The sequence below is a fragment of the Molothrus aeneus genome, chromosome 10 (genome assembly GCF_037042795.1).
Source record: "Molothrus aeneus isolate 106 chromosome 10, BPBGC_Maene_1.0, whole genome shotgun sequence".
Taxonomy (NCBI): Eukaryota; Metazoa; Chordata; class Aves; order Passeriformes; family Icteridae; genus Molothrus; species Molothrus aeneus.
The window spans coordinates 15,849,624-16,408,181 of NC_089655.1; the positions used below are offsets into that span (position 1 = coordinate 15,849,624).

At 48.7% G+C, this 558,558-nt stretch overlaps 23 protein-coding genes and 3 non-coding genes across 46 annotated transcripts; 15 read left to right on the plus strand and 11 right to left on the minus strand.

The window, feature by feature from the left end:
* The first annotated feature begins 396 nt into the window (after positions 1–396).
* MASP1 (MBL associated serine protease 1) lies at positions 397–21,745 on the plus strand. Of its 2 annotated transcripts, XM_066556626.1 has the most exons (11): positions 397–657; positions 2,715–2,940; positions 9,619–9,796; positions 10,048–10,179; positions 10,655–10,851; positions 11,149–11,296; positions 11,764–11,882; positions 12,747–12,825; positions 17,128–17,265; positions 18,234–18,308; positions 20,754–21,745. In XM_066556626.1, exons 1-11 carry the CDS (start codon positions 398–400, stop codon positions 21,647–21,649), a joined length of 2,448 nt encoding a protein of 815 aa, XP_066412723.1. In that variant the 5' UTR covers position 397; the 3' UTR covers positions 21,650–21,745. The 2 variants fall into 2 exon arrangements, with proteins under 2 accessions (XP_066412723.1, XP_066412724.1); XM_066556627.1 differs by lacking the exons at positions 17,128–17,265; positions 18,234–18,308; positions 20,754–21,745 and adding an exon at positions 14,418–14,964.
* Positions 21,746–37,782: 16,037 nt separating this feature from the next.
* On the minus strand, positions 37,783–42,060 carry PDCD1 (programmed cell death 1). Its single transcript, XM_066557016.1, has 5 exons — positions 41,952–42,060; positions 39,647–39,979; positions 39,197–39,349; positions 38,606–38,640; positions 37,783–38,001 (listed from the first exon to the last, which is right to left on the minus strand). The coding sequence occupies exons 1-5, from the start codon at positions 42,058–42,060 to the stop codon at positions 37,783–37,785; spliced, it is 849 nt and encodes a 282-aa protein (XP_066413113.1).
* A 4,932-nt stretch (positions 42,061–46,992) lies between these two features.
* On the plus strand, positions 46,993–52,128 carry DYNLT2B (dynein light chain Tctex-type 2B). Its single transcript, XM_066556566.1, has 5 exons — positions 46,993–47,126; positions 47,561–47,694; positions 49,301–49,370; positions 50,990–51,053; positions 51,674–52,128. The coding sequence occupies exons 1-5, from the start codon at positions 47,050–47,052 to the stop codon at positions 51,719–51,721; spliced, it is 393 nt and encodes a 130-aa protein (XP_066412663.1). The 5' UTR covers positions 46,993–47,049; the 3' UTR covers positions 51,722–52,128.
* Positions 52,129–53,200: 1,072 nt separating this feature from the next.
* Positions 53,201–73,408, plus strand: PCYT1A (phosphate cytidylyltransferase 1A, choline). Its single transcript, XM_066556852.1, has 9 exons — positions 53,201–53,266; positions 59,940–60,080; positions 62,834–62,933; positions 65,128–65,244; positions 67,194–67,345; positions 68,142–68,220; positions 68,919–69,061; positions 70,097–70,285; positions 70,871–73,408. The coding sequence occupies exons 2-9, from the start codon at positions 59,964–59,966 to the stop codon at positions 71,075–71,077; spliced, it is 1,104 nt and encodes a 367-aa protein (XP_066412949.1). The 5' UTR covers positions 53,201–53,266; positions 59,940–59,963; the 3' UTR covers positions 71,078–73,408.
* Positions 73,409–74,504: 1,096 nt separating this feature from the next.
* On the minus strand, positions 74,505–77,022 carry SLC51A (solute carrier family 51 member A). Its single transcript, XM_066556962.1, has 9 exons — positions 76,988–77,022; positions 76,682–76,776; positions 76,143–76,297; positions 75,954–76,027; positions 75,721–75,879; positions 75,478–75,589; positions 75,230–75,376; positions 74,928–75,033; positions 74,505–74,810 (listed from the first exon to the last, which is right to left on the minus strand). Exons 1-9 carry the CDS (start codon positions 77,020–77,022, stop codon positions 74,674–74,676), a joined length of 1,020 nt encoding a protein of 339 aa, XP_066413059.1. The 3' UTR covers positions 74,505–74,673.
* A 13,673-nt stretch (positions 77,023–90,695) lies between these two features.
* On the plus strand, positions 90,696–106,694 carry TFRC (transferrin receptor). 2 transcript variants are annotated; one of them, XM_066556717.1, is made up of 19 exons: positions 90,696–90,749; positions 92,206–92,276; positions 94,271–94,479; positions 95,070–95,289; positions 95,480–95,623; positions 96,392–96,485; positions 96,855–96,977; positions 98,191–98,286; positions 98,430–98,569; positions 98,945–99,114; positions 99,417–99,536; positions 100,125–100,210; positions 100,324–100,387; positions 100,725–100,792; positions 101,151–101,218; positions 101,601–101,682; positions 102,324–102,548; positions 103,010–103,150; positions 103,417–106,694. In XM_066556717.1, the coding sequence occupies exons 2-19, from the start codon at positions 92,251–92,253 to the stop codon at positions 103,657–103,659; spliced, it is 2,319 nt and encodes a 772-aa protein (XP_066412814.1). In that variant the 5' UTR covers positions 90,696–90,749; positions 92,206–92,250; the 3' UTR covers positions 103,660–106,694. The 2 variants fall into 2 exon arrangements, with proteins under 2 accessions (XP_066412814.1, XP_066412813.1); XM_066556716.1 differs by having other exon boundaries at positions 90,703–90,749; positions 94,266–94,479.
* A 1,827-nt stretch (positions 106,695–108,521) lies between these two features.
* TNK2 (tyrosine kinase non receptor 2) lies at positions 108,522–129,210 on the plus strand. 8 transcript variants are annotated; one of them, XM_066556371.1, is made up of 17 exons: positions 113,829–114,111; positions 114,304–114,595; positions 118,113–118,290; positions 118,427–118,497; positions 119,681–119,893; positions 119,984–120,136; positions 120,337–120,614; positions 120,690–120,816; positions 120,908–121,054; positions 121,405–121,499; positions 124,254–124,448; positions 125,887–125,978; positions 126,496–126,540; positions 126,757–128,072; positions 128,491–128,586; positions 128,676–128,803; positions 128,910–129,026. In XM_066556371.1, the coding sequence occupies exons 1-17, from the start codon at positions 113,975–113,977 to the stop codon at positions 128,914–128,916; spliced, it is 3,570 nt and encodes a 1,189-aa protein (XP_066412468.1). In that variant the 5' UTR covers positions 113,829–113,974; the 3' UTR covers positions 128,917–129,026. The 8 variants fall into 8 exon arrangements, with proteins under 8 accessions (XP_066412476.1, XP_066412475.1, XP_066412470.1 ...); XM_066556379.1 differs by lacking the exons at positions 113,829–114,111; positions 114,304–114,595 and adding an exon at positions 108,522–108,948 and having other exon boundaries at positions 118,110–118,290; XM_066556378.1 differs by lacking the exons at positions 113,829–114,111; positions 114,304–114,595 and adding an exon at positions 108,522–108,948.
* A 4,352-nt stretch (positions 129,211–133,562) lies between these two features.
* Positions 133,563–135,209, plus strand: LOC136560849 (uncharacterized). The gene has a single exon (XM_066556926.1). It carries the CDS (start codon positions 133,563–133,565, stop codon positions 135,207–135,209), a length of 1,647 nt encoding a protein of 548 aa, XP_066413023.1.
* A 301-nt stretch (positions 135,210–135,510) lies between these two features.
* MUC4 (mucin 4, cell surface associated) lies at positions 135,511–145,224 on the plus strand. Its single transcript, XM_066556929.1, has 25 exons — positions 135,511–135,657; positions 135,849–136,013; positions 136,092–136,247; positions 136,371–136,501; positions 136,734–136,822; positions 137,121–137,297; positions 137,389–137,532; positions 137,619–137,738; positions 137,945–138,147; positions 138,858–138,936; positions 139,181–139,351; positions 139,525–139,626; positions 139,831–140,067; positions 140,681–140,859; positions 140,986–141,145; positions 141,225–141,323; positions 141,894–142,076; positions 142,166–142,242; positions 142,562–142,626; positions 142,912–143,111; positions 143,317–143,485; positions 143,570–143,737; positions 144,545–144,582; positions 144,666–144,763; positions 144,975–145,224. Exons 1-25 carry the CDS (start codon positions 135,511–135,513, stop codon positions 145,029–145,031), a joined length of 3,414 nt encoding a protein of 1,137 aa, XP_066413026.1. The 3' UTR covers positions 145,032–145,224.
* Positions 145,225–162,706: 17,482 nt separating this feature from the next.
* On the minus strand, positions 162,707–169,361 carry LOC136560584 (uncharacterized). Of its 2 annotated transcripts, XM_066556505.1 has the most exons (6): positions 168,976–169,361; positions 167,099–167,827; positions 164,131–164,514; positions 163,822–163,932; positions 163,435–163,520; positions 162,707–163,217 (listed from the first exon to the last, which is right to left on the minus strand). In XM_066556505.1, the coding sequence occupies exons 1-6, from the start codon at positions 169,040–169,042 to the stop codon at positions 163,143–163,145; spliced, it is 1,452 nt and encodes a 483-aa protein (XP_066412602.1). In that variant the 5' UTR covers positions 169,043–169,361; the 3' UTR covers positions 162,707–163,142. The 2 variants fall into 2 exon arrangements, with proteins under 2 accessions (XP_066412602.1, XP_066412603.1); XM_066556506.1 differs by lacking the exons at positions 167,099–167,827; positions 168,976–169,361 and adding an exon at positions 165,664–166,035.
* Positions 169,362–172,918, plus strand: LOC136560583 (deoxyribodipyrimidine photo-lyase-like). Its single transcript, XM_066556504.1, has 10 exons — positions 169,362–169,412; positions 169,582–169,844; positions 170,015–170,160; positions 170,302–170,484; positions 170,632–170,790; positions 171,116–171,314; positions 171,404–171,556; positions 171,807–171,928; positions 172,031–172,190; positions 172,354–172,918. Exons 2-10 carry the CDS (start codon positions 169,613–169,615, stop codon positions 172,506–172,508), a joined length of 1,509 nt encoding a protein of 502 aa, XP_066412601.1. The 5' UTR covers positions 169,362–169,412; positions 169,582–169,612; the 3' UTR covers positions 172,509–172,918.
* Positions 172,919–173,314: 396 nt separating this feature from the next.
* On the minus strand, positions 173,315–203,086 carry RUBCN (rubicon autophagy regulator). Of its 5 annotated transcripts, none has more exons than XM_066556640.1 (23): positions 203,016–203,086; positions 192,866–193,019; positions 190,998–191,081; positions 189,871–190,030; positions 189,590–189,696; positions 188,882–189,022; positions 188,532–188,670; positions 187,750–188,298; positions 187,122–187,166; positions 185,157–185,252; positions 184,868–184,983; positions 184,176–184,377; positions 183,715–183,816; positions 182,882–182,956; positions 180,174–180,234; positions 179,510–179,642; positions 179,031–179,176; positions 178,656–178,720; positions 177,899–178,137; positions 177,409–177,470; positions 177,072–177,225; positions 176,600–176,693; positions 173,315–175,838 (listed from the first exon to the last, which is right to left on the minus strand). In XM_066556640.1, the coding sequence occupies exons 2-23, from the start codon at positions 192,902–192,904 to the stop codon at positions 175,675–175,677; spliced, it is 2,973 nt and encodes a 990-aa protein (XP_066412737.1). In that variant the 5' UTR covers positions 192,905–193,019; positions 203,016–203,086; the 3' UTR covers positions 173,315–175,674. The 5 variants fall into 5 exon arrangements, with proteins under 5 accessions (XP_066412737.1, XP_066412732.1, XP_066412733.1 ...); XM_066556635.1 differs by lacking the exon at positions 203,016–203,086 and adding an exon at positions 199,167–199,221; XM_066556636.1 differs by lacking the exons at positions 187,122–187,166; positions 203,016–203,086 and adding an exon at positions 199,167–199,221.
* A 27-nt stretch (positions 203,087–203,113) lies between these two features.
* Positions 203,114–217,251, plus strand: FYTTD1 (forty-two-three domain containing 1). Its single transcript, XM_066556790.1, has 9 exons — positions 203,114–203,261; positions 206,219–206,350; positions 209,368–209,513; positions 210,274–210,386; positions 211,332–211,428; positions 212,334–212,395; positions 213,233–213,307; positions 214,083–214,209; positions 215,288–217,251. Exons 1-9 carry the CDS (start codon positions 203,114–203,116, stop codon positions 215,381–215,383), a joined length of 996 nt encoding a protein of 331 aa, XP_066412887.1. The 3' UTR covers positions 215,384–217,251.
* A 1,072-nt stretch (positions 217,252–218,323) lies between these two features.
* LRCH3 (leucine rich repeats and calponin homology domain containing 3) lies at positions 218,324–279,972 on the plus strand. 2 transcript variants are annotated; one of them, XM_066556963.1, is made up of 23 exons: positions 218,324–218,534; positions 242,923–243,067; positions 243,434–243,560; positions 244,089–244,194; positions 244,381–244,517; positions 245,471–245,580; positions 249,783–249,876; positions 250,727–250,847; positions 253,330–253,478; positions 254,830–254,906; positions 257,537–257,629; positions 258,042–258,093; positions 258,224–258,364; positions 259,595–259,642; positions 260,656–260,709; positions 263,699–263,779; positions 265,068–265,139; positions 265,997–266,045; positions 266,543–266,656; positions 267,275–267,393; positions 268,887–269,024; positions 271,112–271,189; positions 273,459–275,831. In XM_066556963.1, the coding sequence occupies exons 1-23, from the start codon at positions 218,324–218,326 to the stop codon at positions 273,657–273,659; spliced, it is 2,517 nt and encodes an 838-aa protein (XP_066413060.1). In that variant the 3' UTR covers positions 273,660–275,831. The 2 variants fall into 2 exon arrangements, with proteins under 2 accessions (XP_066413060.1, XP_066413061.1); XM_066556964.1 differs by lacking the exon at positions 273,459–275,831 and adding an exon at positions 276,429–279,972 and having other exon boundaries at positions 218,354–218,534.
* IQCG (IQ motif containing G) lies at positions 278,775–301,829 on the minus strand. 5 transcript variants are annotated; one of them, XM_066556966.1, is made up of 11 exons: positions 301,772–301,811; positions 299,707–299,741; positions 297,753–297,900; positions 294,282–294,496; positions 293,109–293,237; positions 291,147–291,228; positions 285,018–285,179; positions 284,337–284,411; positions 282,720–282,851; positions 281,423–281,524; positions 278,775–280,951 (listed from the first exon to the last, which is right to left on the minus strand). In XM_066556966.1, exons 3-11 carry the CDS (start codon positions 297,876–297,878, stop codon positions 280,814–280,816), a joined length of 1,161 nt encoding a protein of 386 aa, XP_066413063.1. In that variant the 5' UTR covers positions 297,879–297,900; positions 299,707–299,741; positions 301,772–301,811; the 3' UTR covers positions 278,775–280,813. The 5 variants fall into 5 exon arrangements, with proteins under 5 accessions (XP_066413063.1, XP_066413062.1, XP_066413066.1 ...); XM_066556965.1 differs by lacking the exon at positions 301,772–301,811 and adding an exon at positions 299,067–299,217 and having other exon boundaries at positions 299,707–299,779; XM_066556969.1 differs by lacking the exon at positions 299,707–299,741 and having other exon boundaries at positions 301,772–301,829.
* A 179-nt stretch (positions 301,830–302,008) lies between these two features.
* Positions 302,009–305,597, plus strand: RPL35A (ribosomal protein L35a). Its single transcript, XM_066556764.1, has 5 exons — positions 302,009–302,094; positions 302,424–302,466; positions 303,578–303,730; positions 304,579–304,723; positions 305,539–305,597. The coding sequence occupies exons 2-5, from the start codon at positions 302,456–302,458 to the stop codon at positions 305,560–305,562; spliced, it is 333 nt and encodes a 110-aa protein (XP_066412861.1). The 5' UTR covers positions 302,009–302,094; positions 302,424–302,455; the 3' UTR covers positions 305,563–305,597.
* A 7,413-nt stretch (positions 305,598–313,010) lies between these two features.
* Positions 313,011–318,203, plus strand: C10H2orf72 (chromosome 10 C2orf72 homolog). Its single transcript, XM_066556930.1, has 3 exons — positions 313,011–313,539; positions 315,992–316,108; positions 317,342–318,203. Exons 1-3 carry the CDS (start codon positions 313,011–313,013, stop codon positions 317,431–317,433), a joined length of 738 nt encoding a protein of 245 aa, XP_066413027.1. The 3' UTR covers positions 317,434–318,203.
* Positions 318,204–320,387: 2,184 nt separating this feature from the next.
* Positions 320,388–386,482, plus strand: PSMD1 (proteasome 26S subunit, non-ATPase 1). Its single transcript, XM_066556741.1, has 25 exons — positions 320,388–320,471; positions 322,559–322,602; positions 323,589–323,662; positions 323,909–324,078; positions 324,939–325,144; positions 326,382–326,525; positions 327,258–327,484; positions 328,850–328,913; positions 330,641–330,769; positions 331,778–331,866; positions 332,476–332,554; positions 332,870–333,043; positions 334,000–334,111; positions 334,717–334,913; positions 335,510–335,605; positions 336,115–336,179; positions 363,758–363,872; positions 365,726–365,842; positions 373,891–373,993; positions 377,944–378,113; positions 379,239–379,331; positions 380,355–380,447; positions 383,343–383,489; positions 385,307–385,461; positions 386,263–386,482. The coding sequence occupies exons 1-24, from the start codon at positions 320,456–320,458 to the stop codon at positions 385,451–385,453; spliced, it is 2,871 nt and encodes a 956-aa protein (XP_066412838.1). The 5' UTR covers positions 320,388–320,455; the 3' UTR covers positions 385,454–385,461; positions 386,263–386,482.
* HTR2B (5-hydroxytryptamine receptor 2B) lies at positions 345,491–355,173 on the minus strand. The gene is made up of 3 exons (XM_066556813.1): positions 354,864–355,173; positions 348,632–348,832; positions 345,491–346,596 (listed from the first exon to the last, which is right to left on the minus strand). Exons 1-3 carry the CDS (start codon positions 355,171–355,173, stop codon positions 345,716–345,718), a joined length of 1,392 nt encoding a protein of 463 aa, XP_066412910.1. The 3' UTR covers positions 345,491–345,715.
* Positions 386,483–392,125: 5,643 nt separating the features above from the next.
* Positions 392,126–451,996, plus strand: ARMC9 (armadillo repeat containing 9). Of its 2 annotated transcripts, XM_066556484.1 has the most exons (26): positions 392,126–392,182; positions 392,753–392,840; positions 393,364–393,483; positions 393,963–394,133; positions 395,147–395,302; positions 396,950–397,042; positions 397,676–397,700; positions 402,370–402,527; positions 404,349–404,447; positions 410,660–410,695; positions 415,834–415,868; positions 416,998–417,109; positions 418,037–418,129; positions 419,296–419,386; positions 420,291–420,414; positions 421,918–422,057; positions 422,832–422,908; positions 423,791–423,865; positions 424,914–425,004; positions 426,337–426,395; positions 430,988–431,092; positions 432,219–432,334; positions 437,436–437,560; positions 440,900–441,029; positions 444,524–444,693; positions 448,873–451,996. In XM_066556484.1, exons 2-26 carry the CDS (start codon positions 392,790–392,792, stop codon positions 448,893–448,895), a joined length of 2,475 nt encoding a protein of 824 aa, XP_066412581.1. In that variant the 5' UTR covers positions 392,126–392,182; positions 392,753–392,789; the 3' UTR covers positions 448,896–451,996. The 2 variants fall into 2 exon arrangements, with proteins under 2 accessions (XP_066412581.1, XP_066412582.1); XM_066556485.1 differs by lacking the exons at positions 392,126–392,182; positions 410,660–410,695 and having other exon boundaries at positions 392,659–392,840.
* A 17,362-nt stretch (positions 451,997–469,358) lies between these two features.
* Positions 469,359–475,077, plus strand: B3GNT7 (UDP-GlcNAc:betaGal beta-1,3-N-acetylglucosaminyltransferase 7). Its single transcript, XM_066556701.1, has 2 exons — positions 469,359–469,441; positions 473,577–475,077. The coding sequence occupies exons 1-2, from the start codon at positions 469,431–469,433 to the stop codon at positions 474,775–474,777; spliced, it is 1,212 nt and encodes a 403-aa protein (XP_066412798.1). The 5' UTR covers positions 469,359–469,430; the 3' UTR covers positions 474,778–475,077.
* A 3,981-nt stretch (positions 475,078–479,058) lies between these two features.
* Positions 479,059–486,373, minus strand: NCL (nucleolin). Its single transcript, XM_066556839.1, has 15 exons — positions 486,241–486,373; positions 485,508–485,615; positions 484,617–484,908; positions 484,152–484,304; positions 483,603–483,779; positions 483,376–483,459; positions 482,987–483,122; positions 482,610–482,746; positions 482,144–482,270; positions 481,796–481,929; positions 481,322–481,445; positions 481,069–481,214; positions 480,453–480,579; positions 479,781–480,001; positions 479,059–479,547 (listed from the first exon to the last, which is right to left on the minus strand). Exons 1-15 carry the CDS (start codon positions 486,256–486,258, stop codon positions 479,465–479,467), a joined length of 2,067 nt encoding a protein of 688 aa, XP_066412936.1. The 5' UTR covers positions 486,259–486,373; the 3' UTR covers positions 479,059–479,464.
* LOC136560955 (small nucleolar RNA SNORA75) lies at positions 480,127–480,267 on the minus strand. The gene has a single exon (XR_010784233.1). It is a non-coding gene; the product is annotated as a small nucleolar RNA SNORA75 (small nucleolar RNA).
* Positions 480,883–480,959, minus strand: LOC136560958 (small nucleolar RNA SNORD20). Its single transcript, XR_010784236.1, has one exon. It is a non-coding gene; the product is annotated as a small nucleolar RNA SNORD20 (small nucleolar RNA).
* Positions 483,202–483,271, minus strand: LOC136560957 (small nucleolar RNA SNORD82). Its single transcript, XR_010784235.1, has one exon. It is a non-coding gene; the product is annotated as a small nucleolar RNA SNORD82 (small nucleolar RNA).
* An 18,095-nt stretch (positions 486,374–504,468) lies between the features above and the next one.
* Positions 504,469–507,542, minus strand: NMUR1 (neuromedin U receptor 1). Its single transcript, XM_066556983.1, has 3 exons — positions 507,422–507,542; positions 506,075–506,971; positions 504,469–504,860 (listed from the first exon to the last, which is right to left on the minus strand). Exons 2-3 carry the CDS (start codon positions 506,967–506,969, stop codon positions 504,469–504,471), a joined length of 1,287 nt encoding a protein of 428 aa, XP_066413080.1. The 5' UTR covers positions 506,970–506,971; positions 507,422–507,542.
* Between the last annotated feature and the right edge of the window lie 51,016 nt (positions 507,543–558,558).

Sequence of the window (558,558 nt, forward strand, 5' to 3'; positions counted from 1 at the left end):
GAAGCCGGATCCCCATCCCAAAGGCTCCTCGGCACTAAGGAGAGATGCTGAAAGCAATTCCCGAGCGCCGATCCCAGCGGCAGCACCACCACTAAAGCTATTTATCCCGGCACAGGTTTTTTTTTGTTTGTTTGGGTTTTTTTTCCGCACATTCTTGCCTTCTCTTTTTGCTGGAGCCTCAGACCCTATTGAGAGGCAAATTTTAGCCATCTGGCAAAGCAGGCTGTGAGAGGGGAGGAAAAAAAAAGAGAGAGAGAGAGAAAACACAATGTGCATGGGCACACACACATACACAGAACTCTGGAGATTAGGGAAGACAAAAACTGCGCTGAATGCTGGAGCGCAGGGCAGCCCCGCGGCGGAGAGGAGGGAGCGGCGGGCGGGGAGGAGGGCTCGGATGCGGGCAGGTCTGCCTGCCTGCCTGCCTGCCTGGATGTGGGGAGCGGCTGCAGGCACGGGAAGGCGTGACCTGCATGGAAAATGCCAGACAGCTCCAGACGCACACACACATAGGCGCACACACGCTCGCAAATCTCCGGACAGAGATAAGGCGGACAGCGGAGCGCTGGGAAAGAGGCAAAGCCGTCCCCCGCAAGGATCGAGCCGTCGATCCTCCGCACCAAAGCCGCCGGGAAACTCCCCCAGCAGCAGAATGAGGTGAGTACCCCGCACGGGCTGAGCACGGGCACGGCCGGGCAGGGGGGTGTGCTGCTGAGAAGGGATTCTCCATGATCACCGCGGCTCCAGTTCCCCTGTCCTGAGCGAACGAGGCAATGCTCACGGCCCGGCTTCGTGCCGCAGCCCGGCTTGCACGCCGGCATCCCGGCAAAGCCAGAGGGACATCCCGGCAAAATCAGAGGGACATCCCGGCACAGCCAGAGGGACATCCCGGCATAGCCAGAGGGACATCCCGGAATAGCCAGAGGGACATCCCGGCAAAACCAGAGGGACATCCCGGCATTGCCAAAGGGACATCCCGGCACAGCCAGAGGGACATCCTGGCACAGCCAAAGGGATATCCCGGCAAAGCAAAAGGGACATCCTGGCATGGGCACCACTCTGCCATGGCCGAGGTACAGCGAGGTGGGACCTGCAGCGCAGGCTTCGGGTTTCTGTGCACACCACGGTCATTTATCACTTTCACATGAGGTTAAGAGTTTCCTGTCATGAGGAAGAAGTTTGATGCTGTTTTGCCTCCCCTGCTTCGGAGAAAGCAGAGCTGCACAAGAAAACAGCCTGTTGAAATGGAGGAGGTGATGCCCATTGCACCAGCTCAGCATCCAGCCCCGTGCATGTACTCTGACCAGAGGAGTAACAGTTTTTCCCTTCACACATTTTTGTGGTTTCAGAACAGCTGTCAGAAAAGGGCATGTTCAACCTCACTCTGCTTGAAAGAAAAACCAATCCAAATTTCTCAGCTCCCATTTACTTTTCTTTGTAAAGAAGAGCTGAGAAAAGTGATGGCAGTATACAAATGAACCCCAGAAATTTGCTGCCCTGGTTTTGAAAGAACACAGGTTAAAAATAATCCACTAATGCAGCTTCAATTTCCTCACCAGCATACCTAAATCAAGCCCTGATTTTGAAACCAGGTGTACATGTGAGTAGTAGTTCCAATGTCTGTTGTATACACCTACAAGCCTTTGCTAGGCCTTAGTGCCTATTTTAGAAATTTTAATGTTTAATGGCTCTTACTTCCTGCATGTTTCTTTTCCTTTGTATGCTCCACTACGTGTAAAGAGTCTTTCTGGGTCCTATGCAACAGCACAGGATGTTGTGTTCACACCTCCAGCATGGGTGGTGCTCTCTCCTTGTGCAGAGGAATACTCAGCTCATGCTCCCTTTCATGGCAAATGAAGCTCGAAGCTGCTGGGAAGTCAGCTGGACCACCAGAGATTTATCTGTTCTCTCTGCCCTCCTCTGGGATAAATAAGTTGGTAACAAGTTGGGACAAACTCTTCAGACTGAGATTTTTTTAAAAGATGGGTTTGATGACAAAACATCTTTATGAATCTCAGCCTCTGAGAGAAGAGAAGAGAAGAGAAGAGAAGAGAAGAGAAGAGAAGAGAAGAGAAGAGAAGAGAAGAGAAGAGAAGAGAAGAGAAGAGAAGAGAAGAGAAGAGAAGAGAAGAGAAGAGTAACATGCAGGGTTGCAAAGCTGAGGCCTGGTTCCATCTCTGCCCAGCTGCAAAGATGTGTGCTATTTACTGAGAGTTAATGATCCCAATTTGGCAGGATGAGGCTCAGCAGTAATAGTGATTATAATAATAATAATAATGATACTTAGCAGTTATTGCCAAGATGCTTTCACTAAATCGATTTAGCAAGCATCATTATTTTATTAAGCATGCTTATGTTTATTCTTCCATTAAATGAAGATTTGCCCACCAGAGCTCCATTAGTTTAGGGATGTGTTGCCAATGGCTGCTGCTCCAGCAGCACGGGAAACACCGAGCTCCTGATGGCACTTCAGGCTGGCTGGGAGCTGTGGAGGTGCCTTTGCATCCCTTGTGGCACCTGTGGCACCCACCTTCCAAAGGAACTTTCCCCTCATGGGATCCACATGCAGATCCCACCTGCACCTCCCAGGGGTTGCTCGTGGTGCCATGGTGCTACACCTCCTCTTGCACGATCCACTTGGGAAAATAGATGAGCCTTCCACAGCCACTGTCACTGCCAGAGTTTCATTTCATCCCCTCACATGTGTGTTCCAGGTACCCCCTGGCCTGGCCCTTCTGTGCCTTGCTGCTCTGTGTGGCAGATGCTGTGGAGCTGACAGACATGTTTGGGGAGATCCAGTCTCCCAACTTCCCTGACTCCTATCCCAGCGACTCAGAAATGACCTGGAACATCTCTGTGCCTGATGGATTTAAAATCAAGCTGTACTTCATGCATTTTGACTTGGAGTCATCCTACCTCTGTGAATACGACTATGTGAAGGTGAGCTGTGACATCTCAGGGCAGGTGGTGGGATAGACAGCAGAGCTGCTTGGCCAGCTGAGAAAGGGTAGTGCTGGAAAAGCTGGGAACAAGACATTTTCTCCATTTTATTGGGCTCAGGAGTTGTCAGTCCAGTTGACCACAGGGAGAGCACAGGTAAGCTGACAGCATCCACTGGACCAACAGTGAGTGGGACACCAGAGTCAGAGCTTACCCAGAAATGAACAAATTTCAGAAAGTATTTGGGCATCTAATTCTTACTGCACCCAATGGGATTTTCACACCTCTGGGCTGATAAAACACCTGTGGCTAAACACCAGTTTGTGCCACTCTGATGCCAGCAAGGAGATCCCCTGAGATGGGCACACTTTGTCAGGCCATGGCTGTGGGTGCCTCTTGCAGCCAGCCTGGATCCTTGTCCACACCTTGCAGGCCTTTGGGACACCCTGTCCAGCCCCACGGGAAGCAAAAGGCAAATGCTGGACCTGAGCTTGAGGCTGCTATGGAAGTTTCCAGGGAGCTGTCATGACCAAAACCTCCAAATATTTCAGTCTGCTTCTCTGCTGAGTGGTAACCCACCCAAAACTGTGGTGGCCTCACACTGCAGTGCCCCAGAGCAACCTTGTCTGTAAACCACGGGTTTCTCCAAGCAGGGTTCTCCTTCACATCCAGGACAAGGGTGGATCTCCATATCTCTGAAGATGTTCAAGTGTGGTGCTTCTGGCAGATCAGCAGTAGCAAGCAGGTGCTTTCTAGGTTGAACACACCTTACATCATCACCAGGACAAGCTCCACCCTGCTCCTTCACACAGAGGCAGGTGGAGCTTGCTCCCAGGTCTGGAACCACAGAACTGGGCCCTGGTGCTAGTTGCCAGATAATTGAAATTATTATTTTATTCTTGCCCTAAGAAAACAAAGCAAACATTTGTGTCTTTTTTCCTCTAGGATCTGTTGCTCCCTGCTTTAATTTCCCCTTTGTGCTGGCACTCACCCTGCTACTAACAGCTCTCATTGAGGTTTGATTAGCTCTTTCTGCTTCTCCTGGATCTTCTCCAAGCACAAGGGCCCAGGGACATATATAGAGATATATTGCTTTAAAACCCCAGTAAGCTCAAGGAACAGATTTCTTGGAAACTTTCCCCCTTCCAAGCTTTACCCCTCCTCCTGCCCTTCACCTCCTGCTCTTTTTTCCTTTTTCATAAGGCTCCCTGTTATTTGGCCATGGTGCCAACTTGGCACCACAGCTCTCCCTGCTGCTGGATTTCCATAAGAAGGAGGTATTTTTCACAGGGATTTAGATCTCAGCTGTATAAATTTGCTCAGGGCTGTAACTCAGCTTGCAGAGCCTCCACCACAGAATTACATTTGGAAAGTGATGAAAATGGATGGATTCCAGGAGATCCAGAGGTTACTCTGCTGGGTAAGGGTGCAATCTTGATGCTACTAAACCACTGGCTTAGAAAACATTAAGGAGAGCAGTGAATTAGAGACTCTGTGGCTGTTTTCCTCCTTGAGTTTGTGTGTCCAGCTCTGTCTCCACCAATGCAAGCTGTAAAACCAGCATCAATCAGCCGGCTCTTTGACAGAGGCCACAGTGCATGGCTATAGAATATAGCTATAGACCTGCACATACAGGTGCTTCTCTGTAATATTCTGCTGGTGACAGTGAGGAAGCTCAGAACCACAGGCAGAGCTCTGTGTTCCATGGTGTTCAATGGATTCCCCATCTATGAACTTGTACCACTGCTTTCTGAGCTCATGGGTAACTTTAATCTCTGCAGCACCACATGCCAGAGAGTTAGACAGGTTAAATTTATGATTATTTGTTTCTGTGTGTGTGAAGAAACACCTTCTTGTTTGTTCAGGTCTTCATCATCTTGACCGCCATAAGAAGGAGGTTAAAAAGGGGCTGAGCAGGTGGGGACTCAATTCAGGACAGGCAAAAAGCCCCTGTGCCCTGGCCTTTGCTTCCCTCACCCCCTGGCTGCCCACACATCCAAGCTCTTAAGCAGTGTAGAAGCTCATCCCAAGTGGCAAGCTCAGGGTGATGTGAGCTGTAAACCCACACAGACCTCTGCCTTCGGGGTGGTCTGCAGAAGGGAACAGTTTCCAGAGCTCTGAAACAATGGCTAATTAAAACAATAGCTGTTTATTTATATATATGCACACGCACGCGTGCCCCTGTGTATATATGTAAAAAATGAACGTGGCTCCTAAAGAAACGCTCACAGCACATGCTTGTTTGTGCAAATGGGCATGGCAGAGAAGAGGAGTTGCACTTCAGTGAGGAAGTGAGCCAGGAGGAATGGGAGGAACAGCCATCCCCACAATACCCACCTGGAGAAGCCCCCCATGCAGGTAGAAAACTCCAATTTGCTGGAGAGGCAAACTCTGGGGCTCAGCACACTGGATACAGCCTCTCACCTTTGGGTGGCTGCTGTCAGCCTCCTGCCAGGTGCATGTGGACAGGGATGGAGCAGCCACCCTCCCTGGGCTGCCCTCTTCCTGCTCCTTCCCTTTGCTGTGCTGCTCAGCAGGCTCTGCCCAGCTCATCACCATCCGCAGGCAGCCAGTCTGGGGGTTCCTCATTTGGAGGGGATTTCACCATGATTTGCAAGCCTGCAGCACTGGCCCAGGGCACCCAAAAAGCCACAGCCCTGACTATAAAATCAGGATTATAAATGACTTGAACAGTGTCACTGAGGAGCACAGTGACAGGGAGATGGGCATCCTGGCTTCTAAGGGGCCATCATGAGTAAATCCCCAAGTTTATTATAGAGATCTGAGCCTGGGGAGCTGTCAGTGGGGTTTTGCACATTGCTCAGTCAAGCCCTGGAATGAAATCAGCCCCCAAGAGCTTGGCAGCCAGCTCCTTGGTTGGAATGAAGATGAGGGGACACCCCATCAATGACAGATGAGGCACTGGTAGGGCACATGCAGGATCAGGGAACAGGCTTGGTTTTTTATTCAGGGCAGTGCATGCCCAGTCTGGGGCTGCAAGAAGGGTGCACAGGGCCCATGTACACCTTCCTCTATTCAAACGAGGGAGAAAAAGCACAAATCAAGGTTTGGCATGAACTGGGGGTTCAGGAGGAGAGCATCCTCCTCTGGTCCTGTCAGCCAGCCTCAGCCAGGGGGTCATTCATTCCCTGGGAGTGTGGGGTCCCAGAAGGAGTACTCTGAACTGCAGGAGGCAGCTGGGAGAGCCCAGGGCTTTGCTTCTTGTATCTCCTATCCTGATAGCTCTCTGCAGAGGTGTCTGGTGGCACTGGCCATTCCTCCGTGCCACTGGGGACAGTGCAGGGGGAGGAGCGAGACCAGGCATGGGAGCAAGTCATCAGCTCTTGCAGGACCCCAGCATCCTGCCTGGTCTCTTTTCACCCCCAGCCCCTCCAGGGAACAAACCTCGCCCAGAAATAGGGCACGTGGGTGCAGTTACCATGCAGGAGGGGGCAGTCTCTGGAGCCAAGCCAAATCCACAGCACAGGAAACCAGCTATCCTCCTTTATCACCCGCAGCAGAGCTGCCATTTATGTTCCCGTGGAAATTCAGGGCAATTTCATGTTTGCAGCACATGAAAGGACCCTAGATGTATCTTGGGGGGAAGATCTCCAGGAGAGTTGGAGGCTTTTGCAGTGGCTGTCCCCGCTTCACTCCCAGCAGTCAGTAGCAGCAGCATTGTGGAAAAAAGCCCCGTTGCTCTGGGTGTTGCCTTCTTGCCACACTCTGCGGGGCCACTCGGCGGGGGCCGCTTCATGCCCTGCCCTGGCTCTGAGCATCTCCTCCCCATGTCATGTTCCCAGTGTCTTCAGCCCAGCACTGCGATTTCTCTGCCTAATGAGCCATTTATATATATTACAAGTGGTATGTTTGGCCTTCATCAGTCCAATTAGTGCATTCCTGGAGGGCTGCAGAGGGGGCGGGTGGCGGCTGTGTTTCCGTATTGCTGCTCCTCTCAGGCAGCAGACACCAAACTGCAGGGCCAAATTCCCCTCGGTGTTTCTGGCATTTCATTAACCCCCTGGCTGCAGGAGGCACCTCCAGAGTGTCAGTGCTCCCAGGCATCCCCAACAGACCATGCCCTGGGACAGCATTTTTTCCTGCCAGCCTTTCCTGCCAGCCAGGGCATCCCAGCTCCTTCGCCCAAGGGGGGAATCACTGTGGGGCAGAGAGGGGCCTCACAGCTTGGGACACCCGTTAGCCACAGCACCAGCCCAAATGCAGAGGGATGGAGCCACAGCCAGAGAAGGACTCCAATCTGCCTCCATCCAGAAGGGCAGAAGTCTTAACGAGGGACTGAGGATGCAAGAAAAAACAGAGAAGACAACAGGAGGCATTGGCATGGGTAAATTTAAGGCACAAGGGTGTTGCTATATTTTATTTTTCAAAGGAAGATTCTTTCAGCGTATTTTTATAGGGAATTTCTCTGTGGCAATTGATATTTCCCTCAGGGACACATCTTCTCTAGTGAAAACGTCGACATCGTGACCCGAGAGGGAGAAACTCCAAACAAACAACCAGGATTTAATTACCAGCCTGCTCGCTGGATGTAAATGATCTACAAAAAAGTATACAGTCCCCAGCAGAAGCAGCAAATATTAACCAGGGATGATGACCTCTCTGTTTAGTTTACTGCTGAAGGGCTGCCTCTGCTCCCTGTGGCTCGGGGCATGGGACCCGTCTCAGATAAGGGGCTGTGGATACCTCCAGTGAGGAGAGCACAGCTCTCCCGGGGCCCATCCTGCTGCTCCAGGGCTGGATCCAGAGATGCTGGGGGCAGTGTTGGGGCTGGCCCCATGGCTGCAGCATCCTCCAGCAGAGGCACAGGGCATTGGGAAGGTTTTCCAGCACTTTGGGAATGCTGCACTGCAGGTCCTGCACCCCCTGGGGCTGAAGGCAAGGAATGGGAGCTCACACGGTGACTCTGAGTCCTGGCAAGGGTGACAGCCACCAGCCCCACACAGAGCAGCTGGCTGGAAATTCCTCCTTCCCACAGATTTCCTTAAGAAAAAGCATTTTCTGTGGAAGGGGCTGTGTTCCACGTGCTGGCACTACCAAATCTGTGCATCAGGGCTGAAATGCCTTTTTCCTTTGCTTCTGGTGATGGCACTCCTGTTTTTCAGTCTGAAACACTATTTCATTTCAAAACAATCTTTCAGATTTAAAAGCAATTCTAAAGCACCACAGTATATTTCAAAGGGATTGAAACCAGATGGAGCCCAAATTACTTGTTTTCTTTTTTTGCCCCAGAACGCTGTTACACACAAAAAAAAAATCAATTGGGTTTTTGTCCCCAAAGCAGGGTGCGTGTTTTTTCTCGAAATTCCCAAAATTTATCATCGGAAAGTGTCTCTCTTTTCTGGCCAGCTCCAGCTTGTATGAGAGGATGGAAAATATCTGGAGGCAATGTCAAGGCATGCTGAGTTGCCATTTCCATGTTGGCTTTCCCTGGTGTGAACGAGTTTCCGCCTGTTTGTTCAGCTCTGGGAAATTTCCCTTTCAGCCCAGACCCTCCCCAGCAGGCACATCCTGGGGGTCTCTTGGTGACAGGGATGGAGTCAGAGAAGGGTCTCTTCTTGCTGAGGCCAAGCAAGCCAGGGACAGAATTCCAGCACCTCCAGGACCCCACGGGCCCCCAGCAGATGACTGTTTTCCCCAGGCATGTGCTGGGGGGCTGCAGACTTCATCACAGTCTCAATAGCAGTGGCTTGGCTCGAGCAGTGGTGGCTGCCTGGTGGTGCTCATCACATTCCTCTGCCGAGGCTTATTCATATTCAAATCCCTGGGGGAAAGCAGGCAGGGTGCTGGGAACTGCCTGGGAGAGGTCGTGGTTGAGACAGGGGCTGGGGAGGGGATGTGTAGGAGAAGGAGGTGGATCAATGCTGGAGAAAACAGCAAAGAAAAAGGAAAGGAGAGGGTTTCCAGGGAAAACTGAAGGGTTTTCTGCAGGGATTACAGTGCTTTAAGGCACAGATCAGGCTCTGTTTTAAAGGGATGCACATAGAGACTACTGAATGTGCTGATATTACAACAGTGCACCCTGGCTCATCACTCCCCTTCCTCAGCCCTCTGGGTGCACGGTCAGAGTCCCAGCAGTGCCTGGAACCACAGCTCTGGAGCCAGACAGAGAGCCTGGGTGGGAGGGACAGGACCAAGCTTGTCCAAGGCAGCCCAAGGGACAGAAATTCCAGCTGCTGCTTTGATCTGATGCAAAACCAATAGGCAGGAACTCCTCTAGGCCCCTCTCACAGATGGATCAGTGTTTGAGCCATGGGAAGAGGTGAGGGGAAGCATCTCAGGTGCCACCAACTCTGAGTGGGAATGACACAGCCCAGGGCTGATTTTCACATCCCTTCTTCTGCACTGCCACTCCATGATCTCATCCCATGTCCCAAATGAGCTCCCACCCTGCATCCTCCCCTTACATCCCCCAGCTCCTCCCTACACCCAGGATGCCAGGGCTCTTGGCATCTGCCTCAGAGACCCTCCAGGCAGAACAGGCAGACCTGAGTCCCTGTGCCCCATGGAGACACTGGTGAGTCCTGGCAGGGGACAGCCTGGGGAAGCACAGGCAGAGATGTGAGCTCCTGGATAGAGAGGATGATTCCAGTCCCAGCCTGACTTCCCCAGGGAACACACAGCAGGCTCTCCAGGCTCACCCCTTCTTTCTGCCAACAGATTGAAACGGAGGACCAGGAGCTGGCAACCTTCTGTGGCAGGGAGACAACGGACACAGAGCAGGCTCCAGGACAGCAAGTGATCCTGTCCCCAGGGCCCTACATGGGGCTCACCTTCAGGTCTGACTTCTCCAACGAGGAACGCTTCACTGGCTTCGATGCCCATTACACTGCTGTGGGTAAGCAGCATTGGAGCCTGCAGGGCCAGCTTGCTAGGACAGGGAACCAGATTTGCAGGGACCACGTCTCAGGTCAGCTCCGGGTTCCCTGGCAAGAGAAGAACTCATGTGCAGCCCTTGGGCCATGTGGGTGCTCATGTGACCCACCACATGGGATAACGGATTTCTCGTTGTTATGACAAATGTCCCCACAAAGGGTGACATGTGGAGAGCTTCAGGGTGACCTCCCTTCCTTGTTAACTCCATTACAGATGTGGATGAGTGCCAGGAGAAGAGTGATGAGGAGCTGGCTTGTGACCACTATTGCCACAACTACATTGGCGGGTACTACTGCTCCTGCAGGTTTGGCTACATCCTCCACTCCGACAACAGGACCTGCAAAGGTACCACAGGCACAGCCCACACCCAGGCATGGGCACACAGAGGGTCCCTGAGTAGGCATCCCACCTTCCAAGCACGGGCAAAGCAGCCCTTTTTTTGCTGCCAGGAGGGTGGAGGTGCTTCTTCTCCTACAAACCAGTAGTGTGGGTCTCCTTCTCCCAGGGGCTGTACTCCTCAGCTAAGCTCTGTAGATCTCCTCAAGTCAGAAAAATGAAAAGCTTTAGTCCCTGCTCTGAATCTGCATCATGTAGATTAGCTGGGACTAGCTCTCAGCCCAGGGCTTCTGTGCCATGGGCATATTTGGAAGTTGGCTGTGTGAGATTCTCCTTGCATGGACACATATTTGAGATCCATGTACCCATATTCGGAATCCATGGATCTGCCCAATAGACCCCACTCCACTGGGAGGATTGCTGAGCATGGTCATGGCTGGGACACGGCTGTCAGGGCCCTGATGGAGCCACGGCTGTGTTTCAGTGGAGTGCAGTGACAACCTCTACACCCAGAGGAGCGGGGTGATCACCAGCGCCGACTTCCCCAGCCCCTACCCCAAGAGCTCGGACTGCCTGTACCGCATCGAGCTGGAGGAGGGGTTCTTCATCACCCTGAACTTTGAGGACAGCTTTGATGTGGAAGACCACCCCGAGGTGACCTGTCCATACGACCACATCAAGGTGAGCTGGGCTCTGTGCTCTCCTCCTCTCATACTCACCTCTTGTGTCCCCAGTGCTCTGGTGATGGGATCAGAATCGCCGCAGTCTAAACAGGGATGACAGAATCAGCAGGAGCCTTGTGCTCTAATCACCCCATGTCACTTACCACATCTGCTTGTGACCCTTCCAGCCAACAGTGACCCTCTTTCTGTTCACATCCCCCCAACACATGGTGCTTAAGCCCTACTCCAGCACCATCCATTGGCCTCAGGGATCAAAGAGCCCCCTCAAATCCCTCCCTCATCTTTGCCTTGGCAGATCAAAGCAGGCCAAAAGGAGTTTGGACCTTTCTGTGGAGAAAAGTCCCCAGGACGCATTGAAACCCAAACCAACAGCGTGCAGATCCGCTTCCACAGTGACAACTCTGGAGAGAACAGGGGCTGGAAGCTGTCATACACAGCAATTGGTAACTCCTGCTGCTTTCCTGTTTGCTGGGCTTGGGAATGGGGAGGGCTTTATAAAGGTAGACAGCATGAATTTGGTAGTCTGTGATCCTGTCTCCAGAAAGGATCTGTTCCAAAAATCACAATAGGAGAGGCATAAAGTAACATGGAGCCCTCCCTCCAAAGGATTTTTTTTTCCCTACAACAACTGGGCTCTGAAACAAGACTATATTGCAGAGCAGAGCAATTTTGGGCAGGATAATTGCACAAGGTACTGTTATTAGCTCCCAGATTTGTAATGCTCAGAGAATTACAGACTGAAGGCAAGACATGGAGACTCCATGCCTGGCTGAGCCATGCCAGTGTAGACTAAGGGTAAAAGCAGGGCAGAGATGCTCAAATTCTGCTACATGGGCTGGGTGGAAGAGCTGGGACTGTACATTTGCTCCATTTATTCCCCTGTTTAGCATCATTTGCTTTCTATTCAAAGGAAACCCGTGCCCACTGGTGCAGCCACCAATCAATGGGAAAATTGAGCCTTCTCAAGCCAAGTACACCTTCAAAGACCAGGTTGTCATCAGCTGCAACACTGGATACAAAGTGCTGAAGGTATGGGTTGACAACATGGAGCTGGGAATATGGGTAGGAAGAAGAGGATGCTTCCTCTCAGAGCCATTGCATCTCAGGGAGAATGAACACAACCATACATCATCCTCATCCCCTTCCCAGGAGCAAGGAAAACACCTCCTCTGAGAGCCAACACCTTTCCTTTCCAAAGATACAGAGGGAAAGAGGAGATAGCACTTCCCTGAGCCACCTTCTCAGCACCCCTCTGAAGCCAGCAACCTCATAGAATGTCAGGCCTGGCTCCCCTGCCAGAGAAAAAATCAGCAAAAACTCTGAGGCAGCTGCCAGGGCTCTGCCTGCCCCCCACCTCAGTGGGCACAGTCTCAGCAGCCCTGCAGAGTCCAGCCTCCACTGACTGGGAGGTCCTCGGGGACTTGAGGACAGCATTAGTGAGTCAAGGGGGGCAGGACTTTGGCAGGCTCTCTCTGGGAAACAGCTGAGAACCACAGAGAGCATGGCTGACTCATGGGGTGGCTGTCTTCCCTCCAAGCCAGTAGCCCACTTTGACTTCCAACATGGACTTGGGTATTTCTCTGATCTCCTCTCAGTCCCATCCTTCGTGCAGAGCTGCCTCCTTACCCATCCCATCATTTACAACAGGAATAAGTGACTCCAGGTCTTTGGTTTTCAGCGTGCCACAGAGTTGCTGGCAGCAAGAAAACGCCTCAAGCTTTTCATTACTATTTTATTGCAATTTTTAGCTAAAAAAGTCCTCTTCCAGGGGATGCTAGCTATAACCTGACTAAATCACCAAAAAATTCCCTTTTTATTGAGAGATTTGTTTCTTTGCTTTGAACATTGATAGGCTGTTGGTTTTTTTTGTTGTTGTTGGTACCTTCTGCACAGGATAACGTGGAAAGTGACTCCTTCCAGATCGAGTGTCTGAAGGATGGCACATGGAGTAACAAGATCCCTATCTGCAAAAGTAAGGACACCCTTCCCTACCCTGCCAATGTCCTTTTCCTGCTAAAATCATTTCATGCTAATGGGAGCTGCCCTGCCAGAGTGGAGTTCCTTACTCAGAGACACAAACCCAGCCAGAGAGGCTACGTAACCCTGCAAAGCTCTTTTGGCTTGTTCTTGGATAACATAACGGGGCTCAGGCCAAATGCCACAAGCAGGAGATTGGTGCTTTCATTTAGATTACTCATAACTTGATTTGTGAGCCACTTTGCTGTCTCCCTGTCAAAGAAACAGCAAGCCTAGCTCTTGAGAACTGGCTCTGTCAGGTAAGCCTGGGACAATGTGGGATAGTCTAGCTCCTGGTCCAAATTTCCTTCCAAATGGAGGCTGTTAAAATGCAGGGCATTGGAGAGGTCCCGGGTACTAGCCTAAACTGAGCACTGCTCAGGTAAGTGAGAGGGGAGAGAAATATGTCCAAATATTTCCAAACCTTAAAATGGGAGAAAAGGAGAGAAGAAAAGAAATGCCATTTGAAAGGACAGGTGATAATTTGGATCATCTCTTCTTTCATCTAATCCAGCTCTTCCCTCAGCTCAGGTGTGAGATATGTACCTGATCACACCTTTTTCTTTTCACCCAAACCTCTCAGAGAACAAGGAGGCTCTCACTGCTGCTCAGTGCTATAAGGCTGGCCCAGAGAGGAGAAAAGCAGCAAACATGGTCAGAGATTGTCCCAGGTCCTTCCAGGAGAGGCAGGAGGGGTGTTGGGATCCAGGTTCTTCTCATCTGGGCAGATGCTTTTAATAATTGTGCATCTTACCTTGGAAGAAAGAGTATTTCTGGAGTTCTAATTCATGTTTTCTCAGGCCAAATGGAAACTGGGAGGCTCTCAGACTTGCTAAATAGATTAATAACTGAAAGGGCTCCTTAAAAGCTGTGGGGTCAGTGATGCCTCTGCCCTACTGAGGAACTCTTCACTCCTACACTTTCACTACCACAAATTCCCATTGATTTTATCCAGCTTGAACAGTGATCAGAGAAAATTTTGCATTGTCTAAAACTTTGAACAAAATCTAGGTAAATATTTTTAACACCAAAAATTATTAATTTTTTGAGAAAATGGAAATGATTACCTGCATTGTTCCAGCTAGGCTGGAACTAATCCCTTCTTGTGTAATATGACTCACTACACTAAATTTCTAAGACCTCTTTGGAAAGCCAAGAAGCCCCTAAATGGGTAATTTATGCCTCTAGACTACAGACTTGCACCTTCCTGGGATGTCTGTGCGAGGCAGGGCACAAACAATGCAGAAAATAGAAAACTTCTCAGCAAAGTGGATAAAATCCAGCTCCATAGCCTGGAGAGGCTAAACAGAAACCCGTGACAGCTTCTCCCAGCCACTGCCCCCAGGTTGCCCTGGCTGAGCAGAGTGAGGGGTCCCCAGCAGGGCCGTGGCTCCGCTGGCATCCACAGCACCCTGGCACAGCTCACTGGGAGCTCATTAACGATTTCTGGTGTTTTGGGGGCTGGGTTTCCTGCATGTCTCTCTCTGCTCATCTACTAATTGGGCTTTCTCTCTCTGCTCTCCTCCTTCCCCTCTGCTTTCGATGCAGCTGCAGATAGAGCCGACAACCAGACAGAGGGAAGAGCCGGCTCAGAGCGAGTGGCCGCGTGAGGCTGGTGCCGGCCGTGCCGCCCCGACGGGCAGCCTGCCTCGATGCCCCTCTGATCTGTCCAGTACCCAGGGCAGGTTCCCTTTCCACTGGCCTGGCTGCCAAATCCATCTCTGTGGCTTGTCTAACCGGCATGGCACTCTTAACCCCCACGCCTGGTGCTTTCTTAACTCCGTCTCGAGAAGGGTGAAGGAAAGGGGCGCCGAGCCCCCCTTTCCCACTGACACACTGCCCCAGGGGAAGGGAGCCCACGTGGCCCCAGCACCACTGCCTGGGCACCACGTGCTGCTGCTGCTGGCTGCCAGCATTTCTGCATCCCTCCCTCTCCACTCGGACTCCTGGGCCGCCCTGGCTCCCCCTCCAAGGCAGCCGGGCGAGGACTGTGGCACGGCCGCCCGGTTGGTGGGTTGGTGGGTTGGACTCAGTCTCCCACTGTCCTTCCTCACTGGCCCAGTGTTGCAAATAAGAAACACTCCTTCCCTTCCTCTCTCCAAGAGTCCTGGTGCCTTTCAGACCCTCTGGACAAGGAGGCCTGGAGGATGGGTTGACATCACCAGCCCTGTCCTGCAGGCACCAAGCCCTGGCACTGAGACAGGGGAATGGTTGTTCCTCTGCTTCCCCTTTGCTCCCCATGGCTGGCCTGGCAGAGGTGAGGAGAGCCTGGCCTCAGGCTGACTGCAGGTGAAAGAGGCCAGAGCCTGGTATCTGGCCCCATTCACATCCCCAGGAACCATGGGAATACACACTGTTCTCCCTGGGGCACTGGAGGCTCCACTTAGGAGGATGCTGGGATGTGGACCAGAGGCTGGGAGAGGAGGAGGAGGAGGAGGTGTGTGCTGGGGACATCAGTCCACTTCTGGTCCTACAAAGACAGAGATGCTAAATGGCCCCTTTCCTGAGGGAAAACTCTAGAAAAGTTCACAGAAGGAATGCCCTCCCCTCACCCTTTCAGCAGGACCTGGGACACAGGTGCAGCAACACCTCTCTGCAAGAGCCCATTCTCCAGGGATCAGGCCTGCCCAGGTCTGAGTGGCACACAGGGATGAGATGGGCTGTGCAGTAGGCTGTGTAACGAATGCTGCCCTCCAGCCATGAACAATCCCAGAGTAGAGATGGTCAGAATGGCCCCCTGACATCCATTCCCTCTTTCCTGCAAGAAAACAAGTACCCAGACTCTCCACCCAGCCTGCCTGCACCTACACACTCATCCCATCACTTGCTGTCTCTACAAACAGTGGAGGGGACCCTGGTGAATAGTGAGCTGCAGTATTTTGCCATAAATCAGTTTTTTTTCACCCAAGGAATTAGGCAATCCTGAGCAGTGGTCCATATCCCTGGTTCCAGCTATGTGTCCAGTGAATTCTCTCTTTGTTAGCCTGGATCAGTTGGGACTGCTCTCCTCATTCCCTTCACATCCTGGAGCACATGGGAACCAATAGACCTCACATCATCCCTGATCCACAGGACCTGCTTACTGCAAAGTCACTGTGACTTACTGCAAAGTCACTGTTTCCCTACTCAGCCCCTAATCCTAAACATAGCAGAACCCAGCTGCACAGCACTGCATTTCCTGGCAGGATCAGACCCTGGTTCCTGCCCTCCACTGGGGCAGCTCACCCAGGATGGGGTAAGGGAAGGCTGCACAGCATCACCTGAATGTGCTGTGAACTGCCCACGTGGGAGGGAGGCTCAGCTCCAAGGAAGTGACTCCTGGATTTGACAGATGAACCCTCCCACAGCCTGGGATCCTCCCTGGAGTGTTTGGCACTAACCTAATATGGGGGACAAGCCACGGGGAGAGGCTGGGCAGAGCACTCTGGGGGGTCATGGGGAGAAAGGGAACCATGGACAGGCCATGGGGAAGGGCAAAATTCTTCTCCCTCTATCCCACCCTGAGTCAACACCAGGGACTGGTAATGCAGAGCCATCCCTGCTGATGTCTTGGGGGATGGAGCAGGTTTGGTCTCACCCACATGTACTGGCCTCCCCCCTGCCTGCAGACCAGCCAAGGCACACTCTCCGTGTCCTTCATCTCCTGCTGTCATAGGACAGCCAGGACCCAGGGTTGTTCCACCTGATCTGTAAATGCTCCTCAGCACTGTTTGGTGAGCAAAACCAGAGCAGGAAGGACAGGGCTGTGCTCTCAGCAAAGCCTTGTGCACAGAGGAGCACCCCTGATGCACAGCTGGTGAATCACTGCCTGCCTCTCCCTGCACACTTCTACAGTGCAAAGACACACTGTGGGACCATCTCACAGAGCTCACCTGCCAGGACAGGCTTGTTCCCCTCCCACTGGTGCAGCAGAGAGATCCTGCTCCCTCATGGAGGGGCCCCCAGGCCTGGGGTCTCCACCAGTGGGAGTGTGGTCACACAGCCTGTGGGTAGGACACGCTGCTGGTGTTCCTGGTGCCACCCGAGTGCTCTGTCTGTGCAGGGTGGCCATGGCAGGGTTTCACAGAGCCAGCCTGCCCTGCCAGGACAGAGCCCCCTGCAGTGCCACAGAGAAAAGGGACACAGCATCATATAGGCCCTTGATGTGCCCCACAAGAGCACCATCCCAGGCCAGAGCCCAGCACTACCTGCCTGCAGGCTGGCTGAACACCCCAAGATACAGCACAGGGTCCAACCCCCCTTCTGTGTTGGCTTTCAGTTGCTGACTGCAAGGCGCCACCGGAGCTGGAGCATGGCTTTGTCACCTTCTCCACCAGGAACAACCTGACCACCTACCAGGCAGCCATCCAGTACCACTGCCAGCACCCCTACTACCACATGGCCCCCAACAGCACCGGTGAGCAGTGGGGCCAGGCCACATCCCCACGGCACAGCCAGGGTGGGCACGTGGGATGCAAGAGGGGGAGCTTGGGATGGCAGCTCCAGAGTGTTCTGCAAACAGGCTGCACATACCAAAAAACCTGTGTCTGCCCTGCCTGGACTGTCAGACTGGACAAATCCTGCTCCACAATGATGTAGGATGGAGCTGGCCCTGCTGGCTGCTTTGCCTGGGTGTTTCACAGCCTCGGCAGAGCGGTGTGGGTGTTTGTTTTGCATTCTGCCTTCTCACCCTGCCATCTGCTCCCTGCAGACTACAAACTTTTCTGTGTCTCTGTGAAAGGAGCTGCTGCTGGAGAGAGTACCAGGTCCAGCAGCCTCTGGAAGGGCTCTGCAAGGCTCCTCATCCCAGCACCCAAATGTTCAGCACAGACAAAGCTGAACAGATAGTGGTGGGATCATATCAGACTGAGTTTTTCCTGCCATCCCCCTTAGCCCACAACCACAGAAAAACCAGAAAGTGGTTTATCAAGCACCACAGTTCTCTGTACCCTCCAGATCCAGTTCTGGACAGTAGAAAGGGTGCATACACAGCCCAGCCCTTCTCCCTTCTCCTCCCTCAGCAACCAAAGCCAAAAGAATTCTTCACATTCTTGTCTTCCTGCTTTTATCTCCCTGCATATGGTCCCAGCATCACATATGAATTATCAGAATGGGCATTGGCAGCATTTTTATATGGAGGAAGCTGCCAGCAGAGGCTGAGGCCATAGCACAGCCCTCCAGACAGCTCCAGGCAATGAAACTGAGGATGGAGACATGTTCCTGCATGGAGGCAGGGCTACCATGGCCAGGGCATTAAAAGGGAGGTCACTTCCTGCTCTGACAAAGGGTTCAAAGGGCCCTGACAGCCAGGCAAGGTCTCCTCACTGGAAAAGACAATCCCTCATGCCAGGACCAGAGCCCAGCTAACACTTTGCTCTCTTGCAGCCACCTACACGTGCGATGCGTTGGGGCAGTGGAGGAGTGAGGAGCTGGGGACCAAGCTGCCATCCTGCAGACCAGGTACTGTGCTGGGGTGGCTTCACACAGCCAGGGGTGCAGAGCAGGGACACAGGGAGGGGATGCTGCCATGCAGGAACCCTGCTCCTGGTGACAGTGCCAGCTATATATACCCAAGTGCCACAGTGCGTGGCCAGCAGGGTGGTGGGGACAGAGGCTTCCTGCTATCCCAGCAGGCCCAGGGGGTCAGGGTGCAGTGGTGGCACTGGGGTCACAGCCATCCCAGCTGTCAGGGCTCCCCAAGCTCCCCACTCCAGCACACAAGGAAACCAGCCGCCCACTGGCCATGCTCAGCTGCCAGCATCCCTGGAGATGGCTTTAGCCAAGAGCAGAGCATTACCTGGCTGTCAGCTCCTGTTGGCAGTGTGCACACATCCAGTAGCAATTATCACCTCTTCAAGCCTTCCAGAAAAAAACAAACTGCTTTACAGGGAAGGAAAAGTCCCAAGTCTTTGAGCAGTGGCAGAAATGTTTGCAGCCAGCAAGTTTTCAGGCCAGGCACCTGCTTGGGATTAAACAAAAGTCTCTGGGAATTTCTGACCAAGCATGGGGCCAGACTGGCTGGCACGTCAGGGGCCTGGAGGCAGTTTGGGTGTGGGCTGTAGTGGGATGTGCAGGGATGGTTCTCCAGAGAGGTGCAGGCATCCATGCCATGCAGCAGCTGCAGCTGCAACCACCCTGGGTTCAGACACTGGCCCAACCCCATGGAGGGTATCTGCTCTCCGGCCATGCTGAGACACTGCAAGGCTAAAGGAAGGACTCCTAAGATTCTCTGCATCCCACAAAACTCCAAGACCAGGGCTGTGGCTGCTCTTGTTGTGGCAGCTGCTCTCTGCATCTCTGCTTGATGTTTCAGCCTGAACTAATTTGAGCTGGGAGCATACGGGGACAGCTTTGGGGCCATAGCTGCTTTCATGGGCCATTTCCAGGCCTTGTGATTAGTGACAGGAGTCAGAGAGACTTCAGGAAAATGGAAAATCCCAGAGAGAGGGTGATGCTCTCCTGAGATCGGCATCTGCCGGCAGCAGCTGGCCAGCTGCTCTTCAGATCTTCCCGTGTCTCACGCACCTCCCCATCAATAGGAACCTCTCTTCCAGGAACCTCTGCTCCATGCCTGCCTCTGCCATTAGTGGGAGCATTTGCAGCCTGGTCAGCATTTTTGATATGTAATTTAATAAATATTTGGCTGTATGCACTTCCTCTAAAAGCATCTCCCTGGGACAGTCATCGGCTTCGGTGCAGCAGAGCAGCTGGGCTGGACACAGGAATTCTTTTCCTGAGCATGTTTTTGATTCCTTTCAGCACTGGGAAAGACAGGGGTGTGGAGCACATGCAGAGACACATTCACCATGTTCTCTCCCTGCTAGAGTTACATTTTTCCTAGAGACAGACCCCAGCCTCAACAAATCCACAGTAGCAGCTTCCAGTGCTCCTGCCCTGGTTCCAAGACTGATTCTCACCCTGACCCCACCACCTGAGGGGTCAGAGCCTCTGTTTGTGAGGCTTTGCATCCTCCCCTCACAGCACAGGTGGCATTGAGGCAGAGTCCCAGCACTTTCCATGGAGGATCTGGGGTTTTTTTGCAGACTGAGGGGGATGAGACCAGCACCGGAGTTGCTGTGATTTGGGACTCTTTCAGATGTAGGACAAGCCCAAATAGGCTTCCATAACCTCACAGTGACATCAGCATTCCCAAGCCACCTGAGAGACATGTTCCACAGTGCTGCCACAGGCAGGAATCAGCCCCACCACCAACAGCCATATCCCAAGGCTTAAATTCCCCAGGGACAGGATTGTCCCTCCCCACCCTGTCCAACCTCTCAGAGCCACCTTCAGCATCCTGATTCCCTCATCTTCCTAACACCGTGCTTCTGGGAACAAAGCAGGCAACATGTCAGGGCTCTTCAGGCATTAATTCTGGTCTATTGAAGAGCTGAGCAGAGAGCTTCTGGTTTGGCTGCCAGAATTGTGGCTGATGAGACGCAGGAGTAAAGCCCATGGTGCTAGGCAACATCCCATGGCTGAGCCTTCTCCAGCCACAGCAGCTCCAGGAGGGCAAATGCCATGGCTGTGAGAACACAGACCTCGTGACAGGTCTCAGTGAGGGGTGAGACTGGGTTGATGTCAAGCTCCAGTCCTCCCACCATCATTCCCCTGGGTCTCTTGGCACACTGAGCAGGAGCCAAGCAAGTGCCTGAAAGGTCTGGGAAGGGCTGGGTGAGCTCACAGGTCACAATGAGGCTGTAAGATTACTCATTTGGCCTTTCTGCTTCTGAAGTGGTGTGGATCTAGCCAAATCCCTCCAGAAACTGAAAATGGAAAAAAAAACCAAAACCAAAAAGGACAAAAGAGAGTGTTTGGTTTGGAGATAACCAGCCACACGTCTCCTTTCATTTGTTCCCTAGATAAATAAGCTGGAGGTAACTGTGCTGTCCCTTCTGTCCCCAGTGTGTGGCCGGCCAGCTCGTCCTCTGCCTGGCATCATCAAGCGCATCATCGGCGGGCGGAACGCGGAGCCTGGCTTCTTCCCCTGGCAGGCCCTGATCGTGGTGGAGGACATGTCCCGGGTGCCCAACGACAAATGGTTTGGCAGCGGGGCCCTGCTCTCAGAGTCCTGGGTGCTGACAGCCGCCCATGTGCTGCGGTCCCAGCGGCGGGACAAGACCGTCATCCCCGTCTCCAAGGAGCACGTCACCGTCTACCTGGCCCTTCATGATGTGAGGAACAAGATGGAAGCTGTCAACAGGACAGTGGAGAGGATCATCCTCCACGAGGAATTTGACATCCAGAACTACAACCACGACATCGCGCTGGTCAAGCTGAAGGAGAAAGTGACCATGGGGAAGTACGTCATGCCTGTCTGCCTGCCCCAGTTTGAGCACGAGTTGGAGGGGCCTCACCCCAACACGCTGGGGCTGGTGGCTGGCTGGGGGATCTCCAACCCCAACATCACGGTGGATGAGATCATCAGCTCAGGCATGAGGACCCTGTCTGACATCCTGCAGTACGTCAAACTGCCCGTGGTGCTGCACGCCGAGTGCAAGACCAGCTACGAGTCACGCTCAGGCAACTACAGCGTGACCGAGAACATGTTCTGTGCTGGCTACTACGAGGGGGGGAAGGACACTTGTTTGGGGGACAGCGGGGGAGCCTTCGTCATCCAGGACCCAGGAACACGGAGGTGGGTGGCCCAAGGGCTGGTCTCGTGGGGCGGCCCAGAGGAGTGCGGCAGCAAGCAGGTGTACGGTGTGTACACCAAGGTCTCCAACTACGTGGACTGGGTGGAGCAGAAAACAGGCTCCTCAGAGAGATGGACATTTCTGGACCCAGAGCTGGAGAGATGAGTGACTAAGCAGCCTGCTGCCACCGCGGCTCCCTTTCTTCTTGTTGTTATTGTTTAATGTGCTCCAGACTCGGGTCTTTCGCAAGCAATAGCCACGATACTCCGCGCATGCCAAGCCCTTGCCAGGTCATTTGTTTCACTTGGTCCCGCATCCCTTCACTCGCATTCTTAGGAAATGCTTGCTAGGGAGCTGGAAGGAGGAGGCGAAGGACAAGATCTCAGCTGGTGTCCTTTGCATGTGCTGCCCATCTGCAAACCTCACCCACACTCCAGGGAACTTCCCTCCAAGCCATGAAAAAGGCACAGCGATTGAGGCAGCGTTTCCCTGACACCAAAGCTTTGTGCTGTGTACAGGGAATTGTCCCCACCCCCAGGACTCTCTGGCCAGATCTCTCTATCAGAAGATGCAACTACAGAGCTTCAGAGCCTATGGACAGTGCAGGAAACCCATGTGGGCAGGCCTGGACCTCACAGGTTCCCCATGCTGGTGAAGCCCTTTTCTGTGCAAGGAGTAGTGAGAGAGTCCTGGGAATTGGCCATTATTTTTATAGGCAAATAAACATCTCTTCTTGGTAGCATCTTAGGTGATATCCACCTGGCCCCAAAGATGTGAGGATGCATCCACATTTAACCCTAAACTTCAGCCATGGCTGCCAAGACAGCACCAGCCCAAATGGGATACCTGTATCCCACCATGTGGGATGAGTGACCCACAGAGAACATGAGGACACAGAGCATGGTTTGAATTCAGCATGACCCTGACCTCCAGCCACAAAAATTTCTCCAATCTTCTGTCACCTGAAGCCCTCTCCAGTCCCACCCTGAGATTAGCTCTGTGGTTTCCAGCCACAGCAGACCTCCCAAGGAAAATTTTCCATTACAAGACAGCTTCACATCAGCTGTATCTAAGCAATACTTATTTTCAGCAGAATCATTTCATATAAAACACCCTTTCTTGCTTTCATCTCTTTCTCAGGGGCCTGGTTAGTCCCACATGACAGTTTATTCATTCTTGCAAGAACCTAGTCCCTTTTCACTGCTTTTGAGGCCCCTGATTTTGCTGATTTACAGGTTACCAGTGATGTTCAGTGTTTGTTCATGGCTCTTGTGGCCTATTGCAGGTGTCCAAGTCCTTCTAGACTGACTCAAATCCATCTAATACACCAGAAGTATTCATATCTCCCCAGCTCCTCTCCACAGCCCATGCAGACAAATCCCAACAAGGAACAAGGTCAGGCGAGCTGTCCTTCCTTCAGCAGGACCTTCTCCTTTATTTGCCAGCATAGCTGTAAGCAACATGCAAAAACTGCCTGCTGTGCTCTCTGCGTGCCTGTAGCCTTCTTCAGGCCTCTCTTTCTCCTCCTCCTCCTCCTCCTTTGGTTTTTCCATGAAAGGAAGAAGCCAACAGTGGATGAGCCACTCTGACATTTTGCTATCACCCAAAAAGCCATTTGTAGAACTTGTAGAGGAGCAGAAGGCCTAAGGAAGGTTGAACTTTCAGATACACTATGAACTGTACTCTTGGCTATGTCATGTAACTGCAAGGTATTTTTTAATATATATGTATTTCTTTTTTTATATATATTACATTCAGTAAAATACCTGATGTCAGGTAAGGATGGTTCTCTTAGTCTTCCTCCTGAGAACAAAATAAAACTTTTGTATGTACTGAGCTTGTGCCCTGTGGCTTTTATTTCAAGAGGAACATGGTTAAGGCCGGTTGCTGATATCTGCCATGCACGCCTGCACTCCCAGGAGAATCTTCACACCATCCCTCACTCTGACGGCTGCTCAGCCTTGGCCTGTGCAGCTTCCAGGGCTGAGACAGACCCTAGCAGCCCCTGAATACAAATCACAAAAAAAAAGGCGACAGAGGAGATCCTGCCTTCAATTATTTATAGCCTGAGCACATCACTGAAGATGGGGGTAGTGGTAGGAGCAGAGGGCAGCAACCTGTTTGCTGAGAATAGCAATTAAGTCTGGGTTCAATTGACATGAGGAAAAAAATATGAGGGATGTGACTTTTGCTTTAAAAGGTGTGAAAAATCAGCCCATTCCCACTCATCATTGGACTGAAGGAGCATGTCCTCACAGCAGAGGACCTGCAGTGAGCTCAGATGTGAGCTGAGGCAGGGGCAAAACTGTGCTGGACATCTCTGCATCAGAGACTGTGAGAATCTCCACTCTGGAGAGAGCTTCAAATAATGGGGGTGTTTCCTCCCATGTGCCTGTATCTGGGCTGGGAGCTGGGTTATTGATCCCTATTTTCCTATGGCACAGAACTGAAAAACAGCGCCAGGCTCCTCTGCACTGATGGCAGGGAAGAGGGCAGTGGGTCTGGCTGGCTCACAGGTCTGCTAACAGATCCAGAGACATCACGGGAGTAGAGGAGAGGACAGAGACAAAGCAAAATAAAGGCCTGGTCCCCTGAGCATTAAACCATCCTCTATGAGATCTGAGCCTAGACAGCCCTGGGGCAGATTATAAAATATTGCTGCCCTTTAACAGATCGCTGGTGAATACAGACTCTCCCCGCCTCCCATCAATAGCTCTGCCGGGAAATCCTCGACCCAGCTCAGCCCTTGCCCCCTGCTCACCAAGCTGCGGCTGCCGAGTGCCAGCCCCGAGTGACCCACGGGCACTGCGGTGGCTGCAGGGGGCTGGGGACAGACAGCCGAGGAGAAAAGTGAGACCAACAATGGGCTTTGCATTTCTGGCACCTCGCAACCTGCCAGAGTGGTGAGAGCTTCTCTCCAGGGAGACAGGCGTGGAGACAGCTATTTATCAGTCTGGCTGTGGTGGAAAGCCAGCAAAACATCCCTGGGTGAAGTTTTGCTGTCCCTGGCTGCAAGTGCCAGGCATGAGCTGAGAGTTGGCTGTAGCAGAGCCCAATTTCAAACAGACTGGGGGGGCAGACAGGAGCTGCACAGAACCCACAGAGAGAGCATCCTTCTTCCCTCATCCCCTGGGATGGGCTCGCTGCTCCCATGACAGATGGGGGCCTGGCCAGGCCAGGAGTGCTTGCTCTGAACCTCAAAAGTGCCAGGAGCCACAGAAAGCAGAATTTTGAAGGCAGTTTGCTAAGAAACTAGTCATGGCCACAACTGCATGTTGGAAAGGGGTATCCTGGAAAGGACCCCAAAAATGAGGCCATGGCTGAGAAGCCCGTGCATGCACAGGTGGCTCTGAGTACTGGGGAGGAGATGAAGGGGCTGCATGAGGGAGGGGACATGCTTGCACAGGATGAGGACACAGGCAGGCAAGAAGGCAGCAGCAAGGAGGGGACGAGGGGAAAAGGAGCATATTCACACAAGGCCATGGAAGGGGGAGCACAGTGGGTGTGTAAAAGACTTGCAGGGGAGCAAGGAGTGGGTCTGCCCTTGTAAAAGAGCAGAGAGACTCAAGCAGGAAAATAGGGATCCCTGCAGGGATGTAGTCTCCACCAGAGCTGGCATCTCAGGCAGAGGTGAGTGAGTTCCCCCTCGGCAGCTGGGTGGCTGGGAAGGCACAGACAGCCCAGACACGGTCACTGGGGCTGGGAAACCCTCAGCATGGAAAGAAGAGGGCCATGGGCAATGGCAGCAGGAAACTTGGCCGTATCTTTGCTGTCGGGGAGGGGCGGGCTGCTCGCAGCACAGGAGGGAAGGAAGCTGGTCCGGGCTGCCTCGTCTGAGCACAGCAGAGAGCTCATCAGAGCCACTCAGCCACAGACCAACCCCGGACACACGTAGGGTGGGCTCTGGGGGGACCGTGCTGCCGGGCAGCAGCTGGCCACAGAAACGGGAGGGAGAGCATCCCCCATGTGGGGACTGCTGTCCCCTCCCAGTGCTGGCCGGTCACTGGTCCCAGTGGTTCCCGGTGCAGTGCCGGAGATCTGCAGCTCCATCTGGTGGCCCCACGGCCAGGGCTGCTGAGGCTGCAGAGAAGGCGCTGCAGAAGAGAAAGGCTGGTGGGAGAGAAGCAGATTAGAACATTTAAAAAACCATATCCACACGGCGTCTGGACCACACAGTGTTTTCTTGTTATATTTATTTTTTAACCAATTTCTTGTTATATTTTTTTTTTAACCAATTGCCTGCAGGTTGCCTAGCTGAGAATAAAGAGGAACCTTACAGTAGCAGAAAAAGCAGCATAAAGGGCCCTTCAAGGTACAGCAGGGAGGAGGGGACAGCACCTGGGAAGCTGCACAGCCAGGGATTGGTGCTGTGTGAGCCACACTGAGTTTGGTTATTTTTTTTCCTTTGGTCCATCATTCTTCCACTAATTCAGTCACGAAATCTTTAATATCATACCCATCTTCAGCATCAAATCATTTGCAAAGCAAGGAGAGGATGGATACAGCTGCCTCAGTGGTTCTGCAGGTCTGCTTCTTGCTGGAATAATTTGACAGGTCTAAAATCTATTTCAGTACCCAAAGTTGTTTGGAGGTTGTTCAGTTCAACTCTTGCTGCTCAGATAAGCAGCATGGCTGCATCTCCTGGATTCTCCTGTGGCCCCATGGAGATGGATTTCCCATGGCATCCCTGGTGTCCCCAGGGCACTCCCAGGTGACAGTGCTCACAATTCTCTCTCTCACAGGGTACACCATGCCCCCCCACCACCACTTGCTCACCCCAGGATCCTGGAGAAGACAGACCTTGGTAACCATGGTATTGTTTGAGGCTTGTGATGTACAGGCTACAGACTATTTCAAAAGTTTATTCACGTTGCTTTGGTTTAAGCTCAGCCAGTAACTAAGTACAGCACAACCTCTCACTCAGTCAAACCACCCTGCCCCAGTAGGATGGGGAGGAGAATTGGAAAAGGGTAAAGTCTGTGAATTGAGATAAGAACAGTTCGATAATTGAAATAAAGTAAATATTATTAATAATAACAATCATGAACTGAGAGATAGAGAGACATAATAAAGACAAGAGATGCACACTACAGTTGTTCATCACCCTCTGACCGATGTCCAGCCCATCCCCCAGAGCAATCAGCCCATCCCAGCCAACTCCTCCAGTTTATCCACTGAGCAGGATGATCTATGGTGTGCAAAGTCCCTTGGGCCAGTTCTGGTCAGCTGTCCTGGCCCTGCTCCCTCCCAGCTCCTTGTGCACCTGCTCCACTGGCAGAGCACAGGAAACAGAAAAGTCCTGGACTTAGAGTAAGCACTACTTGCAACTATTAAACATCAGTGTGCTATCAATATTATTATTCCCATATTAAATCCAACATACAGTGCAGTAACAGCTACAAAGAAGAAAATTTTCTCCATCCCAGCTGAAATCAATTGTGGCCACAGGATATGCTGTGCCCTTGGGTAAGTTCTGCAGGAGCCCAGCTGCCCTGCAGGGAAGGTAAGAGTCAGGGTGTTGGGCTGCATGGGGACAGCACGTTTCCTCCCAGCCTTATGACACCCACCAGGTCCCTAAAGCCCTGAAGGGTGAAGTGGCAGAAGGCAAGAGTCTGCATCTTCCCCTTTGCCCAGACTCTGTAACCCAATATTTGTAATTTCTGCATAATTGAGGCATAGACTTTGGACTTGCTGCCACAGCCTTCTTGCACTTGCCAAGTTTGGCACCCTTTGACCCCTCTGCAGGGTACCCAGACAGCTGGCCAAAGGCAGGACAGACTGGGCATGTGCCGCTCTGGAAGCAGAGCTCTGCTGGGAGATAAAAACAGCCCCAAGCTTCCCTTCAAGATGCCCACACACACCTAGAAAAGGCTTTTGAGACATTAAAAAGTGCAAATGTATTCCTGGGCTGAGAAGAAGGAGGTTGTTTTGTTCTTGCAAGTAATAAACCTCATCCTGTGCGTGGGGTAGCTGGGAGATTCATCCTCATACAGAGTATGTCCCATAAGAATCACCAGACCCATCAGTCTTCCGAAGGTTGTTGGGTAAGGTGCCTGGCTGAGGCATCCCAGTGTGCTCCCATGCCACCAGCAGCTGGGGAGCTTGCTGAGCCAAGAACAAGGGCTGACCTTGGGTATCCAATTTTCCAGGCAGTTCATCAGTTTCCCTAGCCATAGCCTCAGCTCCTCTTTGTGATCCCCAGGTCCCTCTACATCAGAGTAAAATAAAACACAATGAAGATGATCAGCGCCAAAACACAGAGCAAAGAGCTGCCAATGCAGCAGCACCATTTCCAGGAGAAGTTGCTGTTGGAGGGTGAGGGGTGGTGGGTCGAGGCTTCATGGGTCCTTAAGCCCTGGTGTTTCAGGGTCTGAGATGTCCTGGATTTGTTTGTATTCCAGGCAACCCATGCCGGGGCTGGCTGCAATTTAGTGTGATGGGTCCTGGCCTTGCCCACACCAACCAAGGGCTTGCAGTTCTCTGATCCCAGGGATGACCATGGCTCTGTGTGATGGGTTCCAGCCTCCCCTGTATTTGTTAAGGACTTCCAGATATCTGATGGCCAGGCCAGCCATGGCTCACTGTTGTGCATCCTGGCCTTGTCCTCATCCATCAAGGGCTTCCAGGCATCCAGTGCTGGGGGCCTCTGTGACCTGTTGCAAATGCCGAGCTCACAGGCCTCGCAGTGGGCACAATCATGTGGCCCCGTCACTGGTGTATCCACCACGACTGCCAGGAGGTCAGAGGGCTGGACAGGCTTCTTGTAGAAATACTGGAGGATCTTTATCACCAGGTTGTGCAGAATTGTCTCCACAGTGTCCAGGCTGAACTGAGGATCCTCCAGCCGGGAGTTAGGGCAGCGCCTGCATTTCTGGCGAAAGATTCGCATCCACACCGTGCCCCAGCCTGGGCAGTGGTACATGTGGAACAGAATATGCACTTTGGCAGAAGACCAGTTATGAAAGCACTGGGAGCACTGAAACCTGTCAGGGCAAAGAGGAGACCAGCTCATCCCAGGTGCCCCATGCTGAGCTAGAGGCTTTCAGCACAGTCAGCAGGGACAAGGGTTAACACAGACTATGGACTATCTTCACTCATGCAAGCTTTACACCAAACTGTCTAACAGCATGATGCATTCTGGGAACTGCTCTACAGATGTGAGCTGAGGGCTGGCCCCAGCATTAAATACTTCAGAAGCCAGGCTGTCTTTTGGGATCCTGGCCCCACTGCCAAAAGCAGGGGCTCTTGGGGGGGTAGCATCAGGTCCCTATTCAGGACTCCAGCCTCTCACCCATGCTGGCTCATCACAGCTCAGCAGAAAGACAGCATCAAGCCCAAGACTGGGTGAGACAATAAAAAGCAAAATAGAAGGAAGATGTGGGTGGAGGGTGCAGGGCAGGTGCAAAGATATCTTGAGGAGCCAAAAGGTGTGCAGCCCACAGCTCCTCATCTTGCACAATCTGCATGGGGGCTGGCAACCAAGGTCTTCATTTGCTGCCACTCAGGCAAGGTGTCTGAGCAATGCCCAGGGTGGAAATGTTTGGGATAGGGCTTCTCATGAGCAATGCAGAGCCACAGCCTCCCTCTGCCCAATGCCCTGCAGCCTGCTGCAGGTGCAGGGGCTGCTGAGGCATCACTCCATGTCCCAGAACACAGTGGTTCTCCCTCTCCTCACACTCTGCGTGCAAACCCAGAAGATTTGGTTCTAGTGAGGTATAACTCCCCCTACTTGCTGAAGGAGTTCTTTTCATCTTAACAATGACATGGAGAAATTCTGGCCAAATAGCAGCTGCCCTTTGGACCTGCTGACCTATTCTCCCCTCCAAATATCATGTTTTTCAATTTGGCAATAACCCACCGAGATTCAAACAAAAACGAGGAAACCCTTCACAGCCTCATCCACCTCCAAACTCCCCCTTTTGCTCAAAAACCTGTTTCCTGCAAGCAAATTTTGCAAAAGGAAAAGGTCCACATGGCAACCCATCAACCCTGATCCCCCTCCAACAGGGTCTGTCAGCAGCCCCCTACCTCCCAAGAGCACGGCGCTGCACAAACTCCTTCCAGCCAGGCCTGCAGGCCTCCACCTGCAGGGCATCATCCTCCAGAAGTGTCCACTGATCTGTTATGTGCATTTCTTCAATCTTCACTGCAAAAACGTCCTGCCACATACTCATAGTTCCACTTTGTCCTGGGTTGATAAGGAAGTGAGTTTTTCAGGAAGTTGTGGCCAAACCAGTGGGTGCTCAAATTTGAATATTGGCACCTGGTGTGGCCACTGAGGACATGGACACGCCTCTGAGAGCACAGGGAGTTAAAAAGCAGAGAACGGCCAGGGGAATGCTCTCTTGGTTTCAGTTTGTGGCAGAGGTCAGGCCTGCCCTGGCCGGCTGCAGGCTGAGTGCAGTGAGGAGGGGGGAAGCCATGTGTAGGCCGGAGGCCCTGCAGGACGGAGGGATGGAGGAAGGTTTTCATTTTGAGTTCTGTGTATGTTCCTTTTCACATATTCTAAGTTAATAAAGTTTTTTCCTTTAGTCCTAAGGTGGAGCCTGCTTTGCTCTATTTCTGGTCACATCTCACAGCAGCCACTGGGGAGAATATATTTTCATGGGGACACTGGCATTGTGCCAGTGTCAAACCATGACACACTTGAAGCTGGGGAAGGGGTAGCGACCAAGCTTGCAAGTCAAGCTTGCAGCTTCTAAATGCACATGTGCAACTGCCTTTTCCTTATACTATTCCTCCTTGTACAATGCTTTTGTGCTTGGAGAGGGGAACCTTTGCTCCTGCATGAGCAGCACCACCCCATCCCAATCTCTGGGTCAACAGTCTCTGCTGACACTGCACCAGGTCTTGGCCAGGTGAAATGTCTCCTAAAGTAAGGACAAGGTGGGTTTCCTCAATATACGTACATGAACCCCTGACCTTGGAAAGCCACAATGCTGCTCTGTCCATAGGCAGAAAGACTGGAAACAAAACCCCCTGCCAGGCTGCCCACGCCCATCACATTCATGGCAGAGGGGGGAATTTAAGAGAGATTTGCCCGGCTTAGGAATAATGAAACTGAAACCCATCGAAAAGCAGGACTCAGCAGCTGATAAAGCTCCAGATAACCTTATCTATCTCAGTAGCTGCCACCAACCATGGGCTATTTTTACCTATTTTCAGCCAATTTGAGCAGAAAAAGGCCTAACATGAAACTTCAGGGTGGAAAGTTGGGGAGGACAGCATAGTACATAAAACCAAAAGAGATGAGGTGTGCTCTGAGCTGAGAGCACCCAGGCAAGGTATAAACAGCAGGGCTGGGGCCGCCTGCTGCCCTTGCACCCCAGCTCACCCATCTCAGGGTGCACAGGTCCCCCAGGAAATCCCATGGAGAGCAATGCAGGATGGAAAGCAGGTTAGATAAGATGCCAAATGACAACAGGACTTGTAAGGCAGGTTTAACTCCAGGCAGTCCATGTAGGTAAATCCCAGGAACTACAGCCTGGCAGGGAGGCTCTGATGTTTGCTGCTGGAAGAGAAAAGCCTGCAAGTCCTTTGTACCAAGAGCCCTGTAACACCTTCACAACGTGCCCTGCCCCTCCTGTGACAGCGGAGGCAGGAGACCCCAGGAGATCCCAGGGCAGAGCAAAACTTCAGCTTCCACATTTTCCTTCTCTGAGGTTCCTTCCTTCCACTCTCAATTACACCTTGATACCATCATCTGGAGCAGGACTGGAAGGACAGAAAGTGCTTGGAAGCAGAGAAGCCAAGACAAGGTCTTCAGGAGGCTTATGAAGAAAGCCCTAACCTATGGATAGACCCTGAGTCACCCCCTTGCCAAGACCCTTGCCATTGGTTCATTGGGTCCTGCTTGGGCTGGGGCAGTGAACTACAAACAGGGCAGTTTGTAGGAGGGATCATCCCACCAGTGTTTTCAATGTTCATAGAAAGGAGCTGGGGGACATCCCTGGCTCAGGGCTGGTGCAGGAGGAAGAGACGAAGCAGCAGATCTTTACAGTCTCCTATCATTCCTTTCCCTGGGGCTCCCATGTCTATAGGATCATTATAGAAAACCCCTTCATGTATCCTGCCACAGAGGGGTCTTCAGGGCTCAGGGCTGCAAATCCCATAGTGCAGAAGGTGGAGCTAAGTAGGGAAAGGGTTGGCCTCACAGCTGGCACCATGGCCAAGCATGGCATGGGGACCCAGCCAACAGCACAGTGACAAGGATGGAGCTCCCATCCTGCAGCATCTGCCTCTCCACTTGACCGCTTCTGTGTTATTGACCAAGATTTACCCTGTGGGGGTTGAATGCAGGCAAGACCTAAAAGTTTTGACACCTTGCCTTTATATCTAGGGCATACCTGTGTTAAACATCTCCAGCTATTTTAAGGAAGAGAAGCCCCCTGGGGACACTCTCATATTCACCCAAACAAGGATCTGTGATTTCAGCCCAGCTCTTCCTCCTCGAGGCTGCTGACACAAGGCATTCTTCCCACAGGACAGGCACCACTCCCCATGCTTCCCACCCCAGGGACCAAAACACTGCCCCTCTGGCACACTGCTCAGTGGGGATACAGTGGCATACCTGGTTCCTGGTGTGGGAACAGGTCCCTGCCTTCAAAACCTGGCTGTGATGGAAACCAGTGTCCTGTTACGTCATGGCAACACAACTCAAATCATGACCCACAGTGTGCTGAGCCCTCACAGTCATCTCTGACACAGCCGAGTGCTGGTCCCTCTATTAAAGCTTTTGACTTGCTTCTACTAAAGGGACTTTCCTAGAACAGCCCACAGAGACGAAATTGCTTCAACATCCTGTTCCATTTCACACACACCTCCTGGCTCTGCCCAAGCACCTTGCTGCTTATCAGTACCTGCCTGGAAACAAACACTGTTCCTACAGGATCTCTCCACAGCCTGGCCTCAGCAGGGAGTGGGGACAAGCTCTGTCCTGCACACAGTGTGACCTCATTGGGCTGGCAGTTCTTGCCAGGGTCAGACCCTGCCAATCCTCTTCACTCCAGCACGCTGGCCATGGCTGCTCCGTGGGATGCATGAAGGAAGCACACGAGGTGCAGCCTCAGTGGTAATTTCCCTGCTGTTTTTGCACAGCACAAAATTATTTTTGACTTGAGCTCCCACCCCTGCATGAGCCGCCTCTGTGTGCACAGGAAGGTTTCCCAAAGTTCTTTCTCCTCCTCTTCATCTCTCACTATGTGTCAGACTCCACATTCCCCACTCTTCCAGCCAAGGGACCAAGTGCCCACATTGCCCATAAGGACAGTCCTTGGCCCACATGCGCCCCATTCCTGCTGGGACATCCATCCCTTCCTTTGGCATGGGTCACCCCATACCCTGGTGGCTCCATCCTGCCAGCACTCTCTGGAAGGGGCAGAAAGGGGCATTCAACCCCAGACCCCATGCAGGACTGCAGAAAGGAACATCCCCTCAGCAGTGGGGATGCTGTGTCCATGGGCACATCAAGGTTTACAGGACAGATGAACTGACATCTAAGCAACAGGGCAGAACCCTAAACACTTCTCACCGCTTGCTTCATATTGAGGCTTTTTCCCATTCTGAAGACTTCCCTCATTTTTTCCTGTGCTGAACAAACCCAATTATTTTCCATCAGTCATTCTTTCAGGAAATTTTTGCTCTTTCTTCCAGGTCATGAGGATGAATTCAATTTTTAATCCCCCACCCAAACAGCCCCTACACCCTCTTTCAATAGCATCTTGCTTTCCTATGAGCCTGGCTTCCCCAGAAAATCTCTGTTGGATGTGTCTGCTGCACGAGCTATTGATAACTGCTCATGGGATAGAGCTTCTTGAGAATCCATCCACCCACAGTGGCAGAATTTCCCATTTCCTCATTTGCTTATGAGAATGTCATGTAAGGCAGCACAAAGATAGCATCACTCCCGCTTTCCCTGTGGTACCCAGTCTGCCACCCTAATGAAGAGAAAATGAGGATGGTTTGACACAAGTTCCAGCTAAATCTGTGTTCTGAGCCTCAGCACTGCCCTGTCAGTGTTTGATACTTGGTGGTAATTTGTTCCAGCAGTTTTCTGGGTACTGAGGCAGGTTGACTCATCTCATCTAGAATTTCTTGGATGCTCTTTTTTCTGCTTCCATGAAGCAGATGGTGAATTGGACATTCACATCCTCCTGAGACACAGCTCCATGACAGCTCTTTGTCCCTCAGTCCCCCTCCAACCTTGATGCATTTGACAATGAATGGCTGTCACCCCTAGCCATGGTGAAATCCACCAGCTCTAGGGACAAGCAGTGGCTTCAGGTTCCCTTCCATGCTGGACTCTCTGCACAGCTGAACCTTAAGAGCAGAAGGGTCCACCTGTCTAAGGGTGGATTTGAGGAAAGAAGGATCAGTTCCTCAGGAAATAGGGCTATGCCCAAGCTGGACTGTAGAGAGGGCACATTGCCCCATCATCCTGGACTTCTGGGATGGAGAGGGATGTTGAGCAATGGAGAAAGATTTAAGGGGGCAAATGGATGTGAAGATATGGGCAGGTATCACCCCACAAGGGTTTAGGCTCCTTGTTCTGTACTGGTCCTTCCAGGCATAAGGAGTGAACTCAACCCCCTCCAACAAGGCTCTGTGCCAGTACCATGGGCAGAGAGTTTGGCCTTGGGACAGAGGAGCAGGCAGGCACGGGGCTCCTGCCTGGCTCTCCAAGCCCCATGCACCAGGATCTGGACTATCAGCTTCTCATTGAACATCACATCCTACCAAAGGGAAGAAGAGAGAGGAGAAGAAACTCTGGAGGCAACTCAAAGCAAAACTAGAGAAAGCAGAATGAGGGCGGGAGGAGGAAACACAGATACTCTGTAAGCTACAACAGCTCAGTGACAGGTAGGGTGAGACTCTCAGTGGGACAGGATGGAGGAGATGTTTTGGACCCAGACCCCTCAGGACACACCAGAGCTGTGCAGCCTGGCCATGGTTAGGGGTCCAGGCAGCCTGCACAGCAGCCCACCCCTCCCACCACCAACCACAGCACCCACCAGCTCCCTCCAGCCTTTCTCTTCCAGGAACAGCAGTCACTTTCCCAGATAGTCAAGGACATGGCAATGCTCCCAAACCACAGTTCCTGACAGACCAGTCCCACCCACAAGCCATCTCATGAACCCAGTTGTCAAATAACCCACACACCTGATGCATCACCTCCAGTCCAACTTCTCCTAATCAAAAACTTCTGAGACATCCCAGTGACCAGGACAATGCTCACTTGAAACTGACCCTGCTGTCCTACAGCCTGACCACCCCTTCTCCCCTCAACATCTGCAATGCCCTGGTGATCAGGAACAGTCATTTGCTGCTTCATGGCATGGCTCTCCTCAAAGACACAGCTGCAAAGTGCAGGAGAGGATTTCCTTTCCATCTTCATCTGCCTGTACAGTTCTCCCAAGACATGGTTTATGAGTTCAGGTTTCTTGAACAGAAGCTTGCTCACATGTTGTTTCCAGCTACCTTTAATCAAGGCTGGGGTGTATAAGGAGCCAGGCTGGCTCTCAGGCATCATGTAGGAGGTGTTTGCTTAGGTGTAGCATGTTGCCACACATCCAGCTTCCTGCAGATGCTGACAGGGACCAGTCCCAGCTCTCTGAGGTCTCCCAGAGGGTTCTTGCCATTCCCCATCATCAAGACCCTAGTGTAGGACCAGGCTGAGGCTCTCCAGAGGTCTCAGCAGGTGTGTGGTCTCAGAGGGCTGACAAAGCATTTTGGCACTGAGGTAGTGGCAGCCACTCCTCAGGGGTGCCCGCGGTCGGAAGCTGCTGCTTTAACTGCCAGACCAGACTGCACAGGAAATGCAGCAGCTCCAGCACACACAGCCTCCCCCTGCCTGGTCCTGGGTCCCAGCACAGCAGATGGGGGGCTCAGGGATGGGAGCCTGAGGGGATGTGTGTCTGCAGGGGGGTGGTATTTGGTACAGTAGTTGTGTAAATCTGGGGGCGTGCACACAAATTTGTCTGGTGACTTGTTTGCACATCTCTGTGTCATGAGCATTTGTGTGTGCTTGCACGTGTGGGCACATTTGATTCCCCATTCCCAAGAAGGATACTGAGGTGTGGGGCCTGACACTCATGTCAGGGCACTGCTTGGTCTGGGGATGCTCAGGCAGCACAGCCAGTGCCCTGCCAGGTGCAGGGGAGTATAGCTCATGTCTGTTAGTGCTGGGCATCCTGTGCTCCAAGCAGGGATGGGAGATGGTATCTGGCAGCCTGGAGCATCCCCAGCACTCAACCCATGCATCTTGAGGCCCCAGCCTTCCTCCCTGCAATGGGCAGGACTGTAGCCACGCTGATGGGGATTGGAGGAGCACAGGCACTGTGGCAGGCTGGATGCTCTCCCATCCCAAAAGGCAGTGGGAGAGGCTTTTGCTACACCTCCAACCCCACTGGATGGCTTGGGAGCCTCTGGTCAGCTGCAGACCACCATCCAACCAGAGAGAAAAGGACTCAGCCCCAACTGCACCTGGAGGAGTCATAGCTGCAGTCAGGGAGTGCAGGAAGTGCTGAAGATCTGGCATCTCTGCTGCCTGAGAGGTAGGATGGAAAATATGAAGCAGGGTCCACCCTCTGAGCTATGTCAGTGTCGTGTCTGACGGGAAAGCAAAACGCAGAAGTGCTGACTGAGCTCCCACTTTCCCACTGCAGCTGCCTCCTGCCTCGTTTGCTGGCCACAGCAGGTCTCTGTCAGGGCTGCTGGGGCAAGGAGCAGGGCTGCTGCTGGCAAACAGCCCCGATGGGCTGACCCATGAACTGCCACGAGTTGTGTGAGCTATGGGCAGTTACGGCACTGCCTGTGGAAGCTACTGGGAGCCTTCAGCAGCACTGGGGACCAAAGGGGACACCCTGTCCACTGTCCTACCCTGAAGAAAGGTGAAAGCTATCCCAAATGGATATTTATCCCATCTAGTCCCCTCTGGAAGTTTCTCATGGACTTTCCAGTCCCCACAGAGTACAAGATATGGTGCCTGGCTTGCCTCACCCCTTCCCCCAGTGCCCAGGTTGGCTCCCACAAGGCTGTGCTGGTTTTACTGGGGGGTAAGGGAGGAAGAAACCTGCTGACAGTGCTGCCAAAGTGTAAGATGCAAGTGACTCTTCTCAGTTTTCACTGAGTTTCACACTCTCCTGGCAAGCCTCTGCTGCCTCCAAAGCCACTCCTTACTGGGGTTTCTCCTCTCTCAAGCAGCTGTCACTTCTTTCCGCTCTGGTTTCTGGCACGTAGCGCATCTCTTTCAAGAGAGAAAGTGGAAGTTTGAAGCCAAAAAAGCTGCACTGAGCACCACGGTATGAGCTTTGCCCTGGCTAATGGCAGCCAGACCCCTGGCACAGCAGGGATGCTCATCCCCATGGAGTGGGTGAGTGCCCCAAGACAAGCCTGATTAAGGAAGAGTGTTGGCTTGCAGCCATGCCTGGGTGACATGGCAGGGGCAGCCATGCCCCTGCAGCCATGCCCCTGCTCAGACAGGGGCAAGGAGAAAACGAGCATTGATCTCTCTAAATTCTTAAGAGCAGCTTTGTGGAAGAGCAGCTTGCATATGTCACGGAGAGGCCCAGGAACCACAACAGATGCTGCCACCTCCCAGCTCTGCCCTGCACTGCAAGAGCCGTTATTTGCCTGCCCACGCACTTGCCATCACGAGTTAACAAACTCCTGGATGCAAAACTCTTTATTCACCCCCATGGCCATATCTGACTCCCACCTGGGGAGGGAGGGACACAGGGATAGATTACCCCTCATGTAGAGGAGGAAAATGCCTGGAGACAGGCAGAAGACCAGCTGCCTGCTTCCCAGGGATTTCTGAATAGCAGTACATAGGGCAGCCTCTGCTCCGAGCAAGAAGCTTACAAGAAGCCTTGGGCTCCTGTGAGCAGCATCTCACAGGATTCACTCCAGTTCTGATCTCCAGCACTTTCTTCAACAGTCATGCTTTGATAGTTGGCTCAGACCTAGGGCAGGGAAGCAGCATGGCTACTCCAGAGAGCACTGGGTAGAGGTAGAATACTGTAAGTCACCTTTGGGACAGACCTGTTGGCATCACTGCTCTGCCCCAGCCCATTCTGCCTGCCCTGAGTGAAGAGGCAGCACATGGAGCACAGCAGGGACCTTCCTGATCCTGTGGTACCCACCCCATGGACACAACAACATTGTGGCCAGGACTGTTCAATATTGACTCCAGCAGCAGCATCTCCGTTGCTTTAGTCCTGATATGCTGGATTTTCCCAGACTGAGGGGCTGGGGCAGCCTGTTCATGCCCACACCCTGGTGAGGAGGGACTCTGACCCTCAGCAGGGCTGTGATGGCAGCTGTCGTGTCCTCTCCTCCCGGTGTTTCTTGCCACGCTCTGGTGTGACAGGTTTCTCCTCAGGGAAGATGATGGTGGCATATTCAGTCTGCTCAGCTGGCTGAGTCTTGGGGGGCACTGGGCTGTGCTGGTCCCGCTGAAACTCCAGCACACCATAGTCCACTGTGGATACGAACACCTCGGGGGGCTTCTCTTCCTTCTGCAAGGTAACCTCATCGTGGTGGTGCAGCCTCCAGAGGTACCCACCATCCCCACCACAAGCCCATTCTTACAGCAAGTGCCAAAATCAGCTCTGAAGCATCATGGGAGAGTGAGAGTGATACACAGCAGAAAGATGCACAGACCTGGGGCAGAACTACTGACTCCCTTCAGCCACCTAATGAATGGGTTTGGGAGAGAAGATGGAAACAGATCCCTCCTAGAGGTGCCTGGCTAAAGAGAGAGGAAAGCAGGCACCAGCTGCAGCAAAATAAATTTTATCTTGATACATTGGAGGGAAACATCCTCCCATTCTCTACAGTAACACAATCCACTGTCAAAGAGAAGCCTGCTTTGAAGAAGAATTGGATTAGAGAGTCACATCCTATCTTAGGTAGTTTTATTTTGATTTTGTGATGGGGCTGTGCTGCTCCAGGTGCAGAAAAGCAGTTGTAGCTGTGCAGAAAAGATCAAGCAGCAGCAGAGAAGACAGACGTGAGATGCTTGTGAAGAGCTGATAAAGGAAGGCCCAGCACCCTCCTTGCCCCAGTGATGCCATAGTGCTCTCCTGCAGCACAGCAGGGTGACAGAGGCAGAAAACTCACCACTGGCATGTTTTCACTCGGTGGTTTCTGCACATCTGCAAAGTAACACACTTGATTAGAATGGGTTTGTGTGCCGTGTAAGCTGGCCCAGCCCCACTCAAGAGCACTGGACACCACAATCTTTTCACCACACATCCTCCTTGTCCACAGGGCCTAACACCCTGAGCATTATGAGGACAAGTGAGACATCAGCCCACAGTCTAGGGTTTGATTTGGGATTAGTGGAGTGCAGCAGAACTCTCTGTGAGTCCTTGGGTGCCTGTGGCATTTCTGAGGTGATGCCCTGTGCTGCAGCAGGGTGAGGTGCTCCAAAGGTACCTGGGCAAGGTGCATGGGAGGGATTCGAGTGCACCATTAAGGCACAACATTAACGAGTGATGTAGAGCCACTGCACATGGTCCGGGGGCTCTACAAAGGGCAAGCAGGGCTCAAAGCACCCCTCTCCTCCCAGCATGGAGATATCTGTCCCACAGGGGCATGCCACAGCTGAGTTTAGCACATTGAACCAGTCCATGTACCCCAGGCAGCTGCAGACATCTGGCTGACCCCAGGTTCCAAACTGGGTTTGCGTGGCCTCCAGGGGAATCATACCTCCTCTCCTGTATGTGAAGGTGAGGTAGCCGAAGATCAGCAGCACAACCACTCCAGCCAGCAGGAGGATGCCCAGGAGCATGGCCTTGATGTGCTCTGAGGGGGTGCCTTCCTCCATCTCCGGCTCGTCAGTAGCGTTCACCTGGGGGGTTGCTGCAATAGGCATTCAAAAAAGGGGGAACAAAACAGCAGGTCAGGTGTGTAACATGGCCTCTCCAGTCCTTGTGAAAGGCACGAGGGGAACATGAGGCTGTCCTCAGAAAGGGCTCAGTGCCAGGTAGGCTGCCATAGTCCCATTTGTCCTCCAGGGTGCAAAGGAGACAGGACAGGGCAGGGCTGTGCTCTCCTGACCCATGTCAGGTCCTCTGCCAGCAGATTACTGCCTGCCTTAACCACTGGTGCTACAACAGGCTTGGGACCCATCCCCATCAGCTCAGCCCCCAGGCTGACCTGTGACTATCAGCTGGGCCCTCTTGCTCTCCATCACTTTATCAGGCTCATAGAAGGTGATCAGTCCACAGTAGTAGGAGCCTGAGTCATTCTGGTGGAGGTTCAGGATCTCAATCTCAAAGACAGGAGTGTGGTTGATGAGTCGGTACTTCTCTGTCTCTGTCATGGGCTTGTATCGGCTGATCTCAGCAGTTTTCTGGGCTTGGCTGTGGTTGGTCTCCTTGTACCAATTGAGGCTGTACTCTGAACCAGAGTCATTCTCCATGGAGATATTGCAGAAGAAAGTGGCTTTGTCACCTTCAGAGAGAGTTAACACTGCTGGGGAGATGGTCACTGTTTGGGAGAGAGGATACAAGGAGCAGACATGGTTACAGCAGGCACAGGTCTCAGAAACAGCCATACCCTGTGTGGGAGCCAGGGATGCAAGCCCAGTCCACATCATCACTCTGGGACATGGGCAGGTACATCACTCCATGTCTCTGCCATTCCAAATGTATGCCTGCTGGCTGGAGAGGGACTCTCAGAGGTAGCAACTGTACTGTGAAACAGTTTCAGCAGACCAAATTGTGCTCTGGGCTACCTAAAATTAGAACTGAACACCTGTACCAGGGAAAACAGACTTTGGGGGTTGTATTATTTTTAAATATATGCTGTATGCTCATGTCTGAGTCATCATCTCTCCAGCTGAGGTTGACTCTGAAAGTGAGCAGAAGGACAGAGTCCCAGGCTGGGGCAGTGGTGTCCTGTGGTGCAGCCCATCACATGCCTGGCTGCCTGCTGGGATGCTCTGGCTCTGTCCACTACACAATGCTGGGAGCTCAGAGCAGGCAGGGGCTGCCCATGGCACAGTATTTGTCATCTCCAGCCTGAGACCACCTGACAAGGAAGAACAACCTGGAGCTTACAGTGCCATCCCTTTCCAGGGGCTTGTCCTCTCCTTATGTGTGCGTGGGCAGCCAGGTCCCGGGGCTCCAGCTGGGCTTGCCAGGCTGTTCCCAACACAGAATCCAGCCAGCCACAGCCACAGGCTCCTCTGCTTTAGCACCAGCCCTGCTGCTTCCCCTCATTTCCCTGCCCACTATTCCGGTGGGTTCATCCATCCTGCGTGGTGGGAATGCTGTGAACGTGGGCCAGGCACACAGTGTCCTGCTTCAGCCAGTCCCACACAGCAGAACAGCTGCTGTAATTATTTCTGTTCAGAACAATGAAAAGTGGGAAGAAGCCTTTTTCACAAGGGTCACCCAACCAAGCTATTCAAACCACTATGGCTTTGAAAAGTGTGTCAAAGGAAATTTGCCTTCCCCTTTTAGAATTCACCACTGAAAGCAGCCCCAGGGCTTGCACACAGAGTCAGAAAGTCCCTCCCGTCCCCCAACTCTGCCCTGAAGCCATTAGGACCATAACCTCAGCATCACCAACCAGAAAAGGAACCTGGAAATTCTGTGAATAAATACAAGATCAGATGGAAAACTGAGTTGAGAAATGAGGGTTGAGACCAAACAGGAAGAGGGAAGGAGAGAAGTGCCCCAATTCCCACAGGTGGCACTGGCTGTGGCAGTGTCCACACCAAGAGATGGGATTTCTGCCATGGTTTGGATTTCTTGTGTTTAACAGGAAATATTTGGCAGGTTCAGGGCTTTATTTCCTACTAGTGCCGCTGCCAACAATGAATGAAGCATTCAGACAACTTCTGAAAGTAGATGTTGGGTTTACACGTTTTCCTGTATCTTCCCAGCTCCAGAGGTAACATCTGCTCCAAGGGACACCCAGCCCTCTGCCCACCCTCTAGGCAAAAAATACATTAATCCACCAAAGAAACAGCGGGCTGGAAGGAAAGGGAGACACAGCTTCATCAGAGCTCTCACTGACCCTGCCCAGACTCACACCTTCCATTCAACCTCTCCTTCTCCCACAAAGTTCACCCAGAGCAAGGACCCTGGATCCCTCAGGATCAAGTCCAAACCAGGAGTTGCAGCCCAAGGGCACAAACTGAAGCCACAAGAGCTAGAAAGAAAACCCCACACCCCACTGGCAAATCCATAAGTTCAACACCAAGCTCCAACCACTGTCACCGTGTCACAATACAGTCTGGTGTCCTGTCCTCTTCTCCATCCTTTAATCCCATTTCTGCCCCAAGAATCCCCAAGTCCTTTGCTTCAGCTGCACATACCGAAAAGCTTTGAGGTTTCTGCCTTCTTGATACCAGAGCTAATTTTTAACTACAAAGCTCCCTGCCCTTAGACATTTTCCACCAGCATCAAACGACATGGCCATGCCAGTGAGCCCGCCACACTCCTGTACCTACCCCGGCGGCAGCAGGTCAGCATCGGCCCACAGCAGAGCAGGATGGCACAGAGGTCAACCAGGGCCACCTCCACACTGCTCCACGACTTCTTTGAGGCCCCTGGAGCCATGCAGAGCTGCTGTGTCCCCCGCCCAGGCAGGAGGGAGGTGCTGTGCTGTGTGCGCTGTGACGCTCCCGGCTCTCTCCGTGCTTCCTTCCCCACAGCGGCAGTTTGTTCTCTGTCGTACACAGCGAGGGCTGGGTGGAAATGAAACGTACCCATCTCTGCCCCAGAGGGAAACCCGGGCTGCCTCCCGCCCCCAGCTTCCTCCCCACAGAAGCAAGGATCAGCTGAGCCAGACCTGGCCCCTTCCCCTCCCTGCACGCTCCTGGCATGTGCCCATGCAGGTACCCAGCTGCCAAGCAGTGGGGACAGCTTAATACAACAGCTGTTCTGAGCCTGCACCCCTTTTTGGGGAAAGCTTCCAGGGATGGAAGAGGCAGGGACCACAAGGGACAAGTCCTCAGCTCTGAGCCTGGCCTGTAAGTAAAAGTCATCTTGGGTTCCCAGGCATTCACAGGTGCTCCCACGGGGTGCCCAAGGCAGTGGGGTTGTGGGACATGTGGCACTGGGTGGACAGGGTCTGAGAAGCCATGGGACTCCCTGTAGGGTGGACAGGGTCTGAGAAGCCATGGGACACCTGTTGTAGGCTGCTCCCACCAGGATGGGATAGCTGGGAGATGAGGAGGGGGAGGAGGATGAGTTTTGCCTCCTTAGGTGTTTTTCTTCTCAGATTTGAAGAGAGCAAGGGTAGGTGCCCAGGGCCAGGGTGCTATTATTGAGGCAGAAGACTTCTGTAACTTTTTGCCATCCATGCTCCCCTCTCACCACACTGACTTAATACTGGCAAAGGAAATAACCAGCGGTGAAAGCACGCTCTTCCATTTCTCTAAAACACAGCCTCGGTGCCCCACAATTTTGGAAAGTGTCAGGGGAAAATTAGTAACTGAAAATTAATAAGAAGGATGTGATTCTAATGATGACTTCATTATTTTTCCAAACTTCCACAAACAAGCTGTGGGGCTGGGGCTTGCTCACCTATCACTTTCAAATATGTCCCTGGCAGGCAAGTGGGCTGGGGCAGCCACCCCTAATTTCATAGAATCATGAAATCATAGAATCATTAAAATTAGAAAAGACCTCTAGGACCATCAGGTTCAGCCAAAAACACCATACCACAAGGATGGCCAAACTGGGATGGCCAAGGAGGGGGTTCTGAGCTGGGGCAGACAGGGCTCACCCTGGGACGGTGGCTCAGTCCAGCCTGTCTTGGTCCTCTTTTCCAGTCTCCTCCTGACATTTGCAGCATCACTCCTTTCTCATGAGCTGCTGGTACTACTTGAGCTGCAGAGCCAGACTGGGTGCTGTGACCACCTTGTCACCTCTCTACCCCACCTGGCCAGAGGCCACCATGCTGCCTGGATGGGTGGCAAAAGGAAGAGCTCTCCATCATGTACAATGGTGCACGTGGGTTTTGACTTGGACATCACCTCTTCCTTCATAATTTCCTAGATTCCCACTAAAAAAACCCTGACTAAACTAAACTAAGCTGAAGTGAACCCCAGAAAATAAGGAAACTGACAGCAAGGACGTTTTTCCACCTTGAGGCTTTATGTCCCCAAATGATGACACCAGGCACTTGAGCCAGGTGTGGGGAGGCTTGTTTGGCACTTGCCACATGTTTTGGTTTCTAGAAGTGGAAGATGTGATGGATATCACTACCAACATCACAACTTAGCAAGCCAGGGGGATAGGCAGGAAAAACTGGCTCATCCTCCCCACCCCGTGTGGCAGCAGCGGAGGGCTGATTAGAATCATAGCACAAATTGCTCAAACTTTCCAATGCACACTTGCAATAGGTATAAACTGGTACCCAGGGCGGGGAGGCTGCTGTGTCCATGAGAAACTAACAATGGCAAGATGCCCTTTTCTCTGAAACAAAAACTCATGGTGATGAAAAGAATAAAAGAAAAGAAAAGATCAAGCTGCTAGGAAGCTGCTGTGGAGGAACGTGAAGTGTGTCAGCATTGCAGCTCAGGTGTCAGCATTGCAGACGAGCACGGCCCCAGCCCCACAGCAGCCCTGGGGCTTCAGGCAGGCTTTGAACCCTGCTTGCAGCCTGCCAGACCAGCACAGCTCACCCTGGCTCCTCCACCAAGTTGTCCAGCATGAAGGAAAACAGCCTGGCTCCAACCATGATGCAGCTCCCTTCTTGTGCTGGTAAATCTGCCCCAGCCCAATGGGGTAGATGGTACATCTTGGAGTTTGCTGACAAGGTCATAAAAAGGTCCTTTGGTGCTTAAAAAAATATAAATTCTTTCTGTGAGTTGGAGCATGGCAAATTGCATAGGACAGTCCTTTTCTATTTGTCCACCAAAAGATGAAAATGAAGTCTAAAAAGTAAGGACAAGCAGAAATAAGTGAGAAGACAGTTATTTAAAACTAAGAAACAGCAACTTCAGCAAGCACATGTCACACCAGTTCATTGGAGCACAAATGTCATTGGTTTTCTCCAGCCAGAAGCTGCTGAGTTCTATCTGAGACCCAGAGGAGGACCTGGTCTTCTGCAGCCATCACTGCTGCAGCACACAGCTGTCACCTGAGCACTCACCTCAAAGGGTAGAGAGTCAGCCCCAAAATGGTTTAAAAGCAGCTGGGGTATTTAAGGAGCACTGAAAAACTGGATGAAAAAGAAAGCTGTGATCAAACATCTCTGATGGAGCTGACTGAAGCCCAGAGGTGCGTGACCTTGAAGCCCAGGGAAAGCATTGCTTCCCAGGTGAAAGAGGAAACACAAACTGCCACAAAAAGATGCTGAGGAAGAGAAGCCCACATGTTCCAAAGATCCTTCCCCCAGCGGTTTAACTGAATTCACATCTGTGGGTCTGACCCAGGCAGCTGAGTGGCTGGGGTGAGAGGAGGAAACGGTTAATAGTGTTTGCAAATAAATACAGAATCTTGAGGTCTTTCAGATACTTATCAGAAATTATGAAGGTCTCTGCAAACGATTTGCATGAGCAGCAACATCTGACCCTGTGGGGACAGGCAGCGTCCTGTGGTTGTGAGTAAGCAGCGGTAAGCAGTGAGTAAGTACAGGGATGGAACAGAGACACAAAACTGTTACTTAACAAGCAGAAACCAGCAGGGCCTGGGCAGAGCAATGGTAACTGTGATGGGAAGGTGACACATGGGTATGGCAAGGGACCTATGTCACTTCCAGCATGGCAGTGAGTGTTCCTGCTGGCGGGCAGAGCTGACACCCAGCCCAGTGGTACTAAGGACTCTGACGGTCCATCTCTAGCAAGAGGTGCTGGTAAAGTCTGTGGAAATTATGAGCTGCTGCTGCTCAGGGTCTCAGCAACCCATCCATGCTCAGAGCAGGTTGGGGCAGCATATGGCACCAGCTAGGATATGCCTGTGCATCCCAAGCAAAACTCTGGCAGTGATTCCCCTTTCCTCCTGGGGCAACCTCACACCTCCTTGTACCTGAGGGACACCTCCAGGCACACCTAGCCCTGTCACAGTTCATGGCCCACTCCCGCCTCTCATCTGGGGCAGCAGCATCACTCCACAGCAGCACTGGCTGTGCCTTCACACTGTTTCCACTCGGAGCTGGGTGAGGCACACAGGGACCTTTCTCAGCCGTGTCATCCGCTGCACGTGGGAAGCACAATCGATCGCAAAGATCGCTGCTTCGAGATAACCTGCAGAGGAAACAGAATGTCAGCTTCTCAGCAGGGGCTGCAGCACATGCAGCCTTCCCTGTGACACACACCAGCTATGGGCAGGGAAAAGGGCACAAGGGGTAGGATTCTGGGGAGCAAGAATTTTAGGCCTTTATGGAGGATTGAAGAAGTTGCTGGAGGAAAGAAGCAAGGCTGGGATCTCCTCCCTGATGTCTGGGATATGTTGTACAGAGGCAGGAAGGGAGCCTCCAAGCCCTGGCCAAGGCTGAGTGCCGGGGCTGTGGCTGCTGGCTGGTTTGGGGCAGAAGGGGGGCACCAGGGAAGCACCCAGTGAGGCCAGGCTGTCTTACCCCACTCTCTCCCCATCATACCTCCAGCCACAGCCCAGGCAGCAACCTCTTCAAACCCTTTACTTACAGAATCACAGAATGAATCAGGCTGGGGAAGACCTCTGAGATCGTCACATCCAACCTATGACTCAACACCACCATGACAACTACAGCATGGCATTAAGTGCCACATCCAGTCTTTCCTTAAACACCTCCAGGGACAGTGACTCCACCATCTTCCTAGGCAGTCCATTCCCATATTAATCACCCTTTCTATGATGAAGAAATTCCTCCTAATGTCCAACCTAAACCTCCCCTGGAACAGCTGTGCCATCTCATCTTGTTGCTGGTTGTTTGGGAGAAGGGGCTGACCCTCGCCTGGCTGCACCCTCCTTTCAGGGAATTGTAGGGAGGGATAAGGTCCCTCCTGAGCCTTCTCTTCTCCAGACTAAACACCCCCAGCTCCCTCAGCTGCTCCTCACAAGATATGTGCTCCAGACCTTCCCCAGCTCCACTGCCCTTCTCTAGACTTGCTCCAGCACCTCAGCATCTTCTACAAGCCATTGCAAAATTTTACAATTTTTACAGCCTGCAATTATTTAACACTTATTTACCAACTACTTAATTTAACAAGTCTTATTGCAAAAAAAAAAAAACAACACCTTTTCTTTCTTTCTCTTTCTTTCTTTCTTTCTTTTTCTTTCTTTTTTCTTTCTTTCTTTCTTTCTTTTCTTTATATCTTTTTCCTTTCTTTTTTTCTTTTTTTTTCTTTTTTTCTTTCTTTTTCTCTTTTTCTTTTTCTATTTTTCTTTTTCTTTTTCTTTTTCTTTTTCTTTTTCTTTTTCTTTTTCTTTTTCTTTTTCTTTTTCTTTTTCTTTTTCTTGCTTTCTTTTCCAGTACAAAATGACACCCCAGGCTGCAGGGACACACTCCAAGCGCAGTACCGCACCCCGGGCAGCCGTGCCCGGGCGGTGCCGCGCGGCGGAAGCGGCGGCGGAAGCGCCGCGGTTGTCCCGGTAACCAACGCCGGGGCCTGCGGGGCCATGGGCGAGCTGGGCCCGGACGAGGGGGCCCAGAGGGCCGAGAACACGTACAGCCTGCGGCCCAGCCTCCAGCACCGGTGAGGCCGCCGGGGAAAGAGGGGCCAGCACGATGGGGAACTTTGGATTGGGGCGGGTGGGCCCCGGTGGGAATGTGGAGCTGCGGTGGGAATGGCGGGAGGGCGTCCCTGGGCGTGAGGTAGAGCGGGGGTGGGGAATGGGGAGCACCGAGGGCTTGGGGGGCACCGGGCTCCCTCACCAGCTTTACACCCACTCGAGTGGGGGGTGCTGCTGGAGGGGCAACTTCCAGTGCGGCTGGTTTCACCCCTGTTGATAGGTGTTTGGCTTTTGGCAATATCTCCATTTTAGTGGAGCTTTTTTTTCATCTATCATTTTTCTCTAATACACGAAAGCTGTATTTTCCCAGGAGTGGCATTGCGTGTGTTTCTACACATTGTGTGCGAAGTTTTCCACTTTTTTTTTTTTAATTACTTTTTTTTTTTTGCCATGATAGATTTAAGTCCTCCACAGTAAAAGAATGCATCCGTGCGATACTGAAGGAGAAGCTGACCGATGTACAGTACAAACCAGAAGAAATGCCTGAGCTTACAAAGTCTTTATCAGACACAATAAAAGACAGACTGAAAGGTAAGGAGGTCTGCTGGGGATGTAATTTCTTTTCTTGCCATGTCCTCTCCCTTTTGACGTGATCCCTCTTTCTTCCTTTATTCTTGAAATGTATTCCTTCCCCGTTGCCTGACTCGTGTCTGCTGGTATGAAGCAGTCTGCCCTATATATGTGCATTCCTTGCCTGCAGAACTGGAGATCTAATTCAAGCAGACAAGATTTGTTTTCGTATAACTTGGCAGGTGTGTGATGTCAAACTTGGAGGGTCTGCAGGGGGAAAGCAGCTGCATTAGAGAGAAGAAAGAAGTGATGTTTCATTGCTTTTTGATTCCATAAACAGAACCATTCCTGCTCTTTTCCTGCTGTGAGTTAGATCAGAGCTGGAATAGCAGTGGAGATCAGAACAAGGCTCAGGGGGCGCAGGGAACAGGGAGAGAGGAGCAGTCAGCCCAGAAGGGGTGTGACTACAGCCTCACAGCTCTGGAAAAAGGTTGTGCTGCTGCACAGGATGCCCTCCAGCATTTTCGAGTTCAAGAAGAAAAGTGCAGGCACCAGCAGGTGTTTCCTGAGTTTTGTGCTGGAATAAGTATGTGGATGTGTGTGCTGCCACGGACATTTTCTCCCCGTTCTTCCTGGGGACACGCTGGTGCTCCACCTGCTGGGCTGGCCTGCCGTGGTGGCACAGCCGCGCGGTCACCCTCGGCAGGAGCCGTGCATTTGTGCTTCTCCCAGAATTACACATCTGCTTCAAAGCCAGCAGCAGCGGCTGTAGTCCCTGCACGTGTTCACGCTGAGCTCCTCTACACAGGGCTTGGCTTCAGTAATGTGTAACCACAGTGGCAGCAGCCTGAAGCTAGGCTGGCCCGGGGTGGCCACTCTTATCAGCTGGCATCTCTGATAAGCATTGACGTGTTGGATGTTAGCAGAGCCAGCCTGCTGTGTTCAGTCCTCCAGTGGAAACAGAGTGCTGGAGTCGTCCCGGGACACTGCTTTGTTGAAAACAGGCATTGGGATCTATGTTTGATTTCAAACATGCTTGTTCTGATTTGGCTTTTGGAACATTGCCATGGCCTGATTAGATCTGGCCTGTGCCCCAGAGGTACTTTTTACTTTTTACTGTTGTGAAACAATAGCATATCTCTGAAGACACAAAAATAACACAGCTATTATGTGGCCTTTTATACCACTCAGGAGCAAAGGAAACACCTGTGTGGCAGAAGAATCTCACAATACCTTTGCATCAAACAGTTTTAAAATAAGACAGTTTTTTTCAAATTGCATTTTGTCCACCAGCAGCCTTGTTTGTGTTTTTTCCATGTGGCCAGTTCTTGAAAGTTGTCAAAGAAGAATGCTGACCCACAGTGTATCTGCTCAGGGGTGTCCAGTGCCTTAAGATGCATCTTCTGATGGATGCCAACTACACTGTTCACTCTTCAACTCCAGCAAAACAATGGTACTCCATACTGGGAAAATGGAGCTTTGCAAGGCAGTCTGTCCACTTGGGTACTTGCATAGGCTTGTACAGCCACTTGCTTTGTAGCCAGAAATCTTTAGCTTTCAGGGTCCTGTCTTGGGCTCATATTTTTAAAAAGTTATTACTCTCACTATTATTTTTTTCTCTTTCCAGAGGAGGGATTTGACAGGTACAAGATGGTGGTGCAGGTTGTCATTGGAGAGCAGAGAGGAGAAGGAGTGAAGTAAGTTTTGCATCTTCTATTTGTATTTCTAGCATGTTTTCGGGGTTTAGGTGTAGTTTTTTCCTTTGGAAGCTGCTTCCAACTTCCCTTGCTACAAAGATCTGTCTGCAGATGATGAAGTGTAAATCACTTTCTTTTCCCTTTTAGTGGCAACTTGAGTGCTTAGGTTGTGATTGGTTGAATTAGCCAGTGATAATTGGCTCTATAGTGGTTCTTAGCAAGCTGAAATGCTGAAAATCATTTTTGAGGAGTGTGGTAGAAGCATTTTGTGTTGTATTCATGATGAATTAGGGTACACCCCTCATCCATTCCTGAGGCCCCGCTAGAGCACAAAAGCCGTGGTAACTCACTTCTGTCTAAAGCCAGAAAGCTTCCATAAGCACTTCATTTACATTTTTCAGAAGTTTCAATTTCTATAATCCCACTGCAATACTGCCATGGGAACCAAGCCTAGATTCCCATGTGGGTGCTGAGCACTTGCAGTCAGCTCCAGATGCCTGCAGTCAGATGAAAGAATTCCTCTTGGCTGCAATAGTGGGCTGTAGCTTTCCATTACTCATGGGTAGGGAGAAGACAAAAGGGAGCAGCTCACAAGGCTTATATGCTTTATCTTCTGGGCTTATCTTTATTATTGTGCCTGGTACTCCAGCAGAAGATAAGTGCAGCAGAGCTGTAATCAGATCTGCTGCCTCCCTGTTCTGGAGGTCAGAGAGGAGTACCTGTACCTGCTGCTCAGGCTTTTGTCAGGAATGTCTGTCTGCAGGCAGGCTGCTCCACAAGCACTGTGCCAGGGTGAACAGTTCAGTGTTCAGGTGGTCTGATCTGAAATGTGAAGTCCAGCCACACAGGCTGACAGAGCAGTTGAAATTTTCCAGTTTGCAACAGACAGGAGGCAATATTGAAACACAATCACTGACATCCTTAATGCAAAATACACCTTAGTACAGTCATTCATACATGATGGGACTGTGTCCCAAAAGGAATCCTGTCAGCTGAGGCTCACTGGGGCAGGCAGGGAGTGGGAGCCTTGCAGCAGAGAAAAGGGAATGTCAATGCCTTTAGACAAGGCAGCAGCAAGATCTCCCATGCAATATCCTGTTATGGTCTGGTTGTTTGTGCTCAGGATAGGGCTTGGGTGTAGAAGTCCATCGGGATAGTCAGGGAGCAGAGGGTATAGATACAAAAAGACTTGAAGAGGTCGTGGTCTCATGGTATCTGCCAAGGAATACGATAACTCCCTATAAATAACTTGGGAGTATGTGCCATGAGGGTGCAGGAGGTGAAGGACAAGAACAAATAAGCTAAATTAGCCCCTGATATGCATAGGCCAGAAGTCAAAGATTCTTAAGCACCACAGCAATGAGATCTCTAGCCCTGCTGCACAGGGAAGGTGGCAGGGTTGAGAGCTGATGAGTTTGAAAGTGGAGCACATACAGAGGGGATTACAGCATGTGGTAGAATTCAGCAGTAGAAAACTAGGCTTGGGATTCAGGAGCATACTTCCCAATGCCATTACCTTTAAAGCAAGCTCAGTTTTGTTTTCAAGGGAAGTATCTGTGATCACTTAGGTCATTACACATGAACTCTGGGTAATGTCCCTGTCTGGCTCCTTTGTCTAGCATGGCTGCACGATGTTTCTGGGACGCTGACACTGACAGCTGTGCTCACGACGTGTTCATGAACGTAAGTGTGGGCTGGATTCTCATGGGAAGTGCAAGGCTACTTGCTTTTGTATGAGAGGCAGAGTGACCTTAAATATGGAGCAGAAAAGAAACAACTGCTAGAAGGAAGGAATCAAGATTATTGAAACAGCCTGTTTTACATCCTTGTTGACAAAACATACTTAACTATAACAGCCAACATAGTAAAAGTTCTCCCCTGAGTAGGTGACACAGTACAGTACAAAAGTCATTGTAGTCACACCATTTACTGGTGGGGAGAGAAAGCACAAGAGACAAAGTCTTTTCTTACATACTTTGCTGAACTGCAGTCATGGAGCATGGCTGAAATCCAGGACTGAGCCAAAGTCAAGGTTTTACTTTATTATTATTTTATTTTAAACTGACACCTGATACCTGTGTGTGTGTGGATGGATGAAATTGAGGTGCTTCTGGCATTCAGATGCACTCAACTGGGTTACACCACAAGTGAGGTGAATAAGAAACTTAAATAAAAGACAGAAAATTGCTATATATTACCATACAGTTATGATCTGGTCTAAATGTTCCCTGATGTTTGCCTGTTCCACTAGAATAAAAAAAGCTTGCCTTGACTAACACAGAGCCTTTCTCTGTTTTCCCCAGGACAGTCTGTTTTGTGTGGTGGCTGCATTTGGCTGCTTCTACTACTGAAGGTGACAAACATTGCACAGAAGGATGGACGTTGGGGAGAATGCTTTGGAGTATTTTATTTTTAAGTAGAAAAACATCATATTCTTCCTTTAGTACATAACACAATTAACTGCTCTACGAAGCACGTCCTACACCTGTGCTACACACTACAACATTCCCTCTTCCCTGTGGATATTTATATAGCTTTAAACACAATATTAATATTATTATTATTATGTCCTTTATTTAAATGGCCCTTTGTTTTTTATATAGTGCTGGTTTTGTCCTAAAAGTATATTGCCAATAGCCATTGCTTCTAAGGCAAACTCAACTTTTGTCTCGAAAGGGTTCTGTTACTTTTATTTTTATTTCTATGAAATTAATGAAATATTTATAAGAAAAAACATAATAAATCTATGTATTTAATATTTCTTCTCTTGTGGCATTCTCTTCCACTCTACAAGATGCACTATCCTGGATAGCTTGTCTGCATTTCTTAGGTGAGCATTTTGACAATTCTTTGTAAATTAATCCATAAAGCTGATTTCTGATTCTGGTTATCCAGATTTGTTCCTATGACTCCCACAACAATTGGGCTATGAATCCCAGCTGTGTCACATGAGATGGTATTAATTGATGGAAAGTCGAGGTATTTAGGACATTAGGTCAGGCCAGCAGCCCACACACCCCGTGACTGCCAGAACTCCTCCCTGCAGTAAGTGCTCCTTGGTTTGGTGCAATTTGGCACCCGTGGATGCTGTGAGTGATCACTGCTCCTCAGGCTCTTCAGCAGATACTGCAGTGATTTCCCAATCTCTCTATAATTGTTTCAGAATATGAGGGTGGATGTTTGGAGACCAAGGGATGGTGTTTCACCTGGAGAAAGATTGAGCCACTGCTAGAGCACTGCACATCGGTGTGGACAAGCAGGGCAGCTCCCTCCTTCCAGAACCTCCGGAATTTACACCGGATTCATCCATACACTGGATGAACGGAGAAAAGACTTCATCAGTCTCCTCTCCTCACGGCAGGAAGCAGAGGGGCAGACACTGATCTCTTCTCTGGGGTGACCAGTGACAGGACCCAAGGAAATGGCCTGAAGCTGTGTCCTGGGGGTTTAGGTTGGGTATCAGGAAAAGGTTCTTTCCACAGAGGGTGTTTGGGCACTGACCAGCCTCCCCAGGGAAGTGGTTATGGCACCAAGCCTGGCAGAGCTCAAGAAGCGTTTGGATAAGGCTCTCAGGCTCCTGGTGTGACTCTTGGGGATGGTGCTGTGTAGGGCCAGGAGTTGAACTCGATGATCCTCGTGGGTCTCTTCCAGCTCGGGATATTCTGTGACGCGCAGAGCCGCGGGGCAGGACCGTCGCGAGCCGGAACGGAGGTTCCAGGCGCGGATTCCCGGGACGCGCCTTCCCCACGACGGGCCGGTCCCTTCCCGTGGTTCCGGGCGGACACGCAGCGGCTCCGCCCGCGCCCCGCTGGCGTCGGCGGGAGCGGGGCGGGGCCGGGAGCGGCGGCGGGGCCGGACTCACCGTGCTGGGCTGCGGAGCGGCGGCGGCGGCGCTGGTACGGGGGCGTCCGGCGGGAGCGGGGGGCTGTCACCGAGGAGGCTGGCCATGCAGGGCACGGGGAGCGGAGCGGAGCCTGTCACCGGAGCGGAGGCTGTGGAGTGCGGTTAGACCGGCGGCACATGAGGGCATCGCTCGCTCCCCCTGCGGAGCCGCTCAGGGGTCCCGCCCGGGCCCCTCTCCCGGCGTGGTGCCCAGGGCACGGGCAGGGGGCTCCGGGCAGTGCTGGCCGGTCGGGACGTGGCTTTGGGCGAGAGGGCAGTGTCGGCTGGGCTGGTCGTGATGCGCTGCGTCCCTTTTGTGGGGTCTTGGGCAGAGGCCGGGGCTCGGGCGTGATCCTCCGGGATGGCAGGACTGGCAGCCGAGAGAAGATAGAGGCGGATCAGTGGGAAACTTCTGTAGTGCACCCTCAGCGCCTGGAGCGCGGGGGCTCCGGGGGACATCCCCCCAGCCAGGGGACACAGTCAGGGCCTAGGGAGGACAGTGACGAGGTGGCCCTGGGACAGTGACGAGGTGGCCCTGGCTGCAGCGGAGCAAGGTGTGACCCAGCTGCTGCGTAGGCACACATCCTCTCTAACTCTCTTTTTGTGTCCACCGGAGTCCTGGCTGCACTGATTAATGGTTTTGTAATGGGACTTAAAGTCCTCAGGAATTCCGAGAGCTGTGATGCTCCTCTGTAGTCCTCACTCGCTGTGGAGGGAGGTGCAGAATGCTGCAGGTGGCCTTCTCTTGGTCCCCACCCTGTGATGCTGGCAGGACCCTGGCAAAGGTTGAGTTGTCAGAAACAAGTAATGCTGGGTTTCCATCTGCAGGACCCCAGGCTCTGAGGACAGCCACTGTATTTGGTTTTGAAATTCAGATGACAAATAGCCACGCATTATTTACCAAACAAGTTTGCCGTATATACACAATTATCAAAATTACTGATTTCGAAGTTTTTCGCTGTGAAGTCTGGGTTATAACACTCTTGAAATCACTGTACCAAGAGCCACAAACAATAACTGTTGCAGTAAGGAATTGGTATTGGTGTGTAAACCTGCTAAAGGAGGTTTACACCTCCAGTCTCAAGAAGCTCTGTTGCTAATCCCTAGAAACAAAACACTGCAGAAGTCGGATCAGAATAGCCACCTATTCTCACACTTTATTGTCCCTGACAGTATTTTTTGTGGTATTCTGTAATAAGTAAACCCTGTTTCTGCTGCTTCACTCACCCAGCAGGGGCTATCGCATGTCGAGACACTCAGTGCCTGGAGGTTATGGTATACCCAGAAGGTCTGTGAATTCACAGAGGTCCTGACAGCATTTTCTCTTTTGTATGTGTATTACTTAGCAACACTATCTAGGTGATTGCACAGAACTGTTTTCAGTTGTGGTTAGGCAGAGTTATCTTCAGCCATTTGGGACTTTGTTGGAGAGAAGCAGCATCTTTCCCTCAATTGCAGGACATGGGTACCAGAGCTTTTGCTTGAGAGAATATCAGCCTGCCTGGACCAGTAGGGGATGCAAGGCCTGGGGGGTTGTTTTAGCAGGTATAGCAAAGGTGAGGATGCTGTTGGACTGATGTGTGGCACTGGCTGGACAGGAATCCCTTTTATATGTTCCTGTGGCTTTTAACACACTCTGGGACAGCTGCTTTTGTTGATCTTGATCCAAAGTAGCTGAAGCAGCCTGTGTTTTACAAGTGGACAGGACTGTGCCAGATCCTGCAGTAACCTTTTTAAGGGGCTCAAGGACTGACCATGCAGGTAGAGCAGATGCTGACTGTGGGGAGCATTGCAGTGTCTGGAGGTGAGCAGGCTGGGTCATAGCCAGCAGCACTCTGTTCCCAGGCAGGTGCTCTGAGTCTGGAGAATGGGACAGAGCTGGGCCTGGCAGGCCTGGGCTGGGCATGAAGTTGCCTTGGAGATTGGGCAACTTTTTTAAGCGCTGGCAGAAGAAAGATCCATGATGAGTCTTCTGTCATTAACCTCTCCCAGGTCTCTGTGTCTCCACAGATCTCCATGGGGATACACACCAACCAGTAAGGTTAATTGGAGACTGGGTGTTGCACATGAGGGAGAACAGGGAAAAGGATTCTCTTCACTCTATGGTCAAGGAATGTGGAGTTGCTTTGGTACTTTATAGCCTGGCAAAGGACCTATCTGAAGTGACAGGACTTCTGCCTTTTCCCGGAGGCTCTTGCTTACATGCTGTCCGTGTGTCAAGGCAATTCTCTGCAGACAGCTGGCAGAGTGCAAAGTTTAGTAGTGTTGCCTGCAGATGAGTCAGCAGAAGAGAAATATCTTGTTCCTGTAAAGTGCAATGATCTTGTAGGCAAAGCAGCACATGACAGTCACATCTGACTGTGCCAACGCCTCCCAGGTTCAGAGGGACGATAGGACAGCCTTGGAGCAGGCGGGGCCACCCAGGGAGCTGTGGGTGTCCCAGGGCCTCCCTGGTCCAGCTGCCAGTCTTGTGCTTTGGACCCCTGGTGGGAATTGCAGCAGCCTTGGGCTGGAGCATTTACTGAGTTGTTGCAGCAAGCTCCTTTTCAGTTTAATTAGCAGCATTTGTTTTGCTTCACAGGTAAATCTGCAAGTGAAAAGCAGCAGAAGTGGCAGAAGAAATCCTGCTACTGATGTAGGTTTGCAGTTAATATTCTCCAAGAAGTTTTTCAGGACATTAAAAAAAAAGGCAGATGGGCCAGGTCCTCATGCCATCAGTGTGCTTAGGGTGTAGAAAGAACTGACCTGCTTCTCCGGTGTAGTGTGATGCTGGAGTTCTCTGACACCACCAAGACTGAAAAATGGCAGCACTGTCCATAAAGATGCAGACAGTGAGGTAAAGCTTTGGCTAAGCAGGAAGATTTGCTGGGTCTATTCTCACCTCTTCCACATGCCAGAGGTGTCAGCTTTGGTGTTGTGGTTAAATTCCAGCTCTGATGATGGTGTAGCTAACTGACACCAAGGTAGAAGTTTTAAATTCCTTCCCTGCCTATATTTTGTTTTCCTCTCTAGTAATCAATGCTTGTCCTCTTACCTCTCCCAGAAGTGGCTGTGTTTCAGTGGGATCAGTGATTCCCTGACAGGAAAAGCAACTCTTTCCCCATCCGGCAGTCAACTGCTCCTTGCAGAGCCTGTGCAGGGGTCTCTCTCTCGATGAGTTAGCTGGCAGGTGATGCAAGGCTCTTCTTTGATACAGGATACACCAAAGAAATATTTAAGAAGAAAGCCCTGAGTGTTTTATAAAGCAGTGCAGGGATTGTGATATGCCCGTGGCTTTTCCGAACGGGGCACTTCCAGCTTTGCTCCTTTGGAGCAGTATCTCATATTCAGCCATGAACTCAATAATGCAGGAGGGTGACACCTTAAAATAGAACAATATTAATATTTTACAGCAAGGCTCTTTCTTCTGGTTATGCTTGGTTTCTATCTTGGAGTGTTCAGAATGAGCTTTGAGAATTATCTTCTCTTTCCTCTTCCCCATCTGCTGCAAATGTAATTAATTTTAGAACAGGCAGTGTTTTATGCATTTGGAGAAGCAAAGCCATGTCCTCATGTGTTAAACTCAGCTACAGATGCTGGATCCCACTGTTGATAAATAATTGTTTGGGATGCTATTTTAGTCACTTAGGTCAAAATGAAGCATTCTAAGATTAGTAGGTTTATTGCAGTAAGGTGTGGTGTATTCCTTGTTTTTTGTGGAGCCAAGCCTGGTGATGGGAGGACTTCCCAGAAATGCACCATCCACAGGACAGAGGTTTTAAAGTTCTGAATAGTGGTAAAATTATTGTTTCATTTCTGTGTTAATTTGAGTAATTAACAGAGCTGTGTCACTCATGAGGTGTCTGGACACTGCAGAGGCTACTTCAGCAACATCTCACCTGTCAGATCAGAGCAGACAGAGCATATTTATCCCACCCTTGAAGCTGGTTTCTCACTTGGTACATTGGGTACAGCTGCTGCTGCGTGGCTGATGCTGTCTCACCACTGCTGCTGATTTAATGCACAGCGAATAATAGAATCTGTCAAGTTGGAATCCATTCACTTAAGCTGTTTTTTGCCATCATTTAACTGACTATGTATACCCTGAGAAATGGAAAAGTTAGGGGGTAGATGGTTGGGTGTGGGAGGAGCTGGAAGAAGCTGTTGGAGTTTTCTCCTGAGCTGGGACAGTGCTGCCCTGTACTGTAACCTGCAGTTCTTTGCCTGGCCATGAGATCTGCACCCAGCAGCAAGGGGCTCTGATAATTGAGCAGAGACTGTACTTGTGAGCAGTGAAGTGTGGTTGCTCTGATGGGGGAAGACCTTCACCTGGTTGTGTGTGGGGCTGCCGTGTCTGTGCTTCAGCACCAAAGCCTCTGCTTTTGATGTTTTGCTGGGCAGTGGTTCAGAATGTCTGCATTCAGCACATTAACAGACCTTTTAATTCTCTCCCAAGGGAAGGAAAGAAAGTGGTCAGAGACCAACAGGTGGCTTGAAGCACAGTGAAATTATTTTAACCACATAACAAGAAAATCGGTTGCTGTTTCCCCCCAGTGTTTCCATGAATTCTGGAGTTACATGAACCAGAGACAGACATTTGCTGCTTTTTTTGAACTTCATGGTTTCTGTTAGGACCAGGGTGGTAAATGACTGACGCAGAGTGTGCTTGCAAGATGACACTTTGCAAAATGCAAGAATGACTCGTGTCATACCCTGTGTTTTCACAGAGGCACTCTGGAAGCTGCTGCATTTATAGCACGGATCTCACCTGAAAGTCAAATGCTTGCTTAAATATTTGAAAACTTGGACCTGAGGGTTCCAAACTTTGTTGCCTGAGGTTATGTTTGCACTCTCCCATATGTTTGTTCTCAGGAAATAGTAATTTAATTACTGGAATGGGGGAAACGGCAAGCTTGACTCACAGTGAGTGCTGGATGGCTCACACAGTTCTGGAATGTCCTTGTGACTGCTCCTCACTGTCACTTTTATCTCCTCCTCAATACTTTTTTGGCTCCCCACTGACCTAAGATTCTCTTTCCCTGTTTTAGTACATTGTGGTAGGTCTAGCAGAGCAGCCAGGGATACTTATATGTATGTAGCCCCAAACCAGTTCAGCTGTGTCTGACCCTCAAACTGCCCATAAGGTATCATCATGCTGATGCTCAGTGGGGAGGGAGAGATATTTGCATCTCGTCAAACTGCATTTGACTTGTTACTTTGGAGCATTCCTTAACCTTGAGTCATGTGTGCTTGAGTAAGTCCGATCACTAAATCTGCTATTTAGCAGCTCTTTCACAAAACACACCCTTCTTGGCTGCCGAACAGCAGAGCTTTGCCAGTGGCCCTTTGAGGGCAGTTACAGCTCCTCACGTAGCTCATCCCAAGCAGAACACTCAGCAGAGCCCCCCTACTGCTGGAAAGGATGGTGGTATTCAGAGGGGCATCTGCTCTTTGTCACACCTTGCACTTGCCCCACCTAACATTCCAGCACACCCACTGCATGTGGGTGGGGAGACCTTTCTAATTCCACACCACTCTCATTATTAGGGAGTTGGAGCACGCACCTTAGGATCGTTAAGGGTCGTTGCTGGGTGGAGGGGGTCACGATGCTCTCCAGGCCAGAAGTGCCACGTGCTGCACTGGAGAGGTGCACACTTCAAGCCAACAAGAGAGATAATGCTGTTTTTTAGTTTTTGCAAATCTGGCACCCATTTCTAACTCCTGCAGCAGCTGGAAAGGGAATATTCACTGCTATGCCTTCCTATAAATCCCTATTTTTGATTCAGCTGTGTGAAGTAGGAGTTACTAATACTCCAGGCCCTTCTGCAAAGGTACAGTGACTCCAGCCCAAAGCACAGATAACTTGCTTCTTTATAACTGTCACCATTTCTGTCCCAAATTGGTGGTATGTCTGTCTGTTCATCAGAGAAGCAGCTCAGCTGAACCACCACTAATTGCAAGCTAGTACATAAAGTGCCAGAAGTGTGGCCTAGTGTGGTGTCAGCAGCTGCTTCACCATCTGCTGAGTCACCACTGCGGTGGGGACAAAGGACAAGAGGGGAACACGGTGGCAGCTGTCCCAAGGTGGGCTGTCCCCACTGGGGAGCTGCAGCTTGGTCTTACACAAACAGCAAAGCAAACAGCCAGCCTGTTTAAAGTCATTTAAGTTACGAGCCCTTCCCTTGCCTTTATCCTTCTGCATAGACCTTCCTTCCTCTCTTCAGGACTGTACAGGGAAGAGAAGGAAGAAGGACTGTACACTGCACACCCACCAGCTGCCCTTGGGGGTGTAAAGGGTAAAGAATCCAAACGAGAGCTGGACGAGGGCTGAATGTGAACTGGGCATGCCATAATCCTTAGGTTGACTTTTACATGCGAAAATAGCATTATTAACCTCGTAGTAATGATTTATAATTTGCATTGTAACTCTTGTTTCAGTGTCTCTCCAGCCAGCTGACTGCTGCACGCTTCTCTCTGCAGAACAGCTCTGAGTTGCATTAAATGATTCAGTATTCCCACCAGGCACTGTTTGTCAAGCCTTTGGCAGCTGATGCCAAATACAACTGGCTAAGCCCCTTGTGAGGTGGCTGTGTCTTTGCACTGACCTTCTGTGCACTGTACTTGCTGTTGACTGATTCTGTTTTGGAAGAACTGAGAAATATCTCTTTTCTTTTTTTTCTTTTTTCCCTCTCCTTCATTTTGTTCCAGTTCTTTCTGGACGTGCTTGGCAAGATGGAGCCACCGACCTCGTCCAGGCTGAATTCCCGAAAGAGAAGAAAAGATGGATCAGGCCCTAATGGGGCAACAGAACTGGATGGAATCCCTCCAAAAATGTCCCGACGCTCACTTGTAAGTAAGCAGAGATAAGAATTTTGGGAGTCTGTGAGATGAGGACACTGAGCTGTAACAGCAGGAAGGTAGAGGTGGTGGTTTATCTGTGGACAGAGAAAACAAGGCAGGGGGCAGGGGATAAGAAGCAAATGATAGTAGCTCTCCTTCTTGCAAATCCAGTTTGGAATCTTCCTTTGTTCATACTAATAACATACTTACAACATGGGCTTAAATTAGGTCTGAGGCAAGCATTGCTAAGCTGCTTTTGTGGTGTGTCCAGCTTGTCACTTAAGCTGAGCCAAAGAGGCATGCCTTTAGATAGCCATAGAGAAGCAGGCATTTCTCACAGGTGGATTTTAAGTGACCCACTGGGAGGGAGAAATACGCAGGAGAAGTACATAACAGCTGCAGGAGGGTCTGAAGCCTGTAAGCACCTGCAGAAGTGATCTGTTGAATCCATGCTCTGACACATGGGGGAGATCACTGTTCATTTGATTTTCTTGGTCTGGAGAGGGACCACATTTGTGTTGCTGGTACTTTGGGAGTGCCCAGAAAAAAAACCACCACAAACAACCAAAAGGATTTCTTTTCTAGGTCATCCTTGGGATGGCTTTAACTAGCTAAAGCCAGCGGGATCTTTTCTGAAGGGGGTATGAATGATCCAGTTAATGCTACTGACAAGGGCTGTCTTTAACGTGTCCTTGCCACAAGATTGTGACAATTGGCTTTTTATAGTTCTTCTCTGCCCTCTTCCTGGAGCTGTCCTGTGCATCACATGTGCTCTAGTTGTTCTTTTCTTATCTCTGTCAAAAACCAGCTACCATCCCTGCCACATCATACCAGGGTCATGGTCCTTGGCAAAATGTGGTGATGTGTTGCAATCTTCCTCCTCGATGACAACATTTTGCTCTTCAGAAGGGCTTCAGCCCTGTCACAGGGCATTGACAGTGGTGATGAAGTAAGAGCAGCACCAGCAGTGAGAACTGGGGAGGCAGGCACTAGGAATGGAGGCTTGAGCTGTTGTGTGACTTATCCCACAGAACATTTATGTCCTTCACTGTTGCCAAAACCCACCCTGTCCCTCTTAAAGATCTCATGTATTTCAGTAAGGAAAGAGAAATGTGCAGGTTATTTATTATTCTGTGGGAGTCACTTGCTCTTCAAGTTGCTATCTGTCCTGTGTTAAAAATAAAACATTGGCAAACAGCACAAGACAAGTAATATCCAGCCACTTTCTAAGCTTCCTCCCTGTTTTTTAGCCACAGGGCCAATACAGTTAGTTCTCCTGGTGAAAGATTTATTTTTTTCTTCTTTTTGCAAAAGTTTTATTTATTATAGCAAGAGTAATAGTGTTGCCTAACTGTGAGATTACCTTGAAGCCTTTTCCACTCCCAACTAAGCAGCTGTTGGCAGAATGTTCCCCTGAAGCAGCAGGGCTCAGCAGCAGATGGTGGTAACAAACCTGCTGACACATAAGCCTGTTGTATTGTGCACATCAGGTTGGGTTTTGACCCTCACTGGCCCTGCAGGGGAAGGGCAAGATTCTGGCAGGACCTTTTGAGGACATGTCTCTGTGTTCCTCTGATAATTTTGATAGGGCTTTTTTTGTGTTTTTATTCCTTACTTCAACTAAACTGCCAAGAATCTGGTTTTATAGGGAAGTCATAGACTTAATGGCAGTGAGAGAGGAGAGACCTGCAGGCCTTATCTGACAGTAAGGATCCTGGTAGAGGAGGTGCTGTGTGAAATGTGGAGCCCTTGGTAACTTAAAGGAGATGTTCAGCCGTAGCAGCTTGTTTGACTGTCGTGGTCAGTGGTTATTTTCCTGTGCATTTCACTATAAGCACTCTAATAAGGATTGACACTGGCCAGAATAGCAGCAGTTTTTCTGGTTGCAGTGCTGCTGGACTCTGCCAGGATTCTGCAGTGGGACAGGAAGCCAGAGAGGAAACTGCAGATTAGCCTTTTCAGCTTGAAGGTATTATTGTAATGATTTGCAAGCTTGTTTCCTAGTGTTCTGACTCTGGAACAAGATGTCCATTGCAGCCCTACACCTTCCAGCTAGAAGGAAATTCAGCTGTTTGTTTTGTAATGGGAAGGGCAGATGTTTCATTTCTATTCAGAGCAGACCAGAAATGATGGCTGCACTTCAGCTGTTGGTTAAATGTACTGCTGTTGTCAAGCTAGCAGGCTGGAGGGGTTTTCTTGCAGCAGTTGGAGTTATTCTGACACAGATCAAGATCAGTCTCTCACTTCTATGGCTCAGAAAGGGTGACAACACACACATGCTCTCAGAGTTAGTGCTGCATTGGTATTGCTCTTCTGCTTGTTCATATACTCAAATCAAGGAGCTGTTACAGTTTGTACATCACAGCACAAACACTCAGGCACAGCAGAGTGACGGTCTTGCCAGAGTGGGCACAGCTGGAGCTGTGACAGTAACGTTTGAAGCTTGGCTTGTGCTGCTGTGAGCTGCTGTTTGTCAGAAATCTGAGTTTACCAGCTGCAGCTCTGACCCTCTGATTTTCTTGCTCCAGTAGAAATACTGTTTACTAAACTCTACTTTTCTGTCTCTCTTCTTCTCTAAACTCAGGCTAATCAGCCTGCAAGGCTGTTTTGAGGTTTTACACTAATTATTCTTTCAGTACACGTGTCTGAATTATGCAGAGGCAGTGAGTCACCTGGTGACTGGGACACTGTGATGGCAGTGCTGCCACTACAAACTGCCCTCACTTTTGCACTCTCTCAGTGAAACTCTCCTGGCTGTTTAGGGACTGCGGGAGCCAGCTCCGTTCTCAGATGAGGTGGAGATCGACTACAGCAAGCCATACGTCAGAGTGACCTATGAAGAAGCCATGAGAGGGACCCCTTGTAAGTAAGAACACAGACTGGAAGGAGATTGTATAAATGGGATATCTCTGAGACCAAAGCAACCTTGTGTGTTTGACCAGGTTTACAGCCAATGACAAAGTGAGTGCTTTGGTGATTAGATAAGTGTTTCCATGGGAAATTTGGCCTGTCAGTACACCTGAAATTCAAGTTTGTATGTGTGAGGAGATACAGATATTTGTTTTAAACTCTAGCTGAGCCACTGACAGCCATAGAACTCTACACTTTCTGTACTACTTTGTCTGAGATAGCTTAAGTTAAGCACTTTAAAAGTCATATTTTTTAAAAGTCATATTTTCTGAAACTTGAAACTGGCAAGTAAAACCAATTTATATCCTTGTCCAGAATGTCCCATTCTAGCCTGGATTTGAATTAAAGTCAGTGTCATTAAACACCACAGGCCAGCCCCTCAATAAGAATGTGTCCTTTTATTCTCTAAACCAGGCTGGGAGAAACACTGTTCTCTTTGCAAGTCCACAGAGGACGCAGAGGCACAGCTGACTCCTGAAGGCCCTCTCCTGCCAAACAGTGTGCAGACAGTGCTGTCTTACCTGGGCTCTCTGTTGTGGCTACAGAGGCAATAAAAATGCTGCACTTCTATCTACCCGACTGCTGAGAGATGAACCAGCTCTGACTGAGACCTGGCTGTGGTTTCCTGTCAGAGTTTCTGAAAATCCAGTGTATTTCACAGTCTGCATTAATTTCCCAGCTGAAAATCTCCAGAGTCTGCACAAAGGTCTCTGATTCAGCAGTGGTGGCTCTCCTGCCTGCTGAGACTAAAACACAGTGCACACTTCCTTGTTGCTGTTTGTGTCTGTGCTCAGGAACTGTAGCTGCTGCAGGTACAGAGGAAAGATAAGGATGTCCCAGCCACTTTCCAGAATGTGAATGAATATTCATAAAGGTCTGCTGGGACCAGTCCTCTTCTGGCATACAGAAAGCTTTTGCAGTCACAGATCTCCTTGGCTCTTCAGAGCCTTCTGGAATCTTCAGATTGAGGTCTTGGAACCACTAAAATTATTGTAAGAGGCTGTCCTCAAACTGACTCCTCTGCTTAGCTTGAACTTAACAACCCTGACCTTTGCATCAACTCCTCTTCTTGCTGCCTCCCAGTCTCTGTCTCTGGGTATCTCCAGGGCTCTGCCCAGACCTATGGGGTCTCAGCTTCCTGTTGGGTCTTCTCTCTGCCCTCTCTCCACTGCAGCTTTGCTGTGCCTGTGCTCACCACTCCTCTGAGTCTGTCTGTCTGAACTGAGCCAAGAGAGCAGCAGGCTGTTCCCAAGTGTGTCACAGACAAAGACTTTGGCCTTTGATTATCAGCAGCAAGAGGACTGTGGTCCTGTGTGATCCCAAGATCAGAAACCTCCCACTATTACATGGCAGTGCTAGACTATCTCACTTTACCTCTGTGCTGCCCTCAAAGAACTGACCTACAATTTCCCCTGGCAGAGGTGGTCTGAGGGAAGTTTCATTCATCATTATTATTATTATTATTATTATTATTATTATTATTATTATTATTATTATTATTATTATTATTATTATTATTATTATTATTATCATCATCATCATCATCATCATCATCATCATCATCATCATCATCTATGGGTTTAGCTGATAATGCCAGTGATTCGGCAGAATTGTGTCTGCTTTTCTTTGAGCAGTTCAGCTGTGTTTTTGAATAAAGCCATACACTGCATGTTCCTGGGGAAGCTGATGCTGCAGGTCCCTCAACCAGACTGTGGCAGCAGACTGCAGAGAGGGATGCTGTAAAGGTCCTGAGATGCCATCCTAGCAGGCACCTGATTTGGGCCAGTTCCCCTCTGGTATCTCACTGTTGTGCAAAAAGTTAATTCTGCATTTGGATTTCCATAGAAGGGAAATGTTCATGGTTTGCTTTTCCCTTGGTCTCTCCTTCACCTTGTTTGGGTGATATATGGTAGGTTTTCAGCCTGCCTTTACATGTGGCTGGATTTCAGCTCTGTGCTCAGATGCATTTGTTTCCACACGGGAAGGCAGAGAGCCAGGCATTTATCTTCACAGTTCTGTCCTGATTATGGTTCTGCATTCTGTAACACCTCCATGACTTTCAGAAGGTCCTCAAATGTGAGTATGAGCAGCAGCTGCTTCTCCAGGAAGGCATATTCACAGCTGTGTCTCTGTTCCTTTGGCACAGTGGATCGCCCTGTCAGAGTTTATGCTGATGGAATATTTGACTTGTTCCACTCTGGACATGCCCGGGCCTTGATGCAAGCAAAGAACCTCTTCCCAAACACATACCTCATTGTTGGAGGTAAGGAGTGACCTTGTTGACTTTGGCTGTTGCAGGAGTACAGTTTAGCTCTGTCTCTGGTTGTGCATACTGGGGTTTTGTCTTTGTGGCCTTAGTGACTCTCACTGCAGACACTTGTCCCAAATGTTGCTAGAGTCTTATTGCAAAACTTTGAGGGCTGGATATATCTGCAGAAAGATATCCTGCACTAAATGAATACTTAAGGAAAAGATTTTTGATTGTATTGTTTTAATTTGACCTCTCTATTCTGTGACAGGTACAGGTGAGTTGCACATCTCAGTATCAAAATATATTAGGTATAGTTGAGCATCTACTTTTGACTCATAAATGAGACAGCTAAAGTATGAGTCCCTCCCATGGCTGCTTTGTTCACCTCTATTGCCCTGCAAGTCACTCCCCAGCTCCAGTTTCCTGCTGGAGACTGCTGAGTGTCAAACAGATCCCAGTGGGAGCATGGAGACCACAGTGGTTTCTTGGGCATGTGCCTGGACACCTGGAAATCAGTTAGGCCTTCCTTTTCAAAACAGAAGTTCCCATTTTGTCTGTCGGGTCATAAGTCTTTAGATGGTGCCAGGAATATCCTGCTGAGTGCCTGAAGGGATCTAGCAGAGGTGTTTCAGCCAGGCTCCTTCAAGCATGTAACAGGAAAAAAGAGACCCCTTTTCTGGCTGCCACAGTGCATGGTCCTCTGCCCAGGCAGTGCCTCTGCTCGTCCCTCCACCCACACTGAGGACACATCAGGCTGTGCATGTTGTCTGTCAGGAGCTGACCCCTGGTCAGGCTGCATAATGATGCTGAAGTATGGGAACTGAAAATACCTTTAACGAGTTTTCTCAACTCCCATTGTCTTTGTGAAGCAAAATGAAATTCTGACCCTGCCATAGAATGATTATAACATTCTTGAGTGTTTGTTTCCTTATCACAGTTCCAGTCATTGCTGAGAGCATTCTAATAGTGGTGTGCCTGCACTTCTTGTGTGCTACAGTAGTGTCTGGAAGGGGAAGGGAGGGAGGAGAGCTGAAACAGTTGCTCCAACCTACAAACTGCCCTGAGCTTAGAAATCTTAAAGGCTGAAAGACATCCCCATTTACATAAACACTACAACAAACAGGAAAATAACTTCAGGTCAAACTATTGACATGTTAAAGTAGCAAGGAGTGTAACTGACTGTTCTGTGCCTCTGGGAGACTGGTGAGGAGAAGGGCAATGAACTTGCACCAGGACTGAGACAAGAGGCCACATCCCAGGAGAACATGAGCTCCAAGCAGGGAACAGTCTCCCCCAGTCTTTATCATCTGTTTGTCTAGAACGTATAAATAAATCCAATACCAGTGAGACTGGTAATGCCTTGTTTACTTTTGAGTCTGATAATCAAATAGAACTCCTTCCTCAGTATCTTACATTGCAGATTATGAAGAGTTGTTAATTTACTTTCTCATAGAACATAATAATTAAGCTTGATTTCCTGTGAACTCCCCCTTTGTTTTAACATAAACTTTCCAAGAACTAGACTGTGGTGTGGCATTTTATGAAATCAAAAGTTCAGGCAATAAGTTTTTTCAGATTTCAAGCCTGAGACATCCATTGCTTTAAACATAGATTTCTGAGCAGCAGGCCCCCCAGGTGCCATTTCTTATAGAGAGTGGTCTTCTATGTTAGCTGGTTTTCTTGATAAGTGTTGAAAGCTTTGGAGACTTTAAAGGCTTGGGGTGTGTGGGTCCCCAGCTTGGGCAGAAATTGTCCAAGCAGCCTGCCCAGAATTGCTCAGGAGTTTAGTGCCCTGCAGTGCTTCCTGTTCCTGGTGTTTTGTGGCTGGAAGAGCTGGGTTTGAAACACCCGCCTCTGTCAGCTGCTGGCATAGTCAGGTTCAGCACAGCGTGGGCAAGGTCCTTTTACTGTAAATCATTGGGGTAAGTGCCTCAGACTGTGTTCTCTGCCTGTTTCTGCAGTCTGCAGCGATGAGCTGACCCACAACTTCAAGGGTTTCACGGTAATGAATGAAAACGAGCGCTACGATGCTGTGCAGCACTGTCGCTATGTGGACGAGGTGGTGAGAAATGCACCCTGGACCCTCACACCCGAGTTCCTGGCAGAGCACAGGGTAATCTGTGACATCTGATCTCTTTGGAATTTCGATTAGCCTCTCTCTGTTTATAGCAAGAATTCATCTTTGGGGGTGACCTCTGCTTGAGCAAACTATTTCTGTTGAAGCTCCTTAAAGATAGAATGAACTGGGTTATGGGAATTGAGTGGGTTTCTTGGGAGTGTAGAAGCATTTGCTGAGCTGGTATGTAATGTTAAAATAATGCAGAGATTGTGACATAAGGAAAAAGGTTCTCGCTATTTCAGGAGAGGTTGGTGCTGGTTACAGATAGGTGTGAAATGCAGTAGAGAGAGGAATACATGCGTTTGAAGTGATTTCTGGGTGGTGTCTGGTCCAATTCCCTGCTTACAGCAGGAGCAGCTTAGATATACATCAGCCTCCTTGCCACAGGAGACCAGACAAGCTGTCTTGAAAGCCTTTTATCAGCTGGTGAGATAAAGTGAAAGGAATCTCTAAACATCTGTTGAACAGCTTTGGGAGGTGAAGGAGTCTCCAGGGAAGCTTGCTTAGTTTACCGTTGTTGTCGTTAACAAGCCATTTCTCTGTGGAGCTTAAAGCAGCTGTGTCCCTATTCCCAGCCTTTTCTTTCCTCTCTGTCGTGTGCTTACAATTCACAGGCAATTGCCACTGAGCACTTGGGACTGCTCTGTGTTGTGTTGTAACAGAGGAAACGTCCTGCTGTTCTCTCTCATACCCCTGAGTGGAGGTGTTGAGCCGAAAGTTACCATCTTTCAACAGCAGCAGGAGATCTGCACGTTCCAGATAAAACGTTGACTTGATTTTTAATTTTCAGATCGACTTTGTTGCACATGATGACATCCCCTACTCTTCTGCTGGCAGTGATGATGTCTATAAGCATATAAAAGAAGCAGGTGGGTCCCCCTCAAATTCTCCAGGGCTTCTTATCAAAAATCCTCTGTAGTTTCTCTTGTACCTCTATAATACGAGATTATGCCACTCTGATCTGCCCAGGAGCCTGTGGTGGCAGGAAGAAGCAGCTCTGGGCCCTGCTTCATAACACTAGGACTGTTCTGTGTCCCAGCCCAAGCATGGCCCAGTATTAATTCCTAATTTCAGTCTAGTTATTTTGATTGAATTAACAGCAACCTCTTGAAAACATTTTACAGTTTGGCTTAGAGATTTGCCATGTGCCACATGAAGAGTCTTGTGAACTTAGCAGAGGGACACCTCTAGCTGTTTGCTGTTAAATTCACTGGGGATGCTGCTTTTTTATATCTATCCAAACTCAGCCATCAGAGTGTTACATTTCCATCTGTTGAAATCTTGTCCTGTCCTTGTCCCCACACTATTCTGTATGCAGTCAGTATTTAAACCAGCTAAAGTGAAAACCTTTTCATTAGAATTCCTGGTATTTTGACAGGGTTTTGACATATTTTGGTCTTACTTAGGCATCCCAGAAAGGATGGCTCTGGTATTGTACATTTAAAGACAAAGATGTGAGAGCAGTTAGCAAATCTTGACTAGAGAAGTTGTTTCCTGACAGAGGTGGCAGCAGCTTTTTGCCCTGTGTCTTGCTCAAGCTGTCCTGGGTGCTTTTCCCCAACTTTAGGCATGTTTGCACCAACCCAGAGGACCGAGGGCATCTCCACATCCGACATCATCACGCGCATCGTGCGGGACTACGACGTCTATGCCCGGCGGAACCTGCAGCGGGGCTACACAGCCAAGGAGCTCAATGTCAGCTTCATAAACGTGAGTTGAAGTGGGTCTCACTCCACGCTACAGGAGCCAGAACCTTGCTGAGTGTGAAGGGAGTCTTGTCTAGTGATAGCACAGTCCTGCCATGTGCCAGTGAAAGGCCTGTCTGCAGAGCTAAGCGTTGGCACCAAACCAGTGTCCCTTGGAGTAAAAATTAGACTTCCACCCCTGAAATCACCTCAGGGACCCACTCAGAGGAACTGGGCGGTTGCTAATGCTGCTGTCTTGTCAGAGATGTCTTGATGAAGTCTTACCTATTGAAAGAGCTGGAGAGAGGGCGTGTGGCAAAATGTACGTTTTTCTTGAATGAAGAGTGAGTTGTTCTTGACAGGAGCTGCTGTCTCATCTCTCTCCTCTTCCCCTAGCCACCTCCTTAGGGTAGAGTCATTTGTTAGGATAAAATCTGATGCTGTTCCCACTGTACTGTTCTCTTCCTGGAGCTGCAGGAGCAGCAGTGCTTGGGTAGGACAGAAGGATATGCCCTGATCCTCTGCTGTGCAGCTCTAGCCCTCTGAAAGAGTACGTGGCAGAAGACATTTTTGAAGTTGGAAGTAAAGTCGTAAACATTTTTTTTTATCACTCAGATACTGTGCCTGTGAACAGCAATGAAACAGGAGAGGTAATGGCTGCCTGGCCTCTCTTTGGCACATAACTCTGCCTCTGTTTAAAAACACCCAGCAGAAAGACTGGTGCTGTTGTGATATGCAGAGACCTACAGCAAGTCACTCGAATCTAATCTGTGTGCTGTATAAATATTTCCCTCTTCAATGCACTCCTATTAGATAGTGCTTATCTCTGGCTTTAGTCTTGCTTTGTGTACTGTGCCAGTGCCTGCCACAGAGGGTCTCACAGCCCCACTGTGTCTGCCATGTAGTCTAGGAAAGAAGTGTCATAGAAGTGAAGGAGGAGTGTCACCAGACTAATGGAGATGCCAAGTCTCAAGCAGCAGTTCAGTGTAGTAACACAGAGCAGAGATGGCCTCCACTCAAATCTGGTGAGCTGTATTCTGATCCACCATTCTCTGTGCAGGAGAAAAAATACCACCTCCAGGAACGTGTGGATAAGGTGAAAAAGCGAGTGAAGGATGTAGAGGAGAAATCAAAGGAATTTGTCCAGAAAGTGGAAGAGAAGAGTATTGATCTCATTCAGAAGTGGGAAGAGAAGTCCCGGGAGTTCATCGGCAATTTCCTGGAGATGTTTGGCCCAGAAGGTGCACTGGTAAGGAGCTGCTATGGGAAAAGGGGAAAGGGAATTTTGGAGACATTAACAGACATTGTGGGGCTTCTACAGAGTCTGCAGAGGAAAGGTTTGGCTTTTGTTGCAGTGCTCAGTGTTCTGCCAGTCTCCAGACAAGTTGTCCCAGGCTTGGGCAGCCTGTTTTCAGGGAGTACTCACCATTGCCAACGAGATAATGCCAGTTACATTGTAGAGTGAAAATACTCCCCTGTCCCACAAGCTGGCCTGTAAACTCCAGTTTGTGCCCTGCTGACCACTGAGCTGCCAAGAGGATGGTGGCCACTTTGTCATTGGCCTAAGATGAGTCTGAAGCTAGTTGTTTATGCCAGGCTTTCCTGCACTGTTGGGTGAATACCACAGGTATTTCATGTTAGAAGTGCTTGAAAACGATTGGTGGTCACACTGTGTGCAGTTTCCAAAGCCCAGAGTGATGCTGGGGCTTTTTCTGCTCTTAAATAGCATGAAGTTCTGAAGGGGCATGACTCAAAATGCTGCACAGGCTGTAAGTAGTGTCCATGTCCATGAGTGTGTAACCCATGCTAACAGTCCTCCTGCTTCCCTCTCCAGAAACACATGCTGAAGGAGGGCAAGGGCCGGATGCTGCAGGCCATCAGCCCAAAGCAGAGTCCCAGCAGCAGCCCCACACACGACCGCTCCCCATCTCCCTCCTTCCGCTGGCCCTTTTCCACCAAGACTCCTCCTTCCTCCCCTGCCAACCGCTCCAGGAACGAGTCTGCAGTCACCTATGACATCAGTGAGGATGAAGAGGATTAACCTACCTGCCAGGATTTGCTGCGGGCCGCTAATCGCTGAATCCTAAGTCCAGACCCACTGGGGAACTCTAAACGAGCAAGAGAGCCATAGGAACAGGGCTGATGGCTGAGCACAGGGCCTTGGAGGCACCAGTTGCTCATAGCAAGGGCTGCTGCCTGGAAGCACATTCAAACCTCCTCTCCCTTCTCCCCAAATCCCCTTTTTATTGTTTACGTTCTAGCGGTTTCCAGGGTGAAGATGGTTTTTATATTTTAAGAAAATATTTGTTAAAAGGGCAAGGAATAGCACTCAAGCGTGGCTTTTGTTTGGTTTCTTTTCCCTTGTTAAACCTCCAAGCAAGAGAGAGAGTGGGAAGACCCATCTGTCTCTTCTTTCCTTCAGCTCCTCTGTCTTATCCCCCCCACCCCCAGGCAGTATCTGTGCCACTGCCAAACGAAAGACCCCTCAGTTCCTCAACCAGCATGACCTCGAGAGCATGCACAAAGCAGTGGTGTAATGAGGCTTCTAGGAAATAGAGACATCCCTGCTGGGCTGGAGCTGATAGGAATCTCTCCAGCAGACGCTGTAGTGCTCACATGCCTCTTAACTGAGCTTCCCAGTGTGTTGCAGTGAGGACGTGCTGGGCAGGGGTACCAGCTTGGCACGCAGGAGTTACACCTGGGGAGGACTTGCAGCACTGTAGAGTGGCACACCTCGTAAAGTGCACAGCATTCACAGCTCCAAACTGTAGAGGGGCTGCAGGGGAAAGGCCTTTCCAGCTAATCTTAACAAGACTGCTAAATCCTGAGCTAAAATTGAGCCCTCAGTTGCTGTTGGAGAGAAGAGAATGAATCTTTGCTTCAGGGCATTTGCTGTTGTACATTTCCTTGGGTGTGAGAGCCCAGATAGGAAATGAATGTGTGTAGTCTTTTGAGAAGTTCCTTGTTCCAGTCTGTGGTGTGTTACACATTTTAGTGTCTGTCCAAACGGTCCCTCAGCACCATGCTCTGTGTGTGTTTGTCTGTGTTTCAGTTGCTGTGCTGTAGGGGCTGGAGGAGTCCTTCACACTGGTGCCATGAAGTCGCTGCTCTAAGGGCAAAGCAGCCAGTTTGCTCCTGCTGCTGTCAGTGTGTGCAGCTGGACAGATGAAGGGCCCCAGTTCTGTGTGACAGTTACCTGGCTTGTGCAGTACATGCACAAATCCATGCCTGCTCACTCTGCTCCATGAGGCAGGATGGAAGGAGCATCAGAGAGTGCTGCAGCTTTTTAAGGTTATTTAAATACAATGCTTGTGTGAGTCCATGGTCCAAGTTGTGCCTGCTGTTGTGTCTGTGATGCACACTAAGCTTTGTGGCCTGTGGCTCCCCAAGGGGACTTGCCCTCCTCATGGCTGAGCAGAGCAGATCCAGCACCCTGTCCTGCAGCTAGCACTGGAGAAACTAGCCTTGCTGTCATGTAGCTGTGGAGCTTTTCTGCCAGGGTTTGCCTCTGATACCCACTGTCTCTGGGTGGAGCTGCTGGGCTGAGTTGCCTGTATCCTGTGGTGCTGGGAACAGAGGAGGGCTCAGAGCCCTGTCAGCAGTGCTGCTGGAAGGTCTCCAGAGCAGGATATGAGGCTTGGGGAGAGCACGTGCAAGGAAGAAACTCGTCAAGTGCTGCCACAAGCTCTGCACACTGTGATGCTTCCAGAGCACCTGGTGGCCCTGGGGTAGGAACAGGCTGCAGCTTCTTTCCAGCTTCTGTCTTGATGGTCTTTTGTCACACTGCCCAAAGTGCTTGACAGAGGTTGTGTGCTTCTCTTGAAGCCAGAACCAGTATGGGAAAGGGTATTTTGGGGATCACTAATTTGCCACTTGGACCTCTTTCAGCAGGGATGTGCACAGCTGTGGGAGCATGGCTGGCTGCCGTGGATTTTAAACTGTAAGGAGCAAATAACAGTCACGTGCTAGAAGCCAGTTGTTAATCCTCTGGTTTATGAGTGGTAGAACACTTCCTTTGTATCATTCACATTGTCTCTTCCCTCATCTTCCTTTCCTCACCTTTCCCTCAGTATGGGTGTTGCGGTTGCTTCCCTGAGCCAGATCACAAAGGCCAGGCTGCTTTAGAGCCTTACTACTGTTTTAAACACAAGTTATGCAACAGTGTTCTGTAAGTTTGGGTATCCATAATGTTCTGGATTGTGGCTTGTTGTGCAGAGACCTTAGCAAGCTTGGTCTCTTTGCAAATTCTGGGGTGCTTGGTAAGAAGCCAGCCATGGTTTTACATGTAGCTTGGAATAACAGAGCCGTTTCTTGTAACCAATAATCTCTGCTTCCTCCTTGCACTGAAATTAAATTGGACACTGAAATCCCAGTCTAGCCCTTTATTTTTCCTTTGTTTTGTTTTCTCCTGGATTGCTGGACCAGTCTTCTCCAGCGCTGTCATATTTTATCAGGAATAGGTAAGAGCTTGATCTTTCAGTAAAACATGAGCCAAGTTCCCCAGGGTCATTTCATTCCCACAGATACACCCAGTGCTGCTGCTTGGGCTGTTCTGCACAACTCTAAGCCATCCCCTGCTCTTCAAAAGAAGCATCCAGAAGAGACATGAAGTAAAAGGTGCAGTGGAAAAACAAAAGTTTACTAGCATGCAGTGAAGATCCCTGTGGAGTTTGATGCTGCCAACTCTAGAGGCATCTACTCTTGTGAAACAGCCCCATTTCGCTTCCTCTGTAGATCTGGGGTGCGAGCCCCTGAAAAGGATTTTCTGATGGCAAACAACAACAACAGGACAGAATTGAGAAGGACCAGGGATGGTGGTAGAAGCAAGAGCATTGGAGAATGCTGCTACTGTTTTTAACATGTGATCTGCTCGTTTGAAACCATGGTCCGAGTTGTGCTTCTGGCATCTGTAATGAACACTTGGGGTCAAAAGATTACCCAGTGGTTTCTGCAAATTGTTATTGCTCCTGATGTCCATCCCTGTGTCTAGAGCAGATACTGGTACTGAACTGAGACTGGTTAAGGCAGCATTGACTAATTCCCAGTGTTATGAAGGTGCTTCAAGGCTTCTTCCTTTGCCTGGCACCTAACTGGTGTGGATGCTCCCTGTGTGCTTTCAGGAGCAGCCAGTCCCATGGAGAACAGGCCCAGAGACAGGTCAGACCCATCCTGATATCTCAGGAGAAATCACCACTGGCCTGGGCTCACTTTGGCTGTGGGACCCCAGCCAGCAGCACCCAGAGCTCAGTGTCACAGCTGGATGTTGGGCATCCTGTGACAGTCCCATGCCATGGCTGTGTTAGTCTGGGCTCCATCCTTCTCCCTCTGTATGGAGTCATCTCCCACCCAGCCTAGGCAGAGATAATATGAAGCCAGTCACCAACACAAGACTCGTGTAAAAATTTATCTTTACTCAGTGCTAGACAAGAGCCCCTGGGCTGGAGGTGGCTCCATGGACCCCCCTGGTTTATGGCTTTTAAGTTTCAAACCTTTCATTCTGTCCCAAGAAGCTCTTTCCCCTCCTGCCTCTCCTGCTGCCAGCAGCTCCCCAGGGCCAGGGGAGGAGGAGAAGGTTGTGCAGGGTAGACCAGCCCCTCACCCCACTCTGCCTCTGGCACCCCAGTTTGTCCCTCCTGCTCACGCCTTGGCGTCGGTGCCTGTGGGTGCGAAGCTGACGGGCTGGTAGCCTGGTTTGTCGTCCTGCTTGCGGTAATACATCCGTGTCAGCACCGCCAGGATGAAGGTCTGCGGGATCAGCAGCTGCACGTTCATCTCTGGAACAGGAGACGGGTCATTTGAAGCTGCCCTCAGCCACCATGCACAACCCCCCATGCCATCCATGTGATGGAGGGGCCTGGCTGGGTGTGCTGCTCTCTCATCTCCCTACTTACGCTGCGACCTGGCCTTGGAGGAGAAGGGCGGCGAGCAGGCAATGCTGCCATTGTTGGCCAGGATGCTGAAGATGGCAGGCTGGAGCGCCGTCAGGAGGAGCAGGATCTGCGACCACCAACACCCTGCTGTGAGGGCTGTGCCACTGCCCAGCTCTCAGCCTTCACCTTCCCCCTGTCCTGCAGCCAGCGGGGCTCTCACCCAGCAGTGGCTCCTGCCCCACCAGCTCCCCTCATGCTGCCTCAGCCCGCAGTGCTGCAGAACCCCCTCACCTAGGAGGGAGCTGGGCAGGACAGGGGCTCACCTGGAAACAGGTGAACTTGGCCTGCATGTTCTGCTCAGCCAGGTGCAGCCGGGCCTGCCGGAAGAGGATGCCCAGGCCCCACAGCCCAAAGAGGGCAGAGGCACCAACCAAGGTGTTGATCCAGAGGGCCACGCTCTCCCCTGAAATCTGAGGGGGACATACAGAAAACATTACTGGGCTGACAAAGTTCAGGCGGAGGCTTCCTGTCTAGGTCATCAACCTGCCCATCCCTGTGCTCTGGCACTCACATCAGCAGGGTTGTAATTCCCATCGGTGGCCAGGATCAGCCCCAGGAAGACAGCGACTGCCTTGAAGAAGGCGTACTGGAAAGTCCCCAGGATCATCAATTTAAGCTTTTTCCTGGCATGGGGAGAGAAACCAGTAGCACTCTGAAGTCCTCAAGTCCCTGCCCAGGGAATTGTCTTCCAGCCCAGCAGCAGCACGGGGTGAAAGCCCTCCAGGGGCAGAGGTTTATCCCAGCTCCCCCTCACCTGCTCATGGTGATTTTGGGCAGGCACGGGCAGCAGCAGCAGCAGGGCCCAGTGCTGACCACCATGGGCACATCCTTCAGGGTGCTGAGCAGTGCTTCCTTCCCCCCAAAGCCCTCCACCATGACCATCATCAGCAGGTAGAAGCAGACAGCGAAGTACCTGGGGAGGAGAAGGAAGGGAGGTCAAGCCCTGTGGGCTCAGTGGTGCCCTGTCCCAGGGTGGGTGATACTCACGCCGTGGTAGCCATCTCCACCACCATCATGGAGCGCGGGAACCACAGGCCAAAGCAGCTGATCACTGACACAACCTGGGGGACACGTGAGCTTGGCACACTGGCATCCCCCCTCCTGTGGGCTGCCACCCCTTGAGTGGCCCTGGCCCCACAGGGCGATGCCCCCGAGCACCCCCGGAGCCCAGCTCACCGTAGGAGCTGAGCTGCTCCAGCAGAGGGTCTTCATCTTGATAGGGCAGCGGATCTTGCGGAAGAGGTACGAAACCTCTTCGACGTAGATCACAACCGACAGCAGTGTCATGATGGTGCAGAGGCCCAGGATGATGAGTTGGGCCATGTCCAGCTCTGCTGGGGAGGGGTGAGAAGCTGTCTTCATCCTGTCTGGTCCCTCCTGGGGCCACTACTACAGGGAGCTGCCCCTCGACCCACCACTGCCCTGTGGTGGAAGCTCTGTGCCACGCCCTGGACATGCCTGTCTGTGCCAGAGCTGGCTCTTCTGCACCACTGTTCCCCATGACACCTGCCCCAGTGCTGGCCCTTCCTGGGCTGTCCCCATCCCTACAGGCAGGACTATGGGATGGGAGGCTAAGACCCTGGCAGCAGCCCAGTTTCTGACTTCTGGGGCTGCTCCGTGCCTGCACTTGCCCCGGCCACCTTACCACCTTCATCCCTGTCCTGCTCCCGCCAGCGACAACAGGAGGGTCCTGCCCACCCCGTCCCCCCACCTACGGTGCAGCAGCTGCCGGGAGGTGGGTGGCAGGGAGAAGCAGGCGGCCGGCACGCTGAAGTTCCTGATCAGCATCTCCACCAAAGGGCGGGAGAACCTGCGGAGCAGAACCAGGAGTGCTGCACGGGGCCACAGGGACACGGGGACACCTGGCCCCGCAGGGTCCGAGCAATCCCCTGGCTGGTTTGCCTCACCACCAAGTGCTTCCCTTCCTTTACAGAGGAAATGAATCAGAACTTTACAAAGATCCGATCCAAAAAGCTGGATTTGCCTGGCTGCAAAGCGGCACAGGAGTCTCCAGCACTCACCTGGGATCATCTGCCAGCTCCAAAGTGGGATCCATCCTGTTCGGCTCCTCGCTGGTTCCGTCCCAGTGGCTGTGGGGCTGCTCGTCACCGCCTGCCTCAGCTCCCCTGGCCGACCCACGGGGTCAGAGTCCCCAGGGCAGGGACCGCGGGACGATGCCGCGCCTCGTTCCAGTTTAACCAGAGCCTGCAGAGCCTCCCTCCCTCTCCCGCAGCCGCGGGCACCCATTGGCGTGGCCGTCCCGGCCCTCCGAGTGCTTTGGCCACCAGGTTATCGACCCGGGCTGCCGGGAAGGCAATTGTCACCCGGGCGGGCACGCCCGCGTGTGCCAAGGCCCGGGGCGCAGGGCGCCTGTGCTGGGGTGACACCGCTGCGCCCTCGGCAGCGCGGACATGGCTGGTGGTGCTCTGGAGGCTCCGGGACGTGTCCTCGTGTCCCCTCATGAGTGTCCTCGTGTCCCCTCAGCAGCAGTGTCGGGGTGGGAGGTGGTGCCGTGGGGAGGCTGCCAGCCCCTGCTCTGCTCCGCGGGCCCTGCGAGGACTCCGGGCGTCCAGCTCCAGGGAGCCGGGGCTGAGCCCTGCACGGAGCAGCTCAGGGGCACTAGAGGGCAGGGCTGGCCAGCGCTCAGAGCCCTGGCCTGGGGACAGCAACAGAGCCCCGGCCTGGAGAGGGGACCAGGGGGCTGGAGGGAACAATCTGAGTGGGGAGCTGGGGGTCAGGCAGGGGAGCAGCGTACCCTTGTCTTAGATGGATCCCAGAATCATCGTGGGTTCCAGGGGTGTCCACAGCCCCGGGCATTCTCCCAATGCACCAAGGAAAATGAGTTCTGGTTTATACTGGGTCCCCTTGGAAGCGCCACCCTTTGCCCCTCTGGCAGGGGGCTCCTGCTGCAGCCAGAGTGGCACCAGGGCCCCAGATGGGGTCTCTGCACCTTGCTGTAGGAGCAGGATGCTGCTGTTGTCATGGGAATGGGATGGTGGGGAGGGGTCGGGAGGAGGGAATGGGTGTGGATGCTTCAGTGGGAGGGAGTGGGATGGAGGAGGAGGGAGTCCTGTGGGGACTGTGCACACCTGGCCCTCCCCTCCTCTCAGCCCCATTAACCAAGCCCCGTATCCCTGTCCCCATACACTGTACATGCTCTTTCCTGCTCTATATGCTGTAACTTAACCTGACACAGTGCGTGCTGCACACCCAGCCCTCTGCACTCACATTCACACACACAATTGCCCACACCTTGCACCAGCAGACCCCTCACCATGGCTGCTCCTGGCCCCACAGCATGCATGGGACCAATGGGGGCCCCCCACCCAGCCCCCCTGTATCACCAGCATTGCCTATGACTGAAGAAACACGTCAGCTCCCGTGACATCTGCTGCGCTGGCCTTTATGTGACAGTCACTGCAGGCTATGTCAGGGCAGTCCTGCTGTCCTGCTCATCCACCTGGTGCTCATCCCCCGGGGTCCATCAGCACCGGGATGATCTGCACGTATCCCTGGCCCCAGGGAAGCAGAGCCCAGCCCCAGCAGGCAGCCACACGAGCTGCACTGCCCAGACACGTGCAGGAGCCTCTTCCCCTGCCTGGCATAGCCCAGGGCCAGCACCACCCACGGGTGCCCGCAGCACAGGGGCACATGCCAGTCCCCTTGCCCACCACACCTGTGTCTGGCTGTCCCCGACTCACTGCTGTAGCACCATGATGATCCTTCTGGCCACTCCGGTGGTACCTGAGCCTGACTGAGCCCTGGTCCCCTGCGTTCCCCAAGCACAGCACACCCCAAGGCGCCAGTACAGCTGCGGGGCATGGAGCAACCTGCCAGCCTGTGAGGGGGATGCAGAACACGGCTGGGCCCCTAGCCCAGAGCAGAGGGCAGCCCCACACATTGATGCTCTGCATGAGTGAGCCCCAGCACACATGCACAGGTGTGCAAGGAAGGCTCCACTGCTGCACACACTCCCCTCTGCATCCCCACCAGTGACACTCACAGCACTGACCCACCTGCACTGAGCCCCCAGCCCCATCACCGTGCCCAAGACACCGGCATGGGGCCAGGACACACCCACACACTGTCCTGCTGTGGACAGTTATTGGGAGTCTGGGTGCCACCACCCCAGAACTGTCCCCTGGGCACATGGAGGGCTCTCACCCTGCAGCCCAAGGTGCTGAGCCCCCCCTGCACCAGCAGGACAGGACGTGCCTGCTCCTTGCTCGCTTCAACCTGCCCCAGGAGCTGGCGGAAATGGGTGTGGAGAGGGGGAATGCAGTGGGATGGGAGAGCCCAGAGTCCTTCCAACTGCTCCCTTGTTCCAGCCCCTATCTGTGCCTGGGATGTATGGTCCTGAAGCCACCAGGACCCATGGCCACCCTTGTTCCCCAGTCAGGGTTCTCCACACAAGCTGCTACCACGGCCAAAAGCATCCCCTGGCATGGGCATGGGGGGCAATAGATGGGTCAGGCTCCCACCAGTTCTACTTCAGCCCCAGACCTTCAGAATGCTCCAGGACAGAGCAGCCACAGGGACTCCCTTTCCTGCCAAAACCCTTTTCAGCAGAGAAGGAAAAAAAAGAACAGAGAGATGGGAACCATACACCCACCAATCCAGGGCAAGGGGTGGTTTGAAGGTTCGTGGTCCACTTAGCATCAGGGTGGCTGCTTAGCCCCAAGGAGCTGGCAGAGAAACCTGCAGCAGTGCTGGAAATTCTCCCCATTTGCTCATTTAGCTTTTTTTTTTTTTTCTTATTTTAAACAAAACTATTTGACCATGGAAATCCTGCTTCTCCCCGCCCCCAAAAAAAGCCAAGCAGACCCTCTCAGTATGCCAGCTCTCCCACACTGCTGCTGTGTCAGCACTCCCCAATACTTGGAAAAGCCCTAAAAATGCAAATATTTGTATGGGGTTTAGACAGTTTTCCACCCATCTCTAATTCCCTGTGGTTATGGCCAGAGGGGCTGACTTTGGTGGGCACAGGCTCCCAGCTGACCATCACCACTTTCCCCATGGCCAGGACACGGCAGGGAAGAAAACTCCTCATTTATATCCTTGGTAGGAGCTGGTAGGAGACCAAAACACATTCCTTCTCATGTTCTCCTCTCCCACCCAGAGCCTGAGGCCACGGTGGATGATTGGGATGCTGGGGAGTGAGAAACCCGTGCCCAGCTCAGGCTGTGGCACGGCCAGAAAAGTGGACAATAAAGATCTGCACCCTGAGCTTTTGGTGATCCATGGACACTGCTGTCACAGGGCACAGAGGGACAGACCCTGCTCAGTGGCACAGAGCAGCCAGGATGCTCCCTCTCCCAAGGGACCTCCCACGCTCTGCCCAGTCCCTGTGCCAGGCAGGACCAGCCTCCTGAGAGCATTGGCACCCCATAGTGTGGGGGATGCCTGGCACCCACCTCAGGGGAAAACCACACTCCACAGGCACCTCCTCAAAGGGATGCCCATGCTTTGCATGGACACAGATGACCCTGTTCCCCACACTCCTGGGGTTTAGGAGAGAGTCAGCATCCCCACCCCACCAGTTTTCCAGCAGCACTCTGCTGAGCCACTGGGAACAGGAGGGTGGCACAACCACAGAAATAAATAAAACACAAAGGTCTATCAGACTTGTGAAAGGGCAGGAAGGCCTTTTCCATGGTGGTGCTGGCCCTTTGAGCCCCCCTCAGCCCTGCAAGCATCTCCCTGGTGAGGAAATTGCTGCTGAGAGTTTGGTGGAAGTGGATGAGGGATGTGGATTCTGCTGGCAGTAATAAGACTGCTGCCACCATCTGCCTTCAACATTCCAACACAATCCACAACTGCCTAACTCAATGGCCTTGGCTGGACCCCTGCAAATCTGTCAGTGTCACAGCAACACTGCCCACTGGGCTGGAGAGGGGTCCCAGAACTCTGAGCATCCCCCTGCAATGGTCAGTCACAGTGCCCCCAGCCCTGGCCCCAGCACAGCAGGAATGGGGCTGGCTCCCCTCTGCCCCAGGTCTGGAGCCGCCCATCTGATAGGGATGGCAGGGAGCCCTTCCCACAGCTGGCCCGTAGATAAGGCCCATGTGTTGCCCACTGATTGCCCCAGGAGGCAGCTCCACCATTCCTGGGAGATATGGCCAGGAGGGGCACTGGGTGATGGGGGCAGGGGGGCTGCTGCAGGGGTGTGAGACACTGGGTCCCTCTGGATACCTCCTCTGGGCAGGTGAAGCTTCCTGGGCTGCCCTGACAGCACAGCTGGGCTGGGAGAAAGTGTGGACCCCCTGGCAGGGCAACAGCCCTCCACAAATCCTCCCCTGCCAGTGAGGACGAGAACTCTGCCACTTGAAAACACTTCCCAGGGCCTGCAAACCCACAGGGCTGCATCATGAGCTTGCTGCAAGGCAGAGTCAGGGACCCCACTGTACCTCAGTTTCCCCAGCTGTAAAACGGGGCATGAGTCCTGCAGCATGAGGGTATACAGGGCTCAGTCTCTCATTGCTCTGGTGCCTGGGGACAGATCCATGCCAGGTGTTATTTAGAGACCAAGCTGGCATTTTAGAAGAGGGGGATACTGTCCTGGAAGCCAGCTGGCTGTCTCCAGTCTCTGCCTCAAGGTCACCAGGAAAATGCTGGCCTTGGAGAGGTTTGGGGTGGGAGTCCTTCCTGCTGCAGCTTCCCCTTCTGGGCAGGGAAAAGAGGCAATCAGAATCATTCCTGTTAGAGACCCCAGTCCCCACATCTCCTGCTGGGCCATGGGTGATGGGACACTCCCAGGAGGTGGCCGTGGGGCAGAGATTGTGGGGTGAGAGTGGCAGAGGGCCGCACACAGGGGGGCACAGGGCAGAGCTGGGGTTTTGCTAACCAGAACAGCTCACTGTTTCACCAAAAAGCCAGCCCCGGATGCCTAACCTTCTTGGGAAGCAGAAGTGCTGCAGAGGGTGTGTGGGCAAAATCTCCCCATGCTCCAGTCCTCAGAAACACTGCTCTGCCACAGCTGGGGGACCAGCTCCTGTCCACAGCCCTGGTGACACCCCCAGGGACCCTCCTGTCCCTTCCCATCTGTGCCACCACAGATGCTGCCAGCCTGACTTCCAGGCTAGGAAGAGAACTGAGACATTGGCACAACCAGGATGTCACTGTGTCTGTCCCAGAGCACAGAAAGAGTTCACCCCGTAGGGAACTGGCTTGTGACCCCTCAGCAGCCCAGCTGCAGTTCAGGTCAGCAAGACACCTCTTCCCAAAACTGCTGAGATCATTTGACCATGTGCATATGTTCACAGAAAACCCACACACAATGTACACACACACCCCCATAAACGTGTATGTGACTTTCTGTACTATCTAGGATCTTGTACAGTGCATATAAACTGCAATCAGCTGGGATGGGTGTGCCCCCAAGAGTGGAACTCTTCCCCACAGGCTGGCTTATTGCCCATGCCATAGCGTCAATCATGATTCCAAACCATTCCTGGGGTACTGGCCCACCCAAGGGTCCCCTGACCCCACAGATGACCAAAGGGGCTCCGCAGGGCAGGGGGCTGCCCTTTGCAATGCCCAGCATTCCACAGGTCATCCCCCAGACAGAGAAGTGGAAGAGGATGGTGGGGCCTGTCCCTGGTTTGGGAGGAAGGGGAGCCCATGAGAAGAAAGAAGTCCAACCAAAGCTGGATGAAACCTTTCCATGATCTGGATCAAGGCCATCACAGCAGCTTTCATGGCCCCAGCCCTTCTCCTCCCGTTTCAACAGAGCCTCACAGATGGGGCACCTGATAACACCCCTGTCTTCTGTCCAGCCCTTCTGGCCCCCTTTGTGTTTGCTTTTCCTCCCAGCAGTTCCATGTCCAATGGTGCTGCCCTGGGCCAGGGGGGAAGTGACCAAGCTGTGGGGCTCAGCATGATGAGGGCTTTGTGTCCTTCAAAGGGGATGAACAAACAGCCAGCGCTCCCAGCCTGGCTGGGGATCCTGCGGAAATACCACGGTCAGCACTCCTGGGAGCTGCTTCCTGCCTGCTCCAAGGCCTTGGATGCAAAGAAGCCTTTTCCTGCCGCAAGGTAACATCTGCATTTCCAGTGGGTGTCCCAGTGACATGCCACTGGTTTCTTAGAGCCACCCCCAACCTCTGAATGAAAAGGCACCTTGTTTGAAAAACAGAGGGGCCTTTTTCTGCTACAGCTACCTAAAGTAACCACGTCACTCCTGCTGTTTGCTTTTGGTGAATGACGAGCTTAACACACCCTCTGAGAGGGCTGTGAGCGTTTTCTTTGGTCAGGAGCTTTATTTTCATACTCGTCTGTCTTGCAAGAAGCTCGTAGGGGAAAATGCTGAGGCTTGAAAAAGTCAGATGGACAGTAGAGACACTGTGTTTGTGGAAGGGAGGTGCTGCTCCCCTGATGACCCTGAGCCTTCCCAGCTCCGTGATACTCACCCAACAGCCTCAGCCACCCCATGGGGTCACCCACAAGCACCTAAGTCAGGCACAGGGAGTAGTCCCACCTGCTTGGGGAAAGCCTTCAGCCCTTGGTGGGACTTCTTCAGCTGTCCCTAATGCAGGTGGGAAAGCATCCCAGGTACAGCTCAATGGGAAAAAAGAAAAACACTTTCCCTTCCTTTCCTGTCACCTCTACCAGTGCCAGATCCACACCAAGGTGCTGGGCAAACCCTCCCACCTGCTGCCTGCTCCCTCCTGCTTTGGCAGGAGGGATGGGAGGGGATGGACATGCCTGGAGAGGTGTGGGCACACTCGTGTTGGAGGCATGTGTGGGTAGGGACGTACATGTGCATGAACACATGTGATGTACATGTGTGGGACATGGGTTTGCCCACCTGGCTGGCATCCACACCTGTGAGCACAGCACTCTGTGGGGTGCAGGGAGCTGAGGCAGAGGGTGGTGGGAGCCCAGCATCACCAGTTCTTGCTGACAGCCAAGCAACACTCAGCCCTGGACAAGCCTCTCTCCTGGGTGTCACTTCTTCCCCAAGTCCCTGCTGTGGGATAAAGCACAGGGACAAGGCCTTTCAGCCCCAGTCTCCAATGATGAGGAAGAGAAGGGAGGGCTGGAGCAGCACTAGGAGAGGTGCACATCACCCTGGGCCCCTTTGCCATGTTTGCATCACTGAGTAATATATAAAACCTCCAAATTCACATCTGCCATGAAAGCCACCGGGATGTGCACAGGCAAAGAAAGGTGCTTTCTCCAGGGAGGGGTAATGGCAGTGAGCAAACTCTGTGATGGCATGAGGCTGAGGAGGGAGCCTGCACTAGCACAGGGGGCTCAGCAGCCTCCAGGGCAGTTCATGTGGACATACTGAGCCAAGCAGAGCTAAAGGAGAGGCTGGTGTTAGAAACAGTCCTGCTGACCATGCCTTTACAGATCACAGATGACTAAAAGTCAGGAGCTAAAACCAAACACAGCCCACTATTCACTGGAGGAGTGGGGAAGAGGGCAGGGGAAGTTGTTTCCATTAGTTTGACCTGAGAGTTTTTCTAGCTGCAGGAAAGACTTTGACTCTCAGGCCACATCAAGGCAAAGATACAAACTGATTTTTTTTTTTTCCCCCTAGGGTAAAACCAGCTTTTCCCAGCGAGCAAGAGCCCAGCTCTGCCATGTGTTAATCCCAAAGGATGCCTGTCGCAGCTGCCACCAATGCAGAGAGAAGGCAATTAGCAGGTAGTGAGAAAGCTCCTGCTCCCCCTGTCCAGCACAATTGTGCTAATCCCACCCCACTTAAAGCCCCCTCTTTGCTTTCAGATATTGCTATGAAAGATTAATCCACCCTAAAACAAAGTATTTCCAGCAGGTTAACAAGACAAAGCCAACTCTCAGTTTGCAAGAGGCTCTGGTACCTGCCTGGGAGCATTTAATTACCCTGACAATGGCATCAAGAGAAGAAGGGCCACGAGACCCCTTGAATCACAAATCCACAGAGGAGGCACTGGCTTTGCCTGCTGCTCCCACATGCCTGAGGCCAGCACCTGCAGGCTGCAGCCTCTTCCCAAGAGCAGAACCATCACCCAGCCCTCTTAGGGACACCTTTTCTCCCTCAGAGCCGGCAATGCTGCACACGGTACTGGCTTTTTCATGTCGTGCGTTTCCTGTGTCCTTTGCACCGCTCTTACACCAATAAATGCACATTATAAAGCAAAGCAGTGGACAGTTCTAATATCTTAAGTCAACATGTCCCCTTATCAGTGGGACAGTGGGAACCACCCTTACAGAGGGTGGTTCCCACTGAGCAGGCTCAGGCTGTCTTTTATCCAAATGCAGCAACGCGTGCACACGCTGCAGATCAAATAGGAGGCAAAACTTTCCCGGGTTTTCCAGGCCCTTTGGGGGCACAGGAGTGAGCAGCCAGGGATTCTTGCAGGACCAGGTCCTGCCAGAGAGGTACAGCAGGTACTGCAGGACCCCTCGGGCAGGCACATGTCCAGCATACCAATCACTCCCACCATATCTTCGTGTCCTTCCGTGGCTCTGTTCAAGGCACTGCACAGAGCTGTTCCCAAGGCTGTTAAGTAAGAGTAACTTTCCTGCTGGCCTTCTTGAGCAAAACACCACATTGTAGGTCTGGTTTTCTAGGATTCTAACCACCAAGTCCGGAAGGAAAAACCCCAACAGCCCTCAGCTGTAGCAAATGCTGATTAAAAAAAAGTGTAAGAAGTAAGAAGTGCTTACAAAATTGCACATGAAGCACTTTGGAAAAGTGACCTGCCTGGACGTGCACTGAAAAAGGAGAAAGAGGGGCTGTGTGCTACACTCCAGATACAGCAAGAGCCAGAACAAAGTGGACCAAGGGAATTCATGACAGGCCCAGGTTTTCGAGGAAGAGACCCACATGACTGTGTCCCAGCTCCTGTGTTCTCTCCCTGCTGATTTCTTTTCCCTTTCCACTTCCCCTCACTCAAACCCTTGGCCCCTTGTGCCGGGGCCAGTCAGTCCATGGGTAGCCATCAAACACACGGGCTTTTTCAGCAGTGCAAAGTGAGACGGACTTTGATGTGCCCCAGGGCGGCCACACTGCGTCCCCCTGCTTTTCAAAGGCCAGTCCTTGGCTATTGTGTTCACATCCTGAGCTTGTTTGTACACTGCTGGAGGGAGGGCCCAGCCCCGCAGCCCCCCTGCCACAGAGGCAGCCACAGCCGCCCTGACCCGCAGATAAAAGCAGGGGCTCCCGAGCAGGGCTGCTATCAGAGCAGGGACACACGGCACCGCCGAGGTGCAGCTGCCAAGACAGGCAGAGCTGTGCCAGGCCGACCCTGCAGCTCTGAGGGCTCCAGGTCAACAAGAGCCCCACAGAGCTGCACCGGCCCTGGCTGCAGCCGGGGCACTGGGGCTCTTGGCAGCAGCGGTATCAGTGCTCTGCAGCCGAGGGATGTCCTGGCGCTGCTGCTGTCCCCCTCAGCTGCCCTTGGGGAGGGCCAGCAGCTTGCCAGCAGAGGTAACTGCCAGGCAGCAAGCAACACTGCTAAAGCTCTCTGATCATCGTTCATCTCTCTGTGCCCTCTGGGCAGGTGCAGAGCGGGTAACAGTCCACCCTCCTCCCTGTAGGTAAGGTGGGGTGGTGCAAGGAGCACAGAGGGTTCCCCACGACTTGGTGGTTAAAATTCCAGTGAAATCCAGTCTTTGCAAGCAAGGAAGCCCCTTGTTAAAAGAGCCAGACTGTTTTAGTCCCACTGGGACAGTGTCCAAGCATGAGCTTCTCTGCTGGGCCTCCATACCAGCCCCTGGCAAGTAGAGCAGCAGTAATGAGCATCACTGCATCCACATCCCTCCTTGTGTGACAGGACAGATGAGGAGATGAGCCTCCACATTGCAGGAAGGCAAAAGAAAAGAAATCCCAGAGGATTTTGAGGGGGTGGTCCATGGGATATGCCAGGTCAGCATCTTTACAGGAGCAAGAGCCCACACTCTCCTCAGCCCCACATCTCTCGTCCAGGTGCTTGGTGCTCTGTCTCCGCTCCAGGCCAGCTGTGGAAGATCTGGAGAGCCAGGCCAGTCCCAGGTGCTTCCCCAGGAAGGATGCAAACACAATAGTTCTTTTGAAGGGACAACAATGCTGTGGCCAGCTGTAGCCTTATCCACTGCACTTTTATTCTCCCAAGTGCCTTTTTCCTCACCTCCTCCACAGCCTCTTTGCTACAGGACAAGAATAGGCAGCAGAGCCTCTCCCACATGCCAGTGCCTGTCACAGTCCCTCTCCCTCAGCCTGCACGGCAGCACGTGTCAGGGCCAAGGAACAACAGCTCCCAAGCATGGCTGTGGGTGCCTGGATTGCTGGGAGAGAGCAGGATGGAATGACACTCTCCAAGACAGTATGATGGCCTTTCCTAAGAGGATCATACCCAACTACTTTACCCACTTTTTGCCAGCACAATTGAGAAATGCAGCAGCAAAAACCAAAATATGTGGTCTTCTGGAGGATGGGGATACTCATGGTGTTGTGAATTCTTGGCTATTGCACTCTTGGCTTGGTGAGACAGGAGCAGAGAAGGCAGCCTCTCCTGGGAGCCCTGCCTGCCAGACCTGACCTGGAAGGTTAGGGTAGTAGAGGGGGAGCAGTATGATTCTGACACTGAAAAAAACTTGATAAACTTGATTTCTCAGCTTCCTGGGACCCATAATGGCTGACTGCACCCATGAGGTGCAACCCATGAGGTGACATGGGAGCACAGACAGTCCATCCCTTAAACCCAGCAAGGCTGGAGCTGGCACTGCCACTCCTCTGAGTGGCTGGGATCCAGAGGAAGCAGTTGCCATTCAGGGCAGAAGATCAAAGTCTTTCTTTTGTCTCCAGATGCCTGTTGCCTCTTTGGCCCTGCACCCTGGGGTGCCTGGAGTGCCACACAGCCCCTGTTCCATGGAGCGCACTGCCAATGGGAGCCCTATAACCACCTCCCACCCCACAGACCACTGCATGTCCCACAACCCTGGGCCTCAGCCCAACAGCAGATCCAATCCAGTAGCACACCCCAGCACTTGGTTCTCAGCTTTTCCATCCCTTCCATGTTAGTTGCAGTATTTCTTGCCATAGAAGTGTTCATGTCACCTCACAACATTGTTCGGGGTAAGCTGCTGGAAAACCAGCTTTTCACAGAATATTCTGAGTTGGAAGGCACCAACAAGGATCACCAAATCCTGCTGCAAAACTGAAGTGAAACCATATTTTGATCACATGTTCTCAGCATCCCAGAGGAAGGACACTGGCCCATCATGAGATATTGTACAAAAGCATGTGGAGTCATTTGAGTCGAGTCAGAGGACTCACATACCCCCCAGTTTGTGAGTTCAGAAGACACATGGACATCTAAAATAGCCAAATAGTTTGCCAAACCACAATGAGGAGGAACACCCTGATGCTGGGAAGATCAGAAGTCAGCAGTAATCAATCCTACATCCTCTTTCCTCTTCATCTATTTCCCCGTTTTTGTTCTCTGTTCCTTGCAAAGATTTTTTGTTGTTCTGGGCAGCCTGAGCATCTGGGCTCGGTATTGCCAGCACCACAGGCATCAGTGTGTGAGCAGCAGGTGTCCTGAGAGAGGTGGCACCAGCCACCAAGCACCCATCGCCAGCCAGCTCCCAGTCCCTTGCAAGGTGAAGGGCACTCCACTGCTCAGGGGTACACAACACTGCTTTTGAAGAACGCTCATTTTAAAGTATTTTACCACCAAAACCAGCTGAGGTGCAAAAATGTCTGAATTTCTAGAATGTCAGCTTTCTTCTCTTTTTCCTGCACGTGTAGAAATGGGGAACTGACTGCCAGGCACAGGCATGTTGTGATGGGGAATGGAAAACACCTGCAGCGAGTGTCTGCAGGGCGGGTTGGAGCTGGCACCTCCCCTGCTGTGCCGGAAGGGAGGCAGGGCGAACCGAATAAATCCCATTGCCGCCTTCCTTGAGCATTGTGACCTTGCTCTGGGGAACGTCCGGACCCTGAGCGCCCTGCACGTGTCCCTCCTGTGGCAGGAGCTCGGCGTGGAATCGCTGCCCTGCGCCTGGCACGCTGTGCACAGGTAAAGGAAGCTTAGGGCTTGGTGGGGGGAGCGCAGGAGGAACATAAAAAACAGGGCAGGGCTGCGGCTGCTTTCCCTGGGTTACGCTTTCCTGAGCGGCAGCTGCATCCAGGCTGGTGTGGTGAGAAATGAGCGGAGCATCCAGCCTGCAGGACTGATCTGAACTCTTTCTGAACCCTCTTACACCTTGGGCCAAGGCACCAGCCAGCACCTTGTCCCATGGGTCAGTCACATGCCAAGTGACAATGGTTTTCCTCAATGGTTCCCCTTCCCATGACTGGCATCATCACAGCTGCTGAGGGATGAATCTGGAGACAGCCCGGCTCAGACCTCCTCTGGTAAACAGAACTGGCAGGTCTGCCAGCACATTTTGCCTGAGAGACACTTTACAGACTTGTCTCCAGTCCTCCATGCTGAATTTCAGGTCTAGCTAATCCCCCTTTTATCAGCACAGGAATGTATTGCTTTTCACCAAACATAATCCTCTTTGCAAATCATGTGTTCTGCCAAACTACAAACTTTCTGCTCCCATCCTTCTTTCTTGGGAGAGGATTTGAGGCAATAATCCGGGCCTACTGATTTATTTTTCTAATGAGCAAGGGACAAATGAGCACAGTACCGCAGAACATGCGCTCACATAAACCTTGAAGCGTTCTGTAGCTGTGACATGCTTTTGAGGGATGTCCTGGGCTGAAGGACTGAGGCTGGAAGCAGTGACCTTCTCTCATGCTGGGCCACAGCCTGTGTCCTGATGCAGGCTGTCCATACTTCTTGTGTTTAGGGGCTGGAAGTCATAATACCTGCCACGCTTCCTGTTGTACAAATTAAATAGCAATCCGTGCAGCCCAACACAAAGGAAAGGCACCTCGGGTGTCTCTGCCCATTCAGATCTAAAAAGGCAGCCCTGAGCATATGAGACTTGCTGGGACCTGAGGGTGCTGAGAGCCTCCCAAGCCAGAGCAAGGGAAGCCCTCATCCCTCAAAATGCTGAGAGGGTGGGAATGCTGAATCTGTGACCCACTCCTTCTTCTACTGTGGTACAAGCATGCCTTCCCACGAAGAGTTGGTAACCTCATCTCCCTGCCCCACTTCCAGCCCTTCCTCTGGGGGAAGCTGGAACTTGGTGTGCAGCCACTGAAACACATGCCGCTTGGTAAGTGACTCCTCCACTGTATCAAGGGCACCTAAAGGCAATTTATAAAGCAAGCAGCTTCATTCTTTATCAAGGAAGTAGGTTGTAGTGAGGAGGGGACAAGTCTCTTCTACTATGCCTGCAGTGAGAGGATTAGAGGAAATGGCCTTTAGCTGAGATGGGAGATTCAGATTAGGTATTAGAAATTTATTTTTCACCGTTTCAGGCACTGGAATAGGTTTCTAGAGAGGCGATGGAATCGTGACCCCTAGAGTGCTTAAAAGGTGCCGGGTCACACGGTTTAGTGGTTACAGGGGTGATGCTGGGTTCATGGCTGGACTGGATGATCTTGGAGCTCTGCTCTATGGTTCTGTGCTTCCTTAGGTTCCCTGTGCGCAGCAAGGCCGGGGGGGCACACAGCAGCCCGAGCCCTTGGGTGGGCTGTGGGGCGGCGGGACGCGGCCCCGCGGCAGCGCCATGAGCAGCCCCACGAGCAGCCGCAGCCTCGGCGGGAACGTGCTGAGGGCAGGAGGGAGGCGGGGCCTGCCCTGCCCGGTAGGGGCGTTCCGAGCCTGGGCCGCGCCTGGGCCAATCCCGGCCCGCGTTAACTGCACTACGGGCGCCGCAGAGGAGCCCGGCGCGGCGCTGGAGCTGCTGCGGGTGAGCGGGCGCGGAGGTGCGGCGCGGCGGGAGTGGAAGGCCAGGGAGCGGGGCAGGAGGCGGGGACGGACGGACGGAGAAAGGGAGGAAGGGAGGCGGCGCGGGAGCCGCGGCGGCGGCGGCGCAGGGGCCCGGCTGGCGCCGGGGGCCGCGCCGCATGCGGCAGAGCCCGCGACCTTGACGGGCCGGCACGGGGCAGACGTGCCCGCTGCCGCCCGCCTATCGCCTCGCCGCGTATCGCGCAGCCCGCAGCTGGGCCCTGCTGGCCACACCGGAGCCGCCCAGCCCCGCGGGGTGGCTGCTCAAACGTGCCCGCTTTTCGCTCTTTTTCTTCTCGTTGCCGTATTTCTGAAAGATCGGGGCCTGGCTGGTGGGGCTCGGGGAGGTATCGCGCACCCGGCCAGCATCCCTGCCAGGGCGATGCCCGCAGGCCCTTTGTGCTTCCCTGCCTCTTCCCGGGTTTCCTTTTAGCAGACCCTCCACATGCTCAGTGCACTTGTGCCTTGATAAGAGCCTGCGGCCTCAGGTTGTCGCTTGGGGAAGGCTTCTCTAATATGTCGGGGTTTCACCTCCACGTGTTCTTGCCCTAAATAAAAGGTGAAATAAGCAATGGCCACTGTTAACCTTTGATCTCCAAATAAAACCTTGCAGAGCTCCCAGGTGTAGAGCTAATCCACGTGCACCTGAGGACCAGAGCACCTATTAGCAGCGGCGCTTGAGGGCATACTCAGGTTGCTTGCTCTCAACCTCAGCACCTGTCTGGTCACTCGCTAAATTGCAAACCTTCTTCAGGAAGAAATGGAGAAGTAAATCAGTTTCCGTTTACCTTTCAGATATGTTTGCTGTTTGCAGAGAACTTAGAATTTTAAAAGTTGCTGAAATTATTTTGGAAAGATGCTCTTATTGATTTTCAGAGACTTTTCAAGACAGAAATTCCCTTCATAAAGTTGTAGAGAACATGGCTGTCTAGGAGGGATGTTTGTATTAGAAGTGTTTTGTCGGGGTTGGAGTTTGTGCTGCTTTGCCTTATGGCCTTATGTGACTTCTCTTTTCCAGCTGGACTCTTCCTGTCATTGAGACAGAGCCCAGGATATCTACATATCTGGGGTCCATGGTGGCAGTTGAGTAAATGCCTGTTGCCAGCACTCCCTAAATGGAAGTGTCCCCACCATTAATAAGACCCTTGGCTGAACTTAGCCATTGGAGACTATTCCTTGTTTGTATGCCTGTCAGTATGCCCAAAGTTCAACAGAAAGAGTTGATTTGAGCTGATCATTGCCATGGGAACTTCTAGGTTGCATTCAAGGTTCATGCAGGTTCACTAATGTAGTTACTTAGGTGCAAGTATGCACAGAAAATCCATGGGCAAGCAGTGCACTAGTGGCAGTAACTGATCTCAGGTGTGTAATGTAGTGGCGAGGGAACAGCCTAACCTTGTTGTATTCTGAACTTCTAGGGCTTTGGTGAAGTTGGTTTGCATTTGTCCAGAAGGCAATGGATCATGCCAGAGCAGCAATCTCTAACTTGGTAAGACATGGTACCCCAATGCTGTTTGTCTCTTGGTGGGCTGATGATACTGCAGAAGAAAGGTTCAACAACATCTGTGTATGAGATTATATGTTTATGCATATAATATGTAATGATAATAATATGTATAGTATTATTTTTATATTTTTCCATGTAGTTCATTGTCTATTTGAACATACATGAGTTGGAGAATTGAGTATAGCTAAACTATGCAACAGGTGGCTGTGTTGATGGAACTGTATGAAAGATACTTGATGAGTAGGGAGCTATATTTATTTAAAAAAATATCACTACTTATCAGTATTGGAGAAGATAAATCCAAAGCAGCGTTAGGTGCTGCTGTATGGGTGGTGAGCCAAATGTCACTGCAAGTAGCTGGCCATGATAAGGAAGTGGCTCAAGCAGTTCATGCTGGTGGGTTTATCGTTAGCTGCTATCGTGTTTTGGGTCTCTGAGGGCTGTTAAGAAAGGGGGGGCAGGCCTTGAATAAAGTTGCAGAAGGAAGTGCTGCTGAGGAAGCCGTTCAAATGCCTACTGGGACAATCAACATGTGTTCTATTGTTACTTGGGGGTGGGAATTCAACCACAAGTCCAGCTTTTGAAAGCAACCTGTGCTTGAAACAAATGTGCAGGAACTTGTTCAGCCAAGCCTGCTGGTTCTAGAGAGCTTGGATTGTGAAATGACCCAAGGCTACAACTGAGAGTGTGGTGGTTTGGTCTCTGAACAAGAATGGAGGATATATAGGGTTGGGGCATGTCCTGTGTGTGAGGACATGCCTCAGGTGTGAGGGAAGCCAAGCTGTGGAGCAGCTGGGCAGGGAGAGTGTTAGGACAGATTGCAGTGTTGCTCTTTTCCAAAATATAAGCAGGCAGCCACTTCATTGTGGTTAGTGTGGGTCAGAGTGGAACTGCAAGTCTGAAATGACACTGGTTTCTTTTGCCCAAGCAAGCAGATATCTGGTGTCTTCACTTCCAGCTCTGACGTACAGTTTGAGAGGGAGCTGAGAACTGTGGATGAGCTGCTGAGGTTGTAACAGGGCTTGGGTGCTTGTTACCAGGTGTTCTCCAGTACAAAGGAGACTGCTGCTCCCAAAGCTATTCCTTTTTGCCAGTCTCACTCTACTCCCCAGCAGAACCATGGCTGCAGGCAATTTCAGCATCTCTAATGGAAGAGGAGTGGTTCTGCCAGTGTCTGGCTATGCCTGGAATTGAGTTAATCTGAGCAGCTGCCTTGTGCATGGGCTGCTGTTCTGTGGGAGGCTGGGCTGTGCCTTGCACCTGTTTAGGAAAGTGGGCTCCAGACTAAAGGCTCTGCTTGGGCACTGGTAAAAACCTGTCAAACAGTGCCAGTTGTTGGTGGGTGCAAGAGGTGTAGCCTCAGCTTTCATGTTAGCTAGCATAATGCCCAAGGGTCATCTCTCTTCAGCATAGCTGCTTTGTAATACTACCATATGTGTAATAGTGTAATTTAAGGGTAGCCATAGGGCAGTTTAATACGAAATTATCCAGGTGCTGGATGAGAGTATTTACATCAAAGTGGATGTGGCTCAAAGGCCCGTGAACAGTTGCTTTCTGTTTCCTCTGTGTTCATCAAAGTGTATATTGTACACAGTCAAGACTGATCTGTGCTCTGCTGATTAAAAGCAGGAGTTTCTGCTTGAATCAGCCTCAGCCATGGGGTCACGTGGGAAATGCTGATGCCATTGGCCACTTCATATCTGTAAGACTCCAGGCTAGACTGATCAGTGTGGCTCCAAACTTGTGCAGGGTAAATGGAATCTAAATAGACTCTGGAGACCCTGAGTGGGTTTGAGTCCTATCTGTGTTTAAAGCATCCATCTTGACTTACTGACAGCCCAAATGCTCGCTGCACTGGGGCAGCTGCAGATGGACCAGCAGTGTTTGGGGTGGAGCGCAGGTGCAGCTGACTGCAAGGACTGCAGGCTGGTGTAGCCAACTCTTCCATCTCCTGACTGCCTTTCCTCACAGTTCAGTGGCGAGCCAACATCGTACACACGCTTCAGCATTGCCCGGCAAACGGACGGAGACAACAGCCACGTGGAGATGAACCTGGCTGCTGATGAGGAGGAAGGAGGGGAAATTGGGAGACCAGAGCACCTGCATGCCAGCATGCCTCCTCCACGGAGGAATGGCAAGAACCTCTGCTTCGTAATCATGGCAGCTGCCCTCCTCCTTTTGATTGGTAAGGAAGGGTGGGAGGCAACTGCATGAAGTGGACTCCAGTATTGAATGTAATCTGAGGTGGTTACATTTCAATCTGTATTGTTCTCGGAGAAAATTCAACAACTGGGATCCAGGCCACAGCCTCTTGTCACTAAGTATGTCTAGATCAGATTTATGGTACAGCACTGGCACGAAGAATCGTGCAGTTTGATTGTGGAGAGCTGTGACTTAGCTGAAGGGAAGACTGGTCCATGTCAAAGTTTTGGTTTTCCCTCCATTAACTCCTAACGCTTCTGTAGAGATATGGGTCAACAGATGAGTAAAGCCTTTGGTACTTGTCTCTTAAGGTTTTAACAATGCCATTGGCCTAAAGAGAATATTTTCCTTTCTAAGTGGTGCTGGAGGGACTCTGCCAAGTGCAAGATCAGATTTACAGTGCCCCTTAAAACATGCCAGCTCAGGCAAAATGTCAGGCTGCATATGTGTCTGTCCTTGGGTAAGCCAGCTTGTCAAAAATGGTGAGAGCAGAGATGTATCTCAACTCTGAAGCTGTGTGGTGGGGTTCAGTCATCTTTCTGCAGCACAAAGAAATTCTTGTTCTTTCCACAGGGTTTCTGATCGGCTACCTGAGTTATCGTGGACGCATGCAGAGGGTTAACAGGTGTCTGGATGGAAGTGGCAACTGCGAGATGACTCCTACTGCATCTTACTACTCAGATGATGGAATGGAGGAAGAAGAGGTTCCTGGACCACGCATCTTATACTGGCCTGTATTAAGGAAAATGTTGTCATCTAAACTGTCAACTGCACGTCTTGAGGCCAACCTGAGGTAAGGGTTCCAGAAGGTTTATCTAGAGCTTTGAGAGAGTCACAGCCTGTGAGCAGAACTTGGGCTCATTTGGAGAACAAGGGCCTTATGTAAGGTGGCATGTTTTAAACTCAGGCTTAAATGGCTTTGCAGGCTGCAGTGCAGCCTGGTGCTGTAGTCTAAGCTATATGTATATATCTGTTACCTACAGGCAAAGGGAAAGTAAGACTTCTTTTGAAGCTGGCAAAGCTGAAGATGAGGGCACTGCCGGCCACATTCATGACCAGTTCACCAGCTTCCGCATGGATGATGTGTGGAACGATGAGCACTATGTTAGGCTGCAGGATAAAGGCAGGTATGTTAAAGAAGAGATTACACATCTTGTCCATATAGCACCTGGATACCTGTACGTGGATACAAGTACATGGATACCTGCAGTCTTGAGCAAATGTGTCATTTCTGCTTAAATTATGTGAAAATTGTGAGCAAGTTACCACTCTGCAAAGTCAGCCTCAGTCTAGCCAAGCAATGACTGCTCCTGCCTCTTCTCAGGCTTTCTAAATCCAGAGGGCTTGAAGCAGAACTCTGGATGTTTCCTGGGGGAGCTGTTTCCTCCAAGTATGCTTAGGAAGTGGACAGAAAACAAACTTGAGTGAAAACTCAGCTGAAAGGCAGATTACCTGTGTCTAAAACTGCTGGCACAGGTTTCTCTGTCTTGTCACCCAGACAGGGCTGCACACCTGGCAGTGGCTCCTCCAGTAGCCCAAGAGGGTGTCAACAGGCATTGTGATGTCTGGCAGCTCACACCCTCGTGTCTTACTTCCCCTTGTTATCAGGGGAAATTAGTTTGCTCAGCTTCTCTTAGGAGGTGACTGAGAGACTTGGAAGCAGATATTCCTTCTGCTACTGGTCTTAGAAATCAGCCTTCATTAATGTCTCTGACCAGCTCCAGAGATTTTTGCATGGAAGATATTTGCTGGGATGAGTCTGCCTGTTTTGGGCTCCATTGACTTGATCAGAATTTAGAGCACAGACTGAATACAGTCAGAATACTAACTCGGAATACTGAACTAATTAAATTCTTGTGTGAAAGAGTTTAACGCTGTCTCTCTACATTTAACAGCAGCAGGAACCAAGTGTTCATTATAGAAGATAGTCAAGAAGAGTTGGAGAGTCCTGATGCATATGTGGCATACAGCAAGAGCGGCACAGTTACCGTAAGTGACTCCAGAAGAATCCTGGAAATGTGTCTGTACACTTAAAAAAATAAGTCCCTTTAAGATAGGGAATGTATAAAGTCCTCCCCAGTTAAGAGAGCTGGGTAGGGTGGGGAGAGAGAAATGGGCCCACATAGTATTCTTACTGCAGCAAAATGCAGGAGTAACTTTAAACTTCCCTGCTAGAATCCAGACAGGAACCTTGGCAGAAGTGCTGCTCCAACAGGCGTCTTGCACTGGATCAGTTTACATTGCTGAGCTTCAGCTCCCTGCTTTAGCAGGAGTCACTGTTACAGTGACTCTGTAGGCTGTTTCAGGTATCTTACTGACTTAGGACTGCTGCATTCATAACCAGTGTTTCTGTTGCAGGGCAAACCTGTCTATGTGAACTATGGACTGAAAGAAGATTTTCAGAAGATACGAAATTTGGGTGTTTCAATGAATGGAGCTATAATCATCTTCAGAGCTGGAAAAATAACCCTTGCTGAGAAGGTAAGCAGTGTCTGCCCCAAAGCCTGGCTAGACTTGGCAGCAGGAAGCTATGCTTCCTACTCTTTGAGGTGCAGAGGTATGTCTTTTTTAGGTCTGTAGAACTCATGTATGTAGGATTGTTCTGCAGGCCTGGTCTTGCTTGTTTGCACTAAAGCTCCACGTGCAGGTCTGGACACTGAGGCTGAGCAGAGTTTGTTACTGTTCATGGTGCAATTCTTCTTGGCCTCGGGCAGTTTGCTGGAGCAGCCAGACCTCTGGAGTGCTGGGGCTGGGAGCCAGCCTGGGAGCAGAGCTGGCTAATATCACTAGATACAGCCATAAGGCTGCCAGAAGCAGGACAGCCTTGCCTCCAGGACACCTCTTGCTGCTGTAGCCAGATACTTTCAAAGTTTGGCTGCAGTATGTAACTTGGGCCCTTGCTGACTGTTCCTTGGACCACATGGCAGTGCTGGTACTGTGTCCAGCTGGTGGCCATGCATGCTGCTGTAGTGTTCCCTCTGTAGAGAACAGAACCAAATAGCCAAGCAGGCTAAAGGATCCAGGTGTTTCAATATGCAAGCCTGTTCCATATCTGACCCAGAGCTGCCCCTCAGATGGGTGCTCCCGGGGGGGCTGGGGCACAGGACCCTTTGCAGTTGGACTCAGCCTTGTCTGCAGGCATCTGAGACAGGCAGAGTCAGAAAATGCTTCTAAAAAATGTGCTCACTGGTTCTCCAATCCCATTCCCACTTTCCAAACTGGTGTCTAGCTGTACAAGATTGTCTGTACCAGTGGCATACCAGAGCTGGGTTGTAGGTGTGTTAAACAGGAACCTGGCTAGTCCACTCTGCCACCATTTTCTGGGTGAAGATGAGCCTCCAGTGGCTGTTTGTCTTGAGACTAACCTCATCTTGGGAACATGGATGGAGCATAATCAAAATTAAATAATGTAACATTTTAAGCTGCTCCAAGGAGCAAGTATGAGCTGAAAGAATCATAGACTGAGACACTGTGGTGTGTCCTGACTGTTCGTAAGGATGTTAGACACAGTTTGCCTGAAGTAGGGCTGAGCTGCTAGGATTCAGCTCTCTTGTGTATCTGTCAGGTAGCTGTTAAAATCTGCTGTGGAGTTGGGCACTGAGAGGCACAACCTTCACACCATTACTCCATGTTCTTGCCTGGACTCCCCTTGCTTGCAATGCAGATGTACACTTAATGTTTCTCTTTGCTGCAGGTTGCAAATGCCAGAAAGGAGGGAGCAGTTGGTGTCCTGATGTACCCGGGCCCCTCAAATGACAGGAAGGCAGATTCCTATGTCCCCTTTGCACATGTGAGTATGTAACTGGTTCCCCTGGTTGTTCTTGAGAACCTCTCTGACTGGGGGCTGCAGCCTGGCCAGTCCAGCAGTGTCCTTGTGTAAATGAAAACTGTTGGACTCTGGTGAGACTTGAGGACTCCTCTTGCTTTTCACAGGCCCACCTTGGAACTGGAGACCCTTTCACCCCAGGCTTCCCTTCTTTCAACCACACCCAGTTCCCACCAGTGGAATCTTCTGGACTACCTCAAATTCCTGTCCAAACTATCTCTAGAGAAGCAGCAGCCAGACTGTTTGGGTAAGTGTTTCTGCTATCATGCAGGCTGAGGTGCTGCCTCTTGCCAGGACTGAGGATGGTGTGAGGTGCTGTAAGACAGAGCTCTCTGCTGCTCTCTGCTGTGTGTGGCAGGGAGCATGTTCTGGAATGGCTGGAGAAGAGTCACTTGAGTCCATGTCTCATGCCTTAAAGACTGAACTTAATCTAGTGTTGGATTCCTCTTGGCCTATGCATTCTACCCCTCCCTGCATAATTAGTGGCACAGAACTGCAAACTCTCTCTGAGGCAGGCCCTGAACCAGGTTCCATCTGCAGTTGCAGGTGTGCATTTTTCACACCAGAGCTAAACACGGTCAGAGCTGGATAATGAGTTCAAAGGATCTTCTTTTTCTCTCAGAAAAATGGATGGAGACAAATGCCTTGAGGAGTGGAGAGCTGATATCATGGGATGTAAGGTGACAGTGAGCAGTGGCAGCAAGATGACAGTGAAACTGACTGTGAACAACGTTATGGTGGATAGGAAGATTCTGAACATCTTTGGTGTTATCAAGGGATTTGAAGAACCAGGTAACAGCAGCTGCATTGTGGCTCAGTCTTGAGAGGAACCCTTCTGTGGTCATTGGAATGGGACAGCTGCTCCCAGACAGATGACAGTTCTTTCTCAGCAGAACCAAGGCCTTCCCCTGAGCATCAGAGAAAAATCTGAACCATGCCACCAGGGAAAGGCTAATGAGAGCACTCAGTGTGCCACATTCAGGGATCAGACTGCACACTCTCTTCCTAAAACAGAACTGAAAGCTGCTCTTCTCATAAATAGTATTTGCAGTTTGAAGCTTGCAGCTCAGGTCTTGATCTTGTCTCCTTTACAGACCGGTATGTTGTGCTCGGAGCCCAGAGAGACTCCTGGGGGCCAGGAGCAGCCAAGGCTGGAGTTGGCACTGCCATCTTGTTGGAACTTGCCCGTGTGATCTCAGACATGGTGAAAAATGGTAAATATTTGTGGACAAAAGCATGAGGGTGGGTAGTGATGCAGGTCTAGCTCTCTGTGTGTTAACACTGGAGAGCCCAGTTGCAAAGCAGTCCTTTAGAAGGTGTAGGGAATCTGACAAAGCTTCCTGATAAGCTGTTTCTTGTCCAATATAACTTGCCTGCAATGAGCATTCACTTCCAAGGGGGACTGCCTGTCTGTATCTGGCATGTCTCAACTACCAATGTGTCCTTGGATAACACGGGATGCAAACCTTAAACTTGAGCTGTCTCTTGGACAGTGGGAAAACTCTGAAGCGTTTGACCAGCTGGAACAGTGGGGACTTCATGGTGGCAGTTAGTGTGAGCACAGTTGTCTCCAGGGTTAATTTTGGGCTCAGGCAGCTAAACAGAGTGGAAATGCAGACAGCATTGTTCTCCTGCGCAGTCCTGCAGCATGTGGGGGCAGGGTACAGTGTCCGTGCGACGGGCACATTTCTCTGCAGCAGCACTGTCTGAGGAGCAGGCAATTCATCATCCCAGGCCTGCAGTGCTAATCTGCATCTCCATGGGGAAAGGGCAGACCTCTGAGTCTCTCTCTCTCTTTACAGATGACTACAAACCACGGCGCAGCATTATCTTTGCTAGCTGGAGTGCAGGAGAGTACGGAGCTGTGGGTGCTACCGAGTGGCTGGAGGTATTGGTTGTTTAATAGAGTTCTGCAGGATGGCTGTGCAGTTGTTCCTGTGAATTAAACATTCTGGGGTTGGACTGCTACTTCTCATTATTAAAATACTTGTTTTGTTCTAGGGGTACTCCACCACGCTGCATGCCAAAGCCTTCACTTATATCAACTTGGATACTGCAGTCCTGGGTAACCTGCTACTCTTTCAAGTACTTCTTGAAATTGGGTGGGACTAGAATAGCTTGAACAGACATCCCTTAACCTCTAGGAATGGGGGCTGTGCCAGGAGGTGGCTGGTGGGTGTTTGGCTGAAGACTGGCATGACTCCATTTATTCTCCTCCTGTCATTGAAGCTGGGAGGTTGGTACAGCCTAAGCCATGAGGAGTCAAGTCTGCTAAATCCCAGTAGACTGTCCTGTGTCTGTTGAAGGTCCTTCAGCAACTGTAGCTGCAGATCAGGGGTGGGCAGCTCTAGCAGTAGTGGTTGATTGTGCCAGTATGTCAAATACCCTTTCATTTTTTGCAGGCTCCACAGACATCAAGATTTCTGCTAGCCCATTGCTGTACTCATTGCTGGAGACAACTATGAAGAGGGTGAGTTAAAGGGCATTGATCTGATCAAGGTGACTGTGGTTTTAAGGGGGAACTGAAAGCAGACAGAGCTGTGCTGGGTCACTTTGCCCACTTGACAGGAGAAAGACCCATTTAGGAGAAAAACCTGGGATTCTGAAGGGGCCCTGTCTGAAATCAACTGGGCTCTGGGAATTGCAGTTGCCACATGCAGAATCTAAAATCAGCAAATGCCACAGTTCAGTGGCAGATGTACCAGTGTGGAGAAAGGTCAGGGGAGCACACCTTACTCTGGCATCTGCACAGCAGTGTAAGCTCCAGGATGGAACTAGAAGCCCAAACAGATGTCAGAACAAGTGCAGTGATTCTCATCTCTGTGCAGGTAAAGGACCCTGCAGACGATTTGCGTTACCTGGATAGCAGAGCTGGCCCTGACTGGATAAAGAAAGTGTAAGTACTGTCATTCATCTCCTTCATCTGGAGAAAGCAGATCTTCATAAAGGAGCAAACAGTATGGATTCTGCTGGAGTGCCATACTGTTGTCTGGGTGGGCTCTACCTTCTGACATGGGGTTAGGGAAGTGCTAACAGTACAGCACTAACTGTGCTGCCCCAAGCTGGCTGAGGCAGCCCAGCCACCTTCCTGCAGAACAAGAACAGCCTTGTACCAAGTCCAGTGGCAGAGAATGGACAAATAGGGCCATGGATTTGGTTGGGACTCCTTCAGTCTTGTCTAGAGTTCTGGTGGTTCAGGGCTTCAATTGCAGAGCTTGTAGCTTTTCTCCTGGGATGCCCAAACCAGCTAGTAACTGCTCAGTGCTTATTTTCTGCAGCGTTCCCCTTGATCTGGATAATGCAGCATTCCCTTTTCTGGCCTACTCAGGAATCCCAGTGGTTTCCTTTGGTTTCTACGATGTAAGTAATGTGTGCTTGCCTGGTGTGCTCATTCCATGCAGAGTGCTGTAAGGGTATCTTAGAGCAAAAGTTGGTGGCAGGGCAAAAGGTGCTGTCCAAGCTCAATGTCCTTGCAAGAGCCTCTCAGAGGGAGGAGGTGCAGCCTCTGGACCTGGTGGCTGTGGCAGTACTTGCTGTCAAGACTGCTCCTGGGACAAGGCTGGCCTTACAGCCTCTGTTCCAGAGTACTGAATACTTGCAGGTTTTTGGGGAGAGGGGTCACTTGCTTTTCTGGAGGTTCAGATGTCAATGAATCGGAAGCTAAAAGCAATGGAAATATGTCAATCTGTTGCTGCATCAGTGAAAAACTGTTCTACAGCCTGCTGGTCAGCAAGCAGAGAGAGAGCATTGTGGAAGTGATATCATTGCCCTGAGCAAGTACTGAGCAGAACATCCTGCTGGTCACTGAAAGCTGTCAGGGATGAGATACAAGAACTCCATTCCCTTCCCAGTGCTTTGGAGTTTTGCCACTTGAGTCTTTGTTCCTTAGCAGCACAGGGAGATGGGATGGGGGGGAGGTAACAAGCAACCTTTGGTGGGGGATGAAAAAAGTCTAACTGGAAAAGCATTCTTGGCTAACTCCAATACCTTCTTTCTTGCAGGAAAATGATGAGTATGCCTTTTTGGGCACTACTGAGGACACTTTGGCTAACCTGAAAAGGAAGACTGTCAACTTGTATCCTCTCATGCGTACTGCTGCAGAAGTTGCTGGTCAAATAGCTCTCAGGATGACCCATGACCATGAGCTCTTCCTGGACTTGGATAGATACAGTGACGAATTGCTGTCATTCCAGGAGAAGCTTTGGCACTTCAATGGCAATGTGAAGGTTAGAAGGACTCTGAGTTCACCAAATCCCTGATGATTATGGGGCCCATGTGCTAATAAGGCCCTGTGCCAGTGGATACAGCAGGATGGACACCTTTCCCCTTTAGACATAAAAGGGTAGTGAAGTGTGGCCAGAATAGATGCTCCTTATAGAGCTGTGCAGGCAGAGTAGCTGTGGCAGACAGATTTAGCTGATCTGGATGTCATGAGCTCTTGAGGAAATAGATGTGAAGTTTCTTCTCTGGTTGTCATTCACAGCATAGTGCAGCTTTCCATCTCATTTGCACATTTGCTGAAAATCTACAAGAAACTGTGGGTAGGGAGTGACCTCAGAAGAGCCTGCCAGGAACTTGTTCTGCTACTTGGCTAAACTGCAAAGAAAAAAAAAAACCAACACTTTCTTTTGGTAAGAGGAGCAGCAAAAGAAGAAAATCAGGTTTGCTAACAGCTCCTCCCTTGCAGGAACTGGGGCTGACCTTGAACTGGCTGTATTTTGCTCGTGGAGACTTCCAGCGAGCTGCAGATGCACTGAGAAGAGACATCGAAAACAGTGACACAGAAAACAGGATTGTCCGCAGAGCCCTGAATGACAGGATGATGAAGGTGGGTATCTTCAACTGGTTTTTCTTCCTTCACAAAGGAAGAGAGTGCTGGCTGGGATGGGCCTTTCCCTAAGGGGCCATGGGCATTGTGCAGACTGGTGTCTCTTCCACTTGCGTAGTGGCAACACGATGGCTTGCTCATGAGAGAGGGTCTGGCCCTTGCAGAGCTGCTGTGGGAAAGGGCTGAGTGGGGATCAGAGGTGGGCAGATCAGGAAGGAAAAACTTGGGAGGTGAGAGTATAACCCTCTATTTGCACCTCTACTCAGGTGGAATACGACTTCCTCTCTCCATACCTCTCACCAAAAGATGCTCCCTTCCGCCACATCTTCTTCGGCAGAGGCAGCCACACCCTGAAGAGTCTGCTGGAGAACCTGGAGCAGCTGGCAGCCAACAAGACCAGCGTGGATGTGAATGAGCTGAAAGAACAGATGGCCCTGGTGACCTGGACCATTAAAGGGGCTGCCAATGCTTTAGTGGGTGATATCTGGAATACAGACAACGAAATCTAGACACAGCAAACACCTGGATTACCCGTCTAAGGTACAGGAGAGCTGTGTGCTCTCACAGGGAGCACAGCTTCCTTCCTGGCCCTGGTCCCAGCAGAGGGCCTTGCTGTGTAGATCTAGTTCCACCTATAGCAACACACACAAACTCCCTGTACCTCAGATTAGGCATTGGCATGATTTTTAAATGGCAGCTTCTTGCAGATTTCCAGTACCTTATATGTTGTAAAATCTAACCAAACCCTCTGAAACCTAAGCGAAACCCACTCCCTAACATGGCATTACTTTCCTGTAGATATTCTGGCAACAAAACGTTTTTGACCAAAGTTGAGCATAAAATTTAAATCTCACCTTGACAAATTCACAGGAGGCAGTTGTAAAGCAGTAGTAAGATTACCATGAAGTCTCTCACCAGGCTCCCACCTAACCTCAGTCCAAACCAGTCATGTACAGCTGCTCCAGTGTACTTAAAAACTAAGAGCTCAGGTGTTTCCTGAACTGGTACCTTGAGTGGGGAGGTACTTCATCTATTCAGGCTTTTAATTGTTGGCCACCTAAACCTAGTGACAAAACAGGGAATGGATTCCTCTGAACATTTGTAACAAGGGTCCCTTCTCTAGCAGGGAGCTGCAGTTCAAAAATTAAACAATGTAGTAATAGCCCGCAAGTGCTGGATTATCAGCAAGCTCTGAAGTGCCTGCCTGCCTTCACTCAACAGCAAGGTCCCAGTGACATCTTGCAGGCTTGCTTCTGCCAAGGCAGGTATCAATACCCAGGGAAAATGACCCAAAGATTATCCAATGTCCCCTTGATATCCTCGGCAGGCACCTCAGCAAGTCCTGCAGCAGAAATGTCTTTAGACTGGCACTTCAGACCTTGCTGCTTCAGGGGCCTTGTGTGAAATTGAGTCTCTTGCTGGCCAAACTCTGTTTGACTGATGTCATTTTGCAGGTTGGCTCTTGTTTGGCACTGAGATATTTATTTCTTTATTTATTTATCAGTGACAGTGTTCACTATAAATTGTGTGGTTTTTTTATAGAAGATAATTATCGGAAGCAGTGCCTTCCATAATTATGACAGTTATACTGTCGTTTTTGAATAAAGCAGCATCTGCTATTACAATCAAACATGATACTGGAACTTTGCATTTAAAATAATCAAAACAAGACCCTCAAAAAGTTTTGGAAAACTAGCGATTAAGCTTTCTGTGGCGAAAACACCCCTCTGGAAGAAACTTGAAGATGCAGACCTGATAGTGAGTATCCAGGTTGCGCTCCAAAGTAATCCTTGAAATGCTGATAATCTGGGTGGAAATTCCAATACTAGAAATTTGTCTTCCTTGCAGGGTCTGTGCCCTTCTGTGGGCTTCAGACTTCTTCCTGCTCCCTTTTCTGGATGCTGTGTGTTCTCACAGGGAGCACAGCTTCCTTCCTGGCCCTGGTCCCAGCAGAGGGCCTTGCTGTGTAGCCCTAGTTCCACCTGTGGCAACACACAAAAAACTCCCTGTACATCAGATTAGGCATTGGCACGATTTTTAAATGGCAGCTTCCTGCAAACTTCCAGTACCTTATGTATCATGAAACCTAACTGACATTATCGGGGGCAGTGTCTCCCATAATGTGTAAAGAACAAGGTAGTTTTTGCCTACCACAGTGTTATATCGGAGGCAGTGACCTCCATATGTTGCACTATGGGTGTACTTAATTATCGGGGACAGTGTTTCCCATAATTGTTCTATGCTTATCACGCAATGTCATCTGCGAAGCTTGATGGTTAGTATCTAACATGGATTAATTTCCTGCAGTCCTTTTTTTCACTCTCCTGTGGTGATGCAGATACAATCTTCAGTCTGTTATGTACATCCTTAGACACTTCCTTCTCCATAGGCTGAACCGTTTCAAATAGCTGTGCTGTCTTGAATTGGCTTCCTGCCTTCAGTCACAAGAGTGGTGCTTGAGTGTTTAGTGGAAACTAGGCAAGTTAGACTGTGTGCTCTGTGGTGTTGTAAATTTCCTTCAAATTAGTTACAAAAACCTGAGGAATTAAAGGTGAATGCAGGGCTTGGGTCTGACAGCTGTCTGGAGGGCTCTGGTCGCTGCTCTAGATGGGTACATGTAGCACTTAGAGAGGCTGGCCTGCTGTGGCACTGGGAGGGTGCTGGTGTGTGGGCATGGGCTGCTCACTCTCCAGTTCTGGCAGGAAATTCCAGTCTTGCCCCCTTGGGTGTTGAATGGAGGGAGGAAAATCAGTGTCAGCTCTCTAATGGTACCGCTCTGCTGTGTGACCTGAAGCTGAGCACTGCTGATGTGTGACACCTGCTAAACTGCACTGCCTGTTCCCAGGGGCTGTTGGTTGTTCTTTGCAGTTTGATTAACCCGCAGCTTAGTTTTAACCTAAACTCTGCAGTTTGATCTGGCTTTTAAACCTAACCTGAGCGAGTGACCTGAGGCCCAGCAGTAGTCCTTGAGGGAAGGAACACTGTTCAGCTGGAGCTCTGCAAGGAAAGGGCAGGGACTGGCCCCCAGCCTAGTTACTGAGCTCAGTGCTCACCAGCTTGGAGGGCTGGATTTTCATCGGTCTCTAGAAACCTGATGCCCAGGCTTGTGCAACTTGTTGTTCTTCCTTAACTTTTCTTAACTCTCTAACTTCCTACAGCCCTGTCTGTGTTACTGTTTTCTCTGACATTCTAGCTTCTAGTGGAGTTTCTCTGGATGGCATCTAAGAGCTGCTGTCTGGGAGTCCTCACTGTGGTGTTTGCATGCATCTTGATGTCAAACTTAATCTTGTGCTTTATAGCCAGCAGAGAGAGACAAAAGACAAAGCTTGTCTCCTGGCTAGGCAGCACAGCCGTGACTACTGGGATGTTGGGATGCCTTGCTCACTGCTGGCATCTGACTGCTGTGGGGTGCTAAACTGTTTCTGGATTTACCTGCTGTTTGCTTGAATAAAGTATTTTTGAAGCTTGAACAGTCAGTTTCTCTTGTGGGGTTCTGGATTACCTGCTGTCTGCTTTAATAAAGATGTTGAAGCTTGAACACTCACCTTCTCTTGTGACTTCTTGCAAAGCCATGATGCTGTTGTGGCAGTGTGGCCATGGGTGAGCTTGGGCAGCTGGAGGGAGGCTGTTGTCCTGTTCCATCAGGGCTGCTGTGCAGCAGCTCCAGTATCGCTTAGTTGATGTGCAGTAACAAATCTGAACTTCATGGTGCTGCTCAGCTGAGACCTGCCTTATCACAGACAACTGCAATAAGGAGTCTGGTAATGAGGTGGAGGAGCACAACTGTATGCAAACCCCCAGACCTCGCCCTCCTTTTGTGTCCTACTTCCTGCCTCTCCATCACAGCATTGACTCTGAAACACCTCTGATGTATGGGTGAATGATGGGAGGAGGATGAAATGTCAGGTTTCCTCTGACCATGGCCTTGCAGGTCTCTGCTGTTGAGAAGGTGGCTGGAGGAGCCTGTGTGTGGCTGTGTCCCAGCAAGCCAGCACTTGCTCCTGCCTTGTTCCTGCCCCTCATCCTCCTAGAGGTCCTATGGGCCCAGGTAGATATGCAAGTGTGGATATTGCTTAGAGCCCAGGGCAGCTCTGGGAGGGCAGGAGCAGTCTCCTCAGCCCCAGAGACCTGCTCAGGTGAGACTGCATGGGTGTGGGGCTCTGCATTATCAACAAATAAGTTCAGTTTCTCTCTGCTGTCCTACCCCATCCCTCATTCCGGTCTCACCTTCTGCTTTACAAGCACCACATCTCTAAAAGTCGCACTATTTGGATGAGCGGCAGCTTCTCCAGGATCCCAGCTCGCTCTTTATGGGCTGTCCCGGCATAGCTCTGGTCCCTCCTCTTCCCCCGGGGATGATTTACTTGTTGGAAGGACGTCGTTTCCCGCAGCTCCTGCCCGCGCCTGGCAGAGCTCTCTCCCTGCGGTAACTCTGCAAAGTGTCCGGAGAGGCCGGGCCGGGGCTGCGGGAACCCTGCTGCGGCCGGGCAGCACCAGCCCCGCCGGGGCAGAGGGAACGGGGAACAGCCCCTTCCAACTCAGCTGGGAGCAGGGATTTTGGCAGCGCAGGGCAGCCCGCGTCCCCGGTGCAGCGGATCGGTCCCGGGGCCTGGCGCTGCCCCGCGGTGAGTCTGTCCGTCCGTGCGTCCATCCATTCATCTGTCCGTCCTCACCCCCGCCGTTACGTAAAGCGGCGGGGCGGCGCCTTTAAGAGCGGGGCCGGGGGCGGGTCGGGGGCCGTCCAGGCTCCCGGCGGCGGCGGTAGGAGGAGGCGGGGGGGCAGGAGGGGAGGAAGGGGTGGCGGAGCCGGAGCTCCAGGGGCGCGGCGCGGGGGGGGCTTCCCCAGCGTGCGGGGCCGGGGTGGGGCCCGCACCGCGTGCACCATCCGGGGACAGGGGGCGAGCGGGGCGCCGGGGGTGCCGGAGGGCGGAGGGTTGAGCCCGGCGGTGCCGGAGGGCGGCGGGGTGGCCCCGGGGGTGCAGGAGCAGGGCGGCTTCACTCGCGGCGTGCAGGAGGCGGGGCTGGGGGCGCTGCCCCGCGGCCAGGAGCTGGTGGCCGGCGGCGGGGAACCGAGGGGCGGCGGGGGGCCGGGCCGGTGGCACTGGGTGCCGCTGGGTGAGCGGACGAGCCTGCAGGAGTGGGGCGAGCGGCCCGGGCCCGTGACCGCCCTCGGCAGCCCCAAGCCGGGCGCGGAGCCGCGGCGGCCCCGGGAGCGGGGGGCGGCGCGGGCGCGGCGGCGGGCGCGGGGCGCGGAGGAGGCGGCGGCGGGCGGCAGCCCCGGGGCACGGCGGGCGCGGGGCGCGGTGCGGGGGGTGCAGGAGCACGGCCCCAAGGTCCGGCAGGAGCAGGGCCTGGCCCGGCGGGCGCAGCAGGAGCGCGGCGGGGGGCGACGGGACACGGCGAGCCCCCCGGCCCGCGCCCGCTGGTGGGTGCGGCGGGGCCGGCAGGAGGAGGGAGAGGCCCGGGGCGGAGTGCAGGAGGAGGGCGAGCTCTACCCGGGGGAGCAGGAGCACCCCGGCGGCAACCCCGGCACCCGGACCCCGGCACACCGCCTGAGCCGCAGGAGGTCCGCCCGGGTGTGAGGCCGCAGCCCGTGCCCGCTGCCCGCTGCCCCGGGGGTGATCCCAGCCGCGTCCCGGACGTCCCCGGCGTCGATCGTCGCACCCCGCCCCGGCAGGTGTGCGGGCTCGTCTCGCCTGGCATGCCGCCTGTCTGGAGTGCCGCCGTGCCCGTCCTCGCCCTCCGGTGACGCTGCAGACTCGGCGCAGGATGCGGTGGCAGTGGCGGTGAGCGCACAGGTAAGGAACAAGCCGCGACCCCGTGGTTGGGGGTGCTGCGAGGGGTAGGGGCGTTCAGGGCTTGGCGCTGTGCTGCTGCCCGGTTGACAGCTGAGTGTGCCGGTGTGTTGGCACCGTGCCCCGCAGCACTGCGAGCTGCGGTGCTTCCCTCGTGCCCAAGCACTGCGGGACTGCTCAGCAGGCCCGACCTCCTGCTCCAGCTGCCAGGGCAGAGCAGGCAGCAGGGTCTGCTGTGAGTGGGTGCCTGGTGCCCTTGAACTCTCCTAAACCACAGCGGAAGCTGGGGGAAGGTTTTTTTTTTTTTCCTGGAGAAAAGGCAGCTTTGCTCTTCCTCTTCCCTGGGCTCGTGGGAGCTGTGGCACTGAACAGAGGATCCTTGTCCTCCGGGGCCAGCCCCGTGCCTCGGGGTGTTGTACTGCGGCCGAAACCCCGGGCAAGCAGTGAGGTGTCAGGAGCCTCTGACCTCTGGCCCAGCATGCAGCATCGTGGTTGTGTCCAGCCGTGCTGTGGCAATTTTTCTCTGAACAGTCCAGGACTGCTTGGTACTTTGGTCTTTGTTGTTTTGCTTTTTTAAATAAAAGTTTTAAGTTAAACTTGGTAAGGTGGTGCTGACAGTCCAGACAAGGATCCCACCATGCCGGGCAAATCCTGCTCAGCTTCTCAGAGCATGATTAGACCCCTTGCCCACTCTGAAGCAGCAGCTGGGAAGGAGGTTTGGAGGTGGCCAGAGGAGCCCAGGCAGGGACAGTGTCTCTGGCAGCAGTTCTGGGGCTGGGCTGTCTGGGCAGGACAGGCTGGGGCAGAGCCTGGCGCTGGCACTTCCCCACACCCTCAGCTCCCTGGGGCCGCTTGCTGCAGCGGATACACCAGGGTGTCCCAGTGCTGCTGGGCTCCAGCACCGGCTCAACACCTTGCAAAGGGTGTCCCTCTTGCCAGGTGCTGTGGGCTCTGGAGGTTGTGCATTCCCCCCTCTTACTCAGCCGTTCATTGAGCTGGCTCAGGGAAAAGCTTTCAAGAAAATTTTTGGGCTATGGGCTTTGCAAAAGTCTCCTAAAAACAGGACCTGCCTTGTGAAGTGTCTTTGAGCAGGCCTGTGATACCGGGCACCTCTTTAGGGAGAGGGCCTAGGACAGACCCTGGGTGCTGCACACCCATCCTCAGCTGCAGCCCTGCTCCCACTGCCAGCCCTGAGCCCACAGGTGCCGCAGGGAGTGGGGAGTAGAAGCAGCTTCCGCATCCCCTGCCGGGCCGCGCCGAGGCCTGGGGGTGCAGGGTGGGAGCTGTGCAACCTGTTACCAACCCCTGGAGCTACCGGAGCCTCCTTAGCCAGGTATTTGTTGGAGCAGGGTGGGGTGTAGTGGGTATGGCTGGGGGGGCTAGCAATGCCTTCCTCCTCCTCAGGCAGCTGCCAGCCTGTTGTCCCACTGTGACTCAGCCTCCCCGGGGCAAGGGGGGGCCTCCTCATAAGCAGAGGAGCAACCCCCAGAGGACCAGGAACTACTGTGAGTTTGTAGCCGAGCCCTGTCCTAACCAACTGCAGGCTAGACTCGACACCGTGCCTCAGTTTCCCCCCAAGAAGTCCCATCCTGTCCATGCAGCCACCTGGGTTTTGACTTCAGTTGTGTCCATGAGGGATGATAGCTGTCAGGGGCAAAGCATCCTGGGGGCATTGCCCACTTGTATGGGCTTTGGGGGACAGGAGGAGGCTCTGCTTCATACACAGACCATGCCAAGATAGGAAGACTTAGGAGAAAGTCTTGTTCCATCCCTTTGCTGAGCAGCCCTGGGGGAGGGCCACTGCTCCCACTGCAGCCTGGCTAATTAGGGTGCTGTCAGTTAGTGCTAATGACTGGCAAATACTGAATGCTCTGGCTAGGAAGCTGTGCTGCTCTGGTGTTGGGGAACTGCCAGGATTGAGCTTTCATTCCCCCCTTCCAGCTCTAGGGGTCCCAGCTCACCTGCTCCCAGCCCGAAAGGAAGATGCTGCTGTGTGGATGTGGCTTTGTGCCAGTCTGGCCTGAGACCTGACAAACTCACCTTGTGCCAGCTGCAGCCTGACCCAAGGACACATCCTGTGCTGGGGTGGAGATGGGGGTACTGCTGGCAGCACCCCGGGGTGGAGGGGCAGGTTGGGCCAGGGCTCAGGGTGCATCCTGGTGCCTCCCTTGCCTGGCAGGACTGAGGCAAAGCTCTCCTGGGGGGCAGGTCCACAAAGGCTCTTCAGCTGCCTTGGCAGAGCGGGTCGTGACTCTGGATGCAGAGACACTTCCCATACCTTAACCCCCAGGAAGTCTTGGAGTGTCTGGGGTGGACAGATGGGGGTGCAAGGCAGGGATGCCCATTCTGATGCCCATTCTCAAAGTTCTCCCACTTTGCCCCAGGGGGACCCCGTGACTGGTGTCGCCTGAGCCCGAACGTTTTGCTGCCTCTCACACTGCCCAGTTCTCTGTGACACGGGCTGGCACTGCTAAGGGATCCCCCTGTGCTGTCCTGTGGCCCAGGTGAGATCAGTGTGGGGGACTGGCAGGCACAAACCAGCCTTGCATCGGGGCAGGGTGACAGGGTCCCTACAGTGAGTGACACCAGGGCTCAGTGATGCCAAGCCTGCTGCCCTCTCCCCTCCACAATGAGGGTGCCAGGGACTGTTGCTTTGCATGTTTGTCCCCCAAAACACTGCACTGTGACCCTGCCTTGTGGGAGAGCTTGGGGCTGAGGCAAGGATCAGTTAAGGGGTCAGCAATTGCTGCCCATGCCGGCGAGCTGGGGGGTGCAAGAGAAACTAAGCCCGCCCCAGCTCGACCTGCGGAGCGGATTTAGCAGAGGAAAGAGGCTTAGGGAGGGGATTGGGGCTGTGCCGGGATGGGGGGGGCTCCCACGTGCCTGTGTCTTTCCTTCCCACACATCCACTGCTGCAGGCAGGGGCTGAGAGCAAGCAGGGGATGCTCTGTGCTGGGGGACAGGGCCAGGCCATGGGACCAGGCTCTGGGAGCCCAGAGATGGCAGCAAGGAGGAACCTGGCACCTCGGCCTCCCCGGCCCCCCCTGCCACAGGGGTCAGCAGCCCTCCGTGCTGGCCCCCCGAGACCTCCTGCTTGCTCCATCCAGCCAACCAAGCAGCATCAGGTGCCTGCACCGAGGGAGGTAAAGCACCCGCTGATATGGGGGTACGCGGGGTGACACAGCCCAGTGAGGGGCTCGGGATGGTCCCCGGGGAGCTGGCTGGCAGCAGCATCCCTCAGGTAGGCAGGATGCCGGCGGCAGCCCTGCCTCTGGTGGGAGCGGGGTGTGTTTGTACGCGTGGATATGTGTGTGTGTCTGCACACCTGCGCCGTGGCAGCCGGGCTAGGGAGTGTGTCGCCACAATCTGGGGCCGCCCTCGGGGCCCTGCCAGGGCTGAACAAGCCAGCCCGGGGTGACGGTGCGGCTGCCCTGCTGCCGCCGCAGTCAATGAGATCACTTCCAGGCGACACAGCTGCCAGGAAGGCGGCAGGAAGGTGGCAGGCGGGCTGTGACAGTGAGCGGGGTGATGTGATGGAGGTGAGTGAGGGAGCCTATCCCCCTCTGGGAGCTTGTTTTGGGGAGCCGCCACTTTTTGGGACCCTCGGTGCGGGGTGGTGGGCATAGGGGATGCTGTGGCACTGGTCCCAGGAATGTGGGGCCAAGTGTGGTGTCCCGAAGGGCTGAAGAACTCCAGTGTCTCCACAGAGGGGAGGGACACCTTGTGTTCGGTGTTGCTGTCACACCCTGGAGGGTAGAAGACAGTGCACCCGATCCAGTGGTTATCATTGTGGTGGGACCCCCCTCAGGGTGGGAATTACAGGGAGGTGAATCAAGGCTGGCAGGGCACAATGCCATTTGTCCCCTTGTACGGTACCTAATCATTTTGGTGTCAGTTAAGCCTGGGCAAGCCGGGACGCCGACGAGTGGAGGGGGTGTGACCTAAATCCATGCCCAGGGCTGTGGGGACAAGGGCTGTCCCTGCTCATCCCGCACAGCATCGCCTTCCCTGGGCAGGCTGGTGAGGGTTTTGGGGTGGCGCAGGGCGGCTGTCCCGGGCGGGAAGGTGGCATAGCACGTGCATCAGTCACCGTGCCGCGGCGTGCCAGCGCGGTGACGCCGGCGGGCCGTGCGCGGGGGCGGCTCGCTGCTCCCACGCCGCAGGCCCGGCCCGCCTCGGCTCCGCGGCTGAGCTCACCTCCGTGGTATGGCAGGAGGAGCCGCCAAGGGGCTGCTCCCGCCCGGCCCCTCAGCCAGGGCAGATCCCCCCGGGATTGCGGGTGTTTGTTTCTCTGGAGCAGAGAGAGGGGAAGGAGGGGGGCAGGACGCGCTCTTGCCCCCTGCCTTGGCACGTTGACAGCCTGGTGTCACTCCTTTGGCTACACCGGGTTCTCAGGGCTCTGTGGGGGAACAGTGATGGATCCTGGGGGTCAGATTCATGGGGCATCATTCCCTGTGGCGCTGGCGTGAGGAGCAAACTGGTCCCTGGGGACTCTGTTGTGCCCCAAAGCACAGGCAGGTTACAGGGGGTCTTTGAGGGGCCTGCAGCCCCTCACTCCCCCCACCCCTCGATTTCAACCTGCTTGCGGTTCTGGTCCGGAGGCTGCGGGAGGGACTGTGGCTGGGCAGCGCTGGGGTACAGGCCGGGCGGGAGCTCCGGGGGGCTCCCCATCCAGGGAGGTGGCTTCCTGCTGGGGGCTGTGCCAGCTGCGGCAGCGCCTGGCAGAGGTCGAGGAGACCCCCAGCCCCCTCCGAGGGGGTGGGGGGAGAGGATTGATCCTGGCGTGGCCTTCGGACCCCCATCCCAGCGGCACCCCCCGGGGCCTGGCTGCTGTGCCAGCCCTGCCGTGCTTGCGCCAGCGCTGCCGGTCGCTGCGGAGCAGCCATCTTCCCGGTGCATCCCATCCCCCTCTGCCTGCGCAGGGAAGCGGGCGGGATGCTGGGGATACTGCCAGCGCCAGAGCCCCCCCGTCCCTCTGCAGGTGCTTCCCTACCCATCCTGCCTGCTGTAGAGCCCCGGCTGCTTGACGATGGTCCCCCCTCATCCTCCTCCTCCGCCTGCCTGCCTGGTGCACCGTGCCGGGGTGCGGGGAGAAGGGGGCTGCGAGCGCGGCGCGGGCGGCGATGCCACCACCTCTGCACTCAGGAGCCGGAGCAGGGACAGAAGGTGGGCGGTTGGGCTGCTGCGCCGGGAGGAACACAGTGGTATCAGGCTGGGATTGGGCTGAGGGCAAGCGCTCAAAGGGCTGCCTCCCTTTTCCCATTTCGTCTGCATCCCTCCATCCATCCTCCACCCCCCCAACCCCCACCATTGCCGTCGCGGTCACCTTCACCCTCTCGCTGTTTTCCGGAACTGCAGCAACTTTCTGCCATGTGATCCCAAACCCGGCTCCAGCCCTCGCCGCCCCCAAGCAGACGCGGGCGTCTCCGCAGAGCCCCCCACTCGCCGCTGCGCCGCAGCTGCCGCCTCAGCCATGGGCGAGAGATGCGACTACCAGCGCTTGAGCAGCGCCGAGGAGGAGGAGGAAGTGCACGGCCCCCTGCCCCACAGCTTCTCGGACAGCACCGGGCAGCGGGCCCTGCGGCTGGGCAGCAGGCGCCCCACGCCGCCCCCACGGCAGGACATCGCCCCGGGCATGCCGTGCCGGCGGGTCAGTGGGGGGGAATCGGTAGAGGGGAGCAGCGGGGGCACCTGGCTGAGCTTGATGGCCCCAGGATGGGCATGGTTTGGCAGCTGACAGGGGGTCCCTGCATGGCATCTCCCCTCTGGAATGTGCTGTACCCCGCAGCATCCGGGGCAGCATGACACCCCCCCTTGCTCAGCTGTGCTCGCATCCTGACCCACAGGAGGGGGGCTGCCTGCTGCTTCTTGCTGGGGAAACTAAGACATGGGGGAATGGTGTGAGGTAGTGAGGCTCAGCTAAGCCTGGCACAGCTCGTGGAGGGCGGGGGGCGCACGGTGCCCAGCACAGGATGCCGTCCCTCAGCTGCAGCGCTGCAACCAGACGGTGGCCCTGCAGGCTGCCATCCCCGCAGTGGAGCGTCTCCGGGGGATGTCAGGCTTTGCATGGATATGGGGAATGTGTAGGTGCAGGGGGCTTGAGGTGTAGGACAGGTATTGCGGTGTCATTCGGGATAGATGTGATGGGTGGGAGGACTGACCCCCCACGTGCCAGCTCGCACGGGTGTGTGCGGTGCCAGGCGAGCACGGAGGCGACGAACGTGCCACATCGGGGGTGGGCACCGTGGGCGCGCAGGGGGCCGGCGGCTCCAGGTGCGCGGCGGGCGGAGGCGGGAGCGGGACGGTGCCGGCGGCGGTGCCGCGGTGTTTGCGCACGTGCGGCCGGGCAGGGCGGCGGCCGGGGCTGCGCGGAGGGGGACGTGCGTGGGGGGCGGCTGCGGTTGTGCAGGTGGCGAGAGGCACGCGGGGGGATTGCTCCTGTGTGGTCCTGCACCGTGCATGAGCCTGGGTGCACGTAGGGAGGGCGCATCCCTGGCGCTGCAGGGATGGGTGTGCGTGGCAGGGCCGTGCAGGGCACCGAGGGCCGAGCAGCACCTGTGCGGTGGGTCTAGGGGATTTGTGACTTCCTCAGCTCAGGGTGGGAGTTTGCTGGCAGGGTGCCTTGCCCCACTCAGAGTGGAGGTTGCAGGATCACTCTCTGTACGTGCGGCTCTATCACAGAGAGGGAAGTTGAGGCACGGAACCTCCCCTGGCATGGTGGGCAAAGGTGGGTTCCCCATTCAATTTTGGGAACGTGTACTCCCGATGTGAGCACTGAACTGGGCAGCCTCACCTGGGATTTGAGGGGGCAGGAGGCAGTACACTCGGTGCCAGTCCCGGTGGGTGCCATTTCTGCGTGATGAGGGTGATGCTCTGTCAAGGCAGGACACCCCCCCCACCCCCGGTGTCCCCCGAGCTGGGACGGGGGAAGCTGGCGCGTGGCAGAGGTTGGTGCCGAGGGCACTGTGCCCAGTTGTCCCCAGTCAATGGGCTTGTTGTGCCCGGTGCTTCTGCTGCTGGGTGCCAGCTGGGATCCCAGTAGCAGTGGAAGCCCCAGTGGAGACTCCTCCTGGGGATGCACTTAATTCCCTCTCAGCTGCCCCCGTGGAACAGTAATGGCCGCGGTTTGGGGGCCCAGTCAGGCGGGGGCTGTGGCAAGAGGTTGCTGTGGGTCCTTCCTCTCTCACGCTGTGGCTGCCGGCGTGGCCAGCTGTTCTCCCTCGGGAGCCCGGGGCGGACAGCACTGCTGGGCTTGGGTGCCAGCCCCGCCAGGGAAGGGGAGCGAGCCCCGGGGTGCTGGTGGCGCCCCACGGCAGAGCCCCGTGGGGGCTGGCAGCTGGGCAGCGGATATGTTTGCCGAGCCAGAAACTCCCCCCGCAGTGCCCATCGCCCTGGCATAATGCCTGTGGCCTCGGTTGGGGAGCAGAGAGCCGGATGTCTCTTCTGCCTCCCTCCCTCCCTGCTTCCTAGGGGGGAAACTGAGGCCTGGGAGCGTTTCCCAAGGCCGGGGCGAGTTTCCATGGCAATGGGAGCGGGGGTCCGGGCTCCCAGCTGCCGGCAACCGCCGAACAAGGGAGAAAGCGGGACATTGATGGGAGCCCGGCCCCTTGGGCGCGCGTCCCAGCCCGGCTGAAAATAACCCTCCTGGGCAGCGCTGCGGGCAGGCGGCCGGGACCGAACCCCGCTGCCAGCGAGGGGTCCCCAGGAAGCGGCTCCAGCCAGGGGAGTGACCCCAGCCCTGCTGCCGCCACCCCCCGCCCCGGCCCCGTTGCGTTGGGGAAGGGGAGGGCCGGCCGGCCAGAGAATCGGGAGCCGGATGGAAGGAGGGGCAGAGCCACAGCCCGCGTCCGGCCGACGGACAGCCCGAACCCCCTGCCCGCTGCAGGGGGGGTCTGTGGGGCGGTCGAGCCCAGGGAACATCTCTGTAGCGCGAATGAAGGGACCGCGGGTGTCCCGGCTGCAGTGAGCGGGCTCCGCCGTGGGACGCCGGCACCGGGGAAGGGACATCAGCGGTGCCAGGGGCTGGCAGCCAGGCAGGATGCGACGCTTCCAGGCTTTGCACCGATCCTTCCCCTTCCTCACCCGCTTCCGCCTCTACCGAGTAAGTGCCGACCCTCGCCCCGTGCAGACCCTGCGCTGGCCGTCACCCGGCTCTGTCCCCGTCCCCTGCGGGCAGGGGAGCCGCAGCTCCCTTGGCCCCGTGTGGCCCTGCATGCCCCCGTGCGCCCCCGTGCCCAGCTGCTCGCCGCGCCCGCCGTATTTTTAGCCCAGTGCCGAGGGTTGTAATTGCGGTGACGCGGCCGAGGGAGCCGAGCACAGCGGGTGAAGACGCCAGGGGCCATGTCGTCTCGCAGGGTAGAGGAGAGGATGGAGGGGGCTGCCGCGCTGTGGAGCTGGGATGGCGGGTCCCAGCCTCCCAGCCGCTCTCAGCAGGAGGAGGCAGAGCCATAGCTCGTTGCAGAACGGTGGTGGTTAACGTGGGGAAGAGCCAGAACAACAGGCAGGGATGGGGAGTCGGAGGGGGAGGATGGGGCTCCAGCCCTTCCTCTCTGTGTCCTGGCACAGCTGGGGGCTGATGCCAGCAGCACTGGGGTGTCCTGTACTTCAGTGCTGGAGCAATGGGACCCTCCAGAGGCCAGATGTTCCTGTCTGCCCTCTCCCTGTGTCTGCCCAGTGAGGTGCCACCACCCGTAGCAGAGGAGACCCACTGTGAGTCTGTACTACAGCTCAGCCAAGTGTGCGGGCATGCCAGGGGGCCAAGGTGGCTGTCCCTGCTGGGGACAGCTGTCACCTCCCTGCTCAGCCCTTCCAGCTGAGCAGAGAGAATTGGGCAGGCACATCTGTCCTGAGCTTCTGCCTCCTCCTGTGTCCTTGGCACTCCTGACCAGGGGATAGCCTGTGCTGGAATGGAGGGATGGCCGGGTATTTCTGTGGGCAGGACAGGGCAGACTGGGGTGCCCTTCCTATCTCTGGGGGTCCTGCTGATTGGGGTGCCTGTCCTGGCCTCCCCTAGAGAGGTGGTGACAGGCTCAGGAGATGACTCCACTAGTATCCCTCAGAGCAGCACCCCAGCCTTGGTTCTGAGCTCCTCTGGGTGACTCCCCAGTGGGGATAGGGCAGAGGGGAGTGGAGCAGGGTGCCCCTAACCCGATATTGTGTCCCAGCAGAGGCTGAGCTGTAGCATGCAGGCGGAGGAGGGCACGGACTGGCTGCTGGAGCTGCTCACCGAGCTGCAGCTGCAGCAGTACTTCCTGCGCATCCGAGACGAGCTCAACGTCACACGCCTCTCCCACTTTGAGTACGTCAAAAATGAGGATCTGGAGAAGATTGGCATGGGACGCCCCGGTGTGTACATCCCCCCCAAACCTCTCCCCTTAGCCCTGGCTGCATGTGCAGCATCTTTTGGGAAGCCCACAGGAGCATATGGGGCTGCAGGGGACCCCTACCCCAACTGGCCTGTGACAGTCACTGTGTCCTGCAGGCCAGCGGCGGCTGTGGGAGGCAGTGAAGCGGAGGAAAGCCATGTGCAAGCGGAAATCCTGGATGAGCAAGGTAGGGATGGGAGAGGGACAGGTGTGGCAGAGAAACTGAGGCAGACAGGAAGATCTGGATGCCTCCCTGTACCCATTCAGGGTGCCTGGCTCCCCCACATCCCTGGAGGCTGACAGGGAAATGGGCAGCAGCTGCTGCCATCCATGCCCTGCCTGTGTGTGACCCTGCCAGTGTGCACCCCAGTCCCCCTCAGGCTCCTGGGTCACTTCCCATCCCAGCACTTGGAAAATTCATTCCCCTCGTGTTATTTGCCTCTTTGTCAGGAAACTTGTTTGCAGCAAGTGAGCCAGAGAGCCTTGCTCCAGACAGCTCTGTGGGCAGCAGTGGTGCCCAGGACAGCGAGGGGGCAAAGCCTTGTACCTGCAGGCTGGGGCACACTGTGACTGGGGACCTTGGGATGCTCACATATGCCCTGATACCATTCCACCCAAAGCTGGTACTGCTGGCACCCTATGGCACCTGGCACCCAGAAGTAGAGTTTGGCAGAGCCCAGTTTGCCAGCTGGGCACTGGGCCATGGCCTCTCCCCTGCGTGACTTGTCTGTGCTGGGACATGATGAGGATGGGCTTTTAATAGAAGGCTACTTCTATTAAAGAACAAATAGCAGAAATGCCACCTCCCACCGAAGACACATGCTGGGCCCAGCCCCCGCGCACCCTGCCTCAAGACTGGGATGGACCCTGTTCCATGGGGCACATCATCCATCCCAGCTGAGGGAGATGGAAGGAGGGCCCATCCTTTCGAAGTGGTGGTAGCCAGCACGCATTGCAAAGCCCACATCGCTGCAGGGATGTGTCACCATGCTCAGCCCAAGCTGGAGGTTTCCCTTGGCTTTGTGCCCAGGCACATTGTGTGGCCTCAGCCTGGTCAAGGAGTGCCCAGGGCTCTCTGGCTACCGGCCTGGTTTGCTGTGGCTGCTGGGGAACTGCTGCAGAACTGCTACAAGAGAAGCAAGCTCTTCCCTCCACGGGAACCTCCACACAAGCTCAGTGTGCCGGCAACAGGAGGAACAGAGCTCTCTCCCACAACCAGCCTTCTCTGGGTTATGGGTCCAGTTACGGGTCATCACTAGGTTCCAGTGTGTACAGCTGAGGCAAGGAGTTGTGCCAGAACTTCTCACTTACAGACCCAAGGGCTTGGGGTGTTTCCATGCCCACGTTTCACCCTCCTCCATGTCCCACAGGTGTTCAGTGGGAAGCGCCCAGAGTCGGAGCTGCCACCTCAGCCCCAGAGCACCTTCCGCAAGCCTCCCACACCACCACCCCCTGAAGCTGGGGGCCAGCACTCCCTGACCTGCCTCGTGCGGGAGCGGGACCTCTCAATCTTTGAGAAGCTGGGTGACGGCTCCTTCGGGGTCGTGCGGCGCGGCGAGTGGTGCACGCCTGCTGGCAAGACGGTGAGGGGCTGCTCTGGGGGGTGGGGAGCCAGGCAGCGGGACCACACACAGGGGAAGACACTTCAGAACTCATCCCTGCTTTGGCCATAGCTGAATGTGGCAGTGAAGTGCCTCAAGACAGATGTGCTGAGCCAGCCGGAGGCACTGGACGACTTCATCCGGGAGGTGAATGCCATGCACTCCCTGGACCACAGGAACCTCATCCGCCTGTATGGCGTGGTGCTCTCCCACCCCATGAAGATGGTGAGTGGGGGGGAATGGGGCCCACCCCAGTGACACCCCTATGGGGAGGAGGTCCCACATGATGGCATGAGCCAAGCCAGGCTGGGTCTGTACCCCAAGCCCTCTGCTGGCATTCCCAGTGGGGCATAAGAAGGATGGAAACCAGCCCAACCAGGGTGGCCTTGGACTTACCTGCTTGCTGTCCTCATCCCATGGTCCAGGTGACAGAGCTGGCCCCACTGGGCTCCCTCCTGGACCGCCTGCGGAAGAACCAGGGCCATTTCCTCATCTCCACCCTGTGCCAGTATGCCATCCAGGTGGCCAAGGGCATGGCCTACCTGGAGTCCAAGCGCTTCATCCACCGCGACCTGGCTGCCCGCAACATCCTGCTGGCCTCCAATGAGCTCGTCAAGATCGGGGACTTCGGTCTGATGCGGGCACTGCCCAAAAATGACGATCACTACGTGATGCAGGAGCATCGCAAGGTCCCCTTTGCCTGGTGAGCCCTGGGGAGGGGGAGACCTGGAGGGGCAGCACCCATGGCCTTCTAATGCTCATGTCTTTCCCCCTGTAGGTGTGCTCCTGAGAGCCTGAAGACACGCACCTTCTCCCACGCCAGTGACACCTGGATGTTCGGAGTGACCCTCTGGGAGATGTTCACCTATGGTCAGGAGCCTTGGATTGGCCTCAATGGCAGCCAGGTAGGTGTACAGCAGGGACCTCCCCCCTTGCCTCACCCTGCTGGTGCTGAGGGAGATCTGGGACACCCTGACAGCACACCCTGTCCAACAGATCCTGCACAAGATAGACAAGGAGGGTGAGCGGCTTCCAAGGCCTGAGGACTGTCCCCAGGACATCTACAATGTCATGTTGCAGTGCTGGGCACACAAGCCTGAGGACCGACCCACCTTCGTGGCCTTGCGAGACTTCTTGGTGGAGGTGGGTGAGCAGGGAGGGGGACAGGAGCCCGAACACCCTCTGCTGCCAGCTCTGCTCAAGCATGGATAGAGCTAAGAGTATTGCCAAGGTGGGAGGTGACATGGGGAGCTCAGGCCAGGCAGCCCTGCAGGCTGGGAGGTGCAGGGTGTTGACATGGTCACAGCAGGAAGCACCTGGTTTCTGCCTTGCCATCACACACCCCAGGGATGTGACAGTGAGGAGGGGCTAGTGGTGATGCTGTCTCTGATCTATTTTTGGGGCCTCCCTGCCCTCCTTGGGGCTGGGCCAGGCCTCAGAAGAGGATGGACATGAGGGGCTGCATCCCCTATTGTCATCCACTTCTCCCCCAGGCTCAGCCCACTGACATGAGAGCGCTGCAGGACTTTGAGGAACCAGACAAGCTGCACATCCAGATGAACGACATCATCACGGTCATTGAGGGCAGGTACTGCATGGGAGGGTGGCAGCTGTTGTAGGGGGGATGCACTGCCTGCCAGCCTGCATCGGGATAGGGAATGGGGACACTGTGAGCACTGGCAGAGCTGTGGGGAGCAGGGAGGGGAAGGGGTGGCTCTGTCTCCAGCACACCTGGCCGTGTACCCCACGGTGGGCAGAGCTGGTATGTTTGTGGCTCCCCAGGCAGCACAGCATCGTGGGGCTACCCTGGTGTGGGGGGCACAGCCACTGCTGTGCTGTGGGCTCCACACTGCCCACAGTTCTGCCCACACCACCCCTGCTGACTCACCCCACGCTGCCCGTGGGTTTGCCCAGGGAAACTGCACACCCCAGGGCCCCTCCCTGCAGATAGTGGTGGGGACCGTGCCACCAGCACCCGGACACTGCTACCGTCATCGGGCTGGGAGAGGCACCGTGGGGCTTGGTACCGTGCTGGCAGAACCCGCTGTGCTGTGGGCTCCTTGGTCCCTGCTGACCATACCAGGGCACAGCCACCCCTGCACCGCCCCAGGGACCTGGGACTGGAGTAGAGGGCCCTTTTGTCCCTGCATCCCCATCCCAGGATGTGCCTGTCACCTTCCAGCTGGGGGAGAGTGGGGACCTCCCAAAGGAGTTCGGTTCGCCCGCACTAGAGCCGGCCTCCCAACCCCGAGGGGAGGAGGAGGAGGGCTCTGTCCCCGTCCCTCCCTGTCCCCCGCCCCGGGCCGGCTCCCCGCGGTTTAGTCACAACCCGGGGTGATTCAGGCCGGGTTTGTGTGTCTGCAGGGACCGGCTGCTCCCGGTCCGCCGCCGCGGGGATGACTCCTGCCCAGGGTCTGGCGGTTTAATTGCAGGGAGGGAAGGGGAGGGGAAGCAGCGTCGGCGGAGGGAGGGAAGGAGCGGCGGAGGGCGGTGCGGCCGTGCCAGAGCGCCTACATCGTCCCTGCCGCCGCATCGCGGCCGGGCTGCGGGTCCGCGCCCCCCGCCCCACCGCCGGCCCCAGGTGAGCCGCGCAGGGAAGGGTAGGGCGGGAGAGGGGCCGGAGGTTGCCCGTCGGGCGGGAATTGCCGGGAGTGGAGTACAGCCGGGGCGCAGCTTCCCCTGCCTCAGTTTCCCCGAGGGACGCCGGTCCTTGGTGACCCCCGGTGGGTATGTTTTGGGGGTGCGGACTCAGGGCACACGCGATGGGCTCGAAGAAGCCCCACCGACTGCCGGTACTCCCGGAGGGAAGCCCCCTCCCCGTGCCTCAGTTTCCCCGGCGTTAGGCACCTCCACCGCGCTGCTTGTGGGGATGCTCGGGCAGAGGTGGCGGGGGAAGGGGGGCGGCCTCCTGCCGGGGGCTGCATCCGGCCCTGCCGAAGCCGCCCGGGGCACCGTAAACACCCCCCACCCCTTTTCAAGCCCCTGCCTGTCGTTCGGCGGGCGCCGGCTGTGCGTACGTGTGTGTGGGCAGGGGCAGGGACCTCCCTGAAAGCCCCCCGGGGACCCAGCCGCTCGTGGGAGGGGGCTGTCGAGGGGAGAGGAGCCAGGGCAGCACCGGAGCGGGTTTGTGCTGGGGGTCCGAGCTCGGCTCGGTGGGACCGAGGCTGGGAGCGGGGAGAGCGGAGGGATGGCCCGGCTGCAGCATCCTTTGGTCGGGATGTGGCAGCGAGGGGCGCAGGGAGGGCGGGTGGAGGGGAGCTCCCAGGGAGGGGAGCTGTTCCCCCAGCTCCCCCAGCCTGCCGCGGCGAGGGAGGATGCCCGATACCGGCTGGGCTCTGCCGGAGCTCTGCTGAGGGGTCCCCACGCTGAGTAAGGCAGCTGGCTGGCGGCAGCGGGAAGGTAAACAGGAAAAGGGCTGAGCTGGTGGCCGGGGGTGACTCACAGGTGACTCCAGGAAACTGTGGGGCCCGTGCCAGCCTCACCAGGCTGGCACCCACACTGCCACTGCCCCCTGCCCACAGCACACACCCTGCCCCATGGGGAGTGGAGGGCCCTGACAGGCAGGGGGGGTAGCTTTGGGTCAAAGCCCCCCCCCAATTTATTTGGCATGGTGCTGAGTGGGGTACAGCACTTGGGATGCCTTTCTCTGCCCCATCCCTTTTCCCCCCACCAGTCCCTCTGGGTTAGACAACCACCTCATTTCCCCCAGAAGTGGCTGTGTCCTGGGCAACTTCTTGGGACACATTGGGGACCAGTACCCGAGGGTGGCCTGGGCCACTCAGGTGGCTCCAGGAAGACAGACAGCCTAAGCCTGCCTTTTGCCCATCTCCCCCTGCCTGAACGAGCCAGCACAAGGCTCATTGATAATGTAGGAATGGAGAGCTGTGGGCTCCCCTACCCATATGGGGGGAGGAAGACCCCACAGTCCCCCATTTGGGCCCCCCATCAGACGCCAAGCATGTTCCCTGTGCCACCCTTTAGTACGTGGGGCACAGAGGGATTGGTGACAAAGAGCTTGGTGCAGGCATTGCCCCAAGGCTCCTGTGTAACTTGAGGCAGCAAGGAGGAGGAAGGGGCATATCTTTTGGGACACAAGCACAGAGCTTTGTTCCCCACTACTTGCATTCCCTGCACCTGGTGGCGCAGGGACCATGTGGGGTGGGAGCCAAAGTGTACTGCTGTGTAGGGTTGGGATCCTGGGCACCCAGGGTCCCTTCCCACTTGTGTCACCTCATGCCTTCATGCACTTGGACAGGTCATCTTCCCTCCTCCCCATCACTGGGGCAGGCGCGTCTCAACCTCCCATCCCCTCATCAGTAACGAGGTCCTTTTTATTCCTTAGGGCCGAGAATTACTGGTGGCGGGGTCAGAATAAACGGACCCTAAAAGTGGGCCAATTTCCCCGAAACACGGTGACCTCGGTGGCAGGGCTGTCGGCCCACGACATCAGCCAGCCACTTAAAAACAGCTTCATCCACACAGGCCATGGAGACACCAACCCGCAGCACTGCTGGGGGTTTCCCGATAAAATTGATGAGTAAGAAACTTTTTGTCTTCTCTGCATCCTCTGCCTGCTCCCTCCCTTCCCTGCTGCCCACTGGGCTCGGGAGCAAGACGCGGCTTGGCTACTGCCCCCCTTTTGCCCGTGAAGCATCTCTTTCTGCCCCCGCTGTGTTGGGAATGGTGCCTCTGGGTAGGGTCCCTGCAGCTGGACTAACTTCCTTGTCTCTTCCTACTAATGGGTTTAGGGGACATGGGGGGCTGCTGTGCTTGTGGCTGTCCCAGGGAGAAGACCTTTGTGGCTGTCCTGGGGCAGGGAGACATCAGTAAGCACCACCCCAGAGGTGGCCACATTACCCCAAAACACTTTTGGGGTGTCCCAGGGCTGCTAAATGTGCGTGGCTTGCAGCCTGTCCCCACGCTTCTAACAGCATGATTCTTTTTGAAAAGCAAAACATGAAAAAAATCCACTGAAATGATTTTTTTCTTCACCCTGCTCTATCAGAAGACTCCTGGCTGGACTGTGATGTGGGGAAGGGGGGCAGGGTGCTTGTGCTCCAGTGTCCCACATGCTCTCTGCCAGGTGGGATTGGCTGTGCGACAGTGAGCAGGAGCACCTTGGCAGGGAGCATGTGCGGGTCTCTCCCAGCACTGGGCTGGAGGGAGGTGGGAGGTCATTGTGGTGGGGGACAGGATAGGATTTCAAAAACTGGAAAGCTCCTAGTGGGTAGGGCCAGCTCCTGTGCTAGGCTCAGTCCATCCCCTGGGATACCCCGACTGCTGTTTGTTATCCCAGGCCTGGGACAGCTCTGCCGGTCCCCTCAGTCCCAGCCTGACCCCTGGGCAGCACCCCGTGTCACGGGCCGTCCCGGTGGTGGCCCTGGGAGGGCTGAACCGCGGCGCCGTGCACGCGGATCAGGCTCGTGCCCCGGCAGGCCTCCCCGCGCCCCACTGCGTGGGCACGGGCGCTGGGTATGTGCTGCCCGGGCTGCGAGAGAGAACGCACCGAGCTCGGCACACGCCCAGGCCTTGGGGCTGCGCCGGCTCCCGCCGGCTCCCTGGCTTGCGACGGCTCGCCCGGGCCTCCCAGCACCCCCCGGCACGCGGGACCGGGGCATCCTGCCCCGGGCACAGCATCGCCCTGGGGCTGGAGGGGTGTCCTGGGCACCACACACTGCACAAGTACCCTGCACGCAGTGCCCTGCTTGCAGCCCCCTGGGCACAGCGCAGGCAGCCATGGATGCACGTGGAGCTGGAGATGGGTAGGATGGCACTGGGATGGCACTGGGATGGCACCAGGCTCTGTGCCGTAGTGCTGGAAGCCTCTGGGGTGTGTTGCCCCAGCACTCACAGGTACTCGCCAGGTGTGGTTGTGTGGTGGAGGAGCTGTGGGGTGTCCCAAGGCACAAGCCTGGTGAGCGAGGGGTCCCACGTGGCCCCTGCTGACTCCCAGGCACTCTCCTCTCTCCCCACAGGCTGTACCTGGGAAATCCCTTGGACCCTCCTGATATTTTAGGTGTGGACCAAACTGCTGCCAGACCTACACAGCTTCCAGGGAGGGCTAAAAGTGAGTAGCTTTTCTTCTTCCTCCTGCCCATCAGCTGCACAAAGCCTCCATCCCTGTACCCTGCTGCCAGGGTGATGGGCTGGACCCTCTCCTTTCTGTCTCTGTGCTGGCACTTGCTTTTTGCAGAGCAGGGGGAGCTGGGGTGATGGGGCGTGTTGTCACCTGGCCATACACCACTGCCAGCAGCATGGGCAGCTGGTGGCTCTGCCTGGCTGGACTCTGCCCTGCTGCCCTTTGTCCGAGTCCCTTGTCCCCTCCTGGCCTCCCACAGCTGGGCTCCCCAGCGCAGGGGATCTCAGCGGAGCTGCCACGGGGAGGGAACTCAGATGCTGTGCGTATGACCCAATCCTCCTAAACCTACAGTTTTTCCTTGGGGGGGGCTTCCCACCAGCATCCTCCCCATGCCGCACCAGTGAAGGGGGACACAACAAAGCATGCACCCCTTTAACAAGCACCCTGGCTGCCGCTTCTGTGTTCACCCTTTGCTTCCCCTTCTCTTGGGTTCTGTCTTCTGCAGGGCAGCCTCCTCCGCGCCCACCTCAGCCTACCGTCCTGCTCACCAGTAAGTTGGGCTTCTTTGAGTGCTGCTCTCCCTTCTTCATGCCCTCTTTCTTTTCTCTTTTACCTGGGTGGCCTGGGGCAGGTGCCCTAGTATGCCTTGGGAGCAAAGAGGGCTGAAATTATGGGATGGTTTGGGGACTTGGAGATGTAGATGCCCCATCTTGCACCCTAGGGATGGGTGCTGGGACCCTCACCATCTCTCTTTGCCGCCTTCTAGAGCCTTGCTACGACCCGGTTAGTGAGGAGGAGGAGGGTCTGCCAGGGGGTCTCCGGAAGCTCTGCCTGAAGAAGCCAGGCACAGGGAAGGGCCTGCGACCAGTCAAGCCATCAGCACGAGTTCCAGGCACCAAGGTGGGCGAGCGACAACCCAGACGGCTGGCAAGTGAGGGGACAGCAAGCGGCGAGGTGACTCTCATTGACTTTGGGGAGGACGTTCCCCAGGGTAGCCCCTCTCCAGTGGGAGAGCTGACAGCCCTATCATTAGCTGAGCTGGCCATGGAGGCCTTCTCTTTGCTGGACAAGACCCCACCACAGAGCCCCACGCGGGCTCTACCTCGGCCTCTGCACCCCACGCCGGTGGTGGACTGGGATGCCCGGCCCTTGCCCCCACCGCCTGCCTATGATGACGTGGCACAGGATGAGGACGATATTGAAGTCTGCTCTATCACCAGCCCCCCGAGCCGGCGGGGAAAGACCAACTATGGCTTTGTGGATGAAGGTGAGCGGGGACCGGCACTGGAGGACAACCTCTTCCTGCCCCCCAAGGAGGCCAAGCAGCCCAGCATGACACAGACCACCGAGCTCTTCGAGGAGCTGCAGCAGGAGTGCATGAAGAGGCTCAACGTCCCTCTGGGACCGGCTGCACCAGCTGACGACAAGCCCCAGATCCCTCCCCGTGTCCCAATCCCGCCCCGGCCCCTTCGCCGCAATGAGCCTGGGCGCTGGTCAGGAGACCTCTCCCCAGCTTCGGGGGGCGAGGAGGACCGGCCGCCCCAGATCCCCCCGCGGGACCCGCTGTCCCGGCCCACTTCCCGGACACCCAGCCCTATGGCTCTGCAGGTGGGCTCCCCCCAGCAACGTGCTGCCCTCTGCTCCTGCCTCTCCACCTCACCAGGGAAGCCCATGCCCACCACACAGAGCTTCGCCCTCGACCCTAAGTACGCCACGCCCAAGGTCATCCAGGCGCAGGGCAAGGACTGCTCCAAGGGACCCTGCATCCTGCCCATCGTGAAGGATGGGCAGAAGGTCAGCAGCACTCACTACTACCTGCTGCCCGAGCGCCCGGCCTACCTGGACAAGTATGAGAAGTTTTTCAAGGAGGCTAAAAGCCCTGAGGAGGTGGCAGCGTCCCGCCAGGTCACCACAGCCACCGTCCGTCCCATGGTGCAGCAGCCACTGTCAGACTGCAAGGGCAACTTTTCTTCCAACAACAGCAACCCTGGGCCCAAGTGCCTGGTGAAAGCCTCCTGCAGCCTCCAGAAGATCGTGTACGACGGGCCGGATGTTTGCCGTCCTGCTGACAAGATCCGGCTGGTAAGTGTCAGCCCCCAGCATCCATTAGAAGTGGGCTTACATGGGCAAGAGCTTTGCCCACCCTGTGCCTCAGTTTCCACAAGTTCAATCCCAGGGGATTGGCTACAAGAAAGCCCCAGATGTTCAGAGGGACATAAATGTCACTGCAATGCCAAAATGGGAATTGAAGGCCCTGGGGAGGAGGAAGGTGGCTGCTGCTATGGTCCCCTTGGTCTCTCTAGGCTGGGGATATTGTGGCCCATGCAGACCCAGGGGAGATTTAAGATCCCAGAAATAAGCAGGCTCCCAGCTCCAGGCTGATAGTACTCCCTGAAGACAGAACCAGGGATGAGGGCAGCCCCAGTGGTCTCCTGTTTCAGTCACAGGCTTCTTGCTGCCCAGGGGTGGCAGCAGACAGTGACCACAAGCTCCCCCCCAGGTGCAGGACATGGTGCATGGTGTGACCACCGAGGAATGCCAGGCAGCCCTTCAGAGCCATGGCTGGAACGTCCAACGGGCTATCCAGTACCTGAAGGTACAGCACACCCCTGTTCCCTTGTCCCCGCTCCATCAAGAGTGGTGGCACCCCTGTCATCCCTCTGGCCATGCCCTGTCCCCTTGCAGGTGGAGCAGCTCTTCTGCCTGGGGCTGAAGTCCCGTGGTGAGTGCCAGCAGGTGCTGGAGAAGTTCAACTGGAACCTGGCACAGGCCAGCTCCCACCTCCTCGGTCCCTACAGCGCCACCCGCCAGAAGTAGGGACATCCATGTTTTTGGGGGGGCAGTTCTCTATGTCACACTGCTCTGGGCAGACTGGCACTATCACCCCTCCTGAGTTCATGTCCTGTCTTCTCCTTACAGGTGGTGACAGCAGGGACAGGGCGAGCTGTGTTGGATCCAGAGCAGGCATCTCGCCATGGGGCCAGTCCCACCACCTCCACCCATACAGCCTGCTGCAGGACTCTGGACTGAGCCCCCACTTGAGGGTGGAGCCACCCCAAAAGGGACCCTGCCTGGTGCCACAAACTTTCCAGGGTGCTTGTGCCCTGGCCTTGACAATGGGCTCCATCCCCTGGCCCCTTGTTGAATTGTTTTTGTAAAGAGAAATGTAATTTTAATATATATATTATGTATATATATAAAAATATTCTATGGAGAGGTTGAGGGTACCTATGGCCGTCTCCCAGGTTTATCCCTACCAGCACACAGGGACAGGCCACACATCCATGGGTGCTGGTTCCTCCCTGCAGGCAGCTGGGACTGTGACCCTTGGGATCCCCAAGGGTGGGATGTGGGATCCCCACAAGGCTGTGACTGTGGGATGAAGCTTGGGAAGGGATGCACAGACTCTGGGGATCCCCGGGAAGCTGTGTGACATGTGCACCTATAAAACCTCCTGCTGAGTTCTCCCAGGCTGCTTTAGGCTGCAAAGTTCTCCCCATCCACAGCTGCTGGGGTTAGTCACAGTATATCCCACCCCAGGCCCAACGCTGGAAGGCTGGGCATGGTTGTGCCTGCTCTGAGTGGGCAGTGTTTGCCTGCAGGGGAGCCCCTGCAGCCGAGCCCCCTTGCCCGGTGCCCCGCGGCTCTCACCTGACTCATGCCCGGGCAGGGAGCGGCGGGACCGGCGTCGCCCCCACCCACGTGTGGCTGTTGTGCAACCGCGTGCCTTTGCTGCAGCCGGAGCCGGGAGCAGGTGAGGGAGTGGAGGGGTGGCTCCTGTTGGGTCCCAGAGCCGGTGTCAGTGCTCACTCCCCTCTCCAAGTGGGTATCAGGGCCCCTTAGCTGGGTTTCCTGCAGTGCTGCCTTTTAGCAGCATCAGGAAGAGATCTTGGGATCAGGTGGAGGAGGATCTTGGTGCCCAAACCCGACAGGTCCATTGATAGTGGTGGTCCCTGTTCCCCAGGATACTCTGCTCCAGAGCTGGTGGCTCCAGAGGAGAGACCCTGCCATACATGGTGAGGAAGGGCTGCCTTGGCATGACCATGGATCAGATGGGACCTGGCCACATCCTGTGCACCCACAGCTCCCTCTGCTCTGGTCCCCTGGCCCTCCCTGAGCGTGGGGACAGGGAGCTGGTGCTGCTGTGGGCACAGTCACGCGTCGCTGCTTGGGACTCTGTGCTTCTCTGTTCCTGTGTGAGGTGCAGTCGCCATGGCAGGGTGTCAGTGAAGCGAGGAAGGCAAAACACCATCACTGACTTACTTCCTCTCCTTAAGTGATCCTGGAGATGCGTGAGACCTTGTGAAGAAGCAAACACATTTGCTGCAGTGGCCTCACTGGATCCATTCATGCAGCAAGGTCCATCCAGCCTCTGTCGCTGGTGGAAGGTGACCTGCAACCCAGGGCAATGCCTGGCCCCGCCACCTATGCAGGAACAAATCCCTCCCCCCACTCCATCCGGGTGTGTGTGGGCGTTTGCCACGATGTGCAGATAACGCCTGGGACCGGCACTGCCCAAGGGGGGGACAGGACAGGGTCAAGACGTGGGACCCCAAGGCATCAGCGCTAGCCTGCTCCTTCCTTCTTCCTCCTTGGTGACAAGCCAACCCCTGCCAGGGGTTATCGGCCATGCAGCCAAGTGTGGAGGGACCTGACAGCAACCCGGAGGGTGGATGGGGGTGCAGAGCCCAGGACCGACCCACCCCTCCCAGAGATGTTTGGGACCCCTGTCCCCACCTGCCGTCCCAGTGCCTCCAGGCCAAGTGACTTTGAACCCCCTGGGGTGGCTCCCCAGGGGTTGGGGACCCCATCCGTGGGCTGTCAACAGTGGGGTCGGCCTGGGAGGGACCTTAAAGCTTCCCATGGCAAAATGGGTGTGGCCCCCAGCATCAGTGGGTCTCCAGAATTGGGACGCTGCCACCTCAGCGCAGGCTGCGAGGACACGGAGACGTCAGTGCCCCAGGCAGGGCACGTGGTGTCCCTGTCCCCCCCACCTGGAGGAGTGCTCACCGGTGGAGTCACCCGTCACACGGTCCCTTGAGAGAGTGCGAGCTGCAGCCGCGTCGCCTTCCTCCCTGACACCGAAGAAGCACTATGGGGTGCCGGGGCCCGTGGCCGCTCTGGAGCTGGGTGCTCTGGGGGTTCTGGCTGCTGCCAGGTAAGTGCCAGGGTCCCTCGCATGCTGTCGGGCTGACCAGGTGGCTGATACCATGCGGGTGATGGGCTGCAAACAACCCTGCAAAGTCGAGCCGAGTGCCCGGCCGGGGTTTGCCCTCCGTCCGCGGGTGCCAAAGCTTTGTCACGGTCTCCAGCTGCAGCAGGGGAAGGTGGCGGGAATTGTGGAGGGAATTGTGAATTCCCTCACCCTCGGGGAAGGTCCCTGTCCTGTTCTTGGTGTTGGTCCTCCCGCAGAAGGGAGGAGGGGTGGGGGTGATGGCGACTCCGTGCTGGCTTTTTCCTCACCTGCCCTCACCTGCCTTCTGCACAAGCCGGGGAGATGAAGGGGCAACTCCTTGTCCCGACGCTGGACCCATGCGAGTCGGGCAGCATCTCCCATGTGGCCGAGAGCACCAGCACCAGCGCCGAGCTGCCTTCAGAGCCGGCCATGAGCCGGGAGCTCCCCGGAGCCGCAGCCGCACGGGCAGAGCTCCCCTCGCCCGCCGGCCCGACCGCCGCCCCCGCGGGCAGCCGGAGCTCAGGTAAGGCCGGCAGGCAGCTGGCCGCGGGCAGGTTCCTGCCTGCTGGGGCCGCGGCGGGGCTGATCCAGCTGGAGCTGCTCTGTCTCGCTCCACAGGCATCCTGGTGCCACCGGCAACAGAGAGAGGGCTGGTCCCAGCTGGGAGTAGTGGTGAGCAGGAGGGACCTCCCGGCCCGGCAGCTCTCTCTGGGGGTCCAGCAATGCAGGGCAGCCCCCAGGCAGGGTCAGGGGCTGGGCTCTCCTCTGCAGGTGCTGCCGGCCACCCAGCCAGCATCCCTCCAGCTCCCACCACCACTTGGCACACGCAGCCTCTGTCCTTCAAGACAACGGGGCACACAGTGGGTCTTGCCCTGGGTGCTGTCACCGTGGAGCAGATGCCAGTGACAGCATGGACCACAGAGCCATTGCTCCCCCAGCATGAGCACAGCACAGCGACAACATCCCCCAGCGTAAGCAGGAGCTCTGCTGAGCCACCTAGTACTGCCATGCTGCTGTCCCAGGAGGTCATACTGGGGCTGGATGAGGCCACCTCACCTTTGGCCACAGCTGCCAGCATCTCTCAGGACAGGGCCAGCCCCATGAAGATGGCAGCAGCTGCAGCCAGTCCCCCTGACACAGCTGCAGAAGGAGCCTTTTCTTCTACCACCACTGGCACCAGCAAGGCTGCAGAGCCAGGGACATGTGCCTTACCCAATGCTGGCCACAGTGCCTCACAGGACCCTCCTGGGCCCCCCACTCAGCTGCCTGCAGCCCTTTTGCCCCAGCTTCCTGGTGAGGCTGTGCTGGGCACAGGAGAGATGCTTCCCCCCAGCCACAGTGCAGCCCCGGGTACTGCTGGACATGGGCTGCCTGCAGACAATGCTGCCCACCAGCCCCAGGCCACCACACAAGCTGTGGGCACACTGGCCACAGTGATGGACATCACAGCTGGAGAGCACATCCCACCACTGGGAAGCACCACTACTGAGCTGGTGTCCATCAGGAATGAGGCCAGTACCAAAGCCACATCAGGCACTGCCATCCCAGAGACCGAGGACACACCAGGGGGGCTCAGCATGAGTCTGTCCCCCCATGCAGCTCTCAAAGACCCTGATGGTCCCTCTCCAAGGCCCTTTCCACACTCCATGGGGTCTCTGCTCCCTCAGTCCCTCTCAACAGGCCTTGGGACCACCACAGCAGAGGCAGCTGCAGGCAGATCTCCTTCAGCCACTCCCAGCATGGCCATGCCTTTGTACCTCACGGGCACCACTGGAGCAAAGCCAGACAGGGCCCCTCGAGCTGCTGCTGCTGCACCACCACCTTCCATCGCTGCGTTTGGCATCGGGACTGTGCCAGCTGCCCATCCATCCTCCTTTGTTAGCAACACTCCAAGTAGTGAAGCTGGGATGGGATCAGCATCACTGGCCAGTGGCAGTCCCACTACAATGCCAGGGGACACCGAAGCCACCCTGCCTGTGCCTGATGCACACCCCAGCCACAGCCAGCCAGGTCCTACAGCAGGCTCAACAATCCCTGGAAGTGGCATCACACCCAGATCTGCACTAACCCCAGTGCTCTGGACTGGGCCCCAAATTGTGGAAGCTCCAGGAACAGAGATGCCATCACTGAACACTGCACCAGGCACTGGCAGAGCTGTATCAGATACCCCTGGGGGGCCCAGGGCAGTCACTGTCCCCATGGCATCACAAGCAGACGTCTCCCCTCTCCTGGAAGGCAGAGGCAATGTAGGGATGGCTCTGGAGGTGTCCCCATCCAGCATCCCCCAAGAGATGGCAGCAGTCACATCCCCACTGTCCCTGGCTGCCCCACTGCAAGCAATGGGGGCTTCAGGTGACCCCCAGCCCAATGGCAGCACCACAGGGCAAGCAACGGGGATGGGGTTCCTGGAGGTGAGCACAGAGGAGAACCCAGGTGCCAGTGCAGCAGGGCCAGCTCCCAGCCACGCAATTGTCACTGCCAGGCCATCACCAGAGCCACCTGCCACTGAGAACAAGCCCACTGCTGGGATCCTCTTGCTGGCTGCTGGCCACACAAATGTGTGGGAGGCTACAGCTGCACCCCAGACAGGTGCCACAGGCACCACTGCCCATGTAGACACCACCAGCTCTGAGAGCAGCACCAAGGGTGCAGCACCCTCAGCCAGCACCAGCAGCACCCTTGTCCCTGATTCCAACGCCAGTGGCACAAGCCTGGCCACCACGCCGGCCACCACACCATCCACCAGCATGTTCCCCAGCAACACTAACCTGCCAACCACTTCCACAGGCTGGGACACCTTTGTGACCAGTGTCACCACAGCCATGCCACCTGCCACAGCACAGGCCACCAGCACCAGCAGGGCCCCATCCCTTGCTGTGACACACAGCGAGATGAGCGGAGGTGGGCAGCCTGTCCCATCCCCAGCAGCACGTACCCCCATGCTGGAGACAACTCTTGGACCCTGGGGCATCCCTGGTCCCAGCACTGCTATTGCAATGTCTGGTTCTCCCTTCCCAAGCCTGCACAGCCCAACAGAGGAGGCCACAACAGCCCCCTTGTCCCTGCTTGGTGTTGGTGTAACTGGGGTGGCAGCAGCTGGACAGACTCCCACCGAGTCAGCTACAGGCACCACTTCTGCATCCATTGGCTACCAGGACATGGGACAAGCAGTGAGCACGTCACCTCCTGCCTTCCAGACATCTCCAGGGGCACCTGCCTGGAAGGAGAAAACAGCCATCAGCAGAGGCAGCACCACATCCACTGCTGCAGGGAGCACCATGGCCAGCACCACAGGCAGCATCACTGCCACCACTGCAGGGAACAGCACTGCCACCACTGCCACCACTGCAGGGAACAGCACTGCCACCACTGCCACCACTGCAGGCAGCACCACTGCCACCACTGCAGGGAACAGCACTGCCACCACTGCCACCACTGCAGGGAACACCACTGCCACCACTGCCACCACTGCAGGGAACAGCACTGCCACCACTGCCACCCCCACAGGGAACAGCACTGCCACCACTGCCACCACTGCAGGGAACACCACTGCCACCACTGCCACCACTGCAGGGAACAGCACTGCCACCACTGCCACCCCCACAGGGAACAGCACTGCCACCAGTGTGGGGAACAGCACTGCCACCACTGCCACCACTGCCACCACAGCCACCACTGGAGGGTACATCACTGCCAGCACTGCAGGGAACACCACTGCCACCCTCGCAGGGAGCAGCACTGCCAACACTGCAGGGAACAGCACTGCCACCACTGTCACCACTGCAGGAAGCACCATGGCAGGAGGCACCACAGCTATTACATCCACAGCCCCAGTGAGCCCAGCCAAGGAGGTGGGAAGTCTCCCAGGCACCACGGCACCAGTGACACCACCAGCCACCACCAGCCCTGCCACCACCCTGTCTCACACCTTTGGGACACAGAGAGGACCATCCACCCAACTGAGCACATCTGCCCACACCACCACTGGGCACAGAACTCCTGTACCTGAGCCCCAACCCACCCATGAGCTTATCAGTAAGTAGATTTTCTTTTTCCCAAGGACAAGAGTAGGAAAGGGGTTTTCAGCCAGTCAAGCATTGGGATGGATGAGGGTACGGCCTGGTCCGGGGTGTCTCATCTGCGTTGCACATTGGGCTGCCAGATTAATGGGAAAAGGCAAAATACAACATTTGAGAGCATCCCAAAAGTGGGTTGAAAATTGGGTTACAATCCATCAGAGCACAGGCACAGCATCCAGGCAGCAAGCAGGTGGGTTTGTCCTGGCTTCAGGATGGATAAAGCAGACATTAATGATTTCACACCTTTTTCATTGATCTCTTGCCCATGGCAGAGCCAGCGACTTCACTCTACCCCTTTGGCGTGGAAGCAGGGGATCAAGAGTACGTCCGGAGGATGGTGGATTTTAACTCACCCCTGTTCAAGCCAGAAATTGGATTTCCCTTTGGGAAGTCACTGCGAGATGCTCTCTATGTGAGTGCCCCCTTTGGTGAGCAAATAACGGATGTGCTGCCTTTTTGGTAAAAAAAACCAAACATTGAAATGGAGTAGAAACTAAATTTCATCTGAAATCTTTTTTTTTAACATTTAAAATGGTTGGTTTCTGCTCACCCATGGAGGCTAAAAGCTATCCCAGTCAGCAAATAACAAGTTCTTTTGGTTAGTTTACAGATAACGGACAGATCATTTTTCCACCCACGGACAACTATGTCCCAACCAACCCCAACCCCCCTCCCCGGGGCTTCACTGGCCGGGAGAGCTTGCCAATGGTGGCTGCCTTTTGGGATGATGCAGACTTCTCCAAGGGTGTTGGCACCACTTGGTACCAGGTGAGGGCCACCAGAGGTGTTCTGGCCTAATCCAGTTCCCAGCTCACTCATTTAATTCTCTCTCTTGCCATCTGGCAGGAGTACTCTACACTCAGCTCTACCCAAGACCCCATTGTTCAAGATGTGGAAGCAAAGATTGAGAAATACCTAAAGATCCCCTATGTAGCAAAATGGACCTTGAAGGTGACGTGGGAGAAAGCTCCAGCGTACCCATCCCAGAGGGATGACACTCAGGTGAGCAGTGACACACCAGGTGACAGAGAGGAGTGCTGGTGGCTGTTTCAAGCCTCAGTCTGCTCTGCAGGGAGAGCAGGAGAGGCTCTGGGAGCACTAAGGGGGTGCCTTGGGTTTCTCCAGACGAGCACCTACCAGGCAGTGCTCAGCACCGACGGGAGCCGCTCCTTTGCCCTGCTGCTCTACCAGGACGGGGGGATGCGCTGGGACTACAGCAGGCTGGCTGCAGCCAACGTGCTCATCGGCTTCTCCAGGTGCTGCACGCCTGTCACTGCCTTTTGGGACAGCAGAGATTTGTTCCAGCACTGTGTTGAGACTGTCAGAGGCATTACCCCCAGGAGAGCCCAGCTCCCACTCCTGTAGCAATCCTGCCCCACTTAAACCCTTTCTCTTGCAAACTGCAGCAATTCCCACCCCAGCTGCTCTGTGGGGGGAAGAGGAGGGTTGTGTTGGAAGGATGACCTCAAACCTCCTCTCTCCACACAGCGGCAATGGCTATGCCCAAAACAACGAGCTGACTCAGGAGCCACCGGCTGTCAAGTACCGACCAGACCAGCACAGCAGCACCGGCTCTGGTACGGCACCGGGGGGCCCTTGGGGAGGGTGGGGATGGAAGGAGCTGTGTGCTCTGTGCCAGGAGCATGTCCCCAGCACCCATCCCTGGGCCAGCAAAGCCACTGGATAAGAGCTGGCCCCCCAGAGCAGACTGTAGGTGTCCCATATCCTCCTGTGGCTTGCCACAGCCCCGCTGGCTCTAGAGGGAGCCTGGAGACCTCGTGTGAGGTCAGTGGCCGGGGACAGCTGTCCCATGGGATCCCTCAGCACAGGCAGAGACCCTGGCTGAGCAGTGTTGCTCTGTGGTTGCTCCCCCAGATGTGCGTGGGCTGTGGATTTACAGACTGGACAGTCGCTCCCGGGTGAATTACAGGCTGCAGTGCCTGGCGTGGCTGGACACGGAGCCAGCGCCGGCCACCTGGAACAGCCAGCTGCCACCCTGCCCCTGCTCCCGGCCCCAGGCAGAGCTGGATCCCCGCTACCACTGGAGCAGAGGTGCCAAGGACAGCCCCCCAGCACCAGCTGCAGGGTGGGGACGTGGTCCCCTCCTGCTCTGGGGGCAGCTGTGACCCCCCCACTATTTCAGGCCCAGCAGACACCTCTGTGAGGATGCTGCGCACTGCGTCCCCCAGCCCAGCTGGAGCTGGGGTACGATGTCTGTACCAAGGTGGGAGCTTGCTCGAAGGCTGGCAGGAGAGAGCATGGAGCCCCCCCTTCCAGACTGCCACTAGTAAGTGGGAACTGGCATTCCCTCACCCTAAAATACCCCAAGAATCAAGCACGGGCCCCGACACACCCCATCACATTCCTCCACAGACACGGAGTTGGAAGCGTTCAACTGGTGCTGCCGGCGTGTGGGGAAGCCCCTGTTCTGTGCCAGGTTTGCTGAGAAGAGACCGAGGGTTGACTGTGAAGGATATGTGCCACCCACCCCCGGTGAGTGAGTGCCCAGGCTCTGCCTCTGCTGTGCCAGGGCACTGAGCTGTGCATGGACCCCATGCTTTAGCCACACTTTGCAACATGCCAGTGGGGACTGCTGAGCCACCACTGAGCAGCTCTGGGGCTGCTCTCCTCCCTGAAATGACACCAGCATTTGCTCTTCTTCTTCTGCCCAAAATGTTTCTGTCTCTTTTGGACCCCAGCTGGTGCCTTTGGGGACCCTCACATCACCACCCTGGATGGACTCACCTACACCTTCAATGGGCTTGGGGACTTTGTCCTGCTGCTGGCCAGTGATGCCCAGACCAGCTTCGTTTTGCACGGGCGCACAGCACAGACTGGCATGGCCCAGGCCACCAACTTTGTGGCCTTTGCTGCCCAGTACATCTCCAACACCACCACAACAGTGAGTAGGAGTGCCCTGGATATGAGTTTGATCCTCTAATGGGAGAGACTTCTGTGGCAAGTTGGGCATCACCTCAGCATCACCTACAAGTGGGTGGGACCCAAGAGGCAACCCCTCTCCTTTTCCTGCCACCTCCCACCACTCCAACAAACTACCATTAGTGGGGGGATGGACTAATATTCACCAGGCACAGGTCTAACACCTCCTGCAAACAGGCCAGCAAGGGCTGGAGACTCTGGAGGAACATGGCCTGCTCCACCTCTTCCATTGCACATTCTTCATCCTGACACTTTAGCACAAGTGACTGCTCTTCCTGACTTTGCAGAATTGCTCCCCACACCCATTTAGCTTCATTAAGCAGAATGTCCCGGTGTCACCAGGAACAGGCATTGAACAGCATGAGGAGGGGGCTCAGGGCTGGGAGCCCCCCAGCACAGCTCTCCATGCTGTCAAGGTCAGCTGAGCAGTGGTGGTGGCCTGGGCATGTCCCTTACCAAGGTGACAGGCAGCTCTCTGTCCTCTTCTGTGCAAACATCAAAGCTGCTGTACTGTATGTCTGCTGGGGTGGAGAACACACCAACACAGGCCCCAGGGCTGAGCCCCTCTTCCTGGGCTGGAGGAGGACAGAGTTAAGAATTGTTCCCAGCACGGAGGGACAGCAGGAAGGGACAAGCAGAGGGGCTGACTGGGACATCCACCATGATTTTCAGGTTGAGTGGACCTTGGGGAGCCAGGATGACATCCAAGTCCTCCTGAACAATGAAACCATCCAGTTTTCCTATTCCCAAGGTGAGCAGGATCTATTGTTAAATGCTAAATATATGTGGGGGGGACCAGAAATGACCCCATCTCCTGGGACCAGTCTGCCCAGTGCTAGGGCAGCCACCCTGGGCTCCATTAAATGTCTCTCACCTGTGCCTGTCTCTGATGTGGGTGGGGTGGATGGGGAGCACTCCCCTCCAGGAGTGCATGGTTGTCATTTCAGGTGCCAGCCTTGCATGGACTGTCCCTCTGTGCTCTCCTTCTCTTGCAGACCTGGGTGATGAGGTGTACTACAGCCCTGGTGTTCTGCTGGTCAACTCCTCCTCTGTCACGGCCGTCCTCGATGGGAGCGTGGCTGTCTCTGTCTCGGCCACCTCTGGGATCCTCAGCGTGCTCTGCAGCCTCCCCGACTGGTACCGCAACAGCACCAGCGGCCTCCTGGGTGAGGGCTCTGCCAGAGCCGGGTGCAAATTCTCTTCCCACTCTAAAGTAGAAAACTGGGCATTGTGCTTGTGAGGGCAGGGACACCTGGGTATAACCTAAACACTGGCCTGCACCAGAGAGGAGGTCAACCCTGGCATGGGGGATTCCAGCACTCTGGTGATGCTCCACCAGGTGTGTGGGACCATGACCCTGCAGATGACTTCCAGATGCCAAATGGTACCAGCATCCCTGTGAACAGCAGTGAGGAGGAGATCTACAGCTATGGGATGACCTGTAAGTCCAGGCTTAGGATCCCTCTTGATGATCCTCTCCTTCCTGCACCTTCTGGCCATGCTTTGGCTTGAGATATTTAAACATTTGCCTGAGCAAAAGCAATGTCAAGGGGAGGTGTTTGGTGTCCTCACTGCCTCGTGAAAAAGAACCCTAAAATACAACAAACCTTAAAATGGCCTGTACCCATGGCGTGCTCTCTTGCAGGGGCTGTCGGGGAGCACAGCCTGTTCACTCAGCCTCTGGACTCACCAGCACTGAACTTCACACCCTTCTTCTTGTCTCGGCTGCGGCAGGAGAACGAAAGCCAGTACGAGCTGGTGGCCTCTCAGTGTCATGGCAGCAAGGAGTGCATCTATGATTCACTGAGCACAGGGAACTTGGCCCTGGGCCTGGCCACCCAGAGCCTTGCAGCTGACTTCCAGCAGAGGAAGACAGCACTCAGTAAGTGGAGCACATCCTCACCTCTGAGAGGGCATGGCTTGGATGTAACTGGGCAGTGCCCTGCTCCTTTCCTGGGCTCTCTTGCTTCATATGAGACAGAAGACAAGTCACCAAGGTCTTGGATTTGCACTGCCCAGCTGGCTTGTCTCCAGTCCTGGGAGATGCCACCAGCAGGACAGTTGCCATCAAGGTTTTGGAATTGCATTTCCTGGAACTGCATTTCTGGCTTCTCTCCAAACCTGGGAGATGCCACACGCATGCTGTGCAATATAAGGGCCTTGTTGGTGGGCAGCCATGACAGCATCTGCCTGGGGTCCCATCCTCACCAGAAGGGAGTTGGAGCCAAGGGGTGACAAGGCCACATTTGTGCTGGGATGCTCTTTCCTCAGATGCCTTCCCTCCCATCATCACCGGTGACGCATCAATCACAGCCTTCAGGACACAGAAGGTCACAAGGCAGTACCATGCCTTGGGGGAGGGTGCACGCTTCATTCCTCATCTCTCACCAGAGCTCAACATATCGGGTAAGGAGGGAGAGATGGAGCAGCTGGGATGGGAAGGAATGGGATGGAATTCCTCTGCCATCTCTAACTCCTACCTCTCCTCCTGGCAGAGAATGGCACCCTTGTATGGGAGCCCCGTGGGACAGCCCCATTCACCATCAACCTGGAGGCTGTTGGCTCCAACAACATCTCTGCACTCCTCCAGCTCCGCTTCACCCTTTGCAGATGCAGCAGGAGCCAGGACTGTGACTACAGCAACACTGTCACTCTCAGGGAGTCTTCCCTGCAGGTAATGTACCAGAAAGCTCCTCTGGTGACACACTGAGCCTGCCCCCATGCCCGCTGTGCTGGCTGTCTTCTCTGTCCCCCCATCCTCCTCCCGTCCCCTAAGCCAGTGTCACTATCCCCTTCCCAGATGGCAGCCTGCAGATGCGAGAGCGGCTACTCAGGTGCCCTCTGCCAGGACCCTCCCGACCCCTGCTCCCAGGGATGCTTCCCTGGCGTGGGATGTGACCCTTCCAGTGGCTGTGGCCCCTGCCCAGCTGGCCTGACGGGGGATGGAGAGCACTGCTCAGGTGACAAGGGCTCACAGCGTGCCCCCTGGGACCCCAGCCAGGCTGTTTGTCCCGGTGCCATGGTGCAGTGTCTCAGCAGATATCGATGAGTGCACGCAGGGGATGGAGTGCCCAGGGAACAGCACCTGCACCAACACTGTGGGCAGCTACGTCTGCTCCTGCCTGGCCAGTCAGCAGGGTGAGTATGGGATCCCTGGCAGGCATGGCCCTCCTCGCCATCACCCCAGGCTCTGTGGGGGAGAATTCCTGAGGGACCCAGGCTGGCCAGAGAGGAGAGAAGGGGGAGCTGCTTGAGCTCTGTGCCCAAGCCCTTGCTGTCATTAGCAGAAGGGACCAGAATCCAGCCACCACTCGTGTTCCCAGGCTGTCGATCTCACTAATCCGCTGGGAAGAGAAATTTTTCCCATGCAATTTTTCTCCTTGAGAAAAAAATTCTCATCCCAGCAAAGTTCAAATGCACATGCGGAGGTTGGGGGCTAAATCAAGCCCTATTTTCAGATTGCTTTGGTGGGGTTGAGTTGATGGCTTTTGCTCTTGTTCTAATGCTGGGATTTAAGAAGGGCAAATGGCTCCAGCTAGAAGGAGGGGGAGTGGGGCTTTTACTTGAATTAATATTGAAATTCCTAACACATAAAAGAAAAACAAAACTTGGAAGAAAGGCCTTATGGAGCAGCTGAGGATGGCTCAGAGAGCTGGAGCTCTGCTCTGCAGCCAGGTTCATGCCTCTACCATGCTCTCCATCGCACAGGTGAGAGACCAGGCTGTGGCTCAGCCTGTGGCTACCACTCCTGCCCTGAGGGCTACTGCAGCAACGGGGGACGCTGCCACCTTCACCCCATCACTTGTGCCCCCACCTGCTCCTGCCCCCCGGCTTTCACCGACCAGCGCTGCCTGGTGGCAGGGGGGGATTTTCAGCCACTGCCCAGCTCAGGTGGGTACCTGTGCCCAGCGTGGGGTGAAACCCAACCCCACTCACCCTGCTCCTGGGGTGCCAGAGCCACCACTGTGGCTTTCCCCCAGCAGCTCTCCCTCGGAGAAGCATCCAGATGAGGATCAGGACACTGCAAAGCGCCACTGCTGAGGAAGTGAACAGCACTGTATGTCACTGGGGAGGTGGGCTCAGAGCAAGGCACACACTGGCATACTGGGCAGCATGGCAGCTGGGAGTGGGCAAGCCTCTGGATGCCCTCCCATGGGATCTCTGGGGCTCCAGCAGATCCACAAGCCCAGAGGGAGGAAGCACCAATTTCATGATGATGGCTGCAGCCGTAGCCCAGTGCCAAGTCCCCAGCAAATGAACCAAAGGCCAGAGCAACCCTTGGGGCTTGGCCAAAATGCCTGCATCACTCTTCAACCTTTCCCCATGCTGGTGTCATTCTGATGTGCCCTAATGCCTTCCTGCTCCCCTCACTGCAGGTCTCAGCCATCCTGAACTCCCTGGAGGTAAAGGCTTTCCAGAGCAACACCAACATCACCCAGATGTGAGTCAGATGTGAAGAAGCCTGTGACCACTCCAAGGATCGGGTGGGGCAGGGCTGAGCATGGGGCCAGAGAGTTTGGTGCACAAAGGGCACTTTCCCCCAGCTCAGAGTCTGTTTTCCAGCCCTGATGCTGGTAAACCCTTGGAGACACAAGTCTGTTGGCACCTTCCCCTCCTGCCTCATCCCTTCCTTGCCATGGCCCAGATGGGAATACTGAAGCACGGTGAGGCTCAGTCACTCTGAGAGGCAGCAGCAGCTCCACCGGCACCCCTCTTTTCCCTGCAGGACAGACAGCGATGGCTTCACCTTCGTGGTGGTGTCCGAGTTTGCCTATGACAGCCGCGGCACCGTCATCCGCTTCCTGAATGAGGAGCTGCCCGCGGCCATCACCGGCGCCTTCAACGGGCGGCGGCGGCGGCGGGAGGCGGGCCCGGGGCTGCTCTTCCAGCGCCTGCACCGGGACAACATCACTGACCTGGTGAAGCGTGAGTGCTCCTGGCACTGAGCTGGGGAGAACCCTCCTGTCCCCATCGTCCCCATAACCCTGAGTGCCCCAGGGATTGGCTCACACCCATGGGGGAGATGGGTGGGCAGCCTCCCAACCCCAGGCATAGATCCAGCTTGGGGAGGCTTGGGGAAGCATCAAGGGGTGCTGCTGCAAGGCCGAACCCATGTGCTTTCCCTCCCCAGTGACAGTGGACGAGCTGAGGGACTATTTCCCCTGCTCTCTCTACGGCTACAAAGGCTACCAGCTCCACTACATGGGGACCATCGGCTTCATCTGCATCTCCCCCTGCAAGATGGGCTACTGCCAGCACGGTGGCCAATGCCAGCACCTGCCCGAGGGGCCCACGTGCAGGTAGCAGCAGCCTTGGGGTAGACAAGGCCACCCTGCTCAGCTGCTTCTCCCGCAGCAGCTCAGCTCCTCCCTCCCCATCCACAGCTGCTTGCCCTTCTCCATCTACTCTCCGGCCGGCCTCCGCTGTGAGTGGCTGGCCATCAGCCTGGCTGCCTTCCTCGGCATCCTGCTGGGAGCCCTGGCTCTGCTCTGCCTCCTGTTTGCCACCGCCTGCCTGGCCCTGCGCCTCTGCCACCGCCACCGGCACCGGAGGTGAGCCACAGGCTGGGCCTGCACAGGGCTGGGTGCTGGCTGGGTGTCAGAGAGAAAAACTGATCAAAAATCCTCATCTCAAAGATCCACCACTGGTAGAACTCATCTGGTTTGGACAGGGGGACCCTGCCCTGGGAGAGGGGTTGGGTGGCCTTTTAATATCTTCAGCCCCTTTTCCAGACATCTGTTGCTCAGGGGTGCAATAGCATCAGTGGGTTGAATGTTAGCTTTCCTTTTTCCCCCATGTTAGGGAGTGTTGCATTTCTTCCTCATCCCACCCAATACTTGGTTACAGATGGGCTTTCTATTTAATTTTAATTTGCATACCACCCAAATGATTTCCACTTCAATTCACATGGGTCTGGAAAGAGCTGGCCTGGAGCAGGGAAAAGTGGTTTAACAATTGAACCTTGCTCTTCTGCAGAGCAGGGACTTAACAGAGCAATGGCAAAGTGCAAGACTGGGGTGGAAGAACCAGCATCTCCTTGCCCCCTCCCTAGCCCTTGGTCCTGCAGAGGCATCCACACTCAGGGGCTCTCCAAGCCCCTGGCTCTAGTCGGAGCTGTGTCCTGCCCCTGCTCCCAGCTCCCTGCCAGCCCTGGAGCCAGGGATCTCTGGGAAGTTCCTCTGTTCATTTGCATTTGTGGCAAGGCAAGAAATTGTATGTGCACAACTGGAGTTTTTCCTCCTCTTACAGCCCCATCAGTCAGTCACTGCTCCCCTTTGCCATCTGACCCAGACCCCAGCATCAGGCAGGGGGTTCTCTCTCTGCTGACATGTTCTCCCTATTCTGTTCCTCCCTCTCAGGACCAAGGAGACCTTGTGGAGGACACGACCCTTCTCCTGTGAGTACATGCCTGTAAAACTCCCCTCACTAAGGCTCTGCTTCACCCCAGTCCTCAAGCTCCACTCATCTTCCCTGCTCCAGCTTTAACAATGGCAGGAGAACAAGCAGAGCCCACCGTCTCCCACTCCCTGGAAAGGCATTGGAAACTGCAGCTCCAGGCCATTGACCCCTCAGTCCAGGTCTGTCCTCAGGTTACTGTTTCCATGGGATATTGGGGCTGGGAACTTTGGGCTGGGCTCTGAATCCTGGCCCTGTGCCTCAAAGGAGCTCAGGAGCTGTGCCTCATCCTGAAACATCACCAGTGCTTTGGCCGGCTCTGGGATCCACACCAGCGTCACAAAGCACAGAGCCAGTGCCACACTGACTGCATGGCCTGCTCCTCCTTTACAGATAAGGATCCAGAGACCCCACGTTGTGCCTCCAAGCCAGTCCCCCCAGCAGCCCTAACCTGCCACCAGTCCTTTTCTGGCACCTCCAGGCTCACAGGGGAGCCAGACACTGCTGCCTGCTCCGCTGCTCGCTCTCGAGGTCTCCAGCAGCAGCAACACACGGAAGCAGGGGACAGGCAGCTGCCTTTTGGGTTCTGGGAGGATTCTGGAGGAGGTGCTTTTCTGAATGTGTGTTTATGTTGGGTGACCAAAGCAGGAGGATTTCACCTTTCCCCAGGACCTGCAGAGACACCTGGGATCATCCTTGAAAGTGCCTGCACCAGGGGTATGTGCTAGTGCAATATAACCAGACCCCGCAGATCCCCAGAGAGCAGGGCCAGGTGGGGCAATGCAGTGATTGTAATCCCTTAGGAACCAAATAGAATAAACCAAAAATGTTGGCTTGCTGTTAAATTGTCTGCACCTCAAGGGTCTCTGCTTCACTGTCATTGAGCCCTCAAGTCCTTGCTTTCTACTGGTTCCACAGAGCCAAAGTGAAAATGGATGTAAATTTTTTGGTGGCTTCATCCCCTCATTTTCCCTATGTACCTGCAAGTCTCCTGACACTGCTCTCATGGACACTGCTTACAGTGGCTCAGATCACACAGGTCAGGCTTTGGCAACTACAAACATCCCACAGCCCTTCAACCCTGGTGAGTGGGAGATGCTGACCCAAGGAAGGTATATTAGACCCCATCAGATCCCCAACTCCCACCCCATTCACTGCCCTAGACCCTGGCTGAGCTGTATCTCCAGTACTAAAGCCAGGAACAGAAATATCCTGTAATCCTGCTGCTCCAAGCCTGCCCTGTCACTGCTTCCCACCCCACTTTGGCAGAGGACATGGCTGCTGCAGGATCAGGGATGCTCAAACCTTTCCAAGGTCTTATTGAACAAACAAGATTTGACAATGATTTAATTTTTTTTTAAGAAAGGAAGATGCTCTCTTACACACAAAAAATTATTTTTTTGCCAACATTTCTGATCATGGGGTTGCATTTTGGCCTCACACACCCAGCAGATGTATTGATCTGATTCTGGCTTGATCTGGAGAATTGTTCCTTCTCCTGAAGGAGAGACAGGGCCCAGGGACCACTCAGGGAGGGATGGCTGGGAAACAGAAGTGGGGGACAAGACAGGACAGGCTCACAGGACAAGCCTGGTGCACCCTGGCATTTAAGGGCTTGGCCATAGTCAACCCATGTGTGGTGTTTAACCCTTTCCCAGGGGTCCAGCCTCACCCTGCAGCATGGGAGCACAGTGGGATGTGGGAAGGACAAGGGTGGTGTGTGCAGTGGGGGGTACCTGCCCACCTCCCCACCTGTTCTGCCCCCCAGCTTCATCTGGGAAAGGACAACTAAAGCAACTGAATCCTTGGGACAAGCAGGGTTAGAAATGTGAATTCAGGCCAGGGCAGGCAACTGCAGGCTCTGGCCAAGTGAGCTGCCCTGTGTGGTGGGCAGGGGTGATGGGTTCTGTGGGGGTACACAGGGGAAGAGCAGATCAAAGGGCTTGAGGATCAGCCATGGCCCAGAACGTGCTGCAGGTGTGCAACCTCCCAGTTACTTGTCCTCTCCATCTGCAAAGAAGAAATGAGATTTGCTCAGCCACCTTCTCCCTGAGGGGCAAGCTGGGAGCCCCAGGGCATTTTCTTGCAGGGGCACAGGGATAGAGGGAAAGGAGACCCCACAGTCCTGCTCACCTATCTGCTCATCTGAGTCATTCTCTGCCTCCTCCGAGGAATCTGTTGGGGGTTGCAAGAAAGCCCCACATCAGCTTACACCATAACCACATTTGCTGTGGTCCTCCTCACCTCCCAGTGCCATTACCTCCAGACTGTGCTGGTGGTTATGTGCTGAGGGAGATGACTCCACAACCCCACACAGCCCAGGGCATGGCACAACCTGCACATGAGCACCCCAAAATCCATCCCCCATCTGCTCAGGGCTCTTGCTGCCTTAACCACAGGGAGGCTGGGACATTCCCACTCCCCTCCCAGCCCTGGGCACCAAGACAGCACCACCCCAGTGCACATGAGCTGCAGACCCACCCATGCTGGGGGACTGGTATCCATCACAGCCGATCTTCGGCCTCTTCTCACTGTAGCGGGCGCAGAGGTGGGCACTGCCCGCCCGATTACAGCACCAGTCATACAGCTTCAGCTCCTGGTCTGGGGGCAAAAAGGACAGTGAGGGGCTGAAGGGAAGGGGAGGGAGATGGGCCGGTTCCAGGCGAGGCTTTTGGCAGCTCCACACTCCCTCCAAGGGAAACAGCATGTCAGGAAGCAGGTTGGCACAGAGATTAAAATTATTTACAGGCTAAACAATGCCAGCCTCAGGCAGGGGATGCCAAGGCTGGCTGTGCTTACCACGGTAGGGTGACGCCTGCCTGGAGTTCCTCCAGTACCTCTCCTGCCTCCCCTCGATGAGCTGGTCCTGGCTGTCGTACAGGCAGCGCACGCCGGCGCCGTGCTGGTTGGGGGAGGCCAAGTGCAGCATGGAGACACGGGCACCCCACCTGCCTGAAATGGGCACCAGTGAGCCTCAGGCAGCTCTGCCCGGCCAGCACACCTGCCTCAGGGCAAGGACTGGGCCAGAGCTGGCTCCTTGTTATCCAGCACTGCCCCCACATCACCCACGGTGCTACAGGGGTTTAGAGGAACTGGTGGAGACCATCCAAGCAGTCCCCAGGGGGAGACCCTGGTCTCCAGCACCCCCATGCAGGTCAGACCAACTCTGGCCAGTCCAATAAGACAAGAAGAGGTCAGCCCTCAATCCTCCCCACTTTTCGTGTCTCTGAAGGGTAGGCCAGCCCCCTTCTCCTTTTCCTTAGGTCACCTGCCCACCCTGCCAGGTGGGACCCCCCCCACCCCTGCAGGAAAGGTGGGGAAGGACAGTTTGGGGATGGGGAGGGTGAGGTACAGGATGTTTACTTGCCTCCACGGCTGCTCTTGAAGCGTGGGTCCTGCTGCCCTTGCTGCAGGGAGCAGGGGCAGGTGGGCAGGCCCTGGCTCCATGCCCGGGGCTCCTGCTGCTGCCCCGTCCACGCCAGGCACTTCAGCCGGTAGTTGATGCCCACGCGGCTCTCCAGCTTGTAAATCCACAACCCACGGAGGTCTGAGCAGGGAGAGAAACCATGAGCTGTCACCTTTGGCCAAGGGGACCACAGGGGCTGTTCTGTCTCAAGGTGAGAGTCATGTGGTGCTGATGCTGGAAGCTAAGCCCACGTTGACCTCCACCCTATGTTCAACAGCCACTCAACAGAAGGGAAACAGGGAGAGAGGCTCTTGTCAAAGAAGAAAGCCTTGGGACAGAGCCATTGGCACAAAAAGTGACCATGGGCACAGCAGGGATGTTTCAGCCTTAGGGCATAGTGGGTACCCAGGGGAAATGTGCTTCAGGGGGAAAGCCTGGCCTTGAGAACTCAGTGAGAGCCTTGCCACAGGGGCAGGCTGGATTTCATTCCCTGGGAATATTCCCCTCCTTGTGAACCCACCCCAGCTGTGTGGCACTACCTGTGTTGTAGCCCCTGAACTGGTCAGGGCGATATTTGGCAGCTGGAGGTCTCTTAGTCAGGTCATCGTTGTGGTAAAAGCCATCCCCACTGAGTGAAGAGAAAAGAGAAAAAATCAGGGGTTGCTCTTCCTGAGTGGGATTATCCCAGCCCCAGCCCCAGCCCCAGCCCCAGCCCCAGCCTGCCCTTCAGCCATCCTGACCCTGTGCCAGTGGAACTGCAGCACCCATGTGACAGCTCTTGGGACAGGAGGGCAAAGGTATGAGCTGCCCCAGCCTGCTTCCTCCTCCATATGGGGTACAGTTCTTTTTGGGTGCTGCAAACACTCCTGCTGCATCAGGGACTGAGCCCACAGGCATCTGGAGACCCCCAGGAGCAGCTTCCATGGTTTCCAGCATTTTGCCAGGCAATTTGGAGGAGAAACCCACGAGTGGTCACTCACAGGCACACACGTCTGTGCTGCCTGTGCTTCCCATCCAGGCCACCTTTTCCTTACCCAGCTGCAGCAAGCAGCTAATGAGAAAGCCCTGGAGACAGCGTGTACGGGGAGAGACGTAATGCGAGGAGGCAGGAAGCAACTGCTCCGGCCAAGCACGGAAATCCCTTCCCTCGGCTGGTGCAAAGTTCAGCAAACATCCCCTATTTCCCACTCCTTCCACCCAAACTGCCAGGATGCTGGGGGCCCAGGACTCCAGAGGGATTTGTGGATCTTACAACAAGCACAGCTCAGCAAGACAACATGCTGCAGCATGATCCAGTCCCTAATGGAGCGAATTTGTTTGTGAGGCCCCTATATGTTAGAATATATGGGCATGCAGACCACATCTGGGCTGTCCTCATCCTTGTAGGGCACTCCCTGGGATATGGGGGAAGGATTCAACCAGTGGGAGCTGTGGGTGGGATGCATCCCAGTGCTCAGAGGAGGCAGGGATGGGGTGCTGAGCTGCTGTACCTGGTGTAGCCAATGAGCACATTGGTGGAAGTGAGCCTGGTGTAATCCCACTGCATGCCTCCATCTTGGTACAGCATCAGGATGTAGGACCTGAAGCCATCAGTGGTCAGGACAGCCTGGTATGTGATTGTCTGGGAAGAAGTGTTGCAGACAGGTAAGAAAGTGAGTGAAGATGTGGGGTTTAAAATTCAGGGTGTGGGGCAGTGCTTGCTGGGGAAGGGCCAGACTGAGGTCTGGAGGGAAACAAGGCACACACAGCTAGGCCTGGTTCACATTTCACATGGAAAATGTGATGGCTTTACTTTGAAACTGTTCCATGACAAGCTTCAAATTCACCCAGTTTTATGCCTCTGAAAAACAGTGTTTCTGGTGTGCAATAAACTCCCACCACCTAAAGAGAAAGGTTTTATGGAATGGGGGAAGTTCAACTAAAGGTGTCCCTCAAAAAACCTGAAAAACACCAAAACATGGGCACAGCCCAGTCCTTTTTGGCAAAATTCTTCAAGACTGGCCTTTGTCACAAAACTGGTTCTTATATTCAGGCACAGAGAAGGTCACTGCCTGCAGGTCTTGGTGTTTTTTGACAACTCAACAGCGCCTGTGTCCCATCAGCCCTCACCTTCCGGGTGTCAGTCCGTGCTGTGTGGACAGGTGCCTTCTCCCAGGTGATTTTCAGGGTCCAGGCTGCAGAGTAGGAGGACCTCAGGTACCGCCGGACCTTCGCTTCCACGTCACGGACAAACGGCGGCTTGGCCGTGTTGAGGGTGGAGAACTCCTGGGGGTTGGGAGCACACACGCCTGTGTCAGCTCTCAGTGGGACAAAACAGGCCTAGACTGGGGTCACACTCAGACCCTTGTAGCCAAAGTGCTGGATGGGATTTGGATGGCTCAAGAGGTGACATAGCACCAACAGCTCTTAGATTTGGCTCAGAAAAGGGAAAAACCATTCATGGATTCCATCTCAAGAGGCGTCCACAAAATAAATGATGAGCTTATAATCAAAAGGTGTTTTGTGCAATCGTGCTCCCAGGTGGCTTCACTCACCTGGTAAAAGGTGGTGCCAACACCTCTGGAGAAGTCAGCGTCGTCCCAAAACACAGCGATCATGGGGACCTCTTCGTGGCCATTGAAGCCACTGGGAGGAGGGTTGGGGTACGTGAGGATGTTGTTGTCTGAGGCTGGGAAAATGATCTGTCCATTGTCTGTGAACTGAGCAGAGGGATCCCTCCATCAGGTGAGGTCAGGACCAGCAGCACTCCCTGGCATGGGGGGGCAGCCCTCCCATTTCCAAGTCTGTTTTGAGCAATGCCCAAAGAAAGCCACCACCTGCCACTGCTGAAATGGCCACAAAGTCACCTCCTGCTGCAAACAGACCCCAGCAGCATCCCAACAGCTTCAGCCCCACAACAGTCCCATCCCAGGCACCTGGTCCCTGGTGCCTCTCCCAGGGGTTTAGGTGATGGCCAATTGCCCAATGAGTCAAGCCCAAGTGGACTCACATAGAGAGAGCTGCGCAGGGTTTTCCCAAATGGGAATCCAGTCTCAGGCTTGAAAAGTGGAGAATTAAAATCCACTCTCCTTTCCACGTACTCCTGATCATTTTCCCTTGCTCCATACCCATAGAGGGGCACAGCCGGAACTGGAAAAGAAAGCAAACAAACAAACAAACAAACAATAAAACCAAACCACATTTACAGCAAAGCTTTTGTTCTGTATCAAAAATTTAAAAGGGCTGAAATTATCTTGCTTCTACTGGGACAGAACCTGGGCAGCAGAAGGATAGGAGGACACTGCTTAAAGCCTCCAGGGACACTCTGCATGTCACCTTCCCTTGCAGGAGCTTGTTCCCTCTCCTTACACAAACACAGCTGCCCTAAACCTCCTATGATGGCCTTTGTGGTCACTGTCTCCTGCTTCAACCAGCCCTGTTGGGACACTGAATGGCTGCCATTAGGAGGGGAAGAACATTGTACAAGGACTGTGGCAGGGGACAGCACAGAATTAAACACCCACAGCTCTTTCTAGAGACTTCTACAGCCTTCAGCTCCTTATTTATTTCTGTCAAAAAAAAAATCATTTGGAGGGGATGGGTTTTCCAGCTGATGGGACTGTATTTAAAGCAGACTCAGCCTGCCAACGTTGCAAGCTCACGTGCAGGGGCTCCTCGTGCTGTGTCTCCCCCAGGATCCTGCCTTCAAATAGATCCCTTCTTTTCTGGGCACTGTATGTCCCTGAGGATGGTCCATCAGGAAACTGGATGTGTTAGTCCCACCCAGGCTGCTCTGCGAGCATCACCTACCTGTGGGACTGGGCAGCCGGGTTGGGGCAGCTGCTGGCACTCCTGGTGGAGCTGGAACCACGGGGGACGATGCACGGGAGGTGACAGTGGCTGTTCCTGGCCTGGGAAACACCTCCCTGCCTCTGGGGAGAGGGGCTGCTGGGGCTGGGGCCGGGCTGCAGGATGTGGCTGGGCGTGCAGTGGCTGGGGACCCACCCTGGGATCCCCCCCGGCCTGGGAAGGCTCCAGCAAAGCTTGACCCAGAGGTGGCAGGGGCTCTGTCTGCCAGGCTGGTGGTCAGCTCCCTGCCCAGGGGTGGCTGCAGGGCAGCAGGTAATGAGCCACCAGCAGGTCCTGGCCCCAGGGTTTTTGCTCCAGGACTTTTGCCAGCAGTGATCCCAGAGGGAGGAAGGGCGAGGAGCCCTGGGCTCCCCCCATGTGGGGAGTGAGTCTCCATCTGTGCCCCGGGAAGGAGATGGGTTACGTCCCCCTGCCCTGTCACAGTTCCCTGGAGCACAGCGCTCCCTTCTCCAGGAGCGGGGCTGTCAGCATCCCCAGAGGGGGCTCCGGGGTTTCCCAGCTGCTGGGAAGGCAGGAGCAAGGCAGCTCCCCCTGGCAGAGCAGCCCCCAGCTCTCCCTTTCCCCCTGCAGAGGACCCCACTATCGACTCACGTGCCAAAGGCCCAGGGCTGGCAGACACCCCCTCTGCAGAATTCCCTCTCTGTGGAGCAGAAGGCAGCACTGGGGCAGTGTTGGGGGATGTGGGAGCACGAGGGGACGATTCTCCCAAAGGTGCTGGCATGCCTGAGGCCACCTCATCTTCAAGAGACCACGAGTGAGCACCTCCAGCTGCTTCTGGCAGCCCACCTGGTGAGCCTGGCAGCAGGGGGCTGCTCCCACTCTGGGTGCTTGGGGCAGAGTTGGGGTCCCCACTGGGTGCCAGCCCTGAGCTCAGCCCCTGTCCAGGGAGAAGCAGAGAGCCAGGCACTGAGGTGGTCATGCCATTGGAAACACCACTGTTGTCTGGAGCCACTGGGACCAGGCTGGCACCAGGAGAAGGTCCCCCATTCACCGAGGCTCCTCCAGGCACCTGCACCACATTGACCTCACTCGGTTTTCCATTGGAAAGTTTGGTATTGGCACCATTTTGGGTGCCAGGGACAGACACAGAGGCTTCTTGAGGGCCAGCAGCCTCCAAGCCTGTGTTCAAGCCAGCACCAGCTGCAGTAGCTCCAGGAAGACCTTTTCCATCAGCAGCCTCACCCGTCCTCCCAGGTGATGAAGACCCCTCTGTAGATGAGGAAGAAGATGCAGACTGCAACACACCTCCCGTTTCTCCATCAAGGCTTTCTGAACCAGCTGGTCCCATTCCAGTAGGAGCCTGGGACTGCCCTGTGGACCCTACATCACCAGGCCCTTCACTTGCCCCTTCTCCTGCAGCAGGAAGGACCCCAGTGGCAGCACCCAGGGCAGGCTGAACACCTTCAGCAGCACTGTCTGTGTCTCCCAGTGCTCCCAGGCTGGAAGGATCTGAAACAGAGGATGCTGCGACATCACCACTGGGAGAGGCTGAACCAGATGAGGAACCTGCACCAGGCAGTTCACCCTGCTGAGGGCTGACAGCTGAAGGACTTGTCTCCATGTTGGGATTTCCACTCTCTGCGTTTCCTGCCTCTGCTACATCTCCTGCACTCTCAGCCCCCTGCACCAGACCAAGCCCTGGGCCAGTTTCACCTTCTGGAGAGGCCGGGGACAGACTGTCAGGGCCAGGGGCTGCAGATGACATGGGTCCTGCTTCATCACCCCTCGACACAGAAGATGCTGCCACATCACTGGGAGATGTAATACCAGATGGGGAACCAGCACTGGGCACCTGATCCATCCCAGCTGCTGCTGCTCCACTCCCTGCAGTGGAGCTCAGGGATGGCTCAGACTCAACCCCACTGCCTGCTCCTTCCAGTGCTGGCTCTGCTGCTGGCAGCCCCACGTTGGTGCCAGGCTGGTCCCCAAGGCCAGGTGAGGGGGGTCCCACTGGTTCATGAACGGCTGAGCTGGGGGTACCCCATGCTGAAGTCGAGTCAGTGTCTGGCCCTTGGGCCCCAGGGAGTCCTGCTCCCCCAGGAGCACCAGCTGCTGTTCCCCATGGCTGTGACCCTCCAAAGGATGGAGACCCAGGTGCTCCCTGGGCAGCACTGAGGTCAGGGCTCACTGGTGTCTGTGCCTCAGAGACGGGGCCAGCGACAGACCCCAGGGCTGGGGAAACAGCCACAGGAGCACTGGCAGATTCAGTGGGCAGGTCCCCTGGTCCTTCAGGCCCTGAGAGATCAGACTCCATTTCAGCATTGCTGGGAGGTTCAGAACTAGATGAGGACACTTGTCCCAGTGCTGGGGCTCCTCCTGTTCCTGTTTCTGTTCCATCTCCAAGTGCTGATGGAGGTGAAAGTTCAGCAGGCTCAACATCCCCGGTTTCTTCTGCTGGCAGCTCACCAGTGTTAGTGAGGTCCTGCTGAGGGCTGACAGCTGAAGGACTTGTCTCCATGTTGGGATTTCCACTCTCTGGGTTTTCTGCCTCTGCTACATCTCCTGCACTCTCAGCCCCCTGCACCAGACCAAGCCCTGGGCCAGTTTCACCTTCTGGAGAGGCCGGGGACAGACTGTCAGGGCCAGGGGCTGCAGATGACATGAGTCCTGCTTCATCACCCCTTGACATAGAAGGTCCTGCTGCCACATCACTGGGAGATGTAATACCAGATGGGGAACCAGCACTGGGCACCTGATCCATCCCAGCTGCTGCTGCTCCACTCCCTGCAGTGGAGCTCAGGGATGGCTCAGACTCAACCCCACTGCCTGCTCCTTCCAGTGCTGGCTCTGCTGCTGGCAGCCCCATGTTGGTGCCAGGCTGGTCCCCAAGGCCAGGTGAGGGGGGTCCCACTGGTTCATGAACGGCTGAGCTGGGGGTACCCCATGCTGAAGTCGAGTCAGTGTCTGGCCCTTGGGCCCCAGGGAGTCCTGCTCCCCCAGGAGCACCAGCTGCTGTTCCCCATGGCTGTGACCCTCCAAAGGATGGAGACCCAGGTGCTCCCTGGGCAGCACTGAGGTCAGGGCTCACTGGTGTCTGTGCCTCAGAGACGGGGCCAGCGACAGACCCCAGGGCTGGGGAAACAGCCACAGGAGCACTGGCAGATTCAGTGGGCAGGTCCCCTGGTCCTTCAGGCCCTGAGAGATCAGACTCCATTTCAGCATTGCTGGGAGGTTCAGAACTAGATGAGGACACTTGTCCCAGTGCTGGGGCTCCTCCTGTTCCTGTTTCTGTTCCATCTCCAAGTGCTGATGGAGTTGACAGTTCAGCATTTGCCAAGTCTTCTGTTCCTCCAGTCAGCAGGTCTCCATTATGAGCAGGAGATACTGAGGCTGGAGGAAGGGCTGGAGGACTCGTGTCACTCTGGGTATCTTCATAGGGACTGGCATTCCCTGAACCTTCTGCCTGTGCCATGTCCCCTGCCCCCTCAGCTCCCTGGCCTTGGATCCCAGCAGTGGGCCACGCCAGTCCACCAGGTACAAAAGGTGCTGGGCTGGGGGCACCTGAATCTGGACTCAAGCCAGTGCCAAGTCCCTCAGCTTCCTGGGGAGCTCCAGCTGGCTGTGACTCCCCAAGAGATGGAGACACGGCTGCTTCTGGGCCAGCAGCGAGGTCAGGACTTGCTGGTGTCTGTGCTGCAGCATCAGCTTCAGGCAAGGTGCTGGCTCCAGCCTCTGGGGCTGGGTGAGCAGCCCCAGGAGCACTGGGGGTGTCTGTGGGGGCTGTCAGAGCATCAGGAAGCAGCAGTGGCTGCTCTCCAGTGGGGGTCTGCCATGGGGCAGGCTGGAGGGATGGACTGGCCAGATGCACAGCTCCCACATCCCCTGCGGGCAGCGCAGTGGCCGAGACCGGGAGATTCGTGTCACTCTGTGCATCAGTGGGAGCCCCTGGTGCCGGCAGGGAGGTGGCAGTGTCCTCTGTTTCCTCAGGGGCCGCTGGTGCCCTGCTGGCTGCAGGCGGCAAGGCTGAACCGGGAGCGTCTGATGACATCCCGGGAACTCCCTGCCCATCCCCATCCCCATCCCCATCCCCACCATCGGATGGTGTCAGCGAAGTGCCCGGGCTCACTGCCTGGCCAGGGAGGAGGGAGGACTTCCCAGGGCTTTCCACTGTTCCTGACATCACTGGGCTCTCTGCAGGTAGGTGGGATGAGCTGGCTGTGCTGAGTTCACCATTGATTGCATCTCCTGGATGTCCAGATTCTGAAGCCAAGGGACTTTCCTCACCAGCTGGGGCCGTTTCTCCTGCTGCCTCTGGGTTGATGCCCTCAGCTCCACCCACTGCTCCATCCTGCTGGGTTGGAAGCAGCTCCCCAGCATCAGGACTGGAGCCCGAGGAGTTGGCACTGGTTTCACCTTGAATATCTTCAGGCAGGATCACACCTTCCTCCACTGCTCCCTGGGCTGTGGTCAGCCCTTGGCTGGGCAGCACAGTGACACCAGCAGTTGGCTGTGGCACCCAGGTGACTGCCAGTGGAGGGGTGCTGTGGAGAGATGTAGTGCCAGTACTGAGGTCTGTAGTGATGTCCTCCTTCACATCCTCAAGGACAGGGGTGGTCCCTAGAGGGACATCAGGAGGGACCTCTGGTTCATCATGCGCTGCTTCTGGGGTGACAGCGGGGTGCTGTGTGGTGATGGCAGCAGCAGTCGTGGCCATATTGGGAGCAGCTGAATTTCTCTCTGAATTACTCTGAGTCGTGTTCAGAGCCTTGGTTTCATTCCCCAAAGCTGGCACTGAAGGGCTGTATTCGCTCGTCGCCATCACTGGGTCCATCTCAGTCCAGGGAGGGAAGGTCTCAGCATCAGCTGCTGTGGCACTCCTCTCTGTGGTATGGGGCCACTCGTTCTCTGTTGTCATGGGGAAAGCTGTCCCCACAGTAAAGGACCCATCGGTGGTGACAGGGACGGCAGTAACAGCCCCAAGCCCTGCAGAGAAGCACAAAGTGGAGTGTTACAGTGGGAGCTGGAGCTGGCAGCCTGCCAGGCTCAGACACCTCTCTGTGAGAATCATGAAGCTTCCACCATTTCTTAAACCCCCTCTATCTCATCCCACAGCCCTACAAGGCTCTGATTTAAAAGCCAAGGAGTGCAGTCTGGGCTGCCTTGGGTACAGCACTGCACATTGCATCCTCAGCATCAGCAGCTGGCAGCTAAGGCCGGACACAACTTGTGGCAGGTCAGAGGGAGACACCAGTGCAAGCCTGGATGAAAAGCACCTGCTGAAACCCAGTCCAGTTGTGCTGGGGATGGCACTGGGATGCCTGGCCACTGGCTAGGACTGGAGCTAAGTAAGTCTGGTTGATAGCCCTGGGGGTGTCTGTGGAGCTCTGCCACCTCAGGGCAGCCCTCAGCCCTCTTTCCATCACTGCAGGGACAGCTCCGAGCACAGTGGCTTCTGCAGAGCCTGGGGGTTCTGTGTTTTTTCACCTTTTGGGTGTCTGAGGGACATTTAAATAACTTTACACAAAGCCCTTTGTCAGACAGGAAAGCCAAGGCTTAGGGAAGCCTTCCCTGACTGCAGATGGATTCTGATCTGCAGCACTTCAAGCAGGTTCAATAAAACTCTCCTGGGCTGGGTGCCTGCCTACTCCTGTCCCCATCCCTCTTGCCTCCAGCTGAGTGAAGGCACCAGGGGTTCTCCACCCATGGAGGAAATATTTTGCAAGCTCCCAGGACCAAGCCCTTCTTACAGTTCTCTCCTCCTGCTGCCAAAATTTAACCCAGATCCAGGAGCTCTGCAGAAAGGAGGAGACACCTGCCCACATCCCAGACGTGTCTCCCAGAACCTACTGGCACCCATGGGTGACGTTTCACACGGTCTCATTTTCAGGACAGGGACAGAGGCTCTGGGGTGACCAAGCTGCTGCCGCTGGCTCCGTGAGGAGCCGGCTGGATCTGCTGACGCTTGGCTTTAGGGAGCTCCAATTAGGGGAGACGAAGGGCACCCCGATGGCAAGATCCAGCAGGGCTCTGCCACAGCCTGACAGCCCCAGCCTGTTCCCAATCCCGGTGCTCCAGTTCATCAGGTTCCCCCTGACAGGCAAGCAGTTCTCCCTGCAGCAGAGGGATCTCCAACCTCACTGCAGGCTCAGCTCGTTAGCTCCCAGATAGCTTGTGCAGGATCATTAATGAATATCAGCTCCTGTCCCAGACCAGTCCTCCACGGGTCCATCCTCTGCTAGACCCACATTCCCTTTCCTGGGAGGCTGCTTCAGTGTCATCTTCCCTGGCTGGAAAAGGCTTTTTGTACCTGCACCCTCAGCCAAAGGAGATCAGTAGCTTCCGTCCCCATCTCAGGGAAAACAAAGTACATCAGTCAAGTCACCCCAGTTTAGTTTGGCCCACTCACCCTGGTAAATCATTGTTTTATCTTAATTCTTCAATGTGGAGCAGGAAATGCCATCTACCCCACACACCCATTCATGGGAAGTTTGTGCAAGAGGGGCCCCAGCATGGAGCACCAGCATTTGCACTTCCCTGGGATGTGGGAGGGATGGGAGCATCCCTGGGTCCTGCTCTGCCAGCTGGCTTCCCTTGGCTCCTTTGCTGGAGGAGTCCACAGCTGCCTGCAGGCTTCGGGGCTGGGCTCTCATCTCTGCCATGGCTCCACGCCTGCAATCACCCCCTCGGGCTGATGTCTGCCCTGTAAAATGCTTTTCCAGCTCTTTGGCTGCAATGCCTTGCAAGGACTGGTCCTAAGAGGAGTTTCCAGTACAGCCAGGAGTGAAAAGCATCTCACAGAGTACCTGCTGCACCCTGGCAGGGCTCGGGTAGCACACGGGCTAGCAGAAGAATAAAGGACATACCGTGCAGAATCCAGGCGCAGCATCCCAGCAGGGTGGAGAGAGTCCATGCCCTGGGCCCCATGCCTCAGGCCTCCACACAGGCAGAGCACCAGGAAGCTCAAAGGGAGGAGAGAGCAGCAGGGAGCAGCTCCCTCCCTCCCTGCCTCTCCTGCAGAGCTGGAGTCCCACAGGTGCTCCTGCTCCTGCTCCCTCCCATTTATAGGGATGGCAGGAGGAGGCAGGTTGCCGACGTCCTCTCCCGCCCCCGGTCCCTTCCCTCCAATGTCCCTGTCACCCTTCCCTTCCGGTGGAGCCCTCCCCTGCCCAAGGGCTGAATGCCCTGTTAGCTGGGCATGGGCTGGGTGTACCCAAAGCCCACCCTGCAGGGACCCACATCTCCCCAAGGACCTGGGCTCAGCCTGGTGCAGCTCCCTGGGCTGCCAGCACCAGAAGGTGAAGCTGCGCTCAGAGCCGTGTGTGGCACTGCCAACAGGGGCATGGCAGTCACCCCACTGATCCCACACAGCCTGTTCCCCATGGCAGTCACCCCACAGACCCCACAGAACCTGCTCCACATGCAGGGTATGGGGCCACAGAGCAGTGTGTGGTGGTGACAGGGCAGTGCCAGCTGGTGTCACCGTGCCTGTGAGGACACCATGGACACTCAAATCACCACTGAGCCATGTGTCAGCCCAGAGCAAGGCAGGACACAGGTTTCCACTTGACTCCCCTGGAGCAGAGGCAGGTTATAAAGCAGGGAGAAGCATGGCTGGGGCAAGGCCCTGGGATGTCAGTTGAGCTCCACAGTGCTCAGCTGCAACTGGGAGCACTGGGGATCCCTCTTCAGAGCCCCAGCACATCCCAGTGGGGTTTGAAACCTGCACCTCAAGCTGGGCACAGCAGTGATGGGGTGCTGGGAGGGGGTAAATGGTCCAGGGAAGCTTCTCTGTGAGGATGGACCAGCATCCCCAGAGGATGGAACAGGAAAAGGAACAGACCCAGACCCCCTTCCCTGCTGTGGGGATCCCCTGAGTCACTTCACCCCTATGTCTCACCCCCCTCCTCCTCCTGGAGCAGCAATTCCTGCACACCCCCTTGAACACTGCTGCCAGCTCCCCTGTGAACAGCATTATGCAAACTCCCACCACTACATGGTTTTGTAGTCAATTAAACACTTCTTAACCAGAAATGCCCCCAGGCAGCTCCTGCAAAGTGTTATGAGGGGTGTTAGGCAGTACACAGTGTCCCGCTGGAGTCGCGCAGGCAGCACTCAAGTGACACCCGGAGCCAGCAGCAGGCACTACGGATGGGGAAACGCCAGGGGAGGCCGAGTCACGGCTGAGCAAACCCACCCTGTGAAACCCCGGCAGCACCCCCGGCAGGGGGAACCGGGCACAGACCATAAACCGGGAGCTCACCTGGAACTCAACACCCACCCACTCAAATGCCACCGCGGGTGTGCACTGGGGGGACGCTGCACTGGGGGTCTGGCAACCAGCACTGCACGTCTGGGGGTGACTGACCCATCAGGGACCACCTGAGCAATGAGCACACCAAGGCTGATGGAGGATTTGAGATGTAAACCTGCCTTGGGAGAGTGGCTCCTGCCCGTGCTGACGGTGCTGTATCACTTAGGAGAGCAACCCCAGCAGGGAATACATGCTGACGCTGGGGAGTGTTGCTCCAGATGGTGTTTGAGGTGCAAAATGTGGTGGGAACCACAGGGATTGTTGCAAACATGCTGCTCAGCATAGAGGAAAACAACTCAGCTGAAGCAAGGGCTGGCCCCAGCCTGCCTGCAAGCTCCTGTCTGTGCTCCACAGAGGCCAGCACTGCCTGGAGACCCTTGTGCCTGCTACTGCTGCCCATGCTGTCCCCCAGAAATGCCCTTCTCCCATCAGAGTGACAGGGCTGACAAACAAAACTCAGCCCTCTGCTCAGGCATTGGCATACCCTCCCAAGAAAGCCCAGAGCCACCAAGGGATGCCTGATCTTGAGGACAGTACCCTGTTACCACTCTGGGAAGGGGCTTCTTATTGATCTTTCTGCTGTGTCGGAAACCAAGGTCCTGGAAAAGCACCGGTTCCTGTAAAAGTCATTAATCCCCTGTTACCAAAGACCAAAGCATCATGTGGGCACTGAAGCCCTTCAGGAGCCTGTAGCCAGGGGGCAATTCCATGAATCCCAGCAGCCAGGGGCTCTGCACCATCCAGCATGGCAGAGCATGGCCCAGCACAGTGCCTTATCAGCTTTCCTGGAATTAATGGGCTGGTTGTTCCAGTCCTGTGGAGAACACAGCATCTCCTACTGGCTCCCCTCCAGCCTCCTGGCAAGGGCATTGGGAGAGGGCTCAGGGGTGGCAATGGGGGAAACCAGGTTATCCATCAACCCCACAGGTTCTGGATGACTTGGCATGCTGGGCGTGTTGCAACACCCTCCTGCCAAAGAGTGGGAGCTGGGCTATAGCCATCAGCAGGGGTGAAGGGAAGAGGGACACTGGAAGGGACACCTGAGTCACAAGGGTCCTGAGACACACCCCATGATGCTGCCAGCTCCTCCAAAGGTGACAGTCATGTTGGGCACAAGATTTGTTCCTTTGGACAATGCTGAGAGATTGGAGTTTATTACAGCAAAGAGGCTGAGAACTCTGACTGGGAAAGCAGCAGGGCTTGGATCCAGCCTCCCAAGCCCCTCTGGTCAGCAGTCTGTGGCAGGCCAGCAGCCATGGGGTGAAGGTGGCACCTCAAGGAAGCAGGCACAGAGAGCATGGGCAGTGCCAGGGGCTTGTCAGAGCTCTGTGCCACCACTGCCTGGGCAGGGACACCCCTCCAAGGGAGCCACATCCTCCCTCTGTGCCCCTCTTCTCCCTCCCAGGCTGGTGACAGAGGGGACCAGAGCATCTCGTCCCCCCACGGCCCCCAACCACGACAGCGGTGGAAGGCGGCTGTGCCAGCAGGGAACAGTGAGTACCCTGGTCACCTTTTCATCCCAGCACTTCAGGACCTTTTCCTCCCTTTGTGACGCAGTTTGGCTCCATTACCCCGGCCTTGGCACCCGGCCATGTCCTGGGGTCTGAAGTTATGGATTCAACAGCCGGAGCAAACAGCCCAGTGGGACGCGCCGTGGGAGGACTCCTGGCCCGGCTCCAAGGCGTGGGCAGACCACAAGGATTTCTTTCCCAGCACCCCAGCAGGCAGCCAGCACAGGGACTCCTTCCAACAGGCTTTGCCCTGCTCCCCAGCTCCTTGCCCAGCTGCCAAGGGACCTCTCTCAGTCTCAGCGGGTCCAAGGAGCCCACAAAAGCCAGGCAGCATCCTAAAGAGCAAAGGGGCCCCCCTGGGATGCAAGGGGCACCCCAAATGGGAGCATCCTGATAAGCTGCCTGGGCACAGCCTCCAGCCCAGCCCAGCCTCTCCCAGGCCCTGTGAACTGGCAGGCAGCTGGGTGATCCCACGGTGTCTCTCCCCATCCTGTCCAGCTGCTGGCTCCTTCCCAGCCAGCTGACGATCCAGGCAGCCTGAGAGAAGTCCCCAGGTTAGGAATCCCACAGCCCCACATGCCCCCTCCCAGCCCTCCCTGTGCAGTGAGGGCTGCCAGTGAGGAGCAGGGATCAGCCAAAAACAACCCCTGACACGCAACAAGGCTATTTTGCTAATTATTTCAGTTTTCAATCTCCAGGAGAGGTGGCTTGCTAAGGCTAATAATTGCTTCAGTTGGATTTTATCTGGCTAATTAATCAGTTAATAAATGACTTTGCTGCAGGGGGTCAGATGTTACAGCCGTCTCCTTAGTTGGGGACTGGAAAAAACAGGGAAGGAGCACAGCCCACGGGATTTCCACAGCCCCACAGAGCTGCCCCTGCAGCTGTGGGGTGTTTTGGGGCAGAGAGCTCCAGAGCAGACCACCAGTCTGCCGGGGTGCCGAGCCATCCTTGGGAATGTCTGCAGCAGCCCCTGGTGGGAGGGGACAGCACTGAGCCCATCTCTCCACACAAAGCTCTGGGGACTCAGTTTTCCTCACCAGTACCTCCAATAGATGGCAAAGCTGAAAATTGGGAAAGACAACTTGGAAAATAAAGAAGTCATCACTTCAACACAGAAAACATGGAATTTCTATTTACTGCCCGGCATGGGTGTTCTCCTCTGTCAGCAATACCACAGGTGAGCCTTGGGCACAGCAGTACTGAGGGCTTCAGGTCTCCTTCCTCTCGTTCCTCTGTCCCCAGGGTGGCTTTGATGGCTGAGCCAGCTCAGTCCCAGATGTAAAAGCCCAGTCCCGTGGGGTCCCCTTCTCCCAGCCCCCCAGCAGAGCTGGAGGGGGAATCAGGTCTGGAGCAGGGTGCTGGGAGGGCTCAGGCTCTTCAGACAGGTTGTAGGAAGGGTCAGGAGGGGACTGGGGGTACACAGTGAAGGACAGGAAGCCCCAGGTTCAAGAGGAGCTGTATGGGATTCCCCAGGGGCCTGCACCACCATGGAGTGAGGAGCTGGGAGCAGGTGGCTTGGCAGTCCAGGTGAGGGGCAGCTGTCAAGTTCTCCTCTTCCCTCGCCATGCCAGTGACAGGCCAGCACATGGAAATGCTGTCTGCAGGTCCTCACGGAGCTGGGGGGAAAGAACAGCCATCAAACTGTGCCAGACATCTCCCTACCCTCTGTCCCCACAGAGAAAGGGCCTGATCCTGGACTACAGCAGCCAGAGGAGGACTTCCCCTTCATCTGAAAGGGCTCTGGCTGACATTTAATGCAAGATGCAGCCATTCCCCTCCCTGACTGAGGGAACCACAGCTGGCAGATGCAGGATCTCCTCCTGCACACCTCACCTTGGACAAGACCAGCTCCTGCACCGTGGTGTTCCCCAGGTCCAGAGGGGTGCTTAACCGCAACGACAGAAAGAGGTGAGATGCACCTGGGGGTTAAAAACAGGACTCTGGTTATTGCCCTTGCACCCTGGGCTGTGCCAGAGGACCTGGGGGTGTCTCCTCAAGGTTGCTGGCACAGACATGGAATGTCCTTCCAGGTAAATTGTGTCATGGACACACTGCACTGCCAGAACAAGCCTCTCACTGTACAGCAACCCCCATGTACCCCAAAGCATAGCACCCCCACACTGAGAGCACAGCAAGAGCAGTGGGGCTCCAGGGCCCCCTGCATGGCCCCAAGCACTGATGCTGCCCACAGGTGGTGATGCCCATGGGCACTGCACTTACTGGTGTTGGGTGAGCCAGAGGGGCAGGGTGGCAGCAGCGTTGGCGGGGCTGTAGGTGTAGCAGCCTCTGAGGTCTGGGCTGAGCTGGTGGCAGGGGAAGAGGGCTCAGTGCCTGGGCAAAGCAATGATAGGTTAGTGCTGTCTGCAGGAGTACAGGATGCTCCTGCAGCTGGGGACAGGCCTGGGTGAAGCCATCCAAGTACATGAAATTCCTATGGGGATTTGTCACCCTGACCATGTCCCTGCCTTCAGGTGCCCCCCAGCTGAACCCACCCAGCTGCACTGGGGGTCCCAGATACTGTCAGGGTACCTGTGGTCAGCTCCACAGTTGAGGGGAGGATGTCGGGAGTGGTCCCGTCTGGGTAGCTGGAAGAGGGAGAGCTCATGGGGTCTGAGGTGCTGATAACAGGGCTGGCTGTGGTGTCTGCCAGGGTTGCCAAGGTCTCTTCTGTAGATTCAGATGAATCTTCTGTAGTTGTGGTGTGAGGAAGCACAGTGGGAGGTGAGGTGTTTTCAGTCTCTGTGGATGTGCTGGATTCCTCTGGGGTGGAGGCTTCTGTTTCAGGGCTGGAGGAAAGGAGGGTGCCTGTGGTGGTGGAGTCAGTGGCAGGCAGCAGTGTTGAGCTCTCCATGGGTGTTGAGGAGGCAGGGAGAGCTGGAGACACAGTTGCTGTCACACCCATGGCAGTGGTCTCTGCAAAGAGTGGGGACAATGAGATGCACAAGGGTTGGTGGTGAAGGGCTGGGTCCATGGCTGTGCTGGGCATGGTGCAGCATCACCACCACAGTGAGCCCCCCAAGGAACTCAGAGCTGCATCAGCCATGGAGCACTGGGAGGGGGAGTTCACTGTCCTGCATGGATCAAACACACGGATCTCTTCAATGGGTATCAGCCAGGCTGACCACATAAATCCCCAGCCTGACAAAGCAGGAACAAGCCATGGCCATTGCTGGTTTCAGGGCAGAAACTCCTCTGGGCACCAGTCCTAAGACCCATTCCACCATCTTCACCCGTCCCTGGAGGAAGTCAGACAAACCCGTCTGACAGGAAGAGCCAAGCAGGAACTGGTGACCATGAGACGGTCTGGAAGTGCAGCAGCAGCAGTTTAAACAAACCCTCTGTGCTGCAGATAGTCAGGAACTGATAGCAGTGGGTGTAAATAATGGCAGGGGGGAAGCAGCCCCACAAAGGAACAGATCCAGCTTGCAGCTCAGGATGAGCAGACGTGCTGTGACCCACAAAAGCTCTGGGAGGGAGGGGGTGGGGCACAGGAGGAATGTCCTCTCTTCCACTGGACTGTACCAGAGCAGTGTGCTGTCCCCAGAAAAGCCCAGGGATCTGTAACCCTCTCCACAGGACAGGCAGGACAGCCTGGCTACCAGGACCTTTGTCAAGGGGTGTCTGTGAGGTGGTGGCTTTGGGATACTAGACTGGATTCCCCAGTGATCCCAGCACAAACCCAGTGAGTCTGGGGTTCTGCTTGCATGAGGATGGGAAACCGAACCACAAGCTGCCATCTGCATTCAGCCAAGCCAGCCAGAAACTTCCAAAGCCCCTGGCAGCCAGGCCCTCTCTGCACACAGCAGCTGGTTAAATAAAAATACAGAGAAGGGCAAAGGTCTGACCTAGCCTTTGCCAGGTGAGCATCTGCACAGAAGGGCCTCATCCTCACAAAAGGAGAAGCAGCAAGTCCGCCTCTGCTTCCCATCTAAGAAGCAGGAAACAGCCCCACAGCATCTCACCCCCCAGCACCCCAGAGGTGCCACCCCTCCACGCTGGGGAATGATGCTCCCCGCTCACCACCCACCCTGCAGAGAGCATTGCAGCCCACTCAGCCCTTACCCAGAGCCAGGTGCAGCACGGAGAGGCAGGTGAGGCGCAGCAGCAGCAGCAGCAGCAGCAGGGGCCAGAGCAGGGGCAGGCACAGCCCTCCTCTCTGCCCAGCCATGTCCAGGTGAGCAGGAGCTGACAGACCCCCACAGGCACTGCTCTGAGTGCTCCCCACAGCCCCAGCACTGGGGTTTCCAGGTCTCCTTCACCCAGCAGAGGAGGAGCATCCAGGTGGGTCCTTTCACCCTCCAGGTGCTGGCAGCGAGGCAGCAGGTTCCACCTGACACGGACACTCCCAGGGACTGGTGCAATGCCCAGCAAACATCAACTGCACGGCTGGACCCAGAACAGCCACAAAAAGTGGGCAGGACAGGCCACCAAGGCCACCACTACTACAGACCTGGCTCCTGTGGCCGTCCTCTGCCTGCTGTGGGGAGGGTGACAACGGAAAAAAGCCCAGGAATGCTCCAGGCTGCCCGGAACCCCGCACTCCACCACGGGGGTGATGTTTGGTGGTGGCTCCCAGCACCAACGCCCTCAGGAGACAACAGCCAGCTCTGTCTGAGCCGAGGAGCTGGCCAGGGAACAGGCACGCTCAGCTCAGGAAGGGCGTGCCCCAGGCTGAGGGTTTGTCCCCTGGGCTGTCTGTGCAGGCATCACTTCCCTGTGTCACAGCACGGCCCAGGAGCACTGCTGGGGCTGCTTCCTCCTTCTGGGGTCAGGGACAAGAGCAGGCCCTGGGCCAGGTACGGCATTCCACAGGCAGGCAGGCGTGCTGGAGGATTGTCAGGGCATGGCCACCCTGCTGCTGAGCAGCTGCATGGGGGCACTGCCAGGGCACAGGCACACAGAGGCCATCGCCAGGGTGCTGGCACTCTGATGAGGTGCTCTCACACCACAGGCACGGGGCCAGGGTGCTGCAGGTACTCTGTGAGGATACAGAGGCTCTGCTGGGGTACAGGGACACCAGGAATCTGTGCATGGCCAGGGGCACCGGGGCAGGGTACAGTGTCCCTGTCCTGGCTGAGGTGCACAGAGTGGGCTGTCACCAGGATACATCTGCAGTCCCAGGATAAAGGCTCCTCCAAACAGCCACCAGGACACAGCCACAGTGACAGGACACAGGTGCCCAGAAAGCTGCACTGCCAGGGGACAGCTGCCTGGGGGACTGCAGGGGTACATCACACTCCTTGAGGGTACAGAGTACATAGACTGTCCACATGGGGGGTGTGTACACACAGGCTCAGTGCTGGGGGCACAGCCACATGGCAGTACTGTCACACCACAGCACAGGTCCTGCCCTGGGACCCGGCCACTGGCCTGCAGAGCCTGGAGACCAGCTGGCCCCTGGGGGAAGAAGCCAAGTGCTTTGCTGAGCAAGATGGGAGATCCTGTGGGGATTTGCCACCCTGATCCTGCCCTCCAGGTGCCCTGTGGCTGCACTCACCTGCAGTGTCACTGGGGGTCTCTGTTTCTGTTGGGATGGAAGTACCAAGGGTGGTCTCAGCGACCTCTGTGGTGGTACCAAGGGAGGTCGTGGTGTCTGATGGGGTTGTCAAGGGCCCATCTGAAGTGTCTGTCACTTCTGGGGTGGTGGAAGCAGAGATGGTGCTGGTCCCTGGGGATGTGCTGCCAAGCAGTGTGGTCATGGCTGGCTCTTGGTGGGGGCTGGTACCAAGCGTGGTGCCCACCCCAGTGGAGGAGAGAAGAGTAGAGGTGGAGGGAGGCAGCGTGCTCGTTTCAACTCCAAATGAGCTGGCAGCCAGGGCCGTGCTGGTCCTCACAGACGTGAAAGTGGTAGTCTCGTCACAGTTGGGTGTCATGGCCATGGAGGTTGGAATTGGTGTGCTGGTGGTGGTGAGCCCCAGCCCTGCTGGGGTGGTGCTGGTGGTGGTGAGCCCCAGCCCTGCTGGGGTGGTGCTGGTGCTGGGTTCCAGCCCTGCTGGGGTACTGCTGGTGCTGGGTGCCAGCCCAGGTGACACAGGAGTGCTGTCAGCTCTGCTGCTCCTTGCCTGTGGTGTGGTGATGTTGGAGGCTGCCAGGCTGCTCTGCTGAGCTGTAGAAGCACTGGGTGTGAAGGCATCCATTGGCATCTCTGGGGTGGAGGTTGCAGGATGAGAGGAAGGGAAGGTGGCTGCAGTGCTTGAGCTGGTGTTGGACAGTGGTGTTGTGGTCTCTGTGAGTGTCAAGGAGGTTGGGAGAGTCAGGGGTGCAGGGTTTGCCATGTCTTTGACAGTGGTCCTTGCAAAGAGGTGGGAGACAGCACACAAGGGCTGGCAGTGAAAGGCTGGGACCACAGCTGTGCTGGGGATGGTGCAATATTATTGCCACCATGACCTGCCCAAGTCTTGCATCAGCCATGGATCATCAGGAGTGGGGATTCCCTGTCCTGCATGGATCAAGCACGTGGATTCCCTGAACAGCAACGTGACAATCAGCCAGGCTGACCACATAAATCCCCAGCCTGACAAAGCAGGAACAAGCCATGGCCATTGCTGGTTTCAGGACAGAAACTCCTCTGGGCGCCAGTCCTAAGACCCATTCCACCATCTTCACCCGTCCCTGGAGGAAGTCAGACAAACCCGTCTGACAGGAAGAGCCAAGCAGGAACTGGTGACCATGAGATGGTCTGGAAGTGCAGCAGCAGCAGTTTAAACAAACCCTCTGTGCTGCAGATAGTCAGGAACTGATAGCAGTGGGTGTAAATAATGGCAGGGGGGAATGCTTTGTGGAACTAGCCCCACAAAGGAACAAATCCCAGCCTGCAGCTCAGGGCATGTCCATGAGAGATCTGTTGCAACCCACAAAAGCTCTGGGAGGGGATTGAGGGGTGCAGCAGGAGGGGATCTACAGCTGTAGCTCAAGGCTCTCAGGAGGCACAAGCTGCAGGTTTATTCCCAGTGCTACGCTCAAGACTACTCTTACTTTGCATCAACTGCAAATGTTGGGACGGCATTTGAAGGTCTCCAGGCCTAGTACCTCCCAGTGAGGTTGCCATCTGGGCAGGGCCTACTGGGCAAGTTGTAGGAAAGGCAATGAGCCCAGCAAGGACCAAGGCTCAGCAAGGGGGTCCAGCTGAGCCTAAGCTCTTTTCTCCCCAGATGGAGACCCACATCAGAGGCAAAGAAATAGTGCTTGTTTCTTGTGTTCCATAAAGCCTACCCTGTTTGCTCACTAGGACAGGGATGTTGGAAAGCAAGCAGCACCCAAAGTGTTTCACCTCTGTGGGCAAAGTCACCCCAGGGCCACCCACCACCCTGGAGTACAACACTCCTCACTCACTCCCCACCCCATGGATAGCTCCACACACCGCTCAGCCCTTACCCAGTGAGAGATCCAGCACAGCGAGGCTCAGCAGCAGCAGGGGCAGCCCTCCCGTGCCCCGAGTCATGTCCAAAGCCAGCGCCCCAAGGCCTTGCAAGGCGAGGGACCCGAGGACACAGGGCGTGAGGAAGTTGCCAGCAGGGAACTACGCTGCCGAGTGATGGCTGGAGGTAGTTGGAGCCGCTTCCTTGTTCCCGGGCGGACGGAGGGGAGGCACCAGCGGGCACGGACACCCCTCCCGGGGCAGGTGCAGCGCCTTGGGCGCGCCGGGGCCATGGGAGCAGCACCTGCGCCCGTGTGCGGGGGGCGGTGCCGGTGGCGGAGCCGCGCCCCTCGGGACACGGCCACGCCCGTGGGCACGCCCTTAGCGCCCGCCCCGGCTTGTGTAACACTCGGGGCCGCGTGGCTGCCAGCAGGGATCGGCATCGGGAGCCGAGGTATGGACACCAGGAGCGGATCGGGCCGGGGACCGTAACACCGTTATTCCCCGGTTCCCGAGGACCAGCACGGGCAGGGGACCGGCATCCCCCGGGCTCTGGGGGCGGGCCGGGGCCGGGATTCCCGAGGGAGCGCGGGAGCTCAGCCCGGCCTGTGTTCCTCTGGCAGCGCAGCCACGCTGCTCCGGGCGGCGCTGAGGATGCGGCGGGCACGGGGGAAGCGAAAGGCCGAGGCCACGGAGGTGCCGTGCGTGTCTCGGAGGAGGACGGAGGCAGAGGAGGCGATACAGGAAGCCCGTCGGAGGGCGGCCCCGTCCGTTCGAGAGTTCAAGTACAACAAAAAGCGGGTTCGCCTTGTCTCGCAGGGCTCGGACCTGAAGGATGATGCTCGGTGCATCCTTTACTGGATGTGCCGGGATCAGCGAGTGCAAGGTGAGAACCAGCCGGTGGAAGGGGCTCCCAGGGGTGGTAAAAGCACTAGTCCCTCCTTCGATAACCTTGGTGCTGGCCCCACCTCTACTGGGGGGAAACTTCCTGTGAAGCCCCATCCCCATCCTTTCGGTGAAGCACCCTCCTGACGCTGCCCTGTGTATTTTCCCCAGATAACTGGGCTTTCCTCTATGCCCAGCGCCTGGCCCTCAAACAGGAGCTGCCTCTGCACGTCTGCTTCTGCTTGGTGCCCAAGTTTCTGGAGGCCACCATCCGCCACTACAGGTTCATGCTGAGGGGCCTGCAGGAGGTAGCAGAGGTACAGCCAGGAGATGTCCGTGCTGGGTGGGACAGGGCAAATGGGGAAGGGGGGAGGCAGATCCATCCCTTCAGCAGATGGTGCTTGGGTAGGGCTTGCAGAGCCATGAACTGTCCCACAGCCTTTTCCCTGTCGCTGCAGGAGTGTGCAGAGCTGAACATCTCCTTCCACTTGCTGCTGGGCTATGCCAAGGATGTGCTGCCCACGTTTGTGACAGAGCATGGCGTGGGTGGGCTGGTGACAGACTTCAGTCCCCTCCGCCTCCCCCGGCAGTGGGTAGAGGACGTCAGGGAACGCTTGCCAGAGGATGTGCCATTTGCACAGGTGGGTGCCAGCACTCTGGGAATGGAAAACTGGCTGGTCAGATGTTGGACAAACTTGTCTCCTGTGTCTGACTTGAGCAGAGAGCATGTGTATCATGTTGCCAGGATTGTTTGCTTCTCACACCCTTCTCCACGGCTTTTCTCCCAGGTTGATGCCCACAACATCGTGCCCTGCTGGCTCGCCTCCCCCAAGCAGGAGTACAGCGCCAGGACCATCCGGGGCAAGATCCACGCTCAGCTCCCCGAGTTCCTCACCGAGTTTCCCCCTGTTGTTCGTCACCCACATCTGCCCTCCTGCCCAGCAGAGGTACCAGCAGGAGACACTGAAACCCATTCATGGGCAGGTCTCAGAGTGTTTCATAAGTCCTTTGTGATCCTGGGAGGGGTTGGCAGGGAATGAGGACAGTGACCTGCCTGAGGTCACACACAGATTGTCTGGAGATGAGGATGCCCTGGGGAAAGGGAGGTTCCCACCTCATTCATTCAGTTCCCACATCTCTGCCATGCAGAGGGCTAGTTAAAAGGAAGAGGCTGGCATGGACTGGGGACTTTGCTGGTTGGGGACATAACATTCAGGGCACCCCTCACTGAAGAGATTCTGCAGATGCACTCACTGCTTGGTTGCCACCCAGCCCATTGCTTGGGAGGCCTGTTATTCCAGCTTGCAGGTGGACCACACCGTGAAGGAGGTGGAGTGGGCAACCCCTGGCACAGCTGCAGGGATGGCTGTGCTCAAGTCCTTCATTGCAGAGCGGCTGAAATCCTTCAGCAGCCACAGGAATGATCCCAACAAGGCGGCTCTCAGCAACCTCTCCCCGTGGCTTCACTTTGGTGAGTGTCCCAGGCTTCCCAGTCTGCAGCAGGAGTGAGCATTGAGGCTTGGACCAGCAGCCTGACTTGGTGCTTCCCCATGTCCCCAGGCCAGGTTTCCACCCAAAGAGCCATCCTGGAGGTGCAGAAGCACCGTCGCAGTTACAAGGACTCAGTGGATGCGTTTGTGGAGGAGGCTGTGGTGCGGCGGGAGCTGGCTGAAAACTTCTGCTACTACAATGAGAACTACGACAGTGTGCAGGGTAACATCCTGGGTCACGTGGGCTGTGCTGGGTAGCCAGCTGCTCACTCCAACTTGGCAATCCCAGTTCTGCTAGGAGAAGGGCTGTGGGGGCACTAATGTGGCATTTGGTCTCTTCCGGAGGTAGGACAGAAGCTGACGAGTGCCCTCTTCAAGACTGGTGCCTCCAGGGCACAGTGCCCTCAGTAGCCTGGATCTCAGGACCCTGCAGAACAGGTTGCTCAGTGTTGCTCCTCATCTCTTGCTCACAGGTGCCTATGACTGGGCACAAACCACCCTGAAGGTCCACGCCAAAGACAAGAGGCCTTATCTGTACAGTCTGCAGGAGCTGGAGCAGGGGACCACACATGACCCACTCTGGAATGCTGCCCAGGTACTGCCCTACATCTTCCCCACAAAATGCTGAGCTTTTCTCTGAGGCATGGAGGTGACCTGCCATGGCCTGACCCTCATGGCTGTCTCTCCATCCCTGCAGCTGCAGATGGTCCGGGAGGGCAAGATGCACGGCTTCCTGCGGATGTACTGGGCCAAGAAGATCCTGGAGTGGACACACTCCCCTGAGGAGGCCCTGCAGTTTGCCATCTACCTCAACGACCGCTATGAGCTGGACGGGAGGGACCCCAATGGATACGTAGGCAAGCTGCAGGCTGGGAGGCCTTAGCTCTGGTGGCCAAGGCTGCAGTGGGGGCTCTCTGCAGGCAACTCCAGCCCATTCTGCTTTGCACTCAGATCCCCCTTGCTCTCTGTGTGCCCCTGAGCAAGGGGGAGAGCTGACGCTGGTGTCCCTGTGCCCGGCAGGCTGCCTGTGGTCCATCTGTGGCATTCACGACCAGGGCTGGGCGGAGCGGCCCATCTTCGGGAAGATTCGTTACATGAACTACGCCGGCTGCAAGCGCAAGTTCGATGTGGAGCAGTTCGAGCGTCGCTACGCCCCCACACACTCCCAGCTGTGAGGCCCTCTGGGCTGGGCAGATGTGCCTTGGCCCAGCTGCCAGCTTGCAGGGATCACCCTGGGATCTTGAAGGGCTCCCTGTAGCAGCAGCAAGCTCCAGGGTTTTACAGGTCTTTGCCATCGCCCACTGCTCGAGTTGCCACACTGGGGCAGCTGCTGGAGCCCTTCTGCTGGCACAAGGTTGCTGGCAGCTGTAAGAGCCTATCCTCGGCATGCCTATGCCTGCCAGAAACCTTTCTACCATCAAGGCCTTAGGAGTAGCCCAGGTCCTCATCGCTGCTGGTAACCACAGCTGCAATTTGGGCTGAGCAGGGTGTTTCTAGGGAAAAGCCCTCAGGAAGAGACTCTTTGTGGAACCAGTGCTGGGCTGTCATCTTTCAACAGTTGTTTTAAAGTTTACAGTTTTTATCACTTGTGTTGATGGTGTTTATGGGGAGATGCACAACACTGCTGTGAAGGGAGAGCTGGGTGGCCTGGAATGGGGATGCAAGCATGGACAGGGCAGCCAAGGCCAGGCCCCTGTGCCCCTCTGCCAGCAGCAAAGGCAGGCTCTAGAAGGGGACAGACATTACAGAGAGCCCCTCACTCAGTGGCTTGTACCTCCTGTCCTGAGTCCAGGGGCAGTTTGCAGGGGCAGGCCACAAACCAGATAATTAGTCATGAGGTAGTGACAATAACCCCCTCCCAGTGACTGCATCACCAGCTACATGAGCTGTCCCTTCCATTGTTCAGCAGCACTCCCTGCCTGCCCCATCACCTCGAGGTGGGATACACACCATTACCCCACCTGAAACAATACAACCAGACTCCTTATTAACATCATTTATTAAGGACGGCATTTTAATTGCTGTGCTGTGCAATAACAATCCCGTTGTGAGGGCTGCAGTTGACGGCCAGGGCAGCCCCCAGCTCTCCCTCCCAGAGGTCCCTGTTGTGGCCAGTTCCAGTGTTAGTTGTAGCAGTCAGTGCTGGGCAGCAGTGTCAGTGCTGGGCACAGTCTTGCCCTGGAGACCCGTGCCAGGTTTGGGAGTCCTGCTGCTTCACACAGTCCATGGTGGAGGGTGGGAACCAGAACTAAGCCAGAATTCCTTCCCTCTTCTCAAAAAGTACTCAGTGCTTCTAGAAAGGGATCTGGGCAGCCTCTCAGCTGCTGTCCCATGACATTAAAGTGCTTAAAACAAAATAGGGTGGATGGAGGTGTGCTGCTGAGGCAACTCCAGGGAAGGGGGTCCCAGATCCAAACAGCAGCAGGAGGGCTTTGGTTGGGGACAGGCAAGACCAAGGCAGACCAGCATCTGGCAGCCACAGGGCTTGCAGAGACAGAGTGAGAAGAAGAGCAGCTGCTCTTCTGGGGAAAAGCAGAAGCAAGACACAAGCCAGTAAAAACCCCAGGGGAGCAAGTGGGGAGCTGAACCCTGCTTTCAGGACTTGGTCAGGATGCTGCAGGCAGGGGAGAGATGCAGCAGCCCAGCCCTCAGCAGCAAGGCTGCAGCCACATCTCCTGGACCCAGCCTCTTCCCCTCTCCCCAACCCTGCCACCCTCAGGGAGAGCCCACAAGTCACATCCCAGCCTCAAATCAGGGCATGTGCTGAAAGAGCCACTGCCCCTTGAGGCCTCCTGCCAGTGCATTGCTCTCTGGTCCCTCAACACCCTCCTTGCACATACACAGGCCACACCACCCTTCCTAAGACCCCACATCCCACCTGTGCTCAGGTGATGCTGCACATGCCATGGCTGAAGCATCCCCCCAAGATGCAGAGGCACCTCCTCAGCTGGGCACAGAGCTCACCTTGTCCCACTGGTTCTGACCCTGACCCCGCAGAGCTGTCACTTGTGCCAGGTGACACAAGTGCATCAGTGAGGAACCAGTCCTTGGCAGCACCCCAGTGCCAAACCCCTCTCCCCTGGGTATCCCCATTGCAATCAGGCTGCCTGACCATCCCACCACAGCTCAGCTGGGAAGCTTCAAAGCTTTGCCTGGCTCAGGGACCCTTCCTGCCCCAAGGGAAGCAGGAGATCCTGCTGGGAGAGGGGACCAGCTCCATCCAGGGGTGAGGAACCAGGAGCAGGATAGCCCTGGAGATTTTATACTGCTGAGTCCCAAGCAGATCACATGCCCCCTAAGAAGGCATTTCAAGCAGCACCTCCTTGAGGGGAGCACACAGTTAAAAATACAAACAACCATATTAAAAAAATAAAAGTCCAGCAGATTAAAAAAAAAAAAAACTAAACAGAGGACTGGGGATGCAGCTGGAGGGATGAGCCTTCACCTGCATCCTGACAGGTCAAAGGCAGAGAGGCAGCTCCACACAAGGCAGGTTCTGGTGCCACCAGAGTGAGGTCCCATGTCATCCATAAAGGAGGACATATCTCCCTGGTAGGACAGACAGGCAGCATGAGGAGGAAGTAGGGTCAGAAGCCTCACCATATCCCTTGGAGGCAGATTTCTATGGAGCCATGGGGATCTGCCTGCCAAAAGTCCATCAGCACATCCACTTGTGCAGCTGCTCCAGGGGCAATGTCCCTCTGCAGCACAGGGAAATCTGGCATTTTCATCATTGCCACATCCTCTGCTCTGATTCTGGAGCGAGAGCAACTGCTCTCCAGCAGTGTCCCACAGCACATTTGAGAAAGGGAGCTGTTAAATACACAACCAACCCCAAAACCCACCCTCCCTCCATGCACACAACCCCCAGCAGCAGAAGGAGGATCACAGGACTGAGATCCAATTTCCTCCTCCAAGGAGCAGATATGACCAGAGCTTCCCAGTATACAGCTGATGAGCAGCAAGTGCTGACCCTTCAGGGCACCCTGCTCAGCTCAGAGCAGGGCACAGGGATGGACAGCACAGCCCTGCTGGGTCCAGCATGAACAACTGCTCAGAAAAGGTCCCTGTTCTGCCTGCAGGACAGGCAGGAGCAGCTGCCTCCAAGCAGCTGCCTTTGCCCAAGCAAAGGCATCAGGGAGTGGGAGCGGTACCTGGAGCAGATCCACATGGTGGAATATGCTCCTTTCCCAGCCCAGCAGTACCGGAAAAAGAAACCCCTTCAAGACAGTGCTCCAGGCCTCCCAGCAGTCCTCATCCCCAGTCCGTGTGGCTCAGTCTCTGGTGATGAAGGCCATGCACATAAACAAACCCATGATCTGCTCCTTGGCTGCAGCGTGCTCATGTGGCTGGCCCTGGCTCTGGCTGCTGCAGCTCCCCCTCGCAGTCCGAGCTGTCGGGCTCCGGGCCCTGCCTGTCCAGCAGCTCCCTCCGGGCCTGCAGCCGCTCGCACCGGGGACAGCGGCTGCACTTGAAGCAGGACTTGTGGTAGCAGGCCTTGCACTCTGTGAGAGAGAGCATGGCTGAGTGCTGGTACAGGCTGACAGTCTGCCTGACACTCCACACCCCGGGTCCCTCACTAGTTCATGAAGCTTTGGAAGCACAGGAGGGAGGATTTCTGCTCTGCACAAGGTCCCTCCCCAAGCTTTCCTGATACTCCAAGGAAATAGTGACTTTGCCCCAAGTTTTCTCTGGCACTGCACCTGCCAGACCAAGGCTTGCATGTTGCAGGAGCCATTTTATACCAGTTCAGAGGCTGGTCCCAAGATGTAGGGCCATGCTTTACTCAGCCATTAATACTGGGCATTATCGAGGATGTCCCCTGAAGGGGCCTAGGGACTTCTTATCAGGCAGGAAGGGCACAGAGATAAAGCCTTCAGGCTCTCTCTGCTCTGCAAGCTCAGCTCCAGCCATCCAAGCAGGGCAGGGGAGCTGTGTGCAGGCTGCAGCCTGTCCTGTAACTGCAGCAGGAGAGAAACCAGGGCTCCCAGACACCTGCTTGCTGCAGTGACAGCCCAGCTGCCCACAGCTGCCAGGGCAGGCAGCACAGAGCGTGGTCAGGAGGGGACCTACATGCTTTACCATGCCACCAAACACTGTGACAATGATGATCTGCTGCTGTTGTAACATTGCAGACACAGGCCATGTACACTGTCTGGCTGGCTACAGTTCTGTCCCCCTTGCCAGCACAAATGCCACTCAAACTGGAAGCAGACCTTGGTGGCCCCAGGGTCTGTCCCCTCACTGTTTTTCCCCAGTATCTCACCTTCACATGTCCTGCACTTGTTGAGCTCAAAGGGGAAGATGATGTCGTCCTCATTCTGGCAGAACTCACAGATGAAACCTTTGGCTTGGCACAGCTGGAAGGAAAAACAACAAGGAAAAAGCAGCTAAATGCTTATCTCCCTCCCTGGCAAGTAGGACAGAAGGTAGAGTAGAGCAGGACAGCAGGCCACAGTGCCCTCCTCTAACCATGTGGGACAGCCCTTCCCCAGCATGGAGCACAGGAAGGCTGAATCAACCTGTGTCAGAGGCAGGGGAGAGGTAAAACAGAGTAGCAAATATCCCTTTTGTGCTGGGTAGGAGCTCTGTGAAGCAGAATTAGCATTGAATCAGTTAATTTGGTGGCTGCTCTGCACACCAAAGCCTCCCCATCAGTTATCTTTGCAGCAAAGCCTGCTCCCAAGGCTGCTCCCAAGGGTCCAGAGCCATGCAGGAGGCAGGAGAGAAGGCCTTACCATGCACTTGTCAATGTGCTGGCTGCCTGCCTTCAGGAGCTCTGTCAGGCGAGGCATCAGGTCCCCTTTCTTGATGGCACTGAAGTCACTCAGCGAGTAGAGGTGCAAATCCTCTGTCAAGTGGCCAGGCACTGTGTCAAAGGAGTCCAGGAGGCTGCAAGGACAGAGAAACCAGAGCTCAGAGCAAAATGACTCCAGTAAGACCCCTTCCTTCTCTCCTTATGCTTTCTCTCCCCCTCCAGGCCCCCGTCTCCCCAGAGCTCAATGCACAAGCTGCAGATTCCCAGTGCAAATTGCCTGGGACAGAACCAGGACAGCAGAGCAGCCCAGCACTCACTCTTTAGCCAGCCGGCACGTCTTGAACATGTTCTTCATGTGGAAAAGCTGGATTCGCAGCAGCTGGAGAGGAAGGGGCACAAAGAATCAGGAAACAGAGCATGGTCCTTGCCCAAGCAGGTCTGCCCCATTCCCTGTGCTGCTGAAATAGCTGCTGCTCCTCAGCTGCTGCTCCCCAGCTGCTGCTCCCGTTTCCAAAGTGTTTACATCACACAGGGCAAGGTGAGCACAACCATCATCATCTGCTCCAGCAGATAAACTGAAGCCCAGCTGGATACCAGCCAGAAATTCCTGTTTGATTTTCCTATGAATTTGACATTCCTATGCCACTGAAGAAATCAGAAAAGGTGAATAGAAAGACACAGTGATGAGATTTTAAGCCTCCAAAACTGAAATATCTGCTCCTCCCCAGCTTCCCTGAAATACAGCTTACAGCTGGCTGCCATCTACTCACCCAAACTCCACTCAGGAAGGCACAGAAAGGGTCTTACCCTCACTTGGTTGAGAGCCTTCACTTTCTGGTACAGGGCAGGATTGATAGCTTGCACGTTGAAGAGTGGGTCACTCCAGATCTTGCTCAGCAGGTCTTTGGAGAAGTTGCTCACGTAGTACTTGCTGAAGTCCCACTTGCGCAGGATGCGGCTGGGGATGACAGTCTGGGCATTCTCATGGCAGCACTGGCAGAAGTACTTGCCCAGGTACTCGCAGTACCGCAGCCGCTTGATGTAATCTGGCCAAACGCAGGCAGACAGGCAGGGTCAGCCCAGGCACGGCCTCTGCTGCACTGCCAACACCACTCAGCATTTCCCATAAGCAAAGAAAGTGTGCCAGAGTGCTCAGTACTGGGGTCTGCAAGCACCCTCTGACTGCAAAAGCCTTTGGGACCAATAGTCCAGTCTTGTGCAATCACATCTACCTACATATTCAGGGAAGAGCTCTGCAGCTGCAGAATTTGCTGGGAGCTTGAGGACCCAACATAAGTCTCTGCCTTACAAGAGTCAACATCTGAAATGCCCTCTGAAGGACAAACTGACTGCTCTTTGCCTCCACCAGCTCTGTGACCCCCTAGAAGAGAAGGCTCCTCTGTGGATGGTGCACACCAACGTTCAGGCAGAGCTGGCAAAGGCAGTATAGCACTGTTCCAGGGACCTTATGCTGTGCTCTACCATTACCAACTCACTCAGCACCTTCCCACTTGTTTGCAGTTCCCCACCACTCTCCAGCTCAGGTCAGGCTCCCAACACTCACCAGGATCAGTCCGGATGCCACAGCCTGCACACCGGTAATTCTGCTTGGCCACAGCCACCTTTCTCCTGCCCAGACACAGAAGAAAACATGCATGACCCAGCCCTGGTGGTACCTGGCACCAGAAGATGGGTACCAGCACAGGCCTGGGAGGTTTATGTGGACAACACACCCAAGGGAAAAAGCCCCACTATGTCCCAAAGGCACTAACCCCAGGCACTGCCTCCATCTCACCATCTCACAGTGGTGACCACCGTGAATTTACCAAGATCAGAGCAGGGAAACCCCAGCAACCAGAGGATAAGCACCCTTGGTGTGGATGGGAAAGGGATGGAAAGGGCAGGTCCCCTGAGAGCCCCCAGCCACACGGGTCCTTACGCTGGGGCCAGGTGAACATTGAAGATGATCTGTGGCCGCGGCGGGGCCCACTCCAGGTTTCCGCGCACCCGAATCCTCAGCTTGTAGATGTCAGCGTGCTCTCCATCGTCGGGAGAGATAGGCAGAGAGTCAGGGATAGGCAGCAGCTGGGAGAGGCAGGCAAGAGGGTCAGATCCCTATCTTGAAGTGCAAAGGCAGTGCACCTGGCTGGACAGCCAGAAACCTGCAACCGCAGCCCTCCAAAAAACTGCCAGGCACCAAGCGCCCCTCCACCTGAATTGGGGGCTGAAGAAGGGCTGTCTCCCAGGGACCTGGACACTGCTGTAGGAGGCTGCATCCGTCTCCAAAGCCCAGATAAACCCCCTCCTCAAGCTCCACAAAGAGAGCACTGGGACAAGCAAAGCCCCTTCAGCAGTCCCCTGAAGCTGAGGGTTCAGGGAAGATCAAATGCAATCAGTGAGAGGAACTCACAGCCTTACCTTCTGTGGGGCCTCATGCTCAGGGACCAGCCACTCCAATTCAGAGGCAGCTGGGAGCTGCATGCCCTCAAACTGCTTCAGCAAGCCCATGGCCACCGCCTCTGCCGAGTTTGAATTGAGGAAGGAGTGGGATCTAGACAGCAAAGGAACTGTTAGTACTGGATCGCACAGCTGTGGCCTCCTTGCAGCCCCATGCCAGTCCCAGCTCAAGTCAAAGATCCTCCCCTCAACTCTGGTACCTTAATTCTGCACCGCTTAAAGTTAATACACATGATTGATTTCTGTCTTTGAAAATGTGCCCAAGCAAAGCTGGCTAATGGCACCATAACAACTGTTCAGAAGAGCGAGCTCAAAACTCAATTCACTTGGCAAAACCTATGCCTGTTCACAGGGGAAGCTGCAAAGGGTCAGCCAGTGCCTGTGTAAGTCAGAAACAACTGCTCTCCCAGTATGAACTTACCCAAGCAGTTGCCAACCATGGACACAGCTTTGTATTTCACCACACAAAGCAAAGGGGTTCCCACAGAGAGAGGGAGAGGGGGAAGGAGGACGGGAGGGATATGTACTCCAGTGCAAAACAGAAACTGATGCACATGGAAGAGCAGAGCTGGGCAGGAAAGAGAACATGGTACCAAGATGTGTCACCATGAGGCTGAAGACGTACATGGAGTCCGAGGAGAGAAAGGACTTCCTGCTGGAGTCTGGGTTCCTCTTGATATCTGCATCTGAATCACAAACAGACAAGGTGGAACAGATGGGACAGGGCCAGGGATGCACTCACTTCAAACCAAAGCTTCAAGGTAAAACTCATCAAGCTGTTCAAAAGCACGAGAACTACAGCATCAACTTCTACCAGTGGCACTGAGCAGCAAGGAGGGGTGCAGTCTAATCAGCCAGCTGTCAGAACTACCAGGGAAAGGCATGGTGGGGTGCTGTGAACAGCCTGAAGTTTGGGGGAGACAAGTGGCTGCTGGTTCAGGTCACACACACCAAGTCCTAGCAGTAACATGGCCTGAAATAGAACATACACAGAACACAGGAGCCTGGAGAGCAGGACTGCAGGGTTAGCAAGAAGGTTTAGTAGCTCTCTACACACAGTATAGATGCTGGAAGGGATTAGCAATGGGTTGCAGAGCCCTCCTCTCTATTTGACTGTAACCTGTAAGATCAGACATTGGCCATGGCACAGTTTGTCAGTGACTGCACAGCCAGGGCTGGCAGCCTGTGCCCAGCACTGCCCAGACACAGCAGCACCCCTGCAGAGAAAGGGCCAGCAGCCATGGGGCCAGCCCTCTGCACAGGTCACAGACTCATCTACTGAGGAGGGAGAGGTCCAAGATAAGGTGCAGGACACTGCAGTCCTGCTCCCTACACCCCTCAATCAACTCCCAAAGAGCCCTGGGCTGCCCCACAGGTTGGGTGCCAGGCAGAACCCAGTGGTACCTTCATCACTCATCATTCTTTTACTCCAGCAGGTTAAACCCTAACAGGGAATCCATCTCAACAGCAGAAAACCCCTATGTCAGGACAATTCCAGTCATACAACACAGACAGAAGCAGGCAGAAACCTGCTTCATGGCAGATAAGGCTCCCAGGAAAGGGAAGAAGGTATGTAAGGGGAAAGTACTACAGGCCAAGGCCAAAGCCACAACCTTCATCCCAGTAGGTTTGCTGTTTTGTACCTCTGGGGAGCTCTAGGAATGGCCTACAGTGACCACACTGCCCCCAAACAAAAGTCTGTAGCTTCCCCTGCCCCTGTGCCTGGCATGGGGACGCACAGCTCAGGGTCCCTGCTCCTGTACCCCAAGCAGGCTGACTAACACAAACCTGCAGAGAGCCCACAGGTTCCCAGCCAGGCCCCAGCTGCACACTGAGGCCAAGGGAATCAGAGCCTGTGATGCAAGGGAATCACAGCCTGAGCAAAGAGTGTCCCCTACCCCAAGCTTCTCTACAGAGAGCAGGACTGCCCTAGCAACAAAGGGAGCAAGTCCTGCTAATTTACAGACTCACACTACTGGAATTTAGCTTGGACATTTGACCTTCATTGTTTGACATCCAATGCTAAAACAGGCAAAGGAAAGCATCCTTATGTTAAGGAATCCACATATCTACATAATGCAAACTGAATTCTAGCTGCAGAAAACAGGAAATTCAGGCAAACACCCTCACTACCTTGTAGGGCACCAGCCAGACACACCTGCCATGCTCTGGTGCCTTCTGCTCTGCACAGAAAGGTCCTGCATGGTCCTAGACTACGATGGAGCACATGGGGGCACACACAGCACAGAGTGGGCCAGGTGCTATGGGGAGGCACAGCCAGCACACTCAGGCATTGACATGGTCTCAGAGATGGCAGAGGGAGCCAGATCTGACTCTAGGCTTTCAGGGGAACTAACACTGGGATCCTAACACTGCTCGCTTCCCAACATTAACTGCAAACACTTCCCAAATCATCATTAGCTACCCAAAACACCTCTGCTGCCAATGCTATCAAGTGGGATAGTCCCCAGGAAGTTTGTGAACAGCCCCCAAATCTAAGGACATCATCCCACACCCATGTGCCAGCCTCAGCCAGGATCACAGCCTGGTCTGTGAACACAACAGGGCTGACAGGAAAGACCTGAGCACCAGCAAACCCAGCAGGAGCAATGTGCTGGTGCTGAACACCTGACAGTGGAGATCAGCAGCAGCCCAGGAGACTGTTCCCTTGCTAAAGCAAATAGGGAGCACATGAAGGTTATTTAAACACTGCCAGCAGACCAGACCTAGTACTACTGTAAACAATAAAAACACTAAGCTGCATGTGATCCCAGTGACCAAAACCTCCAGCATGAACAAACTGCCTGTGCCCTGTCTGATGTCACTACTTCTCCCTCCAGAACTTCTTTCTAGAAGGATTCCACTCAAAGTCAAGTCTGAGCATGAAACTCAAGGAAGTCTTTGCTTCAGATCAAAGCTGTGGCATGCCAGCTCTGCCAAGTCAAGCAGGATAATGCTCTCCAAGGCACTTGGGATGGAGACCTGGTCCCCCATTGAAGAGGACTCTGCTCTCATTCAGCCCAGGCTCAACCTTCAACATCTACAGAGCTTCACTGTCCTGTGAAGTCCTACCCCAGGCAAGACATGTCTTCACACAGCAGGCATTTTGATATATCCAAAACACTGCATGGCAAAATGCCCTGGGGGATGGAGCCCACAGCAGAACTCCTCTGAGTCCACTCTACTCAATCCTCCACAGCTTTTCTTGCTGACATCTGGATGATACTGGAACTCATTCCCAGTTGTGAACCAGGCAGATTTGGAAGAAGTGTGCCCTGCACACACACACACACCTCGCACACACGCGCGCGTGCCAGGAGCACTGCAGGGTACCTGAGAACAAGGAAGCCATTGACACTGAGAGGCCGTTCTTGGACATTTGAATCAGGTTAGATCCATCGTTACCATCTGTATGACATGGTGATGACAAAACAGATGACTTCAGTGCTTCAGCCAGGCCAGAGAGAAAGGGCATAAAACAAGAGCAGCACTCACACAAGGAGAGCCCAGAACTGAATTCACACACTCCTCCCTGGGCTACAAAACTGAGCTCAAAACCTCACCCTCATGGACTGAAAGGAGAGGGTGCTGTCAATAGTCAGGAGACAAGAAGTTTAAAGCTGAAGACTGGACAACTCCATCTTCTTTTTAAAGTAAGAGAGATGGAGGTACTGCTGAGAAGTAAGTCATCCACTTCAGAGGATGAACAAGGCTCTGAAGGCCAGGGATTTGGGCTGGTCTCCTCTGGGTGATAAGTGCACCACCCAAGCTGCCAGGAGCAGAGATTACAGGTATTGCAGGTCAGGATGTGACCAATACCCACCATCCCAGAGGTAAGTAGTCAGAGCTCCTTCTGCCTGGAGAGGAGAAGAGAGGATGGTAGCTCTCCCACCTCTCTAGCTGTGACCACAGTTATGTGTACCAGGAAATGAAATGGAAACCACCTACCAGCCAGAGGCACAGAATGTTACAGGGTTACAGAAGATTTTGAAGGAAAGTCATGCCACCACATGAGGGAAACTGATTGCTCTGCTTATACATTTGTTTGGGAAAAGCCATCCTGAAGGCCAGAGGGACAGAGTCTTCTTCAGCAGGACTGACCCTAACACAACCACACCAGGAAGTCTGCTTCTATGAAAGAAGCCAAGACAGCCGTTCCCTCCTACCTTGGATCTCATACTCTTCCACATCCTCGGCAGAGCCAGAGTCAGAGAGTCGCATGGAGCCGTGGGAGCTGAACTGGGACCCACTGTCTGTTGCCACGAGACCTGCGAGGAAGGCAGCACAGCCAGGTCACCAGTGGAAGTGCTCCAAAGGGGCACTGACAGCTGTGGGAGATGGGGATAGCCAGGTATGGCCAGGAAAGGAGGGATGGAGCTCAAAGATGGAAAACACTACAGGTTCAGAATGAAATGACATTCCATTACTCAGTGCCAGCAGTGTTATCAAGGGATGGTATCTGTCACATTATGGTCTTCAATAGCAGCAGTTTCACACATCTTGGCACCACCTTGGTAGCAATTGAACTGTTTCCAAGGAACAGGCAGGAAGGCAGGCAGCTATAGGATAGGCAATGGACAGAAAACCCACATCCCACTAGCTGATGAGCCCAAAACACATCACCCACTGTCTGAGCCCAGCTCCTGGCAGGCAGGGAACAGGTGCCTGGTGCGGATCTGCTGGCGCCGAATGCGAATCTTTTGTTTAAGCTCCTGGATCTCCTTGTCACTGTCTTCCTCCTCCTCCTCCAGCTGCCGGCTCATCATGTTGCATTTCATCAGCTCAATGGCAGCGATCAGGGACTCTGAGATGCTGAAGTGGGCGTTCTCCTGCAAGAGCAAAAGCATTCAAGGCTATGCCTTGGACAAACTAGGAAGACTTGGTAAAATTTTGCTCCCCACCTATGCCAGGAGAGAGCTTATTACTCATAGATGGTGGCAGAAAGATGTTAATCCTTGTCAAAATATGACTCTTCTATCAGTACCTAGAAAACAAGGCCTTCTTGGGCATCAGAATACTCACAGATACAAATACTCAAAATACAAGAGGCATCCTACAAAGAGAATGTGCAACACATCCTCTCTGGGGGGTCAGCACACAGCCCTGAGGGGCCCTAACATGTTGCAAAGCTGCCATGTATATGACAGATGGACAGATCCCAGCTACCAGACACTACCAAGGAGCTCAGCCTTGCAGTTCTGTGCACAGCTTTACAACAGGCAGTACCATGGCATTATCCTCCCCATGGCAGGAAGCATCCCTGAACCTGCAGTAAGATACATTCCCCGAAGCACACAAGGCTGCTGCTGCTTCCCTCACCTTCTCCAGGTCTGCACAGCTGCCAAAGTCCTGCTCAGAGAGGTAGCTGATGAGGGACTGCCCTTCAGAAGGTCTCCTGAACATCCCTTCCCCTGAGCTCAGGTACTGCCCAGAGTCTAGAAATGCAAGAGACACAGGTATGAGGGAAGAATCTGCTATCTCCGTGCCACCGAGTCCTGCCAGCACCCTGCCAGCATCCCACAAGCAGGTGCCAGCACTTGAGGACACTGCAGCCCATGGAGGAAGCTGACCAGGACTGAGTGTCCCCACTGGGGCTGGCTGTACTCACCATACTCCATGTAGAGGGAGCTGGGTGTGCTCAGTTCACTGCCTTGCGTGGAAGCAGAGACTGGCCCTCTCCCTCCACCTGGATCACCATGGGACTCTGGAAGGGAAGATGACACCAGGCACACGTCAGTACCTCAGAGGTGCCCTGCCACTGCACAGGGTGAAATGAAAGGGGCTTGGCATCACACACACAGGCACAATGGGTGGAAATAGAGACATCTTCCTGCTCCATGCCACAGCTGAGGGCAAGCCCAGGAGGAGACAAAACTAGAAAGGCATTTCAGGCAGGAAAAGGGGAATGAAGGAGAGAAGATAATGAGAGACATGGAACAGTCACATCCTGAGCCTTCCTCTGTCTACCCCAGAGTTGAGTTGGGGGACACAACAGGCTCCAGCAAGTACCTCTTGACAGCCCTTTCTTCCTGAGGGAGCATTCTGAGGGCAGAGTTATCCCCCAGAATAGAGAACAGGAGACACAGGGAAACATGAGCACCAAAGGATCTGTGGGGGTCCCTGCAGGGGTCCCTGCACACCAGTGTAAGGAGGCATCTGAAGGACATGCTCCTGCTCCACTGCAAGCTAGCCTCCCCACACACAGCACTGGAGCCTGGCTGCAGTGCTCAAGGTGACCTCCACAGGCTGTGGGCAGGGCTCTGCCCCTCGCACGCACTGTGGTGCAACTCCTGCCAGATTGAGCCAGTGGAGACCGCCAGGAGCTGGCCTGACCACAGACCAAGAACAGGTGGTGCTCTACAGAGAGCCACGGCCCCAGGGAGCACCTGGACAGAGTGCCTGGGTGACAGAGGACTGCTGAAGGAGACTGAAAACACCTTGCCTGAGTGGGAGGAGCATACAGCTCTGGATACAGGGCAGGTGCCAGCTGACGATCCTGAGCACAGCAGAAGGGCAACCATGTCCTTTCAACCTCCCACTCACTTTTGTTCCCAGCTTTGTGCCATAACTGATATGGCTGGAGGCCTCTGAGCCCACCAATACCAGCCTCTCCCTGTCAAGGCCATGAAGCAGCAGTCACCAGGATGGAGCCTGGGAACAACCCACCTCACAGGCTGGGAGACAAGAGACTTGTCAGGGTAGGAGGCTCTCACAGCTACTCACTGCAGCCTGAGAGGGTGCCCTGCAGCCACCTCAACACAGAAACCACCTATGGGGTTGATGCTTGGGGATGCCACATACCACATAGCCTACTGCTGAAAGGTTAAGTGAGGCAGTGCTCAGCATCATCTGTTGGAGCAGGATACAGGGCTGGACCCATCTCTCTGAACACCCATCAGCCCCAGGGAGGAGCCTTCCCAGACACAGAACCCTCAGCACCCAGATGTGAGCTCGACAAACCCAGTGCCACTGTTCACTGGATGCAAAACAAAACAGCCCATTCTGTTGTTGAGCTGCTGACTTTTTCTGCACATGGGCCAAAGGGATGGCAGCATCCCAGCATTTCTGCTTGGGGTAAAACCTGCCCTGAGCCCAAAAGATCATCCAGAGTCTCAGCTGTGGGTACATACACTGGAAATCAGTCAACATCAAACCTCCCTTTGCCACAGAAGATCCATGAAATAAAAGGAGAAATTAGATGTCCAAGCCCATGTTTGGTTAGCTGCCAGCCCTTATTCACTAGGTAAGGGAGGAAACCTCTCCTGGCTTCCGAGGCAGTGGGTGGAGGGAAGGGCAGGGATGCAGCTCAGAGACTTGGCGGCCAGCACTCCTAATGCCATGCAGGGGAGCTGGAAACACTTCTGGGTCTGGGCCACTGCTTCCACAAACCAAGCTGGGATCTTCAGTCAGGCCACATGCATAAACCAGACCACACTTCAAAGCATCAGCTGGGACACAGCAAAGAAAGATTTTTTTTTTTTTTGGTTTTCTAAATGAACACTAATGGATTGATGGCAATCCTGAACTTGATGCAATGATCACTAATGAAGGGCTGTTATACTGGCTCCCAAACCTGCCACTGGATCTTCTATTATAATGGTGATATCCCTGAGGCCTCCTGGGCAGACAAAGGAGGAGAAGGGCAGCGTTAAGGGAGAGAAAACAGAGACAGACTGGTTACTACTCAGCAAGGTCCTCCACTCCTCCAATGAAGGCAGCATCAGGACAAACTCTCACAAACTGGTTGTCCCCTCACACCCCAGTCTCTCCATCCCCATGTACTCACTCAAGACCACAGGAGAACCCCGCAGGTTACCAGTGGGATGACATTCTACCAGTAGGATGAGCCCAGGTCCCAGTCCCATATCCCAGCCAAGCAAGCCCAGTAAAGAACAGCTGATGCCACAGCACTGCTGCCATTTTCTAAGATTTAGATCTAAGATCTAAATCATTTATAGATTTAGATCTAAGATCTAAAGCTGGCAACACCACTAACAGTTCCAGCCCAGGGCATTCTGGGAAGCAAAATGTCATCCCATCATTCCAGTGCAGAGCTGAAAAGCTAAGGGAAAAGACCAACCACTTGCCCACTGTCCCTCTCTCCAATGTGATCCATGGAATCAAGGGGGTGGCCAGCACCAGCCTTCTGGTACCAGGGACTCCCACGCCCAGAAGCCATCCCAGAAAAGCTCTCCCATTACCATGCAACTTCCCAGAAGTCACGTTGGTGTCAGAGTGTGAGCGCATGTGGCTCTTCTTGAGGATGCCCTGTGGAGCTGAGGACTGTCCCTCTGAGAAGCTGGACCGGCGCAAGAGGATCAGGCCCCTGCTGCCACCTCCGCTTGCCCCCTGCTCCCCCAGGGATGAGACTGAGTCCAGCTTCTGGGAGCTGCTGGAGGAGAAGAGTTTAGAGCTGCTGCTCTTGGTGCTGCTGGTGCTGGTGCTGCTGCACGCCCGGCCCCGGCGGCCCAGGTTCCCAATGGCCAGGTACTCTGGCCCGTCATTGGCATCACTCTGTGGATCATCCTGACTCCCTGTCCAAGTATCCTCGCTCTGGCTGGTGGTGCTGGAGCTCATCTCGCTGGCTGGAGAGAAGGGGTCTTTGGGTGAGGGGACATGGAAGCGGGTGACAGAGCTGGGCTGCTCCAGAGGGGACCTGCCCTCGCTGAAGGAGGAGGACCGGGTGGACGGGCAGCACTCCTGGGGCTGGCTGGAGGTGGAGCTGCCACAGGAACTCACTGGTCTCCTGTCTGGACAGAGGCAGGAGAATGATTTCACACACTGGCACAAGGATGTCCCCTGTATCCTATGGCTATAAGCTTGTGGCTTCACACCAACACGCCCACCCCACCACAGGCAAATCCCTCCCTCCCATCATGGGCAGAAGTCTTCCATACCCATCCACCCCAACAGATACATAGGCAGATAAAAAGATAAAGTCTTTCCTGGGTCTACCCTGAGCTCCCCAGCCTACCCTTGATACCTGAGAGGCCAGAGGAGGCTGGATGCTGGAGGCTGGAGAAGGACCCAAAGCAGCGCTGCTGAGTGCACGGGGATGCAGGGAGGGCAGTCAGGCTCTGACTCTTGGTCACTGGAGATGGATTGTCACTCTTCCTGGTAAGCTGAAGAGAGGTGGCATCATCAATAAATCAGCATCTATTGGCCTACATGTAGCAGCAACAGAAAGGGATCAACCTGCAAATGCCAGATCACCAACCACAAACGATGCGGCGGCCCTGGGAGCACGAGGGTGGGGAGGGAAAAACACGACAGCACAGAAGGGAAGCAGCTCTTTGTTCACAGCTGCAGGACAGACTCCCACTGGGAAATTACCAGGCTCTCAGTGAAATGATCCAGGCAGCCCAGCGCTCCTGGCAGACGGCTCTGGTGTCCCTCAGCACTGTGCTCACACATGTCTCTTGTCCCAGCAGAAGGCTCTGACGCGCACAGGGATGGCAGTGACGTGCCGGCCAGCTGAAAGAACACAGCCCCCATTTAACAAAGCCCCACTAATTGCTCTCTTTTGGGGACTCTGTGCAAAGAAGGCAGCTGCTGTTTCTGTCCTCTGGAGAGGGGCAGCTGGTGCAGGGCTGCACAGGGGGTCACTGGCTTGAGCAGGAGTTGGCACCCAGGTGTCCTGGGGTGTTGCTCATCCCCTCAAAAGCATGACTGTCCGTCATGACCAGGCAGCTCTGCGTGCTGGCCCTGAAGTCTGGGACTATTGGAGAGGGCTTTAAAGGTGCCTCTTACAAGGAACTGGTCCTCAGATCCGCTACTCAAATCCTTGGTGCAAGCCTGGACCAAGGTGCTCCACTACAGGCTCCACACAGCCATTTCCCGCACACTGACCCCTTACAGGTCACACAGGCAGGACAAGGACCAGTTCCCCACTCTCCTCACCTCTTGGAGCAACTTTTACTAGTTACAAGTCCAGCTCCTTGTCCAAGGGCTCCACATACCCTGAATGTGACCTTGAGGGAGCAGCCACAGCCAGTTGGCATCTGGGGAGAGCCAGATGTAAAATCTGGGACCTCAACTCACCATGGAGGTGTCGATCTGAGCCAGAAGCCTGGGGTTGTTCTGCTCAACAGCTTCCAGGCACTGCAGCATGGCCGTGACGTGGGCGTCACTGAGGAGGAAGGCAGTATCTGGGGAGAAAAAAATGCTGCTCAGGGGAGTCCCTCTCACCCACACAGTTTGACACACCAGTTGCTCACATGCAAATCAATTTTTCTGCTGTCCTCCCTCACTCCCACACAGCTTAGAAATGCCACCAGCTAGATATTTTCCTAGTAAGAAGGAAAAGGCCCATTGCTCCTTACCTGTGTAGAACTTCCTAATGTACTGCCGGTTCCCCAGGAGTGGCCTCAGCTGAGCTGACAGGCAGTGGCACTGCAGGCTGTGCTGCAGCCACAGCTGGGCAATGGCCTGGTCCCCTGGGCCCTCAGGGTCACGCTGGCCGCTCTCCTGCAGGCTGATGAACTGGAAAGGGACGTCAGGCAGAGGTTAAGGCAGGCAGAAGCAAGAAGGGGAACGGGGCTTGTTCCACCACATGGCTTTGGTCCCCTTGATAACAGCAGCTTTCACATGCCAGTCGCTGTCAGCAGGAAAGAGGGCATGTCCCAGCAGCTCCTCAACCACCAGGGAGACAAAAGCACCAGGCAGGAACAATGCTTCAAAGGTCAGCCAGTGACCAAAGTCCTCTGACAGCCACCAGCACAATGAATTTCTCTTGCACACTCTCCCACCCATGAGCCTTGTCCCCGACTTGGAGCAACGCCACGCTCCCAAATCCAACCTGACCCCGGTGGTGATGGTCATTTTCCTGCTGACACGTTAACTGGAAAAGGCTGTGGCAATGCCTGAGCGGCTGCAGCTTGCAGAGCTGGACTGGAGTTACACCCCTGTTCCCCCAGCAGCAGGCTGGCCACTGCTGTTCCCTGTGTCCAAAAGGGGCTGGCACAAATGGCCAGACCTTGGTGCCCATCCATGGCAGGAACCATGGATGTCAGCACGGGGCAGCTGAGGACCAGGAGCCATATGCCAGTGGCTGGCACAAGTCAGGAATGGGAGAATAAATGCATGGGGAAGCCAAAACCCAGAAATGGGACAGCCCAGACCCTTAGAGATCTGCACAGACACATGAATTACCCCTGTGCACACACAACCACTGCTTGTGCCAGTTCCCTTGGTGATGCCTGCTGCACCCAGCCCAGCAGCACTGGAGACTGGCCTGGGAGAAATAAGCAGCCAATTGTCTCAGCCCAAGCCACACTGAGTTCCCAGGACACAGCCTGTACCCAAAAACATGTCTGTGTCAGCCTCCACAAGCCATGGAGCAGCTTTACCCACAACAGCCCAGGCAGCACTGTCCCACGGGTGAGGCTCCAGCCCAGCTGCCCTGTCCCCTCCCAGTGGGCACACAAGGCCACCCCCCCCCAGAACCCACCTTCTCCAGGTGATGAGCAGAGCCCGGACTCAGCCAGCGAATGTCCTTCACAAAGTGCCAGTAATCCTTCTGTCTGCAGCACACCTGCCCAGGACAGGCACAGTCAGGTGCCACCTCCCAAGTGCCACTTCAATGAGCACATCCCCGTTAGCCCCTTGCTGCCATGAGAGGCCATGCTGTTTGCCTCAGCTTTATTCAGACAATGAGGGGTTTTCTTATTTATTCTTCCCCTTAGAGAGGAACTGCAACAGAGTTTCTGTTTTCCTCTCCACCCTATTGGCTGTAAGCACAGACCCAAAAAGTGTCTCTTCACCAAAAAGCTAATTATTTTTACTTCCATCCCTATTTCCTCTTTCACAAGTGACAGAGGAATGGCTTCTGTTTTGGTGGTTTATTTGGTTTGGTGGGGGAGTAGTTTGTTTTATAAGACTAAAAAACTAACGTGGCAATTTTAGTTTTCTAGACTGAATTTGGTTTTCTGGACAAACAAATTAATTAAAATTAATTCAGAAGTTTAAAAACCTCTTACTCTAGTTTTCTTAATGTGTACATATGGATTTTTTCACCTTTTTTTTTCAATTCCCAACTGTAGGCAAAAAGCTTGCCAAGAAAATAAAAAGTAAACGGAAATGTTTTGCTGGAGCAACTCTGAGCCAACTGCTGTTAGGAAGATGGATTTTTATGGGCCTCCTTTTGGAACTCCTATAGCTTGACTGGTGTCACTCATGCCTGATCAGAGGAGACATTCCTGAGTGGAAGAGCTGTCTTTGCCTACAGTAAAAGCACTGAGTAGGTAACACACATCCTGCTTTGCATGTCTGGCATGAACTGCTACCAACAGACAGACCAGCATAAATCATTTAAACCTCACTTCCTGAAGCCTGTGAATAGCAGGTCTGTCAGAAGGGAGCACTGCACTCCTCACATGGACAAGGCAGCTCCTCTCTCTGTCCATCTCCCAGGGCAGGTCCCTGGTCCATGCAGCTGGGGACTACCAGGAACAGAGCAGCGCCTCAACTAATGCTGTCTGCAAATTTAATAAATCCAGAGAGCAAAGCTCCCTGCTCAGACAACCTGCCAGTCTGGCTCTTCCTGGAGGTTTTTTAGCTTGGGAGCAGCACTGCAAAGGTGCAGTTTTCCTGATCTGGGACCCAGCTGGCCCGTGCAAACTGCCTGGAGCTCCTCTGTGCTGTTCTCTTCTCTCTGGATGGCAAAGCCACTGATGGGATGCCTGTCCCCAGGCAAGCCCTACAGCCTTGTCCAGCCTTCCACTGGAAATAAATTGTGCCGGTAATTGCAAGCTGAAGGGGAGATCTTTAAGCACACAAGTGGGAAAGAGAAATTCTTCCAGGCAGCCATGGAAGGGGGAAGGCTGGGTGAGCAACTGCAGGCACAACAAGAGCCTGGAAAGAGTGATCCCATTCACGCAGAGCGCGGGGCTGGCTGCCAGCTCCTGTTACTAACACAGCTAAGTAGAAACAGTGAAGATGCGAGGTCTCCCTTGCCAGCCCTTGCTGGGGACTTGTCCAAGTGCAGATGATACGGGGCTGACTCACTGCAAATGCAATTTAATCACTTGGCTGCAGCAGAAAGAAAGGACAGAGGGGCTGGCCTCAGCACAGGGGGCACAAGTACTTAGAAAAACCATATTGAAAGTAGACGAGAGAAAGAATGTGTACACAGGTCCCTCTGACAACCACAGCATTTACCAGGCAAGCTCAGACCCTGCTTGGATCACTTCCCAGCCTGTTACAAGTGCTGGCCCCACTCTGCTATGAGCACAGAAGTGAGCTGCAGCACCTGCTTGTGACAGGCTCTGAGGCTGTGACAGACAGACAAACAGTCATGCTGGCAGGACAGAGCCATACCTTGTCATGGATGAGCCCATGGTAGAGGATGCTGTGCATGTCTCTGCAGAGCCGTTCCAAGCCACCATACTTGGACCAGACATTTGGGTTGCTGATGGACACCAAACCTTCCACTGTGGTCTTCAAGTTGCCAAGGAGCTTCCAGTGCTCTTTCCTGCATAGGAACACAGCAAGATCCATCAGAGCTACAGCAAGAGGAACTTCACAACAGGAACATGATATTGCACTCTCTCAAAGGAAACTCTGCTCAGGCTGAAACCTTTGGTGTTCCAGAAACCAGCAAAGGTGAGCTGAAGCACTTGGTGCATCCCTGTGGTCTCCCACACATGGTTTGTGGACAACAGGCCATATTGTAATGATTCTTCTGATGAGTGGTAGCCACCACCAGGAGATAGACAGAACAAACTGATGGCTTCTGCAATGCACCACATGCCCAGTCTGGGCCAAAAAACCTGGGGATTAACTTTCTAGCAGGCTGTTGCTCCACTGACATGTTCTCCCTAAGAGAGCAGCAGCCCCTCAGGAGCACAGCAGCTGTATGGAAGGGTGTGAGGGCCACCATATCAAGCAGACCCTGTGTTTACAGAGCAGCACTCCCTGAGCAATGCCCATCTCACTGAGAACTCCAGTCCTGTCAGGATACAGAGGTGCTCCTCTCCCAGGGAGGTGACACTTCATCTGCATCTCCAGCTGTACAGCTGCTCTCTTGGCCCCAACCTGCTGTAGGCACAACCTGCAAAAATATTATCACCTCATGGCCAGAGATTAGCAAACTGCTGGTGAGCGCTAGACTATGCACAACAGCTCATCAGTATCATCCCCCTTGGCTGCCCTGCATACAGCAAGAAATCACCATTATCTACCACAAAGCAGGAGCAATGGTGTAGAGAGGTAACATCATTTGACTATGGAAAAGCAGCTTTGGGGAAGGAAGCTTTGGGTGACTGAGGTTCCCACTCAAGCTGCTTGACAATGTTGCCAGATGAACAGCAGCTGTCAAAAACACATACTCAAATAGGAGCCACTCTCAGAAGAACAGGAATGTTGCAAGGTACAGTTAGGAGTGTAAATAACCAAAACAAAAAAGTCACTGCAAGGTTTGTACAAAAGCACCCTAAATGACTCCTTAGCATGAAAGTTCAAGTTTTCAATGGGCAAGAAACAAGATGGTCTTTCAGAAGTTTAGTCCTTCCCACAGCCAAAACTGAACTGGATTTCCAAAACACAAAGGGAAAAAGAAGGAAAACAAATAAATAACATTATTTAAAACTGCTCTCATTTCCATGCCTTGGGGATCAAAGTGTGGGCTGCACACTCCTGGTAATTAAAACAAAGCTTTTCTCACCAATATTCTCTTTTTGAGACTTGTTCACTACTGCCAAACTCAAACTGATTAGCTGAACAAGCAGATTAATTAATCATTAACTATTGGCTCTACCTCAAGCTGCCCATTTACTTCACTTCCTCATGAGGGAAACATCAGCACTTCCAGTGCCTACCTAAGCTTAAACCACACAGAAGCCAACCCATCCCAGCAGCAAAGCCTGTCACCCTGACAGCACCACAGCCCTGAGGCAGACCTGCAGCGCACCTGGCAGCATGTGTATGTTCATGCTGTACTTCAACTAACAGGCATGGGGCTTTATCTCAGAAGAGACTGAAGAAAAATGCACAGATGTAAATCAAAGGCAGCTTCCTGAAGGAGATACAGCTTGGGAAGACACCAAAAATGATCCAGCTCTGCTGAATTTATGGGCTTTTCCCAACCCTGCCCTGAGCAATGCAGATGTTCTTTGGCTGTGGATGCCCAGAGAGGAATCAGCAGTCCCTGGTCAAAGAGCACCTGCAGCCACTGAGCTCAGAACACCAGCAGCTCCTCCCTAAGGTATTTCTAACACTCAGAGTTAGGAAATGCAAGTGAAAGCTCAGCCACGCCACTGATATTGCAGTCAGTGAGTCAGGGGAACTCCCTCCCATGTTATTTCAGGCTATAAAAAGCAGGTGATGCACACAAGGATGTGAGCGTAGCACATGCAGGGATATGCCTTTCCAAATGGCTGGTCTCATTAAAGGACTTGTGCATCTCAAGAGGTGGAAACCAGGATCCATGGCTCTTTCCTAGCATGGGGAAACTAAGGGTAAGCAATCCTTGAACAAAATAATCTCAGAATGTTAAAACATTGAACACAGAAGCACATACAGAATAGGCCACATAATTAAAGCACCTTTTCAGAGGTGATCTTGAATCCACCAAAAGTGAATTAAATCCTGGTAGGACAGTAAGCATCCTATGGGACTTGTTGGCCCAAAGCAGTTCACAAGTTGGACACACAAGACCTTTCTGATACCCGAACCCCAGCTATTTCTGGGCTGGAACACTGAAAAGCACACAGAGACACAAGGCTAAAGACATGAGGACCCATATAGTTGGCTGCAGATGGCAGGGAAATTGAGAGAGCACAGCTAACCACATTTCAGCTTTGACTGGACTGTGGGGCAACCCTGAATTAGCAGCAGGGTTTCTCCCCTCCCGCTGACAGAGCCTTGGTTTCAGATACTAGGAGGGATGGAGAAAGCCCAAGTTCCCTTTTCTGCTGGTGTTCAGAGCATTACTAAGAAATCTGCTTTTTTTCCTGAATAAGGAAGATTCCCCTTTGCTAGTGCTACAGAAAGCCTATCATGGGGTAAAACAAATTCATATTACATCATGAGAACAACTTAATTTACAATAAGGGCAAAGTGAGTAATACCCCAGAGGGTCACAGAACAAGCCCCAAGCTTTCCCTGCAAGAACCACACATGCTTCTGCTCTCCTGATCCAGCAGAGCTTGGTTCCCCCAGCCAGAAGGGCCAAGGGTACTTGTAGGGGCCATGGAGCCGCAGTGAGATCTCAGCTGCATCCCTTTCCTCCTTAAAGACAACCTCTGATCCAGCCTCCAATTTCAACCACCAGCTCCACAAACTTGGCCCTCAGTCTCCTTTCTTTACCACAACAAACTCCATCTTCAAGTACAGCAACATCAACCTGTCAGTGGGAACTGTCCCAAACATAACTGAACCTTTTGCACTGGAGTGATAAAACACAGAATACAGAATATAAATAAACACAGAATATTTTTTGCGAGCCTTGTAGCAAAAAATGGCTTAATGCTGCCACTGCTGACAACAGGGAATGCTGCTTGCTCTTCCAAGGCTTCCTCAGCCCCTCCACATCAGCAAGGGTAGGAATTTCTCTTGGTCCAAGTCATCAAACGTGACTCACAGCAGAGGCAGGGAGCCATGCTGCTGACTTCTTAGTTTAAAATAAAACCAAACCTTGATTACTTTCCAAATCAGAATCACACAGTGGTCAAAACTGAAAAATAAAAATGAAGCTCATCTTTCTTGCAACCATCACCTGTGTATCTCCTGTGCTCTGCAGGAGGCACCCAGCAATGCCTGCTTGAATCCTGACCTCCACCTGGAAGACTCTCTTGATCCTTCTTAGCACACTAAAGAGGTTGGGCTAAGGATGCTGAGGTTATGGAGGGACTTCCGACAAATGCCCAAGGACACTCATTCCCATGCTGGCTGTCAGTTCCCTCCTGCAGAAACCAAGACTCCACTAAGCTGCCCTGCGCAGAGCCTGCTCCGCCTCGCTGTCCCCAGATCTCCCAGACAACCAGCAGCCCCTTCCCTGGACTCCCCCGCCCGCTCCTCCGGGCTCGGCACTGCTGGGAAAAGGGATTAAAGGAAGCCAGGCTTCGTGCAATTCATCTGCAGTCGCGGGGAGTGGCTGACAGGCAGAGGAAGCCAGAAGAGCTCTGCCAGCCCAGCAGGGATGGGCAGGAATCGCTGAGCGGGCTGCCTGGAAAAGGGACACGCAGGGGAACTCGCATCCATGCTGAAAGCTGGCACTGATGGAAAATGGGGGCACAACCACAAAAGGTGCCCCCAGCAAACACAGCCCTGAGGAGCTGCTTGCTGACACATTCCTGCTCTGCACTGGCAAAGGATGAGGGAAGAAAATAGGGATTAAAGGTGTTTTTTAACCTTCCCATGGCAGCTTTACCTGCTCATCTGGCTAAGTCTCTTACAAGCAGATGACCACAACCTGTGGACACAGGATACTGTCCATTGGGCTTCAATCTGCACAGGACCTCCCTGTGACGAGCATGCAGGCAGCCAGAGACAGTGACAGGCAGAGCAGATCCCCACAGCAGCCCACCTCCCTAAGAGCAGCTGCTCACATCCCTCCACTGCTCACAGCACAGGTTCCCTTCAGGAACCTCTCCTCTGGCCCTGCTGTCCCTGAGGGTCTTGCTGGTGCCAGAGACAAAGGTGGCAGCTCTTTGCTAACCTGCCCAGCTGACCACTGGCCCATCTGCTCCCCCTGGGACTGCTGTGTCCTCTGCACCACCCAAGAGCCCTGCTCTCTGCCCAGCAGGACAGCACTAACCCTCCTGCCTCCAAGGACAATGTCCTCCCTGGACACCAGCCTTATAGCCCTGCCACTTGATGCATTTCAGACCTGCTGCTAGGAGGAAAAATCCAGTACAAGATCCTCATTGTCCTCTCCTGTGCTGGCTCAAGGATGGACTTCAGCAAAATAACTTTCACTTCTGCATTTTCTGTAATGCACAAGAAGATGGATCCAGTGATCTCTATCTATTCCCTATTGATAACAGTCACAATCCAGTGTGAAATGGCACCTCACTGGGAATAAAAATGCTAACCACATCACACAAAGGACAAGGCAGTGTAAGGCCCATGTTGGATCCTTCCCAAGGCATCAGTGCCAGCCAGGAGAACAAGCAGGCTCCTGCCTGTGCCAGCACCAGCGGGGAATGATGCTCTCCTTGTCCCTGGGGGAGTGCTGGGGGTGGCACCACCCCAGCCCTATTAGTCACACGATGGCAGAGTCTGGTAGTGCAGGACTTGTGCTTGCAAAGGCAAGAAAATGCACAAAGATGAGCCTGGAAAGACAAAGCAGTGAATGCAGTCAGTTTCTTTTACCTTTTGAACCTGCTGAGTCTGAAGCATTAGTAAAGAGGGAGAACAGCTCGAACTGTGCAGATCAGAAGGCACCCCAAACCTGTGCTATAGCTTTAAAAGCACCGGTAGCATTTTCCAGCTGATATGGCAAGCAGGAATAGAGCGACTGGCTGAGCCCCACAGATAAGGAATGCTTCTCTCTCATATCAAGTTTCAGCTGCTCCTTCCTCCCCAGCCAACACCTCCAATTTCCATCCAACATTCACCCTGTGCTTGTGAGTGCCAGGGCAAAACCAATGCACCTGTAAAAATGTGAAGTAAATAGGACTCGCCATCAAAACACCTCCAGGGAACAGCCTCTTCTGCTCATAAATGCTAACAAAAAAAACAGGCCTGAACCACATATGAGACTACACAGCTGAGGTCACTGTGCTCACCACCAGCCATGTGCAGGCGCAGGAATAAAGAGATAAATAAAGGAATAAAGAGATAAATAAAGGAATTTCTTGCCTTCAGGAATAAAGAGATAAATAAAGGAATTTCTGTTCAGCACCAAGAAGAGGGGATGCAGCCAGGAAGGACAGGAGATAGGATCCCCAAGCAGCAAGCTGCAGAGCCACCTGAAGGGTGGCAGCACGGCGTTAGGGTGGGGTGGTTTCACCCTTAAGCTCAAGGGTGTGAAGCAGAGACTTGGCAGCTGCTGTGCTGGCCACGGCTGATGAGGGACAGAGTGGGGATAGAGCACCGGTACTGAGGTGCCACATACGCGGCCATCACCGCCCCTCCAGTGGCCAAGACTCCTTCCCACGGCAGTGAGCAGAGATGTGCGGCCGCAGGTGGGTGACAGCTCTGACAGCCCGGCCCGCTGTGCGCTCCCTCCCACGAGGCACCGAGCCGGGGGCAGTGTCACGCTCTGCAAGCAGCGATCCCACTCACGAAAGGTTTATTCATTGCCTGCTCGCCCCCAGGTACCCCCACACACCCACGCAGGACGCGAGGTCTCCAGGAGCATCCCCCGCGCATCCATCCCTACTGCTGGCACTGCTGCCACCGCACATTCCGCGCCGCGTCCCCGATACACTCACACACACACACACACACACACACACACACGCGCGCGCGGGAGTGCGCCCCCCCCCACGCGTGCACACGCACAGCGCCGGGCCGCCCCCAGGCGCACCCACGCCGCCCCGCAGCCCGGCGCTGCCGCCGCGCCCCACACCCGTGCCCGGTGCCCCGCCTCCCACGGGCGCCCCCGTGGGCCGGGCCCCCGCGACACCCGCGCGCGCCCCTCCCGCCGCGCGTGTCCCGCCGCGCGCGGCCCCACCGGCTCTCCGCGTGCCCCGCGTGGGGCCCGATCTCCATCCCGGGCGCGCGCGGCCCCGCCGCCGCCACCGCGACACAGTCGCGCGGGAGGGGCGAGCGCCCGCCACGCCCCGCCGCACCCACGGACTACAGCTCCCGGCGCGCACCGCGCCTCCGCGGCGCAGCCAGTGCCGCGGCGGACTACAGCTCCCAGCGTGCACCGCGGCGCTCGGGCGCCATGACGGCCGGTCCGCTGCAGCCTCCCCCGCCCCTTAGCTTTCGGTGTCCCCCAGCCAAAAGCGCTGGGAAAAACCACAATGATTGCTGAAATAACCCTCACCAAATCCTGCCTTGGACGTGATGAGGAAAATGCGATGGCAAGGGCACAAAAACAAACAAAGAACGTGTCCCAGAGGGACAGCTCATCACTGATGTCACCTGCAGAGACAGAGGGCTCTGCTCTACTGCCCACCGTGAGGAGGATGTGAAAAATACAGCCCAGTGAAATGTGCCTTCCACCGAAATGCTGTGAAATGAGACTTCAAAAAGGAAAAAGTGATGCTGCTGTCTTTCGACTGAGAACAGTCAATGACAAATTTGTATCAGATAAAACCTAGATATGTCTCTGGAGTTGTCTGATGCCTCAGAAACCAAAGCCAGGCATTTGTAAAATGGAAATTCCCTATAACTGTTACTTGGAGTGATAACTATATGCTGCATACGTGAAAAAGCACCCCTTGACGTGACATTTCCTATGTGGTTTATTTTACCAGTACAGTATTTCTGCAGAACATAGGGATACAAGGTTCTGTACTGCTGGTCTTGATAATAATAACAATAACGTATTTTTCAGAAGGTGCTTAATGAAGAGACTAGGACTCCTCATGCATCATAATTGCATACAAATGTGGAACAACAACTTGAGTCCAGTTGTAAGACAGAAATTCCTCTCGTAGACGCCACTGCACTGATTGAAACCACTGCCTGGCATGTCTGGTCTCAGGGCATCAGACTGTGTTGAGTCCCACAGTAAACATATTGGAGGAAATCAAGTCATCCGGACTACTGTGATTTTTAGATGACCATGCCTGGTGAAATAGAGCATGCAGATAAAACTAACAGATCTAATTTAGTTCTTTGTAGCTCTCAGTGCCACGTGGAAGCTTTGTCACTTGGCTGGATGCTGACACACTCCCGAGAGCCGCACAGCAAACCGAGGGCTGATGTTTACATGGTTGCCTTCGTGATCCCCAGCCATACTGAACACAGAAAGAAAATACTTTTCAGGATCACAACTTGTGCCTGGTTCTCTGTTGTGCTGAGCAGCAGACAGCTGGCATCCTGTTTGTATGACAAACACAATTTGTGGATATGGTAAAATCTGGATTTTGTCTGATTTCCACTTGTCATGAGGACAGGTAGCATCTGCCACCTTTGCAGTTCATGTGTGTGTTTGGGGTAAACAGAGCATTTGTTTATTGGTGTGACACAGTGCCCAGATGGAGCTGGACCCTACAGCCTCATGGAAATTTGACTTAATGCTTTTTCAAAAATTCATCTTTTGGCACCTCTATTTTTAGTAGTTTGTGCTAATCTGGCAATAGCATATTTGCTTTAGAAACGGAGCCTGATTGTAAGAACTTCCTACTCATCATCAATCACTTGTCATCCAATCTCACCTGGGGGAAAATGTTATCAAAAGTTTTTAAATCTGTGGGTCCAAAACTCCATGTCTGAACTTCTGCTGCCCATGGAGAATGCAGAGAAGAAAACAGGGTGGAACTGTCAGCCTCCAGCTCTGTGGTCACGAGTTTCTCCTGCCTGAAGGGAAAATATCTCACTTGCTGGAGGTGTCCTGTGACAGTAACTGGGCCATTCTCTTCTAGACAATAGGAAGCAGCAAGAGGAACATTCAGAAACACATTTTTGGCCTTATTTAAAAAGAGATGGATAGACAGTGTAAATGGAGAGAGCAAAGCCTTGTCACCAGTCTGTAGTACAGGACACAGCTGAGGACAGAAAGTCTTAAATCACTGCTCTGATTCTTGCCTTTGATGGTAACACTCCTGGAAAGATCTCCCATTCTTAAGTCCTGCACAGTATTTCAGTGCAGGTAGCTGCCAGCACAGCAGCACAGAGCTGTGACAGGGATTACAGGCACAGGAGCTCGTTGTGTGTCAGGTACTCGGGATATTGCCCTTGCCACAGAGTGATTATTTTAGCAAATGCATATATGGAATATGTGGGCAATGAAAGAAATGTGGGAGTGTTCCTGCTGCAAGGAGGTGTGTCCAAGGTCAGGTATGGAAATAATTATCCCTACCCAAGGGCATTTGGAATACAGTCCCTGCAGTGTCGGTATGGAGCTCCCCCTCTGGAGGCAAGCAGGCAGACCCTAAAACAAGCTGTCCTTTGGTCATGCCACCATTAGGACAGCAGCCTCAGCACAGCTCCCAGAGAAAACTCGGGGAGGCGTGGACAGTAATGACCATTGTGAGCAGGAGAAATAGATGTGGGTTTTCCTTTCAGCATTTACTGCCTAGCTTCTGCAGGAAGTTCATCCTCTGAGACCACCCTGTCAGTCCATCTGCTCCTTCCTTTTCTGTCTCTGGAACTCAGTGACCAATTTCAACCAACCACGAGCAAGATGTAGAGATTCCAGAGATAATTCCTATCCCTTAATTGTAATAGAATGTCAAACGAAGGAGGTGCTGTTGTGTAAAAAAGCCCTTTTGCATGTAACTTGTTTAGCAGCAGCCAGCTGCCCACTAGGCACATGTGTACTGCTGACCCACCAATACCACAGCTCCAAGGAATGCAAATGTACAGGGAGCAGGGAAAGGTTTTGCTAGATTCCTTGTTAAAAAACCAATTTCTCTTCTCAATTTCTCAATCACATGATTCTGACCAAAAACTAGCAAAGATAACAACTCTGAAAAGAACCCAAAGAGAACAAACTATGGACACACTGTTCTGGGTTTAAGTAGTAATTTTAAGCCTTACATGGTATTTTGAAATAAGAACTTAGTTTGAACTCTGTTTGACATTTGAAAACCTAATTGTGCTCAAAACCACCCTGCACTGGTTTTGTTGTTCACAGAACAGATTATTTCTCTCAATTGCATGGGGGTCACAGGCAAAGGCAGCTCATAGTCAACTTCTCAGCTGAACACCCTTCCCTGCCCTGCAACGTAGAATGGTTGGATTGGAAGGGACATTTAGAGGCCATGTGGTCTGACATGTTCAACTCGATCAGGCTGCTCAGAGCCCCATCCAACCTGACCTTGAGTGTTTCCAGAGGTAGGGCATCCACCACCTCCCTGGGCAATCTGTGCCACTGTTCTACCACTCTCATTGTAAAAAAATTCTTTATATCCAGTCTAAATCGACCTTCTTTCAGGTTAAAGCCATCACCCCTTGTCCTATTGCAACAAACCCTGCGGAAAATCTGTCCCCATCTTTCCTAGAGGCCCCTTCAAGTACTGAAAGCCGGTAATGAGATCTCCCGGAGCCTTCTCTTCTCCAGGCTGAAAACCCCCAAATCTTTCAGCCTGACTTCGTAGAGAGGTGCTCCATACATCCAGCCACCTCCGTGACCCCTCTCAGCCCCCAGCAGGTCTGGAGCCAGCCCAGGACTCGGTGTCCTACGGCACAACGGCCCTGTCCTCCATCCCCCAGCACCCTGCCGGCAGCTCCGCTTCCCACCGCCACCCCCCGGGCCAGGCCGGTGTGCCACTCACTCCTCCCAAGGACACTGTCCCTGGAGAAACCGCTTCTGGAAACCAGCACACAGCGAGATCCGCGCCCCCGGTATCGCCCCACGGCATCGCCCCCCGCCATCGCACCCGGTATCGCCCCCCGCCCGCTGTACCTGCTCCTCCCGGCCGCCAGGAGGCGCGGTGCCAGAGGGGCGCTGCGCCGCTCCCCGGCGCGGGCGGCTGTGTCCTGGGCTGGGCGGAGCTTCTGCGCATGCGCGGGCCCGGCTGGGGGCGGTCCGGTGTGAGGGAGGCGGCCATGAACGCGTTCGGGGCTGCGGCACCGCTCCCGGGCTCCTCGGCCGCGGCGGGGGCCCGGCACGGCGGCGGCGAGAGCGTGGAGAAGATCGACATGTCCCTGGGTGAGGAGCGGGGCCGGGGTGGCCGCTGTAGGTGACAGGGCGGAGGGCTCGGGCTGAACCAAGTGCCGGGGACGGGCGGAACGAACCAACGGGGGGCACCGGCTCGGGCGGAACCAACGAGGGCGGGGGGTGGGGAGGGGAAAGGACGGGACCCTCCCACAGCGGGAGCGCAGGAGGGGCGAGGGTGGCGCCGGGGGCTGGGCATAGCGGCGAGTCCTGGGCGAGCCGCCGGGAGCAGCGCGGATCCAGGGTCGCGGTCCTTTGCGGGCAAGAGCCGCGACCCCTTTGTGTTGCTTGGTGGTGTGAGCAGGCCGCAGAGCGGGGCTCTGCCCGCTTTTGGCCCGGTGAGGCCCGCAGTACTCAGGCCTTAGGCTGGGCGGGCTCGGGGAGCGTCCCAGGGCCTCGCCTGGCGCTCGCAACCACAGGGATGGGTGAGGTTTGGTGGTCTCTCAGCTGGCCTGGCCTTTTTATTCTTCTCAGGTTTGGAAATCAGCAGTGGCAAGTCTCCCGTGTAACGTCTTTGCAGGATAAGACCGGCCACGCCGAGCATGACGTCACCTCTACCGCGTAGTTTGCCGTGACAATCTGCCCCGTTGTCCCCTGCCCTCCTATTGCGGGGTGTGTGTGTTAGGAGCTTGCACAGACTCATTACAAACCTGCAGAGCTGTGTCTCCAGCGTGTCCGAGAAACTGACACCCACATTGTAGATACTTCGTGAGGGATCTCAGAGAAGTTCTGTTCTGGTGCTGTGTACTGAGTCCCCTTAACAGTCAGGGACAGTTTGGTGTGTTCGTGGGCTGCATCTTCCAGTTTACTTTTATCAGGAAAAAAAGAAAATTTAATTGGTTTTGTACACTCCAATACTACTTTGTGATACTACCAGAGCATCAAAGATAGGTGCTATCAGGAGACTTTCTTCAAAAAACAGATTCATAGTGTGAACTGAAGTTATTAATGGTGGACTTGGTCTCTTTGTGGGCCACCATAAAATAAGAGGATATGTACAATTTTTCCCTCTGTAAATAATTCAGTGGAGTTCTTTGGGCAGTGGAGATAACTTGTGAAATGATGTTTAGAGTTTGAATGTAGAGTAGTGCTACAGCATTCATAGAAAACTAAATCTGTTTTTACCCATTGCACACAGTCTTTGTTTTCAGGGTTGCTAATAGAGTTGTTGATCCTGGCTTGTTGTATTTTCACATATTCTAATGTTTCCTGGCTGAGTTAACCTTTCAGTCAGTCTACATGTCCTGGCCATTAACTAGCAGACTGCAAAGGACTGTTGCAGTGTCATGAGGATGTTGTTTTAAAGTGGTGGTGTGAAGTGGGTGCTTCTTTGGGTGTGTAAGAACGTTGTCACCCCAGCTGCTGTCCCCAAGTGAAAGCTTTGTGTCAGGTATTGCCAAAGAGAAAATGCAGTCCCACATCTAGTGTGATATCAAAGAAACTGACACGACCTTAATCTAGGAAGTCTTAAGATTGAGATCATGATGTTGAGTAAATTCTCATATAGTGATAAAGATTAAACATGTTTTGGTTGTGTTATGTGCAGCTGAGCTTCCAGTTTGATACTGCTCCCAGATAACTCTGCTGTTCTAGCTGTAATTGTGGTCTCTGATCTCATGCAAGATAGGAGACTGCTTCAGTGTGGCTCCTCTAACAAATGCATGAAGTCCCAAATGTCCTTCATTTACCCAAATAAGGGAATAGCTGAATCTTAAGTCTAAAAAGTTGTAACCTTGTGTGCAGCAACTTGAAAAAATTTGATTCAATATGAAACAGATGAACTATGAAGCATGAATCCATGTTTGAAGTGCCTTTGGTTTTCTTTGTGTATAAAAGGATAGTTTGGAATCCTTGTTCCAGGGACACCCCCTTTGGTCAAGAAGATTGTGTAGATATCAATCCCTGAGTGACCTGTATCAGTATTCTTCTCCTGCTAGATTTTTGCAGCAAAGTGAATTCATGTTCTCTTAGCTTTCTCTTGACAGCATGCAAACCATTGGTTGTGGTTTTTGCTGTTTATGTTTTTACACTGTTTTCTCTGTTCTGCCCCTTATGAGTCCATTTGAACTCAGCCACAAACACAGTAAACCCATTTCCATCTTTCCTTGACTGAAAAAAGACTGTCCAGCTATTTGGGGAGGCTCCCTATTGAAACATGACATTTTTTATCAGTTGTGCTCTCATGATAAAGATGCAGTAAACACAGTTTGGCAGTTTCCTTTAAGGTGTTCTTGTAAACAAGCTGGCAGTCAGATAAAAGCTGCCACACCTCTTGCTTTGCTCTTCTCTCCTGAGCTGGCTACCAGGTCAGTGAAGGCAGTCAGGCTGGTGTAGCACAATTTGCACTGGACAGACCTGCTGTTTGCTTTTCATCAGCTTGTTTCTTACACATATTTTTGAGCTGAATAATAGCTTGTCTGGGATTGTTTCCCTGGACAATAGATAAGGTGATTGCTTTGGATTGTAGATTCCTGGGGAGAGATGTCTTGCTTGCCTTTTCCCCCATCATTTCAGTCCTGCTGAACATCTGAAGATAACTGATGGCTTGAGTTGTGTCTGTGTGATCTTTCTTAAGTAGCTTAGGATGAAAGAGCTAAGGCTGGAATTGACATTTTATTTGGTCTCTGCAAAGTTTCATTTTCTTTAACCATGTACAAAAACTAATGGAGTCGCTCAAATTAAAATTTAATTCTGGGCTGAATGCCATGATCTTACATGTGTCTCACATTTTCTGGATGTATGCAACTGCTTCCCTTCTGCTGAGGCATTGTATTTTAAAGTAACTTCTGTAAGACATAACAGGGACTGGATGTTTATAGTACTGATGTTTCTGGAACCTTAACTTGTATGTGCTGCCTTTGCAGGATTGACTGGTCTGTCTCCTGTGACTCCAGGCTGTTTGGGGGTTTTATTCAGTATTTTATATAGTATGTCAATTTTTCTTTTTGTAGATGATATCATCAAGCTGAACAAGAAAGAAGAAAGAAAACAATATTCTCCCAAAATAAAAAGAGGGCTTCAGCAGAATCGAGCTCAACAGTTCAGTTCACAAGGCTCCAAGTGGGGAATGCAACAGCAGAAAGGTGTGTGTGCCAAACAGAACACAGATTACACATTATCTTTCTTGAGCTGAAAGATAGAATAATGAAATGTGTGGATTGACATGGTCAGTTGACTTGTCTTTCAAATAGTGTCTTTTGATTGTAATTCAGGGGTATTTTTCATCTATTTATACTTGGTTTTGTTTCTGATTCAGTGTGAGAAAGTAATTGACATGTTTGGCCACCAGGGAGCTTGGATGCTTGAAGGACTGTCCTTGACTCAAGGAAGAATTGGCTTGCTTTCTGATTCTCCAGTTTAATTTTAATTTTGGAAATTGTGATGATACCTTGCCCTTTCTCAGAGATGGACAGAACAAGTGCTTATGCCAAAGCCTTTGTACTGGGAGATGTGAAGGCCTTGCCAGAGCTTTGTGCAAAAGAAAAGCAAATTCATATTTGCTGGGTAGAATTCTCTTTACAGGCCTCCCCAAATTATCTGTTACTATAGACTGTGATCCTGGCTCAGGAATATTTAAATGGAGAGTGCACAGTGTGAGTTGGCTTTTCTTGTAAGAGCTTGAGATGCAAAGGAAGAGCTGTGTCAGCCTTATTCAGCCAGTGTTCTTACAGTGGAATACAAAAAGGGGAAGCCAGTGTTTTAACAGTGGAATACAAAAAGGGGAAAAAGTCATATAGACAGGGAGTGAGGAGAGGAAAAGTGCACAATAACAGCTTTGCTGTAGGTTCCCCTGAGTAACTCCTGGGTTTTCTGATAAACAGGACAAGTTTGAAAATTATTCCCAGGCTTTAGTTCAGTACATGGAGAGCTCCTGCTTGAATTGCAGGTGGGTTTTGCTTGCAATTGGTTTTGAAAAGTATCTATTTAGTACAGGATGATCAAAATGTGGAAGAATACTGTCTGATAAGAAAGCTTACCACCATGAGCTAATTAGGTATTCAGGTTAATAGAGGCAATTTCTTGTTTAGTAGCATTCCTTTAAAACAAAGACACATCTGTCTGGTGTACTCACAATGATCCCTGTGTTATCTTTGTCTTGCTTAGTGTTTGTTGTAGCAGCAGCTCCTCCTTTGTGTCTTAGACACAAATGTCTTTAGGGATCAGTGAAATGTTGCATTACTCAGGGCTCAGAGGAGTTTTGGTTTCTATGCAGGCCCACACAACTGTGTTACTTGTACATCTCTAATAAATTGGTGACAGGGCTGGAGAAAAATTTACATCTCTCAGCCCAGGTGTGAGGATATTTGTGTGGGTGAAGAGTAAGTGAATTTAAGTTGTAGATTATCAAACATGTTAGCTCTGTTTATAACTGCAGTTGTCAGGTGCAATTGTTTATCATCAAAAGACCACAAAAGAAACAAGTATTAGGATTTAGAATTTTAGGAGAAACTTGATCTGTAAACTTGAAACTCTAAATACTACTGTCTTAGGCAGTTACTTTTCTCTTCTGGAACCTTACCAGCTTCTCTGCCTGTGTTATAGGAAAAAAGCAAACAATTTCTTTGCAAAATTTCCAGATTCATGACATCTTGAAACATTGTGAATAGTTTCAACTGCTCCCTCCTATACAGCTTGGCACATTTTCTCCCAGTGAAAACAAATCTCTTGTATTGTTTTTAAGCAGAAGGTGTCATTAAATAGTTCTTGTGAGCATTCTAGTTATTAGTAGCTTAGCAGTAGATTTATTGCTACTCTGATGCTATTGAAGTTACCCTGATAAGTAGCAAAGCCTCTGTGGACAACTGCAGAAACCACAAATGATCAACAGTGTTCAGTTCTTGTGGTTTTAGAAGTGGCTGCCAAACTTTCTGGAAAGAAGTGAGGAACTTGAGCTGGATTCTATTCAGCTTTTGGGGTTAAAAGCAGAGAGATGAGCATTGTTCATTTAAATAAAAGTTGTCCTTGGTGATACACAGAATGCAACTGCACAAAGCCCTGTGCAGCCTGAGCTAACTGAGGTTTTCATTTATTTGAGCAGAGGTTGGTTTATAGAGCTTGTGAGGTCCCTTTCAGCCTAAGCAACCCTGTTTCTCAGCTTTTCTCTTGGAAAAGAAGAGCATTTGCTAACCAGCCACAAAATGTGTGTACACAGCAGTTCTCCATGGCAAATTGATCTGAGCTGGATTCTGACCAGTGGCTTACCTCATGTCATGGCTCCTGTCTCATGAGAAAGCACAGATTTATTATCAATGCTGATAAGTCAGATATGTTAAAACTAAATGTGTCTGTTGCTTGGAGAGCTGACTCCTCAGTCTGAAATTTGTTTTGCAGTCTGAGGTTCTAGAGGCGAGGGTGCTTGGGGACAAAATTGGAGCATGGTCTGTATTCACAGCATGAAGCTAAATGACTCCAGACTGGGTTAATCAAACCCTGGTAACTGGAGATACTACAGACCTCAGACTTACAAGCCTTTTATATTCAAAATCTGCTTTCAGTCCTCAGTTTGGCTGCACTGCCATGCAGACTTCTAATTGAAAACACTTCAAATGTGATATAATTCATGTGCTGTTTAATGTGCTTTTGTGGGCCAATTGCTATGTTCTTTCCTTCTAAGTCATGTCTTGGGAACCACTGATTAAAATAAATAATCTTTGAAGCTGTTTTAGGTTTTTTTTTCCTTTTAAATTAAATTAGTAATTTGAAGTTTGCTGAATGAGTAGGAAGCCGAGGGACTCTGGTTTGGTTTTATATTGTTCAGTGCTTGATGAAATTCCATTTCAGAGTATTTTGGTAGTTTTCTGTGCTAGAAGACTTTCAAGTTCTCCCTGCAGACATGTCAAATAAGAAATTTTCAGCAGAAATTAATGCAGTGAACTACAGTAAAGCTGTGCTCTGTATGAGAAACTGATCATTGCTGTGCTGGGGCTTGGGCCAGACCTGATAAACAACTGAGTGACCAAATTGTCGTCAAATGTAGTGGTGGCCTCTGCTCTGAGGCTTGAAGTGTGCAGCCAAATAACTTGTGCTGCCTGCAAGGCATCTTAAAGCATGAACCTTTTCTCTTCAGGAAGAATTGTTGAGCTTTCTGTGCTCATTGCAGGTTACGGAAAGAATCGTTTGGGGCGCAGAAAGAAGATAGCAGGGAAGAAGCGTTCTTATGGAGTCATAACTGGCCTGGCAGCCAAGAAAGCTCTGGGTTCACACAAAGGAATCAGTCCTCTGAACAGACAGCCACTGAGTGAGAAGGTAATTCATTAATGCAACCCTGGTGATTCGTGTCAGAACAGGTTAAAAAAATGAAACACGAGTGCTTCAGAAAACTGCTCTTGAAATACAAAATGGAGACAAATGGTACAAGCTTTTATCAAATTGGGAATGTGTTAGCTGAGTTCTTGTTTGTTTTGAGTGGGCTGGATAATGACTAGGTGTGAAAATAGTTTCTAACACCTAATTGGGTTGCAAGTCATGAGAGTTGAAGTACAGAAGTATATTCTGTGTGAGTATGGAGGGAATTACTGTATTTTTACAAGCAAAATTGGTTTTCTTACAGACCAATAATTCAGCCAACCTGCAGGTGCTAAACTTCTACTGTTACAAAAATGCAAGTTTTTGCAGAATACTAAACTCCATCAGTAGGCTCCCTTCTCTGCACTGCTCCAGTGCATTGTTGCCTGCTTTGTCTCATTCAATATTATAGAATTGGGATTGCCTTTGGATTTCTGACAAATGCTAATTTTAAGACATGTGCAGCATGGATTTTTGTCAGTTTAGGGAGATATGGTAATGAAAAAATAACTGCTAAGGTATGTTGCTTTTTGTTTCCTTCTGAGGATGTGGAGAATATAGAATTCATTAAATTGTAGAATGTGTTTTCAAATTACACTAGATTGTGAAGGGTAGGCAAAGCCAAGTGTATTCTAATCACAGTTTGTAAATGGAAGCTGAAATAAAAATGTTGGTATGTGTATAGGATACATTATGCTGAATATGTTGATTGTTTTTTAAGAATGCACAGCGGAATTACCCAGTCTTGAAAAGGAAAACAAACCTGCAGAGACAATCTGAAATGCAGAGAAAACAAGCTCCTGCCCTCAGGAGGTCTACTCTGCTAAACAGGAGGTAAATTACCAAACCTGCTTTCTGAACACTACTTGGCAACTTCCCATGGTGAATCTTGTTTGACAGGACTGAGGCTGAGAGAGGACAGTAGGTACTGGAGTAGCAATATGGTCAAGACCAGTTTGTGTGTGAAGTTGTACAAATCTGGAAGCCAAGAATGTGCCAAACATGGTCTCAATACAAAGCCAGATGTTTGTTATGATGTAGAGCACTCAGGAAATGCCTCTATGTGTGAGCACCTGGTATTCTGCCTTCACTTAAATCACAGGAGCCTATATTTGAGCAACCTGATTTTGTGGAAGGTGTCCCTGCCCATGACAGGGGGTTGAATCTAGGGGTTCTTCTTTCCAGCCCAAACCATTCTGTGTTTCATGATTCTGTTTGGAAATGGCTGCTGTGGATTTTGATAGCTCAGAAGTGTTAGCCATGGTTTAGTGAACTTTCTAAATGCCTTTGTGGAAGCTGGTGCCATCTGCAGCTTCAGGAAAGCCACTGTATGTTTTATTTGTGCTGGAATTACCATGTGTTATAAACTGCAATGGAAATGGTCTCCATGATAAAAGGTTTCACTCTGTGACTATACTGTGAAAACTGTAAACAAACTTTCTTTATACATACTGATTTTAATTTTTTTTCATGTAACCAGCAATGTTTAAAGTGCTGGAGGATACTGAGCAAAGTGAAAGGCAGAATTAATGACCATATTGTCCTGTGATGTATGAACATTAGGCTTCTATGTACCAGCAGTGATTTCTCCATTTATCAGTAATATGTTTCATTCATAGTGGATGAGGAGCTTATCCCAGCTGAAGCATTCAGCCTCAAAGAGGCAGCACTAAAGATGTCCTTATGGATGTTTTGGGAACTTTTTTCACTTCCATAGTAGTGTCTCTAAGGTGTTCCCTGTGGAGCCTTTTATAACTATATTTTAAATAAATATTACAGGAATAACATGCCATCTACATTTGTCAGAATTGGAAACAAACTAAATCAGCAGAAAGATACTCGTCAAGCAACTTTCCTGTTTAGAAGAGGCCTGAAGGTAAATACAAATTTTGAAAAGAACAAGGCAGTTGGGCTATAGATTCTAAGCTAACCTGTAACACTGATATTAATGAATCAACTTCAAATATCAGATCCGAGTAGAAACTTCAGGTGCACTGGGGAATAGCCACAGGTTCTTCTAGGGAAGTGCACTCATTCTCTAGTTGCTGTAATCCATCGAGTCTTGCTTCACATTCCAGTGTAATTGAGCAATTCTGAGGGGCATGGAACTTGCCAGTGTTTGAGGGTATTTGCAAGGTATTAATTTTTCCTTTCAAAAGTTAATGGTAGAAAGCTCTGTCCAGCTTTTTAGAAGTTGCTTTCAGATAAATAATAGAGCAGAAACATATTTAAGAATCTGATTATGATTTGGTTTGCTTTTTTAGTTATTTTGGGGTTATTTATTTCAATTATTTTAGTTACTTAAGGATTTTTTAGTTATTTTAGTAGGATGGAGAGATGAGAGTGCACAGTGAATGAAAAGTGGTGGGTTTGGTTTTTATTTGTGCCCTCATTCTACATCTGCCATCGTTGTGACTGTAAGTAGCTGTTGTCTTCTTTCCAGATGGTTTGCAAAATTACAGACAAGATCAGGAACTAGACAGACTTTTCTTGCTACTGTAGTAACATTTTGATCTATCTTAGGCTGACATAGTCCTCCAAAATGTTGCCATTGCTCTATGGGCAGTTTTGTTTAAATCATTCTATGTTCATAAAGTAATTTCTTTTCAAGGTCTTAGGAAATTAATAGGACTCTTTGAAGTCCCTCTGAAAGTACAACCCTGTTTGTGCAGCATGTAGTAACAGCTTTAAACTTCTGTTTTTGAACTTCTCTATTTGCAGCTGCTACAATAGGAATTGAAACAATATTCAAATCTGGTGTTTCTACTGATGTGTTTTCAGGTGCAGGCCCAAGTGCAGTCAACAGATGATCTTGATAATCAAACAGTAAAGAGAACTCGTCAGTAAGTATCTAATTTGGAAATTTTCAGCTTTGTAGCACGTAAGATTCTCATTTTAGCTCAGACTTCCCGGATATGATAATAGAAGGGGGGGTGGATTTTTTTCCCCTCTAGGCACATCAACTAGAGTGACAGTGATCCTCCCCCTATTCTCAGTTATTTCCTAAATTATCTTCTAATTTAACCAGGAGGAGTTGGTTTGCATAAGACATTTGCAGGAATAAGGGGGAAGACGGTAAGAGGATCAGGCTAATCTCTAGTACTCATGAATACTGCATAGACTAGAAGAAAAATTCAAATGTCAATGTTATCCTGAGCTCTTGTTGTAATTTTCCTTTTATTTAATATGCATATCAGCCTGTGAAGCAGTTTAGAAATGAAAAAGGCAGAGCCCAATGAGGCCACTTGGCTCTTCCCCCATATACTCTTCCCATACTATTCTGTGCTTCCTAGGCTCTTTGCAGGGTGTTTCTTGGGAACACAAAAGGCTGAGGAAAGCAGCAGGTGCCACAGAGTGGAGTCTGTCACCTCTTGAATTTGCTGTGTGGGCCATTTTGGCCCCATCTGTGGCAGGGAAATGTTTTAAAGGAGTTAACTCTTGAGTAAGTGCTGTAGTTCTGGTGCACTTCAACAGCCTGCGATTTAGTGTTCTGAATAGGTGTAGGCAATGTAAAAGGTACAAGAATCAATAGTCAGGTGTCAATAGCATGTGATTTTTTACTAGCCAACATTCCAAAAGCTTGCACGTTCTTTGCTGGCCAGTATTTTGAACATACCTTTAAAGATACCCTGACTGAAATCTCTGCACAATTCTAAGTGATTTTTGTGTTTTCAAACTAGATGGCGAACTTCTACCACAAGTGGAGGGATCCTGACCGTGTCTATTGACAACCCAGCAGCAATCATAAGCCCAGTGTGAGTTTTCAATTAAGTTCTGAAATGTTCTGAACATAAATGAAAGTGTTTCGGGTGACCTCAAAGTCATAGCTTCTTGTGAAGACTTTTAAGTCTGGCCCCTTTCTGAGTGTTTCTGAGCAGTGTTTGAATAATATCACAGCTGGATTTCACATGTCAGCTCCCAGTTAGGAGCTCGATGTGGTGTATAGAGTGGAAGAGTGGTGGGTTGGTACATTTTCACTTTGTCTGCGCCTTCCAAATCAGGCCATGTCACAGCTGTTTTCCACCTCGGAGTGGAAATGAATGAGCACCTACTTGATATATAATGGTAACAGTTACTCCCTGATTCATAAAAATATTGCTGGACTTGTGCTTAAAGAGACCATTGCTGTGTTTGTGTTTGGGAAGTTGATGGTACTGTTGTTTATAGGTGGTATATTTTTAAAATGTCTTGATTAGCATTTCCTTGGTAGCGTTTTATCAGTAAGGGAGACTGTACCAATTTATATTTTTTGTATTTATAGGATGAATTAACCACAAATTACATGCTTGTCAATAGAATTGCAGATAAAAAATAAGATGGTTTCCTGCTGGGACGCTTGGTGTCTGATAACAATAACAAATGGTCCCTTTTTTAGTTCTGCCTGACTTTCCTTCTTGAATTGGCACCCTCCAGCTTTTCAGCCAGCCTGGTCAAATGGTTTGATGCAAAATTCGTACCTCTATCAGCATTAAGGCTTTCTTGCATAAAACACATGTTCATCATGTCCTTTGCAACATTCTTCTTTCACAGGTCCCAGAAACTACGATTAACTCGTAGTCCTGTGCCATCATTTCTGATGAAGAGGGACCAATCTGAAGAGAAGAAGATTCCAAAAGGGGTTCCATTGCAGTTTGATATAAATAGTGTTGGAAAACAGGTAAATGCAATTTTCCTTTCATAACTGTGACAGTAGTTTCAAGACCAATAAAAGCCAGTGAGGCACTTTGCTCCTAGACTCCCAAGTGACAAAAAGAGAGAACTAGTGACTACTTCTTGTTTCCACTTCCAGTCTTTCCGCTAACTCGCTGTGTAACTTCAAGCAAGTAGCTAAACTCACTGTTCTTGTTCTTCTAGTTCATGCCTTGCATGCCCACATGATTTAAATGGGATTTAAAATGTTGAATATTTCTAAAAGGCTTCTGGTGCTCCTGCCGTGCTTGCATCAGCAACTGTGAATAATTCAGGGATGAGCTGGTTTCAGCTGTGTGACCTGCCTGGAACCCTGGCAGCCAAATCTGTAAGACAACTTTTGCTGTCCATCTAGGAAAAAAAAAACCAACTAAATGTGAGCATTCAAGGGCTTGAAAGATGAGCAATTTTTCACAAGTTTCATGAAGACAGGTGATTTGGTGCAGCAATCCTAATGCTGTCATTGAAGGAATTCTTACAGGGTGGCAGAGTTAGATGCTGTTCTTGTAATCAGCTCCTTCGTGCCAGCTGTAGAAATCTGCATGGAGTCAAGGCATTGATCTGCATTTGTTCCATCCAGGAATAAGAACTATGTCAGAAAGTCTACTAATGTAGTGTAAAATTGATTGAACTTCTGGATTAGACTCCAGCTTGCTGCCTTAGCTGAGTGAACTGGAAAGCAACCTGCATTAAAATGGTGAAAATGTTGCATTTGTTGAAATTGCAGAGAATCTATGTGGGGAAATGTGTACTGGAAGTTCCATTTTTCAGTCTGTTTGTCCTCAGTTTAACTTACAATATTTTGAGTAGGCTTTGAGTATTGACATTATATACCATGTGTTCTTAATGAATTCTGAAAATGCAAGCTCTTGATGTGTAGTCCAATCTGATTTTTAAATGGTGTGGGAAGTGACAAAAAATCCAAGTGAAGCAACTGAGGAGTCAAGTGATGATACAGACTGAAGAAAAAACTGTTCTGTCTCCATTACTTTGATTAAATTAACCCAACACCTTTAAAGTTTTGGTTAAATTACGTTATTTTTCAGACAGGGATGACGTTGAACGAGCGATTTGGGATCCTGAAGGAGCAGAGGACAGCATTGTCTCAGAACAAAGGAAGCCGTTTTGTAACAGTGGGCTAACCTGGCAGATGGACTTGGGCACTGAGCCCACCTACCTAAGCCCCTGAAATAGAAGTGGGCAGAAGAATACAGCATATGTCACTAGAATTCTCCAGACATCTTGCTAAGATGGTGGCAGAGCTATCTCTCTTTATTACTTTTACTTGGAATGGTAAAAGACTTAATGCCCTGAGGGAGAAAAGTGGAAAGAAACTGATCCGACGTAGTGGCACCATCACCTGGTTGGAAAAGATTCTGTTGCCCAGCTGAGTTCTTTGACCCCTCTGTTATGGTAAAGATTGTTTAAGTGTTTAATTACAAACCCCATTTTAGGGTTTTTTAGGGACTGCCTTTGAGCTCTCTTTCAGAGACCAGTTTAGCACAGAGCCTCAGTCCGTGGATACTTTGGTAGCGATGTAGCGGCATTTTTCATGGGAGCATTGGTTCTGTACTTCTTTGTGCTTTTAAAGTTCCATTTTTTTCTTTTCTTGAAAACTGTTTTGCATCCTCACATTCACAAATAAAGCTCTTAGCTGAGACCCAAAATTTGTAACTGGGATGGAGACTATTCTACTCTTATCCTTAAAAGTGGTCCAGATCATATACCATAGTGGAGGAATACTGCAGAGGCAGTTTGAGAGTCCTTTGTATTCCAAATAGCTCAACTTCATCATTCTCCTCTGTAAATGGAGTTTATCCATCTCCTTTTCTTCTTAAACTTCTGATTTTTATTTCTTTTCGAAATGTTTTTCACAAACTAAATGCAATAACTTCACGTTTTTGAATAATTTGATAGGAAAAGATAAAGCCTTCCTTCACAAGGAAGTCAGCAGTATGGTAGAGTTTCTTGCCCTCCCAGATACAGGATTCTCATCCTGCATATTTTGCCCCAGAGGGTTTTCTCTAACTTAAAAATAGCTGGAGGCAAACAATCTTGTGGCATTTGTTTGTTTGTACCAAAGAGAGGTAAGATGTGAAGCTGATCCAAAGTGGTCAGACATCTGGAAATTGTCTGAAACTGAGGAACGTTTCTGGAGGAAAGCCCTCACTTTGCCAGCATGTGTAAGGCACTAGGCAGGAACATGTAGCCACCTGCTTTAAGCATAGCTCTGTGCATCAGAATCTGCAGGACAGTAACAACTGGGGCATCCTCAACCTGTATTTATATAATCCCTAAAACTGAGGCACCTCTTCAGAATTGCTTCCAGACCAGGCATTGATGATCTTGGCACTGCTTTTTGGTGAGGAGGGCTAGGTACAGTCAGGTACAAGAGGGGCTGGCTTGCTGCATCCAGGAACGTTCATGGCATTTGAAGCAGGTTTAACTCCTTTTCACATTCTTGAAGAATTTATATTTGACAGAGTTGGTTTCCTTGCATTTTTATCTCAAATTCCAAGTTAACTAGCATATACTGGCAACTTGAGCCTTGAAGAGCACTTGACAGCAGAAGGGCTTTTTGTTTTTTTTGGTATCATTTTGAAGTCAGAGTGCACTCTGATGCTAAATAGGACTTAAACCCTTGTTTTTAATGTTGGAAAATACACCTTAGCAGAGGCAAACTAAATGTAGTGGTGTTAAGGTTTCTTTCTCAATTACTAGTAGGAATTTTTTTTAAATAAATGTCCCACTGTTAGAATTTGAGTAGGTAAAGAGTAGTCAATCATCCTGTTTCAGTGTATACGTTTTTCATGTGCCAGGATGCAACAAAAAAAAATTCTTTTGCATCAGCCTAGATGCAAAACATTGATGCAGTGCATCAAAAGTGCTAGTTTGTATTTAATGAGAAGATGCTTTACACTGTACCTTTTGGTATTTTTTGGAGAAGTTATTACATTTGATCTATTCTGAAGCTGTTAATTTTTTTTTTAATAAAAAGTTACAGGTTTTATATTGTCTTGTTCCTGTTATAACCACCTGGGCAATATACTGGTTATGTGAATTTTCTGATAGCTTGCAAGGGGTTCCTCTTGATCAAATTCTTATTAAATATTCTGAAGAACACAGTAGAAAGCAACCTAACTTAAAAGAGGCTTCACACTCCTTGCTCACCTTAATACTCTGACAAGAGAGCACTTATTGGAGTGGCGCTGTAGAGGCTCACTTCCATTTGAATGTGTCAGCTACTAATTAATGTTTCAGTAGCACTTCCTAACTCAGTGATTTGGTGTGGTGGGAGTACCAGATGTGCCAGCGATTGCTGCTGTGCCATGTCCTGATAGCGAGAATCGCCGTCATCAACACCTTGTGCTGCAGGAACAGCCCGAGCAGCTTCCTGGCTGTGTGGGAGTGCTGTGCCAGCAGGAGGCACAAAGCACTGGAAATGCTGCTATTAATTGTTAGTGCAGGACTAAATACTGCCTGTAAATATATCTGATAAGGTGTTAAATATTGTGGTTGTCTTGCTACTTGATTATTGACAGCCTTTCTTCTTTATTATCAGCTCGCGTGTGTTGGCTGCAGCATCAGGTAGGTTCAGTGGAAGCAGCAGGGTAAAATGGCATTTATGAAGATGTAGCAAAGGGTGTGGCTTTTAATGTAATCAATCCTTAAGTTATAAAACGTGAAGCAGTTGTTACATTTCCCACTTAGCGGAGATCTGTGCGCTCTGCCCTTGTTTTGCTGCTGGAACGGGCCCGACAGCCAGCAGCTGTGAGCGATGCTCACCCAGAAACCATCCTGTGACATCCCACGTTGGCGGGAACACTATAATTTTTAACAGTTCCAGCAGGTGTCCAGACGTGTCCGGGGCGGCGATCCCCTTGCACGCCGGCTGAGCCGAGACGGGCGGGAAGACGCGGCCCTGAGGAGCGGCTGGCACGGCCCGGCCCGGCCCGGCTCGGCTCAGCCCGGCTCGAACGGACGCGGTGCCCGCGCGGTCCCGGGGCCGCCGGGCGGCGGCCGCGCATGCGCCCCTGCCGCGCGCTCTGGCATGCGCTGTCCGGCCGGGCTGTGGCGGGGAAATGGCGGCGCCGGAGGGCGGCTCTGCCGCGATGCCCGCGGCTTGTCCCGCTCCGCCTGGTCCCTCGGCTCCCGGCTCCTGGAGCCGCTCCTTGGACCGAGCCCTGGAAGAAGCGGCGATCAGCGGGACCCTCAGTTTGAGCGGCAGGAAGCTCCGGGACTATCCGCGGGCCAGCGCCGCCAACCACGATCTCAGCGACACCACCCAGGCTGGTGAGGGACAGGGCGTGAGGGGGGCGAGGCAGCGGGGAATGGGAGCGGGGGCTCTCGGGGGCTCTGAGCGTCCTGGCTGCCCTACCAGCCCCTCGCTCGGGACTGAGCCTGAGGTGACCGATTTGCTGTCTGTTCGTTAAATTGAAGCTGGTTTCGCCTCTTCCCTTCGCTCTCCGCCCTTCCTCTCCTCGGCTCTCGAGGCAGGATGGAGGAGCTCTGGCAGGGTTCTTCCTTTGCCCGTCTGATGAGATCTCTCTCATTGTAGGGGTTTTTTTACTTTATCATCTCTGCTGTAAAATGTTTCCCTTATGGAGAACTGTTTTAAAGGGCGTTGTGAGGTTTTTCTCAGTATTGCTGCTCGCTGCTGTGATTTTAGCTAGTCTCGTTCTTGCTCTGATACGTCTGTGTGTGAATGTGTGTATATACACATTTGTGTGCACCCTCACAATCTCTCGTCTTGTCCTACTGACACGGGAAACCAACTTTCCAAGAGGGCTGTCAGGTGTGTGTATGCTAAAGAAACTATTTTTTTTAAGCTCTATAAGGTCTTATGCCTCTATTATTGTTATAAGCCATAAGAAGATATGAAAAATACCCTGAATATAATCACAGCCTTTTCTTTTTTTCCCCTGTATAGCATGGATTTAAGGATATTAAAGATTGTTAATTACTTTACAAGGTACAGTAAGCATTATGGCCTTTGTTCTCTCTATTCCTTGAATGTATTCATAAGAATAGATTAAAAAATTATACTTTGACCGTACGTACCTTGATCACAAGTGAAAACACATCTGTGTTTGCATATTACTGTACTAACTGGAGAGCTGAGAGTTGGGAAAGGAGAGTTTGTGCAGATGTAGAAATCTTCTTAATACATGATCTAGATCAGATTTAGTTTACTTTGATTGTGCAGTTGTATAAGCAAAGTCAGAGTAACTTTAAAAGGCGTCAGCATGCCATCTGTTTGAAGCTGTGAAATCTAGACTTTTTAGTCTTGAGTTGTAGCTTGAAAGCTTAGAAATAAGCTTCCAACATCACTTTTTTCAAGTTTCCATGTTGGTTTGTAAGTGTGCTGCTTACCCTGTCATTTAAGTAATTCAAAATGGAACCTTCTTTAAAATTGTCTTGACTTCATACTCTGTCCTGTCACATGCTACTTATGCAAAAATCTGTCACTAACAAAAGAAACGCTCATGAAAACTCAAGCAGACCTCGAGACAGCACTGGTTTGCTTGTCTTGAACACAGCTATACATAGAAAACACTTCTCGTTGGGATATAAATTTTTGGGGTGTGTTTTGTTTCTTTTGTACCAGTGCAGTTGCACAATGCATGTGTAGTGGACTAATCTGTAAGCCAATGCAGCATACACATTTGTGAGGGGTTTGGGCTTTTTGTTTATAATACTATTCATTTACTGTACTCTTAAACAATTTGTGGGAATTCTTGTTCCCACCAAGGTTCCCATCTATTGTGATGAATATTTGCATTGTAGTTGTTCAAGAAGCATTAAATGCTAATAAGCAGCAGTGCATGCCATACACTTTTGTGCATTTATCATCACAATGAACCTCAGAAAAAAGCTAGAACTGTTCTTAAGTTGTAAAAAGCAAAGCTTATTGAGTGTGTATGGGGACACACATTATGTTTAAATTCTCTGTTTTGAAGGCTGCTATGAATAACTTCATCTTGTGCCTTTTTTTTTTAGCATGGTCTGTTCTGTGACTTGTTTTTAATAATTCTGGGCACAATTTTGTTCATGGGAGGAGACTTAAAATTATTTTGTATGGGACTAGCCACAAATAATATGATACAATGTATTTGTATGTTAGGTGTTATAAATACTTAAGTAAACACTTTAAACAACACCCCACACTGTAGACTCCCAAGAGCCTTTCTAAATGCTGTGCCACCGACTCTAAGCACATGAGGTGCTGCATGTCCATGTTTCATAAAAATGACTGGATTTGCTCCCAAATTACAAATTCAGTGACAAAACTGGAGATGAAGCAATGATGTGCAAACCTTCCTCCTCATGTGCCTGAGTAGACACCTCTCTGCTGTGAATCATGTACTGATACAGCTCATTCCCGTTCTTGGAGCAATGAAAGTACCTGCATGTCAGCGTAAGCACAGGGATGGTTACGAGGTGGGAATGAATCACACCCCTCATTAACGTAACTACCCTGCCAGAAACCTGGATCTCACTGCCCCAAGCCCTGACAGAGCCCCTGGCCTTGCCTGGAAGCTGCTCTGAACACAGGTGAACCAACAAAGCGGGTCAGCAGGAACAGGGTGTTGGAGATCAGAGGTTTGATCAAGTTTAGTTGGGCACTCTGTGCAGATTTTGAGGTTGATGGTGGGTGATGTCAGCCATAAGGTGCATTTGCAGATGTTACATCAATGGGAAGATCACATTTTTTTGAACCTTGTATGGGTTCAGATTTGACTAATACTAGCCCTGGTGCTCAAGCTGTAATAGCTTCTAGGTAGCATTCTTAAACCACTCACTAAACAGTCACCAGAGCAGCAAAACCAGGTCAGGTTTGCTGCACTTTATTTTTGAACTTTATAATACAGTATTTCTTTTAGGTGGAAAAGTTAAGTTTGTCATTAATCATTTTCTTCAGTGCATAAACTTTTCACTGGGAAATGGATTGTCTAGTCATGTTAGAGCCTTGGCTGCTTCTGGGCACTGCTGTCTTCCAGATGATGAAAACCCGCATGTGACTTTTTAAACCAAGATCAGTGCTCAAGGTTACTCTCAGAACTGAGCATATAACTTCAGCAGGCAGTGAAGCACTAGTGGGTTTCTAGTTGTTTTGTACTTTGACTGGAATGAAGATCCCCTATAAAATCAAATTGAAGATGGGATAGTCTGGAGAGCTTTGGCATGGATTAGCAGGAAGGTAACTGCAGTGTGTGATGCAGTCACCCATCTCACCTTCTCATATGTGAGGGATGTGCAAGAAATGCAGTGTAGTAATAACGAATAACTTAGATATTGAAAGAGTATCTCATTCCTTTCTGTTCCTCCCTAACAGCTTAATTGGACCTTTAGAAAGTGAACAGGTTTACAAAGCTCATTGATGATGCCCAATGAGCAAACTTCTTCATTATCAAATGAAGGATATGCTTTCGTGCTTCTTCTTTTCGTTTTCTTTCATACTTTCATTTAGCATTCATTATCTCTCCCCATTTTATCTGTTACAACCCATTTGTTCATTCCACTCATGTTCTTGACCACAGAATAGGAAAAAGAAAAGCTATAAACCACCTGAGCTAAATGTGAAAGGCAGCACAGTTGCATTTTGCCAGCATTAATGTAGATTCTGATGTCATTATTTGACAGCTTTCCCAGTGGCCTAAAGCATACATTGAGCAGAAAAGTTATTTGTCAAACCCTCCATGACAGCTGTAATTACTTAAACCACTCACTGTCTCCATTTTTTAAGGAGAAGATGAAAATATGTGGGTTTATGGAATTAAAAAAAAGTCTGTTGTATGGAAATTGAGTAAGATAATTACACGCAGCTCACTATATCTTGTTTCTGGAATATATTAGTAGTAAAAAAGGATAGAAGGACTCTGAACAAGAAGAATAAAATGGTCCGTTGTGCCTTTTCAATGGCTTTGCCAATAAGGTATCTCTGTCGTTTTATCCTTACTAGTTCTCCATAGAAATGGTAAAATCTCACCATAGTGTCAGTAAATTTTCTATATGCCAAGTGCTTGCATGCATCTAGAAGGAGTGCAGTGAGTATGTGAGTGTTCTGCACTAAAGGGTCTCACTGGTGTTCTTCATTCCTTCTAGAAGTTCAGTTGATACTGCCTACTGAAATGTAAAATGGCTTGAGAAGCACAGCATGGCTCAGATAGCACTGGCCCTGTTAGCCAAACATTTGTTCTTAAAGCCACAACAGCACAGTGAAAACCAGCCTAAAAGTAATTTTTTAAAACTCTCTGGGCTGCTGTATTTTGAATGTAAATTTTTTGTGATTGTTAAGGTAACTGGGAAGGAATTGGGATTATTGTTTGTTCAAATCTCAGACTATTTGCCAGCAAAGTGTACAGTTTTAATAATTAGATCATCTCAAGTTTCAATATTAAAACCCAAAACCTAATATGTCAGTAGGGTCATTCAGGTGCTTGTGATTGCCTTTGTGTCCTTGTCTCTACCCTTAGCAAAACCCAAAGAGAAATGCCCTGTGCAGGGGTTCTTGTAGCTATAGGAGTGGGAAGGAGGATCACAACCCTTCCCCTAACTTGGGACAGTAATCCAGCTTGTTCCATTCAGCTGCATTTCTTGATTTTAGCTCCTAATTTTGTCAGTCCTTGTTTAATTTGATTATTGCTCCGTTTTGTTTTTGTTCTTGTGTGTCTGTTAGTGGGAAGTCTTGAACTCATGTGGTCTGTGTATAAATACTGGCAATTCTTGGCCTAATGGAGTTGTCTGAGAGTGGTGCTTTGGTAAATTGCTAAATTAAGGTCAGTTCTCTGGCCTTTTTTTTTTTTTTTGGTTTTTTTTTGGTTTTTTTTTGTTTTTTTTTGTTACCATGAAAACACAGAGAGCAGTAGACTGTGTGGTAGTTTACAGTTCATTTTTGTTGGATTTGTTGGGATTGGATGGAGACCTGAGGACTGCAGTAATGCTCAGCTGCTCTTTAGCCATAGGAAATCTTTTTGCCTCACGTTTTATGGCAACTGGGAAACTGCAATCTGAGCTTGTGGCTTCTAATCCTTGTGGCAATAAAAGCAATACGTGACATTCAGAATGCCTTTGTTTAGTGAGTTTATCTTTTAAAACAAACAATAAAGTCCTACCATCAAATTTTACTACCAGTGAGTTCTTGTAAGTGTTGCTCAGTAGTATTACATGTGTTTCTAGTTACTTCCCAAGTCTTCCCCTTCCTTGACTCCATCATGATCAGATTTAATTTTTTTAATACTGTTCTGACTGCATATGCCCTTGTGGTTATATTTTTGGAGATAACTGTAACTACATAAAGAGGGTAGGGATCAATAGTTGAATATATTGAGGCCTGTAGTCACATGACGGACAAATTAGAATTTAGGGAAAAAATAAAATGTCTATGTTTCTTTCATGATGTTTCCAGCTGTGTTCTCCTGTGGTTGTACCTGTGCTTGGAGGTAGAAAATTTATCCTGGGTAAATACTTCCTGAAGACTGTCATAAATACATAGCCTAATGTGATCCAAGTTCTTTGCTGATGCCAAAATGGGAGGAAGTTCTGTCTTCATCTCCCGCTACACAGTCAACACCAACAATCCTAGTGCCTTCCAGCAAGCTGTTTCATACTTACCTGGCTGAAAATCCAGCCAATAACTCCGTGTATCAAATCCTTGGACAGCTCACTGGGTTTTCACGTGCATGTGAATGCCAGCAAATGGAAAGGATGGAAGCACTGCATGGATGATGGAAGTGAGAGGCTCTGTTTAGGTGGATGTGTAAGCTTAAATTGACTTGCACCAGTTGTGAGATTACACCATGACTCTGTTTTGTAACCTTTTCCCACTGACCTGCTGTAGATTTGCTAATCGTTTTCTTCCAAGCAATCTGCTGCCCTTTGACTCAATGAACATAAGAATTTTTTATTCTACAATATGGCTTATAGAGTTGAATTTCATTCAGTGAAACTTTACTCCTGATAGGTTTGGCTCTCGTGCATCCATTTGGCAAAATACATAGTTTTATGTAATTAGTTTTAAACTGATGGTTCAGGTTTAGAACACAGTAGATGTAATTAGTTTTTTCAGCAGAAGAACCAGCAGTAAAGAATTAGCTACAACAAACACTACAAATTATGTAGCATTTGTTAAAAATAAAATTACATGGTAGCTAACAAAAAGGCTATAACTCATTTCAAGGGTTCTCTCTGTAATAACTAATCAGGCTTGGATCTCGTGGTTTCTGATGTTGGCCAAACAGCTTGAATGAATTGCTGTTGTGTATTCATCTGAAGCCATGGGCTGTGCAGGCTGCTTTCTTCTTCTTCATCTCCTGTGGCCCCCTCTCCGAAGTGGAGGGGTGGAAATCCATTAATGTTAGAAATGTCTTGTGGTTTGATTTATCAGAGCATCAGAGTTAAAAATATTGCCTTAATTCCCTGAATTACAGATACTTAGAGAAGATGCAAAGGGTACAACATTGTGGTCTTTTCTTTATGGGACTGTTGTGCCTGAGTTAGTGCTTCTGTGCAGGACAAGGGTTTAATGTTGCAGCTTGAAGTCCCCAAAACTGTCCTTGGCTTCAGCCTCACTTACAATTCTACACTACAGACTTCTGCTTCCACTGACAGCCCACAGTGTCTTTCTGGAGTAAGGAGTCTCTGTTCTCTTCTAGCTGATAATGTTACTGATTGGAAAGTTAAAGTATTTACACTCATAGCCTTCTCCCAGGCACTCCAAAAGGAGAATATACTGAAACCCCCCAGCTTGCTATGCAGCCCAGGTGTTGGCTGCTGGAACATATGGTTTGGAACCATAATGTGCTCTGTGCAGAGGGCAGGAGGATTAGGGAGCATCTATTCAGTTCCACCCACCACCCCCACATTGTTCAGTGACCCATGTGAATTTTAGTCTCTTTATTCAGCTTATTGTTGAAACATAGCTTTGAATACAGAAATGTGTTATTGTTGCCTTGGGCTTTTGGGTAGTGCTCCAGACTATTGAAAAGTTTTCAAACACTATTTTTCATGTAATCTCTGTGCAGTGAAGCATGGTAATGTTACTGCATTTTATACGTATGAAGCTTGGAATGATAAAAAGTTTGAAAGCATCTGTTGATTTGGAGTACCAAAATTTAAAATACTTAGTGCCTGAACTTACAGGCATTATTTCTAAATGTAGCTTTTAATAAGTTCAGATGCCTTGGTAACTCCTTAGAAATACTGGGAATCAAGCCTAACAACTAGAAAAAATATGATTAATTAATGTATTTTTGAAAGATTAGTTTAGAAAATTTGCTTAGTATTATGAAGGAAATATGTGGCACAGACAATATGCAATCTATTTTTCCAAAGCAGTGTTCACCTCTTTCAGGTTAACCATCCCTTTTTCTTTGTGTAATTCTCTGGGTTTTTTCCTTCATGATTTTTCAACAACACTCTTCTTTTATAAGACTTTGACTGTGATCAGTCCTGATTCTGACAGTAATTTCATCTTGTCTGAAAAAATCTATTTGAACAGAAAAAATTAGAAGAAGAATGAAAAGTGGTATATGGTTTTTAATTAAAGACATGGGGACAGTAGATATGCCCAGGAAATGAGCAATTAAAGTTCTGTGGGCATCTCTGATTATAGACTTCATCATCCTTGTGCTTGATTTAGCCATGTTACCTACGTTTTTAACTGACTTTTCTCTTTACAAAATATCAATGTGTTTTCCAGGTTGCTTTCCTGATGCTGAATTCTAAATTCAGGGTGAGTTTTAGTCAGAGATACAGTCTGAATTCTCTAGAACAGTCAAGTGGAATAAAGCTGGCATCTGTGTGACTCCTCAGGACAGTTCAAACCTTCACATTTCTCTGAGATGAGCCAGCAAGATAGCAGGAGGTTGTCATTCCCTGGAGCCTGTTTGTAAGGTGGGATGCTGTACTTCCAAGTTGTACAGGTGTCTGAGGGCAGAGCTGATGGTTTGATCAGATCTTTGGTTCTGTGTTTGGGTGTTCTGGAGGTGATTATGTTCTACACAGGTTCCTCCCTGTCTTCATGTCACAAGTCTTGTTCCCAGCAATGTTTGTTACCTTAGTTCTGTCTCTTCTGCCCGTGGTTTTTTTCATCTCCTTTATCCCAACTTCCATGTCTTAACACTTCCTTCTTTTCTTGTTAATCTTGCCTGCTCTCAAATGCCTCTTTCATCACCAACTCCAGTCTTCTCACCCAAGTTGTTAGCATGAGAAAAAGAGGAATAACTGGTATCTTAACATTTGGTAGGAAATATGTTTTAATTCAAATCAGAAAATTCATTTTAGGGTGCTGAGGAAAAGTAATAATTTGAACATGCTTAACTCATGATTACTATTATTTATGGTCACATATATTAATTATCTTTTAGTTCAGTCATAGACCAAGGCTTCTGCTGGTCTTTGAGCTGGTGTCAGTCACGCTGTTCTCAGGGACTGACAGTCACTGAGCACAATAATAGCAGGACAATTAGGAGCTTGTCATTACACTGGTCCCCAGCTCAGCTATGGAATAAATGTTTTTGTAGAGAGCCACAACTGAATGTGGTTGTGAGCCATAAAATATCTGCTGTTTCCTTTCATTCTGCTGGCTTGCAAAGGGCTGGGGAGATTTGTGCTTAGCAAGGTAAAAAATTATCTTTGGAACCCATCTATGCTAAAACAGCAGGTCATCCATTGGAGCTGTAAACTTATTGCAAATATTCAGGTGTTAAATATTCATGGCTCTGTTCTGCTGGGTGCAAATTGTGTCACATCATTCAGGGATGGCTGTGTGTCAGAAAATTGTTAAAATTACCATTAAATGTTAGTGTGGAAATCCTGGGAGCTTCACTGTTGGTAACAGTCATCAAACCTTCACTGGTGATTAGCTCAGAACTGGTGTTGTTGTTCTGAGCATGGTGAAGGAAATCACAAACACACACTTCTAGTGCTTGTGATTTGGCTGTGAATTATGTAACTGAGTAATACAGATGTGATATTTTAAACATCTGTCATCTGTGCTTTCACAGATATGGTAAAATGAGAAATGCATCTGTTAGGTTCTTTTATCAGCATTACTGCACTTCAGTTTCTGTTCACAGCCCCTGTATTGCCCTGTAGTGGTTAAGAAATAAGTCTGTGGAAATTCCATTTGAAAAACATATTATCTGTTTGAAATCAGACTGCTTAAGTAGCTTTCCACATATAAATAAAATTAAATGTTATTCAGTTCATATTCCTTTCACTTAAAACACATTTTTCTTCTTTGGATGCATAAAACAAAAGGCAAAAATACAGATTTTCATTAATAATGCAGTTGTTGTTCCAGTGCTGCCAGATTTGCAGTTTGTAAATGGAAGAAAGACTTTTAATAATGACTATAATTGTTTCTGTCTAATTTGATTTTCAGACAGAAATGTGATTTTTTTTCCTTAACTAACTTTGGCTGTACTCTTGCCATATGATACAGTTCTTTTCAATTCTTAACCATGCTGAAACCGTTACAAATAGAAACAGAAGGGTTTTTAGAAGCATGCATTGCAGGCTGTATGAGCGGATTGTGGGATAACTCAAATGAGGTGTTGTTCTTTCTGCTTTGGGGAAGGGGTTTCCTCTTCTAGTGAATGTCTACAGCACATGTCCCTGGGGCTTTCTCAGCATAGGAAGGAGAAATGTGTCTGGTACCTGACAGTTGTTAGGGATAACAAAAGCAAACAAACAAACAAACAAAAAGACCTGAGTAGGGCCCTGAGATTTTCTCTTCTCCAGTCTGTGGGTTGCCTGCCACTTCACCCTTGGAGAAGCACTTTGTACTTCTGTTTTCCTCAGCTGGAGGTGTTTCAAGCTGCTGAGCACTGATGTCCTTTTTTAAATCACATTAGAAGAAAGTGTGTTCATATTTATAGTGTGCTTTTTAGATTGGCCTGTTCTCTTTCTGTTCTGGTTTGGGCCATAAAGAAATCCTCCTATTACTGCATTTCCCAACTCTTTGTATCTTGCATTCTATTTTGTGTGGTACATTCTGCTTCCTTCCTGTGTGCACCACGACATTCTTATGTCAGAGAATGTAGAGAAGCATTTAGAGAAGAACTTGCTTCGTGTATTGTTTTACTTCTCAGAAAAAGCATATTATCTTAAAGCTGGAAAGCATAGTTTGTGCTCCACAAAGAGAGGAGGAAAAAAGAAATTATAAGACATACCTTATGTGGGGGACTTCTTTTTAATCTAATTTCAAGTTTTATAAGGCATATAAGTGAATTCATTGAAACAGGTTTTTCATATGCCTTTGCATTTCGTTTCCATGCCAGATGATTTGAAGCTCTGTGGCTACATTGTATAATATTGCACGTTGTGCAGAAGAGTCATTTTGGGTGTAATATTGGTATTAATTTTTAAAGGCAATGTCAAAATCCAGTGGCAAACTTTCATTACCAAAATTTTTGTCAGTTTATGGCAACTTGTCTTACGATCCTTCCACTCTTGCTGTCTTACCCTGTACTAGTGAAATGCAGCACTCTGCATTTCTTTCACTTAATATTTCTTGTCACAGTTACAACAGTTGTTTCTTCTTTGTAGTAGGTGCTGTTTAAATAAAAAATTCTTGTTTGTTAAATACTATCAGGAGAAATACAAACTAAAATAGTTTTATTTTCAAATACAGTTTGTGGTGAGACTTTTCATAAGTTTCTCATTCTTTCTTTATAGTGGCCAGGGAGTTTTATTTTACTTCTGTTAGAAGTAGAGATGCATTTCTGTGCCTCTGATGATTTCAGCATAGATTTTCTTTATCATATTGTGCTTACAGTAATAAACTCAGTATTCATTTCAGGGCAAGAGAAATACTCTATACTGCCACTATTGTTAGTGCTTTATCATAATTTTTTTTTACAACTTCAAATCTCCTGGTTGACTCACATTTTCCTACTCTTAATTTTTTTTTTTTTGTTGATCGCTTCCATATTTATACTGAAGTTAGGTGAACCTTTTAATACTGTGCCATTTTTATGATATTGTTCAAATATTGCATATCAGGGCCAATTATTTTTAGTGTATAATCAGCCCTTCAAGTTTGCTGTGTGTGGTTCAATGGCTTATTTGCCATTTAGTGAATATCAAATCTGTAGTGTCTTTGCTGCATCAAAGCCCTTCTCTCTTATCTCCCCACAGCCTGTGTAGACTTTAAGAAGTTGTTAAAGCCAAATTATTTCCATTAAATCTGTTGACTAAAATCCAGGGACTATTTCTGTTGTTTGGGGTTGGATTTCTTTGGGATGTTTTTGCAGTCTCTGACTATTCATTTGCCTCGTGTTCACACGAGCTGGAGGCTGTTGACCCTCTTTGTACCAAAGCCTGTTATCCTAGTGAGGTTTTGGGAAAGGTAAGTGGATTTAATAAATAGCAAATGTACGTCTTAACAATACTCATAATTTTTGATAGGAAAAAATAATAGATGGATCCAGAGGTTTGCACATGGACTTAAAATCTGGCAATACTTTTAGCTCAATTTTCAAAGTTTTTATGTGTATTGCTTTAAATCGATATTTTTAAAAGTAGATTTTTTTTTTTTACTTGGGTAATTCCTTTTGTACTTGAAGGAGCTTTATCTAAAGGGCTGGGGGGATGAGTTCATTTACTGCACACTTCCCCTCACTGCAACTTTGTGAAGCAGTCTTGGAAAATGAAACCCTGCTCTGCTGGAACTCAGTCAAGTATTTCAGGAGCAGCGGGCAGAAGGCAGTGTCGTGTTGCCGAGGAGCACTGAATGCTCTCACACATCTCGAGTGTCTGCCTGTGGCCCTCTCTTAGCAGGGGTGAGGCACTTTCTCTGTTACTTGGAGATTTTTCCACTTGAAATTCTTACATGCTTTCAAATGAACGCTTTTTAAATTACAGTTTTATATACATGTACAGCTAAAAATAGCAGCAGTTGAAATAGTCATTATGAAATAGAATAATAGAGATCTCTGGAAGTGGAATTCTCATCGTTGTTGTGCAGTGTGGGCAGTGGCTGCACAGCTTCTCTTCTGTGGCTCAGTGTTTGTTAAGAATTCTCCTAGCAAGGCAAAAAGCTTTCATATTCATCAGTTTGCACTGAGCTGGTATAGATGAAAGTTTTCACATGCAGAAAAATGTTTCACTGAAGGACATGGAAAGATAAAAGCAACTAGCCAAAAATTTTCAAAGTGACTACTGCAGTTTGAGATTAATTTTCATGACAGCTTCTTTAGAGCAATGTTTACTGTTAAACCTCACCTTAAGCGTTTCCCTGAAGAGGAATAGCTTGGTTTGGATTTGAAAAAAAAGATTCATTTGTGGTCAGATGAGTTTGGATTTTATTTTATAAAACACCTTTGCTTCCAGCATTCATACTGTTAATTTTATTTTGTGAAAAGAAGTGCATACAATTCACCCCAAATGCTAACTGGAGAATGTAGCAATCATTTTAATAGCCTTGCTACTACTTTTTAGCAAGCTTAGGGTTTTTTTTTTTTAAAAAGTGAAGATGAATGAAATGGTGGCCTCCAGTCCTGTAGCCCTTGATCCCTGGTGATGTCTGCATGGTGTGTTTTTGACTGAAGGTGACTTTTATGGTTTCCTGATTCAAAATTTATTTCATATTTTAAACATGTATTTTGGCAATTGCTGCCATTTATCTCCTTGTTTGGCTGTTCCCTTTGATAAGGGATATTTTCCATGCATATCCTATACTGTTGTTTTATTCCTTGACACTAAAATGGCTTGTACTGCACAGATGACTTTGTAAGACTCCAGCTCTCATTCTAGAATTCTGGCAATAATTGTCCTATTGAAATTGAAACACTGCTTGTGTAAAGTGTAACAGGCTTTTTTTGTTAGGGATGATGTCAGCAGGAGAGATGGCCTCAAGGAGCCATTAAAAGAACATAGGACTTTTGACTGTTAGACTTTATTGACTTTTCTCCTCAGTAAAATACAGTTCTGCAGAAGATGGATCAGTGTCTGCAGTGGTATGAGATGTATTTGTTGACTTTACTGTGCAGTCTGATGAATCTGTATCTCAGTGCCATAAATACAGAGGCACTCTATTAAGAATGTCAGAGAAATGCAGTAATAAGAGGCATAAAATTTTATAGAAATACTTGCCTTTCTCTGAAAGTAATTGGCCTTTTTATGTGAAATTACTCACTTTGCTTTTTAGGACCCTTGAATTTTCAGTTCTGGTTTGTTTCTAACTCTTCCCTTAAGACATTTTGAAATGTATTTGCAGCTAGAAATTTTTCTTTATTGCCTTTCTATCTATTGCAGACTTTATTCTATCATTCTATTTAAACTGATGTGGGGAAAAAAGGACTTTAGTAATACATTTTGAACTGACTGATGAAATATATAGGGGGAATATGCAGAATTAATGTGGCAATAGGTAAATAGCAGCTGTTATATTAACTGGCATTTATATGTGAAAATGCTTGTAGATGGAGAATTTTATGTCCAGTATTAAGATGAATTGAAGCTTTTAGTAAAATAAATAGATGAATAGTAGAAATAAGAAGTCTTTGTTAGTTGCATTTTATGTTTCCAGCCCTCCTGACTGACACATTGCTCCCACTTTTATTCCATGCCAGGTTGTCCTTCCCCAAGTTACAGTTTATTCACAGAGCTATTAGAATGGCTGTATGTATGAGATATTTTACTGATTGAGATGAAAGCCAGGGCAGAACATCCAGCAAAGTGACAGTACCACACAATCTTCCTCTCTCATGATCTCCCCAGGTGTGACTCTGATAGCCATAAACAGATTGTTGAGGGTTGTTTATCAATGTGGTCCATGTACCTGGGATGCCTGAGCTGGAAGGACCCCTTTGGACAGTGTAAATGTACTCAGAACGCACTGTGCTGCCTTGCAGGGTTTTTCTAGCCTGGCTCAGTCCTTCTAGAGGTCCTTGACACTCTTCTGTCACCAGTGTCATTACCAAATCTAGTGCATGCTCTGCATTCGATTTTATATTAACCTGTGGTTTTGCTTTGTCCTGGTTATCTGACTCTTCCTTCCCCGCCCTTTTATGAATAACTGAAGTTTGGCTGTGGATTTTAAACTACAGACTATGGTATCTAGCATAGTATCTGAAACTCTTACTGTGAAATGAAGGAACTAATATTTATCATATTCTTGATTTCATGTCTGTTTTGTGAGAAGCTGTATGTGCAGCATAGTTTCTTGGCAGGAGTCTTTTCTATTTTTCATATCTGCTTCTGTGCATAGTCTTTGTTCATATTGTGTGCCCCATGTTTTCCATGTAAAATTGGAAAAGAGGGAGAAACGGGTTTGAGGAGACAATAATGTGTGTGAAGACCTTGATGCCTTCTGAGTGCTTACTGATCAGTCTCTGGACCATGAGAAAAGTGTGGTACTTTTAACTTGTAAAAGTAAGGAAAAGTAAAGTTACCCCTAGAGCACAGAGCCTTCTCTCTTGCTGAGAGCAGACATCTCCTGGTTCCACTGGCTCAGCCCTTGCTCTGGAGGTGGCAGCTGCACTGTGTCCTGTAGTGAAGTTTATTTTTGAATACAGTTTACCATGATGTGAGGACAAGCATAACAACATTACCAAGCTTTTAATTAAAAACAAGATAAAAATATGTATTAAGTGACTTGACTTTCAAATTCAACATTTCATCTCGAGCCTGCAAAAGAATGTCTTCAACTGGACTTTTTTGCAGCCCTTTGCCACATTTGTTCCTGTTTGTGCATGGCAGCTCAACTCCCCTCTGCACAACAAGCCAGATCACTAAGAACAAGTTGCTGTAAGTTATGACCTGACAGTCAGGTTAGTTCTGCCTCTGTGGACATGACAAGTTGTACTCAAGTCTTGAGCCATCAGCTGTCTTGAGGTGCTCATGGGAAAGTGAAGAGATGATGTCAAAGAAAATGAGGAATTGTATTGATTGAGAGAGTCCATAGAAGGGAGATATGTTAATGTTTTTGGTAGGAGAATGTTCATATGCTGGTATTTATTCTCCATGGTCCTGAGTGTGAGAACTGAGAAAAGCAGATGTCCTAGATAAAAACAGATGTTGAAGAAATACAGGAGAGGTAAATTTTGGTTTTTGTATGCTGGGAATCAGAACAGCAATTCTGAACCATGTAATGATTTTAAGGGATTGTGTTGCAGTGAGACATTTACAAAACAAGATTAGTCTCCTTTGTTTTAGCCAAGATGGTTGCATAATGCTACAAGAAAATGGAATGCTTAAGTAATGAAGACTTTGATCTTATTCAATTCAAAGTAACGTCAACTTAGAAAATCCTGATGAAAGATTTTCTTTCAAAAGTTGTTTTCTTACTTCTCCTTTTCTCAATTCTTTGTTAAGGCAAAACTTCAACTTCTTTGTCAATGTGCTGATCACAGCTAATTTAAGGAAACTGTGCTGCCAAAGGAAATCACTGCCCTCATATATCCACTAGAGAGACAGTTCATGTAAGTCCTCCCCAAGTTAGCTTCAGGCAAAATTTGCAAGAGAAGTTTAAACAGCTTCAAAAATCATGTGAGCTAACCTGACGGTTTTTCTGCCTGATGTGAATTGGGAAATGCTCACACAAGCATTGCAGAAATAGTAGCTTACAGCAAGGGGCTGGCAGGGAGTACCCAAGAGAGGGGATAATTTTAAACCAGTAAAGTCGGATCCCAGAGGGTGGGGATCTCCAAGGCTTTCAGATGTCATTAAACTGTCTTTGTCATACTGTATAAAAGGCTAGACATGAGGGTTTCATGCTATCATTTGACTTTTTTGTTTTTCTTTTTTAGTTTTAAATCAACAAGGAGTAGGTTTGGGCCAAACCCAAACAGCTTCTTTCAAGCCAGTTTTATCAATGGAGGGGTGTAGGCTGCCATACCAGCTTTGTAGGTGTAGTCCAAAGGCTGCTTTCCTTGGAGATAAATACCATGTCTATGTATATGCTCTGCATAAAAAAAGCAGAGGGGCTGCACTGCAGCTGGACAATGAGGAACTGAGCTTCCCTGATTTAACTGGCCCTGGTGGGCTGGAGACTCCAGGTCATTTACTCAGTGATAGATCTTTTGCAAAGTTACCTCTGCAAATTCCAATTAGTTTTGGAACTGTTTGAAGAGAAGCATGGTTATGCTGTTGGGTGAGTGCCAAGTTTAGTGAGGAAAGAGAATGAAATTGCTAAAAGAGAGAAAAGACTGGGGGGCTGTCACTGGGAAGTTGGAAGTAGAGCACATGGAAAAACTTATTTAACCTCAAACCTCACGTGAAGGGGTTAGAATTAATTCCTGTTTTCAGACAAGGATAAACAGTTCTACTTTGCATCATCTCTGCTGTAGCAGTACATGAGGTGCAGTTTGTATTCTGTCTGAAATCTGTCCTGTTGTTTACTGGTCAGTCATAAGGCCCAGCTGGCAGGTCACCTGACTTCCTTCTGCCTCCCTTTTAAAGCTACTGAAAATCTGCCCCTGCTCATCTGAAAAGTGGTTTCATCTCACTCTTATCCACTCTTATGCCATCCTTAAAATACCATGATGTGTACAGTACACAAGGACATAGCATGCTTTGTACTGAGGTACGTATCCATAACAGCAAAACTTGGGTGCAAATCCCTGATCACATTCCTGTATTTGCTACTCTGAAAAGACCTGTTTTATTAGAAGTGTTTGTGAGTTAACGACTCAAAACAAAACAAAAAAGCAAAAACAAAAAACAAAAGGGCAGTTTCATGGTTGTTATTAACCAGCTAGTCCAAATCCCAGGTACTGCCAGAAGTCCTAATCTTGTTCTTCAATACTCATAAAGCCACATTCTCATCCTCTCCCTTGTGTCGATGTCAGAGATTACTCAACTGCAGCAGGAACTGCATCATGCCTCAGAAGGGCTGAAGACCATTTGTGGCTTTGGTTTTTTTTAGGATTTGTTCTCAGTAATGAGACCCAACTGGCAGTGTGGCTGCACAGGCTGCTGCAAGGGAGAGGGTGGGAACACATGGCCAGTGAGGAATTGCTCCGAGGCTTCAAGTGGCTGACTGTGAAGGCAGGGTCTACATTGAATAATGAATAAACAATAGTTGATGTTACAGTTTAATCCATTCAGGCTACAGATCTTTCTGCTCTAGAGCCAATTAGAGGGAAAGCAACTGGAGTTGTTGGAACATGAAAAGTTTTCAGTTCCTGCAAGGTCTGGAGCTTGTCACTCTTGCCTGTTCTCTAGTAGCCACACAAGAGCTATGTAATGGTGTTCTATAGTTGTCACTGTTTGTCTTGTTGTTTTTTATAAACAATATTTTTCCTTGCAAAAGGAAAATGAAATCATTTTGCAGGGGAAGTGGCATTGTATTCCAAGCTGTTACTCTTGTTTGAATGTTTATCCTCTTCTTGCAGTACTCAGGTGGTTCTGTTCTAGCAAGACATCATGCTTTCCTTGGAAATGTGCTTTCTTGTCAGTGGTCATACAGCAGCTTACATTAAGGGTGGGACTGTAATATGTGTTTGTGTTTAGTCAGTGTTTTTTATGGTGGCACCTGTGAGGTTTTCCTTCATATGTAAAAGAGAAAGCTAAACTACAGCAAATATGCATTAAAATTATGTGAAGAGAAAAAAGGGAAGGAGAATGGGAGTTGGTGTTTAGAATCTTCTGTTTTCCTCTTTGATCTCAGGTACGATTGAGTTTTCTTACTTAGTATAATTAAAGTTCTTGCAGATCTTTGTATATAGATTTTTCTAGTCTTAAGAGCAAATGGTGAATGTTGCAGAGACTAGGCCAGGTAAGAGGGTTGTACTTGTTTAATTTTTTTTTTGTTAATATGATGTGTTTTAACAGAAAAGAGTTGCTAAAAAAGCTTAGTGTAGTTCAAGTAACTTGGAAGCCAGATTCTGCAAATCTCCCTTGTGTGACTGTTCTTAGGACACTTCTGAATTAGAAAAGAAAAAAGCCAGCCAGCTTTCATGGGTAATCTGGGTGTTGAAAGGGAAAAAAAGGTAAAGGCTTTGGCCATAGTTCTCACTTCATTAAACTTGCTTCAAGCAAGGGATTTGTGGGAGTTCTTCAGAGAAGTGAGGAGTTTTCTTGTTTTTTAAAAGCTTTGGCAAGAAGCTTTGTTATTTGTATTGAATATTCCAAAATAAAACTGTAGCCAGAGGAAATAGCATCTGTGAAACTTTGATTCACACATGTGAAACTTGACAATGATTTGGCAGTGATTTGAAGCAGGTTTTATAAAGGACAGTTAAGCAGCCTTGGTCAAAAGCTACAAACCTTGTCTTTAGCACTCAAGGCAATCCAGAAGGCCCATTTCAGTGTGATGTGTAATCTTCTGTTTGTGTTTCATGTTAAGCAGTGAATTCTCAGGTTGGTGGAACAAGTTTTGATGGTCACTCTGCATTCCAAATGTAGCACCACCAAGTCAACATTTGGAAGAAACCACTAACCTTTGCCTTGTTTTCTGGAACTGCAGCAATAGCAGCCTGTGCATGGTGCCAAAAGCAGCAGGTTGGAGCTTCTCAGTTACAAACTGTTAGTTCATGGAAATGGTTAAAGTGCAGTTTAATGCTGCTGATGCTGCTGCTAAGCAGGAATGTGATCATGCATATCAAGCACGGATCTGCTGAGAATTGAAATGTGATAAGTGTATCAAGGATGGATCACATCTGAACTTAATCTTCCTTCATGAAATGCTGGAAATTGAAACTGGAAATTCTATATTTTAATACAGGGCTACAGAAATAATGCAGGTGAAAACAGTCTTTGTTACATCTGTTCTGTGGGTATCTGGCTTGGGCAGTGGGACTGTCCTTGACAGTTTACCTGGGGAAAACACAGAAGGAACAAATGCATTTTGGTTCAGTGAATGCCACCTTACCTTAATTGGTTTACACAAAGAGTATCTTGATGCTTGGGGAAATAATTGGGAAAAATTCAGGTTTGACAGGGCTGGCAGGTAGAAGGTGAGTCAGGAGATGACATTTTTGAGGTTTGTTTTAAATTAGGGTATGGCAAAAATGGTAGTCTTGTATCACAGCAGGCAGGAAGAGGTAAAGTCACCCCTCCTGTGCCAGGAAATCCTCCAGGTGGGAAATGAAGCTTGAAGGATGCCAACATTTTCAGTGTTTAGAAAGAAAAACACTCCCTGTAACTGAGTACAGGGACCAACAGCATCAGAAATATATCACAGAGGTGTTCTCTTATGATGATTTCTGGTTTCCTTGTGCAAGAAAAGTCAGAACCATAATACCAGTAGCTCATCTGCTTGGGGCTATGCTTTCATTATGTTAATTTTCTCTTAATAGCTTTATGGGAGTGTTTCCTAAAAGTCAGCAGAATCACAAGGATTGTTGCTCTTAGGTTATCAAGTTCTGAAGTGTTTGAGAAGTGAAAAAAAATTCATAAAACCAGGATAAAGATGCATGTATTTATTTGGCTAAGAGAATAAGTGACAAGCTAAAGGTGGAGCCGAGGTTTGTATAACAATGTGCCTCAAATCCATTTGAAAATGTTGTTGTTCTAATAGAATTGATTCTAAATGTCAGGATTGAGCAATCAGAGGGCATCAAGTTCCTCAAAAGATGGTTTTAGTGACATTATCTGAGGGGTGGCTGTACCTAAGCAGTCACTTTCCAGTAGCTGTAAATGAGCTGTTCTAGTGAGCTGCTTTCCATATCATCAAGACTACATCACCCAATTCAGGGATATTCTCCAGTGCAATGGTGGTTTTGTTGTTGTCAGTGTGAAAGTGTGGAGTTTGCTTCTGGTCTTTAAGTTGTGTATGGGGGGGGGGAAGGGCTGTTTATACAGTTCGAGATTTTGGTATTTCTTCTTAAACAGCTACACCTTCTCCTCCTAAAGCAGTTAGTGCTGCCTTTTGCCTTCTGTCACTGTATTGGCTGTCAGCCTTCTTGTCATTGATTGGCTTCTTTAATTATTCATAAGAAAATATATTTTCCTCTGTCAGCTGCAAGCTCATATGTCTTAGATTTGTCTGTTATTAAAGGAAACCATGAATGTGCTTTCAAGCTATAACACGTCTTATAGTTTTTGGGAAAAAAGAACATTTGCTTGCCATAGAAATGAAGTCATTCTAGCTGAGGGCAGTCTATTCACCATTGGGATTCAGATCAATTCACAGATAGCAGGGTTGTTGCATCACTGCTGCAAGTTCATGGCTGACATCACACAGCTGCAAAGGGGCTGTTCTGGAGCCATGTTACATCATGGGTGGGAGCCCACAGCTGAGAGTGTCACAATCTCTCATACATCAGTGCTGCCAGCAGGTGTTGTGGTGGTTGCAGACATTTGGTTTTGAATAGACAGCCAAAATCTGGGCTTTGCTGGTTGAAATTTAAAAAAATAAAAATTCAGAGTGTGTGGGGAACACGTGCTGGTCTCTGATGACAAAAGGCAGATTTTTATTAACAAAATTTTGTATCAAAGCCCAGGTCTAGAGTGTCTGCCTTTGTTGTAGTTAATTGGAATGAGAGCAGAAGCCATATTCCCATCAGAACAGGATTATGGACTGATCCCATCAGCATCTGGTGATGAATTGGAATTCACCACCACCCAGCTGGTCTGAGTGCCAGCAACAGTTGAGCTGCTGCTCCCTCTCTTTGTAGTGTGGACAGTGGGTGCCCCATAGGTTGAACAGTGTATCTTTGTGCATCATTGATTGTTCTTTGGAGACAAAATTGTGTTACAGCTGAAGTTAAAAATGTGTGAACACAGACCCGCTAATGTTTGATGTTAGAGGAACGTTCTTCTTTGAGCAGGAGGAGTTTGCATTTAATGCCAAATGATGCACTTTGAAGCACAGTGTGTCTTTAGTCACATTTTACATTGGATTTGCTGGCTGTCTCCACAGAATCCTAATTAAGATGGAAAAGGTCAGTGATCTGACTCTGCTCTGAGATTTCATTTTGTATCTGTACGGTTTTTTATCTTTCACGAAGAGCTTAGTTCCAAAGAATGCTTCCTCTTTGCCAAAATTCCACATGATCTTGCCTTCAAGGAAACACATCCATTTTTAGTAAACTAGGCAAGCCTTTTTTCTTAAAGATTTCTGGTAACAGTGATTTTAACCCATGAAGTGTGGACACAAATGAGTTAATCCTAGTTCAAATTATAACAGCTATATTTCATTCATATGATTATTCATAGTGAAATTCAGTATTTGTGCTTTTATGGGGGGATTAGTAATTTGTTTTTTGCAGTTTAAGGTATGAGAAGCAGCAAGGGTGTGCACCTACTTGTTAAAGAAAATAACCTGCATCACATAGATTACTTCTTGCTTGTTAAAAAATAGGAAAATTTAAATAATACCTCACTACAACATCTGTTATTTTCTCTGAGAAATAGAAATCTTTGCAGAAATTTTAGTTTACACAATAATTTGTGTAAACTGTAATACCTTTCTGTCTTTTGGTTGTTGAAGTTATTTCATGCATACAGTAGCAGAAGAATATGACCAAAACAAGTCTTAATTGTCAGGGTATTAATTAGGTATTTAAATAAAATACCTTCATTTTTTCCTTTACCTCACTTATACTTTCTCTTTTGAGAAAAACACCGGCTAGTGCTGTGCTGCTGGGCAGCAAATATGTGAATGTATAACCAGTCACTGGAATGATTTTGTTATCTTCTGGTTTTGTAATAGCTGTGCCTCTCATTCAGGTGTTTTGAGGAAGGTGATGGGGGAGAGGATGGAATTGCTGAATTGTTTCATGCAATAACTGCTGCACTCTACCCTATTTCTGGTCAGATTTAGGGTCTTTTCTGGCATGGGAAAGGATTCCAGAGAAATTGAACAAACTAAAAAATGTCACTGTATCTTAGGGATGCTGTGTTCTGAACTTTAGGAAATTTAAATACCTATTGAAGGTTTGGGGGGGGACAAAGCAAGGATTGCAAATAACCAAAAGCAGTTCTTGAATTTGCAGGTTCAGAATTCACGCTATTTTGTCATGTGTTGCTTCTGTCTAATTCTCAACTCTCTTTTTAGCTTAGTTGTTGTTTTCCTACTGCTTGTCTGTTTTTATGGTCCTGGCCAGCCCTCCCTCTTGGCTCCCCCTTTGGGCACATGAAATCACAGATGCTGTGTGTAAGACAGCATTCTCATGGCCATAATGAGTAAAAATGCTCTAAACTTATTAACCAGACTTGTAACTGGTTAGACCCATTTTGAATGATTTAAGAGACTATACTGCAGCATCAAAATTCAGCTGATTTAATCCTTTTCCCACTGAATGTGTACTGCTAAATAGGAATGCCAAGTTTTAAAAATCGCTGTAGATTGAGGGAAGTCTGGAAAAACCTATTCATTGGTTCTAACCAGCTTTGGTGTCTCTTTCCTATCACACTCTGAGCTCATTTGTTGCTTAAAAGAGTGTATTTTCATTTCTTCATACCTAGTGTTATTTTTGCAGGGAGTTATTTCTGTAGCAATACTAAATCGTAGTTCACAGCATGTGAAGTTCTTGACTAATTCATGCCTTATGGTCTGCACAATGTGTAAAAAATAGTTTTTAGATGTTCTTTGGTAAGGTAAAGTGAAACAAAAAGCAAATAAGAATTCTCATATTTGTGGTTAAACCCTTTCCAAAACAGAGTAGAAAGAAACTTTTTGTCACTTTTCTGCCAGAAAATAGGGCTCACTACTTGGGATGCCTGTTTCTCTGTTAAAATGGGTAGAATTCAAACTGCCTTTGGCAGCACAGCTGTGTGAAGGAAGGATAAAGCTGTGAGCTGAAGGATGCTCCTGTGTTGTGAGAGAAGTGGTGGAATTCAGAAACTTTTACACCTTATACATAAACCACTGTTGAAATAACTCTTCAAATAGATGGTTAAACATCCAGTCAGTGTGGGAAATAAGTACTTTTTCTAAATTACTGTTGATTGTTTCTGGTCTTCTCTGAAATAATTTGCATTTTTCTCTCTTTCTTGCATGGTAACATAAAATTGTATTGTGAAACCTCACAGCAAGTTGTGTGGATGGTAGGTAATTCCGGTGTGGTTAGCTGCACTTGGTAGAAATATTTATATTATAAATTATATTATTATTATAAAATAAATAGGATACATTACTTATGTTGGGATAGTATGATTGAAAACTTCTCTTCTCTTGTTATGTTTTACAACAGTGTTGGCACACAGAGATCCCACTAGGAATGTCACAGTTTTGGACACCACGGTGTAGCACAGCACTGAAACTCTCCTTTAAATCTGCTGCAGCTCTGCAACTTGGAGGGGAGGGCTGGAGTGTGTTGTCATTTTCACTAAATCCTTAATTAGAATTAAACTATGGAAGTAAAGCAGAAGGGACTTTAGGACATACTAGAGCACTCTGGGAGATGGCTAATGCAAAATAAGCATCCATTGCATAAATTCTTGGAAGTGTATGCTGTGTTCTGCAGGATATATACAATTACTTTATTGACTCCTTTGTTACCTACAGATTCCTAAGCAGGTTGTGATCAGTCCAGTTAATTTGCTGCTTCCACTTAAGCTGGAGTTCAGTGAGTGCTTTAAAATGCCAAGAATGGTCTCTGCCACCAAAGTAGGGATTCTTCTGCCTGCACCAAGATTTTTCCCTGGTTCTGGTGTAGGGTTTTTGGGAGAGGTGATCAAAAAACCACTGCATTTCTGATCAGGTTCTCTCATACACTCTGGCAATGCAAAGCACCTGGGACAAGCTGTAGAGGTAGGAAAATTCTGCTTTGGCAGTAGCAGGAAGAAGGATCCAGCAGAATGATATTTCTTTGCATTGATGCATTTGTCTGATGTTTTATCTGGATTAGCAAATGGTAAGATCAGGATGTTTATGCAGCCTGTCTTTAGCAATCTGTAAGTGCAAGTTTTTCTTCACTCCTAGAAGAAAGGGATAAAAGGGAAAAATGTTTTCTTTCTCACAAAAAGTAGAAAAGTAGGGCAAAGATCTCAAACTGCTTTCTGTCATAAAATAATAAAACTATTCTAGATATGCAATGCAAACTTATTGCTGACTTCTATCATTTTGTAGTTTTAACTCCCACTATTAGAGCTGTCAGAAACATTCATTTAAAGTGTTGATTTTTCAAAATCAAGTTTGGACAAGTTGAAGCTGGGGTCATGTTTGAGCCTGATACCAGCTGGAAAGAAGCACTTGGTGTTTGTGTATTGGTGGGGGAGTGATTTTTAATTAATTTATCTTTTTAAATTTTTATTGTTGAACGGACAAGGGGTTTCATAATGTTCCCCATTAACTTTTTGTATTGGTGGATTAGAGGTTTCCATGACTTTCATGCTTTCTTAGCTGTGTGCACCCTGCTGAACTTCATATCCATCACAGCCCCTGCTGTGGTGAGCTTTTGTCATACCTGGAGGTTGGGTAATGCTTCTATCAGAACTCAGAGCTGGGTGTGTCAGGAAGTGGGGACTGTAGGTGTGTGTCTGTGGGAACTGCCCTTTGGAATTTATAAGCAGCAACTTTCCTTGAACTTTAAAGAAAAAAAGAACCCTTTGCAACTGCATTATTTATCATAGTGCAGCTTGTGAAGGAGAGTAATGCTAATAGGTATTTTGTGCCCACAGACTAGTAATTGGAACTGTCCAAAGAAACATACAGATTCTTCAAGTGTAAACATTTGGTAGGTGTTTTGGTTAGAGAAGTTTAACCAAAACAACCTTGCCAAGCAAGGAACTTTTGAAGTTCTAAGGCAGCTTTACTGAATCTTTCTTGTTTCCCTCCCTGCAGACTTGTCACGGAACAGACTGTCGGAGCTTCCAGCAGAAGCCTGCCACTTTGTGTCCCTGGAGACTCTGAATCTGTACCAGAACTGCATTCGCTATATCCCAGAGGCTGTTTTGAACTTACAGTCTCTAACATTTCTAAATATCAGGTAACAGTTGTCTTACCAATTGTGCTTTAGCATGAGGAAAGCTTTTGCCCTCAGCCCAAACATACTCCTTTGTGACAGAGCATGGCCACTTATCAGAGCACCTGAAAGAGCACAAAAACCTCACATTGCTTCACTCCAAAGCCTCTGATCAGCCTTGATACTTGATATTCAGAGTTTGTTCACATATAACTAGATAAAGCAAGTAATGAAGAACAGCCTCATGGAACCACTTTTGTAGTAATTACATAAAAACTGATTTGATCATCTTTGATCATCTAAGTGGAGTGTGCTTTTTGTATGTGTCTTTCATTGCATGAATATTTCTCATTAGACTTATGATTATTTTGTTTTCTTTCTGTCCAAAAGTCGAAACCAGCTTTCAACATTGCCAGTACACCTCTGTAGTTTACCACTAAAAGTTTTGATAGCAAGTAATAATAAGTTGGTTTCAATACCTGAAGAAATTGGACGGCTGAGACAGCTGACAGAGCTTGTGAGTATACACTTGATTTCCAGCTATTACTGTTCTGCTCTTGGCCTAAGGATGGTCTGTGTCTGCCACAGTGTCTCTAAGTGTGTTTGGCTTTATATAGAGGTGTTAGAAAAGAGTTTTAAATACTTTGAGATTTTAGAAGAATTTTATGTGAGGGAAAGATGCTGGAGAGCAACTGATCTATGTCAATTTAAAAGTCTTCCCTATTCTAGAAAGGAATACCTGGTGGAATTAGAGTTCTTGCTATGTTTATTTCTGGCAGAAAGCTTTTATGTAACAAATTGTGCTGATATACTGTGGAGTAACTTGAAATAAATTTCTACATCTGAATGCTTAGTCTTTTAAAGCTTTTATTTCCCTTTGTGTTTAAAATGAGAACAATGCTTCATATGAGCACTGAGATTGAATGACTGTACGGATCTGAGGTGTTATATAAATAGCTGGGGTTTTTTTTTCCTAAATACACCTGCATATTTCGGTCAACAAAGACTTAGACAGTGATAACTCATTCTTTGCTCTTCTTTGTAGGATGTGAGCTGTAATGAAATACAGACAATACCTCCACAGATTGGCAGTTTGGAGTCCTTGCGAGACCTAAATGTCAGAAGAAATAATTTGGTGCGTTTACCTGAAGGTGAGAAAATGGCTCTCCACTATAACAGCAGAAATTTCAAATACTTCTCTGTTTTCAGTCCCCTTTTCTTCTCCTGAGAGCTAGAAGCAGCTTAATTGTTTTCTGAAACACATATTTTCATACCCTTGCTTTTTTTCTTAACCGTCTTTTAATCTTCTGAATTGTATGTTTGTTTTCTATCTCCAGAGCTTGCTGAGTTGCCTTTGATTCGATTAGATTTCTCCTGCAATAAAATAACAACAATACCAGTTTGTTATAGGAACCTCAGACATCTTCAGACCATCATGTTAGAAAACAACCCTCTCCAGTCCCCCCCTGCACAGGTAAACTGCAGCTACAAAATCAGATGACAAGTTCAGCTAACGAGGGCAGAACTAAGTTATAAATTGAAGGATTATGTTACATATTTGTTATTTAAGAGCAAGAGAACTTTAAATACATTCTATTGTCTGCAAGTACTAAATATGTGGAACAGCTGGAAAAATCCCTTTTCTTCTCTTTACTGTATTAATAGTCTCTGTTGTGGAATATTACAAAAAATTCACTCATGTTGGCTTGAATATTTCTGCTTTCAGCAGAAGAGAGAGGAAACTCTGTTAGGCAGGACTGATTTTCTGTCACTCAAATGTCAAAATTTTGACTGAGGCCTCAGTGCTGCAGTTTGCTGATCCACTTTGCAGCAGAGTACTCAAATTGGCCTTTGAGCTAGAAACTGCAATATTGTTAATGACTAATTTGACTTTCAGTGTGGTTATAGGAGCCCCTGAGTCTTACAGGTTCTACTGTGAGCTGCTGCATCAGAGTCAAGAGGGGCACTTGCTGAAACTTGTAGTTTCAGTAGGGTTTTACTTTCCTTGTGAAAGCAGAGACAGCTGTTACTGCCTTCATTGGCGATAAATTTGAGCTGGCTTTGGCAGTCTGCCACTACCATTCAAATATGGGCATGGGTGGGATGCATCTGTTCTGATGCCAAGGGTATAAATTCTGGTACTTGTAAATGCTCATGTCTTGTTTGCATGATGAAATTTCAGCATCCAGCTGACAGAATTGCCTGCAGACCAGATGTACTTGGAGGACAGCTTCCATTTGTCTACCACAGGCATCCTATGATGCTCCACTATAGCTGTTCCTTTAAAATGCAGTGATATTAGAATAAAAGATACATTGATTGATGTAAATGTGCTCATTTATTATTATTCTCAACTACATCTTGAATGTCTGTAGTGTATTTTGAAAATATATTGTCAAATTATACTTACTTAATTTTTTTTTGAAGATATGTATAAAAGGAAAAATTCATATATTTAAATACCTGAACATAGAAGCATGCAAGATAGCGCCAGACTTGCCTGATTATGATAGGAGACCCATGGGATTTGGATCATGGTAAGTTTTGCACAAACCAGTTTTAATGGCATTCAGGAAAATTTTGTCAGTCCACCTTGAGTTTATTAAAAAAAAAAACAGATCAAGGATTGTTCTTTAGCAAGTGCATTGACGAGGCTTTAAAAAAATTTTGTTTATGGTATTTCATGGTGCATTCTAGTAAGGTACCAGTGTGTAAGAACTGAGAAGTGGTTCAGGAGATGACTTGGGCAGGGTTATGGGAAAGGCAGTGTCAGAGCTGATATGCAGTAAAAAGAGAATAATAATAAACAATACAGGGGGTATGCTCCTGTGTTGTTAACATCTATGTTCAGTTTACAAGATCTTAATATTTTCCACAGACTTACTGAATCATATCCCAGCTGTGATTTTTAACCTTTTGTACAGAATTTTATAACGGCTGTGCTCAAACCGCAGGTGTAAATGCTGATCTCCACCCCGTTAGTAAACTGTTATTTCTGGCAAGCTGTCACTTGGCACTGCTGCTTGGCATTGTAACACAAATATTGGAACAGTCAGCCATATCAGCTGCTAAATTAAGATGTCTAGCAAAAACCAGGAGTTGAGATTTATTTCTGTTATGTGATACAGAAGAAAGGCAGTCAGTGAAGTATGAAACTGAATATATATAAAAATCACTTCAGTCATCTTTGAAGGTAGCAATAATGTGTGGAGGAGTAAGCTGCTGAAGGATATACTGCTGCCTTAGCAGCAATAAAACACATATCAGAGGGCTTCACAATAAATCATCATGAGTCAGATTGATGAAGAAGAATTTGCATGAGGAACTGACAGAGTGATTCCTCATCAGCACTGAATGTCCTAAGTTACTGTTCTAGATGAGGTTAGCATATGAGCATGTCAAGGGTTAATAGATTTCCAATACAAGCTGGTGCAGCTGGTTTCTGCATAATATTGAGGATACTGTCCTTCTTCTGGAAGGAAAAGGCTCTAAATGAGAAAATGTTATGATCTGTTTAGCTCTAACATAGTTTGTTAATTTTTAAGAGGAATTCAAAATCAGGTGGGCTGTAGGCTTACTGATTAAAATTGTTGTCTGTAGCTGTATATTGCTCTGGAAATTTTCATAAATTGCTTTTGTGAAATGAGAAGAATTAATATATTTTAATCATAGCTTGAAATTGTAAATGTAAAAACAAGGGCAGAACATCTTCAACTTGTAAAAACAAGTTGAGGATGTTTTCTCTAGAATTTCTACCAGACTCAGCAGTATGAAATGAGCTTCAACTGGCTTTGCCTTAGCTGTATTTCTGTACCCAAGAAGAGATAAGAGTTGGTGGAATTATTTGTTGTACTGTGCTGTTTAGGGCATTTAGTGTTGCAAGTGATTCTTTCCATCTTCATGTAGCTATGGAAGAACTGTCTGTGGACAGAGCACATTTTAGGAGAAAATTGTGGAATGATCCCGTGAAAGAGAAAATCCTCGGTTATTATATTTTTATGTAACTTGAGGTGAAAGAAATAAAATCCTTCAGCTGTGATACAGTTAAGGCAAAAGAGCTTTGTGTTTGTTATCTTCAAAGGTGACCAATAGAAATATGCTATCAGTCAGTCCACCTAGAGTTGGTTGCTGGTTTATCTGATCAGCTTGGTCTAACACCATGCAGGTTGAGGGTCTGAGTAGTAGAAACTCTTAAAGTTTAAGGAAGTCTGCCATGCTGTCAGTTCACATTTGTCGAACATTTTTAATAACAAGGCTGTTGGTACTGTTAATAAAACAAGATGCTCTGAAACACCATGGCAGGACGTGGGTTGGAGGTTCTAGCACAGCTAATTGATTGGTTTAGCCTTGTCAAATTATATCAAACTGTTTAACTAGAGTGAATCTCTATGCTTCAGTCCTTTTCTAAACATAAACTATGTGAAATTTATCTTGTAGCAAGTTCTGTTCAGCTGCAGTAAGCCAGTCTCATTTGCTGCAGTGAAACTCAGAGCAGCTCAGGTTGGTGCTGGAGGGAGTGAGACTGAGAGGAGGCAGAACTGTCAAAGCTGTGTAGCAGTTGTTGGCAGACTGGCACAGTCTGGAGCTAGAAGGTTTAAAATACCTAGTACCCATGGGTGAACCAGTGTAGTGAATATTCTGGGACTTGGGCAACTGCTCTTGCTTACAGGAGGTAAACATACAGGTTTTAGTGTGACATGGAAATGGCAGCAAGAACTGGCTTTCATTGTTGGTCTTAGCAGGCATTTGGCTTCTCATCCTTTGATTTCAAGCTTTACATAGCTTCCTGTAAGTTGTAGTTACCCCAAAATGGTCTGATCTCTCCAAATGCTTAATGTGGCTTAATTGTTCCTTTGTGGCTTGTTGGTCAGGGAGGAATAAAAATCCCAAGTCTCAGCTGATTTCAGGATGGCTGCTGTATGATTATAAATGTGTGAAGTGTGTAGCATTGAGTAGATGGGTTTTGTTGTGAGAGCTGGGAAGACAGATAGGAACTTTGTTGTTAAAAAGGAGAAGTCCTGGGCACAGTGTTTATGTATTTTTGAGCTTCCAGCTAACTTTAGTGTTAGATGTAAAGCTTTTCAAATTCTCCCATTGAAAAGGCAGGCTGAAAGAAAATTTGTATCAAAACACTTCCTCATTTTTGAGCTCCTTAATTTGTAGCAATTGTTCAATTTACAGCAGGGTGCTCAGGAAATGCTGAAAATATTGATTCATTTAAAATGGAATTCTATTGCAGATGGATTTTTCTTTTTTCCATGTTGTAAAAATATATGTGAATTCTATGAACTGTTAGTATAATTATGGTTCTATTGTCAATTACTCAAATTAGTAGCTCTTTAACTACATTGGGTGACTTCATAGTAGTTCTTTTTTCTTCTCACCCAGAAGAAAGGAGTTGGTTTTTTCTTTGGCTTTTTTCCTTTCTGATGGTTTATTATGCAGATAATCCTTCTGTTCAAATACAGGGCCGTAAAAGTGGATTTGAGTTAGTCAAAACTCTGTGCAGATGCAAGAGCTTGTCTTTTAGTCTACATCTGCATAGAAGCAGATGCATAGCTTAATGTGTCTCATCTGTAGCCTCCATCCCTCCTGGTACTTCTTTGCTATTTCATGTCTGTCTGAAAACTAAAATAGGCCTTGAGAGTAGTCTGTCGGTCTTTAGTAGTAGTAGTAATAATAATAATAATAATAATAATAACAATAATTTGAAAATAAGTATTTCCTGAAAATGGAATTTCAGAGGGAGCAGCAACTTGAGAGCAGTGCCAGTGAGAAAATGACCTGCAATTCAGTTATGATGGGGTGAAGCAATTAGCTTCCTGAAATTCATTCCTCCTTGTGCATTATGTAGTAATTACTGCTGCAGTTCTCCCTGGGGCATCGAGTGCCAATAGGACAGTTGAACCATTGTGAAATGCCATCTGCAGTGGATCAGACAAGTCCCATTGTCTCTTTTACTGGAGCTATCTGCAGCAGTTGCCAGAGTTGACATCTGTGATGGCTATACTGCTGAATGACGTAGTTTCTAAGCCCAGAAATTTAAAGAACTGTATGCCTGTTTGGTTATATGTATTGTAACACTGGGCACATGTCTAATGCCTTTGACTAGACATGTCATTGACAAAGCTCTGTAAATGAGAACTGTACTTCTACAGTTATTACATTATGATGTATCTGAAATACTGTTACTTACTGCAGTTTCTTATGTCATTATGACACAGAAGACATTTATGTAATATTTTATGTATGACATTTAGGTAATTACTCAAAACTGCATAGTTTTGAGTAAAAGTAGTATATTCTGTATTTTTAGTGATTTTGTACATATTTATGCCTATTTATGTAAAAGTTTGTTTGACAGTGGTTTTCAACCAAAACATATGAGTAGTAGAAAATGAAAGTTTGACTTGCTAAACAGAGAAATATGAGATCAGTTTGCAGTTTGCTTTGTCATCATTTCTCTTTGGGAAATGTTTGAAGAGTGGATCTCTCCTTTGAATCAGCTCAGCTCAGAGGGCCAGGCAGTGGCAGGTGACAGCTGACTGACAGGGGTGGTGAGCTGTCAGCATGTACCTCCTGCTCTATTGTAGCAAATGCAGCATGAGGTTTTCAGACATGCTGAGCTTGTGAACACGCTGAAAGTGTGCTTGGTGGCTTATTCTGCTGTTGTTGTGTAATGGCTGAGAAGCTTTTGGTGGTGTTTCTATCACAGTAACTAAAACTGTGTGTTTGACAGCCACGAGGAGCTCTATTCCAGTCGTCCATATGGGGCACTTGATTCTGGCTTCAATAGTGTGGACAGTGGAGACAAAAGATGGTCAGGGAATGAAGTAAGTGTTGCAGCTTTATTTTTGTTGACTGCAGTATTGTACAGTAAAGATAACTAAATGTATGCATCTGGAAGCACATTCCATGGGTAACATGCATGTGCTAGTGTGCAGGTTGCCTTGAGCCAATATTACTTGTTTTATTGGAGAAAAAGTAAGGCTAATTTTATATGGGACAGACCCCAGGTTGGAAGTATTAACAGAAATGTATAAAACAGTGCATGAGAGGTTAATTTACTGGAGCATAAAAAATGAGAAAAATAGGGTTCCTCGTTTTAAAAACTTTGTAACAGTATCAAATTACAATGCTGAGTCAACTCTAATTTTTCATGAAAAGATGTTTCAATAAAATAAATCTGAACATGAATATTCAGCTTTGGAAATCAGCTGGAAATTTGTCTTATTCCTTTGTTTAAAAGGAGCTATTTACAAGGAGGAAAAGAGGATCTCTTAGCAGAAAGATTGTCAATTATTATTGCCAGGAAGAAGTTCTCTTTTCCTCTTGGAGCAACTAGAAAATAGCCAAGACCTAAAGTCACAATGAGCTATACTCCATACTTGCACTCCCAACTTGATTTTAGAGAATGTGCTAGGATTTTCCATCCTGGGATGTTTTCAGTCACGTGCAGGTACTGCAATCAGAACTGTAGGTAGCTGGTTTCTAAAGAAAGCTCAGCTCTATGTTTTTTTAAAACAATACGTTATAGCTGTCTTTTGCTTTAAATTAGTGTGTTTTGTGGTTGTAAAACAGGGCAATTGAAATACAAATCTAGGACAAATCAAGAAGTAGTAGATTACAAAATTATGTTTCTGAGGAGAAATATTTCTAGACTTCACTGTTTGTTTTCCAAAGCCAACAGATGAGTTCTCAGATCTCCCATTACGTGTGGCAGAGTTCACCAAAGAGCAGAGACTGAGAAGAGAAAGTCAGTACCAAGAAAACAGAGGGAGTGCAGTTGTAATTAATGGTGGAGGTAAGTAGTGACTTTTGGCTAACAGTATTTATTGTTATCATTATTAAAGTTTCAGAATGTCTCCTACAGATAGTAGCTTGTTTAAAGAGGAAAAAAACCAGAAAGGTTTAGGTGGAATTACACAAAAGCAATGTTGTGAAAACTAAAAATACCGTTGTTTTAAGAATGTTAAAGGCAAAATCAAATAACAGCAGAATTGGTATTTTCTTGAAAACTTTGTCAGCTTTTGGCTGTGTCCTATGTTAAAGTCTCAACTGCTTCAAATGGTATTTTGGAATATTGAATTTCAGTGCATGGAGTTTTGCTGTTTGAGCTTCTGGGGAAAATTTACTGCAGCAGTAAATTGTCAGTGCTCTGTGCTGACTGCTGTCAGAACAGGATGAGCAGTTTTGTCAGGGAATTTTATATTTCCGACTGGCACTAGTGTCTCATTCCAGTTTTGGGTTTTAATCCAAACTTTAATATCATCCAGGAGGGGCTGGTGTTTGTGAGTGGCAGTGCTTTGTTGTGCTTTCTCATTTGGTGTCCTGCAGTCTCACAGGATCACCTTCATAGCTGTTCAAGAGGTGATCATGCTTTCCATATTTCTTGATCTCCAGTCCTCTTTCATTTTAACTGCCAGAAATCTGCTGCTACCAGTGTCTCCTTTTGTTTATATACCTTAATTTTAACAAGGTTTCAAGTTTGTTTTTTCAATCATTCCTTCTTCTCCATTGTTCTGCAGTACTTATTATTAGATCTCTTCTGCATATACTTTGGTTCTTCTTCTTTGTCAGCTGCTCCCTGGTTTTCATTTTCCCTGATGGCTACTGTTAATTTTTTCTAAGTATTGCTCTTCCCAGCTATGTCTAATGTCCTAGGCCCAGCTCCCACTTTTTCTTCTCTCCTCCCTCCTCTTCCCATCGTTATCTTTTGCCATCTTCTTTTCTTGGTCTTAGTCTTCTGTGCCACAATTTTTTATTTTTTTTGCAACCTTCTAGAAATATCTGAAACTTTTTAGTTAACTCAAGGTCTTTCACACATTAATGGGGAAAAAATTATTTTCAAACAGTTACATTCTAGCAGTTAGAAGAATTGAAGACATGGTGTCATGGGGAGCGTTGGGCAGCTTTAATAACAGGTAGTGCTGCCAGCTCTGCCTCCAAGACTAACTTTATTTTGTTCTTTGGCTTTTGCACACCAGGGATTTCAAAATGCCTAGCAGACTTTGAAGCTGGAGCATGATCAGTTCATGAGTAGGTGTATCTGAGAGGGGCACAAACCATAGCATGTTGCTGTCAGAGATCCACATGTTTTGCAGTTTTATGTTCCTAACACAGCTACTAGTATCTTTCACATTTTTCTGTATTATTGTTTTTATTATCATCATCATGATTTAATAAGCAAGCCTGGAAAGAAGGGAAGTTTGGGTTTTTTGGGTTTTTTTAAGATTTGAAACTGAGATGGAAATTTAATGAAGCCACAGTATATAGGAATGTAGTTTTGGATGGTTGTAGTAGCAGAGGGGGTGGCTTTGGCAGTAACAGTTGCTAGATTGTGTGGTGAGGCAAAGAGAAGTCTGTTTTAGACAAGCAGGAAAGGGGCGGGGGAGTAAAGAAGAATGTCTGCAAGAGTCTGGAGCAAGTTTGGGGAGAGTTTTAAGAAAAAAGAAATCTAGTGGTCTGAAAGGGAACTTAAACTTTCCCCTGCATCCCCAGTGCAGTATTTTTCACTAGGGGCGTTTGCTCAATGTCATGACTCTCAGAATCCCCGGGCAGAATGTGGAAAAGCAGTGACAAGTGAAAAAATTGCCCTACATAGTATCTCCCACACAAAGAAAAATCAACACCAGCCAGACCATGCTATTTCTTGCTCTCATTTCAGTGATTCCTAGTTTCTTTTTCATTCTTCTTTTAAAATAAAATTGCAGGTGCTTATATTGTTTTTGAGGAATTTTGTTGTTTTCTGTAGTGTTGTTCATTATTTCCACATACACTTCTTATATTTATTGTATTTGCATCCAGATAACTTAGACGTGCTACTCTCTATTTTGTTGTAGTAGTAACACTAGTAGAAGGATCTGTCATATGCATTCTGATTTTTCTGACAGAGAACCAGGAGAAATTATTCCAAAATATACAAAGGTCATTGTACAGTCTTGATATTAGCTGAAATACTTTGATATATAGCTTTTGGTTTTGAAAAGGAAATCACAGTATTTACTTTTTCAGTCACTGCAAAAGTATTTGCAGCCAGCAGTATAAAACTGCCTCCTTGATACACGTTCCTCGTTGCTTTATAAAAGGCATAAATTTTACAATTATTTCAAAATTTGTTGATCTAATGTTAGTGGGCCTGACAAAATCCAGGAGCTTTCAGGCTGAGCTTTCCCAGATGGCAGAAAAAGCAGGACCTTAGCTCCTGACTGTGCTGTATTGCTGGGTTTTGTCCTGTCTCATGGCTTATCTAATTGTGGCTGTTTTCTCTTTGTATGTTTGTCAAGTGGAACACGATCTCGACCAGATTGACTACATTGACAGCTGTGCCACGGAGGAGGAGGAGGAGGAGGTGAGGCAGCCCAAGTGCCAGGACACAGACAGCCTCAGCTCCCAGTTCATGGCCTACATCGACCAGCGGCGCATCTCCAATGAGGTGGGGCTTTCCCTTGTGTTCATGCAGTTCACACACCCCAGCACAGCCCTTGGGAAAACTCTTCCCTGTTAAGTCTTTTGGATGTTACCCTTCTGGAGAGAGTCCTCAGAAACTGAACCTATAGAAACAGATTTTTATCCACATCATGTTTCCTTCTGTGTGCTTCATTAATACCTGTGTACACAGTTACACAGTTCAGTGGCTCACTGTACAGACTACATGAATAACTTGTCTGAAAAAAAATCTTTGTGGTTGCTCTGCTTAAACAGTAACTATGGTGCTGTGATTCAGATGTGTCCTTTCAGAGTTCTCTGTGTTTTGAAGGAGAAAGATATTTGCTATTTGAAGAAAGAAAAACAAGGGGATCTTTAGCTTTTATGTAGGAGCTTGGTCCCTATCTTGTGAACCTTTTATTACTGTTTGAAATCAGTCATACAGATATGAGAGATGCATTCATTTTGCAAAGCTCATAAATTCAATATCAGATCACAGAAGCTGAAGCCCAGACACAAGAGCAAAACTTTTCTAAGTCAACTGTAGGCAATGCATCCCAAGGACTCCTTGCTGTAGATAGGGAAAAGGCATTGCTCAGCATCACAACAGCTATTCCTCAGGGTCTATCTAGTCATAAAAATTAAATTGCTTTTAGCTGAAGGAGTAGTTTCTCTAAAAAGACTGTCCAAAATACTCTACTGCTTAGGGCTGACTGAAATATAGCAGCATGCACGCAGGCAAGGGTGAAAATTGAAACGTTAATCTTGACAAGTTTCTATTTTCTTATATTAACGGGTGTCAGTGGAAGTTTTTAAATAACACCAAAGACAATATGTCCCTGTCCCCAATAGGATAAATTATTTCATTGCTCAAATTAAACCAAGAATCTTCTTATTAATCCCATGTTTTGCTTTCTTAGTCTTTCTGGGACCTGTCTTTAGAATGTCATAAAAGACCATCAGCTTCTTTATTCCATATTTCTGAGAATCCAATCTTCACTACTCTACATTTGTAGAGTTAAACTCAAAAAAAATGTATCTGTATTTCAATACAAATTTTATACCTACATGAACTTCTCTGCATGATTCTTAATACTGGAGGGTTTAAACTCTAAAGTTACCAGCATGCATATTTAATCTTGAAACTATTATTTATTTAATTTGGAGAAAAAATAAGAGTGAGCTTGCTTGGTTGGAAATGAACATCTCTGACTCATGTTTTGTGCTTTTTGTCAGGTGTTTTAAATACCAGTAGTTACAGATGCAGCTCTACAGAGAAATTGTTTGGCATTAATATACAGTTTTCTGAATAAATTGCTGGCTTAGTCTTTTTTTTTTTGTGGTTTTTTTTTGCTTAGAGCTCACCAGTAAAGCCGGTATCCATCAGAGAATTTCAGAAAACAGAGGATTCAAGACGACATTTACATCAAAACAGGTAAGAATTACTGTGGCAACAATAATTTTATCCAGAATTTTGTGATGAATGCAGAGCATGTATTTACTGAACATGTTTAGAAAATTGTTTCTGTTGCTTGGCCAGAAGTGTGTATGGCACTTCTTTGATAAGTTATTGCTCCAAATTAGGAATTGGAATTCTAATAATGGCAGTGAGCAAAAGGCATAACTGTTCTATGCCAATACCTGACTTAAAATCAGTTGGTTAAAGAAATCTGCATAATTAAAGTGCATATTTTTAACTGATTTAATATCTGCTTTTTATGATTTAATTTGTGCTTTGAGGACAAGAATGAGGACAAGAATGAGGACACATTCTTGGTTGACTCCTGATGGTTTTGATATTGTGGAAGAATAATTTATTTTTAAAAGTACCTTTCTGGGCCATAATCATGAGCCTACATCAGCAGAAGGGATAGAATGGGAATCAATTCTGAAAACAAGTTGTTTATTTTGATGAAGTATGCCCATGCTCTTTAATGATTACTCTTTAATGATTACTTTAATGATTATTGGAGAGAATGCTTATCTGTAAAATAAAGGTCAGAATTGGACAGAGTATCAATGGGGGGTGGTTAGGTTTCTGAAAAGAATTTTGGAGGTCTAGTTAAAAAAAATAAGATAAGCAAATAAAAGATAAAAAACAAGCAGTTTCTTGCAAATGAAAATTGATAGAACCTTTCTTATACTATTGAAGCATTTCAGTATTCTTTGGACTGAAAGTGAATTTGCAGGGACTCCACAGAAAACCAGCCCAGTTGTACTTGGAATGTTTGGGGGGTGGGGGAGTGGTGGAAAAGACAACTGCTAGTCCTAAGTAGGTCATTACTTATACTGTCAGTTGAAACCAATTTTTAATGGATTCTAAAATGGTACTGAAAGAGCAAATGAAACCAAGATTAGTGTATAAGTTTTTCCAGAGTTTTGGCAACATTTTAATAGGCATTCTGAAATGTGCAGAAAATGTGCAGATACAGTAGCTGTACTGATACAAGGGAGGGTAGCTGTTTCAGCATATGTCAGCAGTCCTTATCCTGTCCACAGGTCAGATATAAAGTGATAGCAATTCTGCCATGCTCTCCCCCAAAAAAGAGTGCTCTTGGTTTGAAAAATTGATTTTTTTGCTTGTTTGTTTACTTCTTTTTTTTTAATTTGAACATTTGTGGTCAACATGGAAATAATTAAACTTTGCAAACCCTGGTTTCCGTGATAAATCTGAAGGAAAAAGGAGAAGGCTGTTAGCTGGGGAGAGCTGCTGTTTACATAGACAGATGTTAATGATAAAGGAAGTTGTAGCTCAGTAAGCTATCCAGTGATTTCAGAATTTAACTTGAGGATAGCAGGAAATCTCCATGCTGAAGTAGTTAATCAGCAATCTGAATGAATTGTGGCTTACTATGCTGCAGCAGAGTGAAATTATAAAAGCACTAAAACCAGATCATGTTGTTATTGCCTTCAAAATTGTGTAAAAACAGCCATATGACAATGAGTATTTTTTTGTATTTTAAGCTTGTATTAGTCAAATATATTATTTTGTGGCAACCACAAGGTGTAAAGTGCTTCCACAGTAATTCTGTGCAAATGCCTTGGCAGCCGGCCTCTTCTTTTTTTTTTTTTTGGAGCCGTTAAAACTCTGAAAGTTGGATGTAGCACAGACTTCATCTCAAGAGTACTTATATTAGTTGATTAAATTAAATAAATACAGTTTATGCCTCTGGACAGACTGTGGTTCATTCCTGATGCACCAAAGCTGTGTGTACTCTGCTCTGAACACACTCCTTGGCACTGAGCTGATCCCAGTCCTGTCTGTTCAAAACAGCTCTAAGTAATGGGTTTGTCATGTGCTTCAGTGCTCATTTAAGTAACAGAAGAGACCTGTAACATCTGGGTCTTCCACATCTCATCTCCATGAGGAAAAGGCCCCAAGTGTGCACACAGCCAGCTGGACTGACATTTTTTGGAAATGCATGGTGAAGTGTGTCTGTGTTCCATGGCTGCCCCAGGAGCGAAGGTCGCAGAGTTTAGGCTGTCAAGAGGAAGCTCCTTGATTTCCATCAACTTTGTTTCTAGGCAGCAATGTGTCAGGGTACAGGCTGTAGGCTGTGGACCTTGGGAATAGTTTCACTGTGAACAGCTGCCTTCTGGCAAAGAACTGACTGCAGAATTTCTCTCTTATTGTTGATATGATGGATAAGAGCCAGATGGGTTCTTGTTTACTTTGTGACTTTGAGGGCTTGTGTCACTGGCAGTCACCTGATTGGTGAGGTGAGCAGATTTGTGCTGAAAATACCCAGGGGTCCTGATGTTTAAAATAATTCTGCTCTTTCCAAATAACCCAAATATTGTCTTAAAAGAGAGAATCCATCTTTGTGTATTTTTAAGTCATTGTTAATTCAGCAAGTTTACGTTTAATTACGAACTGCAGTTGTGATCTGACATGGTATCACAATGTGATTTCTTTAGTCCAAATTTCACTTTTTTGATTATCTGAAGCTAATTATTTGGGCATTTCTCTCACAAAAACAGTTGCAATCTAGAGTAGAATTAATCTGACAGTAGTCTATATGCATCAGTGGCCAAATCCCCTTCCACCTGGTGTCTTACCTGCAGGGATACAGATGAATTACGAAGACCTGAAACTCTAAATTTGATGCAAGACAGAGAGCATCAAATACTAAGGAGTTATGTGGACAGGACAGAGAGGTAGGGAAAAAGAAATTGAGTGTTTCTGCTGATTCATTTTATTATTTTCCCTTCCCTCAAATAACCATACTATGCAGTTGTTCCTCTAAATGAGGATCATGTGGAAAATTCCTGGTTTGGTTACTCTTAGAGAATGGGTATAAAGTACTGAGTATCTCAATGTAGTAGGCCAAGTGTACAACCCCACTGGTACATCTTGTGCCGTAAAAAAATGTTATTACAATTCAGGAGAAGAAATAAAAATGACTCACAAAACCTGTCATTCACAGTGTTAAATCATCATCACAGCTGTTAGTAGACAGTTACTCTTCTGATTTCATCAGCTACTTGTGTGTCACTGACAATTCATGTATGCAGAATTTTTGGATTTAAGATTAAAAGTCTACTTACTCTCTGTTTTTGCATTTGTCAGACCCCTGCCTGATTCACCTTATTTTCTCTCGCTGTCAAGTCACCACACCCAGGTAACACATAGAATTTGAATGGTTTTGAATGAGTTTGCTGTGAAACCAAAGTGATGTTCCCCATTAGACATGGGCTGTTTCTCCATAACCCGTGTGCAGCCTCACAGGCTGGTGCCGTGTTTGGTTGCAGGTGCCCGGCGCAGACTCGGAGCTGCAGCGCCGGCACATCGAGCGCACGCGCCGGGAGGCCCAGCTGGCAGCCCTTCAGTACGAGGAGGAGAGGCTGAGAACCAAGCAGATCCAGAGAGAAGCTGTCCTTGACTTTGTTAAGGTGCCTCCTTTTAGTACTTACTTCATACTTTATCTTTTCTAAATCCCTTAATTATAACTAATTGCCGTGATAATTACTGCTTGTATGGTGCTCTCGGCACTTTATAAAGAATTTGGACAAATACCATTTAAGTCCATTAAGTGTTGGTGCTGTAGCTTAACACAGACAAAGCTAGAGCTGAGGAGGAAGATGGAAGATTTACCCAAAATGTGATTGTTGCAAAGAATTCTGATTTTTGCATATTTCACCTCATACTTTCAATTTTCACTTGCATAAATGTGATGGGATTGATTTAAGAAAGAAGAGGCCTTTATCTGAGAAGGCATGGAGGCAGTTTAATTTTGAAGACAAATTTGGCAGGAAGGAAATAATCATACACACAAAAATATAATGCTGCCTGATCTATTTTGCTATTTTGTGATAATAAAATAAGTTAGTTCTGAGTAAAGCATGGGTGCAGACCTATGGTGTACATCAGGCACTCACTCTGAACGCTGTGTCTTCACTGTCTCTTTCTCTGCACTCATATCTTCTGCTTAGCATGCCAGTTTATTTATATGATAGTTGATTTAAATTTGTTTTACTGTTTGCTGCTCTGGTCACTTACCTGAATCTTACCATCACAAATTCAAGAAATATTACAGTTAATATTTATTTTGCATTTATAGTGATCTGCAGAGAGGCAAAGCATGGTTTACTGCTTATATTTAATGTATAAAGTTAGTCTAGAAAAAGGTCTTAGCTGCCTAAAACTAGGCTTTTCATTAGCAACAACTATTCTTAGGCCCCTGGCACTATTTTGTAGTAAAGCTGCTTATTAAAGATTCAGCTCAGTCTTTTAGTTAAAGATTAAGCTTATAGGATGCGTGTTGTTCATTGATGAGTCTCCAGGGGTTTTGGTTTGGGTTTGATTTTCAGGTATTTTTATTCTGTTTCCTTTGTTGTTCATGACCACTTTATTCTCAGCAGTTAAATTCCTCCCCGAGTTGTATTTTGGGTTTATTATGCATCTTTAATATGCATAATTTAAATTTTTGCTTGTTTGAATGTGAAATAAAGGCTGGTTTTTTACTAATATCAGGGAAGTTTCAGCTCAGTGAACCTAGTGCATGTTCTATTTAAAAAACTGAGACCTCTGTTTTCAAACACTTTTAAGTTATGCTGCTTTGTTGGGAGCTTTTGTTTCTCTATGACATTATTTTAAGTTTTGTTTTTTCTTTTTCTGTGTAGCAAAAAGCCTCCTTAAGTCCTCAGAAACAAAGTCCAATGGATAGTGAGGTAAGAGTCCAGTAAGAGCATTAGTATGAATGTCAGCACTTAAATTCCTAGCTCTCTATCAGAGTTATTTTCCTCATTGTGGAAAATACCTCAAAATTGGGTTATAGCATAGTTTTTTCACATATTATTAAGCCTTGGGTTGGGGTTTTTTTAATGGGGTCAGCCTAGAATTTTCTTCTGTTCGTGTAGATTGCCTGTCCAAGTGTGTTATTTTATTGTTTTTGTATGTTTTCCTATGTTCTCTGCAGAAAATACATTTCATATTCTATTCTAACCTACTCCTTGTGAGCAGTACAGTTTATAGTCTAACAGGAGTATTCAGAATATTCAGTCAAGTTACAGTGTTAGAGTCATCCTTCACAAATCAGTTTTCTCCCAGTTTCCTGTTATTAGATCACCAGTTGTTCCAGAAATATTAAGCTTTAGAATTTTGAGGGTTGTCAGAAAAAGGAATAAATATTTTTAAAGTTTTTTCCTACTATAGTTTTACAATAATGTAGTATTTATAATCAAAATCAGGTAGTGATTTTGATTATAAATTCACTTGGTAGTGTTAATTAGATCAAAACTTTTGATATTATAACAAATATAATAGTTCTTTAGCAGTGTTTTGCAGCTAACTCTTTTTGTTAGAAAATTAGCAAAACATGGGGTAATTGAAATAGTTTTTTGCTCCTTTTTCTTCTTAATGTTTTTCTGTTCTTAATTTATTCTTTTAAAAGGACCTTTGTTCTACCAGAGTCAGTACTGTGAATGCAGAGTGTTCTGTATTTGCTTGACACAACACAGAAAGCAGAATAATTGATTCCTTAAGTAATGTGACTGCACTGTAGTTCCTGGGTCCTGAGGCTGTGTATTCCTACAGAGTTACAGATACTTCATGGATTCTTTTAAGGAGCCTCACAGTGCTATAAGCAAGCAGTACATGTTCCAAAATGTCTGTCTGTTCACATACCATGTGTTTCTGACATTGTGTGTGTTTCTGACATTGCTCCATCTCTCCCACCTCCCAGTGTCCCTTTCCATCCAGAAGGTCTCAGCATACTGATGATAGTGCCTTGTTAGTGGTAAGATCCTGCACGTAATGGCCTTTTTCTGTGGCAGATTCTAGAGCATAGAAATGACAACATGTAATGATTGTCACAGATTAGACCAACGTTTTAGACCTAATCTAAATAGCATAAAACATGACCATCTTCTTTGAAAAGTAGCTTAGCTGTGAACTGTGATGTTATAAATATATTGACACTTTTGCTGTCAGACATTTGCTAATAATACAATGGTGTTTTTTCCATAAAATAATTAAAGCTTATCTTTTATTTGAGAGCAGAAGACAATTACTGATAGTAAAGAACAGTTTCTAAAATGAAAAATTCATCTCTAGTTGTTCTGATTTGATATCTTTGCCATTCAGCTTGCTTCCTGATTGATGTGCTCTTCAGTGTCAAGGAAGCAATTTTACTGCTTAGTACAGCCTTCTGCTTTAACTTGTCTATGTCCTGCACATGGGGGCTAGAAATACTTGGCACAAGAAAAAAGAGTTCTACTTATGAATGCCACAAATCATGAAATACTCCTCATACAGTTTTATTGTTTATTAATGCAAATGTCTTAAAAATAATCTATTTTGAACACTTATCAAAAATAAAAACAAGTGTGCACATATTTCATGTTTTATGCTATTTCTTTCTTTGTGGCATCTTAGCAATGTAACATAACTAAAAAATCTAATTAATGTCATAATCTGTGTCTAGAAAATTAAAAATACACCTGATTTGCCTGTTGCATGACTGCATGCGTAGAATTTATTTTCTTGATTGATTTATGTGCTTCCATTATCTGCCTAAATTTTCTTTAGGCAGTGCTCTTGGTTAGAGTGTCTCTCTCCTGAATGTGTTTATCAAGATATTTACTGTGTCTTTATTCAGACTTTTTGGGTTTTCTGCTTTTGTAAGACTAGCACTTTGGTGGGTGAGGAAGAAAGCTTAAAATGTTAGAGAGAGATTTAATAATCATGTGGCTGTTTAGAGAAATCACTATCAATGAGCATATTAAAATGTGCTTCCATAGTTGGGTCATAAAAAGCAGGAGAACATCGGTAGTTTGGATTGAGATGATTCTCTGTTGTCAGTGAATTTGTCTTTGGAACATATTTGAAGATGCCTGTAGGAACCCCATTTCTATTTGATTTTGTGATCACATGACTTTTGTTGTAAATTAAGATACAGAATTTTCAGAAACTACATTGAAACTGGCTTCCATTCCTGTTTGTTTCCTTTCTTGTCTTCAGCCAAATTACAAAAAGAGTGGCCAGGCTGGCAGGGAAGGATTGAAAGCAATAATTTCTCTGTTCATTTTTCTTTTGGTTCATCACATTTTTCAGCAGCACTAAATTATAATAGTATATGAAATGCAGGGGTTCGTGAACTGTAGCTGTTTTCAGTGGTGGAAATCCACACTGTGCCTGATGATCACATATGCCAGGGCAGCTGTTCTGGCAATTACTGTAACTGAAACATTAGGCCCATACTGGCTCATGAATTTGTACCATCTTTTGTTTAAAGGTAAAACTTGTTCAACATCAAGGAAATGGTCATCAGATTGCTTTAAAAATTATTAGAGTTTACATTGCTTTTACGTTTTTATATTCTATTGTGTTTCATTTGACATTTCCCCTATCCTTATGTGTTTGAAATTTAACTAGGTCTAATTTCTGGGCCATAAGGAAAAGCTTTTAAAACTACTAAATCTAATATGTAGTTAGAAAGCAAGTAAAAGCAATTAAAAGCAGAGTTTTTATTTTACTGCTTTGCTCTTCTGGCATTGATACTGCTTTAACAAAAAATTGCAGTTGTGAATCTCCTTTTTTAAATCTTTGGTATTTCTTTTGGTCATCCTGTTGTTGTCTTTAATCACTAATTAAAATTAAAATGTATTCATGTTGCACAGGTTACTGTGACCATTTCCTTCTGTTTATAAATAACATCAGGACAGTTGGTTTGCAGTCCCAGAATGATTGCCCATGCCTTGTGTGGATGGTAATGGTTCCCTTTAGTTGTAGTTGCTCCTGCATACCTGTGATTTGAAGTGGAGTCTGGCTGTAGAACTTCATTGCACACTGTGGTGGATTTCTTTGGGTTGCCCTGTGGTAGATAACCAGAAGAAAATGTTGTTGAAGAAGTGTAATCACTGGCCTCTCTGAAAAAATAAGTTTTATGTTAGTCAGAACCCCTTGCTCTTCTCACAAGGATAGCTCCATTTGTTACAAGGGAGATTACTTTTAGAGCTGTTGTTAAGCTTTCAGGCTTGGCTAATGACTTGGTTTCAGTCTTCATTGCTTCTAAATCTCATTTTTCTCCAAATAGTTTCTTGTTTTCTCCTATACTGTCCCTTACGATGTTGGTGCTGTCAAAGGGAGAGAAAACCCCAAAACATCCTCTCCAACTACTGCTCAGTTTCTCTGTTGTGAAGCCACAAGGTACTTGAGAAGAATCAGGCAGCTGCTGTGACCTCTTCCTCTCACAACCTTCGTGTCATTGCTGCCTTATGCTCCCTTCCTTGTGTTGTTTTCTTGTTGTGGTCTCAAATGTGGCCTGAGTCTGTAATATTACTGTTGGCACATAGGATCTCTGAAACATTTGAAGTTAAGACTACGTTTAAGTTAAGCACCAGAGTGTTACAAATAATAATGGTTATGGGTAAAGTAAGCAGAACTTGACTAATGCAGACTTGTACCCTGGAGTTTCCTCTCAGACCATTGGCATTTATTTGTGTATTTAAATGTTTAATAACAGAATTCTCTTAAAATATCCTTATTTGGTTCATGCAGAGTTCTTGTTGGGCACTCCCTGTATCTGCAGTTGTTTCTGGCACAGGGAAATTTTTGTGACTTCAGTGCTAGACCTAATGACTGCGTGCAGCATGTGCAGAGGGTGGTGTAAGTCTGAGCTGCAGCCTCCTGACTCCTTTAGTGTTGTGGCTGCCTTTTCTCACAGTTGTTCTTTGCATCACTTCTTCCTTTCTTCCCTCTCTTTCTTTCCTCACTGTCCCTGACAGAATGGCTTTGAGCCTCTCTTTGTGTTTGAGATTGACAATAACACCAATACCATTAAAAGGAGGCCAGGCACTCGCAAACAGGTGAAGAGCATGCGGTGTGTTGTTGTTGTGGTTGTCCCTCCTGTGCTGTGCTGTGTCCCCTTCCCTGTGCCCACTGCTGGCTGTGTGCATACTGACCCCTTCTTCTTAATCTGTGTCAAGCTTGCCCTGCTCTATTCATACAAGAATAAGCAGATGCAATGATGTTACAGAGCACCTAGTTCTGGTTTATTTTAATGTTCTCATGTGCTAGCTAATGTGTTGTCTAAGACAAGTGATATTTGAAACTCTTAAAAAAAAATCTCACCATTTTGGCTCTGCCCTGCTCTGGACAAAGAGGCAATCTTGAGGACCAGCTGTAAGTCTGTACAGGGCCTAAAAACATTTGTGTTTAAGGCTTGCCCTGAGTGTAAACCTTCCCTTCTAGTCCTTCTGGCTGTGCTGGTCTGAAGTGGCAGAAAAGTTGCAAATGTTTTAAGAACTAACTCCCAAATGTGTCTTTCACTACCTGTAGAGTTTCTAGGTGTCATTTGATGTTCTTTCTGGTGCTGAACTGTCACTTGGCTATTTGAATGCTGTTTCAGAAAGCATAGTGAGCCATTCAGTCCTCAAATGTTGAAGTTCTGATGGTGCTTTCAGTGAGACACAGGATTTGGCCTCCTAGATCTGCCTGTCAGTGACAGATAGGCACAACCCCACAGCCCCTGTTCTATAAACAGGAAAAGTTATTTATTTGGCTAGTTTTGATACTAGTCATAATTGAAATGTGACTGCACTTTATTTGTGGCAACACTGTAAATCCTGACACTGACATCTTCCCCAAGAGTGAGATTCTACCCACAGAATCTCATCTACTTTGTGTGTAATCACAAGGACCAGTTGTTAGTGTTTGTGGCAGATAGAAAGTGTGTTACTGAGCCTCTTGTACATGGGTTTCCCTGATTTTTCAGACGTGCCTAACATCCTCAAAACACTACAAAGGAAGTTGTTTATTTTTAATGATGGCCTAGAATGGACCATTGTAGGGTAAAATTTCTTTTTTCTGATGGCACAGGTATTACTAAAGAAACTTTTGCCTCACTTACTGTTCTTAATTCTGTTTTTAATGTCACTGTATTATATGTAAAAGAAGCACTATACCTCCCAGAAAGTCCAGGAGGGTAGGAAATAACTAACTAAACTATAGTTCAGCAAGTATTGATGTGCTGCTTGTTGAGTGTTTCTAAGAATGTGATTGTGATCACCTCTTCATTTTTTCTTCCACCTTTGTGTGCGATCTGTCAGCTACTCACTAACTCTGCTACTGCCTTCTCTTTTTTTCTGCATTCAGTCACTCTCAGGGTTGAACCAAGAAAGCTGTGCTACTACCCTGCCTTGTGCCTCTACCTTCAGTCCTGTCAAGGTATCTCTTGCTATTATCATTCACCACTAGAGCCAACAAAAAAATCTTGGATCCACACATCGGTTTAAACAGGTGTTAGTCTGTCAGCATCTAATCAAAAGTTCAGGTAGGGCATGAACCTGATTCCCCTGATTAAACTTTAGTATGTATTACCTCATCTTAGCTTTAGGCTGTGTCTACAGGAGGCCTGATCTATAAAACATGGTAACCAGTCTCTGCTCCAAGGGGTTCTTGGTTGTCTTTGATGTTGCTTTTTCTGCACAAGATCATTTACCCTTGATCAAGTTGAGTTCATCAAAAGTACACTTGTATTCTTTGCCTGTTTCTTTCTTTTCTGTGGAAACTGCTGTGCTGAATTCATTCCTCACAAGAATTCATTAGTCTGTGTAAGCACTGTGATCAAACCACAGTGTGTTTCACTGGGGACAGATGTTCAGTAAATAGCAGTTCTGCATTAGCAAAGGTGTCAAAGAGGAGTGTCCTTGTTGGGGCTGCTGTATTGCCAATTCTGCATGTTGCTTAATACCTGTTTTTTGCTGTCCCCTTTGCAAAGAGCACTTCTCAGTTTGAGTTGGAAGGAAAAGTTAACAATGATCTGTCATTGCACAGTGAGTGCTGTTTCATGATTCTTTTTCCTAAGGAAAAAGAGCAGTGGTGTCATTTCTGTAAAAGAAAAAAACTTAGTCTCTGCAGAGATAAGACTTGGGAAAAAACATACAGTGGTTTTTCTTATTTCTGGTTATTTTTCTGAAACACATTTAGATGGATGGAGCTTTTCTTAAACACAGCAAATTAAAATGTAGTGAAAGCTTTTCCAGATTAGGACCATTCATATTCTTCTGCTTTTTTGTTCACAGAGTGATGACAGATCTACCATCTCCCCTGGCTCACCTACCGCTCAGACAGGTAACAGGGACAGGAAAAAAAATCTGGAAAATAAGATCAAAAAGCTTGCTTGCTTATTTGTCCTATGAAGAAAGGGGAGCATCTGTTCCCACCTCTGTCTGTGGCACTGCTGTGTGTGGGAATTTACCCAGTTACTTGGGTCTCCTTAGAAAAACACAAGGGAAGAGACAAAAGGGATGAAGCATGTCCTTAGGCACAGAGCACAGGGTTTGGCTGGTTTAGGCCTTCAGAGAGACTTTGGCACACAGATGCATTCAACAAGAGTCAGAACAGTTGTTGGAATTGGTATGTGGAATGTGCTTTGCATGCAAGTGTCCTTGGAAGTGCCTTTTCCTGCTCTGCTTTTATCATGCATGGCTGTAATTTATTTTGTCATCATTACATTAAAATTTTTGGTTTGTTCTTTTAATTACCACATTGCTGTACCCATTTCCTATTTAACTCTAACCATTTCCTTCTTCCTCCTTCCTTTCCTGTGCCTTTCCACATTTGTTTAGTCCACCTTTCCCCTCCATATCCTGGCCATGCAGCCCCGCCTTCCTATAGAAACCCTTCCCAGCGACCCGAGAGTTTCCTTTTCCGAACAGCTGTCAGGGATGGAGCCAAGAAAGGTAGGTTATATAGCTCAGAAGTCAGCTAGTTTTGCTACATTATATTGACATCTGCATTACCTGAGGCTTGCCTTGTTTTGTTACTTCAGGTCTTTATCATCAAACTACTTCTAGAATTCCATTTGTAGACAGATGACATCAGATATGCTGTGAACAAACAGGGTTTTATTTGGAGCTGCCCACTATTCTTTTGTCCTACCTGTACAAGTGTGAGAATTGGCTCATCTTGGTCCGCACTTACACCTTTGCCACACAAGCCTTCAACAACTTGATAATTCTTGCATTGCCCAGTAGCCTGTAACAGAATTCCAATTGCAATTCTGTCTTTCTGGAGAAAGACAGAACCATTTCAACATACTGCATGTGGCAGAACTTTGTCATCACTTGTGCATGACTATTATCTAACAGAAAGATCAGAATCTAAACAGTGAGGGAATTGTGTTGGCATCTCATTTAGGTTGGTAGACCATTAGTTTGATTAATAATCAAAGGTAAGAAAGAGATTTGTGAAAAGGAATGTAATGTACCCATTCTGGAACTTTGTGTGCAATGCAGTAGCAAACAACACAAAGCCAAACTGTGCTTAGTGATTTTCTTTCCTTCATGCTGCTGTTTTAGCTGTTGCTTCATCCTCTACCTGTGCCTTGTCTCCTGCTAATGATTCTGCAGACCCTCGAGTGAGACAGAACTCCAAACAGCGGGAGGAGGAGCTGGAGCTGATAGAGCAGCTACGCAAGGTCAGTGCTGCCAGGAGCCAGAACGTGGACATAGCAGGAAATGCACTTTGTGACCCTGCTAAATCTGCCTTTGTCTTATGGACAAATTTCACTGAACCAATATGGGGCACAATTGATCAAAATGAAATGGTGTGGTACAGTCTGGGCACTTCTTTCAGATGGGTGCAGTGGTGTTCACTTGGTTGTTTGTTGTAGGTAGAGTCAGCTTCAAATTCTGTATAATAAATTATGTCAAGTCCTGCTCTTAAATGTCCGGTGAACTCTGTTTTATGTGTGTTTCCTTTCTTCCTTATCAGCTTTCACACTTGTAAGGAGCTCCCTGGAAAGTTGCCTTTACTGTCTCCTATTAATGCCTTTTTTAAAATTCTTTTTGCTATAAAGCTGACAGATGAACAGATGGAGTGCAGAGACTGCTGCCAGTCATGCTGCCATCATGGTTTCCTCATGTGCTCTAGATCTTTCTGTTGATTCTTGCCTTATCCTTAGTTAAGTGCAGAACACTTGAGCCACTAATGTTTCTAATATTTATGCTTTTTGTCTGCCCAGGGCCACCACACTCCTGGTTTGTGCCCAGGCATAATGACAATAAACAGGAATATTGGAAATGCCACATGACTTTAAGGTACTGCTCTGCTTTGCCCCAGACTTGTTTCTGCAGAGCATGAAGGGATTTCTTGAGGTGCTGTAATTAATTGTTGAATTTTCCCAATAAATAAGAATATACTTACTGAAGCTAATCTTAAAAGCCATAAGCATTCCAGATAGAAAAAATTCCCTCTCTTTCGGGGGAAGTTTTGAAGTAAGGACAGTCTCCTTTTGCTAAAGGAGAAAGGCAACTACGTTAGATAAAATTTGGTGGTGTTGGCAGACTCTCTCTTATGTTATCTCAGATTGCTTTCTATGTAGTCTGTCTCTTTTTCTGCTCCCCAGGTAAGCTTAAATTTTTTTTTAATACTTACATTTTGTACAGTATTACAAGTTGGTGATATTCACACAGCATTTTAAATGAGTTTGAAAGCCTAAATTGAATTTTTATTCATTCTCTTAAACAAATGCTAACTGCCTTCTTTTTAAAGGACTGCTTATGCCAAATAGTTCAGTTTTTATTTTAAAGGCAAAAATATTGTCTTGACTTTTGTAATTGTGTTGTCCTCCAGCCCACAAAGACAATTATTTTCACTTCCCTTGGCAGAACCATTCTCTGAGAATATGTACAGTTAAGAATACTGTTCCTAGAGCCTGATTTCCATTATTTTTGAATAATGGTTGCATTAGTCCACCGTGCTGTACACTGAAAGCTGTTCTTCATTGAACTCAGTTGCTCCCAGACTGTGGCCAGCCCTGGCCACAGTAATGCACAGGGCTTTCTTCGGGGTTATTCAGCAAGCTGGTTGGAAATGCCATCAGGACAGACAGAGTTGTAGTGCAGGAACTGTGCAGAGTTCCCTGCAGGAGCTCTGAGCCCCCTGTGTGTCCCTGTTGGTGTCCCACAGAACATCGAGTCGCGGCTGAAGGTGTCCCTGCCCAGCGACCTCGGCGCGGCTCTCACCGACGGCGTCGTCCTGTGCCACTTGGCCAACCACGTGCGGCCCCGCTCTGTCCCCAGCATCCACGTGCCCTCGCCTGCAGTTGTAAGTGTGCAGCAGTGACACTGCTTTATGGCTGTCCACAGTGATAGCCTGCAAAGCCCTGTCATCCAGACAGACACTAAAATCAGCATTCTCCTCAGTGAATGTACGTGACAAAAGATAACCATCTGTGCTGTTTAAAAAAGGTCTGGAGTGTCACTAAATGAAATTCTGTTTGGGTTTGTTTCATTTAAAGGAAGTTACTTCTAACAGCTTGTAAGCAAATGCTAACATTTTCATGTGCTCCCTAAGCACATTAACTTCAAAATTAGTGAAATATGAGACAGTTCAGCATGAAAACTAAAATAGGATATTTTAAAAGATCAAAATTACTGAGAAGTTCAGGAAAACATAACAACAAGTAGGATCCCACTACACAAGACAGTGAAACCAGGCAGAGACTGAGTTGATTCCTGTGTCCACAGCATTACAAATTCCTCTGCTTAGGAATTTTAGCAGAACACGCTCAAGATACTTGGAGCACGGCATCTCCTGGAACAAAACGAATCCTGTCATACCTTTGTGATAACAGGAAAAAATGGTGGCTTTGTCAGGGGACTGTTGAGGAAGTATTGCAGGGAAGTATTGCAGACTATTTGGTAGGGAAAGCACAGAATTAGAGAAAGGTCAAAATCTGTGATATACGAACAGATTATTTATCCAGTTTATGTTTGTGGAAGTCAGAAAGTTCAGTGAAAATATTAAGGATCAGCTACTTGAAAGTAATATGGACAGGCAGATTGCTTGTTGTGCACCTTTAAATTGCATGAATAAGGAAAAAAACCAGAGATTGTTCCTTGGGGAAGAAGTTGAAATGTGCACGTAGTCTTCACTTATCCTTCTTTTGGAGTGAGTCTTCGTGTTGATCGGAATCTGAACTGGCACTTCCAGGGCTGCCAAGTGTGTCATTGTGTCCCTGGGACTGGATGTGACCAGGCAGATGGCCCCGTTATTTTGAGAATGACTGAGCTGGACACACCAACACTTTAGGCAGATTATGGGATCATTCCAAGCAAAGACAGGGAGCCACTGCTCAGGAGACTTGCATCAGTGAGATCTTTTCAATGGCCTGGTTTGATGTGCAGCTGAATGTTCTGTGTTAGGAATTAAATTGTGGCTTTGTCATGTGAATCCCAAGGAAGAGGCAGCCTGGAGTCGCATGGCTGCAGGAGCAGAAGAGGCATCACGTCATGCCCAGGCACAGCGTGATCTTTGTGCTCCCTTGGTCCTTGGGGAGCAAGAAGCCAGTGCTGCCTTTAACCTGCTTCCTTGGTAGGGAACACAGCACAGGAAGGGGACAGAGGAAACCCCATCACTTCCAGAAGTGTTGAACACCTGGAGGCTGCTGCCTGCTGCTCCAAAGCATGTTCATAGGAGCAGAGAACTTGTGTCTCTTGAACCAGAAGAGAATAAGCTTTGAGAGCAGGAACAAGACAGACCCTGTGCTGTGGTATGTCTGAAGAGGTGTGAAAACTGACTGCAGAAAAAAACCTCACTTGAAAAAATGCCAGTGAGTGCAATTCAGACAGCTCCGTTCAACACAAGAGGCTGACAAGCAGCAAGCGCTTCACTTCCAGTTTTCTGACATTATTTTTTTATTTCACCAAGCCTTTATTTTTTTACCTCTTTGTTAATTGAAGTATGGTTTGATATTTATATAGTTTTACATTATAGTAATCCAAAACAGATTCTAGATTGCTTTATGTCATGAAATTGCTCTGAAATCACAGTATGGAAGCCATGGATGTGCATTTCATCAAAAGACATTTTTAAAATGATTATAACATAGTCACTAAAAGTGTTAGCCAGTTTTATATAACACTGTGTATATAAATATTGCAGGGCTTAGAACTGTCCTTAGTTTAAAATCATCCAGCATTCATAACTTAGCTTTTCATAAAACAGCTTTGAAAACTGGGATGGTTTTCTAAGAAAAGCAAACTTCAGCAGAGCCTGCTTTGAATTAGACGAGCTTATGTCAGCACAGTGTTTTTGGCAAAGAGATTTATTAAGAGTTTTATTTAAATAAAATGTAAAATCTTTTAAAACCTTGCCAGTTAAGAACACTGTATGCCTTTGCTTATTTGCAGCCTAAACTTACAATGGCAAAATGCAGACGAAACGTTGAGAATTTCTTGGAAGCTTGCAGAAGGATTGGAGTGCCTCAGGTATGTATTTCTGATGTCCTGATATGTTTTATATGCATTTTTGCCTGGTGCTTCAGAAAATAAAACTTTCTTTGAAATATTGGATTAAAAAAAATAATTAAAAGTTTAAAAGGTTCAGGAACAAGCTGTCCTGCAGTATAGATTAGACTTACCTTGCATGGCCTTCCAGAGCAAAATGAAGCCAGGTACAGTTGATCAGAGTGTAGTATATAGATTTTATATTTCAGTATAGATTCACTTAAATACTGTACATCAAATTCATAATAGCTGATGGACTTTGAGTCTGCCTTTAGAACTGGCAGGTTCTATAAAACCAGTTACATTTTCTCAATATTAGGTATGGGACAGCTTAAAAGTGGGATAAAATCTGGATGATGGTTTGCATGTAGGTTTTTTTTTTATCCCAAAGCTTTTCATGTTTCTTCCCAATAATTCCCTTACATAAATGTCTTTACTGTCTTAACATCAAGTCACAGCATTATTGGCCTTTCTCTGATGGTAGCTGTCTTTGCATAGTTCCTCCTTTTGTTATGTACCAATAGTAGAAGTCTGTCTTCCTTGTTCCCTTTTGAAACTGGTAAGATCTAGGAGGTGGACAGATAATAAATAGTCCATCTTATCCTGTTGGTCCCAGTTATCCTGTTTTATGCTGTTCTGTCCTTTGCACTTTGTCTTATTCAGCAGCTTTCTCAATACAAATAGTTTTAATATATTTTTCCTAATTTCCCTTCCAGTGCACTAATTGATTTGGGTTTTTACATTGGTGAGCATTGGTGTTTCTGTTGTAGGTGCTGGTTTCTTTTGTATTCTGAGAGGGAGAAGTAGACCCCATGACTCAATTCCGAGCTACATCTAAAGTCAGTTCTTGAGTCAGTCATGCAGGATTTTCTGGTGTTTTCAGATCACTTGCAGACGTTTGAGCCACTGGGATTTTAGGATGACTTATTTATTGAGCTGCCTGGCAGTTTCACATGGCTCAGTGGTGAATTGTGTTAGAAGGGGCTGGGGAGTTGTAAGTGATCCTTAATGCTGGGAGATCCTGCACTGCTTTGTCCCCTAAAAAACTTTGGACTTTCAATCCCAGCAGAACTGCACAATATAAATTCATCTGGGGCATTGTGCAATTCCATCCCAGCTTCCCTATTTATAGCTCTCTCAAGTATGAAGATGTCATTTTTATGGGATTGCAGTTCAAAGAACATCACTGGAATGACCCACAATCAAAACCACACAAAGGCCAGTCAAGAAAAAGTCCCCTGTAAACCCAGGCTGCTCCATCTGCTACCCCTGCTGTGTAGGGCTCTCCTGTTTCCTCATATATCTTGTTTTAATATGAAAGAGTTCAAGAAGTTCTCTCTGGGAAAACTTAGTAAAATACCCCCCCTGAACCCAGAGCTGCTCTCACATGTCTGCATTACATCTCTGCTGAGATGTGAACATAAGATACCTGTATGGTACCAGAATGGCATGGCAGCCTGGTATGTTTTTCTTGAAAAGTTGCTTGAAGGTTTTTCATTTCGTTTCCATTCTAATTACAAAAATAATAGGCTTTCTGAAAGCATGGATCCATGTAGGAATACCTGCCTTTTAAGGGGAAGGCTACTTTCAGAAAGGGCTAATAACAGGCACCACAGCAGAGCAGCAATTTCCCTGGGACTTTGGTGGTTTTAAAGCCCTTGGATCAAAGGAAACCCTCAGTTGACCAGGTTGATCCATCCATCTAGATTTCACTGATTATTAGCAGTTACCTGTGGGAAAGGGAGACGAGAGACACACAATGGGAATACTTACAGAACTCTTAAACTAATTAGTAATAGATATTTCTGCAGGATGCTACATTCAAGCATCAGTTACACATAAATTATTCCTTGTCCTGCTGTTTTCATTAAGTTACATGTGGAGGCTGAACTGTGGTGAGTACTCACTCAATGCCAGCAGCATCTCAGATACCTGTAACCTCTTCACTTCTGGAGAAAAATGGGTTTCACTAAGGCTTGTGTAAGCTGCTGTTTTTAACAACAAGGAATAATTACATGTGGGAGCTGGAGAGGTGACAGGCACCTCACTGCACACTAAACACTGACATTGAGTTCTTTGCAATGGGAGTCTTGCAGATTTCTATGTGAGAATTAACCAGCTGTGATGTGCTTCTCAAATGTGTAGGTTGTATCTGAGATGTCTGATAACTGCTTCGTGGATGTTGCTATGGCTAACTGACTGACCTTTTTTTTCTGTCTGTTTTCCCTTCCTGCTCACACACTCTGGACAGGACAATCTTTGTTCCCCTTCTGACATTCTCCAGCTAAACCTCAGCGTTAAAAGAACAGTTGAGACTCTTCTTTCCCTGGGGACAGATTCAGAAGAATCCAGTCTTGTGTCCCTTTCCGTTCAGCTCTGGGGCTTTGTGGTGTTTTACTGTACTCTAATGCTAACGCTCTGTATGTTCTATCGCTGGGTCTTTTTTCTCTAGTGCAGGATAGTGGTGCTGCTTCCTCCCTCCATCACTCCAGTGCTTGGGAACAGATTCTGGGCTTTGCCGAGACTGTGTGTATGAAGTGCTTTGTTTCCCACGGATGGGACAGAGGTGACAAGTACAGTGTACAAACACGTTGGTGCACCCACGGCACCGTCCGTGACCCAATTCCCATTTGTATTTGCTGTGTCACGTTGAGCACGTGAAATGCCTTCCAAGGGAGGAGCTGCTGTCCCTGGGCTCCAGTGAGGGCTGAGGTCAGGACATGTGGTGCATGCTGGAGTCTGCTGACCAGTGGTGTAGTGAAAACTGCAGTGTCAGTTTGTGCCTCTGTTCCCCCATCTGTGTAATGGGAAATGCAACCACTTGGGTAAATTGCTTGAGGATTATCTGATGAAAAATGTTAAACAATGTGAAGTTTTTTTTTCAATGTCAACGTTCTTGATGTGATCTCACAGTCTTAGGAGACATGGTCTGGTGTCATTCACAGAACTTTCGAACTGGTTTGTTTTTTTACCCACAGTCCTTTTATCCTGCTTCTAAGAGCATTTGATTTCTCAAATTTATAGACTCTGCTGTATTACTTTGATTCAGGATTTTGAAAACAACTGTCAGTGAATCCTGAGCTACTTGAACATTATAACAGTTCAAGCAGAAAAATTTCAGAGAAATTAAGCTCTTCAACAGCTTTAAGAGAAAAGTTTTCTGTCAGAGAAAGAAAAATCTTTATGATCCTGTCAGGTGCTACAGAATGTCACAGCATTTTACTGTGATCTGGATAAGACCAAAAACTTGTTGAATTGTCCCTTGATCTTGGGCACTCCAACCCAAGCTTGTTCCATGCTTATTCCCTTCTTCCTCTTATCCTGTCATTTTCAGAAACACTTGTATCATGTAATTGCACAAACATAAGGCCTGGCTGCACTCTTCACTGTTTTACAAAACTCAGGTAGTCTTCCATAAAGCTTCACAGCCTTTCCCTCCCCAGGGAAAGCACCCTGGTGCTTTAATGCTTTAATGTCTCAGGGACACCTCAGAACTTCAGGGCACTCCCCATGTGTGTAACAGACCATGTCTCCTCAGAGTGGAGATCCATTCAGGGAGCTCTGCTCAGACACCAGTGACAGGTGAGTGTTCAGGAAATGGCTGTTCCAAATCTGTCTTCAATAAATTTTGTTATATCTGCAAGTGCAGTAAATGGCTTGGAAGCCCAGTGCAAGTGGTGTTGGTATTCCAGCCATATCCTGGAACACCTCTGAAGCACAGTTTAAGGTACAGAGGAGTTCAGTTGCAAATGTGGTCACTACCAGTAAAAATGTGTTATGTGTATGTGGGTCTCACAAGCTCTTGTACCATGAAGTGAGTTTTTATCAAAGCAGCAAGTAAGAGCTGCTGCCTTCTGTCCAAGTCACACAAAGTGTTCTGTCCAAGCCAAACATCACTGAGTAAAGAAGGGACTTTTGACAGGGGGAGATTGTTTTACTTTTAAGTAAGCTATTTTTGCACTGCTTACTGGTATGAACTAAAATGAACTCAGTTCCTGTGGTTTTTAACTTTTAATGAACACTGTGATAAAAGCTGCAAGGAGTTTTACACTAACAGTGCCTTCCAGTTTTTAAATTTTGTTTGTCATTACTGTCTGCGGTATGGAATCATTCCAAAGCTTTTCCCCCCTTATCTGTTTGCATACATAAGAAAAAGATAAGGCATATTTACTCAAGTTTACAAGTATTTTCTGAAAAAGCACACTTTTTTCAAAGTAATGTACATTTGCTGGAAGAAAAATGCATTTTAGCCTGAGCATATGACTTTCTATGAGAATTGCAGTCGGGGCTCATTTGTTTTCTCTCTGCTCGGAGCTTTGAGGGAGGAGTGTTGGCTGCCACTGTTTGTGCTGAAGGATTTCTTTAACCTCAAAAATCAGTAAAGACTCAAGGAGTGGAGAAATGCCAGTTGATGTGGCAATGACACATGAAAAATAGTCTCTGTAGCTCTATAGGAAGGACACACTTGGGTTATTTTCTGCGGATACAGAGAACTGTTGGACATGTATCCTGACTGTTGTGGAGTGAGGATGGCCAGGAGGTGCCAAGGACTTCTGTAGGACGAGGCTTTAAATACATCTTAGACTGAGAATAGCACAACTGTTAATAAACACTTTGAAACCTCTTTTTGCATGTTGTGTATTACTGTTACTCCTCAGGATGATTTTGGGGGCCACCCACTAAGCGGGGGCACTTTGGGGAGGTGAGTGAGTGGCAGTGACTCATTCCCTGCTCCCCAGTAGGGCTTCCCTCCTGGCTGTAGCTGAACAGGCTTGTCCCAGGAGGACTCTCTCCAGAAGGTGATTTGGGAAGGAAGCTGTGGTTCCTCTCCTGCTCTGTGTTGTAGCACATTGATCGTATTGAAGCAACCCCCTCCTCAAGTTCATCTACTTTGGTTTCGTAAACTGCTGCCATCTCAGTGTGGGCAGAGATGGAGGACAATTTGCTATTCCCCTTTTCTCCCACAATCCTTTTTCAAATTCTTATTTACAAAGTTTTCTATTAAAAGAACACAAGGGATTAGCCCAAGGCCACCTTTCTTGAGTAGTCAAGGTCATGGTTCCTTTGCCACAAGCAGAAATCTCATGTCCTACCCTTATGTGTGTGTGCTGCCTGTCCATAACATTTCATATTTCAGTCACCTTTTGCTTAATTTTTTTTTCTTTTCAGTTGAGTGGTTTTCATCCATTTTGTTTTTGTCTTTGTTTTGTTCCCCATTCAGGAGCAATTATGTTTGCCTCTGCATATTTTAGAAGAGAAGGGTTTGACACAGGTAGCTGTGACTGTCCAGGCGCTCCTGGAGCTGGCACCCCCAAAGCAGCAGCCACTGCACCACTTGTCTGCTGTGTAAAGACCTCCGGGACCTTTTGGGTCACCTTGGCTAAGCAGAAGGACCTGAAGACTTTACTGCCCATGCAGTGCATCCAAACACACAGAGCTCTGTTCTAAGGAAATGAGTTTCCGTGATTCCTGACAGGAATGTTTTACTGCATTTCTCCATTTTTTTGGAGATCACAACAGTTTCCAGGAACATTTTTATTACCAATCTTTTTGCCCCTTATTTAAAAAATGAGAGTTCATTGGGAGGAGAGCAGGGACTTCTAGTGGCTGGCTGTTGGAGCCAGCTGTAGAAACGGACCTTGCAAGATGAAGAAATGGGTTTAGGGTCTGGAAAGCAATTCCTAGGGGAATTTGTGGGAAGAAAAAAAAAAAAAAAAAAGGGTGTTGTTGCAGTGGGCACACAGGGAATTAAATTACTTTCCTTACCCACAGGGTGCAAAGAAATGAAATTTCTTTGCCTCCAAAGAATGGGTATTTCTGTTCGAATATTTTTTAAATTGCATCACACAATCTTAACCTGCAGTATTTGATAATGGTCAAGCTTCACACAGCTGTTTCTTGCCTTGGTAGGTCCTCATCACTAAAAGTTAAAGAAAAAAAATATTTTTTTTCCCAATGGAAAAATTACTACACGTTTTCTGCCAGAAACACCTTAGTAAAAGATACTAAGATCTGTTCAAATGGGATTAATCCCATTAGCATTCATGCTGGGTTCACTTTCTGTTTGGGTTTTAACGTGTCTTTATCTGAACATTTTTCCAACAGCAGTGGAGGGAGATTGCCCCTGTCCTCACATCCCCTTCCGGTGGTTTTGTGGGATCACCAGAGTCCCGTGCACTTCCCTGCAGTGGGAACAGTGCCAGCCTGCCCTGCTGGTCATTACAAGTCCTCCCAGCTAACACATTTATGAGGGCCTGAAGCATCCCCTGCAGGCACAGAATGGATCATGTTAAGAGCACAGTTCTCAAGTTCCCCAGGTGGGCTGGGTGTTGTCAGAGCAGCTCTGTGCTAAGGCAGCTCTGAAGGGTTAGACAAGGCTTTCAATAAAGCCCTTTATTAGTTGGAGTTTATATAGAGAGATGTGCTGGTTTTACAGAACTGCTGTTATTTGATTCCTCTTTGCATAACATAATGGAAATTCACAGTACAGCAGTGGGAGAGGCAGCTGACAAATTTTGCATTTTCCTGGAAAGCTGATGTGCAAAATAAAGACAGATCTCTATGCTCTGGTCCTAGTGACAAGGCCAAGCTTGCTACCAAATCAATTAACAATTCTTTCCCCCCCGCCCCCTAAAAAGGCCTCAGAGAACCCAGTTTCCACCCATGTGGTTCCTTTGTCCCTGAACATAATGCTACTAATACATGGTACATGTTCTGAAAGCAACTCCAGGCATCAGCCACATTCTGTCTGAGATATATTTGAAGCAGAATAGCGAGAGGATTTTATGCAGATAAAGGAAGAAGAAATGGAAACAAATTAGCTAAAAGTCATTTTTGCAGAAGTAAAACCTGCTATGGGACTGCCAAGGACTGGTCTTAGCTGCATTTCCCCCCTTTTGACTTGCAGTTTTGTTTCCATTTTGTTTTGCTTCATGTATTTCTTTCAAGGGCTGTTGTGGTGATTGTTGAATCCCCTATTTTTCATAATTATCCCAGTTGCTTCTTACTGGCATTGGTTGGTCACATTTCAAGTGAAGAACACCTGGGAGGTGTTTAGGAGTGCCCAGCTGCAAAGAGAAACCTCCTCATGCTGGGCAAATGCAGTGCCCTGGGTCCTGCAGGGAATGGAGGTGCCAGGAACTCACAGCACCCACAGGAAGAGCAGCTCCACACAGGCATTCTCACCCCCTTAAGCGGTTTTTGTGTTTCACTTGATGCCATTGGTGAGGAGCCTTGGTCATTCCCACAGAGTTACACAGAGGTGTCTGAAGTGTCTGCTGCAGTTTGCTGAGGGGAAGATGCTGCCACTCACAGGCAACACCACACAGACGCAGTCAGAGTGTTCCTGGTGTGTTTGTCTCTGCACGTAATTTGAGAGGGAGGGAGGCACTGACTTCATCTTGGTGTCCCACATTGGGTCACCTGTTGTTACAGGGACAGTTGCATTTACCAGCACACCCATCATGGGCTGTTTAAATACCCCTGCTTGAAGAAAACAATTCCCTTCATGGAATTGTGAGGGTGTGGTGATTGCTCCTGCACTTAAGGAAAGTGAAACTTAACAGTATTCAGGTTGGTGGAAATTTTGTCATTTAATTAACAGTAGTTTTTATTGGGGTGTTTTTCTTGAGTCTGGCCTGCAAGAACGAGCCATTTCCTATTGCCACATGTGGCTCACAACCTGAGTGGCTCATGGCCACCTGTGGCTGGAGGCCAGGCAGGCAGAAGGTCCCTGGCACCAGGTACTTTGTTGTGAGCAACATTCACTCTGGAGTTTCAGTGTAGGTAATTGTGTTAGTTTGACATTTGTAATCTTAGGTTTTCAGGCTGGCAAGCACTAAATCTTGTCCAGATGCTTTGGACAAAAATCCAAACCTGAAGTTTCATCATGTGGTTTATTTAATGTGTTATAAAACCCACTTCAGTTCTCTCTTGCAAAATGGGTTGGGATTTTTCAGTAGTTATGTGCAATTTTTGTTGTATCCCATGAAAAGAGTATTTGAAAGAAAACATGTATAAAGTTCTATTCTGTGTGTTAAAGCAAAGAAGAGATGCTCTTTCCTCTTTGGGGCATTTGTGCTGGAGGATGTGGAAGGGATCCACCTCAGTGTTCCTGCACTGACTGGTGCAGGTGTTCCTACACTGACTCCATGGTGCCACACTCCATCCTCAAACCTGGTGAGCCTTGGGCACTGTCTGAGGCTCTGCAAGGTCCCACACTCCAGGTGGAGCAGCCTGGGCACTCAGGAGCCCCTGATGGCACTGGGAGGCCAGGGCAGAGCAGCTGGGGGTTCCCCTTTAGAAGGAGAGTCTTTTGTAAAGGCCCTGCTTAAATCCACCAGGACAGCTCTTCACAGCACCAGGGCACCTCTGTTGTCCTTGGTAGCAGCAGGATAGCAAATGGTATTCTTACCCCTTTATGACTATACATGGTTCTTTGAAAAACTGTTTTAGAAACAGAAGACTTGTAAGGTGAATTTGGACATCAGAAAATTCTTTTGTATAGATATTGTGATGTTCTACAAAGTGATCTAATTTTGTTATTTCTGAAAACAGTGTAAACGTGTAAGTAATAGAGTAAAGGATTTTAAAGCTTCATCCCATGCTGTATGTCTGTAAATACATTCCATCATTTCTGTTACATATAAATGTGTCTGAATATTGTATATTTTAAATCGCCTGTATTCTGCCAGTAGTGTGAACTTCTAGCACATTGATAATATAAAAGGAAACCATGGGTATTTGAAATAAAGTTCTAAAACTTACGTGAATTGCAGTATTTCTTCTTGCTGTTTTCCTGTTGCACCAACAAACATCACATCCTCTGTGTCAGGTGTTTATTCCCCTTCCACATCACCCCAGTTTGCATTAGATGGACCTGTTTGATTTTCTACTTTTCAAAGTTAACCAGGACAGGAAAATCACGGTATTTTTACACATATTTTGCAGCGACATCAGAAGCTTCTTCCTAGGTATTTTTAGCCTTTCCAGAGACTGATTTTGTACAGAATCCTTTGCTCATCTCTCTATAGCTCCTTGTTTTTTCCTTGGTCAGAAGGTATATGGAGCTATTCTGTCTGTGCACTGACACTGTGCAGGACTGTGGGAATGGAAACCTGCATGCTCTGACTGCACTTGTGTTTACACTGCAGACTTGCCCATGTTCTCCCTACTGACCTGATGCCAGCACTGGAGGCATGGAGAGCACAGAGGGAGTCAAGCTGGGGCTGCCTCAGCCTCTCTACCTGACCCAGAGCCACAGCCAGTGCTTTGGGGGCAGCAGAGGAGGGTCTGGGTGCAGAGCATTCCATGCTGCTGAGTTACTGGGCTGGTAACAGATTACCTCCCACTGTCTTGTTTCCATAAAGTCTTAGCAGGGGATATAGTGTTTCTCACTGCTTTGATGCAAATCCCCTTTCTGCTGGGAAAAAAGGCTGTACAAGGGCAGCTTTAAGATCTTAAGTGCAGCTTCACTATAACTGTGTCTGCAGGAACTGCATTTTCCAGAATTGCCCAAGCTCTGTTACATGGTTTATTTTGTCCTGTCAGACATACCACAGTGCCCTGCCCAGCAGCAGTCCTGGAGCACATCTGTGGCCACTTTCTTTACTTAGCTCTTTTCTTCTTTGCTCCAGATTTTTCCTTGCCTGTTTCCTTCTCTCCTTTTCCCTTCAAATACTTCTCAAGCTCCTGGTAGGGGCCGAGGAATCTGCGGACCATTGTACCTTTCCACCAGGCCTGCACCTGCAAGTGAGGGAGAGAGAGGCCTGAGGGGAAATCACTTGCTGGGGTACCTGGTACAGCTCAATGCCTGGAGAGTCTTTCCTGTGCTCCCAGCCACAGAAGGGAACCCCCAGCCCATGCAGCAGCCTTTGGGCCTGTGCTAGTTGTGCAAAGCATCCATAGCTGGGCTGAGGGCACCTGTTGCTGGTGGCCAGGAAAGCAGGGGCACTACCCTGTGACCCTCCCTGTATCACCTGTGCAGTGATATTTGCAGGAGACTGGCTGCTCCCCTTCCATTTCCCATCTCAAACCTGCAGTCAGCTGCTGGCTCGGAGTGTGCCTCAGCAAAAAGAACAGGCTTTGTCCTTTGCTTGTGCCACCACACACCAGCCAGCTTTTTTGGGCTGTTTTCTGTCTGGACAAAGCCTGTGGCAGATTATTAACTCCCAGCTGCTGCTGGAGCAGCACTGCCTCAGCTTTGCTCCCCTCTACCTTCACAGCACTCTTCAGCTCCAGGGCTTCCCGCTCTCTTTGTTTCTTCTTGGTCTCCTTGTCTGTCCGGTCAATGATGATGGTGGTCTGGAATGTCAGGCACTGCAGGAAAGCACAGGGATGGCAAAAGCCGTGACAAACACATCCCCTAAACTGCACAGCCAGCCTTCAGGGCTCACTGTACCCAGCCATTTGCCAGGGCAGGGCTCACCTGGATCCTGGTGCAGGGATTCTTTCCCTCTGCTCCCTACAGGTCTCATCCTTGCTACACACTTCCCACAGCCCTGCCAGGACTGCTCAGGCCCATGGGTTGTGGTGTCCCTCTGCACCAGGGAGCTCCAGGGCAGCCCAGGGATAATGTGTGAGTGGGGGCTTTCCTCCCCACCTCCATTATTTGATCTTTCCTAAATCCAGATGGCAAATGTTGCTCATTACCATTGTCAGTCCTCAGGCACTTGGAGCTGCTGCCAAAGTGAAACCTCTCACAGCCTGGATGTAATTAACCCCCTGATCCTGTGCTGTAAAATGGCTGGCTGATGGCTTCCCAGGCAGCAGCTGCTGGTGGGGAGGATACTTGGTCCCCCAGGCCAAGCAGCAGATGATCTACAAACACACTTGGGACACTGAGATGACAGTGTGAAAAATGAGCCCACAAACAGGGCAGCATCCAGCTCCATCCCATCATTTCCAAGCCACGGATGGTAAGGAATGTTTACAAGTAAATTCCTTCTGGTTTTAAAGCACACATTTTTCTAGATGCTTTTCTCTGTTCTGTGCTGCTGTTCTGCTGTGATCAGAGCTCAGCAGCAGTTAACCAAGAACCCAGTGGGGCAGGAATGATTCTACCCAGAATCAGCTCCCTGATAACAGAGCTCTGTGCAGCTGGGAATGTGTGTCTGCAGGAAGGGATGAGCTTCCAGTCTCAGCCTGTCTTATCCTGATCTTCCTAGAAGGAGCAGATTTATTCAGACTCAGGCAGCAAAGTAAGGTGAGGCATACTGATGGGATGGGACAGTACCTCTGCCCCTCACAAAGGCTGTTAGTAGCTCTCTCATTACTTGCTGGTATTTGAAAATAACTATAGGGGAATCATCATCATCCCTCCTTAATGTCACAGGTGGCAAATAGAAGATGACATCTCAGCCATTGTCTTCCCAAGACAAGTGCTATAATCACAGCCTATGCCTCAAAATTACTGATTTTTTTTTTCTGTGGTCCTGGTTCCTTATCCAAATGAGTGTAGGAAAAAGCCCAATGCAATTTTGCATGGCTGAACATTGAGATGCTGATGTCTTACCTCCTTGGCAAATCTCTGCATTGTTTCCAAGTTCTCTGCTTTTAATGCTCTTAGATCATCCAGTTCTTCATCTTTTGCAGCAGTGTCTTTTTGATACTTCTCTATCCAGTATTCCAGCTTCTCTTTCACCTTCTGCATGGGGGAGAGTGGTGCTCAGCACGGTGCAAAGAGGGCACAAGTGAGAGGTTTGCTACTATTACATGGCTTGCTTTCAGGATGGGGGTGAGAGTCCTGTAAATTGTGCATGGTCAGTGTTTCTTTCTCATCTTGAAAACATCAAACCCCTAAGACTACTCATAAATTACTGCAGGGCAGTTATTTTGTGCAGGCAGTTCTGATGAAGCAAGTGACAGCCAAAAGCCATTTGTTGTGTGTATACTGAAGGAGGGGGGAATTAAAAAGCACAGTTTGTCAGTGGGAGAGCTTTTATCCTCTGCCTGACTCCCTCTCCACTTTCTGGATTAAGCTCAGCACACCAGGAATAAGGTCCCAGGGGAGAGCACTTCACACTATTTCAGGTTGTGAACTTGGCTTTGTGTTCATGAATAGGGCAGGTGTTTCTGAAACAGTCACCCAGATGACTTCCTCCTATTCACCAATAACTTCTCCATAGCAACCACCGTGATTGCTTCCATGGAAAAATAATCTGAGGAAAAGCATCAATCTCATTACAGCATCACAGCTGGACACACAAGGGGGATGGAGGGCATGGCCATCCTCCTGTCTGCAGGCCCCTGCAAAGCCAGCAGCTGCTGTCTGAGCACTGAGGGGCTGCTGCTGGGCCGGCTGCTGGAGCTCAGCCAGGCTCAGCATGTGCTGGGGCAGTCCCCTCGCTGGGAGCATTGATGAGACCAAAGCTCTGGGGAGCAGAGCACACTGTCCAACTGCTCACAAGATACACCACTGGTTTGCCCTCAAATTACATTTTTAAAGAGATATTGTCTCCTATTAAATTCTGTACTGGCAGTGGCCTCAGGTACCCTGCAGCAGTCCAGGTTTTCTTCCCATCATACCATTTATGAAAGGCTTTGCAGCATTATTCACTGTCAAGTTATTCACTGTTAATAATAGGAATGCTCTGAACCTCTGAATCAACACCACAAGGACATTCATACTGCTGAAAATGTGTACAATAGTTGTGGGTTAGCAATGATCCAACCCCAATTCTTCCTCAGATAAGGCTGGACTGGCAGTTTGTGTCATTCCCTCCCCAGTGTCCCTCCCCTCTGCACAGCCCTTACTGTGGGCTGTTCACTGGGGTGCTGGGAGCCCCAGTGACTGTCAAGTATGGTCTAAATAAAATTCCAATTAGCCAAATACAACTATCTAGAGAGGATAGAGGATTTTTCCCAGAGAGAGGAAAAATCCATAACACCTGAATAAATAATGTAATTCACTACATGAACCCTAATTTTAAGGAAATATATCTGTATGTGGGAAATCCCAAGCCTTGGAGAGCTGAGTTAATTAAGATTTGAGGACAAGTAATCATTCAAACTGTAGCAGTCATGAACCTGGTACATTTGATGGAGCAATAACTGTTTTCCTTTGGGCACTAATCAATGATATGGTGTTTATAGGTTGCTATTTTAAGCATTGGCTGACAGTCACACATACCTGATACTCTTGCATGAGGAAATTTTCAGTTTCCGTGTGAAGCTGAATCTCCTCATCAATTTTGCTCTTTAAATTCTGTGATCAGAGCAGACAGAACACCTGTGAGACAATTTTGGTGTGTATGTGTGCACACACTGCTGCTGAAAGCTGAGTAACAAGTGCTGGAGCTCTGTGTAGTCCACAGACATTTTTCCCAGTGATAAAATCAGCCAAGGCAGTCCTTGCTCCTGGGCCATCCATGAAAAAGGGACAATTAGATCAGACCTTGATCAATCAAAAAAAGATGCTTGCAAAACCAGACAATTTTCTAGTCCTTATGGCCACAGCAGCAGGTCTATCTGTATAATCTGCTGGGGGCACTGCTGGGAGCTCAGGTTGCTAATACCTTTGTAACCACCTCTTTGGATACACTTCTGGCTCTGGTTTTCTGGCCATGGCATTGCTTTAAGCATTCCCTGTCTCCTAAAGCCATGCCATCCTTGTTGTTGCTGATTGCAGCATCACACAGAGAAACAATAGAAGAGATAAAGGTGTCTGACCCCACTGAGTTTCCTGCTCCAGCTCAAACAGCTGTGCTGGTGACTGTAATGAGGAACAGAGAGGGCATCTGGGGAGTGAGGGAGGGCTCTTCCCTTGATAGATGGAGAGGCCTTTCAGTATGGGCCATGGAGAAGGGCTTACCTGGATTTCCTTCTCCAGGGCATTCTCTGCACTGCTGCACTTTTTCTGGGTTAGTTGGATCTGGAGATCTGTGTTTTTCTTCATGTAGTTGCTCTCTGTGTCCACTTTGGCCGTGGTCTCTTGAAGCTTATCTTGGAGGCGACCAATAACCGTATCCCGGCTCTAGTGGAGACAAAAGCAGCACAAAAGCAAGCCTGGAGACTGAGGTCAGCTCACCTTTCTTAATCTCTCCACTCCCTGATAAGGTCATAAGAGACAAAGCTATAGGCTTCACTTTCACCTGAATGTTGCTCCATTTTAAGGAGCATTTCAAAGGTTAGTTTGATCTGTAACCCATATAGACAGCAATAAACCCATCAGCAAAGAGTGACTGCCTCTGGAGAGAGCAGACTGAGGAACAGAGTGAGACAAGAAGGCAGGCCTGCTCTCTGGTCAAGAAATTGATTCAGTCATGCTTAGGATAAACATGAAAAAAAGCCAAAGAATTTTAGCAACTTAAAGTTAGGCTTTACTTTTACTAACACCTTGCATTAGACTATCTCAGTGAGTGAGCATATGTAAGAGGAGGGTAATGTCTCAGCCCCACAAAAGCCAAAGTTTGTTATCCTAAAGTATACTCTATTCCTTGGATTTATTTTTTTTCTAGTTATGCAGCAACTGTATAAACACAGCCTTAGGAACAAGTGCAAATCTAATGCTGACTTGCTCGTATTTTCAAACAGTTCTTTCTTGAAATGTTACCAGGTAGATGGTTCCCACTTCATTATGAAAACACACCCAGGGCAAGGAAGCAGTGTCAAGGAAAAGCTGGCTATGAGGTCCCAGCCTCTCCCCATGCCTTGCTCTGCAATGGAGCTGAGCTTTCCTGGGGCAGAAAGCTCAGTTTTCTGTTCCCTAGAGTTCTCCCATTGGCCAGAATCCTGAGTGGTTTGTCCAGCTTTTGGAGCATGCTCAGGAAGCAAAGTGCATTTGCTTAATTTGGGATTGCTGTTCTGTTTACTCCTTTTTAATTAATTTACTTGAATAGCAGATAAAGGTTCATTACCCTGGGGTTGGAATTTGGGACAAATGCCTGCAAAATGAAGACTTTTTTATAGAGTTAAAAAGGTCATCAAAGCTTCCTGTGTAATTATGCAAGATCAATGTGAATGCACCCAACTGCTCCTTTTATTACAGCCTTTCTCTTTGCCTCCCTGCCATGCTGTGGTGGGTTTGATATTCATCAGCCAAACCTCCACAGCTGAAGATGACATACCACAGTGCTGACATTTTTTGAAGCCCACATATCTCATCTCTGAAGCACCTCACATTCCTTAGCTGTGTAAACATGGAAAAATGCCACTAAAAGAAGCCAGTTCAATAGTGCTGTGTTTGAAAGCCCTTGCAGCATGACTCATTTGGAAAAAGTCTCCTTATAAGAAGAGTTTGGAACAGTTAAAAGGAAAGTCCTTCCTTCTACACCCCTTGTCATACATGGGAAGAGTAGAGTACATTTATGAGGCTCAGGATAACTGGGGCCTTGGCTGATGCTGTTTTGTGGAGTCAAAGATGTTCACATGTTTTTGAATGTTTCAAACATCAGATACTATTTCTATGGCTGTATCATCATATGACTGCAGACAGCTACAGACATGAGCTGTTTGTGCCTTTTTAAGGTTTCTGGTCATGGCCTTTATTTTCCCTGGCATGGAATTTTGGTGGCCATTGGGAGGAGTTGTGTTCCTGGTCAGTAGGCAGGGGATGTGAGTGTGCCACTCTATCTTGAGATTGTCTTCCTGGGTCATAGTAGAATCATGTCTCAACTGAAGAACCAGAAGAGAGACTGAGTAGATGCTAATTTAAAAAAAGCAAACCCACAACTTTTTGTGGCACTAAGGCTCAGGGAAGTCAAACACTGCTGATGCCAATGTGTTACTGCTATCTGCTCAAGATCTGCAAACTTGCCAGAAAATAAGGGTTCAGCCTAGGTTACAAAGTACTCAGAGAGTTGGGGCAGAGCATGAACTTCTCACCAGGTTATTTTCTTTTTCATTTCACATTTATTAAAGAAAAAAGTGCTTTTGATTCTCGTGCCCCAGGCCTCAGCCAGGATGGGGGCCCACCTGCTCTGTTGTTTTCTCTGGTGAATGGCATGTCTGTGGTTTGGATTTGGTCTGCAGTGTTGTAAAACACGCTGGTTAGAGGTGGGGAGTCTGGGGGCTTGGTTACACAATCCAAAGCAGACAGGAAGTGAAATGCAAAACCCACTGGTGGTTTACAGCAGCATCTGCCTGGCCAAGGAATGCAGGCGTGAGGGCAGCTCCTGCTGCAGGACCTGCAGAGCTGGGGCACGTCTGGGATTTAGCTGAAGGCAGTAAATGCAGCAGTAAATGCCCACTAGCTGTGGGTACCATCTGCAGAATGTGCTGTTCCCCAAACTTCAGGGACAATAACTGGGAAAATGAATTAATATTTATTCATTCTGGTTTATCATAAGCAAAGGTCCACGCCAGGACATGGAATGCTTTCATAGCTGATGCAGTAAATCTCTGGGCTGCTTATTTGGGATGACTTCAGCATCGAATCTGCCAAACCAAATCATCCCTTGTATCCAAAACTATCAGAAAACTGGCAGAGACCAAGATCAAAACCCAGGAAATAATTGTCAGGAGCCAGTCTGCTTCACAAGCAGGTAAACAAGCTGATTTTCTCTGATCTCTCGGCTCACAGACATCAGCTCAGAGGCCTGTCTGCTGTCACCTGGTGCCACTGGAGTCATCCCACAGATGCTATTTGGCTGCAAAAGCAGCTGCACTTAGCTGGAAACCTTATCCACACTCCTGTGTTTTCATTTGCTTTGATTTATCTCTCTTGTGCCACCAAGCTCTTCCACAGCAATTAGTGTTTACAGTCATAAAATACAGCTGGTTACAAAAATAGCCCCCAGGAGTAAACAGTCTGAGGAATTCTCCTCAGACTGTGCAATGCTGCCCATTTGGCAGGAGAAGGAGTGCTGTGCTCTGTGCTGACAGAGGCCCTGCTCTGCCTTGCTCCCACACCGAGTGCTCAGAGCTCAAAGCTCTCCCTGGCAGCTGTGGCATCTCAGCTTGCAGGGCCTGGAGATGTGCTTGGATCCACACACCTGCTGCAGCCTGGGCTCAGTCCCCTCAAACCACAACAGGGGAGCAGCAGCCCTGCAGGCATTTCAGTAGGGCTCTGCCTGCATCACTGTCCCAGCTCCACAACACCCTCAGGGAGTGTCTGTGCCCAAGGGACAGCAGGGCATGGGCAGAACATTTCTGCAGCCCTTGGCCAGCTCAGCACCGATGCCAGCAGCTGCAGGAGAGCCCCTGGAGGGGCACTTTGCTGGCAGAGGGAGCAGACCTGTTGGCAGCAGCACTCCTATGGAAAACCCTGCCCCTCTGGATTTAGTGCACCAGCTCCAGGTCCTGCAGTGCTCCTTGGGGCCCTGCCAGCAGTGAAGCTCAGGACCATCACTAAACTTGTGCCTTCTGCTGTAATTATCCTGTGCATATCTCCAGTAGAAACATGCACCAGTGGGTGTGTGTATGTGTTTAAAACATTCCACAGAACACTGTTGATGCATTTGTCCTCCTGGGAGAGGAAAAGGGAAGAAATATGATGGGTTTTAATCTTACTACTAAAAGCATGACTAAGTGATGCACTGATACAGTGGGTCTGGGTGTGTTATGAGAACTGACAAAGAATTAAAGTTACAGGTCTGTTTTCAGTGGTGCTGTGGTGCAGTGGCTTGGCTTTCTGTCTGTTTGGTAGCTGTAACATCACTGCTTGTTATAAAATGACACCACTACCTGCACACATGTATAACATGAGTACAACACAAAACCTACAGTACATAAAAAGTCTTTAGGTGAAGAACAATGCAGGAATGCTATATTTTACATTTTTAAATTTTTATCTTACGCTGCATAATCCTGTATGATATTAATATGTTTCAAAAGCTGCACAGGCTGCTGTTACTTGTCCAGGAAACCAGAGAAAGTATTTTTATAGAAACTAGGAAATCAACACTTCAGCAGCAAACAGACCCCCTGCAGCCAAGCCTGAGCTACCAGTGTTGCTCCTGCACAGAGAGGTAAGAGCAAAACCAGATGCACCATTTCAGCTCCTTTAGAGACATCAGGGCTTTCCAAGAGAAAACAAAATAAAGAACATTTAGCATTTGATTTGTGTTCCATTAGAAAGAAAAATGAGCTGAGCAGGTTAATACACTATTAATTAGCATCTTATTAAGAGGTAGAAAGGCTGAAAATACAAATTCACAGCAACATGAGTGAGACAAAGGCCGTGTTTTTCTAGTTCCAGGATTAGATTTGCTCACTTTTGTTTTCTCAGCCATGTAGGCTTTTGTCTACAGGTCTGTGCATTATTATTGCTGTTCAAAGTACTCCAAAGTCAGTGAAGCTGTATTTTTATTTTTAATTAGCTGGCAAGGTGACAAATCATGCAAGTGTCTGTAAAACTGCCTATGAGAAAATCCCATATGAAGCAAATAGAAATTATTCTCCCTTGGGAGACACAGTGAGACACCATTATTTTTGGCACAGGAGGAAAGCAGTACTTTAAAGTAGTCTTGTCTTTGATTTATCAAAGCTGAAGCTATAAGGAAGATCAGAAAAGGACTTTTAAGCTTGAAATATTAAAAAAAAATCGCAGATAAGTGCAAATCCCACTTGATGAGGCAAAACCCAAGAACTGAATTAGCACTGAAAGGACAAAAAGAAGACCCCCTCCCCCTCACAGCACAGGAGCTACAATGCAGGGCAGGACACAGAGAAGTGGCCCCCTGACTGTGGAGTGCCAGGACATTGCTGCTGGTACAAGACAGAATGATTACAGCCCCTGGGAAGGCATTAAACCAGGACTGAGTATGTATATTGTATGCATGGACATGGTGAGGTTTGAAGAGACTACACAGATGGAGAACTACCTCATAACATTCACCAGCCTGGGGAGTGGGAGAGCAGGAACTTTCCAGAAGCCATCAGAGTGTGACTGAGAAGGTACAGTGTGAGAAGCAAACATGTCACCCCTGTATTTACAATTAAACTTTCCACTGTGTAGGCATCCAGGCTGCCAACACAAAATCTTTGTGTTCTACAAACCAAACTTCACCAGCATGTCTGGAGCTTAAAATTCCTCTCTGTAGTCAACTATATCCTGGCTTGATTACTCTCCACACTTTTGTCCAAAGACAAAACTCAGTGACACCAATTCTTTCCTCAGGTGCCCTTGCTGTCCTCTTGCTCACTACTGAACCAAGTGTCAGATTCTTGTTCCTTCCCCCAGCCCCTGTACAGCTCTGCCCCAGCTTGCCTTCTGCTTGTTTGCTATCACACATCTGCCTCAGCAGGGCCAGGCTACATTTCCATGTTGAATGAGCATCCAGTCTGAGCTGTCTGGTGAGCATCAAAGTGACCAGTGATAAGCCATTCCATTGATCTGCACTAGTGTAGCAAGTTTTATATTTCCAGAATGCCCCATATTTACTGTGCATGCACACACCCTTTGCATGATGCAGACAGAAGAGCTGAAGCTTTCCAGAAAGATTAAGTTGACAGCATATGTGCAATAATATTGATCTCCCCTTGTGTAGGCATGTTTGGGATTTTCTAATGTCTGCAAGCCTAGAAAAATAGATTAATAGAATGACACTTTCCCCAGATGAAAATTTAGGTAAAAAAATGGCCTGCCCCTATGATAGGTGTCTTTCTCACTCCCTTTGGCACACTTCCTTCTGTGCCAAATGATCTGTCATGACTGAGTATGACAGGACCCTAGATACTGTTATCTGCAGATAACCTCTTTCTTACTGATAGCAGTATCTGTGCTTTGTCACTCCCAGCAGAGTTTTTGGGATATTCTAATTTGACCACGGTCTCTCATGATTATGAGCATTTTGAGCTCCCATTTGAAAACCATCAGACACTGCTCTTGAAGTCATTAGTGGGCTTATTCCAAATACAAATCTTTACTGTAATTATTCTGCTCCTGCACTCCTAAGTGGCTCATTGTGTATGGCTATGGCCTCCCTGAGTGCTGGGCAGCAGAGGCCAGCTTCCTAACAGGCTTCCCCCTGGCAAGATGCCCAGTGCTAAGTGCTCTCACCTGAAGGTCTTGACCAGTTCGTTTCTTGACTTCTTGCAGCTGTTTCTGGAGTGCCTTTATGTCCTTCTTTCCTTTTTCCTCCCTGAGGTGGGAAAATACAATCACTTGAATATATCAAAAAAGACAAGAGCTGTTTACCTAGAAGAGGAACTTCCTGTCTCCTGATATGTTGTGGTAAGATAAACAAAGACTTCTCACCAAAACTACTGACTTGGTCAGTAAATCCTGAAAGAAGAGGTGCACAGACTGAGCAAGGCAGATGGGAACAAAAGGGAGAACAAGCCAAAAAAACAGGGGATGCTCTTATTGAAGGCCTGGAATGGATTTGAGGATGATGCAATTATTATAGCGGAGATGGAAGATGCCTGTCTTTGAGTCACAGTTTCTACATTTAGGCAAAAATGCCTGAGATTCTATGCAGAAGCAAGCCTGAGCAGCAGAGAGTGCCAAATGGTGTTATTATGTGTATAAGAATGTTGTTCTTTCATATCAGACCTAAAATCTTCCAAAAAGCACTGCCCCAGGTTCTGGGATCATGAAGGGACCCAAGTGAAGACCAAAAGCTAGAGAAGTGTTCATCTGTCTAAAACAAAACAGATGCAGTAAATATTATAGGTATTATTATCTTATTTCACTCAGAGTGCTTCTCTTAGATTTTATGCTTATGATTAGTTTTAAAACCAGTAAATACTACAGTTAGTCCCTGAAACTTTGTATCCTTTTCCAACCTTACAATCACACATGCATTTTATTTTCAGAGTCCTTATCTGGGTGACTGATGAACAAAAGCTCCTGATAAGGAGTCTCCCATCATCTCACTGCAGGTGGCTTTCAGAACAGTGTATTTACACAAAATGAGGCAAGTATTTATTATCTTGAAATACAGATCAAGTTCATTCCATGAAAAGAATGTATAGTACAACATAGCTAGATATGATTGACAGAAGGGGATAAAAAGGATTATGTCCTTTCTGATTATAATTTGTCTGCTCTTTTCTACCTTTCCGTATTGGATAGTTGCTCCACAGCCAATTGCTAATCTCATTCTTGCTTTCTGTCCCTTCCGTGGATAAACAATAGATCCCTTGGTTTTAGGCAGTGGAAGTGGAAGAGTTGTGTTTCATGCTTGAAGTCACACATTGCACTGAAGCTGGGGATTTGCCCTGGAGGCAGATCCCTGAGTCACCACAAGAGCAGTTCCAGTAGGTTGGACTCCTGGCAAATCATGACTGAGAGCAGCTTTGCTGTGCACCCTCAATGATGGGCCTGAGCTGCTACACTGAGGTAGCTTTAAAGTGGTGAAATATTTGTCTGCAATTCTCTCTGACAGTTTTGGGATTGAATCAGAGGTTTGCATGCTAAAAAAACCCCAAACCTCTAGAGCTCAAAAGTTTGAGCTGAGATTATAACAAATGTGTACCCTGGAAGATTTGGGACAGAAGGGAATCACAGCACAGTGGCTGGTGGATTAGCCTTAAATAAGACACCTCTGTCACCATCTGTGCTAACCCCTCACTGCTGCTGGGTAAAGGGAGCCCATTAGCATATGGGTCAGAGCAGATTCTCCTGGGCATCAGACAACCTAAAGGCCATATGTTGCTGGCCCTGATTTGAACAGATTCTCTGCTGCTCTGGCTTTCAGTGGGGACAGAAGTTAAAGATCAAGGAGCTCCTACATCACATTATGTTTTAATTGAAATGAGGCATTTGCACTAATTCAGCCACTGGTGTCCGCTGTGGTCAAAGCTTGGGCAATTCCTAGCTCAGATCAGTATCAGACCCATCCACCGTTTCTTTCTTAAGGGGAAAACTTGCAGTTTGCAAAGCAAACAGAATAATTCAAGTTTTAAAAGGTATCCCTTCCGTATTTTAGTTTTATTGGGTTTTATTTCCTTTTCAGCATGTACTCAGTGGGAATGGCTCTCAGCATTTAAACAGGGAAGAACTGAACATGGTACTGACCTGATGAGGATGTCATAAAACTTGCCCTTTCTTGCCTTCTCTCTCTCATTAGCATCTGTTAAGCTACTAAATGTTCCCAATTCCTCCATCTTTTTAATAGTGACTGTAATTACATCACTTGCATACTGCCTGCCAAGAAGAAAAGGAACACAATACTTTACAGGTCCTGGTAGTATCCATTACTGTTTACAGTAAAATGTAGGGAAATAAAAGATCCATTTTCTGGTCTTATGTCCTATCAACCCCAGGAGTGCTTCTCCCATGGTATCTGTTTATTGTACATCTGGAGAACTCAGTATTACAAGCTGCTGGAAGTTTATAATTTAAAATGCTGCCCTGCATGCTACTCTGGGAAATTGCAAAGAGACACAAACATATCCATGCTGTGCCAGACTGTTGCCATTAAGAAGGCTGCTGGCCTGCAGTAGTGATGGCAGGTGGATCTTGGAAAATGAGACCTGGCCATGCAATACATGGGCTTGTCCAGTTTATTGAATGTCATGATGCATGTGGCTTTTACATTTTAGCTGCATTTTCCTCATTTGTGTTAGAATCTTCTTTAAACCCACTGTTGAAATGACATTAAATGACAGAAGCCAGGATGCAGAAAAATGCATACTGAGCATTCAGCTGCATAATCTCTTTCAAACCAAAGGCTGCTGGTATTTCTGCAAATCAGGGCACAGGTTTAGGTGCAGGAATAAAGTCTGTTTTAAAAAAGAAAGAAAATCTTTAGTCTTTATATACATTTTCTATAATGGCTATAACTGCCAGAGAAGCTCTGTGTGCCCTGCAGAATGACTGAGTTCAAAAACAAGGCTCAGATCTCCCTTTGTATGTGGGATCAGCTAAAGGAACCTGAAGCCAGGTACCAGAATGTGAGCACTGATTAGTGCCTGGCATGATTTCTACCCAGGCAACCATTATCAAAGGGGTGATGTTTTATAGCTCCATTCAAAATAAACTACTGGTCATTAGGTAGCATCCAGAAGCAAGCAAAGGCTGGAACTAAATGGTCTATGAAGGATACCCCTCCTATCCCTAGAGGAACTCCTTTCAGACAGAGACTGATGTACTCTGGCAGTGGGAGAGCAAGGAATTTGTATTTTTGATTTCAAGAGATAGACTGAGAACTTTACAGCTCTGAGCATCCCTCACAGGTGCTTCACTCACCTGTCAGCATAAATTTTTTTGAGCTTCTCTAGAGCCCGAGTGATGTGTTTCTTGGGGGTTTTGGAAGAATGCTGGGTGCTTTTCTCATCTTCAGTTTTCCCCTGCTGCTGCTCTTGTTCGGTGTTTTCCAGGACTGTTTGCCCACTCTCCTGCTTTGCTGACATAAGCTCTGGGAAGTTGATACCCAGCTCCTTCTGGATAATTTCTTTCGTTTCCTGGATGTGAATGAAAGGGGACAAGGGAAATAAGAGAATAAAGAGGGAAAAGGGAATAAGAGAGACCTGCTTGCACATTGCACAGCAGAACCAAACCCTCTGCAACATTATGTGATAGGAAGGAAAATTAGTAATTAACTAGAATGAAGCTATACTGAGAACAGCTGATAGTGCATGTTACATTTTGCAAAGAGTGGAAGATCAGAAATATTTATGTTGGTTAGTTTTGAGCACACAGTGTAGCTCATTGAAGTTTATGAGCTCAGAAGTCCTAAAATGACAGGACTAGAAAAGGCCTAAAAAGGTGAATCATCCACTCCAAGAGATGATGGCTCAGACTGTTCTTAATCTGACATGTTCTTAATGGCCTCCAGCAGTGGAGGCTACACACCCTCCTGTCAATGCCAGCACCTCACAATTTTCTTTACCATAAGAAAGTTTTTTCTTCTCAACAGTATTTGAATTCCTGGCTTGTTGTCCTGGTCTCTAGGCACAGAGAACAAGTCCTTCCCTCCTTTTTTGCAGCAGTTTTTACAAACTGTTAGCCTTTTTCTCCTCCTCCTTCTCTCCATCTTAGACATTTCCCACTGCCTGTCACCACAACCTTTCCCTACAATATAATTGTTATAACTAGAGCTGTGTGGAAATAATTGCAATAGACTTTCTGTCTGCTATCTGCTTAGCAGGTTTTTGGAGAGAGTAACAGCAGAGGAAATATAACAGGAATTCAAAGGATAAATTCAAAATATTGGCATCTCTCTCCTTCATGGAAAGTTATCTTGTGATTGAGTACAATTTCATTAAAAAAGGAAAAGCCCCCAAAAATGCAAAAGCACACTATAAATTCAGCTAAGCTCTTGCTTCTAGGAAACTCTCTGCTTTATGTGTTATGGATAAAATGCAGGTGAATACACTGGGACATTAAAAGAGAACATTTTCTTGCTTGCATTTCTGTGGCTGAACACTTCCTAACAGCACTGCTGACTGCAGCTAACACAGACCCTGCCAGCCCCGTCCCTGTCCACAGCTGCCTGCTCCCCACCCCGGCTGCTTGGGGAAGCAGACAGAGAACTCACTGTGATGAAACATTTTCCAGCAAAAAGGAAAAAAAAAAGTTATTTTTAGCAGCACCAGTTCTCAGTCCAGATCCTTCCACAACCACACACACATTTGTGCCAGCAGAGCAGAGAAAACAAGTGGTCAGGGCAGCAGCTGTGGATGCCAGGAGTACTTCCAAAAGTTACTTGTCAGGCAAGTCAAGCAAGGCTCTGTCAGAGGTCGGAGGTGCTGCTGCAGTCTGTGAGGGCACTGCAAGGAACTGCTTCGTGCTGAGTGTTTTGGACAGCTCTGGCTTGGGATGGATCAGCCTCTGGCAGTGCCTGACTCATCAGTGACTACAGAAGGAGGCTAAGTGACTGTGTGCTTAATTTTTGGACTGTTAAATTTACATTAAATGAATCATATACAAAACATACACTGTCCAATGAAAATTGCATTGTTAATTAGTAAAAAAAAAGGGCTTAAATAGCTGGTTGGTGACAACTGTACTTCAGAAAGAACTAATTTTGGCAAACAAGCTGCTTTAATATCATGTAGATTTTATGAATGTTCTGATTGATGTTTTTTATGTCTGGGAAAGTTCAAGACAGGCAATAACTGAGTTGTCTGTAAACAGTGGGTACTTACACACTAATAATCAACAAATAACTACGTGAAAGCAAGAAGTTTGTAAACTACATGTGTTACCATCTGTGTAGTCTCCTAAGTGCTTGTCTGTTGCCCAAAATTCAGCAAATAGAAAGGCTGCCTTCCTCTGGGGCATGCACTGTGTGAAGCAATGTGCAAGAGCATCCAGTCTGGAAAATCAATGAGGTGCTGGCCAACACTGAGATTAATTCTCTCAAAAATGTCATCAACTGAAATTTAGATGTCAGTCTTTGAAGATGCCATTGATTTGTCTGCCTGATAGGACTCCAGGGTACTTTGCAAATACCGGTCTTGTACAAATACAATGAAAACAGCCAAATGTAATCTGAGAAACAGGGAGGAGTAGCAAATTACAGAGCACCAAAGTTAGCAAGAAGCTTCCCTAAGCCATTTTCTTGTTTCTAAATTGTTTCCTCCTCAAATTGTTTTGAAATCTTTAAGAACACAAGTAGGGTTTCTAACCTGTGAGAAAGTTATGTTCTAAGACGTGACTTGGTGAAAATGAGCATCTGTGATTGAAGAGAAAAGCAAAGGTGTTTTCTCTGTAATTTACGTGTCCCTTCAGTAGATCTATCAACCTGAGTCTGTGTGTCTGAAGAGGACAACTTCTGCTGTCCCAGAGATATGCCCTTTCTCTGTGTTTTGCTGCTGGCGTGTAAGAGAGGGAGAAGCATCCTCTGGGAACAGTTGAGACCGGCTCCCAGGAGTCTTTCAGGGGAGCAGTGCCCTCTATGGCACAGTCTCAGCATCGTTCCCGCCCTGAAATTCACTGTAACTCCAGCTGCTGCTGCGCCTTTGCCATGGTTTTTTGAGAAGGTAATATGGAAAGGAAGCACGTAGAAAAATTTGATTTAACTTCCTCTGGCATTCTTAAGTGGTCCATTAGACAGAGTGAACATCATTAGATGTCAAAACTCAGATGCCGGTTTTTATTTCCATCCTGGTTGTGAATGTTTTTCTTGAGTTCATCTTAAAAAGGTTTCAAACCTGCTAGAACTGGAAAGAGCCTGCTGTGCCACTTATAGAGCACAGTACTTAGAGCCATAGACCCCTCAGGATGGTCCCATCCTGATTCCTATGTCTAACAGCTACCAGAAATGTCACAACACCTTCCTCCACAGCAACAAACCCCTGCCTGAGCATTAGGAACTCTCTGTTCTCCATATCTCTTTTGAGTACTTTGAAATAACCTATACATTTCTACTTTTAAAATAGCTCTGTATCTACAGAAGAACCTACATATGTTTCACTTCCTTTTCCCCAGTTCTTTGCTTATTGTCTAACCACTGAGATTTTAAAATTATAATCTTAGGAACCTCATCTTGGATCAGAAGAGTCCTTTGCACAAATTCTTGACCCAGGCTTCTCAGTGATGCTGCAATATAAATATTTAAATTAGGTAACTTTTATTGTGTTTCTTAACCCAAGAGTCATAGAATCACAGAAAATATATTTGAGTTAATTTTTTAAAAATGCTGGTAAAAGATATAAAACCAAGACAAAGAAAAATATATATATGATATACATCTTTTTAAGCAGTGACACATACAAGGTTGATGTCTGTCTTGTCCGTATGTGGAACTGGCATGATATACCCAAGAATTGTGAGTTGATCCACACAGCTCTCCAGCACAGCACTAAACATCAGAGCTTCCAGATGAGTGATTTTTTCCATTTGTTTAGTCTCTGTGTTCTTGCTAGGAGGAACAAAGATAAAAGATACCAATCAGAAAAATGCTGTGGTGTTAGTAATTCAGTAAGAGTAGTTTAAACTAAAGGTAGACCCAAAATAGCCTTATTTGCAGCCTTACATATACTTCCCTGGCTTTGTTTATAACCTTCCATACGCTGTTTATAAGAGGAGCTGTGCTCTGCTAATGGCTGCATTCAGGGACAGTGGGAATGTTTAACTTTCACAAAACAAAGAGGTCCTGGTCCCTCCTACAGCAGATCTGGGTAGACAGGCTGAGAAGGGAATGGGTATGGAGGGCACAAACTGGGTGAGGTGCCTCATTATTCAGTTCAGGGGAGAGCAGTGGTTCATAGTGGACTTTGGGAAAGGACAGAAGAAAGGTGCCTTTTCAAAAGAAAAAAATAAATCTGCGTCCTATAAAGTATCAGAGGGTGAACTTTCATGCTCTAATCATTCCTCAATATTATTTTGTAGCCTTCACACTTCTATCATCCCAGTTCCCTCTCAGCAGGAACAGTTACCATCTTAAGATGCTGGAAGTTAAACAAGAACCAATATCTGGACTGGGTAAACAATCTTTAACTTTCTGTATTATTTTATTTTAACTTGCAATTCAAACATGAAACTGCTCTGACGTACACTTAAGCACCCCTCTGCCTTGCCTACAGATGGAATATTGTGAAAGCATATCTAAGGAAAAGTGAAAGTTCACTATTAATCCAAAAATACCTAAGAAAACACCTGCACATCAATGGGGAAATTCTCTGAGAATTGTAATGTTTTGATATGCCATTGGAAATCCCTCCAAAGCCTGTACATACAAACCAGGTATTTCTTGTACAACACGTAGCACAGCTGCAGTCTGAGGTGGCTGAGATCCTGAGTGTCATTGCAATGGAAGTATCAACAGCCACTAACAGAATCTTAATTTGGCTGCTCTACCTACAACTGGATTTGTGCCATCTGTAAAACCCTTGCATAAACATATCCTAAGCCTGCAAAATATTACAGCCCAACCTGTAAGCATGCCAAGGAAACACATCAGGCAGTCCCTGTTAGCATAGGACATGGCCATATCCTATGAAAATTAAAGAGGTTTGGATACAGCTTTGCTCTGCATCACTGGGAATCAGTGATATTTCATAAGCAACAGTTTAAAAAGATTCATACTTGCTATAACATTTCTGTAGCAGTTATCATTTGTCCTCCTCCTTTTTGTGTTGTTTTTTTGAAGAAAATATGTAATTTACAGGTGGACCATGAAGTTAATTTCACTTGGCAGAAAAGAAGAGCCACTTTTCAGTGCAGGTTTATTTGATGTCTGTTGGTACAGAATAGGTAAAACAAACAGAAGATTCAAACTCAAAACAAACTCAGATTTCACACATCTATTTCCTGACGTCCCTGTCTGTTGCAGGAAGTTGTTTAATGCACAAGTGTTGAAATGTGCTGGAAGAGGACAGGGCTCTCCCTGGGGGTGAGATTAGAAAGTGTGCACAGGGCAGTGACTGGGACTGCTCTCAATAAATCCATAGGAAGGGCAGGTACCAGGGAGGGACAGAAGTATTTAAGGTAAAGGATAATACTGCTCTGGATCAAGGGAGAGTAAATTCCCCTAAGCCAGGCAGTTGTGATAAGGTTTCTAACTCCTGAGTGGATGAAGATACAGATCAGCCAAGGTAATGGTAGAGGCATCCTGATTTATTTCAAGAAGCTTGTTTAAATCATGGCAGGAAAAGATAACAGCAAAGTAATGATTCTGAATATTATCAATATGTTCACTATACTTGTACTGTTTGTAACCACTTACATCTAATTCCTCTGAGCAGGGCTTTTGGTGGTCACCTAGGACAAAGAAGGAAGTGATTTCATCCCTTTGCTTCTGAGATTTTTTTTTTCTCTTTTATCTTAATTATAAAAAAAAATGTAACAACTTGAGATAGGAATCTGATAAAAACTTTAACAAAAACAAACCACAAATGATCTGTGTAATACACTAAACCCATCACTTTTCTTGTCAACCTTGGAATCAATTATAGAAGTGGACATGCAGTATTTTACATCAAGAAAGTCAGACAGGGTCTTCAGTCAACAGGTAATAATAAAATATTTTTCAATGTTTTACTCATTTTTATCTTTTTCAGAAATCCATTATCCATATTTTGAGTCTAAACAACCTAAGAATAATCTATTAGATGTGGAGTCATAATGCTAAAAATATGGTGAAAAAAGATGTGTTGGGAGATAGCTGTGACAGATGACTACAGCAGCATTTTTGGAAGAAAAAAATAGCACACGCAGCTCTCATAGGAAAAAGGGACTTATTTGGAAACAAAGGAGGATGCAACAGCTTTTCCTCTTTTCCATTAGCAGCTTCTGACCAGGAGAGGATTAACTCAGGATATTAATATATTTCAAGGCAGCTGGCAGCTGGAATGTTTCTCTAAAGCCCCTTTGCTGCTTTGCTCTTCCTGTGTATCTTCTTTTACATCCACATCCTTGCTCAGCAGATCCATGTGCCAAGCCAGCAGGGTTTGGGCCTGTGTTAAGTTGGACTTGAGAAGGAAACCACTGTCTGTGAATTAGCAAACACTACAGATATGAGCTGCTTGCTCTGGATTTTAGTGTCAGCACAGTGCCCCTCAGACCATCCACTGGCATCACCCTGCACTGCTGTGTTTGCTGAACTCCCTCATTAAACTTTATTAATAATAATTTAAAAAGAAGTATTCTCCCATGAGTTTTGGATGACATTCTGTCCCTGCTGATATAAAGGGAAAGAAAAACATATCAAGTAATCATTTTTAAAGCAACTGTATAAAAGGTCTGGCCTCATGCTCCTTTGGGGATTGCTCTGCTCCCTCTGCTCCAGAGGGACTCCCTCTGCTGTGTGAGAGTCCTGGATGTTCATTTCTCCCACCCTGCTGCCTGATAAAGGAAAATGGATACAAGAGCAGTATTTTGTGCAGCATTCCTTGGAGTCATGAGAAGAGACTCCAGTGAATTCCAGTGATAAAATGCATAGCTGAGAATGTCACATCTCCTTTAGGTCTGTGTGGCAAATGATTGGCAAAGAGAGGTTCTGAATATCCACAAGAGCAGCAGCTGAGCCAGAAATCACAAGTAACTTCATTTTTACCAAAGAAAGGTCTCTTGAAAAGCAAAATAGGTATGGCCTTACCTTACACAGTTCTGCCTCCTGCTAGAAATGTTAGGACAGCAAGGTGCTCATTAAAAAAAAAAAACAAGGGGGAGGAAGAAGGGGCAAGGAAAGGAGAGGAAAGAGGAGGAATCGAGAGAGGAAGGGGGAGGGAAAGAAAGGGATGGGAAGAGAAGGAAAGGGAAAGGGACAGGGACCATCAAGGTTTCTCAAGGTTTCCTTTCCCTTCACCTTCCTTCCCCTAAATCACTTCAAGTGCTCTGAAAATGCACCTGAATTTCTGGCAGTGTGAGGGAAGTGACAGAAATGGGGGGGGAATAACCCTGACGTGAGCAAATGGGTAAGTACATGCTTCCAGATCTTATTTAGGAAAATAAAGGAATGTGAGACTTGGTTACAGGGATTTCAATGTCGAAATATGTTTTCTGCCTCCAAGGCGATACAAAAAGTAAAATAAATGTGGAGATGATTCATTGACTCAGGGTGAGAACATCGGACGACGGGCAGGGCCCGGAGCCCACCCCGAACACCAAGGGCTGCTCTCTCCCCCCGCGCTGTCTCTCTTCGGGCTCCTCGGCTCGTTCCACCGCCGCGGCCCGTTTTCATTCGCCCTGCCCAGAGCGGCCCGCGCTCCCCTCAACCTCTCACCGGGATCTGCCCTCATTTCCCCCGGTCCCGATCCCGGTCCCCGTCCCGGTCCCGCTCCCGCCCTCACCGGGATGCGCCGCCCGTCTCCATGGCAACCACCACGCACGGGGGCCTCGCGGGGCTGCCCGGTGGGTGCCTGCGCAGCGGAGCTGGGGCCGCCCCTCCCGGGATCGCTCTTGCGGGGATCGGCCCCGTGGCACGCGGGCACGGGACAGGGGACACAGGACAGGGGACAGGGGACACGGGACGGGCGGTACCTTCCTCACACGGTGCTGCTCACTCCGGCAGCTCGGGCCGGCAGCTTGGGCCGCCCGCTCGGGTCCTGGCGGCGCATTTCCCGGCAGGCAGCGCGGAGTGGGTCTCTTTCGCCGCCATCTTGGGGCGCTGCGGGTGAGGAGGAGCGGGGTCGCGGGCCGGGAGCGGGGCTGGGGGGTGCTGCCCCCGATGTGGGGCCGCCGGCGGGCGCGGGGCTCCCGGGGCGCGGTGGATGGCGCGATCCGGGACGGAGACAAGGCGGGATGGCGCCGATGTGCGGCGGATGGTCCCAGTCGCGGGTTGGGGCCTTCCGCTGGAGCGGGGCTGAGGCGGCTGCTCTGGGGGTGAGCGGAGGCTCCCGAAGCTCTGGGTGGCTCCCGGGCAGCCCCCGGGTGTTCGGGGTCCTGCTCGCCGGGCCGGGTGAAGATGTCGGCCCGAGGCTCATGGCTGTGTGTCGTTTCCAGGCCTGCCGGGACCGGGTCTGCGGGAGGACGCCATGACCGGGAGGTGAGTGAGTGCCCGAGGCGGCTCTCGTCTCGGTGCTGTTGGAACAGCTGTGTGTCCCTGTTCTGAAGTCTCTTGAGCTGGTTGTAGTTGCTGTTAGGATGTGCTGTGCTCTCCCTGGCCTGTTAGTAAATATCAGTGTGAAATTTATGGGTTTGTTAATCTCCACTGTACAGTGGATCTTTGGCATGGACTTTTTCCTTGAGTAAAGGGAGCAACGTGTTTTTCCCATGGGTAAATTTTCTGTTGTGCCACCGAATTTTCTTAAAGCATGTAGGGATTGAGTTTCTAAGTTAAGGGATTAAATGTGAATACTCTGGAGTTGCCTGGAGAAGCTGTGGCTGCCCCATCCCTGGAAGTGTTCAAGGCTGAGCTGGATGGGGCTTTGCAATCTGATCTAGTGTGAGGTGTCCCTGCCCATGGCAGGGGAGTCAGAACTGGATGGTCTTAAATGTCCCTGCCAGCCCAAACCATTCGATGGTTCTGTAAATCACAGCTTTATTGTCTTTGGAGTTTGTGTCCTGTTACACGTGTGGCAGGTAGAACTGGGTATCTCAGTTGGATCCCAGGGCAGGTGCTGGATTCCCTCGGGCCAGATGTGCTGTCTGCTTGCTGTGTGGGACAAGTCTTATAATGACTTTACGTGGGCAGTGCCTGAAGAATTGTTGGGGAGTTTGTGCAGTGTCTTTGTCCAGTAGATGTTAGGCTGTTGCTCTGGTTGTTAACTCCTTTAAAGCTACAAATCAGGGGCAGCTTATGCCTTCTATAGCAGTTACTGCAACGCAGTACACTTCCTGTGGTGTGTAGAAAAAGAAGTGATGTTTACTCGTCAGTGTTGGTAGACATTTGGAAACAATATCTGCTAATGCTGAAGCATTTGAAACTTAGTATGAAGCCAGTATTGAAGTGCCAGGAGTTTATGACAAGCAGAAAATGCAGTGTTCTCATAAATACTTCATGTTCCACATACTCAGCTTTCCTCTGTTCATCGAACATAAGTATTTGCAGTGATTTGTAAAAGCTGGCTGTTTCCTCTGCTGATTGCTACTGGTGTGGAATTAGTTTTGTTGCTTTGGAGTGAATTATAATTTGCTGATGTTTTCCATGTCTTTAGGCTGTGGTGCAAGGCCATTTTTGCTGGCTACAAACGTGGCCTTCGAAACCAGCGGGAGCACACGGCCCTTCTGAAAATTGAAGGTGTTTATGCCCGTCAGGAGACAGACTTCTACCTGGGCAAGAGGTGTGCCTATGTGTACAAAGCTAAAAAGTAAGTCATTCTTGTTTTATTCTTGTGCTGAATTAGCCAGTTCCTGTATTGGCTTTGTAAATGCTGGGAGATAATGATATTACATGATACATTAGAGAGCAAGTGGAATGAGAAACAAGTTTTGCCTAAGCTTGACAAAAACTGAAGGTGGGTTGATGGAGTAAATTGAAGTGAATGAATTTGTGTTAAATACTTTTAACTGTTGAGTTACTTAAACAGTAAAGTGATTTTGTGAAGCCTGGATGAATTTGTATTCTGACTTGTGTGTGCCCATGTCTGAGCAATGTCTGTCACTTCTGCTCTGCTGCCATTGGTACACACCTTGGGAACAGCTGCTTATTACTTCCACTTCCTTTTTTTTTCTTGAGTGCTGTCAGAATTACCTTGAATAAAATTGATCAAACTGGTGACTTGACCACCATCATTTCCAGCATGGTACATAGCTCTTCATTTAAGGCAATTTCTGCCATCTATTCCAATGGCCTGTTCTTCTCCTGCCTTGTGTAAGTCTGGAGAAATAAAGTGTTGGCAATTTCATATAACAATATGGTTTTTCAGTTTCATCATATTAGCAAAAGTGTTTTCCAGATTTTTGGGCTTTGTAAGCTCTTAATAGTTGTCCGGTGGAACTTCTGATAAATTACAAGCTGTAATTACACCTTTGAAAGGTACAGTGAAAATCCCAGGCCAGGAAAATTTCACAAGTAAATAAAAGTGGATGTTGTTCTAGTTAAAGATGGCTAGGGAGCTAAATTATCGAGGTGCCTTAGAGAAACCACATTGTCACTGCTGGTGACAGCAGAGCTGTGACTGCCCTGCTGAGCTGTTCTGTGCCTCCTTTTCCCCAGCAACACGGTAACCCCCGGAGGCAAACCCAACAGGACACGCGTGATCTGGGGGAAGGTGACGCGCGCCCATGGGAACAGTGGCATGGTGCGCGCCAAGTTCCGCTCCAACCTTCCTGCCAAGGCCATTGGACACAGAATCCGGGTGGTAAGTGGATGTGGTTTAGCAGCAAGATATTTATTGGCAGTTTTGGGGGTGCCTTTTAATTCTACATAGTAGGAGGAAACATTTGAATTCTGGTTTTGTTCTGTTGCTGCTGGGTGTTCAGCATGGCTCAGTGACTGTTTGATTTGGAGCCTAGAGAGGCTTTTTCCTGGCTTCCTGTGCTGAGGGGGTTTGTCTCTTTGTCAGGTTTGTGTGCTTGCTTAGGTTGTCTGGAAAGGCTCTTCAAGTTCCAGGACTCAACTCCTTTCTAAAGCTGCCTTGATTTCTTTTCCACCAATCTGTTCTGTGTATTTTTGCACCCTTCTACTCCTCCACCTCTTGACTTTTCTCTTTCGTCCCAAATGTTTTAACTGAGGGCAGTGCTCTCCTGTCATGGCCACTCCCACCTGTCCACACTCTTGGCATTTTAGCCACAGGGCTTCAGTGGAACTGTCCTTTTCAGGTCTCTCACCCAGAGTTGTGATGTAATATTTTCCTAATGATGTTGTCAAAAGGAGTACAAGAGGGCCGCAGTCCTTTCTGTCTTTCTCCTGTGCCTTAGAAAAAGCACAGTAGGAGCAGCACAGATAATTCCTGAAATCCAGAGCCATGGGAACTCTTGTTGGTGCACAGGAGGGCTGGCTGCCACAGAGTCTGTGCCACCAGCAAAGTGCTCCTGCAAGTCATTCTCACACTCTTCTGCATAAACTGGGGATTGCTTTAATAGGAGTTGAAGAGATTCATGGTGTAGATTGTAACTGCAAAACGCGTGTTTGAATACAATATTTCTAATGATTCTCTGGTTTTGTGTTTTACAGATGCTGTATCCATCTAGGATCTAAATTTTTATTCAAAATAAAATGGAGAATCTGTTTAACTTTTGTATATTTCTGGTTTTATTGCCTCCACCAATTTTGAGAGACCTCTTTCTCCATAGTGTACCAGTTGACAGCACAGACAGACACTAAATCCTGGCAGGTGCAAAGCCTCTCACATGTCACAATAGTAGTTCTAATGGAATCCCTGATAATGAGCCCATTTGTACCTGGGCAGCATGTCGTGCCTGTAGTGTCTGCTTTGTGTAAATAATTTTAACATGTTTTCATTGCACGGTTCTGTGGTGCTCAAGTGTTGATGCTCTTTTCTTGGCCACCCTTACCCCAGCTTGTCATGTAGGGCAGTGAGCATCTTCCTGCACTTCCTTAGCTCTTTTAGTTTTGTTGAACAATAGGTGGTGAAAAATGAATTTACAGTCGTGAAGTACAAGGCTCAGTTTCTTATCTCTGAAAATCCTCCCAAAATACTGGGTAGTTTAAAGGGAGGTTTGAGGCAGTTACAGGTTGTCATGGTTGCTGCTGATGTCACAGTCCCACAATGACCTCTGGATACCCTGTGAGAGCAGTTCCACACATACCAAGTAGTTCCATCATTTTCAAGTCGGTCAGGCAGGTGAGTCTGTTGGTTCAACCACACCTTGAGCCCGCTCCAGTGCAGTCCCTCCTTCTCAGGGCATGAGAGCTTCCTTCTCTCTGCCTGGCCCTGCTGCCAGTGTGTGTCATGGAGCACTCTGAGCTGTTGGCTTTGCAAGTTTGCAGTGGGCTGGTATTTCACAGCTAATCCTCTTCCTTCTGAAAGAGGTGGAGTAGTTGTGTGTGCAGAATACATCATTGGGTAAATCAAACCTTTACTGTGAATTGGAATTAAAAAACGACCCAACTACTCAGCTCTGGTATAGAAATTATTTTGCTGGATTTAAAGACCAAAGCCTACTGCCAGTGCTGTCCTTCACAGCAGGAGAGCCTTTGCCATGGAAAGCTGCCTTTTTTCAATCTGTGTACAGAAATTGCAGCTTATGGGATATTGGGCCAGGTCAGGTAGGGCTTTTAGTCTTCCACAACTACCAGTAGGTTGGACACGTTGGATTCAAAGGATGGATGGGATTTCCAGCTTTAAACTCAGGGGAAGGAGGAGGAAATGTCATGAGCAAAGTGAACTGTAACAACAGGTTTGTAGGCCTGTGGTCACTATCATATTAGTTTTTATATTAGATTTTGCTAATGAGAAGGTAGTAGGTCCTGAGTTTGATACAAGATGCCCAAAAATACAAGTGACAGGGGAAAGAGAAGGCATGATTATGTTTCTATTGTACCAGACTGCCAAGGTACGAAGCCTTTTTCTGGGAGGTGCAGCCCCAAAAAGCATATGGCTGCAATTTGTGAATCTTCGTATCAAAACCGCTATTTTCACATTCATTTGGTCCCACCCAACCCAGCCTTGGCTGCTCAGAGCAGCAGGTGTTGCCTGTTTTGAGCCTGTGCTGTACAATTGCCTTTGCTACTTCCACTCCTTTCCCCAGCAGCACAGTAAACTGACGTGTGAGAGGAAGCTATGGCATCCAAGGAATCGGCCTCCTTCGTGGACAGAACCACCTGGGATTTCCTCAACCTACTGGACATGCTGGGGAGCCGGAATGGACGGGTGGGTGTGATGGAGGTGGACCATGCTGAATCAAGAGCTCCCTCCTTGCTGGTGGATTTTACCCGGGACCTGTGTGGCACAGGGGACATCAAGCACAAACCACAGCAGGCAGAGAATGAGGGAAAGGAAGAGGAGGACCTGGTTCCCCCACATCTGATTTTTATGTTATGGCAAGCCAGTGTGTTGAAAAGGCTCATGCAGTGGGATCACCTGGAGGAAGCTGTCCGGGACGTGAGGAGCCTCCTCCCCTGCCTGCCAAATGTGCTGGTGCTTGTGATGATCCGTCCTGACTCCCAGGAGCAGCTGGACCAGGCAGTGAGAGCGCTGAGGAGAATGCAGTGTGTGCTGGATGGGGCCCTGCAACTGACTGTAGAGACTGCAATTTACAGCCCAGGCCAGCCTGGAGGTGTCCTGGAGGCAAAGAGAGCTGCCTGTAGGGCACTGAGAGAAGCCTTGAACTGCCATGAAGGTAACTGGGTGACACAGGGGTGAGGGACACAAAAACAAGCTCAGGCCAGAGCCTGAGGGACAGTGTAGATGGAAGTCGTGCTTATTGACTGGATTCAGACACAAGAGGGAAGACAAGCTGGACCTTGCAGGTAATATGAGCCAGAAATGAGAATGAGGGTTTACATGCTGGGGTGGGGATGGACAATGTGTCCAAGCTAAGTGTGTTCCCTCTTCCAAGTGAAATGGTGTTGGGTCTACCTTGCCCCAAAACACACATGGCAGTGAAATGGCTGCTCACTGTAAGAGCTGCAGTTCTGACTCCCTGCTGGAGCTTTCTGTTACGTTAACTGCTCCACAGCCTCACTGACACCGAGTTCTTCATTGGAGGGATGTGCCAACCTTTTTTGGGTGGCCACAGGCTTTAGCTTTGAGAGGATGGTGTCAGGTGTTCTACATTTGTGTTTCTTCCCCTAGAAGTCGACTCCCAGGAGCCATTTGTTATTTCACTCCCGGAGCTCAGATACTGCCGAGTTCTGCCTGAGCGTAGGCAAGAGAAGATATCAAAGACAGATGGAGAATGAATTCCCTTGGGCAGCCGAATCTGTCAGGTTGGTTTTAGCACTGTCCTGCTGGATGTCCCTTCGCAGAACACTTCCTTCCTGCTGACTTGCTTGTCTGCCCAGACCTGCATGGATGAGATTCAGTGTGTGGCTGCTGCCAGAAGGGGACAGTGTGCCCTCAGCATCACACTGTCCTTGCCACAAAGCTCAGAGTTCTATGCTGCATTGGCTGAACAATCTGCCCCGGGAAACTTTTATCAAAAATCACTGGGTTTCTGCTTTGCATTAAATGCCTTGATTATCAAAATGTCCCTAAGAAACCTGTCCCTAAGAAAGCTGTCAGCAGAGAGGGAATCAGAGCAGGCCAGAAGCCTCTAGATTTGAAACTGTCCCAAAACTGAAATAGTGAGAGAAACTCAAGACTAAGGCCTCAGACCGTGTTTTCCCAGCAGAACCTGGATGGAGGAGTCTTTGGTACATGGTTCTCATCAGGAACAAAGCTCCTGAAACCATCCCAGGTTCTTTGTAGCAGGGGTTTGACCTTACATACAAGCCTGTACACATCCAGCAGATTGAATTTCTGGGATGGGTTATTTTGGATGGGAGGAACTGTGGGAGCAGTAGAATATTTTTAAGTCCAATTACCCACATAATAGCTGAATTAATTTCCCATCCTCTCTGGGCATGGCAAAGCACTATAGGTAGCTGCACTTTTTTGCATTGGGAGTTTATATATTTTTTTCTCTGGTGTTTTTTGTAGATCTTTTGTCATCCTAAGATCTTCGTTATCATCAAAAAAAGGATTAAACACCTGATATTTATCTCATTTCTCTGTGTCTGTGTGTATCTATAAGCTTTAAAGCTTTTATCTAAGACTGCAAAACTGCTGAAGCTGCAGGTTTGCGCAGTATGGTACAGAAGGGGTGAGATTTGAGGGCAGTACAGATCCTGTAAACCAGTGTTTGTCAGAGAAAGGATTCTCCAGGTTATTTTTGAAATTCAAGATTCTTTCCAGATCCTTAAGGATGTGGCTTTATGAAGCAAAACAACCGTGCTCTAAGTGTTTGGGTGGTGCTGGTGCTTGGCAGACTTTTGGAATGAGGTAACCCAGTTGTTCTGTTGTGGAGGAGACTTTCCACGAGCATTTCCACAAGATGAATTCTGCCTTTCATTACTGAGAACACTGGTTTTTGGTCAACCTAATGAAGAAATAGTTCCCTTGAGTCAAAGCAAGACATGTACATGTTCAGGCTGTTTGTGAGTGAAGAAAGTTTGGTTTAAAAGATCAGCATATTAGGACATCCTTAAAGCAAGAAGCCACAATGAGGTCCTGTGTCTCTGTTATTTCCTGTAGCATCTGAAACACAGAGATAACCACCCAAATCCAGGCATAGTCCATGCAGCGCTCAAGTTTTTCCTCTGGCAGCATGTTTGTACTTTGTCCAGGAGCTTCTGTCACGGTGATGTGGGGCACTGTCAAGATGAAACAGGGAAGAAACTCTGAGATGTGGCTGAAATCCTGGCCAGAGCTTGGGAGCACAGGAGTGCCCTGCAAGGGCAAGTGATGTAGCCACAGGAGTGTGTGGCTGGGACAACGAGGAGCGTGGTCACCCGCAGAGCTGAGGAGGAGAGGAGACAGAAGGCCAACCATGGGTGCTCTCAAGCTGCACCCTTGCTGCATTCTCCACCTAATCCTGGGTGGATACAGAAAAAATCTCAGAGTGAAGAAGAGAAGGGCCTTCTTAGAGAAGGGCCCCTTTGTGGCCTCTTTCAGGGCTGGCAAACCAGGCAGATCCACACTGACCTGCTCTGCTCATTCCAGTAACTCAAGGGAAGCTATGGATCTGCCCTTTGCCTTATAAAAGGGAGCAGTTCTGAGAACCTGGGCGCTTGGCCATGCCAAGAAGGAGCTTTGTGAGAAGGAAGTAGGAGAATGTGCAGGGCAGGGTTAGGGAGGCAGGAGGGGCTGTGTCTGCGTACAGTGGTCCCAGCTACTGCCCCCCAGCTTGGTGAGGTCTGAGGTGATTTTTAAGAGGAGCTGCAAAAGGTAAGTGCAGAAAAGCTGGACTGTTAGTGTCAAAGGTATGTGTGTACTGGGAAAGAATGAAGACTGATAGCTGTGAATAGTTACTCTTGTGTCCTGTTTTCAAACCAAAGGTAAGGATCCAGCTGAGGACAGCCAGAAGAGGCAGCTTGGTCCTTTGGTCTGATTTCGTACTCATTGCCACTTCTTTAACATCTTCCAGTGGAGGATTCAGGAGTGGAATAGGCTGATAGGCTGGCTCCATCTGTGTCTAAGAGGGCAGGGAAGGACATCCCTCTATTATGTGACCAGGACTGACCAACACTTTGGCCTCTCTGCACATGGCCCTGTGCCAGGTTTCCATCCTCCTCTTCAGCCATACCTTCCTATGCCCCTCTGCCATCCAGAAGGGGACAGTGACTCAGGGAAACATGAGGAAACTTAGGACAACTGCAGAGATGGGCAACTTTTAGAGGGAACAGAATTTTGGAGAAAAGAGACAGGAAAAAAGTTTGAGATTCCCCATCAGGAAGCCAGGCTGTGTCCCTGATGTGGAGTGCCAGGGACTTCCCAACTTTATTTGCTTATGGTGTGTAACCTCCCCTGAGTGGAGCCCAGAGGGCTCTGATGACTTGGATGGATCCAGGCCAGGGCTGAGCTGGTCCAGGCAGTCTTGGGACCAAAAGTGGGGCTGCCTCAGCTGGCCCTGGAGGTGGCTGGATCTGGGGCGAGGGGATCTAGGTCAGAGCAATGTGACCATCCAGTTTGGATTCAGTTGTGACTGTCACAGAAGGGGTTCATGTCTGGTTTGATAAAAAGTTCAAGTTCCAATGGTTGAAAAGTGGGAAGGTGTTTGAGTTCAGGGGCCAGAAATACTGAGAGGATGTTGGAGAAGGTCAGTGGAGAAAACAGGAAGAGCCGTGGAGGAGTGAACAGGAGGCAGGCTAGAAGGGAATCAGTGGGACTGGGATCTTGGGGGCAGGAGTGGGGTTTGGGGTACTTTCTTCTCTCACAATTGCCTCCTCTGCTACTTCTTTGGGCAACCCAAGGAGGTCTCCATGGATTAAGAGCTCAGTGAGTGCTGGTGCCTTGCAGCAATGCCCTGGAAACAACTGGTAGTGCTACACAAGTAAAGCATGTGCTTTCCAGCATCTAGTAGGCATGTGTTTTTCAAAGTAATAATTGAAGCAAGTTTGGAGAACAAATCAGTGGAAGAGCAAATGTACAAAGGTCTGCTGAGGCTTAGCTTAGGAGCTGGAACTGGCTCAGAGGCTTTTCCAAGTGTCCCTGTGAGGACCAAAGCTACTGAAAGGATGAATTTATGGAGCTGGGCTGGGTCATCAGACATCGGGCTCAGAACAGGTCCTACAGATTCCTTCTTGCTCATTCAGTCTCTTTGCTCTTCTATCATCAAAACTGGCACAAGAATGCTTTATCCCTGTCCTCTTTTTACTCTCTTCAGAAGAAAGGTTAATCTTGGTAAATGCAGGCTCTAATGCAGTAGACCTTTTTTGTTGTTTAGGCTTCAAGGCATTACTAATACACTTCACTCCTTTTTTCAAATCAAAAATGAATAGATGTTTTGTCTTCTCTGAGCAGCTAAAGCATATGTAAGAGATGTGATGACCCTCACTTAAGGCTGTCTATAGTGATTCTCTGCAACTGTGACTGTCAGGTGGATGTTTGATGGAGTGTTAGCTTTTCTAAATACATCTGAGTTCTTGCTCAGATTCCTGACAGGGCTCTGAAGACATTTTATGGAAGACTACAAATGCTGCTGAGCTCATGGCTGCCTCTGAACTGTTTGAGTTGTACCTCTTTAAGTAACACAAAGGGAGTTGTATGTGTTAGATCTTACTCCTGTTAATGAGTAAAGAAATGTAAACAAGGTTGTTTGGGCATTGTGGGTGACATTCACCTTTCCAACCAGCCTGTGCTGACAGTGTTACATGTGTACCCAACATAAACTAAAGATTGCAGTGGCCATGAAGAACAGCTCTACGTGGTCCCAAATATTAGTTTTTAGTGGCTGTGCTGGCAGTTTGAACATCAAGGCCACTGCAGAGAAGTAGCCAGTGGTGTACCTGAGTTAGGAAGAAAACTCCAATTTTTTATATACCTTCTCTGCAAGAATCGTCTTCATAAATCTGGGGAATTGCCAGCTAGAAAGCCAGCTTCCAAGTGCCTGAGGCATCTTGGCATCTCTAGGCAAGTCAGTGGCATAGTGCAGCTCTGGGGTATGAGATGCCACACCATAGGGGACACCTTTGGGATGATGATCATGATTGCATGATCAGCTGCTCCTCTAGGATTGACTACAGGCTTTCTGCAATTTGCAAGCAGTTACAGCTGCAGTTTTCAGTGTGTGTCCCACTTTGCAGCCACCACGGCCTTTCCTCATCCCCTTTCACATTTCAAGCCCCTCCACAGCACAGTTTTTTGCCTAAATTTTATCAACTCCTCATTGGCAAGAACACCGGCCTGTGCAAGGGCTCTGAGTCTGGTCGTGTGGCAGATCCGGGGGCTCTTTACTAGCCTCTCTGCTGTGCCCACCCGGCAGCAGGCAGGAGCTGTTCACCCTGCGGGATTGTGCGAGTCCGAGACGGGGCTGGAAGCGGGGGAGGATCCATGATACCCTGTCGCCCCGCTGCCCCGGGGTGTTGCTCTGCGCCGGGCCGGGGCTGGTGCAGGGTGCCGGGGCGGGTGCGGGCCAGTGGGCGGTGCGGAGCCGGGGCCGGGGAACAGGCGGATGCGGGCCGGACAGGGAGCACGGCGGGGGATGGCGGCGGCGGACCTGCAGGAGCTGCGGGCGCTGGTGGAGCGGGCGGGCGGCCGGCGGGCAGTACTGCTGGTGGCCGAGGTGGCGGAGGGGGCCCCGGGAGCGCCCGCGCTGGCCGCCTTCGCCCGCGACCTCCTGGACGACGAGGCGCCGTGCGCAGCGCGCCCGGTGCCGGTGCCGGGGCGCCGGACGCGGCGCTCGCCGGGTGCCGGGGGCCGGGCGCTGGGAGCGCGGCTGCTGCTGGTGCTGTGCGGCGGCGGGGCGGCGCGGGACCGCGGGGCGCGAACTCGCCTGCGGGAGGTGGTGCGGGACGTGCGCGGCCGCCTGCCCGCGGGGCCGCCGCCCGCCGTCGTGGGCGTCCTGCTGCCCGGCGGGGACGGAGAGGACGCGGCGGTGCTGGACGCGGCGCTGCGGCAGCACTTCCCGGCGCCCGGCACGGTGCAGGCGGCCCGGTACAGCCCGGGCAGCCCCGGCGATTGCCGTGCCGCCGCCTGCCGCGCCCTGCGGGCTGCCCTGCAGCACCCCGCAGGTACCAGGGTCGGGGGACCCTTCCTCCCTCCCTCACCCGGGGCCCGGTTTTTATGGTGGGATTTGCTCCGATTTCCTGTGGGATCTTCCCCTTCTCAGTGGGATCTACCCCATCCTAATGGGTTCTGATCTCTCCTCATGGGGTCTCCCCTACAATGGGGTCAGGCTTTTTTCATTAGGATCTAACAATTCCTGATGGGAGTTTCCTCTGACCCAATGGGATCTGGCTTTTCCCATTGGAATTGGACCAGTCACTACTGATGGGATCTTTACACACACACAATCCAATCTGCCTTTTCCCAATGCAATCTCTTTCATGCTGATGGGATCAGAGCCTTTCCAGTGGGATCTGCCTCTTTCTGGTGTGGTTCCCAGACCTGGTGGCCAGGGTGGACAAACTTCCCAGCAGTTTGGGAAACACTAGATAGCTCATGGATAACAGGGACATGGCAGCGGACAGCCATGACATTGTGGCCATCCATGACATGGTGGCCTTCCATGCATATTGGATGTGTGGTTTGGGGGAAGCAGGACTGGGGGGATGTGGCCTGTGCCACAGGGTGCAGGCAGAACCTGACCTTCCTGCAGGAGGAGGGTGCTCGTGCTGATTTTGCATAATGAATAAGTAACAAAAGCAAGTTGTTGTTTGCATGTGAAACAATATGTCAGGGTGAGGATGGCAGGATGAAAGCTGGGTGTCAGCCAGGCCTGAGGAGCAGCATTTGCCCTGGGGTGAAAGGGGAGTTGGGTTTATGTGTCAGTGCGGGGTGATGGGCAGCTGGGCAGGCTCTGCTCTTGCAGCTGCCACATAAAACACTTTAATCTTTGGCACTGTTTGTCTTGGGCTGTTTCCCTTTCCTCCTCCCTTCTTTCATTTTTTCCCACTTTTACCTTGCTCCCCAGCATTTCCAGGGGCTTGGGTGTTTTCCTGTCTTGCTGGCTTTACCTCGAGGGATCCTGCCACTTGCCTTCAGCACCACAAGGGTTGACAGGGTCTCCTGGGATCCCTGGGACATGGGGATGATTGGCTGCAGTTCAGGTGCTTCTTTCTATCAGCTCAGCCCGGAATCCTGGATCTGAATGTTGAGGAACTTAGAGGTGGCTGGTGGCAAGTGCACAGGGCTGTCTTCTGCCACCTCTCTACTGAGGCACACAGGTCTTTCCAGCTTTTCTCCTTTCACATGCTTTTGTCTTCCTCACATTGTTCCTGCTGCAAGAATTTTTGGTGTGCTCCCAGACACCTGCGAATCCTCCAGTTCTGGTCACAGCAGTCTGGTGGGACAGCAGCTGCAGAGGCAGAAAAGCATCCCTGCATAGCTTTTTCTGCCTTGGCACTTTGCTGGTGCTTGGCTCAGTATATGTATTTTTGTGGCTGGCTGTGGAGAACGAGGAGCAGGAGGAGCTGGATTGAGTGTTATAGCCTGTATGTGTGTGCTCACTCACTTCTGATGCTCTGCCTGGTGCTCTGAGTCATCTGAGTGCCCCAGTGTGTGTAATGAGGACACTCATCACCTTCAGGGTTCAACCTTAGGCAGGGACAACTCCTTTCCATGCTTCTGTGAGCTTTGCCTTCCAAAATCTCCACCTGGACAGAGGGATCCCAAGCATATCTGTGCCTCCAAAGGGCAGTTGAACACTTCAGGCAGTGCACCCCAGGCAGTGCACTGGAGTTTTTTGTTTGTTGACTGCCAGAAAGACACTGAGCCCTTTAGTGTCGCAATGGCTCGATAAAGTGAAGGACACTGAAGTGGTTTATCATTTGTCATCTGATTAGGAGGTGAAAGGCTGGATGATATTTCAATGGGAATACTGAACTGCTGCTGTTGGAGACCATATAAAATTATGCTGCTGTAGTATTTTACAGGCTGCTGTAGTGTTTTACTAAAATGGTTGGAAAGTCTGTAGTAACTTTGTTGTCTTCTAGAATAATTACCATACATTGACTACATGCTCTCTGCAATTTGCAAGCAGTTTCAGCTGCTGCAAGACCCCAGGTCCAGCAGGTCTCCATGGGAGGGAGGAATTGCTTAATAAAGCAGGGAGCAGTAAACAGGTTGATGTGGTAGAAGCTGTGTGACAATGCAAAAGGAAAACTTCCTTCTGTGGGAATTCTCTAACTGTGTCTGTCAGTCCCCAGCCTCACCATGTGTGCCAGCTGAGCTGCTGCCAGGTTTCTTGCTCACTCTCGGCTGCCACATCCAGGCTGGTTTTGGCAGCAAGGTGGCAAAGTACAAACTGACATCAGGGACAAATTTCCAGGGTAGCAGAGAGGTTTCAGTCAAAAATAAAGACTGCCAGGAGTTGCCTCTGTGCTTTCCAGTGGTGGGTTTATGGAGTGGACCTGATTTTGTTGCTAGGACCTGGTTTTGATGCCAGGCTCATGGAGGGAGAGGTGAAGAACCAGCAGGGCTGACCTGCTACCAGTCTTAACTCATCTTCTCTGGTTTATTCAGAAGACACGAAAGATAGGGAGAGGTGGAGGCTGCCATCCTTCCTGCAGTGCATTTCTTGGAATCAGAGGAGCTGGAGAAAAGATAACAAAGCAAAAGCTGAAAAGAAAATTCATGAAGGTATGCCCAGCTCCCTCCCTTGTGCTCTGTTGTGATTGTCAGAAGCTCCTCGTGATTCCCTGGTGGTTCTGGTGCCCAAGCCCCTTGCTGGTAGCCTCTTCCAGCTACTTCCAGCTCTGCAGTTGACCTTGCTTCCCTGGCTGTGGTTTAGCCCAAACCTGAAGACAACCAGCACATGTGTCTGCTTTGTTGCCACTTCCTTGTTTTCTGACCTTTTGCTTGTCTAAACAAAATCACGCTGAGTCTGGTGCCCAAATACATCCCTGGAAGCATTGCTGAACTCAGCTGCATTTTGTTTGAATGTCTGGAAGCAGAACTACTCTCTGTCTAATCAATGAATTGGAACCACCCTGATATTATTTGATGTTTTCTGCAAACATGGGTGGAAGGAGTGTTCCCAAAACATTTGCTTTTAGGGCTGGCAGAGAGAAGGGAGAGGGCAGTCAGCCATGGGCTCCCTGATTCTAAAGGAAATTGTTCAGGTAACACATAGCATAGCATTCAGCCTTTGTGCATGATTGGCACTTTGGCTTGCACTTCCCAGCAGTAACTTTCTTTTTGCAGGAGGGCCTCATGCAGGAGGCTACAAGGCTTGTGCTGTGGAGATCCAGGTTGTACTATGAAGCACGAAGAGGAGGGAAAGCTCCCTCACTGTAAAAAGAAAGACTAGACTAGATTAGAATGTTTTATTTTCACTTGAAAGGGACCTACAATAATCATCTGGCCCAACTGCCTGACCACTTCAGGGCTCACCACATTTTAAAGGATGTATTAAGGGCCTTGTCCAAATGCCTCTTAAATATATGAAATACTTAAAGAGCATAAGAGTCAGACAAAACAACTGAAATGAATCCCCAGTTTATGCAGCTGTAAGACATGTGACACATATGAGGCTTGTGAGATCCACTCTCCATGGTCAGAAAATGGAAGTGCCTGATCTTGCTGTCAGTGCCAGGCAGGCAACACCCTGTGGCCATGCAACTTGTTTTGAGATTGCTCAGACTTCAGGAGGCCAGGAGCTAGGCCCTGTGCTCCTTTGGTCTATTTGCTGAAGCAATGTTAAGTTTGTAAAACAAAATGAAAATCAGTTTTGAAAAAAAAAATCAGCTGTGCTTAGGTTGTGAGTATATATCAATTGCTTCAGCCCATGCTTTTTTTTCATCTTAAGCTGCATTTTCTGGGAAGAGGGGTTTTCCATTCAGGTCTGCCTTGACTTCTCTCTGCTCCCTGCAGATGACCTGCAGGACCCTGAGGAAGAAGTGGCTCTGGCCAGCCTTTCCCCCAATGGAAACTGTGAAGAAGCTGCTGGAGGCATAGGCACCTAGAGCTGCTGGGCATCCAACACCATCCACATCCCACACCTGCCCAATGGATTTAGAGCAATGGGAGGAGGAGCTGGTGCAGGCCCTCTCATCCAAGGGCCCACAGCTCCAGGGAAAAGCTGCTTGGCTGAACTCATCAGGGCTTTTTTAGCTGCCACCAGCACAGAGAGTCTGTGCCAGAGAGCCATTCCCTGCTGTCCCGGGGCACTTGGAGCTGCTGCTGGACACTGGGCTTCTGAGAAACCCTTGGGGATGTACCCCACATCCTGGGCAATATGACTTTGGGACTTTGAGTGTGAAATGCAGCCACCTGTTTGAAGAATGAGAAATGTTTTCTAATTCTGGGCAAAGTTCCCTGCTGAGGTTGCTGGGGCTGGCCTCCCTGGCAGACTGATTCTGCTGCCTTGTTTTCCTACTTTATTGGTGCTTGGAATTTCCCTCCCTCTTTGTGATCAAAAACCAAACCAAAGCAAAACCAAACAAAAACCAAAACCAACCTCCCCCCCCCCAGTCAAGTAACACATTGGCTTGGAGACTGCCCGGGACTAAATGCGAGCTCTGGGATCTACCAGTTTCTGAAAAGGCTTGAATGTAACAGTGTAACATGAAGAATGCACTAACAGCCCAGCTTGAGTGGCAAGAGTAACACGAAGGATACTGATGGTACTGGCATCTAGATCAGAGTGGGCTTTGGGAGCAGCATCTGTCCCTCTGGCTTGTCCTGGTGCTCATAGACTGAGGGACACCTGGGTTGGAGGGGTGGCAGGTGGGCACTGAGGTGTGGCTGCTGCTACGCGGGGCTACAGGAGAGTGCCATCTTACCTGGGAGATCTCCACAGGCATGGTGGCACACCTTGGAGGTGGCCTGCAGCACAACAAGAGGTGTCTGTTTCATAAATAAACATAAAAATATAAAAATTATCTATTTAAGTAGTTCCAAAGGGTTGCCTGTAGCCTGTGGGGCAACACAACTAACTAGAAATCCTTGGTTTACAAGGAATATTACTCTAATGCTAAGAATATCTTTTAAATTCTTTATGCTACATAAGAGAGGTCTTGTTTTATTTTGAGCACAAGCTTGGGGCTGGCTTTCCTTTAAGAGTTTCCTCCAGCTCAGATCAGAAAATTTCAACCTGCCTACATCTACTTTGGGTTAATTGCCAACATGCATCCTCTGTGCATGTCTGTCCTCTCTCTGGCTCCTCTTTCCCCACTAGCAGCAGAAGTGTCTGGAGTCCTGCCAGCTCTGGCCAGCACTCTGCCCCAGCAGTTTGCCTTTGCCATCCCTCTAGCTCTTACCTGGAGCAGGGGATGCTGCTCTGCACAGAGGGCACTGACCCACTCCTTCCAGCTTCCAGGATTTCTGTGCTTATGACCTGTGGAAAACACAATTGTAACCAAGTGTCTTGGTGTGGGTGGCTGTGTTACTGGCCCCAATTTCAGCACTGAGCACTCAGTGCATCTTGGTGAGATTAAGGTTCCCTCCTGCTCCATCCCTGCACAGCCCAAGTTGCTGCACAGGTCTGTATTGCCCAGTAAAGCCCTTGGTTAGGTGGGTCAAGCAGGACTGACCAGGAGGAATCTTTATTTTCTTGCAGCATTTAGCCTTTGCTGCTAAGCATTCTCCAATGGAGAGGTGGCCCAAGAGCACAGACTGGCAGTTAAACCTCCCTTAGTGCTGCAAATCCACTGGATTTATTTACTGGTATTTTTTAGGTAAATCATACAAGTTTATCCCTGCAAGAGACTGGTGGAAGTGGATGAACTGCCTGGGCCTTAGGGGGTGTGAGTGAGAATATATTTGACCAAAAGTATTGTTTTTCTTTGACTGAGGAATAAAAGTGACTTGAATTACTTTTTTTTTTTTTAGCTTTTCTCTTTTCACTATCTGTGCACTTGGAGGTGTAAGCAGATAGTTTTACATGGTTAATTGATTGAATAATTTAAGGGCACTATTATGTGCTTGTTGAATAAAGACACTTAATTTCCAAACTGGAATGTGCTTATTTGTTTGCCTTGGTGTTATTCCTAAAGTAGCATTATGTATAGCTTAACTCATATTTATCTTGGCTTGAAAAAACTGGATATTGGGATGGAATGGAAGTGACCCCAGTGTCTGAAATGCAGACAATCAGAACTGAGTGCAGCCCAGGTGGGGCAATGGAGAAGGCTGGAAATCCTCCCAGTTGTTCAAGAGCGGGGCAGCCCCTCTTGGCATTGTGGGTAGGGGTCTGATACGCTTTCATTAGTAACTTTGATTAATAACTTTCACTAACTGATACCATTATGCATCCTCAAGGAATTCAAGCCCTTCATAGGGTATTTCTTCCTATTCAGTAGCATCAAGGAGAAACGAATGCTGTCGAGGTCTGGGCACTTCGGTCTCTTGTGTAGCATCGCTGCTCCTGAGCTGGACTTTCCCTGCTGCCAATCCACCAGCCTGAGTATCCCATCTGTCTTGTGCCGCAGAGGCGGCCGGCATGTGTTAAACCCATGGGATAAAATCGCTGACCATTGCACTGCCCTGGGACACGCTGTGCCCCTCACGATGCCCGCGCACTGCGGGCGGCCTGTGCCGGCGGGGGAAGCAGCCGCTGCTCTGGCACGGCACAAACGCGGGCACCGGCGGGGTCACTCGTGGGGAGCTCACAGCTCTCGCGCAGGCACCGGTGTGGGGTCTGCGGGCGCGGGAGCCCGTGGGGAGCCCGTGGGGGCTGTAAGGGAGACCCGAGAGGTCGCGGGGGTGCCGGGATGTCCGTGAGGGGCGGCGTGCGGCACAAGGCCCCCGGCGGCAGGGCTGCCCCGCTCCTGCCTGCCTGGTTCTCCGCCGTCCCGCGCAGGCGATCACACGGGCATCTCTGCCGGCGCAGCGCGGAGCCGCCGGAAGAGGCCCTTGGCTGCACTTCCGGGCCGGGCAGCGGCGGCGGTGGCGGAACCGCGGTTGGGCCGGACCGGACCCGACCCGACCCCCCCCGGACCCTTCGGACCTCCCCGACCCCCCTTCCGAGGGCAGCCGGGCGGCACCATGATCACCTCGGCCGGTGAGGCAGCGGCGCGGGACGGCGTTGTCCGCCGGGGTTTCGCTGAGTCAGGGCCGTGACTGAGCACCGCCGCGGCTCCGCGGGGCCGCCCGTCCCGGGGCTTCCCCACCGCGAACACCCCCGGACGGCAGACAGAGCCCACCCGGTGCCCGGCGGTCCGGCACGACCGGCTCCTGAAGCCCGGTGCCGTGTCCGTCTCCCGCCGGTGTCTCACGGGGGCTCCGGTGGCGGCGCGGGGGTCCCGCTGTGGGAGCGGGCGGGTTCCGCTGCTTGGAGTGAACGGCGCAGTTTGGGTGTGAAACCGGAGGACACTCGGGAGGTGCAGCAGGGACTTGAGAGGGGCAGGAGGGAGTTTGGAGTTCAGAAGCGCAAATGCCTTGCACAGGAAACGTCGGTCTGAGGAGTGCGGGATAATGAAGCGTGTGAGGAGTTGGATGTTACGCGGTGTTTGTCCGTCTGCTGGGAATTGATAGTGTAAAAAACCATGGGAAATATTCCCAGAAATACGCAGGCCAGAAATTAACATGTGGCTGGTTGTGGCTTGGCGAGAGAAACCGTGCAGAGGGTGACAGTGTCCAGGGAGCTTTCTCTTCCTGAACCCTTTGCTTTGTTGAAGTCTTTATTTCAATTGAGGAAAAGTAGGAATTAATTTTAGAGGCATTTAAAAAGTGTAAAAACGGTATGTTGGGAGTGAGGTATTGTAGGTGTTGTGTAGGAGTGAGATTGTGTTTTCCTGACAGATCAGGTAAATGCAGGGACATAATAATAATAATAATAATAATAACAATAATAATTTCCCAAAGCAAACATTTGGTGCAGAGATGCAGGAAACCGCTGGGAGGAGCTGGAAGTGGGATGGCTGCTAAATCAGCCTTCTGTGCCTAAGAGCCACGTTGATGTTCTTCAATTCCTGTTACTGATGGATATGTCTAACCTGGTCTTTAAGAACAATACCTGATAATGGAGAATCTGCAACTTTATGAGGCAAAAGAATAAATGTGTTCTTGTGAGAAAACTTTTGAGATCATCAGACCTCATTCTTTGAGGCTTCACTAAAGTTTGGTGTTACTCCTCCTGTTAATATCTGACATGAAAATCAGATTATTCCCTTCCTGCGGGCAGCTGCCCTGAAGGCTGCACCCTTCCCAGGTGTCTTAGAGGAACCAGAGAGAAGCCTCCAGCCTCCCTTGAGGAGCTGCCTGCCAGAGTTCCTGTTCCCAGCACCCTGGTTTGCTCCTGACTCAAACGTGGTGCCCAGCCCTGGACACGGGCTCTGGCGAGTGGGTGCCAAGGGAAGGGAAGGTGCCTCATGGATTTGCCAAGAACTGCTCTCACTTACACATCTCTGTGAGGTTTGGGTTCTCTGCCTCCCACTGCAGCCAAATGATATTATTGATCATATTTTATCTTAAGCCTCTGTACTGTTCAGATTCTATATTTGTACATTTTGGTTTGGACCTGCACATGCTCCTTTTAGATTTGTCAAGATCTTTTGGAAACCCATTTCAGTCCTCCAGAGGCTTGCTGGCCTTTCCAGTTTCATGTGTTTTTTCAGATTTAAAGAAGTTGTCCAACTGTACAAGAGATTGAAGACTTAAATCAGTGAATTTTGTTGGACTTTGATCAGATCATATTCCAGCCCTTTCTGTTGCATCTTTGCAGTCTGACAATGAAACCACCTATCCCTGTTCTTCAGATTAGCTCCTGTGAACCTCAGTCATGTCAGTTAAACAGTATTTCTGTAACTGTACAAAAGTTCTGGGACAGGATCAGCAGTCAAAAGCATAAAGCTTTGAGGTACATCTCCTCTCATCCATGAGGCCAGTTTCCTTGGCATGGAAAAATTCTTTGTTTTCCCCTAGGAAGGATCACCTTTTATAAATAATGTACATTTTCACTTATAAATTCTGAGCTATTTTATGTTATATTTAATACAAATTTGAATCTGATCTTTGAAGTTTTATACTGGAAATTTAAAATCAGTATTCCAGAGACAGCTTTCTTTCCTTTTCTGTTGGTTTTGAACTAAATGACAGGCTTACTTCTGCTACAGAGAAACCAAAAGTAACTATGATTTTGTTTTGCAGCTGGAATTATCTCTCTTCTGGATGAAGAAGAGCCACAGCTCAAGGTAAGCTCTGAGAGCAAATAACAGCAAATGGACTATGTGGAGAGCTTAAAATTAAAAAGGAGCAGATCTCAGTAATTTATGGTTGGACAGCAGCACGTGGACATCAAATTGTATCTATCCTGAAAAAGAAAGGGCTTAAATAAATGATAACAGATTGAAAACTTCCTTGTTTTAAGCATGAATCAAACAGGAGCTTCAAATGCAAAAATCTCTATTCGTGAAAGCTCCCTTCTCTCTGGTGGTAACGGAGCTTTGTTACTTAAAATTGTTCCAGAGGCTGCATTTTGACTATGTAAAATTCAAAGCTGAAGAGCAGCTCAGGTTTTTAGAATAATTTAATCAATGTAGAACAAAATCACAGTTACAGTTTTCACTTGGAAAAAAAATCACAGTAATAGTACAACAAGAAGAAAACAGCAACAGAAACTTTCCAGGGCAGAGAGGGTATGAATCCACAGAACACCAACACTCAGAGCGTTGGTGTGTTATGGAACATGCACTTATCAATATTTCTGATTCCCTAATTGTTTTTCTTGGATACAGGCATAGGTAGTAATGGATCTGAGTGATCCCTGATTTTGCTGTGAGCTGATTATAAGTGGGCTGATTGTGGTTTGTTTATCATCTGAAGTACTGTGTCCATATAGATAAATAGAGTTGGCTGCTGTAGGCCACAGGTTGATTCCGTGTGCTGCACAAAGGTTGTCACAATTTTGTCTATCAGACACATCAACCAGTCATTCATCAGAGAGAGGCCATGGAAAGGAATGCTGGAGTTCTCTTACCTGTAAAGTGAGCAGCTCTTTATTTGCAAAGGACTTGCAAAGAGTAGTGAATGCTTGCAAAGATCTTTTAAAATAGAATTTGCTGTTGAAATGGGTCAGTGTTCATGATATTTATGCTAGAATGTACTTCATTTTTTCTGGGGAAAGGTAGTAAATGCATTTTTAATATAATATAACTTTACTTTTTTTTTTTTTTTTTAGGAGTTTGCTCTTCACAAGTTGAATGCTGTTGTCAATGACTTCTGGGCAGAAATCTCTGAGTCAGTGGATAAAATGTAAGAGAAGACACTTACGACTGCTTTAAAAGAACATGGGATATGAAGTGGATGTAGTTCTGGTTTCTTGACAATGGTTAATACAGCATGTAGCTCCCTATTTCCTAGAAAGCTCTAATGTGTGTTGTTGTGGGGTTGGAGCTGTGGTCCCAAAGATGCAAGTTCAGTCAAGCTTGTACTTGAGTCACGTGGCCTTCAAGAGATCTGAGCACACAGAGCTGATGCTCTTCTCTCCCTCCTCTGCAGCGAAGTTCTCTATGAGGATGAAGGTTTTCGGAGCCGCCAGTTTGCTGCTCTGGTTGCTTCTAAAGTTTTTTACCACCTGGGAGCCTTTGAGGAATCCCTGAACTATGCCCTGGGAGCTGGTGACCTCTTCAATGTCAACGACAACTCAGAATACGTGGAGACGATCATTGGTAAAGAACCGATGCTGCAAAGGAAAAGCTCTTCTGTTGTCAAAGCTGCTGTAACTTTGATATTTCACTTGGTTTAGCTTTTTTCTCTGTATTCTTCTGGCTGTCTTTGTGTTCATTTAAACCAATGCTGCAGCTAATTTTACCCAGTTTATTTGTACTTTCTTATAATTTGTGATTCTATAATGGAACTGACTTTGGAGTTCTGGAGTTCTTTTCCTATTCTTAACCTTTATTCTATAGTGAATTCCTAATGAGAAAATTGCTTTGGTTGTTTATTGTCCTTGATCTCATTCGCATGCTGATATTATCAATTTCAGCATGACTTTGGAAATGATTGACAGCTAAGTGTACCTGCACACCTAATTGAGAGGGACAGTTGTGTTTATACACCCACAATAAGATGGCAAGTCAGCAGTTGACTGTAGGTATCATTTGAATCATTTGAAATAATTTTTAAAATCTCATCTGCTGGAGTCACTTGCTTTTTAAATCATATTTTACAGGATATGATGGAGCTGGGCTGGCTTTCAGTCTCCCAGATGGTGTTTGCAGTGGAGCTAGGAAGTCTCCTACTGCTGTTTTCTCATTTATTTAACATGACACTTGAGAAAAGATCATATCCTTGGCCCTTTAATTTTTAAAATACCTACTTGATTTCAGCACTAAAATCAGAGTTTGTTAGGAGATAAGAGAAGTGTTTTCCAGTATTATCTGTATATGACTACACAAATGTACTTGCTGGTACATACTGTACTTGCTGGTAGAGCATGTTCATGCACATGCTGGTCTCTTCACCTGTACAAAACTGCAAAAATCTGAGAACTTGACTTTTCCCCCCATATTTGTTCATATCTCTTCAGCAAAATGCATCGACCACTATACCAAGCAGTGTGTGGAGAATGCAGAGCTGCCAGAAGGGGAGAAGAAGCCCGTGGATGAGAGGCTGGAAGGGATAGTGAACAAAATGTTCCAGCGCTGCTTGGATGACCACAAGTACAAGCAGGCCATTGGCATTGCTCTGGAGACACGCAGGCTGGACATCTTTGAGAAAACCATCCTCGAGTCGGTATGTGCAAGAGGCAGGAGGTGCCTGTAGCTAGGCTTTTCCAGCTATGGATCCAGAAGTCAAGTGCAAGATCCATGTTGCTGTGGAACTTGCCCTGTTTTGTATGAAGAGAACAAAAGATAAAACTCAGGGATGTTCAGTTCAGTGTGTTCATGGAAAGCAGAGCCACTCAGGAATGTCAAGTATAGGAAGATCCCCCCTACCTTTAGGAAATCCTTGAGCTACTAGTTTATGGGACAATATTCCCAGGAAGCTTGGCTATGTGCCCTCTTCTTAAGGTATTCCCTGTCAGTTACTGGCAGAGATACAATACTGGTATAATGCAAGAACAGCCCTTTTATTAAGTTGTCTATCAACTGCTGTAATTCACTGTGGGAAGGATCCTTAGGACTGGGTAAGTGATTTATTAATGTCAAACAAAAGAAGAAACTCCAGTAGGTGGGTGAGCTGCTGTAATTTTCAGTGACTGTGTGCAGTCTTGGCGTGCCCTGACTCCAAGATGGTGCACCTTGGCTTTAAAATCTTCCGCTGAGGCTTTAAGGTAAGTCGTGTTACTGTTAGTGGCAGTAAGAGAAGCTGGCCTATAGTCATCTGCAGCAGCTCAGCAGTTGTGTGCAGTTTTGTTATGCTGTAGTATCTCAATCATATCCCAGACATATAGCTTGAATCCTTTAGATTTTATTGCTTTTCAGTTTACAACTTTTATGTATGTTTGGATGTTTCCCATTTCTGTGTATGAGTGATAATCATAAGGCATCCATCTTGCTCTCATTGTTCTCTTTGTTGTCTTATGCATTTAATAACTTACCCACTATAAATCCCTCATTTTGAAATACCTTTTTGAGGTCTAGTAATCAAATCAGTTTCTTAGGCTTGATCTTTTCTTGGTGCATGGCTTGTTTAGCTGACATTTAATGTTAGCGCAGTGAATTTCACTGCATTCAAAACTGATTGTTTGAACAAGAAGGGTGAAAGGAAGACCGGTATTGTACTTTTAAGTTAATATTTTCATGTTTTAACTTCTGAATTAAATACTGGTCCTGCATGATTTTGATAATGTTTTTTCTTTAAACTGCAATACACTTGTATATAAGCTTTTCTGAAAATAGGAAAGGGAACTGTGAAGATTTATATGCACATTTGGTCTACTTTTTAAAATAGAAAATGTGTAGCTTTATTTTTCTCTCTAAATCCTTCTTGTCAGTCTGATGTTTGATATCCCTGAATTTAATTTCAGAATGATGTTCCTGGGATGCTGGCCTACAGCTTGAAGCTCTGTATGTCTTTGATGCAGAATAAACAGTTTCGTAACAAAGTCTTGAGAGTTCTAGTTAAAATCTACATGAATCTGGAGAAACCAGACTTCATCAATGTGTGCCAGGTAAACTTTTCAAAGTTATCTTTAAAGATAATAGAAGTTGCACTTCTGTAGGTATATTTGGCGTGACATCTACCTGTTCTCTGTCTTATGTTCAGTTAAATGAAATATATTTTCCTGGTTGCATGCTTCCAACATATATCAGATTGAGACCAACTTGAAAAAGAGATGTAAAGATTGCATATTTGCTCAATTTATAGAGAAAGAAATCTGTTCAAAGACAGTTTGAGGATACAGACAGCTCTGACAGAATATTTTAAGCCTATGTAGGGAGTATCAGATGATAGGCTCACAGCTTGGAATTTTATTTATTCCTCACAAGAACATTTCCAGTGCTTTGTTTTTTTGGTAAGCCATTGTCTGAAAGTGTTTGGACAACCAGTTGTGAAGTTACTCAGATGTTCTCAGATCTTTGCCAGTCTTGGTAGGCCATGTACATATGACTCAGTATTATGCCTTTTTCATTTCAGCTGAGACATCCCTACAGAATGACTGGTGCTTCTTCAATGTCCTTTTGAATTTTTGTGTCTAGTAGGACAAGTCTTGGTTTTCTATGAAGTTTTCTATTGTCTTCACTGAAAGAGAGAAAAGTTTTCTATCTTTGGAGGGAGTGTTCTGTGGAGCAGCAGATGAGGGCATTGGAGTGTGGCCTTGGGTAGTGTTGCTTTCACATTCTGAAGTATCTAATGTCTTCTCCTGTTTTTTTTTTTCTGTTCTTCCCTTTCTCCTGCTCAGTGCCTGATATTCCTGGATGACCCACAGGCTGTGAGTGACATCTTGGAAAAATTGGTGAAGGATGATAATCTTCTCATGGCCTACCAAATTTGCTTTGACCTGTATGAAAGCGCGAGCCAGCAGTTCCTGTCATCTGTCATCCAGAATCTGCGCACGGTTGGAACTCCCATTGCCTCCGTGCCTGGATCCACCAACACTGGCACTGTCCCTGGATCAGAGAAAGACAGGTGAGGAGGTTGACTTGAGAGGTGGTGGAGTTCTTTGGCTCCAGTCCCGCTCTAAGGCAGCCTCATATTCCATGTATGGATGCTTTTTACAAGCTGTCAGGTTATTCCCCTTTACTTAAGTATAGGCAAGACATGCTGTTTGCTCAAAACAAAATTGTATATTACCAAAATCTGGTTTTTAAGGGGATTTTTCTTTGCAGTTGAGATAAGCACAGAGCAGTTATACTGGGGTTCAGCTAATGAGCAGTAATTCATTAAGGTGCAGCATGAGTTGCTTGGGAATGCTGATTCTGTGTGGTCTTGGCAGCAACTTGCAGAGCTAAGGAAGGGGGGAGCTCAGGGAGAAAGCTCATCACATCTATGTGCAAGTTTGGTTTCACATAACAGCTTATGGGAAGAGTAAGCTCTATGGTATGTGGTGTCAGCAGACCCTTTTGTACTTGCAGTTCAGAAGAGCTACTTCAAATCTATTTTGAGTTTTTAAAAATGTGATCAGTATCACAGATTTTAACTGCAGGAAGCTGCTGTTAAGAAAAATCCAAGTTGGCCCTAACCATTCTGTTATCTTTATTTCTTCTTTTGGTGACTTAGAGGAGAACTGGGCAATCTGTGCTAAGGTTGCTGCCCAGCTCAGGGGCAGCATGGAAGAAGTTTGTTCTCCACCTGCTGTGTAATCACCATAGAATGCTTAGTGGTACTTTCACCAGAGCTCTCATGTCTGTGCACAACCTGCTCCCAGCACTCTTTGATAGTGTGTGATGGGGAATCCCACCTAGGTCCAGGCTGGTTGAATATAGGGGTTTGTCCAGCTGTGGAGCTGAGTATTTATACTTTTGAATCAGTGACACAGGCATGGCAAGCATTTTCCTCGTCCTCTCTTTTTTTCCAGTGAAATAAAAGGAAAGACACAGAATAATTTGTGTCAGCCTGTGAAGCATTAGAGCAAGGTGCTAACAACAGCTTAATATGTTTAAATTCCTTGTCAACCCTCTAGGATCCATGCTATTAGTGACAAGCACAAGGCTTCTAGGGGAGGATATAATTATCCTTGATGCCTTGTTTGTTGACCTTGTTTTCTCACCTGTGTCTGTTCATTCCCTACAAGCATCTTTGTTTTTGTTGTCTCTGTAGATGGAATAAGAGAATAGGGTTTTCCAGGCCTTTGTCTTCAAGTTCAAAATTGAGTGGAGGGGGAGTTTTCTGCTCAGCAGTAAGCTCCAGATAGTCAGCCCTTGTTCTATCAAACTCCTCTTTTACAGTCATCATCTCCAAATCCTAGGCTGCTCCTTCAGGACAATGTTCAGCCATAATTACAGTTCCTGACTTATTGCAAGTGATGCATTTTTCATTTCTGTTTTATTTCAGTGATGCTATGGAAGCAGAAGAGAAACCAGGAAGCACATGTGCAGCAGGGAGGTCTGCAGAAATTGTGAGTGCTATTTCTGAAACAGACCTTACTTAGTTTTTCTTACATGTTCTCTTTTGATGTCTAGGATTTCTAAATTGGTTTGGCTAATAAAGAATGGAATTCCTTTTCTGTGTGCCTGGAGACAAGGTGGCGGATGATCTCTGAGAGCCAAAAGTCTGACTTAATGTCCAGCAGTTCAGATACTGAAAGCTGTGTGAGAGTAGGAAATGGTCAGAGTTCAGTAGGAGTTACTGAGTCCTGAAAAAGGACACAGAAAGATCTGGCTCATGTGTTTGCTTTTTGATATTGAAACAATTAATTCATCTCAAAAGAAGGGGCCTGAAATTTAACTGCTGCTGAGAACCTTAGGGAGTGAATTAGCTCGATGCATTTTTTTTTCCTCTCTTTCAAGAACCCAGCTGTAGTTCTGATTGGATAGAACTGATGCTGTTCTGCAGGAATGGCAGGAGAGGATGCTGATGGAACATAGTTTCTTTTCCATGAGGGTATAAAGTTACCTCGGGCCTACAGGTGCTGTGTTGCTGGCCCAGTTGGTTGGAATCTTTTTGTTTAGTTTCTTTTCCCAAGTATTGGAGAAAGTGAGTTCACTTCTGACATGCACATACAGTTGCAATTCAGCATGTAGAATAGTTAATGCAGTTTTGACATTTCCAATGCTGCAGACAAGGAGCGTTACCAGAGAGGAAGGTAAAACCCAAGACAAGTTGGTTTTTGTTTTTCTTCTTTTTCCCCATGGTAAATGTTTGCAAACAAAACTTGGGAATATTTGAAAGACTCTTGCATATCACTTAAAAATTAATTAAGGGCAAACAGAAGTGTTTTCTTCAAGTTATATTTCACACAGAAAACAAAAGGGACTGAGTTTCTTGCCCCAGCAAGGAACCTTGACAGTGCTTTTGTACGGGAAAGGTGTCTTGGATGAGTTTCTGCTGCATTGGCTTTGCTGATTGTGCCAAGTACACCAAAACAATCTGTGTGGCCAGAAATGTTCTTTAGCTTAATCTTCCACAATTAAGAATGCTGACTACAAAGAAATAACTGAGGGAATTAGTTTAAGGGCTGAACTACTCATGCTTGACTGGTCTGTGACCAGCTAACAATGTCAGGACAAAGAGCTGCACTGTACTTTTCACCCTGCTCAGAATGAACTTCAGCTTCTACAGATCCATTTTCAACTGTTTCATCAGGAGGAAGGAGACTTTTCTCAAAGAGCTCTTGGGGTTGAATGTATCTGTTTCCTAGTTCTACTGGCTGTTGTTCTAAATAAAGATTGTAGCTCACAAGAATGGTGTTACAGCTCAGCACAGGCTCATGTGAAGTATTGTAGCTTTGTGGCCCTGTCTGTGAAAGCTTCCATAGAAATACAGGTTCATTTATAAGAGGGTTTGCCTTGGCAGGAGATTTACTGTCTCTGTAATGCCAAACAGCAGCTTGCAGAATGTCAGATGTCAACTGTATTCTTTTGCTTTCAATTAAAGAATACTGATTTCTCTTTGAAGAGTCTCTTCTCCCACCTGCACTGCTGTGCACAAAAGATTTGATTTCTGGGAGGTTTGGGCTTGTGCACCGAGGACAGAAACAATAGATGTGTTTTTAGTCCTAAAACTTGATAGTTTTTGGAATATGGTGATGGGAACATACCAGAGTGGCTTCTCATGAATTCTATTTTAACACAGTCATAGTTGAGTTCTCATGGAATTTTTTTTCCTTTTTGCTTGTATGTGAAGAACCCAGAGCCTAAGGACCAGATCTCAAAAATGATTAAAATTTTAAGTGGGGAAATGGCCATTGAGTTACATCTGCAGTTTTTAATACGAAACAACAATACAGATCTCATGATCCTCAAAAACACAAAGGTAAGAGACTTTGTTAGATATGGTTGTCTTGGATTTATCTGATTCAACCTGTGTTGGTTTTTACCATGCTGCTGTTGTTTTTAATGATAGGCTGCTATTAGCATGTTGACATTTTAATTAGGGTTTTTTTAATTGGGTATAGCAACTCATCTTTTTCTCACCCTTTTTTTTTTTTGGTGGGTTTGTTTTTCATCTGTTCAGTAAGATGGGCAAAATTTACTCTCCAGCTCCATGTCAGATCCAATGCAAATGCTGCTGGTTGGGAAGGGAGGAGTCAGCCAGGACTGTAGGTTACAGTATGTTGGTATCTTGGTTGAGATGTTAGGTAAGCCCTTCAGCTTGGCAAGGGAATCCTGGTATGTAGTAAAAAAACAATATTTCCATGTTGGAGACAAAACCAATCAGATACTGTAATGTAGACAAAGTTAGTGAATGGAGTAACTGGTTTTGTTTTGGAAGGTGTTACTCAAGGTTGGGCAAATGAAAAATTACAGGTAAACTAGAATCATAAAAGCTTACTAGAAACTATAGGAGAAGTTTTTTATTTGTGAAATAAGATGCACATTGTCAGTAAAAGTAATAGGGGTTGCTTGTTAGTGGGTTCATTTATTTCAGATGACATTTCAAATGTATTGGAAAATCTTTTCCATCTGCTGGTAAAGTGTTCAGGATGCTGCAGTGGAGTTCTGGGAACAGCCTGGAAACGTCAGCAGCACTCGCTGTGAGTGCTCGGTTCTGGGAAGCAGAGCAGGGTGGTTCTCCAGTTAAGTGGCAATTGGAGTAATCACATCTCTGATAGAAACTCACATAAAGGATCATTTTGCATGGGAAAGATGGCTAGGAGGATATGTTAGAGTGTATTAGCAATCTATTAGCTGATTACAGGGAAATTGCTGGTTAAATTGAGGATCATTACAGTCCATTTTTCTACTGTACTGGCAAGCTTGTTAAGTGACCTTGGGTAGATCTTTTGCTGAGTGATGCTACTGATTGTTCTTATTCTTTCAGGATGCAGTGAGGAATTCTGTGTGTCATACTGCAACTGTTATAGCAAACTCCTTTATGCACTGTGGAACGACCAGTGACCAGTTCCTTAGGTAAATCTATGGCAAGGAAGCTGCAATGTCATTTAGAGGTGTTTGAACAACATTGTTGCCCTCCTTAACTTGATACATCCGGAGTGGTAACTGCAGAACTCTAATGGTGTTAGAGAATTGTTTCCTTTTCTCTATCCTCACAAACTGGCTTTGTTTGACTGCTAGCTGTATGAGCAGCTTGGAGGGTGAAGGTCTGGAATTTCTCTTCTCTTTGTTTACTAGTTAGAGAGTTTCTGGGATGTATCTTCTTATGGTAGAGACTGACAGTACTGAGTGACTCTTTTAGGGGAAATGCCAGGGCTGACCTTACAAGGGACTTAAGGAAAGCTGCAGAAACTCTGCTATTCCCAGAGAATTGGTGGGCTACCTATTGAGTAATTCTCTGCCTTTCATGAGATCACCCATGTCTAGAAGCTTGACTACAACCAGGCAAAAATCAGGACTGATGAAGGGGAGAGAAATGTAAAGTGGAAATGTGGTTAGCTGCCTTCCCTTCTGGAGCTGCTTTTTAGTTTGAAAGCAGTCTTCAGTGCTCTTAAACCCTCTTTGCATGATTAGGAACAGGCTGTAGGAGAAACTTTGTATAACCTTTCTCTTTTCATCTTCTAGAGACAATTTGGAGTGGCTGGCCAGGGCCACTAACTGGGCTAAGTTTACTGCTACTGCCAGCTTGGGTGTCATACACAAGGTAACATTGCATTCGTTTCTGTCTGCTCAGTGTAAATGCTTGACTTGTGAACAGTGAAAATGTGGAAATAGGGATTCTGGATAGTGCCTGCAGTCCAGTGTACCTGGCATAGCTATAACATATTTTGTGTCTTTACACTATAAAGTTCCTTACTGTAGAAACTTTCAGTAATTTTGAATGGTGATGTGTGGCACTGAAATACTGATTTTAGTGGAGAAAATAATGGCTACAACACATGTTTAAATATTACTTTGCTGTTTTTTTCCCATTTCACTTCCCACTGTCTTCCCTTCCTGCTGGTCACTGGACATCTAGGGTCATGAGAAAGAAGCGTTACAGCTAATGGCAACCTACCTGCCCAAGGACACCTCTCCAGGGTCAGCCTACCAGGAGGGAGGAGGCCTCTATGCCTTGGGTCTCATCCATGCCAACCACGGCGGGGACATCATTGACTACTTGCTGAACCAGCTGAAGAATGCCAGTAATGATGTGTGTACTGGGCTCTGCAATGAGCCTTTGCTTTGTTGGGAATATGCAGGAGGGTGCTGTCTGGTTTAGTAGTGGGGAGTAGAGGTAATTAGGCAGCAGTGTGGTACTTAAACCTCCTCTGGGTTTTAAAGATTGGTTAAAGGTTGGTTTTAGCAACCTATTGCTTAAGGTTTAGGTAAGATTTTTAGGAATTTCTTATGTACTTGACAGTGACTGTAGCTTCATCATATTTACTATTTGTTATATCTGCTTTGTTTTGCTAATGGACCTGCAGCATTCAGGCACTGTTATTGTGTACAGCTTAGTTGTCAAGGAAATAAGCCACGAAATGTTTCTGCTGACATGACCTGTAGTTTTAATGCATCTTGCACAATAAGTGTTTTACTTCTGTAGTTAGTGTTTGTAGACGTCTACGAAAAATATATTTTTAAGTTGGGAATAGGTCATTGTCTCAGCATGTTGCCTCTTTCTCCTTGTGGAATCTAATTACTTTTTTTTTTAATTCCATGAACAGATCCTAATAGTCTTACTGAAAATGTATCTATTGTTAGAATAAAAGAGGTTATAGACTGTTTTTAAGTGGGTACCTTTTAACCTTTTTATTTAGAACTTATTACTAGCTAGGTTTTTACACATGGCACAGATTTATGGTTTTACATAAATCACTCAGTGGGGGAAAAGCGTTTGAAGTTACTAGAAAATCTTCTGTGCTATGTGTTAAGCTTCTGTTACTTACTGTTTATGGGCTTTTGAACTGTTTTTCTTCTTTTTTCCGCCTCCTTCACTGGACCTGCTGCCTGAGACTGTGAAGGTGGTATTTCTAGCAGGTCAAGAGATCATTTTGGGTTGGTTTGGGGCTAAAAGGTTGCAGGTTTAATATTGATGGAAAGATGTCTGCTTCACCTGAAGTCATACTGTTCCCTGCTTTATGACTGAACTTGCATGTGCTTCTCTAGATTGTGCGACATGGTGGCAGCCTGGGCTTGGGGCTGGCTGCCATGGGGACAGCACGTCAGGATGTGTACGATCTGCTGAAAACAAACCTATACCAGGATGATGCAGTGACAGGTAAATGTTCTGCTTTCAAAGCAAATAACCATCTGAGGCCTTATCAGGCACCTGGAGTTTTTGATAATGTTTTTTTCCCCTCAGGTTTTCTGTTAGCAGCATAAATTGTTTCTAGCTGTGTTTTACTTACTGACCTTTTCCTGATCATTATGGTTCTTTAGTTATATGTCAGTAATGTTCAAAGGTCCTGTCATGACTGGCACTGTGGCAAGTTTTAATAAGACACACTAGGTCTTTAAACAGCTCCTTTTTTGCTCTGTTCCCTTCTTTGTCATGTTTTTTCTTTAGTGTGTCTGTTCTCCAGAGCCATGTGCTTTTTTGAGCTAGGAGACAGGCTTGGAGAAGCCTGTGGGAGTTACTGCTGCATTGGTGGGGCTCATAGAAAGTGATCTCAGCAGCTCTTGGTCCAAGGAAGGGATAATTGAACTTGGTAGGGAAAAGTACTGAATTGTGGTTACAAACACATTTTGCCATGAATAATGGAGTTGTTTGGCATGGGGATGTCCAGAAGTGATCTATTGGCCTACATCTGGTGTGATTCTCTAGATACAGTATTTATTACTTTGGGAACAGAGTTGACTTTTTTGCTTTTCTGTGATTTTCAGGTGAGGCAGCTGGCCTGGCACTGGGGTTGGTTATGTTGGGATCTAAAAATGCCCAGGCTATTGAGGACATGGTTGGCTACGCACAGGAAACCCAGCATGAAAAGATCCTGCGAGGCCTTGCTGTTGGAATTGCTCTGGTCATGTATGGGAGGATGGAGGAGGCTGATGCTCTCATTGAGAGTCTCTGCAGAGATAAGGTAAATTGAGCTGTGACTTAATCCCTGACTCTTGTGTTACATGGCTGACCTTCCTGTCCATTTGTGAATCTCCAGCTGTGGTGGGTTGGCTCTTTTGAGCCAGAGAAGTTCTTACATGGGTCTGAAGTAGGACTGTTTCACAAGTTGCTGCACTCTGATCAAAAATACAAGAACAATACTGCTTAGCTCTGTATTTCTTTGGCCTTATACTTGGTCTTCATAGTCATGTGAGCAGCAGCAGGGAGTAGATCAGGATGCAGTGGTTAAAAACAGACGAGACTTGCTGTAAGTGGGTCATCTTCATCTCAAGGCTCTGGTAGTGATCATTGCAGATTGCAAATAAGAAGCAAGATGACATCTGTGCCCTATACTCTTGGGCAGCCTGCAGCATAGCAGGCTCTCTGTCCCCCTGAACTTGGTAATGACAACTCTGCTTTGGTGATTGTCCTGTTACTTGTCCCAAATGAACAATTAAGCAATGAGGCTGACATGTGACCTGTTAGCAGGTTCAAGACACAAGAGTGGAACAGATTTAAAGTTAGAATTACTGACTCACTGTTTGGATGGATGTGAAATATTGATGCTTTCTCTTCCAGGATCCGATTCTCCGTCGTTCTGGCATGTACACTGTGGCTATGGCATACTGTGGCTCAGGGAACAACAAGGCCATCAGGCGCCTGCTGCATGTGGCTGTAAGTACTGTGGCCTTAGCAGCAGATAAAAGGAAATTTTTGGTCAGAAAGCAAGCACATCACTTTGTCAGGCTTTGTGTCTGCAGTGTTAATATTCTGGTCCAAATCAGAGATTGTGAAGTGATGGAAGCTTTATTTAGTATTATGAGCAGAACCAGCAGGGCCTTCTTTCATTAGGGTAATAAGTAGACTTTCAGACTTTCAACCTGGTATCACAGAGTAGGCACCTATTAAAAATTAAAATATGAACCTAAACTACCCAGCTAACAGGTTTGCAGTGAATAGTCTGTGTAATGATGGACTGGAGAAAAAATAAATTAAGCTGTAAAGGATGAGGTCTGTCTGTTCTTTGATCATCTTGCAGTTGGTGTGCAAACGTGGGTGAGGCTGTTTGGGCTAAGGCTGAACATGATTTTAACTAACTTTCTCTATAATCCTGTCTTCTGGTCTGAAACATGGTCCTCAAGTGTTTTAACTGTATTCTGAATATCCTGTTTTTCCTTTTGTAGGTGAGTGATGTGAATGATGACGTGAGGCGGGCAGCTGTGGAGTCACTTGGGTTCATTCTGTTCAGGTAAAGTGTCTTCCTTGGTCAGTCCTGCAGCCTTCAATTTAATGTCTGTTACTTTTTAAAAAAATTAGTATGCTACTGCTTTCACATAGTGTCTCAACTGCTAAATGAATGAATTCTGAAAAGTTAAAAAACAGGGAGATTGGTTTAGGATTAGAAGCCTTCCTTAATGTTTAGCAGATGTTTAATGAGTCTTTCTGTAGGTTTCTGGATTTGTGGCTTAATTGTCTGGACAGAGCTAGATGAAGTTGACAAATAGAATGAAAAATTAATATTTGCAGAATTGAGAGTTAATTAAAAATTAAATATACTGTGCTTGTGCCAAGCCTCTTAAGGGCAGCAGTACCCAGACAAATATATCTGCCTAATGACTGTCTAAAATGTTGTGACTGATTAAGCAAAAACAACTGAAGGAGAACCTTGAAATAGTCTTTGTTTCTTAAGTATCCACTATTAAACCATGAAAAGTTCCTGGGCTTACATTGTAACATGAGCCCATCGCAAAATCATCACAATGTTTCCTTTGGTTGTCCAAAGTGAAACCTATTGCTGAAAGGTATTTTGTAGTGCCCTGCAGGTCCCTTAGCTGAGAGGCGGTTGGGGAATTAGAAGGTTCCCCAAGGACTGCACCTGTGTCTGTTAATACAATAATCTGTGTCTGTTACTACAATAATCTGTGTCTGTTAATACAATAATCTGTGTTGTCTGAGCACTGAGCCAAACTGCAGCCTTTGAGTGTGGCTGAGAGGAGTTGGTGCATACATACTTGGGTCCATAATTGTAATTTAAAAATTGTTCTTCACATCTTCTTTTGGATTGGTAGCTGTCCTTAAAAGCAGGATGAGAGGTTCTTAAAGATGGGATTAAAACTTGGGTTACTGATGTGAGCAGTCAGCTTTTCTGTACCAAGTTGTTCCCCACATGGAAGTGATTCTGCACTGTTCTGCTCTATCTGAAGGATAATTGAATGTGGATTGCAAAGAGGACAGATTCTCTCAGTGGGCAGCAGGTGTCTCTCAAGTGCTTCTGCTCTGTTACTTCCAAGCAGCACAGCTCCTTCCTTGCTGCTTCGGGATCTCTGCCTCTCCTGAAGCCAAGGGATCTGTTTAGCTGACTTCTGTATCTGTGTACAGAACAAAAATTCCATGCATGCCTTCCATAGTTTCAGGCATCTTTTTTCAAAACAGGTTGTGACAAAGCCCTTTTGAGCTCAGATTTCAGTGTAATTTTTCTTTTCAACAAATGCAAAACACAATTGGACATGGATATCTCTTACCAAAATGAGAAACCTTCAAGGCTCTGAACTATTTACCATGTGCTGGCATCTTGCTGGAACAACATAGTTCAGGGCCTGTTCTCTCCATATCCAGCAATGAGGAATGAGTGACACCATCTTTGACTCTTTCACCTGCTGTACTGTGGTTCAGATGTTATCCTGCCTCTTCCCCTCCCTTTCTGGAGACTTGCAGTCCAGAACCTACTTGTGCAATAAGGAGGAGCATTTACTTGTAAATTCTAGTGTCCACCTTTCTTGGTAGTCCTTGGTAGTCAAGGACTAACACTTTTTAGCTGAATAGCACTGGCTCCTGGAGGCAAAAGGTTTGTGTTAGGCTGTGGTAGTTGCCAACACTTTTCACTTGATAACTGGTTGTGTGCTCTGCCCCAGCTGAATGATGCTAGTGTACAGAGACATAAAGACCAAGCGAGTTGTGAGTTTGTCAGATTTCATGGCTAAAATGACATTTCTTTCTTAGGACTGTTGTTTGTTGAAGTCTAACTGGATTTACTTGTAAAGGCCACTAACACAGCATTGAATACTGGCAAGAGTCAGTGATTTGTCAGCTGCTGGGTATACAGAGCTTTTGAATGAAGTGTTTTGGAGGTGAGAAGGTCTGAGACACAGTGGGCTAAATCCCAGAAATTAATCTCATTTTAAGTGAAGGAAACATGACTGAAGGTGCCATGAAAAGATTTCTCATTGAATTCTTTATTTGTGGTTGCAGAAAGGGAACTGTGAAATCAGGATTGAAATAAGAAAATACATTTGTTTAATGCAGTCTACATTTTTCTTGGGGAATTCATGGCATTCATGAGGTTGAGTGTGCTTGAGGTGTGAGTTTGTCTGCTCGATTGTACACTTCAGCAGCCTGAGACTTGTGCTTCTGTCTATTCCTCCTATAGGAATAGTAAAATCCATATAAGGGTGGAGGTTACACAGTCAGAGGATGATAATTTCCTTAAAAGCACCATTGCTTGAACATGACAGAAACTACAGCCCACAAACTCACATTGTGTCATAAATATCCAGTTTGTTTTCTCCTGTTGTTACAACTATCTATGAATAAATGTTCTTCCTCTTGGATTTGAACTAAAAGTGTCATAAACATCACAAAACTGCTAATTTTAGGTAATGCATCTGCATAACAGAACATTCTGTGAGGCTTTGCTGTCCTTGTTTTCCTCTGTGAGCCTTCCTTGCTATCACATGCATACAACCCTGCCTCTCTCACTCAAGAGCCCATCTTGACTTTTATTTTTGATTATGAAAACAGCACAGTATCGAAGCAAAATGTGATAGAACATAATGCAATAAAACATGACATTTAATTTTTAGAGCAATAAGGTTTTGCTTGAACTTGAAGATTACCTCTTTTATATTTTTTTAAGCATGGTATTTTTTTTTTCATTGGGCTTTTGAATTACTGGAAAAATATACAAAAGAATGTATGTGGCTTTTTTCATTATTCATAATTCATGAATCAAGGTTTAGATAGAATATTTTAGTCTAGGTTCTTAAGTTTTACCTAAGAATTGCAAGATTAAAATTTCCATAGTGTTATGAAAGATAATCAATCACCCCCCAGTTACAGTCCCTGGAGGACTGGGGGAGCAGGGATCAGTGCTGTTGTTACAGTTTCACTCTGGGATGTTGGATGCACACTTGCCTGGCTGTGGGAATGTCTGCAGTCACCCAAGTGAGCAGAGCAGTATCAATCACATTGCTTGAGTGCAGAATATGTTGCAGGTCCTATTCATACAGCACGAAAACTTCCTTGTCCGATTCTTGGGCTCCCCAAAGCTTTCCAGGGGACCCTGTGTGTAGAATTGAACCTTGACCAGCAGAGTTGCTGCTGTTAATTCTGGTTTTGCTGACTGTTTAGAAGCAGTCCATAGGTTCAGGCTGGGGATGGAAAGCACACCTTGCTGGCTATAGGACTTGGTGTGGCTTTTTTCCCTTCTTGGCTTAGTCCAATACAAAAATTAGGCACTAGTTATGGATTTCAGAGGAGATCATTTTCATACCACTATATTAAATTATCAGAAAATGTTCTGGTGCAGGAGAATTGTTTCAAAATTGCCTCCTCTTTTCTTCCTTTTGCCATCTAAAAACCCAGTCAAAACTGTGTGGAGCGAAAACCTGAGACTTTACATCTTCTCTCTTTTTAAAAATGGCCACCTCTTACAGGAGACACTTCTAAGTAAAATGTTATTGTAAGGTGATACAGAGGCACTAATAAAGCTTGGGATGTTTGGAGCTTGTAGTGTGCATGCAGGGCTGAACAAGAAGCTGTGTTGTGCAATAGAAAGAGGGGAAATGATGCATTGACTTGGCTGCTGTAAGGTGTCTCTGTTTTCCCAGTCCTGCTCCTTTTGCCATTGATCACAGATAGATAGCAAACTTACCTAATTGTTGATGTTTACATACTGGTGGTTTTTTCTGCTGAAGTGGTTTATAAAATATTTATGATTGCTGGAAACAGCATTTAAATCACCTGTGATTTTCAGTCAGCTTTTAAAAATTATTATGATGCAATGGAAAACATGATCAATATAAAGTGTTTTGCTTTTTAAAAATGGAAAGACTTATTTTTATCATACTTTTTACCACTTTAGATCATGAATTCCTTGTTGGTATTGCAGAGTGAGATGTGATTGGATTATGTAGCCAGCCTTATTTTTACATTATTAGAGCAGTGCTGCAGAGTATCTAAACACTTTATGTACAAAATGAGGAGATAGATGTTTTATGGATAGAAGAAATCTGATTGGTAGAAAGCTTCAATGTGGGATGGAACAGTGCTTGCAAGCATGAACTAAAAATGTGTAATGCTCTCATAGCAGTTGTTAAATCCAGAGGAATGAAACTCTTGGGGAAGTGGGACTTGAGTTGTAGGATGCTGCTTTTGCCTTCATGCAATACTGTTGGGAAAAAGCTGAGGGCAGGAGAGGGAACAATGCAGCCTCTAGAGAGTCCCAAAGGGAAGATGTAGTCTCAGATGATAAGTGTAGGCTACCCAAACATGAAGAACTCTGCATGGCTTCTGTTCAATTTTTCATTTTAGGATGATGCAAGTGAAATAGTAATGTTTCCTGCTTTTGTATGCTTTGTGTGTTTACATAGCCTTTGGTATTTTAAGGCTATATATTTGTTATAAGGCAAACAGATCAGATACTTGGATTTTATTGCAGGAAGTCTGGGACAGTTTGTTTTCTTTATATCTTCTAACCTATCTTTATCCAGAAGGCAGATAGCAGATGATCTGGGTAATTGAGTGTGAGGCTGACAGTCACTCTAATGTCATCTGCACCGGTGACTTTTTCAATGTTTTAATTGTGAAGAGGAATTTAGTGAAATGTATCTGCTTGTTAATTCTTGCATAGGAAAGATGAAAAGGGTTTTGTTTACAATCCAACACATTTTATCTTGTCGTATTCAGTCTTCCTGGTAGAGGAGGATGAAGGTCCCTTTCAAAGAAATAGTAGCAGAAATTGTACTATAATCCGAAGAAGCCTTAGACTTTCACTGAATTTGTGCAGGGTTTAATGAATTTGAAAATGATTTGCCATTACCTGTGTGAGCATTTGTAAAGAGGATCCTTTAGAGAGTAAAAAGCTCTTAATTTTTAGGAGTGTGATGTTGCTTTTCAGAGGTTGGAAAGGACCTGAATACCTGGATGCAAGGAATTGTAGCTGTGACTTGACAAATAGGGTTGACATGAATTGTTAAAAAATGGACACTTTTAGCAAGCTATCTTTCCTATTTTTGTACCTAGCTTCCCATCATAAAATGAAAGATCTTCCTCTCCTCTGCAGGGCAAAAGTCTTCCTTTTCCACTGGAGAAAACATTGTTTCTCATGGGAATGGACACTGATAGTAAACACCATGTTGTTATGCCAAAGACCAAATGATGGAAATTACGTCTCTCCTGCCTGTTGTTTTTGCCGTGTTAATGGTTGCCTAGAGAGCCAAAGGGGAAGTGAAACAAAGGAGGGCTTCTGAGCAGTTGTACGTAGGCATCTTTATCACTGTGAAGAAAAAGGTCTAAAGCTTCATGGTAATATTAACTCAGTGCTGAGAACTGGCCAGAACTCTGGGACTCTTGGCTCCAGCTTGCAAGGTAAAAAGCCAGAAGAGCTCTGGCAATGTTCTGCCTCTCTGGATTCCAATGTCCCAGGTTGTTCAGCATGCCTTTACCATGTTTACTCTGCTTACACTGCTTTACTTTGTAAGTCTGATGTTACATACAGCAACCTAGAAAAAGATTCAGGGGAGTTATGTTTTTGTTTTCTTTTACCAGCTTGCAGTGATGTGTATGTTTCCACAGGATGGAAATGGAGTAGAAAAGCAGCACTTTCTGTGAAACTATAAAAAAATCCTATGTGCCTCTTGTGTGCAGGTGATACAGCAGCAGCTTGTAGCATCAGCCTCTCTTCTCAGTGCCTTGTGCTTAACACTTGATTTTAACTGTACTTGCATTTGAAAATTGATGCTAGTATGGCCTAGTGTGATATAGTCAGGAAGAGTTTTATATTTGCAGGATAGAAGATAACTGAATAGTTTTTCTAGCTGCCTGTAGGTTTCCTGACAGCTAAAAGCCTGCAGCTTATAGATGGTTTAGGACTGGCTTCACAAAATGCATTTTACATCATAGCTGGGATTAGCTGAATTTCTTGCATCTCTGTTTCTGAGTAATTTAAAGGTTGGGATATTTTTTGGTTGATTTTTCTGGCTTTGTCTGTTTCATGTGTATTTTGTGGCTGTTTTGTTTAGTTTTTTGTAAAGTAATGCCTTTATTTGCATTTCAAGACACTTATCCTGTTAGGCTTTGAACTCCATTATTTTCCTCTCTGCAAGACTGCTGAGTCCTTATGTGCATGTCTGTGCTGTAATTTTTAATTAGATAGGCAGACAGAACATTGACTGTCTCCTGATGTATTTTAAACAATTAAACAACAAAACAACCACCATACTTGTCCATTGTTCTTTTAAAATGTTCTTCCCATAGTGCCTGGGTTGCAGATAAGCTTTGACTTATCTTGCTTTTCAGTAGTTTAAAAAGAAATTAAATATGCCATATAAAGATCTTTGTGATGATGAGAAAAGTTGAACTAGGTATCTCTAAGTTATTATTTTATGGACTGTATTATTTTGTTATTTTATTGCCTCTCTACAGTAATATCTTGGAGTTATTACTGTATTGAGACTTTAGAGCTGGCCAGGTGGCTGATTTGGTGTGGGTCACATTAGGAAAGAACTGGTGGCATTTTGCTCCAGAGAAAGGAATCCCTTTTTTTGTTTGTGTGTGTTAAGGGGAAAGTGCATGACCCCTTCCTTCTGTAAAAATGTCTTGTTTTCTACAGCCAAATGACTGCAAAGCTTTATCAGTTATTATACTGCTATCTTTATGAAAAAAGCTGTAAAATATTATAATGCTATGAAAATACTCTCACTTTGCAGACAGCATATAAGAGTATATTTTATAAATTTGTGTTACCTAAAGGCAATACTCATGGATGTAGTCCTGAGCCTCCTGTTGTGCTTGTTGATGCCACAAGAGCAGTGTTGTCTGTAGTTACCATACAACAAACTGGTGCTTTCTTTCAGGAGCTTGCAGTGACTCTTCCATCATGTCTTACTAATGAAGGTGATGTCTTTGTTCAGAGCTGTTCTTGTAGATACAGTTGCTAAAACAAGAACTCCACTGTCCATTATGTTTTCTTACTTCATAGTTCTGTATCTTCTTTTTTTTCTTGCTCTGTCCTGCTTTTTCCAAGCTGTTACCTGAATTCTCAGCTTGTTTGCTTTGCAAGTGGACAAGCTCTGAGCAATATCTTCTTGCACTTAGCATGTTAAGTGGAATGTTTTCCACTTGGAAAGTGGAAGCATGGAATGTGCATGCTTTCTTGGCTGATGTGTTTCTGTCTATGTAGAAATTTTCTTTGTCTGTAGAAAGACTGGATTTTTTATTAGTCACTAGTCCTTTAGATTGAAGTTTGTTGTTGCTGACTGAACTCAGTAACTGGAACATGCTGAGCTTCTACTTACAGTTACTAAAACTGAGAAACCTGTATACTGGCTTGAGAAAATACATCTCTGTTGGGTGAGACTTTTTCAAGGATGATTTCCTGTTGGTGGAGGTCTAAGCACTGATTGTAAAGAGGCCTTGGAATCTTCCTCTGTGGGACATTTAGGGCAAATTACTCCTCATGTAAGACAGATTTCAGACTTCACAGCTATACAAGAACAGGGTCAGAGAGAAAAGAGCTGAGTTACCTCTCAGTTTTTCTATGTGCTGTGAGCCAGCAGTGATGTTTCTGCTGGAAAGGGAAACTGTAAGTTGCTGCTCAAAGTAGGTGATTGCTGCCTGCTATATGAAATTTTTTTTTTGTTTAATTAATATGGATTTATTTAAATATCAAGAGAGTTTCCAAAGATGATTGCTTCTTGCTTTCTGACTGCTGGACAATAACCCCTCAGGAATGGTGGTTGCCTTTTGCTGGACAATAACCCCTCAGGAATGGTGGTGTTACTGCTCATTAAGGTGTCTTTTACAGCTATCACAGTCCATCCATTCTGGCTTTTAACTACAGAATCCTCCTAAACAAATTTTGATTAAGTTAAGAGGAGGGAGAGCAGTTAGAATTTACTCTGATTTAAGTGGCTAGTGATTATCACCAAAATTGGGAAGAAGACAACTTACTGCAAATACCACAGATGTATTTTTAATGCTTTTGCCTGAAAATCTCTGGCAGTTGTTACAGTAAGCTCTGTTTTGAACTTGCATATGTTTTAAATTAAATATATATAAATAAATGTTGGAGGGACATGTTAGCTTTAGGACTTTCTGTTCTGCAGATGAAAAAACCTAAGCCTTTTGCTGTACTTAATTTTAGTGTAACTGAAGAATGCTGAAAATATTAAAAATGAAAACAAAGCCCAAGCTGAAATTTTTACTGTAAATGGAAACTATGGAAAAAATGGTGAGCTGGCTGCTTGATATAAGAACTCCAGTACTTTGGGGAAATCAGATTTCTTTTCACAAAGAGTCTGGAGCTGTCAGAAGTTTATGATTTCCCAAATAACAGACTCTGGTAGCTTTTATGGACTGTGAGGACCAATTATTTCTATTAATTTTGTGCTCATACTAAAGTCTTGATCATCTTTGAGAGAGTGCAAATTGGGACCTGTAATTGGCCATTAGTCCAATTAAATCATTTTGAGCTCAGCTAAACTGTGAATATGTGCAGGTGTAGCCAGTACTGTTGTCTCTGCTGTCTTTTAAATATTTGCTCTTATTTTCTTGTGAAGTAGCTGTTCTGTCTGTGATTTCTCTACTTCCTGTGAACTACATTGGATGAGGGGAGGCTTTCACTGAAGTTTCCATGGTCATTTAAAAGGAGGCTTGTCATATAAATTATAGGGATGTTCCAGGCATTGTGTATCTTGTTTTTCTTATGATCATTGATTTTGTGTTGTGTTATTTTGATTAAATAATTCATTTTCTTAGTATGAAAAGAAGAAAGGGCAGTTTTCAGTGAACAATCTGGCAACACTGAGCTTATGCATATGTAATGGAGATGAAATTCAAGTGGGTGAAATTCTGCCCATCCCTACAGTAAAGGGATAATTTCCATACATGGAATTTTTAATTGTGCCTTATGGAATGGGCTTGTACATTGGTCTCTAGAGTGAGTGATTCTGCTTGTGTTTTACACACCCTTAGAGAACAAGGAAAGCTCCTATGTGGATACTCAGTCTCAGCAGAGGAATGTATCTGTAGGAGGGAACGCAGTGAGCTTGTGTGCTGCTCTGTTTGCAGACATTTAGATTGAAACCAGTGAGCTTGTATCCCACTGCTGCTTCCATTGTAGAGCATCAACCTACAAAGTTTTGTCTTCTTGCCAGAGCAAATGTTAGTGTAGTGTTTGTACAGACAGCTTTTCTTAAAAAGATGTGCTTTGAAGAGACTGAAGGTGATGAGAACTGAAGTCAGATACTTAAACTGATTTAGCTTTTATTTATTTCCCTCTTCCTTAGGCTACAGTTCTGCATGAGTCATTTGTCATGGAATGAAGTTGTGGTTGCCACCATGGGGTTGGGGTTAAAGTAGAGGAGACTTTGAAGGAGAGGAATTAATATAAATTTATAAGATATTGCTTGCATAAATAACAGAAAAAATAGTATTTATACCCTTTTACAGTGCAGTTATCTAGAATAATACATACAGTAATGCTGTAGGGACATGGCTGCCATTCCACTATACATAGCTGACTTGTTCTTCTGTTTTATCAAGCTCATTCTCGGTGAGCAGCAGCGTATCCAGCAGTATGGCCGATGATGCTTGGATGGGTGAGCTCCTCAGCCTCACTGGGCTCTGGTACATAATGGGGTTAATCCCATTTCTCATCCCATTCATGACAAAGAGCTTGGAATTTTCTGCTACAGAGCTTCTGAAAGAGATCCTGCTGGAGCGCTGCCGAAGGGCCTTGATAGGCTTTGTGGTCCGATAGTTGCAAGTGATGTACCTGCTGAAAGCCTCCCTAAATGTTTTGTTGAAGAGTGTGTATACAAGAGGGTTCACTCCTGAGGATACATACCCTATCCAAACAAATATCTCCAAAAGCTTTTGAAAAACCTCCTTGTTGCAGGAGTTGCACAGAACTGAGCTGATGTTTGTTATGAAGAATGGGCACCACATCAGCAAGAAAAGAAAAAACACAATCCCCAGAACTTTTGATGCCCTTTGTTCATTGGTTATCGTTTGCATGGACTTCCTCCCAATGGTGGATGTCCTGCTGATAGGCATGTCACTGGACAAAGTCTGGTCCTTTCTGGAGCCATTTAGCATGGCCACCTTTTCTGGAGAGGAGGCAGGTGTTGTGTCACGCTGAAAGACCGTAGACACTGTTGACCAGGTGAAGCGCTGAGGCGGCTTGTTGATCAAATAGGCCTTTTTGCGCAGCACTTGGATCGTCAGTAAATAGGTGACGATCATGATAGCGAGGGGAATGAAGAAGGAAGCCACTGATCCGTACAGAATGAAGTCATGAAAACGATCAGGTGTCAGGAAACACGTGATGTTTGTAGAGTTGCCATTTCCATCCTCAATGCCTCTGATAGGGACTGGAATTGCAATACCTGTAGGAGAAAAAACAAGTGCTTCAGCGGAGGGTAATCGCTTGCAATCGCTTCACTGAGTCTGAAGCCTTGGGGTTTCTAAAGAAAGGTAATTCCTGAGCTCTGGAGCAGGCACAGGAACACAACATGAAGTGTGGAGAGCATCACGTGCGTAATTGGGCAAACAGTACTTTGTAAGACTTGGCAGGCTGAGCTTTAACAGAGTGCCCTTTCTAAGGGGTTTGGGCCTAACTTGTAGAGATTCAGGAAGCAGTATGAAGTTGCCAACTTTTCAAGTGTAAAACACATGAATTGCTTTGACTCTGGTTATTAGAATTAGTATGGCTTTTCCTCCAGTGAAATATGTTTCCCTAATGCCATCTCCCCCTTTTTTTTCTCTTCCCCAGAGTAACCTTTGCATTTTTTGAAGGGCAATTTTGTAAATACATAAATCTTGTCTTTCCCTCTTCTATTAACCACATCAAGTGACTGGACACAGACAGCTGATTTTTTTTCACCCTGCTTGGCTCTTTCATATATACAAGTAGCTAAATAGTTGCCAGAATTATGCAGTGTGTGTTTGAGATGGATTTGTTGTTTAAAGTCTCCTGCATATTTAGGAGTGTTTAAATGAGGCTGGCTAGCTCTGTAATTCACCACTGGTTTAAAAAAATGTTAACAGTCTTGTCTTTTAAATGAATTTTTTATAACCACTAAATTACAGTCAGCACTTCATTTGCCAGCAGTCTGACATTACAACAAAAACAACAGGTTCCTTGCTGTCTGGTGAAGGTGATTTGTGCAGTTTTCTGATACCACTTAATGAGATATAGGGATTTACTGTATTCCTCTGCTACTTGGCTTACTGAAGCTGGTTTAAAGCAGCAAGAGCAAAATGGGTTATCCTTCAGAAACTTGATCCCTTTCTTAATTAGAAGCACACCTTCAGATACAAAAAGCATTTAAAATAAAGATTGAACCAAATTAACCTTTGATTTGGAGAACCTAGCTCAACTGCAGAGTAGTTTTATGTTAGGTAAAAAGAAATTGAAAAGTACAGTGCTGTTTAATGGCAATAAATCACACATTAAAAGGTCAACTTGTGAGTGTCTTGTCATGCTAAGGTTTTTTTTTGGGCGGGGGGTGGGTTGGTGATAGAATACAGATAGGAGAAAAAATGCTATCTTCACAGCTCTTCCAGAATTTTTTTCAACTCAGAAATTTGGGGTTTGCCTTAGCCAGGAAGGTGGCCGTACCCATTCTCCTATGCATCACTGGCCTTAATAATCCAGAATAATTTTGTTTGGTCTTGCACACAGAGCATCCAGCACTAAGGCTGTCCGGAGCATGTATTTAATTATTTGAATTAAATGTTTTCACTTCCTTAGCTCATTTAACAGATTCATTTTTTAAGCATTAAAGACAGATGACATGCTACGTGCACATCACAGAGACACTGATATCATAGAAGTTTGTATGTTGGTATAAACTTCTTCACTGAACCCCTGTTCAGGGTTTGTTGTTTTGATTGTTTGGGGTTTTTTTTGTTAGACATGAGCCTTTCTGTATGCTGTCTCAGCCTTCAGTGTTAGCCTGGATGTTACCAGCCACTGATTCATATCTTTGCTATAAATAATTAACCCTTTTGTACTTCCTTTATGTGAAATTTTACCAACATCTGTTCAAGTCTTAAAGTTGTGTTTGGGACAAAATATAGCACCACGGGAACATGAAATCTTGCTTTCCCAGAAACATACTGTGCATGCAGATATTATTTTCTGGTTTTTGAGCTTTCAGGACTATGAAGAGGAGTGATGATTGATACTCTGACTCAATCCTTGGCCTTTCTGGTGAAGCCTAATAAGGAGCAGTGGTTCAGGCAAATTTTTATGATGTAGCTATGTATGATCCAAGAGGTGGACTTCGACCAGCCTGAGTATTATGGTCCTACAATCAATAGTACTTGGCCAAATGTTCCATTTTCCCCACACTTCACCTATTGTTTTGGACATGAAAAGCTTCTGTGTTCCTTTTCCAGTCTCTAGGTCCCACATACCTATTGAAATGAGCCAAACCACGATGATTTTGATGATTGTTGTAGCCCATGAATTGTACTGGCTGGCCTGGATTGGCTTTTTGATGGCAATGTAGCGGTCCAGGGAGATGGCACAGAGGTGCATGATGGAAGCTGTGGAAAAGAGGACATCAAGGAACAGCCAGATAGGACACAAGGCAGTTGGTAAAGGCCAGGTATTGTCTGAAAGAGAACAAAAAACTCATTAGAATCTAAGCTTTTTGAGAACTTTCAGTGTGTCATTTTCAATGTGGCATCAGTATGTTTGAAAAGTTCATAGTACTACAGGAACTGAGCTTTGTCACTGCCTCAGATGGGTTTTGTCTTATATTGTAATTAGCTCCTAACTGGCATGGTTACTGCCATCATGTTCATCAGGCTACTTGTGTGCTGTAAACCTTTCCCTGTCTTTTTGTCCTTTTGTGGCAAGGACTCTGGATTAAAAAGTTTATTAAAAATGGACCATGAATGGTTCTTGTGAGCCTACTGTTAAATGATTATTTTCAGCTGTTTCTCATGGTAGAAGTTGATCTATTAAATGTATTTTCCTCCCTTAGAAAATTCTGCTGTACTCAATCAGTAAGTACATTATTAGTATTGCCAGGGAAATCAGTTCTTTGTTGAAGGACGATTAGGGGGAAAAAATTGCATTTCTAATAAATCAGATTGGTTTTAATTTCCTTGGTCAGCATAAATAGACCTGTGTGCTGAGAACACAAAATGAGCTGGACTTTTGTAATGTTCAGCCTTAGCAGTGTAGTAACATTGCAGTCATTTGAGATTTAAAACATTTTTTCATAACGTGACTGATAGATGGAGATGATCATGGTGCTGCTTTGACTTGAATTATAAACTCCAGTGGATGGAAAATTTTATGAAGACAAACATAGCAAGTACTTGTCTGCACTCTTACCTATGCTGGGAAACCTGTGTTAAACAAAGAGAATGGATGGATGGAGCCCTGAACTGAACCTCAGCCATCCTCAAAGCAGAGGACTCCAGGTGAGGATGACATAGGCAGTGAGGCAGAAGGGGAAGAGGCAGTCTGCTTTCAATTTATTAACCAGAAAATTTTAGTATCTACCATGATTATTTCCTAAAATAGATTCTATCATTGAAATTATGCTTCAAAAAGCTTAGTCTACCAGGCAGGTATGAGAAAGTTGTAATTAGTAAATTATGAAACATTTACTCATCTTTAGTTTTCATGCCTAGACTTTTAGCTGGCAGTAAGGTACCATGCATTTCTAAAACAGATTTCCTTTAAAAAGAAAAACCAAAATATATTGTGGCTTATGTAGCCAGCTGTAATTTAAAAAAAACCCAGTTAAAAGAAGTAACTGATTTGATGGGCTTGAAATGTTTTTGCTCACTCCAGAAAATTGACAGCTTCTTTTGACTTTGTAATGAAGGATTAGTTCAGGTAAAACATGAACAATAGAAAGTGTGTTCTACAACTTGAAGGATGGCAGATAACACAGCTGGATTTCAAGTGAACAGCTAATACTTCTTTTGGATAGTACTCGCATGCCATTCCCTGGATTATAACTGCTTTGAGTTCTGGAGAATCCCAGTGTAAGAAGTCTTTCCTTTTTTAGTTAATTTACTGTTTGAGGAAGAAAATACTTTGCAACAAAAGGCCCTTTAGCTTCTTTGAAATAAAGATACATTTAAACACTGATCTGATACAAAGCAATCTTGTATTTTTTTTGCTTGTAAGAGCTTTTGTGAGTTGACAAGTGGAACTGAACAGAGAAAGCTTTCCATTTTCTTTATTTTTGTCTATTTTTGTACTGGCTGCAGAAGGCAGTAGGTTATCACATTCATGATTATAGCATTATCTTCTGCTGTATTTGTGTGTACAAGATGCTGGTTTTTATCCAACAAAATCAAAGTAAACTTTAAATGCAATAACTGATAAGAACTGAAGATTATGGTTATTATTTAAATGAAACCAATATCACAAAACTGATACTTTAAAGTCGAGAAGAGTCACACAGTTATCTAGGATTCATTCTGTGGTGTATTTTGCTATAGGTTACTTTGATTTGTAGGTTACACCTACAAATCAAAGCTAGAAGCTGTGTCCATTGTTTGAGGCAATGCTCTGGGGTGAGTTCTTGTGCTTTGCTGGTGATGGTGGTGCTATCACTGTTGGCCTATTCTATTAGTTTAGGATTAGGGAAATAATGGAATATTAATTTCCCTTCATGGCTCAGAAAGCATCTCTGACCCTTGAGCGTGATGGTGATCTGCTTGGTTGCTGTCCTGCTTTATAATTCAGAATGTAAAATGAGTATGTCCTGCCAAGTAGTGTTACAAAGGCATTAGCAGGTCATGCTCAGTTTGGACTGTTCTGATGCTCCTACTATAGATCTACATTGTGGATGCAGACCAGAGCATTTACAGGGTAGAGATTCTCCACTCCCATTTTTCTTGGGAGCTAATAGGGATTGGATTTTTAAAACTTTTTTTTTAAATGCCTCAGTTACCTGACAAAGATGCCGGCCTGAAAATTTGTCTGGTTTCTCCAGCTGTCAGGTGGTATAAGTTAAAAAGAAATTCCTTCTACCTACAAACCTTGCCTCAGATCCTCCCAGCACTGCAGCAGTGCTGCTGTTGAAGATTTTGCATATTTTGAGTCAAAATAAGACCAAATACATGCTTTAAAATTTGTCTTGCACCTTTAGAGTAGTAAAATGAACTTTTACTGCAACTGTCTACCCTTGATTAATCTTTATTTAAGAAAAGCTTTATTTATAGGAAATACCTTAGAAATGTGTAATCCTTAAAACAAAGTACAGTATAGAAGAGCTGCTCTTGCTGTAAGCCAAAATGTTTTCAGAAAGCTTAAGAGAAAGCACAGCTTGTGTACATGTATAAGTATGATTGAGAGAAGTCTTTAAATAGACTTGGAAACCATTTATTCTTCTGTTGTAAGGGCTGCAGAAATGTGTTACCTGTAAAGGGCCTTGTTGTTACATAATGATGCTTTTTCTGAGATGGAAATGGATATTTTCAGTCACCATCTCCTTTAAGCCTAAGCTTCAGTCTTCATGCTGGTGTGTGTGTCTGCAGCTGCATGTGCAGTGCTCACCCTCGTGTGCTTGGCTCCCTGGGCTGCCAAGGCCTGGTATCTCCAGGCTGTTCTCTAGGTTTTTTAATCCAAGTGTTTTTTTCAATTAGGCTTACTTTCTGATAAAACCTTGATATCTTTAGATTTGAGATTGTGGAGAGTAGTCCCCGATTAAAGTTTTCTCTGGCAGTTTGCACATGCAAGAAGGGAAAATTTGTTGTGGTTATCATCAGTAATGGGGGAGGATTAGGACTGGTTGCCTGTGAGAAATTAAAATAATGGTTTGCAACCTAGGATAATGGGCATTGCTTTCTGATTTTAAGTGGATGATTATTAGGAGGAGAGAATGTATTTTTTTAAATGGTACATGTGTTGTCTTCAAGTAGCCCATTGCCTACCAAGCTGTGGACATCAGACTTCTTCCTGCTGCAGGCTTTGCAAATGGGAGAATTTCTCAAGTTTGTTTGCTAATTTCACTATTCAATGAATTTCAGTAGTTCTGAATGTTAGAAATTTGGGTAACTGTTTTGAAAGCTAGATTTCAGAGAATGCAGTTATCTCCTAGTGGGCCTTCTTTTTTTTTAAGAAATGAGAAATATTTAGCAAGCTATAAAAGCTATGAAATGTTTATGTGTTCTGACACTCACACTCCTAAATTAAAATTGTTGTGTGTGCTTGTACCAGAGTACATTTTGGTGGCTCTGCTGAGAATAAATAAAGTGCTGCTCATGGCATTACACCTGCAAGTGAGTTTACAGATTCATTTATTTACTTAGTTTTAAAAAGGGCAGCTCTTTACTACAGATACAGTCCATTTCTGAAGATTTTTTTGGTGCATGTTCTGTCAGGGTGTGGAGCCAATGCCTGTAGCAGATTTTGGTTTTGAACACCCTGTGACACATTAGTTTATACAGTCAGGATCTTAATGTGACTGCACTTCTGTTCACACCTTTTCCTTCAAATCTTCTCCACATAATTAGAGATCAATCCCAAATCGGAAGCATAATATTTGTATTCTGTATCTAGAAGCTGCACCCAGCTCTTTCATTATTATGGAAACATTCCTGTGTGGAGGTGCCAGGAGGCTGGATTTAGTTTGCTGTCTGGCTGTCAATGACTTCTTTGTTCATGTAGTTGTCTGGCTAATGTAGCTTCAAGATTTAGACTTGTTATGTATTTAATGTCTGTTCTGTCTTCATTCCAGTAACTCCTCATGTTTTGCTCATGCTTTGAACTTCTATAAACACCTCAGCATCTTCTCCCAGTTGGTGAAGAGGCAAAGCAGTTTTTCTGGTTGGCTGCCAAAGAGAGACTTGTGTGCAAGAAATTTCAGTTTTAACCACTGTTGTGTGGAAGGCGGGTTGTGGTCTTAATTAATTATAATTTATTTTACTACTTTCTGGTAAATTTCCTGCACCATGAAAGACATTTTTGTTTGACTTTTGAATTAAGATTCCTGGCATGCTTTAAACTATTGTAACCAGGGTTTAGCAGTGGATTAATTGAGAGATTAAGGTGCAATAGAGTCCTTATGAAGTTATAAAGGAAAGACTTGTTAGTCTAGCAGAATGAAAATAATAATAAAATCCAAAACAAGAACAAACTTTACCACTACCAAAAACCTACCCCACAAAATCCAGGATTTGCCTTCCCTACACTAGTACTTTTTATGGCTAGTAGCTTTATTGTTGTTAGTAATGAGACCTGTGGCAGGCACTAAGCAGATACAGCATCCATGTGTAAGTATGGAAATGCATATCTGCTTCCTGCCTCCCACTCATGTGCACATACATGACATACCAATGTTTTCTATAAGTGACTGGGTTTTCTGAGTTAGAAACCTGTCTCAGTTATGTACATTCAGTTTTCTTTTTAGAAACTATTGCTTTGGGAAAAAAACCCCTATTCTATGATCTCAACGCTGAATTCTGACCTCCTGTTCACAATTCTGTTTAGGGAAAAGAAGTCCGTAACGCACAGAAATTCTCAGAATGAATAAACACATTTGTTAATAAAGTGATACCAGTTTTCTGTACAGAAACTACTGATGGCCTTTCTGAAATATAGTTTGATTGTGTTTGCTTGTTGCTCAGGCAACTCTTAGAGTCTAGCCTAGGAAAAATGAACTCCTGCAGCCTTTTTTAGGACCCAGTGTACCTTAAAGGTAATTCTATAAATCATTAAGTTTCTTAAAAAACCTGTCTCATTGATTTTTTTTCCATTTAGGATATGAAAATAAACAATTTAAAATGTATTCTTAAAGAAAATTTAGCAGTAAAACAGAGCGACTTTCCCATGGAGTTGCCTCTAATTAGTTGTCAGAAGCAGTATCTGAAATAAAGCTGTATGTGAGGGGCTGTGGAAAAATCATGCATGTTCAGTAACGACTAATGAGAAAGAAAATGTCACATCCAATGTTTGTTCATGTGAAAAAGACCTATTTTATTTCATATGAAGCAAACTAAATGACAAATACGTATCTCAAACATTAGGTACATGGATTCAGGCTTCCTTGGCTTGACAGATGATTTACTTGTGATGTCTTATGAACCTGTGGCTTTCCCCGGGGTGGGAGGAAATCAGTTTCTCTGAAAGCAGTGCTGATAAAGTTTTTTGTCACTGATAGTGCCAGGGACCAACTCTGACTGACCATGTAAATATATGACTGCTCATGGAGTCAATACTCAGGTAAAACCAGATGCATTACTCATAGACAGTTCAAAACCTGTTCAGTGTACTAAACAGATACCTAACCTTGATTTCAAGTTTTTTAAGAGAATACTGTCTGCAATTAGTGTAATATAATATAACAAATACCAGCATTCTGCTGATGTTGTTAAAAATTATATTACACTGTACAAAATGTAATTCCCTGTGCTTCAGCTCATATTTGAATATTTTTAAGTCTTGGATGATTTTTTAATGGTTTGTTTCAAAGGAAAGAATATCCACATAGTTGTACTTCCCATAAAGACATTAGGCTGTATTAAGGTGAGAGGAAGAGAAGATTTAGCATCCCTCATCCAAGTGATTTTTAAAATTGTAATGCTGGAAAGCAAACAACTTTTCTGTTTAAATTAGACCTCCCAAAATTGTACCCCATGCGCAAACCTGATGAAACAAACACGCTGCACTTACCAAATAATATCATGAGAAGGGCAATTGGCATCACAAACAGACCCACGAGCAAATCTGCCACCGCCAAGGACGTCAGAAAGTAGTTGGTAGCATATTGCAACTTCTTCTCCAGGGACACTGCCAGAATGACAAGTATGTTCCCCCCAATGGTGGGGATTATCAGCAGGAGGATCAGCAGTGCTGCCCAGTGCACTTTGTTTCCTTGTTCCTCACTTGGGTAGTCCTGCTTGGGTGCTCCTGTTACTGAGAGAGGCGACAGAGATCCACTGCCAGCTCCAGGTCCATTCAAGGAGTGTAAAGGATGGGACATTTTTGTGTGCAGAGAAATGTCTTCAAGAGCTGTGTTTTGCGCAGGAGTTGTGTACGGTGTAAGAATTCTCTGTTCCTCTCTGGTCCAGGATGGTGCTGAAGATAGGCCAGCATGGTCAGTATAGTGAACTGGTCATCTGATATTTCGAGATACTGTAACCATGTCCGAGCTGGTATCCAATTTTTTTATTCTGTGCGTTGCTGACCACAAAAGAATTTTAAAAATGCAAGTCCTGTCTTGTGTCCATCTCTGGTCAGTGGGGTTCAGGGGTCTGGTCTTCCCTTTATAGCAATATTCAGATTTCAGAAGATTAAAAGGAAAAAATCAGTAGCTGTCAAAAATAAGCAGTTCATTAGCTTCCTTTTTTTTTTTTCTGCAGCAGTAAAGAGTGATAGATGAATTTGAATGCAAAACAATTCCCTTTAGGTGCAGTCTATGTAGATTTGCTCCTTCTGAGTACAAACTGGTGCAGAGGCAGATGCTCGAGTTGTGTATGTGCAACTCCTCCTCTCCCGAGTGTCTAGTCTCCAGCAGCATGTGCGTAGGCAGACAGCAGTTCCCATATTTCCCCTTATTAAGAATCCTATTTCTCCTCAGAGGGTAACCCCAAAAATATCTTCAGAAATTATGTATGAGGTTTCCGTTTTAATCTCAGCACTTCCTAATTTATCAGGTGAGGGTTAGGAAGCTGCAGACAATAAAACACTGCTGACAGTCTCAAGGGGACCATAGAGATTTATCGAACTGAGACATCTAAATTTACTCCTTACTTGAAGGGGTCGGTGTGAGTAAAATGCTTGTTTTTGTAATCTGAGCAAGGCTTTTATTAAGCACAGCCCGTTCTCTCCTGTCTTTCTCTGTCTCTGTCAACTCTGCTAAAGACTTAATGCTTGCATTTCCCCCTTCAAGCAGAGACTCAAACAGCTGGCCCCACATTAAGCTGAATAAATGCTCAGTTACTGAGAAGATTTCATGTGTTGCAGTTTTCAGGTGAAGAAAGCCTTACCTCTTTCTCTTGCATTTTAGTAGAGTTCATTTTGCATCCAGGAAGATCCTTTATAATTTTCTTTTTCATCATATGGTGGAAGTTGAGATTTTTCACTACTTTCTGGAAAACAAGTTGTTCATTTGCTTTTGGCTTTTATAATATTTCTGATGCTTGTCTCTTTGTGTGCTTTTTTTTAGCACACTTCTTCTATCACGAAGATTAAGATTTTCTATTTTGGGAAAACGGTATTTCTTCTCATCCAGGTATTTTCTCCAACTCTGAAATGGAGGGGAAGAATAATTCTTACCACATGTAAAAAAGGATAGAAATGAGGTTGTGTTTGTTTGCTTTTGCTGTCCTTTAACTTCCATTCTTTGCTGATTCTACTGAGATGATCAGCAGGGTCTGTGTGCAGCTCTCTCTTTGCTCACGAGTAAAGCTCGCAGTTTGCTGCTACCCTTGTTCCTTGAGTGACTCCTTCCAGTGTATCCAGCTCCAGTGTTTGGAAAGCAGGGAAAGGGAGTGGGTGGGGGGGTTTGGCTGGAAATGAGACAGAGAGGGTTAATTGATTCACTGCTCCAGCACTAGAGTGTGTGCTCCCTGGAGCTGGATCAGGATGTGCAGGTCCTGGAAATGACCCTTCACACTACAGCATTCTGTCTCTGCACCGTAGCGTGTCTGTCTGTCTGTCTGCTGCTCGCTCTTTGGGCTCTCTTGCTCACTTGCCTTCTGGATGGAAGCACAGTTAACCCTAAAAAGTTCTGCCTAAAAAGGTTTTTCCTTGCCTAACTTTAAAAAACTGTTGTCTAGCACAGTTACTTTAAATGTGTGCACTGTTACTTTAAAACTTTCCTTCTGCAGCTGCTTTTTATTATCCTGAGTGTTCTCTTTTGTTACCTTCCAACTTTCAGTCAGATGTGTGTATAGCCTCAGCATCATCTTATAGTTCTGCATTAAAATGGAAATAGAGTTCACTTCCAAGGACATTAGCTGCAAAATTGGGTAATAAGTCCTTGACTAAGGCCAGAAGAGACCATGAGATCATGGTTTGACCCTCTGTATGACACCAGCCATTACATTCCATGAATTGCTAGTGCTTACCAGCCTTGAGCTGGAAATCAGGTCCTCAGTGAACTGTGCATCAATTCATATTTCTTTTAAAAAGAAAAAAAAAATTGTTTCTGGAATGCAGATAATGTGGGGCCAAAGAGAAAAGGCTGCTGTCAGAAATTAACAGAAATACTTAATATATTCAGATCATACAATAGAATTTTCAGTAGCTTTTACTTGTTCCTTACTTTTCCTATTTAAAGGAAACAGTCAATTAGATTCCATGCTGTATTCATTTATAATTGAGAGTTGATTTTTTTATTAATCAGGAAAGTATATATTATTTTCCTGATAAAAATAAAGATTAATCCAGCTATGGTAATACTGTTTCCTTATCTGGCCACCTCCCTATTGTCACCACTGACAGTACTGAGAGAGCAGAGCACACGAACACATATAAAAAGTGGAAACTGAGAAAGGACAGTACCTTATTTGGCTAATGGGCATTTGAATTCAGTTTTTCTTAAGCTCCATTATGTCTAATCAAGTTCTGGATTATATTCTAAAAATCTTGAAGGATATCCTGACATTAATCTAGCTGTACTTGAAGTTTTTACTGCAGATTGTTCTGATGAAAGCTAATGAATACATTTATATCTAATTGAAAAGGAAATTATTCTTAAAATACAGATAAAACCAATTATCTTAGGAACTTGCAGAAGATGATACAAGTTTAGTGGTAGATTGGCTTGCAAGTATTTTTACCTTTTTGGTGCATTGTTTAATTTCAGAGAGATGAAAAACATACCTGCCCTTTATGATGTTTTCTGAACTTTACCAGGTTTGAATCAATTGGGAAACACATCCTGCTCTCTATCTATTACAGACCTGCAGCAGGTTCTTCACTGTGTCCTCTGGCCAGGCTTTTTGTGCAGGCCACTGTCCTGGCCCTGTGTCCAGATGTGTTAATGATGGTAAACCTTAAATCTTGCTAGACTCCACTCCAGGTCTACTGTAAACTGAATATTTGAACCATAAATAGATACTGTTTTTATTTCCCATCCCTTGCTGTTACTTCTGTTTTCAAACTGCCAGTGTGATTTTATAGAGCCATGTCCCCATCAGATATGAGCTGTCTCTGGTGAGTGCTGTTCAGTCAGTACATACCATTCAAGTTCACTTGTTGTGCTGTATATGAGATAGTTGCAGGAAATTCCTGGTTTGGGAATAGCTGGGATAATTTTTGTCCAGAGAGAGAGACTGAATGTTTAGTCTACACTGAACATAGCAGTTTGTTGCATTTTTCTCTGCAAGTTTTCTGTTTTCTATATATTTCCCTTTCTGTTGCACATCCCCTCCTTCAGAAATGACCACAAACTGTGCAGTTAATATCTGCATTTCTCCTTCGTTAACTCATTCATGGATGAAATGAAACTTCTGTTAAGCTTTTTTTTTTTTTTAATTGCCACTGCACCACTAAAACAACTTGTGAAAATAGTTCTGTATAAAATGATTAATTCATGACCAATAGTTTAAAAAAGTTATAAATATTTAGAATCTTTTGAAATATGACTGAGGACACTTAATGAGGAATTTAGAAGATATATTTGACATTGTTCTTCAATTCTCTGCTGTTTCATTTTTCAATGAGTTGTATAGTCCTTAAATATTTAGACTAAAATATAAGTGCATGTTAGTGATGCTTCAGATGCTTCCATTTTTAGCCTCAATCATGAGACCAGTGTGATGGGTTTTTTCAGTATTCTGTATCTTTACTTACTGATGCTACCATATATTTACATATATATAATTTCAGGTTTAAAAATTGCTGAAATATAAAGAAAAATGGCAGTAACGCATTAACCTTGAAGATGTGCAGCAGGATTGGAGATAAGCTACTCAAAGGATGGGGTTTTAACTGGTCTCTGATCTAAGACACTTGAAGTGGAATGTGCTCCAAGATATGGCAGTCTGAGCTTTTAGTTTATCTTGTTGCATGCCTCCTGGGGAAAAAAGATTACAGTGGATTGTTAAGAGCCATGTAGCTCACTGTGATCCTCAACTTTCAGTAGCCCAACAGGGCTCTTGAAGGCAAAGCCTAATGAGAAATACAATATTTGCAGATGTTGCAATTGTAAAGACTTTCAGAAAAAAAACAGTTTAGGTCAACACCATGGATAGAAAGGGAATCTGACCACCTTCTGTGTCCAGCTGACCTGGGTGGGTTTTTTTCATATTAATCTGTGTTAACAATCAACATCTGGTTTTCATTCTGGTATTTTTTGCACTGGAGGCTTAAGAAAGGTTTTCTTTCATCTCTCTTTGGAAATAATGAAGAATTCAAAATTATCTTTGGTTCCTCAGAAATTCTAGGCTACTTACAAGCTAAGTTTCAGCTTTTTATGGAGAGAATATGGCATTTTTTAATATATATATGTCCTTATATATATGCAAGAAATAACAGCCCCAGAAAGGAGTTCAGAATTGAGGCTAAGGCAGTTGGGCCAGAGTCAGGCAGCTCCTCTCTGTTTTCACTGGTTCTAGTTTCTGGGAAGATTCAAAATCCATAGTGTAGGGTGTTTGTTTCTTGCAGACGTTTCAAGAGCAACTAGTTGATGAGTAAAACTAATAAAATGCCAGCTGTTATGTTTTGCTGAGAATCTCTTATTGCTGTCTTGGTGCATCTTTATTTTTCTTTATGATTTTGTTTGACTTCTGAAACAAACCAAGCTTGGAGGAAGTCCTTCATCTGCAGCCAATTTATCACAACAGTAAAACTGATCCTGATGTAGGGTGGAAACAAAACTGTAGCTGACTACACTGTTGAAGTCCCATGGAAGAAACTTCTTGAGATTTTTGGCTTCTTTATTCATTTAGTTTCCTGGTAACAGAACAAAGTTGAAGCTAGTTATGATGTTGGTTTTTTTGTGTACAGGTCTGGGTTCACTGACGTCTGTGGTTTCATGGCTTATGTAGGAGCAGCTGAGCAATTTTCAGATAAAATGAAGAAAATAATTGGGCCATTTTTTGTCATCATTTTGCTCTTGTAGTAAAGTGTAATTGCAAAAGCACACTGCTTGAGTAAAACCAGTGTTAGGAAAAAAGGAAGGAACCAGTGCATTAAAGATAATTTGGTTTTCAAAAATAGACATTGCCTATCTTTCTAAGATACACAGTCCAGTTTTGAGACATGCCTTAGGCTTTAATATAGGAATTTTAAGATGAAATTACTGGACTGTGTTATGGGAAGGTCATGCTAGAAGACTATGGTACATTTCTTCTGTCCTCAAAATATATTTAATCTACTCCAGGCTTAGAATTTTTATTGTGACTTTAAAGAGGGGAGAAAAAATTTGTGTCTGGAGATAAAATGTCCACCCACTGAATCTCCAAATGTTATTCTGGTATTTCATGTGGTGTTATTTTCTGTGTTTAGCTTGCAGTAATGACAGATATCTGCATTAGGACTGAGTAGGAGTAGCGGGTTGCTGAGTGTGAGTTGTGACAAATCATTTCTCTTTTTTAGGAGTGTTATTAAGATTTCTCACACTCTTCATTATTTCTCTCCATCTTCCACCAGTGTGTATTCCCAGTGAAGGGCCAGGGGAAGGAGAACATGGTCATGTTTTAAACATAGTCCCCAACTGGATTACCAGATGGAAGTAATACCCATGGGAGCACAGTTGCAGCCTGGGACTTATGAGGGCTTTTAAACTTTTCTTTTGATCACTTGACAGAATTGTTTTGGGTTTTATAAATTTTATGGAGTGTGGGTTAGGGTTTATATGGGCTGACCTTTGGCAACACTGTGTAGGACTTTGTAATTACAAACATCTCAGCACTAAAGGAGTAAACAAATGTTACTGCTTAAGCATTGATATCAACAATGCTTTTGTGCACTGGGGTCCTGTTCCTCCAATACACACTTTTGCAAGACTCTTTCCCACTTTTTGATCTGCCTTCTAGATCTCTCTTAAGTGAGAAGACGTTTTTTGAAGGTTAAGGTTTTGAGAAAACTGAGGAAAATGGTGGGACCCATTAAGTTGCTGCAACTCCCAAAGTGGATTTATGGAAGGCCTCCGGTCAAAATGTTTGACCATTTTATGGATAGTTTTGAGATAAAAGTATTTCAAATAATCGCCACAAATAAATTAAGTCTGGCCAAGAATTCAAAAAACAATTGGTGTACATTAATCCTGATTTTTATAATAAAAAATGTTAGAACTTCTGAGCCTGTGGACACAAATATGTGTCCAAGTTAGTGATTCTATAAAATCCAGTTTTCTGAACAGGAATTTAATGATTAATGCCTCAGAGTGCATAATCACATCTTTGCCAGAAAGTGTTTTTCTCTTCTTTGGCTCACAATCTGCCTGTTTAACATTATCTGAAGAAAGACAAACACAAAGGTGTTAAGGGTCTTTGTGCAAGAGCCAAAGTCTTCTCTGCAGCTGAATGTTGGCCTCATTTATTATAGGATATGTGTCTCCTGGTCTCCACATCAGCTCATTTTTTAAAAAACATTGTCTAAGCTGTTATTGGAGCAAGAGACTGATAGGTATTTTTAAATGCGTCTTTTAGTTTGTTGTCTTCACTCATGGGGCGTGACAGAATTGTTCTGTTGCCCAGCTTTTCTCCCTTTCTTAACATTTGTGATCATGGCTTCATCTTAGAGGCAGCAGTTTCCAGCAGCTTGGTGTTTCCTTCTCTCTTGTGGGTTTGGTTTTTTTGCTGCTGTTGAAGGCCAGGGGGGTTGTAAGGTGATGTTGTTGGTGGGATTCTTTCCCCATGTGGATTCTTTGGGAAGACTCAGATGGAAGTGGTGGCTGGGGGAAGATGTGGGTGCTTGCTGCCATTACTGCTGAGCCATGTCCTTATGAGTAGCCACTGGAGCCTGTGTGGTGGTGCTGCCTGTGTGGTCAGCTGGAGTAGGAGAGAGGAGTGCAAAGAGGAGTTCAGGACCAGTTGTCAGAGGAGACCATGGGAAAGTGTTGAAATGGGAATAGCTAGAGTAGAAACTAATTGATTATGTGTGTAGAGTATAATTGAAGTATGAGTGTGTCATTATATGTCTTCTGTCCCCCATCACAATGAAAGAAGAGAATGAACTAGATTATTGCTCAAAGTCTTTTTCATTACTGTTTTCTATGATTCAGCTATTCATTTAAATAAAACCCATGCTGGAGTATATTTTATGGTTTTTCTCTCTCTTGAGTTGTTGAGTGCTTTGACAGGTACTGCTGCCACCCTCCACCCTCCATCTTTCAGTGTAGCAAATGTAAAAAAGGAAGCTAAAACTGATGTGCTCTTGCCTTCTTCCTAGGTACACTTTAGTCTGAAATCAGTTTACAGCAGAAGTAAATGGCTTGCAAGATGGCAAATGGCTTATAGGATTGTGAATGTGATTGTAAATGCTAGTCTGGGCTGCAAGACACAGTGAGATAGCATAAAGAGCCAGATGATGTTCACTCTATAAACATATATAATGAAATCACTTACAATTTATAGTTTTACATCTCTCTTCTTCATGAGCTTTTACCTTCCAACTGCATTCCTGCATTGCTCTTCTGTTCATCATGCCATGAGACTCAGTATGCTGAAATTGGCAGTATTTGATATTATGGAGTGGTTTGTGTGGCATTAAAATTAAACCAGGGATAAATGTGACCACAAAGACAGGTAGGAAATCAATATATTAACACCCATGAGTTCTGCACTATTTCAGAAATACTCAATATTTACAAAGCTGTTTGCATGAGCAACATATGCTTCTGGCTGTGGGAAATTAAGGCTCTCTTTCATCTTCCAGCACTGGGCTGGAAGTTTTGTTGCTGTAGTGACCAGCAGGACACTGGTTCCCAGCTGGTGAGGCATAGAGCATATATGCTCATTTTAGATCTCTTAAAAGGCAGCAACAGTCCCAGCATGACACTGTAAGGAGGCAGCAGTAGACATTGCTCATAAACTGACGGGAAGTGTGTGTTGTATCAGCACTTCCTCCCGTGCTGTGATTTACAGCAGTAGGTGGGAGTGAGGAGGGGTTGGCAGAAACCATGATTGCAAAAGGGAGTTTGGGACCCACCAGCCTTGAAGGCTGATTGAATGCTGGAGGTGAGTTTTGTGTCTGCTGATGGGAAATTTAGTACTGTGTGTGTGTCTCATGGAGGGTAAACCTCTGCTGATGGAAAGCCTGTCAAAAAGGCATGATTTCTGGAGATAAAGACTTCAGCCTCAATAGATGCATCATTCTGCTGGGTGATCTTTTAAAGGCAGAAAATAAGCACTAAGGAAGGCTTCAGTAGTGGGAACTGTGTGTGATTATCTGCAGTGATAGGGAAGTTTATTAATGGGTTTATTAATCTGTTCTCTTAGCCCATTTGTTCCTCCCCTCTGGTTAAGTTTTGAGAAATGAAAAAACATACAGTGTGGAAGAACAATTTGAAATTTTCAGGTATGAACAGAGTGAAGTCACCATATTTTAAAGCACAATACTGTATTTTGAAGAACACTAATAATAAACAGTATTCTGTTTTTGCCTTTCTCTAGGACTCCAGAGCAGTGTCCGAGTGTGGTTTCTTTGCTGTCAGAGAGCTACAATCCCCACGTGCGTTATGGGGCTGCCATGGCTTTGGGGATCTGCTGTGCAGGCACTGGAAACAAGGTGAGGGCCACAAAGAACCATCTGTGGCCAAGACTGTTCCTGCTCCCTCCTGTGACAGACACATTGTGTGCACACATCACACATGCAGATGGATTTCTCACACATGTACACTACCAGCCAGCTGGAGTACAGCACTACTTTAAATTCTTTAACTTTTCTGGGCATAGAGTTTCTTTTCCTGCTTGTGCAGAATAGGTAAATTAGATTTTTTTTTATACATTACTGCCACATTCTTGGAATTTTGTCTTCAAAACTTTTCTTAGAGTTTTCTTACTGTCAAGTTGCCACTGAACTTTAAATGTATGTACTCCAAAATCAATATTCTTTTGCCCTTGGAGTGCCAGTGACAGAAAAACAGCAGGTGTTTTGCTTACCTTCTAGCTCTTTTCATCTTTCCTGTGATACACAATTCATGGAAGATCCATGTAGTAAAGCCAAGTGCAATGAAATTAAATTAAATATATTGTAGTTTCAGGAGTGTAATTAACAACCAGTACATTTTATGTATTCTCACTTTATAAGTATCAGTGAGGGTTAATTCTCATGGATGGTAACAGACCATTTATAGTAGGATTCCTGCTTCTGCTGAGGGAAGTGAGCACTCATTGGAACAAGCAGCAAGTCAACTTGGGAATAACCTCCCTCTGCTTCTCCCACATATGTATAATAATCTGTAGTGGTACAGAAATACAGTTTCAGAACAGGTGCACAGACAAAGTAATATGTCATGCTTCTGAGTCTTTGATAAATCTCTTGCTTATCTGTCTCATCTCTTCCTGTATTAAACATTTGGTCTGTGGCTCTTGCGTGAGCGCTCCCGAGTGTCGCTGGTGCTGCCAAAAGCACAGAATGCTGACGTGCACTGCCTGCCATCTTTAGTAGCTCAAGCATGCAGATTTGAAAGCAGATCTCAGAGTCCTATTTTTATCCAGGTTGCTTTATTCTCAAGTGGAAGGTGGAATCAAGGAGTTAGTTATTTTTAACCTGCTGCATCTGACAAGTTTATTTAAGTGGAAATGCTTTTAGTCGCAAGAATGAGTCTTGTTTTATTTCCAGATACATTGTATGATGACCTAAACCATCTGATTACACAGAAACATGTCTTCCAGAGTTTCTATTAGTAGGTTTTGAAGGCCCAAATAGATTCAGTTTTGGAGATCAGAAAGTTCAGCTTTTTGTCATAGTGGGTGTTTCATCCATGGTACTGAATGCTTGCCAAAGAGTGAATGAGTCACCTTCAGGTGAAGAAGTACAGCCTCCAACATAGCTCAGATGGCAAAAGCAGTCTTAATGAAGGCATGATGTTATTTTAGAAGTGGTTCTTTGAAATAATGTTCTGTATAAAATTAACTTGTTTTTAAAAACCTTACCTAATGGAAGTAACACCAAGAGTGGTCTGAACTGGGAATCTCTTGCACTCTGCACTCAGCTACATTTGCTCATCCTCAGTTTAAGTATGGACAGAAGGACACTCTGAACAAGAGATTACTTAAAAGATGCTAAATGCTACAGGTTCTAACAATAAAGTGTAAGGCAAAGAATTTGGAAGCTAATGTGATGAATGCATCTGTTGCTTATACCTGTTGTTTAGCTGTTGCCCTGTTTCTGCAGGTAGATCTTGTTCCATCCATCGATCACTTGTTTTCAGCGTTTCTTTACTTTTTCTTCACAATTTTTAGATTAAAATCTGCAGTAATACAGATTTCTGCTTCATTTGCCAAGAACAGGCAGAACATTTTTTAAAGTATATCTGATAGCATCAATCTGATAACCTTTCATTGGAGAATTGAATCCTGGCATTCTAAAAATGGTAGTATTAACTCTATGACTGTGTATTTCTTCATTTCTTTTAGGAAGCAATCAATTTGCTTGAGCCAATGACAAATGATCCTGTGAACTACGTGCGTCAAGGAGCTCTGATTGCATCTGCCCTTATCATGATCCAGCAGACTGAGATCACCTGCCCAAAGGTAGCATGTCACACCTCACGTGCCTCTTAGGTGGGAAATTGTCTTGGATGCCAAATCTTTAGTGCCTGGCACTGCACGTAAGCACGTAAGCAAGAGACTGCACATGTCTTGTAAAGAGCCAGAGCTGAATGTACAGTGGGGAGCTCCTGCTTGGATCAGAGTATGTGCTCTGAATGATAGGAACATGCCTGATGGATGGCAGCATTCTAACCCTGGGCACTACAAGAATAAATGCTCTTTCTTAAAAGCTCTCAAAGCATCATGTAATGATAGGAAAGTGACTGTAAAGACATTGGTTTTGATGATAGTAAAGCTTAGTTTTGGATGTGGTGACCGTGCAGAGAGGTTCTATTACAGCAGTGTTTCCTTTGTAGTTCAGGTGAAACAACTTCAGAACTTTCAGAACTGGCTTAGTGAGTTCATAACAAATACTCCATATTTTAATGGAGTTTTCTGCTCATAAGGTGAAAAAGGTTGCATATGCTATGTTTAGCTTTCAAAAGTAGGTTCCCTGTGAGTGTGTGACAGGTGATGATATGCAAACATTTGTACAGACTAAAAGTCCACATTGGAGAAGCTCTGAGGTTCCTCATTTCACCTGCTCTGGTAAGTGCTGAGGCAGAGCAGTAGCTGGTACTTTGCTACTCATCTGCTGCATATTGGTTGCTTTTATTGATGTCATTTTAGAAACTGAACTGTGATAAAAACAGACACCTTTTTACTGCATTTGGATGAGAAGAAGGAAAAAAGCCTCTGTCCAGTGGCAGATTTTACTTGGGAAAGTCAGAGGGGATCTACAAACGCAGGTGTTTGGGTATTTCTAAGTCACGGAACATGAAAATTTGCTGGCAGACAGTTTGTTCCTTTGAATTATTTTTTTTTTTAAAGAAAGAAAAATGTTAGTTTTCACTGACCAGAATCTGGGAATGTTGTTTATATTATCAGAATTCTAGTTCAAGTGAATAAGCCAAGAATAGTAGTTCACTTGAATAAGCCAGTGGAGAACACTAGACTTTTGTTAGATTCCCCTGTCCTCCAAGATACAAAGCTTCTGTAATGTGAAGTTGAATTATCTCTCTGTGGAAAGAAATTAATTGTTGTTTTTATTGTTTGTTCCTTGGTTGTTTTTATTGTTTGTTCCTGGAATGCCAGGCCTCAGTATAGGAGATCAGGTTTAATCATTTTGTGTTGCTCTCGTACTGGGCAAATTATATAGCTCTCCTGTGCCTCAGTTTCCCAGCAGAAAGAATTAATGATTTATTTATGAAAGGACATTATGAAGATTGATTCATTTTAGTTTGCAAAGCACCCTAATCTCTTGGGATGGGAATTGCAGTCTGCTCTGAATCAGTCAGCCTTCCTAAAACATGAATCACTTGCTGAGTCTGCGTGTTGGAGTTTCTGGCTTTTTGAGATGATAGGTGAAAGACTCTGTTTGTCCTAAAGAAAAACGTGGGTAGGAAAATAGCTAGTGAAAACATAGATTATTTGAGGTGTGTAATAAGGCAGATCTCTTTTCCCAAAGAGGCCTGCAAAACTTGACTTCCAAGTCATGTGTGATACTTCTGCTTGATAAAAGAGTGGTTAAAATAGTTGGCCAGCAAATACAGGATGAGATGTATAGTTTGGGAGTCAGTGGCTTGTTTAAAAATGGGGCCAGAAACTGAAACACCTTAATGCCAAATTGTTGCCTGATATAGATACAGGAGGCAATTAATTGTCTGGTCATAGAAGCACTACAGATATTAAAAAACAAACAGAAACAAAGTTCCAGATTAAAAATTAATAAAAAATACCTGAAATATTTTGCCAGTTCAGGAACTAAACACAGAATACAACAATTTTGCTTTTTATAAATACCCCAAAAGTTGGTTATAACCATTATTGTTTCTTGCTCAAAAGTAAATATTTTGAGAGGTATGCTTCCAATTAAGTTATTTATTATCCATGGGAAACTTTTTGGAGATCACTGCCAATCTGAAAAAAAATTACTTAACTCTGATGTGAAGTGGTGAAGTTCTTCAGAAAAGGAGCCATTTTTAGATTGCCAGGACATATTTTGATCTGATTAGATTCCTGAGTGACATGCTGGACACTGTGTGCCAAAGGGCCTGACTTGATGGATGTGGATATTTGCATTGCTGAGTAATAAGCACCTAGGAAGAGCAGTGTGGTGATTTTTATATCCCACAAGCTGTAGAGTCTTGATGGGGCTACAGAGAAGCTAAAGTTTATATATCATCATCTCCTGCTTCTAAATACCTGGTGATGCTTTGCATGTGAGAGATGGTGATTTTAAAAAACACTGTGTCATAGAGCCTGGCCAGCTTCCTGTCATTGCTGCTCAGTTTATCTCTCCTGGGATTTGATATATTTTTTTCAGTTTACTTATTTTTATTAGTGAGCTTTGGGTTAGAAATAGTTTCAGTTCTCTGCTGATCATTTGGGAAAGATGGTAGCAAATAATCTTCCTTAAACAGTTCAAGATGTTTTTGGGAGTAAAATGTTGTCAGAGTTTTGAGAGCTGAGCATTGCAACACCAAAATGCCAGGAATAAACAGAGATTTAAGAATCAAAGTATTTTGGTTTAAAAAAAGCTATTTTTATTGTGAGAAAAGGGTAGATGTATGCCTTTGAATTAACTTCATTGTGATCTTCCCTTTGTGTTTGTCCTCCTCTTTGTTGTGCTCAATCTTTGTTTAAATGAATAATTCAAAAAAATTTAAATTTTAATAGTTTAAATAAAGGATTGAATTGTGAAATAAAGAATTGTAATTACATTAACTCCTTGGACTTGCAAGTTGCTTAAGGGCCAAAAAGGCATAGCAGGTGTTGAGTAAAGGTGGTTTGGTCTCTTTGGAATTGAGACCAATTCCTCCATGTGCAGCCAATGTGATTTTTCCTGACCTCTGTTGGTAGATTTAAGAACCATATTAGTACCAGATATAAAATATTAAGAAGTTTATTTTATGAAATGGAATCCAAAGTTACAGATGTGATGAGGTCATCATAACAGAAATCAATGACAACTTCAGGATATGTTTGTGACTTGCAGGGCAATGAAGTCAGCAGTTTTGGAGACAAACTAGGTGTTGAACTACTTGAAAAAGTAAATTTAATTCCTGGTTTTGTGTTAGGATAGTCATCTTGGCAAAATGAGAAAATAATAAATAAGGTCAAGCCTTTTCCTCCATCCTCCTTCAGTCATAATGGCCTTTTTCTCCATCTTCCTTCAATCATATTGGCCTGTTGTCTTTAAGATGTGAAGAAACCAGGACCAGATTGCTGTTGGGATTTTTCTCCCCATTTAGATGAAATGCTAGGTCTTGCTAGGGTGCAAGAATGATTTTGCAATATTCTGGTAGCACCTTTACTTATGAAAGCCCTCTGCTGTGAGATGCTTCTGTACACTCCTTCAAAAGGGCAAGTGTATGCAGAGTAACTTCATCTTTTGAAGAAGATAGGTTTTAAACTGTTTGCATGTTGAGTCTATCTTATTAGATTTTATTAATGCTCTTGTGCTTAAGAGCTTGAATTTGCCAGAAGCATTGTGCAAATCACCTGCCAATATTTCCTGTAATTAACTGTTTATAAAATCTTGTTCTTGACAATCTCCTGGGCTTCATGTGCATGAATATTGACTGGTGGAGGGAGAAGTGATAAATAGCCTGATAAATGACAGCCCTTGGTGGTAGGAAATGGTGTTGTAATGTTCTCATATCTCAAAGTCTCTGTTGTTTCCTCACTGTTTCCAAGGTTCTGTGTTTGGCTTCATTTGAACTCACTGCCATGCCATTTTGGCCAGCACTAGTTATCAGAATGGGGTGTGTGTTTTGTTAGAAAGATGAAATGAGTCATTGTCTATATTTTAGTGTTCCTCCTGGAAGCTGCCCAAATAAATTTCTAGGTAGCATTTCCAAATGCTGTAGAATTTTTGAAGTGCTTGAAGATTTCAAGGGAGAAACAAAGCTTGTGGGTTTCATGGCATATTAAATAAACTTACACAGTAGTTTGGGTTGTACTTGTTGCTGTGGTTTGAAGGAAAAATAATAGCAGATAAAAGGGCTTTACTAGACAAACTCTGGCAGGTTTTGCTTCAACAGCTTAAGAAATGGTTGGCTGTTGACATCTTGCTCCATTTTGTAGGAGGTGAGTGCCCCAGCACCTCCTGAACTGCTGCAGCCAGACCTGCCAAAGCAGGCTTTCCCCTGCAGCAAGGAATGTTTTCATCTGGGACCTGATCCAGTCAAAATTCCCATTCCTGTAAAGCATTTGCTTTGTAGGAACAGCCTGAACAAGCGTGCGGGCCTATTATGCATTTGAGTGTTGAGACCTTTGGTCTCAATCCTTGGGCTGGGTTGGCCTGGCCCCTAAGTCTGGATAGTCTCTCACCCTTTCATAGAACAATTTTGCTTCCATTGACTTTAAACTCTGGAAAGGGCACACTTGCTTAATGCATTTTCCAGGCCTGGCAGTGATCCATGGCTCACAATGCACAGGTATGCAGAACTTATATGAACACAGAATGCTCTTGAGATGGAATTGATTATTTTTATGAGAGATGGCATGAGGACTGTTTCTTACTGCAGCTGTTCAGTGCTTGTTCACTGAATGCCTGCTTTCAGCTGATCTGCTGTAACCTGTCCCTGTCACCTGGAGAGGTGGCAGTCGATGTGCTCAGGTGGAGCAGCCAGGTTTCTGTCCTTGGTCCCTTGTCAGTGTCTCAGACACCTCTCTGCCCTGCACGGGGTCCTGGTGCCAAAGCTGGCAGGTTCCTGGTGGGCTTGTTGCCTGGGTGTTCTGTTCATGTGCTCTGTCAATGCACATGTGATTAGGAGCTGAGGAAGGTGTATTAAGGAAGGGGTTTTCACAGAGGCAGTGCACCATGACCAGGGAGGTGGATGGTTTCCCTTTCTAGCCCTCTCTCACCTTCCCAAGTGAGGTGTTCCTGCCCTCTGTTCCAAGGCTGCTTTGTCAGTTCAGACACCAGTGTGAACATCAGCAGTTCTGCTGAATGCCTTCTCACTCCACCCAGGGTTTAGTTCTCTGAAGATTTGATTACAGTGTAAATTCTGGATTACAGTCCACCAAATGAGCTTTGTAACATATGTCTGTTTTCATAAATATTCCAAACCCAGAGGCTGGGCCCAGAGTCAAGGGAATGATGTTCTCTAAACAGAGGCACTGGAATTCTGCTGCTCAGCTCAACAAATAGTTTTACCTTTTACTTCTGTTTCCCAGTGTGTCTGTTCCAAACAATACCTGAAGGCTTAGGTTCACCTGGTCTGCATGTGGCTGCCTTTGAGGCCCTGTTCCAGGCTGCAAATGCAAACTAAGGTGTTTTTCCAGTGTACAAAGAGGTCACATGTAACAAGCAAACCATTTACACTGAACACGTAAACCTCAGTGTAAGCTTTTCTAAATAAAAATCACGAGAGCTTGAAAAAGCATAAATGGAGTGAAGCAAGAGCAGAGTTTGATCTGAATACCCAGAATAAACCCTGCATTGTGTGTGCAGTATCTCCCTGCCACACATCTGTCTGTGTGACTGCCCGGATAATTCATGTTGCTCATTTTTCTTAGTTTTAATAATTGCAAAATAACTAAAAACATTTTAATGCAAAAAGGAATTGTGAGTGGAGAACTAATATTAGCACACAAATTGTTGGACTTTGGGGAAAAATGGAAATAGCTGCTGTTTTCCCCTGACAGTTCTAATAAATGCATGCTGCTCTTCCAGAGAATTGTTGTTTTGTTCACCTTTGCTGCTGTTGCTCTGGTGCTTCATGGTAATGAGACTGTCCATTGGTGTGAAACAGCCATTTTAATGCAGTCCTATTGAGCAGGACTTGCTTGTATGAATGTTAATGTCTTCTGGTATCACAAAGTGGCTCAATCAGGTTAGATGCCATCAGTGCTGAATGAGTTGAGGTGACAAGTAGTATCACTGGGTTACTGGCTGAAGGAGTGAAGGCAGGGAAGATGTCACCTAGAGAGTGTCTGTTCATTTAGGACACCTGTGTTTTAAGTGGTGTGACAAGTGACCCTGCATTGAAAACCCTTTTGCAGAAAGCGTGATCTTACTCTGAACTGTGCAGGGCTGCCAAGCAGTGCTGCAGCTCTTGGGTATAATGCTCATGGGTTGGAGAGATGGTCTCTGTCTTTTATTTCCACCCCAGATATTGGACATAATATCTCAAAGGTCTGGTTTCAACTTCTTACTGCCACTGGTCAAAAATTCACACGTGAAATGCAGTGCTAGCATTGCCTTGGCTGCAGGATTACCTCCTGGCTCAGATGTGCTTTTACAGGGCAATCTGATCTTGTTCCTTGCTGAGAAACCCCTGCAGTGTGATTCATCCCCTCAGACAGCTCTTCATTCTGTTTCAATGTTTATTTTTTACATTGATGAATCCCAGTTTAACAAAATGTTATTCTCAACACAGTTCTCATGTCACTGACTCAGTTGTATGAATGGATGTTTTTTCACAGGTGTGAAAGCTTTCTGCAAAAGCTTGAGATTCCCCAGGCAGGCCACATGTGGTAGGAGTGATGCCTGAAGGCTGCTCCTGGTGCCCTGTGCTGACCCTCCTTGGCACAGCTCTGGAGCTCAGTGTGTCCTGCATGGATGGGGACCAGCAGTTTGCTGGGTGCTGTCCTCAGTGTCTTGGTCAGTGTTTAAGCCTCTATCCCAGGTACATTTAGGCTCTGGAAACATCAGAGGCTGTGCCAAAGCTGTGTTGAAGCTTGGCCTTGTAGGACACTTGTCCCTGAGCAAAGCTCACTGGTGTCCCTGGACAGCACACGATCTTTGGATGTGAGACGTGTCTGGTATTAAGGTTTTATGCTTGGAAACTTCAACTGTGTTTGAAATTCTCAAAACTGCTCAGTGTCTCTGCTGGCAGTGTCTGGCCCTACTGCCTTGAGCTAGAAGTTTGTCCTCTCCTTTGTGGCTGCAGATGTAGATAGAGAACTTGGAATACCAGGAACAAAGTGGACCAGTAGTGGAGAGAAGCTTGTTAAAGACATCTTGGAAGAATTCTATTCAAAAACGCCTTCTTTGCTTTTGAAAATGTCAAATGAAGGCTTAGTATGTAAAAAGAAAAAAGAAAAAAAAAAAGAAGACAAAATGTCACATGAGTATCTGGATTAAAATTAATTTTAAAAATAGATAAATACTCTGCCAGATATTCTGTGGGTGTGGTGTGGCTTCCCAGGTTTTGACTGGATTGCAGATTGGGATTTTCTGGTCTGTTTTTTCAGCTAGAAAAATTATACTTAAGCTATATTGTTGCTCCATTGCATATATTAAAAGACATAAGTTATTAATTTATGGTGAAGCCCTGGATATTGCTGGATGTGACAGTATAGTTCTGTCTCTTCAATACTTGGTAAAGTGAAAGATGAAACCATTCAAGGGAATAATGATAACATAAGCAAAGATTTACCAGTTTCCTTTACTGTGTACTTAAGATATTGTGGTGAACATATCATGGCATAAACTGTTACTTTATTAAATATTTTCATTAATGATTCTCACTTAAAAGGTAGGAGTGAAATAGCAAAATTTGCTGATGGTGCATCATAGGGGCATTATTGGTACAGGAGAAATATTGTGTAGGAATAATGGAAAAAGTTGTAGGTTTTCAGCAATAGGAAATGGAGGAAATTTATTAAAGTGCAGTGTAAGTCACATAAGAACATATAATAGTTCTTACTACAAACTCATCAATTGATCTTTTATTCCAGTGACACCCTAGAGATTCTAAGGGTATTCCTATAAGGTTTGCAAAATGTGATTTGGAAATGCACATCCATCCTGAATATTTTAAAATCAGTATATGGATATCTTCAAGTGGGGAAAATCTCTATCATTAATTATTAATGGGGTGATTTGTAATACCAGTGGCTAAAGCTATTGAAAATGCAAATGTCATTGTAGGATGCAGAAATTGAAGATGCTTCTACTGAAGATGGACAATTTGACTCATGCAGTCAGTTTTATAATCTCTCTCTCTTTTTTTTCCCTTTTTATTATTTTTAACCAGGTCAGCCAGTTCAGACAGCTCTATTCCAAAGTGATCAATGATAAGCATGATGATGTTATGGCAAAGTTTGGAGCAATCCTGGCACAAGGCATTTTGGATGCAGGTAATTCCTCAAACATGTAAAGCTGCTAAAATTTCTTAAACTTGTTTGGTTGCAATCACTGTAACAACAAATTTAATTTGGGAGATAAGGTGCTTGTTTTATGCCTGTCATGTCATAGTAGCAAGAAATCTCAGTTTTCATAAAATTTTAGCTATTTAAAGAAATAAACCCTGTTTTGTAGTTTCAGCTTGTATCAGCATGTTTCTGCTAGGAGAGATTCAGCCCAGTCATTGAGGCTGAATTTATGTACAGAAGTCTGGACAAATACAATATTTCTTCTCTAAGTCTGTTTTGTCACGCTGAATGTTGATTTATTATAGCATGGTAGGTTGCTGCTTTATTTTTCTAAATCATCATCTGCTCCAGAAATTCAGAAATCATATGGTATCCAGTCTTCATATTTTTCTTTTTCTGTTAAAACTTTACATGACCAGTTTTTAAAATCATATATAAGTTTATATATATATATGTCTTTAATAACTAGTTTTTGCTACTTTCATGATTATTAAAAGAGAATGCACAAAGGAGGAAGCACAGTTAACTGCATCAATGTTTCTTCAGAAGGCCCAGTTAGTTTCACAGCCTACTGCTACTTTTTTCTAGCAAAGAAAACATCATTTCATGAATGTTAATGACTCAGTGTTGAGTCAGGAAGAGGATTCTCTAAGGCCATCAGCATTTCACAAGGGCTGAGTTGCAGGGCCTATTAAGGACAGTTTCTGTAAGCAAAGAGGACAGACAACATTTTGAATTTTTCCTTCTGCTGAGGTAGCATTTGTACAATGCTGTGACTGTCAGTGGCACTTCTTTTGTAAGTTTTGAAACACAATTTCTCCCATCTGGTCTCCTGTGCTGAGGCCTTCTCTTGCCATGCACCTCTGTATCCCCTGTAATAGGCAGAAACAAGCTGGTTTTTCCTGTACTCTTGAGATCAAGATTAGTCCTGAAGTCCACAAGCAAAGGAGCCTCAGAATTTGTCTCTGTGCTGTGGCTCAGGCACAGCAGCCTGCAGCGGGTGCAGTGTCTGTGTGAAATCCCTGCACCTCCAGGCTGTGCCATGGGGGAGAAGAACGTGATGCTGCCTGCTCCTTTCTGCATGGAATCAGGTTTAAAAAGCTTCCCTGCTGGCCATGTCAGGCTCCTCTGTCACAGAGGACCAGGCCTGCTCAGTAACAGGCACCACCTTCCTGCCTCCTGGTGCCCCTCCTGGAGCTTAGACTGAGCAATGTTCTTGGCATGAGACTCTCAGAATACTTTTGGTTGTTCCCATACTCACACTCAGTTCCTGGGAAGTCAGGGACTAGCTGGCTCTGGGATTTTTCTCTCAGCAGTACAGACCTGTTTTGAGTTCTGACCCTTAAGATTAAATCATAAAAATACAACTAAAACCTTATTTGCCTCCTGTGTCACCCATGTATTGTATAATGATTTGGAAACCAGAAATGTCCTGTTACAATAAACTTTATGGGAATTTGTGCCAACCTTAACCTCTTTTTCTTGCTGAGAGACTCAGGGAAGGCTGTGAACTCCTTTTCTTAACCTATTGCCACTTTCATTAGAGCCTCCTAAAAGAACAAATTCTTTTTATCCTTCTTATACAACTGGAAGTGCTTATCTGAAACAATGAATTACAGAATTTAATTATTACCAGGAGGAAAATATTCTTTGTGTTATCTGCCACAGCTGGGGCAATTGAACTTAGTTTTGTGTCTTTTTTTTGTGGGGTGAGGAAAAAAGCCCAATTTTCTTCCAATGACAGGGTTGGATTAGAAGTGCAAGATTTCCAGTGTATGCCTGGGAAATGATGAGCTGGACGTGGGATTTTTGCTCTGACAATGAGGCAGCCACGTAGGCTGGTAGTTTAATAGAAGGAGTGGGGTACCTTGGGAGCACTGAAGTGGAAATGAAGAATTTGGTCTTTGCCATTGCTGGGGCATTGAGAAACCTCAGCAGCAACACTTTTCTTTAATAAAATGAGAAAAAAGTAGACACTAAATTTAACTTAGTGCTTGGGGTTTTTCCCTAAACGCCCCTTGCCCCAGTGGCAGTGTGAATTTTGGGAGATGGACCTTATAGTACAAGGATACTTGAATTTTTTTCTTGAATGTTTTTTGAATTTTTTTTTCAGGCATCATGTTACAGCTTTTATTCATCTAGCCAAAGATCTGGAATGTGTTCCTTTCCAGGCAGTCAGGGCTGCCATTTAATCATGAAGATAAATCACAATTGTGCAGTATTATGTCTCCCCACCTTTCCTGCTCCCTGCAAAATCCTGGGAGTGAGGGTGAACTGTTTCTGGGTATAAAACAGCAGAAAAAAGTAGCATGACAGCATCTTTTGAATATTAAATCTGTTGCTCATTCAAGAAATTCCAGAGATTGGATAATTCTAGGTTTTATCTGAATCATAGGTTAAAATTCTGAAAATTAAAGTGCAAAAGTTTGATAAAGTCCAATTAAGCTGCTTGTGCAACATTCACTGGGCTGCTTGATTCAGAATATCTGCTGATAACCAGGGCCTGGTCCTTACAAAGTGATGCAGTAAAATAAAGTTCAAAGCAAAGATGGAGGAGAAGACCAGAAATTTGAGTGTGCTCTGCTTGACATGTTTAAGGATAGCACAAGACCTCAGGCAGTCTCCCCACCGTGCTGTGGCAAATTCAGATGAAAAGGCAAGAGATTGCTATCAGAGAAAGTTCTAAGCAGCAGAGCAGACCTAGCAGTAGAAAAAGACAGAGCCATATCTTTGTCTTTCTTCAAGACCTAGCAGGAAGGAGTTTTCCTGTCAAACAGCAGGAGATCTATTGCTACACAAAAGGAAGAGGAAGGAGATAGAATGTAGGCAGAACATCCTACAGGAGGGCATCAAAATGTCCCACCTTGCACTGCCTCTGCTGGACTAACCCTGACAGATGCCCAAGATGACAGTACTGCTTCAAGTTAGGGCTTTCATTAGTTTTGGCAGCAGAAGAGAATTCTGTTTGTCTTTAAAAATCAGCTCCATTGCTGTCTGGCCCTGCCCGAGGTGGCTGTTTGTGCAAGCCTGGGAAAAGCTACTCCAGTTTGGGGTTTTCAGCTATAAGGTGGCCTGAGGAGCGGGTGCTTGGGAATTAACAAACTTAACCTCCCTGCACCAGCTCTTGTCAGTGGTAATGGACTTGCCTGGTGCCCTCTTCAACTCAATGCACTGTGTTTATCAGCAGACAGAAGATCAGATTAACACTTTCTTACTCTGTCTGCAAGTCTAGTCTTTCAATTTTGTTTCTAGCTCAATGTTTCTGCACTACATCAACATAGGGAGTTGTTTGGGTCTCTGCTTTGCAAGTACAAATCTAAGACTTGGTTGTCTGGCAGAGATGTAATTTTTCTGCAAAGGCTGCAGGAGCTTGTCTCTGTGCAGCTTAGATTGATAATGTCTAGAAACAACTTCTGAAGTTGCTGCTGTTTACATTTTTTTTTCTACTGAGATGGTGTAAGATAAAAACCTAGGCGTATTTCTTCTGAATAACTGATAGTTCAGGGAGGCAGTCACAGAAAGAAAAGCTTCTATGTGCTCAGCTGTATGTGTACTGTGTTCCTCTTGAGCCTCATCTTGGGAATCATTTATATGCCATGTTTTAAAACTGTTTATGGCAAAAGTTTGTCTTTTCCTCTCCCTCTCACTGCCTGTACTTTTGTCTAACCTCTATCCTGGCAAAATGAGCATGGAAGAAGGGCTCTATTCCCTGATTGTTTGGGTACTTTGGAGCAGTGTGGTCGCTGTGCTGTACATCTGTTTTACTGAGTAAGCTGAGCTCACAATAAAGGAGGGAAGTGTGTTCCAGAGGAGGAAACTGGCAGCACTGTGGCCTGTGCAGGCCTTTGACAGCAGCTGCTTGACATTCATTGCTCGGGTGTCTTTATGGAGTACCCAGGAATCAATCATTCACTGACTTTCATGATTCCTTACAGGGGGCCATAACGTCACCATTTCACTGCAGTCGAGGACAGGACATACACACATGCCTTCTGTGGTGGGGGTTTTGGTCTTCACCCAGTTCTGGTTCTGGTTCCCTCTGTCACACTTCCTGTCACTGGCGTTCACCCCAACCTGTGTCATTGGCCTTAACAAGGATCTTAAGGTATGTAACAAGAAGAGAGAAGAGACTGAAAAGTTGCTTGGAATATTCAAGTGGTCTGCAAGGCATGTTCATTGATTTGCTGGTTTTCTTTGCATGTTTCTGACTTGTTTGGGCCAGAAAAGGCACAAATTACCTGGAAGAAATCTGAAAAACAGGCTTAAATTGCAGAGCTGGTATTGGGAATGGGAACAAGAAAAATGTAGAGAGCAGACACTGACCTCTTTACTTAAAAGTAGCTTAAAAAGAAAGGAACTCTATTTAGAGTATTTTGGCAGAGGCCACCCCACTATCACTCTTGAAGGTCAGGGTTATTTTTTTTAAAAGTGTGTTGCCCCCCCCCGGCCTCCCAGATAAATTATGTGATGTTCTCCCCTAGGAAAGCTAGCAGTGGGAATAGAGGATTTGTTTGGATTCCTTAGGGACTAAACATTAAACTGAGCAGCCATGGGTACTGCACTTTTCTTGTGCATCTGTTCTACCAGCTATCAGCTGTGGTACAGCCCCTGTAAGCTGTGTACCATGCTGTGTCTCCTGTGCTGAAAAACTAAGCGAGGAAGTTCCAGAAAAAAGCTTCTGGATGTGACAGCATGGGGGTGTTTAAGAACTTGGATTGGCTATCAGAAGATGCTTTCTACCCTTGCTTAAGTAGCCAAGAGTAAGAGAATGTGTGTCACTGGTAACTCACCCCCAAATGTACGGTCCTTTGGCAGGAAGGGAGTGTCAGTGCTTGGTTTGCCCTCGCGTGCATTGACAGAGCAGATCTTCACTTAGATCTTAAACCAATTTTGTGTTAATACACACAAACACAGCAACAACATCAAAACCACAAAAGCTTTGAAGCAATGAAAACAAAGCATGGTGTGAATAGGATAGAGTGTATGGAGAGGGCTAGGAGAGCTTGCCAGAGTCAAATTATAGAATAATTAAATAACATTGTTCTAGTTGAACCACTGCCACTGATAACAGTTTCTCAGCTTCCGGAGAGGGAGAAGGGGAAGCTTGTATTCTTTAGAGGATCTGTGTTTGTCTCTGCTGGAAGGAAAATGAAGCTAAAGTAATTATTCTGCTGTGGATTTTTCCCCTGCTTTTCTAGTTTCTAACATTGTTTTAAACTCTTTGTCTTAGATGCCGAAAGTCCAGTACAAGTCCAACTGTAAGCCGTCCACATTTGCCTACCCACCACCTCTTGAGGTACCAAAGGAAAAGGAGAAAGAAAAGGTATTTGAGTTGGCTTTCTGTGTAAAGACTAACCTCTTCTCCCTCCTAGTATAAACATTGACTTTGGTGGTACTACTAGGGAATCTAAAGAGTAAAGGAAAAATTGGCAGGTGCTGTAGTCTCCAAAAGAGAATTCGAGGTAAATTTTCCTGCTGTGCCTGGGACTATTGATGATTGTGGCATACAAGTGCTTTGCTACTGAATTGCTGCAACCTCCCTTGTCTGAAGTGGTCAAGCAGAATTATTGAATAAAAAAACTGCTTTCCGTGCCCTACTGACTTGTATGTGCAGCACCCAGCACAGCAGGGTCTGTTCTGTGACTTGAGCTCCAAAATGCTGCTCCAGTGCAACCATTGAAAATATTAGGTGAGACATTTCTCAAATAGTCCCATATGGAAGGAGCAGTGGGCCCATGTGCTAGAATAATTGCTGTCAGCTCCATGGATTGCAAAAAGGTGAGTGTGGCACTGAGAATATCTCCTATTGAAAAGGAGAAGATGAGACCTCTGGGGTCACAAGTGGGACAATAGTGGAAGCAATTTGTCTCCTGGCACAGGATGGTAAAAGCTGTTGAGCAGAGCACGGCAGCAGGCAGAGCAGCCCTTAGGGAGCAATTGTGGAGCAATGGAGACCTCAGGCATGTCATGCTGATGAATGACATGGTGTGAAAACTGTAAAACATTTTACCAGAATTGACTGCTGGACAGGACAGATTTCCAGGCCACCAAGGAATCCAGAAATTAACCCTGATGAAAGGCAAAGCTCACTGCTTATAGCTGTTTTCTTGCCTTTGAATAGGATGTGAATTGGACAAATCTTTTCTCTTTAAACTTCCCTGGCCAAAAGTTAAAATGTGCCAAGAGCCCACCATTTATTCTCACCAGCAATGTGACAAATGCTGTTGCTCCCTGACCCTCTCAGAAAGTTTCTGCCATTTGTTCCCAAAAGACTCAAGCCTGGTGGGCTGAAACTCAGTATACTATGTTGGATCACACTGAATGCCTCATCTGTTGCCATATCCAGGTTTCCACTGCTGTGCTGTCCATCACTGCAAAAGCCAAGAAGAAAGAGAAGGAAAAGGAGAAAGAGAAGAAGGAAGAGGAAAAGATGGAAGTGGTGGGTGCACACATTGAAACTTAAATGTCTTCTTCCCCCCCCCACCCTTATAAATGTGGATGGTGTGTCAGAAAAGTTGACACGCACTTATCTCTGTCCTCTTGCAACCTGTGTTATGAGCAAAGCACTGACACATTGCTGCAGACACTGGTTAGCACCTTTAGTCTGTGTGTGCACTGTTAAAAGCAAGAGGTCCTATTAATTGTGAATCTGTTATTTCTGACAAATAAATCTTCCTCAGTGTTGTTAAGTAACTGACTTCCTGAATGGCAAAAGCTTGTTTTGACAGGTTTATGCACCTTTAACTGCATAAACCTTATGAGTATTATTTCATTACCTGCTGGTTTTAGACCCAGAGGAATCTTCTCTCTTATCCAAGTAATTTTCTTGCTAATGCAGAAAAGGTTTAGTAATTTCATGTCCTTGGGATTCTGACCTTTTAAAAAGGAGTGTTGTAGCAGTTGCTTGATTGTGTCTAATTCACCTTGAGAGCACTGAAGAGTTTAAACATTCTGGTTTTGCACATGCTTAACCTCCTATTTTGAAACATTCACCTTTTTGCCAGCAATCTCTTATGTGCTTTGCCCATCTATCAAAATGCCAAACATTTATCCACACCCAGCTCAGAACCAGCTGAGGTTTGAGCACAGGTTCCATATGCTGCTCAGTAGTTATGGTGATTGCTTTGGTCCTCTGATGATTTCTTTCAGCTCATAGACGTGACATTGGAAGTTGTCATCCTCATCTGTGAATAATGTGTCATCCTGGAGCAAGCTGAGTAATGGAGAAATGAATTTCTGGTAGTTGCTGTAATTTGGAAAACATATGGTAGCTAAAATTCTTGGTGACAAAAGACCCTTTGAATTGTGCCCTGCTCATAAATGGAAATATTCCAAGAAAAACTGTAAGCTGAAAGTGCATTGTGGACCCATAGAATTCTTTAGGTTTGAAAGACCTCTAAGTCCAACTTGACCCCAGAAATGCCAAGGTCACCACCAAACCATGTCCCCAAGAGTCACATCTACACGTCTTTTAAATACCACCAAAGATGGTGACTCCACCACTCCCCTGGGCAGCCTCTTCAAGTGCTTGACAACCTTTTTGAAGAAGAAATTCTTATTAATATCCCACCTAAACCTCCCATGGCACAACCTGAGGTCATTTCTTCTTGTCCTGTGTCTTGTTACCCGGGGGAATGACCCCCACTTATCTCCACCTCCTGTCAGGGAGTTGTAGACAGTGATAAGGTCCCCATTGAGCCTTCTCTTCTCCAGGCTGAGCCCCTCCAGCTCCTTCAGATGCTCCTCACAGGTCTGGTGCCCCAGTTCTGTTGCCCTTTTCTGGACACACTCCAGCACCTCAATGTATGTCTTGTAGTGAGGGGCCCAAAACTGGACACGGTTCAAGGTGTCACCTCACCAGTGCCAAGCACAGGGGACAGTCCCTGCCCTGGTCCTGCTGTGCACACTGCTGCTGACACAACCCACAATGCCATTGACTTTCTTGGCCACCTGAGCACACACTGCCTCGTGTTCAGCCACTGGCAACCAGCACCCCCAGGTGCTTTTCCTTTTGCCCTCTTTAATTTAAATTTTAGTCTAACAAACCCCATACATGTGGCATTAAATCAAATGTCTGTATGTAAAATAACCTTCCTAGACCTACATAGGTGTGACCACATTGTAGGTACTGAATGTCATGCAGCTGGCCCAGAAAATTCATTGTCTCACGCATCCAAGGTATAATCTCTGGGTTTTGGTTTTGTTCTCCTTTGTCAAGTTTCCTTGTCACCAAACATTGCCTTCTCTTTGAATTATTCTTACAGTTCTATGTAGTAAGCAAAATGTGCTGAATAGATGCATATTTCTTCTAAAATTGCTACAACCTACATTTAAGTGCAGGTGTTAAGAGGAAGCAGTATATTAGAAGGGGTTCACATGTTGTGTCTGTGTGTGGCCAGATTTTTGAAAAATTTATTTGGCTGAATCGAGCAGAAAAGCAAGGATAGTAAACAGGGAGCTTGCTGCCACCTGCTGTGTTTGAGTTGAGTGTTTTGCCATTGTCCTAATGTTTTAGAGGTATCATTGCTTTCATGTTTCTCTCTTATGCCTGTTATGTGACTAGTAATCCATAGTTTCCAAGGGATCTGCAGAGCAATGAGCAGCTGCTGCGCCAGAGAAAGCCCTGTCTGCTGTTACAGGACATGCCATGCATTCAGTGGTGTTCCCAATAGTTTCCTGGTGGTTGTTCCCATCTTTTCTGTTTTGGTTTTTTTTTTTTTTTTTGTTTGCTACTCAAATGTTTCTGAGCAAGAGGGAAAAAATGACCCACCTTTTGAAGTATGTAAAGGATAGTGGTTTTTTTCCTTCTGCTTTTTGCCTCTAGCTGCTGAGTAATTGATAAGGGAGGGATTCACTGTAATTCCCTAGTGAGTTGCTGAGGTCGAGTCATTTTGGGTGAACTGCTGTCACTGCCAGTACTGTGAAATGTCAGTGACAGCTTTATAGCTGCAAAAATACAAGGGCAGTTTTTGGCAATTTTCATATGCTCAGTAATGATATTAAAGAATCTTCAGCTGTGACAAAAAGTGGTGAGTGAGTTTAGAGAAAAGGTAGGAGAAAGGGAAAGCAGAGGTTAAACTGTTTCACTGCTACCTCTCACTGAACTTGCTTTCATCTGCAGCTGAGAGTGAGGCAATGCCTTGTCAAGAGCACTTAGATCCATGCTGGCATTTTCTGTGCCAGCTGATAGATAAATATTAGCACGTTCCTCAGCAAAAGAATGGTTTCTCACCACACTGTGGGATTGCTGCCTAACTGTACCTTACCCTGCTGAACTGTGAAAGGTTAGAGGCTACTGCTGAAATCATACTGATCTTCTCTTCTCCCCCCACAGGATGAGAATGAAAAAAAGGATGAAAAAGAAAAGAAAAAAGAGCCTGAACCCAACTTCCAGCTTTTGGACAACCCAGCCAGAGTCATGCCTGCTCAGCTCAAAGTTCTCACTATGACAGAGAGCTGCCGGTACCAGCCTTTCAAACCAGTAAGTGTCACCTTCCCAGTCCATGTGCTTGGCAGAGCATTCCCAGTGCTGGGCTTGTGTGTAAGGCCCAGAAGTTCTGTGTGTACGTGAGAACTCACAGCTGGTGCAGCACTGGAATGTGTTGCAGAGATTTGCAGCTTTGCTGTCAACATATTTCCTTTTTTAATGTCCCTCTCTGCAAATGGTCACAGGCAGTTCTAGCTGGGAGAACATCACAGCTGCTGCAAACCTTTTCACCATGCTAATGCTGCTTTATTTTTCTTTCTTCTTGCACTTGTGTCAAATGTGCAGCATGAAAATCAGACATACTCTGTGTATTAATGACATTGTTGGAAACATAAAGACTGAGCCATGATCTTTAAAATAGGCTGAGAAGTTGTTCAGGTTCAGTGTCAAAGCAGTGAAATACATCAGGACTTGTGCTGGAGCTTTATTACTCTGCAGTGGGATTTATACCTACATGGAGGGCTGTTTTCATTGAATGTACTTCCTATTGAGTTACATCTGGCTTTAGAAAAGTTCCTTCAGCTCCTATAAACATAGAGAAGAGAGAGCATGTGATTGTCAGATGGAGAATGAAGAAGGTCTTTTAGCACTCAGCCCAAGGGGTAACTAACTTCTGTGAGATCTCAGATATATTGCAAATCTGATAAGCTGGCTCCTGAACTCTAAATCTCTTGAGTCAAAGTCTTCTGCCCTTTATTTTTGTTCAAGAAATAACATGCTTGACTTAACCCCATTTCCAGGATTACGCATGGGAAAATGGTGTTCAGTAGTAGTAATACTTTTTCCTGGAAAATAGTGATGTTTTTAATAAATGGATTTCCTGGAATTCCATCAGCACATTGGAATTCTCTGTGTGCTGTTCCCTTTTGAAACATCTCCTTTAGCAAAGCAGTGGGAGGGTTCTTTATTTTCTACCCTTTGAAACAAGGTGACCCAACTGCTGTTTGGATTGGGAAGATCTGCTGTGTGTTCCAGTAAGTGTCCACTCACTGAAATGTGTCTGTTCGCTTCAATTTCAAAAGAAGCGGAGTCCTTGGTGAGGGAGTTCAGTTTCCTGCCTTAAAGCCCCATAAATAGGTTTTGAAGAGAACGGTGCAGTTTTTTCTGGGATTAGGGTGTGTAACCAAGGAGCCTCTTGGAATGGAGCCGTTCTGGACCTTTGCTCTGCTTTGGGGAATGCCAGAGTAAAAGACCTCTTTGAAATGCTGTTTATAGCCCAAAATCCTGCTGTGGCCAAAGCCCTGATCCCAGCCAGGTGTGACACAGCACTGCCTCTTTGGCCTTGTGTTCCACTGCCGGAGGTGCTGCAGCCTGCCAACGGGTTTGGTTGTCATCTTTGTAATTAATTCCCCTGTGGTTTTGTGAGGTTCTGCTAATAGGATTCATCACTCTGTGGAAACTAGTGATCAGATTAGTCTCTGTTTCAGAGAATCTCCTGGGAGGCAGCTACACAGAGAGGCTTCACTAAGTATTGTAAACCTGAAAAGATGAGCCTTATAAAGCAATTACAGTTCAATTAGTTTTCATGTGGAAAGCCTCAGACTGGGAATGGGGTAAAGCTGTGAATACAGATGTCACTTTCTGTTGAACTGAGACCTAGATAGAAGAAATATGAAAAGTAACCTAGATAGACTCTGCCTGTTCCATGCCCTGATCAGGCAGAGATCCAGGTGAGTGTCAGATGCTTTGCTCTCTGAAACTCCTTCCTGCTGAGGAGTCTCATATGGCCTAGGATAGACTCTGTGGCCACAAACACTCCACCATGAGGCAGAGGCAAGCAGCTCTAAATGCTCACGGCACTTGTCTTGCAGCTTTCCATTGGAGGCATCATCATCCTGAAGGACACCAGTGAAGACATGGAGGAGCTGGTTGAACCCGTGGCAGCTCATGGTCCGAAGATTGAGGAAGAGGAGCAAGAACCTGAACCACCAGAGCCCTTTGAGTACATTGATGATTAAGGCCTGAGGTACAGTGTAGTGTGTAGAGTCTCCTTTTTAAATCCCAATGAAGGAAAAGCCTCTTTGTACCAAGTGAAGCAGTTACCAGCACTCAGCACTCTTGGTTTAGCTCTTTGACAGCTTTTGTGGCAGATTTAGAAAAAAGCTCTGTCCTAATTCTAAGAGTTTGGCAGCTTAGAAATCCACAAATTCATTCTTTTTGGTCAGGCCTGACCCAGTTGTACTGGATCTGCTTTCTAATCTGGCAGGCTTAACTGCTCTTGAGTAGAGCCTGACTGGGCAAAGAGCAGTGCAGGGGTCACAGGGACAAGTCAGCTCCTGAAAGATGGTCCCAGAGGGGCAAATAGTTTACATAACAAAGCTGACATCTACTTGACCTCAGGGTGCCAGGATTTGTCAAAACAGAACTACTGTTCTGCTCCCTGGAGTTGCCTAGTCTTCCCAGCAGTTCTTAGCAGTATTTAAAGACACTTCAGTCATGGGCTCTGAATGCTAGTGTAGATCTGTTTCAGGCAATAAATGGTGCAGTTCTCAGGTTCCTTGGTTAAACTGCCTGAATGGATGTGCAAGTTTCTCACTGAGAGGCAGAAATCCAGTTGCTTTATTTCCAAATATGGGCTGGCATGTCTCAGGGCTCCCAGGAGCAGAGATTATGCACTTGAATTGGTGGACGGGCACGGAAACAAAGTCCTTGCTAAAAACTATAAATGTTGTGTCAGTGACAGGCTTGGGTGAGTGTGTGGGGCCAACCACAAGAAGCCTTAATTAAATACATTTGATTTTCTCGTTTCTCTCTCTCCCTCCTCCAGGGCCATGTCATCTAAAGAAGACACTATGCTTGATATCAGAAAGACAGGCATGAAGACCTTCCTATTGAGATCTGATGTTCAGTGCATGCATCCCCAATCTGTGCTGAGCTGAAGCTGATAGTCCGTGTTTTATGGCTGAAGAACAGATATATGCTATTTAGTGTACTCTTTCACAAAACCTTGTTTTCAAATAAATATATTAAAAACTCTTGACATAAAACTTGCTAAAAACAAAAAAAAAAAGAAAAAGGAAGTCTGAAAACTTTTGCTCTCCCCAAATGTTAAAAACTAAACTCAGATTGTGCATCCTTGTCCAGCAGAGCTTGATTGACTGCTCCTCTGTACAATCATTGGGATCTGTACACACCTCTGCACTTGTTGAGGATGAGCAAGGTCACAACTGCAGCCTGGCCCAGCCATAGCACTGATGCCACAGAGGGCAGGTCTCTGCTTGCCAGCAGCTGCACAGATGAGGTCTGCTTCCAGATTCCCTCTGTGATCTTCCCCCTTGCTTATCCTGGTATTCATGTGATGGTGTGGGGCTGACAGAAGGGCTCTGGGTGTTAATGATGGGGAAATAGAGGGCATGTTTTTCCTTGTTTCACAGAATCCCTTTTCTTTTGTGTGTGTGCTTTCACCAAATATGAGCAAAATAGCTGATATGAGCAGGTTACATTGCAAGCCTAGATGGAGTGGACCCAGACATGTAACTTGTCACACTGATGTGTTTCATTAGCTAAGGGGGAATTTTAGTCAGAGATATGGAATGAGGAGCAGTCAGAAGGAAGGAATGGTGCTCCACCATTCACTATCCAGCTGGCCCTTCACCTTTTGGGCTGGAACACTTCAAAGGGTGTCTCAGCAGCAAGCCAGGGACTGCAGCCCAGGTCTGCTGCCAGCAAATGCTGGGTGAAGCTCCATCATTTGAAACAGCACATAAATGCAATGAGGTTTTTATTGTATCTGTGTGTGGGGAGAGTATTTTATCCATGTGAACATACCACCATCTCACGTGCCTTGGTAATAATGGAAGATAAATCTTGAATGTAGTGCTTGGGAGCTTCTCCAGCAGATGGCTTATTTTGTTGAATGCTATATATCCCACTATAGCAATGGGATAGTCTGCCTTTGTTCTCTACAAAACTAAGGAATACTGAGCAGAGATGTGGGACTGAAAGCCAGTTTTGAGTTCTAGGCTTCAGGCAGAGGTCCCTCAAGTTGAAATGTCTCAGGTTGCTGGTTAGAGCTTGCAGTTCTCAGCATCATCCAGATCTGTTCTCCAATGGAGTGGAGCCAGGAATGGAGCCAAGAACCTGAAATGGCTACAGACAATGTTATTGTCAGTAAACCTGGAAACAAAGAGGGAAACACTGCTCCAATCCCATGGTCAAAGACCTGGTATTGTGGTGTAAGAAACAGAAGCTGGACAAATGTACATTGGTGAGTCTTCTGGTGCTGCAGTTCCTTCTCTTTGAATGGATACCTGTATCCCTTACTCCAGCATGTTCTGCCAATGCCAACCAATAATGGTGTGTGGTGTTTTTCAGGTAATTTGTTAGTAATGCCTTGTGTTGTAAAATACTGTGGAGAGGGAAAGACATTGGGAGGTGAAAACCCCTCATTTCAGGCTGTTCAGCAACCTGCCAGAGGCCAGATATTGCTAGAGGATTTCTAAAGTCCAAGTAGAAGTACTGGGAACAGCTGGCTCAGAAGGACCTAAAGTCCTGAATTGGTGCTTTGGCCCAGCTGTGAACAATGCTGCTTTTCATGGGACTTTTGGCCACACTTTTCTAATTGCAACAGATTTTTCAGGATCATCAAAACAAACCTGATGCTTGCTGCAGGTCCTCAGTGAGGCTGTGTAAATCTGTATGTACAGAGCAGCTCCCACCAAGCCACTGGGTACTGCCTGGGGCACCATGGAGGACTCCTGATTCTTGTGCTAAATTATTCTCTTGTGCCTGTAAGATCCCTACTGCTCTGGCAGTGATGTTTCCCCAGAGCTCCCTTAGCACAAGCAAATGTAAAAACCTCAGTCCCAGACTGATTTCTGAGCTGCTATTCTAGGGCCACGAGGTAATTTCCACACACAGATTTTTACAGGAGATTTTGGTGACTGTGGAAGGAAAAGGCCATGTGAGCCAGGCTGGGGACACCAGGAGGGAAGTGGGAATTGGCCTGTCCTCACTTCCCCATCTCTGTCACTCGGTGGTTTCTTCTCTCACTGTGTAAAGGATAGCACTCATAGAAAAGCATCCACTGTTTTTGTTTTCTCCCCCAGCTGCTGTTTTTTCCTCCTGGGACAGGAAGATGCTGGTCTGTGTCTCATGAGATACGTGTGTAGCTCAGGCTGTTTCCTCACAGGACAGTGCTCAAAAGACTCCAGATAGCACTAGAAATGCTCTTACAGAGTGCTTTTGAGAGTTTGTGCTACAAAACATGTCCAGACTATAGAATGATCCCATACATGCAATTTTATTTTTTTTTGATCTCTACATAATTCTTCAGTTTACTAATCAGGCTGCTGAGGTGCTGTTCTGTGACCACTTGAGGTCACATGGTGCTTGAATGAGGTGCTGAGCTTTGCTCAGTTTCCAGGGTGCCACTTGGGAAATTCGGAAATGGCCAACCTGTGAGAGTTGAAAACAATATGAAGAGGCTTATATAGCCCTAAGAGGATTCTAGTAAACCTCTAGGAAGAGTGTAGGAATGTTCTGGAGATACAACAGGAAACCTCCAGAAAGATTAGAAAAACATCAATGAAATGGCCAGGAAATGTCCACAAATCTTTTGGAAAGGTGCTAGAAAACCTCTGAGAAGGCTCTGGAAACCGGTGGGATCCTGCCCTCGTGCTAAGGGGTCTGACCAGTTTCTCTCAGGCAGATGAAGCCAATAAGACCGGGACTGGCTCAATGCTTTGAATAATGTCATTTGTTTCAGTGACTCATTAGTGCTGAGGAAGTGCTGCTCTCCTGGGCCTATCTGGGGATGCTGCAGAGGGACCCACCCTGATTGTTTGTCAGGGGCTAATTGGACCTAAACACTCCTGACTTTGCCAGAGTGAGAGGCGGGGATGACAGGAAGCTGCTTCTATCCCTCCTGACTAATGGGTTTCATCTCAATTAACCCTAGTGCAAATTAAATCACTTCTAAAGCATGCTGCTCTGACAGATCCCAGAGTCCCTCCAGGAGGCCCTGGACATTTCCTTTGCCTCCCTTTTCCACTCCTTAACTCGGATGCAAGCCCCCTGCTTGGCACCAATGGTGCTGGCACTGAAGTGGTGGTGGAGATGTTGGAGGTAAAGCTCCCAAGGCAAGAGGTCTTCAAGGAGGGGGCTGAGAGCCCCAAGCCCCCCAGCATTGCTGTTCCTTCCCTGCAGGCATTCAGTGGCCTCATCCTCTCACCTCTCCCCATCACTCTCCCTTATCTCTGCCCTTCCTTCCAGGGCCAGGAAAAGCTCTTCCTCCTTGCCTTTCAGAGAGAAGGGTGGGCACTGCTGATAATAATGATGATGTTGGCCGTTTATCTCCTGCATCCTGGTGGCTGAAGCACCCTCCACCCTCACCCCTGCCAAATGCCAGCCAGCCCCAGGCTCTTCCCTTGCTTGCTGCTCTTGGCGTGGGTGACTGGTTGGGTTTCAGCCCAGCTCTGGGGCCACCTTGAGCCTGCAGCAGTGGCAGGACAGGAGAGTTGGTAATCATGGACATTTCAGGACTGTGCAAGCCTTGTGTGGTTTGCTTGTAACCTCTGCTGGGACCAATGGGCCTGAAGGCCTTCAACCGAGGGTGCTGTTCTTTGCCCAGGCAGTTTTATGTGGAAGCAAGGGTCTTTGGTCCCTCAGTGAAAGAAACTCCTTGGGCAGACCTGGTTCAATGTGTTCCTCCAGCACTTGTGGGGATTAGCCTTGCCCATGCTCTGTGTCTTGGGAGGAGATGCTGCCTCAGCTTCTGGAATTGGCTTGACTTGGCCTCTGAAATCCTGCTCTGTGGGCAAATGTTCCAGCTGGCAGCAGCCAGGATCTGGAGTTTTGTTTTGAGCTCTATACTCCAGTTCCTGGCATTGGTTGCACAGCTAAAGCTCTGGGTTTTGCTTAGAAGAAATGCCTATGCAGGTGCTCAGGTGAGCCATCAGTGTCTCTGCCACTGGGGAATCAGTGTTACCCACATATGGCAGAGAGGTGACTCAAGAGCATAATCCCAGACATCTCTGCCCAGTCCACTTATTCTGGTGGGCCCTGCTGCCTGACAGGGTTTGGTTCAGCAATGTTTTTGTCTGGGTTTTTTTCTTTGTTTGCAGAGCATGAGCAGAAAATGGGCACAGGAGTGTCTACCCAGTAAGGGTCCAGGTGAAGCAGGTTCTGGGGAGCAGGGCAGAGTACTTGGGGGGACACCCTGGGTTTGCTGGCCACTGCCTGGGTGCAGGGTTGGCCAAGGGGAAGGACAGTGTTTTGGTGGCAACAGCATCCCTGGCCAAGGGTATAAATAGCTGCTCTGGTGACCCAGGGAAGAATGGCTGCACAGGCGAGGTTAATTGTCAGCAGAAATTATGGGGACATTGCTCCTCCCAAGATAACCTGCAAGGGATGAGGCATGAACAAATTTTTCCCCTTCAGAGTGAAGGAAAAAGGGCCTGAAATATTGGTGCAGTGTCTTTGTTCTCAGTTTTAGGGTGGCTCTCCCATTTCATTGTTTTTTTTCCATTCCGTGTCAATGAGAACCAAGATGGATTAACTTATTGTCTCCCCATCATGCCTTCCCAGAGGAGGAACTGAGATAGCTCCTGCAGGGCTGGGCAAATTCTCTGTTTAATTTAACCTCACATCATGGTCTTTTTTATTTTTAGCTTAAGCATGAAATCTGGGGTTCAGGGGTGGACAAGAAGCAGCTGAAAATAATTTCCTGGAAACATCTGCATTGGACAGTAGAGTTAGAGTTCATGGGCTCCTTCACAGATGAAATCTGATGCTTGCTTCTCTTACAGGTTTTGCAGTTTCCTCCTGAGTGGCTGGACAGGCCATTGGACTGTGTCGGCGGCATGGGACAGGTGGCCATTGGTCTGTGTTGGTGGCAGCACCAAAGCTGTGCTGGTGTGATGAGGGCAGTGAGGCTCGCTGGGAGTGGGGATATTTCTCCTGATGATGAAGCTCTCCGTCTGCTGTTTCTGTGCACCCAGTTCCCAGACTATTTTGTCCATATTATTTTTTTCTAATGGGGCATCTCTAGCTCTTCCTTTCTCCCAGGCCCCTGCCATTTTGGGCCGGATTGCCTTGCTGTGACTGAAAAGCAGCTCTCTCACACCGAGACCCCGGGCAGCACCTACCTGATCATACAAGGCTGTCTTACTGCGCGCAGCTAACGTGCCCTGGAAACCTGATCTTAGTGGGGGAAAGTTCATTAGCACTGTTAATTGAAGAGGCACAAAGATTCCATAAGGGGCTTGGCCAATCCACCCCTTTGCTTTGGCGGGAGTTCCATCAGGCATGGACTTGTCGGACGGTGCCGCCCGGACTCATCGCTCCGTGCCACGGCCGGGCTCAGCCTCCTCCCGTCCCGCTCGCTCCCTGCAAAGCTCCGCCCTCTTCGCCCGACATCTCTTTCAGACGAAACTTCTAAGCGGGAAGGCTTTTCCCGGCCCAAGGCGGAGCGGGGGCACAAGAGGCCCGGTTGGGGCCGTTCGTCATTTCCAAACCCGAACCGCCCCCAGAGCCCCCCGCAGCCACCTCAGGCCGCCGCTGCAGCTCCGCCGCCGCGCCACAGGGGGCGCTGCCCGCCCCACAGCCACGGGCACGCCCTCGCCGCGTAACGCGCGGGCCCCGGGTGGCGATTGGCTGAGAGTGGTCACGTGCGCGGGACGCGGCGCGGGGGCGGGGCCACGGTTGCCGGGGCGACACCGGCGGCGGCTGAGGGGAGATTGGGACAGGTGGGAATGGGGGACAGGGGGAATGGGACACCTGGGAATGGGGGACAGGAAGGAATGGGACACCGGGGAATGGGGGACGTGGGGAATGGGGGACAGGAAGGAATGGGACACCGGGGAATGGGGGACGTGGGGAATGGGGGACGTGGGGAATGGGGGACGTGGGAATGGGGGACGGGGAGCGAGTGGGAGTGAGGGACAGGGGGAATGGGGGACGGGTGAGGGAGGAGTGGGGGAGATAGGGGATTGGGGCAGGGGAAGTTGAGGGGGGATTGGGGCGGGTGAAAATGTGGGAGGGGTGGGACTGGGGCAAGGCAGAATGTGGGGCAGGAGGAGCTGGGACAGGGAGGATGTGAGGCAGTGGGACGTGGTGCAGGTGAGAGTGGGGCAGGTAGACCGTGCGCTCCTGTGTGTGTGTGTCTGTCTGTCTGTCTGCCTGCCTGCCTGCCTGCCTGCCTGCCTGTCTGTCTGTCTGTGTCTCTCCTCATGCCCTCTGGAGATGCCGTGGCTGGGGGGCTGTGCTGTGTGAGCCCTGTGCTCTGCACTAACACCCCCTTCTTTGCCATTTTCCAGCTTTATCAGCGATGAGAAGTAGCAGCAGCCCTTAGCAATGGGTGATGTTTTAGCATATGAGGCCGAGTTACTTGGACTAGTGAAAGAGGTTGGTTTTCTCTCTTTATTTATTTTCTTTTTTTTTTTTTTTTAATAATTCTTGCAAGGCAAGATTTCTCAGTGTCTGCATTCAGAGTCAGGCATTGTAATGGAGGCCTAAATTCTGGAGCTATTTATCTGGCTGAGTGTAGCTACACTCTGAAATTGTGCTGACTTCTGTCATGCTCTGTCAGTTCAAAAGGCTCAATGTCCATTAAATGCCAGCAGTAAATTTTCTTCTTTGGTTGAATGAAATTACTGGCTAAACCAAGAGGCATCATTCTTTGAGAGATGGTGTACTCAGTTGTCTCTAGGATGCAGGAGAAAATTCAGAGATGGTGTTTTCCTGCCATGAGGTACCAGTTCTTGGTTTATCACTTTGCAGTCTTTGGCATTTGTGAACCATCCTGCAGAGAAACTTTGGCATTTAATGGGCCATTAATTGAAGCATTAATCACCTAAAAAAGGATTAATCATTTACTGAAGCAATAATCATCTGACAAATGTTGTTCCTCAATGTTTTTATCTTGCAGTATTTGGATTTTGCCGGATTTCAAGAAACAGTGAAAGTATTTAAAAAGGAATGTAAAATAAAAGGGAAGCCACTACCTAAACCAGCAAATGTTTCCTCAGAAGAGTCATTGCCTGTTCAGGTAATGCATCATTTACACTTACTTTGAGTAATAATGAAAACAGAGGTCAATATCCACCCTGTGAGTTATCACAACAGTGAATTGTCTGAACAGATTCTTGTTTATTTGAAGAAATCTCCTGTTAGTCTTCTTCAGCACAGGAGCCTTCAAGTTTGCAGTTGGGGTTATTTTTTTTCACAACTGCAGTCATTTTGAACTCAAGGCATTAGTTTTAATTTACACTACTTTAAGTTTTTACTGATCTGCTTGAAAATGTGGGCTTTGCTTCTTGTATTGACAGTTGATTCAGGCTCTCAAAGTTACTAAAGATACGTGAAGAAAGAATATTTGGGTGGTCATTGAATGGTGGGACATTTGTGAATAAAACTTTTAATTGGAAGTGTTCAGATGGCACTGGAATTCTTCATCACTAACCTGCTGCTAAGAATATGTGGCTTTTCTGTGTTTGGGTTTTCACTTGATGCTTTTCCCTTTCACAGGAAGAAATGCTTACAGCATTTGAAGATGGTGATCAGAAAGTTTTCTTCCAGCTCTGGGAGGAGCATATTTTGTCTTCAGTCCATGACAGCAATCCAGTTGCTCAGAACCTGGAGTTCTATCTCCACATCTACTTTGCCACCTTCCTCTTGAAACAAACTATGGGAAAGCCTGTAAGTTTAGTTCACAATTCAAATCTCAGATTGCTGTTGTTTGTTTCACTTCATTTATTTGTCTTTAGTATGGATGAGGATGGGATATTTTCTAAGAATTATTCCAAGGATATGTATCCAGTTTTGGCCACAGTCTGCATTTTTTAGTTCAGCCAGATCTTTTGTATTGTGGAGTACAGAGATGGAAGTTGGAGCTGTCCTTATCCCAAAGTTCCTGAATATTTCAACTCAGAAAATACCAAAATGGCAATATTTTCACACTTGTAATTGTACATCATAGCAGATTCTTAAAATATTTATTTTGCTTGAAGTTTGGACTTGAGCTGTGAGTTGAAATACAATAATTTCTGATTAAATGGCAAAGCTCAGTTTTGACCAGCTCAATATATCATGCTGAGAAATACAAATCCCAAGATGTTATAAAACAAAATCTCTGTTACATGGGACTTTTATGGTGAAGAAACATTTAAGTAGCCTGGATTCAGCCAGATCAGCCAGGGCTTAATAGCTCCTGGCCTTCACCTGTCAGCTGCTACAGGAGTGTTTGGATGCCTGCAGTCTGTTTTCCAGCCTCTAAGGAGCTTTTGTTCTGTTCTGTGTGCCAGCTCCACTTCCCACTGCTGTGCAAGTGGATTTTTTTGTTTCTGCACTTACCACTGAAATAAAGTATGTCTAAAGTATGTGTTGTCTCTCTTCCCTGAGTGTAGCAATGGCATTTTTCTTTAAAAGTCTAGCCTGAAGTGAACAGGAATAATTTACATTCAAAAAGCAATTGTATGTCTCTTCTTTCTTTGGACCTGGATGAGAAAAATAACAGCATTGTTTTACATTTTCCTTTATGACTGGTGAAAACATACAGTATGTTCTCTACTTAAATAAATACTGATTTTTAAATAACAAATATACTGGAATTTCAAATTTGGTATTAATATACTTGGGTCTCTTATTTGCCAGCTTTACAGTGCATTTAGAATGGTAGTTTTCTAAATTAAAAATGCTGCTTTATTTCCTAGGACAAAGCTGAACTTGATGACAGGATTGCTTATTTCAAGGCATACCTGGAAACAAAAGGAGCTGCACTGAGCCAGACTACAGAGTTTCTTCCCTTCTATGCTTTGCCATTTGTTCCAAACCCCATGGTACATCCTTCCTTTAAAGAACTTTTCCAGGTCAGTGTCTGTGTGGCAGAGATGGTTTTGTGGTGACTTACACTGACATACCTACACAAATTTGTTTGTAAAGCATGTTTTGGTATTTTTTAGAGTTATTTGCTCTGAATGCTTCCCTGACCATGTGGACAGTTGTGCTGGCCTGGCTGAGCAGCTGTGGGCAGCCACTCTGGTGCAAGGAGATGTCTTCAGCCCGCATTGCTGCCACCCTGCTTTTGATACCAAATCAAAGCTTAAGTGATACTTGCCCTGGGCTGACTGTGGATGTACCAGCTGATGAGGAGCTCCAGTTTAACACCAAAAAAAGGCATATCCTGCCATTTTCCTTTGGGACTAACTATAAATAATGAGATAGATGGTTGACCTCAGAGATGGAATATGACTACTCTTTTTTAATTATACTTAGCAGCATTTTTTTTTAATGTGTTATCTAAGACGAGATCCTCAGGTTTATTCTGAGTAACCCAGGGCCCAAGCTCTTAGTCCACACTCACTCATATTTTCTTGTGGGAATTGTTCAACTCATTCCATGTTAGTGTTGAAACACAGATTGTTTTATGTTTGAGAAAGAGCAGCAGTGAGTCACTAGTTTACAAAGCAGAGTTCTTATGGCATATATTTTTCTCAGGCATCTGATGCTTTATATAGCTGGAGTTCCTGTCAGTTTGTGTAATACATCTTGAAAAATCATATGCACTCCTCTCTGCAGGAGACAAGGTTCCTTTGGTAATATACAGTGTCCTGTGGTACACCACTGTCTGGATACTGAATTGGTAAATGCAACAAGTAAATTCTGTACACTCTCTAGCATGGTGAAATAAGGGCAAATCTGAGCTGTGAGAACAGCTTGCAATATATATGTATACAGCAGTAAATTTAGGGAGCTCCTGGTACTTGTTGGAAGACAGAGCTTTTTTTTCATTGGCTGGCTTTTCCTCAAGCAGAAACCAGCTTCACTAAAGGCTTGAAATAGAAGGCATGACTATTTGGTGGATTCCTAGGTGTAGTTTGACTTTTTCCCTTAACTGTTATTTCCTTGTCAGTATGAGACACTACGTCAGGCAGAGGACAGCATTCCAGTTAATGCTCTGAGTCTGTTCTGGTCTGTTTTTCCTGCATTGGCTGTTTTTCTCCAAATCCTTATTTTAGAAACATTGTACCCACCAGTGTCATGTCATGATGCTTGCAGTAGTTACTGACAAAACTTACAATTCCCAAATCTTGTTAGGAGCAAAGGATGAAAACTGAGCTATGCAAAATACAAATTTTGTACTCTATTTAATATATGTGAAAATAATTTTTTATCTTTTTCTCAAGTTGCTTGTCTTTTAAAGGTGCTTTTACTTTCAGGACAGTTGTTTGTGTATATAAGCCACCAACACTATGTGACAGTTTTGTACTTTAAATAAAGATACATTGTGTTTCTAGAACTCTTATTTAGGAATAATACTGAACTCCCCTCTGACTTCTGTACTTTCATGGGGAGTGAGCAAATACATTCACATCAGTAACAGTGAAGGGAAAATCTTTTAAATCCAGTGCTGGCTGCCTTGTTTGCTAGTGGGAAATTGCTGTGATTCAAGCAGTACTTTCTACAGAGTGTACATATTTGGTGAACAACTGTCATTATTTGTTTTTCTTTTCAAGGATTCTTGGACACTGGATTTAAGGACAAGATTGGAAACGTTCCTGTCTCTTGCTCTCAAAGCCAGACAGACTCCTCGGCTTCTCACTATATTTGTATCCTTCTAAGAAAACACTCTGCAGATAACTAGAAATAATGTAAAGAGGCAGTATAATTTATTGCAAGAGTGTGCTGATAGGAATTATTGCAGAATTGCAGTAACATTGCAGTTCAGTGTTTTTATGACAGGGAGCATTGTTTATATTCTACATTCAAAAACAAACTTTTGAAAAAGTCATATAAAGACCATGTCCAGATCCATATGAACCTACATGCTTGTCATGTGATCAGTCTTTGTTTCCATGTATAAATACAGGATGCCCAAAGGCACCAACCTGACCTGACTTCTTTCTTAGCATTTCTAAAGCTGTTAGTCTTTTAAATTAGCCTTTCAGGGACTAGCTGAAAGTTTTCCAGGGCTTTTATTTGGGGCATATTATCCAGGGCAAATTATTTCATCTCTCATAGGTCAGCAAAAGATCTCAAGTCCCTAGGCAATATTGCAAGTTGTGCACTTATGAGATTTTTATGTCTTTATTGTTGATTTATGTATTCTCTAGAGCATCAGGCACTTGCAGTTTGCTGGGATAGTAAGAATACCTGGCTTGGTTCAGGTTCTCATTCTGAGTCTCTGGAACAAACGCTGAAAAGGTGCACATTTTCCTGATCTGCTTTTACTCATGCAACAGAAGGAGAGTGGACAGTGCAACAAAGGTAAATACGGGGCTGTGGTAAGGATGTTCTGTAAAATTGTCAGGGGCTGTGAAAGTAGTGGGGGGTTTACTACCTGCAGGGGTGGGGAAACCAGTGATGCATAGCAGAAAGTCCTTGGAAATCCAGGTCCCAGCTTTGGTGATAGCTATTGATAGCTTTTCAAACTCAGTAACGTTCAAGCAGTCCATAAGTATCAGTAAATATGGACTAGAAATGGGAAAGGACCTAGTAGTGGGATTTGTATTAAACATCTATTCTGTTCTGAAACATGGTAAAAACAAGTGGAGAACTCCATTCAAAGCATACCAGTGGAGAACTCCATACAAAGCATACCAGCTTTCCTTTTCTAGTTCTGATGAAAGTAAGTTGCCTCAGATTCCTTTCCCTTGCTTCCAGGTTTTATGTCTCATTCAGTTGTTCTGATGATCTTAGACAAAGTTGATTTTTGTTCCTAATTACTCATTTTGTTTAAATAGTACCTCCTAAAATAGTGCATATTAGTATATCCTGAATAAGAATGTGTTCATTTAAATGGGACTGGCTGATATGTTGCATTTTGAGGTACGCTGCTTATACACGCTTTATTGTGTGTGTGTGACTTGTGGTCCTCTAGAAATAATAATTTCAGCACAGAATCCTGTTAGATGGTGGTAACACTTGAAACATGTGCCTTTTGAAAATCAGGTCAATAAATAGAACTTAGGATTTCCAACTACCTTTCATTGAGTTTTTTCACTTGACTTTCTGCATATACTTTCTAGTTAGGGATTTATATGAGACCAATTGGATTCTTAAAATGACTTTTCCTCTTGAGTTATTTTATCTGTAGGTTTATCCTGAAGATTTACTTTTTGTAGATTAGGCAGAAAGTTAGGTATTCTCCCAGTGTGAGTTCCATGTGTTTCTTTGTTATTTTGTGCTTTGTGTTGTTGCATTAGACTTTAGAATAATAGAATAATACAAAGGTCTCTTGGATTTTTATTTTCCAGAAGTTACAATTTTTCCTTGTGGAGGACTTTACTGAAGGCAATAATCCCATGCTCTTATTAAAAACAAATAACTACCCAATTGTACCTGACTTATTTAGGGCCTAATTAGTTTTAATTTGGGCAGGTTCTGTGCTTTGTGCAGGCACTGTCATGGAATTCAATTCATGCAGGTCAGCCTGAATTTGCAGATCTGTTATGTGCCTTGGAGGTTGAGTCAGTTTGGATTTTTCATAAAGGTTACTTGAGGACTGTCTCATATGAAGGTTTTGGATCCAAGAGGTTATTTTTGCAGTATGCTGTTCCCATCACATGGGATCCACAGCACTTACTCGCTGCTGGAGAATATTTACTTTATCAGTGAAGGGGAAATGCAAAGGAAATTTACAGGCAACATATGAATGAAGAGCAGTATGGCAGAATCCTGAAAACACCTTTTTTAAATAGTTGCCAGTCATCAGTCTGACATGCTGAAATACTTCAAGTTTGGGTGGGTTGGTGTAAATGCTTTTGAGGGTGGTCTGGAGTGTTCAGTGTGTTTACCTTGCCCGCTTTGCCTGCTACACTAAACTTTACCTGGTCTTTACCAGCCTTTACCTGGCTTCTTACCCATTTGCTAAAAAATTTCAGTTCCTGTATGACTTCCAAAACTATTTGTGTGACAGCTATGCTTAACTTACAGTTCTCCCATATGTTTTCAGTTTGGCTGGAAAGGAAAGAATTGCAGAATGGTTGGCATCTTGCACAGAGAGCTTCAGACTTTCTTTGTGTCCTCTCTGCTAACAGGAACTGAGGGAATGAGGTATTTGGAAGTGTGTTCAGCCGCTGTTCCCTTCACTGCCTTATTTCAAACCTGTGGATGAGTTCACAGCCACTCTTCCACCGTTTTGGGGAGGAGGAGAGTGGTGGAAGTGTGTCAGGCTCCTGCACTAGAGAAGGTGGACTGTGACTTACCTGTCTGTGAAGATTTGCTAAAGTCTGATCATTTATGTGGAAAAATGTCAGTTTAGAGTATGGGTAGTAATTTTTAGCAAGAAAGAGACTCCTGCTTCTCCTGAGAGCAAGATTCAGTGTCCAACAGCAGCTCCTGAGACCTGCAGCTCCTCTGCTCAGAGCTCTGCTTTGCTGTGTGCAGGAACTCAGCTGGCTGGAGTCAGTGCTTCTGGACAAGTATGTGGAGGTGGGCTGAGATTAGACAGAAAGAGACAGAGCAAGTACAAGTTCAGGAAACAAGTGTTTCAGGTGTAGGTAAGTTTAAAGGAGTCTCTCACTTAGAAAAAGTTATCACTGAATTAAGTGCATATGTGTAACTCTTTGGCTGCTTGTAGGAAGTGGAGTTAGAAGACTTGACAATTACACACGTGAGAGAGCAGGCAAGAGTTCTGGTAGAAACATGCAGTAGTTAAGATGATAGCCAGTGCCAGCATCTTCATTTGGCAGTCACAAGCTTTACTGTATCTTGTATCTTCCTGCACCAGGAAGTTAGTCTTCTGTGCTGTATTTCCCCTCTTTTCATCGACATATGAATAATGCTTCTGGTAGGTGTTTGATCCAGAGCTTTTTTTATCTCCTTGATAAGCTTATCATATTGTACAAAGCATTTGTCAGTGCTGGGAGTTGTGTCTGGGAAAGAGAGAAGCCACAGTGTTACTCTGATTCCTGTAATGGTGCAGTTTGATCACTGCTGCAAGATGACATAAAATGTCAGCTGAAATGCCTCTGAAAGGTACCATTTTCTTTTACCAAATCTGGACTGGGATGACAATGATTTAACATCTTAAACAAGGAATTTAATACTAATTTTTAGGTGGGCTGGTAGCTCCCTGATTTGTCTAAATGAATGCTGTTAGAGGGATATGGCAGGAGTGCAATGAGGGAATGGGGCAGCACAGAACCAGCTCTTCCTGTCTGAGCTTGGAACAGCTGCTTGCTGTTGTACAGGGATGAGAGCTTCCTGCTCTCCAGCAGGAGAAGCTGTCATGAAAGAATTTCCCCTTTTCAGTAAAATTACTTAGGTGTGAGAAGATCGTAATACATATTGCAAGATATGCCAAGACTTTGTGATTCCTTTTTGACACCCTTTTCTCAGTTTATTATTGATAATCCCTGGATTTAACAGCCAAGAGGTAAAATTGGACCCTATTTCTGAATTTCCAAGACTAGTGTTCATGAGGTGCATTGAGTTTTGGTTATGTAGTTTTTTCCTGCTGACTGCAGTTGGAAGACATATTTTCATCACTGGAAATTTTCCCCACTGGGCTATGAAAAGTAAGCAAACTCTGAGAAGGGTTATGCTTTGTGATTTGGTGCTTCCAACTTTCCTCTGAGTGAAAGTCATGCTCTAGATACGTCCATTGGAAATTTACAAATTGAATGTGTTATGTCACAGTTAAATAAAAATATATTCCCATTTGCTCATCTAGGCAACAGAATAAAGTGCTGGAGTAGCTAGTTTTGTGCAGTGGTTGCTCTCAGAATCTTTTTTCAGTTTAGAAAAATGTTCTTATTTTGAAGCTGTATCATATTAAAGATGTGGTAGCATTTTAACAGTAATGGCTGTGAAATAAAAACAAAATCAAAGTTGAATTATTATCATCAAGGCTGAATAATTTGGTTGTCTTTGGAAGTCATCTCAACTCTACTGATTTTTAAGTTAACATTGATTGAAATTGAGATTAATATAATAGCTTACAGAATTGTAAAAAGCTTAGCAGTTTCAGCAGGATTGCTTAATGTTACTAGTGGTGTTTTGGTTATTGGTCTGGGTTTTTTTTAAGGGCATTTTGCTGGATTTGTACAGGATCTGTGGCTTATTTATCAATGAGATAAACTGTGTCATATTGGGCTGTTTAGAACACTTCACTTAAACCCAGAAAGATTCTCAATCTGTGAGAGGGAATCCTACTTTTGTCTGAAACTCCACAGTCAAGCTGGTTCCTTCCCACTGTTTAACACAACCTCCTATGGTAACTATTGTATCTGTTTGCAGATGGGCCCGATGCCACTTTCACAGCACTAAAGCAGTGCTGGCTTCTCAGCAAACTAATTTAAAACATAATGTTCTAGTAAAATACACAGCATCAGCTGTAACAACAGAATTATTGTGCCTCCCTTCATGGTTTTGTCTGGTCACAGAAATCTGCACTGTGGACCACAGCTCCAGCTTCAGTGCCCAGTTCCATGCAGAACACTGGCTTGGCTAGGTCTGAGACTGGGGTGGAGTACACAGATTCTGGTACTCAGTTTGCTTTTGTTTCGAAAGTAATTGAACCCGAAGGAACAAAATGTATCAAAAATGTAACTTTTTTATTATTCAGATAGAAATGAAAGACAAATTTTCAGAAACTTAGGATATTAAAAATAAGCGATAGAGTTTACCATTAACCACTGAGTAATGGATTATCCTCTTCACAAATGTGTTCAGTAATGTTTACTGCCTTATAGTTGTGTTGCTACTGTAACTGTGAAGCAGTTGGTTCTTTGGACAATTAAGGCTTAATAAATACTCGTAGGTGTTGCAATGAAATTGAATCTTGCTAGAGGCATGAAATTATCCTTGTAGGCAAATGCCACACCTCAGAAATTGAGGTTGTCCTTTCAGAGCAGTAAAAAGGCTTGTGGGTTCTTTTGTCCTTTTGTTTGAATAGGTGATGTTATTTCTTTTTTTAATATTCTCTTGACAGAAATGATGCAACATCTTCATCAGCAGTTAGTGAAGCGTGAGCACAGGTACATGACCAACCTGAAACGATTGCGCAAGTTGCAGATGGACTACCGTGGTCTCCTTGAAGTCACTGCAGAGCTGGTGGATTCTTTGGAGGCCACTGTCACTGGCAAGATGGTAAGAGATGACCCAGATGTGCACTTGCTTCCACACCCCCAGAAAATGGAGACCAAAGGGTGAATTAAGCTTCATAGTTATGAGCATTTCTGTTAGAGCTGTGGCCCTTTACTAATGAAACACAGCATTTTGGATGAGCTGTTCTCCCATTGCCCTGGTGAAAGAGGATAAAAGAAATGCAAAAAGTGGGTTGAATTGTGCTGGCTCAGAAATCTTGAAAAAATTATCACCATCTCACAAGGCATCTCAGATCTCTTGTGCAAGTCCCCTTTTGAGCTTTGGCAGCAGCAGTTATTAGAGGGCATTCTGGTGATTACTGATTGCAGTCCAGCCCATCAACAATTGTTGTGTATTTAAAACTTCAGTCAGGTCTGTTTTAAATTCCACGGTAGTGGAAACAATCTTCTTATCCAAAATTTTGGTGAGGAAAAGATTTGCTCTCTGTTCTGCTAAAGTGGACTTGTTAATTTAATTGATAAAGGGAACAGGGAGATAGGAGTGAATGAGTTATTCATCATGTGAAATGAGCCACTTGTATCTAAGTGGAGAAGGTACAACTTTCTTAGGAGTATTTTTTGTATGAAGTTGATTGTCTTTTTCATGTGTTGTGCTCCTCTGGGAGCATGAGTTCTGTGTAACCTGAAGGCTGTTCCTATGGCAGATGTTAGTGGCCTCTAGGTGCTTTTAAAGGAACTGTGAATTGTTAGCAGGGAGAACCACCTGGCATTTCCTGGGCTGCCTGCTGAAAAGTCAATATGTACCTTCCTCCTGTCATCAGCATGAACACCATATGGTTTGTTACTCTGCTCTGGGATCACTGCTGCTATTACTGCAGGGAAGAATTTGCTTTTGGATGGATTATGCTTTACAGCAGATTAGGGAAGGTATCTGCTCAACAATAAAATCACAGTCATTTATTTGCTGCCTCCCATTTACACTTCCGTGCTCTCCAGCGATATCCAATTACCCTCTGTGGTCGGGATCCGGACGCTGCCTCTCTTCTGTTGCGGATGTTGTTCAGTTTCCTTTGTGAGCCTCGTGCGGGGCACTTGTTTGGTGCTTCCCAGGTGTGTCCAGCTGAGGGTGCTCTTCTGCTAGGGATCCTGGATTCTGTCCGTTCTGAATCCAAAGTGGAGCTGGGTACTGAATAAAGTGATATTGAACTTACAGCGTTCTGAGTTTGAAGGGGTTCATTGTCCTGCTGAAGGTCTGGGAAGTGTCCTCAGTTGAATTTCTATAACCTCGGTCCTCTCATCTCTCTTCTGGGGAAGGTAATAACTCTCCTGAAACCAAGGTGTTCTGTTGAAGTGTAGATTTCCCAAAACAAAACCACTAAACCCACTGAGATGTTTTGCATTGAAAAACAAAGTTCTGTACTGTGTAATTCATATTTATTCTCTCTGCTGTACAAGACAGTTGTGTAAGTTCTGCTCTTTAGGTAAACAACACATCAGCATTGTTTCAAGCTCAAAACTGCTTCATTTTTTAATTTGATTTGATTTTAAAACTTTTGATTCACAAAAATCTGTATGCAAATAGAGGGGTGACAAAATCTGGTTTTCTCCTAGACTCTCTGAACGTGTTAAGTACTAGTTTTGTGAATCACGTAACAATTCCCAGATAAAGAGAATTTACAGTTTTAAAATTTCTGTACAGAATGGTAGTTGCAGTATATACCTTGTGCTTGTGTCAGTGAGCCTCAGGTGTGTGATTTCTTACTTTAAAACAAACAAACAAACAGCCTTTAATATAGAAACACTTGTCTGGTAGAAAGTGTAAGTTTTATGTAATCCTGTTCTCATTTTGTTTCCTAATTTTTAGATTACACCAGAGTATATTCAAAATGTTTGTGCTTGCTTGTTTAGCAATCATTTGAAACAAACTGTAGCACACAACATTGACTTCACAAGGCCTGGAACTGTAAGTACAAATGTTCGGGATTTTTACAGTAACTGTCTAAAATGACAATACTACTTAAGTGACATATAGAACAATAAATGTTCTGTAATGGGAAAGACAAAACATAATATGTTCGAGCTTGTATAAGAATATGGCAATACATTGTTTTGTTGATCTCAGATGCTGGTCAATGACCTGATTGTGTAGTTATAGCTGTGTAAGTATGGTTAATTCTGTTATTGTGAGGACAGTAAAATTTGTGTCTGTTAAAATGCTAACAAAATGCTTTAAACAAACATTAATCATAAAAGTGCATCAAAATGTTTTACTAAGAAAATATTGTATACCACTGTTCTACAAAGACAAGCCAAGATCATGAACTGTTCTTACTGTTTTTGCCATGGCAGGCATTCATGTGTACTTAACTTTGTAGAAGGAGAACTTAGTGAAGTGTCAAAGGAAAAGCAGAAGAAAATAAAATTCCTGCTTCTTATTCTAGCCAAGGTTTTTAATAACAATGCTGCTATGGGTACATTTTGTTCTTCTTGAAAATTTGCTACATAGAGATAAGGAGATAATATAAATGCTTCCTTTTCTTTTCTATGTGCTAATATTTTCAGAGATAAGTATTATTCCTCATTGCTCTTCAGGCTGTTCTAAATGCCCTCACTTTCCTGTTAATTGTCAGAACTCCTTTCTCTGACCTGCCATGAGTTTAGGAGGTGCACTCTTATGCAGCCTGCAAAAGCTGCTATTTCAGGGTTTCAGGAAGGAACCAGCATCTGTTTGTCTGTTACCTCAATATTAGGTGCTGTCTGCTGCTCCCCTCTCTTCAGATTGATATCATATCCATAGTTTATCTCATCTCCCATCCTGTAATGTCCCTCCTCCCACCCCACCTTTCTTCTAACCAACAACTTTCAGATGTCTTTGCTCTTCCCTTGCCAGTGGCTTATTGAGATAATGCTTTAGGTACCTTGGTAGTCTTCTGTATTTTTGCTATCTGATGTTGAGGTTGTGTGTGTTTCTCCTTCCCTCTATGGAGATCACCCATTCTGTACAGCCACGTGCCCTCTGCTCCTGCTCTCTGCTTGCATCAAGACTTCTCTTTTTCTCCTGTGCTTTCAAGGTGCTCCATTTGCACAGGGTTTTGCTTATTATTTCTATTCTTTTTATCATACATTGATCCTCTAGTCTCTTGAACCCTTTTAGAAAAGAGGCAGAGGGAAGTGTCATCATTAAGCAAGGTTCTGATTTCTGCTTCCCTAAAAGTGTCTCTAAAAGCATTTCTGCTCCAAAAGCACCTTTGCCACCAGACTTATGGCACTATGGCCACTTTGACACAGTCTCCACCAATGAAGATAGGTTAGAGAAAGAGAATATGTTGGTGGTAGATTTTTTTTCCCTGCTGTAAGTACATTTTTGTCTCCCTTCACTAGGTTACCCTGAGCAAAGCTGTGTTTTCCTGGCACAGTTGTATCTATTTTTATACTAGTCTTTGCTAGCAGAACTATTTCTGTGTGACTTTGTGGCTCATTTATCCACATTGTTTTAGGTAGGTGCTGTGAGAGCCAAGCTCTCTAGTGAAGGACCAGTCCAGTTATAGCCCTGAGGCTGTTTAGATTAAGGGTTTCTAGACTGGTTTAGGTCACGCCTTGACATTGAGGTTCTAGCAGCTACTGTGGTTGAACTCCCATGTTGTTTCTATAAGCAGATCCACACAGGCTCTCTGAGGCATTAGCCAAGTTTTGGAGGGCTAATCACAGTCTTTGCATATAGACAATAACTGCATCATAATCAGGTTTCCTCATCTTATCCTTTTGTCCCCTCTTGATCATATTTTCTTGTTTATTTCCCATGTAAAGGGTTCTGGTTTTATACATGAATAGCAAACATGTAGAAACACAAATAAATTTGAGAAGAAAAAATAGATATTTTCTTATGAAAGGAAAAATGAGATTCTTTTCTCATCCCAGAATATTTCTAACCACTCCCTGGCTTTGTTGATGCAGGAAGCCAGATGAGATGAACTAAAATTCTGACTGTTTGCCACTAGGCCACTCAGGCATGCCATTACTTTTTCTTCAAGGATTCAAGTACTTCATTGTTATACACTCAGATGTTATTGTTCTACCCTTAAGTGGTTTCAGGTTTTTGCATAAGTTTTGGAATAAAGCTGGAGGCACCGTGACCCAGACTAAGTAGCAGCACGAGTTCACAGCATCTGTGCTGGATTTGTGTTGCCAGATTCATTCACTTTTTGCCCATAACTACTTAGAGACACTAGAGTGTGGTCTTTCCAGCTACTCCATTTCAAACCTTCTGCTGTAAGGGGCAGCCAGATGCATAATTACAGAGAGAAGAGACTAGCAGAGGGGCAGCTACTTTGTTCATCCTTACCTTACCATCATCTTACCTCATTCTGTAGGCAAGATAAGTGAGAGGCTTAAAAATACTGTCATTGTCTAAAGGCTTTTATCAGGCATTAAATATGGTGGTTTGTTGGTTGTTAGGTTTTTTCCCCCCCACTTCACCTTGAGTGTTCAGGATGATCCTGTCTCACTGACATCACCAATGTCAGGACAAGGCCCTGAAATAAATTGGTTCTGCTGGATCAATATCTCTATATAAATGAGCAGAAAAAGGAATCATTAGCAAGAATGCTAAAACTGCATCATTCTCTGAGAACTGTACTTGAGCTTTAGAGTATATTTTGTTAAATCAGCTACACTGGTAGTTTTTAGTTACACTGGGAAGGAGGATTATATGAGTGCTGTAACCAAAATGAAATAGTGTCCAAGGAAATTAAGGAGTGCACCTTGGATTATATCCTAGGTAGCATTATTTGTATGCAAAGTTGATTTTGTTCCCAGTACATTGCTCAACTCTTAATGTTGGAGAAAGTCATATTGTGTAGTAGAAAGCTGTGAGGTCTCAGGCTTTGAAATTACAATAAAGGTGACCTGTATCAGTTAATGTGCAAACATCAGCTTCCTGGCTTGTCCTCCCCCATGGCTGAAGGCCTGTCCTTTCAAACTGGAAGAAATCTGTATCAGGAGAAAAATCCCAGAGGCAAGTCTTACTGAGCTGGCTTTAAGACCTGGGGCAATGACAGCCAAAAGAGTTTTCCATTGTAATCATGCCCTGAAATCTTACCTAGCAAGGGCTTCTAGTGTCAGCTTTGTGTTCTCTGGTGAGCTGGATTGGATCTCATTCTTTTGCAGAGCAACTCCATGTCTCTCGCCTGCTCTGTGACTTCCTGGGTCAGCTTGTGAGCCTGATGTACAATCCATGAACAGGATGCATCTGCTGCATGCAGTGGCAGAGAGGTCACACTACTGTTACAGCTGGGAGATGTTTGCAAGGCCTCTAAAGCTCTGTTTCACCCTAAGGTTTTTCTCTTAGCTGCAGTTGAATGTTATCTCCACCTTCCGTCATGTCATTTGGCATGTGGGTCCTGAATTGGGAGATAAGAAACCTGAGAGAATTGTCAGAGCAGAAGGTGGGGATTTAAGAATAGAAGGTCAGAGCAGCAGGTCTGACAAGCTGAAGAAAACATTTATTTAAGGACTTAATAGATTCCTGACTTTTTAGTGTTCCTTTGGATAGGGAGCTGATGTAGGTAATGGTAAATTTGAAAAGTATACTTTCAAATACAGTAATCTATTACAGGAGTATCACAGTCCCTTATATTTTTAACACTCTTGAGATAAGCCAAGTTTTAATTATTTTTTTACCATTTTCCTTTTCTAGTCTTGATTTGTCTGGTGGATAAGAAGCAGAGTTTGTAGTTTTTGATGCCTGCAGTTTTCTGTTCAATACACATCATGAAGCCAAGAGGATTCTGGCTTTTTATCACAAACGCAGTACATTCACACTCCACCAAAAGTAGCACAGGCTCAAGTCTGAAACCCAAAACCAGTTTTTTTTTGATTGAAGTAAGGTGTACAACTTCCTGGAATATTTTGAATGAGGAATAAGGTTCTCTAAGTTTTGGATTATAGGCAAAACAGGAACTGCTTCTTCAGATGTGCACTTTCTGTCAGTAATAGAGATGGGTGTAAACCACTGGAGAATCTTTCTGTGACCTGAAAGCTGTAAAATTGTTTGCATGTATTGCACCTGTGTCATGAAATAGAATAAATGCCCATTATGTTTTTGCTGCTATTCATTCTGATTATATTTACCCGTAGCTGCAATTAGGTGAATTAATGTCCCTTGCAAATTTTGGGTCTCTTTGGGTAGATCTCTACCACTCTTGAAGCTGTGGAAAACTAGTGGGGTGGTTTTTTTAAGTTCTGTCACTGGACAGAATTACCAGCTCATCTGGAAAGTTAAACTGTCACTTACAAACTGTGAACAAGAAAGATTTTTTAAATTTATTTTTGGGATAGTTGTAATGACTGCTATGGGCTCCTATTTTTCTTGTACTCTTTGCTTTTTTCCTCAAATATGGTTTTTACTGCAACTGTGTACTTGTCATCAAGCTGTAATAGTTGGTGGCAAGTATTCCATTCCATTTCTTACTTATGAAATTTCTGCACCAGCAGACCACATGAAACCTAGGATGAGGGTAACAGAAGGTTTTTATTTTGGTTTTTTTAATCACTCTCTAAACCATTCAGAGTCGATTCACCAGGCATTATTATGTAGATGTTTGCTCTTTCATTTAAAAATAAAGTGCTCATTGCAGCAAACAGCATCTACCCTAAGTGGACTTTTCTTTGGATGACATAATCAATTTTCTACATCTCTGTCCCTGGGATTATTTTATATGTTCCCATTTATGTATGGAAAAGAAGAAACAAGCCTACCTCTTCATGTAAACAAGGAGAAGTTCATATTTTCCTGCTGATACAGTATATAATGCCCTTTTCACAAGTTGCTGCAAGGTTTTTTGTTTACATGAACTCTTTAAGGGTAAGGTATTGACTGCAGTAGGGGTTTCCACAAGTTTTTCCTGTCACTGTCCTCAAATCATAGAATAGCCCAGTTTGGAAGGGACTTTGGAAGGTTGTCTGGTCCAACCTTTTGTGATTTCCTTTAATGTTAAAACTTTAATGTCATCTTTTGTCTTGATGCCTACATCCTTTCTCAGTGGCTCAGGTCGTGCATGTGTTGAAATGTCTCTCATCATGATGCAGTTTATCTCCTGGTTTCTTTTGCTCACTTATTGGTCTCTATTGATGTCATCCTTTGTCTTAAATTTAATTTTAAATTGTCTTTGCCAGGAACTCTCTGTATGTGTGCATAGCACCATGAAAGTTAAAGTAATCATTCACATCAGGGAATTCTAAGTATTGTAGTAATAAAAAGAAGAATGCCAGATTTTTAAAATTGGTTAAAGAATAAAAAGAACTTTATTTTCTGCTCAAGGTGAAGAGTGGCAAGTTTCTTGAGCCTTCTGTGTGAGGATGTATATGTCTGTTAAAGAGCAGCCTGCTAAATAGAGTGTTTATGTGCTTATTATTCTGTACAAATATGTCCTCTAAAGTACTGGCAGGTTTGCACAAAAAGGCAAGTAATTAATGTTGGTCTTATTTCATTGTGTTGAACTGTGTACTTTTATTTTTAATTAAGACTGTTCTTTTTAGATACCAAGCTGTTCTAAGTATTTTAGTCTAATTAAGGAGAACATGGCATATTTTGTACTAAACTACTCAAACCATGAATTAGCACCATTCTTTATTTTAGTTACTACATACTAGGTTTCCTTCCAGAGACTTCTTTAGTTTATCCCTGGAACCTTTTAGCATGAAGAATTGATAACATTGCTGAAACACCTTAAATTGTCTCTGTCAGTCTTTGTTGGTCAGAAACTCCAGTCAAAGGAAGTGTGGAGAATAGTGGCAGGGGCTTTCTCAGGAGCTGAGGTCTTTGATCCAGGCCATGTTCAGGGTTTCTCTCTTGGCTGCCTCACTGGAGTGAGCAGCACAGGTCATATATTCCTGTCAATTTGTCAGTGCTTTTTGTGTAGCTGTTCTGACTCTGACAGTGTGAAACAATGTGCAGACTAGGTGTGTTTGCCAGGTGTTGAGGGGAGAACTTCCAAATATATCAGAAGAGAGACACAGCAATTTCAGTTCTAAGACATACAAGTATGAGGGTTGGGAGAACATGTTTATACTTTTTAGCTTGGTTGGGTTTTTTTGTGCATTTCTCTGTGATTTATTTCTGTTAACTTATTTTTTTTAATCTTCTTTATTTTAATGTGTGTCTGTTTGCCTATAAAGGGATATTACTCTATGAGCCCTTGTGATGACGGATATGTAAGTGTCTATCTTTATTTCCTTTCACGTTGCCTGCTCAGTCTGTCACAGTCTGTATTTCTCTTTATTTCACAACATGCAGCAATTTTCCCTGCATTTTATCTTGTCATGACAATAACTGTGTGGTTTATGAAGAGCCAGAAAACGTACAGGGCTTGGCAATTCTGCATGGGGAATGGAATAGATGTTCTGGGTAACCTTATGGCTTCATAATTCACTTAACACAGCATGTCAACATAAGAGCAGCTTTGTCCACAACTTTGACATGAAACTCAGCTTCTTACAGCATGCAGAAAGCAATTGTTTCTTCCATGGGATCATCTGTGTATAGTATACATTCTCTCTGAAGTGTGCCAAAACCAGCTGAGCCCACAACACCTTTGACAAAGCAAATAAATATTATTGCTCGAGATAATTCAGCAAGTTGATTCATGCTTTTCAGAGGGGTGTTGTATTCTACATATTTGTATTTTTTGTTCCTAAAGTCAAACTTCCTTTTGGTAGTAAAGATTACAAAATTCTCTCACACAGTTAAAATGATCCTCTTTCATTGAAAACACAAAATTATATTCTCTGTACTGCCTGTGACTTCTGTAACCCAGATGGAAGTTTGTATTCTGGCAATACTACAAGTACACCATAAGTATCTAATTTTGCCCATAGTCAGTGCATTCTTTGTGAAGAAAGGAAATGAGTCTACTTCTAAGTAACTCAGTATGTAATCAATTCATAAAAGTGATTGACACCAATTCTGGAAGATGCCAGTCAATTTAAAATAATAATTTAAAAAATCTAGTTTTACCTAAAGAAAGTGATATTATAATAATATCGCTTTCTTTAGGTAAAACTAGATTTTGTCTTTCAAGAAAAGCTGACTAAATTTCAAACATATATATCACCTGGAATTAAAGTAAACCCTTGTGGGCATTCAACTTTCCATTCAGAACAACATTTTATTTTGAGAAATAGTCATAAAAATATTGAATGCAATGGACTATTCCTTACATACTTATTTTTATCTTGATGTAGAGAACACAACCCACATCCACCTATGCTGAAAGATCACCTGTATCAATCAACCTGTTCCCATTGGTGACATGAATGTTCATAATGGACACTTTTTGCTTGATGTTAAGCATTTTGTTCCTTCATGTAGTTCTCTGTTTTGAGATTGAGAAAGGTTGATGACAAATGAGCAATTATTAATCAAATTATTTTTACTAAAGAAAAACTTTTTCCTTTTACAGATTAATATAAAGCATTAGTTAAATGTAACTTTATACAGTCTAGAATGTAATAGCTTAGTGTGCAGAGTTGTTTATAAAATTTTTGCAAAGTTGTCCGACTGATTCTGAGATATTTCTTGAATATATGGGTAGCTTTCAGCTCCCCTCACTGTTTCTGTATAGTATTTTATACTTCTTTCTGACATTTGTGTTGTCATTACATTCTCACACACTATTGCTGTGTGACTTTTTAATGTACACATCAGATGTCTTAGAGAACCTGTTTTATATGGCATGTGGGAAATTTTCATAACAGCATATCTCGAGTATAAGTAGGAAAAGAAAATAAAAAACATTTGCAGATCTACTTATGAAATAATACTTTGCATAGCCCCAGTAGACCTGCCAGGTTACACAAGCTCAGGGTCAAACCCTCACAGGCTGTGTGGAGCAGTCTTTTTGTTATTAGTGTGTAACAAATGAACTCAACACAGATTTGTGAGTTCTGATGATTTGTAGAAATCTGCTCAAATATTGGTTTTACTCTTCACATATTCATCACGTATCTTTGATTATTAATTCTGAATCTGCATTGAATTTGCACTGAATTCTTGCAGCACATTTTCAGAGTGGGAACTTTCAGCTTTGCCTTCAGCATATTATGAATATATACATCAAACAGCAAAGGGGATATGGTTTGAATATAGGGCTGCAGTATTTGATAAAATCAGTTGTGGTTTTGGCTTGCACATGAAGTGCATCTGCTTTCTTTTATAAATACTGATTTTTTTTCCCTTTGAACTTCTTTGGTTTATTCCATGCTGTTCATATTCATGCCTGTCTTTGTTCAAAAATAAAGGGATGCCATCTGGGGCTAATGTGCATCGTGACAGAATTATTTGATTTAATGTGGCACCTGGTTTGGCTTTGGCAAGAACCAACACAAATATAAGCCATACCCATGATCCTACCAGAATGAGCTATGCTTGGGCTGTTTTTTCTTGTGTTTCTTTTTCTTCCCTTAAGACACTGATCTTCTGCATGTCTTTCAGTTATGACAAATGATCCTCTCTCAAGATAGGTTTTGCATGAAATGTATTTTATTCAAGATGAAGTCTATGAGTGTTGGGACATAGGAATGTGTTTGCCACAGGTTCTTCACACTCTGCCTTTCATTGGCAATCTAAGATATACTGTCACTCAAAAGGTTAAAAATCAATTGTTAACCTGTTCCAGGAAAGACTGGGGGAAGGGCTAGGGAGAAAATGCTGAGGAAATAAATCTTGTAAGCTAAGAAAAATGAGTAGAAGAGGAGCTACTAAATAATTTCTATTTATGGTGACTGTGCTATAAGCATTAAATTGTTTAATAGCAAAATAATAACTTCTAGCTCTTGCACTCTGCCATTCATTGGTAGATCTCAAACCCCAGCTTGTTCGAGATTGATGCCTGTATCTGCTTTTCAGATTAAAAAAATTGAGGCCCAGAGACATGGAATGATGTGTTTGGATTCTGTCTGCAGCTGCTGGCTGAATCAGGACTAGAAGTGTATGTCCTGAGCCAATGCCTTACTCAGCATGCCACAGATACAGATTAGCTTACTTATGACTAATTGCAATCATGCAGATGAAAAGGAAGAAAGGAAACCTCTGCATGTAACATGCTTGCATTCTTTCTGCTTATCAGTGGTGCTGATCATTGTCAGATTGAGAAATGACAGTGCAGTGAAGAACAAACTAGTCCCCCAAAACTTTCTTCATTCCTGTTTAGCCTTGACAATTGAACCTTGACAATTGAACCTGATGTAATATGAACTTTGTCCTTATTGCTTTCCCAGAAACACCAAAAACCTGAAAGAACTTCTTCCTGTGCAGGTTCTAGACTGATAAACTGGGTCTGATCAGCAAAGTGACCAGAAGTTTCTCCAGCTCAGTGTTCTGCCCTCAGAGCCCTGGTGCAGGGCCTGCCTCACTCTCTGGTGCCTTTTTGGTGTAGGAAGAATACAAAAGGAAACCATACTAAATGGAAACCATACCTTGCTGTGCTCCATCTGCTGGCTTAAAAAATAATTTGGGAATTAATAGGACCTTATCCCATTTGATCTGAATGTTTTTCCAGTTGAATTTTCTGTAGTTTGAAATTTTATAAAAGCTTGCAAAATCCTCCACTTGCTAAAAAGTTTTATTTGTTTAGAAGAGTGATATGTGCATCTTAACCGGTAATCCTCTGGATAGATTTTGGTTGGAGCACCTTTTTCTTTCTAAGACAGCAAAGAAGTGCATAAAAAAACCCTTTATTGAGAAGCAGAGAATCTTTATATGCATTTATATAGCCCTAGTGCCCTGCTCTGTTTCTTTACACATTGCTATTCTCTGTTTGACCTTCCATCTCTAAAGGCTCTGCAATTATTTTTGCATTCAAGTGCTATAGTCACTTTCTTCCATTTCCCCTAATGGACAAAGGAGAAAGGTGCTGACAGAGGCAACAAAAGTGATTTGTGATTTCATTGCACATGCAGCTACAAGGTTTTAGGTTTTGACTGGGAAAACAGTTTTGTTTTTTATTTATTTATTATTTAAATTAACTCTTTATACATATTGAAAATGCTAAGGAAAATGGATGAGGGCAAAACAGTCTAGGGGCAGATATGATACTTAGAAAGAATTTTGTATTGTGTAAGATAAACTATGATGTGAGAAGTGCCGGTCCAGACAGTTTACCTTTGAGGTGTATGAGCTGTTTATTGTATATAAATCATTCATTGACATAATATAAAATGCTTTCCACTGTGCACATAAGCTTATTTCACATCTAATAGAGCAGTTCCTTGTATTACAAGGATACCCACGAGGTTGTTTTCAGGAATATGTCAGCTGGTGTAATTCAATATTCTCTATGGTATTTCATGCTTTTTGTCTCCTAAATCCCAGTTTTAAATCTGACAATAGACATTGATTATATAGTTCCCTTTGAAAGAGGCTCAGTTAGGAGACAAGACCAGTTTTACAGGCATAAGTGGTTATGAGAGATTTTTAGCAGAGAGATCAGCACAAAGAGATGACATTGAATATTCTGCAAATACAGCATGTAATTGACATCAGAATGCATGACATGAAGCATTCTTATGCCAGAATTGCTGCTTCTTTGCTTACCTACAATTAAATCTAGCAAAAAATACTCACTGAGGCAGACAACTTTCATGTGGAACTTTTGTCTGGTGTTGGTGCTCCTTGTTGCACAGTGGTGCCTGCACAGGCACTGTGTCACCCTGCATCAGAGAAGAAATATCCAGGATTTAATTATAATATCTTAGGCAGAACCACTAAGAAATGGCACACTATTTCATATTGGTTTTATCCATATCAGAATACATAATCCTGTCTTTACATATTAATAATTATATATAGGGATATATTTTGGTAGCAGTAGGCACTTGATAACATTAGTGTTGGAGCAAAGAATTACAATAAATTTATATGCAGAAATGCATGCTGGGTCTCCAATGAAATATTATTGCAATTTTAAAGATATGAAAATTTATGAAGTCAGTGAATGAGCTTAGCAAGTTCTTCATCTTCCTCAGTGGGCTCAGATAGTAGTTTCTATTCGTTTATTATTGTTATTTTTTAAAATGTTTCAAGCATAGGTAATTTTTGGATTATGTGGGTGAGGATAATATAGTCAAATCATAACAAAAGAGATTTTGACCTGTAAAACACTTTAAGGGAAAAGAAAGATAAACACTGAAGTGCTCTTTCTTCAGCTGTGTTTCTGGTTTACAGCACAGGTTTTTATAGGAAAAGAACTGCAGAATCTTAGTGAAAGAATTCACTTTGGACCTCATTAATAACAGTATGTGAAATTTGGACTGACATGCTGTAATTTCATTTTTTCTTTCTTTTTGTGATTCAGGCTTCCACACTGTTAAGAGCATCTTTATCCTCTATGTAAGTATTTGTTGCTGAGCTCCATTTCTGTCTGTAGGGAAGGGTTTGTAAACTGAAGTACACACTGCCAGTTGTCCTCAAGTGGGACTCCTCCTCTGTGCTGCCTCTGACCTCAGTGAACATTGATGCAAATATTGTGTGATCTGTGTTCTTCTGCTGACCAGCTTCAGTAATGTTCTAATTTCAGCAGAATGTTGTTAATCCAGTAAATCTGCCATTCCACACATGTGAGGTTGTTGCTCTATTTTTAGTGTTTCCACATATTTCAGTCCTATTGTTGTAATTGGTTTGATTCTCAAAAGTCCAGGAAAAGGGGGAATCCCTAATATGGATTTTTGGGTGCCTTAACTTTGATTTTTTTTTGTGTCTGACTTAATAAAATTCGGCTTGTAATACTGAATAGAAATGGTATATTCAAGGTGAAGTTTTATTAAATTTTTGAGACACTTTTTATCCTGTTGTTTACAAGATAATGGGCAATTATACATAGGATATAAAAGTTGTTTGTGGTAGGATGGGAAGATACTAAAACATTTTAGTGGATTATATTTAAATATTAAGATTGAAACACTGACTGGAAGCAGTTTTCTTATGAGAAACTTCTATTGCAGTGTTAAATTTCAGAATAGCAAGATAGTATTGATGCATAGAAAGTAGTCTGTATTAAGTCTCATGTTAAGTCAGCATACTTCAGGCTGTAAAAATCCATTCAGCCCACACCAGCTCTGCTTTGGAGAAGACATTTCTGGGTGCATAAGGGCTTGGAGTTGGAGATGGAGCTGCAGCTTTTTACTGCATCTAACTGTCCTCATGCCCTTGTGGTCCAGTAGAGAAGGGGGAGAAAGGATGTTACTGTACTGTTTTGTGCCAGTAAAAATCTCAGGTCATCAGCTGTCTTGCTATCAGTTTACTGTCTGCAAGTTATGATGGTAAGCGAGCTGCATACATAAGTAAGAAATCACCCCAAATTCAACAAGTCTATTGTTCTAACACTATAATGGTAATAAAAGTATGATAATGTGGAAGTTCTTTTCCTGAAGCAGACTTCCTGTTTTGGCTCTTCTCACCTCAGTAACATCAGCTGCACTGAATGAGGACAGAGAGTTTTGATGAATGTCTTTTCCTTTAGGAAGGTGCAGGATGTGCCATTGCTGCCCTCTCTGGATTATGAGAAGCTGAAGAAAGATTTGATTACAGGGAGTGATCGTCTCAAGGCGCTCTTACTGCAGGCTCTGCGCTGGGTAAGGACAGGAGGCATCCAAACTAAGATCCATTTAGCAAACAAGATGGTTGTTCTAGTGATGAGTTCAGCATGACAGGCAAATTCCTGTTGATGAAGCTTCCAAAGGCTGTTGAGATGATGAAGGCAGCCCAGGCAGGAGGTGTCTCTTTGTAGTGTAGCAGTGTCCTTCTCCTCTGAGGAGAGACAGATTTCTCACACAAGGATTTCCCAAATTTCTGGGATATTCAGTGGAAATAATTTCTGATATGCTTCCAAATAAATTGTTGTTTTAGGCAGTTCTATTTTCCACATATCATTTTGGTTTATATTTATATAAATACTGCTGTATCCAAGACATACCTGACTCTAATCACCAGTTTTCCTTTATAATCAATATTTTACAGGAAACTACCTTTTGGTTGACTTGGGTCATGTAATGACATTTAAGAAAAATTACAGATGACAACAGGAAGTTACATTTTCCTGCTGCAAAGGAAGCTGATGTGTTCAAAGTGACAGTCATGAAAGATGATAATAGTGGAATTCTGAGCAAGTTTCAGTGTCCATTTTCACATAAAAACAATCTGTTTGTTCTAACCAAAAGTACTTCTTGCCCAATGCTCTGTCTCAAATGATTAAGAAAAGCACCACATCTGTAACTATTAGAGGGGCTTTTTTAACTTTATGGGAAGTAATTCTGTATCCTTCCTGTATGGACAGCGATGACAGCTCCCAAGTAACAATTTTGTACTGGATCACAGAGCTGAGGTCAGGTCAGTTCATTTCATCTCTTTCCCTTAGGTCACTGATTTTGAATTACTGCTCCCCATGAAAGAGGTTCTCAGCTATAGGGTATCAGCACCTTTAAAATCTCCAGGGCCCATCAATCTATAGTTTTGTCTTTTTATGTTCTTTACTTGTTTATTTATGTTGTTATTTATTTTAGCGCTTGACAACATCATATCCTGGTGAACAGAGAGACACTATCATGCAAGCCTACATCAGTAATGACCTCCTGGACTGCCACAGCAACTGTCAGGTCAGCTGAAACTGAGTTGTCAGTTGTCCAACTTCTGTGTGATATTGCTCACTTGTGTCTATGAAGTGCTAATCATAAAATTTTATTGCTCTCTGGAAGAGGAGAAGAAAAAAAGGTAGCAGTGCCAAAATTGGGTGATACATTTAGCTCCCTGTGCTTTACTTCTGTGAGTTGAACTGAAGCCCAAGGCCCTTTAAGTCTTGCTTATCAGATGTTGTGTCTCTTTTTGAGTGATTGTGTATTGTTAAATAATACACTCAATTCATTTCACTGATCTAAGATAAGAACTAAATTAGGACTTCAGTCCCAATGCCGCTATGGAATGTGTCATTGTGCACCTGCAATGATCAACTGTGTTTCTGTGAATTTGAGGTGGATTGGCACCTTTCTTTAGAAAGGGTAATTCTGGTGTGTTGATTTTGGAAAGTTGTTTCAGTCCCTGATAACCCAGTACTGTTGCTAAGAAAAGCACAACTTTATTCATTGATTGTAGTGACTTCTGTGCATAATTGAGTTTCCCAGGGGTTTGGGGCTCTGAGCCTACTTGGTTTATTGTGGCTTTATTGTCTTTGCAACAGTCTCTTGTACCATTAGGAAACATAAAGGATTATTAAATCAACCATCAGTTTTTCTCCCTCTGAATTTCTGTAAGAGGGAAGTTATATGTAAAGCCTGCAATAAAACAGATAAGAAATAATTTCAATGTGGTGGTGTTGGTAAGTTACTGAGCTGCTTCCCACACTCTTTGTTGTCAAAGAAAAGCATTCCTGTTCAGGTAATGTTACTGCACTTTAGTTTGTCAACAAAACTAAGTTGTTTGGTTTGTGGGGTTTTTTTTTGTTACTGACTGAATATTAATTTTAGCTACCAGCTTTAACTGAACTGTGTTGGCTCAATATAACTTCCACTCTACACCATAGAGTTTAATGGTGTTTTAACAGACTGAGATGAGAAGCTGTAATTTGCCTATTTGTTCATTTTCCATCTCTCCTTCAGCCCCCTGCGAATAAAAAAAAGAAATTGTACATCATATTGACAAATCAGTATGCATTCAAAGGGTTTTGTTTTTTTCTGTGTAAGTTTAATGAAGCTTTTAAAACATTATAGAAGACTAACTTTTGTGTTTTTCTTCTTTGTGATTTATTAACATCCACTTTCTTTTTCAGAGAAGTGTCCTCCAATTATTATATTCTAAGAGTGAGGTAGTCAGACAGTATATGGCAAGGCTCATCAATGCTTTTGCTTCACTGATAGAAGGTAAATGATTCACTGCAAAAAATAAGATAACATTTTCATATAATGCTTTCTTATTGGTGCTTCACAAGTGCATGTCAGTGCATGTGATAATTTAGAGCCTTATTTCCACCCTTTTTCTAGTGATTCACTATCTTTTGTAGCATGCATTCAAAACAGCTTTTCAGTATCTGGAAAGTTTTCATTTTGACACTGTGTATTCAGTATTTCTGACTTGTTTTGATGATTTGTGATCTATGTGAGAACTTACTCAGATACTGCCTTTAATATAGTCTTCAGTTTCTCCATGAGGGTTAAAGAGAAAAATCCCCATTAATTAGGGGATTTTTTTTCCATTAATTTTTCTCCATTAATAAGGTTTCCTGTGGACAGACCTGCTACCAGGTTGTGCAATAGTAACTACTGTGGCTCCTGCATTTCCTGGTCCTCACCTGAATAAATCTTTGTGCATCACTGCTAACAATCCAGATGCACATATATCCAGCTTTGTATCTCTGCCTGTCCCAAAATAGCTTTTGGTTTGCTGCTATTTTTGGAGCTCAGTATTGCTAGGTGCTGAAATCTCATTTGAAGTCAGTAGCAGGAGGATACCTGACTTTCCCAAGCTCCTTGGACATTTCTGTTCTTTTTCTTGATTGTACAAAACTGCTAGATCAGAAAGCATATACTGAAAGTGGATTCTGTGTGGTATTGATTTGCAATTGTGGACCTCTGATACCCCAAGTGTCTGGATTGAATGCAACTGGTCTGCTACACAACTTTGTGCAGGTTTGTTTGGATCTTGGCACAAGTTTGTAGCTTGTCAAGAGGAAACTGAGGTCAATCCTGCTTACTTTTCCAAAGAGAGGGAGGTTTTCTGTCATAGCTGCTATCTCAGCATCTGTTCTTTCATCACTTTTTGCACCAGGTCGTGCCTACCTTTCTCAGAACCCAACATTGCTGCAAATGCTGGAGGACAGACTGAAAGCTGAAGACAAGGATTCCCTTACATGGGAGAATGTTCTGGGGGCTCTGCAGAAATTCAGCCTCAGGTGATGAAAGCACAGCATGTGGTGGTGACAGCAGAGGAGGAAATGCAGGCTAGTTAGGCTCTGTTCAGGGAGGAAAGAAGAGCACTTGATTTTCCTATAACAATCATCAGAACCCCTGATGGCCGATGAAAGCAGTGTCACTTATTATGAAGGAGAAATCAGTTTTGCTGACTGAATTAACCTGACTTCCTACCAGCTGTCAAGACCCAAGTAAATGTACATCTCCTGCCACAGCCTTGTGTGCTTTGTATGTGTTCCTTAACTGAAGGAAGTAAAAATCTTAATGTAGAAAGCTCTGACAATCCTACACGGAAAAAAGAGTTGTGTTACATTCCAAAGCATAAGGTTTTCATTATCCTTTCTGCAAACATTTTTCAGGGATTTCATCTTTATCCTCTTGACCCCCTTCCTGGAGCAGTCTATGCACAGACTGTCTTGTTACTTTTGCATTAGCAGTCTGACTCAAGTGCCCACCACAAAAGAAATATGCAAAAGCAGTAAAGGGCATGCTCTACTTATCAAATAAATAATGATCTGAGGAGCTCTGTTTTCACAGCAATCAGGAGGAATACTGAAAATTTGGAAGTTTATTGTCTAAAAAGTAACAATCTTATAGAAGGTTAATTCCAGATACTTGACATAAGGGAAACTTTTTTAATATGTGATTGCATGCTCCCTTGTTTTGCTTAGTCCATGCCCCAGACATGCTGCAATATCCAGCACTAAGAAACATATGAGCTTTCAGGACCAAAGCCAGGGAAGCACCTACTTTGATCTTTGCAATTTAGGTATAATGCCTCTTGGAAATAGTGTTATGAAAAATTCTGTTCTTCAGTAAGACTTTTCTACCAGTACATACTTCTTCTTTTTTTGTATTGTAAGGTGCAGAATTGTTATTGTAGATCATGGTTGGCCACCTGGCATTTTATTCACCATAGTCTTTGAGGGCAACTACAAGTTGAGTTAAAAGAGCATGAGATTTAAGAATCTCTAGAGAAAAGTGCAAATAGATTCAAGCAAAAAACCTCATTTGTCAAATTGGCAGTACAAAAGTGCTACAGTGCTATGGCTACCTCTGACAGAAGAAGTAATTAATTTATTTTATGGATCTGTTGTTTGTAGCTGCCTTTTAAAACCAATTAAAAAAGACAATTGAAAATGCCATTTTAGCTGGAGTATGAAGCCCTAGAAAACAATGAAGAAATTTACCTCAGCAGTTCACAGGTTTAAAAAGAACAAAATAAAACAAAAGACAAAACCTCCCGATCTATCCAACAATGTTTTAGTCCTCTTAACCATATGGGAATCTCCATCTTCAATTTCTTCAGGCTTTGTTAATTACTTAGTTTAGTGATTCTGCCAAAACAGGTAGTTTAGGGATTTTTTTTGGGCAGGCTATTTTATTTTTAATATGCTTATACTGGCCATAAATGTATATGAAAGCTATTTATGTTAGGATCTGACATTTGTGATTTGCAATCTGTTTTTGTTTTTTAATCCTAGGCGCACACTGCAGTCAGCAATGATCCAGGATGGGCTCATTTTCTGGCTGGTTGATGTTCTAATAGACCCAGATTGCCTGTCTGATTACAACCTGGAGTATTGTGCTGCCTTGCTCATGAATCTTTGTCTGAGGAGTGCAGGTGTCTTACATTTTGAATTACAACCTTATTCCAAGAAATAGATAGAGAAGATTGTGAATCTTTTTCTCTTGTTTTACCAGGATTCTTTCAAGTAGCTACAATCAGCAGCAGGAACCACAACCAGAGATATCTGAATGTTATAACCAATGCTTTTGAGCAAATCTCCTTTCCCAAGAATTCCAGTTAGGGGAATTCTAAAGAATTAGGCAATGGCACCCTTTAAGATTTGATTAGGTTTTATATTAGTATGTGAAGGCTGCCATTGCTACATTCAGGCCCACTTTTCAAAGGACACTTTGTGTCCACTTACAGACTCTGTGTTAGAGATTTCTTTGTAAACAGACAGAACTGGGTTGAGGAGTAAGGGTGAGGAGCTTAACCTTCACCTTGCTTTCACTTCTACAAAGCAGATTCCCCCCAAGAAAATAAGATCCTCTCTGTGTCCAAGAGACTTAAAAAGAGCATCAATTAAATTTCGTTTTAAAAAGGAAAGTAAGTTAAGGGTGAAAAATCATCTGCTTCTTGTAAGCAAAAAAATGCCTTTTGTAAATTTTTAAATCCCCTTTGTGTTGCATCCTGTCCAAGACTACAACTGCATAAATCCAGAATAATTTCACTGATTTCAACTTGGTTATGCTGAACAGCATTTGTCAGGAACAAGAAACAATATTGCTCTGTGCAAACTATATTTAATACTGATTCTAAAAAGTAAGAAAGAAACTTGCTCTGATCTGTTCTGTTTTTCAAGCATATTTATGTGTTCTGCCTTTGCAGGGAAGAAAATATGTGCAAGTATCCCAAACGCCATGCTCAGAGTTCTTTCTGGTCTTCTTGACCATGAGAATCCTAAGGTATTTGTACATCAAACTTTGGGTTAATGAAAAGGTGGAAAGAAAAATTTGAAACAGAAGAAAGGAAAAAATGTAAAAAGTAAATTTGTTTTGTTTCCTTTATTAGATCCTTGTTAATTAAGTTGCATGAATTTTGCCTAAAATTCACAAATGCATATATTTTATTTTGGTGAGCAGAGATCTTTCTAGACGGAAGTATGTCTTGCTTTAACAAATATTAGCAGCTAAGAATGGCAGCTTTGGATGCAGTTACCATGCAGTCCATGTTCCTTGATTCCTACTTCTGATGCTGCTTAAATGTCATGCACCAATTCATCTCAGGCTTGACTGTTCATGAGATGAGCAATGGGTGATGCAAAACATCAGGTGCAGGGGAACACATTTGCTGTGGTTTTAAGGAATGCTATAAGAAAGTAGAAGACTTGTGACATTCATGAAGCTGCTTTGGCTTTGTCATCCTGCCTGAGGCTACAAGGCTTGAAGGCTGTCTTGAGTTCATGCTGGCAGGGACTTTTCCCTGTTCTTTGTCCTGTTTTTTGTACTGCTATTAGTGTTTGTCAGAAATTAACCTTTTTTCTGCTTTTCTCTCTTTCTTTTCCTTTTTTTTTTCTTTCTTATGGCTAGGTCAATTTGCAAGAATACATCATCAGAAGCAGGGGGGCTGTTTGGGAAATTGGCATGCAGCACACTGGTTTAGATCAGCCATATCACAGTATATTTGCATCCTAAAAGTTCTCTGCTTCCCATGTGGGAATTTTGCAAGTCCAGTCTAGCCTGGTTAAACTCTTTGAAGTATAGTAATTTTATACTTTTGCTCTTATATTTTGATAGTCAACTGGGAGGAATGGAAGAGTTTTTCTTCATGGTATTACTATTTCTTAGGTCCAGTCATATGTGAATGGAGTACTGTACAGTATTCTGGCCATCCCTTCTGTCCGAGAAGAAGCCAGAGAAATGGTAAGAAGTGCTGCTTTGCAGAGCATGAAAATCAACATCTCTGCCAGAAATGGCCCAGACAGGGAGCTGCTGAACAGGACACAGCAGGGCTGTGAGGTGGGAGCATTTTGAGAAGGGAACCCACAAAAGGCCCTTCCCCTTTGATCCTCAGGGAAGTATGACTGTATTTCTCAAACACTTCTGCTGTATTTCCAAATCTTTCTCCCAGGAGTGGAGCCCCAGTAGAGTGAAGGATTCTGTCTGAATTATAAATTAAAGGTGTTCTTTTAGAATTCTGTGTCCTTCTAGCATTTTGTAGAATCCTTGTGGTCCCAGGAGATGCTTTCATCTCACCTGCTACTTCTTCCACTTATTCTGCACCAGTGAGTAGCCAATAAAAGGACTTCTAGCTACTTTTCCTTCTGCCTGTTGTAGACATGGTTACTTGGGGAAGGTGCAGGAGGAAGGTTTCAGAACTAGGAACTGATTTCCTGTGAAAGTCAAACGGTAATGAGTTTCACAACCTCAGTGTTTGAGGAAGCTGTTCCTGGGATAGCAGCATGTCTTTGTATCTTGAGAACTAACTCAGAGAACTAACATCTGACATAATTGTTGTCAGATGTTCTATCTCACAGAGGATTGGAAGTGATCATAAATGCTTAAAGACACAACATCAAGGCTATAAGGAGCCATAAAGACAGAGACCAGGTTTAAAGTCAAAGCTGGTTCTGTTTTCTGCTTCCTTTCTCTGAACCTTGCACTGTTGTCTCTCTGGATACAAATTTTACCCTGTTCTGATGACTATTGTGTACTGAATTCAGAAAGCAAAAGCAACAGATCTATTGTAAAAATTTGCTGTTCATCATGGACATGTCTCTGTTTAAGCCTCAAAGCAATCTAGAAAACATATTTCTTTTGTCTGTGCAACACTTGGAGCTGGACACCGTGGTTTGCTTCACACTGCCTCTGTCTTCCCTGACCGAACAAAAAAAAGATATTTTAGCTAACAGAACTCTGTCACTGTGGGGACATGAAACACTGATCTTCCAATGTTTTCTGCTACATCCAGGGAATGGAAGAAATTCTGCGCTGCTTTATCAAGGAAAGAAATGAAGAGATGGTTCGACAGATGGAATTTGTTATCAAGCAACTCAATTCAGGTCAGAACACAGGCAGCTATCAGAGCTTTAAATCTTTCACAAAAGCCATAAAAAAGCTCATGTTTTTACTTGGCATTGGAAACCTCAAAGAATAACAGTAGTGTGATGGTCTGAGAGAGGGTGAATAATGAATGTCAGGATTTGAAAGTAATGTGTTTTAAAATTTCCTTTATGTTGTAGTAATAAAGAAGAAATAAAAGGCTGAGTAAGACACAATTCCAAAGTTTTGGGATCATAAATAAACTTACCTTTGCTGTTTTCTTTCATGGCAGTGGTCTGATAATAATGAGAGACTGCTGCCAACTAAAAAAATGCAGTAGAAATTTGTAAAATAGGATTTAGGGACTAGGTCTGTCTGTGCTCATCTCTTGCTCTGTTGAGGTGTAGCTTTATGTGAAATGGCTTATCCTGAATAGGGAGCAGAGACCATACTTTTTGGAGAGGATGTTGATGGGTCATCAGAGTTGTAGATGCCATTAATACAGACTGAGAAGGTGGAATATTTATTCCATTTTCTGTTGCCTGTGACTGAAAGGAAGACTGAAGAAAGAGAAAGCAAATAATGAAAAGGAGATTAGTTCTGGTTGCATCTTTCTGTACAGTAAACATAGAACAAGTTGAACTGCTCTGTTTGGCTTTTGGAAAAAGAACACAGCCTGTCTTTTTTTTTTTTTTTGTTCTTTTACAAGTTAGAACTTTTACAAATTCTACCTTGTAAAAGAACAAATAAAATAGTTAAGTACTGTATTGCCACTATACAATATTTGTTCTTCAAGGTTGTAGAACCACTCCTCTTCTACCTGAAAATGGCATTTTTAAGAGCTTTTGTCTGAGTCATTAATGATTCAGATTTCCAGTATAAGCCTGGCCAGTCTTTTCCTGAGGAAATAATTTTGTCCAAAACTTACAATTAGTATTCTGCATGAGTACTAACTTTTTTATGTACAAAAGCAGTATAATATTAAAGTATTTTTAGGGAGAGGTAGAGTCTCTTATTAAAAAAATATTTGAAAAATAGACAAACTTGCAAGTGCACACACTTTCATTCAAGCCTTGTCAGTAAATACAGTGAGGTGTCACCGTGGGTTTTCTGAGAAAGTAACTATTCCAGAGTGTTTCTATTTCTGCCATTTTCCAAAATATGAATTGAATTCAGTGATTTCTAGTAGAATGCTTATAGGATCAAATTATTACAATAATTGTCCTGAAAAAGACATGTCTGTATGAGAAGCAGGTTAAATCTTGTTCCTGTAAAACTGAGGTAATAATGAGATTCTGTCAAGGTGTACGTGTATAACTTAACTGACACCATTTTGTTTTGCTTCTTTCTAGAAGAGCCATTCAATGATAGTATTGTGTCTGATGATGATGAGGAAGAGGAGTATGAGGAAGTAAGTAAAGGCTTTCTGGCACCTTTTCGAAAAATCCTTAACCTTCTGGAAAGAAAATATTTGTGTCAATAAACCAGAGGTTGGTTTGGCTTTGGTTTTTATGTTTACTTAATCATTCTTGCATTAACAAGAAAATTGGAGCTGTTTCCATTTCCTTTTTTTTCATTTGAAGTCCTACTCTTTTAGTTTAGCAACTCAGCACCTCTGTGATAATTAAAGGATTGACTGGACATAAGTGAAGAGATGAGGAGTTACTGTAGCATTAGGAATCTTGCTTTCAAGCAGACCTATTGACTGCAGTTAAAAAAAAAGTATATTACCAGAATAGTTTATAAACAGATTATCACTTTTTCTTAAGGTATAATTATCTATTCAGGGTGTGACTTTATTTGTTGTTTAAAAACTATGAAATATATTTAGTAAATTGCTGGAATGTAAGAAAGGGAAACAGTTATTACAAGTAAGTCCCATGAGAAAATAAAATAAAATAAGCATGAGAAACTATATCATAGTAAATATAAGCTGATTAGCTTTGCATTTCCTTCTCTGTTAATAAATGCATTCTACACCAGTATTTCAACATCTTTTAAGAAGCTGTCTTCATAGAGCCATGGGTGTAGACAACACAACATACTGCATCACCTAAATTAAAGCAAGATGTAAATCTTGGGAGGGAAATGTTATACCCAGTTTTCACTTGTGGTGTTGCCATTTCTGCATTGCCATAAGTGCACAGTGGAAGCTTGAAAATACAGTGTCAGCAGTTACGTGGGAGTTTTATCTTGAGGAAATCTACCCCACTGCATTTTCATTTTATTCAGAAGCCTTGCTTGAGAAATTTAAAAGAACAGCTATAGTAGATGTCCTGGAAACAGTATTTGTGCATATTTAGGTGTGTGTATGTGTGCAAATACATTCATAGCATGTGTTTGGCCCTGAACAAGTCAGTGACATGGAGAGCGAGTGAACTGCAAAATGTTCTTGTATTAGAAGTGTTACTGCAGAACAGATTCATTGAAAACCATGCTTTTAGACTAAATATAAGTTTTTTGTCCTGAACCAACAAAGAATAAGACAGAAAAAACTTAGTTGTGTCCACATTCTAGTAGCTCATTGTACATTAATGGGAATGACAGTGACTGAGGAAAACCAAGTCTAAAATTTTTCCTGTTACTGCAGTATGACAGAATGCATTTTCTAGTGCACATTGACCTTTTCCTGTTTTGGGAGCAGATAAAAATGCAAATATCCTGACTGCAGCAGGTGTGGTGTGCTCTCAACTGCTATGGGGTACAGCATCATGCAGTATATCCAGCCTTTGCCTGGCAGTATCCAGGGAAGCCTTGCACTGGTTGCATTATTTATTCAGCTTTTGTGTTGTGTATACCTTTTGTGTTGTGGCACAATAGGTGGTAAACTAATAATCCCTTTCTCTAAAGTTAGAGCTATGTGGAAATTCTAAGTTTAGAGCTAGAAAATAAGTTTTATTTGACAATCAACCCTCCCCTTTTTATTCTAAGGGGAGAGTTCTAAGTGAATTCTAAGGGAATACGGTAAACTTTTCTTTTCTTGTAGGATTAGATTATTGTAATTGTTTCACTTCCTGCAATCCTGAAGTCTGTTTTTTATAATCTTTCCACTCCTCCAACTGAAAATCAATGCTTGTGGTGCAAGATGGGCTTCCTGGAGATTAATCATTAAAACTTCCCTTTGATTAAAATGCTGCTTTACACCTTTTAACTGACGTTTCAAGGCTTTGAATGTCTTGGATGTATGGTGAGAATCCAAGGTGATAATACCTTTGCCTGAACTTCAGTATACTTTTTTAAAGGATACTGTGTTTTGTTGTGAAAACACATGGATAAGGAGCTCCTTCCTGAAAGGTGTGGCATTGAATTGCATGATACTGTTCAACACTTCCATCACTTTACCTGTTCCTGGGAATGAAAGGAAGGTGACTTCTCCTGTTCAGTCCTACCCCCTGAGTTGCTGCTTGATACAATCCCAGCAAAGGCTCTAGGTCAAATCCTTTTGAAATGTATTTTTGTCACTGGACCATCATGTGATTAAAATGGACTTCTGGCATTTCTTATTATTTGACTCAAAAAACAGCAGTAGGCTTTTGTGTCCAATTCCAGTTTTTCATTTAGCTTTGCCATTATATTAAAAAGAAAAGCCAAATTTGAAACTGTTTTTAGTGTAATATTAGTTGCAGCACATTCTGAATCCTTATTGCTGCTGGGAACTATAATTCTGTTCTGCTACAAGGACATCTGGTTTCTTAGTCCCTCAGTTTAAAAAATATAGTTTACAAATAACATGGCAGTAATGCATAATGTTGTTACTTTGTTAAATAAACAAGGATTTGTTGACTCACTACCTCAATGATTGGAACTCTTTTGTATTTTAGAATTGCAGTGAGTTATTGTTCTCAATGGTGTTCTGTGATAACATCTGATGTTGTGACCTGGCAACAGAAAGTTTTGGAAAATTTTATCCAAAATCTTGCTTTTATGTAACTTTTAAACCACTACAGACTGAATACATTTCAGGATATGTCCATATATTGCCAATGTTGCCATTTTAGTGACATGCTTTCAGACTGCTTACTGATGTTAGAATTTGTTGCTCAATACCTTTATTTATACCTTTAGAACTTAAGAAACAACAAAAAGACTCTCATACAGCCTTAATTTGGAGGTTTTGCTCCAGCTTTAATTGTTTACAAGAGCGTGCAAATGTTCCCAGTGCTGTTACTATTACCTTTCATGGGATTTTTTTGCTTTTATCTGTGTTTAATTTAGAGTTGATGAATTCTCTCCTGGCTTTGAGCAGATCTTGTGGTAATGGCTACTTTCTCCTAAACACTGTGGCTAAGATGCAGTTGAGCCTATTAGAGGAAAATTCTGGGATTTCAGAAGTTTAAGATTCTGTACAGTGTAATGCTGGAGCATATAACCATATAAAAAATGTCTCTGTGTGTGCTGTTCTTCAGAAATAAATTGGCTTTTGTGTTTGGCTGGTAAGCTTTAAATTAACTAGTGTAGAGCTCCTGGAGTACATACCCAGCCCTGAGATGTCAGCCTTCTGGGGTGTGTTGACACCCACAGTCACAGTGTGTATTTCCTGGTGCTCAATATTCTCTTGACTGGTCTGTTAAATACTAACTTAATTTATCTTCAATATTTGATCTTTGCCTTTGTTTTTTTATTTGACTTGGACCATCTTGAAAAGCTGCTTGTTAAAGTGAATATGTGATATTGTAGCTCTGATTCCAAAGCTTGGTTACAAGCTGGAGCTGTGTGAGGTGCCTGTACAGTGAGGATTTATCAGACACCCTCTGATCCGCTGTCACTCAGCACCTGGCAATAAAATCAGAGAGCTGCCGTGTGAAAATCCACTTCAGCCACAGATCACATCAAAAGAAAGGGCTTAATCACAGGGCTTCCAGCCATTACCCTAAAAGGCTTGGCTTCCAACATCTGCTGCAGCCTGGGGGCAGTGGGGAACAGGGCACCAATTGTGTTATTTCAGCAGTGGAGTGATGGCACATGGGCAAAGTCCTTATTTTGTACAAGGAGGCAGAGGGAGGACACTTTAAGGCTCGGTTACCTGGCAGGTTAAATAATGTCAGGGAGCAGGATTGGCTGCATTAACAGACCTTGTAAAAAAAAACAATCCCCCAGACCTATTTATAGAGCTTATCTTTGCAACTTCCCCCCACCCATAAAAATACACTATATTGTGGACTTTGGAGTGTGCTTTCTTGGTGGGAGGTGGGAGGTGATGGGCTGTTTTTTGCTTGATACAGATGATTGTTGCCTAGTCTACAAGTGTTTGTCTTTTTGCCATCATCTGTGTTATTTTTCACACATACACAGCTTTCCAGGTAATTAAGAACTGATTGTGATTATTTAAAACTGAGTCTAAATCTCACAAAAGTAAAACTGCTTTTCATTTTTGTTGTGTTCTGGAGTTCACCAGAGTCCAGTGGACATTGTTTTTAATTGAGTTTGTGCCAGACTCTCTACATAACTATGCAATATACCTTTTTAGAATGATTCCTTTACTTTTTCTCATTTACTGTTTTTGACAGTCATTTACATTTACTGTCACAACAGGTTTCAAAAGCAAAGAAGATTTTCTTCATCTGGAGTGGGTCTGTCTTAGGATATCGTGTACAGGACAGAAGAGAATTCTTTCTAGTAGCAAAACACAAGCAAAAATACTGTCTTGTCCTTGTACTACTGGTTTTGGTTTGCTGGAGGAATCCCTCAAACTTCAAAATTTCTTGGCTTTTTTAATGTGCAGAAGCTGCAGGGCTGCCATGAAAGATGAATCACACGTACTTATTCCAGAAATAGGCACTGGAGAGTGAATTCTTGGTAGTTTTTACTTTAAGCTGGTTATATTTGGGTTTGTGGAATAAAATCAACATAGGGTTGTTCCCTCCTTGTATGATCTTTTTATCCTGAAATACTGATTCCAAGCTTTTAGTACCAGCTTTTTGTTTGGTGGTTTTTTTTTTTTTTTTTTCTTAATTACCAGCTTTAAAGCTTCCTTACACACCTGAGTTTCTTGTTGCCTTGCAGGAGGACAATGACATCCTGGAGCCTGATCTGGACAAAGATGAGGTTTTGCTGCCACAGCTGGGGGAGCTTTCAGGAGAGAAGCTGCTAACAACGGAGTACTTGGGAGTGAGTACCTCTCCTTAGAATTTTAAAACAAATTAATTTCCTGGGTTAAGTGTTTTATTTCAGTAGTTTCACCACTTTATTCAATTTGTTGCTTGAAGAGGCAGGTGCTACTTGCAGAGCAGTCTGAATCTTTCACAGTCTGTGTATGAGCTGCTGCTCAGGAGAGGCAGAACCAGTGTGAGAAAGGAGCTACCCTTTCACAGGGGGTGGTCAGGCTGTGGCTTAATAATAAGCTACAGGCAGCCTTAGGGTTCTAGTGCTACACCAGTGACTCTGAGCACACAAAGCAAAGTACTGAGCAGGTTAATAACTGGAACATTCTGCTGGTCTGAAATTATTTTAGAAAAAAGAAAAGTTGAAAAGTCAACTGCTCCTGCAGGCGTTGTGCCGCATCAAGTATTGTCCGCCTTACTTCAAGCAGCAAAAAGCTATTAAGTAAAAAAGCATAAAGTTTGTATGAATGCCATTTAGTGTGCTGTGACTAATTTGAGATATTCACAGGGTTGGAGCACCTCTCCTGTGAAAACAGGCTTAGGGAGTGGCGTTATTCAACCTGGAGAAGAGAAGGCTCCAGGGAGATCTTATTGTGGGCTTTCAGTCCTAAAAGAGCCTACAAGAAAGCTGGAGAGGAGCTTTTTCACAAGAACATGTAGTGATAGGACAAGGGGGAATGGCTTCAAACTGAAAGAGAGTAGGTTAGATTAGATACAAGGAAAAAATTCTTCCCTGTGAGGATGGTGAGGCTCTGGCATTGGTTGCCCAGAGAAGTTGTGGCAGCCCCATCCCTGGAAGTGTTTGAGGCCAGGTTGGATGAAGCTTTGAGCAACCTGATGTAGTGAAAGGTGTCCCATGGCAAGGGGGTTGTAACTGGATGGTCTTTATGAACCTTTCCAACTCAACCCATTCTATTATAAATGTGCACCTTCTGGATTCAAGAGTCTGACAATGGAAAAGTGACCTGAGAGAAGCTGTTGTGAAAGAGCTTTCAGTGATTCCAGGAAGTTTTATGCAGTGACACCAGAATGCAATTAAGTTTCTGCTGCAATGTTTCTAAAGAATTTTCTCTATGGCTTCAAATACCTGTTGTTCCACTGCATTATTTTTTTCTTCGTTTTCTGTATATCAGATAATGACTCACACTCCAAAGACTAAGAAGAAGCAATTTGCTGGTGTCCATCAGAGTATAGATGAGCCACTCCAGAGACCTGTGACACCAGGTTATCACAGAACTGCATATCTAATGTAAGTCCAAACAAATGAGACCAAGTTGGGTTTTTTAAGCTCTTTTAAAAAGCATAACAACAATGAAAAGAAGCCCATAACAATGCCTAATAGCTAAACCTTCTCTACCTAAAAGTGCATTGCCATTGTCACTCATTGTGGATAATTTCAAAAAAGGGAGCAAAACATTGCAGGCAGAGAAAGGTCCACTGGCTGAGGTCACATTCTCAAAATAGTTCAATGAATATATACTGATCAGGTTGATTTAAATTTGCATTATATCCCACATGTTCTTGCATCTTCTGTAAAATATTCCTTTGGAAAGTTGCACCAAACATCTACAATGCCTGGGATCTTCCACTTCACAAGCAACAAAGTGTATTTGCTCTGGGGAGGTTGGCTAGAGGACAGATGAAAAAGAAAATGGATAGGATAAAAATCTTGTTATGTTGTGTTTCCCTGCTTTGGAAGAAACACATTTTCTGTCAGAAGTGTGTATAGCACTTTGCTCTTGGTGTGATTAGGGTCAGAGTAGAAGGTTTATTGTAAATGGAATAAAGGAGTCTTACCATGTAGAGCACCTTGAATATTCTTTGTCTTCTGTTAGAACAAGTATATCTTAATTTCTGAGATGAGATTTGTCCTGTTCACTGTCCTGACTGAGGAAGTAAAATACAAATGAGATCCCAAATTTAAAATTTTTTAACTTTCAGTTGCATAGTTTTGGATTTGATCAAGTCCAGGTAGCTATGATACAGGTATGTTTATTGTGAGGATTTAATGTTTTTATTTCTGTGGATACTTAATCTGAGACACTACAAGACTAACAAAGTATGATGAGAGTACTCAAGACTCACAGGATTGGTATAGGTAAATATGTTCAAATGAGTGGGTAACCTGAAACACAGCAATGTAATGAAATTACAGGTGGCTCTTCGAACATATCAGTCCTGAAGATTGTCCCACATTGTCTCTCTGCCACTCTTTGCTTTTCTGTTCATATTTTCTATTTCCTAAAGTACTTTTCCTCCTCATTTTAGTGTGGAAAATGGGTACAGAAGACAGTGAGGACTGATGTAGTTGCACAGGTGTAGGTGACTCTGAGTGAGGTCTGTTGTTTTGGACAAGGAGTGGTCACAGCTTTATCTTGCCTCCCACTGTCTCGCATTCCTACAAGCAGGGGACCTGATTGTGAGCCCTCCTGAGTCATCCAAACATACCTTTTTGGCAGGTGTACCATTCTCATGGGATTATATGTTTTAGGTTACCAGGGCCTTGAAACAGACAAGTGTAATATACCAGAACTGGGCGTAGACAAAACCCCAGAAGACATTTATTTTTTTAGAAAGCAAGATGAAGGAAACACACACTTCCAAAGCAGAAGAATTTTTGGATATCCCATGGCAGAATTTGTCTTAAAATCTTAATTTTTATTCTGAGTGCTGGCCTGGATAAAATGGCAGTTTTGAACATGGCCCTACTTTGTCTGCCTGGTATAGCCTAAATGTGGATTTGGAGTTCTGACTTTGTGTCCTTTCTTACAGTGGCCAACATTTTGCACCATCACAACATCCACAGTTTTTGCAAGGCCTCTCCCCATATATATGAAATATGTGTGTTTGTGTGTCAGAAGAAAGCCGCAATTAATTAATATGTTTGTAAAATAGTGATTACCTAATAATTGTCATGCAGTTCTCCAAAAGAACTGCAGGCCTTAAAAATCTAGACTGGTTAATCTATGCCTAAATATACATATACTGGTTATCTATGCCTAAATATACATTGCCACTTTACTGTGGGGTTAGTGTTAGAGTTCAAGGTCCCACTTCCCCACTTTTACCCATGGTGGGCTTGGAGACCTGGACTGATTCTGTGGAATTGGCTGCTAGGGCACTGTTAACAGTCCAGTCTTTAAAGTTACTAGAAATTCCTCTGCCCAAATTAATGTGCTAATGAGACCATAGGCCAAAGGCAATATTGTGCATTTAATTTGATAATAAATATAAGAGAGAGAGGGAGAAGAAGGAAGAGAAAGAAACAGAAAAGAGGTGGGAGTACAGAAAGAGAGTGACAGTTTAAAGAAAGTCTCACCACTCCATGGATCCCAAGGATGTTCTGTTGATCCTCTCCAGCTCTGGTCTTCTTGGTCCTGAGGGTGCCCCAAAAAGCTTGGAATGCAATGGATGAGGACATGGCCAGGCCAGGTGGGAATGCCCAGGTACCTCCCCTGGGGGGGCACTTTGACTCAGTTTCTTGCAGCAGGCTCTGTGGCTGTTGCATCACTTTGCCTCACGTGCAGTCCTGTGGTGTAAGGCCTTAGGAATGAGTCTGAGGAATGCTTTGGGGGTCTTGGGTGGATTATGACACCCCCTCAGCTGCCTCCCACATCAATGTCCCGTGGATGTGGCCTGTGGGGTTGGGGGCTTACACAGCTGGGCCAGTCTGTGTAAGGGAGGAGGGTGTTCAGTGCCTCTGACCAGAGGCTACACCCAAAACCACCACCCTCCTCATTTCAGTGGAGTCTGTGTAAACCTGGCCTCTGTGGGCTGTGGTCTTCCTCACCCTAAGCCCAGCCAGGGATGATTCTCTGCTGCATTTGGCTTTCTTGTGAATGCATTCCTTGCTCTCAGCCTTGTTTGCTTATCCCTAGATCTGAGATGATTGAACGTATCTTTATCTTATCTAGGTGGCTTAACTCACAGTTCAAAGTTCCAGCCAGGCATCTTCAAGGAGGGGGGGCTTCTGTGGTTGTAGCTTCTTTAAACTGTTTTTGCTATAGGGCAAAACTCCTTCCTAACAATGTTTAAGGCATGAACCATTTCAGTCCCTGACTGGCAGCCTTACAGCCTATTTAGAAAGTATATTTTCAGGAATAAATCATCATTATCACTGGAGTGTCTAAGCTTTACATTCTTGCTTTGTAAGTGGAGATAAAACCAAGCTTGTGAAAATGAACTGACTTCCCTTTGGGAAGTCAAAAAACTTGTGTCAAACCCACGGGAGTACCTTTTATTTCCCTGTATCGTGTACTGCACTGCAATTTTTGCATCAGAAATGATCTCTGGAAGTGATTGCTGCCTCTCTTTAGCACCATCTACCCAGGCAGGGTGTTAACTTAATGTCCCAGGATCCTGGAGTGACTCGAGTCTTGTATTTGGCACAACTTGAATCCTCTCAGTTGTGCAGCTTGTGCCTCTGCAAGACGGCTGCAGGTAACTGCTGGATACAAATTAAAACCACATTTCTATCATGCTGGTTCTGGTAGCTCTTGGTCTAAGAGAAGTGTTAGTTTGATGGTGTGAAGCAGCCTTTACAGATTGCCTCACTATGCAAACTACAGAGGAGAAATATAAACAGCAGAAATCCAACACTGTGAAAATATGTGAAAATTAATTTCCCTCCTGCTCTGCCCAAATGGTAGAAATACTATGAGTGTTTGATGCTTCCATGTTTTAAGCAGGAAACAATCGGTACCACCCTGAATGAGAAGTTTGTACTTTGTACCTAACTAATTTGTGTGCAGGAAACTGCAGTGAGTAGATGAAGACATCCTCGAACTACAAAAAAGGACAGCAGCAAAAAAGGACAAGCTTTGATGGTTTTTATGCTGTTCTAATTTTAGTACAAATTCATTTACTAAAATAAGGAAATACTCACTTGGAAATTATTGCAGGAGGAAGACAATAAAACTTAGCTGCCTTAATTTGAAAGCAATATCTGAACTGGATGTATTTTGTAGTTTAAATAATTTAAGTGGCTTGTATCATGTGAAATATTATGAAAAATGTTAGATACTTTTGCCCTGGATACAGCTTGTCTACCAGATACAATCCAGGACAGTTCATCTGAATTATCTGGAGTCTCGTATTCAGCAGAGTGGTTAAACTGCATTAAAAATTTTTGTAAATACTGCCATTCAAAATTGAAGTGAATATAACTTGTTTGAAGTTCTTCATGTGAGACTCAATGTAATATATTCCATTTAAAAACATCATGAAAGAGGAAGCAGTTGAGGAGATACTATAACGTGTCTCTTTGAGTTGTTGGTTCATACCTCCAAAATGGAGGGGGGTGAAGATCTTTAGTGCTGAATAGAAGTATTCACACAGAAAATTAATGCAGAATAGCCACTGCACATGAAGCAGCCATTTCATGCTAATTTTTCTATGACTTCCCAGTGCAGACAAGGCTCTAGTTACTTCAGATGAATTGTCATGGGATCTCTGTATGGACAAGCTCTTGCTGTATGGAGCTGAGGGAGTCAGGAAATACTGGAAAGCTGCCTTCTTTTTCTTTTTTTCATTTTTCCCTCCTTCTTTAAAGACTCGCTGGCTGAGATCACTCAAGGGGGCCTGAACTACTTAATATTCTGCTAGCTATTTCCTTAGAAACTGAAGGAAATAGCTGTGAAATTTAGCTGTGAAATCATTAACTGCCTCCTTGGACTGCATCCTTTTTACTAAATATGTGGTTTAGTTACCTTAACCTGATATTGGGCAGGGAAACTTTCCATGTCTGCCAACTTCTTTCTTCTTTTCACACACTTTTCACACCCTCTCATTTGTGCTGTGTTTTATTGCTTACTAGTAAGCAATTGTGTCTCTGTTCTGTCCTTCAGCTGCTTCAGTTTCCCACTGATCCCTTTCACTTGTGAAATTAAGAGTTTTATTTGTTTTAAGTCAGTGTTGCATATTGCTCTTTAAAGTGAAATCCTTGGAACATTCAGAAGCAAATCTTAAACCCTTGAAAAAGCTAAGTATTGAAGATGTCTCAGGCCCATTTCTACTGTCTTTTTCTTTAAGTGTCATGATGGTATTTTGGGTCTTCAGACTGCAGTTATGGTTTTCAGACTGCAGACTGGAGTTATGGTTTCCTTTCCTCAGCTCTTTTATTGCAGTAGGAAAAAATATTAATTTCAAATATGTTTGATGTCAGCTGGTTTGGGAGAGCTACAGTCAAACAGTTTAATTACATCCTTAATACTGGTTTGCAATATGAAATTTAAAATAACTTCAGTGTGTACTATGTCATTACAGGCAATTAGAAGAAATTAGAATTTACTCTGATTAAACTTTTTATATTATACTTATTATTTCACCTTGCATTCTCCTTTCTCCTCCAGGCCAGAAAACGGTTCCAGTTCCTGTCACGAGAGGGATGAGAAGCTGCAGTCTCCAGCAAGTGGTTCCTCTTCCACTTGTGGTGGGAGACAGTCCAGCATTTCTGACTTCTGCATTTCCCCCTCATGTAAGGATGGCCTGTGGGTGCTGTTCTTAATTGCTGACGTCTTCCTTGGCTGGGGCAGGTGTGGGGGGCCTGGACTATGTGTTGTAGATTGGGGATTCTTTTAGTGTAGTGTGGCAATGGCCCTCTCTTTATAGAGCCTGGGTCAGTCTGCAGGGCCTTGGGGCACCCAGCAGGCTCCAGCTCCAGCTGAAGAGTGGCCACAGAAGGGAACGTGTGGCCAGCAGACACCAATGGTCTCACTTGCCTCGCTCCATCTTGCTTCCTGTGGGAGTGCCAAGGATCAGACCCGGGGCTTCCACTGTGTGAAGGATTCTCTGCAGTGTCCCCTGCCCAGGAAAGGAGCTGCAGCCAGAGGCAGTGCACTTCCCAATGGGCAAAGGCCCTTGCTTGATCAAATATCCCTTGTTTGGATCTAAATGAATCACTGTCTGCTGGCACCTGCAGGCTCTGTTGGCTGGATCTCAGTGTTAGAGCTGAAGGCAGCTGCAGTTATCTGCTGAGATTTGCAACTGCATTCAGACCATCCAGGGCTGTGGAGGATGGGCAGCCTGGTGCTGTGTGGCTGCATTGTGGGTGATGCTGCTAAAGATTCTGCCCTTGCAGCTTCAGCTGAAATTAATGCAAACTCGGCTAGGCCTGAGAGCTCAGAAACATTTGATGGAATTTAAAAGGTTATAAACTTCTGATATCCATGAGATTCTGCAACTTTGGATGTTGGAATTTCAACCTTCCTGCAGGGATTCATTAACATTTGCAATTGCAGATCTAAGGCAATTTGCTCAGCAATCACAGATAAAGGATCTTGCAGCATATCCGGAACAGAATAATTAATAAGTTCAGACAAAGTGTGCCTTTTCTTTTCTGAAAAATATGCTTTGAAGCAGTAAAGGAATAGCATACTTTTTACTTTCTCTTCTATTTTTTTAAATTTCCTAAAGGAAATGAAAAGGATTCTGAGAGAAGTAACCGAGGTCTTGCAGACAGGAATTCACTTGCGTAATGCCCAGAGCTGATAAATGTAACATGCTGAAAGAGAGGAGGACAGGAGCAGGAGAAGCTCCTGTCCACGATGGGCACTTGGGTTCTTGCTGTTGTGCAGCAATGGGAGCTGCTGTTCTCAGCCTCTCTGTGCACAGTAACACCTTGAGTACAGCTCAGGGGGTTTGGCTGCCCTTGGTCAGCAACTCACACCAGCAAAGGTTGTAAACCAAGTAAAAGCATACTGACTTGGCAGTGTTCCTGCAGAGTAGGAAAAAAAGAATGGATTTTTACATACCTGTGCTTTGTAAAGGAAATTAAGCCAAGTAGTTATCAAGGGTGCTCCTATTTGGTGTTTTAAAGTGTAACTGGATGCAGTTCCTAAAGCATTTTGCAGCCATCCAGAGCCTAAGTGAACAGATTTTGATCTCTGTCCAGTGAGATGCATGCACTCACCTCTGTCACTTTTGCTATGCTACTGATGCTGTCTGATAGTTTGTTTTGTAGAGATTTGTCAAGAGGTTTATACAGGCAGCCTGAGTCAGTCAGCAAAGCAAATGTTGTTAGTTTTTGATGAATATTGATTTAAAGTGTTCATGCTGAAGATATTTCTGCCAGCTTAAATGTTTCATTTTGTCAGAACTTTGCTTGTAGCCTCTGTTTAAAACATTCTATTAGCTGCTTTCAGTCAAAATTATATGCAGATGGATACTAGTAAGACTACTAGATTATATTATTTTCCTGTAGAAAAATCTTTGAGGTCAGAATATACATTATACATTATATATACATTATACATGTAAAAACGCAAATAATTTTTGTCTGTAACGGAGGAAATTTTTCCTAGCATTAATCCAGGCTATAAAATAACACTGAGCTACTTGAAAGATGGCCTGAGGTTTGTTTTGGGTTTTTCCAAGTAGCAGTGACATATGTGCTTGTCTTTCTTATCTTTTGAGATTTAGAAATGAGGTGGAAGGAAAAAAGAAGAGAAAAGAGAGACTGCACTGCTGGAGCCCCTGGTTGTTATGCCAGTGACAGGACTTTATTCTGCAGGATGATAATTGAGCTGGGTCTTTGAATATCTCCATGTTTCCAAAAGGCATTGGGGATTGTAATATTTAAATTAAAAAGGCTTTAATTTAAGACAATGGAAAATAAGCCCTTTCTCTTCTGTTGCCTTCTAAGATACAGCAGGGAACAGAAATGTGTAAAAATAATGGTACTGCTTCTAGAGGCTTTCATGATACTCTGCCAAACATCTCTGCTCTGTAATAAATATGCTGTTTATTGACTTCTGATCTTGGTCTGATGGTCATTCTGCAGTACCAGGAGCCTTATTTCAGAATATTTGTTTCCCAGCATCACATGAGTACCTTGGGATTCAGAGTTTCATGCAGCCAAGTCACGAAATGAATAGTAAGAGACAATGAGTGAAAAAAACAGAATAAAAGCTTCATGTGAACAATTAGCCTCCTCAAGGGGCTATCTCAAGGAGTCTAAGTTTAGCCTCAAGGAACCTTGATCCTCTTTTGTTTACCAAAAATGAGCATTGTTCTTTAATGTCCTCCTGGAAATATTTGGTTGTTCTTGAATTGGTCTGATTTTGTCTGGGTCCATCCTCTCCCCCTTTATCCTTTGGTAAAGAATCAGTAATTCTTGCACTCTTTTGTCTCCTGTGGGCAGAAAACTTGTGGACCAAAGATGAGCCCTGGTCATCTTCCTACACTTACTATGTTGAATGCCAGACAGAACATGTGCTGGGCAGCAAAATGCCTGTCTGAGAGTGCACCTGATCTGCATTCTTATCAGCATGAGAGAACAAACCAGGACAGCAGCCTGTCCTGAGCATGGCAGGAATGGAGCTAGGGATTTTCCCTAAACTTTCACTGAACTTGCACATCTTGGTAGCCTTGTGGTTCTAAGCAAACTGAGTGCCCTTCACTTCCCCATTAGTGTAGGGCAGAAATTGAGTCTAACATAAGTGTAAAACACTTCTTTTTGTCTGCAGTAGCCCTGTTACTGTGGACATGTACAACAACTACAAGGGGTTGTGTTCCTGTGGCTTTAATGAGATATTGGGTGTAGCTGATGTGTGTTAACTGCAGGTCTGCATGGTCCTATCCCATTGCAAGTGCACAGTGTAGCCAGTTTTATTTTCCAACTGCAGAGGGCTTAAATTACCACACTTAGAGCTGTTTTGCTCAGGTGATGAGCCCTAATACACTCTGCCACACAAACTCAGTAGCCTGCCAAAACCTCAAGGTTCCCTTCATACAGCAGGAGTTGTGACTTGATTGTATTTCTAATAAAACTGTAAGGAGACAACTCCTCACTGAACTGTGTTTCTTTTTTAAGCAGCAGTTGAAATGAAGTCATCTGAAGTATTTGCATCAGGCCATAGAATGGACCAACACATCCCAGCTGGTGATACCTTATCTTCTCAATCTGCTGACTTCACTGAGGACAGAGTAAATGGTCAATCACACAGGTATGATCTATCCAGAGAATACCTAAAATTGTGAGAGAAGTCTGACAGGATTTACCAGCTAATTCCATGCTGCTGTAAAGAGATCTGTGAAGTTACTTGATGTGTGATGTAGTCTGGCCTGAGATAGCTGTGGTTGTGCTTGCCAAACAAAATACCCTTTGCTCTGCCAGAGGCAGCTGCTCAATTTCTAAGCATCTGGTTCAGAATGAGAGAAGTCTCAAGCAAGACATTATTAATGAACTTCACATGTATGCTCAATGCAGCCTTCTGAAAATAAAACTTCCTGATTGCTTCCTTATATGACTCAACAGTAGTCCATGAAAATCATTTATTAGTAAAGAAATAGGTAAGACTGTGGGAACAGGAATTAACATGCAGAAGGAAGAAAAATGAAGCATTTAAGTGGGTTAAGAGTGCTTAAACATGCTGAGTTGCTAGCACTGCTCACCAGAGTCCTTCATTTATCCACTAGATGGGTATAGCAAAGGAGGCAAAGTTATGAGATCACCCAGCAATGGGTTTCAACTCTTCCTTGAAATCATTCCTGTAAAATTAAAGGTCTTGCTCTCCTTATCCTACTTATTGTGTTCACCTTAGGCCCTCTGTGAAGCCTTTGTGACGTGTACAAGTGTGATGTTACATCTTGGATGAGAGCAAAGAATTAATTAGCAATTGGACTAAAGTCTGCCATCACGTGTACAACTGTGATGTTATATCTTGGATGAGAACAAGGAATTAATTAGCAATTGGACTAAAGTCTACCAAAGTTTTCAGAGTCTGCATTTGTCTTTCAGACATTAACAGCTTTTTCCTATAGCTAATTAGGTTGGGCCAGGTTTTAAACAGTGTAGACAAATTTTAAAAGCAAATATGTTCCAGAACTAAAACACAGAATGGGTGGAGATGTGTTAAAGGAAAGCTTTTACAACTCTTTATGCACCTGATTTTTCAGAGATGCTTGGTTATTTGTGTCAATTACAGCTCTAGCACTTCAGAAAGATTCTGTGTCTAGAACTTTGTTGCCTTCATGCCTACAGATGCCAGTGTGTGGTTTGGGGGTTTTTGGGGGGCTGGTGTGGCTCTGGTTGTTTGGTTGGGTTTTTCTCCCCAGTTGTACTGTTTCCATGGGGAGATCTGAGCAATTATACATTGTCAACAAACTGTCACTGGTTTCAGCTGAAGTGATTAGGAGTCACACCTCTGGGCCAGCATTACTGGTTTTGTTTCTGTTGTCTCTTGTAACAGTAGCTAAGCACATAATAGAAATGCATAGAATAACAGACCATACAAATTTATCACCAAGTTGTTTGCTTTGTGGTGGAGATAGGGATATTATTTTTCAGGCTTTGCTTCCAGGAAGCAAGTAAAACTGGTAGCATCTTGTCCCCCACCTTAGTGAGATGCTTTGCTTCTCTACATAACCTATTATTAAAAGGTGTGTTCCCAGTAATTTTTAATATTTGTTCACAAACATATGTCTAAATCTTAGGATGGGATTTATAGAAGTGAAGGCACAGGTGCAGTATCCTGCAGAGGAAGATCATATCTTTTCACCCTGTGTTTCCTCAGCATGCATGCAGTAATTTGGATTTCCAAACGCAGCCTTGAGTTACAGATACAGGAATGCAGCCATTCTCAGTCGAAGAGAGCACAGGGTTTTCTGTGTCAAGGGTCTTTTGTTAATATGTTGGTGTTGCAATGCCTGCAACTAGACCTGCCTTTTCATTCTTTCACTCCTGGACGCAGACTATAATTTGTTTGCAAAACAAACAGGACTAATAAATCACGTCTTTGCTCATAGTTTTGTCCACTGTAAGAATTGCCTCCTTCCTGGAGGCAAATACCTGTTTGGCAAATACCAAGACCTTCCTAGGAGAGGTATGTATGAGAAAAGGAGGGCTGAGTTGGGCTGTGGAAGTGGTCATTTCTCTTTCCCCTCTTCCTTAGCAGAGTAAATTGGGAACTTAACTGCACAGAGTTGAGTGAAAAGATGCAAAATCAATTGGAGAGAAGAATGAGACCTTAGTAGTGACATTTCTGCTGCAGCTGTTTTATTTCCACAGGAACAAATTATTGTTCCAACTGATGCAGGTCAGACTGAGTTAAATGACAAAATAAGCAGTAACAATGACAGTGCTATATGGAGCTAAAGATATTTAAAGATCTCCGTGGTCCACGCCTTGAGGTTTTATCTAGCCAGTCTTATTTTTTGGTTGTTTTGCCAATCTGTTTCTGCTGCCATCTGCCACGTCCTCCTTTGAAGCTAAGACAAGTATTAACACTTGTAATAGTCATAGGTAGAGGGCTGCAGAGATGGTTCTTAGCAGAGCAGTTAGCACGTCTCTGCCCTCAACAGTTAGCATATACATATGCGAAATACAGACAGTAATGCTATTTAAAATACAAAAGGAACACTTGCTCAAATCTCCCTGCAAGGTGAAGCAGGGCTACGGAAGGGCTAATCAGTACTGACTCAGCAGCATTCCCAGGGGCGGAGGGGAGATCAAATATCTTGAAAATCCCCCTAATCGCCCCTCCTGATGGTCACAAAGGGTTCTTTTGATGGAGCTAATAACACGGGGACTTTATATTTTGAATCCCCGGTTTTTAGACGGCACCTTTCGATGTCCTGCCTTTGGCTCTTTTATTTCCCTTTTTAAATATGATGAAATTTTCATGTAGCTGTTACTTTAGTTTAACCTTTTCTCCTTTTAAGAGAAAATCGACTCACTAGTGCAAACATTAATTTAGATTCAGAATTATTTTAGAGACTTGCTATTTCCTGGTAGCCTCCATTTTTTTAACTGTGAAAAGGTATATTTATGCTGGGGACAAGGAAGGGCAGTGTATCCTCACACAGTTATTGACTAAATTTTAAAGAATGGTATTTTTGCAGGCTGTGAAATAGCAGCACCTGCTTTATGTTCTCAGTGTGAGCAAGGAACCTGTGTGTTTGGGGAATTTATTTTAAAGATGCCATCACAGCTTTTTGCTCTCTTGACAAAGCCTTCAGGGCATTCTACAAATCTTATCTCAGACAGGAGCCAGGGAGGCTGCCTATGTCTGCCAAGACTGACCTGTACCTGGAAGAAATTCTGGTGTCTGTGCCCTAAAAGGATGTGTGCCTGTGCTGTAGCATATCTGTGTATTTTTTGCACCCCAGAACGAGTCACTGGATGTGATAAATACAACACAAAACAAGCTAAAGCTCAGTTCCTGGTTTGCAGGGAATTTAAGTGCCCATGTTCACTCCTGTTGTGCAGAGTGAGGTTTGGGTGGGATGGACAGGTCAAGAGCCAGGCTGGAGGCTGTGCAGTGAGCGCACGGCCCAGGCAGTGCCTGTGGTGCCATGTTCCTTTCCATTTGCAGCCACCCTGAGGTTTGAGCACCTGCCAGGCTGTCCCAGCACGTACTGCAGGTTTCACTTGGTTGCAGCCTCACTATGCAGATGTGTTTCTCCATGCATTGCTGACCCTTTCCCTCTCCTCCTCCAGTGACTTTGCCCTGGCCTTCACCAGCAAACCCAAGATCCCGCGCACTCCTGACGGGCAGAGCAGCAGCCCCAGGAAGGGAAAGGTCCCAACCATTGCCCCCCAGTTCTCTCAGTCTGGACCCCAACAATCAAGCCATCCAAGCTCTTCAGGATCTACAAGGAGTAGACAGAGTAAGTGGAAAATGCCATCGTTCTGTTTGTCATTCCTTGGGTGGGAAAGGAGGGAGCGTTGTAGAAACTCTTCAGGAATGAAGTCGCAGGCTACAAATGTGCCAGGAGTATATGACATTGTGCTTGTCATCTGCAGGATGTACAACCATGTAATTATATCTTGCTGAACACTGCTCCTATTTCCAGGCTGTCATGTGAGCAGTTAAAAGACATGCTTTTTCCTGTCTCTGGGTGGAGAAAAGTGACCCAAATTCTCAGAAGTTTTTGGGGAAGCTTATGAGTCTCAGATTAGACCTTCTCTAGATGTCATCAGAGTTTTTCCTTTTCTTTAGACACTTGTTCATCCCACTGAATGGACCTGCATCTGTCATTGCTCTGCCTACAGGCATCCTTCAGGTGCAGTCTATGGCAAGTTTTACTATTGGCACAGCTGAGATGATATTTTCTGTGGCAGTAACACCTACAGATGAATCAGTGCAGTAGAAGTGCCCTTTTTTTTGCAAGAGCGAAATTTCCAGATACGAGTCAGGACATTTTAAGGTGGCAATCACAAGTAGGCCACATTTTCCCTCCCAGCTAACACAGATCATCAAATGCAATGTTCCAAACTTATTTCAGGGTACCCAGACAGGAATTGTAACAGAACCTGCTTCAAGGCTTGAACCAATTCATATAAGTATTTCAAGTTTCTTTCTGTAGAGATAGAAGGAATGGTGGCATAACACTGTCTAAATCTTTAAATTAATGCCGATGTGGATGTGAACAAGAGGCATGAGCAAGTACAGTAATAAGATGAGAAGCTGGTTAGTAGCAGCTGAACTTCAAGACTGTGATTAAAAACTTTGCATTTAAGAAATCTAGAATTTTTTTCTTCAGGTTTTTTGTGTCTTCTGGATTTGCAGACTGGTCATTAAATCTTACAGAACCCTATTCCAAGCTTTTTCCTTAGGACCATCCCTAACCCTAGGCTGATTTACCTGCCTAGGGTTAGGGTTAGGGTTATGCCTAGGGTTAGGGTTTTTAGAGCAGAAAGCCCCGAGCTCCAGGCACACTGCAGCTGCAAAAGGCATCCCAAGGGGAGCACAAAAGTGCCACAACATGGCTGCTTCCACAGCTTTTTCCTTGGGACCATCCTTAACCCTAGGCTGATTTACCTGCCTAGGGTTAGGGTTAGGGTGTAACTTGAAGTCGGATCCCTGGGTGTGTCTACACTGCAGCTGAATGAAGAGCATCTGCTGTCAGGCAGATGTCAGGCAGCCCAGGAGATGGCTCAGGGCAGCTTGGTAAGCAGGGAGCCAAGCACAGTGTGCTGCTTCTGGCAGTCTCCTTTCTGCTGGAGACTGGTACTCAAGAGCCATGTGGCCATGCTGTGGCCTGCAGAAGTTTATAAAAAGTACTTCATCTGTGGGGGGTTCAGAAGAGAGGGTGGCTTTGACATGAGGATGGAGGAAAATGATGGACTCTTGCTTTGAGCCAGGCAACACAAGCTCAGTAGAGAGGAAAAATTGATCTTGGATGCTCACACATCAGTAAATACGTGTGGAGTGTCAGCTGTGGAGTTTTTTGGGGTGGAGGGGGAAGAGAAGTACATTCTTCGGTAATGAACAAACTTTTTCTCAGGTGTGTGGATAGAAAAAGCTGGATTCTAATACAACTCTGTGTCCATCATCAGTGAAAATGGCAGGAGCATGGCATCATAACAAATTTAGTGATGATTGTTTGATCACAATGCAACATTAGCTCTATTCTTTAGCTGTAACTGTTACCTTGAAACATTTGACAAAAACATAGTAAGTCAATACCTTCCCAAGAAACTCGAAATGTGTGTATATCATTAGCTACTCATTACAGATAGAGAAAATGAAGAGGGTTTAAATAACCCAGTAAACCAGTAACAGAGCTGGAAAGAGTATGCTGAGCCTTCTGTCTTGCTCATTCACTGTTCCACACAATTGCACATGCAGAGAAGTGGTGTGGTTTCATTCAGGGAGTACAGGTGAGGCATTGGAAGGGAATGTTCTTGGTGGTGAAAGGAGGTTTTGACCTGGAGGCTCCTTGCTTCAACACTCCTGTGCTGAGGTAATGCAGCTCTTTCAGCTTTACCTTTGCTGCATGTGCCCTGGGTTTTACCTCTGACACGAGTGCTCTCTGTTTCCTGTGACAGCAGCACTGTTCTGCCCTGACTGGAATTGGTGTTAACACCCAGGAGTCTGTCCCTGATTCCTGTTTCAGTTCATTTCCAAAAGCATTGGCCCATTGAAAAGCCCTAGTGAAGGAAGGAAAAGTACAGAGAGAGTGTGTGTGTGTGTGTGTGTGTGTGTGTGTGTGTGTGTGTGTGTGCACAAAAAGATCTTCTGCATGTTCTAGTTTCTCAGGGCAGCTTTGCACTCCTGGGGAGAGTATCCTAGGAAAGATGTGACAGACCAGTGTTGCTTTCAGGAGGCTCTGGAGCAAGATCCCTTTCCAGGGGCACAGTGTTAAATATATCTTATTTTTAAATTGCTCTAAAGTAGATCACTTGGGGTCCTCTGTAGATTCAGTATATGTGATCTGTTAGTCCAGTTACTTGAGCTCTTCTAACTTTTATTGTTTTATTTGTTTTACGCTATGCCTCTTTGCTGGGAATGTATGCTGAATGTATAGCAAGCATTCCAACTTGCTATAGTCCATTTACCATTTCTCCCAGTTTTCTTAGGAATCCAGGCTATCATTTTCTATCTGTCCACATGTGCAACGAGACAGTATTAGCAATTAAATTTTAAGCTCTTCCTGCTAAAAATAGCAAATAAATTATTTTGCAAACAACTAATCTTCCACTCTGTGTACATGTGTCCAGCCTTCTTGTCACAGAGCACCAATTAGTTCTTGTCCATCCTGCAGGAACTTTCACACAGGTGTTTATAGGTGGGAAGAGTTACATGAAAGTTGTAAGGACCAGATTTTTAAGGACTAAAAAGGGTTTTAAGCACTTACACTGAAACTTGAGTTTCTCAAAGGTAATTCTCAGCTGTTACTTAGAGATGCATGGAAGAGATCTGAAGCAAGTGAGCCCCTAATGTTTCCCCAGTAAAGCTCTGTGCTTACTGCTCCTTTAATTTCCTAGCTGACTCATCTGTAGGTCAAAAATGGTATCAGATGCACAGATATCAGCAATCAGTAGATTCCAGCGGTTGCTGCCTCCCATTTGCCTGCTGCATAGGTATGTAGGATTTTACATATCAAGAGACTCTGTTCCAGTGGAAGACTAATTTGTGGATTTCTTAGTATTTCTGAAGAAATGCAAGTTTTTATAGCTGATGGACATGATAAGAAAAAGATGATTTTCTGATTTTACTTGCTGCATTCACTTATTTTAGAGGCACATTTTTAGCTTGATTTTAGTATTTATTACAGGTGTATTTTCTGGAAACAAGTTGATTTTATGTAAACCTACCTGAACTAGCTAGACTGCTCCTCTTGGAGCATGGAGTGTGTGGAATGCCTGAGGAATGCAGAGGAAGCCCAGGTACTTAGTGCAGCTACAGGCCTGGGGCCAGATTCCTGCCTGAGATGCAGCCCCTGCTGTTAGCTGAACTCTGGAGCAAAAGCAAGCTCTTCATATAATAAATATGAAATAAAATAAATATGAAATAAAATCAGCTATGTTGGGATCCTCTGTGGTTTCCACTTCCAGGCTGGTACAGGGATGACACTGGCAGCATGGCTGGAAAATAGAGTTCCACAGGGAGCACAGGCATCTCCAGATGTAGACCTTTTCAACTGTGTTCCATGTGGACATGGTTGTGTGGTTTAATCCACTCTGATCCTTATTCTCTGTCTGTTCCAGGCAACTCTGCATGGGTGTGCTGAAGCTGTTTGCAGTGTACCAAGTTCTAAGGTACATTGCAGCTAGGGCAGTACAAAAATCTCTACCAGAAGAATGGGGAATGTTTTTTGTTGGGAGTGTAACTGGGCCCTTTCAGTTCTTTCAATATCCCCTGAAAAGGGGCTGCCATAAATGCATTCTGCAGTTTTGAGTTGCAGCATCACGAGTTAAAGGAGTTAAAGTGCCTCTCTGCATGTTTTTTGTGATGTTTGTGTCCCTGTACAAGTTGAACAAGCATTGCCCTCAGGCAGCTTCTGTCTTGTAAATAAATCCTGCTTTCAGCTGACAGACCCTTTCTGGATGTTTTTCTGCAGGCAGCCAGTCCTACAGGAAGTGAGAACAGTTCCTTTCCTCGAGAATCACCTGTCACATTGCTGAAGGACAGAGCCAGCTTCCTGTAATGAGCTTCACTGGTGACCTACAGAGGAGAGAGAGGTTGTTGGCACTGCAGGCCTTGCACAGGGACTGGGGATTATCTGATGGGATGTGTCTGTGGCCTCTAAAACTGCCTAAGACAAGGGCCTTGTTATTAGAATTTGAGTCTCAGCAGCAGCCCAGACTGACACAGGAGATGGATATTTTCTGATTGTTTGCTCTAAAGTGACATTGCCACCTTGAGAAGGAACTCTTGCTCTCTGCTTTCTGTGTCAGTGTAAATGGTCTTTGGAAACAGAATGTAGGCTCAGCCCAGGAGTCTTACCAAGAAACCGTATTTTTTACTTATTGCTTGCTGAAGCAGCCTGCCAACTGCTTTTTTAAAATTTTGTCTGTGTGCCTGGGTTGGGAGGTGTCTGTGTTCAAAGGATCTGTGTGAAGAGGGACAGTCTCTGCCACAAGTGCAGAGCCTTCCAGCCCAGAGCACTCCTGTGTGGGGTGAGATCTTCCTGACCCTGAAGAGGAGGTATTTTATCAGCTTCTGGTTGACCTGCAGCAGATGAAAAACACTGTTACAGTGCCCAAGGCACCATCCATGCTCACCTCTGAGCTCTTTATCTGCAGCAATTACTCCTATTACTTCTTTCTGCATTTTTTTTTTGTTAATTGTACTGTTTAACATCTGTGGAATGAAAAATCTTTTTTTTTTTCCTGGAATGAAGAGCTTTGCTTCTTCATTCATAGAAGAAACCATGAGAATGTGAACAGATCAGAAGCAACTTTCTCTTTACTTGTAACTGTGCTCTGTCATCTTTGGTGTTTGTTGGCTTTTTTATGTTCTTCACTTCAGAGCAATGACTGTTTACGTCTTTATGGAATTTGTGCTGGTCTTTGGTGCATGTGAAGTGCTGGCTAGACAAGAGAGGCCAGGAATCCTTCCACTAAATAAAAAGCAGCAGTTAGTTCTGCCGGTGCATTACAAGGCTGGTGCTGTTTGTTGTTCTTTCTCTCAACAGTAACAGTGACCAGGAAACACTGAAGTCTTCACTGGGGGTTGGCTTTTGAGTAACACCCCTTCATGTGACCGCTGCTAGGACACATAAATGCAGTTTACACTGGGACTTGGCTGCTGCTGAGGCAGAGATGTACAAAAAGCTGACAGTGTATTTGCCATAGTCAGACTTCAGAAACACATGTTTGAATGAGTATGAAAATGGGAAAGGTAAGGCTTTGGTTTTGGAGAGCAAACAGGTGGAACACAGCCTGAAAGGTAAAGCAACTGCTGTAGAGACAGTGCCTTCCCCTAAAGTAAAGAGTTGTAAAGCCATTTCTGTAGAGCCAAAAGAAAGTTTTGTGCTTCTGACAAGACATTCAGTTGGGCCTCTTGCTCTGTGGTGGCAACTGAAGAGCCAAGACCACTGATGTCATTGCTTCAGACCCACTGAGATCAGTGAGGCTGTGACAAATGTTTGCAGAAAGTTGTGTTTCCCACACACAAGTTCAGGAAACCCCTTTGGATAGACATTAAATTAGAATGGGGGTGTTTTGTAAGAGAAGACCTCCTATAGGTTAAAATCCAGTCAATTCATGTGGCAGTTACCATTTACTACTCAGTAACACCAAGCAGGCAGAGTATGAGTGTTGCTTTAGCCCCCAAACTACTCAGGACATGAAGTGACTCCAGACACTTGCTAGCCCCTGTCACACAGATCCCCATGCCAGACAAAGGAGTCACAGAAAATCTCTGACTTGTGCTTAGATTCATCTGCCTCCTCTCAGAGCTGATAAACACAACTAATGGGAAAATGTCCTCTGGTTCACAAAAAGGCAGTAATGGAAAACAGACATAAAAGTTCACCTCTGGCTTTCCAGGATAGGCAGAATTTCCTCTGAATTTTTTTTTTTCCCCAGCACTGTAACATCAACAGCCAAGTCGTGAATGAAGTGCTAAGCAGTTCATTTGCATACATGAATAACAGAATGCTCCATTAGCTGAGTTTTATTTACCTTACAGCAATGCTGTGTTTCATGTTGGATCTATGCTATGTTCATGATAGATCTGATTGTGTAAGATGGAGAGCAGCTTTTGAAAAGTGTTGAGAGCAGACTAATCTTTTTGGGGCAGTGGGGAACAACAACCCCAAAACCTCACTGATTCTATGAGTTGAGGTAAAACTTTACCACCCCTTGCCAGACACCCCAAGGTGGTTGGTAGGTGTGGCAGCTGCTCGAGCTGATCAAGATTCATGAAAACCAAAATGCTGAGTTGGACTGTAAGGAACCAACTGAAGTGTGTGAGCTTGTGTGTTTCTCGCTCAGGCCTGTTGCATTGCAGAACTCTATATGTATATTTTCCCATGTTCTCTTGCTGTGTGAGTATGGAGTTTGAAATCCAAGACTATTTTTATATTCATGCATGAGAATCCTAATTTTCCAAATACCTGAGAAAAACTATGGATGTGCTTAGAAATAAGTTATCAGCTGAACAGTAATTTGAGAAGCTGAGGAAGTGAATGTCCTTTCCTCTGTCTTCACAAAAAAGCCCCTGTGATGGCAGTCAGGAGATTTGAAGCTAATAAAAAATGTCAATTCTGCCTTTGTTCATAGAACTGCACTCTTTGGGGTGGAAAGGTCCCTGAATGAAGGTCAGTAGCACACACATAGCAAATTCAGCACCTCACTCTGAAAAGTTGTTGGGTGTCTTTTGCATGTGCCATGAAGAGGTAGCTGCTAGATTCAACACTCTCCTGGGAAATTCATAACAGGAGCAGTGGAAATTGCTGCCCCTGTGGGAGGGGTGTGATTGCATTTCGAGTGGCTGTCATTTCTTTCACAAAGAGCAAATAAAATTATTGCAAATGACACACAGATCTACAGGGAAAGTTTTTCCGGGACCAAAGTCCCAAGTGGTGCCACCATGCCTTTTGGATGAAAGTGCTGTATATTCAGTGTCATTTTGTTTATGCAGAGTGTTATTTGAGTCTGTGTAAGGCTACTGGAGTTTGCAAAGAGGGCTCATTCTGTACTATCTTTCCATGACTAAATAAAAATGCTTCTAAAGGGTTTGGGTTTTTTTTTTTTTCTCTTTCTGATATATTTGGTTTGGGGGTCATGCAACTTTTTTGTATGAATTTCTTTACATTTCCCTCTGGTTTATTATTGATAAATTCTGTCCCCAGCAGTTTTTATCTGCATCTAAGTGGGAAACTCAGCTCCCTTCAGTTCAGCCTGGCCTGCCTCTGCACAGGTAATGGTGTTTACTCAGAAGTGTTGCAAAGCAGGCATGAACCACTCATTGTTTGTGGTCTCTCATGAGGAGAGCCCAGGCATGTGGGATGCCACCAGCAACACTGGGTTGGTGTCAGAAGTATTATTTGTTGTACAATTTAAGTGTATAAGGGAAGACAAGCACGGAAGTTCTCTGGAGAGAAAATATTGCTGTGATGGGAAGGGACGGTGGTTTGGTTTGGCTTTGAGTTGTCCCTTTAAACAAAGTTTCACTAATCTTTATAAATCATGGGGGAGATGGCAGTGCAGAGATAAGGAGCTCTGCATGGTGTTCATGCACATCTTGGTGTGGTGGTAGCCAAAAACCAAACATGTTGCCTTCCTTGCAGGTGTTTAAGCATATCCAGACTTACTTTCAGCTAGGGGCTTGAATTTATCTTTGAGACAGAACCTCCTGGCAGTTTGGACCGTCCTCACACTTGCTTGCAGTCTGACTGAATATTGGAACAAGCACTTTCCCAGGAGAGGAAATGTGGGAGAGTTGGGGAGTGCTCCTTGCTTGAATCTAAGGAAGGAGTGCGTGAGCCCTGCCAGGCAGCCCAGACACCTCCTGTGCTCTGTGAGCCCGAGCAGGTGTGTGGGCATGGCAAGCACACAGGATATCTATTATATCTATATATACCTCTATAATAGAGGATATCTATCATTACAGCCCTGCAAACTTCCATTGATCCTGTGGGAACCCTGTGCCAAATCACCTCTGTGACTGAGCCACATGGACTTCTCTGGGCTAGGCTGCACTTTCCCAACCTAGTCATAGAAATTGTGAAAGGAGGGAGACTCTTGAGAGTTTATTGACAGGTGAGAAATAGCAAGATCTTTCAAGACAAACACTACAGACTAAGACCAGACTGTTCTGGCCAAGCTATGGCATTCTGCTGCTAATGGATTTCAAAAAGAAACCAACTTCTGGGTGCAGAAGGTGGGGCATTGTCCTACTGTTACCAGACCTGTAATTCTGTAGCCTGACATCTTGTCAGGAGTTGGGATCCGACATTTCAAAGCAGATTTCCTCCCAGCTCCAGGCTCCTTTCCGCCCTGCAGTGACATTGTGTTCAGTAACAGCATCATGATCCAAATTTCCACTTTTTGAGGACCTGGTGCTCTCTGAGCAGCAGGCTCAGTGGCACACCCTAGGACATCTAATAACTTTCTGGAACATGTCCTCCTTTTGGTACAAGTTCTGTCAGCAGTCCTTAGCATATGGTCCAAGTTTCCAAGAAACTAGGGCAGTAATTGATGGCAGTGAAAGTGAGAATGCTTCACATAAGCAGTAAGAAATCCAGGTGACAACTTTAACATTTTGTTCTTATCTTCAAGTATGAGAAATGCTATTCTAATATAATTTTAAGGCAACAGATTTGGGAGTGTCAATTATTTTGTTCACTCTCTTGCGAGTGACCTAGGACTGCTTTTAATTTCAAAAATGGTTTTCAGTATGCCTTGCTGGCCTTCCTCTTAAAAGACTTTTAAAGTGTTACTTCATTTTATTTGTTTTTCCTTTAATAAGGCTGAGAGCTAATTCTTCTGAGTAACCAAATAAACAGGACAAATAAAAAGCAGCGGATACCTGAAACAATAAGGTTTATTCTGTGGATGTTTAAGGTGCCTTTTATATTGGGCTGTAACTGACAGCTACAAATGCTGAGGCCATTTGACAATCAGACCACCTGCAGAGGGATTTTAAGAGTTCAAGGACACCTCCTTCTACTGATCTCAAGGAAAAATTCTGGCCTTTGTAGATCCAGATTTAGTTCTCCTCCTCTGAAGAGTGAAAAAGTCGAGCTGGAGTGACGATGGGATGAAAGTGCTGGAAATAGCAGCTGTGTGCCAAGTGATAGAGTTCCTCATTCGGGCTGCCGTGTGCCGGCCTGTGTCCGAGCCCTTGCCTGGATCCGGCTGACTGCTGGCAGAGGTTGAATCCTTCCTGAGAACAAATCACTTTATTGTTCCTGTCTGTTCATGCACTGCCTTTTGGGAGCGTGGTTCATGTTGTTGCAAGAAGCAGAACCATTAGCACCAAATGAATTCTTTGTCAAGCAGCACAGTCTCCCTGAAATTTTTACTCTTTTCTCTAGCAGCCTTCCCCCAGGATCAAATTTGCAGTATTGTAGGGGACTGGCTCCTGGTAAGCAGATGACTTTTTTTTTGTTAATTCTGCAGATCGTGGCCTACCATGATTTTCCATGAAACTGGCTCCTTTCTATTTCTTCTTCATCCAAGTGAGCAGCTGGGCAATGAAATGTGGCAGCTCTGGGACTTGAGGAAAACAGTTCTGTTTCGATTAAGCCCCTGCCACCCTCAAGGCCTGTGGAAACTGGGCTGTTTGAAACAGCCAGAATTTCCACCCTAACTGTACCAAAAGCTCCATGGCAGCATTGCAGAAAGGACTGTGAACTTCCACAAATCTCAGACCATGCTGGGGCTCCTAAGGTTCCCTGAAACCTCAATTACAGCAACTAAAGCAGTGTCAGCAATTGTGTCACTGCTCACGTCACCCAGAAATGGCAGCAGTGAGAACCAATTTCATCTCGAGTGATTTGGCTCCTGAGTCATGTCCATGAACAGGGCAGAGTCCAAGGTTTCTTAACCAAAACCAATCCAGGTGATCTGACACCTTTCTGGTGACAGTAAGACATTTGTGTCTGGAAAGCCCAATCTGAAAAAGAGATTTCCTTGCTCTACATCTCATTGTTTCATTATTTGTTCCTAGTGAGTTGGAAACATCTCCTGTGTTTCAACCCAGTCCAGCTTCCCCCAAGCAGCTCTGAAGAGGCAGCTGCTTTTTCACAAGCACTTGCTCCTTGCTGGCAGCAGGGGATTGTTTAAACTCCTGCACAAAGCTGGTAAGTTTTGTTCAGGTGCCTAAAGTAAGTTTCAGAGGGAACCTTGGTACATCCATAAAAATCTGTCCCTTTATCCTGCAGCAGTGGCCTCTCTGAAGAGTGTCCTTGTACTTTCCTGTCTCTGCTTCCTTCCCTCTCTCTTTTTGTTTTGTTTGAAGTGGGGAGGTTGCCTTATTTTTTCCTGCAATGGGAATTATTCCATGGAGCTGGATCATGTTCACACATTACAGAGGCAAAGGAGGCTTTGAAAGATGCTTGTCCCAAGCTGGAATTCTGTGAAAACTGGTTGGGTGTTTGGTGCTTGCTGGTTGTAGCCCCTTTCGTCTGTGCCACAGCCTCTTCCTGCAAACAGACCTGATCCCAAAAAGATCCCAAATTAGAGTCTCTGGTATTAGCAGAAATTCCCTTCCTTTTGTGCTGGGGCTGATTAAAATCTCTCATTACCTTTGCCTGCTAACGTCAGGACTTCATGCAAAGCCATTTCCTAGTAAGAAAAGTTCAGGACAACTCAGCCCTGAAGTGTCACCTGTCCAGAGGTGAGACCTTGGTCTTCCTTAGACACCCCTCAAACCATTTCTGGGCAGTAGCAACGGGACAGGGTGAGGACACATGAGCTGGCATATTTTGCCTCTTTCTCCCAACACAGACAGCTGTCCTGGGCAGAGAAGTAAACTCTCAAGCTGCCTTATCTTCTGCAGAGCTGACTGGTCCTGCAGCTTGGCACAGGTTCTGGTGTGACCCACGTGCTGCCTTGAATTAATTTTCTCTGGGCTATGAGTGTGGTTTGTGCTGGGAATACCCTGTCCTTGCTAGAAAATCAGCTCCTGGGGAAATATGTTCTTGTTTAGGCATGTGGGAGATGATGGAGGGGGTGTTACCAGCACAACCTTTGGGGTGTGTGGTGAGTTAACCCTGGGGATCAGCTCAGCCCCACACAGCTCTCATCTGCTTCCCCCACTTCCCAGAGCAATGGGGGACAGCAGCAGAAGGGCAAAAGTGAGAGAATCTGTGGATTGAGATAAAGGCAGTTCAATAGGTACAGCAAAAGCTGTGTGCACCAGCAAAGCAAAATAAGGAATTCATGCCTGCTTCCCACGGGCAGGCAGGTGTTCAGCCATTCTGGGAAAGCCAGAACAGTCACTCCATCCTGCATAACTCTTATTTGGGAACACAGATGTCTAACTCCTTCTTTCTCCCAGTTTTTATTGCTGAGCACTTTGGCACCTGGTCTGGGCTGTCCCTTTGACCAGCTGGGCTCTGTGCTCTGTCCCCTCCCATCTTCTTGTGCCCCCCAGGCTGCTCAGTGCTGGGGCAGCGTGGGAAACAGAGCTGGCCTTGTGCTGTGTAAGCAACAGCTAAAACACCCCTGCCTTATCAGCTCTGCTTTGCTCCCAGATCCAAAACACAGCCCCACAGCAGCTGCTAGACAGAAAAGGAGCTCTGTCCTGGCCCCAGGCAGGGCAGGGGGGTCTTCTTGTTGTGGTTTGCATGGGACTGGCCACAGCAGGTGAGGAGTGGAAGCACAGGACAGCTCAGGAGAGGCAAAAGCTCCTCTGAGCCCAGCTGGGCACCAGAGGAACGGGGTGGTGGCAGCAGGGGCTGGCACCCAGTTACTGGACACAGACCAGTTAGAGAGTAGAAACTGTGGGTTTTCCTGAACACTTTTGGGAAGATCTGAGATGTGGCATACAACCCTGAAAGGAGACTCTTGATCATCTGCTCCATCTCCAGGGAGTTGCTGGTAGGGACCTTTAAACCCCCAGCTGGACAGCATGGAAGAAATCAATCCTGCACTGGGAGCTGCTGCTAGCTTTTCACCACTTCAGGAAAGGTTCATGCTACTGCAGCAGCTCTTCCAAGTCAGGCTGTCACTGCCTGACTGTGCCAGAGCTGTTGCAGGCTCCTTTTCAGCCCTATGGATCAGGATATCAGTTTTTTAATCACTAAGAGCTTTTCTTCTGTGTCTCATCATGAACTGATGCAATAGATCTGTAACTGCCCCAAACAGCTGCTGCTGTGCCGGGCTTTCTGTGCAGCCCTGGGCTCTGAAACAAAAGGATGGGGAAAGAAAAGAAGCTAAAACCTCTGGTTTGCTAAAGTAGCACCAAATCAACAAGGCAGCTGCATTTCAGCTTGGATTATTATTTAGAGCCATTTGAATTCAGGATTCTCTTACAGCAGCTCAAACCTGGAGTTTGACGAGTGTTCAGGTATGTATATACACCAATCAGTTTGTATTAGGCATAACCATGGAGAAGGTCATACAATAGGCTTGGTGCAGTAAAGGCTGAATCACTATGAAATTGAGGTTGTGCCTATAAAGATTCTGGAATGGAAACTTTATTACCACTACCACACCTACTTTCAGAACTTGCACATCACAAAGAAGTTGAAGAAAACCTCTGTGGTGGGTCGTTGTCTCAAATGCAAATGTAATAGTTTAAAAGTGTCTCCTTATTTTAACTCCTTCAAGCGAGAGAGAGCTTTGCAGCTGCCGCAGGGGAGATGGGGAGATTGCAAGAGAAAAGCAGGGGAGATATGGGGCTTCCCCCTGAGCCTCCATGGAGTGTGGGCAGCGGGGCTGGGAGGCTGCAAGGACCAGCAGCCCAAAAAGGCAGAGGGTGAGTTTTAGGAAGGGTCCTATTTTAATCCTTATTTTTTAATCTGGGAGTCCCATTTCTTGGTGGTAGGGGTGATTCTTATTCACTAAGGGGGTGATTCTTATTCACTAAGGGTGATCCCTTAGTGCTGTCTCCTGTGTTCTTGCAGCAAAGTGAAATTATTTGGGCAGGGTAAGGGTGAAAGAACTGCTCTGTGCATAGGGAGGGTGCAGCTGGGGAACAGCAGCAGTGTTGTGCTTATGGGGGCTGCTGAGATTGTCTGGAGACTTAAAATGTCAACATGATCAGTACTAGCTTCTTCTTATTTTCTTTTCCAGGCACAGTTCGAAGCTAACATGCTGACCCTGAGGGTGAGAAATAGATGGTGTTTGTCTGGACAACCACATTTCTCCCCCACTGATGCGGTTCAGGAGGGAAGCTCCTACATACTATTAACTTCACAGTGACATTGAAACCGTTTTGATCCTGCTTCTGCATAAACTTAGCCCATGCTCTGCCCCACATCAGCTAAAAGCTGTTACATGGGATCTGACTTTTCCTCCATATCCACTGAACGTGCAACCCTCACCAAACGCCAAAGACTGGGGCTGTGCACGCCCAGGTTTTCATTTGCTCTGCCACCCCCAGTTAATGGGGTGCAAAATACCAGTGCCACACATCTCCTTGAGGACTGTTCCTTTCCCTCTAAGCCTGAATTTTACTTTTTCCTGTTGCATTGTTTTGCGTAGGCAGCATCTGGTCAGGTTTCTGTTGCATCAGTGAGTTTGCTGGGTTTTACTCAAACAATGTGTTCTGCCACAAAGGAGCAGGTTGGAGCAGGTTAGAGCTGTCCAGCCTGGCCGTGCAGGAACCAGTGACGAATAAAGCTCCATAAATACGTTATTCTGCCTCTCCCCTTCCTCCACACATATATCAATTGCTTTTCCAGATTATTGAGAAAAGAATCTCTGTGTTTCCTGGGTGTGAAATGTGTTGGTTCTCCCTTTGCAAGCAGTGGAGATAATGTTGCTGGCAGAGCTATGGCTTGGCCCACGGCTCTGCCTCTGGATGGGTGATCCCAAGGTCAGCAGGAGCAGTGGAGATATTTGTGTCAGCCCTGTGAGCAGATTGCTCCACTGGGACCCACTTGGGATTCGGGACCAGCCCAAAACAGAGCTGCCTGCAGGGGCAGGGCTCCCCTCCTTCCCTGCTGACCCCAGCACACAGTGCCCTGCCCTTGCAGGGTTTGGGTGTGGGAAATGCTCACTGGCCCTTCCTCCACTTCAGCAACACTAGGCCTGGGAAATGGGGTCCCTCTGGGCTCTAGGAATCTCAGGGCTCTGTATATATTCAAACCTCATCCATGAGCTGTCCCCCGTGGCTGCCACCACCCTCCTTCAGCATCACAACATCTGGCACAGCTACCACTGCCCTGAAAGCTGGGTCTTGTCCTCCCCACCTTGGACTGTGCTAAGGGGTTCACAGGATCCATCCCCCTCCTCCTTAACAAAACCAGGCAATGTTGGAAGGATAACTGAGGAGAGGAGAGGAAAATGTTTCTGCAGCCTGATGCAGCAGCAATTGCTCTCTGCTCCAAGGCAGTTTGAGCCTGTGGGCTGTGCTCACCACAGCATCGTGCACAAGACACGTCCCTCCCCTGGGGCAGCTGCTGCTGCTGTCCACACACACAGCTTCACCCCACACCGCCAGGAGTGCAGTTTCCAGGTGACCTTTCACCGGTTAAGCACAGCTTGCAAAACCTCATGCCTCTTCCCAGGCTTATAAAACTCACTCATTTATTGTGCAGTTTCATTTCAGGAGCTGAAGAGGGACTTCACTGCAACCGAAACTTGGCGCGTGCCCAGAGGGGAGGGTGGCTCTGATGCACATCTCAGCCCTTCAGCTACCACATTCCTCCCACCAAGATTTTGAGATTTCCCCTCTCTGGCCCTACTTGTGGAAGAGGACAAACAAACCCTCCAAGGAGAAATGCCTGGGCAAGAGCAGAGGTTTGTCAGGCAGTCAGTAGCAAACTCCTGGGGGAGATTCCCCTTGAGCCTGTTCAGCTGCCTCTTGCATGTAGCACAGGCAGGGTTGCAGGGCTGTCCCATGTTCCCAAGCCCAAGGCTGAGCTTGGTGCGGGTCCAAATGCTCTACAGGTGTAAATCAGCACAGCTTCAGCTACACTGGTGACCTTGCCACACTGCCCATGGTGTAAGGGTGAGTGAGACCCCTTTGTCCCCTTTGTCCCATCTGTGCTGAGAGCTGTGGTAAAGGAGATCTCCCTGGACAGACAGAGGAATCTGTTTTGTCAGGTATTTTGGGCATTCTGGCAAACTGAGCAGAAAATGACAGGTGAAAACCACAGCAAGAGGCAGGAAAGAAAGAGGCAGAAGATACTCGTGCAGTCTCATGCCCGGAGGTTGCTGCTGTGTCCGTGCACATCCCCGCTGTGTCACCCAGGGTCACAAGAGTTCACCTTGCTCTCTGTGTCCCCTGAGGCATGCACGCCCTGCTGGAGAGGCCCTGGCAGCTGAAAAGCCCTGGTGTTAGGCTGTGGCAGGTTGGTAAGGCTCCTTTTGGGGTACACCTGAGCACCACCCTCCCCTACAACTCCATGCATGAACTTTCCCAGGCTGCAGCACCTCACCCCTGGCCATTAGACACACGACTCTGGGGAGGCCCAGCATGTCCCCTTGCATGAGCAGAGCCCAGGGCAGGGCAGGGGTTGGTGTGAGACAAGTGTGGCTGCAGCCCACTCTGCACAGCCCCAGCACTGAGAAAGTGCAAGTGGCTTTTCCAGCAGCTCCTCAGATGGAGGATTCTGCAAGGTTTTCAGGTGAGGGGCGGTTTGGATGGTGGTGCCCACGCCCCTGCTGGTTTGGGAGCTGGGAACAGAGAAGCCCCTTCTCCGGCCCCATCCCCACACAGACAGAGCCCCGCTGTTGGTCAGAGGAAGTTTGGTGAAGGCAGAAAGGAGGAAAAGATTCCTGACAGGTTTCATCTGTCTCAGCCAAGAATGGTCACATTAGAAGCTTGTAAACCTCTTTCTTCTCAAACACATCTATTTATTTTTTTAACTGCTGGCCGTTGCTCAAAGCGACCCGGTCTGTGTGTCCATCCCTTTCGGTGGAGCTCCTGCCCGTGCCTCACCCTGGCCGATCTCTCCGGGCAGCGCGGTGAAAGCCGCTCTCTGAGCGAGGGCTCCCCTTGGCCGGGAGCCGGGCCCGGCTGGGGGGGCTCGGCCCGGCGGCGCTGGAAGACTGGGCCAGTGTTCGGGGCCGAGGGCTCTGAAAGGGCTCAGTGTGCGCCGAGCGTGAGTCAGCCCGGCCGGAGGGCAGCTGGGAGCCGGCGAGGAGCAGCCAGAGCTGCCGCAGGAGGGGCCGGCTGCCCGGGGAAAGGAGGAGAAATGGAGCTCATTAGCGTGGAGTGCAGGCAAAGGGCCCGAGGAAGGAGGGAGGCTGAGGTGGTGTTTGCAGGGGCGGAGGGGTTTGAGGGAGCCTTGCACCACACCTGGGTGTCTGCCAGGGGTCAGGGACGAGAACGGGAAGGGGGCAGCGGAGGCTGGGTCTGTCTGCATCCATCACTGGACTTTGATGTGACCTTGGGAGTCAAAGCCTGGGCAAGAGCTGGGAAAGCCCTGGAAAGATCCTTGGGGTCTTTGGGACATGGAGCTGTCTTGTGTCACATTTTGGCGCCCCGAGCTTGCAGGGCTGGGGCTCCATCCTGGCTGGTGTAAAACATCCCTGGAGCTGCTGGTTTTCTTTGGCTCAGTTTGGCTGTGCACTTCCTGCTCTGCCTGACACACACCCAGGCGGCTGCTGGGCTGTGCCAGCACCTTACACATCCCCAGCATCAACTCCTGGGCCCCAGGGATGTCACCTGCAGGGGCAGAGCCAGGAGGTGTCTGGTCACTTCCTGGAGCAGGCAACATTGCTTGTAGCTCTGGGTAGTTCCAAAGGGAGAGTGGCTTCCTGGTAGCCCCAGTTAGGACCTCTGTGCCTGGCTGCAAGTGAGATGAGAAGCAGGGAGGGATTTCTGGTTTAGATTAGATGCAAACATGTATGGGAAGGTCTGGTTTCATCTCAAAAGCAAACAGCTCTGCACATGGTGGTGCTACCACCCAGAGAGGTCCCCCATCGTGTATCTGAGGATTAGGCATGTCCTACTGTCTTCCAGAGGTATCACGTGCTCATGTAAGACACTGGCAAGAGAAGAGTAGAGGCCCCTTAGGGTTCAGCTTTCCCCTGTCCTGGAGCCCACATCTGCTGGGGAGAGCAGGAGGGGACCACAGGTGCAGAGGGTGTGCAGAAGGCCCTTGCAGTGCTGGTTGATCAGGAGATGCATCCTAAAGGGATATGCTTTTTATGGGGATTTAGCTGACTGGACTGTGAGGGAGTTGAACTTAGATGAAAAGTCAGACTTAGATATTTCCCTTTTGCACAAATAGCTGTGGCCCAAAGCAGAGGGAGCAAATGGCAGCTGATGGCTCTGGGCAGCCTGGCCACATCCCTGTGCCTCCAGACCTGCAGAAAACCACCCCAGAGGCTGGGAATAATCCTATCAACTTGCTGGCTGACATTTCAGGGCTAGTTCACCCACTACACCTCTGGTTTGTGGATCTGTGGAGCCCCGTGGCTGAACTCTGCACCCCCATGGTGTTGGCACCATGAGCTGCTTGTGCCAGGGAGTGTCCCTGCCACCTCACCCCATGGACTGGTGGGCTTTCCATCCTGCTCCTTCCATGATGCCCAGTTCTCCATCATTCCCAGCCTCTCTCCAGTGTTGGGCAGATCCTCAAAGCTTTGGCCCTGCAGGAATGACCTCTTAGGGTGGTGCATTTCTGTCCTGTATTCCCCAGTGACAGCAGGAGGATGAAGGGAAAGTAAACCACGATGGGGAGCACAGTGTGATGATACAAATGGGCTGGAAGGACCCAGGAGAGCCATCAGTTCGTCCTCCACCCTGTGCAGGAACTGTTTTCCCATGGTGAGGCAGGGATCAACCCAGCAGCGGTGTCTGGAGCCTCCCTGCACCGAGCCACTGGAAATGCCAGAGCCACGTGAGGCCGTCAGCCCAAGGGATGGCACAGGGCTGTGGCTGCGCCTGCTGTGAATCAGGGAAGGAGCTGGATCCATGCATTAACTCACTGGCCATCTCAGCTCACAGCATAGAATGACTTCACCGTCGGGTGAACATCCCAGCATGGAAACCAAACCTCAGGAATGCGTCTGGGTGTGCCGACTCTCTTCTCCTCTCCAGAGGGCTCTCTTATGTCTCAGCTACTCCCAGGCTAGCAAATTGCTGTTGTCACCTCTCCCACCAGCTCCCTGAGCTGGGCTGGGGAGCAGGGCCCATGCAAGGGTCATCCCCTGTGCCTGGAGGGTGCCTGCCCGGGGGTGGCACTGCGGGTGCTGCCCTCCCTTCGTGTGCATGCAGGGAGCTTTGCCATGGCTTCAGTCCAGTAGCCCCAGCCAAAGAGGGGAAGTCTGCACTCCACATGCCCTCCTTCTCCCTCTTTCCGTCTCTTGCTGAAGACAGATCCACCAGTGGCTGTAGCAGAGCCCAGGTTTTGGCACTGAGCAGCAGCAGAGTGATGATTAATGCTCAGCAGAGCCACAGAGCCAGGGACGTCTGAGTTGTCTCTGCCTCTCTCCTAAACCAATTTGGCCAAAAAAGGCTAATGTGAGCATTTCTGCATCTGCCAGCCTAGGAGGGGGCTCGGCCAGAGCTCAGGGTCTCAGCAGGCATGGATGGGGCTGTATGTTTTTCCACTTGGGCTGGAGAGGGGCCGTGGGCAGGCAGCCGCCGGGCTCAGGTGACTCCTGAGCCGTCCTTTCCATCTGACTCATGAGAGACGTCGTGAGTGCTCTCCTGCCCAATGGAAAACACGTCTCCTGTCTCCTTGCAGCTCATGGCTTCTGGGCCCGTGCCAGTCCCCAGGCAGCACAGCTTCCCAGGGCTGTGCTGGCACCTGGAGCCCAGCTCTTCCCAGGCTGGAGCTGGGAGAGCGGCTCCATGGGATGATGCCCAACCGGGGCTTTACCTTCAGGCTGTGCCCACAGCTGGTGTGGCAGAAAAGTTGGGGTGGCAAGGGCTGGGCAGGACTGGCCCATGGTCCCTGAGATGGGCAGGAGCATCTCTACAGGCAGGGCTCCTGATTTCACTGCTGGGCTTTCCTAACACTCCTGATTTCCTCTTTTCCACCTCTTTGAGGGTCCAGAATGGAAATGACTGTCTTTCAGCACCAGGACAGGTCTTTCCCTTCCTAAGGCCAAGTACCTCATCCTCCTCCTTCCTTACTGGGTTTGGGCAGCATGAGAGTGTCTCCCACCTCAAACCCCACATTCCCATCCCCTAAGATTTCTCCATCTTATGTCCTCATGGGCTTGTTTGTTTCAGTGCCTGGATACCATCCTACCACAGGTCCTGAGGAAAAACCCAGACCCTGGGGCTTTCTGCACAAGGCAAACTGAGGCACGCTGGGGTCAGCACCTCTCGCTGGGGCACTGAGCTGGGAGAAACAAGCCACAGCCTGTGGCTCACTGTGCCCAGCCTCAGGCTCTTTGCATCACGCCCCAGAGCCTGCCCCTCTGTGCCCGCTGCCCAAGCTGCAGCACTGGGCTCCCCCTGCTCCTCTGGAAAGGGAAATGTTTTCCCTTTCCCCTCCCATTCTGCTCGCCCGCAGCCAGTGAGTCCGGTTTCCCCTGCGCGCTGCCGCCAAGTGCCTCTGGAACCACTGGAAAATGCATAAAAGGCCTGGGCAAGGCTGCGGTGAGGGTTACTCGCAGTCACAGCTGGATCCAGCTGCTGCTTTAAAGCAACAGCACAGCCACACAGGGCTCCCAGGACACCCAGGTGTCCCAGGGGTTTAAATTCCATGGGAAGAGAAGGCAGCATCCTCACTGGGCAGCAGCCCTGAGGCTGGAGGGGGCCTTTTCACCGGGGAAAATGAGGAAGGGGCAGCCCAAAGACAGAAACTCTTGGGTGGGTCTGGGTTTTTGGGATTTGCTCACCCAGGTTTGCCGAGTGCTTCCCCCTGTCCTGCTCCTGTGGCTCCTGGCACAGTGACCAGGAGAGCACTTCCCTGCAGCCCCAGCTGCATCCCACAGTTGGGTCTGCAAAGGGCAACAGCAGCCTGGGGACCCCAGAGCATGGGGGCTGGCCCAGCCATCACCCTGCAAAGCAGCTTACATTCCTCCCCTCTTTTTGGAAGAAATCATGCAAATCCCAGAGTGTTTGATTCCAGGCAGGACAGAGGGCATGGTTTTCAGCTGTGGCTCAAGGTGTTTCTGCAGCCCTCAGTGTTTCAGTGTGTGAGGTGCTGAGGCCAATGGAGTGGGATGGAGCAGCTGGCTGTGGGAAGGCAGAAAACCTCCTCCTGCATCCTGGGTGCCAGCATGGTCCTGTTCTGACAGAAGCACTGGGATGGAAACAGCCACGGGGCACTGGGGTTAATGAGTAAAATCACTCGCCCTGCCTGGGGTCTGGTTTATGGCTCTGTTAGCATGGGCAAGCAGAGGGAGCTTTCTGTGGGGGTGGATGTCTTTCCCAGTGTCCCACGTCAGACTGGTCAATTCATGACGTCTGCTCCACCTTCCAAGATGCAGCAATAAATCAGGTTAATAATTAATTCCAATTGCCTGGGGAACCTTCCCTGGGACTGAGGCAGAGCCAGTCCCACTCACAGCACTCCACATGAGAGCCGCAATGATGGGCGAGTCTCACAGGGCTGCTCTTTACCACAGCATCATGAAAGGTGCTTATAAAACAAACATGGAAGGAGAAAGGAACATTCCCTGTCCTATCACATCCAGGATGTTTGCTCCTGAGTGTGTGCAAAGTCTTGATGTGGTGCGAGTCTGGCTCAGCCAAACAAATTGCAGCCTTGACCTCCCTCCCCGCTCCAGGGTACACCACAGGTGAGTGGTTTAACAAAGAAAAACCTAAAAGTGTGACCACCCCGTGCAGCTGCTCTCGGGTCAGGCTGAGCCCTTGGTCCTGCTCCAGGCACTCAGAGGTTTGGGGAGGAGAGGGCCGGTTTGTGTGTCTCCGCAGGGCAATGGGACCTCGGCTTGTGTGGGAAACCCAGCTCAGGGACCACAGTGTTGGCACAAGTGGTCAGGAGGTGTGAGAATTCCGGGAAGAAGAAGTGAGAGTTTTTTCTGTGTATGTATAATTTGCTGGAATGAAAATAAATCAGAAAACAACACTCACACACACCAAAAAAAAAACCATATCAAAGAAACCAGTGCAGCTTTCCCCAGTGAAACAAATTCCAAACCATCAGTGGGAAAACACTGGCTAGGTCAATCTGCCACTAGCCAGTCTTCTGGGATTACATAAACTTAATAAAAAAAGTTCACTTATTTCTTTGTACTATTTTTTAAAATAAAACATTTTAGTTCAGGTCCACTTTGAAATTAAAAGAGGATTCTTGAAACAAAAAAAGCATTGTGGTTAGCTTTGAGAACATCTAAATGAGCCACTTGGGTATCACCCCAGACCTCATCCTTTCCCTTAACCCAGACAATGTCCTGGAGCCCTGTTTGATGCCAGTTCCAAACCTTGTTGTCCCCATAGGTTGTCCCTCCCCATATTTGGCAGTGCCACCAGCTGGGATAACGTTTGGGAGGGGGGTGAGTGTGTGGCATTGGGACTGGCTCTCTCCAAATGGGTCACAGGAGCCATCAGATGTGGAGATGGCTGCTGGCAGCAGGAGCTGGTGTCACCCGGGCTGTCACTTGGGTGTCACCCAGGAAGATCCACGCATTGCCTTCCCCTCTACATGCCCGTCCAATGCAGCGACAGCGTGTCCAAATGCTGTTCCTCACAGGTGCCCTGCCAGCTCTCCCAGGGCTGCAGTGGCCTGGCACACCTCAAATGTCACTGGTGTTGTGCAAGGAAGAGGAACTCGGCTTTTGCATGCTCAAGCAGCACCTGCCACCCAAGAGCACTTATCCAGAAATCTGCAGCTCTGCCCACAGTGCCAAAAAGGCACCTGGTGCCTCCAAATTTCAGTCTAATGGCTCAGACCTAAGAAATACAGGTGATGGGTGCTGCAGAGAAGAAGGGGCAAGGCTACAGGTTCAGCTGCTTTGCTGAAGGCAGGGCTGGGCAGGAATGGCAGGGATATGCTGCTGGCTGAATCTGCTGGGGTGAATAAAAATATTCAGGTTTCTCTTTTTCGTGTTTCATTCTCAGCAGAGTGGTTGTAGCTGCTCATGTGAAACCTGTTCTTGCTGGGTGCTGGAAAGAGATAAAGGGAATGTGTGTGGTGTAAGACTTTTTTAAAGAAATATGCTTTTAGCTGGATTTTGTTCTTCCTGCTGCTTTTCTGCTTTCCCAGGGTGAATCTGAAGAGCTGGAAACTTGGTTTTGTCCTAAACTTTTCTATGTAATGATGAAAAAAAATCATAAACAATTCTGCTTCATTTTCGGGTTCATCCTTGAAACAGGAGCTGGTGGTGCCAGGGATGCCCAGGACTGTGTTTATCCCAGGCATCAGAAGCCCAAGACCTGACAGGATTTGAGCCTTTAATGATTATCAGAGGTAAAGCTTTGTGCAGCCCTCACACCCCTTGCAGTGGGACGTGCATCTTTTTCCCGCACAGGGGGAGGTAGGGGGTTATTTGAACCAAAACCCTGCACAGCAGCATGGAATCATCCGGGAAGTCCTATGCTTGTGGCCCTGCAGCTTTCCTGCACGGAAGCAGCCGTTGGAGAGGCGGGAGCAGGGCTGGCACAGCTCCCTGCCCCGGGCTGCCAGGAGCCCTCCTCACCCTGCGGCAGTGCCCCTTCCACCCTGGAGCAGCACGGCCCTCAGGCTGCAGCACGGCCAGCCCGGGGTGGAGCAGCACGGCCCGCAGGCTGGGTGTGCTGCTGCTGGGGCATCCACAGAGCCCCGGGAGACTGCAGCACACCCACAGCTGCTGGGTGCCCAGGATGGCAGCAGTCACCCCGGGCTGTGGTTTGGGATTTACTGCAGCTCCCCACGAGTGGATGCTGCCATCCCTGTCCACATCATGGACCCAGGGCAAATTGCAGGGATGAAATGGTTGTGCTCTCAGGGCTTTCCTGTTCACATCCCTTTGTGCAAGGGCCATTCTCCAGTGGGGTCCTCCTCCACTGTGGGCCCCTCTTTGCGGAGTGGGGTGAATTCCCAGCCACGGGCTGGCATGCACTGAACCATCCCTTGTGCTGCAGGGATGAGGTGGGTCCTTCTCACAGCCTGTTCTGGTCAAGCTGATGCTCAGTGAATCTCATGGCCATGATTTTCTTGGGGCCAGCAAATACAAACATTTTCTTGAATGCAGCAAATATAAACTTCCCTATAGGCATTGGGAACAGGCTAAAAGGGAATCAGGAAAGGTATGTATGGACTTTTGGTGATAAGGACATGGGATGCTGTAGAGCTGGTGCAGCTTGTTTGGGCAATGTTTCCTGGGGAGCTTTCACAGGCCCCAGGACACAGAGCTGCAGGGCACCTGGGAAAGCGATAAGCTGAGATAAGGAGAGAGAAACAGATCTGGAGAAAGCTATGCAGTCTTCCTCCCCAAACTGAGCTGGACATGGATTTTTCTTGGTGCTGTTTGAGTAGCAGGGGTTGTGTGGGTCCCTCTACATGTCCAGTCTTTGAAAGAAGAGTCTTTCCCATGAGAAGCTCAGTGTGTCCAGTGGGTTGTGAGAGCTGTAGGAGACCCTGACCCTCATCATGAAAAATGCAGAGGAACTGTTCAGAAAGGGACTGGGATATCTCTGCTGGACAGGAAAGGAAATATTGCAAATTTCCTGCAGGCTTCCCAGCCTGGCTTCATGGCAGACATGAGCAGCTGGTGGGATTGGGAGGGTGACAAAAAAGGGAGATATCAGAAATTAGAAGGACTGATTTTTATGGCTGAAAAACACCTGCAACTGAAACATTACATTTAAAAGGAAAAGAAGGTCTTTAATCTGCTTCTTAATGGGCAATGGGATGTCTCATACTGATTCGCTCTAGCAGGAGTGCTGGTGAAACTGCATCTGAACAAGGGCTGAAGGAACAGTTTGAAAGGACCCCTCACCTGGCTGTGATGCAATTGGAAATTTGACCCATGAGAGGTCCAGTATGCTGAGCAGGCACCTTCCTGCTGCAGCAACTCCCCGTCAACTCCCTACACCCCCAGGTGTGCTGTGGGTCCCAGGAAATGTGTGAGTCCTGGGCAGAGCATGGATGTCTGGGTGAGACTGGAGTCCTGGGCAGAGTATTGGTCCTTGACAAGGTGTGGACCCTGAGTGAGATGTGGGTCGTGGGGGAAGGGTGGGTCCCAGGAGAGGTGGGACCGGGAGGCACATTAAAGACTCTGGGGCAGAGCTGATGCACCCCAGAGAGGGCACAGTACACAAGAAGCCGGACTAGGACGCCCCCGAGTTCCCAGATCCTGGTGCGAGTGCCATCAGCAGCGGGGAGGGTCCTCAGGGGGACGTGTGGGGTGTCACCCTTAAACTCCTTGCCCAGGGAGCACTGGGGAGGTGTCTGTCTGCTGGGGCGGGCGGGGGGGGACGGGACAGAGGGGCAGGGTAAGAGTTAACCTACCTGCTCTGCCATCCATCTCTAGGCTCCACCTCGGAGGGAGAGGGGAGGGAAAAGAGAGGAAAAAAAAAAAAAAAAAAAGAAAGAACGAAAAAAGAAGAGGAGGAGGAGGAGGAAGAGTGCAGAGAGAAGCGCCCGGACCGCGGGCAGCCCGGCCAGCAGCGGAGCGGCCGCCCCGTCCCACTCCCAGCATGTTCCAGTGGTGAGTGATCTCCGGGGAGCGCGGAGCCCGAGCCCCGCTCCTGTCCCGCTCCCGCACCGAATCCCGGTATCCCTGGCTCCGCCGTCCCGTGTCCTCCGCTCCCGCTGCCCGGCGCTGCCGTCCCGACGCTGCCCAGAGCCGGGGGACTGCGAGGACCCCTCCGCACCGGGTCTCTCTCTCCCGTCGCCCCGGGGGTGGCTGGCCGGGGAAGGACAGCTCTGGTGGGGACGGTGGGCGTGCGGAAGCGACTAAGGACGGAGTGTGTCATTCGTCCCCTGTCCGTCTGTCCCCATCCCAGGAGCGACCCTCCCGCCGCCGCGGCTCTGCGGGGCTCCCGGGCGGGGTCTCGCTGGCCGCGGTACCCGGAGAAGGCTCTCTGGGGCTCCGCTCCCGACACAAATTTCTCTCTATCTCGGGGCACCGGAGCTCCGGCCCGGCGGGAGGCAGGACGGGGGCAACGGGCAGGGGCGACCGGTCGGTGCCCCCAGTCCCTGGGGATGCCTTTCCCAGCTTTTCCCTGAAAAGAGCTGGTTTGTGTGGAGGCGCCGGGGGCAGCAGGGCCTCCAGCCCTGCCGCTGGTGTCCCGTCGCACGGCAGCGCCAGCCTGGGGGCAGATGCCCTCGGCCGGGGCAATACTCGGGGTTTCGGCTCTTGGCCCTTCCCCAGAAGCGTGGTTTTACGGCCTTGTATTTAAACCAGGCTTTTATGGGGAGGGGACGCATGTCCGGGCACCCACATGGCGAGCTGTGGCCCCGCTTGGTGCTTGCACCCAGCTATTGCACAGGCTACTTCTGGGGACATGTGGTTTCTTTCTGCCCAGCATCTGCCCCTTTATAAGATCCCCTCTCCAAATCCTTGGCGCTGCCAACAGAGAGGACTCTATACTGGTGGTGCCTCCAGTGACTGGGTCTAACTGAGGGGCCAGCAAAAGCCCCTATCACAAAAATATATAGCGCTGGCGGATCAAAGAGGTTTTCATGTGAATCCAAAGTGAATGGGATAGGGATAGAGAGCCCCTGTCTCCCGGGGCCTCATCTGCCCCCGAGCATCAAGACGTGAAAGGGATACTGCCCACCTCTAATTTGGAGTTTATATTTAACTGCCTGGTGGCAAAGCCACCTCACAGGGAGGCTTTTGAAGTTTCCTTGGTGGATAAAAGGGAAGAGAAGGAGCATGTTAAGACCTTTTGAAAGCTCTCTTGATGGCACCAACACCAGCAGTTGGGGCAGACAGACCTGACTGGCACCGATGGCAGACCCCCCAAATCCTTGATTTGATATGGGAATTGCCTGCGGTTGTGGCTCAGGGTCCTCTCAGTCTCCGCCGCTTTCCTGGCAGTGCAGGGACAGGGTTTCTGCAGGGCAGAGGTGGCTGTGGGTCTCCTGGTTCCTGCTGGACCTGGTGGGACCCCATGGTTTGCAGTCAGACCAGTAGGAAAAATCCCAAATAGGTTCTTGTAACAAAGCAGGAATTGCACTGGTGAGAACTAGGAATCAGGGTCCACTGAAGGAAGGAGGAATAAGTTTCTGTGCTGTTGTGCAACACCTCACCTATAAACATACCCAGGCCACTTGATGCTCCACCTCTTAATAAAAGCTGGAGTTTTCCCTTCAGCCCTGGGTCAGAACCTTCTGTCCCAAGGAGAGTAATGGGTGTCAGTGCACCCATGCACTGTTAGGCAGAGTCTGCCGAGGCTGGGACCATCTGTGCCAGTTAGTGACAACCCTACCTATGCAAATTGTTAAAATTTGTATCAGTAATTCCCTGTCCTTTGGCTTCTGGGGAACCTTTGGCCATCCTTCAGGCTGAGTATCTTATCACTTGTTGTCCTTGGATGGCGGGGAGTGTAAAAATGCGGTGGGACAGGACAGGATGGGATGGGATTGATGCAAATGAAATTACTGTACAGGGTGACAGGGGTTATTTCTGCAGCATAAATTATGCAGCATTTTCTTGCCGGGTATGGATGAGAGGTTTTAAACATTGCTTGGCTGTTCTTGGAGTAAAGTTGTATTAGAACTGAAGGGTTTGTAAGAATAAGCTCAAAGCTGTGCAGACAGGGCTGGAGAGGGTTAAGGGAATGGTGAGATCTAATCAGAACTGCTCCCTCATCAGTCTCAGATGAGTGGCCACATACAAAACCGGATGAGGAATATCTATCCATTTATCCTTAATTACTTATTTCCACGCTCGCTCCCACAGTCCACACTAGTGATCACAGTTTTCCCAGGACAACGTTGAGCTCAAAAGTTCTTTGTGCTTCAGAACGAAGCCAGAGACAGGAGCTCCTGAAAGTTCCTGGTTCCCTTCTGGGACTCCTGCATTTCAGGGTGAGTGGAATCCCCTAGCACAGTGTTGTCTCCTGCCCTGGGGAGTCTGATGACCTATAGGGTGTCCCATAAGTGCTTTGGTGCAGCCTGAGGCCCAAAACTCCAGCAGCTTCATGGTGGTTCTGATCACAATCCAGTTCCCAGGTCTAGGAGAGTTTTGCAGCTTTTGGGGGGTTTTTTGTCTATCTGGAATATACTTGGGTTAAATGTTTCAGATTTCAGCCCCAAGCTCCTTCTCTGGAGTGTCCTGAAGTGAAGGTGCCATCTGCCTGCTAGAGATGATTCTGGATTTTTCTGGCTCTTACAGGAGCAAGGGGCTGCGGGCTGTCCCCAGTGGGTGTCACCCAGGCTGGGATGTGCTTCTACATGAAGAGGACAGGCACAGGGGCATCCCAAGACAGTGCCACATCTGTCTCCATCAGCTCCACAACACAGTGGCAGAAAAAGGGAGTTCAGGGACTGCCAAGCACCTTGTGTCAGAGCAGACAGAGATGGGGCTGCCCTTGGGAAGCTGTTGGGAGTAGAGACAAGGAGCTCAGCTGCCATCCTCCCATGCCCAGTGCTCATCTGCCCAGGGAGACGGCCCAAGGCAGCTGGAACACGCAGGATTGAGGCAGGAGGAAGTTGGTACAGTGTGCAAGCTGTGGAGGGAGCTGAGCGCTCAGGAGCTACGTTGTGCAGCTGGGCAGAGAGGGCAGTTCCCCTCCTCTGTGGCAGTGGGATGAGAAACCCACCTTTAGCTGAATGGAAAAGCAGGCTGGGGAGGAACTGTGCATCAATAATCTCCAAGTCCAGCCTTCCTGCAGTCCCAAGGATCTCAGGAGGATCCTGCTTAAGCTTCCCATGAACTCCATCCAGGGTTTGCTCCTGAGCCAGCAGCTTCCCAGGGCTATAGGTCTGCATAGAGGAGAGCAGCAGGATGGCCCCAGAAAGAACTGGGTTTGATCTACTCATGGCCTGCACACCCTGGGCATGCAGACACCTGGTTTGTCACAGGCTGGGAAAATCTGCCCACCCAATCTGCCCTGCATCTGCTGCTCCTTATCACCACAAAGGAAGCAATGGGACCCAAGAGCTGCCCAAATGCCCAGGAGTGCCCCCAGAAATACTGGCTCCCAATATGGTTGTAGGGTTGGGGATGTCTTTTTCCCACTGAACCATGAAATTTGACTCAAATGGCTTTCTTTTTTTGTCCTGATGTGCCATTTTGAAATTAAACAGCAATGCTAGTTTCATGTTGACTCTTATGGCCTTCCCAGCTCTCAGTGCTGTGTAACCTGTGATGCCAGTCTAGGCCATGGACAGTATGTCTGTCTTGCAGCTAAGGCTTTTGTGGAAAAGATAATTCCCTCCTGCTCTTGTCCTAAACTACAATTTTCAGATGGCTGAAACAGCAGTTTCTCTTGGGATTTTCTCCTGAAACAGCTGCCTTGCTGAAACTCTCACCCTGACTTCTCTCTCTCTCAGGCCATTTTCATTTCTCCTGTGAACCCTTCCCTGATCTTAGTACTGGGGTTACCAGATGACACTGCAATCACCCCCAATACCTTGTGCCTGTCCCTACAGTTAAGTGTGGCCCCAAAGCCACCCCACAAGCAGGGGGTGGAGTCTAGCACAAGCAGGATACAGCTGGGAAGAGTATGCATTGAGGTGTTCTGCAGCTCTTCCCACAAGGTTTTTCCTCCTCAAAAGGTGATGGAACACAGATTATGAGCATCCCATGATGTCTCAAGAAAGTGCTTTTGCAGACAAGCCTCTTAAAGCCTGTATACTCTTCTCCTTAACCCCTTGTCTCTTCCCTTTAGGAAGAAGACCATCTACAAAACAGTTTGTCTCTCCTTCTTGCTGATCATTACAGTGACGGTGCTGCAGCGTGGCATGGCCCCAAACCAGTTCATGCAGAGCCAGCAGCAGAAAGAACTGCCCCCTTCAGAGCCCTTGAAATCACAGAAGAGAGACAACACCTTCTCCATCAGCAACAGTTTCTGGAAGACCAAGAAGGAGAAAGCTCCTGTGAAGGAGGAGAGCGTGACAGCAAAGCAAACAAAATCCTGGGATGTCACCACTACCAACTGCTCAGCCAACCAGAACTTCAGCAAGGTGGATTGGTTCAAAGGGCTGGAGCCCAACTTCCAGCAGTTCCTGCTCTATCGGCACTGCCGCTACTTCCCAATGCTGATCAACCACCCAGAGAAGTGCAGCGGGGATGTCTACCTGCTCATTGTGGTCAAGTCCATCATCACACAGCACGACCGCCGCGAGGCCATCCGCAGGACCTGGGGCCAAGAGAAGGAGGTGGAGGGCAAGAGGATCAGGACGCTGTTCTTGCTGGGCACCGCCTCCAAGGAGGAGGAGAGAGCCAACCACCAGAAACTGCTAGATTATGAGAACCACATCTATGGGGACATCTTGCAGTGGGATTTCCTGGACAGCTTCTTCAACCTCACCCTCAAAGAGGTCCATTTCCTGAAGTGGGTCGACATCTACTGTGACAATGTCCACTTCATCTTCAAAGGCGACGATGATGTGTTTGTGAGTCCCAGCAATATCCTGGAGTTCCTGGAGGACAAGAAGGAGGGAGAGGACCTCTTTGTGGGGGATGTCCTCCACAGGGCCAGGCCAATCCGTAAGAAGGAGAACAAGTACTACATCCCCAGTGCCCTCTACAAAAAAAACATCTACCCACCCTATGCAGGGGGTGGGGGCTTCATCATGGATGGAGCTCTGGCCAAGAGGCTGCACAAGGCCTCAGAGACACTGGAGCTGTACCCCATCGATGACGTCTTCCTAGGGATGTGCTTGGAGGTCCTTAAAGTGTCACCTGTTGGGCACGAGGGCTTCAAGACTTTTGGTATTGTGAAAAACAAGAACAGCAAGATGAACAAGGAGCCATGTTTTTACCGGAGTATGTTGGTGGTTCATAAACTGCTGCCTCCAGAATTGCTCCAAATGTGGGACTTGGTCCACAGTAACTTGACATGCTCAAGAAAACTCAATGTCCTTTAGCTCAGTCTCTCTGGAGAGCTGGGACTGCAGGAGCTGGGACAACAGATCCCTGCTCTGGGGTGGGGTGAGCCTCCGCTGGTGGCACACAAATCCTTCAGGGGCACTGCCCTCCGGGGTGAGGAGGGCAGAGACACTGCACTCACGGGCAGGGCTTGTTCCTGTACTGTATTGTGGTTCACATATCTCCAGCTGGGTTGGGGGTTGCTGAAAAAGAGAAAAAAACCAACAAAACATGACAAGTCTAGCACAAAATGGAGAGAGGGCAAAGAGGTTTGTGCTCTGCTTTAGGTACCTCCTCCACAGCAGCATGATGAGTGGAGAAGTGGAGGGAGGCAGGGAGGGATGTGGCACTGGCATTTTTTGGAGATGTTCAGGGTCTGGCTATCCAGGGAAGCTGCTCCAAGGGAGTTCAACCAATTACAAGTGCATCGACCCCTCCTGACTCAAAAATCATGGGATTTCATTATCTCAAATTTCTCCTCTATGTAAGGTCTTCGTAACATTGACCCTGTATGCATTGGATTCACCCCCACCAAAGTCCTCTGTGTCCCCATATGCAGTTGGGGAAAGGGGCTCTTCTCTGAGGCTGGCCCTCAACAGCCCTGAGTCCCTGTTAGGGTTTCAGCCTGGCAGTTGGGGAACTGGGGTCCTTGTCCCTGTCAGAGGGACCCAGGCAACGGTGGCTCCCAGCACCAGCCTGGGCTGTGCCTGGCTCCCCAGCCCCTCTGCATGTGGCCTCAGAGGAATGCACCCAGCTGAAATTCCTCAGGGATTTGTTCCTCCTGGCAGGAAAGAGACTAGGCCAGCAGCCCTTGACTGTGGCCAAGGAAGAGGTGGAGAAAAAGTGGTGCCCCCCCTTGGAGTGCCCCAGGGATTTGTCACTTCTGGGACCCAACTTCCTGGGCATCCCAGGGGGTGCTGTGGGGAGACCCTCTCCGTGCTGCACAGCTGCCATCATGGCTTTGCCTTGCAGGGGAACAACAGCCCCAAAGGCTCTGTGTGTGGCTGCTTCGGGTTCAGCCCTGGTTTGTCAGCGGCTGTGATGCTCCAGGGTAGGCTGGAGACATTGGTCCTGCTCTGGCATGAGAAGCAGGGTCCAAGGGGACAAAGTGAAGAAAAGCTGGTGTTTCACACGTCTGCTCCTCTCAGGGTTGTTGCAGTATTTATTCTACAGGCTGAGATTGAAGCATGACAGGAAATGGTGTCACAAGACATGGCCTTTTTTCTTCAGGCTAAAAGGGCCACGAGCTCTTGAGGGGAGCCCTGGGCTGGTTGCTTTGGTGGAAACCACCCAACAGAGAGACATGTGGCCACACAAGGGCCACGGATGCTGTCCAGCCACTGACTGCAGGCATGAGCAAAGGCCACAGGAATGTGCAAAGCCACACATGCTCACACACGTGCTCCCAGGCACAGGCTCCACACACACAGATGTCCCTGTGTGTAGGGCTGACATGCCCAGATGTCCCTGCAGGGCTGGACACACACAGCCACATCCATGGCCCTGACCACGCACAGCAAAACGCGGGCACAGATGCCCTTAACTCTCTCTCCCTCTGTGGTGCCAGACATTGAAAGGAAAAAAATTTTACTACCTCAAAGGTCCCCCTGTGCAGTGCCTTTTTTTTTTCCCTTTCTCTTATTTTTTTAATGCATTCTGGAAACAGGCCTTTTTCATTTACTCCAAGTACATTTCCCAGGTTAGAAAACAAATAAAAAAGAGCATAAACCAGTCAAAAAGGGCACCCACATGCCAAGCCACACCACTCTCTGTTCAGATGAGATGCAGATTGAAGAGAAGGAAGAGAAAGAGCCAGTGCTGCCCAGGGCTCAGCTGGTGGTGATACTGTGAAACTGGATGTACAATGCACCCGGTCCCTGGAGCAGCAGGGCAGAGTCCTGAGGGCATTTTTGGTACCCACTGGGCTTAGGCAGCACTCAACTCTTTCCTTTTCCCCTCCTCTCCCTCCTTCAAACAGGAGTGAGTTCAGAAACACTTTCCAAATCAATACCTCCATAATTTATGTCAGGTACAGTACTTTAGCCTGTACATTTATTCTGGATGCAGGGTCAGCTCTCGCTCTCTGTATCAATGTGTATGGTGAGCCAGGGCTGTGTGCAGACATCTCTCAGTGTTCTTCATCTGGTGGGACCTGTACAGAGAAACCTTGTAGAGTTTGGTAAATATTCTAGTTTCTAAATAAAGGTTAAAAGAAGAAGAAAAAAATCCTACAAGACTTCACCTCATGTCATTACTAGTGAATTTCTACTGGGAACAAAACCTGGCAATGTGCTACAGTGACAAAACTGACTTCTTGGAATGGGCAACTGGGGACTGAAGCTGCCCTGTTCCAGTTTTTGGCACAGCTTCCTTGTGGAGCTGGGCACGGTAACCAGGCTGGTGGGTATTTTTTCTCTTTCATGCACTCCTCCACCTTCATCTCAAACTAAACTTCAGATCCTCCTGGTGCCCTGCAGGGAGGAGCTTCTCATGTCAACCAACCTCTGTGGCAAAAGCCACCTCAGCAGGGCTGGGAACTCACTGGTTTTGTTGAGCACTCTCTCCTTGTGCAGAAGGAGATGGGCACTCCTGTCCCTGTTACCCTCCCCACAGCAGGACGTTGCTCACTTCCACAGCCAAAGCAGCACCATGGGGTAACACAGCCCCTGGTCATGAGGTTCCAACCTGGCTGGGGTGAAGAGGAAAGGCACAGGTGAACCTGTGGGTCTTACCTTGGCCTTTGGACACCGAGGGGCTGTTTCCAGAGCTAGCACCCAGCTCGGACACTCCCGGTGCTGGGGAGCAGACAGATCAGCAAAGGGGACCAGGACACACTCTATTGGCAGGCTGGGCTGGCTTTCCCAGGGCACCAAAAATTTCATACGCATGGACAAAACACAGGCGCTCAGTGGATGCACTCATGGATACTCCTGCCCATTCCCTCTCCAGTGTGACCCCACGCTGTCACATGCCACTGTGTGCCACGTGTCCAGCAGTGGGAGCAGGGCCCATGTGCGGTGCGGACGCGTCTCGGGCCGGGGCTCCCCGGCAGTGCCCTCGGAGCTGCCCCGGTATGGAAGCGGCTCCGGCCGGGGCTCCCCGGCAGTGCCCTCGGAGCTGCCCCGGTATGGAAGCGGCTCCGGCCGGGGCTCCCCGGCAGTGCCCTCGGAGCTGCCCCGGTATGGAAGCGGCTCCGGCCGGGGCTCCCCGGCAGTGCCCTCGGAGCTGCCCCCTCGCGCACGGCGGGAAGGACGCAGAGCGCGGGCCGGTGCTGCCCCCTGGCGGCCGCGCCGCCCCTCCGACCATTTGCCGCCGGGCCGCGGGTGCGGCTCCAAAATGGCCGATGGCGAAGGGCCGGGAGAGGCTGGGTAAGGGCCGGGGGCGATGGCACACAGCACACAAACCGCACAGCTCTCCAGCTGAAGCGAGCCCAGACACCACCGGGTTAGTTTTGATCACAGGGAATGGCCTTTGACAAGGCTCGATGTTGGGAAGCCAGGGAGAAATGGCCACAGCAGCGTGAGTGGCTGCAGAGGCTCAGCAGGGCAGGGAGGGTCCCAGCAGTGGCCGTGTGCCAGGTGGGTGGGACAGGCTGACCAAGGCCGGAGCTGGCACGGGCCAAGTGCCAGGGCAGGGGTAGAGGACACTAAGGGACCCCATACCCAGGAATGCTCAGCTATGCAGCCCTGCCTTCTGTGCCTATTTTCTGCATCCACTAGTCTGGGAAAACCATGTACTCCCAAACAGCTGCCACTGCAGGGCAGCATGCTGTGCCTGGCTAGAAAAACCAGCCAGTGACCTCTGCCACAGGACTGAGGCCCTTCATCCCCAGCCTGGTGCCTGACCTTGCATGAGGAAGGACAGCAGGCCTGAGACTGGTTACAAACAAGCAGCCACTTAGCCCAGACTTCTGCTCACAGTTAGGGGCAAGAAGAGATGATTCGGAATGAAGCACAAGAGAAAATACTTGGAGGAGAGAGCAACTGAACTGCAGGGCCTTAGTACAAGATCTGATTTACTTCGTTTAAAAAGAAAGTAGAAAAGCAAATGGCTAGCAAGCACCATCACAGCATCCTCAGTTAAAAAAAAAAAAAAAAAAAGAGAGAGCTTACCTTGGCCATCATAATCCTTTCCCCTACTTCCTGCTAACAGCATGCATACACTGCTGGAGCAGAGCAGGACAGAAGCTGCTGCTGTGACACCAATGACCTTAACCCAAAAGAGGGAAGGCTACAGACAGCCTGTTTCTCACAGCCTGGCTTCATTTAGTGGCACAGAAGTAACACGAACCAGTTTAGGTCCTTTAATCTGTCCAAGACAGGGTGCTAAAGCACAAATGATAAAACATTCTGCATTTTTACAGCAAAAATGCTACAGAAGTTTATAGGAAAAAAAAATTTTTTACATGGGTAAAACATTATAAATTCAAGACAACTCACAGACAAGGGGTAAATTCCCACATCTATCACTCTTTGTTTTAAAAAGTTCATTTGAACAGGCAAGCAGTCAAAATGGCTTGCTCTCTCTTCCTTGAAATGAAAATTTTATCTTCCAAGTGGCTCACAGTACTGCTTCGCTTCTTGGAATGTCCTCCGAAGGCTCCGCCAAGATCAAAGGAGAATAAAAACCCCCGGAGTCCTTAGAGATAGTCTCGGAGAGCAGGAAAAGGGAAAGGAAAGGGGAAGTTTATTCAAACTTGATCTTCTTCCCTTGTGGCTTGTGATCTCCACCTCCTCCTCTGCCTCCTCGGAAGCCACCTCCTCCTCTACCTAGAAAGAAAATTATTGCAAAAAGCAGAGTTACCACTATAGTATTTATACGCACACAAATATATTGCAGTGCTATATCTATACCACTGCCCTTCCAAACCCATCCTGGCACGGGACAGAAAATAAATTCACATCCAATATTCTCTAGTAGCTCTACACCATAACCCCAAGAATGGCTTAGGGTTCATTTTGGAGCACACCCCCTCTGAACAGCAGCATTTGCTTTCTCTTACCTCCAAATCCACCTCTGCCACCACCTCTGCCACCAAATCCACCTCTTCCTCCTCGGCCACCTCCTCTGCCACCACGACCACCAAATCCACCGCCACGCTGGAAGTCACCCTTTGGCTTGGCAAAATCAAGGGTCACTTTGTTTCCATCTATCTCTCCATCTTCCATGGCTTCCTTAGCTGCTTTGGCATCTTCTGCAGAGCTGAAGTCCACAAACCCAAATCTAGGAAACAGGTTACAAGAACAACAGTCAGTCGAATTTCACGAGCTGCAGCACCACCTACAGGCTCCTGACAGAAAACCTTTCAGAATCAAACACCAGCACTTCTGCACCCCACGGGATGTGTCACTTGTAGTTCAGCAGTGGCTAATCACAATCGATGGAGCCCCAGTGTGAGTTTGCCAGTACTGTACAGTTAATTTTCTTCTCGTGCGAATCCATCAGCTGCCACGGAGATTTGTTGGCAGGAAGGAGCTCATTGAGAAGAGGTGAGAAGTGAGCATGTGCTGCCCTCCACCAGTGGACCCAAAGCTGTGTGTTCCCTGCTCCCACCCCGTTTACCAGCTTCATAGAACCACCCACATGAGCGTGAGAAACACCCTGTGTTGCAGAGATCAGCTTAAGTGAGGTGCTCTGTAGCACCTGAACCCAGCCCAGGTGATGTTTAACCCACCCTTTAGATGATCCAGTGTCTCTGTCTGTGACTATCCTTGCGCTTATTGAGCCTTCGAACGATTCTCTTAACGTCTCCTCTGTGGTGTCCTCAGAAAGGCCTCTGACAAACAATGTTTTGCTTTGCTCTGTGAAAAGGGAGCACATTCAGAATTCATTCAGCCTGAGCAAGGCAACCTTCAGCTTCATAACATCACATCCAGCTTGCGTTACTGGCTCCCAGAATAGCTCTTAGGGATAAAGGGATTGTTTGCAAGGAGCAGCTCAAGCACCTGGAGTCCATGGAAACTTTTTCAGGACTGCAGTTAGAGCCTGGCATCAAAGGATTTCCATCAGCCAACCTGATACTGTCAAATTAAGTTTGCTCCACTCCTTTTTTTAAAATAGATGCTTGCACCTTATCAGCAATGATAACAACTGTACAAACACTGCTGGATCAGCACTTGACTATCTAGAGGAATTTAACAATAGTTTCATCAGTATTTCAGATAATCAGTCATCATATCCAGCACACTTGCTTACAATGTTTGGCATGTTTGTTTTTTTTTAAAGCAGCCCCAGATTTGCCTGCATGGTGCTCTCCTGCCACAGCTGGAGATCAAACATGGAACACTTACGACTGAATCCTCCTCCTCGTGCATTTGTGTTTCCTTTCTGCGCACTGAATTCCAGTCTGATTGTTCTGCCTTCAATCTCTGTGTTGTTATAGGAATTAAATGCCTCTCTGGCATCCTCAGTTGTGGCAAAATCTACATATGCATACCTGTGTGGAGAGGAAGATTCCAGTCATCCGGGGAACAACAGGGGATACCTTGGAGGCAAGTCACTAGCAATGCCAGCCTGGGGGGTCAAGTGAAAGGCACAACCTACCCTTTAGGCCTGCCCTGGTTGTTCTGTGGCACCTTGATGGAAGAAGCTTTCTTAAACACTTCTTGGAGAGTCTCTTCTGTAGCAGCATACGAGAGGTTGTTGACAATTAGGGTCTTCGACTCTCCTATGGGGAAAAGTCAGTGCTGTTAAGTGCAGGTTTGGAGGAGAACTCTTGTTCTCTAGTTACCAGACTCTGCCAAAGGGTTAAGAATACTCAGTTGCCCTTTCCTCACCTCAAGGTGAGGCACAAAGCAAAATCCAACCCTGTTTTATTCACTGAGACCAGTCGCCCCCCTTGTCTGAAACATGCAGTAGAGACAAAGTGCATAGGATGCAGAGCACAAGTCAGGCAAAATTTATGGTATCCTGATCTTTTTGTAGTATTTTAAGTTGGCATACCCCCAGGAACTTCTGAAGCAAGTGGAAATGAATCCTGAATGCCATCTGTATGCATGGTATCAGTATGGAAAGTACCTTTCTGATGTTCTTGCTGGCTCTTCTCACCAGTGAAGTCAATGACCACGGCACGACCCTCAATTTCTGTACCCTGCTTCTCCTCCAGAGCTTTGTTCGCCTCAGCTTCTGTTTTAAATTCAATGTAGGCCATCCTACAACACAGAAAAGAATGTAAGCAAATGCCTCCTTCAAAGAAAAACAAAGTATGCGAATGAGGGGGGAACAATGTAGAAGAAAAATGCTGCAAAAAAGTAGGACAACTAATGCAGCAGGTTCCTTAAGGTAGCCAAAGGACATGTAAGCTTATCAGAATATGCCAAGAGCTAAAGGAACAGCAAACACACAACAGTCCTCTCAGCTACACACCCTTTGCTGCTCCCATCCTTGTTCATCACTATCCGGACCTCCACTGCATTTTCAAACACCTCCCTGATGTCATCCTCGGTTATGCGGTAGGGCAGGTTCTTCAAAAACAGTGTTCTGGCATCTCTCTCTGCAGAGACAAGTTACTTTCAGGTTACCAGCTAAAAATCCCTCCTGATCTACACTGCCAGTTCAGTGAGACTCAGCAAGTTGATCCAGCAGAAATTAAGAGCAAGCATTCACATTTTCAGAAGCTGCAAAAGCAACTGTAACAAGAGTTAAAGAAACTGCTGTGCTTCTCTTAAGGGCATCAAGTTCAAAAAACAGGTCCTAAAGTTTCAGAAAGAAACCTATTTCTTCCTCAGCCCTCCCAATATGGACTATTTCTTGGGATCACCTTTGCAGATATTCCAGTCTGAACTTGTATATCTGTATGTAAGCGTTTTAGAAACTCCTAATTGGGCCATACCTTTCTTGTCTTCTTTCATAGCTTCCTTGCTCTTTGCTTTTTCCAGTTTGACTTCCAAACCCATTAACTTCTTTCCATTCATCTGGAGAGCTTTATCCAGATCCTCAGCAGATGAGAAGTCCACATAGCCGAACCGCCTGAAAGAACAGCATCCTTGAGGTCTCTGATCCATCTCTGGCAGCAGAGACCACAAACACAAACCTAACACCAGAGAGGTCCTGGCTGGTCAGGTTCCAGGCAAAGTTAAACCCTCACCACTACCAAGCAACCACCCCAGCATCTTGAGGGGAAACCAGCACCAGCACACTTGGACCCCTGTGAACAAATTAGTGCCAAATAAAAGAAAATTATCAGCAAAATTCTACTGATGAACTCACTTGGAAGCACCAATTCTGACATCTACAACTTCAATATTCTTCTTCCCAAAGAATTCTCTGAGGCCAGTCTTCAGCTCCTCAAACTCCTTGGTGCAGACCAAATTTCCAACAAATAGAGAGAAAGCTGATGTGGGTCCTTTAAATGAAAAGACAGTAAAATGGTGGTTTTTTTAAGGCAGCTTTTAAAATTGGGAGCCAGAGTCCAAACAGCTTTAGCACATCAGTTTTTGCTCAAAAGTGACATCATATTTCAGTATTAAGTCCCTTATAATCATCATTTGTGCTGGAAGCCCCACCCCTGACATCCTGGACCTTCACAGTTACATTCCTCATGTAACAGAGTCCAATCACAGTCCATTAAACAAGCATCATTTGATGATCCCACTTACCATCAGTTTTCTTCTTCTTAGGCTCTGGTGCACTTTTATTGGTCATTTCTTTCTTCCTCTTTCCAGGTGCTTCCTTGACAGGTTCTGTGCCAGAAAAAAAAAAACCAACACTGAAAAATACAGAATTTTTCCTAAACTGAATCAACACAGGAGCATTAATCTTTACATCAGTCATACACAAAACCTCCTGTTACTCAGCAGCTGTAAGATTTTGAACTTTAACTCACTTTCATCTTCACTTTCCTCCTCATCCTCCTCCTCTTCATCATCATCCTCATCCTCATCCTCCTCCTCATCTTCCTCATCTTCAGATTCTGCTGCCTTGGCTTTCACTGGTGCAGCCTTGGCTGGAGTGGTTTTCTTCACTGGAACAGGGGCTGTGTCCATAGCTTCATCTTCAGACTCTGAAACAAGATGAGCACAGTATTTAGACAGTTCCACATTAAGTGCCTTTTGAAACTAAGATAACAAAATGCTGTTGAGCAAAATGTTTCTCATGCCTCCTGAAATTTGTATGTTCTCAGGAAAAAAGTTTAATACACTTAATTTTTATAAAACATGTCTTTCTGCCTTGAATTTTACTGTATTAAAAAATCCAAAACCTGTTCACCAATAGTAAAAAGTTTTACTGACAATAGTGTAATTAACACCCATTCAACAACATGGACAACAGCAACCAGCTAAAACCAGCTGAGCACACACTGCATCACTCCCATTATCTTTTGAGCTACCTCCCTCCCCCAGGTCCCTATAAGTGTTTAATAAACATCTTATACCATCCTCTTCGTCATCATCCTCATCATCCTCTTCATCCTCATCCTCCTCCTCAGACTCCTGCTTTGCTGGCACAGCTGCAGGCTTTTTGGCTGGTACTGCTGCAGGCTTTTTGGCTGCAGGCTTCACAGGCATTGGTGGTTCCTCCTCCTCATCTGCACCAACAGTACCACAAGTCTTTACTACTAAGGTTCAATGAATCAGGTAAAAACTACTTAGAGCTTCCCAAAAGTTTAGGAAAGAGCAATCAAGAAACAAGATGTTTTACAGGCTGTGTGTAAGGCAGCTGCAGCCCAAGCTCTCCTCCATACTTTACCCATTGCCCACCTCTCCTTCATAACCCCTCTTTAATCAATGAAACCACCCCCCAGTATTAAATCATACAAATCTTTCAATTCCAAAGGTACTCATATTTAATAACTTGATTGAACCATCTTTAGTCCATGTGTATTTCTAAGGTAACTTACCAGAATCTTCTTCATCCTCCTCCTCCTCCTCCTCATCATCTTCGTCATCATCTTCATCATCTTCTTCTTCACTCTCCTCCTTCTTGGCATTCTTTCCATTTTTTGCTCCTTTGGTTAGGACAGCAGCCTTTTTAGGAGTTGGAGTAACACCCTTTTTGGGCTGTGGAGTAGCCACAACCTTCTTTGCAGGTGTAACTGCCTTTTTTGCAGGAGTAGCAACTTTTTTGGCAGGAGTTGCAGCCTTCTTGGCCGGAGTAACAGCAACTTTCTGTGGTTTCTTCTGGGGGATCATCTGAAAGACACATTAGTGTAAAACTCATGGTGGCCTGTTTAATCTACCATTACTTCACTATCAGACAAACATACAGCAAGTAAAATCTAAAGAATATCCTTCTGATAGGTTTTGTTAAGTTACTTTAAATGCCCACCCTGATGAATCAATAAGCCCAAACTCAGCTTTTTCATGCTTTGAGGAGCCTACTTATGGAACATCAAAGCACCTCTAAATTCCCTGGTCCTGATCCAAGACCAGCGGTGTATATTAGCATTCAGCATCTTGGAATTTTTACACTTGCACATAAGCAGATGTGACAAATGTCATACTGCTTATTACTAGGCTAATTAGGTACCCACTTGCTTATCAGCTTTGGGACAGCGACCAATCGCTTTAAGACCCCAACAGTATTTCCAAAAGCCTGGAATTACAGGCCTGGCATTTTGAGCTATTTTTCCCTATGCTGCTTTAGCCTTATAAAATCCAGTTTATTCTTCAGCCACAGTTTAGTGAGGAACACGGACAGTTTATTGATACGCTGTTACAGTGTAACCCACAACCCTCACGACACTTCTGTAACACGTGCATCCTTTTGACTCCATCTCTAGATCAATCACCTCTTCTCCGCTGCTCTCCTCTAGGTCAGAGGACTCCTCTTCCTCACTTTCCTCGAACTTTTTCGGGGGAGGAGCCATTTTTTTCTGTTTGATCTGATTCTTCGGGGTCTGAAAGAGAGCGGGAGCAGCACGTTTAGCTCCCGTGCTCACCCGGGCTGCCTGCGAGCGCTCGCTCCGGCGGGCAATTGTCCCCACCACGTGGCCGCCCTCTGGCCCCCGCGGCGCTCAGGGGGCCGCCCGGGGGCTGCGGGGTCGCTCCCGCCGGTGTGCGGGGCCTTCCCGGGAGCGCGGGGCCTTTCCCGAGAGCAGGGCGCGCTCCCACGTGCTCGCTGTCCCCGCGCCCCACGTGGCCGCACTGTGACGTAGCCCCACCCCCCCCATCCGCGCGCGCTCGCACGCGGGGCCCATCCGCGCCCCTCACACACACGGACCCCCAACCCCGCACCCCGCTGCCCTCCCGCCCCGCGCCCCCGCCCGCGGCCGCCGCACGGAGCACAGCGGGACAAGGGGGGGCTTGAATCCGCTACCTCCGGGCCCGCGGCCCCTCCCCTCGCCGCCATCTTCACGGCGAGCGAGAGCAGGCCTAGAGCCACCGCGCGGCCCGAGCGCACGGCGGCGAGAAGGCGGCCCGGCTCCCTCCCCCATCCGCCGCCATCCGCACCCGCCCGCTCCGTCATGGCGGCGTCCGCCCGCTGCCCGCCCGGCGGCTGCGCCCCCCCCCCCACGCCCTCACCTTGGTAATCTTCACCATGATGGCGGCGGTGCCTGGCGGCGCAGGGGCGGCGGCTGAGCTGTGTCGGGAGCGGGGCGGGCGCGTCCGGCGGGGCGGCGGCGCGGGGGGATCGGGCCGCGGGCGGGCGGCGGGAGCGGCGGGGACGCGCGGGCGGCCGGACCGGGCACTGACACGAAAGAGCGAGCGCGCGCCCCTTCCGCCCCCTTTGCTAGCCCCGCGCCAGGCTCCGCCCCCACCGCCCCCGCCCCGACCAATCGCCGCGCGCGCCGCGCCGCCCGGCCAATGGTCGCCCCCGCCCCTCGAGCCGCCGCGCCAATCGGCGGGCGCCTTCCAGCCCCGGGGCCGTGCGGCGGGGGGCGAGCGCGGGGGGACACACCGCCCGCCCGGGAGGACTCGGCCGCAGCCAATGGGACAGAGGCAGCTCGGCGCCTGCGCGCTGATTGGGCGGCGAGGCCGGGCCAAGGGCGAGCACGTGGCGGGCGGCGGCCACGTGGTGGGGCCGGGCGGGGGTCCCGGGGGTCCGGGCAGAGACCGGGGGTGTGACGGGTCCCGGGGGTCCGGGCAGAGACCGGGGGTGTGACGGGTCCCGGTGGTCCGGGCAGAGACAGGGGGTGTGACGGGTCCCGGAGCTCGGGCAGAGACCGGGGGTGTAACGGGTCCCGGGGGTCCGGGCAGAGACCGGCCGTGTGACGGCTCCCGGAGCTCGGGCAGAGACCGGGCGTGTGACGGTTCCCGGGGGTCCGGCAGAGACCGGCGCCGGGAGAGACGCTGCCATTCCCCGGCGGTCCCGGCTGCCCCGGCCGGCCCTGCGGCAGCTCGGCGTCTGGCGTGCAACTGTGCCCGGACACGCTTTTGCCTTCCGCTTTGGGACTGGGTTCGCCCCGGCGCTGTCCCTGCCACCCATTCTGCCTGGCCCCGCGTCCCCTCCCCGACCCTCGGGAGGCACTAAGCACCCGTGGAAAGCTCGAAGAAACGTCCGTAGGAGCCGGTCAGTGTGCTGCTGCTGCTGAGGTTGCAGTTGGCACAGGAGCGTTCTGTAGTTGCCGTCCTCCACTGCTTCAGGCTGGGAGAAAAGGCCCAAAGTGGAAGAGAAAAATAAGCCTGAGCTTGCCTGATGGATGCTTTTGAATTCAGTCACTGCAAGAAGACACCACCTTTCTCCCTGTGGAATTTTCCCCCGGTGGCTATAAAGTCGGGGTAGAAATGACCCCAGGGCAGAATTGGTACCCCTGTTTCACTTGTCACTGTGCTGGCAGGGGTGGGTGCTGCCTTGCCCCTACCTGACAGAGCAACCTCCATTGCTGGGGTTTCCCCAGTGCCTTATCTCCCCTACCACTTCAAACTGGGCACTCAGCCAGCTCCTGGGGGCTCCTGACTCAGCCATGGGTGACTCGAGCAGTTTGCTCTTCCAAGGCCTACTTGAGATAAGCACCTGACTTGGGGAACATGAGATCCTAGTGAGCCCTAGAATAAAAATGCAGACTCTCAATGAATGCTGTCCTTCACTGATGCCCTTGAGGGCACCCCCCAGGATTGTTCAGTGCCACCTGAAGCAAGGGACACACTGTGGGTAAGGCAACATACCTGGCCCTAGGCTGTCCTAGTGCCTCTTTCTCCTCTGCTGGGTAAGAGAGGCAGTTTCCAGGCAAGCTGAGCCATAGTTAAAGGCACCTGCTCACTGAGAGGGGATGAGATCAATCAGCCTCTCCAGGAGTAAGCCAAGCCTGTGGAGAGCCTGCCACCATCAGCCAGTATGGGGAGGGAAGGAGCTGGAATGGAGTGGGATAGTGCCCCTGTTCCAGCCCTGGTCACATGCATGCAGAGAGATGGGGATCCCACCTGGGAAAACCCCTTGTGTAGGGCAGCTGGGCCCTGCCTGTGAAATAGCAATGCCTGGCTCATGTCCCACTGTGTGCTGCAGGAGCTGTCCCCAAGTGGGGACACTGCATTGGGGAAGCAGTGACACAGACCAAGTGTGGCCCAAGGGGATGCAGAGGGATGGAATGCAACACAGAGAGACCTGAAAGTGATTTTTAACTGTCTGAAGCAAGAGCTGATTGCACTCTCCTCACCATGCATGTAGTGCAACAAAAATTGTGTACCATGACTGCTTGAACAGCTCTGCTGCCTGTGCTGGGGCTGGCCTTGGTTCCTCCATGTGCTGTGGGAGGCTGGTTTGTCATGAGAAAGGTACATCTGTAGCTTTGCTTTAGCCAGGGGCAGTTTTGGCAGCTGGGACACTGCATGTGTCCAGTGGCAGTGCCAGCAGTGGGATCTGCACAGGGCTGGGCTGGCAGCAGGCCAGTCTTGGTTCCCAACCCTGGCAGGGGACTTCTCAGTATGGCCTGTGTTCTGTCCCTTTCCCCAGCAGTGTGTTGGAAGCTTGTCCTTGCCTCTGGCATCTCTGAGGCTGCAGCAGAACCCAGCATCTGGGGAAAGGAGCACAGCACCCTGTGCAGAGGAGTGAGAACCAGCACTGCCCATGGGACTGTGTAATCCATGCTCTGGATCAATCCATGCTCTGTGTCCATCCATGCTCTGTGTTAATCCATTCTCCATGTCAATCCATGCTCTGTGTCCATCCATAATCTGTGTCAATCCATGCTCTGGGTCAATCCATGCACTGTATTAATCCATGCTCTGAGTCAATCCATGCTCCATATCAATCCATGCTCCATATCAATCCATGCTCCATATCAATCCATAATCTGTGTCAATCCATGCTCTGTATCAATTCATGCACTGTGTTAATCCATGCTCTGTATCAATCCATGCTCTGTGTCAATCCATGCACTGTATTAATCCATGCTCCATGTCAATCCATGCTCTGTGTCCATCCATGCTCTGTGTTAATCCATTCTCCATGTCAATCCATGCTCTGTGTTAATCTCTGCTCTGTGTCAATCCATTCTCCATGTCAATCCATGCTCTGAGTTAATCCATGGTCCATATCAATCCATGCTCCATATCAATCCATAATCTGTGTCAATCCATGCTCTGTATCAATTCATGCACGGTATTAATCCATTCTCCATGTCAATCCATGTTCTGTATCAATCCTTGCACTGTATTAATCCATGCTCTGTATCAATCCATGCTCTGTGTCAATCCATGCTCTGTGTCAATCCATGCACTGTATTAATCCACGCTCTGCATCAATCCATGCTCCATGTCAATCCATGCACTGTTATCCACGCACCATTGAGCAGGTCTGGATATGGCCCAACCTGCCAGCTGCTGCTGTGGCCAAAAAGGGCCCAGGATACTGCAGAGAGGAAAGCAGCCAGGACTTTGCAGATGCCAGAGTTTAGGCTGGGCTGTTCCCTGTATCCCATGTGTGGCCAGGATTTTACAGCCCTAGCACTGGGCAGGATGATGCCAGAGTGGAGCAAGGCCAGCCTTTTTCTGGGACACACCACATTGCAGGGCTGTCCCTGCTGTGGCACTGCACAGCCCAGCTCCTCTGCAGGCAGCTCCAGGAATTTCAAGGCCGAGGGAAGTCTCACAGAGAAGCATCAATGAGAAGGGTAATTAGGCCAAAATAGCAGGTTTGTCAGCTCCATTTGTGCAGTAAATATACTTCAGGTCCTTTTATGGCTGTCTCTTGTTGTTGCATGTCAGTGGCTAGGGAGTGTTGATATAATTCCACAGTTAAAGAGAATTTAGCTGGTTCAGTGGAGACCCCAGGAGGGATTTGCCATAGATTCTCAGTTTCTGGCATGGCAGAGGCTCACCCCTGTGCTTTTCCCGAGCCTTGCAGCGCTGGGAACACCATACCCGGCTGCTGCTGCCCAGGGCTGGGGGGAGCTGGGCTGCGCGGCAAACGCGCTCCCCAAAATCCAGGAGAGCTGGGTGGCCAGCCCGAGTGGGAGCCCCGCAGGAATCACAGATGAGGTGAGTTCCAAACGTCCTGTTCAGCCTGTGGCCGGTCGCGGCTGCGTGTTTCCACTAGATGGTGACAAAAGGCTGCGCGTCCCGAGCGAGAACCCGGGGACAGCCGGCTCCCCCAGAGCCTCCCTGGGCGCAGCGGAGCGGGACATCCCGCCCTGCCTCCTCCGTCGCTCCCGGGACATCCCGGCGTGCATTTGGTATGAGCAGCAGCCAAGTGCAGGCCGGAGGGGAAAAGTTTTACCTGTGGCTGGTGCAGGCGTCTGCTGCCAAAAAATTGTCTCCAGCAAACACCCAGGGGGTCCTCAGACAAGGGGAAACGAGCTAGAAAAGCGATGAAACGTGTCCTTGAGCACCCCAGTGTGACATCACCTGCTATGTGGTCTGAGCAGTGGCATGGCTAAGGTGACAGAAAACAAAACAAACAAACAACTAAACAAACAAAAACCCCCAAACAAACAAACAAAAACCCCTACCAAAGCCCACTATAAAAGCAAATTTACAAATCCCAGGTCTGGGTGCTGCTCAAAACTTCTTGAATAACCCTGTGCTCCACTGTCAAATCCTTTTCTCCTCTTGGTGCCCACCTCACTCCACCATGGTGCTCCTGTGCCAGCAGGTACCACAGCTGATGGATGGTGACACAGCAGCACCAGGCACTCAGGGCTTGGCCTCTCTCTTCCCAACTGCACCGTTCCCCAGGCTCTGATTAATGCAGGACAGAAAATGAGATGGGGCTGTGTAGCAGTCTAATTAAGTATTTTCTTCATTATCCCTGTCTGTGCCAAGAGGAGAGTCCTCAAGGATGATGAGTATGAAGTGGGTGCAGGGCTTGCTGTGACAAATGGCACTTAATTCAAGTAGTCACAGACAAGTGCACGTCCTCTGCCTTAAAATGGGCAGCCTGGGACACGCTGGCCTGCAGAGATGAAAGTCAACAGTGCCTGGCAGAGTATGGGATTTCTTCTCTGGGGAGTATCCTTTCTTCAGATGGGATGCTGCAGGAACTGGCATGGGCCCCTGGAGCCAGGCATGCCCATTGTCACTCTGGCAGAGGCTGGGTGATAACCCAGCACCTCTCTGTGCCATTTCCTGGGGTTCATGGACGAGGAAGCCTGCAGGTGACACTCACAGAGAGTTTTGTACATGCAGATTTAGTCTCCACATGACCTCCAAGTATTCCTTGTAGTGATAATTTCTGGTACACTGAAAAGGAGGTGTTAGTTTCCAGAAGGAGCCAATTCCCCTAAGATGTCCCTTCTGGCAGGCCAGTTCCTCTCCCCAACACCCCTGACCTGGAGCAGGCAGAAGGATCTTGTGGTCTGCTTGTGAGCCCCCAGCAAGCCCACAGAGCCACCCAGAGCCTCCCAGCCAGGTGGGCTCCCCTCTGGATCTGCTCAGCAGGAGACAAGTGCAGCCCTGGAAAAAAGGATGTGTGAGGGAAAAGTGGGACTGGAATAGGACTTGCAGCAGGTGTGAGATAAAGAAGACAAACCAGGGGAATGTGGAGCAATTTGGGTGGTGAGAGGAGACCTTGGGAGCACCCTTCTCTCTCTATTGGAGTAGAGAAACTCCAAGTGGAGAAAGTCAGTGAGATGGGAGTAGGCAGGCATGTTGAAGCAATGCATGCAAATCCTTTATAAGCCAGGGGAAGTCAATCCGGAGCAAAGCTACAGGTGATCCCAGTTCAGCAATGCCAGCCCAGCAGCCAGAGCCTGTCACACTTCCATGCAACTGCACATCTTCCTGCATTGTCCTGCAGCATTTGGGAAGGCTTTCCAGGAGCTCTGTGGAGACAGCCCAGAGGAGGAAGCTCCTCTTTGCATTGGGCATTTCTGTGCATCCTATTCATCTCCCAGAGCTGGGGCAATAGGGAATAGAATCCAGACAAGCACTGGGTCTCCAGGGATGGCTGTCAAGGCATTCAGGTAAAACATCTGCACACTCTTGTGGCTTAGCACATCTGCCCCTTGGTACAGCCCATGGAGCAGTGACCTGGGGCTTTGTCTCTGTTCCCATTTTACCTGCTGGAAGCTCCCTCTGCTCCCAGGCCTGTGTTGGGCTATTTCCATTTCACGGCAGCTCCTGGGCACAAGGCCAGTGGAAGGCAGACGCTCTGCCTGGAACAAATCCAAACCAGGGGATTTTTTTTTCCTTTTTTTCCTTCTCAAAAAAAAAAAAAAAAAAAAAAAAATTAAAATTGAATCTTTGTTGAGTTCAAACTGGAAAAGCAGGAGTCTCTCCTCACTCCCCGTATAAGGTCACCAGATTGATCCCCATATACCATTCACTTAAGAATTGAACTCAATGATTCTTGTGGGTCCTTTCCAACTCAGAAGATTCTGTGATATCAGTTTATTTTTGTGTTTGTATCTGAGTGAGGGGGTGAGCTCATCCCTGCTTGGGAGCCACATGCCACATGCCCCCCTCACTCAGCAAAGGCAGTGGGCAGCATGGCATGGTGAACCTGGGGCTGCCCCCTATCCTCACCTCTAGCACCAGAACAGAACCAAATAACATCAGGGAGAGCAGAGCCACAAACACACATGTGTCCCCAGTATAGCATGTCCCAGCCTCTGCCAGGGAGCAAGAGCCAAAACTGCTTTAGGAAACAGGCATCAGTGCCAGTGGGAAATGCTGGCTGGCTTCTTCGGCTCAGTGGAAAATGTTCTATCATTCCCCTAAGAGCTTCTGTCCTGTGCTCTCCCAGCTAAAGTTGCCCACTGAGCCTCATCCATGGAATTTGCAAAGGCCCTGTCCCCGCTTGCTGCTGAGAGGGAACAGCCACCCCAAGGGCTCTCATGGTTCCATGGTCCAGCCATGGGCTGAGCTTTTTAGAAAGGGTTACTTTGCACTTGACTGTGCCTGCAGAGCTGAAGGACCGGGGCAGGTGTCAAGGTGTACAGACCACCTGTGAGCCTGGGAGAAGTCAGAGCTTGGGAGCTGGGGAGACTGAGCCCATCCAGATTTCACCATCCATCTGCTCCCCTGCAGCAAGCTCCATCAAAAGGAGGTCAAAAGTAAGAGCTGAAAGTGCTTTTCCAGCCCAGACCACTCTCAGACTGTTTGTGCCTCATCCCAGCAGCACACTGGGCTGTTTCACTTACCAGCTCTCACCACAGAAATTCCCACTTGCAGGATGTGAGATAAAACCATGGCTTCGAAACTTCCTACGACCATAGTTAAAAATAAGACTCAGAGCAATAATTTCCCCACTGTTGGTGCCTCAGACCTTTAAAACCTAGTCCTGAACGACCCAGTGGTGTCTCATTTAGCTGGGCAAGCTGTGATCATGATGCCTGCATCCTGGGAGGGAGGCAAGAACATGGTTTCTTGGGGAAAAGTCTTCTCCTTCCCATCCTGTGCAAGCCATCAGCTCATCTCCCTGTGTAGAAAAAGGCAGAGGAAGCTTAAAGCAGACTGAAAATTACACTGAGAATTGCACTGCATCTCTCCTGCTCAGTTTTAATTGTAGAGCAAAGAAAGCAGCCCATCGATTCATCCCGCTGGGTAATTAAATGCTTAATGCTATTGACTATAAAGACATTATGGTTCAGCAGCCCAACACTAATGCATTAATAATCACTTATATCATGGCTAGGAAGGGGCACGAGCTGCTCCTGAGGAGCACCAGAGTAACATGGGATGGGAGCAACAGTGAAAAACCTCAGGGACTGAATTAGTGCCGTGACAGCCTCAGGAGGGAGAGCTCATCCCAGGGAGCAGGGGAAACAGGGAAGGGCCAGCAGGACCATGGAGGAGGGAGCAGCCCCTACCCCAGGGAAATCCCCCTGGCCATGGCAGTGGGAGGGGAGTGGGCTCTGAGCATCAGTGCTGCCCCCAGCACAGCTCTAGGATGCTGTCAGCCATGGGATCAGGAAGATGAATCTGAGCAGTTCAACCCTTTTATAACAAGCCATGGCAAAGGCAGAGAACGTCTGCCCACCTCCTGCCAGGCTCTCCATTCCCAGTAATTAGCCGTCTGCTTTAGCCTGTTTATTATGCACATGATGTGGAGCACAGGGCAGAGCCTACACATTGCCTGGCATTAAGCACATAAAAGTGAGCTGAGTGAGCACTGCTCCAAGCTGGAGAGGCTGATTTGCCTGCTGGGAGAGGCAGAGTCAGCCCTCAGAACGTGCTGTGCTGGTGGCTATGGCGCCCTTCCTCAGGGGAGGTCTCACCAGTGAAGGATGGAGGCTGCCCTGCCTCCCACCTGCAGGGACCTCAGAGCCCAGCACAGGCCAGGAATCCCATGTGCTGTGGACAGGGGAGATGCTTGAGGGCCATTTATAGAAGATGGAGGAAGGAAGGAAGGACCTGCAGCATCACGGGGAGAGCAGCAACCCTTCTCAAGACCATCCCTCTGCTGAGTTCTTCTCCACCTCCCCAGGATCGAGGTACTGTCCCTCCAGCCATGGCACGCTGGGTCACCCCACCTGCAGCCACTTCAGGGACACAGCAGACATGGCCTAAAAAGCCACCAGAGACAAAATTTCCACCTAAGCTCTCAAACCCGTGTCAACAACCCCCTGCCCAAGGATAAGGGGAGCCTGCACAGCCCTTCCTGACCCCCAGCATGAAAACCAAAAGCACTGGCAATTTTCTCTGAGCAAATCCAAGTACAGATCATGCTGTCAAATCCTTATTTGATTTGTTTTTCTGGTGGCTCTGCTCCATTTGCCTTCATTACTTTCTCTGCCCTGTGCCATAGTGCAATAATGCAGCATCTGCCCAATGAAAGGTCCAGGAATATGATTTACAAGTAGTTGGCACCTCCTGCCTTGTCTGGGAGGGCAGGCTCCCTGGGTACACTGCCGACTGGAAAAGTAGATTTTACAGTCATTCTCACTGGGATAAATAACCTCTGAGCACTGTTTGTGGCTTGATTTATCTTCGTGAGGTTGCAATTCTCCCAGACATTTGATTCATGGTTTGAAATTGAACATCTCTAAGTATATTTCTTTACAGAGTCTTAAAAAAAATAAGTCTGGAAAGAAAGAAGGGAAGGTGCTTTTTTTACAGCCTTAGGGATGAGGAAGAAGGTGTCTCTGGTGCTTTGGATATATCTGAGCCTGGGGAGAAGGAGCACTGGTGCTCCCAGTGTCCCATTCCCCAGGTAAGGCAGCCCTGGCTGGGTGAGCTGCTGCATTTCCTCTAGAAAAGCCTCTCTGAGACTGAAAATACACCCCTGTGTTGGTACATATGTGTGTACAACAGCCTCAGTAAGGGACTGTTGTTGGGTTATTAGGAAAGAAGCATTTCCTGAGGATGCTATGAGGGCAAGGGAACACATTGCTGTCTCCACACTCATTTGCTCTGAGGCTTTGGGATGTGCCTGTGCAGTGATGGGCAGAGCTTGGGGGCTCTGCTCCCTTTTTCAGGAGCAGAATGAATCATCCCCACTATGGGTGCCAAACCCTGCACCCTCTGGGCTGGAGCCTCACAGCCTTGTGCCTAAACCTGCTGAAATTGGTGCAGGTGGCATCACCCTGTGCCTTTGGGCTGAGGAGTGCCCAAACTGGTCCTGCCACCTGCTGGGGCTCATCGTGAGCCTGATCCTCACCCTGCTCTGGGCATCACTCCCAGAGAAACTGAGCTGCTCCACACAAAGTGCTTCCTGCTGCTGGGCCAGCATCCTCCCGACCTTGAAGGTGATGAAAGATCCCAAGTGGATGAGCCACAGCCCGGGAGGGAGCAAACCTTTTTGCAAAAGGAGATCTCACTGGGAGAAAGGTCCAGAAGAAAAAGAGGAAATTTAAGGGAAAGTCCAAACATTTCCAGCCACAATGGTACCAGATTTCTCTATTTTAATGGGGTTTTTTTGGCCCCATCACACTGTGGGTGAAGGCTGTCTGTGAGAGAGGACAAAGGCAGTTTCTGTCCAGGGCTGCCCTGGGCTCTCATGAACACCTGCAGCAGTGCAGGGGTTAACACAGAGCTTGGTCTCACCAACCATCTCCTGCCAAAGCCTTGGCCAAAAAACAGGCTGGGGCAATTGAAAAGGTCCTGCAGACTGGCCAAGTGTGAGGAGGTCAAGAGCTGTTCCTACTTCTAACACAGCAAGAGGAGATGAGTGCATCCCCAGGTCTGCCTGACACCAGCTTTGCTGGAAAACCAGCTAAAGGCAAACCTTGGTGAGTCTAAAAGAGCACCAAGCTGTACTTGCACTGTCATGGCTGCAGGGTTTGTGCAGCCTGAGCTTCACCCTCTTGGTATTGAAAGGTGCATTTAGCACAGAAATGACTGGAGGGTGCAGAAATGCACCAAGCAGGAATAGTCACACTTTGCTTACTCATATTGAACCACCTCTCTTTTGCCCAGTGCCTCAGACCAAAGGGGCACAAAATCAGGACCCATTTTTTGACCTCTGCTGCTCTCACCTGCAGAAAGGGGATCCTGCTCCTGCCACCACTGGGTCTGGGGTGAAGGCAGTGAACAGGGGGGTCAGAGGTACAGCAGCTACCTCGGGGCTCACAGCAAAATGCCTGTTTGTTTTCTGGAAAAAAGTTAAATCCTTCTCTTGTGGGATAAGCCTGGTTTTGTAGGGCACAGAGCAGCCTCTTGGAGGAGGGAAAATTAGAGCAGAAGGTCCTGAGGAGCAGCAAGACACAGAGAATTCCTCCCAACAACTGAGGAGATGCTCACAGATACAGATAGATAAGATAGGAGATGCTCACCCTTCAGACCAGTCTCAGCTCCAAGGGTAGGTGGTTTCCTACTGCAACCACTGGCTTTTGGAATAGGGTTAGACTGTTATATCTCCCAGCTATGTCTGCCCAGAGACAATCAGCACAGAGACAAAAATCTTGCTAGAGATTACCTTTAAATCCTACTGTCACACTCACCCCACCCCACTGGGTGCAAATGGGTGCTTTTCAGCCCAATTGTTACCACTTACTGTGTTTTGTTTCTTTTAGCTTTTTGCTGCTGTACATCTAATTCAACCATCCTTGCCTGAATCAGTAGAAATGCATCTTATCTATCTCCCTTCCTCCATGGGAAGGGCCTGAAGGAGTCCTCACCCAGCCCTCATCTTGCAGATGATGCTTGAGCACAGCACTTGCTGCTGTGTTTCAGGGTCCTGCCAGATGGACTCACCGCCTGTTGGTCGGGATTGCCACGGAAAAATAGGAACCAAACCCAGCTCCAACCATTTGCTTTTCCATCTGTGCAGGGAGGTTGTTGAAATACAGAGAGGTTTGGAGCTGACGCCAGGATAAGTTTGGAGAAGTGAAGAGCTGTAGAGAGATGTGGATCTTCCTTTAGCCAGAGCAGAAATCACTGGAAAACACCAGAGGGGCAAAAAAGTCATCCTGAGCCTGGCATCGCTGGCTGGCTCCCAGGATGGCTTGGGGCTGTAGGTGTGGGAGATAAGAGCAGAGCAGGCAGCAGCAATATCCTCCTGCTCCTTATTAATACAGCACTGAGGCTTGATGGGTCTCCTAAATTATCATGTCTTTCTTGTCATTAACTTGATTTCTTTCTGGTGACAGCAGCAGCAAATTGGCCCCAGCTGCTCTGAGCAAGGGATGAGAAATTAAAAGGAATTGAACAAGCCAAGTGCTGGTGGGGTTGGTGTGCAGGGGAGGGGTGCTTTGGGCCAGAGATGGATGAGGAGGGGGGATGGGATGGGATGGGATGGGATGGGATGGGATGGGATGGGATGGGATGGGATGGGATGGGATGGGATGGGATGGGATGGGATGGGATGGGATGATGGGGGTGGTTGGAAATGCCAGGAAGGGAGAAATGGGCTCAGGGCTCGTGCTTCTGCCTGCAAGCAGGACACTGAAAAGCAGGTGCCTGCCACAGTCAGGTCTGTCTGGGGAGGGAACAGCCCTGTGTGAGCTGAGGCTGCCATGCAAGGGGACACATGGGAGCCCCTCAGGGATTCCCCCTCCAAGGAACATTCCCTGCCTGAGGATGAAGGAGGACAGTGCTGCTGAGCTTCTTTGCAAGCGGGTACAAGCAGGTCTCAGGCAGCAAGGAGTTTTTATCATCTGTCCTGGAAGAAGCCAGGCACAGGAACTGAGGAAAAACAGATCTATGTCTGTGTCTCCATTTTCTGCCACCTGTTGGCAGCTCTTGCCCCTGAGGCACTGCCTGCCCTGCCAGGGCATGGAGACGATCTTGGAGAACCAGTCCATCAGTCTCTGCCAAATACCTGCTGGGAACCTGTGTCCTCCCATCCTGGCAGCCCCAGGCTGATTGCTGTGTGAAATGCAGCTTTTGGCCTAGCTTGTAGCCCCAGGGCCAGCTGGAGCCATCCTGTGCCTGATGCAGGCTCCGGGGGTGGGCAGGAGGGGATGTCTCATGCTCAGTCTCAGCATCCTCAAAGTGAGATGGTCATTAATGTGACACAGTCACTCCACCCGCCCGGGAAAGATAACAAGAAAGATGAGTTTGGCCTCCCAGTCGTCTCAGACAGCTTTCTCCAATGTGCCACATTAAATAGTCCTGAACTGAAAAGACAAACTTGCCCTGGCTGCCGTGATAAGCACAAAGAGTGATAAACCCACGTAATTAAAGTCTGCCACTGTAATAACGTTGCAGCAGAGACAGCTGGAGCCTAGCCCTGAGCCTGGGTCCATACCTTGGGTTTTACTTGTTCTCATTCAAACTTACTTTGGAGAGATTCAGCCCAAGCACTGCCGGGTGCCAGGAGGGAGGGAGGGAGGGAAATGCCATCTGGGCATGGTGCAGTGCAGGAACCAGGGCTGTTGTTCCCTTCCTGGCTGTAACACAGAGAAGTCCTTAGCAGAAGTAAACACACTCAAAACCATATTTGAAGAGGAGCTGACCTTATAGAAAAGCACATGGTTCATAAGAAGGCATTTCCCCTTGAGGTACTATACCCTTGCCCTTAGAAGCCTGGGCAGAGACAATAGGGACTGGTCAGGGACCAGTTCCACTGGTCCTAAATATATAGAACACCAGATAAAAGTTAGCTTTTTCCAGTCTGGCCTTCCCAGCCTTCCTCTTCATGCTGGAATTTGCTCCACCCCAATAAGACCCAGAGGGCTGATGCCCCCTCATCCACCACATCCCAGCCAGGGCAGCAGGGCAGCCCCTGGGATGTGTGTGCTGGGGGCCCTGAGCACAGCCTGTGGGGCTGTAGGAAAGCCCTTTGCAGACTGTTGTCCTCCAGGTCAGTCTCAGGGCCCTGAGCCCAGTCCCCCAGTCCTGCCAGCAGTCACAGCCAGCTGTTAGTAGACACCCTTGCCTCAGAGCTCAGCCATCCAGCCAGCTTTAATCCACTGACTGCAGTGCTAATTATCTTTCCTCACTTTCATTTTTTAACCAAAGTGTCCCCATGAACAAAATTAAGCATCACACAGGCTTCTCTGACATAAATTCTGCCATCTTTAGCAACCACAGTTGCTACAGGAGAAGATGTGGGCTAACCCCTCTCTCTCTTCTAACCCATTGTGGTGGGGTTTTAACCCTGCCCCTGCTGATGCCTGTGAAAGGTGCCCAGTGGCTTTAATTGTCCCTGCTGGCCTGTGGGGAAGTGCACTGTGCATGGCACCTCTGTCCTTCCCCTCACCCTGCCAGCAGAACACTGGGGTTTCAGACATGGAACAGCACACAGTCCTTCACTTCTTGGCGATGCCCTTTGTCCCTCTGGCTCTAATGTTTCTCCCCGCCGTGTGCCCCAAGAGAGGTGGGGTGCAAGGGCCCCATCACTTCCCTGCACGTGGCCTCATCCCTGCAGGGCTGTTGGGTTTGCTGTGACATGGAGGACACTGTCCCTGGTGCAGGTGACAGTCCCAGTGCACCACTGCTGAGTCAGCCGGAGCACCCAGAGCTGCACCTGAGCTCCTCCACCAGGCCCTTGGCTGGGCTGTGCTCCCCACCCTGCCCTTCCCAGCCTCCCTGCAGTGCCTGCCTGGAAGCTGTGGGATTTCTGTGAGAATCCACTGAGGAGCCAGGCAGGAAGAGGGGCTGCCTCTGATATGGGCCTAAAAACTGAGCTCAGAGGTGTCCCTGAGGAGCAGAATCAAATTCTACATATACACACCAGGGGCTGAACTAGAAAACATTCAAAGGTCCCTTCCAATCTGGACTATTCCATGATTCTGTGATTTGTTGCTGTCTGTCTTCCTGCCTATTTTGTGCTGCCCATCACCATCTGCAGGCAGTATGTGTTGGCTTTTCACCACCACCACTAGCCTGGAATAAGGGGAACAAATGAAATATGGTTTGAAAAGCACCCTGAGCTCAAACCCATCACAGTTTCCTGACATGTACATTTTCCTGCTTCCCTCCTCCCCTAACAAAGGTTGGGATCTTGCAGGGAAAGGCTGCTGTGCTGCACCCGTGGCTGTGCAGCCCTAACCTGCCCCCCTGCCCAGCCCTAGACACGGACTGCTCATTCCCAGGCTCACAAGGGCTTTGCCAAATTCACACTGCAGCAGTTTTCCCCATCCCATGGCTGTGTGAAGGAAAGGAAAAACAACTCTTCCCTTGAAACCACTTTCCCTTGAAAAGGGGCAGCAAAAAATCCGCTGGCACACTCTGGAGCCATTTATCATGGCTACAGATATACAAGGCAATTGCTGTAAAACTCGAGTTTGGCTCTGTAAAGGAAAAAAACCCCACCCCATGCTTGTTGCAAATAATCACAGCACAAAAAAAAAGCCTTACAAGGCTGGGGCAGCCTCATAGATGAATTGCTTTTTAATCCCCAAAGCTATGGTGATAAATCTTTTCACTGGGAGCTCTGGAGACACTGTGTCACTCAGGGCATGCAGCAGCGTGGGGGGAACAGCTCCAGGAGCTGAGCTGGCACAGGGGGCAGGAGGGTTCCTGCAGCCAGGAGCAGGTGATGGGGCAGGAGCTGGCGGTTGGACAGAAGCTGCTGTAAGTCTGGGAGGACAGATGGACAAGTTTTGGGGAACAGCTCTTCAGAAACAAAGTGTTTGGAGAGGAGATGGTGGCATGGAGCCCAACCTGACCACGTGCTCCATATTGCAGGGACAGAGAGATGCTTCTCCCAGCTCTGAGCAAAGACACAGAGCAATGGCATCCACACACTCCCTGCATCTCCTGGCCCCTCAATTTACCTCTACTCTGACCCATCTGGGGTCCCTTGGGCTCTGAAATATTTATTGGACTCCCAGGCAGTGTTTTGGAATGCTCCTTCAGCCCAGCCATCCTGAAGCACCAGTCACTCCCCCTGGCCAGTTACAGGGGTGGGAGCAGTGGGAACAGCTTGCCCATCCTTGCCTTCCCCATCCCACAGGGCCCTTTGCTTCTAAATCACCTCCCTGGGAGGGATAATCCCTCTCGTTTATCCTGGGAAGGTGGCAGGGGCCAGGCTGGCCCTGAGGGCTCAGGGCAGTGGGGAGCATCAATCTTGGAGCAAACAGTTCCATAATTCCCTTCCTGGGGGCTGCACTGAGCCTGAGGCAGGAAGGAGTCCTCAACCACCACCTTCCCAGTGGTGGAGAGGTGTAAAATGCTCTTCATGAAACCATTCTCCCTGAGGAGATCAGTTCCTTCTTTATTAGGTTTCATGCATTCATTAATTACAGGATTTAATTAACAGACTTGCCCAGCAGCTTTTGAGTCCAGCATCTCTTGGGAGCTGGCATGTGGTACCCAGGAAGTCTCCACATCATCAAAACCCAGCCAGGGGAGCAAAGTCTGCCCATACATCTCCACCCAGGAATTGCCACCAGCCATGCTGCAGCTACATCTCTGACAAGGTTTGGGGTGCTTTGCAGGGTGATCCTGGCCCAGCTGTGCACGTGGAGTGCGTGGTGGGGCAGCCCCAGCACCACCACCCAATATATCAGGGCTTGGGCTGCATATTTCCCTTGTGTGTCTCAGAAAGGAGAATTTGGGGTCACCAAGGAGGATGGGGAGTCCCAGGTTCTGGGCAGCTGGGAACACAAGGCTGGGTAAAGGCAAAGGCAGTGCCTCACCTTTCTGGCTGCTCTGGACTCCATCCCAGCTGTGCTGCAACCAAGGATGCTGCAAGAAAAGCCCTGGGAACACACACTCTGACACAGACTGACACTGGCCAAGGCACTGGAGCTGCAGCAGCCACAGCTGTATCCCTGCACAGCCTGCCTGCTCAGGGACAGCAGGACAAGTTTGCCCTTGTGGAGCACGAGGGACCCAAAACTCCACACGGGCGTCTGTCACTGCATTATAAAATACTATTGACTGCCTATTAAAAAGCCATTCCCTGGAGATTTGTGGCTGAGGAAGCAGCTGGGTGAAGTGAGACAGGGCAATAATGGCCATCAAGGAGGCATCAGTCACATCCACCCACACAGCAGCCACAAGGGGCCCCACATGGCTGCCAGGGTGCTGTGCCCTGCCAGGACCATCACCGACAGGAGAGAGACAGGGATGAAACAGACAGATCTCAGTGCCCTCGGTCACACTGACATCCCCCAGACACAGGCTGCAAGCAGTCAGCACGACCCTGAAACACAAAGTTACACAAAGTGGGCAGCCCAATGCCCACCCTCACCCTGCAGCACCCACCAGGACCCCTCAAGGGCCAAGGAAGGGCTTTGCCCATGGCAGTCCTGGCTGTGGGATGGGGAGCAGGGGAAGCCAACTGCACCGCCCCCGAACTAGGGACTGGGTAGATGGGACCGGAGGGAGTGTGCAAGCCCCAGACCCTGCCTCTTCTCGGTCACTGGCCTGGCTATGGTCCCATGCAGAGTGCTGAGGAGGGGCTAGAAGCAGAGCAGCAGCTGGCACTGCTCTGCCTGGGGCTTGCTCATCCAGTATTTCTGCTCAAGCAAGCCCCAGGCAAGCCCATGCTGACCAGAGGCACGGCCATGTGATGCTGAGCCAGGGGAGCCTCCAGAGCTGGCTGTGAGGGAGTTGGGGTTGAGTTAGTAGTGCAAAACAAGAGCTCAAACTGCTTGGGCGGTCCCTCAGCTCCCATTTCAGATCCTCAATATTTCATCCTGCAGGAGTTGGTGTGCACAGGGAAGGCAGCAGCATTGATCTCAGGCAGGAAATCGATGGGTCCTTCCAGCCTGGAGAGCATGACCAGCCAGCCCACGCTCCCTGGCATTTTCGTGACATTTTCCAAGCCATGTGTCTGGGCAAGGACTGATGGCCACGGCTCCAGAGGCAGCTGTCCCTCTGCACAGGCCCCAGCCCCAGCTCAGCTGAGAGGCCAGGAAGGGTGCAGGTATCCCACTTGTGCCCTCCCTGCCATGCCCTCAGTGTCCCTGGACCTGCAGACCCAGCACAGCAGCAGAGCCCCAGGGAGATCTGGTGAAGCAGCCCTGGTGTCCATCACCCTGCACGTGGTTCATCCACCACCCTCCCCAGGAGCATGGCCTGGGTTCAGTCCCATGCTGGGAGCAGAGCTGGGTGCTCAGGGACACAAACAGGGCACAAATCAGGCCAGTGGCTTTTTTAATTCTCAGTGAGGTTCAGCCCATGCAGGGCAGGGATGGAGGAGGGCTCCCCACATTCCCCACAAGTTCAGGTGACCACAGTGGGCAGAGGAAGAAGAGATTGGCACCCAGCACATGCTGGTCAGAGAGGGGAGAGGGGAGCATATTCATTTGACACAGACAGCTATGGAGCTCTGCCTTGGCACTACAGACAGCCTGGAGATGCCTTTGTCCCATATTCTCCCCCCTGGACTCCAGCTCTGGAGGGAGCAGCCGTGCTCCTTCCCTTGCCCTCAAAGGGCTGGGAATGCCGGGCATAGAAAGGCTGGGAGCAAGCAGCTGTAGCAGCACCTGCAGCCAGGCACCAGCTGGCACCACTGAAGAGATGTTCCAGAAAATCAGGGTTACACAGGTGCCAGACAGCCCTGAAGAGGTCTCAAGGGAGAAGGTACCCACAGACCGTTTTTCCCCATGAATGGGGTTTTTCCACAATCCCATACAAACCTCTCACACAGCCCTGGATCTCAGCCCAGATGCAAGCACCTCTGGGGGCACCCATCCATCCCTGTGTCCCACAACAGCCTGGGATGCCTACGCCCCCATCTCCAGTACCTGTGGGTTCACCCCACTGGGCCAGGAGGAATGGAATATTTTTAGGGATTGCTGACATACCCCTGACGTAGAAGTCAGCTGTCCCACACCACAAGGGATGCCCTGGCCTTGGCCAGGCCTGGTGCTGAGGATGCATTGCTGTGCATCCAGGGCACAGCCAGGTCACTGCCAGCATGTCCCTGCAGCAGTGCTGCTGACACAACCAGCTTTTCCATGCCAGTGGGACAGCACAGAGAGGCAGGGACCCGCCCTCGCTCCCGCCGCGCTCCCCACCACAGCCTGAGCGCCACAGTCAGATGGATGCCAGCAGTGAGGAAAGCTGGTCCCAGAGTCCCTGTGCTGCCACTCTTCAGCAGAGGGACATTACATGGCTGGTGGCCTGGCCCCTCTGCACGTCCTGCAGCTCGTACTCCTCGGCGTGGGCGAGGGGCAGCGCGCCGGGCGCGGGCTCGCACTCAGTGCTGCGGCTGGCGGTGCGGGTGACGCTGGGCGAGTGTCCCCAGGGCGGGCGGCGCCCGGGCCGGCACAGGGCCTCCCTGAACATCTCCCGGAAACGGCTGGACATCAGGTTGTACAGGATGGGGTTGGCAGCTGAGCTCAGGTAGAAGAAGACGCCTGAGATGATGTGGACGTACTGGAACATGTGGAGCATGTGGCTGGTCCAGGTGGATACAAAACTCCAGACGAGGCGGTCAGTGTGGAAGGGAGCCCAGCAGATGCCAAACACCACCACCAGCACGACTGTGGGGAGACAAGCAGCTGATGTTACTGGGAGCATGGGGATTGCCAACCCCACTGAGATCTCCAGCCCCTGGCCAAGCACTGCCCCATTTCAGCTTTGGCCATAGCAAAAGAGAGAGAGGAAGGAGGAGAAGGGAAAGGTCCCCTCAGTGCTTTTGGACTTGTCATAGAAGGGCTGTAGATCTGGACAGGATCTCCTCCCTCCATCTCCTGCCAGTGCTACTTCTGTGCTGCACTTCTCCACTCCTCACTGACAGGCAGGTGGCCCTGTCATGGCCATGCAGCACAGCTGGGGAACTCACTCCCTAGTTAGCATCCAGCCTCCAAAAACCTGTCAACTTCATCAGCAAAGTCCAAGGAGCACGAGCTGTTTGAGACCTTTCCTTGTGCTCTGGTTTTGATTTTGGTTTTTTTGTTTGTTTGTTTGTTTGTTTTGTAACCCATCAGCTCTGTTGATGGAAAGGAAAGGGTGTAGGTATGTATATAGGTAGTCCTCTGCCATACCCATGCCATAATGCATCTCTGTGGCGTGCAGGGCAGGTCCCCCTTTCTCCACAGCCCAGCCCAGGTGCATTGGAAAGCAGAGTTACCATTTCTCTGGGAGGTGGCAGAGAAACAGCCTGGCTGTGCTGTTGGACTGGGCTGGGCAATCTGCCATGGCTGTGCCACCACAGGACTGGAACGTGTGGAGGAGCTACCTAAGGGCAGGCAGCTCCCACTCCTGGGAAGGGGCCAGAGGCTCTGGGAACCATAGTGGAGAGGGGAGCAAGAGTGAAGAGGAGTGGGAAAGAGGATGTTTCAATCCAGCCTTGGGTCATTGCCCCATTAGAGTCATAGAGGCTGTAGGGCTGGGCAGAAGTTCTGCCCTTCTGGGAAATGCCACCACTGCCACCAGCATCTGAGGTCTGGGTGGAGGGATGGGGAGTGAGTTCCCCCATCCCAACCCACCTCCTTTCTCTTTCTCACCCTGCACTTCCCTCGAGGAGGGGATATAGTATGGTTTGGAGGCAGCCGGCCCAAGCAATCCTTACTACTGGACAAGAATCACCAGATCTGCCTTTGCCCCAACACCCCACAAACCAAACCCACAGCTTTCCTCTGGGATGACCCAGTAGTGGTGCTCTGGACTGCCCATGACTCAGTTTCCCCCACCACCCTCCCAAGACAGCCTTGGGAGGTAGTCCCTGGCTCTGCCCTGCCCAGCACCGACTCACACAGCATCTTTGTGACCTGCCTCCTCTTGACTTTCTTCTGCCCCTGGCAGCTGTGGCAATTGCGGCTGCTGCCAGACTTGGCTCCCAAGGCTTCCAGCATCTTTTCTTTCTTGAGCTGCAACCCAATAAGAAGGTAGAGGACACTGATGGTCCCCATGGGCAGGAAGAAGAAGAGGATGGTGGTGACCTGGATGATGAGATTGTAGGTCAAGCGTGGTTTCACCAGGGTGCAGATCTCTGAATCGGGCACCCGCCCCCGTCCTGGCACATAGAGAGGCTGCAGCCCATGGAGGCTGGTGTTGGGGATGGAGCAGATGACTGACAAGACCCAGATGGTGACAATGACCCTCTTGGCGTGGTTCCTGGTCACCACGTACTTGGCTTTGAGCGGGTGCACCACAGCGATGTAGCGCTCCACGCTCAGGGCCGTGACGTTGAGGATGGAGGCGAAGCAGACGGCCTCGAAGAGCAGCGTCTTGAAATAGCAGCCACTGGCCCCCAGCAGGAAGGGGTAGTTGCTCCACATGTCATAGAGCTCCAGAGGCATCCCCAGCAGCAGCACCAGCAGGTCAGACATGGCCAGGCTGAACAGGTAATAGTTGGTGGGTGTTCTCATGAACCGGTGCCGCAGGATGACGATGCAGGTGAGAGTGTTGCCCACAGCCCCCACCAAGAAGATCAGCAGGTAAATGACACAGACTGGGACAAAGAAGTTGGACCGTCGAGGTCCCAGGTACTTATCCCGCAGCTGCTCCTCTGTCAGGTTGGCATCCTTAGGGTCGAAAAAGGTCTCTGGGTGAGTCCTGTTGCTGAGATCAGGGCTGATGGGCTCCACAGGGAAGTCTTGCTGGGGCAGGGGGAACTCGGAACTGGAGCAGTTGACATAGGGATTCATGGCTGTGGAGAGATGGAGAGGTTTGTGGGATGCTTTCCCAACTTCTCTGCTCCCTCTGCTCCCATTGTCCCTCTCCCCACTGGTGTCAGGGTGCTGGGATTCTGCTGATCACTAGGGCTCTGCACTCCCACACCCATCCGGCCCCAGACACCACCTTTCCTTTGCAAAACCACACAAAACCTCCACCTAAACTCCCTCAGGCTACCCAAGTGCTTCCTGCCCCATTTCCCATCCGAAAACACCCCTGGTAGCTCCCCAGTCCACCTCAGCCCCATTGCCCCATCAGGGGAATGTCAGCAGGGCTGTCCTCTTTTCCTGCTCGGTAAGCAGAGTGGGATACAGCCCCAAAATCTCTCCTGGCAGCAATTCTACCAGATATGTAGAAGGGCTGGCAGGGCAACCAATAAAACAGACAGAGGGAAAATTGATTTTCCAACATGACAAGGACTTACGGCTCGTTGGGAAACTCCAGATGAACACTGAGGTCCCACCACCCCTGCGCCAGACGGGGTCAGGGCTGGGGAGGGAACGTGGGAGGGGATGGAGACTTCACTGCCTTAAGAGGCAGGCAAATGAAATCCTGCCGCTGCTTTCCCCTAGGAGCTCAGCTCGGAGAAGCCGCCTGCCCTTATCCACCTTCTCCCTCTTGTCCTCTGTCAGCTGAGAGCCTGGGGGCTGTGCCAGGGGTTTCCTTCCCACCGCTGGCCAAACAAATCGCGGTGCCGAGACCCTGCCCCTGCCAGGGGCTGGGTCCTTATCTGCAAAGCAGCACTGCCAAAAATCTGCCCTTCAGAGAGAGGAAATAACGTTAAGGTAATAAACTCCATCGACTCTGAGAGTCCCAGGGGAGGGCAGCACAGACGTCTCCTGCCCCTCCGGCAGCCGTCACAACGCCGGCATTTGTCATCGGCGTGGCCTCGGTGGTGAGTAAAGCATCGATCAGCCCCGGCACCGTCCGGCACGGGAGCCTGTGCAGCGCCCGCTTGTCCGGGCTCATCTCGGGGACATCCGAATGGACCCAGCGGCTTCCCGAGGTCTCCCACTTCCAGATGTGCCATCCCTGGGTCACCCGAATCACTCCCCCGTGGAGCAGGTGCCTCCAGCCGGCTCCCGGCACACTTGGGGGCGAGGAAGTTGCTGCGCTCGCAGCATCGCCCCGTGCTCCGCGTCCGGCTCAGCGCCCTCCCCGTGCCCGGTGTCTGTCCGCTCCCTCCTGCCCTCCCCGTGCCCGGTGTCTGTCCGCTCCCTCCTGCCCTCCCCGTGCCCGGTGTCTGTCCGCTCCCTCCTGCCCTCCGTGCGGACACCCCCGTGCCAGGGAGCTCCAGACCCGCGCACACACACGGACCTGTCGCACACACACGGACACGTCGCACACACACGGACCCACTCACGGTTCCTGAGTCCCACGGACGCGTGTCAAGGCTGCGTGTCCCCGCTCTGCCCGCTGCTCCTCTCCTCCACTGGACGTGCTGGACGCGCTGGTCCGGTCCGACACCCGCCCGGAGCCGGAGAAGCCCAGGGGCTCCCGCTCCGCCTGCGGGGTGGGGGCTCCGCGGCTCCGGCTCTCCAGCCCCGCAGGTGGGGAGGGGATGCGGGGTCGGCAGCGCATCGCTCCGCTGGTGGCACTGCCACCCCGCGGGACCGGGAGGCGCCCCTGGGCACAGGGACACGCCCCGGTCCCTTCATTCCCTCCGAGGGTGGCAGGGTGCAGGTGGACCCGGTCCCCCCCCGGGGGGCATCCCGGGATTTACCTCCTTCTGCCTGTCCCAGCACATCCCACCCTGCTCAGAGGCTGAGCTGAAAGAGCCCCAGCAGGGCTCTCCCCCAGGAATCTGGAGAAGGAACATGGAGAGACCTGCCAGGAGAGCCCTGCTGCCAGCCCCACACGGGCTGAGCCCCAGCACAGCTGTCTGCACTGCCCAGCCTGGTGCTTGTGGCCAGGATGTGAGGAGCTACCTGGATCTGGTGGCCTCCAGCACCAGGACACAGCCCCTGGGTCCTGCATGGCCCAGTGATCCTCCTGATGCCAGAGCACACGGCAGATGGAGCAGCACCACTCCCTCCCCCTTGACTTTGCTCAAAGAAATTCCAGAGCAGGCCAGGGATCACAGTACAAGGCCAGCAAAGCCCTGACCTGGCCCTACCTCTGCTCCCTGCAGCAAAAAGCATCAATCAGAGGGGACTGGCAGAGCAAACACTCCAAGGGCACAGAGGGTCTGCGCCTGCCCTGAGCCTTGACTTTCCTCAGGAAACCATCTTTTCCCCCAGAGGAGAGGAACTGCTGAAGCCAAAGGCCTGGAGGGTAAATGAGTGTAAACAAGACATTACTCTAGGGAAGAAATCAACAAACTGGAAACAGTGTCTGAAACTGGGAGGGAGAAGGAGAAGAGTTGCTGCCTGCTCCTATGGAAGTGAGGAAATGAAACTTCATCCCCTCTGGGGATGGAGACACAGTAAAACAGGGTTATGGCAAAGTGCTGGTGACAGCTGGGACAGGACACAGGGACAGCAGCAGGATGATGCTGGCAAGGGCTCAGCAGGGCTGTTTCTGCAGATGCCAGGATGGGTGACAGTGCCAGGGAAGTGGCACACGTCAGGTCACATCCCCTGGGTGGCAGAGCTACAAACAGTAAGTGATGAGGCAGAGATTTCTTCCCCTGCCTCCAGACTGTGCACAGGCTGCTTTCCCTGGGGGATGCCCGAGGCAGGGAACAGATCTGTGCCAGTGCAGAGGCACAAGGAGCCTCAGCATGAGCCCACTTCAGGGATTACAACATGGATAGAAGCATTCTGCTCCCTTCCATTCCTCCTCTGTTTTCTGACTGCCCTGATGAGCACAGTCACACACAGCTCCCAGCACAGTCCCAGGTGCTCAGCACAGTCACACACAGCTCCCAGCACAGTCCCAGGTGCTCCCCAAGCTCTGGGCACTGTTACACTGCCACCTCCCCATCCTTGGGGCAGAGGCTGTTCCCTGCATGCAGCCACAATTCCTTCAACTGTCCTGTTCCTCATCTCTGTCTGGGCTTTGCCTCAAGGCAGCCCTTGGGGAGCCCCCTGAGCTCTGCACCTCTGTCCTTGTCCCTGCAGGAACCCCCATGGCTCACGTGTCCGGCACTCCCAGGAGGATGAGGGGATGTCTGCAGGCACTGGGGTGTTTGGAGGTTGCTTGGATTGGAACAAAGCAGTGGAGATGTTGCTGAGCTCTTGATAAACTTCAATATCTGCTTCCCTAAACCCTCCTTTCCTTCCTGAGGACAACAGGCATGTAGGAAGGAAGGTTTGCAAGGAGCAAGGACAAGACAAAGCTTGGTTCTCTCCAAAATGACCCACGAGTCCCTCCATCCCCACCGGGCTGCCAGATCCAGAATTCCAGGTGGTGGCAGACCTCTCTGCCCCATTTGCAGCCCCAGTTTTTCTGGAACACCAGAACCACAGGACATTGGGATCCTTCTCCCTTTGCCTCCTCGTTTCCCTCATCATTCACATCAGCCTGTTGGAGCATCCCACACACCTGGGGCCCCAATAGCTGCTCCTGCCCTGCCTGCTGTCACATCTCTCTGGGAAGAGTTGGCAGCTCTCAGGGACTGACTGCTTATCACCTCTTTCTCTTGGATCTCTTTCTCCCTGCATCCCACCTCTAAGTCCTCACAAATCTAACAGTCCTTTAGAATTATCCATTCTCTCTTTTCATTTTCTGATAAACAAAACAACCAGGAGGTGACAACCCCTCTTCCTCTACTGCTCCCCCACTGCTGAAAAGAGGGTAAACTGCACTTGGGAGCTTGATCCTTCAGCCTATTCCTCTGATCAGGTACTAAGAATTAGGAATTAAGAAGCCAAAAGAGAAAGCAAACCTCAGTTTCAGAGCTCGAGAGGCACAGCCCTAATAACCCACTGCACCCACTTGTGGCTGCTTTCCAGAGGGCATCACACAGTGATTGCAGGGCAGCCCAGCCCAGCCTTGTGGAGCTGTCTGTGCTCCATCCTCATTTCTTCCTGCACTTTGCAGATTTAATTAACACCCTCTGCTTGCGAATACAAAAAGCCACCCAGCCACAGAGTAACATTGCATCCAAGAGGGAAACTGAGGCACAGACAGTCCCTTGTCCCCTCTGTGCTATCCTGCAGCAGGCAAGAGCCCCTGGGTTGCATTCTGCTGCCACAGAAGGAAGCAGATGAGCAGCCCCTTCTCAGGGAATTGCTGCAGCAAACTTTCCAGGGCAGGGACAGCCAGCACAGACAGAACAGGGTCATGAAGCTTTTGAGCAAGAATGAGCCCCCTCCCCTTGGAGAGGAAGCAAATATTTTGGCCATGAGGATGTAAAAGGGGCTTCTCTCTCTGCTGGGAGCTGCCTACTCAAAGCTGCCCCTCTTTGGTCACCTGGAGATGACAAGCCTGGAGGATGCATTTCAGAGAGCAGGAGGATGCTTTTTTTAGACCTCAAGGCCAGGAAAGGCCACACAGACTGATCAAACAGGCCCAGATCTGGATAATTTTACACAGACAGGTCAATGGGGAGGCCTTTTCAAAGCAGCCCTGCTGTGTTTTGCCCAGCAGAGCCCGCCCACCCACCCATCCTTGTCTCTCCCGTAATAATTTTTTGGCCATTACTCTCCTGTGCATTTCTACTCACTAACTCTCCAGAGGCCTTTTTCACTGTGTAACAGCTGTGCCCATTCCCAAAAATCTCACCTCAGCATTTTTACCTTCTCTTCCCCTCTCACACAGCCTAAGCAGGTGACATCTTAACCTCTCACAATAGTGGCAGCTATTTCTACATTTCCAAATCCCCTTTTCTGAGCTGGTCATAAACTGGCCAGCACCTTTTCCAGAGTGCAGGCATCTGGCAAAGGAACAGCAGGGAGCCTTTGCTCCCCTGGGACAGCACCCCTGGGCTGGTGCTCAGCTCACAGCCTGGCTTTTCTCCCTGCAAGGTCTGGGGAGCCCCACAGATCATCTGGGGAATAGCTGGGGAGGGACGTTTCTCCTCTGCCCCAAACAAGACTGAAAGGAGAAAGGAAAAAAAATATAGAGACCATTTCAATATTCACTGGGATGAAAGCAATCAGCTTTCTGAGGAACAGCAAAATTGGCCTCTGCTCCACAGCTTGTGTCCCCTGGGTCTGCAGAGGGGACAGGGGAGGCAGGCACTCTATTAGCAGGTATTCAGGCTCCATGGCAACCATAGTTTTGCTAATCAGGGCCGGTACAGGCTTGAAGTGCTTTTTCACCTGGCAGGAGCACTGGGCTTTGGCCATTAGGCTGCGTTAGCCAGGGCCGGGCCCCTGGGCAGTGATGGAGTTGGATGAGGGCTGGCTGCAGGCCAAGGATCTGCACAGTTCCAGCTCTGTGCCCTCCATTCAGCACCAGGCTGGGGACCATGGCTTTTTTTTACTGAGGTCAGAATGAATCACCCAAGATCAAAAAAGGGTCAGATTATTTCACCCCAAGCTGTGGATATGTCTGCTGGCCAGGGCTCTACTAATAGCACATTGCTTTCCTGTCTCCCCCTCTTTTGGCTCCTGTTTGATGCTGCTCCATGGCACCATGCAGGGTCTTCAGAGGTGGCAGAGCCAAGGCTGGGATTGCTACCAGAGATGGAGGTGGCATTTTGTACCTGGAGGTGACAGATGCAGCTGCAAGAAGGGGGTGTCTTGTAGGCCTCAGTCCTGCGCTACAGGCAGAGCTACCACCACAATTTCCTTAACCTGAAAAAGCCAAGCTTGGGGAGGATGAGAGGTGGCCCAAGGCAGGTCCCAGGGCTGCAGCAGAGTGCTCTGCCAGCCCCAGAAGCAGCAAGCAAGCTGTGATGCAAATCCCTCACCCTGGCTGAGATCTGCTCCATGACAGAGCTGTGGCACTCTCAGCACCCGGCCAAAGCTGCCCTGCCTTCCCTCAGCAGCACAGCCAAGCCAGGGGACACCCAAAGGAGCATTTTGCCAGCTGAAAACATCCTGGCCAACACATAATGAGCTTGGGACCACCTCATCTACAGCAAGTCCATCTCCAAAACACATTTAAATGGAGCCTGGGTCTAGGGTATTTTACCAGGCACCGAGAAGTCACTTCATGGCTTTATTTGTTACTTTCCTAGTCTCCTCCTTTTTGAGTTATCAAACCTGTGCAATGACATGGCACAGCACAGGGATGGCCTCTCCCCCCTCCCCTTGGTTCAGAGCCACTTGGCACTCACAGGTTGATTTATGGTGGCCCCCAGGCCTCCCAGGATTGATTGCCAGGACTTGTTACATCTCCCACTGGGCCATGGGAGATATTAATTCCCTGCCTATGCACAGCTCTCAGCACCCAGTTCATGTCTTTAAATGTGCCTGGGAAGAGGCTTTCAGCTGGGAGGAAAAACAGCTGCTCAAGCCCTGCAAAACCTCATTTGCTAAGAACACTGGGTGAGGAAATTACATGTCTGGGATGGGATCCCATTTGCCATGCAGTGACTCACTCTGCAAGCCAAGATCAAAACCTCCAGTCATAAAGAAACCCCAATCAGCCACAACAACATCCCAATGAAACACAAGCATGGCAGCAAATAGAGATGCAGGATAGAGGGGGAAACTCATCACAGGACCTGCAGCACTTTCACATTAGTTTATTTGTGAACAAGCATCTCCCAGGTCTGGCATGGGACAGGGCTGAGGGGCAGGACCATGGGTCTGGCAGGGATGAGGATGTGAGAGCCTTGTTCTTCATGCTGACACCTCCAGATGCCAATTTAATCATCACATTAATGACACCACAATTTTTCTTAATGCTTTGTTCTCTGCAGTGCAGCAGCTGGCAGGGGAGGGTGGGAGCATCTTACACTGGTTGTTGGAACTTTTGCTGCTCCACTGGAAGAAAAAAGGGCTGGGGTGCACCTTCCCTGTGCAAGAATACCACACTGTGCTCTGTGTCCTGTGACAGGATTTTACTCTGAGCCTCAATTTCCAGGTACCAATAAAGTTCAGGGCTGTACTTTTCCACTCTTGTTTTGCATCCAAAAGAAATTCCACTAAAAAAAAGGGACAGGTGCAAACTTTCATTTTTTTCCATAGAAAGTTTATGCTGCATATAGAGAGAATTAAAGCTCAAAGAACTCAAAGAGCTCATGAGCTCTCAGAGATAGGAATATGGAAACTTCAGCATGAAGTTCTTCCCTAAGAGGAGGGACTAAGTGGAGAAACTCTCAGCCTGATTTTCACACTCTGAAGGAAACTAAAAGGAAAAATTAAACATCTCACCTGCACCCACTAAGGATAACCCCAAACCCACATCTCACAAGCAAAACAGGTCCAGCCAGTGCAGTTCCCCTCTCCAGCAGGATGGTGGTGAGTGGGTGAAAGCCACCAGGCTGGCACAGTCATGCCACAGGAAAACTCTCAGTGCTGTGCAGCACAACAGCTCCCAAGGCAGGGAACAGGCCCTGGTGGGGCAGCACAGCTCTGCTGCCACCACCTTTCAAGCCTGGAGCCAGCAGCCTCTCCCTTCTGCCCCATCAGCTCTCCCTGCAGCTTCCCCCAGCCTCTCAGAGTCCTGGCACCACCTGGGCCAGGCTGGGCAGCACCTGGGAAGGGATGGGCTGGGTTAACCCTACACTTGCCAGCCACCTAATGCCACCCTCACCAGCAGCTCTAGAGGAGAGGGCTGGGGACAGCTCTGCACCCACACATTTCAAGTGCCCTGGGCCACCCCATCCCACCAGTCCACTCTCCTATGCCTCAGCTTCCCTCAGTGCTCCTGCCTGCCACAGCAGTTCTAAGGAAATTCCTGTTTTCTCCTCTCTTCCCTCCTCGAGGTGTTCCCCAGATGGACAGGCAATTTTCCCCATCTCAGCTGTCTCACCACAAGGCTGGGGACATGCACACCCTGCTTCCAGCATCTCTGGGACTGCTGTGAAGAGTCTAGGGCACAAACCCAACCCACAGAAGTGTTTTCCTCCTGATGGCCACGCTGGGGTTTCCCAGCCAGGCTTGATGGCCTCCCTCAAGTGTCTTGGCCTCTCATTGCTTCTGTGCCCCAAAGTCCCCAAGAGCTGAACATTTTCAGCCACTTCACCAGGAAGTCAGGATTAAATTCCAGGTCTGGCTGGGATTTCCTCTCCTTGTCTGTGCCAGACTGCTCTGGCAGCAGTTCTGAATAGCAGCCTGGCACTGTCTGCCTGGATATGGCCCAGATCCCATTTATTCCATGATTTTCCCTGGCCCACAGCCTCTCTACTTCTTGTTGACACTGTGGCAGCCTCCTGCTTTCAGCCCCAGCCTCTCCTGTGCCCAAAATGTCCCTCATGCAGGGGAAGGGCTGGAGCCCCCAGACCTCCTGGCGGATGGAGAAAGCAGCAGTTTTCAGTGGAAAGGAGGATTTGGAGAGGACTTTGGTAGATTAGACACATGGTCAAAATGTGGCACCTAATTCACTCAGGACTGGTTTAAATCCCCTTCCACATGGCTGCCACTAATGATGGGCTTTAAATAAACCAGCAAATGCTGGGCAAATGGGAGGGACTTTCCTCTGACATCATGAAGCATTGCCTGCAATATTTCTTCTGTGTCTCTCCCTCCACCCATCTCCCATCCCCATCTGGCAGGTTATTTCCTGCTCCCTTTTCCCAGCAACACCAATGTGTCCAACAGTACCCAAACCTGTGGAACGATGAGGTGTGAACGGGAAATCTTCTGGTGCGGTGCCACGAGCCAACGTTCCAAGAGCACCAGGAGCTTCACTTCAAACCCTCCCTTTCTGCTGCTTTGCTTCTGCATTGATTTAGGCTAACTACATCCACCGTAAAGGGATCAGAGCAGGGATGCTTCACCGTGCTCTGAGTTTGGATGTGGTGTCAGGTGATGGCTTCACCTGGGGGAAATCCACTTTTCAGAGGGATTGTTGGGGCTGCCCCGAGTCTGGGAACACCCTCTGCTGCCTGAGCCGCTGCTTTCCCATGTGTCCGGCCCCAAATTCCCTGCACGGGCGCCTGGGCTGGAGGAGAGCTCTGGCAGGGGGTGCAGCCCCCGCACAGGGATGGCTCACGGAGGGACAGACACAAGGGATTTCTGCCCGGGGTGTGGCGGCTGGAAGGAGCTTTAGGGGCATTTGCGAACTGCTCAGAGGGGTGGCAGTGACAGTCCCGCTTGCAGGGGTGACAGTGACAGACAGTCCCGCTCAGAGGGGTCACAGTGACAGTCCCGCTTGCAGGGGTGACAGTGACAGTCCCCCTCGCCCCTCGGCCGCGCCCACCATCCGCGTCCTTTGGGCTCCCTCTGCTGGGAGCGCCGGGGAGCTCCGGCGGGTCCGGCAGCCCCGGGGCCACCGCCGGGCCCCGCCGGGATGGGGCTCCCGGGCCGGGCAGGCAGCCGTGGGGATCCGCTGTGGCCGCTCATGCAGCCCCCAGGGCGGGGCGCGGTGATGGGGCACCCTGGGGATGCGCTCCCCCTGGTGACCCCCGCGGAAAAAGGGGGGCCTGGAGCACATCTGGGGTTGTCCATGGAGAGGTGTGCGGGATTTCCTGGAAAATGGGCAAGGAGTATTAAATCTGGAGAGAAACTTTACATGTGGCAGAGAGCCTCTTAAGACTCGGGGAGCAGAGCAGGTTCCCCCAGTCCCAGCATATCTTTCCATGTCTGGCCACTTGTGGTCATTTATTTTCCCCCTTTTCCCTTGCCCAGGGGGCTTGGGGGATTTCCCCCCAGTTCAGCAGGTACTTGACCCCTCAATGTAGTCACAATTTGGGGGTGGCCAGAGCAGGTGGGGTACAGCCATGGGGTTGATGGGTTGGAGAGGGAAGGTGCAGCACTGACGGCTGAGCGGGAGATCCAGATCCAGTGGGCAAGATTTTCGGAGACTTGCAGTGGTGACAGCTGGACAGAAACCCTTTGGTGCTCGGTACAGCCTGGGGGAGCTGTGCTGCCAAGCTTGGTCTCTCCACCAGGGAAAGGGACAAGGCGTTCGTGCAAGTGTTGTGTGTCCACACGATGGCACCAGACCCGGAGCAGTGTCCCCAGCCATGGTGGCATGGCAGGACCCTGTCCCCGAGCCCTAAAGCTGTGTGATCCTTCATCTGGAGGCTGCTTTGGCCGTGCCCCACTCGAGGGTAAGAGCTGTGCAGCAGTTCCCTGCCAGCAGCTCCTCTCAGCATCCCTCCAGCTTTGGATCTTCCTGCTTTTCTCCAGGTGTCAAACAGGGGAGAGGTGTCTAAAACTTGATCCTTGTTTCTCTGCTTCATCCCCTGGTTTCATCTTCTGCCTCCGCTCTAAAAGCCTCACCTGGCTCAGGTGTGCACAGAGCTGCCCTGCCTGGCAGGGATTCTCTGCCAGGGACAGAGCTTCCCACATCTCCACTCTCTGGACAAACCACAGCCCCCTCCTCTGGGAAAGAGGGGGGCAGTGGGTGGAAGAGGTGGGTGCAGGGGAGGTGGAGCTTGGGGGTCCTACCTTGTCCTCCAGCAGCTGACAGGGCACCTGAGGGCTGCCCAGTGGGGACCAGGATTCCTTGCCTGGGGTCTGGCAGATGAAGGCTTTGACCATCCTGTGCTGTCCCATAATAGCATGGGTGAGGAGCAGGAGCCAGGCTAGAGCCACCACAGAGGGCCTGGGAGCATAAGGACTGTGATAATTGTGACCCTGCAAATACCTGCGTTAAACCACAGGCTCTGTGAGGGGCCTGCACAGGCTCAGTGCCAGCAGGACTAACCCCAAACCTCCCAGTGGGCAGTCAGGCTCTCCTCAATCCCCAGGGCAGCCTTTGCTCTGGTCTGGCTGCTGCAGGACAAGATTCCCTTGGCTACTTTACCTGATGACCTCTTCCCTAGGGAAACAGGATATCCTTCCTATCCCCTCATTGCAGCCAGGTTTTCCCCTCAGCTTCTGCCCATAAGGCACCAGAGAGTCCTGTTAGCAGACGATAAGGCCACCAGAGGGGACTTTAAAGAGCCCAGAGCAGGCCCAGGGTCCCTCAGATGGAGCTCCTGCTTTGCCCATGTGCTGTGGCAGGGTGTGTGAGGGCTTTCCACTGCCCTCAGCTTCACCTGCTGCAAAGTTTTACACAGGCTGGGTGTGGAGTTTTCCTTGTGGTCTCCGCAGTGACCCAGGAGGTCCAACAGAGCAGGAGTGCACATGGAGGTCCCTGTGCCATCAGCAGGACAGGAACATGTCCCAGATGGGGCCGTGAGCCCCCTCACCCCTGCTCCATCCCCCAGCCACAGCTCCAGCCAGACCCCTCATCTCCACAGCTTCAGCAGAAAGCCTTTGCCTGCTCTTTCCCCAGCTGCTCCTTTCCCTGGGGAGCCGCCCGAGCTCCCCATCCCTGTGTCCTCTGTCCCTCTGGAGTCCTGCAGCCCTCAGCCCCGGGAAGCTCAGCAGCTGCTGAGCCAGCAGTGAGCCAAGATCCCGTCACAGCAAGGAGCGTCTGGGTGCAGCCTCACTCTCCTCTGTGTGCCCGCCTCCATCTGCCAGCTCCTGTGCTACATCTTGGCTGGCAGCGCCGTGTGAGCGGCGTCTGCCCCTTCCCGTCCCTCTGTCCTCTCCAGCCCGCCCGCACACGGTGGACTTTGGCTCACAGGTCTCCACAAAGCTTTGGAAATAACACAGAGCCTGAGGGCTCACCGGGGCAAGGGAAGACACTGCAGGACACATGGTTTGGCCAAACCCAGGGTTTCACCAAGAGGTGCTGAGCTATTAACCCCGGGAAAGCCCCTTCCCTTCTCAGCATCCTTAGGAGGGCTCAGGCCGCGTGTCCTGGCTTTCCCCACCTCCCTCTCTCCAACCGAGCTGGCCGCTGCCTGCCCCCTGTGGCTCTGAGTAGCTTTGGCTAAATCCCCGTCCAGAGGAAACTGCTAATCCCCGTGGCTTCATGGCCAGCGGGATCACCGGGGAGGGCAGCAGCCTTGGGGGTGGCAGGGGGGAGGGATGGGGCAGGTCCCCAGGGAAAAGGGGCGGAGAGGGGACATGCCCGCAGGAGCATGAGCAAAGCCACTGGCTGTGATGGTGCCCAGCCTGGCCGGGGTCCCAGAGCCAGTGGCAGGACAGGAGCAGGGATTTGTGCCTCGGAAGGAGCAGCTCAATCAATTTCCAAGGAGCAGATGTCAGGGTTTAGGAATCCAGCAGGAATGCAAGCTGGGGAGATGTAAACCCCACGGTCTCTGAGTCGCTGCGGGGACTGGAGCAGAGAGGAAAATGGGCTGCAGCCCGGGGAGGTGGCCGAGCCCCCGATCCCCCCCTCCCTCCCGCGCCCACTCCCCACGGAGCCCAGCCCCACCGCTGTTTCCACGGGGAAGCGCGTTTCCCGTGGAACGAGAGGACGTTCCCGACGCAGGCAGCTTTTCCGCCAGGATTTCTAAAAATAAAATCTCGGGACAAGCCAAAAAACAAAAAAGCTTTATTTTCCTTTTTTCACTCTTTTAATGCGAAGCTTTTGCCGTTCCCCTGGGAGGACACCACCCTCGCCGCCTCCGTGCCCGCCTCCCGCCCGGGGGTGCGTGGGGGGAGCTCCGCGGCCCCGGGACCGCCCCCCGGCCCCGGGGGAGGCCCCGCATCCCCCCCCCCGCCGCACCGGCCGTCGCCATAGCGACAGTGACCTCACACGGGGATGGGCGAGCGGAGCGGTCGCGTAGCAACAGCCCCGGTGACATCAGAAGCCCGGTGCGGTTCCCACGGCAACCCGCGGGGCAGGGAGGGAGGCCGGGGCCGTTCGCGGGGGGACCCGGGGCTGGAGGGGCCGGGGCAGAGAAGGGGTCCCCCCGCCCCACGGCCACCGCCTCCCCGAGGTCCCCCAAGCCCCGCGGGAAAAGGGTTAATGTGAATAAATCAGCATATCTTAGGGACGTCACCCCCAGTGCAGCCAACGGCGTGGGGAGGGGCAGAGCGGGAAATGAGCCCCAGCCGGACCTCACGGGGGTCTCGGGGGGCAAAAAGAGGTAACGTACACCCCTCGCCGCCAAAACTCTCAGCATCGCTCAGCAGCACCTCAACGCCGCCCGGGAACACCAGCCCCGCCCCGGGTCCCCCCCTCGCTGGGCAGGGGACGGAGCTGATGCACCGTGGGGCACACGGCAATAGCGGCTCGTGATGGAGAAGCACGGAAACGTTTGGGCTGGGTGCTCCCGGGGGGGAGCGGCTGAGTGCATGCCCTGGGCGAAGCACCTCGAGTGAGCTGCTTGATGCCCCCAGGCAAACCCAGGTGCACCCTTCATCCCCGGGAGCTGCATCCTTCCCCCACCCCACCGAGGGCGCCTCTCACCCCGGCAAACACACCCCAGGCCCTGCACACTCTGCCGTGCCTCCCAGCCCTGGATGTCCCTCCAGCCTCAAGCGAGGCCAGGGAAAAGGACAGCGTTTTTGGAGCCTCGATAAACCTCTCCCACCCTGGGCTAACAGTCCCCGAGTTGGGACGGTGAGGTGACGCTCAGAGAGGCGCCCGGTGTCACCGGAGACCTTTGCAGAAGTTAATCCCCAGCGTCAGCGGTGTCCCCAGCGGGATTAGCCACTAGATCGCACTCTTGCTTTGCGCGGGGCGAGGGAGCTGCAGGTACTTGGCAGCAGGAGCGGGATGCTGGAGGCAGCCTGCTCACCCAAGCGCTGCCCACCACGCAAGACGCAATTCCAAACGGGACGCGCTGCAGCAGCTGGGAGAGAGCCAGCTCCTCCGGCCCCGCCGGCAGCCAAAAATAACCACGGCAGGGTGACTTTCAGCGGGGAAATGATCTGCATGGCTCTACGGGCAGGGTGCTGCGTGCTGAAATGCTGTTGCCTCCAGGGCAGCGACTGCTCATCCCTCGGGATGAAAGTGGCAAGGATCAGGGGATGCTTTTGGTGGGGGGAGAGGACTGGAGCTGTTTTGCAGCTTGTCTGGACACATTGTTGGACACGTTGTCTGGACACATTGCCATCAAGGGGATAAACAACCCTTCCTAGGACAGCTGGCTCCATAGGAGAGCACCTACGTGCCAGCCACTCACCATCCCTGGGAGAGGCTGGATTCATCCCCATGACCCAGTGCATGCTGCAAATTCCCCTCCTGCATTTATTTCCCTCTCGGTCACTGTGACTCACGCTCTCCATCTGCCTGTTTACAGGCTGTTTTCCCAAGGTCCCTGCGGAGGCAATGACTGGTTGGGAGGAACTGGGCTGTTTGCCCAGATCCTTGAGGGAAAGCCCCCAGAAGTCTGGGAGCAGGAGGGAAGGGCAGGGGCTGGACGCCTACATGCTGGGACCTCTCTCGAAGGGACAGAGGCCACTGTGTATCCCACAGCCTGGCTACACCCACAAACTGGCTACCCAGGAGCCCAGGGCAACACCGGGTCTGCCACCACCAGCCCTGCCTGGCATTGCCCTGGCAGCTGGGTGGGTACCACCCACACGGCTCCAGCTCCAAAAGGTCAAGTGTCACCAGCCTGGAAATGGTGCCCACGCTGCCTCCCTTCATCTCCCATCAGGGGGGGTCTGGCATGCCAAGCCCTCTTGGGACAGGGAGGTGACTCAAGAGTCACAAAGGAATGGAGAACTGATGACAAGGGAAGGGCAGGAAGATGGAGGGAACTCCCAAGGGCTGGCAGGTCACCCTTGAAATAGCTCCAAAGGAAGGATCCCAGTGGGAGCATCCCCTCTGTGCATCCCGGCTCTGCTTCCCTGGGGATGCTGAGGCACAGGGGAGGGGGAGCGTTGAGGGGGGAGGCTGTGCTTTGTGGTTTCACGGTGCATCTGCGACCTTTGAATCCCCATGGGAATGTGGAGGTGGTAAAATGTCACCAGCTGGGCCACGGGGAAGGGGGCCGGATGCATAAAACCCCAACAAAGGGTGGCCATTGTCAGGGGAGAGGCAGTAGGGGCCGGTGGGGGAGCCCGCTGAGTGCCCCTCGCCCCCAGCCCCCACTGCCCCCCAGCTCAGGTGCCGATGGGAAGGCAGCTTTATCCCCCTGGGCCCTTGGTGGGAGGTGATGCAGATCCCCAGCATCCCGGGCCATGGTCCAAGCGTGCCCCCCAGGGAAGCAGGGGGAGGTGCAGGGGAGCACGGTGTGCCCCAGCCTCCTGAACCCGCTCCAGGCTGCTGGAGCTGCTCTCCTCTATCCAGCCTCCCATTCCCACTTCCTGGCAAGCCTGACCTGCGGGAGCAGACGGGAAGATCCCATTCAGGCTGGAGAAGCAGCCCGGCCCCCCCCCCCCCGCCCATCTTCTCCATTTCAGGGCCTTTTATGGCCATTGCCTGAGGCAGGGCGCCGGGTCCCTGCCAGGCAGGGGGAAGGGACACTGGTAGGGTCACCTGGGGATGCCCTGCAGGCGGCTCACACAGGCAATCCCTGGCACTGGGTCCTTGTGTAGAACAGCAGCGTTTGTGGGGGCACTGCATCCTGTACACTTCCAAGTTTACTTTGTGCCTGCTGCCGTGCACTGAGACAGATGGAGCGAGGGCTAGTCCCAAATACTTAGCAAGAATGTTGCAAACTCCACAGTGGAAGAATTGTAGCACAAAAAGCCCCTTTCCCTGTCATGGAACAGGGCTGAAGAGCCCAGTCAGACTTCGGGGTGAGGTGTCGGAGAGCTGGTGGGCACAGGGCAGGTGGAGGAAGGTGAGTCCTCACCTCCATCCCTGGGCTGTGGAGATCCCATGCTCTGCCCTGGAGCCAGCTGCACAGAGGCAGAGGCGAAGCAGCCCCCCAGCCCCGCATGAAAGGTGTTCCTGCAAACATCACCCGTCATTTCCTCCTCCGTGGCGGGAGCTATGGAACAGGTTCTTCAGCAGCCCCCTGGCACGGGGACAGGACAGGGAGAGGCCGGGAAAGGAGCCAGCCGAGACTTGGCACTGCCACCCAGAACCGCCCTGCGCGCCGTCGGGAAAGACGCACCCCAAACCCTGTCTGTGCCAGGGGGAAGCCAAGCTGGATGGGTGCTGGAGGGTGCTGTGTGGGCCACTAATCTCGACCAAAACCTCCTGGAAGGCAGCTGATGGGGAAAACATAGATTTAATGTGTTCACAGTGCTGGGACCCAAATCTAGCCAGCAGCTGAGCCAGGTGGCCAAGGCTGCATCCTACTCCAGTGGCTCAGTGGTGAGATCCTCCCAGCTGTAAATCAGGGTCTCAGCCAGGGTCCCCATCCCTGTTCCTGGGCCAGGGGCTGCTGGAAGTGGAGGGCAGACGAGCTGGCAGCTCTGCAGCACATGTCTCCCAGTGTGAGCCCAAGTGTGGGAGTTTACGGGGCTTTGACGCAGGAGATGTGTGATGGGGGAATTGTTGCCAGGCTCGGGGAAGGATCCAATCGCACCAGGGTGCTCTCAGCAGATTAAGGATTGGAAAGCTCTGGTAATTACTTTGCAGTGTAAAAATAGGCCTGGCTTTATCCCTCGCCCTGATCTCCCACTCCTGCCTCTCCCTGCCCTACTCCTTCCCCCCACCCAACAGTGAGCAGATGCCAGGCACCCCGTGAGCATGGCAGGAGGGCACAACACAGCTGCTGGCCTGGTGCTGGCATTTCTGGGTGGAGGGGGTAAAGAAGATGGAGAGGGGGCCTGTAATGGGGTGGTGACAGCAGCACAGCAATGGCATCTGGATGGCACGTGCAAACTGTGAGGATCAGGAGACTGGGAGAGGAACCGGGGCACGCACAGAGGCGTCCCCACATACTGCGAGGCTTTGTGCCAGGGAAGCCAGAGCCTGGGGACATCAGCAGAGCAGATGTCTGGTCAGGAGAGGACCACGTCTGTGGGACCATCTGACACAAAGAGGGAACATGGCTCCGGCACTGGCTGTCACCACATGTTGGTGACTCCAGCAGAACCCAAGAGAAGGCTGCTCCATGCACAGGGTATGGAGCAGCATGGATTGACTCGGGGCACTTCCCTGACCTCTCATTTCCCTTTACTGGGGTCTGGGAACACGTGGTGGTTGGAATCACAAGGACAAAGCATGTGGAAAACACTCCTGGATATGCAGCCCCACCTGCCTTCTCACCTTCCCCCGCAATAGCTCTGGCCAATCTGTGTCTCAGGGCAAAGTCAAAACATGAACTCTCCCTCCGGTCCCCATCCTTGCACAGTGGTGTACTCCTTTGCCAGCGCCTGGCTGGCCCAAGCCAAAGCAAAAGCTGCTCCCTGCACCCTCCCTGTGAGGCCTCCGCAGCACCCAGCATGCAGGCAGCATTGCAGGCAGCATTGCAGGCAGCACTGCAGGCAGCACTGCAGGCAGCAGAGCACGCAGGAGCCTGTAAGCTGGCAGCAAGCCCCAGCATGTTCCATGCAGCCGTTTCAGCCCTGCAGGCTCCCACCCACCCAAACGGCTCAGCTGCATCCAGAGGTTTCTGGGTGGGGGGCAGCAGCTGCCAGCCCCGTTCCAGGCCGTGCAAACCCCGGGCCAGTGGAGCAGTGCTATAAATATCTCCCCTTGCGAGACCCGGTCACGCAGCCGAGATCACGTAAGGGGAAGCGCTGCCCTCCTGCAGGTCTCGGAGCCCCTGGAGTGCCCCCATGTCCTAGTTCATGGCCAGGACACTGGGGTGCAGAGCCCAGAGGTGGCTGGCATGGCACCCCAGTGCCGATCATGTGGGCAAGCATAGGCGGCATTTCTGCCACTAGCACAGAGAGTGGCAAATGCCAGCCCCATGGATCCCCCTCTGCCCCCCAGCCACCCCCAACCCTTTTACAAACACAACGCCCCTAAGCCCACCTCGTACAGTACCACAAATGCCCTGCATGAGACCCCCATGCCCACCTACACATTCACCCCTTCCTGCTGCTCTCCGGGCACTCTGCACCCCCGACCCAGATGCAAATCCTGCAGCCCGTCTGTACCATTAAACCTGCGGCAGGATGACTGGGGAGACAGAAACCCCTCGGACGTGGGGATGGCTGCCATCCCTGTTCCCTGCAGAGCCCCCAGCCCTGAGCAGCCCCCAGCCCGGGGAGGGGGGAAGTGCTGCCCTGGCACACCCAGCCCTCGCACCACGCACCGTCGCCCCCAGCCCAGTTTGCAGACGATCAACGCTCCCCTCCCGCCGGTACTTTTCCATACACACCCTCCATGGTCCTTTGTTCTGTGCAAATCCCGGATCCGGCCCGCTCTCGGCATGGGGGTTGCGTATACCCCCTGCCCTCCCGGATTCACCCCACAGCCAATCCCCCCTGGGTGCCCCCTGCCCTCGGAGGGGGCGCGGGCGAGGGTCCCGGCACTCGGGGGGCTCAGCTCCGGCCCGGCCGCCCCCGCCCGCTTGCCTGGCTGCGGCCGCTGCCTCCTTCGCTTCTGCCCGGAGCCGAGACACCGGAGCCGCCGGGGTGCGCAGCCGCCACGGGGCAGCGGAGCCTTCCAGTGGTACCGGAGCCACCCGGGGCACCGGAGCTACCCGCGGGTACGGGAGGTGCCGAGCTGCCCGGGTGCGGAGCCGCCGCGGAGCCAGGGCCGCCGGAGCCCGCCGGGTACCGACCCACCGCGGTCCCCGGCCGCCGGGACCGGTCTCGGTGCCGCCGCTCTCCTCCGCTCCTCCCGCCCCGCGCCGCTGCCTCCCGCTCCCCCGGGCCGCCACCGCGGGGCCCGGCCGGGGGGGCTGCGTGCTCCCCGCCCCGCTGCCGGGGAACCGGGTCCAGGACTGAGGCTGAGGAAGGACCCCGATTCCCCCCACCCTTCAATCCCTACTGCAGTGGCGGATCTGGGCTCACACACCCCACTTCGCTGCAGGTCTCCCCCGCTCCCCGCCCCAAATATCTGCTCCTGCAAGCTCTGCCTGGCCCCCACAGCTCCCCCCACAATAATGCCGTCTCGTCTCCCGTGTTCCTGGTCTCTGCTCCCCAGCATCCCCATCCACCTACGTGCAGAGTTCTGCTCTTAGCAGACCCCTTTCTTCCACCCACTCTTCAATCTCTGCTTCCAGGGGTGCTGCTGGTGGGGTGGCCCACAGCTCTCCCATTTCTGGGGTGTAGATGACCAACCCTCCACCCCCCATCCCCAGCCACAGATGCCCCAGCAGCAGCATTCAGTCACAGCATGGACTGAGCTCTATCCGTGTGTCTTCCCCCAGGGAAGTGGGGCTCCCTGCCTCTCACAAAGCAGGTCTCACCTCCCTCTCCCCTTGCCGTAGGGACCATCTGCGCTGTAGGGAGAGGTTGCTCTGCTCAAGGATCTGCAGCTGGAACAAGCAAGACCCCAAGATGAAAGTGAGGTAGGATGTCAAGGGGGCATGGGGCAAGGGAGAGGGGTGCAGAGCCACCCTCCATGCAAACCAAAAGTGTCTCCCAGTGTGCACCATGGGACATGATGGGGCTGTTATGAGGACAGGGAGGTTCAGCAGGTACTTGAGCACCAGGAAGGGGCGACCAGTCCCACCTGCTTGGCCCTGGTCCTAAACTTCCCATACAGCAATGGAGGGACGCAGCCAACTGGCTGGGGAGGGATCCCAGCAGGGCCACAGCAGTCCCAGCTTAGGGCTGTGCTGAGAAATCCAAGCAGCACCAGACGGACTCTTTGCTTGCCTTGGCTGTGCCTCCCGCCCGGCAAAGCGCCCATGGGCAGCCACGGGCCACCCGCAGATCCAACCTGTCCCTGGCCACCCACCTCCTGTGCCCAGTTCTGGGTCACTGCCACCACCCTGTCCCTGCCCCGAGCTGCTGCAGACGAGCTGCTGCTGATCTGTTCTCTCCATAGTGGAGAACGACTCGCTGGAAGGAAGGGAAGCCGAGCTGCTCTGGCAGGGAAAAGGCAAGTTAACCCCCCCTCACTGCCTGTTTTAGTGGGGAAATCTGCACAAATCCAGCGTTATCCTGGTGGTTTGGGGCTGGGGCAGTGCCCAGATGCTGGCAGTGCCTGCACAGCCTGGCACAGCCCTCCCTGGCCACCCGGTCTCTGTGCTGAGACCGCGCCAACTCACTTCACCCAAGGCGAGCAATGACAGCTCCCTGCGGAGCATGGCTGGACTGGGCAGCCCAGCAGCTTCTTGGCTTTGCCTGCTGGAATGAGCTGAGGAGGAAGGCTAGTGCCCCAGCAGGGAGGAGGGGCTGTCACCAATCTCCTGGTGACACTTGGCCAACTCACTGCTTCCAGTCTCTGCCGTTCCCTTCCAGCTGCCTGGGCTGGGCTCAAGCTGCCTGGCTGGAGATGGCTGTCCTGGAGCCATGTGTCCCCAGGCAGTCATTAGGGGCAGGGGACACTGTGGATGTGAAGGGGATGAGTGTGGAAGTCAGATGACAGCAGTGGGATGGGGGGTGGCACCACAGAACAGTGTGCAGGAGGGAAACTGAGGCACAGTGGCTGCACCCAGGGTCAGGTGGCCCTGTCCAGCTCTTTGGAGAGCAGTGCCCGGGTGGAGTGGGCACAGCACTTCCCGGGAGGGCGGCAGAGCTGATGGCAACCGAGATAATGCTGAAAATACGCCAGTGGCTTTGTTGCTGGTGACAATGGCCTGCAGTATTTTTAGCTGTTGTGGCCTTAGCTACAGAACAGCCTCCCCGGTCCAGCTGCTGCCCCATCCCGCCCTCAGTGTCGCCGGGTCCCCATGGCCCCCCAGGGCTGCTTCCCGGCGCTGTGGAAACCGTAACGTTAGAAACTAAACACAAACACCTCACCTGCTGCCACCCCCGGCTGAGTCATGGCACTGCCTGCTCCCCTCGCCCCTGCCTTCCCCTCCCTCCTGCCCACCCCCAGCCCCTAAAGCATGAGCTGGTGCCCCACAAGCCAGCCCCACTCTCACTTATGGGGTATTGCCTCTCCCAGGGCAAAGCTTGAGGTTGGCTTCATGTGCTCCCATCTCAGGACTTCAAGAGATGGGGATTTGTGGAGAAGGTGGCACTGCACCATCTCACTGTCCCCAACTCCATGACATCGGGATGTCCCCAGACCCTGAGCGGTCCCCAGCATGACCCCAGCCCTTATCCCCAAACCACAGGGGATAGGACAGGAACAGGCAGAGGCAGGAGCTGCTTTGCACTCTGTGTCAAGGGCCAGGCTGGGGTGCTGTGCCTGGCCCCCTTGTCCCATGGAAGGAGAATGGGGTGTAGGAGCAGGAGGAGTTCTGGGGTCACAGTGGTGGTGGGACATGGGGGAATGAGGCAGCTCTGCTTGACCCTCAGGGGAGGTGTCAGCACCGACTCCTGCCAGACCCAGGATATTGATGCTCTCATTTCACCTTGGGGGGGAACAAGGGATGAGTGGGACCCCATCCAACCTCCCAGGGGTGATGGGGTGTCCCACTGCTACGCTGTCCCAGCTCCCACGGGAATTTTGGGCTGGTTTTTTGTGGAGCTGGCAGGCTGCTATAGGGCAGATGTGGCTGTGGCCCCATAGTCAAGGCCACACACACTGGCATGGCTGCCCTCCTTCCATGACCCACATCTCAGGACCCTCAGCACCCATGGGTGTTCAAGAGTCAGGAGAGCAGCTGCACCACCTCTTCCCTAAAATAAAGCTGTGGCCAGCAGGGAGGCTGGGGTGGGCGGCCGTGGCTGTGACTATGTTAGGATGTTCTGGGGCCGAGGGCAGATCACATCGCAGGGATGAATTAATTAACACTCGGCAGTTTTGGATGATGTCCCAGGCTTCTTTTCTATTTTCATTTTAGCAAACTCCCAAGTCTGCTTGGCGCCTGCCGGGTCCCAAGTCTGGTGCTTGGGGGGTAGGAGCACCCACGTAGCTGCCTAAGTTCCTGCAGGTGCTGGGGTGGCATCACAGACACCCCACTAGCTCGATGCTTCCCTGCTCCCCAAAATTTGGGTGCTCTCCCTGATCCTGGGGGCCAGTGCAGTCAAAAGTATTTTTCAGGGCCTGATGGAGCCCCTACTTTCCTGCTGTTGGTTTCCTTAAATCTCCATCCTGCCTGCAAGAGGCTCACACACACACACCTCATGCCTGGCTTACAGCCCTGAAAACTATCTGGGAAAGGGATTTTAAAATAAAAATTGTAAACACCCTCAAATAGTACTTTTATTACCCTAAAATGGTGCGAGGATGAAGGACTAGGGCTGTTGGGTGCATGTGGGAGTGGTTGGGCCCCAGGTGAAAGAGTCTGGGGGGCTGTCAGTGAGTCCAGCTGTGCAAGCAGACACATGTCTGGCTGGGTGTGAGCAGTACACACAGACAGTGTGTGGGTCTGGGGGAGCTTGCATGGAACAGGTCAGGGCTGTGCTGGGGCAGGGATGTCCCTGCTGGGGCACATGGCATTCACTGCTCAAGCTCAGTCCTCAACCTCATTTCCCGCTGATGAAACCGGCACTTCTCCCCATCAGGCCTCTGCCTCCCCAGTGAAAGAAAGGGTGCGGCGGTGAGAACATGCCCGTGCCTCCCGTGCAGGCGCCCAGGAAGAAGCCCCGCGCCAGGCAGCCTCACCCGGCCCCCCCGAACACCTTCAAATTTAGCTCTTCCCTCTCCAGCTGTGCGAGCCGGGCTGGCGGCCAAAACCTCTGCAGCCGAACACGCCCCTTGGAGAGCAGCCGCTGCTGCCTCGGCGGGCTCGGAGCCCCAGAAGTGCCCTGTGCTCGCTCCCCATGCGATGTCTCACACCTGCGCTCACCTCAGCCTGTGCCCCGGGCAAGCAAGAAGGGATCACAGGCCCAAGGTCCTCCAGGGAATTTGGGGCAGAGCTGAAAATGACTCCCCAGGCTCAAGGAGGGAGCAATAAAAGCCAGTCCAGCCCTGCTGCCCCAGAGGAGCAGGGAATCCAGCAGGCATGCCCTGTGCTCACCTTCTCAGTGCTGCCTGCCCGGCTGGAACTCGGAGGGTGTAGTGCTGCTCACCTGCAGTGACACATGTCACCTGCCTGTGTGTGCGTGCTCAGACACGGCACACGCCTGGCACAGGTGGCCCATCGAGCCTCATACTCGCCCCATGGCCATGCCAGCACCCATGGGCTCACCTGGGCACCCGTGGCTCGGCTGGGCACCCACCTGTGAGTGTCTGTAGCCTGCGTGGGCGAGCACACGTGCAAGCACAGAGGTGTGCATTAACACGTGGGGTTGTGTGTACGTGTGTGCACTCTGGGCACGTGTGCACACACACACGAGTTCTGGGCACTGGGGTGCACACACGTGTGTGCACAGTGCATGGGGCCTCACAGAGTGAGTGTGGGTGAGCAGCGCTCGTGTGGGCTGGCGTGTGCTGTGCCCAGGCACCAGCAGATGGTGCCCTGCCTCCGTGTCACCTTCTGGGGACACAAACCTGCTCCCTGCACAAGGACATGGGGGGGTTCATGAGGGGACACCTCCCTCTGTGCCAGGCAGAGGTCCCCACCATAGCCAGGGGAGAGTGACAGCCACGGTGACACCTGCCTGTGCCAATGCTTTCTTGGAGAAGGGGGTGGATCAGCACCTTGGTGGCACTGGAGGAGGGGGCTTTGCTGCAGGGGGTGGGCTGGTGGCAGGGAAGCAGGCACAGGATGGAGAAACTGCAGGGTCTGTGTATGATTTGGATGGGTGGGCAGCTCCCCCCCCTTCCTCTATTGTATCCACACATCTTTGGGTGTCAGTGGCCCCCAGCCTGCAGCGACCATAAACCTGCCCAGAATGTGAGATGCTCAAGTCACACCTGCAGGTGTGGGGTGGGGGCTGCAGCGTGTCCCCATCCTCACTTCGTGAGGCTGAGACCCGACCAAACTCACCACACGCAGGCACGGCAGAGATGAGAGGGCAGACTGAAGAGGGGGGGAGCCGCAATTTCTGATCCATCCCTCTCCCAGCTCTATCGGCTTCTGTCCCCACATCTTCTGCCGGTCTGCCCCACGTGCACGGGTCACTCCCAGGCTCCCCACCAGCTCCCTGTGGGTGCTGTGTGCCCCGAGGAGCTGCCATCGGGCCGGGCGGGAGGATCGGGAGCCTCCCCGGGCCCGCAGCTCCTCCAAACCGGCTCTACCGGCCGAGGAGCCCAGACCGGCTGGAGAGCCCCGGCGGGTCCCCTCCCCAGCGCCTGCCTCTGCCCCAGGGACGGCCCCATCCACACAGGCAAGGGGAGAGGCCCAGCGGGGCCACGTGTGCTCCTGACCCGCGGCTGGGAAAGGCCCTCGATGCCCGGGAGGCACCGGCCGTGGGTGCCAGTGCTCGGCCGCGTCACCCCTTCACTCACACAAAGAGCCCGGCACAAACCGCCCTGTGCCCGGCCTCACCGCGTGCTCCTGCCTGCCGCAGCACGGCCCTGCCTGGGAAATCCCGGGACACGCAGGGCCGGGACTCCGGTACCGGCGGCACCCTGTCACGGCTGAGCTCGGTTGTGCCGTGAGCTGGGCTGGGCTGTGCTGAGCACAACGGAGCCGTCCCGATGAGCCGGCACTGGGCGCGCACCCCGACTACCCGCGAACTGGGACGGGCCCGCGGGCACGATGCGGGACACGGGGCTGCGGGGCACGGGGACCCCCAGAGCGTGTGCGCGCAGCGGGTCAACACAGCTGTGAGGGCCGGGGCGGGCAGGAGGTCCCCGGCGAGGCCACTCCGCACCCCCCGCTGCCCTCCGTGTTTTCCCTGCAGCCTTTTGTGTGCGCGGCGCCGAGCGCGGGGAGGGCGCCCGGCCTTCCCCTTCCCCCTCCTCCTCCTCCCCGATCCCGCCCCCCGGCCGCCATTTCGCAGCGCCGGCCTCACCCGCGCCCTCTCCACATCATGGAGGACCGGCGGAGGCAGGAACAAAGAGTCGCCGTCCGCCTCTGCCCCGCGGCTGGGCACGCGTGTTCCCCGGTCCCCCCGCACCGCGGGCATCCCCGCTATGCCCGGGCTGTGTCTGACGAGCGGCGTCATTTCAGACCTGTCCCGAATCCACGTGCGACGAGTTTGTGGCAGTCTCAGCCCGGCAGAAGCAGCACCTCCCGTGTCCCGGGGCTCAGCCGGTCGGCGGTGCTCCCCAAAGCACCGTGCAAGGGAGGCTCGGAGAGGGGCTGTGTGTGCACCCCTGTGTGCCGGTGTGCCCACGTGTGCACAGCAGTGGGGCACGGCTGTGGCACTCTCTGCACATGGGAGAGCACATGGCACATGTGATGGGCTGTGGGTGTGGGGTGACAGGACAGCCGGCACAGGTGTGCCCGGGTGTGACCGTGCAGGTGTGTCTCTGCACATGTGGCACCGTGGCACCATGTGTGCTGGCATGGCTGTGGGGGTGCCAGGCTGTGGGGGTGTGACATCAGGAGTGTGTGCAAGTGTGCACATCAGCACCAGGGGTTATACATGGGAGCCTGTGTGTGGCTCAGGGGAGTGTGAGTGTGCATATGGGGGCACACACATCTGGCACCCATGTTGTACATTCAGGCTGTGTTCCCCGTTTTTTCCCTCAGTGTGAGGGCAGAGGGGTGAGTCTGGAGGCAAGAAGAGAGGACTGTGGTGCACAGCACAGGGCACAGCCCTGGCCCACAGGCATGCTGGACTGAACCCCCATGGGTACCAGCAGCAGGGTCCCCAGACAGAGTGGTTCTGCTCTTCTTCCTCTCCCCAGTAGTTCAGTTCCAGCTGTGCCCCAGTCACTGGTCACACTGAAGCCAACATCAGGACTGGGAGGAGAGCCTGGGGTCCCTGCTGCCCTGTCCTGTTCCCTGTGCCCATGGATATGGCCCCAAGTGCTCCAGGGAGGGGCATGGAGGGAATGGCACTGGAAGGCGTGTGTGGCTGGGAATGCAGGAGGCAGCTGGGATGCTGCTCCCTGGCCCTGCCCAGTCCTCCTTGCCATGGACCCCATGCAAGGGCCTCTTCCTGTCCTCTGAAGCCCATGGCATTCCTGACTCCTTCCCTTGTATTCCACCTGGTTTTTATTCTGTTTCCTCTCTCAGGTTTATCTTGTCCTGGCAATGACAGCCCTGTCTCTTCCACCTCCCACTACACACCAGTCATTCCCAGCTAAACCTGGCTTTGGGCATCACTCATTCTTTAAGCTGGGTGCAACCAAAACATCTCCCCTTGCATACGGCTTGTATTGCCCCCCTCCCTGCCATATCCTTCCAAGGAGAAACCAATCCAAGCAGCAGTGCAGGGCACAGCTCACCTGCAAATGGGCTGGGACCAGTGCCTGGTGCCATCCTCAGCCTCACAGCCCCTGCTTTTTCATACATGAGCCCCCAGCCCCTGTTGTGCCCCACTACTCTACCCCATGGTGCTCTTGCTGGGTGCCAGTCAGGGCAGTTGAGCCATAAATCCACCTTCATCAGCTGAGGGTACAAAACACCAAGGCAGAGGACGGGCTGGTGCCGCCCTGCCCTGTGTGCGCTGTGCACAGTGAGCAGTACCCTGATCACGGCTCCCGGCCCTCCCTGGCGCCTTCCAGCCACCAGCATCAAGGCACTTTGTCGGCATTAAATATTCAGTTCCCTTCTCATCCCCTGCCTGCGAAGGAGCTCAGCATGGCAATGAACCCGCTGGCCTGCCCGTGCCCTGCGCTGCTGGGATGTGTCTGGGCCATGCTGCGTGCCAGCCTCCTGCAGCAGAGCCTGGGAGCACAGGAGGGGAGAGCCACATCCCCAGCACACGGCCAGGTGCTGGCCCTGGGGACCAGGGTCACCTTCCCTGCTCTCCAGCTGCTCTGCTATGCTGCAATACAGGCTTCAGCTGTCCCTGCATCTTTAGCCCTGGTTCAGATCTGTCCAGGAGCAGCTCCCTCTTCGCTACCCTCATGCCTCTCCACCCCTCAAGCAGCAGCTGGCCTGTTCACCCAGTGGCCTGTTGAGCACGGATTAATTGCCATCAGGCCCTAAACAAGATCACTTAAGGGCAGTGGGGGCTCCCTGCAGGCTGCAGCAGAAGCAGGCTGGGTGGCGGGTGGCTGTCCCCCTGTGGAGATCCCAAGGGATGGTCAGCAGGCAGCAGAGCTAATGAGTGTCTGCAAGGAGATAAATATGATTGAGGGGGCAGCCCTGAGTGCTGCACGAGTGCTGGGGCTTGAGGGTCCTTCTGTGAAGCAGAGCAACAGCAAACCCTGATCCAGAGGCAAGGCTGGAGAAGAGCCTTGGTGACAGAGATGTGTGAGCATCCCAACTTTGGGAGTCCGAGCCAGCACCCTGGGCTGTGAGGGAGGGAAGCTCACCAAAAGCTGCAATCTCAGTATCCACCAGGGCAACTGGGAGCCCAGGGCAACTGGGAGGCAGGACAGAGTGAGGGCAGTGGGAAGAAACAGCTGTCACAGTGTGGCAGGGACTGTGTTCTGTTGCCTGGGTATCACAGGGCAGGACAATGGCAGGAGTGATATTTTTTAAGAGAAATAAATATTATAGTTGGGGAAAGAGAAGTGAATTCTGGTTGAGGAGAGGCTGGAAAGTGCCACACCACATCCCACACTACAGCTGCCTACAATCCCCTGGGAGAGGGGTAGGCAAGGGAGTCATTTTCTTTTCACCTTCAGGTCCATTTTCAGGCTTCCTTCTGTGACCGCGAAGACCAGGAATGTGCAGTGTGTGGTGGAAATGAGAGCTCGATCCTGCTCACGAGCACAAAGCATACAAGGGACCAGGACACCAGGTCACAGCAATGTCCCCACGCTGACTTCAAGGCAGAAACTCCCTGTCCGCAGCCGGGAGGGGGAACATCCAGAGCAGCACCAGCCCGGGGTGCACATCCACGAGGGCCGGGAGAACCGGACGCAGGGCACGGCTGAATGAGCCCGGTCCCAGCCTGGCGGCTCGGGGAGCCCCAGGGACAGAGGCGAGCCACCCCTGCCATTCCTGCAGCGTGGCATCATCGCCGCGCACGGAGCGATGCCGCTGCAGTAATTGCCGCCGGGCTGGGTGCCAGCGCAGCGCCGCCCTCAGCCCCCGGCACAGAGATAACTCAATCTGCCCTTCCTGCCTCCTCCACACGACGGGCCCCCCCCCGCTCCCCTCTGCTCCGCCCAGGGACCCCCCCGGGCTGGCTCAGTGGGGAGGGAGGCGATGTGGGGCACTGGGGCAGCCTCCCGGCGCTCAAAGGCCGTTCCTTGCATCCCCTACCCTAATTTGAGGCATCTGCTTGGCAAAGCCCGAGGGCTTCCCGTTGCAAAGGCCACCGGAGCATTTTAATAGCGTGCTTTTGCCTGGCTTCCTTCCTGGGAATAAACCACGTCCTGGCGATAAGGAGCAGAAACCCCCAGCGTTAAGGGCCAGCGGCCAAAGCTGCGAGCGGGCAGGGCTGTGCCCGCCCCCCGCCCCGGCTCAGCCCCGCCGGGCTGGGGGACACGGCCTCCAGAGCCCTGCCACGGCCCGGCCCTGCAAAACAGGACACAATAAAACCCCATTTGGAGCCCGAGTGACAGCAGGGAAGGGCGGAGGGAAGGCTGGCTCGTGCTGGGTGGCTGCTGCGGGCCCCATGCCTGCCCTGTGGAGCAGCGCGTTTGGGGGGCCGTGCCCCCGTGCCCGGCAGCCCTTGCTTGCCCAGAACTGGATGCCCCTGCCCCAGAGGAGTCACATCTCAGGAAGGTGAGCTTGACCCCGATCGAGTGCCTCTGTGCTCCCCCGGAGCACTGCCTCCATCCTGGGGACAGAAAGGGACACTTGTCCCAAGCCGTGTCCAGGAGTCACATCTTCACCAAGCAGTGAAGGTGCTTTGAGTCCCCCACTGCCATAGAGTCTTGGAAGGTTCTGTCCTTGGCCTGCTCAACGTGAAGCTCTTCCCAAAGTGCATTTTAATAATTAAACTACATTTTAGGATGAACAAAGTGAAGGAAGAGCATCTCACTGTGAGTTACCCACTCATTGCCCCCAGCCTGTGGGCAGCTCCAGCTGGAGCCCCCATCACCCCAGGCACCCCACTGCTGAGAGAGCACGGAAACACAGTGATAACGCCAAGGCTAGAGGGGAACTTTCTGGAAAACTATGTCAGATAAATCACTCCAACCCCTGTGTTCTCAGCCTAAATACCGATGGGTGGATTCTGCAGGGAATTTGGGCAGTTGTGCCTTTTTTGGAGGGAAAATGGAGTGGGGGAGCTGTGAGATGAGCACATTTGGTGTCACCTTGCTGCCTCTGTGTTGGTGGAATTTGGCTTCTCTGGGGTGTGTGGAGTGCAGGCTGTGGCTAGCAGTGGTTCAGGGGCCAGCCTGTGGCTTAGGCATGGCACTGGGAGCCCCATGGCTGTGGAATGAGTCTGTCAGGGCCCACCCCAGGTGAGGGGGCTGGCAGTCATGCCCTGGGTCCCCAGGGAGCTCCCCCAGCAGCACAGCTCAGGTGTGAACCCTAAGCAAAGCACTTCCTGCAGGAGGGGTGTGCTGGGTGCACCATGTGTGGCTTCTCCCTGTCCATTAAGGGCTTGAGCAGTGGAGCAGCCTGACTCTGTGCTAAAGGAAGGGAAAGCCTCTCTCTCCCTCCCCCAGCTGTACATTTTTGCCAGCCCCATTGACCTCAGCATGTTTGCAGGTTGCCGCCCCTCTGTCCACAGGGATGGAAATGTGGTCAAAGTTTATTAGAAGGATGCCAGCCACACACACACACGTGTGTGTGTGTTTGTGTGAGTGTTTGTGTGTGTGTATATAGGCAAAGTGTGAGGCTGTGACCTTTATTTTCTTGGGAAGCTGCACTGAAAGGCAAAGCCTGGAGGGGAGGAAGCAAACAGGCAGGAAGGGGGGACACAGTAGGTGAATTTTCAGCTGTGCTCTGCCTCCCTGCAGCACAGGAAGGAGGGCACAGGGACAAATGGCAGCAGCAGGAGCCAGGGCCCAGAGAGGGGCAGAGGGGATCAGGCTTTGCACCATACTGGAGGAGCAAAAACAGTTACCATGTCCCACTGGAACAATGTTTTGCCAGTCAGTGTCACAGGCACCTGGCCTCTGTCACCCAAAGGTGCTTTCAGGACTATTACAGGGCCTGGGGGCTTTGCTTGTGCCAGAGGGAATCTGCCTGTCAGGGAACTTCCAGCAGGCACTGGGGCAGAGTGTGTGGTGATGGGGACCTTCAGCTGCTGTGACTAATTTTCTTCCCCATGCCATGCCAGGCTCTGGCCAGGCTTGTCCCCTCCCACCGTACCAGAGACTGCTCTGAGGGCTGGGTTCTGCTCCTGTGTTGGGTAGGTGACATCCCACTCACCTGTGGCTTGGTCTGCAGGAAGGAGCCATGCTGCCAGGCTGGCCACACTGATGTGCTTGGTGGTGGCTGTCACTCAGAGCTGTCACTCCCTGTGTCCCTCCTGTGGAGCGAGGAAGTGGCAGAAACTTGGCTGTGCTTTGCTCACGGGTGCTGGCCTCTCTTGCTCACACACACGTTCCTCCTATTGCATCTGACAGGAGGCTGCTGCCTCCAGCCTGGCCACTGGTATGTGAAATCACAGGGTCCACAGCACCTGATTCCCTGGGGACAGCAACTGCCTGTGCCCACTGCTTGGGTCATCAGGGTGCAAAGAGCAGGGCAGAGTGTGGCTGTGATGGTACCTGGGGGATGTGTGGGGCTGTGGTGTTTCTCTGGCACTCCTGGGCAGGCAAGGACATCATCCTCTGCTGCTGCCAAGGGGCTGTGACAAAAGACAGTGTGCAAGAGGACTGTCTGGGGACAGAGCAGAGCAAACCAGCCCCTGCCCTCCTGGGGGATGGCAGGGATCCCAAACCCACTGCTAACCCCCAGGCATGTGCCATAAGGAAGATACCAGGATGACTTTCAGGAGACCACACCAGCACCACCCTTATTCATTTCATGCTTGCAGCCAGTGCCACTTTTCCAGGGCAAAGGGAAGTCCCCTCCATCCCCGCCCTGCAGCAGTCCCACTGTCCCTTGAGGCTGTTATGAAGCCTTACACGGAAGGACCCTGGGAACAGAGACTGAGTTCAGAACACCCAGTATTGGTCCTTTCCCAAAACTGCACCTGCTCTGTCCCACCACCAGCCCCCCAGTCACCACTGCACATTGCTTCCAGCCCCGTCCCAGAACAGCCATAGGTTGTGGCTGTGCTGACAGAGGTTGCAGAACCAGGGTGGAGACCACGAGGCTGTGCCATTCCTGGGGGGCAAGCCTGGGAGCAGGGACACACTCAGTGCCCAGCCCTGCCCAGATATGGGGACAAGGACCAGCCAGTGCCAGGTGCCAGAGCAATGCCGTGTTGGAAGGATCCCAGGCAAGGCTCTCATCAGGCACCACCACATCATCTTGGAGCCAGGGAAGTCAGCCCTGGTGACTCAGAGGAGAGAGGAGAAATTCAGACTCCTCTGCCCTCTAACTGGTTTCCTGGCTCCTCTAAATTTGCATAACAGCCCCTCAGCTGCTCCCTGGGCCAACGGGACCCCTGCCGCAGCCGGGCCTCCTGCGGCAGCCGTGGGTTCCTGCGGTCAGCCCCAGCTCTCGCTCTTGCTCATGCAAATAACTGCACCAACGGCTCCTGCCTGCACGTGGGGGCTGGCGAGCGCCCGCCCTTGGTCCCCAGCCAGGGCTCAGGGCTCGTCCCCATCCCAAGTGCCGCGAGGAGTGCACGCCCAGCCGGAGTGCCTGGCGCTGTGTGGCTGCTCGGCTGTTCAGGCAGCAATCTGGGCAGCAGCGTCCCTCTAACAACAGGGGTGAGGGACGGTGGCTCCGTGGGTGGCTGTGACCGATGTCTTCTCCATCCTGTGCTCGCGCAGGGCTGGTGGCTTTGGCACAGCAGTGCCGTGAGGGCATCCAAGTTCACCAACGTTCGCTGGGTGACTTCCCACGGGGCAAAGGTCCAGGCCCCTCGTGCTTCCCAGTCAAGCCTGATGAACCCAGGGGCAAAGAGCAAGCCCAGGGGGGATAGCTGGATAGCTCACCACCACATCCCCAGTCTCCCAGCTCCAGCCTGAGCCACCAGTGTATCCCCCCAGCCCGGGGGTCGGGGAGTCAGGGACAAGGATGGGAAATAGCAGCCCAGATCCAGTGCCTGCGGTGCTGTTAGCCGGCTCCAGCCACCACTGCTCAGCCCAGGAGGAAGCTTTCTGCTTCCAAGGACACGGCACAGCTTTGGGACTGCAGCAGAGCCTTCGCCAAAATGCAGAGGTGGGGCAGGGCTGAGCTGGGGGCTCCAGGGATGCAGGCAGGTCCCACTTCAGCAGGGCTGGCTGGAGACAGGGCTGGCTGCAGTCGCTGCCTGCGGCCACTACTCGTGGTACCACTTGGTGACAAGGCAGCTGCAGGGACATCCCAGGCCAGTTTGGCGTCCCCCTAAAGCTGGTAGCTGAGCTGTAAGACTGTTTAGGGCCAAATTTCAAAAGGTTTGGGAAAGGTCTGCCCATAGGCACTGCGAAGAGAGTTTGGAGGTGCCCATAGAGCACCCAGTGCGGGGCAGCAGCAACCCGTAGTGCTGATCCCACCCCCTCGAGAGACCGTACAATGCCAGACTCCGCGGAGCCGCTCTGTGCTCACCCCACCCTCAGCAGCAGTGACACTGAGCTGTCCCCAACGAGCCCCGACACATCCAGCAGCCCTGTCACCTCAACCTGCTCCAGTGCCACCAGCACAACACCCTCAGCCCCACCATCCCAACCCAGCGGGTGCGAGGAAGAGAAGAAGGAAGACGGGTATAGAAAAAAAAAAGGAAATAAAAAAAGAAGTAAATAAATAATAAAAGCCGACCAGGCCAGACCCGGCAAATCGGCGAGCGGGGCAAGCCGGGCACGTTTATTGGGGTGCAGGGAGGGAGGATGAAATACCTGCCGAGGGGGATGCTCGGGTCCCGGGGCTGCCGGTGCAGCGAGGTCCAGGGCTCCTCCCGGCGGCGGCGGCACGGCACGGTACATCCCGGCACGGCACGACACATCCCGGCACGGCACGGCACATCCCGGCACGGCACATCCCGGTCCGGCCCCGGCAGCTGCCGGTGCGGGGCTCCGGCGGGCTCCGGCGCACAAAGGGCTCCGCTTTTAAAGCCGCTGCCGGAGCCCCCCAGCCCCGCAGGGCCCGGATTGGCGGGGCGGGCAGCACTGCGGGGGGAGCCGCGCAGCGGGGGGAGCAGAATTAAACAAAAAAAAAAAAAAAAAAAAAGAAAAGCAAACAGCGGAGGGAAAGTGCAATCCAGCCGCAAGCACGCAAGCATCGGAAAAAACAGCCCCGGGGATGCCCCGGGCACGGCCCCGCCGGCTCCTCCCGCCCTGCGGGGCTGGGGGGGCTCAGAGGGGTCCCGGGTGCTGCGCGGAGGGGCCGGGTGGGAAAGGCTGGAAACCGCAAACCTCTGGAGGAAAAAACTTGTAAATGCCGGGCCTGGCAAGACGGGCTGGGCGGGTGTTTCACTCCTGTTGTGGGCGACTCCCGGCTCCAGCCCCTTGCCGGGGCCCGGCCCTTCTCCAGCCGCCGGGCTTCACCTCCGGGCTGCCCTGGCCCCCCCCACGCCCTGTTCCATCCCATGGTTGTAGCTGGTTTGGGTTTGGTTGGTTTTTTCGGGGGGAGGGTGTGTTGTCCGGAGAGCTGTGTTTTTCCAGCTCGTCGGCAGGGGGTATGCTTGTACCGAATAATCCAGCTCTTTTGTCCGGGATGCTGGCCTCCATCCCCATCCCATCCCATCCCATCCCATCCCATCCCATCCCATCCCATCCCATCCCATCCCATCCCATCCCGCTCGGGGCTGCAGACAGGCCGGGCCCCCGAGAGCTGCCACCCCCGAGGCTGGAGGAGAACCTGGCTTTGCTGACACCAGCACTGGCACGGCAGAGGGAGCTGCTGTTGGCTGCACCCCAAAGGGTGGTGGGTAAGAGAACTCTCTTCACCCTGTCCCACCCGTTGGAAGGTGTTTCTAGCCCCACCAAAGCTGCTTTAAAGGGCACTGGCAGAAGGGGGATGTTCTGGGGCTCAGTGGCTCTGATGGAGCACATTTAGAGCACATTTAGTGTTTAGGATGTCAGGACAGGGATGCTCACAGTAGTGTGTCACACCTTTTCAGTAGCTGCATGTTTGGCCCAGGGTTATCATGCCTTCACAGGCTCTGGGCATGAGATTGACCCAGCTACAGAAAGAAAAACCTTGCTAAATCCCATCCTGATGGGAAAAAATTCCAGCCTCATCATGCTTCAGCCTTGGCACTTCACTGTGCCACTCTTGAATCCAAAGTGTTCCTGACCAGTTTTCTTGTAATAAATTTTGGGGTTTGCATATGAAGCATCACCCCTCGGGGCTGGGTATACCTTCTGTCAGGAGCAAAGGTACAGGGGTAGGACAGCAAGCAGTGTCCATGTGCAGCTGGGAATTGTGCAGGTGCAGGGCAGCTCCAAGGCCCTGCTCAGACAGCATGAATGCTGTGGGGATGGCTGTAGGAAGGGGAGGACCCAGTGGGGAAGTGAGGGGTCCTGGCACAGGCAGGAGGGTGAGTGCTTCTGGGAACACCAATCCCAATCCCCTCGTTTGCTGTGAATTTCTCTTGCACTGAGCTTTGTTCACAGGGCAGGGGGCGAATGCCTCACCCAGGCCCCCAGCCTGTCCTCTTTGCTCCACTGCCAAGCTCTAGGCCCTGGGCAACAATGTGTCAGGACAGAGAGCCATGAGCAATTCAGTAATGACCTTTCTTGATGTTAATTGGAAAGTCAAATTAACTCGGTGACTCCACTCTCAAAGCTGGGCACTGTGGCTGCTGTCTCATGCCCTCAGGAAGAATTTCCCCTGGCAATGCCAGTGGATATGGAGTTAGATGCTGTGGCCTCTTCCCCTCTCCACACATCTTCTGTTGGAATTGTCTGACTCTGCCTGGACAGTTGGTATCCTCTGGCAGGGAGGGAGGGGGAAACTGAGGCACAGAAGTCAGGCTGGCACCTGTGGCAATACTGCAAAAAAAAGTTCTAATTCAAAGCCAGGATGCAGGAGGCCTCAGCACTGCTCTTGCCCTCCAGCCCCTGTAGTGGTTTCCAAAGGGCTCATCTGCACACTGTGAGGGACCCACACCAAGGGCAAGTTGGCTCCTGAGCATGTTCATAGAGGGCCAGACCCAGCTGTGGCAAGTCCATCTTGAAGATCAGTGGGTATATAGAAAAAAAAATAAGGCTACATCATACACAGGCTGCATCCAGGCTCGGTTTCTTTGATTTGTCTTTTCTTTTCTTGTATAGAACCTGACCTGACTCTGGATTTCTGCTGTTCCTTTGCAGGTAGGTAAAACCATAGAGGGATTGTGGCTGGCTGGCTTTGGAATTAACCCCAGAGCTGAACAGTCTGGGTTAGCAGTGCTCAGGGCTCCTTGACAGACAGTGCTAATGATGACACAGCATTGTGCTCACAACTTGTTAAAACCCAGACTTTAACGAGATTGCCGGGTATTTAAACCCACACAGCCCTGTCACAGTGCTCGTGTGTGCAACCAGAACTGCTCAGAAGTGCACCTGAGAACTCATCGTGGCTACACAGGTCTCCAGGCTGCCAGCATGGGCACAAGTGGGACAAGGCATGGTGGGCACTGGGTGTTTGAAGGGTCCTGGGCTCTTCTTGGGTAGGGATGCAGGCAGAGAAGGATAGCATGTTGCTTTGGGATGCTCTGTCCTTCCACGGGGCTCACCTTTCTGCTTAAATCTTCCCAAGGCTGTTGGAAGTCGCTCAGCTCAGGCATGCACGTTAAGTTCACCCTTAGCCATGCATGGCCCACAATGGGCTGGATCCCAAAGGAGACATATGCCACCAAATCCAGCTGCCTTTTCTCTCTTGGAGATAAATCTCTCACTACAGCCCAGGCAACGGGGATAAAACAAACACAAATATTGAGCAGGAAAAGTTTGGCTGCTCCAACTTTTTGCCTGGAGCTGGCTGGAGCACCCTGGCAAAGCAAAGGCCCCTGCTAGTGTTTGTTCCAGTTTTCCTGTTAGCCCCCTATTTTATTAAACAGGGCCATGGCCAGTTTGCTCCGCCGCCCATCGGAGCAGCCCTGCGGGGCTAGGCTGGCTGCAGGAGGGAGATGTGGAGCCAGAAAGGCCTGACTCCACCCCAGCCCTTATTGCTTCTTTCAGCAAGAAAGAAACATCATGATCCTTGGTGACATCGAGGGACTGTTTGTCATCGGGAGAAATGCCCTGGCAGGCAGCAGGAGGAGAGCCAAAGGCTACAGCCAAGCATGGGGCAGATGTGGCTCCAGCATGCCAGCACCACGTGCTGCTGTGCTCGGGGTCCTGCCTTCAGTGCCCTCCTGGGCTCGGGCACGTGTTGGGCAAGGCTCCCCTGCACACAGTGCCCCACACACACGTGCCCCATGGCTGAGCCAGAGGTGCTGGAGCATGGGGATGTGGTGTCACAGCAAGAAGCTGGGCTGGCATCGAGTTTGGGACAGGCTTCTCTCCAGTAGCAGCTCAGCTCCTCCTCTGCCTGCAGTGATGTCGTCCCAGGGACTGCAGCTTCGCAGATGTTGCACTGATGGAGTGATTTTCCTCCCCTTCAACACACTGCAGCCAGGTGCTTGTTCAGGCAGCCCTGGCTTGCAATAAATTTGATGCAAGGATTCAAAGCTGAAAAAGCTCTTCTGAAATCCTCCCTAAACGATGGGAGAAAGAGTCAGGTCTGCTCAAGGATTTTCAGTCAGAACCTGGACCAGCATCCAACTCCATCCACTGTTCTAAGGGATTACAAGGCTGAGGCAGCCAGGAAATCAGTTTCAAAATGGTTTTTCATGTCCCATGCACTCCTGGGACTGGGCTCAAGAATTCATGACAAAAATTTAATATAAAGGGGGTGGTTTGATGTTTGGGGTGGGAGATAAGCAAGAGGGAGCCCAGGAGGGAGTCTGGCCACCAGCCCTGGTCCTGCTCATCCCTAGTGCAGCCCCCTGGGATGAGCTCTCTTCTCTGCTCTAAACCTGACAGCTGTCTGCAGATCACTTAGCAACAAGCATGTGTGAGCATTTGTCACATCACAGGTCTGCATCCAGGTCTAGACACAAGGTCCAGTCACTGCTCCTGCTTGATCCCTGGCATCATCTCCTCCTGTTGTTTTTGAAGCAGTGTGGATGAGGACACTCACCAGCCTCTCCGTAATGTGCACACGTGTTCCTGTGCCTTCAGTGGCTTCTCCTGGGCTTTCCTCCTGCTCCACTTAATTAGGCACTGAGGGAGAGGGACAGTAACCAACAATTAGGTGAGCTGGAGAAGTGCCCTGGTTTTCTGGCCTCGCTGCTCTGAGCACCTTGGGAACTACTTTCCCCTGAGAGAGGAGAAGGAGAGGGAGGCAGCCAAAGCTCTCAGAAACATGAAGCAAAGCAGCATCAGCTGGGAAGAGCAGACAGTGGGCTAAGTTGTGCAGGCATAATGGGATGAGGCAGGAGAGTCCCTGGGAAGGAGTGAGGCAATGGGTTTTGATCCTGGCTCTGAATCAGTGGGGTTATGGGATTGTCATTGGGCACCTGGGAACAACAGGAAGTGCTTAGGAGTGACAGATCAGTGTGGCTGCCCAAACTTAGCTCTATGGTGCCTTGTCACTGGCATGGTCAGCTTATGTGGCTGTGGTGTCCTGAGAACTGGCTCTCACCCTTGGAGCTTGTAAGCTTTGTCTATCCATAATTCTTCTGTGATCACAGTGGCATCCCTGGGGAGGGATTACATCCTCTGCCGACTGTGCCTGGCCCAGTTGGAAACAGTTCCGAGCAGCCTCTGCCTCTCTTTCTGCTGCCAATTCAAGGCCTTGGAGCTAATCTCCAGTGTTGCCAAGAGATCAAGTCTTGGCCCTGCTGGTAATGGTGTGATCCCAAAACATTTCAGGAACAGAGGACTTGAGATGCTGAGCCAGATGTTGAGCTCCTGGAGAAGACAAAAGGTGATGGGGGATCTGACAGCATCCAGGTGAATCTGTAATTCAGTGAAGGCTCTGTGGGTGGTTGACAGAGGTGACACTGTCCCAGAGTGACCTGGAAATGCAATGGGAACCAGCTGAAGTGCAGCATTCTAAGGCTTGGGAGCATCCAGCTGCTCTCCTCACTGGCTGGGAGCTACCTGAGAGGTGCTGCGGGAGCCCCATGAATTTGCTGCTGCAGGACAGGAGGAGGATGCTTGGAGCCCTGGTGCCTGCACCCCACTGGAAGTCTAAGTGATCAGAGACTTTCTTGGTCCTGGTCTCTCTGAAAGGTTCACTGTTGGCCTTGCCAAGGCCAGAGCTGTCTCTACATCTTACCAAGAAATTCCTGCCAAGATGTTATTTGGCCAAAGTCCTGGAGGCAGGATAAATCAGTCTGGATTTGCAAATACCAGGCATGTGTGCTCAGACACACCCCTCCAAGAGCAGCCATTCCTTATCTGCATCCACCTCTGCCAATCCCCCTTTGCTCAAGGTTGTCTCAGCCCTTACTCCTGCTCCTGGCTCAGCTCCCTTAGCTTCAAATTTCATTAGGCTTCAGCAGCATCCTCTCAGGAGGCTTTTGAGAAGGGTTGTGCCCCATTTTCACTCAACTGGGGAGCTCTGGCAAGTGACACAGCATTCAAGGAGTGCATGCAATAAAAATCACTCCTTTGTCCCCATAGCAAATGGCCTGGCAGTGGCTAGAAACTGCTCTCCCATCCACAAATCACATGCAGCTCCTCCATCCACCTTCTTTTTCTCCGGAACTGGTCGTGCATCTCCAGGTCCATATTCCCTCCAGCTGAGGTCATCTTTCAGAGATATGAGACTCCCATCCCTGCTGCTGTGGAGGGGAGAGTTAGTGATTGCTGCTGTTGAGCTCTGCCTCACAGGGAAATCCCTGGTGGGGTGGAAGATCCTGTACCTGCCAAATTTTTCCCTGGAACTGCGATATGAAATGATCCACGGAACTGGTCTCGTGCCTGGCTATCACTGCTGGTGCCTCTGACTCCACTCCTCTGCTGGGCTGGGTCCCAACTGTCCGTGTGTGATGCCACCAGCAAAGGAGTGACAAGGGGCACAGGTCCAGCCATGCAGAATGAGAGAGGCTCTGGGGGAAGGCTGGGGGAGAGGAGTCCATCCGGGTGAGACACATCGATCGCCTGTTATCTGATACATTATTCATACCCAACCTGGGCTGCAGCTCAGGAGAAAGTGGTGAGCACGCACTTCTCCTCGGGAAATATACCCATGAGAGAGGAAGAGCCCTGGGTTCCAGCTTGCCAAACACCCTGCTAGGCAGGGTACCAGCATACCAGCCTCCTTCTGGCTTTTTGTGCCCACATTCACTGGTGCTCATGGCACCCAAGACTGACCACTGAGTCCCAGAACCCACTGTCACATTGTACCAGGGAGTGTTTCTGTCCAGGACCGTTCTCTCTAAGGGTCGAGCAGCTTTTCTTTGCTGGGACACCCCAGTCCTTTTCACAAACATATATGACTCCACCTTGACCAACAAGTTAAGGATGTTCTGCTTCCTAGCCTGGACATGAACACAGCTCTTGGCAGCAAGGGGTGTGGGCCCCATCATGCTTGCCCAGGGTGACATAATGGTGACAGAGAGGAAGGCAGGGGCATACAATCAGGACATGGCTTCATGTTGGGTGACATTCAGTGTAGAAATCCCAGCCTGGATGGGTGCAGTCCCAGGGCTGATCATATCTGGAAGATATTGGAGAGGATACTAAGGAAGGGACCTTCCTCCTGAAATGTCCAAGCAACCAGTGCACCTGGAGAACCCATCCCTGGCCAGCTGGGGTTTCTCCGGGAACTGATCCTGTTTCAGGGGGTACAACATTCACATGGACTTTAGCCCATCTGTCCAGGGGAGCCATGGTCAGGGCAGCAAGGCACAGTAGTGTGACAGCAGGATCACCCGTGGGACCTGCTCCCCACCACTGCAGGAATCCCTTGGGAAGCAAGGCAGTTGCATGCTCCATGGGACAATCCACTCACTGTGACACTTGGCATGATGCCACCACACTGCAGAGGGACTGTGGCTGGGAGGAGAGCTGGGGTGGGGTGTGTCAGGCTGGAAGTGCTCTGGCATTCGGTTAGGGAGGGATTCTAATAGGGAAAAATTAGGTTGTGAGGCATTAAGGACAGGCACACTCTACATTTTGAGAGGTGCCCTTAGAGATGCCCTGCTCTTGGTTTTACACCCTTCTGCCCACAGCAGCAGGCAGGGGGGCTCACACCCACCCCTCCAACCCCACGAGCATCCCTGTGATGCTGCTTCTCTTCCTGAACCCATTTCTTCCTCTTCCCTGCACTTGGGGATGTGCTGCCTTGCCTCTCTGGACGTTTTATTCTGCAAATAAAGCAGCCAGGCCTGGGACACCGCCTTTCTCCCTGGAAATATCACTGCTGTAATTCCCAGCAGACCCGAGGTCGGTTCCATATGGCTGTGGGCTCCCCGCTGCCCGGCTGCCTCGCTGCTTCTCCCTGGTGCAATATGGCACCTCAAAGCCCAGCGCCAGCACTCGGGGATTAGCTCACTTTTTTCTCCTGTTGTTATTGCTTTATTAGCTAAACCTAACGAGGCAGCATTTGTGCTGGCCCTTGAGGGCAGGTGGCCAGGATTTATGACTGCAGCTCTGCCGGGTGACCTGGAGTAGAATCGGGCATTCAGTGCCGGGGAAGAGAGACCAGCACCCCATCCCTGGGGATGCCGGGAGGAGCGGGACAGCTGCGCTGCCCAGCGGCTTTTGCCGGTGCCGTGTTTGCCCCGAGGGAGAGCTGCCGCGGGCCGGGGGCACTCGCTGGCATCGCTGTCGCCGGAGCTGGCAAGGACGCTGTGCCATGCTGAGAGAGCGCCCGCATTGCGAGAGTCACAGCTGGCACGGGCACGGCGCGGCTCTGAAGGGGCATTTCACTGCTCAGACGGCCGCTGCGCATGAAAAGGGCATTGTAGGGGAGCGTGTGTGGCTGGGGAGCAGCTGGCGTTGGCAAAGCATCGCCGCGTCTTAAAGGGACACAAAGACCACCGCCTCCTTTCCCAAAGGGCATGTTGGAGCTGGGGTGGGGGCGGGAGAAAGGGCAGGAGATCGCTGCGGGGGCAGTGGACATCACTTTGGGGCCATGAGCACAAAGGGCATAGACACGTAAGTCCTGGCTGTGATTTGGGGCAGATGGGTCCCTGCTCCAAGCACCCAGTGTGTGGCATGAACAGGGGAGTTGCTACCCTGTGCCACTTCCCACCAAGGGGTGCCATGGGGTGCTGCACCCCTGGAGTGGTGACCCCCGATCTGCCCAGATGGTGAGGACTTACTAAAAACCCCTTTGCTCCCCTTCTTCTAAGCCAGTCCCAGGGAGCCCCTGGCATGGTCCCTTGCAGAATCAGGGCACCTGCCCCCACAGCTGCCCCCATCCCTGTGGTGCCCGTGCTGTGAACACCTCTCCCATGCCCTGCCCAGGGGTGCAGCGTTCCCCCATTCCTGTCTGCCTAGGCCTGGTTCACACCAAGGGATCACAGAAGTTTCATCCTGAAACTGGTTTTTGAACGGGCTTGGCTCACCCAGCGTGAAGAGCAGGACGGGCAACGCTTTATTTCAGGCGGCGGCATAAATCAGCCCCTGGCTGGTGTCGGGCTCTGCCAGACGCTCCCCTGGGGAAGCGGAGGCAGCCGCAGGGGACGTTTCTTCAGGCCCGGTTTTGGAGCTTGGGGCCTGAGTACAAATCCACGGCCACGTTCAGGTTCAAAAAAGGGACCAGGGACACACAAGGGACGTGCAGGACCCTCCGGCAGTAGAGGAGAACAGCCAGCTGGATGCTGTGATGTTTCAGCTCACCCCTGCCAGCTTTGCTGGAGCCAGTTTGCCAAAACAGGGTGCATAAAGCAGCTTGGGAATGCTTGGAAGAAGGCACGACTTCCTCTGAGAAAGAACCAGAAAGAGACTGGGACTGCAGAGAGTCGGGAGGCAGCGGGGTACAGGGAAAGGAGCCACAAAGACAAAAAGCACTTGGAAAAGTCCTCGGCAGCCAAACCCACGAGCCCGGACACGCCGCAAAGCACCTCTCACTTGGGAGCCACTGCTTGAAAAGAGCCTTTGAGGAAAAGCTGGGGAGCACAAACACGTTTCTCCTCCTTCCCCTGGAGGGAAATCTCCTGCTCCACAGCAGGGTGCTGCGCCCTGCATGGAGGAGAACACTAACTGGGGGGCTTGTCACAGCATCCTCGGTTGGGAATGGGGGGCTGGCAGTGAGCGAGAGAAGTGGGATCCAGACTTTCCAAGTGCAGGCAATGGGGGATTCTGCCTTGCTGCCTACCCTGCTGTCGTAACGGGGCTGCCGAGAGCGGAGTGAGAGGCTCGGGGGTAGCCGCCTCGCCCCCGCCCCGCCGCCCGCTGCCGGCAGTGCCGCTCTCTCGCGGCAGAGGGCGCCCCGCTCCACGCTTGCGAGTGGCGGCATGGGGCGGGGGCACAGGGGACAGGGACAGGGACAGGGGACAGGGACAGGGCGCTGCTTCCCAAAGCCCACAGCAAACCCCACTGCCTCCTGAAACAAAAGCCCTGCCACTGCTCCGCAGAGGGTGAGGTAGTGTACATCCCTGCATCCCTGCCCCGCAGAGGGTGAGGTGGTGTGCATCCCTGCATCCCTGCCCCGTAAAGGGTAAGGTGGCTGGCAGCTTGCATCCTTGCTTCCCTGCATCCCTGCCCCATGAAGGACAAGGTAGTTTGTAGCTTGCATCTCTGACCTTGGCAGGTCCTGCCCCTGCCACTCCAGCCTTCATATTTCCTAACGATTCTCCACAGCTGGATGAGGCTCAGAGTGGCACTTCAAGGATGTTCTGTGGAGGGAACAGCTGTGATGTCCACATGGATGAAGAGACACCAAGGGGAGATGATAGAAGGTTAAACTACTATCCCAAGTGTCAGGGAAAAGGTGAGGAGGGGTGACAGTTCCTGCTGCCTCCAACAGAAAAGCCATTGGGGCAGCAAATGAAGACTGAAGGTGGAGAAGCAAAATGGGTGGTGTAGGTCACTCAAGGACTGCCTACAGGACTCCCCACAGCAAGAAGAAAAATCCATGGAAGTCTGTTAGATACAAAAGCTCAGACACCCCTGTGCTGAGAGGTGTCAGAGATGAGAGTCCATCCTGTGGTTCCTGTTCCTGAACTGCTCCCTGCACATCTGAGAGACATCCAGGCTGGCAACCATGGGGCAGTGATGGAAACGGATGTCTGGGCTGTCCTGCTTCCCTTCTTGCTCAGTCTAGAGCAATAAAAAATAAAAGCTAACATGATTTTTTGGGATTTTTTGTTGTTTGGTTTGATTTTTTGTTTTTGTTTGTTTGGTTGGGTTTTTTTCTTTTCTTTTTTTCTTTTTTGGGTCCTAAAAGAAAGCAGTTGCTCCTACCCAGGAATACCTGTCCCATCTGGCTTCCGAGTTGCTCATTTTCATTGCATGAGCAAAGGACCAAGAAATAGACCATAAAAATAACTGCCTCCAGCTGAACCTCTCTGGGAAGCTGGGATACACAAAGGAGGTGGATTTAGGGGCGGCCTGTGACATAGGATCTAGGCTATAAACCACCTCCTTCTGCTGCAGGGACAGAGGCTGTGCTCGTGCAGAGGAATGATCGGTGCTGTAATTCAGATGCTCCTGCAATTGTAGAGTGTGTCAGCACTGGGAAATCCCCAAAGCTCAGGGCCAGATTAAGAATTGGCTGCAGATTGTAGAGAGATGGATTGGAATCATGGCATGGTACCCTCCGGCAGCCCCTCAGAGCTGCTCCTGCTGAGTCTGATGCCACCGGTCCCTGCTGCCTACAGGAAGGAAACACTGGGGAAGGAACCAAAACAAGAGGATGAGAAGCTGGCACTGTGCCCTCAGACTCTGTCCTGATCCTGATGGCCTGAGCCCTGAGCTGATTACCAGCAGCTTGATCTCTCCTCTAATGCCACAGTGCAGCCTGGTGCCCATGCAGGGCTGCCTGGGGGGAGCTGGTACACCTGGCTGCCAGCTTTTATGGATGCAGTTGTTTCCAGCCTGGCTTTGCTGGCTCTGCATTGTGTTTCTCACCTTCCCCAGCTATGAAGTGCATAGTGCAGGGAGAGAGAAAGCATCATGCTAAACCACCCTCACCTGAGTGCCCAGACAGCCTGGCAGGCCTTTGGCTGGCAGCCTGATGGCCAGGAGTTACCAGCATTGCTCAGGAATGAGAAAGGTCTCCTGGGGACAGCACTGAGGTGACAGAGGACACCATGGGAAAAAACACTTTGCAGAAGGCAGCGCTTGGGAGGACAAGGACTGGTGTCACAGTCACAGCGAGGGAGCGGCACACTCGAATGCAGGTTGTGTATCTCCCCAAATAAGAGCTCTCTCACCTCTGTGACCCTCTTCATCCTCCTGTCCCCCTCCCAGGGCTGGGACACAGCAAATATTTGTTGTGGTTTTCCTTACACTACTGCTGTCAGAAAATTTTTCTGTACAGGAAGCTTTGCAAAAGTCCTTGGGGACACACTGGAGGGGGTAGGGAGGGCTGTTAGACTCCAAAGCAGAAGGATCCCATAGAAGGACAAGCAGACTGTCCCACATGTGGACTCTAGAGCCCCAAACTGCCATCTCTGTTTGCAGAAGACAACCCTCAGCCCTGGGCTGCCAGCTTTCCTGACAAGCCAAGGCACACCGAGCCTAGCCAGGCTGGGATCTAAATCATGACAGCTTCCCGACTGCCTGCACACAAGGGAAGAGGGGAGGATGCTGCTTCTCTTCTCTCTGTGCTCCCCTGGCCTCCCTGAGCTGCCAGGAGATGCTCTGGGCTTTTCCTCTCCCTAGCCTTTATCCCCCTGGCTGACTGCCTGTAGCTCCAGCTGAGAGCCCATCACCTTGGCCTCTTGGCTGCGGGGCTGTGAGGTTCCCACACATCCTTTGCCAGCTGAGTGATTTCTCCTGGAAATGACACCTTTTTCTTGTCCCTTTTCTTGCCCCACAGTCCTGCCAGGTGGGTGTAAAACACCACACACACTTTCTGCTCCCTGTGCCACCAGGTGCCCAGGGCGTCATATCCAGCACTGAGACACGCTGGGGACCTCATGGATTTGGGACCCTCTGGGCACTCAGACAAATGGTGCCACAGGCACTTGGAGAAGAAAGATTATACTTTATAGAAGGAGAATTAAAGTCTGGGGCTGAGAGCTAAAAACTAAACAGAGGTGCTTAAATAGCCCAGGAGCTATAGGACATGCTGCTGTGGTTTCTCCTGGAAGAAGAGATGTACCTGTGAGGCCAGGTGGAATTTTGAAGTTGTCTGGTAAGTCTTTGTTCATGTTAACACACAGCAGAATGGTGAACAACCTAGTGGATTGTTCAGAGAAATTACACCAGGGTGAAGACCATCCTGAAGGTCTGGCACATCCACTAGTTAAAAAAACAAAGAATGAAACTGTAGGTGATAATCTGACATGAAAGGAACCGCACAGGACACAAAATAAACTGACTTTGGACCTCGTTATGACAGATACAGTTGAATTAATTGCTGGGCTGGAAGGCAGGGGTTGTCCTGATTGGTTGACCTGATTCTGCTTGTTCTGGGCAAAAAAAAAAAAAAAAGCTGTTCTGGCTCGTTTAAGTGTGATGCTCCATAGGGTTAATTTTTCCAAAGGTGAAAGGAGAAGAGGAATTCAGATTGGGAGGAATAATTTAGAAAAAATGTGAGAAAATATTGTGAGCTCTTCAGAAAGAGTTTTTCATATGTGGCATGTCACAGTGCAAACAGAGAGGAAATGGGTCTGGCTACAAGCCCATTCTGATTCAGTGGTACATTGGAAACCAAAGAGCTACAGATGACAAGTGGAAGGGAAGAAGGACTGACTAAAAATCAGTCAATAAAATGGAAATTCAAGATGTTGATTACAAATGCTAAAGTAAAACAAGCAAAAAAGTCCATACAGGGCCAGGGTGAGGACAACAGAAGAGAAGTGCAGGTAGATGGAGAAGAAAAGAAGTGACAGCATTGATACAGTCTCCACCTAACATCATGGAGATGGTAAAACTGACGGTGATACATAAAAGCTGATGTTCTCAGTAAGTAATTCCAGGAGGGGATATACTTGTATCAGATGAGATATCATATAGACCACTGGAATCTTAGAGCTTAGAGATATTAGAGCACATATAGAAGTAAACTCACAAGCCCAGATGAGTCCTTGGAGAGCTGGCAGAGGTGTCCTGCCCTACTAATCCTTATTTGCAAGAAGATCAGAGAAATGCTAATGTTTTGCCAGAATTTCTAAAAAAGGCAAATGAGATCACTGGATAAATCAGACCTGTTAACCTGGCATCATGCAAAAGAGTGGAAGAAAATCTGAGCATTAGCCAACACAGAGCTAACAGAATATAAATAATGAATTGCCCAGTTTTTGTGGCAACGATGTTTGGGTTTGGTGTGTGAAGGTCACTGCATGACCACAACATTGTTCTTGTGAACATTTTGACTGAGAACTCTGAGATGCAATAGGATAAAGTATTTCCTGCAAGAGTTAGCTACAGGTGAGCCTCAGGAAGAGATGACCTCTGTTGATACACAGGAATTTTCCCCACGGATAGGAGGATGCTCCTGAACCTTTCTCAAGGCTGACGCACGGCGGAAGGATGGGTACTGAGATAAGGACATCACAGTCCTGCTCAGTGGTTTGTTACTTTGGTGAACTCAACCCATTCAAACAAAACATCTTAGCAAGTCAAATGCAAGGAGGAAACAGCAAACTGTGGACTTCAGTTACCAAGTGGGAGGATGGAAATGGAGATGGATGGAGATGGTCAGAGCAAACAACTCAAGCAGAGCTCCTGCTGTGATATGGGAGTGCAAGGAGTAGCACAGCTTTTGGGTGTTTGAATGGAGAGTAATGACATACCTGATGCGAGTCATGTCTATGGTTTTCAGTTCAGTTCAGTTCAGTTTTGTTTTGTTATGTCTTGTTTTGTTTTTAATGGAGATGAAACATGGGAGAAGAGGCAGAAAATAATCACTGCAAGGAAGCCTGCGCATGGGAGAGAGCGAGAGCACACATGCCTAGTCTGGTTATCTAAATGAAACAGAGATTAAGAGGTGTATGAGTGCTTTCCTAAGGCCACGGGAAAGCTAATTTCAGTTGTTGTAGACAACACCAAACATTTACAGAGGAGAAACCGACAAGACAAACTCCTCAGCCTGCTGCCGACATGAGGGGTGCGTTCTATCAAAGTTAAACCTCTAGCCTTTTCTCATCATGTTCCCAATCTCTCTGGCTTGGCAGAGGAAAGATCCACCACAGATTTTGGAGACCTCACCCTGGGAAACAAAACCCTCAGACACGCCCTTTGATCCCCTTCAGCAATCCAAACGTACATATTCATCTCAACCTACTCCAAGCAGGTATCCCACAGCACATACCTTGGATACCTCGCTCTGCTGGCTAACTTCGCACTCCTATCAGTTCCTCGTTAGTTGAAGCATTAGGGCCACTTTGCATATCGTTATCGGTGCTTGATCTCACAAGTGTCTTAAGGAAGGTGATGTTCATACAGCCTGACTTTGTTAACATCTTATGAGAACAGGCAATGTTAAAATATCCTTATTGCTCCTTCTACGCCCATTTTAATCTAACACCTTTACACATCGAGAGATTTATCATTTTATTGCTCCATTAACAAAATTGTCCACCATCTTCTTCATCTGGGGTCCTTTGACCCTTTTCTTTATGCTGACAAAACCCTTAACGAGGAGTTAAAGTTTTTTAAATTAAAACTCTCTCAGGAGCCTAATTACCTCCATTTCAATGCTAAATGCTTTCATATAGGCAACAAACCAAAGGCCAAATTCTAAAGCCAGGGTAAACTCACATGAGAAATTATCAGGCTTCCTCCACAAGATGCATGATTAATCACCAGAACCAACCAGCTAATGAGACTCTATGGGTTTATCTTCAGATCAAGACTTGGTTCCCTCCTGGAAGAGGTGTTTGCTTTGGCATCCATTGAAACAGTAAGTGGGCAAAATACAAGGTCCTGCGGTGTAAAGGAAGCCACATGGGAGGGGTGGCCATTTTTTCTGGTCTGATCCTTCCAAAAGCAATGCACTCCACCTGCTCCACCAAGACCTGGAGGTGAGCAAATTGGCTCCCTGATATCAGGGTTGGGGAGACAGCTCATCCAGCTTGCCCTCTCTGCCTTCAAGGGATCCCTTGATATGTAGTGTAAAGCAGTGAAGGGCAGAGAGCCAAAGTGTGGCTAACCCCAGCCCAGAGTTACCAAAGGCCTGGGAGGCTCTCTGATGCATAAATTTTTGACACGTGTCTGGAAGTGTCGCCAACCCAAAAGACCAAACAGAGCCTTCCTTGGAGGTCACAACTTGGAGAACTTGCTCCCAATCAAATCCTCAACCCCAGCCTGAGGCTGATCATGGTCCTAAAAGGAAATTCCATTAGAATGTGCTGTTCTGTGCTTTATGGCAGCTATGCCAGCATTGTCCTCTCAGATACAACCCAAGAGGTTGTCTTGAGAGATCTCATTAACTGAGAGGTACCTCTGGACACAGAGAACCTCCTTTTCCTTGTTACTTGGTGGAACGTCACTAACCCGATGAGATGGGTAAAAGGTGGGAGGATGAACTGTGCACTGATGGTGGTTCTCCCTCCTGCTTGATGATAGCAGGCATCCCAGTAATGGATGGGTGTCTTAGGGGTAGTAAAATCTCATCTTCTGTTGTCACCTTGATCCATACCTCATAAAGCTTTGCTCCAGCTGGCAGACCTCATCTTGCCCTTCTGGACATGGCCACATCTCTGGCATCTCCTCCATTTCCCACCACCATTTCTGGCCGCCCTAGCAGCACAGCACCCTGGGCATAAGGACTTTTGCTCTGAGGAGACAGTAGAGAGCACACAGCTTTGCCATATTTATTTCCAGTGACCCATGCCAAGTATGTCCTATGCTTTCCATACAGCATCTCTGGGGTGGAGGTCACAGGGGCTGATGAGGGTCAATGCTTTGCCCTCGATGCTGTTCTGGAAATGATTGTTGAATCTTTGAAATGGATGCAAACCCTTGACTTCCAACAGGATAATACTTATGATATCTTTACAGAGGTGAGTTCAAGCTCTCCTTGTCTTTGGGTGCTCCATGGTGTGTGTGTGTGTGTGGTCAGCATTTGAGGACAACCATACTGCTTCTTCTGGGACCTCTTCAGGAGACAGTCCAAATGCTGCAACCAACTTCTCCAAGAGGGACAGGCTGCTCCCAGTCTCCCTGTCTCTGTTTCTGTGGTCATTCATTTCCTGCTGCACATGCACAGAGCAAGGGGCATTGCTGGGAAACATGGGCAGATATGGACTATCAAAACATGACTCCATGGACTTGCCACTCCTGGTGAGCACATGGGAATGAAACCAAAGCCATAGCACTTTAGGGAAGGTCTTCCAGATCCCACTTGGCTGCCAGGCAGGGGAACTAGATGGGAGCAGGAGTGCAAGGTGGGGGTGGGTCAGTCTGTAGTGCTTGGGAGCAGAGCTGCCCCATGCGCTTGGAGCTGCAGCCCCACACGCTTAATGAGCACCAAATGTGCATAAAGTGAACAGAGAGAAAGCCTTTGTCAGGCAACAGCGGCAAGCAGCACTGCGGAAACAGTCAGAAAAGCCTTTCCCCTTAAAGTTTACTACTTTTACTACTAGCCTGGCCTGGAAGCCTTTATTGCTGCCGGCAAAGCCAGGACTTTGCTCTCGAGCCAGCCAATGGGAAGCATCAGAAAACCTGCATGCACGTAGATCAGCCTGGTGCACCTTTGTGTGCATTCCTTGGTGTGTGGGTGCCTGGCTGTGTGCGCATGCCAAGGGCTCTGAGCGTGGGTTTGGGTGGGGCGGGAGCTCACCTCGCCCTCCCTGTGCTGCTGGGGGAGCCAGGCAGGGGCAGCCAGCGGCTCCAGGCACCCTCCCGCTGCTGGGAGGCTCAGGGGGGAAGTTCAGCAGTTCTGCAAACAGAGGCCTCTCTCAGAAATGCCGGCAGCCACTTCAGGGGCAGGTCTGCAGAGGAGCTCAGTGCCCCTTTGCAGAGCTGGAAGGAAGCAAGTGGCTTCTGCAGGGAGCCTGTCACCTCGAGGCCTCCTCCAGGCTCTCTGGAGGGTCTGCCCTCACTGTGCCACACACCTGCCTGTGCAACTCAGAAATACTGCTGGAGCTTTTTGGAGAGCCCTGGTGAACATGTGCACATGGATGTGGATCCTGTGGGTGCAGAGTGGGGCAGGGTTGGTGCTTGAGCTACCACTGGCAAGGCCCCAGCAGAAACCATGCTCTTGGTTTCCACTGAACCCCAGCCAGGATCGGGGGTTTCCAATAACAGGGAGGTGTGAAAGGTGCTGAGGCCATCTGGAAGGGACATGCTCTTTGCTGATGCAGGTGGCAAAGCCCCCCCAGCTCCAGAGAAGCTGCCAGGAGCTATGGAAGCCAGAGTAGTGTGATTGTCTTCCCCCATATTCTGGCTACCGCACCCAGGCGGGCGCCTGGTGACTCCTGACTGAAGGGTCACTCCTGCAGCTTGAGACCTCAGTTAAGCCATGCATCCTGTGTTCTTGGTGGGAGACCCAAAGCTGGAGCATCCTGTGGTCTGCACCATCTGATGGGCACTTCTGCATTTCCTGACTCCTGTCCTTGGGGTGCTTCTCCCAGAACTGACATCAGCCTCCTTGTATCCATGGCAGGTGGAGGCACTCAACTACATTTCATCTGCTCATCCAGGATGGCAAAGGAAAGCTGAATCCTGGCATTCTCTGCTGCTGCTGGCCCTCCCACGGCCCACAGTGTCTGGGAGCTGTGGCAGGCATGCCTGCCGCACCATGCGGCGTTTCTGCAGGCGAGGAGGCCTTTGAGAGGCCAGGATAATGGCTAATAGTGCTGTTTTCCTCTGCTCTGCTTTCCTTCAAGTGAATTACCAGGGTCTTGCTGGGAATTATCCTGCCATTACCCAGCGCTCTGGGGAGCTGCCAGTGATTTACTTAACAGCAAACAACACAAAGAGCCGGACACGGCAGGAGCTACACAACCGAACAAGCTGGGGAACGTGCAAGGGGAAGAAAAATGCTGGAACAGCAGCCAGGGTGCAGGGATCTGGCCAGGGCTGCCAGCCACAGATGGGCACAAGGATATCCCCAGGTTCTTCCCTCAGTTTGTACATGGAGGTGTTCCTGCCAAGGGTAGATTTGGTCCATGGAAATGTCAAAGGGTGGAGGCCCCACAGTTCTGTGCCCGACTGGCCAGGGGGAAGCCCAGGGCCGTGGCACAGAGGAAAATCCAGTTCTCCCTGCTCCTGGAGAGGTATTGGACTCAGGGATGGTGGACAGCTCTCAGTGGGTTGGCAGCAGAGCCAGGACTGACCCCCTGCTCTACACCAAGACCCACCAGTGCCTGCATAATGGGTGCAGCAGAGACAAAGAGTCTCTGCCATCTCTCCCACTGCCTCTTTGCATCTTCCAGATTTTCTCCTTGTCACTCTTTATTATCCCATGGGTGAGCAGGGCCCTCAGACACCCACAGCCTGGCTCACCCCAGCCACACTGCTGCCTGTGACAACCTCAGCTCCAGCAGATCACCACCATGCCAGGCTGCCCCAGGCTGCTCCCGCCTTCCTCCGGGAACTGCCCTCTGCACACAACAGGGTGGGGACACCCTGACAGACACGTGCTTTCCTTATGTGTCCCCAGCATTTGTGCTGCACCCTCCCCACAAGCTCTCACGCTTGCCATGTGTCCCCCAGGCTGCCCCTGCACAGCCGCCACGTGGCCCCCCAAGCCCCCACAAGAACCCCCTTGTCCTCCTGCCCCGTGCACAGCTCTGCACACACACACACACACACACACACACACACGCTCTCTCTCCTCTTGACACTTCACAGGCGCTGGCGAAGGAGGGGCGAAGGAGGGGCTCCTCGAGTGCTAGAAAGTTGTTCCTACTCTGCGCTGGGAGAAACCACATTACTCACGAGTCCCTTTTTAGCGCAGCTATGTGTTTCCCCCTTCCA

What these genes read in the sequence shown, in the direction of transcription:
- SLC51A (XM_066556962.1), bottom strand. Translation starts at nt 77,022, where the DNA reads ATGGATCCCACTTTGGAGCTGGCAGATGATCCCAG. An exon ending in CTCCCGGCAGCTGCTGCACC is followed by an intron (nt 76,298 to 76,681) that starts GTAGGTGGGGGG and finishes CCTCCCCAGCAG; the next exon opens with AGCTGGACATGGCCCAACTC. An exon ending in GTGGAGATGGCTACCACGGC is followed by an intron (nt 75,880 to 75,953) that starts GTGAGTATCACC and finishes TCTCCTCCCCAG; the next exon opens with GTACTTCGCTGTCTGCTTCT.
- MASP1 (XM_066556626.1), top strand. Translation starts at nt 398, where the DNA reads ATGCGGGCAGGTCTGCCTGCCTGCCTGCCTGCCTGGATGTGGGGAGCG. An exon ending in GCTGTCATACACAGCAATTG is followed by an intron (nt 11,297 to 11,763) that starts GTAACTCCTGCT and finishes TTCTATTCAAAG; the next exon opens with GAAACCCGTGCCCACTGGTG. An exon ending in GCTGCCATCCTGCAGACCAG is followed by an intron (nt 18,309 to 20,753) that starts GTACTGTGCTGG and finishes TTCTGTCCCCAG; the next exon opens with TGTGTGGCCGGCCAGCTCGT.
- LOC136560584 (XM_066556505.1), bottom strand. Translation starts at nt 169,042, where the DNA reads ATGACTCGGGGCACGGGAGGGCTGCCCCTGCTGCTGCTGAGCCTCGCT. An exon ending in AACTGTGGAGCTGACCACAG is followed by an intron (nt 163,933 to 164,130) that starts GTACCCTGACAG and finishes TGCTTTGCCCAG; the next exon opens with GCACTGAGCCCTCTTCCCCT. An exon ending in AGGAGCTGGTCTTGTCCAAG is followed by an intron (nt 163,218 to 163,434) that starts GTGAGGTGTGCA and finishes CTTTCCCCCCAG; the next exon opens with CTCCGTGAGGACCTGCAGAC.
- MUC4 (XM_066556929.1), top strand. Translation starts at nt 135,511, where the DNA reads ATGGCAGAGCCAGCGACTTCACTCTACCCCTTTGGCGTGGAAGCAGGG. An exon ending in TTGGCACCACTTGGTACCAG is followed by an intron (nt 136,014 to 136,091) that starts GTGAGGGCCACC and finishes GCCATCTGGCAG; the next exon opens with GAGTACTCTACACTCAGCTC. An exon ending in GGATGGAGAGCACTGCTCAG is followed by an intron (nt 141,146 to 141,224) that starts GTGACAAGGGCT and finishes GTGTCTCAGCAG; the next exon opens with ATATCGATGAGTGCACGCAG.
- PDCD1 (XM_066557016.1), bottom strand. Translation starts at nt 42,060, where the DNA reads ATGGCTCCAGGGGCCTCAAAGAAGTCGTGGAGCAGTGTGGAGGTGGCC. An exon ending in GCTGACCTGCTGCCGCCGGG is followed by an intron (nt 39,980 to 41,951) that starts GTAGGTACAGGA and finishes TCTCCCAAACAG; the next exon opens with TGACCATCTCCCCAGCAGTG. An exon ending in GGCCCAGCTGATAGTCACAG is followed by an intron (nt 39,350 to 39,646) that starts GTCAGCCTGGGG and finishes TGCCTATTGCAG; the next exon opens with CAACCCCCCAGGTGAACGCT.
- RUBCN (XM_066556635.1), bottom strand. Translation starts at nt 199,204, where the DNA reads ATGGAGATCGGGCCCCACGCGGGGCACGCGGAGAGCCG. An exon ending in CTCCCTCTACATGGAGTATG is followed by an intron (nt 184,984 to 185,156) that starts GTGAGTACAGCC and finishes TTGCATTTCTAG; the next exon opens with ACTCTGGGCAGTACCTGAGC. An exon ending in AGGCTCTCAACCAAGTGAGG is followed by an intron (nt 177,471 to 177,898) that starts GTAAGACCCTTT and finishes CTTCCTCTCCAG; the next exon opens with CTGCTGCGAATCCAGCTTTT.
- IQCG (XM_066556969.1), bottom strand. Translation starts at nt 301,794, where the DNA reads ATGGAGACGGGCGGCGCATCCCG. An exon ending in ACAAGACAGACATCAACCTT is followed by an intron (nt 294,497 to 297,752) that starts GTATGTGTCACT and finishes ATTCACATCCAG; the next exon opens with GAAACGAAAGAAATTATCCA. An exon ending in CCCTGGAGAAGGAAATCCAG is followed by an intron (nt 284,412 to 285,017) that starts GTAAGCCCTTCT and finishes CTCTGATCACAG; the next exon opens with AATTTAAAGAGCAAAATTGA.
- NMUR1 (XM_066556983.1), bottom strand. Translation starts at nt 506,969, where the DNA reads ATGAATCCCTATGTCAACTGCTCCAGTTCCGAGTTCCCCCTGCCCCAG. An exon ending in GCAGGTCACAAAGATGCTGT is followed by an intron (nt 504,861 to 506,074) that starts GTGAGTCGGTGC and finishes GTCTCCCCACAG; the next exon opens with TCGTGCTGGTGGTGGTGTTT.
- ARMC9 (XM_066556484.1), top strand. Translation starts at nt 392,790, where the DNA reads ATGGGTGATGTTTTAGCATATGAGGCCGAGTTACTTGGACTAGTGAAA. An exon ending in GCCCTTGTGATGACGGATAT is followed by an intron (nt 410,696 to 415,833) that starts GTAAGTGTCTAT and finishes TTTGTGATTCAG; the next exon opens with GCTTCCACACTGTTAAGAGC. An exon ending in AGGAAGAGGAGTATGAGGAA is followed by an intron (nt 426,396 to 430,987) that starts GTAAGTAAAGGC and finishes GTTGCCTTGCAG; the next exon opens with GAGGACAATGACATCCTGGA.
- C10H2orf72 (XM_066556930.1), top strand. Translation starts at nt 313,011, where the DNA reads ATGGCGGCGGCGGACCTGCAGGAGCTGCGGGCGCTGGTGGAGCGGGCG. An exon ending in TGCCCTGCAGCACCCCGCAG is followed by an intron (nt 313,540 to 315,991) that starts GTACCAGGGTCG and finishes TGGTTTATTCAG; the next exon opens with AAGACACGAAAGATAGGGAG. An exon ending in TGAAAAGAAAATTCATGAAG is followed by an intron (nt 316,109 to 317,341) that starts GTATGCCCAGCT and finishes TGCTCCCTGCAG; the next exon opens with ATGACCTGCAGGACCCTGAG.
- LOC136560583 (XM_066556504.1), top strand. Translation starts at nt 169,613, where the DNA reads ATGCGGCGGGCACGGGGGAAGCGAAAGGCCGAGGCCACGGAGGTGCCG. An exon ending in CCGGGATCAGCGAGTGCAAG is followed by an intron (nt 169,845 to 170,014) that starts GTGAGAACCAGC and finishes TATTTTCCCCAG; the next exon opens with ATAACTGGGCTTTCCTCTAT. An exon ending in GAACTACGACAGTGTGCAGG is followed by an intron (nt 171,557 to 171,806) that starts GTAACATCCTGG and finishes TCTTGCTCACAG; the next exon opens with GTGCCTATGACTGGGCACAA.
- NCL (XM_066556839.1), bottom strand. An exon ending in TAAGAAGAAGAAAACTGATG is followed by an intron (nt 483,123 to 483,375) that starts GTAAGTGGGATC and finishes TTTCATTTAAAG; the next exon opens with GACCCACATCAGCTTTCTCT. An exon ending in GTCAGAATTGGTGCTTCCAA is followed by an intron (nt 482,747 to 482,986) that starts GTGAGTTCATCA and finishes CTGTTCTTTCAG; the next exon opens with GCGGTTCGGCTATGTGGACT.
- HTR2B (XM_066556813.1), bottom strand. Translation starts at nt 355,173, where the DNA reads ATGTCCCATCCTTTACACTCCTTGAATGGACCTGGAGCTGGCAGTGGA. An exon ending in CCTTCTCATGATATTATTTG is followed by an intron (nt 348,833 to 354,863) that starts GTAAGTGCAGCG and finishes GTTCTCTTTCAG; the next exon opens with ACAATACCTGGCCTTTACCA. An exon ending in GGTTTGGCTCATTTCAATAG is followed by an intron (nt 346,597 to 348,631) that starts GTATGTGGGACC and finishes TTTCTCCTACAG; the next exon opens with GTATTGCAATTCCAGTCCCT.
- LRCH3 (XM_066556963.1), top strand. Translation starts at nt 218,324, where the DNA reads ATGGCGGCGCCGGAGGGCGGCTCTGCCGCGATGCCCGCGGCTTGTCCC. An exon ending in TGAGACAGCTGACAGAGCTT is followed by an intron (nt 243,561 to 244,088) that starts GTGAGTATACAC and finishes TCTTCTTTGTAG; the next exon opens with GATGTGAGCTGTAATGAAAT. An exon ending in TGTCAAGTCACCACACCCAG is followed by an intron (nt 258,094 to 258,223) that starts GTAACACATAGA and finishes GTTTGGTTGCAG; the next exon opens with GTGCCCGGCGCAGACTCGGA.
- DYNLT2B (XM_066556566.1), top strand. Translation starts at nt 47,050, where the DNA reads ATGGGCGAGCTGGGCCCGGACGAGGGGGCCCAGAGGGCCGAGAACACG. An exon ending in CGGCCCAGCCTCCAGCACCG is followed by an intron (nt 47,127 to 47,560) that starts GTGAGGCCGCCG and finishes TTGCCATGATAG; the next exon opens with ATTTAAGTCCTCCACAGTAA. An exon ending in CAGAGAGGAGAAGGAGTGAA is followed by an intron (nt 49,371 to 50,989) that starts GTAAGTTTTGCA and finishes TCCTTTGTCTAG; the next exon opens with CATGGCTGCACGATGTTTCT.
- TFRC (XM_066556716.1), top strand. Translation starts at nt 92,244, where the DNA reads ATGGATCATGCCAGAGCAGCAATCTCTAACTTG. An exon ending in GAGCAGCAATCTCTAACTTG is followed by an intron (nt 92,277 to 94,265) that starts GTAAGACATGGT and finishes CTTTCCTCACAG; the next exon opens with TTCAGTGGCGAGCCAACATC. An exon ending in GCAGCAGCCAGACTGTTTGG is followed by an intron (nt 98,570 to 98,944) that starts GTAAGTGTTTCT and finishes TTTTTCTCTCAG; the next exon opens with AAAAATGGATGGAGACAAAT.
- LOC136560849 (XM_066556926.1), top strand. Translation starts at nt 133,563, where the DNA reads ATGGGGTTCCTGGAGGTGAGCACAGAGGAGAACCCAGGTGCCAGTGCA.
- RPL35A (XM_066556764.1), top strand. An exon ending in TATGTGTACAAAGCTAAAAA is followed by an intron (nt 303,731 to 304,578) that starts GTAAGTCATTCT and finishes CCTTTTCCCCAG; the next exon opens with CAACACGGTAACCCCCGGAG. An exon ending in TTGGACACAGAATCCGGGTG is followed by an intron (nt 304,724 to 305,538) that starts GTAAGTGGATGT and finishes TGTGTTTTACAG; the next exon opens with ATGCTGTATCCATCTAGGAT.
- TNK2 (XM_066556371.1), top strand. Translation starts at nt 113,975, where the DNA reads ATGGTCCCCCCTCATCCTCCTCCTCCGCCTGCCTGCCTGGTGCACCGT. An exon ending in CGGGCATGCCGTGCCGGCGG is followed by an intron (nt 114,596 to 118,112) that starts GTCAGTGGGGGG and finishes GTGTCCCAGCAG; the next exon opens with AGGCTGAGCTGTAGCATGCA. An exon ending in TGCGAGACTTCTTGGTGGAG is followed by an intron (nt 121,055 to 121,404) that starts GTGGGTGAGCAG and finishes CTTCTCCCCCAG; the next exon opens with GCTCAGCCCACTGACATGAG.
- PSMD1 (XM_066556741.1), top strand. An exon ending in AAGAAGAGCCACAGCTCAAG is followed by an intron (nt 322,603 to 323,588) that starts GTAAGCTCTGAG and finishes TTTTTTTTTTAG; the next exon opens with GAGTTTGCTCTTCACAAGTT. An exon ending in AGAAAACCATCCTCGAGTCG is followed by an intron (nt 325,145 to 326,381) that starts GTATGTGCAAGA and finishes ATTTAATTTCAG; the next exon opens with AATGATGTTCCTGGGATGCT.
- FYTTD1 (XM_066556790.1), top strand. Translation starts at nt 203,114, where the DNA reads ATGCGCGGGCCCGGCTGGGGGCGGTCCGGTGTGAGGGAGGCGGCCATG. An exon ending in GGGAATGCAACAGCAGAAAG is followed by an intron (nt 206,351 to 209,367) that starts GTGTGTGTGCCA and finishes TGCTCATTGCAG; the next exon opens with GTTACGGAAAGAATCGTTTG. An exon ending in TCTACTCTGCTAAACAGGAG is followed by an intron (nt 210,387 to 211,331) that starts GTAAATTACCAA and finishes TAAATATTACAG; the next exon opens with GAATAACATGCCATCTACAT.
- PCYT1A (XM_066556852.1), top strand. Translation starts at nt 59,964, where the DNA reads ATGGAGCCACCGACCTCGTCCAGGCTGAATTCCCGAAAGAGAAGAAAA. An exon ending in AAATGTCCCGACGCTCACTT is followed by an intron (nt 60,081 to 62,833) that starts GTAAGTAAGCAG and finishes CTGGCTGTTTAG; the next exon opens with GGACTGCGGGAGCCAGCTCC. An exon ending in AGCCATGAGAGGGACCCCTT is followed by an intron (nt 62,934 to 65,127) that starts GTAAGTAAGAAC and finishes CCTTTGGCACAG; the next exon opens with TGGATCGCCCTGTCAGAGTT.